We start from the raw sequence: 458,923 nt of genomic DNA, 5'->3' as shown, positions 1-458,923 counted from the left end.
TGGTAGTAGTATGGAGTTTGTACAACCGAGCTGTCTTATCTTAAACACCTTTACCGCTTTCTCTCCGATTAACACCAATGTTGACCATGTAGTTTCCGGTGTAATGCTCCCTGTGTGTGATAACAAGCTCTCCTCTCCCTATTGATGAGGCATGGACGTGGAATGCATGGGTAGGGGCTGCAGTATTTCCTTTCTTTCCCAACTAACAGAGAACGCAAACAATGCTTTAGCAAGCTGCCTAATCTTGCCGTAAGAGTTGGGCTAGCGATAACAGGTGCCTAAACAACATTCCCTCCGCAATGAAAGTAACAAACGTAGACAGAATGTTTTTTTTGTTGAGAATCTTTAGTTAAACGCCCACCCCGCACTCCCCGCAGTACTTAAGTGTTTTGATTTAATCGTTGACGGGGTAAATGTAAATGTTTAGCAGAAAAGGTTAGTGTATTATGTTGTCCTTGTTGAACATTTTTATTAGTTTAGTTAACGTAATTATATCCATCCGTCCACCATGCAAACCGAATACCGATACTGTTGGCCTGAACTTTATGATTCAGAGTAGTTTTTAAATTTTTATTAAAGTTTTCATTATGGCCCGAGCTGCAACTCACACAACAACCAGCAAAGGTGCTGGAATAGCACAGGGACCAGATCAGAATTGCAGTTAGGAGTGTGTTAGTGGCAGCTAGCTAATTTCTTGTTGATTGTTCAGATAGTTTAGAGAGAGAGCGAAGGGAGTTTTAGTGATGGTGGTGATTCGAAAATTATTCGAAAAAAGGGGCAAAACTACCGCTGAGCCATTTGTAATCTCCAATTTTAAGCGCACGTGCTAAACCCGTGTCTCGGAAATGTATTTTTAAATAAAACTTGTACGCGCGCACCATTTTCAGGCGAACTTATTCAAGATTGAATGTTGCTTAAGCGAAAGGGAAGGGTTGAGTTTGGACCGGGTTTTAGTTAAAACGCAATTGACGACTACTATGCGATACCATCCGAAACATTCTTATTATTGCGCCCTGACACAATGGCCCACATTAGTGACCGTCGAATTCCTGTACTAATCTTCCTTCAATTGCACAGCCTCTGGTGGGTTTATCTGCACTTTCTATTCCCGATCGAGTGGTCGATCTTATTAGATCTAGCGCTATTTCGTTAACATTACTTAGTGGCTCTGCAGTGCCTGTAATCCTTTCCTATCCTTCGAGTGTATGCTGCTCGGTAAGCTCTTGTAGATGGGTAAGTTTACTAACTGTTTTGGAGAGACAGAATATACCTAGCTGATTGTAACTAACCAACATAATACACACAGACACAATATACTGACACCTAACCGTTCTTTTCCACTCCGTAACCGGGTGCTGATATTTGTGAAAAACGTTTCTTGTTTCCCTCTTCGTAGGACTGCGCACGCTTTCTCCCGTCAATTCTTATCCCCATTACTAGGACGACCTGTGTGTGTGTGGACACTACTACTCTAAGCTTAGCGAGTTTATCCTCATTTCCCATTATCTCTTTTTTGTACGTACATTTTCACATGCATTTGAATGAATTAGCATCGTTGTTTGTATTTTTGGAACAATCATTTTCGGACCATTTCCCAGAGCAGCGCCCCTCAATCGTCTCTGCACGACCACTAATCCCACACATGGCGCACACATTGCATATTTTCAAAAATATTGGAAATTCGTATGCTACGAAGATTTGATTTTGGCATTCGTGTTCGTGGATTGCAGCAATGTTTGCTCTCTTTTTTAAACTAACGAACTACTTTCTCTCTGTGGAATATACAACAAAAAAGGCTACAAAATTTAATGTAGACAACACGTACTGATATTTCCGATAACAAGTGTGTACTGGACCGACGATTTGCATTTTAACTTACCCGTTTTTCATTATCGTTCACTTCTTCGTAGGCTACCCGTGCAGTTGCTGTGCATTAATAGCTGATCCACACTATCAGTACAGCTACTAAAGCCTCCAGCACCTTCAACCCGGTCTCTCTTGTGCACTGGGTCTTCCGGAACAAGAAACCCCATCCGCTTCCCCAAAATAAAAAAAGAAGAACTCGGTGCTCCCCCAGGTCCCCCATGCATTCAACACAATGTATTCTACCTTCGTCTCTTAATCTTTTAACTGTGTGTATGTGTTAACGTTTGTTTTGAAACCCTGTTTTTGGTGTGAATATTACTGGCACTCTAATGCGGACACAGCAACGCGTACTAATGGAACTAGGACTAAGGGCTTTAGCATGGAATGTGTGTCTGTGTAACGGGGAGGTGGGTGGGTGTGTGTAGTGCATAGGCGACTGCCGACTGTATTTTTGGCAAAGAACCGAAGACAACCCTTAAACATGCGACTTCCAACCCTGAACCCCATTTTCCATCCCCCCATTCCATACCATAGGCTACCCGTGGAAGTGGCTGTCGTCGGTCTGTGGCCACGTGTACCCGAACAACTGAACGACTTGCGCGAAATGCGCGCTTACACAGAGACAGGATACACACATCACGTACTTACCGGCACTGGTGGCATACAAAGAGTAAAGCAATAAAACCACAGGATTCAGGATTACAGTTAACCCGTAGTAGTTTTATTCCGTTACGCTCATCACAGTAGATATTTTAATTCAACGTTTTAGCCATCCATTCAAACCATTCCCAAGGCAGCAATCTATTCCGACATCGTGGCAGCTAGCCGTCCCAGATCTTGCTCGATTTCGGCCATTAATTTATCGCACACTGCTTGCAATTCACTTCGCATTTCCTGCAGCGACTGTTTCAGCTCCAGTGCATTCGTCTTTTGGTCAAAGAACTGCTCGTGTTGCTGCACCGAGGCATCGTACACCTTCCACCATTCGTCCATGGTCGACTCTTCCGTGAGGGTTGGTAGGTTCTCTTTGCTGGCGGGTTGCGATACTGTTGATCTCGTTTCGTGGAACAGCTGCAAGTCTTCCAGCATCTGTGCTTCGGTCGGTGGTTTCGGGAGAGGAGCAATCGTTTGTTTGGCTTTACGAAACATTGTTTTATCTATTCACGCACTACACGTTTCACGAGGGCAGGACAAATTTATCACAGAACTTGGGTACGTTGTTATGATTTGTACGATTTCTCTTTTGGGCCTGTGTTTACTTTGCGCTGTCAACGCGAACGCGTTTACGCGTCAGTTGGGTTGAGTTGAGATTTGAGCACGTATAGCTGTTCCTAGCCAAATCCATGCCAACGTGGTTTGAAATTTGAATTCAAAATTTCTATATACAGTAACCGTCAAATATATCGCACACAGACACATATTTTAACCACATTTTAATTTTGATAATAAAAGATTTTATTCACTTAATTGATCGAACCATTACGGGTCGATTTGCAGCGGCCGTTCGCAGTTAGCTTCCTCGGGAAAGTCACAAAAATCCTTCTCGATATTCCAGTGCAAACCGGCCGGGCAGTCCATTTCGTACTTTTTGCCGTTGAAACACTTGTAGAACTTGGTGCAATCGGTAAAGTGGGGAATGTGAACCGGGTGGAAAATGTCGTCCTCTTCGGGGCATTCTAGCGGGATGTCCAGGGCGTGCACTGCCACAGCAAACGTGGCTAGCAAAATTAGCGCACCGGCACCTGAAAACCGTGGACAGTCCATCATTTGACTCGCAATTTCACTTGCAGTGTTTCACTTTAATTTACCTTTCATGATTTAAGTTCGATACAATTACTACAACAGCGTTATGAATGAAACGATACTAGCGAGTGATGCGAATAACGAGAGGTTTTATATATTTTCACCCGCAATATGATTGCTACTGATCACCGTCCAATGTGTGTGTGTGTGTGTGGAGAGATAATGAACAGTAGATAAGTAAGGCCACTTGAGTAGGGATCGGTCTTTTGAATCACCGATTCCAACGCCGCTATGGGAAGGTAATGCTATTTCTATTTATTTATTTATTTTATTGTGCTTTTACTCGCATTAGTGAGCAAACAGGGAGCTGAAGTGTTAACCTCGTGTTGCTTGTTATGGGTCATAAGCTACACGTTTATCGAGAGATGGTCATTTTCAATTCCGACTATTGATTACGACGATTACTGGGAAGAGCTCAAACAGTTACAATTATGATTAAAACTAAAATATTCTTTTTATTGAAATATAAATGCCTGAAAGCAGTGTTTTTTTTTAAATCCCGATTTATATGTATAACACAAAGTCTCCCATGTGATCCAAACGGTAGATTGTTTTGTAATTTTAATTATCTTCTACATTTCAAAATTGTACGAATTAGTAACAGCTTGTGTTGTGTCAGTGAAAGTAAACTTTCCTTGAGAAGGAGTTCAAGAAATAAGACGAAAATGTTCCATCCATGCTGTTGCTCCACTGTAGCTCAAATTGAGTTTTGAGTGCGAAAGATAAGGAAAGAAAGCAAAGAAAGTGTATGTTTTGCACTTTCCATGCGATACTCGAAAAAGTAGACCTTGTTATAACACACGCTCACAGGCATACCCAGCAGTTGCACTAGACCCACAGGAAATTGGCCACCGTTTAGAAGCAAAAGTGCCACTTGGCGGGCGACCCAGTGTTAAAGAGCAGCGAACGAGTGAAACCAGTGAAACAGTCAAGGTACAGGGCGGGGTCCCGGAACCGGAAAGCGGAAGCGGAACATGGTCGCGTCACGATGAACACTGGCGCTATAAACAAGTTAGTTAGTCAACCATACACATTTTGCATACAAGGTAGCGGAGGGGAGGGGGGGGGAATAAGTCGTGAAGCCCCGGACACGGACAAGTGGGAAAATTTCTCCCGCGGAAAGGGGAACACCAGATTTGGCATCTGCATAAAATTTTATGCAAATTATGCGCACCGAAAAAGAACCCCACTCCTGCCCATTTCTGCCCACCCTCCTACCGACTCAATCTCATGCGGGGTAGGAGTGAAAACTCTTTGGAAGTGGATCTGCCGCGCTTTCCTTACTGCTGCGGGATGATGTTTTTCGCGTAAACTTCACCATAGTGGAAGAGAGTGGATGTTTTGTCAGGACCGGAGATGATGAAAGTGTACTACGGAGGGAGCGGAAACAGAAGCGTCCCAGGGGGAGCCAAGGATCATCCTCCGGTGGAAAGGTGGATGACTGTATTAAGTCATCGAATCGGTGGTGGTTAAGTTTTCGCGGACAATAGCTCCTACCAGAGGGCATCTGCTTTCGGGGACGTTATTCATCGTGCTTAGAGTGGAAGAGGATCAGGTAACAGGTGTGAAGAGGGAGAGAAGAGCGCCTTGAAGACAAGCATTTGATTGCTGCGGCTGGTGGGTAAATTAATGGCGAATGGGGCGAAAGGGGAACACCGGAGGCACAAAGTGCCTAAAGTGCATTTTTAGTTTAAGTTTGTCCTGTGGCACTTCTGTTATATCTGTTGTTTTGTCACCATTGGATTTGGAAGCAGTCTAGATGTAGATTCACATCACAGCACGGCGAAAGCACTATTATAACGTAAATTTTTCCATTATTACTTTTTCAATTATTTCCGTTGCATGCATCGCTGGTGCAGTCTCCGTCTTGATTGTAGATCTTGCTGGGTTTAATTGCTTTATTTGTGCTTCGGTAGATCCGATCATGAAATGAGCTCAAAACCCGTTTAGCAAATATCCTGACGCACTGTTGTACCCATAGTTGGATAATAACTCTGAAACATCGGGATAAACGAACCATTCTAGATTCGCACCTATGATGGATATGCTGTTGAGTTAAAAGAATTGACGGCTGTAGTGTGGCCAGTTTTTTACCTACTAGGCTACTTTACTTTCAAATAGTGGATAACATTAAATAATAAGGAATAAGGAACTTTGACGTCATATTAGCCAGCAAAGGACTTAGTTTCCTTCAGCAATAATAAGAAAAGAGTAGTGATGGGCTTATTATAAGGAAGTGAGTTAAATCATTGCAATGAATAAAAGAAAATGATTAAAAGATCTGTAAAAAGGGAATATTGGGGAGAGAATATACCGTATTATAGCGTTTATAAGGGCCTTCTTTTAGGTCGAAAATGATCAAAATCAAAATAAGGGGGTAGGACAATTTGTCAATTGTTGCACACATCCCAATTATTGCACATTGCGTGTAAGTTGTAGGTTTTTTTTTAATATTCATAAAAACAATATTCATAAAAACAATGAAAAGAGCACTGTTATGATTATTTAAATACAAATGAAAATATTTCACCTGATTTCGATCAAAACGAATGGATTTCTTAGCTAAGCCGCTAAGAATTGTCCAACAATTGAGTTTTTGAATAGGTTTAAACATTTCTTGTATTTCTTGCCATTATTCATAATTTTTATCCTTAAAATAAAATATACATACTATTTTTAAACAATTCTAATTTATGCTAGAAAAATATTACAATAGTATTATGGTTTTATCCATCTCAAACATATGAAATACGTTGGCTATACCCTTAAGTGTGAAACAATTGGAAGATTACACTTGTTATACACGGGTAGTAATTTTTCGATTACACCTGAGGCATTATATTCGATCACAAATCATGTGAACAGTCATGTGCTTAGGTATTCTCATAGATAACACTAGATAATAAAGGAGTGTTGCCAAGGAAATGCAAAAGGAAAAAGAAAAAGGATTGAAAACTGAGGAAACAATTGATCTCACTCGTTCTTTAAATAGGTGGTAAAAATTCATAAGAACTTCATAACTCCAAAAAAAAGTAAAAATTCATAACTCCAAAAATACCAATTAATAAGAAAGAACAAAAACTAAAGCACAGAAAAAACCAAAAGAATATGAAAGTAAACTGATGCACTTCCATTCGCTTGTAGAAGAAAAAATAAGAAAGTAAAAAAAATTGATCTGCAGCAAATTGGTTGTATCGAGAGATTTGTCTTTGCTGTTTTTGAAATTTATACTATTAATAGTATCTCTGATCTTGATGATGGTGAGATTATTTTTCTTTATATATTAAAATTATACAATAACACCAGAGCGTAATGACAAACTAAATAAACAAGTAATTAAATAAATAAATATGTAAATAATTATGTTCAAATAAAAATTATATTAAAAATATATTAGTCCGAGCCAACATAGCGAGCTTTAGAAATGCGTGCGTACAAGTGGACATTTGGATTCTACTTGGAGGAATTTACTGCCTACACGCGATCTGGGAAATGCACGCGAGATGCACTCATTGATGGTGGCCATTTTTAGATACATTCGGTTCTCCTGTTTCTACAGGTAATGGTTGTTACCTGCTGGAACCCGCTGGTACCAGAGAACTGGCCTTATGAACGACGCAGTTGTGTCCTAATAAGAGATGCATCATATCCATCAGTTGGATGTTGGTGAGGAAAAAGGAAGCTAGGGAATACCATTGCATTCAAAGATTTATACCTATTTTTCTTTGATGAAACTATGTTGATCGTCTTGGATGTGAAAATGACTGGGTGAGTTCCGCTGAGGATTTTCCAATGACCTCGCCTGCTTCGAAAATTTATTTACTTACTACTTTTAGTGTAATATTATATTAAAACTACTTCTGCCCTTCTCAAGACTGTAATAGGTGGGATTTATTTTAAGAATAGTCTATAAAATGTGATTTAACTCTTTCAAACAAATGCAAACTCGCTCACAGTAAATTAAATCAATCGTTCATTTGATTGCTGTGTGATTAAGTAAGTAAGTCACTACGACTACTGTTGAGAACGCGACAGTACAATTTTATTCAATTTAATTTTTAATTTAACATTTTTTAAATCTTCACCGGCGAGATTCACATTTAAATTCAACCCGATTAACGAGCATACTGCAAAAAATTCGCAAAACCTATTTCAAGCGTGCAACTTTAGCAAACAAACGTGCATAAACAGCATAAGTCTAGGAAAATAATCAAGCACTCGGTAAGGGTCAAAACAAACATTGTAAGTTAGGAGAAATACCAACTTAGAGATATCTAGAACATTCATGCAGCTGAACAAACTTTAATCAGGATAAGAATTCATTTTATAAAACACTTTAGCTTAGAATAATTAAACTATTCCCGAGATGCATCAAGCTAAAGAACAAAATAGACGGAACGCACAATCGTCGTGCCATATGATTGCGAAGCAATAAACAGCATCTTCAAAAACCGAAATGCAGAACCTAAACCTAATAATTAGAATTTAAAATCAAGTTCACGCAGAAAATAAGACAGAATATGAGGACATTTTTGAATTGTAATAAATACTTGCTATTTAGATATCAAATCGTACAGATCACGTGTGTCAGTGTCGGGTTGAAGAATGAGTTACATGTTTAACTTTCAATTCCCATTGGGTCTTGGATAACTCACACAACTGAGGGATTATTTCCATCTCTCGCATTAAGGAATAATTGATGATTAATACTGCAAGCGTTGTATCAATTGATTTCGATCGATGGATTTTGTTCTTTCTTCTTCTCTGTGCTTCGGCTCACAAGTACTCACTTACTTGCTTATACGGCGTTTTAATTGCTTTGTGGTTTGCGGAAAAGAACATATAAAGAACATAATGCAGAATCGGCATGTCTCAGAGGATATATTCGTAAGCTAACGTAACTCTTTCTCCACAATCCACATGTTGCAGTTTGTACTCTGTAACCGCCAGCCCAAAATTCTAGCGTTTTAAGTGTTAAGAAAATTAGACATGTTTATGAGCTTTACTGTCGTTTTTCGATAGTTTCTTATAGCGGATTAAGGAAATTTGCAAACCATTTTCATTATATTTAATATTCTACTTAAAATATATAGTTATATCCGTATACTTGACACAATCTGAACTGAAACCTTATAATTTACAACAATTACAAGAGAAATATTTACAGCTGTGTATTCAAATGAACTACACTCGATCCGGTTCAGAATATTGATAGTCATAATTTTTATTGGTGTTCTTTATGGTATAGAAAGATAATGAAACAAATATCCCCACCGGAAAACGGTACCTGATCTTGCAATAATCAACTAACTCAGCCTTCCCATACCGCAGCCGTTAAACGTTCACCCGTTGCGACAGTATCCATATCTCGATACGTTAGCTGTTTATGTGATGTTGTTTATCGAAGCATGAGCATGAGTAAAAAAAAAACGAAAGAAATGCAAACCCCCAATACTCTCCCGTACAAAATAAAAGCGGGAACAAACTTCTCCACGGCAGAAGGAAAATCCAACATCTGGCTGTCAGCAAACCTCTTATCAGCTTAACAGCGCTACCCCGGAATCTGTTGCAATGGATCTCTGTTGCCTCTGCTGCCGATATTCGAATTCCCTTTTGCCCATACGAACAGAGCGGGTGGGTGCTTATTGCAGCCTAGAACTGGGGCTCGTAATGTTCCTTAGCGATACCAGGCCCAGGGCGGGAAAAGAAAAACTGGCACCATTTTCGGGCACACCGTGGACGGAAGCAATCAAGCGTGGGCACAGTCACCCTCCAGTACGGGAGATCGGCACAGTTTGTTTGACTATCCGTAAAACTTTCCACAAATCGTCCTCGGGCACTACGAACTGGAAACCACACTCGCTCATACACACACACACACACACACACACACACACACACACACACACACACACACATGTCGAAGGGGGAAAGCTCTCCATTCTCATGGTATTTAGCAAGCAACATTGCGAACAACACTGACCACACAAGGCACACGATGCCTCGGTCTTACCCAAATGTGGGAGAACGTGTGCACTCGATAAAAAGTAGCAGCTGGTGTGCTTTTCGGGTTTAGGTGGCAAAGCAACAACAAAATCAAACAAACACAAAAAAGGCAAAGAAGATGGTTTGGCCTCCATGTTGTCGTTCTGTTGTTCTGTTCGGACCCACTTCGTAATAGTGAGGGAAAACTGAGTTGTGTTGGTTCGAGCTGATGGAGAATGGAACACGTTTCGATAGTGCTTAGTGCTGTGTGTGTCTATGCTTTATGTGATGGAGATAAATTTTCCTCCACCCTCCACACATCCTTTTCTACGTTTTTCTTGAAAATTTTCAAATACACTCACTCATGTATCGTTGGTCATCAAGTTTCGGAAGACACACATACAAGTAGTTTTCCTTTCTGCTAGGTGCACCCTCACCCGTACCTGTGCAATGGTGGTGCGATGAAGAGCAAAACTTTACATCGTGCACACTTCCGGCATCGGCATGGCATTATGTAAATTTGCGGTGCTCCGTTTTGGTGCTTCGTGTGTGTGTGAGAGTAGATCGAACTACCAAAGATTGGATTTATTTAAGCAGCAGACAATGATGTCGGAAGGGAGCATAACATAAGTTTCTGGGGAATATTTATATTGAAGAATTAATGCTTGTTTTCAGTTTTGCAGGATGCGCTGGAATCTTCAATAGATTTTAGAGAGCTGAGCTGAGAGAGATTTTATTGGGCCTTGGTAGAAAAATGGGCACATACAACAATGTATACATTTTGTTGCATGCAATTTTATGTTTATGTTATGTTATGTCTATAAAAAAATACAAATGTAAAGTAAAGGTGTTTACAATTACTTTTTTAAGAAAAATGATCTTGTACGATGAATTCTTCAAATCTTTTGATTTAATTTAACTTTCAATCATTCAATTTAACTTTCAAGATTATTTCAACATTCAACATAGAAAAATAGAAATACTTCAGTTCAGTTTCTAGGCGAAATGTAGCATTTTTTTAAATCAAATTTGTCTATTATCATACTTAAAATTTCATATTTACGTCAAAAATATACTAAAATTTAATGTGTATCAATGATAACTGTCTTTATAAACTAGCATAAGCATCATGAAACAATCGTTCAATAATAAACATAATATGTTAGACAGTTTTTTTATTTGTCTTTTTTAAGTTTTTTTAAGTTTAAACATTGATTAGCAGTCAAATATAGTTTTGAAGTGATATTAATTTATACTTACATTACTTGACTTAACTCTTACCTAAGTATGCGCTTTACGTCGAGGGGGAAAAGAAGCATTAAAAAAGGTTGTGCGTGGAAGAATTTATAGATACTAGTTAATTTCGCCAGATTACAGAGTTGCGCAACTCGATTTCAAAGATCTCCTTTTCACTTAATAGTATATCAAAATTAATGGTCTCGAAACCCGGAATTCAAATGAGGTACCTGTTGCGGCTCACGGTAAACTACTTTAAGAAGTTTTAGAACCTATAACTTTATTGTATAGCGCTAGGTTTAAAAACACGTCCGACTTGTATGGCGTTCACCGATCAAGAGAGCGATCAAATCAGCCCGGATAATCGTGCTTCCTGTTCTTCTCTTCCGCTAACGACCTGCTACTTCACGCGTTTACAATCGCAAGCCGAGTTCGTTCGAGCTATCCTAACAGTAGCTATGACGACCCCAAAAGAGACCTAAAATCAAAACAAACACCATATTGGGCCTGATACCAATACATTACTTAATCCGGTTCAAGAACTGCACACAAAACACAACTACAACATAAAAACGGTCCTGAATCTAATACTCAACCAATATCGGTTCTGGAACCGATACTGAATCCATACCGGTCCTGGAACCGATCATGAACTTGTACCGGTCCTGGAACCTATCATGAACTTGTACCGGCCATGAAACCTATCATAAACCCATACCGATCCAGAAAATATTCCCGTTTTAATTTATTTTCTGTATTAGTACCTGGAACTGTTCCCGATTCGGATTCGGAACGATACCTGAGCCTGGTAAGGGTTTGGAACCGATACAAATCCAGTTCCGGAGTTAACCGTATCCGCACAACAATCGGATACTGGTGTTTGCAGTTAGTTTTTTTTTTAAATCAATCTTTTATTATTTGTGGGAAATTTGATGTTAGAATAATGGTGGCAATGAGTCCACATCCTGTTACTAATGGTTCAGAAAGGCGAAAGCTTTATCACCAGCGCGCCTTTATCACTTACGTTACTTTACGTTAGAAAGAGTTTAAATAATTTAAGTGTGCTACTAGTGTCAAAACCAATGAAACCCCTTGTAAAGCCATTAAGAATAATGAAATTAAAACTAAATGTGTAGCTATAAGGGATTAAGTTAAGCTCTTTCAGGTTCTTAAAGATAATAATACGGTCATCTAGGCTGTTCGTACGAGAAATAACAAAAAACTGTGTGAAAAAGTTCTTAAGGATAGAGCGCATAATTTTGAGAGTATAAATATAATTCTGAATAGTAAGACAAATAAATTCATAAAAATATACCTCAATTAAATAGAGTAAACCTTCAACGAATCTCCTATGCGAGACAACGAAACAAAGTAAAATCCTGCGCAACATATGGTCAGTGCTCGAAAAATCAATAACAAATATCCATTTATCAACTTTTTTTAGTGCTTTCTGAAAGGAAAGAAACAGTTAGATTCGCAAAAAACGGGGATAGGGCAACAGCATGTGAAAATCCCTGATGGCGCTTTCAATCTCACGGGGAGAAGATCAGCTCGTAGGGTACTGAAAACAGACAGGAAAAAGAACCAGGAGGAATACGAATGAAGCAATGATACTACCACATGGAACGACCTTTTGCTGTTTGGGTGTACGGAGTGTTTTGTTTGTTTTGTTTGGTTTTGTTTTACCTTTCGTCTGTGTGTGTGTGGTGAAATGTGGCCCACAAAATGTTTCGACTTTTCGATCATATTTTCACGAACCAAATCAATGTGCCAAACACCGCACCGCATCCCTTGACTCGTTCGATGGATGGAACGAAATCGAACGGATATCCTTCACTGTTGTTTAATCTTGCTGAAACGGGCCGGACATGTGTGACACGGGTATTCCGTATTCGTAGGTTATTTCGATGTCAGAAAATATGGCAAAACTTTCCATTTTATTAGAAATCTTCCGATTTCTTTGAGACAAGCAGTTCGACACGGTGAACGATGGGTTCTCTCCCCCTGTTGACCCCTTCACGCTACAATCTGATGCTATGGTTGGAATGGAAATTCAATAAAACATGCAATAATAATGCATAAACGCGCATCTGAAAGACATTAAGCGCAAACCGCAACCAAACGGTATGGTGGCGTATGGTGTTGTTATGCTCCATTGTGGTTTCTTTTTACAGCCGCGATCCTTTTTATAAGCTGCGCCGCATTTGGTGTGTTTGTTTTTATTGCACAGAAGGTAAAGAAAGTGGAGATTCAAAAACTATACAACCCACAAGGAGGATTGAGTGCTTTATTCGTTTTTCTTACTCTTCCCCGGGAGCTGTTGTAATGGAGAAATGAGTGTTTTTTTTCTTTCTCTCGCCCTCACTGTATATCCCTTTCCCCAGCAGGCAAACTGTATTCAAGCAACAGCAACAGTAGGGCGCATTATGCTTGCACAAACCCATAACCCGCCATTCTAGGCGGCAGTAATTCCTTCTTGCACGACCGTTCGTTTGCTTACACCAGCGGATAAGCCGTTCTTGCCATCCGCCGCATCCGCAGCCATAATAAAACCAACCCAACCAGGGTGACCCAAATAGTGCAATCCATCTTTGCAAAGTTATCCATCATCATAATAATGACGTTTTTATGCATCGTTGCGCGTTTCTCGCCGCGTTCGTGAGCGCGTACTGTGTTTGCATTCGGTGTTTGGCGTATCGTGGCCCGAATGGATGGGGTAAAGTCGACAAGCTTCTTCGTTTGCAGTGCCTGATGCTGCGGCTTGGTAAGTACGATCGTGTGTGATGATTTCGTTCCATGCCGAGCAAAGCAATTGCTTAAGTTGGATGCTGAGAAGCAAAAGGGTGGAAATAATTTTGCTTACTCAAACAGCGGTGGTAGATTGGGTTGATCTCTATTCACGCTTAACAATGGTATTGCAGCAGGAGTCACTTTTCTGTTGAATCTGCAGTGGCGCTGTGTTGGTGTAGGCTTGTAAACAACGTGGCATTCAATTGTTAACAAGCAAAGTATCAAAAGTTTTAGTGAACGAGAAAGGAGCATTTCAAGCATTGATTTCTTTCAATTGCGTTGTAATCAATGTGTTTTTAATGCTCGTATAAAAGCAGTGTTATTGATGAATAGATGGAACAAGTCTTTCTTCAGAAACCGATGCCCGCGAGGGGTCACGTGAAACACTGAACCAGTAATTGAATTTCATACAGCTTCGTATCTACTGGAAGCGATAAATCACACTTTGAAAGTGCATTACCAACCTCATCGCTTATAATTAAAATAAGTTCTCATTTCTAACCACTAATGAACGGATCTGTAACGCGTAGGCAAGCACAGCGGTATGCGTCTGAATGCGAACCTCCACACTGCATCCAGTGGAGGTGTGAAATGGAAATGGTACGCTTTTTGAAAAGGTCAAACCATGAAAAGCATATGCATGAACTGCCCTTTATCAGCTGGTTTTCCAGCCAGAGAAGAAAACGGAAAAGTGCCGTTCCGTTTTTAACGATGCGCCTGCATGTATGCAGCCTTTGTTCCATAGGTCGGAAACGGACACACAGTCGCACACACATGCACATTCTTCGCGTGAATCCTATTATTGACAGGAAGCTACCAGCAAAATAGAAATACGTACCACGGACAGCCGTTTTTGTTTGCGCGACGTGGTCTTTTGTTTTCTGGTGCGTGCATACAAAACGCGTGCGTACGGTGCTGTTCCGGTGCGTGCATTCAGGCGTTTCAGTGTGTAATTGTAAGCTTCCTGGCAAAAGGCAGGCGTTGGTTTTCAAGCGGTACAGCTTTTGATCGTTGGAGAGCATAATTATGAATGGAAGCCGTTTATTACGTGTGAAAATAGTTTTTATTACCATATTGATAGTTTTTTTTTAATATCCGCATTCAATTGTACTCTAAAAATCTTTTAACATTAGCACTAAATTAAAATAACATCTAGGTCAATCCAGTTTTTTTTGCACCCCAGAAAAAGAAGATCCGCTGCCACTCTCTTCGTAACCTTACAAACTGGTGTTCAATTTACATAAATTAAAATATGTTCCAGGAAATAAGTGGCGGAACAAAACTTCGTCAATGACTTCTTGCACTGTGCGATTTTGACAGCTTGGCGGGAAACCCCCAAGTACTTTGGGTAGAAATTGTCAACTACTTCCCCATATCCTCTCTCTCTCTCTCTCTCTCTCTCTCTCTCTCTCTCTGTCTCACTATGGCTTTTCTCATCTCTTATCCATAGCACTCGCGGGTGGATTACGAGAAAAGGCGTAGGCTACGCTTTGCGACTTACCCTTGTACCTTCGCGAAGAGAGATAGAGACAGTAGCAGGGATAGCTAATTTTCACCTTTCGCTCCTCCGTCAAAAACTTTAGGCCAGAAATAGAGTGTTTGAGATTCGTGTTGCCAACACAAGACAAGGTGCTGTGTGTATCTTCTCAACGGTGACAAACAAATACGACGTGGCAAATGTGGAAAAACACGGTGATGTTTACGGGCGTACAATCCTGTACGCGGGTGCAGGCCCAGTATCACGACAAAAGGCAGTAGAGTGGGGTTGACCCCGTCTGTTTTCATCATCCAGTTCCAACAACTATCAACATTCGCCGCAGACGAAGTGTGACGATGTGAGCGTGCAAGCGCGTTTGCTGATTTGCATGTGTGAGGTTATGCAAATGCGAGCAAGACAACGCTAACCCCTACGGGAAGTGGTGGTGATAGGAGTTGTACCGTTTACTGCTTCCCTCTCCAAACGGCCACCAGTGAGACGTATGGGATCGCATTCGCATGGGATGGAATAAAATTATGAAAGGGTTTTTACAGAGGTAAACATAATCCGTCGTTCGTAGCTCTGCGATAACTCGCCCTGGTGTAAGCGTGTTTGTGTGTTTGTAAATCGCATCGAAGAAGCTCACCACCTTCACTCGCTTGCTCGCACGAACTGAAAACTAAAGTTTGTCATGAAATATGAATATTTGTTCAATGAACTTTCCCACTAGCTCTGATTGGAAGGTAAAAGTTGCGGCAAAGAAGGTTCAGTGCAACAGTGTTTGTACTCGGTAGCGTGTGGTTTAGCTAACGTCAATTTCTGTTGGGATTTGAAGCGAGCGGGGATCAATTTACGTACGTAAGCACTGTACGCAGACAAGCAAAAAGGTACAAAATGGCGAATAGAAAGAAGTGCAAGTTTTGCTGTAAATTACTTAACCATAGACTGTGATTGGGCAGTAAAATAAGCATCTTTTTTCTTGCTCAAAAGGATACAAATCGAACGCAAACCAGCTGTAAAAACTTTACCAAACTATTGACTTTGCGAGTGAAAAGCGGGTAAATTTATTTGCTAACAGTTTGTTTTATTTTGTTTTTCTTTGCGGCACTCTGTCGTCCCCTCCCCGTCACCTATCCTAACATAGGACAGTACAGTTTTAAGGCTGACGATGGAGTAATTTATTACCGTGACCGCTTCCTCCGCTTGCTTTGCGCCGAATGCACTTTTCAGCGCATCAGCAACAGCGCTGAAACAGCAATCGAATAAATCCTTACGCGCTGTCAGCTAGCGAGCGAGGGTGTGTGTGTGTGTATGAGAGAGATAGAGAGAGAGATAGAGAGAAAGAGTGGAAGTGCCCAATAAATAGCGATGACACACGTACACCACGTTGAAGCGTATCGGTTTTGTGGGATAGTAAAAGTTTTGGGGTAGCCGTTGGGTGATGTTTTGTTGGTTCGGGCACTGTGTTCTGCCAACTAGTGAACTGAAGCAATTTATTAGATTTTGCCTTTGAACGGTAGCACGTTTTGTAGCACGATTTACAATGAAAGTGAGATAAGAAGTGTAATTCGTTTTAAAATGACGATCGCTATAGAAATAGAAAGTAAGCAAAATTGGTAAGGTTTGATGATTTAAAGAAAATGACCATGCGCCTCCATTCAATTGATTGATGAAGAACTGGAGGCTGGATTGAATTATATTATTATTGTATTATGTTAACACATTTAGTACATTCATCAAAAGTTTAAGACTCGTTTTGTATATTGTGATTATTGTAAAATATTCATTTAGTAGGTTTATGTGCAATTTGGTGGACGAAAATCACCATGCGCCTCCATCTACATAATGCACCCCTCCCATCAACACACAACAGAAAAGGAACTCATTTCCTTCTGCGTGTCACATCCAACCGACACTCACGGCTGGCACACGGGAACCATTCACGCGACACTCAATGTTTTGTTTACGATGGCACTAGCCACCATGTGTTTCGTCGGCAGCGCCATGCTTTCGTTCGGGTCGCTGGTCGCTTCGGGCCTTTTGAACCGATGCTTTCCGACTGGGGCGTTCGGCACCTCCTTCGGCTGAGCTAAACAAAGACACGAGCTTTCCACAGCTCTCGCCCTAGGGAGGGTTGATTATGTGCCGAGCTTAACTGCTTCCGACCAGTTGACAGTGTACGGCCGGATGATGATGATGATGAGCTTGTGTCGGCGTGCGAGCTAATCCCCCACGATGGTGCTTAGTTAGTTTAAAAGTGCGCGCTAAGAGTGTTTTACTTGAAATCGCCAATGGCGGTTACAGTGTATCCCGGTTAAGCGGTTGAGTGGAAATGCTGGTGCTTATAGATTTAATCAATTAACTAACATCCGTTTACATGATTGATGTGCCATCGGGTGAATATATATTTTCGGAAGGAAATTGAATCAACGAAGGACGGTGTAATTAAAACCGGTTAACCGAATGCAAATGTTACCGCCGGCTGGAGTAGTTGTGTTGTTGTGGTGCATTTAATTATGAACGAATGCTACTTTATTCCGAATGGTGAAGGTGTAGTGAAGGTTTGGCAGTGCTTGTAATGAAAACAGTGCTCTCTCTTATCAATCATCGTTGCCAAAGTAACAAATTTGATACAAAGAGGTTTGTAATTAGTTCAAAAGTGAATAAATCCGCGTAATTCAAGGCGGGATTGTCGATTGATTGAAAACGTCGTCTGCATTGCGTGGAAACTGATCGAATATAAGATGATTTTTCCTTTCGGATGGAACATGGATATACGATACCCGCTACTACTGACGCTGATCGGTATGATTGGTAAGTGGAAGTGCAAACAGTTGTGAAAATGGTATATTAAAGCCTGTTTTGTTTCAAAAGTTAAACTTTTTATACTTTGTTTTATTGATCGCATTGCTGTACACGATTGATTCTTGATTTTCCTAAAAAAGTTATATTTAAGTAACGGATGTTTTTAACATCTTTATACCTGCTTTGTTCTGCATTTTATCCACCTCACTCTTGATCCGCTTACCTGCAAAACCTGGAGTAGCTGGTGCAAATTTCATTAAAATAATTGGTTACACTAAAACCGATCGCAATCACGCTCAATTGTGCGACAGTACAGGTCGTGTCCTGCTCGCTACACACTCCGCTCACGTCCAGCTACTCCAGTACTACCAATCGGGGGCTCAGAAGCGATTGACGGTGTATTCAATTACTTAGCTGCAAATTTCGATCGCCCCTTCACCTACTGGATCGCCTCGGGGTAAGCGATTGCCACTGCTGCTACTGCAATTATTATCCACTGTCATCGATGGATTCGATCAGAGAGAGAGAGAGAGAGAGAGAGAGAGAGAGAGAGAGAGAGAGAGAGAGAGAGAGAGAGAGAGAGAGAGAAAGGGCTACCTGTTTTCATCCATCCACCATCCGTTGCCGGTAGAAGTGTTATCTCGGGCACATGCTCCCAGACATGCTCCCGGGGAATGGGAGGTAATTTCATAACTTTATCCATCCGTTGCTACACGGGCCCGACGATGAAGGATGATGCTCGATTCTCGACTTCCACGTGAACCAGCCCGGGCCCGGGCTCGATCTAGTCAGCGCTGCCGGAAGCTGACAGTGAATGAGTTCCGGTCGACTTGCGGATAACAATGATCTGTGAGAAACTCGAAACTCGCTTTTGAGGAGATAGTGCCTGTGTGTGTGTGCGTGTGTGTGTGTGTGTGTGTGTGTGTGTGTGTGTATTGGTGTGTGGTAGCTAGGCTAGTAGTAATAACGACAAAACGAAATAATCTTGATGAACTCCTTCACAATCCACTAACCGCGCTTACTTACCTTCCTGCTTCGAAGCTGTTTTCAAACCACACTTCACCGCTGAACGTAATCCTTCACCCATCGCTCACCGTGGCCGTGGCTCGATGTCTAACTTCCTTATAACAATATATTTTACTACCTTCTTGCTACAACATCGGCCACAGTGGCGCTAGAATGAGAATGTTATTTCATTCTCTACCCTCTTTATCATAATCCCCAGATCTACTCGACTCGCGGTAGTGCCCTGGTATCGCAGGCACTTTCCTTTCCTAAACCATTCCGTGTACGCGGGATGATGGAGCAATTACACGGAGTAGAACGCTTTACGTAAGGTGCATTTTGCTCGTCGTCATCGCATCCGATCCGAACCTGACTGGGCTAGATTCGCTTACTCATGCGGATGAAATGGAGCTTTCCTTTTTTTTGTTGGCCCTTGCTACTGCTGCTGCTGCTGCTGCCGTTGTTGGTTGTAGTATGCCTAAGAAGGGAAATGAGGTACCCACTGAGACAGTGAACAATGTGGCCACTCTCTCGTCACTTCAGTGGCATTTTCGGCATGCATAGCATACCGAAGACGTCACACCACTCGTACGAAAACCAACGACAACGGTCGGTGATTGAGTTTCGGGTCGCGCAAGAATCTCGACGCGCAGACGGCAACGGAATCTGATCGCCCATGAGCAAGCAGTAAGTGAAGTCAACGCAGGCTCGGTGTCCCGCGTCTGCTTGACGTCTGGGCCGTTCGTTGATGTTGATGCAATTCGCTTCTCGCCGAACATGCGACATATGGTGGCTCCAGGAAACTGGGAAGTGTGTTTTTGTAGTTACTCAAAGTGAACCGCGCTCTGGTGAGGGAGGTTTTTTTTATTATTATTATTATCGTTGCACACTTCTGTTTCGTTACTCCCAGTAGGTCAGGACAGATGACAAAAGGAACGGACCGTGGAACAATGTCTGATGTCATCTTGCGTAACGCTTCGTACGCGTTCGAGTGACACTGTTCCTGTCGTTCGTGGCGTCACGTACCATTGGCGCTAGTAGTAAAGCGTCAACCCGGGGCGAGGGAGTATATAGTGCGCAAAACTTTTTCTCTGTGTGTATGTGTGTGTGTGTATTTAAGCTGTGCATGTGTGGGTGGGTGGTTGGAAGGACGTTTCGTAGTTTGTTTCATTTTTGTTTTTTTTTGTTTTGCTGTCGTCTTGTCGGTGCACCATTTCCCATCAAGCGATAGATTCCAATGAACTGATAGCAATCGATAGTGCTTACGGTAGAGTAGCAAAGTTGTTGTAGCAATTTTCGCTCAATCTGTTCGTTGCTTACTGCAGGAAAGGGAAGAGAGGACACTATGGGGACACATTGGAGAAGGAGAAAGGAAAGTTTTTGCTGCCGTTTTTTGTGTCTTGTTTTATTTTTTTGATGGCCTTACGTTAGAAGTTGAGGATAAAAGTGAACGAATAATGTGTGTATGTGTGTGTGTGTGTGTGTGTGTGTGTGTGTGTGTGTGTGTGTGTGTGTGTGTGTGTGTGTACATGTGTGTGCTTCGACCGGCAAAACTGGTGGCGCAGCTTCTGTGGCAGAAACTACTTTGCCAAAAGTTTGACAGTTGTCTATTCATTCATTAGCTTTCTTGTGTACACATGCGACATCAGGAGTGGCTCTCGTGGACGGTGAAGAGTGTTCTATGTGCACCGCCGCGTGCAGAATCGGATGGTTGATGAACCTCGAACTATGTGAAGGGTGAAGGGAGTGAGCAAACGATTCCAAGAGAAGGAAAGGGTGACATCTTAGGTGTGGATTGGAAGTAAGCGGAACAAAAGTTATTGTCGCACACGGACACACACATATGCGGTTTGAAGTATTTTGAACGAGATTTGGCAAAAGTTTAGAAACACTATTTTGCTAACGTTTTGCTGTGAATTGAACCAGCAGAAATGGAAAAGTTAGATGCTGGTGATAGACAAGAATTTAAATTATGTATAAGAATCACTGAACGTTAGAATATTTTGAGCGTTTTTTTGTTTATTGAATTTGAAATACGTTGACGATGAATTTTTTTTGACTATGTAAATTTTTATGTGAATTTTCTCACATTTAATTTTCATTTCATTCACATTATTTCTCTTGTTACTATTTAAGAGTGTAAAGAAAGACTCAGCTTTCTCACAAAACTAATCATGATCATTATAAACAAACGAGCAAATGATCATAAAGTTGTATCAATTATGAAAAGCAAATTAAATGAAAGATAATGAAATATATTAACAATTAACATAGATTTCGGTCCACCAAATTATTGTTTTATTTCCATATTCTAAGACAGGGGTCTCCAAACTTTTCAGTTCGCGGGCCGCATTGCTTCACAATCAGCGTTGTTGAGGGCCATTTTGACGCTACCTTTAGAATGAGTGGAAGTTCAAATCTCGTTTTAATAAGAAAATACTAACAAAATATATCAAATTTCTGCAGCTATATTTTATTGAATCTTGATTTTCGTCTTTGAGAAGTAAAAAAATAAACTTTGATTAATCTCTCAGAAAAGACAGCTATTTGATTTAACCTTTACATAGTCATCGCGGGCCACATTAAAGGCTCTTGAGGGCCGAAGTTTGGAGACCCCTGTTCTAAGACAAAGACCGCATTAAGAACATGCTTGTTTGATGGTACTTAGTAATTATAGCGAAACAATATGTGTTACATTGTTACCTCGCAATTAGCTAACAGCTAGGTTCTATGTAAGTTAAGAGAAAATATATATATTTTTCTGAATGTGAAGTAGGTTATCCATGAAACAATTTACTTAGCGTTGCGGTTTAACTAAACGTTGCCTACTCTTGCGAAATCAAGTAAAACCCCTGTAATTTTTAATCATGTCAATTTACAGCCCAAGTAAACAACGTTAAGGCACTTTTGAACATTGTTAAACTATAAGTAAACATTTGACGGCCAACTGAAATGTTGATGTCTTTCTGAACATTGTTCAATCGCAACTAAACATTAGCTGTCCCCAATGTTAACGTATTTATCTTACCCGTGTTCCCTAATGTTAATTTTTTTTATATTAAATTGTTGGCAGCTTCATTTTAATCGATATTTTACTAATTTAATAGTCAGCTATTAATTTAGAAGGTATCGGGATAAACGAAGGTACAAAAAAATTTTGAACTCCCTGCAGCAAACGAATCAACTTAAAGGCTTCACTTGTTTATTTACTATTAAACGAACTTCAGATAGGCATCAGCTTTTCAACAGCAGCCTGCTCTCCTGTGGTGTGCGTCAAGCCGCATTGTTTATTTTATCAGTATTTCAGTTGTACGTGAAATGTTAACTTAGAGTGGGAATATGTTCAAAAACATCTTAAAATTGTTTATTTAAGACTCGAAAATGGTGTATTAGCTTCTTACTAGTGAAAATCATCTTGCAATAATGCCCATTAACTATTTAGTTTTGTTTGATCCTCTTCAAATACAGACGTTTGTTCTGTTTTGCCTCTATCTGTTTCCTTAATTGTTTACACAACCAGTACATGCTTTTTCAATTAACAAACAGTAAATGTAGCAGTACAAAATCATCATTACCCTACACCTCCGGCATGTTAACAGGCAAAAAAGGTCCAATCATGTGTCAAGGCGTTTGTGATTGCGTTCTGTCAGCCGCTCGTCGCGTACATCTGCTATAAATAATAATCTTGGCAATTTAAAATTCATAAACCGACCTTTTCCCTCAACATTGTCAGCAAGCGAGAAAAAGAAGGAGAGCAAGTGGTATTGAAAGCAAAAAAAAACAAGCGACTCTACGCTTATGAATTTGAATTGCCCCAATTGGCCCACCCGAGCCTTCGATTTGGTCCTTGAAGGTTCAGGAAGTTTTGGCTGCGCAAACTGTACGCAATCAAAAATTAATGGTTCATCGTTTTCCCTGCCTAACCTCCTCCTCGCTTTTAAGGTCCTATTCTCTCACGAAATTTTACCCCACACAAGAGGTCGACAAAATGCCGAGCCCGATATCTTGAGCTAATAATTTGAATTCCTTTTTCCTGCTAAGCATGTTTTTTTTTGTTGCTGCTTCTTGGTGGTGCCATTGGGCTTCGATCGGTAGGCCGAAAAATGGCGGATTCCATGTGGAAGAAAGTAAAATAATGAATCATGACCCGGTTGCACGTTGTCGCGAGCGATTGTGTGCTTGTGGCACGAGGAAGAGAAAGTAGACTTTCGACAGAAAAACGCACTCGGTGTGTTTGAGCGAAAAGCTTAAGCCAGTGTCGATGCAGAATCTATAGATCATTTGAAGCACTGGCGAAAACAGGCCTCGTAACCGGTCCTTCGTCGAACCGAACGTTGATGGAATTAGGGGAAAAAATTGAAAAATGAAGAAGCTATCGAGAAAAGATCCCGTACTCCAAACATTCGCGTAATGCTTCCTATTATGTTGAAAGGGGGTCGCTGAAATGAGCGAAACTGGGGGAAGAGTAGACAGAATAAGCAGAGGAGAGGCGGCTTCCAAAGACCATTTCGATATGCTTTTCACCTCGAGTGAATGGATCGATTGACGAAGATTCTTAGACGAAAAAAAACTTCACATCGCATTGGTGGAAATATGTCTTACCAGGGAATTTGAAGGAGAGAGGTAGCAAACGACGGGATGGATCGAAATTTTGCATAATTAAATGATTGAGTATGTTTATGATGATAGAGAAGTTGACGAGGGTAGAGGGTAGATTTTTTGGCTCAACTCAGCGAGGCCAAATTCGATGCCCCAAGGTGACACACAAAAAGGTTCATTTCTTTTCAGCACACCCTGCCTGCAGCCTGCAACCAGTCGCGTGTGATTGATGGAGTGCTATTGATCATTCCAATCATCGCACACAAAAAACGTGATTGGCGAGAATCAGTCAACCCATGGTCTGCCATTTAAATGCAAACAGACTTTAAAAAAAAAGATGTATGGAGCAAAGAAGGTGATTATCTAACAGCAGTGCGTAGCTGAAATGAAATTAATAATGTGTACGAAGATGGAAGACCGAATGTGCGCAGGGCGGGTATGATTTACGTCACACGATTGGTTATTATTTTTGCCCCTTCCGTGATTAACGATCCCCATTAAAGCTGTCTCTTTTGAGTGAGAACAGGGTGGAGAGGGGAGGGAAGAGTAAACCGTCTTCCTGTCCCGTCTTCCGTTGCGAAAAGGAATCCTAATTGCTAATCCAGTTCGACCAACGATTGATTTCATCGGGAAGGTGAAATATTTGCGGAAAGCAAATTATCACCGGGCAAACATAAATCGTACACCGCAAAGCAAAGCGGTTAGCATTGGCCAGTGCTACCGCCTCAGGCATCTGTTAGGATCAAATAGCAAACACAAGATGAAAGGTTATCTATTAGGCAGCGGGCAGCTGATTGAAGCACTGCTCCACAAAAACAAAGCCCGCTCCGTCTGCGTAATGGAGCAGGCAGCCATAAGCTAAACGAGCGTATGATGAGAAGTATGTTGGCCGTACGTTTTCAAGGTGCACCGTCCGCTTCGCCCCCCCCCTTATATCGACGGAATGTGAAGGGTGCCGTGTTAGTCAGTTAGCTAGATTACGTTTTATCGTTACCAACACACAGATGCACGCACGCACGCACACTCACACACAAACACATATGTTTCCCATCAACAAGCACCATGAATCACATTCAAATAAATTCTTATTTATTCGCACAGCAGGGAAGTGCCACTTCCGCCGCTTCCCAATGGTGGTTTCCTATTTCTGTATCCGGTTCCGGATGGAGCACCGAAGTTGTTCCTTGGAAAGCTATTTCGATTGATTTCTTACTCAAGCCAAAGCCCCGGAGAACGCGCATGGTGGCAGGTGGCGTATGGAGTTCGTTTCGACTGTGATGCGGAAATGTGGAAACAGTATGGTGTACATTCAGTGTGTGTATGTGTGTGCGTGAGGGGATGGGTGTAAAGGAAATAGTAACTCAATTTATGTTTATTGAAGTGTTTACGAGAAGAGTGTTGGTAGACTATTTCGGTCCTGTTTGTGCAGTGTATACTTGGCGGCTTGGGTGGATTAATTCGTCGATGTTGCAGCTTGCTTTGTACAGACGAACTTGCTGGATGGAGATGGAAGTGTGTGAATGTGAGCTGATGGAGGACGCAGAAATTAGGAAGTAAATAGTACACTGTTTGAAGTGGATGGATTGATCGAGGAGGACGATTGTGGGAAAGGACTTTTTGGACCGTTGGAAAGGAATTTGCATGCGTATAAGTATTTAAAACTTTGAGGATGTATCTCTCAAACCATTCACATGTTAAGTAAATTAGCAAAAAAAGATTAATTTTTAATTGAATAATATGTCCTTCGCAACCTAGAGGAAGTTTTATTTTAGTTGAATTTAAAGATAATTAATAGACTGAAATTATTTATTTTAATTTTTCTACAACGTGTATGGCACAATGGGAAATTACTTTTCAATATCTTGACTCGCCACCTTACGTTTAAAAACTATTTAAAATATTTTAATAAATTTCATACGATGTTTATTAAAAAACATACATTTTAGCACATCAGTAAATAAGCTGAATGCACCTAGGAGCAGTACAAATGATGAACAATATTTATGAATAATTAAGTTTATAATTTGAATTGAACCTTATGTTAAATAACATGACATTCGTCTGTAAACTACAAATTAAAAAATCACTTTCGAAATTTTCGTAGGAGTTCACTTATACCGATAATGACCCCTTTCTCATTTGAAACCATTTTTCATATGCAAATTGATACTTAGTAGATGACATCATATCAACATTCCGTACAAAATCACACACCGAAACAAACGCTGAAGTTGGTAGAAAATGGATTGGACTTGAAAAATATATAAAAAAAACAGTCTATTGCTGAACTGAACTTTGTGTGCCAATAAAGGTTTAAATAGTAATATCTTTGTTTGAAAACATTCTTAAAATATTACAACGCATTTAAATATCAAACGAAAAATACAGCTCAGTAGAGGAATATTTAACAGACAAAGATAAAATAGTAACGTATTTTCTAACTTTTTAATTCAATGAAAACAAGCTTGTTTGTAAACCTAACAATAAAAAATGAAGTATGAATCAGTTGCCACTCCATGTTCATCCATTTAATTGAAGCTTGGATTTGTCTGAAGCACTGGCATCATTTCCGTCCAAGATACATGTTCGCAACTTCCCTTTTCCGGACCACAAACATTAAAACCATCCAAAGACTTTCCTGATGGTTGGAAAAAAACCTCGGGCTTTGAGGAAAACACATTGCGTTTATATTTCAATTTGAATGTTTCTTCCAACCACAACCTCTTTCTCTCTCTCTCCTTGAAACGCGCGCCCGCTGGTTGTTTGGAGTGCATCTGCTTGCAGCGGACATTTTTCATCTGGCAGTCGTACCCAGCTCTGAACCAACTTCCCAGAACCAGCTGGTCAATCTGAGACACGAGATGTAAAAGCCGCCAACCAAGGAGAGGAGATAAGGGTGAAGAGAAAGAGCAAGAAACAAAGATAGTGAGAGCGAGAGAGAGAGAAAGACAGGCAGAAACACACCTTCTGCAGCATAATAAAGAGTAGCTTTGGATAAATGAGAAGAGATAGTGAGTGAGAGACGGGGGAAAAAGGAAGGTTGATAATGGATGAAACGAACTGAAACTGGGAAGAAGGCATGTACGTGCCGTGCAAGTTTTACAGTAATTTGAAGCAAGCTTCCGCGTCTCTGGGTTCAGGGTTGTGTTTTTGTGTGTCTTCAATTTGCTTAAATTCAATTACATACCGACCGTGTAGCTGTACGTCCGGTAGCTGAGAATGTCTGGGGTTTTGATTTGGGAGGAGAAGCCGTAGGGAAATTTGAGGGAATAAAGGTAGCAACAAACGCTAGCTACGAGTCTCGATAAAAGTTGCAAAAAACAGTAACTGTTTCGTGAACAGTTTGAGAAGCAAAGTACAGTTTACTCGATTATGTTCACTGAATCCATTAATTGTGTTAAATTGCAGAAAAAAACATATGTTTTGTGTTACGGAAAATATCGATAATTGAATACCAAGTATGGAAAATAAAGCAATGTTAAGAAATGATTTTTACTACTCGAAAGCTGCATTGGCCTGCGTTTTGCATACCTTCAGGCGTTTCACAAAAGTTCGTAAATTGTGATGCTCAATGAAACTGATTTATGCAAATTATTTTATAATATTTTCAACGTTCATCTACACAGATCGGCTTATAGAAAAATTTAAAGATGTTTTCAACATCGCTCCGTAATGTTTATAGTATCTAGCACCATCTCAAGATAGTAGGTATTGCTCTTTGAAACGTCCCCGTGTCCTTATCTTTCTTCCCGTTTTCGCAACGTGCTTTCAAGTCAGCAGTAAAGAAAACATGTTACAGCACTTTTCGTTCGTTAAGCTGCTGCATTTTCTTGCGAGTCCATTCACTACTATTGCTTTTCCAGCCCTTTACTAACCTCCAGCATGGGATGGAAAAGTGATAAATAACTGACCATGGTGGGCCCGGTTCAGTTTGGCTCGGGAGCAAGTGGGGGGTTCCTGCACGTATTGAAGCAACCCCAAAGGCACTTGGAATTCCTATCCAGCGAGCCTGCTTTCTTTTCGAGAATACTCTCCTTTTTGCATAAAAGCGCCAGCCTCAGCTTACCTGCTGATGCACCGAAACGTATGCACCGGAGCATCCGACCAACTACTGGGGTTGGGGTTCGCTTCGGCTCGACTGTAAAAAGGCGCCTTCCTAACCAAAACTTCCCGAAAGGCCTTGGAGCGTCTGTCCTTTTTCCAAAGCGCAACGAAGGAAACCTAATTTAAATTAATTTAAATTCGCTTCAGTCGCTTTTAGTCCAGCACCTTCGTCCACCCTTCGTTCATTCGTTGACCGCCCATCCATTCCCATGCACCGGCAAACCGGCCAAACACCGTTTTGCCATACATTGTGGCGCGTCGGGCACAGTGCGGTCCCAACTCTGTACGGACAACTTATCTTAAATGCATGCACTTTGGAGTATTTAAGAATCGAACCCCATCCCAGCCCGGCTATTGGGGGAGTGGGGTAAGGATGGCAGAGCGCAGGAAGGAAGGTGGTATGCGCTGCAAAGCGTATTTTCTTCTCGGGTCATTCGTTTTTGTGGGGGGGGGGCTGCATGCTTTAAGTGGAAAGCGCAATGCAGTGATGAGAGAAATTTATCTCCCGGCCATTAAGTGCTTGAAATTCGGGTAGGCAAAGTGCATGATGATGCGAAGCGGGGACCAAAGTGACCCTTTTTAGCAAAGGAACCGTTTCCAGCGTGTTTGGGTGGGTATTGCCTTTCGGTGCCCAGCAGCAACCTAGTTTATTGGCTTTTACAAAGTCAATATTGACCGTTGGTAAGCATGTTCATGAGTGTGGAATCGATTGAGCTTTACATTTTAGTTATTGAGCTGGACGACGATACAGTTGGTTGTGTGAGTGCTAACGTTAAAACGGTTTCAGAAGCAACTGTTATAGGATTGCATAGATAGGATATTAATCAGAAATCTGTTTAAATAAAAATAAAAAATGAGTAAAAATACAAAATAACAATAATTTTGTAAAAATTAAAAATGTAATTTATTTCTGTTTTACTTAAAAAAAAAACCAAAGTTTTCAGTCTACCAAGTCCGTCCTTAGATGTGCTCAACATGTGCTCAAAATTGTAAAAAATAAAATATTATATTTATACAGCATATTGCATACTTTCAGGCGCTGAGCCAGACTGAGTGATTAGAGCAATAATTTTACAATGAAAATTTAATGTAGAAATAATGTTATTAGGAAAAAAACAAATGAAAAATTAGAATTATTTGTGAAATATTTTTGTTTCCATTTATTCAAAATGTTGAAAAAATAAAAAGATAAATGTAATTTATCTTAGCGAAAAGATGAATGTAATTTTTCTTAGCGTTTTACTTTAGTTGACTTTTGTTTCATGACGTACATAATAATTCTGTAATTATAAATGTCATGTTATGGGGCAGTACTCCGAATAAAGCAAGCAACACGAAAGGGCAATTTTAATGAAAATATAATGTTTCCCTCATTGGTACCCATTTCACCTTTCTACGCCTGAGAGCGTGTGGCCGATTCCAGACACAGGTCATGTAAGCCGATAATGAAATGAACTGAAAAATATGCCTTCCCATTAAAAACCGAGACATAATTGTAAAACGCTCAGGTAAAATCGTTTTAGCTCGTGCTGATTAATGTGAAGCAGTAGCAAGGAAAAACGGAACAATTTATACACTGTTTCTCTTTTTTTGCTTCCATGTGTTCGTTTCTTTGCATTCGAGTGGCATGAGGAATCCTCGTGGTGGTGTGATGAAGGTGTAGAAAGCGTGCCGTTTTGTAACACGCTGCAAAAGCATGTTGTCGAGCTCATTGGCGATGCCGGTGATTTCGATTCGAATGCTGAAATGAACCAATTTCGTTTGCGCTTTTGAACTTCATTAAACGCTCTCCCTCCCTGTGTGGCTGGCCTGGTGTTCGTAAGGTGCTGCCCCAATATCCTGGCACATCATCAATAAGGCACACACACATGTGCGTGATCCACCAGAAGCGGAAAGAAATGCATGCGGTTCGCTGTTCTTTCGCCTGCGCCCTGATGTATGCTTATCAATTTCTCATCTTAATAGACTTCTGAACCTTAGCTATGGTTTAACAGCAAAACGTAAAAGAAAAATCGCAAAGGCATGAAAAAGACGGTGCAAAACCACGAACGGTTGGAAAAAGCCAAAACCTGCACCGGGCATGGAATTCACTCTCGATAAACTTAAACTGTACGTATGGTCCCAAACGATATACGTTCCGGATTGGAACGGTGCTGTTCAGCGTTCTCGCTCTTCCCCACTTTCTCCGTCGCTCGTACCAGCATGTGGTCCATGAAAGGTTCCGGATCCTTGTTCTATTGGTTTCGATATTGGCTTTTCGCTTGGCAATGGTTGCGTGAGGGGACGTGTTTTTCCGCCCTCTCTGCTTCGTTTCTCATTTCCCCGTTCGGAAGAGACGTGCAGCCGTGCTGTCGATATTCGGTGCACGTATTTTTGGCATGTTGTGTGCAAAACTGTTAACCCTCCTGGAGGACAGGAGCTGGCTAGATGGAGTCACTGTACGGGACGGCACGGACGCAGAACGGACGAATGTTTTATGCTTGTACTGTATCACTTTGTTGTTCTCGTTGCTTGTGAGACTGTAGAAGATTGTGATATTCGGTGTATTTGCGTTTGTTTCCTTTGGCCACCGGGAGAAAAAGCGAAGAATTCTTTCTGCCTCACGAGGAGACGGTTTTAAATGTTGCCTCGATGCACTTTACAGCTGGAACGTACTATGCTAATTTATGAGATTTTCCTACACGATGTGAAAAGTGGGAACGTTTTTTGTTGCTGCCGAGTTTTGTTCGGCAGCAGTTTTGTTGAAGGAAGTTTTGTTCTTTGAAAGGGCAAGGCATTCCCGTGATCTCATGCTCGTTATTGGTATTTTGAAAAACGATGAATTTGGTATTTTGCTCGATGCATCTGTAATATTTATAGAGTATTTATAGGCTAACTTGAAAACAATAGTGTATTTACTTTGTACTAGGTATATTTCTTGCAAACATTTAGGCGGTTCCTGAGTCGTTAGCCAAATTGCAAGACATGCTTAAATTATGCCTAGAGACTTAATTGAAAACCCTACAGAACAAGAGTAATAAAGGGCTTAATGTGTTAAATGATTTTTTTAGAATATTAAACACTTAGCAATTGAAATACGTTTGGTTTTCATAACATATTGTTAAAACTAACAAATTTACGGAAAAATCCAAATTTTTCTGACTGCTCCATTATACCCATAATGATTCCTATTGTTGTCGTATTGTATTCCTATAGTGAAAGTAGTCCAAGAGGCCTACAAAATCAAAAAAAAATTGGAATGGAACTGGGTTAATATTCAATTAGCATTATTTAATTGTCAGAAATGTGTTAATTTCAATGATTGAAATTTTTAAAATTTGCACTGTACAGCGACAACAGTCAACCCACGCTTGGAAGGATGTGCTTAACTTATTTTTTGTTATGCGAACGTTAGCCTTTGTTAGCTATTTTACATGAATTTAAATTTTAAACCCGTTGTAAAATACCAAAGAACATTTTGTACCAACATAATTAGCTTAATTACTTGTATATTATCGCATAGAACGTATCTTGGTGGAAATCTTATAGAACAAGCACTATTCTAAGTATCAGCTCTATGGGTGCATTTACCATGAGTTAGTTAATGTTCAGACTATATTTTTTAATTTTATACATTTGTTTAATGAAAAGGCTACTACAAAACTCTTGTGGCTTATATTTTATGTGTATTTGTCAATTTGTTTGTTGAAGAAATTTGCATCCTGTTGACGTTACGGTGCAACAGGAATTATCATAAGAAACATAGTCTACCGATAAAGTCTGTCTGACATCTTTATAATGAAAAACATAATATTTGTATCATTACGTTAGTATGTACCATAAAGACAGGTCAGTTTGGGAATGTCCTCCTACATCAGTTTGAGTCCGTAGGAGTATACATTTTGAATAAATAAATAAATAAATAAATAAATAACGTGTTATTGGGTCTTTTTTGCAATGCTTATAATTTATGTTCAGAGAGATAATCATACTAATTCGATAGCCCTTGTTTTGAAGAGGATATAGATTAAGAGTGTATGACTTTATTGAAATTCCAGCTTGAAGCAAGCATTTAAATTATGTTTGTTGAAATTGTTCGATTAATTCCGTCGCCGATCACATCAAAACAGTGAATCTTTAGTGCAAATATACCTACTTGATAGTAAATTAAATTCAATAAACAGCAAATTACCATTCCAGCAATGTATGCAATGAAAACATCAAACAGTGTCAAGCGACATCCATTGAATTTTCCTGGAACTCTATGGTAAATTCATTTCTTGATGAAATTGTTAATTAATTTAACATTTCTTGCGAATTTCGTTCACATACACACTTATCGAATATTACACATAAACGTCGTCAACCGTGGTGTCAGGGCTCAAGCTCGTTTGGGGTAACCTTCTTGTTGCATGGGGTCAATATTTATCATCGTTCGAGAAAATTAGCTTCGTCTGGGTGTTAGCTTTACCGGTGGTACGATTGAACACAAACACACTTGTGTCGGGTACGATCCACGATCCAGTTTATAAAATGAAAAGCAATAATCGAGTCGTTCACGTTTTTTGAACTGCATGAATAACGGAGGAAAGCTCACTCACCTCTCCATCTCTACACTGTACAGACAGCGAGAAATGGTGTAAAGCGAGAATTCCTCCCGGTTTGGTTTAGGTCGAAAGAGCAATATTTTTTATTAACACCAGAAAAAATAGAACATTGAATGCATGATATTTAATGTGGTTTATTTACTTATTGGCAGTGTAATCATACGAAGAATTGCTGCGGTAATTGCTGCGGCAATTTATTTTATTTACGGTGGCTCTTTGGATCTGCTCTTCTTGAAAGTATCATCAACTTTGAAATTCAATCACGAAAACTATGTGTTTTAAATTATGCAGCAAAATTATTGCTCGAAGCTGAGGTAAAATTATAAATGAAACAGAAATTAAACACTTATCTGATGCGAATATTCACCCCTTGCTTTGCCAAACTTGCATCAATGTTTAACAAAAGTTAGCAAAACGACTCCTGTTGTCGCAGCTTGTTGAACATAAAGTTTTTCCGAACGTTTGCACATGTGAGGTCAACAATAATTGCATTAGTCTTCAGCATGAAACCAGCTTCTGTATGGGGTTTCCTTGCCTTTGATCATGAAAGTTGACAAGAGGCCAAGAGCAGCAGAAAATTTGCCTGAAAAAAAGAAAGAAAGAAAAAACTCCGACCAACCAAGCAAGCTTAACCTTTGAATTAAGCTGGGTAATATACAAGAACACATAGCTGCGGATAGCTTCGATGGAAATATTGACTTTTCACCAAAGGATTAAAAACCATAAAGCTGAAACGAGTATGATGGGAGGACAAAGGGGAATAGTTGTAGCAAAGTTATCTCGATATCGTGTGAGCATCAATCATGTTATAGAGTTAAAAGTGAGTTAACAGATTATTTTCAAAAGCTTTCAAAAGCATACGCCTCACACATGAAGCTTGATAAAGTGACAACGTAAAGGAAACTCTTGTACCACTTTGCTTTGCAACGTTGCAAGCAACTAAAGAGAATGCGCCTGATGGTATGCTATGTTGCATTTGACGACGCAAAGGAAAATAGTATTTTCCACGAATCATAAATCGAAATGAGACCTTATGCTAATAATTCGTTGAACAATTTGCCTCTGTATGGCAAAGGGTTTTCACATCATTTTCTACCTCTTCTTGTAATTACAAAGTTCATTAGCTTTATCTGCTTCCGCTCTAGAATCGATAAACTACGAAGTGTGTTTAACATTCAGCTCACTTTGAAGTGTTGCGTTACGCATGCAGCCATCCTGTCCTACCAATCTACTGGTACACCGAACGGATCTATGAATTTTTCAATCATCCAACCACACCAACAGCATGGACGGGGTGGTCGGTAGAAGCAAGTCGGTAGAAGCTAGACGTTGGCAACGTCGGCAGCAACGTAGAGCATTAATCTAATTTATCTTCACGTGGCTGTGGCATTGAGTGAGTGGTTTGGGGCATGGTCGAATCGGAGGGAGGGATGAGGGTATAAGCTTTTCATGTGGTTTGGAAAATTCCTGCACCACTCCACTACCAAACAGTCCTGCAATGGTTGCGTTGATCGTACCTGTTCGATTTCCGAACACCCCCGGGTTGGTTAAGCTGTGAAAACGGAGCTTCTGCAGCAACTACTAACAACTCGCTGAAAAGGCTGTCGGGTGCCCTGGAGGGGTGCTTCGACTTTATTGCAGCCGGCAGAACCGGGCCCACGAACGCTACGAAAGATGATTGATATCTTCGTTCGTTCGGACCAGACTACGGAACGTTCTCCATTCTTTTGCTGCCTTGGATGTCTCGCTTCCGTGCAGGATTATACGTACCGATGTGGTTCCGATCGGCGCTGGCGCTTAGTTTCCGGTGCGGTTGAATCTTGCCAAAAGGGAAACAATTTTTACCTCTTTCAGAGACGTTCAATTTCTTCGGTGGGTGGGTTGGGCAGCTCCCATACCCAGGAAAAACAAAATCGCCCGGTAATCGATAAACTTAAAAACCATTTATCAACATTGACTGCTAATATCCTGTCAGTAACCGTAGCGAAATAACAAATTGAATTCAACTCATGATCGGGAACCCCCGATCCTACTCGTATTCTTTCCACCGGAACGTGAGGAGGGAAAATGATTGCCAATACAAAACATTCGAATCCGAACGTCCCAAAATGGTAAAACAAAACGGAAGAAGTGAAATACAACCGCAGCGAGTGTAGAGAAACATAAAAGCTTGGAAGTTGGACATAAAACAAATGGCGGCCAGTAAGCACTATTATTCGGCTGGTTCTACGGTTGTTTTTTACTCCAGCCGTAAATCAACTGCCGCTGCCACCGCCGAATTTTCTGAGGGTGAAACCCCTGAAACCACCAGACCGTGTGGCCCGGGGCAAGTCGGATGGAAAAAAGGGGTGAAACGCACGATTAGACATTGAGCGTATAAAAGCCACGGTATTCGGGTGAGGGGACGTAGAGTCGGTTTTATGGGCGTCCTGTTGAGAGTACTTCTAGATTTCAGCGTAAAAGGGACGAAAAAGGGTGGTGGTTGTTATCTTGCCACTGATCGTTTCATTTCCTCACTTGTTTGCCTGTGAATAATGTGAAGATAAACATGAACAGTAAATAAAATTTATTTTATATGTTTTGTTTTTCTTCTGCGTAGCGACAGCCTTGCGGTTGGCTTTGATATGCTTCTCGTTTGGAAGCATTGATCAAACCGTAAGGATGTTTTGAGGAAATATGTTTTTGATTTTGAGGATTGTTTTCGATTTTCCTATAATGCACAACATTGTGTTTGCTATCGTAGGCCACAATTGAATGATTGCATCCACTGGAATAGAATCCGAACAATTATTGACACTGTACACACCTACAGCCATAATGGATGAAGCCAAAGAATGAAGGTCAAAGGAGCCAATCGTTCAGAAGTATCTTTCAATATAAATAAACATCCCATTTAATTCTTCCTCGTTTTTGATTACATCATCTACATATTAAGCATTTATTCAATTAATAGTATGTGTAAGTATTTTTAATATATTTCTTTATTATCAATACCCTCTAGTTTCATCATTCTAGGGGTTTTTTGTGATACTAGCCAGCTTTTTTATATGGAGATTGACAGTTGGCGGGTGAAGTCATATCAACACTGCATACAAAACCACACGCCAAATGATTTTTAGCCTTGATTACAGTCAGAATTCTATCTGCAAATCTCCAGAGAAATTTCCATCTATCATGGCTACCAAAATCAGAGTTAAGAATCCACCTGAAATCTGAAGTATTTTGCCATCTTAGAAAAATCACAAAAATCTCATCTCATGACAAATCTCAGAATTTGAGATTTTTTTGTAGGGTAAGGTAGGTAAAGAAGGACATGTTAAGGAAAATGATAAAAATCTAGGGATGTATAAATACAACGACCATGAAAATGTGCATACATTATGTTACACTCATGTTTTATCAGATAATGTGTTGAAAGCTTTTAAGTTTCTATCGAATTTTGTATTTTTATCATGAATTAAAAACTTTTTTTCGTGCAATTTTGAGATGTTCGGGTGAGACGGACGCCTCATATGGGAAAGATGGACGGACACCTATAGAAAACGTTGGAAATTGAAAAGGTTTAGAGTATTTTAACATATAAATGATGCTCATGATGTCCAACTTCTTTCCCCTTCACAGGATTGAGATAGACGAATTATCTAGAGATAACATATTTAATACAATTTAAAATTAAAATTTTACATTACAAATTGAAATTTATGCAAAACAAAACAATTATGACTATCAGTAAACATTTTACCAGCACTTTCAGCTCAAAAACGCGCGCGATTCTCATTCGCTCTATTGTTTTCCACGTCCTGGTACATACGTAAACCAATTCTAGGCCAATTGCAACGACGGTTCCTTCAGCAAAGTAACAGCTGATTGCCCTTTCTCGCATATTTTCATGCTTTCTCGAGTTTCTGGATGATGTATTTCTTCCAAACACCCGTATTTAAGGTATTTGATTAAATATTTTCATCACCAATTGATATAAGAAGAAAAATAAATCAACAAATTCGTTGTCCATCTTTCCCTACGACAGAGTGTCCGTCTTTCCCGCTTTGGTGTCAGGATGTTTAAACAAAAAGAAAATAATAAAATTTTAGTGCTTCATTTTCGTTCTTTCGCCAGTTTTTTGCTTTATACTCACGAAAATTCATTCATGTAATAAAACTTTCGAAAATATTAACAATATTGAAGCTTAAGAGTTTAAGATCCGCAGTAGTCAAATTAGATCCACTAGGGTGCGCACGATTGAAAATTTGTTTTTTTCGTGAATTTAACCAATTTTTTTATATATTATGCCAAAATATTCTCAAATGTGTTGTTTAAATTTCATTTTTAAGGATACATTGTTGAATTAATCGAAAATTACCTTTGAGAAGTGTCCATCTTTCAGAAGTGTCCATCTATTGTAGCATTGATGTTTTTACTGAAGCATAAATGTTATGTCAAGAACGGTTAAAAATGAATTTGAAGTTTGAATTGATATTTTAAAAGTACTGACTGATTGGAAAAAATATTTAGATATTTTAAAATGCATTTTTGTTCATACACAAATCCAATATGGCAGAGCGTAATTGTCAAATGGATACAACTCGGATGGCATTTTTTTTCCACTGACCAAAATTTCAGCTTATTGGCCACGAAATACAAACCGTGTGTCTTGCAGATTATCCCTTATTGGTAAGCATTGCATGTTGGATAAATTTTTGGTATAAGCATTTTTTTTTTTTGCAAAATACATTGTAAGACTACAGCATAAATGTAGTCCACCAATGCATTACAAATGGTTTTAACTCATCCAAACTCTTGTATTCTTTCACAACGGGACACAGTTCAATAATGTCTAGAACATGACGGAAAAGGTGAAAGGGTGGTCCTGTGGTACTGTCGTCGTCAATTTTGTCTTGACTTAACAACGCGCCCGTAGTGGGTTCAAGCCATGTATGAAACGTCCTCCGTAGCAAGGACTATGACTATACGGCTGCGTGGTACATCATAAGTCTCAAAAGCCTTTTCAAGCCGGCATGATCGTAACGAATAAAGAATATCTGTTGCTTAGTATTCACTAAAAACAATTAAATCGAGCAATAATTTGCTGGTGTGGGCGCGGTTTAAAAATAGTCCAGTCTCTCAGCTGATCGTTTGCGTACTCGACTTTGAATGCGTACCGAGCTAGCATGACCCTTGGTGACCCCTGTTATCGGTCGTGACCAAGTTTCTAATTTCCAGACGTACTCTCTCTCTCTCTCTCTCTCTCTCTCTCTCTCTCTCTCTCTCTCTCTCTCTCTCTCTCTCTCTCTCTCTCTCTCTCTCTAGGACGTAACTTCATCTAACTCTCGCCTTGTTTCCCCTGTTTATCTTCCGTTGTCGGTGTTATCACCCTGTCTAGCGCCATCTAGTGCTCGGTACGATAACCAGTCCGGATTATCGCAAATGGTCAAGTGACAACCGATCGTTGTAAACAAATCGCTGACAAATCGCATGGTAAACGTGCCACCAATATCTTTGACGTAGTATGCATAGTCAGCATTTATGCCTGAAAGTATGCAACAAGTGTGACATTTGCTTATATTTTAATAGTTCACTGTCTACTTTTGGATATTGTTAAAAAAAAACAAAGCTTTGTCTCTTTTTTTACTTAGCTAAGCGAGTAGTACGTATAGTATGCTGACATATAGAGGCTTAAGATTTTAGCTGTATTATACCAAGCAAACGAATAGTCAGTCCTTACTATGGTAGAACAGATATGGTAGCGTCTATGAAATAGATCAACAGTCTGTCGCGGTTACATTTACTAATTAAGATACGTACAAGCATTTCAATACTTTCTTTTAGCTGAAAAGCACTAAAAGTACAGCCTAAAATACTTAAGCCGCAAACCATGAACAGAAAGGTGATGATGTAGTTGTTTGGGCTATATAATTTGACAAGTTCACTACATACAGCATTCGTACTTTGTCATTTATGATAACATTAAAAATTTCACAGCAAAAAAGCCATTAAGCGTAACGTAACGTTGCTAAAATATTTCTTAGATCTTACACAAACTATGTAAGGCTAACTTAATAAACGTTGATTCTACCGGGCAAGCAAGCAGACGATTGTTCATTTGTATAATTCTCAAAATTATCACCACCTTAAAAAGCCATTCCACGAACACAAAGCACCTAAATAGATATGATTAACGGAACGAAAAAGCTCTTAGCAGTAAAGTTTAATTTCACCGGCTAGCCTATTTAAACATTAGTTTCAACCCAACAACTGGACTCACTTGCACCGGAGCAGGCAAATGGAAAAGAGAAAAGCTACGCTTTCATTTGGAAATGTTCCAGAAAAGAATCCTACTCGAAGCTGGAACAGAGTTTGGTAAGATTTTAGTTTTGCCCCGTCGTCCCTCTCTTGTGACACGGGTTAACGGCCCAACGACTTACCCTCGACAAAGTGCATCAAATTACTCCGAAATGTCTATAAATCTTGACGAAAAACACATAAATTATGTGGCGCGCTAAACGGTTCCCTCCAAATGGCTTCACATGGCAGGCGAGTGGAAAAGATGGAGGGACGGGATTAAGTTTGATGCGGTTCGTTTTTGGTGATTTGCATGTTGGATGGGTAGGGAAGCAAGAAAGCGACCTACCACCACGCGTTACCTAGCTCATCCGGTTCATCCATTAATTTAACAATGCTCGATCTCAATTTGCTCTCGTACCGGAGGATATCATATGCAAAAGCGATACGCAACGCGATGATAAACTTTTTGAAAAAAGGTGCCATTCTCTTTCATTCCATGTCATTTCGGGAGTTGTGTGTGTGTGTGTGTGTGTTAGCTCGTTGAGGAGGGCAACTTTTTACAGACTTTCAGTTCTCGAACTTGCGTACAGAAAACTAAAGCACTCTTCCTATTCAGAGTTTCCCATCGCTAGCGAACGAGCGGCACCAGGATAATGGCTTTTTGAGCTGATAGTTAAGAGAAGCTTTTTTATTCTCGCTTTCCACTGCCTCTTCTTACTTTTGCATGTCCTTAAGAGAGGAAGCAGCTAAGTTAACTTTACATTTTTCTTAAAGGAAAAAAGAAGCAAGGCAAGCAAAAGTGGAGAAACTGTGCCGAAAAATCTTTCAACCATCGGCGTGTCGTGTGCCGTTCTATGCCGTCGTGGCAAAATAGTGCCACCAGCGGCTCGGATAATGCCTCGTTAATGATCTAAAGTTTGTGGTCCATTTCGACCTTCGGAAGAAGAGTGCGAAGCAATGCACACAGTCAAGGGATAAATGTGACAAAAAAGCAGGAAGGCGATTCGAAGTGAAATCTAGCAGAACACTTTACGGCTCAAAGCAGGAAGAGGGGAGAGCTTTTGAGACAGCTTGGCCTATCAAGCTGGCACCGAAAAAAGGTTGTTATACGCCATGCACGACTACAAGGACACTTGGCTGTACTCGAGGCGTTCGTTTGTTCGCTGGTTGTTGGCTCTAGACAACGGGCTTGTAAAATCAAGCCCAAAGCTGTCGTGCAGTGTTCCTCGCCTGGCCAGTGGGGACAACCTATAAAGACGGCTGTTTTATGACCACTGTCGTACACATATTTTATCAATTTTTCCATCACACAGCAATGGAGCAGCGGGATGCTTTTGCGTCGATGTCGATTCGAAAACTACCGTCTGAGAGGTGGCTTTTGCTTTACCACAGCACACCACGCTCAACGGCACGTAGGTGAAATGTATTTGCCACCAGCGGGAAGATCAAAATCTGTACTGTAAGAACTTGTAGAATCGAGTAGAATGTCTCTGCTGAAGATAAGAAAGGAGGGAGCAGAGGAGTCAATCGTCACCATAAAGGGAAAAGACTGTGCGATTATCGTCATGTGCTGCACGGGATTTATGTCCACGCCGGACGGGTAGTTGCACCATCGGAATACAATCTTCTCCTTTAGCTTGTGCAACATGTGGCCAGATGGCCAGTACCTTTCTTACATTTCATCTAATTGGCAGGACAATTGGTGTCTCGCGGGAACGCACGCAGCTGTGTACGTGGTCGCACCATCCGCAGCAGTACCGTTGATATCGCATTGTTATGGGGTTCTGTGTCCGGGACGGCTTTATTATTAGCCGCTTTGCTCTCCTGGTCACGGCATCGGATAAACGGTTATCTGTCAAATGGTTTACCGCTAATACTTGAGCGATCAAAGCAAGCATAGAGCTTCTCTGTTGTGTGTGTGTGCGCACCGGGGGATGCTTTTGTATCTTACTGCCGTTGACTGTACGTCTCACGATGGTAACAAATCTTTATTTTATGTCCACTCTGCTACATAAGGCGGGGAGCTTTATTTTTGTTTTAATCCGCTTCTAGGACGACTGACTTCGCTGCTGTAGCCACCCGTTATCTTTATCGAATCTTTCGTCGTTTGGTGCGTTTGAAAACACTGTTCAACACGAAAGTATCCCGGTTCTCCTCCCGCCTCCCCTCCTTATCGCTCTTTACTCAAAACGACATAAAAACAAGCGCACAAAATGTAGCAGTCGATTAAAAACAGACTTTCGCCATCGAAATTGGCGTAGCAGTGAAATTTAATTACTTTCCAACAGTGTAATTACACTTGAAACAATTGCCTGCGACGAACACGTACCATCAACTCGGTTCGGTTTTTTGGGTTGTGTTTGAGTGGTTGGGATTCCCATTCCACGGAAGCGGAATGCCTGCTGCCTGCGATGTGATTCGCCTGTGCCCTGAAAACTTACACCGGTATGACCGCTGTATAGTAACGGCATCGAAAGGGCTTGTTCTTTGAATGGTGCGAATATAGCATACAATTTGTTACAATGCTGATGTTTGTAAAGGGAAAAAAACCCTCACCAGTCTAGACCGCGCTTTGGCAAATGAGAAATTTGCGACTTGCTAAGAAACGAACAGAAGTTTTTGTGTGATGTTGACTGGTGTAGGTATTTTTATAGCTAGAGCTGGCAGCAGGAGGTTGTGGGTCGCGAGTGAAGATAACTTTCACCTTGCCTTGTAATTGTTTTTTTATTACCGAGATGGTTTTATTATTTAATAATTCTAGTTCTGTTCTTGTTTGTCGCATAGAATGTACTCAGGGTTAAATAAAATACTACGCAAACTAGGCGGAAGCGTGGAGTCCCAAGGTATGAAGGGACCTGAGAAAAGGAACCCAACTTTTCGATTATTCTAGATTATTCCAGTAGGATTATTTTCTTCTCCTAAAAAGAAAAGGTAAAATTCAAAAAACGATTATACATCCAAAAATCAACTGAAGGTGAATATTCTAAAAGGTTGTTGTAACTAAAAATTGTAGTGCAAAAACTCCGTATTTAATCCAGAACAAGCTTATGAAGCTGTAAAATGATTTTTCTGCTCAAATAATGCTTAAATAAAATATGCTTAGAGTTATTGGTTCCCGTCAGCAATTCGATGAATAACGTTGCGAAAACGGTTTTGCCATCTAAAGATAAAAGAAGAGGCTTATCAAATAACATACGATGCTCGTTTAAGGAACAAAATATTCTATATTAACCCTCTAATGTCAATTTTTTTGGGTTAAAAATCTATAGAACAATTTTCTACCAACTCTTCAACTTTGAACTGCTGTCGCGTTTGCTAGATAGAAGTAAACAAAAAATGAATCAGTTGATTATATTGGGTTCTAGTTCATTTTATCACAAGCATACCGACATAATCGATGATAATGTGGCCCAGTATCAGTGACACCGATCGAGATCAAAACTATATGATACCTCTGTTTATCGCCAATTGAACGCGACAACGTCACATATACTTCTATTTGGCGCAACGTCCAACGCGGACATGCCAGCCTATACAGGCTTTCTAAACTTTATTCATTACAACGCAGCCGGAGGCTTGAACCGATGACGGGCTTGTTATTGAGTCGTTCGAGTTGACGACTGCACCACGGGTGCAGTCGCCCCAAAGTCACAGATAATCCACGCCTACATTAGCCTTCTCTTTCAACATATTTACTTGGTCGGTAAGCTCTGTGTAACCATTGACTGGTTTCTATGAATTTACTCGTGAAATGTATCAGCAACGAGTGATTCTGTTGACAATTTATACTAAACAACTAAACACTAAATTTTATGTTGGATTAAAGTGTGCATATATTTTGAGTCGTTTCAATAATGAGTTTCGAGAAATGATACTTTTACCATGCGATTGTATTATGATGATTTTTTATTTTGGCATTTCGCAAGGCGTCCTTAAAGGTGATCAACCAAACCTCTCGCTACACATCTGATAATTTGAAATGAAATAAGAGAGAAGCAACGTTAAAAATGACTACTATACATTTCAATTCACTTAAAAAACCCTTCTCATTATCAGTTGTCACTCCATGAAATAGCACTCCTTTATTCGGTAATAAATCCGATCACTAAACCGTTCAAACACGCATTCCAGCATCGACATTATGCTGCTTCCAAATAACAAAAAAAGCAAAACTTTTATCCCATTCTATTTTTATCGCACCAAAGTATCCCACCCGAATCGTTACGTCGGCAAAATCGCTTACAGTCGATTATTGACTCTATCGACACCACAACCCACAGCCCAAGAGTGGGTGTCGGGGTTTCGTATGGCCAAAACGGTGCTATCAATGCTCTGACTTCTCACCAATCCCATTACAGCTCTTCTCTCGCCCAACCCAACCCAACCGTCTCTTCCCGCCTCTTTCTTACACCAAGCTTTTCATAAATGCAATTTCCTCCCAGCACCCCCTCCAGAACCGCCCGTCCGTCCGTCAGAACCGATTTAGCTCAATCTCCACCGCTTTACCATTCTCTCCGCATTTCCGCAGATCTCGTCATCACGCTGAAGGACGTGCGCGTCAGTGTTCCGGTTGCCATCAGGCGGGGCGATAATGCAAATTTGATCTGCCATTACGACATGGAGGGCGCCGAGCTGTACTCCGTCAAGTGGTACAAGGGAAAGCGCGAGTTTTTCCGCTACACGCCGAAGGAAATTCCCGCACTGAAATCGTTCGTCGTCGCGGGCCTGTCGGTGGAGGTGAGTACGAGCGCGTACTGGGGCGTACTGTTGGGGCGTACGGAAGTCACGATTTTGCTCTGTCTCTCGCTTGCCTTGGTGGAATTGATGCGGTCGCGAGCGCAGACAGTAGCAACCCTGGGCGGCAGTGCGTGCAGTACGGTGGGAGAAAATGCGTCTATCCAGCATCGCAGCACAACCTGGGTGCATCCATCGGTGCACCGGATGATGATGATTTCTAATCGGAAACTTTCTTCTTCCACACACACACACATACACACACCAACACGCACACACACGAGCGCGCACGGTTTTGTTACACAGATCAACGGGATCATAATTATCATTCCTTTGTTACGCGGCCGTTCGTAAGGATTATTCTCTCGTTTAACCTTTTTTCTCCCTTTTAGTTGCAAACCCGTTCTCTGTGCGGTCGCTACCCTGTTTTTAGCTGGTTTGCTGATTAACGATGCTGAATCGGATCAGACAGGCTTGCCTACGCTGCGTTGGGTGCAAAGGCAAGGGCAGCAAGCACAATTAGTTCCAGGAAGAGGATTTGGGTTAGTCGATGCGGTGCAGCATTGTATAATGACCTGATTGTGTGGCACACTGTTGCACACTAATGATGTCGGTGTTTCGTGCCGCTGCTACTCATGCGAAGCAGTTGCAGTTCGGTAGTGTTCTATAGATTTGATCTGAGTGAAATTTGGCTAGTAATTGAAAGACTATATGGTAGAGTTTTTTTTTTGATAAGGTCTTCATTTTGCAACTCTTTTATAATGGACTTTAATAACTGTTAGATGGACAATAAAAGTACCGTAATTAATTATACCATTTACTACCGCTTCTGGTAAATTCCAATCAGGTTTTAATCAACTAAAATTAATTTAACGTACAGCTTTTATCGAGTATGATTGAAAGCGTTTTTTTCCAAACAACAGCAAAACACGTCACATTTCAGCAAAGCTATGATTGGCCTATAAAAATGTTCCATCCGAGAATGGTTACCAGAGCAATGGCATAAAAATGTCAACAAAAAAGACATTTTTTCCACCTGACAGATCATCCAGTGCCAGTGACGTCCCGTTCACAGTATAGGCTAAAATAATAAACACAGCCTGTATAGGTATGCCGGTACATAGCGACGAGCGTTAACAAAATCTGTCCACATCACAGTTGCACAGGTTTTTTTTCCGCACCAGCACACTGGTGGCTTTTTTTACTTGTACGCCCTGCCGTTTGATGTTGCTAGCATGAATGGTATGGTGAGCACACTAAACATGACACGTGACATACGATAGAAAAAAAAAATAAAAAAAATAAAAGCATCTGGGTAAACTCAAAACCACTCCCGTCCCGTCCCATTCTGCTTGGTTTTAACACACCTTTGTTCCTCTTTGTTTGCAACAGCGCCCCCTGTCGAACGGTAGCCATCTGACGCTGGTGGCGGTGGAGCCGGCAGCAACAGGCAAATACAGCTGCGAAGTGTCTGCCGATCTACCGTCGTTCGATACGATGATCGTGTCCAGCGAGATGGAAGTTGTTGGTGAGTGTTTTATGGCTACAAACATGGTTCTTTAAGCGATTGCTCATTTTTTCTCCCTTTCTTTCTTCTTCCTCCAGACGTCCCTGTTACAAAGCCGCTAATTACGGGCATCAAACAGTTCTACCGAATAGGTGACGTGGTGCTGGGCAACTGCACGTCCTACAACTCGAAACCGGCAGCCAATCTTACCTGGCTGCTAGACGACAAAAAGGTACGTCCCGGGTATCTTCAGCAGGAAACGATCCGATTCAAGCATTGATTCTTGGAACACAGGACCTCCCCCCCCCCACCCTCCAGGCTCAGGTCGTGTGACATTGAAATCCAATACGGAACGCTTTGTTGCACACAGCGTAACCCTGCTTCGGCCCTTGAGCAAAAGAGCTAGAAATTCAATCAACATGGGAAATCGTTTTATGTATTTAATTAAAACTTTAATCCTTCGGAATATCAATCTTCCGGTGTCGACAAATCCCTGTCATCACACTGCGGCAGAAGGGATGGGTGCTGGAGTGGATGAAAACATGCTTGAGCTTGCAGCCGTGTAAGAGCTGGAAGAGCCCGCCCGGAAGCGATGTCAGTGTCAGGCAGCAGTGAACACAGGGAAGGGCAATGGAGCGACAAGTTCACAGCGGCACTCCATGGGTTTGCTAGTAAATAGTAAATGCTGCCCGGCAGCAGTAATTCTGGCAGCATTACGAATCTAAATCTCCACTCTCCGTAAGCCATTGCTCAGTTTGTACTTTATTTAACCCTCGCAAACTTGCTTGTTCCAGGGAAAGGAAGCTTTTGACGATGCCGAGTGGCTGCCTCCCAGGGGAAACGAACAGTGTCACTACTGCTGCTCCATATGGGAGCATGTGTGGGTTTCGGTTTGTTTACCACCGTTCGGGTGATGGTTTCGGGGTGGATGGAATATGTTCCCTTCGCTTGGGTGTGCTAATGTTGCTTGGGGAAAGTTTCTCGCATCAAGATAGCTCGGACCGTATCTTGAAAGCGAATGCAGGATGCCCGTGTGTTAAATCCCCCAGGCGGTGAAACTCATACCGGCGTGCGATTGAAGGCGGCACGGATCTTTTAGTGTGGCTGTTGTAATTTTCCCATCAGCAGACTGACCCGTCCGGACAGGTCCCATCCGGCCACACATGATGGGTGAGGGGCAAATGGATAGTGACAGTACGAGTTTGTTGGCTTTAGCTGGAATCTTTAAGGTTAAATGAAAACAGAGATTCATCATTTCAACGAATCGAGAGTTTGAAAATGTTTTCGATGTTGCTGTAATGAATGCTTACTACAGGCGAGCAAAGCTTTCCTAGAAGAAAACCTTTGGAGTAAGATTATTATTGATGATTTATTGTGTACTACAGTAAGGAGTTAGGATAATCGTTTGAAGAAGGTGGTTTGATTTGAAATAATGATAATCTAGCCAACAGATATATATATCTCCCATTTTTTAATGTAATGTCTTTGCATAATAAAATGGATTTTTTCGGCTCACTGTAGCAAAAAAAACTAATAGAAATTATTTGCCATTATGAGCTTCCTTTGAAAGGTAATTGGTTAAGTTTTCTCTCAAAAATAAATCTTTGACCATGCGTTCCTCTTCAGTTTTCGCGACAAAATTGTTGCAATAGAGCTTTTGCATCATATTGGTGTAGAAAATTTTGATGGGACGCAGCTGGGGGATGTTGGACCAGTTCTCGCACCAGGGTGTTATATCGAAATTCCGCCTCAATTCACCTAAAATGAGTTTTGAGTTTTGGCGTCATTGCTTGCCGCTGCGCTTCTTTCTTCCTGATATGTTTGTTCATGATCGCCAGGAACTATTTCACTGTTTGGCCGGACTAAGCTATCGCAGCAATGTAGCCACATGACCCTCGGACTTTATTATCAGCTTCCTTTTAACCTCAAGTCGCTTTGGGTCATCGACCATTGGGAACCGGGCGTTCTCTCGATGCCCTAATTGTTGTCTAATAGGGCCAAGATGTTGTAGATACCGAAACAGGGTTATACAACATCCAAAAACTGGCCCACGGAGTCCGTTTTAGGCGCTGCGGGGTGCCGTTCTCTGCTCACCATTACGATTATAGTTTGACTGATAGAGGTGTAACATTTTGTCTACTGACTAATGGGATACTATAATTGAAACAAAATTTAACGCTGTTTTATTGCGGGTTAAGATAAATCTATGCAAAAGCATCAATTTTTGGTCCGTTTTGGACGTTTGGACATTAGTTAAAGATTGAACAAAGTTATAATTTCATTGTAAATATTCTTCTTCTTCTTTTGGCTCAACAATCGCTGCCGGTCAAGGCCTGCCTATACCCACTAGTGAAGTGAGCTTGGCTTTCAATGACTTATTGTTACCATAGCAGGATAGTCAGCATTACGTATGGGGGCACGGTCTATTCGGGGCTTGAACCCATGACGGGCATGTTGTTAAATCGTTCGAGTTGACGACTGTACCACCAGACCGGCCAATTTGTTGCCAGTTGTAAATATTATCTTTATTTAAAACACAAATGAAATATTCAAAACAATTACCAGAAAAGTTTCTAAGTGCATCGTTCTACGTCATGATGCTATTCGTTATTGGTTTTAAGACTTACTACGCTGAAAATTAATCTGATCTCCGAAATAGTCTAAAATGTTTTATTAATACACGTTTGAACCATGTGTTTATTTTGCCAATTGTCAGCATTTTACTTACTTTTCGCTGATAAAAAACATTAAGTTAAAACATTCCGATACCAATAAATAAAGTTAATAAAGTGGTTTTTAGAATTCTTGGTATGATTTTTTTTACCATTAATCAACGCATACCGCCAAAAAGTATGAAACAGTAACAAAACTAGCTTTACATTGACTTTAAGTTGACTTTGTATCAGCACCTTGTAAAAAAGGTTTGGTATATTATGATACATCTTTTCGATGAAACAACAGTTTTATTTTCCATATTTTAATATATTTGATTTATTTGAATCAAGAACAAAAGCTAATATTGGAAAAATCATCTTAAAACTTGCACTCTTCGTCTTACATATGTTAATTTAATACAAAGCGAAATACATTTTGGGTGAATTATAAGCTCAACTTTTCTCCTCCGTATCAAAAGCTACCTTTCCCATCGCGGGATAAAATGATTGAATTTTCATTAACCTTCACAACTCTTCTTTTATTTACAGATCAATGCGTCGCAAATGATGCAGTACCCGATCTACAAGGACCAGCGGAGCGGACTTGACACATCCACCCTTGGGCTATTTTTTCATCTCTCCCATCACTTTCTCGGACGGAGTAAACTCAAAGTAGGTGATGTGTGTGTGTGTGTGTTATCAAATTACTGGTATATGTTAACATTTGTTCAAGCTTTGTTAGTTTGCACACTAAAGCTTGCTTTTTATATCGGATTTCGCATAATTGCTCAACTTGAAACTATGTGAGAGCAGCGGGAAATTTCTGCAGAACGAAAGTAGCGATGAGAGTGGTTGTTCATCTCGAGCATACACGCACACATACTTTCGTTCATTGCCATCCCTGCTACATGTTTTCCTTTGCTGCCTTGGCCCAGCTTGTGTCTAGAAGCAACCGCCAGCCACGGCACTTGTTTTCTACTCAAAGCATTACTTCGCCCGGAAACAAACAACATCGTCATTTTCCGCCACATTGACGACATACCGGGAAAAATCGTCGCTTGGCGGTCCATTTGCTGCTGAATCGCGCGCTGTGTGACAGTGTGACATGAAAGGATGTACAAATATGAAAGATAAGAAGCAACCGAGTTCCGTTTTCGTCATTCCGGAGTTGACTTTTGCCGCTTGATTTTTTGCCCTCCCTTTCGCTTTTCATCTACCATTGAAGCGACTTCTCAAAAGGCTGAAAGCTTCTATTTTCCATCGTTTGTCCATTCGCGAGTGTTTCAACATTATTTTTTTCTTCTTCCCTCCGCAAACATAAATAATCGTTTACTTCAAGGAAGACAGTTATCAGTCGCTTTTATGTTGCACAAATCGTGTGTCGCGCAAGGGAAAGCAAGTTGTCCACGCTTTCTTCTTTACGTTCGAGCTTTTCCCACTGGGTTACGTTTTTTGGTCGCAGCAGTGTGAAGAGCAGGGGCGGTGGACTTGCTTGCGTTGGCTTTATTTATCTTTCTACAGTGTTGTGAGCGTCTTCGCTTGCGTTTGTCTACTACACGACTGTTTGCGCGGGTCGATGATGCGTGACATTGATTAGCAGGAAGGCGAAAATACCGGAAGCTTCGTTCGTTAGCTAGTTAGCTCGCGCGAAGAGAAATTGTTTCATCTTTCAGCTTTCAACTGTTTTGCATCTTTTCCCTTTCTTGTGAGTGACCATAGCCTTACCGTTATAAGTTTTGCTTTCTTTCATCTGCAGTTTAGCTGCATTGCTGTAATCTACGACGTGTACGAGCAGCGCGTCGATCGGTGGATCGAGGACGAACGACCAAAGCTGATGGCGGCATCGGCTTCTCCGGTTGGGCTCAATCCAGTCAACTATGTACACTCGATCTACGACCAGTCGTCGGCAGCATCTTCCTACCACCATCACGATAGCAGCGATTTTGACAATCAAAACAGTGATGCCTACATGACGCAAATACAAGGTAATTTTGTGGAGCGGGAGTTGACGAAGTTTACTTCAGTTATACAGTTGTTTATTTAAGCACAAGTCGCAAACGAGTCATTCACATTTTGCGAGAAATCATTTCAGTACATATTGCGTAATAAAAGTCAATTTAGCTAATGAGGAGGTTCTGTGAAAAAATAACACGTTATTAAAGCCCCTTTTTCATGCACATTGCATATCATTAGGCGCTTATGCGGTGGTTTTAATGAAACATATTTGATTTTAAAAAGAAATATTATATGAAAATAGTATGAAGATTTATGATAACTTTATATTTTAAGTATACGGCCTGATTAACCCTTCTGAATACTTGACTCAATTTGACTGATTATGTACTATAAGTTATGATAACTATTGAAATTGCTTCCTTGATTATTTAAACTTATTTTTAAGGCTTCATCTGTTCCATTATAATGAGTATCTCTTATTATATATTTTCAATCCAAAACTATTGGCCCCTAACATAATACAGCACACGCGGACAAAAGTAAAGCAGTGACAACGGCCATGAAGTTCGCAGCATCATTGCGCAAGGCCTTTCAAGAGGTCAAAAAAGCTCCCAAAGAAAGCAGCTCATAGCGGCAGTTTTGTGCCAAAACATTTCGGGTAACTTTTATGCACGTTTACATTGCAACGTCCGCCCGTGCAAAGTCCGCCCAAAGCGTGTTCTTCGCCCCAAAACACAGGCGCACAGGCACAGAATTCAATTAGTTTGCAGAACGGCACATTTATCGCGAGCTTCGCATGCAGATGAGTACGTAGCTGCTGCCAAAGGCAAAGCGTACCTACCACCATCACTATGGCTGGTCGATTACAGGCACACGGGAAACGTTCGGTCGGGGTTTTTGGTGTGTTTTTTTACACTCATCTCGAACATTAACGGTGGCGGCACACGGGGGTAAGAACAACGCTGCAAGCGTTTTCCGATGGTCGATGACGGAAACGAAAATGTTATTACGTGACCTAGCACAACCCACCGACACCCGTTTTTGGAAGGAAACTCTACCATAGCCAACAAAAAAAAAGAGTAGCTTTCTTTGGAAAGCCAGATCATCGAGCGAATGATCGCAAGATGTCTGGTTTTTGTGCTGCTCTTTCTCCGGTTTGCCTTTGGCCGAACCATTTTGCATGCCGAGTGGAGGAGGCTCATGGCTCATGATGCAGCTGCATGCGGATGCAAATTTCGTAGGTCGACATTGTAATGATATTGCATTTTCTGCTCGAATTGAAAAAGCATTCCAGCTAGTCTGCTGTTAGACCAGAAAGAACAAAAGAGTACCAGAAAGCGTGCAAGGGAGGAGTAGAAAAAGAGAAATTGTAGCTTATTATCCTTTCCACAATGGGCAAAACGAAACAATGCGATATGTTATACAACGGTAAAACAAACGGATTCCATGTGTGTGTGTGTGTATGTGGGAGATTCCGCACCGTCCATTATTGAATTTGATAATTAATTGCATAAGAGTGATTTTGTTGTTCTAAAATTGCCGTAACATCATAGGTAAAGATTTACACATTGACATTAAATAAGAGTTGTGTCGGTTCCATGGTATAACCGTTAAGTTGCATAACTTAAACATGCCCGTTATGCATGAATACAGGAACTATGAATACAGCAACAAGTCTCAGATAGCCGAGATCATTAGTGGCTTAGCCAAGCCAATGCTGAGATCGACTGTTGCGCCAAATAATGGGGCACTTCACGATTCTAGTCAGTGTTTTGTATGGAGTATGTATGGAATTTTGAACATCACTTTTTGACAGGACGGGTGAAAGCTTTTGCTCAAACAAGCTTTCTGGAGGCTTGACGAATACAAAAAACACTCCTAAAATCTTAATTCAGAAACAGAAGCGATAAAAAGCAGTCTTTTAAAAATATACACCTTGGGATAAGCCTACCTGTATATTATACCTACTTAGATAGCTGCTCGAAAACTATGTACTACACAATGCGAACAGCTAACAGGCTGAAATTTCAGCCTACGAACATAAATCGAAAAGGACCCCAATATCAGTTGTTATGTTATTCAGCATATATTTTCCTATGTTTTCTGTTCAATAAATTGCATATTTGGCATGAATGAGCTTACTGCAAGCTGATTAAAACTAAAATTGATACAAAATAGAGCATATTAGGCCGAACCGAGACTTTTGCGGTACTGTAAAAATCACGTATGGCGATTGTTGCTACGGATGTAGCTATCTATTTATTTTGAGTAGCTTGATAGACGTTTTTAGAACTGCGCAATAAATATTGCTATTTGTTTAGCTAATCCACATGAGGTCGATATCGTGCCAACAGCGATTTTGTTGAAAAATCGTACAGACAGGCGAGATAATCGTGGGTCGTGTATGGACTCATCCTAGGTCTGGTGACGATTGAATTTGCCAAAATGAAGTATGTTTTTAAATTTGCCTATCAAATTATTTGTTTCATATAGTTTATGCAAAATAAAATACAAAACGGGTTGCTCGACACGAGTTTTCAAGCAAATGCACCAAAAAAAGTAAACATAATCGATTCGCGTTAACGCAAAAATCTTAGCAATACCGAAGTTGGGTATCAGTCCGAAACAGTAGGCACAATTGGAGGTACGGAAGATTTGACAGCCCAACTGTTCTATGACTGTCCTAAACAAGGCGCGAATGTCTCAGTACCGCGATGATCTCGGTTCGTGTATTCTTTATGAAGCTTTAGATCCAGCCTAATGAAGCTTTAGATTACTATCAACTTTCAACTTGATAACCTGTCTGAGGACTGTCAAATAAGAGGGGTTTTCAATTTAGAGAGGTTGAAATGGAATGAAAAGTTCTAAGGGAGAGAGGAAAGGGAGTGAAAACTGCAAACAGAATTGCAGATTGGAGTATACATCATACAATAACCATTGCAGCATCATACACAAATAAGTGGGGCATAGATTTCAGAGGTTTTCCAAGTTAAAAGGGTATGGAAAATGTATGGAAAACGAAAGGACTGTCAAAATTGTTCAAATTAGAGGAGGGTTTGGAACTGGAAAGGTCGCAAATTAGACAGACTTCACTGCATTTACATTATTCAAGTATTTTGATGGTATAGGGTAAATAGTGATGCTATTTGTGATCGTAAGAATATTGTCTAATGACTAATTAAAGTGTGAAAAAGATAGATATTTGAATATTTTAACATTTGGTACATGTAACATATAACATCTTCCTTGACACAACCATTTATACTGAATGCACCTTTGTACCCTTAATGGCGGTATTGTTCGTATAGTTGTTATATTGTGTTCCTATAGTGACGGTATTTTATGTATTTCTGTACTGCAAACTATATGTGATATAAAAAAAATACTTTTGTACTTCACTACTGGGACTTCATCGTTTTGGTGATCATTCAGGCGATCTTTGAATTTTATAAGAAATATCCCTTGCAGGAATCGTTGGAGCTAAGAGACCTTACATTGGGTAGCGGGACACTCCTAGCTCATAAATTAAGAAAAGTGTAACTTCGTTTCTGTCCTTCTGTCTACAAGAATCTGTCTTTATTTCACGACACCCGTGGTTTATATTTTATAATTATTTGAGTTGTGCACGGATATTTTATTTTGGTGTGTTGGTGTCGATAGTAAGGTGTGTTATTTTGATATGACCATTTTGTATATCTTTCCATTCTGGTCTATTCTCTGGATGTATGGTTGTCTATGTATCTTTATCGTTTGCCTTTCTATGTTTATTTTTGATACCTTCGCGGTTTCTAGCACGTTCCTAAAAACTACTTAAGATTTTATGACCTGTTGCGTTTTTCTTTGTTATCTGACAGTATTCAATCATCGCTACTCATATTCATGTTGCATCTAGCAGTTTGTTTCCTATTTGATCTTCTCACGCTGTACGGACCTACGCTGAGGCGATTTATTGCCCTACGCTTATCGATGAACATGAGTACCGGGCCGTACTAAAAATGCTTGTATATATAAGCCAACGATAATTATTCCATACGATAAGTTACAGCTTGATATTATCTTTTGTATTATCTTTTATCTGCATTCATAAGAAATATTTCAAGATGGGATTTTTTGTGGTAGTTGTTGTAACCGGATATGCCAATTTTTACACTATTTGATTTGTGAAATGCATGTTTATATGATTACTAGTTAAGGCCCGGTAAAATCTACCGGATGACCTCAAATTTCAAATTATTTTCAAACTCTACACGTTCAGTGGCAACAACCATAACTCAAATACCTATTTGTTCTTATGCGTTACACCACAAATGTGTTAACCTTGTAACTTCCTGGACAGTTCTTACTGTACTTTGCACAACCGTTAAATATCGATGAGGCTACTTTTGAGCCAAGTTACGCAATTTTGTAATTTTCGAACTGATACGTTCCATGCCTCTGTTGACACAAATGTAAAATTTTTTGATTATTATTTTTTAGTTTTCAGCGTGATTTTTTGGAAAGAATAGCTAAGTAGTAACCTCAACAACGTGTTCATTGAATAACGTATTGATGTGCAGTGGATTAAAAAAATAGGGTGTCGCTAATACACATACAACATGTTTAGATCCAATCCCAATTGCGTACTTAAAAACATACAATTTTTGAAATGCTCACTTTTGCTTCAATCCATTTTGTGTTATTTGTGCCCATAAATGTAAGATTGTCCGGTCTCGTAGTACAGTCGTCAACTGGTACGACTGAACAACATGCCCGTCATGGGTTCAATCCCCAAATAGACCGCGCCGCCATACGTAGGACTGACTATCCTGCTATGGGGGGGAATCAATTTGTCACTGAAAGCCAAGCCTACAAGTGGTCACAGGCAGGCCTTTTGACCGACATCGATTGTTGAGCCAAAGAAGAAATGTAAGATTGAACTATAAAAATATGATATCGTACATGGTTCGAATTCCATTGCTACTCTTTTTTTCGACTTATGTTTCATACGTTAGGTAATAAGTAATAGATGCTTAGAACATTTTCAATGTAAATTTTCCTGGTCTTAAATTTCAAAAAGGTCATTTCCAAAAACGCCCTTAAAATTTTATTTTATTATCCTTAAACTGGTTTTGAAGTATTGAATGGAATTGGTATTTGTGTATGAGACAATTGTTATTGTTGCGCCAAATATCAAATTTCAACAGTGAACAGTGAAACCTTCATATAACCATTCCAAATGTGTAGTTCTAATATTCCAATCTATACTGTTATAGAAAAGAATGCCTAAACACAGACTTTCCAGATCAATTAACTAAATTCGCGTTTACTTGCAAACTACTTTATTTACTCTTGCCGCGTGATTGTTTTTAATCAACACCATAGTACGGTGATAGCATCACATGGTAGATATCGCAATCACTCTTGATAGATACAGTCAGAATCTTTTCAGCCCTCTTGGGCACGTTACAGTAAGCATAGTTTCATTGTGGATCATTCTGCAGTTGATGCTGATCCGGCTGAATGCAGTGCGCACGGTTGTCTCACCTAACGCGCAGTATGTTGCAGTCATATTGCGCAATGAACCAATCACAATGCGCAATCTCTCCCTTTAGTGCTTTGTTCCGGAAGGACATCCTGAAATAAGTAGTTCTTCCCACCCGCGAGCAAATTGTTACAAATTCAATTTTAAATTTCAAGCCATCAACATCCGCCGCTTACTCGCTCGAAATTTCAGCAAGACTTTTTAGCATATGGCCGCTTAGGGTCTCTCGGCTACATCCGCCTCTTATTGTCATGCGTTTTCCTTGTTCCGACTTAACCAATATTACGGAGTAGTAGATTTGAGGGTATAGTAGATTTGGGGCAGTCCCGTGGTACGTGGTCGTCAACTCGAACGACTCAATAACATGCCCGTCATGGGTTCAAGCCCATGGACCGTCCCCCCGCAGCAAGGATTGACTATCCGTCTACGTGGTAATGAATTAAGTCTCGAAAGCTTATACAGGCCGGCATGTCCGCATAGGACGTTACGGCAAATAGAAGAAGATTTGTGGGAGTGTACATGTTCAACGTCCTGGGTATAGCAAACCGTTTTACAGGATATTCTGTCTGCCGATGACGATGGTGTATGTAGTATTCGAGGTGCTTAAGCACCAATAATGAGTATGGTTGGCTTTATTAATGATTGAATGAATTGGAATTACAACCATTTCACAATTAAGCTATTTTGCATAGTTTTCAAACATGTTTTTTTTAAATATCTTGATTAATCATGGGAAGGGGTATAAGATGGGACACGTTATCATCAGGTGGCTAGTTTGCAACTTTAATTAAAAAAATCATTATATCCAATACCATGTGTTTTCAAATGGGTTTGTGTAAACAAACAATCTAAGTAACCATTGCCCTCATTACCCGCGAACTGGCAGTGTGGCATGGAGCAAGTCCTTTCGCAGCAACGCGCGTTGCTAGGAGAGCTCTGAATTGAATTTTGAAGCTAGTTTGATAGGAGTACCGAAGATTACTGTCAATGTATGTTTTCAATATTTTCGTGTAATTCAATCGACAGAAATTTATAGTTTTGGCGAATGAGAATAATAAATGAATCACTGTACAACGACATCAAGAAAGGTGTGTTTAATTTAAACTTGTATTTTCACTAAGCGGTGTATGCCAATGCTGGTATTTCTTAAATGTTTTACAGGGTTTCCCACGATTTATTGCTTGGTTTCCATCAATTTTTGGTAAGTTCCCATATTTTTTTGGTGCGTTCCCACGATTTTTTGGTCTTTTCCCGGAATTTTTTGGTCCAATTGTATTGATACCCAATCGGAAAATACTAATAAATTATGAGAACGAACCAAAAATCTATGGGATACGACCAAACAATCGTGGGAACGCACTAAAAAATCATGGGAACTGCCCAATAAATCGTGGGAAACCCTGTATCAACATAAATTTTAACTAAACTATTAACTATGCGAGCAGTCATAAAATCCTCGCGATTATGTCACTTTGGTACTATGGAACGCAAGACTTTGATTGAGGAATTAGAGACAAATTGTAATGAATTAGGGTATTTTTTGGCTAATGAGACGACATTATTTACCTTTTATTTTTTATTATAAAAGACAAGGGAAAATTTTGTACCAATATAAAAAAAAATAATAATTTTTAAGCAAAACGGCGAATCCGGCCCTCCTCAATCAATAACTTCTCAATAACTTATAAATAATCAATAAGAAAAATCAATGACTTCTAAATTACCGCAAAGTGCCTGTTTTAGTGCACTACAACTACTATTGTTACATAAACCCTCATTATATTAAATGCATTAAATTAAATGTAAATTTCACTCTCTCTTATCTTAAATGTTATTTCATTCTCTCTCAGTATTAACGCGCAATAATAAAACACATTTCCATGATTGGTGAATATGTTAAACGATTACATCGCCACATAGCCATATGGCTCATTCGTTTCAATGAAAACATTGAGCGAAATCTGATGATGCAGTTCCAATTGAACGCTAGGCTAGATTATTCTACCTATTTTCCTTTTCCTGTAACAATATCTTGTTGACTTTCCCACCCTAACCGTGCTCCTCCCCATAATACAAAGAAGCCATGATACAAAAGCCTATTACATTTCCGTTCGATTATTCACGCCACCGTTTTCACCGGAAACTGTTCAACCTGTGTGACATGTCGAAATGGTCACACCTAACGGCGTTGACCGTTTCGCTAAAAGAGGAATTCATTTACATGCAGGCTCAAAAAAACAAAACCTACACAAGCATGAAAGAGCATGAAACACCAGAGGAGTGGAGATGAAACTATGTTTTGTTTTTGTCCCGGTGCAGTCGGGACATTCGTGACGGGAGGGTACTTATAGCTCCCATGTCATTCATCGTGTGTGAGCTTTGCTTTTGTTAGTGTCTTTGTGTGTATGTGTGTGCTATTCCGATGAAAGGTTGCTACCGGTTTGGAACATGCGAACAAACATGAAAGGTTGATATGTCAACAGTTTCCATGCTTCCAGGACGATGGAGATGGAAATCGTAGCCAAGCAGTGCATCAGGCGAATGAGCCGAAGTGAAGCGAATGTTGTTTTTTTTTTTATCCCTGTTCCACTTTTTTCCTTAAATGTGTTCAGCCGAGCCCGCTTGCTAGTACGTGAAACGCCGCTGGCAAAGGATGGAGGCATGAAGCAGTAAAATTAAACCGAACTGACCCAAAACGGAGGGGGGCCGTTCGGGGTCGGCTGGGAGTGAAACTTTTAGCTTAATGGTTTTCATATTTGTCCGTCCCCTGTTTTTTTTTCACGTTCGTTCCCCTGGCCACTTTACCACCATTGTACTGGCATCGATGTTTAAAATATGTTCCGGAAGGCAGAGTTAAATGGGACTAGGATTAAAAAAATGTGGATCATAAAATGAACATGAATCTGTGTGTGCTGGGCATGACGGGCATTGCAATTATGAGATGCTGGAAATATGATATCCATACTAAAGATGGATGACGACTCTAAGGCTTTGTTTTACACGGACTGCTGGTGCTGTTAGGAGATCATTATTTATAGATATAGAGTTTATAGGTATGTTATAAAAATTACAATTATCGATATGAAAATTAGTTATTGACTATTCATAAACTAGCCATTCGATGAATGGCGCAAAGGGATGTCATTGAAAGCATAAAGTGTTTTTGAAAGTGTTTGAAGTGTTTGACATGTAAAGAAAAAAACAATGAAACTGATTTGCAGTTTATAAAAATGAAACTAAACGAACAAACATAATCGGTAGATATCCTTTTTGGATAAAAACATAAATAGTACGGAAATGTTTGATATAATGCTTCACTTAAGGTAATCTGTTTAATTTATTAAACAATTTTCGAGCGATTGTCGATTTTATCAAATAATATGGTTCTTTAAGGTAAAAGCTTAGCAATTTGTGCATAAAAAATTTGCCATTTTCGCTAAAAATAAAATGATCATCATTTTATATTATTGTTAAAATAGATGGATTTGTATCCTATTGAGACAAAAGACACCTATGCTCTGGTAAAAATGTATCATAATGTTAGAGTAAAATGCACCAAAACATAGAGGTGAAATTCACTCGATCAGGGCCGGTAGTTGATAAAAAGTTTCAATTGAAAATTGTAAACACCTCCTTGAGATTTCAGGGGAAGTTAATGCAGATTAAAGATAAAGAAATCTTTAAAAAAAATTATGTTTTTTTATGTTTAGTTATAAATTTTTTATGTACTAATTCAATTTCGTGATTTTTTTTTAAATTATTAAAACGTAGCAAAATTCATTCTAGTTTGTTTACATACTAGTCTGTTCACAGGTCATTTTTCCCCAATCTGCTCGGATACTTGCCGAGATTTTCATACAGTACAGTTTGGTGATGTGATTTGAGTTAACAGAAATATGTATTCTACGTTTAAAAATAACAATCTTTGCTCTATTTTTCCCTTCGCAAAGTGGGCATCCACATTAAATCAGAACCTGATTAAAGTAATGAAGTTTGTGTCTTTGTCTCTATGCATGTAGAACTTTTAAAGTCAAAGGGTGACAATGTTTTAGTTCGCTGTTTTAAGGTGACTTTTTTAGAGGGTTCTTGAACAATTTAATGAGCCTCTAGTACGATGGCAAGAGTAAGATAAGAGCAACAAATTGTATTGTGATTATAACCTCTCTTTAGTACTCTTCCTTTGCACTCTTATTAGTTCTTAGTGGAGAGTCGTTTAATAATGAGTACCAAACTTGATAATGAAATGTTCATCATACGGTTCTATGTGACACGATAGTAAAAGTGTTAAATCTGAGCTTGGCTTAAATGGCTCATATTGCATAAATATTGAATTTTTAATCTTAAATATAAATCCTTTGACATTGATTAAATTCTTTCTCAGCAAAAAAGCAATTATGTTGAATAACAAGCACACGCCATTTCTGTACAACAGTTCGTTTGTACACGTTTAAAGTATTCTTTTTAAAAGTACAGCTTGTTTTATTCCACTATACCAAGCGCCAGTACCTTTCCCTGCTGTGAGTTGCTTATCGGGGATCTTTAGTGCTTTTCAGCAAACGAGTTCTGACGGGTGAAGAAGTGGACACATTAACATCACCCATATTTTGACACCCATCGTCCATTAATCATTCCCGGTTTGTCTCTCCCGGTTGTCACACACCCGCTCCCTCAACCGAATCGCATGATGATTCTAATTTTAACATTTTTCTTTCTCCCTCTCTCTCTCTCTCTCTCTCTCTCTTCTCTTTCACACTCTCTTACTCGCGCTTCCACGCACAGGAGACATGTCATCTACAGCATCCAGAGCGGGTGGTGCGGAGCGAATAATCCTTACGCTCGGTGCTCTGCATCCAGCCAGCCGGACAGCAGTGGCAGCGGTTATGCAAATAGTGTTTTCGACCCTGGTGGCACTTCTTTCCGGTGGCAGTGTAGGTCAACGGCCGGCGTCTTGTGGTCGGCACCGGTCCATCCCTTCCCTCGTGGCGTTGGTTTGAGCACTCTGAATGGTCTTAGCTCGGTGTGATGATAGTGGCCGCCCTTCTTGTCCCACAACTAAACACACACACAAACACACACACATTCGCACTTTTTGTGGGACGGTAGTAGTGGGGATTGCATTGTGAGTGGTTTCCCGGTTGTTCGGTTACTCCGAGTACCCGGAAAACGGTTCAGCGAGTGTCATTTAGAACGAGCACAGGGAAAAATTGAGACAAAATGTGAAGAACCACCCGAATCCACAAAACTCCCCCAGTGTTTTTGTGTGTGTATGTGGTGTCCGTTGTCCCATAAAACCATCCGGCTGGAAAGACTCGGTCATCGTGTCGGTCGCGCAAAGGGAACTGTCAAACGGGATGGAAAACATCAAAATCTTAGTAAATGGAAAGTGAGTAAATGTAAACGAACAGTGAAGCAAACCCAAAAAAACAGAAACGCGCACACACAGCGAAACATTCGCGCATGCAGAAAGGCACGCTCGGGCTCCCTAAAGCGCGGGTCAGCATAACCAGGCGCTTCATTTTCGTTTGTTGTGCGATGTAAATATGGTTCGTTGCGTTGCGTTGCCCGTACAGTTCGTCGGGGGTAGTTAAAAGAAAGCAGGAGCAGAAAGTGAAGAAAAAACCAACACTTAGATTCATGCTTTTCCCAGCTCCGTGATCATCGCAGTATGATGCAACGGATGCAAAAGATGCAAGAGTGGATAGTGGTTGAACAAGAGCAAAAAAGGCGAGCAGTCATTGGAGAATGCAACTAGAACGGAACCAGTGCAATAACGGCCAGTGGGCGACAGCATTGCCACGGCGAGCGCAAGCTTGAAAGATTTGCTGGTCGACAAATGAAACAAATTTAATAATAAAAAAGCCCCCCCTCCCTCCCTCTCAATGCTGTCTCACCCTATCCGATGCAAAATGTTCTGTTCTGTTGCGTGTACTGACCCGTTAATGTTTGTGAGCATTGAAGTAAGAAAGCAGGAGCGGGGTGGGGGGAACACCACGACAGCTCAAAACGCGACTCAACATTTTCTCCGACATGATTTAAAGTGAATAAATTTTGCCACCATCCTTAACGCAACGTGAGCAGTGCCGCTGCTAAAGCAAATGAAGAAAAGGTTGCAAAACGAGTATACAATCAGCAGGAAAAGAAAAAGCAAGACATATTGAATATCTCACACTATGGTAAGGATGAGGAGAGGGTAAGGAGGATGAAAGCAAACCAACCAAAAAGCGTCACCAGACGAAACTCATCAACCAAGAAGGTAAAGCACACACACCCGTTGCACAAGCGCCAGCAATAGCAGGCTGGATGAAGATATATTACTGTTTACGTGTGTGTGTGCGTATGTGTACGTGTATGGATGTGTGAGTGCGTGCAAGTTTGGCCGTTGCTATGAAACGGTCGCTGAAAAGTAATTTCCATTCCGTACCGTTTCAATGACGACTGGGGAAAATAATTTGTCCGCCTGTGCAAGGTTCTTCAATAGGTGACATAATAACGATACGAGCAGAAAAAATTGCCACACGATGAACTTTGGTATGGTGGTGTAGGATGTGTGTAAATAAATATACGAACGACAGGTAAAGATAAGCTAGGTATGCAGCAGAAGTAGAGAGTAATAATTAGGAAGGCATATGTTGGTTTTCGGCACGTCGAATAGATTCGAAAGGCGCAGTGGATTTCAATCATGTTGGTGGGGAGCGTTTAAAGCACACACACACACACACACACACACACACTTGCACACACACATTCAGACGCAAATGTAGGAAATTACACAAGCGGGACAATGCAACTAAGATGTCTAAGAATGTATTAATCGAGCGGCATGTAGCGGTGGAGTGGGATGCGGCACGACTGTATAAGTTGTATAGCGAGATGTACTGTAGGCGAGACTAATGAAACTACTTGCGAATAAATAATCTAACCCTGGTATACCACGTGCCAGTCTTCATGTTTTCATGTTGCTCCATTTTTTTATATTTTTCATTTTGCTTTACTGTGTGGCAGAAGCATGTTGAGAGAAACGAAACCATGCAAATGGCTTTTTACGTAAATGAAGAATGGTAACGAAAATAAAAAATGAACGGAAACGACACAATGTATAACAATGCGAAAATATCAACAATAGAGCTTTTCATCGGTTGATTAGTTACTTCATCGTGTGATGGTAAGTAATATTCGTTTCCACGAATTTTTATAGCCAATTTCATAATCGACAAACGCATCAACGGTCAACTTCAATGATTACATGTACTGGTTTTAAAAGGGGAATTAAAATGAGCTACATGTTGTACCCGTTATAAAATGTGATTTTTCTTGATTGATTATGCACAGCTTACGAACATGCCGACACGGCCAATCAGGATGAGGCACGTACAATAATGGTTATTACAGCGTATCAACGGGATAATTTAAAAGACGTAAAAACTGTATCGCTTTCATCATTCCGTTTTCGCTTCATTAATAAGATTATGATCAAGTATCGATGGTTTTATGCTTTAGAGTTTCGCTTTTTTGGGTTCTTTACTCTCCATACGGAGATTGCCGTCGGGTATTAACACTTCATTAAATATGTAGTGCTTGTTTGGGTGGAATTAAGCGTTTTAATTATTCAGCAGCACTGCTTGCATCTTTCGGCAGATCGTTAGCTGGTGCAATTTATGTTAATCGACGTATATGGGAGAAATAATTGAGCGAAAAAACGGCAACTTTATCGGTAAATAGTCCTAAGGGAGGCGTATTATCTTTTAGGCTACTATGCCGATAGTTGAATGTATGGGATAGTTGATGTTTAAATTATTTTAATCATTACATCTGTTACTCATTTTTTACAGTAAACGAATCATTTGCTCGTTAAAACTGTAAATATAGAGATAGCGAATTGTTTGATGGAGACGCCCAGTTGTCCACATAGGCAGTACATATTACACAAAAGTAATCCAATTTTGTGGTGCTATCGTCAATTCTCACGTACTTACAATACATCCACCAAATATTAAAGCTACGAATCAAATGAATTTAACGCCCTCATTTCCCTATACTTACCATCAAGTCTAAAATTAAAACAGAATGCATAATGGAGACGCATGGTGGTATTTAGTTACGTGTGCTTTTGAGTTATAAAATACTTGAGATTAAAATGTGCATTTAAGCTTTCCAGCAATTATTGCATAAAATATAAAGTGCATTTTGTATGCAATGTAACGCACATTTTATGAATATGTCAATGCGCGAGGATTCAGGGAACTTGTAATACATCCCCGGGTTGAAAAATATATCATGATTGTCCCTGGTTTTTTGGTTGTTTCGCGAAAATTATTTGATGCTTTTTATTCATTTTTGTATCGTAACCACGTGTTATTGAGCGTAACTGATAATTTTTTTATATCATTTGTATTGATATCCCAAGCCACGGTGAATACATCGTGTAACGGGCCGAAAACATTACGGGGAACAACCAAAAAATGAATGTAAAACCCTGTAACTGACGATCTATATACAATAGTATGGCCTGTTCCACGTAGGATTTTGCCAAATTGTAACATAAGTATGTTTCTCGATAGAGAATGACATCGATGTGGTGTCATGTGGCTAGTAGTGATGGGTAAAATGGGTCTGCAGCCGGATTTGGTTTGAAGCGAATCCAGCTGCTTTAGTATTCGAGTCCGGATCAAATCCGGATCAAGGGGGAAGGGGGGAGGGGTGCTGGTTGGATTGAAATCACATTTAGCCTTTTTTTACATTCTCGGGTTCATCAATTTCATCATTCTTAGTAATTTATTCGTTAAAATTGACTGCTACACAATATGCAACAATTGATCGATCAACTATCTACACCAGGTATTGCAAACTGGCGGCCCGCGGGCCGCATCCGGCCCGCGAGAGTATTTTGAAAATTGCTAAAAGCACTGCAAACCATAAATCTGTTATTACTATTTGTCAAAGTGTATTAAATTTTCCAAAGAAGAACAATCCTTTTGTTGGTATATTTTTCGAAACTAACATGAATGTACCCATAACATCTCATAAACTTATTCTACACAAAAGTACATATCAATCGAGACCCTTAAGAAACATTGAATTGAATGCAAACTCAGTCGATATTATGTTTCGATTAATTTCTGAATATTAGCATAATTTTGTGCACACTCGATTGAACATTCTGTATGGAAAAATTGATCTGTGTCAACTGTCTACAAACGAAAAAGGAATGAAAATAACTTGATACTTGACACTAGGAAACTTTGCAACAACTAGTGATTGATTGCCGGAATCGCATCCACGGCTCAAAACCATTTCCGATCATAGCTAATCCGACTTCGAATCCGGCCAAATCAAAACAAAAGTTCCGTTCGGTACCGTCCGAAGCCTATAGAGCCGTTTAGAGCCATTCGGAACCGTTGGAGTCATCGGTTGTCCCACCGAATTTGACAATCTCCATGCCCCCGACTGCCGAGTAAAGGATTCATTCGGCTCCGATTTTTTTCCGACCTTAGAATGTTACATCATTGATATTCGACTGGAGCCACTTCTGTTTTTTGTATTAATCATGCCACCATAAATGTTAATAAAAATGATTGTAGCCAAGTTGGAATTATTTTTACCCAACATTCTGCAAGACGAATTAATGTAATTTCCAACCTCCCCAAACATCAAATCCAAAATGATATGATTACGCTTAAGCCTAAAGGATTTAGATTAAGGACTAAAATAATCGAAATGCCGAAGCCTTGCAATACAAAGCTTATTAATAGATTAGCTCACACAGTCCTCAATTCCTCAATTCGCGAATCATCTCCCTTCAAGTGTCAAAAACAGATTTGCCGATCTGTATGGGATCACACACCACGACTCTTCGTCAGATAAAATTATCGTAATTTAAAAAAAGTTATTCGTAAAATACGGGTTCTTGTTATAAGTAATGAATATATCACCAGAACACTTGGAACTTGGAAATTAGCGAAAAATAATGTTTAAACACGTGTTATTACAATTTTTCTCTTGATCTGTCAAAAAATTGCAAGCAAATATGTTTGTTATTCATCCAGTGATGGATAGCTCGGATTGCTTGACAAAGATTCACTACAGACTGCTAGACTTCTCCTACTTCAGTGAAAAAGTGCGTTTGACAGATATTTTCTAGCAGAACTGCCGTAAGAGAACGCGAGTAATGAAAAATGTCCTGTTTTAATAATAACATTGAAAGTACATTAAATTTTTTTTCTCATATAAAAAAGAGCACATATAAAAATAACATCGCGAATTTGTACATAACAAACGATTCCAGATAAGAAGCGAGCAGTACAAAAAGTCAATTTGTTTAATAATAAAAATGTAAAAAAGTATTTTACATAAATATTGGGGATATTTTCCATTCTCAACTTTGCGGACCGCGAATCACTGAAAATTTGTACTTGCGGCCCTCTGAAGAAATGAGTTTGACACAGCTGATCTACACTATACCTTGCCACTATACGCTGTATATCTATATAGCTATAAGCTGTAAGTTTCCAGTGATTTTTGAATATTTTCCGATTTGAGTTCAGCTCACGATTTATTATTAGCTTCCACAAATTATTTGGATTAAATTAATTTAATTGAACTGTTCAACAATGTATTGAGCGTCACTCAAAATTGTTTGAATTATTTGTTTGAAAAAAGTTACGATAATGCCAATTAATTGTGGGAATAGGTAAAAAATATGCGACATCGTTAAACGAATCTATGCTTAGACGAGAGCAAACAATAAATTTCGCCCACTAGTGGTACAGGCTGGCCTTGACCGGTTGTTGTGCCAAAGAAGATGAAGTAACTAGGAGCTTGGGTTACTTGCAAGATTGCTTTTGTAATGTATAATACTTAGGTGGTCAACGAATTAAACACGACGGTAGCAAAACGGATTCAACAGGAGCCATTTGAATTGGATTGGAGTAATCCAGATTCAATCGGAGCTAATTGGATCTGTATTTGTTTGGAGCAGCCGGATTCGAAGCCATATTTATTTCGAAGTCGGATCCAGATTAAGAACTTCGGAGTCGGAGTGGATTCACGAATTTAATACGGAACTCCCATCACTAGTCGCTAGAACAACTTTTTGCTTCTTTTTTGCCGTACCCTCAGTCCTTTCTCGTGTCTCCTATGTGTTTTCGTGCTTTCCTTTCAAATTTTATCACCCGGTGCATTCGAAGGTGCAATTTAAATTATATTTGGTGTAAATCATCGGTTTATCATCTGTCTTTAAGATAAGTAAAGTTAGGATTTACATCATTAACCAACATGATAGCGGACTAATACATTTAATTAAAAAAAGAAATAAGCAGTTGCTTGTAGCAAACATTTAAAAAAATATCAAATTAAAAGTACATGTTATACATGCAGTTGCAGTTGAACAAAATGCAAACTTTTATGGATTAGTTTATTACGACAATCACAATTCAATAGTTTCAATTTCATATATATTTATTTTGTTACATATTTTTGGCTCAAGTTTTGGGAAATATGGTATGTTTTTTCATACCAAAAAAGAAAACTTCCATATCAACTATTCTCGCTTATAGGAGTGGCTCACGGCCATGTTTCATATAACACGTTTTGTTCATAATATTGTACAGTTCCACCGTTGTGGTATAACGTGGGAATACTTAGATCGAAGCGTGAATACGCTTTTTTATATAACGTATATAAGCAGAATTATCGATGTTCCAATCATTCGTCCGGCAACAAGTTTGCACACTCCGCAGAACCACATAGCGTTCACAATGAAACTTTCAACAAATTATCAAATCGTGCAACGACCGTTAGCCTCAAGATAGGGCCGAAGACTATAGAAATAACATCGTCTGCTTGCAAAAAGAATCAATCCGTGTTCAAACGTTTTATGAAAGTGTCGACATTCCTTCGCCACGTGGCTGCAGTGCAAAAGAGTGCAATGCATGAACCTGCCCGATACCACACCGATTACACGTGCTACGAAGAGGAAATTAGCCACGAAATGATGTTATGTCCTCAAGCGATGGTTTTATGCATCATCACATGTCCCACCTTTGTTATGCTACTTCCCACTACACTCTAGTGCGTGCTGTAACCGACACAAAATCACATCGAACTACGTTCTATTCACTTTTAATTTCTTCTCACGTCACTGTGCACGTTTGCGATCCGATCGATTGACATCTGTTACGGATGAAAACTACTCCTTACCAAGGTCGGGGCTTTCGATGCTGTGCCCGTGTCCTGTGTGCAAGAAGGTAGACGGCACAAGGAACGACCACAACATGATTGCAAAATACGCGACCGTTTGTGGTTTTGTACGGGTAGGATTGGAATGTACAGGATCATCGCACAACATGGAACACCCTACCAAGGATGGTGCACGATTAGTGCCACAAACCTACTACAGTTCGAAGTGCATCACCAGGGCATCCGCACGCACTGCCATGTACCGTGTCAAATATTAAACAACAAAAACCTTCCGGAGCAAAGGTCTAAGCTATTTCGGACCCCCATTCGGTTGCCATCCCTTCGCTCTTTATTCATTCGCACATTGCAATACGCACTTGCTACTTGCCGGATCATTTCCGCTGCAATCCGCAAATTTTCAATTCATCCATTTGCGTACCGAACGGTCCGCACTGTTGGGCCGACCTCTGTCGTCACTCGTTATCGCGCGTGTAGACCTTTTTCGGAAGGGAAAGGTCGCGTGTGTTCGGAACGATGGTGAGTCCGTTTTCGACAGGATTTCGTACAAATTGTGATGGGTCTGCAAATCGTGTTTTAATTGCGAGTTGAAACATATTTAATTAGTGCCGCTTGGGTCGTGTTTCGAAGCTTTTCCTGGGACCGGGAACGAGTAACCTCGAACGCATATCATAGCGTTGCCCATGGTTGAAGTGGTGCATTTTCGGTTGTACTTTGGGACAATTTATCCTTGTCGTTCAATGGCAATGAGTGGTTGAGTGCGCTATGGGCCCGTTCTGGATTTGGCAAATGCACCGTACCGCACACCAGACTGGTTGCAACATAGGGTTGCGTTCTGTCTTGGAGTTTGGTGCGAATGATTGTAACTGCATTATAGAGGGATATCCAAAAATGCATACGCCATTTCCTGTTAGCTGCACAGAAATCATGTTTTTTATTTATTTATTTGCACTCAAACGCAAAAAGTGGCACCCACTGAGATAGAAAAACGTTCATGGTGTCTATTAAGTTTGAATATTATATTATGATTACGCGAAATATTAACAAAACAAAAACTTCATCGATTCATGCACGTTTTGATGTAAAGAGCAAAAGAAGGTGTCTTTGGGAATTTATTGTTTATTAATTATCCTTTTGATATGCATGACCTTTTACTCACAGATTCAATGATATCTCTGCTTAACAATGATCAGTTCTCTTTCGAATAGTTAATATAAGTTACTAATAGGTAAATCACTCAAATGTTCGTTTATCACCTATCCTCTGCTGTATCAAGATGCTGTCTATTTGCATATTGAAATACAATGAAACACAACATATGTGTTAGAAACTGCCGCTCTAACTAAAATAGAAAATAAAGTAAATTCTTTAGGCTGGCATTTGAGGTGCGCCAAAAAAAAAAATAGTTTTTTTCTTTTATTTTGTTAGTATCGTCGTTCGTATATATTTTTAACCGCAATAATACCGTTTCCGCGGTTTTTCTCTCTTTTTATATGCTTACGCACACACAAAACATCGCCTCAGCTGACAGTCCGTTGGAAACCTTACAACAGTTTCCAACAATATGTGAGAGCTTTTTTTTGTTACCTTTGTTTTCTAACTGATAGCAACATTTATTTGTATTGTTTTTTTAAAGAAATTTCCATGTTTGCCAATATGCAGGTTACAATCTTCTTCTTTGGCTCAACAACCGATATCGGTCAAGGCCTGCCTGTACCCACTTGTGGCCTTGGATTTCAGTGACTAATTGATTCCCCCCCATAGAAGGATAGTCAGTCCTACGTATGGCGGCGCGGTCTATTTGGGGATTGAACCCATGACGGGCATGTTGTCAAGTCGTACGAGTTGACGACTGTACTACGAGACCGGCTAACGAAATACCGGCTAACAGGTTACAATAATAAGTATTATTATCGGCTGGTAAGATTCACCATCAAGAGAATCTATTCTACTTACTGTATAGTAACTGCTAATATGTTCTTTTTTAAATAAAAACCAAAGGGACAAAACTAGTTTCCCAAGAAAACCTACAGAAAACTTTTAATGTATGATTGCTCCTTGGATGGTGTTGGTACCAATAATGCTGGTTAAAATAAATTAAAGTGCCTCTTGTATAGAATTTGGTCGATTACCACATGCTGTAGAGCGATCAATTTTCTGCATAGAAAAATGATTTTAGCATGAGAAAGGTATTTTATTGCGATATGAATAAATACTATTAAATTATATAATGTTGTTGTATAAAATCCTTGGATACTACCCACCCAGTTTCCGCTCATCAGATTGTTTCGTTTGTGTATCACAATCATTTTGTGTATTTTTTCCCTGAATTTCCATCGTTAATAACTATTAAACCCAAGCACGTACTGTTGTAAAATCTTATAATATGCTCAAATATATTTTCAAATAACGATCAAATTGTTTCATATCGTATCACCTGTCAGTCTACTTGTTGAGACGTTATAAACAGCTCTCTTTCTTTCCCGGATCCTTTCGTTTATTTAGAGAGGCTAAAAAATAGATCGTTTGTCCCGGGGATAAGAATAAGAGTGGCTGTAGGTCGTTACCTTTGCTACGATCGGGATTTTTTCATGAAATTGAGGATCAGCCCAATCGAAATCGACGGCTTAGCTACACGAAACTAGGCTAGTTGATCGATCGTAAAAAAATTACTAAATCTACTTAAAGGTAAAACTAGATGACCGAATTTCAAATGTAAACAGTACCTAAAATTATTTCATCTAGTAAGAAATGCAATTATTTCAATTACAAAGAGTGTTGACGGCGGAGCTCGGGCCAGGCCACGCGAAGGAAAGGCCTTCAGGGTCCTAAGACGCAACCGAAAACGGGTTTATTTATTTATTTATTTATTTATTTAATATGGGTTATTAATTAAAATATGGGTTTCTGTCCGAAAGGAGTTATTATAACATATTGTGCATTTAACTTTCCCCTAGTATTCTCGGTTCGTGCTAATATATGCTGTGAAAGTGGAATAATTGATACAACAACTTTTCGGATGAGGCAGAGCGACTCGGATGAGACCTAAAGCAAATCCTAGGAAAAGTCGAGAAAATCAAGAAGTTTTCCGTTAAGGTTCTTATTTAAATCTGAAATTTATTAAACAAAATCGGTTCTTATATACTAACATGTTTGATGGTGTTAAAACTTGTGCGTACACGTTGTTTAAATGTATTGGTGCCGATACGTGTGAAAATATTGTGTCTTTTTCTGAAATCTATGCAATCGTCTTTTTTATGTTTCTTGTGTTTCCATATGCTGCGCCATGTTTATGCTTATGCTGCAATTCCACGCATTTCAAGATTGATCCTAAACACACTTGAGATTTTATGATCTTCTCGCTTTGGGTTGGTATCTGAAAGGATTCATTATCTGGTGCATATGAACGTTTTCATCCAGCATGCATTTGTCACCTAATTTCTTTCCACACACCGTACGTACCAGCTCTAAGATTATTTTATTAACTTACGTTTGTGAGTGTTGCTTACGATTATCGTTGAACTCAAGCATCAGTCCGTTTCCAAAAATAAATAAGTTTATTTAGGCCTGCGATCGTGATTTCATACGATAAGTTACAATAGTTTAAATTATCTTCTCAAACTCAGCCGTAGCAAATGAAAAAAATTGTTACAATTGAAAAAGCGCCTCAAACCTACCCGTTGCTGTCGCAACAAAGAGATAAATAAATCTACAAAAAGTACCAGCATCTGTCTATCAGGCTGATGTCGTCGTTAAAGTCATAGTTCACAAACAATAATAAAACTTGTTTGCCAATTCTAATGACAGTTTTTTTGAGTTCTCCTCTTTTATCATCCCTACACAAACAATGTACCGTTATTCCAATAATTCCACTTAATTTGCGCTGATGCCAGATTATCGAATGGCAATCTGATGTGTCTTTATTAATTGAATTAATTGTAATTTTTCAAGATATTCGTTCTTTTGTATGTATTTGTGATTATGGTATATGATATGGCACTTTCAAAACATTTTCTAGTGAAGTCTTCCGGTAGAAGTTTCTTCCCATGTATGTGGTTGATAAAACAGTGAGCTAGCGAAGGCCAATTTAACAAGCGTGTGTTTTAAAACTAAGCGAATTATTTAATCTGCCCTACAAAAAGGACTCCAACCAGGTGATCCATTCCATGGATGCACCAGCTTCTATAAATTTAAACAGGAAAAAATCTGATCTGGAACGTCTTATCTTAGCTATGATTAATTATTCCTGATTCTTTATTTAACTTTAGGAAAACTTTAAGCGTAGTTACTTCGTAACTCAATATTGAACGAATACTATTAAGTCACTCATGATTAACACTGGCTACATACACCACAAAGTAATTACACTGGAAGTACTCCATGTTCATATCTGCCCCATGCAACCGTGTTCAAAAGCAGTCCCAAGCAGCAGCTACTCGAAACCCCCAGTGGAGAGTACGATAATAATAATGTAAAACCAACCATCCTAACCTCCTTTGAACTGACATGGAAACACGCATCAGCCATGAACCATAAATGGTGGTTCATTTTTAGAGCACCACACAGACACGTAGTGTGTACATATAAGAGACCAGTAAATTTGATATTAAAACTAACCAAAATGTGAGAGCACAGGAAGGTGCAACGGGACGCACTAAAAAGCCAAGCCACGATACAATCTTTGCCACGTGGCATTCCGTTCGTTTGATGTTGAGTGCAGACAGTGTGGTGCACCGGAAGAGTTTCGCTAGCTGTGGTAGAGTGGAAGGGAAGCAAAAAGATATAAATTAAACACGCAGCTACAGATTTTTCACAGGCTGATCTTGCAGACGCTTTTGTTACACTTTGTATAAGTTGTCGTTTTATTAAGTTTTTCGTTGCGAACGCGCTTGGCAGGTGATTTTTTTTCCCGCAATAGCCAACGGACGCAAGACGGTAGTGCAGCCAATTGTCGCAAACGTTGTGTTTATTCCTTCCTCCATTCCTGGTGTTTCGTTAACGTCCTTCATCTGATTTGCGTACGATTTTGTACCCCCTCCCCACGAGTGCACAATGATCGCAGAGTGAAACTAGGCAACGAGGCTGATCTGCAGGTCAGAGCACACGGAGAGGTATGGCTCGCGCGTTCTAGAAAGTGCTTCCTTTTCATAACCGTCCCGGATGGTTGAAGCGCAAATAGGGGTGCAGTAAAAATTCATACACACACTCCATTCGTGCAATTCGCGGTCCCGGAGTCCTTTGTGCCGGGCTGCCGGGCAAAGAAACAGCCAGACTGCACACAGAAAAACGGCCGCTGAATGCAAACGGACAACGGTTTCGGGTTCCTTTTCTACCGTGGGAATGCCTAGGCGGCATGTTAGGCTTTTGCACGACGCCTTCCAGCACACTGACGCAATCCAGAGCAGAATATCCCCGTCCCGCCACCGTCCCACATTCACTGCACTTGAGCCGTTGTTTATTCTCGCAGCGTCGCCGGTTTATGCTCAATTTACCTGCCGCTGCAACGGGCGTGCGTTTTCGGTGTCGGTCGGATTATGAGCGTGTAGCGATGTGGTTTGCAGTTGCAGATGAATCTACTCCTTCTCCCCTTTGGGATGGGGTCTGAAAACGGGATTTGCTTTCATTATTGCACACGCGAAGCTTTCACGGCACTAATGCAGCCAGACGATGGAGGGGGGGGAGTATTTTGAGTGCAGCCTTAAGCTCGAATGCATTGCGGGAACGTGGCTGAATGTCGCGGTTCGAGCGGGATGTATGAAAATAAGTCGCGAAAAAGGGAACAAATTTTAGACCCTTCAACCATTAGCACATGCCATGCAGAGGAACATACTCAGTAGTGATGCGCTGTGCATGAGAAAGAAGCAAAACAAAGGCAGAAAAGGCGTAAAAGCACGAAATTTGATAGTAAGAAATAGAACAAAAACCTCACACGATCATGTGACTGCACTATTATGACCGCGATGCACAAATGCATCATAATTATTGCGAAAGCTTTCACTGTCAATGGAAAAAATGTCTCGTTATTTTCTAGGTATGTTGCATGTTTTAAGTACAAACCATTTGCAGATACTTACCTACTTTCTTTTTTAATCGAATTTTGTACTAATCAACATGAGACCAACATAGGGGATCTCATGTTGATTAGTACAAAATTGTTATATTAAATCAACTGGCATACCTTGTGCAAGTTTGGTTATGTAATGGTAAAATGTTTGATTGAATCTAAACTTTTCATTACCAGAACAATTCTTTGTCACATTTGCTGAGGAGGTACGAAATGTTTGTGTTTCTATAGTGCATGTGTACTGTGTATATGTACGGGAAAAATTTACTGTCAATCAGTTGTTTATTTTAGATTTCAAAACCAAATGCAAGTATGTGAACAAAAGAAATTTTAAATAATTAATATTGGTTTAATCTTCTTGAATTTCAAATGACAGCGGAAAGCCCGTATTTTATTATCTACACTTCCAAAGTGATATAGTGTAAATTTACCTACAGTGGTAATAGTGCTATGAGTGGTTGTAGAGAACTGAAAAAAAGTTCGTCAACTCGTATTACTCAATAACATGACCATCAAGGGTTCAATACTATTATGCACCGTCCCCCTATAGCAAGGACTGACTATCCGGCTGCGTGGTACTGAATAAGTCTCGAAATCCTTTATAGGCTGGCATGACCACGTAGGGCATTGCAATAGACGAAGAAGGACATTAAAAAATTTCGTTAATTTTATTAACATCAAATCTACAAAACCACCTATGCAGTGCTGCAAACTATCACTATCGATGTCATAAAAAATTCTGACTGACACCAAATCTATGACACCGTCACCTACTCCATTGTGATAATCAGAGGAGATGCTCAAACAGTTGGTGTGTCCAATACTTGCTTGGTGACATTTTAGCAACCAACGCTTGTTCAGTCACTTTGTTATTTTTTTTACTGTAGTCAGTGATCTTTTTTTACTGTGATCAGTTCTGCAAAATGTTACTGACATAGCCATGACAAATTCCTATTAAAACAAATTCATGTTAGCGTCACGAACTGTATTGTGATGATCAGAGGGTAGACTCAAATAGTTGTTGCGACGATCATATGCTTGAGGATATTTTTTGTAACGCCCAACTCTTGGTGACTCACTTGGTCTTGACATTTTCTGTCGATGATCATTATGATCACAGTCTATATAATACAGAGGTCGAGTCATAAAGAACATTTGATCAAAAAGCGTGGGAAACTTTTGACAGCTGGATGAAAAAGCTTCAATAGTTTCATCGCAGCATGCATTGAGGTTTTAGTTGTTGTGCATGCAGTGGTCTGAATGCATTTTCGGTAATATTTACGATGTTTATTCATAAACTTGTTCTTGAAAATGTTGACGAATATCAAAAAAAGATAGAATTATAGTGCAATTATCGATTATAACAAGATCAGTGCCCGAAATTACGACGAAATCATGTGCATTACAAGAGGACCAAAGCTAAGAGGCTAGATTCCTGATTTAAGTCGTTTTTAAGTGATGAATTACTCAAAAAACTACTCTATGCCACGTTCAAGAGAAAGAAATGTAAAGTTGCACTAAGTTTTGTGCACAAAATGCCCATTTAGCCCTGAAAAGTGTTTGGTTGTTTGGAATCGTTTGTGAACGCTTTTTCATCTAACTGTCAAAAACCAGCTTTCAAAATGGTGGACCAAAATCGAGCTATGCATCGACCTCTGTATTATATAGAATTTGATTATGATAGTCATGGGAGATAAGCGGTGCGTGCGAGCAACACAATGAGCATGTTTTCTCACTATGTTTGACCTGACAGACCATCAAAGCAGATTGAGCGAGAAAGCATACTCATTTTGTTGCTCACTCGCCAAGAAAATTTGTGTTTTTATCAACGCTGTAAATGACTACAAAACAGTTATTTTTTAATGAATTGTAATTGATATACTCAAAATTTTTGATTGTTTCACCACAGTGCCATTATAGGTACCAAACCACCCTTGTTCCTATAGTAGTCGGTAAAATCGGTAAAAATAGGTTATACTTAATTTTTTTTTTCAAGATATTTCTATATAGGGTAAATGTACCAATAGTGGTGCAATTTGTAGTGGTGCCGATGTGTTTTAATGGATTTAAGGTGTCAGGAAGGACAATTTCAGAAGATTTTAACACATACCAATTGGAATATGTTTTATCTACGCAATCACAACCATTTTTATCATGAAATACATCAAATTGACGAAAAAATTCATATTTTTGTGATTGCTTCGTTGTACCTATAATGGTGGTATGGTTCCTATAGTCGTCGTATTGTGTTCCTATAGTGGTGGTAAACAAAGATGCATCAAAAACGATGTATAATATCAATGAAACTTAGTTTCGAAGCTGTTTTCGTATGAATAGCAAAGATTACTGCCATAATATAGGTTTCTTGCGTAATTTGATCGTAAAAAATGTATAAATTTGATCAATGAAACTATTGACAAAAGTACTGCATCACACCTGTCGTCAACCTACACCCGGAAGAGTGTGCTTGACTTCAAAGTCAATTTTTCATTCAGCCATATAAGCGAATTTTGGCCTGTTTTTGGTAAATTACCTACATAAAACTCATTTCTGTTGCTTATTTTAGTGAAAACAGTACGACATGTCAAAAATATCCTCGAAAAAATCTAAAACGACCTGTTTTCATTGATTTTATAACTATAACCACTATAGGAACATGCCTGTTTTGTGTACCTATAATGGCACTATGGTAAAAAACACTCAAAAATGCATAAATATGGTCAAAAGGCAAATAACTTTAGTAAAACAATAACATTTCATAACAGTTATGTTGAAAAACTAGTAATTACGTGGTTATGTGGTCATTTAGAACGTTAACAGAAAAATGAGTTTCGTTATGAAATGCTAAGGATTTTGGAAAAATGTTAACACATTTCACAAAATAATGTATTTTTCGGTCACTAAGTAACGGAATGGCCCCATTTAATTTTAAAAACCTTTGTAAAAGACTAAAGAACATTTCACACTAACGTAAATAACTTAATTACTTGTAATTTGCCGTATGAACCGCATTTTAGTGCAATACCACCACTATTGGTACTACCACCACTATAGGTACATTTACCCTACTACTTATATCATTTTCACAAAAAATCTATGAAAATATTTTTTTATTGATAAGTGACCAGGAAATTCAATTGAAAATGTTTATATCAAGCTGAGTCAAAAATCTTCGATTTCAAATCAAGCACACCCTTCTAGATATGGGTTGTGTTACGAGCTAAGCTTCTCCGGCAGACCACGCGAAGGATTGGGCCTCAGGAAGAGTCGCAGGGTCGTAGCGGAGGAGAAACAAACAGCAGATTGTTGGGCAGAGTCTTAGACACTTTGCCTACTAACCAGTACTTCACGCTAGTTGCTTCTGATCCAAAGGTTGGGAACTCTATGCAGTCGGAAGGAGGTATTTAGCTTTGAAATCCCGGGGTTCTGTCTTATTTCAGATGTTGTAATGAGAGGTTTTAACCCGAAGAACTTCTGCGTTTGAATCTCTTTTGATTGAAAACATGGCCTACATTTTATACTAAATTTTACCCTTGCACGTTTACCCGATTATCCGCTCGGACTGGATTGTTGGGGTTTCCAGAAAAATGCTTGTTGTGACGTGAAACGCTTGTCATGTGCGTAAGAGTGCTACCATCAGTTTTTCATCTATAAAAATTGTTCATTCATATCGTTTGAATTACGCAGAACTTCGATATTTCACCAGTAATATTCGATATTTCTATTAAAACAACTTCAAACCTCAGATTAATTTCAATTATATATGTGATCGTACTTAGCTGCAATTTCTATAAAACCGACGTGTTACATTTTGAATCCTCAACAACTCAAACAGAATACAATCAGAATTCAATAGTTGAACGCTTTTTAGTTGGCATGCCTTTTTAGTTGAACGCTCAATAGTTGGCATGCTTGCATTTGTATGGAAACCCCAGTTTTTGAAAAATTCAGAAAATCTCATGGCTTGCCGAGAAAAAAATCAGATTTTTTTGTGTATGGAAAAACGTGTCAACTAAAAAGCACATATTCAATAGTTTGCAGGGAATCGAAGTTCAATCAGTGAGATTAGACTGTATTACTCATTTGTGTTTCAGTAGTTGTGTAGGAAAAGATTTTACCATTTATTTTATGTTTTCCTCAATCACGTACATGAGAGGTCGACGGCTAGAAGCTTGAGTTTGAGGTCTCCTTTTAGACCGGGCTCCTTGCGGCCGCCCCGTCTGTTTATAGGAAACCTCGCCATGGATGGTAATAAAAACCTAAAAATAGTTCATCAAATCGCAGTGGGTTTCTAAATTAAATATTATGCCGCATTTCATGTTTTTTACTAATTTAATAAAAAAAAAATTCATTTTTCTTCCGTTCCAAATCCCTCTTCAATTACCTTGAATAACTTATTTCTCCTCTGGCTACAATATTTCATCTCAAACCCTTGGCAAAATCCTTTTTTCTACTATCCCTGCCATCATCCCGTTGACATAGGTCGGCAAAAAATAAAACATAAAAACGCAAAGAAAGTGAAATACATCAAAATCTTTCAACATTCTTCCACCGCATAAACTTTGACCTTCCCCATCCGGCTAGTAGGTCCGAGGTCAATAAAGCAAAGGTGCAGCGTGTAAAGGTGTTTGGTTTAAATTTTATTTCCGCCTGACCGTCGTCGCTACCGGTTACTCAAACGCCCAGCGAAGCGACTTAAGCAGGAAAGCGGAATACGAAAGGATTAATTATCCTTCAACGCACCCACACGCCGCAAGGGCAGTGCAAGTGAAGAAAAGATTCCTGTTATCCTTTCTCCCCGCTTCATTGTGACACTTGTTGCACGGATGCCGACCGCTTTTGGGGTTTTTCCCTTGTCAACGGTTCCTTGCTGTGGCGCTAACGTAAAGGTGCATTGCCGGTTGCGTACTTCCGCGAACTATTTCACAAGCAAATTGTGTGCATTAAGGGTGGATTTTTGTCTGAGCGGGTTTTTTCTTCTTTTTGTTTTGGAAAGACGCAGCAAAGAATGTCACTCAAGCAAATGAGCGATGATAAGGGTACGAGGCTTGTGATAATTTTGTCGTAAGCAAAAGCAAATGAGAAAATATGTCGCAGCTTGCATACATTTGGAAGCTTAAAGCAAGGTAATGTCATTCCTTTAATTTATCAGCTTCCTTTTATAATGTTTAAATAGATTACGGTTTTATAATAAGAAAAATACCCAATATAGACTGGATGTTTTTTGGTTCTTCCCAATATAGACTGAGGAAACTCAGCAATTTGTGAAAAAATCAATTTCGCGACAGTAAAGGATTCGTTCGTATTTGAACTTTAAATTAGACGTTTTTATGGACAAAAAGCAAGCAGAACATTATAGTACGGAGGCAGTTTTATGTAAGTTTATTGAAATGTTGTGCTCGTGTTGTCTTTGTTGTCAATTGTTTCCTCGGGGAAGTTCTATTTGTGCGTAGCTCGAAATACAAATCCTTTTATACAATTATTGTATAATAATAATAATTTGAATTGTATTGTTATACAATACTTGTATTTTTTAGTTTTAGTATGTTTAGTATTTTAATTTTTAATTGTTAATTTAATAATTGCATAGTTAACTGTTTTCTCGACATATTTAAAAATAACAATTAAGAAATCTTTGATTTTACCTCGTTGTACAGTCATTTCTCGTCATTCTTCTTCTTCTTCTATTTGACGTAGCGTCCTACGTAAACATGCCGGCTTATACAGGCTTTCGAGACTTAATTCATTACCACGTAGCCGGATAGTCAAATCCTTGCTGTGGGGGGACGGTCCATTTAGGGCTTGAACCCATGACGGGCATGTTATTGAGACGTTCGAGTTGACGACTGTACCACGGGACCGCCCGTTATTCTACGACGCGGATAAATTATTTAAGTGAAATCGGTTCTCTCTTTACTTTAGTTTAGATTTCATAGCCAAAAAGATCATCCACTCTTGCTAATTCGACTCATTTCTTCGATAAAATCACCGTACGTCATCCCTGAGGAAGAATCCCAATCGAAAACAATTCAATTGATTTTACACCACATTTCCTGGAGAATTGAACAAAAAGGGTTGGCCGGAAAACAATCATTTCCATTTTATCATACCGCGGAAAAATCACCAACCACGGCGGGTGAAGCACGCTGATGCTGATGGCATAAACATATTATGTCATCTTCCAGCTGTTTGCGCTTGCATTCGAACCAATCAAAGCGATCCCTCATGCATGGCACACCGTTTGCCTCAGCTCATTCGTACGTGCCTTGGCGGAACACGGACGTATCGTGAGCGTACACAAAAAATAAAATGGAAAAAGCGAAGAAGCAAAAACACATTGAAAAATGCATCATCTGAAACCTGCCACAGGATGAAGATTCATCGTGCATAGACAAACCAGTTCCAGATACTTACGCTGCCAACACTATCCCAGCTGGTCGGCAACGTTTCACTCCTGAACTCTTTGCCGGCAAAAGTATGAAGTGGGAAAAAAAGAAAACGAAACGGCAAAGACGGCGAAAAACATTCACTCCGGCGTTTGTTTTCCAACCGATTTCTGTGCAGCTTTTTTTCTCTACCCAAGAAACAAAGAACTCAACAAATGGCGAGGAAAAGCGAGCTAGAGAGAGAGAGAGAGTGTGTGTGTGTACGGAAGCAATGGAAAGTAAGTAAATCACAGTCTCACATTTACACCTCTCGCCAGGCAGCCAGGCGGGCGAAGCGAGCGATCGTTTTCCACGGAGTGCCTCGAGTGCATTTTTGCGTTCCTTTCCCAACCTTCCGCGCCCTTCTACTCCGTCTTTTCGTCCTGTTCGGGGAGCATAAGAAGATGTGCCTCGTTCCCCATGCTAAAGATCTTTGCGCGAATCGGTGCTCGTTTGCCAGCGGGTACGACCTTCCAGTGGGATCGGTTTACGCTATCTTGCCATCAAAGTGTGTGGAAGTCGTAATGGGTTAATGCAATTATTGCTATCATGCACTTCTTGCGGCTGGGGTTCGTTTCTTTATCCATCCCACTTTTACCACTTACACTCGCACACATAAACACACATACACACACACTCGAAAATATAGTAGAGCACGCGCGCACACCCGGACAACTCTTGGCGAAGTTGAGGTCTAGCGCTTTGGTGCACTTTCATGCATGACCTTTGCATGTGGTAGCGAGACAATGAAAAAGTTTGTAAACCTGTTTAGGTCAAAGTTGGGCTGAAAAATATAAATTTGTATAAAACGGGGAAAATTTGTAAATTTGGCTCTAACTGTCCCAATTTACAATTTAAGGGAAAATGAAGAATTAGCTATTTTTTCTGATAATTGAAGCATAAAAACAAGTATCCAAAGATTACTAGACCTCTAACTATCAAATTAAAGTGACAGTTAGGTTACTATTTGACTGCTCATACTCGCACTGATGGTCTGCCACTTGATATTTAATTCTATTTGTGAGCTACAAAATGGCTGACAGCTACAACCAAAATTTTGGCACAATTTTCTTCTTTTTTTTATTTCCTTTTTCATTCTACTATTACAGCTCGTTACACAACACTCACACACTCACAAACAATCTCTTAGTGCACCGCTGGATCAAATCTCTCTCATCTTGCGGGATAAAAAACATTCCTGAAACGCTAAACTACTTTGAACTGGTTGCCCATTCTTCGGGTGCAAGAAGCGTCATCCAACGACTACTACTCCGTTCCGTCGCTGAACTCTTCTGCCTCTTCAGTCTTAATTTTTGTGTTCGTTCAGTTACTCACGAGCTTGCTCACTTGCTGCTTTTGCTCCTGCACGCACACCATCCCGCACACCATCCCGACACCGGAAGGAGGGCTGATCTCAATTACGTCTACGTTACTGGTTGTTGGAATGCTGGCACAGCCAACTCAAAATAGTGCCCCCTCCACCGCCCCCAATATTCGTGCACTTCCTGTAGTGGATGGGGCAGTACGTCTTGTTGAGACCACAGGCACAAAGCCTTTCCCGAGCACACTCACACAGGCACGAACAGGCTAAAGCTCCCTTGGCTCCCTTTAGCGCACGGAAGGTCGCCCAGGCGTGGCACTATCACTTTTAATGGTCCATGTAAAACGAATTGCACTTTTGTTCTGAACGATGCCGAACCGGCCGGTATGCAGTGCAAATGGCAGTTGGGGTAAAACAGATGGAAGCGGTGAGGCATTTGGAGCGGGGACGGGGCGGGGGCCAAATTTCAAAGATCGAATGTTAAACGAATTTCCGTTCGAAGTTTTGCAGCTTTCAAATTGGATAAAACTAAGCTTAATTTTGCAGAACGCCAGAGCACGAACGGGATTGGAGGATTTATTGCCCTTTTTAAAGCGAGGTAGAAGCTTTTGATACAGAATAGAGCATGGACTTTTTTTTAGTATAATGCACATTGTTTAAGAAAGTGTCAAAGTTTAACAAATCTTGAATAACTTTTCTAAAAATGTCCTCTAAATAGGTATGATAGCAAATGAATTGCTTGAGTTGGTGTGCACGAAGAACAAAGCTATCAGTATTCATAAAAACATTCATTACACTCATCATCACAATTGTTCCCATTAAAGGTTCTGTAAGTAAAGAGCCACACCAAAGACTAAAAACGCATACTGTCCACATTCCTGTGCTGTTTTACGTTGTACCCAAACATGCTGTGCAACAACATCAGCATGCACAAAAAAAATCACAACAAAACATGATAAGAAATCCACCACCACCCCTCCTATAACCGCCTGTTTTCCCCCTCCATCGGAGGAAATCATTTTTGAGGTCACCGTTTCCTTATGGTCCATTTATTTTATGTGCATATTTTATGCTCCACCGATGGTGCCGACGTCGTCGCTGCACCCAGGCCTGGCCACAACCACATCCGTCCGAATGCACTTTTCCCTTCAACCCCACTACCCGCCCCTTTGCCCCGTTTTCCCCCAGTCCATCAACGGACCGTGAACAAAGTGCAATAATTTTGTCGAAATGAAACACGTGCTTTAACAACGACTACAGCGACAGCAACAACAATGACTGCTTGTCCCGTTTCCGGCCAGCCCATGACCGGTTTGGCTGGTGTTTTGTTTTCGGTGAGAAAATCCGGTAACAGCAGGAAACGTGGCCACACGAAAGCTACATAAAACAATGGCACCAGGGCGAGATGGCGATTGTCTTTCAAGGAGGGGCGGACGGCGGGCTGGAAATGCATAGCAAACAATAAACGAAAACACAACACAACAAACCCATCCTGCGATTGGGACAGCGTGCTTCCAACTTGCTGAGTGGGTAGGTAAGCCTGATAAAAAGCATAAGCAAGCATTGGCCGTTGTAAATACTGTACTGGAACAAACACAGACCCACTCGAATCGACGAATGTGTTTCCCTTCCGTTGCCGAATCGACGTGCCGAAGTGCAAGGCAATTTAAATAGTGAGCTGTTGCACAGATGCCAAGGGGAAGAGCCCTACGACTAGAGATGGTCTACGACCGAGAAAGGTAGGGACAATAACCGCCATTACTATTACAAGAAGAGTTTCGACACCGCTTTTTGCTCATTGTCCAGCCAACATGGTCAGCAACACATTGAGGAACATGATCGAGCTTTTTGCTGGCGTGCGATATAAAGCGATAAACAACGCTTTCCATACGGCACACGTCACGTTTTGTGGCTGGTGGCGTGTTATGATGTTAATGTTTACGAGATAAAGTTTTAATGCTACCGATATGATATGAGCTTCATTTGCTAGTGGGATTGTTGTCAATTCATGGCCAGCAGTTTGAATCAGTAATTGGGGTTTTGTTAGCATTTTGGTTTATCTTAATATAATGAATAGATAGCGATGAACTAAACTACACTTTATATTAATAAAAGAAACTAGTTTTTTTTTGTTACACCGTGTTAATAGCCAATTTATTGAACCTTCTAGCTTCCCGTCCACCGAGTTAATCCTCCTTCGTATCCAAGTTTGCCACCACTTGACCTCTCTCCCGAGGAGGAATGACCGGACGACCCCCCCTTCTTCTGCTACTTCTCAATTTCTCTATCTTTGACAATCTTTCGTCGATCCTTACGTTGTCCTCCGCGCGATCACTAACGCGCCGCTTTGTTTTATCCTAGCGTTGCGCTTTATAGCGTGAGGGGAACGCTTCACATGTATCATAAAAAGGGAAGCTATTATTAAAAGTTGTGAGCTCAACTATAATGGGCGAAATCAGCAAAATGTAAGTACTTTGTTGTTATTAACAGTTTTATTGGTCCCTTTTTTACGTAGCTTTAGCTGTATTCTCCATTCATATGAATTATTCCTACTAATAATCAAACAAGAGGATCGAAAGGTGGAAGAGCTACTTTTGAACAAAGTACACATGACTTAGATGGAATTGCTTCTGTAGTAACTGATATAACAGTGCAGAAACATCAACAGTACTAGCAGAGCAGCTGTATTAGCGGCAAAATGGATGCAGACACCATAAATCCTAAAATAAGGTAGCTAACGTCTACAGGTAGCTGAAGAGCAAACAATAGCCGGCATCGCGACGCATTTTAACAGTCGTTAAAAGTTCATTTTGTTTTAACCAAGCTCATTTGATGTTCATTCCTGTTAAAATAAACGATCGTCAAAACAGTTTTAAAACAGTGCATACAGGCAAACACGGGGAAAAATTGAGCAGTATAATTAAACGACTGTTAATTTGTAGCGCAAACGCTCTTGACAGTCGGTTGTTTAACGGCGGCATAGGACCAGTCGTTAAAATTAACAAATGAACTCAATGCGTTCGCGATGCCAAATTCTACCAATTTTCAACGATTCTGGTTAATTTTTAACGACTGTTAATTTTAAACCATTTCTTTCGCGATACCAGCTATTGTTTTATACGTCCAATAATTGAGTATGCATCGGTAGCTTGGTTCCCTGCACAAGTAACTATTATTGACGAATCAAAAATTACAAATTAAAAAAATCAAAAAGGTTCACACGTATGGCGATAAAACGGCTTCCGTGGAAAAACACTGATAGTATTCTACCGTATAAAACTCACTGTCAGCTTTTAGGTTTGGAAACATTAGAGAACCGAAGACTGGTTGCTCAGTGTATGTTTGTTTTTAAAGTACTGACTGGTCACATAGATGCACTTCAATTGTTGTATTTTGTCAATTTGTACGTCCCAAGTAGAAAGTTAAGAAACAGGCAATTTGTATTCAGTAGCGTGCGCAAACAAAAAAACTGCATCTCGTAGCGTCTAAAGCCGGCATCGCGAATAAATGAACTCTTTTTAACAGTCGTTTAAAGTTCATTTTGGTTTAACCGAGTTCATTTGTTGTTCATTCCTGTTAAAATAAACGACCGTCAAAACAGTTAACGACTGCTCGATATCGCATATAGGCAAACACGGGGAAAAAATTCGAGCAGTATAATTAAACGACTGTTAATTTGTATCGCATACGCTCTTGACAGTCGTTTGTTTAACGACGGCATAGGACCAGTCGTTAAAATTAACAAATGAACTCAATGCGTCCGCGATGCCAAATTCTAGCAATTTTTAACGACTCTGGTTAATTTTTAACGACTGTTAATTTTAAACCAATTCTTTCGCGATACCAGCTTAAAACGGACTCTGTGGGCCAGTTTGTGAACGTTGTATAAGCCTGTTTCTGCAACTGCAACAACTTGGTACTATTAGACAACAATCAGAGCGTCGAATAAATTTCCAAAGGAAGCTGAAGGAATGAAGACCGAGGGACATGTGGCTACATTGCTGCGTCAGCTTGGCCGGAAGGTCTATGCAACCGACCAAACAGTAAAATAGTAGCCGGCATCGCGAATAAATGAACACATTTTAACAGTCGTTTAAAGTTCATTTTGGTATAAGGTGAGTTCATTTCTTATTCATTCCTGTTAAAATAAACGATCGTCAAAACAGTTAACGACTGCTCGATATTGCATACAGGCAAACACGGGTAAAAAATCAAGCAGTACAATTAAACGACTGTTAATTTGTATCGCATACGCACTTGACAGTCGTTTGTTTAACGACGGCATAGGACTAGTCGTTAAAATTAACAAATGAACTCAATGCGTTCGCGATGCCAAATTCTAGCAATTTTTAACGACTCTGGTTAATTTTTAACGTTAATTTTAAACCATTTATTTCGCGATGCCAGCTAGTACCTGGGAAACATGAACAAACATATCATTAAGCAAATATCGCATCCACTGGCTTCGCAGCCGCAAACAATGACGCAAAAACTCAATGCGACCATTTTAGGTGAATTCCGGTGGAATTTTGATATTACACCCTGGTACGCGAACTGGTCCAACATCCCCCAGCTGCGTCCCACCCAAATTTTCTAGACCAGTACGATGCAAAGGCTTTATGATGCAAAGGAACTGTTAAAAATCGAGGTAGATCTTCGAATCATGCTTGCACGGATGTCTTCGTCCGTCACGGCAAACATTCCGTATAACTTCCAAGCTTTTGGCACTTGCAGGTGAAACAAGAAAGTTGCAGGAATAAGGTTAATGGAAAAACGTGCCAACTATAAATCATACATTCAATAGTTGCCATGTATCGTTTGATAATCAACCAATGAGTTCAGACTGTAGTTGGATAAAACAGGAAAAAAAATCCAAGGCAGGGTACAGGATACAAATGAACTGAAGGCTATATGCTGTTTGAAGCTTCATATTAGATTCTTTTAATAGATTCATAAAATTTATGAAACATGTGTATTAAATACGTACCAAATGTCACCTGTACTCAACACTAAGGAACTGGATCCTTCACAAAAAGATCATGAAATTGGTTCTGATGACTTTTATGCAAATACATTACCCAACCAAACAGCTCGTACTCGTTTCCCAATTCTACAACCTCGGCAAGGCAAATAAAAAGCTTTAAAAAATAATACAAAAAAACAAATTCGATTCCATTATTGCTTCAGGGTATGTCATCGACTCCCCAAGCATTCAACGTACTCACACTCGCCGAGTGCACGTCAACGTATCGTATTTTACGGGAGTCTACCACAACAAAAATGTGAAAGAAAAAAAATCCTATCAACCGATTACCGGCTGGGAATACCACACAGACACCACCCAAACAAGTGGATTTGCATGCAACATTCGGTCGATGCATGGAGACTGCCAGTGGAAGTTTCGTAGCATACAAACCAATGCCACCACCCTTTCGTACGAAGTCAAGGCAAATCGGAGTGTATTATGATGTGCAAGGTGGAGCGAGACAGTAGCAGCAAACAAAAAAAAAGTTCCCCTACGTGTGAAGTTATACCACACCGAAAGTCTATTAAGATGAGCATTTGATAAACGAACGCGTTCGCATACATCATCTCGTGCCGGGCCGATGAGTTTGTGGCCTTACGGGACGGTTTAAGGCTTGTTTCGACATGCACTGGCTCTTTAGTTGGACAAGTGAAAGCCTGTGCACGGTGTCTGAGTTATGGTGAAGATAAGCGAAGGATTATTCACACCGGATTTTCACTTTAACGGGGTGGGTGTTTTTTTTTGAATTCTTAGTTTTTGTTTTCTTCTTTAAGTTCTCCCGATGTTTCATATCACAAAAGGCAAAGTGTGGCAGCTGTTTCAAAAAAAGTTTCTCTGACTAGCAATAGCACCCTCACAACTGCTCTGTCTTCCTGATAGTTGGTGCGTTTAAAGAACTGTAGTTGTGTGTATGAGAGTGTGTTGGTGTGAACATTCTTTTTCACACTCAGGCCAAGGCCATCTTGAACGGGAAATATGGTTTCCGGCTAGATTTATTGAGGTTATGTAAATATTGGCTCGGTGTGAGTGTGGCAGCTTTACTGTTGCTGCCGAGTGAGGGAGCAAAGTTTTAAAAACATTTTGCGGACCGTGTTTCACCGAGACAACATTACCATAAAATGATAAATGACCCAAGGACGCAGTAAGTTTTGCACTTGAGGCCACCCTATACTTATTTGTGACCATAATCCTGCGTTAATGCACTTTACAATGTAATTTGCGTGCTTTTTGTTTGTGAATAGTGGTGTAATTAATACACACTAACTGAAAAATAACTCCTAACTAAAGCATCACATTGCATAGCTTTGGGCGCTAATAAAAAGGATTGGGTTTTATGTGTACTTGGACGATGTGAGGCGCCTAGATGTATGCAGTGGTTTGTTTGCTTTTTAACTTTGCAAGAGTCTGCGATTTTGAACTAGAGGTGTGCTAAATGAGCCAACACCGTACAGTTTATTTGGATCACGTTAAAAATGATTCAACTGGTTAACAAGAAAAGAACGCTATGGTTCTTTTGATGCATCAAAATATAAAAAAATCATGATTATTTTGGAAAAATCAACAGAAAAGACTTCGAGCTTTCGGACATGTATATGCAAAACAAGAAACGTGCCGACTTAAAAAAAAAGTTTGTGTGAATTAACGTTCTAGTGTAAAATGATAAAATGAAATATATTGTCAATATTGGATTGCCACGCAATTCGAGGATACGTATTAATCTGTTCTACGACCGATTTTTTATTAGTGCGTCCATTCTGGACGGACTCATGGTACAGTCGCCAACTCGTACAACATGCCCGTCATGAGTTCAAGCCCCAAATGGACCGTGCCCCATACGTAGGACTGACTATCCTCTTATGCGTTGCACTATGCAGTCTATTCTGCCATATGATTGTAAATTTCCACACTATGCTTGCCAGTGGCGGATCTAACGGTAGGCGGACTAGGCGGTCGCCTGGGGCCCCGCCGACTTAGGGGCCCCGTAGATCGCTAGTCTATAGTATGCCGTATGGACAGAGTACTAGCGACAAGGGCCCCCGGAAGGATGAACGTTGGGGCCCCGAGGCTGGCGAGTCATTTGCACCACCACCCCCCCCCCCCTCCCCCGCCAGCAAAAAAATAGAGCTTGTGACGTATCGTAGTGGCTTCAAGTATACTGTTCAATCTCCCAACCCAAGTGCCAGTACCACCCCCCCCCCCCCCTTCCATTTGCCATTTACAGGGGGCCTCAACTCGTCTTACTGCCTAGGGCCCCCGATAACCTTAATCCGCCACTGATGCTTGCAACATTCCACTAACGATTTGCAATATTCTCCTAAATGATTGAGTAAATGGATTAGTAGCATTATATGATTCTAATCCCTGCACAATTTTGTTGACCTCGTCTTCCACTATGACCAATATAGAACATTTTAGAACATTTTTCCTTAAACCCGAATAGAACATATTGATAAATGTGTATGTCATATTTTAAATACCTAACATTTTGCATCAAAATGATGATTTTTATGTAAAATTATAGTTTATTACTTAAAAATATCTAATCTCCAACAGTGCTGCTCTTATCAAAATGGTACGAGATGCCAAACATCTTAGCCACACATTTTGAAAGGGTGATATTTAACAAATGGAATCAGTCAGCACTGAACTAAATAAACACGCATGTTTCAAAATGTTCATATTTAATTTAAAAAATCCATCCGTGGTTTCAGAAAGAAAATTGACGACAGAGTGACAATATTGTTCGCTAAAGCCATAATTGCTTCTGTATCCAGAAAAATACCTCATCTTCTCTGCAAAACTTAAGTGCTGCTAAAGAATAATAGAATCTATACGCCCCTTCTCTCCCCAAACACAAAGTCATATCATTACTATCATAAATCAATAGAGTATGGGAAAGATAAGAACAATACAAAGAAACTGTTAGTAATTTATTTATTTTCCCCATCGAGCTATCGTACACATATTTACATTAACTTGAGTAGTAACTTAAGTTAAATGCTTACAAAAAGACTTTTCAGCGTATTCTGTAACGAACAACGGCTCTTGGAGCAGTGTCTATCATCCGCCAAAAAATTAAAAGGAAGTTACAGTTGATAGTTTAATGATGGCTAATTTCACGAAATGTGTAGTACTTGTAATTGCTGCTGCAGTCTTTCAAACATCTGAAGGTAAGTTGATGAAATAATGTATAAAAAAGTTTTCTGTTTATCTTACTCACTTAGTTGAAATGTTTGATTTCATTAATTATTCTACAAAGTACGCTCCATCGTTGGTGGACACGCATCGTTACCAGGAGCGGCACCATACATTGTTGCAATAAAAACAACCAGCGCTTCGACTTTGTTGTGTGCTGGTGTGTTGATAAAAACAACATGGATACTCACCACAGCGCAATGTGTGAATGACAAAACAGCGGCAGATTTAAAAATTCTTACAGGATCCCATCGCTTGCTTACGAGCAAGGAATTGTTATTGGTTAGCAAAATTGAGCGCCATCCATCGTACAAACCTGCGAGCAGCGAATATAACTTGGCACTACTACAACTTTCTGCAGCAGTCTCACTTTCGTCAAGGGTTGCTACAGTTGTTCTGAATGACGAACCGATTGTTAGCGGCATTCCAGTTGTATTTTTCGGTTGGGGAGCTTCATCGTACGGCAGCCTTGCGTATTCAAATGTGTTGCAGTCACTTTATAAACGTACACTGTCAACATCTGATTGTCGCGCTCAAAGCGGACTGGTGGACCTATCAGCTGATAATATATGTACTATCGGTCAACCCGGACAAGCTGCTTGCACGGTAAGTGGTATGACAATGACTCTATCCCCACATTTCCCCTTATTGCTATTATGTTTACTTAAAGCACGACGAGGCAGGTCCGCTGGTACGATATGACACGCAAAAACTTGTTGGACTCTTCAATTATGGTTCGCAGTGCACAGGTCGCTCGCCAGACGTGTTTGTGAATGTGTTGACTCATAAAACATGGATCGACAGCATTGCTATATGAATAACAGTAAGGAGTACGTTGAAATGTTACGAATTTGTCGCTGTTGGTAATTATATAAATACTGTTGTATTTAATCTGTAAGCATATATCGATCTATCTATCTACATCTATCGATCTACATACACGAATAATAACTGAATTTATATGTTATTGAGTTCATTGGTGGTGTTAGAATTTGTAGATAAAATTGGAATCAGTTTGTCAAAAATAGTACAAGTTTACATTTAACACGCACATTGACTGTCTTATTAAAAAAGATAGCTAAAATGTGTGGTGTCGTAAGTAAACATAAAAATGAATATAATATGAATAAGAAATTGAAATTTATAAAAAAAACCCTGATTGCTCCGCATTTGGAGTTAGTATACCGGTTATAAATAAATAAATATAATGTAATCTTCATAACTTCAAAACTCGTGCGCGTAAAATGGGCCTAGTTGATATTTTAGTTGAAGTTTAATGTTGAGTATGGTGCCGACAGGAATAAGCCACCCTGATTAGAGGAGTGCCAAATGAACTAAAACCATACGGTTCAGACGTACTGGTGAACTCGTTTGTCGAAAAACATTCGTTACTCATACTGGGTACTGGGTTGTACCACTAGGTTGGCCAGTACAAAACCTAGACGGTTTTCTAATTTTTGTTCTAGAGGGCTATGAAATTAGTGAAATTGAGCGTCGCGGCGAACGTTCCCTGGAACAAAGGAGTTCACCGGTACGGCTGTTAAAATAGATAAAATATACTTTAAAAACATCAAAACAAAGGTTCAAAAATATTAATATCAATATGAAAAATATTTTTTAAATGTTGTATTCGATTTAAAATCAAATAACACTTCAACAAACAACAACACTTTTTAATTCTGTAGTCGGATTTAAATTAAACAACACTTCATGGAAAATGTTGTTTATATTTATATGGAAATGTTGATTTATATTTTATGTAATTGAAAGTTTTCCTATTATATTTATTTAAAAAAAAGTTGTTTACCGTCCGAAAGAATTTCTCTTCCGGAAGTAGGTTATCTCCAGTCTTGGTATCGGCATGAATCAAACTGCGTTTCTTCTAAGCGTGTTTTTCGCCGAGTGCGTTTTACCGCTTATGCGGTCTTACTAGTGATGGGAAAAATGAAGTTTTTGTCGGATAGTAGGTCCGGAAATCATTTTCCGGAATCGGCTCCGGAATCGATTCCGTAATCGACTCCGGAATCGGAATCGGTTCCGGAATCAAAATCGGCTCTCGAATCAGAATTTGCTCCAAAATTTGAATCGGCTTTCAAACGGAGTCAGTTTCGGCATCGCCATAAAAATAGGCGTTTTGGTCCAATCATACTACGTATTGATAACCGCAAAAAAATCAAAATTTACTTTTAAAAGATCCTTTCTCATGGAGATTCCCGGACTGATTTCGATTCTAAAACTTTTTTTTTCAATTGTGGAACTAATTCACATTCCGGAGCTAATTCTAATTCGGAAGTCAATTATGAGTCCGTAATAGGGGCAAATTGCGATTCCTAGGTCAATTCCGATTTCGGAGCCGATACTGATCGCGGAATCGATTCCGGAGCCGACTCGGGAATAGGCTCCGTAGTCAACTTCGGGATCGGCTCCGAAGTCCAATCTGGAAAGTATCTAGTCTAGTTTGATTGTTTTTATATCACACACTAGAACATTTATCTCATAGAACACTTACACATTAAAACTTATCAAGTAGTAAAAAAGCGATACGTTCTGACCAACGGTCGAGGAAGAAGACGGATACTCAACCTGAGAACCCTATCACTCACGGAGCTCACGTCATCAACGTGACTGTTTCTTGACACTTGTAAGCGACGTATTGGCGATGCACACAAAGCTCCTAACAATAAATTACAAACAATTATCAAATTTGATATGTTATATATAATTATGCAATTTTCCTAATTCTAGTAAGTTTGCACTTACTCAAAAAAAAATCAAGAATTTTGTAAACAAGATTCAACAATTCAACCAACTGAATTCAATGACGCGCAATGCTTTCAATCAACAAAGTTCCGTTTAATCAACACGATTGCCCATCGAACCAATCATTGTAATTAAATATCAATTCCACGAACTTAAAACACAAGACTGTACTGTGTAAAAGGAAACATCCGAACAAGCATCGATAAATAAAGTCAATAAAAACTTGCTTGTCTTACGGTCGGGCACGCAAAATTTGCTGCCGTTTCTTCGATTCGCATTGTTTTGCACGACAGTCGTGAGATGCAAGCGAATTCCAAGCCATTCCAAGAACAGTGAGTACACGCTTATCACCTTGGCAGTTTCTAGATTACAACTTTTATTTATTATTTCTCCCCCCCCCCCTCCCCACCCCCCTCTTTCGTAGCTGCAAACCGGCAAAGCGGTGGCACATTGTTGCAACAGCCTCGACCACAGTGACAATACAAAATGAACGAGACGGGAAAGCATCACGTGAAGAGACACCAAGGGGGACTATCAACGAGCACTATTACTAGCTGGATTACTGGACCGGAGGACCATACTACCGTACGGAGCTAGGATGAAGCTGTACCCGTTGCATTCGTTGATTTTGCTTCTGCTACCAATTCTAGCGATACGTTCCTTTACAACATTTTCTTAATTTTAATGCTTCTCGCGTTTTACCGCATCGCCAGACACTCGGCACGCGATTGCACTTTTGCTTTTTCTGTTCTGCCTTTTTTCTTCTTCTTCTTTTGGTATAAACCTTATCCCATCGCACCAGCCTTAAGCTGCACTTTTGATCCGCTTAGAAAACACCAAGAAACGGAAGCTGGTTCTGGATGGTGAGCAACGGACACACCGGTAACTAAACTTAGGGTTCGTTTTATGCTTTGTTTTTTTTTTCTTTGTCCCTCCGGTGGCACGAGCATTCGAACGCAAGGCGCGTGCCTGTGTCTTCATCTACATGTAATTGAATTTTAAAAGTGCAGAAAATAATTGAAAACTTTCTGCACGACTCAACCCCGTGCAACCGTGTTGCCCGTGCTCGCCGAGAGCAAACGTTTCAAGGATGGATGATTTTAAAAGAAATTTTCATCTTTACAGCAGTTCACAGTTTTGGTGCAAAGAAAGGAAAATGAATGGAAAGACAAAAGCGTTTCGCATGATGCCGGTTTCCTGGGTGGTTCAGATTTTCTGGATAGGGCTTAGAGAAAGGGAAAGACAGCTACAAGCTCTTGACCATTTTCTACCTACAACAAAGTTTCCATTTTAGCTGTGACTAGCAGCGGCTCAGCTTCTTGGCAAGAATGTCTCCATCATTACCATTGACCAACCCAAAGCGGAAGTGTTTTGAGTGCCCTAAGAAAAGAGATTAAGTCTCATTTTACTTACACTGACACTATCTATCTGACACTATAGAGCGCTGCGTAGCATATTGTGCCCGAAAAAAGTGCACTACGTACAACTGGTTGCGTTAGCCAGTAGCACATCTCCCAAGACTCCCAGTTCGTAGTGAAAAAGCGTTGCCCTCTCTCTTCGAATGATGAGAAAAACTACGGTTGTTAAATCGCACCGTAAATGACTGCAATTAGTGTTTCGAAGGCTGTTTCGCTGCAGGAAAAGTTGTCTGATGCTGATGAAGGCAGTCGTCACCGGAGCTTGAAGCAAATTTGAAACAGATTTGCATGGATAGGTAATGAAAAGTGAAACATTCACTAATAGCTCTTTAATGTAGTTTTTAATTCGCTAAACAATGGTTCCTAGTTAAACAGGTGTTAATGAAACGTTGAGCTACGCATTACGTTACTTTATTAGAGCTTCTATAGCTCTATAGCTTTTTTACAATACGTAAATAACATAATTTTCTGCACGAATCATAACAAATAGATGATAAAGTGTACAAAAGTACCAAATTTAATAAAAACATATCGAATGATCACATGTGTTTTAGTTGAAAACAATTCAAGTTACGCGAATTCCTCGGGAACGCAGAAACCGCATATCTCGAGAACATACTGTATAGGCATGGGCAAAACGATTCTTTTCACCGAACGCGAACGAACTAGTTCGCTCACCAAAAAGAACCGAACGCGAACGACGATTCTTTCGTTCTTTGTTTCATGAGGTTTTTATTCACAAAGAACGCTCGTTATCTTTTTCATTTACCCACCATAGACGCATACTGTAGCCAAAGAAGTACTCATTCTGCGGTTAAAACCAATCATTTAAAAACATTAAACACTCGGCTGTCTGGTCAACACAATCCATCGCAAAACCGACCAAAAACTAGCATGTAAAAAACTAATATGAGCAAAAATGTCTCCTGCATATATTGTACTCCATGCCTTATACACACTTAAGGATTCTATTTTAAAAAACTACTTAAATATGGATCAACATGATGAGCGCAATCAATTCAGTTCAGTTCATTCGCGAACAATGACTAATCCGTTTGAACGGGCTCGATCTTTTGAATTGTATAGGTATAATTTCCATGCCAACAGAACACAGATCGAACACCAGTTCGAACGCGTTCGATGAATTCAGTTGTGTAGGTACGATTTACACACCAACAGAACACAGATCGAACACCAATTCGAACGCGTTCGATGAATTCAGTTGTGTAGGTACGATTTATACACCAACAGAACACAGATCGAACACCAGTTCGAACGCGTTCGATGAATTCAGTCGTATAGATACGATTTCCACACCAACAGCACACGTATCGAACACTGCTGGACAAATTCGACGGCGTTCGAGGAATTGAGTTGTATGGGTACGATTTCAACACCAACAGGGTACATTTTGATCTCTGACGACCCGTTCGCACGGTGCGAGAAAGAGCGAGAAAGCAATATGATTTTGCACGTTTTATTACCACATTTATGTGTGCCGTCGAACACTGAACGGAACGTTCGAACGCGTTCGGTGTAGTCAGTTTCTTCCAAAAGTCCTGGTCGTTCTTTTTGTTAAGAACCTCGTTCGTTCGTGCACTTTACCGAACTGTTCGAACGGTGCGATTCTCGTTCATTTTACACATGCCTAATACTGTACTTCATGTGTGCAAAAATTGCAATCATTTAATAAAAATTGCATACATTTGGGCGTTTATCAAGGCCGGTGAGGGTTTCGTTTTTTAACCAAGTTTACACGATTATACTGAAGAAAATTGTATGAATATTATAATAATTCAATGTTTACTGATCACTCGATGATCAAGCAAACCCTATCGTATCCTTAATGACCAGTTTGACATACATTGAACTAGTGATGGGCGGGTCGAGCCATCCACGAACCTACCGGGTCGGAGCCATCCACATGCGACCATAATATACGAGTTCGATAGGTTCATACGAGATCATTAGGTGTAGTACATTTTGTAGGTAAAAACAAAATTTAGAAGGTTTAGTAGGTTTAGTGGACTCAAGCGATTTCAGTTGGCTCATTCTAGTTCAGTAGGTTTGAAAAGTCCATGTTGTTAAGTCGTACGAGTTGAAGACTGTACCACCAGACAGGCCCGACAAAAAATAAAAAGGTTCATAAATAAAAAATTTCATTACTTGTACAAATAATTTATTTGCTTCATTGCACACATAATACTGCAAATTATATGTTCATTTACGCCATGGTCCCGTCATGGGTTCAAGCCCCGACAATGCGGCCTTGAGCGACAATGTTTATTGTGCCAAAGAAGAAGTATATATTTACAATTAGGAAATATTACGTTTTTTTAACAAAATGAAGCAACATTTTAGCAGCTACCTTTTCAACCCATTGAACTGGTATGAGCTTACTGAACTCGCTTGAGCCAAACTAAATTTACTAAACCAGCGGTCGGCAAACTTTACGACCGAACTAGCCAAATTGTATAATAATGTTTATAGAGTTTCATATGAAGAGCCAAATTGTTAAACAAAGAGCAAAAATGCGTGAAAGTTCTATGATATATATGAACTTTTAAGAGCCGCCATCTCGATATTAAACAGCCACATACGGCTACCGAGCCGCACTTTGCCTATCGCTGTGCTAAATGTACTCAACTCGCTTTTACCTACACCCAATAAACTCGTATGAACCTCTCGAACTTGTATGAACGTACTGAACTCGCTTGAATCCACCAAACTTAGCAGAATTTGGGGCAAGAGTGCCATAGGGGCAAGAGTATCACCAAGCATTTTTCCATTAAAACTTTGTTTTTTCCAACTGAGTGATGGTTTCGTCCCAATGACTAGATACACTGTACCGAATTTCATACAGATCAATCGATTTTTCTCATTGTTTTCTACTGTTTTATGTTGAGTTTCAAAATTGGGCAGAAAATTATAATTTTTCAACCACACAAAATAAGCTCTCAACAAATATTGAACACTGAACCGGCAATTTTTTATACCACCGTAAAGCTGAGAAAATCTTTTTTTGTGGGATAAGTTAATTTTTTTTATCACTAAAAAAATTAATTTCAAAAAAGACACAACTTTTGGAAAAAGAGAGCCACCTCTACCTGAAGCAAGTGTGCCATTATATATCATACAGTCAGTCCAAAAAGTATTCGTCTAGCTGAATATTTTACAGAAAAAGGCGAATTATGGCCGCAATAGGCATGGAGCGATAAAAGTAATGATGAGGTTTGCTAAAGGGACTATCAATACACACGTTTTGCTGAAAAATAAGCATTTAAATAGTGCAATAGCAACCAAAATACATAAAAAACTAAAAAAAGTCGTTTGATGGGCGCGCAAAAAGTATTCGTCCATCTAGCTTTTTAATTATTTACGCTGGACAAACACAACGTAGAGGTGAATTAATTTTATTATTATCAATTTACTGGTGACTTCCTACTAATATAATGCATTTCTGTTGTTTCAATTGCACTTCAAGCGGTCAGAGACCCACTAAAAGCGGGGGAGTTAAATGATTGGAGCATGAAGGCGCAAATCGTATCTTTAACTTATGCATAACCTATCCTACCCATTTTTGAAGGTTACAAAATGTGTGGAAGGCCTCGTTTCTTCATTTGATCAGAGTTTGGCCATTTTTCTGACACTAATTGTGTAACAAACTGCCATGTAAGCAGCCATCCTTGACGGTTAATCTAACGAAAGAAGCGGTTTAATGTCCAAAAAATCAAATTTTACCATGGAATCAGTGCATTTTGTGATGGCCAATAAGAAAAGGAAAAGATATGGGTCACATTTGGTTGATGGGTCATGCTGCATTTCATCGTAGCTGGTCATGTAATAGCTTGAATGAGTGAGTTGTTACAAACATGTTTTGTTTGAATAATACCATACACAGAAAGTGGCTTAATCTGTAAAGTTGCATCAAATAATTCAGGAATTTGTTTCAAATTAGACTCTACTAACATATTAAAACATGTTTAAATCGCCAAGGTCATACGGGCGGTAGACGTACCATAGCGAAAACAGTCTACTAAGATCCAACATCAAAATCTCGGGTAACGGTAGCATCATGGAGTCATGATACTAGGGCTCAGTGCGGTAAGGAGAGCTAGAAAAGTGATTCAAAATGATAGGAGACGAGAAGGGAAAACATATTAAGGGAGTTTTTAAGTACTTTGGGTGATAGTTCTGAGAAATTGTACTTAAAATGTATCACATGTGTCAGAACAGTCGAGCTGGAGAACAAACAGTGCATTGTCATTTGCCCAAAATGCCAAACCAGCTGAAACCAAACTGATGAAAATGATTTAGTAGACTCTCAATATGATGCCATTTTTTAATGGAACTTGGCCACGTAGTCCGGAAATGCAATATTTCTATCAGAGGATAATTGTAACAAGTCTTGTAGGATGAGTGGATCAAAAATACGCCTTTTTAAAGGTTCAAATGAGTTCTTGAATTGTGCAAGTAGTCACCAATAGTCATAAATGCAATAAGAAACAAGATCAGGAAATTTTTTGATTCCATAACCTTTGTTTTCATACGCATTTTATGCCAAAAGTCTGATAGACGAATACTTTTTGCGCGCCCATCAAACGACTTTTTTTAGTTTTTTAAATAATTTAGTTGGTATTACTCTATTTTAATGCTTATTTTTCAGCAAAACGTGTGTACTGATAGTCCCTTTATCAAACCCCATGATTACTTTTACCACCCCATGCCTATTGCGGCCATAGTTCCCCTTTTTCTGCAAAATATTCAGCTAGACGAATACTTTTTGGACTGACTGTAGGTGCGAGCTGTCAAAAATGTAAACATTGTTGTAGCATGCAGCGGTGTGATGCGCTAATATGCGCGGATTTCGCCTCGGAAAAGCTGGTAAGATAGTAGTATCAGTAGCTAAGATATTGCAGTACACTTTGTGGCCGAAAAGGGTACATTGGTGACTCAAGACAGGTAGAAACACGTACACTAGAAAAAAAATCAATTACCCAAGAAATTCAATTATTTTACCAATGTGGCCGTCTTGCCCCATACGAGTGGCACTCTTGGGCTCAATAGCTCAAAAAATCACAACTTTTCCGACCCTATTTAAAACGCGTTACAAAAACAGTTTTTTTGCACTTATATCCACGGAAGGCAGGCGGCAAAAAATCTCGGAATGCAGATAAACAAGGCAAAGACCAAACTGATGGTGGCAACATCAGCGGGCCTACGAATAAATAATCAGAATCTACGTAGGCGTGATGTACAGATAGGTGAACGCCCTTTTGAAGTCGTCCCAGAATTCACCTATCTTGGGTCAAAGGTCAGCAACGACAAAAGCATGGAAGCTGAGTTGCGTGCAAGGATGCTGGCTGCCAACCGGTCATTCTACAGCCTGAAAAAGCAGTTCACCTCAAAGAACCTGTCGCAACGGACGAAGCTGGGACTATAAAGTACTTATATAGTTTAGGTACTCGCATACGCCTCTAAGACATGGACACTGTCCAAATCTGACGAAACCCTCTGAGCCTCGTTCGAGAGGTAGATGCTCAGAAGGATACATGGCATGTGTGGAAGGACAAGGGAGGAGCCGTTATGATGACGAGCTATACGAGATGTACGTAGACCTCACTGTCGTGCAGCGTATCAAACTCTTTTGAGGCCGTCCACAAGGACAGAGGAGGCGTGGTAGGCCCAAGTTGAGGTGGCAAGATGACGTGGAGGCGTCCGTCATTAAGGCCGGGATAACGAACTGGCAGATGAAGACACGAGACCGTGAGCGGTTTCGGACACTCATGAGGCAGGCCAAGACCGCAAAGCGGTTGTAGCGCCGGGTAAGTAAGTAAGTAAGTATAACATGAAATGCTTGAGGTGGCACACATGCCCCAAATTCCGCCAATTAACCCACTGTACTTGTATGAACCTACCGAACTCGTTATACCCACGGGTCGGAGTCGCATATCCTTTGCAGAACCTACTGTACCTATTGATCTCGTAGCACCTACTGGTTGGAATCGATTCCGGCCAAGCGGCACTCGACCCCGGGTCGATCCGTTTGTGGAGTCATAAGACCCATCACTACATTGAACACATACAGTCGCATTACGGGGTGCAATTAACACTGATTTCGTTGAAGTTACAAGTAGCAGTAAGAAGGCTGGTAAAACCATATAGTGTACAGCACTGAATGGCGGCCACCATTGAGCAGGAAAAATTCTAACAAGTGTCAAAACTTTTTTTTTTGTTTAATATTAATGAAAAAATTGTGTAAATCCTGCTTTTAGTGAACCTCATTTATCGAAGAAAACACTATATTTAGAAGATACAATCGATAGATTCTCGTATCATCGCTCCATCCCAGTTAACCAAACATTGTTCGGCTACAAAAACAAAATTCCAACTATCTAACTTCCAGTTGTAGCATGCACATGCACATGCTATACTGTTTTCAATCAGTTCACACACATTTCTTATTACACTTAATAAACACAAAATTGTCAACACAACACAACACACAAAAAGACCAAATTCCAACCACTCAAGATACCAACACAACCCAAACCACATAAATAACCTTACGTCAGGAATTGTAAGTCAGCAGAAAAACCCTTATCCAAAAACACTTAGAAAACACACAAGCGACACACAACCTCGGAGGTGCGAAAAAACCTTACCCAGCACAAAACGCTTCAAGTGGGTAAAGCGTAAAAACACAGCATTGCATAATAGCAACCAACAGTTAATAAATAATGATATAGGAGACACCGTACCTCGTGTGTACAAACAGAACCGTAAGCGTAGGAAACAAAACACCGCGTAAGCGTCAGAACCCAGAACTGACCTTACATAATAAGCACAACCATATGTAAACTCAAAACTTGACATTCAGCATAATTGACACCAAATAGAAAGTAAAGTAAAACCAAATCTAACTAAAAGGAAATGAATCGTATAAATAAAGATGTAAGATGAGACCGAGTGCTGCTCAGTTACACACAGTACGCACAGTGACACGGTTCAGTGGAGCCGTTTAAGTCTTATCGTAATTCGCACAAACCACACAAATATGTTAAATTAATTCATTGTGTCCACTCGTTACCTGGAGCCCTGATGGCTCCCAGTGATCATCCGAAACTAATGCTTTGTTTTTTTGACGAATTGACCTCGCGAGTGATGTTTAATCCTTCTGCACCGCTGCTCTAACGATTGCAACCTGTTCCGAATATCACATGGCGACCGTGACTTTTAAACTGTAATCTTCGGATGTGCAAAAAAAAGTGACGAATGAAACCTCAAACACGGACAAAAAGTGCAAAGTGGAAACGTTTTATAAAAATCGCAAGTGCTTCTGAAATGACTTGGAAAGTGATTAATTACCAACAATAGTGAACTACGAGTGAAAACCAATCATTATCAAAATGGGAGGCAAGGCTGCAAAACCTGAAACAAATATAAAAGGAGACCATGATCTCACAATAGTTCAAACTCAGAATATTCATACAGAATATCATCTGACTCAGGATTTAAAACTAAACATTATTTTAGGGCTGCTAATCACCCTGTGCATTGTTAAAATAGCGAAAACTTGTTACAAACACCTTCGTAACCAAGCGCAAAAACACGCTTTAAAAGTGCTTACGCTACCAAAGTAGCAACGTTAACATTGAATCGAGAACAGTGAATGAATGATATACGAAAACGGTGATATGCTATTTGACCCACAAAAATAGGTAAAGGCTGTGGGAAAGTACCGTAAGCTCACCAATGCAGCTATTGACCGCGATTATGAAAAACAATTATGCGCGTATGAGAACCTACCTCAACGTGTAAAAACACTGTGACCAGCGGTATGGTTTGGAACAGCCGTTCCCAACGCGGAAGACGAGAAGAATAAGGCAAGAATGGACGGTTGCTCACTGTCGGACGGACAGGTGAAAGAAGAGATCCCTGGGCCAAGGGACAGCAGTTCACCGAGCACCGGGAACAACGTAGCACCGTGAGCAGCAACAACAACAAATGTATTTAAAAAGGTACCGTACACATGCAATTTTTACGGATGAAGCTGCATAAATATGCAAAAGCTGTTAGAAAAAATAGAAATACTAGATAGGACGTATGATCAGGTTAGACAGCTAAACAAATGCTATAGGCTCTGCGCGTTAACCACACTAAGAAATAACACTAAGGAATTATATGACGAAATACAAGAGCTTCTACGAAAGCACGAATCATCCATTAAAGACGAAATATTAACAACCTTAGTTAAAAAAAGTAGACACCTATATTACGAAATAAATAAGTGCATTAAAATACATTTCGAAAGACATTCAGATTCGTTAAATACAACATTATCAGAAAACCAGTTCGACATAACGATAGAAACTAAATCTGAAAAAATGGCTGACATTATAGAACTAATTAAAATCACCACTTCTCTCATATCAAAGTATGATGGTAATGAGAAAGATTTAAAAGGTGTGGTGTCAAATTTAAATGTATTAAAGAAAATAGTGAAGCCGGAGAATAGGGAAACAATAATAGAGCTAGTATTAGGACGTCTGACAGGTAAAGCGCGAATTGTTGTAGGAGAAGCCCCAAAATTGTATAGAAGATATAGTTAACAAACTACAAGACAGATGCAGCATAAAGGTAACACCAGAAATAGTAGTATCCAAAATGGATAATACGAAACAGACAGGAACAATAGAAGATTTCGGAAGCATTATAGAAAAACTAACGCAGCAACTTGAAGAAGCATACATAGCGGAAGAAATAACACCAGAAGTAGCCAGGAAAAAAGCAACTAAGTCTGGAATTAGCGCATTGAGTTATGGACTTAAGGATAGCGAAACCAAAATAATAATGAGATCAAGTAAATTCGAAACCCTGCATGAAGCAATAGAACAAGCAGTAAAATTGGAACTAGAAGACAGAACGAAAAAGGGAAAGAATGAACAGACACAAATTTTATATTCAAACGCTACTAGGAACAATAGAGGGTATGGTAACAACTACCAGGGAAGGAACAATTACAATAGATTCTCAAATAATAATAATAATAGGTATCAGACACAAAACCCACCCAGGTTCCCACCCGCAAGATATGGACATAACAATAACCGAAACAATAATAACTACAGAAATAACAACTCTAACAACACTAGAAATCAGCACGCAAATCGACAAAATAATTCCAACAGAAATCAGTACGTACAATCCAATCAGAGAAATAATAGCAATTTGCAAAATAATCGAGCGCCTATTCATCACACAGTAACAGCCGAAGAGCAGAATAATTTTTTAGGGCAACCTCAAGCATCGGAAAATACCCAATACTAACCATAAATCCTGATGCAGATAATTTTGTTAAAGTAAAAATAAAAATTACAAAGGAAATCTATAGCACACTCATCATAGATACCGGAGCAACCGTATCCGTACTTAAAGCTAGTAAATTAAAACCAGGTTGTAAAATCAATACATCAAAAAAATTAACCTTGATAAGCTCTAGTGATCATGAATCAGAGACTCTAGGAACTGCTATGACAACAATTCACTTTGGCGATTATTCCATTATGCACGAATTTCATATAATAGAAGATGTAGAATCCATTTTTTCCGACGGACTATTAGGAAAAGACTTTATAAAGCACAGATGTATTGTTGATTATGTTAATTGGATGATATACTTCTCATCTGAAAACGGATTGATTTCACACCCAATAGAAGACAATGTAAACGGAAATTATATTTTACCAAAACGAAGTGAAGTAGTACGAAAAATAAGTATACCAAACTTGACAGAAGATTCAATCATCTTATCACAAGAAATCCAACCAGGGGTATTTTGCGGAAACACAATAGTCTCAAAACGTAATCAGTATATCAAATTCATTAATACCACAGATAAAGATGTTTCTTTTAACATAAAATCTTATACACCAGAAGTTGAACCATTAAGAGAGTATGAGCAATTACAGAAGAAACTGGACACATCTAAGGAACGAATTCAGAAAATTCATAACAAAATCCATATAGAAAATATTCCACAAATAGCAAGAGAAGAGTTAGAAAATCTTATCACAAAATTCTCGGATATATTTTGTTTAGAAGATGAACCGGTCTCTACTAACAATTTTTATACCCAGGAAATTTCATTAAAAGATAATATTCCTTCTTATATACCAAATTATAAACAAATACATTCACAAACAGAGGAAATGCAATCACAGGTAGAAAAGATGTTGAAAAATAACATTATAGAACATTCTGTTTCATCATATAATTCACCGATACTATTAGTACCGAAGAAGTCAGGTGAAGAAAAAAAGAAATGGCGTTTAGTAGTGGATTTTCGGCAATTGAACAAGAAAATTTTACCAGACAAATTCCCTTTACCTCGCATAGACACGATACTAGATCAGCTAGGAAGAGCCAAATATTTCAGCACATTGGATTTGATGTCAGGGTTTCATCAAATCAAACTTGATAAAAATTCGAGAAAATACACAGCTTTCTCGACACCTACAGGCCACTATCAGTTTACAAGAATGCCATTTGGACTCAACATTAGCCCAAACAGCTTTCAAAGAATGATGGCTATCGCTATGGCTGGTTTAACACCAGAGCTAGCATTTGTATATATAGATGATATTATAGTTACTGGATGCAGTGCACGGCATCATATCAGTAATTTAGGTAAAGTTTTTGATAGGCTAAGAAAATATAACCTTAAACTAAATGCAGAAAAATGTTGTTTCTTCAAAACAGAAGTAACGTACTTAGGTCATAAAATAACAGATAAAGGAATTTATCCGGACGACGCGAAGTTTGACACAATTAAAAAATTCCCGATTCCTACTAATGCTGATGAAGCAAGACGTTTTGTCGCATTTTGTAATTATTATCGTAAATTTGTACAGAATTTTGCTAAGATAGCTAAACCTATTAATAATTTGATTAAGAAAGACGTTAAGTTTGCATGGACTTCAGAATGTCAAGCAGCTTTTGATACATTGAAACAAAGCTTACTCTCACCCACAATTTTACAATATCCAGATTTTAAAAAACAATTCATTATTACGACAGATGCATCGGATATGGCATGTGGTGCAGTGTTATCACAAATAACAGATGGAAACGATTTGCCAGTCGCATTTGCGAGTAAAAGTTTTACACCAGGGGAAAAGAATAAGCCAATTATCGAGAAAGAGCTTACAGCTATACATTGGGCAATTAATTATTTTAAACCTTATGTATATGGACAAAAATTTATAGTTAGAACAGATCATAGACCATTAGCATACTTATTTGGTATGAAAAATCCTACTTCTAAGCTTACTAGAATGAGACTAGATTTAGAAGAATTTGACTTTGAAATAGAATATTTAGCAGGTAAAGCTAATGTTGCGGCAGACGCACTATCAAGAATAATCCTTAACTCAGATGACCTAAAAGCATCAATACCAAAATCCAAAACGATTTTAATGGTTAATACAAGAGCCATGGTTAAGAAAAATAACGAGAAAACTGATATAAACAAAGACGAACCAATCGCAACAACAGGGACTGATCACCCCGCGATGTGGAAAACAGATAGACCTTTAGAAGTGAGAAAGGTACTAAAAATAGGTACGCAGAGAATTAAGAACAACGTTGAATTCATAATATACAACCATTCATATAGTAAAGCACTAGGAAAATTTCTTTTGAGAAATCATGTAAATGGAAGTCAAGCATTAGAGTTTGCTCTTCTAGAAATGTGCAAAATCGCGAAACAATATGGAAGAAATAAGCTAGCATGGTCAGAAGAAGATCACTTATTCAAAGAATATTCCCAACAAACTATTAAGGAAATCGCCAATAGAGCCATTACCAAGTTTGAAATAATCCTGTTTACTCCAACTAGATGGATAACAACAGAAAAAGATAGGCTGAGAATAATTTCAGATTATCATATGACCCCTTCGGGAGGACATATAGGCCAGTACAGACTGTACCAGAAAATAAGGGAAAAATATAAATGGAAAAATATGAAAGATGATATCAAGAAATACGTACGAAATTGTAAAGCATGCATAGTTAATAAGACGACTAGACATACTAAAGAAAAAACAGTTGTAACTACAACACCGACAAAACCATTTAACATAATTTCAATCGACACAGTAGGACCTCTAACAAAAACTAACAAAAACAACAGGTATGCAATAACCATACAATGTGACTTAACGAAATATATAGTAGTAATACCTATCCATAACAAAGAAGCAAACACTATAGCCAAGGCATTGGTAGAAAACTTCATCCTTACATTCGGAACATTTATAGAATTAAAATCAGATCAAGGACTAGAATATAACAATGAAATATTACACAAAATCTCAGAAATTTTAAAAATCAAACAAACTTTTAGCACAGCTTACCACCCGCAGACAATAGGATCATTAGAGAGAAATCATAGATGTCTAAACGAATACCTAAGAATCTATACAAACGAACATCATGATGACTGGGACGATTGGACAAAATTTTACGAATTTGTTTACAATACAACAGAACACTCAGACACAAACTACACACCATACGAATTAGTATTTGGTAGAAAAGCGAATTTACCACAAGATATATTTAAAACAAAAATTGAACCAGTTTATAATATTGACCAATATTATTTCGAAATGAAATATAAACTCCAAAAATCAAACGAAATTGCCAGAGAAAATTTGATAAAAGCAAAAATTAAAAGACAACAAATCTTAAATAAAGATACAGTACCACTTATTATAAACTTAGGAGATCAGGTATATTTGGAAAATGAAAATAGGAAAAAATTAGATCCAGTCTACATTGGACCTTTCACAGTAGTAAGTGACCAAGGGCCTAATTGCGTAATACAAAATAATACAACAAAGAAAATTTCTACAGTACACAAAAATAGATTAATTAAGTACACAGGAGAATAACTTCAATCATTGTAATTCATTACGTTATTCTATTAAAGGGGGGAGGTGTAGCATGCACATGCACATGCTATACTGTTTTCAATCAGTTCACACACATTTCTTATTACACTTAATAAACACAAAATTGTCAACACAACACAACACACAAAAAGACCAAATTCCAACCACTCAAGATACCAACACAACCCAAACCACATAAATAACCTTACGTCAGGAATTGTAAGTCAGCAGAAAAACCCTTATCCAAAAACACTTAGAAAACACACAAGCGACACACAACCCCGGAGGTGCGAAAAAACCTTACCCAGCACAAAACGCTTCAAGTGGGTAAAGCGTAAAAACACAGCATTGCATAATAGCAACCAACAGTTAATAAATAATGATATAGGAGACACCGTACCTCGTGTGTACAAACAGAACCGTAAGCGTAGGAAACAAAACACCGCGTAAGCGTCAGAACCCAGAACTGACCTTACATAATAAGCACAACCATATGTAAACTCAAAACTTGACATTCAGCATAATTGACACCAAATAGAAAGTAAAGTAAAACCAAATCTAACTAAAAGGAAATGAATCGTATAAATAAAGATGTAAGATGAGACCGAGTGCTGCTCAGTTACACACAGTACGCACAGTGACACGGTTCAGTGGAGCCGTTTAAGTCTTATCGTAATTCGCACAAACCACACAAATATATTAAATTAATTCATTGTGTCCACTCGTTACCTGGAGCCCTGATGGCTCCCAGTGATCATCCGAAACTAATGCTTTGTTTTTTTGACGAATTGACCTCGCGAGTGATGTTTAATCCTTCTGCACCGCTGCTCTAACGATTGCAACCTGTTCCGAATATCACACAGTCTAGTCACTTTGTTCTACTGGTAGATCAAACAACGGTACATTTGTACTGTTCTCTTATCTGCTAGATTGCATCTCACACAGAAACCCCGAAAACACTATCAGAAAGACAAACTAACTGATATGTTACGAAACGCCCTCTCCTTAGAAGAAAAAAAACGAAAGTTATTCAAACACCTAAAGCACTCCTGAAACACGCTGCCCCGTTCCTTTGCTTGCCGCTGCTACAGCGAAGGGAAAAAGTCAACGAGCGTAAATCTCTCCTTCTCGTAAATAAATAAGCATAAATTGAGTTACTGGCCAGAAAATTCCGACACTGATAAATTTCCACACTTCCGCGTTGACTGTGTGCTGAGCGTGGGATTTTTTTGTGAGTGTGTGTGTGTTTGTTTGTTTTCTTTCGCTCCCTGTTTTTTTTTCGGGGGTTACACTGAGAGCTCTTTGGTTTGATCTCCAGCCTCCCTCCAAATTATCTCTCCCTCCACGGAGGGGTGGGGAAAGTCAACAAGAAAGCAAAGCTTTCCGTGCGAACTTTGCACGGGGCAGCACGTTACGGTTGGTTGGCTACATTCGTTCAAGGCGTCAAGGCGATAGATTCGCTGAAGGAGAACGAACGGAGTGCAACAAAAAAAAACGATTCGCTTAGTGTGTCTGTGTTTGTGTCTTAAGAAAACGGCCAACAACAACAACAACAACTATGCCGGGAAGAGAGAGGAGAGAAAAAGAAGATAGAAAAACGAAAACACTCCCCAAATAGGAGGGTGTGTGCTGCCCTTCAGGTCCTTGAAAGCTACCTCGAAGGACAGCAGACAAACAAATGTGTCCGTTCGGCCCAGCGTGGCGCCAGCCGTACTTTCTTTGTGCCCGGTGTGAGTGACCGGTGTGCTATCCTTACATGGTTACATATCCTCCTCGCCGGAATATGTGTGCGTGCGTGTGTTTGTGTGGGAACGATTCATGAAGCAAGGCCAAGTCCAAAATGGACAGCCACATTTTTCCCACCCCAACAACCAGGGGAATTTCCCGGGCACCCGGGCGTTAGGGACGATTAAGGAAAACGGGGAAGGAAATTTATTTGAATCTGATTGCGATAACCTTTCATCTTGTTTGTCTTTCAGCTCAGAAGAGCAAGGGAGGGAAAGGAAGGCAAGCAGGGGACGATCAAGAGCATGAAGGTGTTTTTTCCTTCGCCGCTGTAGAAAATGGTTCCCATTTGGGGCTATTTTTTTCACCCCGGCCATCGATTTTGTTCGATCCCGTGGGAAGCGATCATATGCTGAGTAAACGGTTTGCGTGTTGGTGGGACGGGTTTGCTCAGCGCTAGCAAGATAAGAAATGTTGGCATTGGGAAAAAAGCATCGAACTTTACACGTACAAGCGAGCGGGTTTGTTTGTAATGCGGACAAATTAATCGTACCGGCGTTGGCAGCTGTGGTAGAAAAGCAAGAAAATCCCTTTGTTGGAATCTTACCGTGTGTGTGCAACGTGTTTTTATTTAGTTTTTTAATTGTATTGAGGAAACTTATAGCTTTTACTATTGACTCTCAATGACTTGTTCATACTTAACAACAATAAACATTTTCGTCTTGAAAATACCAGCAGAATTGTATAAACAAATCACAAAAAAAAACGATTTCTACCAGTTCCTCGGGGCTTGACTCGATTCCTAATTCGTTTTTTTTTTCGAATTACAATTCTGGATTATAATTTTGGAGATAATTTTCAATGTTCAAGTATTGTTAAACTAATTTTTATATTTTTTAATATTTTTTTTGTTTGAAATCTTCATAGATTTAAATATTTAATTAATTATTTAAATGATATTTTATAGTTTTAGGGTTAGTGACTTCCAATTGACTCCATATTTCTGTGCAGCCGGATGATAATAAACATGCATAATACAGCGCCTACCACAACTATATGGACAGTCGTTTTTCGCGATTTGCGAAAAATTCATAAGAGATAGATAAAAACAATAAATGTACGAGTTGTGCAAAATACTATTTCACATCTTCGTATATTTTTTTTCAGGCATGTCAGATTCGTTCGGACAGTCAAGATAGGACGTTACGCTGCTTAAAAAACTTCGCTTTCCAACTTATTTCAAGAGTTTAGTAATGTCTCCCTTCCCAAGGTAAGGCCTCTAAACTCCAACGTTTCGAATAAGAGAAACCTCCTAAAGGTTTCTATGATCGCCTGGACGATCAAGTGTCGAAAAGTTCGGTCGAACGAAGTATTATTCCACCTCGGCTCATGTCAGCAAAACACTGACGTACCGCGGAGATACTCGTGATACAGTTGTACGATCATCGCATGACAACTGTTTTTATCTATCTCTTATGGATTTTCCGCAAATCGCGAAAAACGACTGTCCATATAGTTGTGGTAGGCGCTGTAGTACTATTAGAGGATATACAACACGTTGATGATATGAATGATGATGAACCCATGACGGGTATGCTGTTAAGTCGTGGGAGTTTTCCTTACATTTTTTTATCAATTTTACTTTTTGTTTAATTACCTCAACAGGATACTCGAATAACCCTATTTCTGGTTAACAATTTAACCAATAATTTGTTGCGTTAAAATATGTTCTCAGGTTCTAAGCAAACAGACGGTCGAGCCGTGTCGTGTTCCAACGGGAACCATGTTGAAAGGAAGTTCCCACGACAACTGGCGCAGAACGGAACCACAACGTGCGGTGTCGTATTGATCGGATGTCCGGTATGTAGACGACATCATGCAGACGGGACGAACATGATCACGTCAGATGGTTTGCAATGTGACTGGCAGGCGGAGAGCACTGAAACTTTAAATCCAGGGTTAACTCCATTAAATTTGTCTAAGTTTCGCAGTCGAGCAATTAACATCTCTTTTTTAAAACTCACTTGGGAGCTTTCCAAACGTAATTGTTATTTTCAAAACTTGTACGCATATTTTTTAGTTTAGTTTTATTTCGACAAATCTGACTATTATTGATGAATTTTATATTTGTTCATGTTTTTTATTTCATGTTGTCACTTTATGGTAACGACGTGTTCGTTCGAGGATCGGTAAGGAGCACCCGTACTTCAACTAGCAGTCGGTAGAGGACTGGGAATGAACGAAAAAGGATGAACTTTCGTACTGAACGGGAAAGGGATCGCCCGAGCGTTTGACAGATAGCCGGTGACCATATGGATTGCGGAATCGAGCTTTCGTTTTTTATCCCGAACCTTCGTGAAAGCAAACCAAAATTTTAGATTCGTGTTGTTTAAAAGATTGAATCAAATTTTAAGAGACTACAAAATCCGTTTTGATTTTAATTTACATTTCGCAGGCAGAACGTTGTGCTATGATGCAACACAAGTGGTTTCATCAATAAAGCTTATCTGATAATAATTCAAATTTTTCAAATATCCTGCTTAGCATATCTTCATCTTTTTGGCATAACGATTTACGCGATAATGGTGGCCTGCACCTCTAAGGTGTATTAATAATATGCAGCCGTATAGCCAGCTCTTCCTTCCGGATAGCAAAACGAAACGATCCGTTTAGGAATACATCATGTCCGGCCTTGTAAGAACCAATGAAACTATCGAATATACCGGCTCGTTGCTCAAAATTGTTTTTTACTATAAGTACATTCAGGTGCTAATCGAAGCTGTCAATGTCACATCTTTGACCCTGTCTGTATCTGACCCTACCGTTACTTAATAAAAAAAATGAATCTACAATAAATTAAAAAATAAATTAAATAAAATAAATAAAATTTAAAGCTAACCTTCCTCAAAGTGAAACATACCAAGAGACGAAAAAGTCTTATATCTTTTACACAGAGTTTTATCTTAGCTTTAAAATAGGTGTCTCCAAAATACGGCCCCCGAGAGCCTGTAATGCGGCCAATTATGCCTTGCAAAGGTATAAATAAATAGTTTCTTGTTTTGACTGGTCTTGTTTTGACTCAGTTAGTAGTTTTAGTAGTAGTAAGTAGTTAGTAGTAGCAAAGCGAAAATTAAACATTCAGTGATACTAAAGATAACGTCAAAATTGACCTCAACAACGTTATTTGTAAACCCATGCGGCCGACGAACTGGATAGTTTGGAGACCTCTACATTAAAACTTATTAATTAGAATACGCTTGAACATTGCAATCTTTTGGGCGTTTAGTATTCGCACCTTGATTTAACCCAAAACCATGCTGAGTCCTTTAGGTAGTAAAAAAAAAAGATGTTTGCTCATATTTTCCTCAAACTACCAACTCTGCCTTCAAACAATATTAATGCAGAAGCTCAACTCAATTTCCAATTAGCCCTTTGTTATGTTGCATTACACGAAACCATTTACTTTCTACTGCAAGTTTATGATCGTTTGATGGCTAAAGTGAAATTTGACTCTTACACACTAGCGTTGACACCGGGAACGTCCATGTACCGATACACTTCTCCCGAAGCCAACACGGGACACAAACGATAACGCACCCGGGGATAAGCTCTTCAATTAATGCACGGTGCACGGTGGTATAAACGGTGAAACCAATTTCCGACCGTGATCATCCCGTACCAGCGCGCAAAACGGTTAACAGAAGCTCTCGCTATCTCCCTTTCTCGCTAATACTTCCCCATATTGCTGCCAGGCGGATTGAAGGAAAACTTTTCCCTGCCAACCAATTAATTTTAAACATCGAACCGTCCGTCACTACCCCTACTGTTCCTCCTTTCTTCTACCTCTGAGTTTACATTATGAGGGGAGATTTTCATTTGCCCGAGCTTGCTGCACAACGCTCACCAAAACGGGATGAGCTTTCGCTGCACCACGTTTTAACTGTTGGTTTTGCTGAACTTTAACAAACTGAGCTGAGTGGGGAGGGAGGGCGCAACTTTGTCGATGCGTTTGAAGAAACTGATTTCGAATGGAAAAGATTTCCAGTGCGAGAGTGTCGATGCGAGAAGTTGTTCAACTTCTACTGTCGTCCCCTCACCCGATCTGTTCCTGGTGCATTAAAGTGTGGAAGTTGAGGACCTTCGATAGACACGGGGATTAGACAGGGAAAAGGGAGGAGTAAAACGTTTCCGAATTTCTGTTGCCGAAACCTTACCCGAGGCGACTAACTTTCGACTCACCTCACGTATAATATTGCAGATTGTTGTGAGTGTGTGCGGCGTGCGAGAGGGCGGGGTGGAATGTATCTTTTCCGAACCCCATGTCCGAACTGAAACTGAGCAGCGTAACATAGGAAATGGATGGAACTGACTGCCAACTGAATCGTGCAAAAGAAGAGTGAAGTGGCATCGGAACGGAGGATCAGAAATCTTTCAGTCCAAATGCAATCGTAAACAGTGTCCATGTGTGTGTGTGTGTGAGATAGTTTTTGTGCATAGCTGCACGTAATTCCATTTTAATGAACTTTCTCCAATGTACGGTATGAAGATTTTGATATGTGTGGAATGTGGAAGCTGCACAGTTGGCTGATGCATTCCATATTTTACGTTTGCAATTGATGCGCAAAACATGCGGCATAAATATACGCGCACATCACAAATACGCGCTCAAAACGATGTACACGATAACACCAGGGGAAACGCATCGCACTGACGGGGAAGGATCGAAGTAGGCAAGTTAAATTCCAAAGGAAATGCTTACATTATCAGAGGCTCTTGTTGTTTAAACGTTTCAAGTTGTACTTTGTTCTCGATTACTAGCACAAAATGATTTAAATTGAAGTGTGTGTATGTATGTGTAAGGAGTCCTATAAATATGCAGCTACAAATGGATTGCCATTTAACATCAAAGGAAAATGCGCCTATATGTTGGAATTTATTCCCATTTTCTAGGTAATATAATTCCAATGGGCTCACTAGCCTTCCCTGTTTACAGCAAACTGCGGTTTAGGGTTGGTGATACATTTCTTTGAAATATTTACTTATTCCACAAATCTGCTGCCTGTGCTTTGTAATTGACATCTCAATTTTGCATGAATAACGGAAAAAAAATCATCATTCTTTAGCTGGAATAAGTGTAATCTCATCAGTGATTGTATCGAAATATCGAAAGATCTGGTGGTACAGTCGTCAACTCGTACGTCCGTCGTGGGTTCAAGCCTAGGACAGACTATCATGCTATGGGGACTATCCTGATATGGATCACGAGAAACCCAGCCCACTAATGGTACAGGCAGGTCTTGACCGACAATTTTTCAATATAATAATACAATTCATACAATTTTCCTATATACATTCAAACAACGGCACATTGAACCAAATGTATCAATGAACATTTTTCACTTGTTTCAAAGATACAAAGGGTCATACAAAATCATTAACAAGTTTAAAATATAAACGCCTAAAGCTATGCATCCTGGTTTGTCAACATACACAACATTTATAATTCTGGAAGTAGTATTTCCCTGAGTTACGCGAATAATACGTTCCAGGGACATTCGCGGAACTCGGATTTTCGCGTAAGTCGAATATCACGTTTTTCATTCAAAATATAAATGATAAAACATTATTTAAGATTAAATGTATTAGTTTCATGTTGATTATTACTTATTTCATATAATTCGTACAGAAAATTCGGTTAATTCTGTGTATTTAGCGATTTCAAAATTTAAGCATAACTGAAACTTATTTTGAATTTGGCAATGGTTGCAGGAAATTGTACCAATTTCACGTATAAAATGTGAAAACTAAAAATTCGCGTTGTTCGAATTTGCGTAATTCGAGTGTCGCGTAACTTGGGGAAAGACTGTACTTGTTAGATTCGAATTTGATGGGAAAGCATTATAAAGCCTCCATTTTAAGTACATGAACTGTATAGAAAGTGGAATTGTTTTTAAATGTAGAATTGTACTGTTACATATCCTGCAGAATGCCCTTAAAATTATGCAAGTACCGGATACAGCATTATGCATTGGATGCGATTAATTTGTCTCTGATTTTTTATAATGTCTCGTTTATAAGAAAAATACCTTTTTGTATTGAATGTCTCCAACCGATTCACTTTAATTCACAGCTGATGTTGTAACACATCTCGTATTTTAGGGCAAATAATTCCATCTTAGGCATTAAGTCTGAAAACAGCTTTTCTAATGATGCAGAACAATTTAAAACAAATCACACAGTAATAAGACAATTAACATGATTTAATAAAAGACCATTTCAGGAAACATGGCCTACGATTCCATCATGTAAAAAATATAAAATTAATTACCACCATCTCAAACCCGCACGCAAAAAAAATCGGTCCAAATCCATGCTATAAATCACACCAAATCTGTTTATCGTCTCGTTTTTCTTGAAACAGTAGAGAGAACCAAATGTATGCACAAGCGAAAAACAAATTAAACTTTTGCTAGCTCACTCACTGATCCTTACTTTCGCAATGCCCTGGCCCGTTCTGTATTCTAAAAAAAGTACATTTGTACATTTGTAACATAAAAAGCACATATTCTTGGAAAAAATGCTTCAATCAAAACAAGCAAAACGACAAACAGTACGGAACCGATTTGAAACGATCCCATCAAAGTGCGATCTGAAAGAAAATCAATTAATTATTCGACAACATTTGAGCCGCTGCCAAATGTCACCGAAATGGGAATGGAAACCCGTATCTGGAATGTTTTCTTTTTTTTTGCTTTTTTTTTTTCGAGCCATTCATTCCCGTTCACTCGACGTTTCTTCACCGCTAAACTACCGTTTTGACCCTTTGGTAAAGAAACTTCGCTGAGGGTTAGTTGGGTAAGCTCGTAGTGTAATGATCTTGTTTGCCGTACCAACGTTCGTACTGACTTTGAGACTCTTCCCGAGAGTGATGCGGGTTACACAATCACACACATGCACAACCACACTCACACGTACCGTCAGCATCATAAAGGAAGCAATTTAAAACTAACCATCAAAAGGAATCCGGCCATCAACATTAAAACATAGTTCCGGTTAGTTTTTTTCCATCCCTTCAAAGCCCGTGCTGCTCCGACCACAACACTGCGAGAAAGTGTGAGCAGTAAGAGGGGCAGCAGTAGTTGGATGTTCATTCGCGGAAGAAAAAAAAAGGGGGAAAGAAAGGGAAAACTTTTTTGTTTGCACTTACACATTCGTACACGCACAATCAAAATGGAGAAGAAGACAAAGCGGCTAGGAAGGAACCACAGCAATGAGAATCGCGGCAGCCTTGCCGAGCAGCCACGGCAACACAGCAGCCAGCCAGCCAGCCCGCCCGCTTCGACTGAATGGAGACGTCGCCTGCTTGGTGGATCAAACAAAAGGGGCTTGAATAGTAGTAGTACAGTGGAAAAGGATGGAAATGCATTAGTTGGGAAAGTTTTTTGCTTCACCACCTTGCTGCCACGGGAGGAAGGTCGAATCCTAGACCCCATCCTGGGAATAGTATATCCTTCTTTGCTGTGCTGTTGCACACAGTTGGTTTGGGATGGGGGCGGGTTTTTTTGTTGACTCTCTTTATTGCATTGTATGCCCGATATTCTGGCCACCCGGGCACCCCACCGCCTTGCAATGGCCTCCTGAATGTGAGTGTGTGGCATTTATTTTAGTGGCAGCCCTTGAGAAAAAGCGTCACATCTACACGAGGGGTAGCGGGTGGGTTTGCTTCGTTCCCTGCTAAATCCTCCCTCTCATTCTTCCAAACCGGTGTGAAATACGCAAATACTTACCTGTATATGTGTGTGTGTAGAGAATGCTTTTGATATTACGAAACGAGAAGAAATGGTACACCTACCCCGTACGGCGCTACGTTTGTGTTTGAGTAGAGGAAAACTTTGGCCACGAGTGCATGTTTCTGGTTTGATTGCATCATTCGGTGTCGCGACATGCCCTTCTTACCTGCCCCGGCTCTCCTTTTCACCTGTTTATTCGTTTGGTACTTCTTTTATTTCACAATGGGGTTGTTTTTCAACGCTCAGTTTCTCTCGCTCACTATTTCCTACACCTGTTTCCGTGATGTAAATTTAAACGTGAAACTTTCTCGACGTGTCTCAACGCTTTTTGTGGCTGAACCAGCAAGTCGATTCTGGTCAGTGTAGCTGACATTGGCACTGTTTTATAAATGTTAAAGGCGGGCTGTACTGTGTTTATGTGGCCTTTTCATTTGAAAAGGCTTAACTTTGCATTGCTCGTTTAAACGTCGATTTAATTCGGTTGTATTTAAAATGGACAATTTATTACAACCGATAGACGCTTTATTTGTTCTATAAAACCATTGGGTTTTTTGTTTTGTAGCATATCGTAAGAGCAAATTGTTAAAAATTTAAATAAGCTGATTTATGTGTTTCGATATTCGAAAAAACGAAAGTAGGAGTCGTTCGGAGTCGGTCGGAGTCGTTCGGAGTCGTTCGGACTCGTTCGGTTCGGTCCGGAGTAGTCAGGATTCGCCCGGAGTCGTTCGGAGTTGTCCAGAGTCGTCTAGATTCATGGTGTCGGAGTCGTCCGGAGTCGTTCGTTGTCGACCGAAGTAGTCCGGAGTTGTCGAGCATCGATTGGATTCAAACTCCGTACAACTCCGGAACGATTCATTGGACCACTGCTTCTGGGAATGGTGCATTGACCAGTATAGTAGCCGCATCAGTTGGTGGACCAGAGTAGATAACACAACAGTGTGAGATTAGGAAAAGCTCCCGATATGGGTGTAAAATCATTTTCAAGATAGGCATAGACTCATAATCAGTTTTAGTTCAAACGGTATGGTCCAATTTCAGGACAGGTATGGGTTAGGTATGGCTATGAGTTCCATAGCCGCTACGGATCGGTACGAGTTGTCTATGTTCCAGTACGATCGGTATAAGATCAGACCTTGTTACAGATCCAGTAGCGGAAGTTGGGGCAAGTGTGCCATAGGGGCAAGAGTGCCATCAAGCATGTTTTCCATAAAAACCTTAGTTAAATGATTAATTGTGTATACAGTTGGTTGCGTTCCAATGACTAGGTATACTGAGCCGAATTTCATATAGATCAATCGATATTTCCCATTGTTTTGAACTGATTTATGTAGAGTTTCAAGATTGAGCAGAATATTATATTTTTTTAATCAAACCAAATAAGCTCTCACAAATCATGCGAACAATCAACCGAGAAAATATTTACACCACCGTAAAGCTGAGAAAACGTGAAATTTTTTGTGAGGTTAGTTGAAAAAAACATTCTTTTTGTCACTAAAAATCCAATTTCAAAAAAGTTACAGCTTTTGGGGCAAAAGAGCCATCTCTATTTGTGGCAACCATATTTCATAGGCGTGAGCTGTCAAAAAAGTAAACATTGTTGTAGCGTGCTGTGGTATGGTCCACTATTATGAGCGGATACCGCTCCGGAAAAACAGACCAGCAACAAGCCATATTACAATACAGTTTGTGATGAAAAAGGGTTCATTGGTGACTCAAGACATGTAGGAATACGTATACTAGTGCCACAAACGTAACAATTTCCAATTATCTAAGAAATAAGTTTATTTTAACCAGGTGGCCGTCTTGCCCCATACGAGTTGCACTCTTGCCCCATAGCCCAACAAACAACGTCTTTTTGAACCCTTTTTAAAACGCTTCAAAAACAGTTTTGTTTGCACTTTTTTCAAGCAAAATTCATTTATGAGTGAGGAAAAAGATGTAAAACGGTTATGAGATTCAAATCGACTTTTTACAAATACGTTTTAGTGAGTTGTAACATGAAATGCTTAAGGTGGCACACTTGCCCCAAATTCCGCTATGGGTTGTAGAACAGTTCCGGCATGGATTCAGCATATAACAGTTCTAGGACCGGTATAGGTTTGGGGTATTCTTTAGACTGAGAAATAGTTCCAAAAATATCATGCATTCAAAATCAGTTCCAAAACTGATATTAATATCAGCTCAAGGACCGATAATTTAATATCAGTTCTAGGACTCGTGAAGGTTTTGCTTATGGTTTGTATTAGGGATCAGTTCCAGAATCAATAAGTGTTGTGTTCGAATATCCGTTCACTTATTTGAATAAACCACTGAACTAAGCACAATTAAAAGGTTACAAACAAAACATGCAAACTTTATTCCTAACACATTAAATACTTGTTGAAACGTAAAAACCTCGGCGCAGCCGCGTAACGGTTACCGCACTCGTTGATCACCCGAGAACCGAATGCCCCGGGTGAACGGCCGTCGTGCCCTAGCCGCGATGGCGCGGCCCTTTCGCTCCGTCACACGGTCGCCCTCGACGGACAGCTCGGGTGACGTCCAGGGCTGTCGCACTCTGCGAACAACCCAGAGCCACAATGTTGCGCGACGCTGTCCGTCTCCACAACATCTCCCCGCTTTAGGATAGAAAGTACGGGCGGAGCCTTCGCGGAACTCTTCTTATACGAGAAGAGCGGCGAGGCAGAGGTACCTTCTTAGATTCCGACGAACGAGAAGCATGCGGGACCGGTTCCATTGGTTGTGCTGGTAAAACGGGATTCAAAGGTACTGTTGATGACGATTGCGGCCTACTGTTAGCCGAGATGGGCTGCGACACGGACGCTGACGATGACGATGACGATGACGATGACGATGACGATGACGATGACGATGACGATGACGATGACGATGGCGATGACGATGACGATGACGATGACGATGACGATGACGATGACGATGACGATGACGATGACGATGACGATGACGATGACGATGACGATGACGATGACGATGACGATGACGATGACGATGACGATGACGATGACGATGACGATGACGATGACGATGACGATGACGATGACGATGACGATGACGATGACGATGACGATGACGATGACGATGACGATGACGATGACGATGACGATGACGATGACGATGACGATGACGATGACGATGACGATGACGATGACGATGACGATGACGATGACGATGACGATGACGATGACGATGACGATGACGATGACGATGACGATGACGATGGGTTCCATGCCTCTAGCAACACTTCAAGTGGTAACGCGGATGCAGTTTCGGTATCAAGCTGCTCGATGCTGTTGCCGCGGCGCTTCAACTGGTTCACATGACTGATAATCATCCGTTGACCTGTGTTTAGTTTGTACATGACGTTGCCGCGCTTCTGAACTACCACTGCGGGAACCCATTTCCAACCATTGCGATGATAAAGCTTCGCGTAAACCAGATCGTCCCTCGCAAAAACTCTGCTGGTATTCATAGACGATTCATACTGCATTTTGGAAGGTGGACGAAGAAGCTCAAAACATGTTCTAATGGATCTGCCAAACATTACATCCGCTGGAGACTGATGTTGCGGGTTTTGGAAGTTAGGAGTCGTCCGGTATGTTTGTAAAAATATATCTAGAGATTCTTGCAGAGACGTTCTACTATTTCTTATCTTGGCCAGAGCTCGCTTGAACGTATCGACAAATCTTTCCGCCTGTCCGTTCGACTGCGGATGGTACGGGGCAGAAGTAAGATGATGAACACCACTACGCAGGCAAAATTCCTCAAATTCACTGCTACAAAATTGTGTTCCGTTGTCACTTACAAGTGTGACCGGCATGCCAAAACGCGCAAATAAACTCCTGAGTATTCCGATGGTAGCAGTCGAGGTTGTGCTTTGTGTCTTGATAATCTCAGGCCACTTAGAAAATGCATCCACCACTACTAAAAAGTATTCGCCATCAAGAGGCCCTGCGTAGTCTACATGGATACGTTCCCAAGGTGTTTTAGTATTTGGCCAATGTACAGGATTTGTGTGATTAGGTGATTTGGCCGCAAGGGCGCAAGGATGGCAAGCATTTACACAATCAGTAATATCATCATTAATTGTTGGCCAGTATACATAACTGCGAGCGATCGCCTTCATTCGCTGTATACCCGGATGTCCTCGATGAAGCTGAAGGAGGCAGCGTTCTCTTAGTCTTTCGGGTATGACCACCCTCTCTCCGAATAAAATGCAGCCTTCGATTGTTGAGAGATTATCTTTCCTATGATAGTATTGCGATAATTCGCCGCTGATGGTAGCATTTCTTGGCCATTCATTTTGCACGTATTCGTAAAGCTTCCTTAACAGGGGATCTGATTTAGTCTCACAAACGACTGCATCGAAACTTATAGGAAAAGCCCCAAGGTTACTAGCAGCGATAGATTTCACCTCAGCTTCTAAGCTCACTGAAGCTATCAGAAAGTCTTCTTCCGGTTTTTCGTGCGCTCGTATTAATCGAGAAAGAATATCGGCATTGCCAAAAGATTCACTACGGACATATTCTATATCAAAGTCGTACGATAAAAGAGTAAGTGCAAATCGTTGTAGTCGGTTAGCCGTATATACTGGTATGCCCTTTTTCGAACCAAATATTCTCAACAGCGGACGATGGTCCGTCTGGAGTTTAAAACGTCTGCCATAAATCATTTTATGAAATTTGGTGACCGCAAATATGATTGCCAGACCCTCGCGATCGATTTGGCTATAGCCTTGTTCTGCTTTGGTGAGCGCTCTCGATGCGTGCTGAACTATACGAATGGAACCATCCGAATACTCGTGTCTAATAGTGGCTCCCAGACCAACTGAGGATGCATCTGCAGATACTATTATATTCTGTTTTGGATCGTAATGTGTCAATAGCAAATTTGACGAGAGCAGCGTTTTGAAATTGTTAAATGATTGCCTGCATTCTTTGGTCCAACGGAATGGCGTATCAGCTTTTAAAAGGCTATCTAAGGGGTAGCGCAGTTCCCTCATGTTGGGCACGAATTTGCCATAATAATTTATAGCCCCTAAAAATGAACGAACTCCTGTCAAGTCTGTAGGCTCTGGTAGTCTCGTAATAGCCTCTATTTTTGCAGGATCGGGGCGCATGCCGTTTGTATCAATTATATATCCTAAATAGTGAATCTGTTTTACCTTAAAAGCGCACTTTTCAGCCCGAATCGTAAAACCGTATTCTTCAATCCGCCTCAATACTTCTGATAGATTTGCATCGTGCTCTTGTTCTGACGAGCCCCCGATAACTATGTCGTCCATGTAACAGGATACCCCGCTGATTCCAGCTAACATAGTGTCTGCAAGCTGCTGGAAGACTGCTGGAGCTACCTTAATTCCCGGTGGCAATCTATTGTAGGTGTACAGTCCACGATGTGTGTTGACGGTGAGTAGTGGACGGTGGCGAGGGTCGACTTCAACCTGCAAAAATGCATCGGATAGGTCAATTTTGCTAAATAACTTACTGTGTGCTAATTTAGCAAATATGTCCTCCGGTAGGGGCAGTGGATATTCGTGAGGCCGAAGCGCTGAGTTCAATCCGGTAGAGTAGTCGCCACAGAGTCGCACATTCCCATTCGCTTTCCTGACGACTACCACTGGAGCTGCCCATTCCGAATAATCTACGGGAGAGATTATTCCTCTTTCCGCCAATCGATCCAGCTCCTTATCGACCATATCCTGCACCGCATATGCGACCGGTCTCTTCGGACAGAACACCGGATGAACACCTTCCTTCAGCTGAAGTTGGACACAAGTCTTGGTACATAGCCCCGTACCATTGAAGACGGCTGGGAATTTTCGCTCGAGCACTTTGGATACCGGTTCCGTAGAGATGCTGTTACAGAAAGCGTCCATCGGAATGGAGCCTAGATCAAAAAGCTCCACTAAATCTGCGCCAAGTAAAAGATGCTCCGCATCGATGACTCTGATGGTAGCTTGGCGAGTCGTATTTCCAATTCTAACATCTGTCTGAAACTCGCCATCTATTTGCAGGTTTGCTCCAGAAACCGATTTAGCTTTCACTGTAGAGTTGGCCAAAGGTGGTTTCCCTAATTGCTTCCACAGACTTTGGCTAATTATTGTGATATCGGATGCGGTGTCAAGTTGTAGTTCCACCGGCTGATCATTGATGACAACCGTGACGAATTTTCGCTTCTTCTGAACTTGGCAGACGTTCACTGTTACGACTCGAATGTTTGCATTGTTGTAGTGGACATATTTGCGACGTCGATTTGCGGTGCTGCAACATCCTTCACGATGGCCGATTTGATCACAGTCGCAACATTTATGATTGGTGAACGTACACTCACGCATCCAATGTAGCTCTCCGCACAGCCAACAAGGATTTTTAGGCTTGTCGTATTTTGCCTTCTCATTGTTCTCCCATCCCTGCTGTGTGCGCCTTCCATTGGTGCTCGACTGGAAGTGTGAATGAGACGTGCCCTCATACTGATTCCGCGGCTGGTACGGATAACGTCGTTGATGATTGCTTTTTACCGCTAGAACACGTTCGCCGCAATCAGCAATCATCGCACTGTCCTTCTTAAGGTTAGCCACTCGCTGGCATTCGGCAGACAGCTGCTCGAGAGTGATATCACATTTTTCCTCGATGCGAGACAAAAAGCGAGTACGGCTTTCAGCGTCTTCGTCTTCCCTGAGGCCACACACGAACACCAGGCTTTTGAGTTGATCTTCCGTCATTTTCGACAACTCAAAATCTACACAAGCACGGTTTACGCGGCAGGCGAAGGTCAGCATATCCTCCGAGCGTGCTTTTGTAATGTTGAAACATTTATAACGTTTGCTGAGAAGCGATTCCATTTTGCCAAAAAGCTTTTTTAGTTTGTCCACGATGGCGTCCAAGGTGAAATCGCGTGGCAAGCTAGGCAAAAGAAAATTTGTTAGTCTCTCGTGTTCCGTGGGACCCAACTTACGAATCAGAAGGCGAACTCTGGCAGCATCTTCGAGCCTTGAAGCATCTTTGGTCAGCAACTCTTCATAGCGGGCGAACCAGGCCTCGAATGTTATTCCCGAATCGGGTTCGAAACGGAATTCCACGATTTGGTTCGCAATGGTGTCCAAAATTTGTTCGGGGTTGCTGGGGGTTGGCTGCGGAGGCGGATCAATCTGCTGCGGCTGGAACGAAACTTGCTGCTGACTCATCAGCTGCTCCATTAATTTCTGCTGTTGTGCCATTTGTTGCTTAAGAAGCTGCAACACTTGGACTACCGTGTTTGCTTCATTACTAGATGGCATTGCCCCCGGGAATAAAAATGATGGCGCAGGGGAAACATTCTGCGATGGCGGTCCAGTTCCATTTTGTCCAGGAGGCGGATGATGCTGCTGCGAGGTGCTGGCGCCGAAATCGGTTGGCCAATGTTGGGATGCTCGACGCTGCTCATCCGCAGCGGAGTTTTCGGGGCTGTTCATCCTTCGCCGTTTGCGCTTAATTTTCACTTCAATTCACCAAGGCGTCCGAATTTCACTGCACTGCACTGTAGTTCTATGTGTCTATGTGTATGTATCTCTATACTACTTTTTTTTTTTCCTCGTCGCCACTGTTGTGTTCGGATATCCGTTCACTTATTTGAATAAACCACTGAACTAAGCACAATTAAAAGGTTACAAACAAAACATGCAAACTTTATTCCTAACACATTAAATACTTGTTGAAATGTAAAAACCTCGGCGCAGCCGCGTAACGGTTACCGCACTCGTTGATCACCCGAGAACCGAATGCCCCGGGTGAACAGCCGTCGTGCCCTAGCCGCGATGGCGCGGCCCTTTCGCTCCGTCACACGGTCGCCCTCGACGGACAGCTCGGGTGACGTCCAGGGCTGTCGCACTCTGCGAACAACCCAGAGCCACAATGTTGCGCGACGCTGTCCGTCTCCACAACAATAAGGATTCGAGATCAGTTTCAGAATCGCAATGGGTTCGGGCCAGTTCCCGTACCGTTATTGGTTCAGTGTCAATTCGGGTTTTATAACAATTTTGTTTGTTACATAGATGCAGATAAAATCGAACACTGCTTTTCTTTGGCGGTTATGAAAGCTCAGACATGTTTTCGATACAATCGAAGTTGACAGTCATTTAAATCATGTGGACAGTGTACAAAATGCGGGTAAACGTATTTACAAGTAGTAGACAATTATGATTTTCGAATCAGGCATTGCTTCAAGCATGTGGACTATTTTTTATTAGACTGTAAATCCCTGTAAGTCAAGAAGAATAATCACCGTCTAGTACGCATTTTCTTATTCGAAAAGTGGTTTGCTAACATTTTATTATGCGTTACGCAACAAAAGTTTTACTGCCCCGTCCTCCCCCATGAAAAAAATCGTAACGTTTGAGGCAATTTTCTCTCCCCCTATCAGCGTTACGTAATTAATGGATGACGCCTTACATTAATAATAACACATCAATTCCACTTAAATTCAAACAAACGTCCAATATCTTTAACTGTATGATCAACAGTCACAATAAGAAAAGTATTCACAGAGAATGCTGTAGTAAGGAAATCGATGAGTGTTTTCCAAAAAAAAGTATACATAGTGCATTTGTTGGCAAACGAACACTTTGTTCAGCGGAAAAGCAATATTTATTTTCCAATTTCAATCCGTTCGCAAATTGTTCATCCAAACGTGCTGTCGCTGTGTGCCGGAAGCCAAAGACAAACCCATTCTGCATCCATCAGCAGATACGCTGAACCAACCAAGCTTCTCTATCAAAAGGTTCCATACTGATGGGTGTATGCCATCGTCCCCTTGTTTACCATTCGTTACGTTCGCAACAATTCAACCAGGCGACAGACGACGATGAAGTGTGTGTGTGTTTGTTTCACTTCCTCAGGATGAAGTGTGATAATTTAACAATTCAATTTATGACGTGGCGTACAAGCTTTCGAGGCATATTTGGCAGTGGCATGCCGAATGCTTATTGACACACTGTTCAAATATTGTTTCCACCGGCTTTTTGAAACGTTTTCTTACTTCCGTTATGGATGTTGCGCACCCTTGGCAGGCAGAAGTTGTTTTCCACATGGCTTATGATTGTTTTCTTTTAATCACACTGTAACTTGTCACAAAAATATGCCCTCGCTTGCAGCATGCCAAACCCAACAAGCACGGTTCCTAGCTACATCCTATTTTGTGAACCATATTCAAAAGCAATAATGTACATAGCATGATCGACGTACACCGACTAGCCGAAGCTCGTTACATGTATTAATGCATCGCTCATCTTGTAATCCGAACTACAGCGAAGTCTAACAACACATTCTGCAGCTATTCAATCAAACCACCTTCTCTCTTGGGACATGGCTTGCGGTGGCTCAGGACAGGACCACAGCTAGAGCATATCACTTTCGAATACAGCTTCAAATCTACCAACCATACCGAACAGCAAATGGAAGAGTATGCGAGAGAGAGAGAGAGAGAGAGAGAGAGAGAGAGAGAGAGTAAAATGCGTTATGTTCTTCTATAAGCACACTAAGTAACTACGACAAGGACACTTCATTCCCGTATGCCATGTTATGCCGCACGCTGGATGAGCGAGATTTTCATAATTAATTATTATCTCCCGTTGACCATCGACCAGGCAAACACGGTCGCCTTCATCTTATCCAGCTTGCTTTCAATGTCGAACCGGCCACCACAGAGAGCGGCACCGTTCGGTTTCCGGTGGCACGGTCACTTCTGATTTCCTGTTAGTCGCCGGCTCCGGTAGGCTTCTTTTTGCTCGCCTTTTCAACCGATACAACAATCATTACCACACCGCCGTTAATGATGTAGTAGTGGGAAGGGAACGCCTAACGAGTGTAACAACTGCCATCTTTGCTGGCCGGTTTTGCTGAAGCACCACACATAAACAGCTGCACCATCGTGCAAGTTGTATCGGGCCGGGCGTCGTACAATAACAATAGTTTGTCCGTTGGTTCTCTGTAAGCGAAGATGTCCCTGCTACCATATTGCAAGCACCGCGCAAACGATACGGACGAGACACGAGTAAGTGTGTCTATGTGGAATGAGATTCTGTTGTTGCTTTGCGTACGGATCTTCTGCATTCTTCTGCTTGGCTCGATGCATCTGCGCCGGTTGACTCCCTAGGTCTGGTGCTCCGGTTCGTACTGAGCGCCCGTTATCTTATCAACAGTGTCCCGGGTGCTTGATTTACGTACACCCACGGGGAAAGCGGGAAAATGTCCTGCATCCTGCAAAAGCGCACATTGTTTTCGATTTATGGCATTTGACCATACACACACACACACCAACACACTTTCACGTGAAACCGGTGCAATGCGATTGCAGTCGGACAGGGCCCTTGCGGGATATAATGTCTAGACGCTTCGGTAAGTGTTGTTGTGGAAAGGTCCCAGAACCGATTATCAGGCAGCACTACGGAAAGTACGTGTTTTGTGAGAAGTTGAGAAAGCGGTAGCTTGAAAACGGGAAAGTCCCCATTGACAGTCTTAAAAAGGCGTTCTAAAAGGATATCTATCTAAAAGGAGTTACATACTTTAGGGCGTTTAGTTATTAGCATTCATTTCAGCATTCTTTGCGGAACAAGTAGTCCGCTTGAAATGTAGAATAATTGCGTGAATTTTAGGTAATTTGTAACATTAATGAAAATTTGAATGTTTAATCATATGTTCAACATTTTTAATTCATCACGTTTTCTGTAATAAACAATTATACATATTTTTAGCAGAATATGCTATTGAACATTAACGCTCACCGGCGTTGTCAAACGCCTGAAAGTATGCAAACATTCAACCTCAGTGGCGTGATAAAACGCCTGAAAGTATGCAATATATTTACATGATTTTCATGTCCGGTCACTTTTGAATATACACATCATCATTTATCGTACGCGAGATGTTTAGCAACAGCTACCATTTTCATCACAATTTTGTTTCAACACGCCACAAGCTGGATTGCGTTTGACAATTCTTTTTGATGTGTTGAAAATGATGTTGAAGAATTGAAAAATTATTGTTTTGTAAATGCAATGTGTGACAGCTGTTAAACATCATCATTTGACTTTATTGACTACAATAATGTTTAATTTTCGAAATAAAATATGACAAACATACATATTTATAAACATTCATCGAAAAAAATACAAAATATGTGTTTAAGCAATCATGGTAACTTCTCCATACAACAGTTCGAATAAACAGGGGCAGATCAACCACTAAGTAAACTAAGCGGTCGCCTAGGACCCCGAGGTTCAGGCATTCCTTCCTCTATAAAAAAAAAACATATTTCATCAGTTGAGAATCCCACAATTAAGCCTTCTGCTGAATAATACTGCAGGGCATACATTAGTGTGCCTGCTTAAGGCCTCTACTCATTTTAATATAATGCTACTTATATCCTGTACGAATACGAGTTTATTCTGAGTGTACTACTAGCATCTATTGGACAATGGGCATCTGCGTTGTTTGGTTGACTACATATTAATCAAGTGAATTAAATCCCTCGCCCCTGCGTACGGTGTAAATAGATTGCATATTAATTACACTTTCTCTCATCATCTCAACGTAGGGCTGTATTTCACCACAAATTGAAAATTTACCGCCCGTGCAAGACGTACACTTCGACAAGTTTGTGTTCCGGTTCGTTCCCTACTGTCACCCAATCGGACGGTTGACTGACTTTTATTGGACACCGGCCAAACTACCTCTGGTACAGAACTTTAAAATTACGCCCCGTGAAAAACTCCACCAAAGCGATCTGCTGCAAAGTTCATTCAAACGTAGCCACATTTCGCACTGGGTACACTAGAGAGCTTGGGATGAGTTCTATTTACATAACCTCACACATGTAAATTTCTACTCCCATCGTTTAACTCCCTGCTCCCTGCGTCGCCAAACGATAAGAAAATTTAAATACACCTATAACCCATCCTAAAATAGGTACGAGCTACTAACGGGGTGGAAATGCACTCCCAAAAGCTCATCTTCAGCTTTAGGTGCAAACCACTACCATGGTGTACGTCACGGTTGTTTTGACCAGCGATTAGGTACGATTGAACTCACCAAATTGGCTACTGACCACCACCGTGACCGTCCCGAAATCGCTGCACCAAGCGTACCAAAGCTAACCTCAACCATTTTCCACACAACAAATTCTTGGCCTTTGCGGTCTACGGTACACCAAACTGCTACCGGGGTGGGAACGTTTCCGTCAATTTAACTTTCACTACTCTCTAGTACCGACCGCTGCCCCGGTACATAAAACGGCACACAGCGGGTGGCATGTGTCCAGAGTTGGTCTAGAGCGAGTGTGGAAGCATTCAGGCACACCGTGCAACGGTTACGTGAGAACTGTCACGAAACTATTCTAATTTATGCAAATCGAATTTTATCATTTCAACTGTACGTTGCGGTATGGCAAAATTTGCACGCACACCGGGCTACAATCTCAAAGATCAAGTACCTGTCGGATGTTTTCTGTACGAGGTTACACAGCCCGTGAATCACACCCCGTACGAGGGAAGGGACGACGAGGTTTTTAGCTAACAGCAACCATCCCCGGCTTTGCCTTGGTTGGGAAAACAATTTACGAACGCATTTACATCCTCACTTTTCTTGTTTGACATGATTTTAAATGAAAAAACAGCGTAGAAATTTGCCTGTACGTAGTGGAGGATTGTTTTTCGAGGGTAATATCGACTTAACTAAATCCTGCGATGAATCGTACGAGTAAACTTTTTTATTTTGGAATGGAAATGTAGTTTTCAAACATAATAAGCGATTTAGATGGTTGTTTGTTTCTGAAAGTAATCACAAGTTAAAAAAATTGGAATACACTTTGTAACACTTAGTTACATGAGATAGCGTTGAATCCGTTACTTATAAGATGCCTTTGACGTGCATATTGCATACTTGTAGGCGTTACTATCCAAACTCAACATAGCATGTTCTACCACCGTTTAAGCTCGAATTAGAAACCAGTTATATAAAATACAACACGATTTTTCCCTCTTTTCCTTTTCCTTCCTACAAGACGGAAAGTAAGAAATGCCAAAACGACTGGACCAAATAATAACTCATACTTTTTCTTTTAGGATCTTATCATATTTAAATTTTTCATACATTCCTAAACTTACTGTCCATAGTTATATATATTAACAATAATTCTATCTAATCTCTCTACTTGTCTCTAAGTTTAATTATTATTTTATTTCTTTTTCATTTCTAACATGATGCGCTGCAATAAGCCTGCTAGGTTCATCAGACTGATTTGTATCAATGAAACGGATAGTTAGTAGTTGAATTGGTTCGAAAGATAATCCGATCAATCTAAGAAATCCGCTCAGCTCCACCCTCAGTAGCGAAACTCTTACCGCTACTGAGTATGATGCATTTGTTTAAATTATTTGTAAAACTAGATGAGAATTGTCCCATTCCCGTTATCGATGAAGCCTGCACGCTTTGTTGAAGTTTGATTTATCAGCGCCTAAAGGTATGCTCATTTTTAACAGCATATATTGCTATATCCCTTTCGGTTCAGTTTTGCGGTCATATTTGATGTAAATATGGATGAAACTCAAATTCTGACCTTGTTTTATGTGGTAGTACGACGAAAACTTAATTATCCTGAATACTGGGCAGGATCATATGTTAGCGTTGAGAAAAAGGGCATCTAATAATTTAACCACAGCCAGCAGTCAATCAATCGATCACTGCAACAACACAACCAATAAACCAATTCACAAAGCCCCCATTAATCGGACCGTGTGCGTGGTTTCTACCCCACAGTACACTCTCTTTAACCCTTCCCCGCACTCAGCACCCTTATCATACAAAACCAAACCCTACGCGTTAGCGAATTTGTTGCACATTGACTATTTATTCATCGTGTGCAAACACACTCATCCGCACATACACACAGACACACATGTTCGCACATTGGCATTGGTCAGGAGCGTTTAATTAAAATTGTCCCTTTTAATTCACGTCCGGGTAGTGGCTCTTACATTCGCGCACGTCCATCTGAAGTACCCAGTGCCGGCCATCGGAAGCTTCCGATGAAGGGCGGAAAGCACACACACACACACACACACGGCCACACAAACACTTCAAGGCATGGTAGTCCCTGTGGTCGGTTTCGCACCGTACGCAGACAACTAGAGCGGATGTAATGAAATTTGTACTATCACTGTTCAAAATTAATGGGCCGCAAGAAGCGCGAATTTATTTTCCATTCAGAGCGTTAAATTGAGTGAAAATTGGGAGTGAATACGCTGCTGCCTGCTGCGTTATACAGTACGCGGACGCCACCGATTATGGGCGGTTTTGATCAGTGGTCCTACGCTGTCTGCAACGGTGGGGCAGCTCTTGACCGACAATGAGCGTGTTAGGCTGCTGCACGGGTTGTTTGTGTTGTTTTTGTTCGCAGCGTATAACTACTGCGACGATGGTTAAGGGTCGGAAGAATTTGTGAAAGATTGATTTGCGAAGTAAATTAATTACAAGTTCAGTTTCGCATTAATGAGGGTCGGCTGTTCAGCGTTATTCGGTTGTCTAGAAGCGTTTGAAATGTTCAATCACTATTAATCACATCAATTAAGAGTAGAACGAATGTGGTATTTCCTCCAATTTATAAATTAAATCTATGAATACATGATATAGGTTTATCAAAATAACGGTACACCGAATGTTATTGACCGCATTTCTGAGACTACACTATCTTCCAAATCGTTATCTAAAAATGTATTGCAAAAATGTTATAAGGTAGGGATTTATGAAAATGTTGCTGCATAATTTGTTCATCGACAATAAGTACAGATATTTTTACTCTTTCTACAAACTGTATTTACCCATGAAGATGACATGAAGCAAACTAAGAGTAATATTTCGGGGAAACAAATCGATAAATTTCCTATGCAACAAAACCCGTTGAGACATGAATAAGACATTTTGTCCATTTTGTGAATATAACGATTTGCAAACAAATGCAATACCGTTATGCTACAAATTACGAACAGCTTCAAATTCCAGACATTCGGCATGTTTTTATTGGATATCTTCATACCCTGTCCCTGGAAATACTACCTTTTAATTTAAGATGTTTTCAATAATATACTAGAATAAATTAAAAATTTATTTTTTAAGAAACTATCAAAAGCCAAAAATGTCTTAAGTGTCCGTAATTCGATGCAGTATGGTATATGCATTCAATCGGCCAACACTTCATTTCAATCGTTTGCTAACGTGCGTATTATGTTAAGCGCCTGTCAGTATGCAATCTAATACTAAGCATACTAAATGAAATTTTGTACCAAGAGCCTAAAGCTATGCAATATATTATTAAATAACTTGATTCATAGTTGACGATCGGTTCTCGCTAAAGATACTCCTAATTATTATTTCAATTTTTTAGGAGAAGTCAATCATTTAACTGAACTCTTATTTATAATTCATTAATTATTAATTAATGATGAATTTATTTTGTGTCTCAAGTAATTTACTACTTTTTCTTATTCACTTAACATTTTTGCCAAGAGAATCAAGATTGAATAAATTACTGTGGGACATTTTTTCCTTAATTTGTTTCCTACACAGTCACGAGCTCAATTTCAGTTTCAAACACTTTTCTAAGGCTTACCGCTTGCTATTGGTAATTACGCCAAATAGAACGCATTTGATGTTAGTCACATTGAAAGACAACCACCGATCGGTCGTTCCCGCATCCCGCACCACGCTTCAATCCTCCAAGTTTAAAAAGTGGCACCAACGATCAACCCCGCCAAAGGGCCGTGTCAATGTTCCCCTAATGGCCTAGTGTCGAAGATGAATTTTCTCAATTTTGTACGTTTCATCCCTCTCGTCAATTCAATTCGCCCCAACGCCATGCCATTCGAGTTGGAATTTGCCCGTCAGCACTTTGCGGCAATGAAACTTCCGTACGCGCCAAATCGTCTAACTTTGTCCCTGCATGATGCTGCACGGCAGTTTCCCCGAAAGTCGCACCAATTTTGCGGCTCACATCGCGAAATCCGCCGCCGCGCTTTTGACGATGATGCATGAGAGCCAATTTGCAGTCGCTTCGAAAGGGAACGCTGACGGATGAGGACCAAGGGTTGAGGGTAAGCGACCAGAGACAAACCACGGCGTGCGGGGCGAAGGTTTGTCGCCGAAAACGGAAAAAGCCACTCAAATTATGACAGTAATTAATCTTGCCGCTGGCGGCTGGATCCATTGCCAGTAGTAGTGCTGCTTTGGCGGGGAGAGGGTGTGGCGGAGATGGCCGCAGATTTGGAAGTTTTGGTAGCTACGTTAGCAGCCGGAAGCGAGCAGCCAGGAAATGGTACTTTGCTTTCGCTGCACGATGAGCCGGAGAGTTAGAAGCTTAAGGGACATAACGCTGGCCCGAAGCTGTGCAGTGACAGTGGGAAAGCGTTTGATGTTGTAAAGGTTGAATGAAAGTTTTGGAAGACTTTAAAGAAAAACAAGCAATTGAATTGAAAAAGTTATTCAATCATTTTGTTGTGCTTTCATTGCTCTTCAAAACTGTAATCAATCAAAGCGTTCTAAGGCATAATATTTTAAGGTACATGAAATATACTTCATCATTTTTAACAATTAAGCATGTTGCAAAAGTGTTGATTTTTTATCACAACTACTGTCTATTGTGTAGTTAAACTTTTTTAAACTATTTGGCTATTGCATTAAAATTTAAACTTTATTGCATTTAATGAAATAAATGTCTTAATTAAATTAATTAGTCTTACAGGGTTTCCCACGATTTATTGGTCAGTTCTCATGATTTTTTGGTACGTTCCCACGAATTTTTGGTCGTATCCCATAGATTTTTGGTTCGTTCCCATAATTTATTAGTATTTTCCGATTGGATATCAACACAATTTGACCAAAAATTCTAGAAAACGACCCAAAAATCGTAGGAACGCGCCAAACAAATATGGGAACCCATCAAAAATTGATGGGAACTGACCAATAAATCGTGGGAAACCCTGTAATGTGATTTCTCATAATATTTTTTTTAAATTTCAATGTCCTACAATTTATTTCTTTAAATTAAATGGCCATATATCCCTCGATCAACTAATGACAACCGCCTGAAGGTCTCCAACATGTTACTGTTTCAATATATTGTCTTATTTTATGCAATGCAAAGCTATTAAATAGCTGTATCACTAAGCTATTCCTACTGCAAAATCTATTCATGTAACTCATCATAGAGTTTCTCATAGATTTTTGGTTGTTTTTTTTAATAATTGTTGTTGTGGCTTTAGCGTTTTCATATTTTTGCTTATGGCATGTTACAGGCCTGCCCATGTTTTGAAATATTTTCCTGAAATTCCTATTCTGATTTATTGTTTGTTTGTTTCCTACAATTTATACATTCAGCCTATGATTTATTGAGCGTTGGCAAAACAATTTATTGTCACTTGTTTTAAAAATGTTGTAAAATGTCAATACATTGGGGAATACATTAAAAGCAATAAATGAATTGTGGCACGAAACTAAAATATTCAAAATATTCAAATATTCAGAAACATAAATCCAAAAGATCAGCAAACAATAATAGAAAAACTTGAGAAACCCTGTATAGCGTGTTGCGCTGATTAAAGATTGGAAAATTCTAGAGCAAAATTGAGACAATATGTTTTGCATAGCATTATTCTTTAAATGTGACCCTGTGCCCTATTTAAACAATTAAATGTGCCCTAAACTAACCCAGTGTAATAAACAAGTCCGGAATAAATTCGCATTATTCTACGACGAACGACCCATGGAAAAGTCTCATAGTGCAGCGCTATTAAATTGAACCAACCCCACCCGATAGGTATCACACTCAAACGCAACCTTCACACGTACACCACACCTCATTTAAGCTATACCCCAATCAAACTGTCGGCATAGGCATGGAGCGCGAAAGTATGCAAGTGCCAAAGTATGGCGACGGGTTTAGTGTACGTCGTGAAGCGATTGGAATTTGCAACAATGTTCTCCACGCCAGCCAGCACCACAGGACAAAAAACCTCCCAATGGAAAAGGACAAAATGAACCCTTTGCACACTTCGTCGACGTAGTCGGTAGCTTGTTGCACTTTGCCTGCAACGTACCACTTTTTGTGTCTCGGGCTTGAAAAATGGCTCAAACTGCAATTCAGCGGCAAAGGGGGAGTGTACTGCAAGCTGCACGGGGAGAGGCAAGTGAAAAAACGGTACAAAAGTTAACCTATTTTTCACTCACCGAAAATTAGCTCATTTTCCACACCGCCAAGGTGGTTTTTGCGTGCTACAGTCTACAGCACTGCCACTCGCTCGCTTGCAGTACCTTGTAGACAAATCTAAACAAATAACGATGATGGATGGGGAAGCAGCAGTGCGAGGAAGGGGGTGTGATAAATCGGTGAAAAAGATGAATGAAGGTGCATTTTTCGTTCTTCCCTCCTCTGCTCGTGTCTAATCGTGGCTTTCCCACTTTCGGTTGCAATTGCACGATGAAAGACATAATTGTGCAGAGTTCCCGGCAAGCGCCCCTAAGCTTTCAGCTTCAGCCAAACTTGTAGCATCAATTACCGTAGTAAGACCGTCACTGGAGTCATGAGATAATTAAGCGATGCTTTTGCAGCTCACTCACTCACTCACTGTGGAGTGATAGTAAGGGCTTAATGAGGAACACGGATTAAATTGAGATACATAAATTTTATCGGTTGATCAACCTCACTATGTGCGCTATAGTTTAAACGATAACTATTTTTTTGTTCTAACCTCAGACATGGATTGACCAGGCAGGGTTGATGATACAGTATCGGACAGAAAGATAGGGCATTGGTTTTTTAACGCACCGTGCACCCGTTGGGCCAAGTTTATGTGTGGTTTGTATGTGTTTGTGTTTGTGTGTGTGTGTATGTGTGTGTGTATGTGTGTTTGTGTGTGTGTGTGTGTGTGTGTGTGTGTGTGTGTGTGTGTGTATGTGTGTGTGCATGTGTGTGTGTGTGTGTGGATGTATGTTTGAATGTGTATTGATGTGTGTGTTTGTTTCACAAGTAGGTCGTTTCGGATAGATTTGTAAGTAGTTTTTTTGTGTTTTGGGTTAGGTTTTCGGTGCGATAAGCAGGACCACCGCCCTCGCGATTAGTGTGTTTTCGATATATTAACAATGTTACGGTCTTCTTTCGCCGTGGTCTTCTGAGGACGTCCGGTTGACTTGCGCGTTTCGGTTGTCCAAGCGCGTTTCAGTTGTCTAAGCACGTTTCGGTTGTCCGAAGCGCGTTTGCCACAAAAGTGCGCGATCGTTCCATTACGAACTCGATCCTTTTGCGCTTAATGCCAGCAGCAGCCATTCGCTTTTACATATGGCGCTGATGATCGGTACAACGTTTACCTCGACCCATTGTTACTAACATTGCTTGCTTGGACCGTCAAGAACGCGCTGGTTAAAAACTTGGACACGGCTGATCCCGTGCTCTGCCTGCGTTCTACTTCTATACGCGATGAACTACATCGTTATGGAGCAGCGAAAACATCGCATGGATAAAAACTATCAACGAGTACGCGAGTAAGCGTCTTCCCTTCAAAATCGAGAAAAGAATACTGCCGCGCTCATGAAACAAAACGCCCATTGAAAAGAACAACTGCGCGCCAGCTCAATGAACGCACAAAGTTTACCATTCGCACACAACGTGCAACGCAGAGATGCACGAAGGCCTTTCAATGGCGTGCACTGGAGAAACACCTGTGAGGGAATGCCGAGTTCATTGCTATTGTGCGTGTGTCCATTTCGCACCGGTGTCGCATTCACATTCATGAAACAGCACACCTGCATTTTCGTCCGAGGAACAAGCGCTGCTGTCGATGCAAACTTTAGTTTTTATCCAAGTGTAAACGCACAATGTTTCACATGATAACACACATAATAAGAATAATTTCAACGCAATATGACATCATGGCAAGCTATGTATTTCAGACACAAACACGCGCACTTGCAAATACACATTAAAAAGCACACTCTCTTTCTACTACTACTACACACACACACACACATGCACACACACAGACACACATACATACACACACACACTAATACACACATACACACACACATACACACATACACACACACAAACACAAGTAACGTGGCAAAACAAGTGTACGGTGCATTGAAAAAAAAGGGTCCTATCTTAATGTCCGATACTGTAATACGGGAGATCGTTTTCTCTACAACGACAATAAATCAGCATTTTTCTCTAAAATTTAAGCAATCCAATTCCCGCTGAATGTTTATTTTCTACTATCAACACGTCACATTTAGCTGAACTAGAAACTCTTCGCAGTATAGAGGGATTGTTTGAATTTTTCGCATTGAAATGTTTGATACATTGAAATGTTGCTTAGCTATAGCTATAGTTGATGCTATAGCAATATTTTATATTAAACACAATCAAAAACCCAGACAAATTTGGAATTTTTACATCTACTTTTGGGACATCTATTTTAAATTAAAAAACTAAATTAAAAATTAAAAACAAGACTGTCCCGTTAAATATGCAACGCCTGGTTAAACGTACCTCAGAATGTGCGGTGAATGTTTACTATCACAACAAATAGTACGATATATCTGCAGTTTTACAAACCTTTGATCACATCTCATATCACATTCTTTATACATTGTTCAATAGTACATGGTTTGCATCGATTTCCATTTTTAAATTTCAGTGGATTTGCGTCTATGTACATTTAGTCTGTGAGTTAATCGTTTGCGAGTTCACGTTCATCGATTTGCGATAAACAATTTTGTGACTTAGAATTATGTGACCAAGATTTGTGCGCCCAAGAGTTTTGCGAACAAGAATTTGGCGACCAAAGATTTTGCGACCAAGAATTCTGAAACCAAGCAATTCTGCGATCAATAATTTTGTGAATAACGTTTGGATTAAAAAAGGGATTTTTTTCGGTTGGCTGTACAAAAAAAGAACTAAGAGAGAGATACTCTTCCCATGAGCATTTTAAATGTAATTATTTAAGCTTGAATGCAAAAAAAATCTACGACCTTGCGAGCTACATTTCGTCAGTATTCCCGAAATTTCGCCAGTGTAAACGAAGACATGCGTGCAAGCATGTTTTTAAGACCTATCTGATATGTCTGTATTAAAAAAATGGACTGAAATGGTCGATTTTTCATGAGATCATCGTCACGCGCACTAATAAAACGAAAATTTCACTTTCAATAATAGCATTCCTTGAGTCAGTGGGCAAATTCAACACTTTTATCAGTTGAACTCTAACCGTGCTGGCCAAAAAAGTAAGTAACATTGTTCAAGAGTGTACGCGATCAACCAACGGCTTGCCGTAGTGTCTAAAGCGGACATCCTGCGGCAGCTTGTGGACGTCGTATAAGCCTGTGCTAATATTTATAACATCTTGGCCCTATTAGACAACTGGTCCATTCGGGGTTTGAACCCATGACGGTCAAGTTGTTAAGCGACCATTTTTTTTATATTTATTATATGTTCCTAGCCCTGAAAATTTTGAATATTAATTCGTTAAAAATATGTTTTTACGATATGTTGCCTTTAAGAAATATTTCGATTATTTATTATTCATAGCAGCATTAATATGCATACCAATACCTAGGATATCCGAGATACCTCTATAGAATATCCCAGAATTTTAATATTAGCATCAGTAAACACTTCCCTACGGCCGTTCCAATGCTGACTTTGGATTACATGACACTACACACGTAACCAAAACTATACTGTACTGTAATACATCCTCTTTAAGAATAATGCATAAATAGGAGAGCATATCATATTGACACAATAAACCCATTTCCTAATACAAACTACGTTACTGCATTTCTTAGAATTTGCTTTTCCCGATCTAAGGTTAATCTCGATGGATAGCCTATCCGAAGATATGCAGAGCGCCTAATATGCTGCAATTCACAGAAACAGGCAATCCACATAGTAGCCATATGTTCCCTTCATAGCTGGTCGTGCTTGGATTGAATGTTACAGCACTTATCAAAACCAGTATTGCTTAGATATGATGATTTCAAAGTAATTACATTTTCTAAAGGGAGGACCTTCTCAGTATGCACTTTGCTCAGTTATGAAAAGATTGAAGTGTGCTCCTAACTCGACAATAAGATCGATCACAATTTCCGAAATCAATCAAATCTTATTTAAGACATCCAAAGCATATCTCCGTACATCAAAGCAGGGCCAAGCAAGTGTTCCTCGAATGCCAGTTCGAACACAGTGTCCTTGGTTCGGTTTTGAAAAATGACCATTTCGTAATATTGATACCGGCCACCGTCACAGACGCTACCACTGTCCGTACGATAAGTGGCACCATCCCGTACCCGACTCTGCAGCCAGATAAAAGCTCACCACAGAACACCAGCATACGGAATGAGGAGCCACAAACAGTGGCAAAGTAAACCCGCATTAAATCACTCGCCCGGGCCAATCGCCCAGTCACCCAAAGTCAAAGTCCCAGGAACGAAACCCGGTCTGCTGCTAATGCTACCACCGCCGATGGCAATGCACGTCCGGCACGTACAGCTTGTCCATCTCGCTTTCTCGCTTCTAATTCCCTTCACCAACCCGCGTACTGTCGTAATGTGCAATAGGAAATAAATCAGAAACAGTTTTATTTGCTGCGAAAATATATATGTGGTAGCATGTCGTCGGAATGTTTGCCCCGTGTGGCTACGGCGCTGCTTGTCCCTTGCCATTGCTGCACCGCTGCTCGGTATGGATAAAAGCTTTGGTATGGAGAAAATGAAGGACTTGGGATGATGATGGTGAGCGAAGCGCAAGGAAGCTAAGCAACGGGGAAAGCATGGCTCTGAGGACTTGAGAAGTTTTGCAAGATGAAGTGAGTGCATCTGGTGCATTCTGGTGAGGGTTGCTACATTGGCACGTACCGGTGTTTGTAGAACCAGCAGCGGATTACGTATTTGAGGCCGTTTTTCAATAATTTCAATAAGCTCCTTCATTTTGGATTGGTTATTTTACTTGCAGTTGCACAGAAATGAACACGCAATCCAGGTTATGGGGGAGAGAGGGTGAATTGGGGCGAATTGTATTCAAAGAAATTCAAATCCATGGCTAGCACGTTAGATGCGATCCATGAAAAATAACATGTAACAGATGGTCATTGGGGCGGCCATAAGCTACGGATGTTAGGGACGTATGTACCAGAAGAATCATAAACATTGTTTTTCAATCCCAAAATTTCATATTACACCAAACTGTTCCGTTCTTATTATGCTCTTAATATAAAACACATGCAATTGAAAACTTTTTCCTAGTTCATTCAACATTATAAAGCAATTATGCATCTTTTTAAAACAATTCATGGTGATATAATGGTTGAACCCCTAAATAAAATCATAATTGTCAATCATACAGATCTAGCTAATGCATGCTTCCACTTTAAATATTCTTCATTGTACGAGCTTACATAGCCTGAAACTTACAAAAGCAACTTTTTCCGGTGATTAAATCGCTCCAACACAAACGGAACTGAGCAACGAACAGAAAAAGTACTGTCCGTACCATGCCTAATCCGGGGCAATTAAATTATTATTAATGGAAGGAACCACAAATTGCATCCCCAACCATGCAACGGGGCAAAACACACGGACAGACAGAAAGGGTACCATCTACCACAATCGCTCGTCGTGGAGGAAAAAGCTCAAAAAGGAAAAACAAATTTTCTCATCATTCATTGTCCGTGGTGGAGGTTTTCTGCTTGGAGTACATTGTTTCACTCTACTCCTTTCTCGTCTTGCTCTTCTCTACTATTGTGCGATATACCCATCTGTTAACAGGTCTTAACTCGTCCACAGAAAGTGACCAGAGCTTTTGAGTGGGTTGGTGGGAAATTCATATTCATCTTTTTTATGTTTGTACAAGTTTACTCTATGAAACGATTGGGACGCAGTACAAGAATCTGCTGAAAGGAGAAGCTTTCACAAGATAATACAGGGAAGATTTTGCCATTTGCCAAACACAACCGTATGAAACCGTCTGAGCAAGAAGTGACTAAAGCGCTCAAAGCATACTTTGTTTTCACAAACTTTTCTCCGAAAATGGCCCGTGCCTAGTGTGATCCAGCCTGTGTGTACCTAAAGGTAGGTGAAAATCCAGTATGCATTGTTCAACTTTCCTGACCGTGTTTGATCGTACGTGAGAGGAAAAGAGAGAGATAGAGAAAACGAGAGAGCGAGATGAAAAACCCGCCAAAACAAAAGTACCCCCATCCACACGCACACACACACATACAGGCGACATGTTTCTGGAGCTGAATGGAGAATGGAATTGTTTGCGGTAAAAATGTTTCCTAACAAATGACCATATTTTTGTGACTTTTCACCATTCGCCTCTGTTTTGCCGCACCGATTGAAGGGAACGGGTGGAAGGTGAATTGGGATGAGCGGGCCACCGATGAAACTTTCCCACCGCTACATAATGAAACGATGAAAACGGGAAGGATACGAGAGCGATCTAGTGAAAAGTAGTAGAATCGGATTACGGATTGACCAATTCAGCCAGCCAGGACCCGCTACCCGGTACGCGTACGGGTACGGTTGTTTGTTGTTCAGCGAGAGAAAAAAAAGCTTCAATTTTTCCACTCACAACAGCTCATTTTCCGCCCTTCCCTCAATGCCCACACCGCTATGTCACTATTTTTCATTTACCTTCGTTTTCATTCTTCTCATTACATTGTACCCCTGTGTCCCCGGTGCAATGTAAGCGGAGTTAAGAGGAATGAACAACACCAAAACAGCAACTCTCTCTCTCTCTCTCTCTCTCTCTCTCTCTCTCACTCACTCTCTGTCTCTTTCTCTCACAAACACAAACAAATCGAGACGAAAACAAACCGGACTGCGGGAGCTCAGTTGGAAAAACTCCGCACCGTTACAAATGTTCCGTCGCGGGAGCGGGTTTTCCATCTCCTCACCGCCATAAAATACCATTTGGGGTAGGTATTGTAAACTCACCCAGACCCAGTTTTTCTAGCGTTATTTTTTCGTCTACCACTGTTCTGTTGTTGTTTGGCTTTCGGTTTCGGTGCTCGGGAACCACTGTCACCACCAAACCCGGAGGAACCCCACGCATACGGGGCTTTAAAATATTTCCATTCTCTGTCAGCTGATTTGATTTATCATGATTTTTCCTTCCACCGCCTACTGCTAGGCCACATTCCTCCGGTCCAGACATATTCATTCACACACGTGGGCGATTCACATGTAGTATGCGAGTCGCATAGTTGCATCGGTTTTGTTTTTTGGCCACACTGGTGAAACTGGCTGTTCTGTCCGGTTTGGCCATTTTGGACATTTGTGCTTGCGGTAAGATTTGTATGATGCATGATGCGCGTGCTTTTTTTTTTTTGGTGGCACGGCGGAAAATCGTAGTCATAATCGTCCCATTAGCTTTAATGCTATTGATAGTGGTGAGAGCTTTTGTTTTGAATAATTGTTAAATTATGAAGGTAAACGTCATAGGGGCGGGGAGGGATTTTAATTTAAACCATTTATATGAGCATGATTTAAATGGCTGAATGGGTCGGAATTAATGGTAGCCATAGTTTGTGCGGCAATGCTTTTAGGCATTTCGTAATTTTTATCATATAAAAAACTACGAAAATAGAGTTATCAAAACGAGGCAAGCTAATGGGTATGTTTGTCGACATGCTTTTACATTCCAGAATCAATTAATGTTTTGCTTGAAACAATTAATCTTTTATGTATTTTTTACCCTCTACCCATGTTTTTAGTTTGGCTCGGTTACAGGGCAACGCAACGAAATTTCAAAAAAACTATACATTTTGGAATGTACGCTCAAAAACAAACGGTTCTCAAACTCTTAACTTGAGTCTCATCAACTTAAGACAAACTATTAATTGGCCTATATACGAAAGCGAACCCATACTGGTCTTGGTGCAAATCTTTAACCCATACCGTTCCAGGAACCGATCGCAAACTCATCACAGTCCCGAAATTTCTACAAAACCTCTACTGGTCCAGGAGCCGACCATGCACCCATACTGGTACTACGGTTATCGAACCCATAGCGGCCCTGGAACAGACCCACATAAACTCGAACTGGTTCTGGAGTGCATCCTGAGCATATAGCGGTCCTGGGGCTGTTAGTTAATCGGTTTCAAGAACGGTAATTGAACCGTTTTGGTAGCAGTTGTTTGAAAAAAATCAGCGTAGAAATTTAGCCTTAGCCAAGCTGCCAAGAAGTAATAACACTAATGCACGTTACTTCTTACACGAATTTGTTTAGCTAGTTAATTTGGCCCGTTTACAGGGTCATGAACAATAATTTCGTGCCTCGGTTACGTCGTACAGTCGTGCACTCGCACGAATTTACAACGTGCCCGCCATGGGATCAAACCCCACATGGACCGTGTATGTAGGAATGACTGGTTCCATCACCGCAAATGTGCTAGATATATGGTGTTTTTGTAGTTCAGTTTTTGCCATTACTATTGATCTTTTCTCTTCAAAAAGTGATCAATTATTTCAGACTTTCCCAAAGTATTTCCACAAATTGGCATTTTTCATTGTTTTGTATTTTTTGAATGATGGTAACGTAAATAAGAGGAAACAATTCCATTTCACCCCTTGCATTGCCGAAAAATAACAATGTTAAACAATCTTTTATCGATTTCTAAAAAGTGTTTGTGGCTCAGCTGACGTAGCTATTCATTTCCTACTAAATTTTATGAATTTTCCAACACCCAACATTCCAATTGAACTTTTTAGGTAAATATTTTTCAGCACGAATTAAATGTTCAAAGATTACGATAAATTCATTGGATCAAACCTACAGCACTCGTCAAAATTGCACACATTTGTACATTATAAAATACGACCCTTCTCCTCCTTTTCTTTATATTAATTAAATATATTATAGGGTTTACATAGCCAAACCGGCATCGTAAATGCGTTATCGGTCGCCATAAATACTCATTCGGGTGACGTAAACCCTCGAATAGGCACTGTAAGTTCTATTCGAGCCTTGTGAAGTATGAATTAGGCATAGTAAAGAATGAAAGCGGACTATCTTGTTCGCAAAATTCTAGATAACAAAAGTCTTGGTCGTAAAAGTACAAGAAAGGCCTACCAGGGTAGATCGCTTTCGTTCTGTACTATGCCTATTCATTCATACTTCACCAGGCCCGAATAGAAATGACAGTGCCCGATTGAGGGTTTATGTTACGGCGATCGATATTGCTTTTACAATCCTGGATTGGTTAGGTAAACCCTGTAAACGATTCTTAGTATCAAAATTCTCATCTGCCTATGCAATAAGTAAAAATAAAGAAATTTAATTTCATTTCATTATATTTTCATTCAATATCTGCCATCATGGCTAAATAACGAATATTTTAATCTAATTCTTAATATAAACAAAACTAAACTTACTTCTAACCTAACTCACAAAAGATAACAGATAGAGCACAAAGAGATTATCGTAAAAAAGGGGTTAGAGAAATTAGAAGAAGGCGGTAACGGAAAGAATTAAGAGAGAAGTCATAACCAAAGAGAGAGTAAAAATGGTTAAACCACGTGAGGCATGGTACATGAGGATCGTTGAATGTATATAACGTATGTCGTGTCTCAATTTACGGAGAACCACGAGTGCAAAGCGAACGAGAGGGAACAGAGAGCATGATGGACGAGAGTAAACTGGGAGAATCAGAAGAAGCAACTAAAATGCCACTAATAAAACATGCTTGAGACACGTGGCGGCGATAGCTAAAAAAATCAAGGCCACCCAACTGCAATCGCGTTTCATAAGGAGGTAATGAAGCAGCATCAAAAAAAATTACGACGAAAAGCTTAACGTTTACCGATCGTGATCTTGATCTCATATCGGCATCAAACAAGTGTATCAGGAACACAAAATATATTGCTCATTATGCGATATTTTATTCGTTACAGGGTTTCTCTAGCCAGCTCAACATCGGAAACCAACAATTCAATCCCGTAAAATACATTTCAACAATAACAATGGGAACTCGAATAATCTGTCATTGGTTGCGCTCGACATTCATTTGATACAGGGTTTACCAAGTCACTTTGCGATGTGAGCTGCACAATTCATCTCACTTGAGACGTATTTCTATTCTGACGTGCTACTTCATTTGGCCCGAAATAATTTTCTATTCCGCCGCATTCATTTTCATCCATTATATGAAGTCTTTTCACAGGGGATGTTAGCTGGAGCCGTCCGCGATGTTTACATTTTTTTCAAAAATAAATTTTTGGGCTTTTAGTGCTGATTTGTGATACAAGTATGTTGTTTAACAAAGAATTGAAGTTTATCTTTGCTCCGCTGTAGCATTCTAGCCGAAAAATGGGTTATTCGTTGAGATATTAGCAGTTGAACCTGCTCAGTCAAATCTGCTAATAACTCAATGAATAACCCATGTTTCGGCTAGAATGCTACAGCGGAGCAAAGATAAACTTCTATTCTTTGTTAAACAACATACTTGTATCACAAATCAGCACTAAAAGCCCAAAAATTTATTTTTGAAAAAAATGTAAACATCGCGGACGGCTCCAGCTAACATCCCCTGTGAAAAGACTTCATATAATGGATGAAAATGAATGCGGCGGAATAGAAAATTATTTCGGGCCAAATGAAGTAGCACGTCAGAATAGAAATACGTCTCAAGTGAGATGAATTGTGCAGCTCACATCGCAAAGTGACTTGGTAAACCCTGTAATGTTGAAATGGGATTTTACGGATTGAAAATGTAGCTTACCGTGTTCAGTTGGCTAGACAAACACTGTTAGAGAGGTATTTGTTGAGCATTTAGATTTGCTCGTTATGTGAAATGATCTCCAATTTATACCTGTTCTAGGACCCATCTTGGTCCCATGCCGGCCCTGCAACATATCCCAAATCTATATCGGCCCTGAACCAATGTTATGAACCAATATCGGTCGTGGATCCATTTCTGAACGTATATTATTTTATAAATTATCCTCACCAATTACTGAATCTGTAACTGAATCTTGAAGAATAAAATAGATAATTAAAAAATAAAATAAAACTATTCAAATTTAATTGATTAAACGACGAACAACACGCAAGTCTTTCAAGATACATATGCAATGCTTCAATTTAACTCTCCATATTTAGCGAAACACTCTGATAAATAAACAAAGTGCAGAAAAGGCTTCTAACCGATTGAAACGTCTTATACGGACGCATTGTATTAATTAACGAGTAAATCCTCTTTAAAACTTTCCTCAAAACTTTAAACACAGACATGTTTATCGCTCTGCATCTTCCCTCAAACGCCGGGCAGGTGAGAAAAATCGTCAGCAAGTATGTAATCCCCAAAGCCGACAGACCGGCGGATAGGGTGGTAAAGGTACATTTGCCATGCCTTATGCCAGCGCAACACTGGACTCCTGCAGAAGAGATGCTGTCCGTCCGGTTTGTTGACCTCCCTCGTGCCGCACTGCATTGCAAAGGGTGTTGTGGTTTGGTGGTTGTTATAGTCGTTGTTTCATTGTTGGCTTTTCACTGGATTATTTGGCTTACAGGGAAAGGAAGAGAGAGAGAGAGAGAGCGATAGAAAGAAAGACACAGACAGAGAGCGAGAGAGCAGGAATAAGATGGAATTGGAGGTATGGAAGCATGCTTAGCTTTTCTTTCTTTTTTTTATTTTGTTATTTGGCTTTGAAACCAAACCAGACCAGAAATGCTTATCCTCTTCTTTTGACCATATGACGTCGGTATTAGTGAAAATTGTTCTCCCTTGGTTTACTGAGCTTATTTCCTACCCCGCTCTCCACACTATTCACTCCTACCTTTTAACTCCATACTGGCTAGCCAAACAAGAGGAAGGACATTTCATGTTGCATTTCCCGTCGGTGGTGGTTCCCGCTGAACAAGGTGAGTGTGCAACTTTGCATCCGTTTGGGGAAAATGGAACTGGCCCGGCTTTTCATTTAAACACAGCGCGGTAAGAATGAAACATTGCCACTTACGGCGGATTAGAAGTTGTTGCCGACTGCCAGCAAAACCAACGTGAGTAAGATTAAAGGGATTAGGAATAATTATTGGTTAAAGCCTTCTCGGCAAAATGAATGTTATTTTTTCAACAAAACCTTTTTGTGTATGTGTCATATTGTGTAAAGTACGCTGCAAATGAAAAATTTTGTCTCTCCGTATTGGGTCAATTCTTAATAAACTTCAATCAATTTAAAGTAATAATTTAAACTGTAAAGTAATAGTACAATGGCCCAATCAGTTGCATTTTTACAAGAATAAAATTGCATAGAAGGAAGGTTAGTTATGCATTTGCAATAAAGACCTGCTTTTGAATACATCCACATTTCAAAACTCTAGGAGCTAGACGTGCAGTTTATTGAGTCTTAACTAGAGATGTTAAAAACGGATCTTTTTGAAGATCGGCTCAGCTTCGGTTCATTCAGAAAGGTCGTCCGAATCATTTGTTCGGACCAATCATTGAATCGTTCATTCTCCTGTCATTGAATGCTGATTCTGCAGTATGTTCTCTCTCTCTCTGTTATCCCACTGCCGTTCGTCCTTCAGATGCTAGCGGAGACGAAACACAAGGCGAAGAGATGCAGCGCTCAACGTGTTACCGAGCAAACGAGCTAGAGAGAGGTAGCTAGGGTAAATGTACCAATTGTGGTGCAATTTGTATTGGTACAAATGTGTTTTAATGGATTTAAAGAGTCAGGTCGGAAAATTTATGAATATGTTAACACATTGTTACCACCAAACACAAAAAAATTACGAAAAATACATATTTTTGTGACTGCTTCATTCTACCTATAATGGTGGTGTTCCTATAGTGATGGTAAACAAAGATACCTCTACTGTGATAGATAACTGTGAAGATAGATAACTGTGTAAAATATCAATGGAACTTCGTTTTGCAGCTGTTTTCGTATAAATAGCATGGATTACTGCCATATTATTGATTTTTTGCGTAATTTGATCTTTAAAAAATATATAAATTTGATCGATGAAAATATTAATGATCGATGAACCTGTCGTCAACTCACACCTGGAAGAGTATGCTTGATTGAAAGTAGATTTCACCCGGTCAAATATTTGAATTTTGTCCTGTCTTTGGTAAATTACTTACAGAAAAGTCATTTATGTTGCTTATTTTAGTGAAAACAGAACGACATGCCTAAAATATCCTCGAAAAATCTCTAAAATGTCCTGTTTTTACCGATTTTGTGACTATAACCACTAAAGCAACATGTACGTTTTGTGTACCTTATAATGGCGCTATGGTAAAAACACTTTAAAATGCAAAAGTATGGTCATAAGGCAATGAATTTTAGTAAATTAAAAACATTTCATAACAGTTATGTCGAAAAACTAATGATTCATTGTTATGTGGTTATTTAGAACGTTAACAAAAATATGAGTTTCGTTATGAAATTCGAAGGATTTTGGAAAAATGTCGACGTATTTTACAAAAAAATAGACCAAATAATGGAATCAACGGAACTTCAGGCCAAGACCGCAACTCAGTTGTAACGCCGGATAGGTAAATAACGAAATGGCCCAATTTAACTTTTAAACCATTTATAAAAGGCCAGAGAACATTTCACAATAACAAAAATAACTTAATTATTTGTAAATTATGTCAATTATGTATTTTAGTGCAATACTACCTCTATTGGTATTACCACCACTATAATTTATAATTGACACCTCGCAAGCATATATCTCTTATATATCATATCACTGTACAGATCTGGATCATTCTAACGGATCCGGATCTGATCACACATCTCTAGTCTTAACTGTCACTCGCGAGCTATATGGATACATGCAATTCCGAACACCTTTGCATCAGTTTCAAACCATGAACTGCGGTGTTAGTATTTTGTTAGTAAACATATCCGCTAGAGCTTTAGGCTACGCTTCAAACTTACTCCCCATACTGACTCCACTTACTCTATACTTTTATATTGAATTAGTAACTTTGTCTTCTTTTATGCAAGGGTAAGCCAAAGGCGAAATTTGTGCAAAATGTGTTCTATAAATAAACTAATGCTTTTTCCTCTTCAACAAAGTACTGAGTGAAGCAAACACTCGTTATAGAATCTGGTTACGGATAGGATGATGATTTCTATCTTTCCATCATACACTAACCACACTACTGTTCATTTTCAGTGAAAAAAGATAAGCTTTTATCGAGAAATAGTGAATTGAACCCCTTCCTTCCGAGCAACTTTCTGAACACTTGCTCGTTTGTTCTCGTTGCATCCATTTAGGGATTTTAGGCTTATACTATGCTTAAAATATTATGCAAGAGCTTGTTGGGGAGTGTTAAATCTCTATAAAGCGTCTATTAACCAACCAAGCGCTTGGTTCATGTGAGAAACATTACGCAGTAGGAACTGGACAATTGATGCGGCTTCAATAAATTACTTTGGTGGCTTTGAAGTTCTATCTCTATCTTGACTTTGGTACAACAGAGCAAAACCAAGATAGAACCAATTAAAAATCTAAAGTTTATGTAAAGAAATTACAAATGAAGAGTTTATGAATTTAGATTACAAAATGAACCCTATAAAGTAAGAGCAAGTCAATAGGGACCACCAAATACCACAGATCATTCCTATTTATATGAGCATAGGAAAATACATTTTCAAAAACACCAAAAGATTACAAGCAGCTTCAATAACTGGATACAGCAACTCGCTGCCTAGTAACTAGGCGTCGGTTTGTAAAAATGCCGCGAGTGATTGATAGAAGCTAGCAAAAATAATAAGTTACAGGTAAGAGTTTTTGCATTAAAAAATATAGTGTTTGACAATAACTAAACGATTACTGGTAATGCCGAACTGGGGTTCGCTGTCGAACACCTTCTTGGTGGGGCATGAGTCCGGCATCTTCATGACATGCCCCAGCCATCGTATCCTGCCAGCCTTCGCCACCATCAGGATGCTCAGTTCACCGTACAGCTCAGCAAGCTCGTGGTTCATTCTTCTCCTCCACGCACCATGCTCGAACACGTCGCCAAAGATGGTCCGAAGGATGCGTCGCTTCTCCTGCGTCGTTTGCATCCTCCGCTCGGATAGTCCAAGATCCGTGACCATGTAGGATCACGGGGCGAATCAATGTACGATATATCTCATATTTCGTGCCGGCTCGAAGGGACGGTTTCCAATGAACGATCGATGGCAACCGATAGTTCATTCTATGCAATGATTCACCAACGAACTGGTTTTTGGTTCATTTTTAGCCAAAGATTATCATTTCTCGACATGACATAACTGTTGTCCTTTTACAGAGCTGAGCTAAAGTTTATATATTTCTGTAAGCGATACTTAAGGGTAAATTTATGTGTTTTTGTTTTGTTTCAGTAGGTTGTTTCGTATTAGGTGCATCACGTAATAATACCCTTCCTGCTCAGTCTCTCCTTGTAGATCGCATTTGAAAATTGTACCCTTTGGAACGACATTTTCATCACTAATCTCAACGCTTATTTATTTTGTCGTTGCACCAAAGCCCGTTGCAGTGAAAGCTGCACCAAGTCGACAGTTGCATCACGTCTCCGGACAGAAATTGCAACGCCACTTTCGCTATTCCCTACACCCTTGGCTATTCCCAAATCGTTCGATGGCTATAAAAATAGGGTTAAATTGTCGGAAGAGCAGAACAGTACGCAAAAAAGGAACTAAAGGGTTTAGAAATTGAAATCAAATTGCTACCATCATCATCTTCATAGCCGACAGCGTGCCCTCCAAGACCTCATAAACCAACCTGGAAGCGGGAGAGCCAGCAGCTGTTGAGAGCGGGCGCGAGCCCATCAAAAACGAGTGATCTTTAATTTAATGTATCAAAAGCGATTGTTTTCATATTTCAAACCATTACTCTGTCCAAATAGAAAAGCCATTTTAAAAATGGTAGCGCACATTCAAATTTATGATCATCCACTCCACTCTTCCCCCAAACACACGCTCGCGTACTCCACAAAAAAGCCGCACAAAAGCACACAAAAAGCACACTTCCTCCACACCAGAAAAAAGGGGATCGCGCGCTTCGTACCGATTCTTTTAGCTTTTCATTCTTTGTTCTTTCCCTCCAAAGTGCAGCATTCTCGCTAAGATGGTACACCACCCTTTTCTGCAAGAAGGGAAAGAAGGCACTTCGCCAGTGCAGCGCAAAACGAAGGGGAAAACTATCACACGCTACTAAATCACGGTATTACGCGAGAACTCTTGCTATTATCGCCTGACGGACGGAATCTGTCTCTGTGGAGTTTTGAAAAACCCGTGTGCCGGATTGTCTTGCCCCGGTCGCTGCAGACGCTTTATTTTTATACCAACCGCACACGGGAAACTCACATTCCCGGAGTTTTCAAGGAGTTTTTCGGGGTGAAGAGTTCGCCTACCCACCAGCACCATCCACCAGCATTCATTGTGAAGAGAGCAAGAAAAGGCAACGGAAGCGAGCGCAAAGAAATGTTTAAAGTCCGGGCATCCGGCATCCGCGGGTACGCGTTCGGATTGGAATCATATCTCATTTTACTCTGGGGAGGGCGCACCCCGGCAACGCCACATTATGCAGCATTGGGTAGTAGCCGCCATTCGCGTAACGTTGGGAGGGCAGCACCAAAGCTCCAAAGCTCGGTGCATGCACTGATAAATTGTGTTTTCCCCCTGCAACGAGAAGCGAATGGTACAATAAGGATGCATGCACAACTTTAGCGTCTGATATGAAATTAACTGAAAGCTTCCCGGGTTCCGTTTGGTTGAGGAGCGAAAGAAAGTTTTTCTCTACCCTTGTAAAGCTTCCTTCTTCGTGTGTGTTTTTAATGAACAATTTAACACAAATGACATCTTTCGGTGAACTTTGCACCGAAATCTTTATCCCTGATTCGTTCCCCGGCCCCCTCCCGAAACAAGCACAAACTGATGTGTCATTTCATCCGGCGCGTTCCGTGTATCGGAACTGTTAAATCCTTTTGTTTCAACTACGGTACTGTTTCAACACCACACACACACAATAGAGAGAGGCCAGACCTCTTAGCTGCACAATGTTGATTCACTCCTCGCACAACGCTTGCCACTATCGGCACTATGTCACTTTTGTGAAGAGAAACCATCGTGCGAGTCAATCCCAAAAATAGACTCTGCACTCGTTCGAACAGTCACCTTCCCCTTTTACCACCCGGATTCGAACGAACGGAAGTGATCTCAGAGCACCAGCAGCAGCAGCAGTTATTTATGTGTTCCGGTTTTTCGGCCGCGAAGCGCAGAAAAGGGAACGGATGACGCACACGGGGACGAACGACGACCGGCCAGCGTCCAAAAACTTACGAAAGCGTTACGATTCTAAAGTCTAGCGCTACGCTACGTTTCTTGCTTGCCCGAAGTTTTTCGTTCCCAGTAACGGTAGCAGTAGCGTTGGAAGAGCAAAGATTGAGACAAGGAAGGGAAGGGTGGTAAGATTTAACAAGACATCGAACGAGTTCTCGCACACAAATCGAACTCGAATTTCCAGCCAAAGTTTGCCGATTCAGTGAGCACTTCCGGAGTACACGGGAGGTGGTCACACACACATACACACACACATAGGGGGGTATGGTCCTGTGGTCGGGGACTAAGACAAATGGACAAATCATGAATGAACAGAAGACCATTGACAGTGTGGAGGGTAGGAAGCAGCAAGGGAGGATACTACCGTACCGAAATGAAATGAACACCATATGTTCCATTTTTCAATAACACTAACAGCTAATGGTCAAGGCAGCTTCCGAACGGGACCGAAACCGTTGACCGAAACCGAAAGGAGCAGCAGCAGCAGCAGTACGGTATGAGGCTACCCCCGGAAGTGTTTCTTTGCCGTACATGAGCTTCTACGGAGATTGTTCCTTACCTTCTTCTTACGGAGTGGGGTTTCTTTTGTTCCTGTACCACTCTTTTCCGGTGTGCTGCTGTGCTGCGTTACTGACCACACTAGCTTCCTTCGCCAGAAAGACGGTTAGGGTATTTTGGAGAGAATCAAAATCCAACCATGAATGTGTCCTTTTTGGTCCATCCGTCCGTCCGTCCGGCACGGAATAAGAAGTAAGGTCATCGGAGTTCAGGATCCCCGCTCGCAATATCGACATCCTTGCAGCAAATGGTAATGACTGCCCTGACAAGGGGTAACTCAGACAGCTCAGCTCACAGATCCTGAGGAGCAAAGAAAGACAAATGACGCATATTAAACGTGAGTGTTAAATTCGATTGATTTCGGGCCGTAAAGTAAAAGCCACTATAAACTTTTTTAATTTGCACATACATTATTCACCAAGCGGAAACGAAAATTCCAAATCTCGTGCCACGAGATTCCAACCATTTACCCCTTTCAGCTTCCTCCTCTGTGGCATCAGTTCGCCGTGGTTTCAGTTGCGCAACACTTTCCATGCGCAGCTGACCGAAACCGAAAGGACGCTAGTAAAGAATGCGCAATAAACTCCGCCAGCACACATCATGTCAATTGGTGCGCAATGACAAGTTTTGCGCTCGCATAATTACAATTGCAGTGCATGCGGCCCGGGGGCCCCGAGATGAACGAAAAAAAGCACAAAAACCTAACATGACAGCTTTGAAAGACAATTGCCTGGAAAGGAAAACTTTCGGCGAACGGGGGTGGGCCGGAACGGTCCCTCTTTTTGCAAGCATTTCCCTCTCCCGTTTGATGCACTTTTTACATTCTTTTTCGTTCTTTCTGTGCTTTTTTGTTATAATCTACCCCTCCAACACCATTATTGACAACCCGTGTCCAGTAAGTAGAGTTGTTTTTGTGTCCACGGATTCACTGACGCATTGTGGCAATGGGGGGGGGGGGGCTGTGCGAGGCACTGGATAAAGGAAGGAGAACAGGCACGAAAATTAATTAAAAACTCTTCAACATCGGGGTTTTGTGATTGCGATGTTTGATAGCCCCGCGATTTGTCGTGCTAGTAGATGAGCTTTTCCCTTCCCTTTTCTTACGAACATTGAGTAATCGATGCGTGTAAAGACTACTTACTTATATATTATTGCTATCTTTTTGAGTGGGAAGTTGTTGTGGAATGAAAAAACAAATTTAGTATGATTTTATTCCGGTTTATAATCAATAAAACGCCGTTAAAAGCAAATGTAGTTTGATTCCTACTCAATGAACAAATTTCAGATGATACATTAAAATGTGAAATAAAACAATAAATATTCATATCCATTATTTATTCCCCCATTAATTGGTAATAAAACACGATAATGATGATGATGATGATGATAAGAATTAGTGATGGGGGCTCGGAATCGAACCTGCCCGATTCCGATTCCGTGTTCGGAATCAATGCCAGAGCCGATTCCGGAGCCGATTCCGGAGCCGATTCCGGAGCCGATTCCAGCGTTGACTCCGGAGCCGATTCCATCGTTGACTCCGGTGCCGATTCCAGAGTTGATTCCGGAGCCAATTCCGGAGTTGATTCCGGAGCCGATTCCAGAGTCGATTCCAGAGTTGACTCCGGAGCGAAATCAGTCCGGGAATCTCCATGAGAATGGATCTTTTACAAGTAAATTTTGATTTTTTGCGGTTATCAATACGTAGTATGATTGGACCCAAACGCCTATTTTTATGGTGAAGACGAAACTGATTCCGTTTAGAAGCCGATTCTAATTTAGGAGCCAATTCCGATTCGAGAGTCGATTTCGATTCCGGAACCGATTCCGAAGTCAATTTCGGAACCGATTCCGATTCCGGAATCAATTCTGGAGCCGATTCCAGAAAAAATAATAATCACAATATTGACGATTGCATCTTTAAAAAATGGAAACAGATTTTCGATTTTTCATGGATTTAGCTTCACGTGTACTAACAAAACGTTAATTGCACTTTCCAGTATCCCATGAGTCATCAGCCAAAACTTGAAGGCTCTATCAGCCGAACTCTAACCGTGCTGGCCAAAAAAGTGAAACAACTTCGTTTAGAAGCGTGTGCTATCAAAGAAAGACACCACATCACGGCGAAAACGGACATCGTGCGAAATGGACATCGGATAAGTCCGTTTTGGCATCTGCAACATCTTAGCACTATTATTAGACAACAATCAGAGCATCGAATAAAGTGGCCGAAGGTTTCGAATGACCAAAGATCCTTAAGCTACTTGAGGCTGAAAATGAAGACCGAGGGACAAGTGGCTACATTGCAGCGTTAGTTTGGTCGGGAAAAAGATGCAAACCGCCAAACAGTGAAATAGTACCTGGGTAACATGAACAAACATACCGAGAAAAAGAAATTTCATCCACTTGCTTCACAGCGGCACGCAATGGCGCGAAAACTCAATGCGATCATTTTAGGCGAATTACAACGGAATTTCGATATGACATCCTAAGCAGCGAACCGCTCGAGCATCCACCAGCTGCGTCCCATTTAAATTTTCTGGACCAACATGATGCAAAAGCTCTACTGCAATAATTTTGCCGCAAAAACTGACGAATGATAAAACAAATCGAAGAAAAAATTTAAAATATATCTACCAAAATGTCTTCGTTCACCACGGCGCAAATTACGGACAACTTCCGGAAGGCAGCTCGCAAGAACGTAGATTTATTTGTGCAACAAAGTTTAAATACACCTGTTTCCAGCTACGTTCGAATCGTAAACCGCCTGCTTCGAATTGCTTGCCACTACGATCGAATGCGTGCATCCCCAGTTGAATCGCGTGCCAGTACGGTTGAATCGCGTTCCACTATGGTCGAATCATATGCCACTACGATCGAATCGTGTGCCGCTACCATTGGATTTCTGAAAGCAAGAGCATAGTAAACTGTTTGTTTACGTTTGAAAGCTGTTTCTTTCTTCGCCGACAGCATTTCGTTTGTAAAATACTAATAAAAGGGAATTATTCTCTGATTATAGGCAAACCCCACGAATATTGGTTGAAACCATGGATTTTACCATCAAAAACGAACACCGAATATTAGTTGAAAACAAGGATTTTACCATCAACAAGGGACCACGATATTCGTTGATAACAAGGATTTTACGTGTAATCAGTGAATAATTACCTTTTATTAGAATTTTACAAACGAATTGCCATTGGCGACGAAAGAAGCAGCTTTCAAACGCAAACAAACAGTTTGCTATGCCCTACCTTTCAGAAATCCAATGGTAGCGGCATACGATTCGATCGTAGTGGCACACGATTCGACCGTAGTGGAGCGCGATTCAACCATGGTTGCACGCATTCGATCGTCGTGGCATGCGATTCGAAGCAGGCGGTTTGCGATTCGATGCAAATGGCACGAGATTCGAACGTAGATGGAAACAGGTGTAATAAACTTTTAAAGGATATTTGTTACGTCAAAGAAGAAAAAAAATTGTACGGGAAGATGTGGGCTTGAGTTGCTGCGCTCGGCCTCGGCACGTGGGGGATGCAAGATCATCTGTACAACAAAGAAAGTAGGGAGATGGCAGGGAGCTGTGGTGTCTTATCGACCACGGTCTGCAATCGACTACGTGGTTCCACGGAGCGCTAGTATGTGGTCAGCGGGAGCGCTAGGTAGTTCGACAGCCACGACGACAATCGTGGAAGCATCGAGTTCGAGTCGACCCAAATGAACGGGATCGTTTACGGATAGTTCCGACCCGGTAGGTCGACCCGCACCCAGTGGCGGATCAACACAAGTGGAGACCCTAAGCGGTCACACTTATGTAAGCCATTTGGATATGTCGAGCGAGAAGTTGTAAGAGGAATTTTAAACCAGAGAAGGATTGCGAAGCAATTTTACTTGTGAGCGAGGGGGGAGGGGGTTGCTTTCCTCTAAGCCCTATGCGGCCGCTCAGTTAGCGTACTGGTTAATACGCCCCTGCCCGCACATGTTGTATACTAACTAAACTATGCTAGCCTTATTGAACAGCACACGAATAAAAAGAAAAGAAAGGGGAAGGGAGGAAATGGAGGGGAGGGGGGCAAACAAGAGCGTAAGAAGGAGCGGTAAGGGTGATAGTCGAAGAGGTGAGATGAGAAGATGAAGGCGTGGATTGCGTGCGGCAACGCGAATTGTTCCGCGATAGGTTCTACACAAAGGGGGACGAGAGCGAAGCGAGCTGGAGGGAGCATACAGGAACGGGAAGGACATACAGGAAGGGAGCAACGTATGTTTTTTTGTTAGTCGATGTTCTTGGTTTAGCGGGATAGCCAGTCCTGGACCACTAGGATCATACGGGGCTTGAACCTGGGACGGGTATGTTGTTGTATTGTGTTCGGGTAGCACAACAACGAGGGGCAGCCGAAACCAACCAAGCCATCCATAGAATGCGGGGACGCGTGGATCAGCTTGGCGCGTGAAAGGTCCGGCTGCATCACCGGCATTTGAGGCTCCCGGGGGCCGGTCGCCACAGCCAATCCCCGAGCGCAGCCGCAGCGCCATCAACCAGCATAAGCGCCAGCATAAATGCCACTTACGCATGCTGCGTCAACCGCCAGGACAGCGACGGACTAGTAAACAATTTTCTATGCCATCCTCCAGGCAGCGGCATGGCCGCACAGCACCATCCGCAACGATAATGCGTCTCCAAAACAGGCGAGAGAAGGAGCAAGCCAGGCAAAGCGAGCGATGCGTGCGTCAGCCAAGCCGGGGCGGGTCGCTCATCGCTTACAGCATCGAGCGTGAGGCTGGGGAGACGTTCCTTTTAGAGTTGGGCTAAACGCACAAAAAAGCGGAACTGGGGAACCCAGTTCCGAAGGGTAGGTTCAATCCGACAAGCCGGAACCGCCAGGAATCGTCCGGAATAGTCTGGAATCGTCGGAATCACCCGGAATCGCCCGGAATCGCTCGGAATCGCCCGGAATCGCCCGGAATCGCCCGGAATCGCCCGGAATCGTCCGGAATCGTCCGGAATCGCCCGGAATCGCCCGGAATCGTCTGGAATCGTCGGAATTCCATTTCATTTCATGTTATTTATTCAGTGCATAACCTAATATAAATAGATACAAACAGTAACACAAGATGCTAGCGTCCATATCGAACGATATTGAGGAACTCAGTGCGCGACATTCCTTGCTTAAATGTACGACAGACAGCATTGACATATGCTCGGCGGCCGGAACGTGAACTTGAATCGTCTGGAATCGTCGGAACAGTCGGAATCGACCGGAAATGGCTCTACTATTCACTAATATCGATTGACTAAGATTCCGCACGATTCCGGACGATTCCGGTCGATTCCGGGCGATTCCAGCCAATTCCGATCAATTCCGACAGTTCCGACGATTCCGGACGATTACGACGATTCCGCACGAATCCAGACGAATCCAGACGATTTCAGACGATTCCGGACGATTCCGACGATTCCGGACGATTCCGACGATTCCGGACGATTCCGGTGGAACTAGCGATTCCTTCTCTCTGGAATCGGAATCGATATCATACTTGCCGGAACCGGAGCGGAACCGTGGGTGCGATCCGCAGAACCCATCTTTAGTTCCTTTTTCTCTTCCGAACAGTAGACCCCGGTAATTAGGATTAAAAGAGTACACCATGGTGGGTAAATCCTAACCTTCAATCCGGTGGGAGGGAGGGAGGAAGGGAGGGAGGGGGTTGGGGGGAAGATTTTAGGGTTTTTATATTATTAAAGAAAAAAATAATGGAAAGACAATATGTGTTCAATGAAATACCTCATTTTAATATTTGACCTTCCGTTGGCTTTGACTAAGCATTGGTTGGCTTAACATGAGCGGACTAGTGCATTGAATGTTCTTTTGTTTGAATTGTTTTTTTTTTTTGCACAAGCGCAACTAACTGCACTAACAAACAACATAAAACCCGTACGAAACATGCATTCAATCGATCCGGCAAATAGCTCAAACGGTAAATCGATTCCATCCACACGACAACTTGCGCGTTGATCAAATCCAGATTCGAACGAAGGCGCTCTAGCCAACGCGCAATGCATCAGCAGCCAGAAAAAACGGGAAGGAAAAAAACAATAACCCCAAGTCAAGCGCGCTCACACAAGGTCAAGCATTCGCCAATAACTGCTGGGAAAACGAAGGAGGTGGGGAAGGACGTCACTGAAAACGCGTATGATCTAGTAGAACGGATAAAGAAGACAGCAGATAAACGATATCACTCCCACCACCATCATATGAACAGCTGGTGTGATCGCAACTACCGACCAGGAAGGAGTAAGGGGGAGGGCAAGATTCATTTTTTTCTAGCCATCCATAAAATATATTTTTTGTTGCTGCTTCGATACAACAATCCTGGGAAATCTGCCACAATTTTTGCCATAAAAATCGTCTAAAAAAATTCGCTTGGTCGAGTAACCTCTTAAACCGGACGTCGTGTGGACGTCTGGTGGACTTCCACACGACGTCCACACGACGTCCGAAATCTTCAATTTTGCGGCTAGGGTAATATACGATCTTGTACAGTATATTGTACACATCCTCTTATTGTATGCAATTTTAAGACTTGCGTTCAACCTGGGTTACAACATTCCCCGGGCCTTCTCTACTCTTTAGCCCTTTTTACCAAAATGTAACCCTTCCACGACCAAGGGAAATGTTTAATAAACATTTTAAATTTTAAAATGCTTTACAATTACATGGGTAGTACAAGCACCGACAAACCGATGTGACACTTCGAACAAAATGAGCTTCAAAAGTTGTCTCCTTATTTCAAATGAAAATACGTTAAACACTAGCGCCATCAGTTGTCAACATAGCGTGTCTACTGCTATCGCTCCGCATTTATCCGCTGTTTTATTGTTGTATTCTGGTTTTGCTATAATCAACACGGGTTTTAGTGTGTCCATAAGTGTAGTCTCGTGACCCTGCCATCGTGTTCCTGACGAGAACCACCGTGTTCGCGATATATTTGGATTTTATTTGTGGCTCCTTCGACGTTCATCTGCAGTGGCATCTAAAATGGAGGATGTGTGTTATGCATGTTCAGAAGCACTGGGCCCGGTTGAAGGGTCAATTACGTGCCTATATTGTGAGGGTACATACCATCTGGCGTGCACTAAGGTGCCTGTATCGGTCATCGACGAAGTGAAACGGATGGCCTCCCTGCACTGGAGTTGCATTGGGTGTACTAACGCCATCGGGAATCCGCGTAGCAAGGCGATCAAGGGCATGGGTATGCAGGTTGGGTTTCAGGCAGCCCTCACAGCTGCTGTTGATGCCATGAAGGCTAGCTTGGTCCCACCGGTAATACAGGAGATTCGGGATGGCTTTGCCGGAATCGCCACGGCCCATTCGGCATCCTTGCAACATAGCAATCAATTGCTCCCAGATGCACTACCAAACGGAAAAAGACGTAGATTATTTCGTGATGCAGTTGCATCCTCAGATGCCGTGTTTGTTGACAGTGCAGCAATCTCAAACGTCACAAATACAAACAACACTCACCGGATCGATCGTCCTTCACTACCACCAATAATCACAGGTACTAATACAACCTCCGCTTCAATACCAACTGTTTCACAGACACCAAGAACCGATTATTTGTGGCTGCATCTTTCAAGGTTGGCTGCGTCCGTCACCATAGAGCAAGTTGTCTCGTTGGTGTGTTTGCAGTTGGACACTACAGACGCAATTGCTTTTAGTCTGCTAAAAGCAGGAACGGTTCCTAGCCCATTGAGTGCTGTATCGTTCAAGGTCAGAATCCCTGCTGCCCTTCGTAGTAAGGCACTTAACGCAGCCTCCTGGCCGGTCGGGCTCGGTGTGCGTGAGTTCATCTCGCTCCCGCCGCGATCTCTACATTCACGAACACAACACACGAACACTTACACACCGATACCGCAACAACCCCGTAATCAGCAGACACCGGCACCACTACAGCCTCGCACTCAGCACTCACCGGCACCACAGCAGCCTTGTACCCAACGCAATAATCCCCACAATAATCCGTACTCACCTGCACATATCCATGAACCCGCACGAACACAAACCGAACAATCACCAACCGATATGAACTGCACTCTCCCTTCACCCACTCTTCCGTCCACGTCACGTTCAAAAACACTTCAAACTACACTGGTTCAATTTTTTCCGAAGTAACCGCACTACAGCAGCGCACCCATATTTTGCGCATACGGCTCGAGCAAATCCTTCGACAACAAACACAATACACTCACCTTCTACGATAAGCTCGCTCAATTGCAACACCACAGCGCCTACTAACACTATGCAACAAGCACCCACTGATCGAGCGGCTTGTATCACTGTGTACTATCAGAATGTGCGTGGCCTGCGTTCTAAAGCCGATGAGTTCCGTTTGTCGGTTCTTGAGACGGAATACGATGTATTGGTACTCACTGAAACTTGGCTCGATCCCTGTATTCCCACCGCTCTCCTCCTAGGAGATGAGTATCGTGTTTACCGATGCGACCGGGATGCCACTAACAGCTCTCACTCTCGTGGGGGTGGTGTTTTAATTGCATGCAACGTTTCTCTCCTCTCTTATGTGCTTCCTACGTTGCCGCAACTGTTAGAACTCACTTGCGTATGTATTCAGTTATGCGACCACCGTTTGTTTATTGCCGCTGCCTACCTGCCTCCTAACCAAAGCATGAATGAGGAGAAAATAAGTGCATTGATCGACTTTGTTGCTAATATCAGCACTACTCTTGGTCCGAGAGACAGGTTCATGCTTATTGGTGATTTCAACCAGTCTACGCTATCGTGGACATCGGCATCAGAGGAAAATGGAGCTGCTTTTGATTTCTATGAGCCTCATGCACGCTCCACGCGCAGTGTCCAGTTCGTTGATGGTTTGCATCAGAGTGGACTATACCAGCTTAACTCCAATACTAACTCATCGGGGCGAATACTTGACCTAATTTACGCAAATTGGCCAGCTGCATCTACATGTTCTACAATACGTGTCTGTGAATATCCCCTTACTACTATCGACGAACACCACCCTCCGCTTGACTTTGACTTGGACAACGTAGCCCCAGTTACGATCGCTACAGCCATTGATGCTGATAAAAGGCTGAATTATGCTCGTGTTGACCTTCCAAAATTGGAGCGATTGATTTTATCTTTTGACAATTCTTTTAACTGTTCGGACTATTCAACCATTGACGATGCCACAGAGGCTTTTTGTGAGTTCATGAGATCTGCTATATGTGAATGCACTCCTGTTAAAATTCCTCGTCGTGGACCACCATGGGCTGATCGCACACTAAATGCATTAAAAAAAGAAAAAAGAAAAGCCTATTCTGATCAACGAGCAGAACGAAACAGCACGTCACGTCTTTATTACAACAGAGTTCATTCTCTCTATCGCCGATACAATAGATCCTGTCACCGAAGTTATTTGAAACAAACTGCACGTTCCCTCTGCAAGTACCCTAGGCGCTTTTGGAGTTATATGGACAAAAAACGAAAATCTGCTGGGCTACCAAGCATTATACGTTATGACGGTGACAGTGCCTGTTCCCTGCCAGAAATGTGTAAATTGTTTGCCTTGCGCTTCAAGGACAACTTCGCTTCTCAAACTACTGGTCCAGAAGATGTGGCCGATGCTCTCTCTAACACACCTGTTGGTGCACTGCTCCCTATGCTACCAGTCATCACTGTCGATACGATCATCTCTGCCATCAAACGTGTCAAATCCTCATATACCCCTGGCCCAGATGGTATACCGGCCGTTATCCTAAAGTGGTGTGCTTCTGCGCTTGCTCCCTCGCTGATGAAGATTTTTAAGGAGTCCCTGAGGTGTGGAACCTTTCCTGCCACTTGGAAATCTTCCTGGATGACACCCATCTACAAGAAGGGCTGTAAGAATGATGCTGTAAACTATCGTGGCATAACCTCACTCAGCGTGTGTGCAAAGGTGTTCGAAATGCTAATCTACGAGCCATTGTTGGCCTCGGCCTGCAACTATATTAGTGTGAATCAACATGGTTTTGTACCCAGGCGATCTACAACGACTAATCTACTAGAATTTGTTAGCAAATGCCATAAATCTATCGATAACGGTTTACAACTAGATGCTATTTATACGGATATCAAGGCAGCATTCGACAGTGTATCGCACTCCATCTTGCTAGCGAAACTCGACTTACTTGGTCTCCCAAACCCTATGATAATGTGGCTTAGATCGTACCTTACAGATCGTCAATATTCTGTGAAGTTAGGCCCGTACATGTCAAGTCCAGTACATGCATCTTCTGGAGTCCCGCAGGGCAGCAACCTGGGTCCTTTGCTGTTCCTTCTTTTCATCAACGACGCGACATTGATCCTTCCGGCTGATAATCATCTACTGTACGCAGATGACGCGAAAATTTTTCGTGTTATTCGTGAACCAGAAGACCACGCCCGACTGCAAACTTCCTTGCATGAGTTCCAGTGTTGGTGCAACCGTAATGCTTTATCCCTATGCACACATAAATGTGAAGTCATCACTTTCAGTCGTTCTCGCTGCCCATCATTGTATGAATATGCGCTTGATGGACAGTCCTTGGTGCGAAAACTATGTGTTAAGGATCTAGGTGTTTTGCTCGATACAAAACTATCATTTAAGGATCAGCTGGATCACGTAGTAGCCACCAGCAATAGAATGCTAGGACTAGTTATCAATATGACTCGCGAGCTTAACGATATACCTTGCACCAAGGCGCTCTATTGCTCACTTATCCGGTCGTTGATGGAATATGCAAATATCGTATGGTGGCCAACTGCAGCGCGTCCGTTAGCTCGATTGGAATCAATCCAGCGCAAAATTTCACGATTTGCACTTCGCTCATGGAACCAAAGGCTCGATTACCGGACTAGGTGTTTACTACTCGGGCTACCCACCCTAAGTGAGCGAATACGAAAAGCCAGGTTGTCGTTCATCACGGGACTTCTCGACGGCCGTATTGACTCTCCGTCACTACTGGCTGCCATCAACCTGTACGTTCCGGCCAGGCCGCTCCGGACTCGGGCAATGTTGGCCCTCGACGACCGTAGAACGCAATTTGGCTCCTCTGACCCGTTCATACTTATGTGCCGTGCTTTCAACGCAGTCAGCGACGCTTTTGAGCCGAGGATTTTGCCAACTGAGTTTAATGATCGTGTTTCTGTGTTAAATTTGGTTCCATAGTGCACATTTTTATGTTTTATGTTATTGTAAACCAATGTAAAGAACTCATTGTAAAACATTGCTAAAATGGTTCGAGAGGGCATTATTGTCCATCGATAGACAAATAAACATAAACATAAACATAAACATAAACATAAACATCTCTATAATGATTCGCTTACTACACTGACACAGAAAAGAAACTGCTAAATCCCCTTTTTGTTTTTCTTCGCAAATTCCAATGCGTATTGTTTTATGTACTTCTCACATTTTTTGCATTGATTTGGAAACTTATAAAATGATTTTCTTGGGTGTTTTGTCCAATAATTATCACAAAACCGTGCCTCACTCTTCCTTCGCAATTTGTATTTAGAAAAGTTGTTTACATCGAAGCAGCAGTGAACAGAGCTTACTTTGACAGAAGTGATCGCCTCACTGGTAAATGTCAGTACTTTCGTGTGGGACACTTTTGTAACGCCAGTGTCACGTCGGTTTGTCGATGGTACAAGTTGATATTGTTACACAGTAAACTGCAGAATATTAGTACAATTACATAAAATTTACAAAAAAGCTCACGGGTAATATTTCCTGTCGTCCATATCTCTGGTGTATTCGTAGAAGTGTTATGATATGTAGTTGTTGTTGTTATAGAATTATAGTGTTTTTGGGCCTCATGGGTCTCTTTCGCCTCATTTTATGATATGATGAGTTTTGTGATATTGTATGTTTTCATTGAATTTTATATTATGGACATTATTATGTATATAGAGGTAAGCGGGGCAAAATGGGCATTTTGCCCCACTTTTCGCTACATATAAATTGCTAAAAGAGGGGAAGGAGTTCCATAATAAAGAGCATGAAATTGTGCAGTTACTTATGTGATGAGAAGATGACTATTAGACGAAGATGATTAGCAGTACATAGCTCAAGATAGTTCGAGATATTGAAAATTAATTTGATGTTGTTGGAATTGAAGATTCTGTTCAAGAAACGACAAACCAAAACTCAACATTCACCTCAGATACTAGAGAGACTTTTTTCCATTGGAGAAAAAAACGTCACAATGATAATGATTATGATATTGGGCACATAAATAAATTATCTGACCGCAATGGTATGAGTTGTTCATGGACATTTTCATGGAGGTTACACACGCCCAAATACGGTCTATAAAATGAACGACATTTTACAGTCAACTTGGAAGAAATGAAGGCATGTTTTGGCATTAATTTTTTAATGAATTATCATATTTTTTATTTATATCATAAAATATTTCCCATGAAATTATAGAAAACCTTACTACGTTTTTTGAAGTTATGTTAAAATGTTGTGTTGTATTTGCTTATTTAGACCTAGCTTATGGGCTTGAAAGGGTTCAAGTAAACTCATACTTATAATTAAGATTAATACTTGTTCATGGTAGCGCTATCAAGTATCTAAAGAAAATAAAGCAATACTCACCTCTATCTGTTGGTATTTCGCGAACACTTTGTCATCTTTTCCTTGGCGTAACAATCTACAGGGTCATGATGACCTCGTACAGGTTTGCTATATAATGGCTCGATGTGGACGAAAACTGATAGATCGTAGATCAGTTCGTGCTACTTACCCTTTGCAATGCCTAAATTGCATCATCGTTCAATTATCGCTCATTTCTCAATCCATACATAACACCAAGGAAAAATTTCCAAATCACTTAATTTTTTTTTCAAATTTTAAGTATATTTTATGGGTTTGTTCCATAATATTTTCAATTTTGCATTTTTTTTATTCTTTTGTATTATATTCTCTTCCTTATGCTTCGGTTTATATCGTCTTTTCTTCACCTTTCTCTTGCGCTGTTCGACGCCCTAGAGCTTCCTCTTCTTTCCGCTCTTCCTACACACCAACACACACCTAGCACACACGCCCACGCGAGGGTTCCCTTTAACCCCGCGAGTTGTGTGATCTCCAACACAAAATGTTTTCTGTTACGATTACGATTACATTTAGCTACTCTCCGGCGATGCGTGTGTTTAATTTGCTACAATTTGTGTTGAGTTTCCTCTGTGTTTTCTCCTGGTTCAATCTCTCTCTATACCTTTCTCTTTCTCTCTCTTTTGTCTCATGTTTGCGATGCGACTTCCTTTTTAAAAATGCATCTTTATCGACCGCGGGAGCGACTGTTTCTGTGTTTCGTACATCGAGTTTCGCACATAATAGTGTGGAGTAGTTGTGGTAGCAGTAGTAGTAAGTGGTAGCAGTAGACAGTAGGTTTATCGTCGTCTATATATCGTGTTCATTAGCAGCATCAGCTCTTAGCAGTTTTGTTTCAGCACAGCACAGCCTGGTGTGTATGTGCTCTTGTGTATGTACTTTTGCATCTGTTATAACAGCTCTTAACAGCAGCAGGTATTGTACAATCACGTTACGTTATGTTTCAATATATCAGCAACGTTGCAACATTTCTCTTTCCGTAGGGGTACACGGGAGACTTCTTAATTGTGGTCTATCGATCCATTTGCACATGATGTTCACCATTGACAAGGCAAAGGTTAGATTTGTTTGCTGCGGAACGCTTCCATGGATCAAGACACATGGGGTCGTTTCCAAATCCAGCAGATAGTAAACAGGAGCAACACACATCGAGATAAAAGGCAGTTTCATTGTTTAGAAAACATCTTTCCTTTTCAGAACCTCAATACCTAACCGCCAATGCGATCAACGCAGCGAAGGTTTAAGTTTTTCAGGGCAATAAAGCATACGAGTCCGTTCGTCGAAACGGGGGAAAGGAGCAAGTGACCGTTCAAATAATCCCAACAGCCGTCAGATTTTGCAAACCTATCTGTGTGTGCAAAGGGAAGGTACGAACGTAATAGAGATGCAGATAAGGTTCGTCGCGTATTCGATGCACCCTTAACGTTTGCAATTGACCCCGCTCGAACCAATCTCTTCTCTCACACACGATCGCACACTTTGCACATTGTTTCTGTTCGTCGCGTTCAGCTGACAGCGTTGTCGATCATTCCAAAGCAGTAAAATACACACCTTTCTTTTGAAGCATCATGCTTTTTTGCTTCCCTGCCTGCACAAAGTGTTGTTGCTCTCTGTTGCTGACTACTTGTAGCATGGATTGTTGCAGCAAAACGATCTTAAAAAACAATTATCGATCATTATCATGTCCCCCGCAGTTTTCCTCAACATGCCGCAGCAGTTCTCGATTGTGGAGCTTTTTGTTGTATAACTATATATAACTATATATATATTTATATGTGTATATTGCATATTATGATTTTACCCATCATGATCTTACAAGTTCCCCCATTGTGATACTAGGGGGAAGGGCCATGTTTGTAATATAAATTCAGTAATCAATAATAACCAATAATAATTGTGAAATAGTAATATAATTTTCATCATCACATTTCCGATTGCGCACCTACTGCTGCTTCGCGTTCGATCAAATTTTGCATCCTTACAGTGCTGCGCTGTGAAAACATCCCAATCTAGGATTTGTAACTGTTATAAAAACTCATTATGTTTACTTTATCATGTGTATGCAAATTGTTTAAAATTACGATCGATTTACGACTGTAAAAAGGAACATAAAGTTCTTCTAGGTGTAATAATAGCGAACCAAAAGAGTGAAAAAAAATGCTTCGTTGGTGTGCTGTTGTGTGTCCACATGTGTCCAGCGCATATGGCAAGATGTCAAGTAAGCTACGTCCAACCGATCAATATTATATGTGTGCCGATCGATACTTTTGTAATAGTCTAGTTTCTTGGTTTACTCTCTGCTGCTCTATTGGCCGAATAGCCCATAATAATTTTGCTTCTTATTACACTGTTTTCCGGGTCAGTTTTCAATTTGAACAGCATAATTCAAAACTTGCAAGATGTTTTACAACAGCTGTCATTATTTGTGACAGCTGGGCTGTTGAAAAAACCTCTCGTGATTCTTGAATAATACTGTTCACACTAGAAACTGATCCGGAAAACAGTGTATCAGACATTAGGAAAGGGTCTGCTTCTTTATTATTTTCTGGTATTTGTTTTGTTTATTTGCATGAAAGAACCGATTCAATCTAGCTCCTTCAGTGTATATCTGTATGCATCCCAAACAGCACCCTTCAACGATACAACTGCTGAGAGAGTATACCGTAAACAGTCTCACCAGCTCTATCATCGACCTGCTTTTTTGTTCTAATCTCAATGGGCCGAAGGCGGATTGACTAGAATCATGGTTTCCAACATAACACGTCCGCATAACAGCACATCCTATAGCGACTATAGCTATATGTTTCACAGCTACCACAAAATGTGTTATAACACGGGGTATGGCAGCAACCACAAACCAACCAAACCGCCATCCAGCTATCTGATCGAGTGTATCCCTGCCTTCGCAAGGGAAACACCGTCATACCATTAAGATCACTTCTACCCAGTTCCGGAATCACCGACTGAAATCTTAATTTGCTTTTCCCTACATCCTGATGCGTCCTCGAGTTTTGTTCCAAAGCTTTCCACTTCTTTGCCTCACACTAGTCATCGGCGTTTTATCGAAAGGGGTTTTTTTTTGTTCCTTTTGAACCATCTCAAATGCCGATCAAAATCGATCGAACCAGTTTGTCCTTCGTACCAAAAAAACCTCCAACGATAAAACACGGATAGTAGAGTGTAAGGCTATTAACTTTTCTAGCACTTTTATGTATCTCGCAATTACGGCGTTCTCGAACGCAACATACCACCATTGCACGCGTATCCATCATCTACTACCACTTTCATCGGATTTTTTTCCAATTCGGGTAGGGATAGGTCATTTTTAGGCGCATCTCTTTAACACGTACACTGCAGTAGGAAAACCTCTGTAAACTGATCATAATGTCACTGAGGGATGGGTTAATGAAAATTCTGTGTTTTGTGCTCTGCTTTTTATGTCGCAATATATCCATGTTTCATTTTTGACGCACTTACAAAAAAATAATAAACGAAGGTAGTAGACTAGAGTACTTACTGCACACTCTCGCTTGCTCTCCTATGCTAGCTCTCGACGACACCACATCTCATCACATGCGCAGAAGTGAATTTGTGCACGAGGAAACACCATCGAAGAATGTTTTGTTTTGGTCGCATTAGCGTCCGGGCGCGCCTCACTGTGTTCGGGAAGTGGGAGAAGGCGCACCAAACCAAGCGCGGCGGGTAGCTGACATAGTAGTTTTTTTTTGTTATGTTGTTTGCGCTGCACCGTTCTGATGATGATGATGCTTGCTTGCTTGGAGCTGTCCCAGGCGCTCAGCATCGGCGCCAATCGGAAATGTGTGATTACTTGTGTTGTGTTTGTTGAGTTTACGTTTTGTCTGTATTATGCTGCCATGCCATATGCTTAGTTGATGCATTCGGTTTTCTGCTTGTTGTTGCCGGGGACGTTATTCTGAAAGCCCGGTGGCATCGGGATCGAGTACTTGTCGAAGCCGTTCGGGAAACCGCAGTTGGCTACTTCGTACATGAAAACGTTTCGCTCGTTGTTGATGATGTTGACATGAGAAAAGTTAAGCTGAAAGTAAAAACATTTAATAAATGATCATCATTGCACAGTTGTCACAGTTTTTCAAGGCAGTGATAATCCTTCATACTGGCCAGTGCAATTGGAAAGATCTTCTTATACATGTGGCAAAGGTTTAATTTATGTTTGAAAATGTTCACTGACACTTGTTGATATAAAAAAGTTCTAATTGCTTGACTGTTTCGGTTGCTGTATCCGATCGTTGCGCGATAGCTTCTGTTTCGAAAGTGGCAGCTTTTGCTTTAAATATTGAGCCTTGTTTTGAGATTTCCGTGTTTTAGGTCCTACCTGTGGATTTGCTTGTTGTTGTTGCTGCTGCTGTTGCTGCTGTTGACCCATCAGGTTCGACTGCAAGTTGAGACCATGGTGTCCGAAACCTAATGAAAAGCAACGAGAAACGAAAATTGAGTACATTAGCAACGAGGACCTTTCTCTCTTCGCGGAATGTAAGCAAAACAAATACCTTGTCCAGGTTGAAGATTTTGCTGCTGATTCATCTGCTGCTGCTGTTGCTGCTGTTGCTGAGCGTTCAGAAACAGATCACCCCCGGCCGGTTGGTTTGGTCCGTTCATAAATGAGAACTGACGGTAAGAAACGATGGCCGGGTCCATCGACGTCCAGTCGGTGAGATTATTGCCATACGCTGTGTTTGCAAGATGAGACCCGAAATTGTCATTAGAGAAATTGCAAAAAGTTTTAGAACGCCGGTTTTCCAATGCTTACCTGCTTTGTTGAGTCCGTTCTGCGGCTGAGCCATGTGCTCATTTTGCTGATATCCTAGGAAGGGTTGCTGCACCTGCTGATTCCAGTTGCCGTTCTGAGGCGGCTGCTGCGGCTGCTGTCCATTCGGCATTTGCATACCACCGTTCATGAAGGGTAGAATTTTGCTGCCTGCAAATGATACCGTAGCGATTATTAGTAACACTATTCCCACGCGTGCAGAGAAAACACGTGCTTCTCACATACCTTGTGCCCGTGGTACACCAAATCCGAAAGCGTTCATGTGGTTGAAGCCAGGCGGTGGCATGCGGGTACGTTGCTGTTGTTGATGCTGTTGCTGGTGCTGGTGCTGCTGTTGTTGCTGTTGCTGCTGCTGTTGCTGCTGCTGCTGCTGCTGAACATTCTCTAGCACCTTGCTGTGGTTCGAGCCGCTCTGAGGCAGCTGCTGCTGATTCATTTCATCGTTCATCAGCTCGGCCAGTGCCTTCTGGGTTTCCAGGAACGGATCGAACCCAAGGTCATCGTCGGCGGTCGGGTTTTGGGGATACTGTGACTGCGGCTGCGATTGGGTTCTGCTGCCCGACTGTTGCGACTGCGAAGCAGCTGCTGCTGCTGCTGCCGCTACCGATGCCTTGTGCTGCGGCATGGAGCGATCTCCACCGTTCAGGAGCGGATTGTGAGCGCCAAGGTTAAGCAGCCGCTGCTTGTGTAGCTGCTGGGAGCTTAACAAATCTGCAAATAGACAAACTCTATCGTCAACATAACTGTGTTGCACCGATCGACGCGATAAGCACTTACTTTCGTTGTGTTGATCAAGGAAATGGTTGTTCAAACGGCTGTTTTCCAGCGCTAGCAAGTTCATGTCAAGCGCCTGCTGCGGGAGTGAATTTTGTCCATTGAGTAAAAATTGCTGCTGCTGCTGCTGTTGCTGCTGTTGCTGGTTTTTGTGGAAGTCGAAGAACTTGTTCAACTTGGACATGTTTGCATTTCCGTACATCTGGCTCATGTCTGTATGTAGCCTTTGCTGTTGTTGGTGTTGCTGCTGCTGCTGCTGTTGCTGCTGTTGCTGCTGGCTTAGGAAGTTGTTTCGCATAGCATATGTTTTGTGCCAGAAATCATTCGTTCCAAATTCTGCACTCACAAAAAAAAGACAGAACAGGATATTACATCATATAAATTAAATACAACCCGCACGCCAGGCATCGTACGTTTGAAATCCTTTGCTTACCGTTAAAATTATGGAATGGCGGTAGTCCATTCAGTCCATTGTTCAGGTGGTTGCGTTTCTGTTGCTCCTGTTGCTGTTGCTGCTGCAGCTGCTGTTGCTGCTGCTGTTGCTGCTGGTGCAGACGAAGCCACTCCTCCTGCTGATCCTCCACCATGTACTTCTGCCGCAGTAAGCATTTGGTGAGGGCTGGGTCGAGCTCATCGCCCGCACCGCCAATCATGCTACTATCACCGTTGCCGATAAGCCCGGCAGAGAGCTGCTGCTGGAAGCGGGCGACTTGCTGCAGAAGGTGCTGCTGATGCTGATGCTGCTGAAGCTGGTGGTGTTGCTGATGCTGCTGCTGCTGCTGCTGCTGCTGAAGATTTCCCATGTTTTTCAACAGCTCCTTTGCGTGCTGTTCGTTTGTGTCGTTTGTACCGCTCAAGAGATCGGGAAGTTGCGAAGAGGTCAAACCAACGCTCTGATTACCGCTACCACTGTCCACGCCCAGGTCCGTGCTGCCAGCCGCACTCGGCTTGCCGTACGGATCGAACGTGTTGTACGAGAAGAAGCTACTATTGTCGTCCAGTATGCTTTCCAGCTTACCGTAGCGCGCGCTCAGGTCGATCAGTTCGTTGGCAAACTTGTGATTCATGATACCACCGTTGCTGGCGGTCGTGTCAGTGACGGACAGTTTGCCCATCGTCGCACTGATCACGGCCGCGGTGGTATCCGTACCATCGTCCAGCCCACCGTACAACGAGGTTGTAGTCGAGGATGAGGAGGCGACCGGGGCAGTACTTTCGCTGTCCGCCTTTTCATCGCCCATCGACGAGCTCGACGATGGCGACGAGGAGCTGCGGTTCGAATCCGCGGCGTCCCCATCGGTGGCGGCTGGTATGGCATTCGTTTCACATGCGTCGGTCTTACTGGCGACAGCGTCACCGACGGATGCACCAGCGTCTATCACATTGCTGTCACCATTGTTAAGCGTATCGACAAACGCACCGGGGGTGCTCTTACCACTAGCCGTCTCACTGTCCGCTCCGTTCCGGGAGGAAGCCGAACTACTGTAAAAAAAATAGAAGAAAAACATCAATTAACAAACACATAGCACATTATTAATTTAAATTGCGTTTTCTCATCTCCAGAAGCCCTAGCATTGTGATCCACCGCAGGACGACCTACCTTAACGAAGGCGAATCCGTTTTGCCATCATTGTCCGACGACAGTGCGTCATTGTCCAGATCCTCAAAGTCCAGCTCGTCATCGTCATCGTCCAGATCATTATTGATAATATGGCCGTTTCCATTTGCGTTCCCATTGCTAATGCTGGTCGCCGTGGGGCCATTGCTGGTGCCGTTAGCTTCTCGCTTTTTGCTCTGTGGTGGTTGCTGCTGTTTCTGCTGCTGCTGTTGCTGCTGCTCGCCGCTATCACTGCTTCCCTTGAGCAGGGATTGCTGCTCCCGCTGTTCCCGTTCGCGTTCGCGCTGCTGCTGCTTCAGGTTTTTGCTATTGTTCTGTGCCTCCTTGCTGTTACCGTTCACAATCGCATGCTCGTGAGCTTCTGGGGCGTTGCTAGCACCGTTCCGCTGCTGCTGCTTTCCGTTCGAAGCCTTGCTTCCTTTGCCGTTTACCAACGCCGCACTGCCACCCTTCGCAGCAGCAACAACACCGTTGGCACTAGTCACGTTGCTTGTACTATCTTTATGATTACTGGAATTGTCGTGACTATTTTTGTTGTTGTGTTGTTGCTGCTGTTGCTGCTGCTGCTGCTGCTTGTTTTTGCCTCCTTTCGAGCGAGATTTCGTTTCGTGCTTTCGGTCGCTTCGGTTCGAGTTTTCCTTGTTGCCGGCGCTATTCCCATTAACTGCTAGAACCAATAAGAATAGAGCAAAACACCAATTAACTCTAGCACTGGTAGCTCAAGAATGAGGTTAAAGGGTGGGTTTCGGTAGCTTAGTAAAAGTATAGCACTTTGGTGCAGAATAATATCAAGGTGGTGGGGTAGGTAGGTAGGTAGGTAGGTAGATCGTTAAAAACAGTGCCAAACAGTGTATCCTTCTTCCTCTTTTAACACACAAACACACGCACACAAACACACATTTCGTTGTAAATTCACCGACACCGATACAGTCGAAATCGTAGATAAAATTACAAAAAATCATTACTCTTTGCAAAACAGGCTTGCTCAGAAGATGATAAAAGAACAACGAACAACGAAAACAAAATCGACACCGAAAAAAAAACGAAAATATCGATTTGTCTCATGATGCCAATTAACAAATCGTTAAGTATCCAAAAATAAATAGAAAAAATCTCATGCACTGAGCATTGCTAACACAGCCAGTAAAATATCACAATTAAGTCATCCAGCACCACCAATCTTTTCACAATTAAGTCATTCAGCACCAGCACTGCCATTTTACTTGTACACCACACGCACAAACGATACGGGTGAGGGGAAAGGATAGAGCGTACAAATCTTTTGCTGTTGGTTTTGATCGGCTCCAAAACCCGTCGCCAATCCATGACCAGAGTGCTTAAACTGTTATACAACAAGAAATCACTAGTCGTCAAAACGTTGTACGATTTAGGAATGGAATAGTATTGTTAGGACGAAGTCGTGTCACTGAACGAAGAGTCGTCGCGAGGCCTTACGCCCGGGATAGATCGATAGAACGCACTCTTCTCACTTTTGGGTCACACTTGCAGTTGATGAATGGAGAAAATTCTTAGCCGCGCCCCGCGTTGGGAGGTTAATTCACACACACCTGTTTTACCGTTAAGCTTATTCTCCTTATTGCTACTTCCGCCGCCGTGCGCGCTGCCGCCAACCGGCGTCGTCGATAAGCTGGGCCACGCTTCTTTGCTCGGTATCGGTCCATTGGTAATGTCGCTAATCTGTTTGATATCACTGCCGGGCGAAGTTTTGCTGGTCCCTTTGCCGCCGTTGCTGCCGCCGTTACTGCTGCTGGTGCTGCTGCCGCCGGACCTGGGCACACCACTCTCACCACTACCACCACCACTACCCGCACTACCCGCACTGCCGCCATTTACCACCAGCGTGGAGGACGCACCTGCAGTTGTTCCCGCCGCAACAGCCGCCGCTGCCGTCGTCGCCGACGCCGCCACTACTGCCGCCGCCGTCGACGACACCAGGCCGGCGGTCGGGGCCGCGGTGGCCGTACCACCACCAGAGGACGCCGCCGTCGCTGCCGTTGCCGCCGCACTACCACTGCCGTTGCCGCCATGCCCTCCTGCTGCAGACGTCAGACCTAACTGCGCCTGCATGGCATCGTGCAGCCGCTTCTCGTACTCTTGATGCTTCCCTTGGTGCATCTCCTAGGTGTCGGGGAGAAGAAGAAAAATAGAGTCAAACAATGAGCATCGCTGCTCGGGCGAGCGTTAAAAGCCCGGTTGCCCAACCGACACTAACCTCCTTCGTAAAGCTAGCCTCCTGGTCGCCGAGCTCGTGCAAGTACATGCAGTCCGGCTTGGGACAGGTTTGGTTTTTCATAAAGTGGCTACAGTACTTCGTCGTACCTAAGCTCGTCTTTATCAGTCGACCATCGATCATGATGTTGTTAACGCTTTGGATCGCCCTCAGCGCGTCGTTGTTGTTGATGTACGTCACGTACGCCGACGCCGAGGGACCCTGTGTGTGAACCGACACAAAAAAATAGAAACAATGTTAAATAACAATGAGTCGCGAGCCCGATTATTCTACGATCCTCCAAACTATACCTGCACACCGGCATACGTTGTACTAGGGTTGATGACCACTTTATGGATCTTACCATACTTTCCGAAGTATTCATGTTTCTTCAGAATCTACAAAGGCAAACCAAACGAATGAAGCGACCTTCACAATGAATATCACGCACGCAATTGTGTGTTCACAACACCACTGCGCACACACACACACACACTGACCTCCGGATCGGCCAATCTGGGCGGCAACCCCACGACAAACACCAGGTTCTTCTGCACCACCCGCACGTTCGCCAGGTGTTTGCGGTTTTCGGAAATCTTCGCCCTCCGCTGCTGGTCCCGCTGCCGCTTCTCCGCCTTGAACGCCGCAATCTGCTCCTGCGACAGGGGCGTAAAGTCGGCCGGGTTTTCCGGGTACGCCTTCCGGCACGCCGGGCACAGCTCGTTTTCGTCCGTGCGGATCCGGTGCCAGCAAAAGCGACAGATCTGGGCGCGTGTTGAGCGGGAAGAAGAATAAAAGCGAAGTACGACATTAATACCGATGATGTAGCGGGGGGCAGGAGTAGCAGATCCATCCACATTACCTGATATCCACAGGTACAGGGGTAGAAATTCAGATCGTCCACCTCTAGCGGCTCCATGCACAGTGGACACTCGACCTGCTCATCGCCGCTGCTGTTGTTCATCATGCTGCTAATGATGACCAACGTTGGCTACGCGGAGAACAAATCTAGCACACGCAGTGATCAGTTCCGAATCACACACACACACACACACACTGATATACTTTCAGCCGATAATTCACCACAGCGAAAACAGCTTCACCAGTGTTGACAACGAAAAGCAAATGTCAATTCTGCTTAGGACGCAACAAATGCGCCCCGCGGGTTGATGCACGTAAAACGCGACACCTGGAACAAAACAAAAACAAATCAACGTAATGAATAAACTTCCAGTGGACAACCATAATGATATGTCGATGTTACCTACCAGAACAAACAGTACACGGCAATTGTTTTCTTCCTTCGCTGCCAGCGGAAGGAGAAAAACGATCGCTGCGCGCCTTACAGAATCAATCAACGGTCGCTCGCTAACGGAGCGGAATCACTTTGCAACAAATACTGCTGGGTAGAGAGATGGGTTGGTTGGTTGGCTGGCCCGGGATCGGGTATCGATCGCGGGAGGCTGTGTCGATGCAACAACACCAGCACGCACACGCGGCCTATGACTGGGGCGGAACCTGTAGCCTGGAACCTGTATCTTGGAAGCGATACTAATGCAAGTTGTATCGGTTCGGTAGTTCGGCCGATTGGACACCAAAACTGCGTTTCTTCTTTCACCACGCGATTATCTTAGTTTGTACAAGTTTAATCTGCAATGAAGGAATGGGGAAAGAGATTAGTCAAGGCTACGGCGAGCAAACTCATTGTGCATAAGATTACACGACGCATATGTACATTAAATAAATAGACAAACAAAAGCCCACTTTTCCTCCCAACATTCGTAACATCTCATCACCCTTGTGATGATCGCCCCTTGTGCTTGCTTGCTTGCTCTAAAAATATTCTCATTTGTAGCAGTAATATGCAATCGCCGCAATCGTTTTATGTTTTATAAATGGCCACACCACTCTTCTCGGCCATCGAGCGAGCGAGAGGAAACGTACTACTAATAGACAGACCGTAACCGTTTGTAAAAGTAGAGACAGACACCACCGCCACAACAACAACAAAAATGGGGTGCTCGGTTCTCGAAATCCGACCTACGAGTAAAGTTAAATATAGCTCATGCCAAAAAACTAGAAACGGCTCGAAAGCAAACCAAAAATCGACCGATTCGACCGAAATCCTTTGACCATCATTTACGCTCGCTCTAATCGTTGGACGGCACAGCACAGAGCATATTAGTTTCGAAGTTTTCCTCTCAATATACACGCTGCCGGTGGTTGATTCTTATAATAACAGACACACGCATACAACAAACACGTGTAGCTGTTCTTGTCTTATCGCCATTGTGTCAGGTTGGGACGAGCATTTTCGACTTTGTATTCGACGAGGGCAACTATTGCACGATTGCAGCGAAACGGAGGAAATTGATGTTGTGTTGGCTGCATTGATGTTTGCACAACGCCACGAAGGAGAGAGAGAGAGAGACAGTCAGAGCGCGTCGAAGTGGCTGGGCATGTTTGTGTTGTGATAGTGACTGAAATGATTGACGTGTCTTTGATCAAGTTGGTACTGTTCACCTTCGAAGGTTCTGGACCTCTCAAGGTATATTTTATGACGATCCAAAAAAACGTTTTCTATTGCACTTGATTCGATGTTGTTTGATTTAAAAATTAAAGCAAATAATTTTAAAAAAAATCAGTAATCAAATCTAGGTCCACTAGTACCCATTAAATCAAGTGCTGAAACCTTCTTTTCAAACCGCCAACCATCAAATTGGACCAAGGTTAATGATTCGATAGCACAACAACAGCACTAGAGACGACAATATTGATTGTTCTAAGCAAAGAAACCCGCGTGCAGCAGCTTTCACTTATCACGAAACAATATCCGCCAGTTTAAAGTGCCACGTTGCTTCGCCCTCCGGTAAACGTTATTCTCCATCATAATGTAAGGTATGTGCGTGACTCATGTCATGTCCCTCTCCCTCTGGTTCGCCACTGCTTGACAACTGCGAGTGCGGAGAAGGAAGTTCTGAACATAAAGGGTGTACCATTTTACAGCTAGACCTGTCCTTTCCCAATACAATATGACGGGCGAGTGTGTGCTTGTGTGTGTCAGCCTCATACCAACAACAGGAAGCAATCCGCAAATGATCTACGACGATATGCCCTTTAGTACACATTGCGGTAGTGCCGTTGTACACCTTCACTTTTACACTCTACGCCAGAGGGTGGTCGTTGGCATGTACAGAGGGATAGCAGCTAAGAGCTGCTTAACACACACACACACACATAACGGACAACAGTTCGATTGAAGCAGGAGGGAGGTTAGGTCGTTATTTCGACTGCCATAAAAGGCCTGAGATAGAATGCGGGCATTGAACGCAATAAACGAGCTTAGTTAAGCTAACAAATCAGATTTTAGAATTAACTTCTTCAAAAGTTTTTTGACGTAGACAATATTCGACGACTTCTGCAATGCTCCTCTATCGGTGACACACTACATTGGAAATGGAAACATCAACCGGATACTGAGAGGCGGAAGTTTCCCTCCGTTTTGCTCACTGAACTCTCCCATTTCAAGGTACGATCTCTGTTGATGGTGTAGTGGTTGCATCTGGCTCCGTTTAGACGCAGCTGATCCGTCCGTCGCCTCGGGGGATGGTGGGTTAAAACATACATACAAACACCAACACACCACCACGGAGAAGGAGCACTGTTCGTTTTATCTCAGGCAAAAGTAGGAATTGCGGCCACGACAAGAAAAACGCATAATTATGGATCTTTGTTGCAGCGGGTATGGTATGGGGATGTATGGTTGGCCTTGGCGTATAGTATAACTGGCACTACACCAGAGCTGTTTGTTCTCTCTCTTTTTCGCTCACCACAGTTTCACCGGCGGAATTGCAAATGGTCAGTCTGTGTTGCTGGGGAAACCGGCGGCGTTGGGGAACCGCTGTAGCACAGTTAGTATCCATGTTAATTTTGAGGGGCAAGCGGACCTCAATCTTCGCGGGTTTTACTGTGCTGCTGCGCCACGCAAGAGGAGATTCACATTGGTGCCAATTCTTGGGTAACTTTTAGTAACTTTTAGAAAATTGTGTTCCGTTTGTAGTATTAAACAAATTGAGCGCCGGCAATTCTTCTCCATAGGTCGATTCCTGCAGTGTCTGGAACGGCTGGAATTCGATGCCGCATGCATAACCGTCGGTACAATCACCTCATTCGCCTTGAAGAGTAGTGCCTGCCTTGACAAAAACCGGACCGGAGATTTGTTCAATGACCGCCGCGCACACACCATCGGGAAACTAATGTCTGCCCCAATCGCTGAACCGATCCGTGGGCTAAAATAGCTTCTCGCATCATCATCAACATCAACATAGCCTGTCTCTCGGTCTATCCCCCCCACACACACCGCGCGCGCATCGCTGATTCATGCATGACCGCAAAATCCGCCACACGAGTAGGGTGGTTTGTGCATTAGCTCTGATTCGTGTTACTTTTTTTGTGTATATTTGCTCGTATGTGTGTATGGGCTTGTGGATCACAACGCACTGACACCATTGCAAACCGGCCGTGCAACTCGATGAGGCCGTCTCTTATTGCCTGGGTGCTTTGGGTGTTATTGCTTCACGGCGGGTGCATTAGCCGATCGAAACATTTCGATCTCAGCCGGCATAGGTCCTCAGCTAGCTGCCGGTTTTCTTGTGCGAATTGCGTTTTTTTTATTTTTGCAAAAAGTGAACCAACTTTAACAAGGCGCTTATGACCTTTGCCACGGAAGCGCTTCTTTGCCACCATCACCACCACCGTCGGACCGTTTGCAGAGTGACCTCCATGTCAAACGGTTAAACATCCATTCTTAAGCTTGCCCCAACACGTTTGCGATCACGACAACACAACACACACACACACGCGCGAACAAGCGGTCTGCCATAGACCAGAAGAGATCCGACACCGTCTGTACGCCGTCAGATGGCCGCCCTTGAACTTTCGAAACTGCAAAACTCCCACCTCCTCCCGGCTCTTTCTCTTTTATGAAAAGTAAAATAATGCAAAGCTCCTGCTCACCATTGACACTCTACTTCTTAGCCTCGTTTCAGTAACCTTCGTGACGAATTTTCTAAACGACGCTTCTCCAACGGCTCGTATCGAAAAAGCAAATAAGCTACTTCTGCGGGAACAGTATTTCCATAAACCACCATCGTCTTGCTTCTTTAAAAAAATCCCTCGGCCTGATCAGCTCTATGTTTCCCCTAACAACAGCATCACCGCCTGCTGCTCACTTGTGCAAAGCACCAGCAACAGCTCAAAACTGTCAGACGTGTGTCCCGGTGCTGTCTAATTGTTGCTTCCCTTCGTTGCCTCTATGCACGCAGCGCAAGGTTGCTCCGTATCGGAAAAAAGGAATACCTCTCTCCGGCTTCCCATTCACTCCTCCCCTACCACTGGGAATGGATGAGGGAGGAAAAACAAGGGAATAGAGGTTGCCTCATGCATCGACAACAACAACACCACACACGGAGAGAAAGTGGAGCAACGCAAAAGTGAATCGGCCACCAGAAGCGGCAAGCGGGAAAAGAAAACAGGGGCTCCACCGCAATTCCTCTCCACACCCCTTCCTTGACCAGCACTGAGACACAGGCGTCTGTCAAAATCAGCTGCTCGATTGTGGGCAGCAGTAGGAGAAGGACAGAAGGGGAGATGAGGGGCAAAATTGTCAAAGATTGGCGAAACGGGGCGAGTTTGCGTACACGGTACCGCGCGCACTTGTTTGTGTGCGACTGTGAAGTAGTAAACTGCGGGAAAGAAGGGAAACGTAGCAAAATACTACTCTACACACGCTGCTCGGATGCGCAGATGACAATTGCGCACTTCCGGCAATGTGTGGTTGATGCGTGCGGATGAGTGTTGTTGTTGTTGTTGTTGCGCTGTGTAAAATCTCTTTGTGGTATTGACTATTCTCGAACGCGAATCAAATTGGAATGGAAAAATCAATTTCACTGGAACAGGTATTGATTTATTTTTTGCCTATTTTACTAGTGCAAATTACCCTCTTTTTGACCCGCACACGACAAAAGTCTGGTAGAATTTCTCGGTAATGTTTATGGAGGTACTGATCTAACTTCCTGCGTCCGCGTTAAAAGACTTCTCTTCTGTGGTGACTACCCACAAAACAAAAATTGTTCAACATATAATAGAACACTCCCAACGGGCTTTCCCCACCCACAACCTACCGTGTGTGAAACGTTACATTTACCTAAAGACCAAAAGACAGGGCAGCCCCACGGAAGGTCATGTAAGCTCGTCACTAATTACCCAAAAAAAAACACCCTCCCGAGCCATTGTCCAATTTCCTGCACCAGGTGAAACTTACGCAACGAAAATTACCAAACAAAAACGAACTAGGTAACTTGGAAATGTAACTTAATTAAGTGCAGCAACAGGATTTAATAATTGCTTCCTGCCATCAAAACCACCACACATTCCGACGGTCACAAATATCCGGTCTGTCAGTAATTCGCCCCAAATGTATTCTCCACTGAATGTAATGGTCAAACAGCAAGCGACAAGCGTGGCCGTTTGTTCAGAATGCACATAAACGAACAATTTAAAACTGTTTCCCTCACCTCAGTCCGCGAGTGAATTACCTCCAGGTGTCCCTCCCCCAACACCGACAACAACTCTTCTGTCACGGTAAGTGTCTCTTCTGCTGCTCTCTTTTTCGTTACCGCACTCACCCTCACGCACAGAGCGCACTGGGCCCGAGTTGTGCAATGGCAGAATGAAATTACAAAACTGCATTGTGTGCCAGCAGCAGCGGGTACCATCGTTTTGCATGCCATCGTTCCTTCCCAGCCATTATTCTTCTTTTCGCTTCCAATCCCAGTAGCTGTGCTGTCACTGGCCAGTGCAGTGTCCTGCTGGTTTTGCTATGGCAACCCACATCCAACCTAACCTACATACACTACAGAGTGCACAGAATGGGCAGGACAAAAACAAATGAACTGCAGCACACCGCGTTCGAACCGTCGTCAACGTCGTCCACGTCAGTGCTTACGACACGGCAGCCGTTTGGCGAAGCGCATTCTCGCCACACACAACAACCCCCCCCCCTCCCCCCCCCCCCCCCCCCACGAGCAGATATGGACACACGGAAAAACAACAACAAAATACACTCGCAAATCGAACAAATCGAGCAACCACTGGCCATCACTACTCTGCGTTGGGTGGCACTCTCTTGCTCTCTCTCTCTCGCTTGGCGGCCACACTAATATACAGATCCCGCTGAGAATGCACCCAAACAACGAGACACACTCTATTGCAACTTTTACAACCGAAAACCCCATCCAATGCCGTAACGTGCACCTTCCTTTCGCTTGTGTGTATGTGTATACAACTCTTTACAGGATGCGCAATGGATTTGCCTCCGTTCTTGCGCTCTCTGTCCCTCATCCGGTGCATAATGTAATAATTGCACTGTCTGTTGCCATCCTGTCTGTCCCTCGACAGACACTGTGTGCTATGCGAATGTGTGTGTTTGTTCTGGAACATTGCTAACGTTTGTTGGGATGTGAGAGATTTGACAACGAGAGAGATGAAACATTCGTACGAGCACTCTGACAGGCAGGCGGAATGTTTCATAACTTTTCGCTACAGTGTGCACCTTATCTTTGGAGCTGCATGTTCCAAAAATCTAGATACCAGACAACATCTTATCTTTACCAAATCTCATCCAGCAAAGAACACGAACATATAGTTAGCGATTTTTTTTATGCGTAGCTGTTTCTGGTTTCCGATCCTATTACGATATTCACACAATCCTTTACCTTACCCAACGCAGAGCGTTTTCTCCTCTTCGCACGATTTTCAGTTTGGCAACCCCCAAGCAAACAAAGCCACACGATTGACTTATAATCAATAAACGAACGATCTAACTCATTTTGCCAACCGCTCGACGGTGTCGTTCAAGGATAAAACTTTGTTTACCACCATCCATTCATCTGTCCCACCACCATCAACATTTGCCACCGGTTAGGTAGGAGGGGGGTGGTTTCTGCGGTTCTCTGTCGCAATCAAGAAACGACTCAACGTTGCACGTAATGGTGCTCGAAGCACCCGAACCGAAAACCTGCCCACAACCCCACGCGACATGACATTGAAAAAAAAACACATTCCACCAACTGAGTGTCGAGCGAAACCAAACACCAGAAAACGCGCGCGCGTTCCACAGCTAATTTCTGCCAAAATACCCTTATATGAGTTTTGAAGCGATCGCTGGTGAATGGTTAAATACTTTTCTGGGCAAAGGACAGCAAACATACATATTAAACTAACCTCAGGTTGATGTTACTCGAATCGATTGATCTCACGCACACATCCAATTATGCATAAAATAAAAATTTGCATTTCTGGTCGCCCAAAATTTGTGAGTTTTTTCCCCCATTTTGACACTATATTTGTCCATTTTGAACAGTATATTGAAATCACTTCACGCAAAGAAAGTAAATTTTGCGCAGCGCCACTTCGATTCGATGCGCAACAACAAAAAAATACACCATTCGTTCTGCACGAGCGTCTCTATTGCACACACGCGTCGCGCAATAGAACGGGTAGGCGCAAAAGTGAATGGCGTGGTCCAGGCGGTAATAGTGCTAACCGTCCAACGCAGCAAAGTTTTAGATCTGACCCTGTTGCATTTCATAGCAAAAAAAAGAACGCTGCAGAACGAAAGGAGGAAATAATGTTGTCTTCAGTAAGTTGTCCTCCCATTTATGTTTTGCACCGGAATAGTTGTATGAAGGTTATTCTTCATTTTAACCCTAAAAGATAACAAGGTATGTAAGTAATGTATATGCATTCGTTAGTTGAACCGTTATCAAACTTTGTAATTTTATGGCGATCATTGCACACATCATGCTTCCATACAGCATTTCGATTGAACTGTTTTTGTAGACTCTGTGTGTACACATATGTTGACCATTCCTTCCCTACACAAAGCCACCATATAGGCCCCTTGGAAGTTTATCGCTGCTCCATGTTTACAAACGACATAGATCAAACGACAGCAGATGCTTCGGTGCACACTAACCATCCACTACCAGATTCATAGCAGTCTGAAAGCGTGTATGTGTGTGTGTATGCCACTAACTTCCCCTTTGCTTTGTTGAATGTTCGCGTCCGGTTTCGGACTCTGGTTGTGTGTTTGCCACCCTTGTAACTGAAGCAAGCAACCATAGGGCGCTGGCTCATCTTTCCACTTGGTTCATAACTTCAGTTCAAAATTGATTGTCGAAAGTGTGGCTACCGTTGTTGCCGTATTTTCACCTTCACCACACTGCCCTGGCTCGTGCGTATTTTGGTTGAGTGACTCTCCCTGTCGAAACAAAAAAAAAAACACAAAAGTACGAACCGAAACACACCGAAAAAGCCCTCCACAAAATCCTCCTAAAGCACCGACGCCACTGCTGGCCCCAACAACGGTGTACTATTTTTGGTTACACACTGCTACTACTACTACTACTACTACTACTACTACTACCAGCACGCAGCTTGGCGAGCCAATGTTTATACATTAAAACCCCAGGCGCGACTTATGATGGTAAAGGGAGAGTTTCGACCACAAAAAAGTGCGTCTTTAGAGAGGCAACTCGCAGCTGTTTTTGAGGGAAGATTTGTACCGACCTTAAACCTCGATCGCGGTACACCGTGGAGAGAGCTCGAACCAAAATTCATAATCATACGGAGAGGGATGAGAGAGAAAGAGAGAGAGAGAGATTATAGGAGAGAAAAAAACACACAGCACACATGTCTAAGCGGTCGGTCGACGTGTTCGGTAGGGTGGAACGAAAAATCGAAAGTTCTTCACGATCCTCCACCCTAAAATGTATTGCATTAATACATGTATTTCAGACATAGCGATCTTCCTACAAATATAAATTAAAAACAACACACAACCATTCACCGTAAAATAGCAAACATCCGGTTTTGTTTGGAATGTCATACAGCATACCAGAAAACACATCGATAAGATGTACCAGCTTCCGGATCCGGCAAAACGGGGGCACAAGACGCACTACTGAACAGCGTGACGCGCCATTCCGGTGAATGTTGTTTACAATTCGAAGATGATTGATCAAGCGAACAATATGATCATCTAAATCATTGATGTCGAATTCGTTTTGGGTCGCGGGCCGGATTATAAGTTCAAAATAATTTCGCTGGCCGCAATTGAGGGGTATTGGGTAGTGCTTGGATTTTCAAGATATTTAAAGAAATCGACATGATTTTTTCAGAAGCCTAGCTAAAGAATACCCTCATCAATTAAGTGAAGAAAGTGATATTCCGAGTGGTATACAAAGTTTCCGAATTTTCCAGAATCAAGCCTCAAAGTCTAAAAATGGGTGAAAATATGGGAAAATATGAGTCCGACTTTGAGGAGCCGCCAGCAAACAAGAACTTAAACACATGCTACATGCCATCTTCGAGGATACCTTCCCATAAACAGCCAGCAGTAACTTACTGCTCACTTCGTTAATCGAACTATTAAGACAAAATGTTGAAATCTTCTTTCTTGGTTGATAAAAATTAATATACCCATTTTTACTGTCTCGTATTCTACAATCTACTTCAATTTCATTCAAATAACTGACAAACTTCTTCGCGGGCCGGATTCAAAGGGAAATAAAACGTTAAAGTAATAAGGGGCTCGATCAAGCTCGATCGGTCGACGTTCAATTCTGTTCCAACGAGTGTAAAACATGATCAGTCTATAAGTGCAACGAAACAAACAATTGCATCCCATGTTACATCTGTTCTTGTGATGTTTTCCAAAATCCCAGCTGTCGTTATACCTCACTGTCGTCCATCCAATATACGCTCCCTCACCCTTCTCTGCGATCCGATAAGCCTTATCGGAACAGTAAAAACCTTAACGAACCACACTCGAACAAAGTAAGCAGCGCTACAGCCGCCTTCTAAGAGGTCAGGGAGCGCAGACGTAAAGTTGACTACGGTTGCGATAATTCCTCCCACCGACTAAGGACAAATGGTGAGCAAGGAGGGGGTGGAGGTAGGTAGGTAGATTTTGTTAGCGAGGTCTGGGTGAGCGCGATTGCGCAAAAATTGCGTCTCAAAATTAAGTAACGCGGAATTTGTATGTGCGCTAACGTGCGCCGCGCGCAATGCAGACGCATCGGACAGAGCACACACAAACACACACGGCCACAGATCACACAGTAGGAGCGCACACTGAATATTAACACACACACACACACACACAAAGGTGCCGTTGACGATGTGTGTGATGACGCGTGTCTACGGATACTGTGTCTCGCCGTCAATCTTGTGCTTCCCGATCATTCCAAAAAATGGGATGGAAAAGAGGAACGGGTTGAAAGGGAAGGCCTCTGGCGGCACAATTGCATTCGAGCAAATGAATGCAACTCGGTCGCCACTTGGAAGTGGAAGAGATGTTTCGATTCTGACCGCATCAAATGGTATCCAACTTTAGGGAATTGCCAACTAGAGTGGAGTGGACTGGGTGTTTCTCTCTTGTCCAGTGCACTGCAGTGAATAATCATTGTTATTGCGTGTGCGTGACTGTTTTTTTTGTGTGCTACGTGACTAACCCACGCTAATAGTGGTCTCGACGAATTTGCGCCATTCAAACTAAACGTCAATCAGACGCGACCGCGCGACGGTGCTGGGTTACGGAATCGATTGCGTTTAAGCTTCTGTCACTGGCGCGTACCAATAGCGACCAGACTAGCCACCGCAGCAACATCATACCCCTGTGGTTGGTGAAGGTTTTCAAGCTAAGCGACATCAAATGCACATTCAAACACGCCTACACTCCAACGCCAACGTTGGCTACATATGGGTGTGTGAGTTGTGACTCGTTTTTTTCATGTGTGAGTGTTTCTTCTCCCCGTCTTTCTCTCATCCCCCATCGGGAGCTAAAACAAACATTTCGCACCTCAGTATAGATTGTTGCGCTCGCGTTATCAACTTGACAGGTCCGGTGCGGTAATTTTCCATTCGATGATGGACCATCGAAAACGGCGGATGTTAGATGGACGAAAGGGAGAAGAAAAAAAAGCTAACAACCCACGCTAATGTGTTTACAACGCACGGCACAATATCTGGAATTCCCAGAATCTGCAAAACCAGTTGTAATTTTGTGAGCCGAATGACACGATATAGAGCCAGCTGGCTATCGCGCGCGACTGCAAATTCAAGCGATTCCATCCATGTATCGCAAATGTCAAGGCTGTTGATAGTGTGCTTATCAGCGTTTGATTTTTGATGATTTGTACGAAATGTTTTGCTAAACCGGGCTTTATCAATAATCTGTGACCCGGTCAATGCGTAATACACATTCAACATCAACCAAATGGGAAATAATCACCCTGCTTCTGGGAAGTTCCTCCTTCTTGGAAAATAACACGTTGAATCTTCACTCGTATCGAACGTTTGTTCGTCTCAGCATATTTTAACGCTAAAACGAAAAATCGAAGTTAGCATGCAGTAAAGAGAAGAAGGTCTTGGGGCGTCTAAAACCCACAAACATTATTTGCCGATGGTCAATGAGCAAAGCTACAAAAGCTTGGACGACAGAAGTACAGTTAGAAGAGGGTAGCAGCAGCAGTAAAAGCTGCGAACAGAGAGAAGAAACCCTAAGCTCGGTAAAATTCAGCTTGATGTCTACACACACACACACACACACACATCCACTTGCCATGATGTAGTCATCTTCCGAATGGTCTTACAGCTCCTGGAGGTGCATACAACACATGCATCATCCAAATCCCCAACTACTAGTACGCTGGAGCCCCAGACGGATAAAGCTGAGCATAAAACCACATTGCCTTTTCGACATTGCCGGTTCGATCGATCCACGCTGCTCTCGCGCAGTTCCAGTTTTTTCACATGCTGACACGAGAGCCTCAGAGAGAAGGTTGCATTTTATGTGCTAATGCTAGACGGAGCGATCGCAGAACGTTTGCTGGAGCTGGTACAAAAGTTGTTTCTTTGTGTTCTGACCCCAGGGGTGGATGGAAGCGTTCCAACCGGAACAGCAGGCACTTCTCACCCAAGATTTGCTGCATTTCTCCCATTCATTGGTAATTCTATCGCAATGGTATGCATTATGCCGCCCTGCTGTGGCGGGGACAGGATTGCCCTTTTAGCGGAGTTCGTCACGTACATGAGAAACAGTTTGCAAATATTATGCAACAGTTTCCTTTGGGGCAAGTGTTTATTTATTCTACCAACCCGAAAGTAGGTGAGGTTTGTGCGGGTTTTTACTTCATAATGGAATTATGGATTGTTACAGAAAAACATTATTTTCATACTGTGTGAAATGAATCGTTGCATGCAGTGGCAAAATTAGCTCAATTCATGCTAATATCCAAGTTCTTTTCGTAAAGACTATGCAAAGTCGATTCGATTTAATCCAAATTCAACTTATATTCATTCGCCTAAAAAGTTGTTTAGACTTGAAAAAAGGCATTTCTTCGATACGATAAACAAAAATACTTGAAAATATAATGCTCTAAAGCAACATTTCGGATTGTCTCCGTTCTATGGATGATTCACTGTTAAATTGGTTTATGATCTTCTCCACAACTTCCCCATATTTCGACAAGTATCCTGCTGTTCCGCAGTAAATTCCTTAAGTCACTGTTATATCTCTTTTTGGCGAATGTGTGAAGAACACACACTAACACTCCCGTCGCAGTAGACGTGGATTAGAAGGTGACATTACGAAATCGTGCTTATTATTCAGCCAACTTTCGGGTTGGCTTTGGTTACCACAGCCTACAGAGCTCTAATCCTTGTTTCCAAACACCATGTGGCGTAAGTTTTACGCTTCATTTCATTTGCACATCCAAATTTTGTTTCCATCCACTGTTTGGAAGATTTAGTTTTTGTAGTTGCAAGGGAACAGTCGATGTTGGTTTCTTCTTCCCAGTTGTACGGGGTGAAAGATAGGTTTTACATCGCACCCTGTTAGCTATTGTTACGTGCGAAACAAGACACGTTGCATTATTAGTCACGGAAAATGCAAAAAAACGATTTCTCACCAACACTCCTCCACTCCGCAGCAATTCCCAGTGCACACCAAAAGGCGATGGGTTTTGGTAGTACCCGGGTAATGTTCGTTTCTCCCCTTCTCCAACTTAAACCCAGCTCAACATTGACAAGAGTTCGATGACGTTTTGAATGCGATGGAGAGGGGGAGGGGGGGGGGGAGGTATGTATTTAGACGGATTTCATTTTCACTTTCTATCACGCTCAGGGAACGAAGGTGAAACGGCAAAAGCTCCGGTCGCTTGCTGTTGGTTCATTTAAAGTAAAGTAACAACCAACAAACCCACAACCACAACACACATTGCACGCCCAAAAAACGCACACTCACACAAAAACGCCAGCTTTACTGCCAAGCACACACACACACACACACACACACACACACACACACACACACACACACACACACACACACACACACACACACACACACACACACACACACACACACACACACACACACACACACACACACACACACACACAACAACGCACACACTGTTTTACGGTCATCTTCCAATTTTCCAATTTTTGTGTTTTCACTTTCCCTTCGGCAAGCTTCGCCAACAAATGTTGCTTTTGTAGCTTGGGTAACTTTTTCTGCTTGTCTGCTTGTCCAGGTTTGGAGGAAAGATGCTCGGGCCGTTAATGAGGCAAGGAAAACTCATCGGGTTGGCCGTACGAGTCGCCTACTTTGAGTGCGCTGACCAATTTGTGTTCCTTTTTCCCAACCACTAACCTTGGGACGAGCCAAGGCGCGCAAAGGGCACCGGGAAAGTACGTCACAGGTAGGAGGAGGTTTTTGCACTCACTATTGTTTGCAACGTTTGCGATCGGGCAGGGGTTCAGTTAATCACACACTCATGGAAACCGAACCGAAACCGAGACTATCATTGGGTCTCTGTTGACATATTAATTTGTTTTTTCCTTTTTCGTTGGAGTGACGTTTTAACAGCTGCTTGTGACGTTTCTTCTTCCAGGTGACTTCAAGAGCAACGACAGATAAAGCAGCCATCGTGTTTGTGTGTGTGTCTATGTTTCGGCGCAGTATTTTCAGCGTAATATAATGTGATACGATTAGCTAAAATCGTGTTATCGTAGGTTTTACGTAAATTATGTAAAGAAGTATGTCTTGTACTTAAAGCTCTGCTAATTTCAAACGATTCATTCTGCCTTCCTCCCCGGTGAGCAGTTCCGCAAGCAGGCTGCGATGTTGTACACTGATGATGCCACGTACGCACAAAAACCTGTGTAGGCAACCTCTTTCTCATCCTCTTCTTTACAACACTGACTCCTACTCCGTGAGGTGTTGGAGCGGAGAGGGGGAAGGGGAGTTACTTTTCGTTCAATTCTCGTGCTGCAACACAAAAAGGTGACTGTTTTCTGACAAACAATGCAAGCAAACATATTAACCAACACAAACACACACACACACATACACTAACACAGAGGCAGGTACCACAAATGTACGCACTATTTCTTCTTGTACCCTTAGCACACGGTCTCCTCCATAGGTTGCTGGGTGCACTCGGGGACAACAAATCAACAACACATAAAAAGGTCATCACACGGCTACAGCAACTTTCGCACGCCGTTGCGACCGTTCCGTTTGTAATTATTCTTCAGCACGCAAAACAATCTTGCAGGGAGGGGGTGGGTTGGCAAAGAAAAACTTCCAATTCCAAGTACCCACCGCCTACTCCAAACAATCATCAACACAACCCTTTCGTGCGTTCCGTCTGACGCGCTGAGGACGGTCTTTTTCCAGGAACGCAATGTTCTTTAGTTTTGTTTCGCAACCATTTGTGGGGCGGTGAGGAGGTGGTTTAAACCACACGCAAATGGTACGACCCCTCACAAATGCAGCGCCACCATTGTTTCCGCTGATGCTCTTGGAATGCTTACTTTCAAACAATTCAGTCAATCACAGTTGACATTTAAAGCCACGAACGAAGGTGTACAACAATCTCAACCGTGCAGCTCGCGACGAATAGCAGCCATGACTGCTGCTTGGAAGACGCACGGCACACGGCACGGAAAAAGCAGAACGGTACAAACAGGTACTACGTTTTCGTTTCTTTTTTCCTCTCTATTTCGCGCTCTCTCCCTCTCGCTCACTCTGCTCTCGATACTCCGTTTGCCACGTCTGTATGCGTGAATTGGTACGCGCGCTGTGGTGTTGCTGACATGTTGAGCGCTAGTGTGCTGGTTGTGTTGTATGTTGTCCACAGGGAGAAGGCCAAGCTCCCTCTTCCCATGTTTTCCCTGGGTTCAACGCCTGCGAACAAACGGCGTCCACAGGCCTGCCCACGCCCGAAGGCAGAGCTGATGGCATACGATTCTATCTTCACCATTAACATGAGAGGGACAGAGCTTATACCCCGAACGTACCCGAAAGGTATGCATGCTTTACTCATCAGGATCTAAAGGCAAGGACAAGGCAAAAGAGACACAGAAAAATTTCCTCACGGCTACACATGTCCTTTTGATGCGTTGTCTATGCGTCTCGCTCGGTATCACAGCGGCTTACGGCAGGTAAGCAGTACAAATGCTGCTACCTGATACGCACACATGTTTATCGAACACAACTATTCGGTTCGGCTCGGTAAACTTCACGAGGATGCCGGAGCAAAAGGGCGCAGACTTTTTCATGATTTTGTATGACTTCGGCTGTTTTGGACCGTGCGTGTGGGCGCAGGCAACCTGCACCAGGGGAAGCACACACACCGTACAACAAATATCCCCAAATTCTTTGTTTAGTGCAGAACTACTCAATAAAGTGGAATTTAAAGTGTCAATAGCGCACTCAGTTGACAAAATGTTTAAGAGTATTTAAACATCATTCAACAGTCGTAAGGTATTTAAAGCTTTTTGTTCTTAAACTTTTTTACACTCTTACGCTAATTCCAATTTGTAATATTTTACGCATACTATTCACACACTCGCGTACACTCGACTTTACACACACACATACGCACGTACGCACGCGCTCATATGTTCAATGCGGATCGCTCTTTTGCATTTTCTCTCTCGCTCTCGCATGCGCTCGAGTACCTAGAAAAGGGCAACCACGAAGAAATAGAAGTACAACACACTAACATATGCTCAAATGTATGTGAGAGTGTGTGTGTGTGTTGTGTACGCGTATGAACCACCACCACTACATAAACAACGAACAAAGATTGTATACGTCCATTTTTGATTTCAATTAATTTTGCTACTAACTTTATGCTTATGCTTGAATCGTTTTCTGATTTTTTTAAACAACACACTAGTGCATTGTATGTTTTCTTCTTTTTATCGCGTTCACACATTTCTTTTAAAAGGCCATATATGTGTTTGTGTGCGACAACGTTCGTCCAAACAAGAATAGAGAGAACAAACAAGGAATGTACATACTGTACACACAGAGCATAAAACCTACATCAAGTGGGAAGTGAAAGGCTGCTTCCCGGGGATGGGGGGGGGGGGGGGGATGGGATACTGTACAGAAGATGGATGAAAAAGAAGACCAAACTCGTAAGAGCAAGACACTGGCAAGAAGCAGTCTCGTTCGTTTGTAGGGAAAACAAAACACAGCTATACAACACTTGCGCGATGGTATTGGTTACATCACGATATCACAATATCCGTCGTACACCCGCCACCCAGTGTGTGTCGTGATGGGACGGGAAGGGTTTTATGCGCTGCTACATTTTGCGCACACACAGCCACTCACACACATACACTCGCGTACATGGTACAACCCCTTTCCCCCATTTCATGTCCATTGTTGGTGCAGGGGTGCGTTTGTGTGCGAGTTGAATTGAATTGGGAAATGTTAGGGAAATACTGCTCAGAAAACATTCCCAAAATTTGCGAATTCATTCTTCATCTGTTCAAACACATCACACAAAACGACGAACTAACCAAGAGCTGTTTGTGTGTTTGTGTTTGTGTCTGTGCGCTGTGTAAATGCAAGGGACATTTAATGTTGCATTATTGAGACAATTTGCTTCGCCACTCTGCTCCTATTGGCGCTCACACGCTTTTCGCTCTGGCATACCAAACCCCCCCCCCCCGCCCTCCCCTTCCCCCTTGCGGCAGGTGGAATCGGATCGATGCTGAATCTTTCCAGAATGCAACCCTTTTTGCATGGGACCGTCCTTTGTTGTGTGTTGGTCGTATCTCGGTCGATGTAACGGTGCATACAAGGGAGAGGTGTATTGATTAACCGTCGAGGGTCCGAATCAAACAAACACACACACACACGCGCGCGCATACTAACACTCACACAGAGTGGGCCATTTTTTGCTTCCCCTTCTCTGCGCACTGCATCTTTGTGTGGTTGGGCAGGATTTTAAATTGATTTTTGATAGGATGCCGTTTGCAGGTTGGGAAGAACAGGATTTCCACATTTCCACACATCTGGGTTATTTGAGCATTTTAGATTCACAATTTTCAAACGAAGTAGTGCACCAGCAGCTGCCTGGCATGCCGTCAGGTTGGTAATGCTTCAAGTTGTTGCATCCATTTCTGTCGATTTTCATTTCCTTCTACCGTACGTGTACTCCATCAGTATGGGTTGAGATAGAAATTCGGAATATCCGATTGTCGTCTCATCTTTCCTTCAGCATAACGAACCGTTGGGATTCCGGCACAGACCATTAGCATACAGCAATCACTAGAAGAAATATATGTGTTTCACCAATGCACACACGCACAACGTTCCTTTGGTACAAGTGCTATTTACACAAAAATTCACAAATGCACACACTACGGACGACGACGACGACGACGACGGCGACGATGATGATGACGAACATTCACACAAAATTGCTACCCTTCGCTCCCCGTAGCGTAACACACACACGCACGGTGGTATCCACTCTTCGCTTGGCTGTGTGGCGTAGGGTGGTCACCCGTTGTTGCTCTTGCTGCTTTCCGACTATGTGTGTACTACACAACCATCATCATCAGCATCATCGTCATGATCATCTGTGGCTGCGCTACACACTACGGACAATCGGTTGACTCTCGCACCCGAGACGGCCGAGACGAGGACGTAATTGCCACCGCCTGCTCTTTGCTGCTGCTGCTGCTGCAACCGCGTAGACCGATGGGACGAACCCACGAGGCTGGGCGGCGATGGAGGTGGGAGACGCGAACACCGTCCCAAGTGAAGGAGGGCGAAAGCGGATCACACAATCGGAACGACGGTTCCGTCGTCGTCATCGCCATTCCCTCACAAAGAGTGTACGAACCGTTGGTCCGCAAATGGCGAAAAGAGACAGCAAACACTACCAGCAACAGCAGCAACAGCAGCAGCAAATGATAGAGTGAGCACCAGCCCACCATTTGACGAAAAGAGACAACCTCTGCCGTACTGTATTGTACGTAAGCGGACAGGCAGCGTGCAGCAAGCGAGATAGGTGAGAGGGAGATGACGAATCCGAGCAACGTAGAGCAAAAAATACTTCGAGAGCCGTCCACCATAGCGATTTTTTTCTTCTTCGTGCTCTATACAAGGGGTCACATTTTAAACTGCGTTTTTGGACACTTTCCAAACACTTCCTCCACCGTACTCGATGGTTTTCGCACGCAGCACACCGTTGTGCACCGTTTGAACACAGTTTTAATTACCTGATACGCAAATATGCAAGGTAAAAAGCAAAGATTTTCAGCCAGGAAAATCGAACGAACTCCGCGGAAGATGGAAAAATACCCAAGTGACGAGTTTTGACATCGTTTGCCAAGACGACTCCCGCTGTCAAACGGAGCTGTCAAATGAGCTAACATATTTCCCAGAGAGCATTTTTGTGCAGCGTCGTGCCGAATAACCGTTCAAATAGACGTAGAGCGCCAACGTCTCGCGCCCGGGCAACCTTCTTTTTTTCTTTTAAAATATCAGGCCGAAAATACACTACCTGAGGTTTTCTCGGCCCCGGTAACCTTGTATAACGCTGCTTCTAGACGACCATATTTTATACCGAGACAAATTTTCTGAGAAGCTCTTTGTTATAAAAAAACGGCTCAGTTTTAGAACAAAATTAAGGGCAACCGTTATGGTCGCAGGTTTGTGATTTTTTACACAGAAACGCAACGCTTGTGCGACATTGCGATCGAAGTAAGCCATACATTCGTGCTAAAACATAGACAGTTCGACAGATGAAAAGTGTCGCAAAAAAAATGTCGCGGAAGATATTTAAGGTCGTCTAGAAGCAGTGTTAGACAAAAAATCCACGACGCGAGATTTCTTTGGTACTGCGATTCAACTCGTATAACTCGGTTGTCAATCCCAAATAACCAAGATACCGAAAACGTAACCAATTTTTTGTACTAAAATTTCAGTTGCACCAAACAAAGCTAAAAAACTGTCAGTTCCCAAATAACCAAGATAACGAAAACGCCACCAAATTATTGTACTAAAAATCCTGTTAGATCAAAAAATGTTGTAAAAGTACATTTTTTTATGCACAGTTCATTCATTTGCTAACCATGTTTCACCCCAAAATGTGTTGAATTATGTAAAGAAAATGATTAAGCGTGTGGGTTTAAGTTCGTTTGTTGTAAAAAATATGTGTGTGTGTGTTTGTTTACTTGCAAGTGGACTCATCCATTTTGCTGGTCAGTGCACAGTTTATAGATTTATAATATTGCCGAAGTTATGCTGTGATGTAAGTGAATGAGTTAAAGTAATCGATGTGTTAAAATTCTGCATATTGACCTTAGCCCGCACTGGACCCAACTTTTCCTCGTCTTGTTTTACTGTTTTGGCTTTGTTTGATACAACTGGATTTTTAGTACAAGAAATTGGTGGCGTTTTCGGTATCTTTGTCATTTGTGTTGCTTTAATTCATCCACTTACATCACTGCACAACTTCGGAAATATTATTAATATATAAACTATGCACTGACCAGCGAAATGAAAAATTTCATTTGCAAGTAAACAAACGCACGCATACACATCTTACACAAATATGTTTCACAACAAATGAACTTAAACACACAAATTTTTTTGCTTGCTTTGCACAATTAAACACATTTTGGGGTGATACATGTTGAGCAAATAAATTACTCGTGCATAAAAAACTGACTTCAACAAACATTAAAGTGGCCGCTTCTGTAGGTGTGTGGGTAATCCCACCAAACTGACAGTTTTTTGGCTTTGTTTAGTGCAACAAGATTTTTAGTACAGGAAATTGGTGGCGTTTTCGGTATTTTGGTTATTTGGGAAGTAATCGATGAGTTAAAATCCTATTCAGCATATTGACCTTAGCCCGCACTTGATCCAACTTTTCCTCGTCAACATGTATGGAAAAGGTGGGCCAAGCGTGGGCATGGTCAATCTTATCAGAACATCTTATCAGAACTGACAACTCCATTTGTTCTAAAATTTGGTGGGTTAACGACTGAATGGACCACCACAAACCCACCTGGGTTTGAAGTGGCTTTACAGTGGGTTAAGGCCGATTTGGTTATTTGGGGCTCCAGGTTATGAAATTTTGACATAAGCTCACGTTTTGAAATATTTGTCAGCATTTTGTCACTCCCGTGGCTTTGAGCCTATAGGCATAAAGAGCTCGCAGAAAATTTATCACGATCAAATATGGAGATAAGTATGGATATTGGCAGATAAGGAATAAGGGTTGTTAAGGACTTTGTAGGACTTGCTAAGTAACTTGGGACTTCCTAGGTGTCAAATGAAAATTTGTCAAAGTATACTAGACGGACCGACCTGTAGTAAGTCATGGACGTTGGTCGCGGTATAAAAGTTACGGTACAAGACAACTTAGATCGTCTAGAAATAAGAAGAATCGTCTAGAAAGAAGAGTTCATAGAAATTTTGTCGCGGTACAAACGTTGGTCGTTTAGAAGCAATGTTATACCCACGATGGGTTCGCTGCTGAATATTAGCCAGTGTAGATCAGGACCAGAGGGTTGCCGGGTAACCGATTACCAACGATAATGGTTCAAATAATTTCATTTTCATATAAAAATTCACTGGTTTTACTTACAACTCACTTTGAATCAATTGATTTAACACTAGTATAATATTATTTTAATCAAAAACTACATGTTTAACAACTGTCCATGAACAAAAATAAAGTTCAAAAATATCACTAGACACTAGATAGCTGTACTAAAATATTGTTTACCTACTTGACTATCGATGCAAATGTTCCTCACAATTGAATGCCAGTCAAATTTAAGCGCACGGTTAAGCCGCCCGCCGGTTTATCCGTCTCCAGATAATCGACGTTCTATTGTATTTAATAAAATTTGTGTCATCATGAACCAAACAAAACATTTTATGTTTTAAAAACACACATCAAAACATAATTCGATAGTTCCCACCCAATTAAGTGCGGGTTTCCGAGCGGGTGCTGTACGTTTTGATGAAGATTGCTCAAGCGAGCACGCCGCGTGTACCTGTCGTTTGAAAAATTGTCTACTGGGCATTGTAGCCTAGCAGAGCCATCTAGCGGACACTAGTAGAAGCTTTTATTGCAGTTTTGTTGCAGTAGCACAAAGGGTTAGTTCATTCGCAACTTATTGTGATTTTATACAATGTCGTGCAATCATTGTAGTATTTGCAGCAATATATTCGTTTATTTTAAGGGGTTTTCTTATATTTCACCTTTGCTATGCACTCCCAATTACAAATTCCACAATTTTAAGTTTGACAATTGACCTGATTGACGTTTGTTTAATTTATCTGTCACTTGGTAAGATCACACAACTCACCCACTGTCCAGCTGCTACGCGATTCCGTCTTTTATTTACAAAGGAAAAACTTCACGCCTGCTGCGAGCTAAGTCTGAATCGGAAAAGCACAGAACGCACGGAAATTTGTTCATTTCGTCCCAGTGCCCGAAGCGGTCGTGCCAGGAAAATCGTGTACCACGCGTGCGAATTCCTTCTCGGTCGTTTTACCGTAGTGCCAAGTGAACCGCGAACTTTCCCCTACTCCCCCATTCGCTCACGACCGTTTTCTGATAATCGGTCGTGCAAAAGGGGTCGCAAAGAACACAGCAAAAAAGAGCGACCACAATCCCATCCAAGTGTGCGTGCGTGTGTACTGTGTGTGTGTGTATGTTGTGCGCGGTAAACAAGACATTTGTTTTGTTTATCAGCACCATCCCGAAAAAAAGGAACAGAAACACACGCACACACTCACTCACTCATACAGACACAAGTTTCGCGCGTTGCCCCGCGTGAACGGTACTGCTGCGTAGCAGACAAAAGCCACTTCCGTAGTTTTGCGTATTGCCCTCGCCGTCGCCGTAGTGTCGTCGTCATCAGCTCGCTGCTGCTCGCTGGTGGTAGTGATTTCCAATCGTTCCCATTAGCCCCCCACGTGCGCATCGCCGTAATTCGCGATTTTGCGTATCCTTGGAAGCATCCGCCAGCAGCATCTTCTCCGTCTGTGTGCAAGTGTGTGCGCGCGCGCGCGCTCGTGTGTGTTAAGTTACTTCTTCGTGCCACATCACGCACAGCTTACATCGTCCGCAGCCGCAACAGCATCGTCGTGTGTTTTGCGTACGCGCTAGCGCTTCCAGACCGTCACCGTCAATGTACAGCAGCAAGGATGAATTGCGAAATACTACCGCAGGACATCCAATCGCTATTGGAATACTTCGCCAAGAACATGTACCGCGCGAAGGATTGTGAAAATGTACGTATCGGAGCCTTCCTGTACCACCGTACCGTCTGTAATATGGTGCGACATTGTTGCGCCTTCGCTCGCGCAGTTGGCCCACGTGGATAGCATCGATGGGTGCAAGGGGTGGTGCAAGGGGCGGTGAGCTATAAGCTGCAAAACGAGTGCAGAAAAAACGAGGGTCGTAAACAGTGGCGCTAACCCAGCCGGCCAAAGAAGAACCCCAGCAGTGGGAGCAGCCATCCCACCCTAACCTATTCACCCACATTTCCTAGTGACGTTGACGTTTTATCATCAAATGGTCGCCCCCAGCTCCCTGTCCCTGAAGTGGGGCGTTGTTGATGTTGCATGTGCACACTTATTTTGATTCTTATTTTTCGTTGCCTCTTCCACTCTTCCATCAACCGCGGGCGAAGTTGAAGCGATAAGCGCGGTGCCAGCGCACAAACCCTACGCAAAGACCTTGCAGGCGCCACCGTCCTTGTGCGGTATCTCCCCCTCCGCCCTCCCGGGTCCACTCCCGCGCGCTTGCCACTGTATTGGTGATCCCACGGGAATCGTGAATAACATCAAAATAGACAACATGTCAGGAACGAGAGAAGGGAACGTGGGGAGGAATGTTGTGAAACGTTGTCTGATTTGTGTGTGCTCTCGATCAAAGCAACCCAACACCGCGATACAAACACACACACACACACATGCATAAACACGTTGTACAATCCATACAAGAGTGAGAGGTGTAGGTAATTTGTAACAGTAGTGCGCTCTCGCTTTCTCACACGTGCACATGGTTTACTACGCGCTTAAGTAACAACCTAGCGGCGCAGGTTGGTGCGAATCGCGGATTTCCAATCTAGCGCAGTGGGCGTTAAAGGAGGAAGAACCGGGTGGGAATGTAGTGGGGAAGCAGGAAATCGCGGAACAGTGCGGAAATGATATTCTTAGTCTCTTAGTGTATGTGTGTAACAAACAAAAGCGAAACCGTATCCGCCACAGAAGAGAAAGAGAGAAAGAGCGTGCGAACCAACAAAATAAGAAGAAGAAGAAGGAGAAAGGCCAGACACCATACAACAATTTCGTTTCTTCTCTGCTCTTTGTTGCAGTCCCTCCCCCCCCCCCCCACACCCCTCGCGCCCTATACACTATCTCAGTCGGTGCTGGGTGCTTTGTGTGTTTGGGGGACACGTTATGGGGTTGTTATTTTTATCCAAAAGACGCGCCACATCATCACCCTCTGCTTCGATCGCGGGTGTCTCGCCCCTCGTCGAAGAGTCTGTTATGGCCTGTTATGGGGTGTACAGGTAGCCGCTTTTCCCTTTAAACTCGATCTCGCGCGTGTGTGTGTGTGTGTGTGTGGCGGGGGAGGCTTTAATTTAATTTTCATTTGAAGGACATTTCCCGGGCAAAGGGAGTTTTCCAAGCATTCTCCGGAGACCGGAACCAACACCAGCTGTTATTGTCGCTGACCTTTCCCGGTATTGGACCTTTCCCGGACTAGTATTGCAGTTGGAAGGCTTTTCTAATTTAGATTATTCTTTATTACGCTTTTGTCTCCAATTGGGACTGTGGGAGCTGGGGCGTGTGAGAAACCATCAGCAAATCAAGTAGTCGTTGACGATGCATATGTGTCTGAACAGCAACAAGTAGTCAATCGTCACACGGAGCAATTGAATGTGGTTCATGAAACAGAATTATTACAGAAAAGTGGGCAGTATTTTAGTGAAAATGTGATAGCTCAGATTTATTGATTTGTAGGTAAAAAGCACAGTTAAAAGCACCAATAAGAAAACTTATGTGTGTGAAAATGGATTGTTTAGATGTGCAATAAGGTTTTATTCAAAGCCATTTGGATGGTCAAACCACAACATGTGTGGTCTGATATAAGCAGGAACCTACATTTTTGAACGATTAAACAAGAAGAGCTTCTAATTTTACACGAAAAAAATTCATAATAGAATGGCAACATAGCTACAATAATGCCGGACAAATGGTAAACCATTGTCTGTGTATCAGTGCGTTTTACATTGCAAGTATGCTACTATGGTTACAGGGTTTGTCAGTAGTTCTCATAGCAGTGGGACACTTTATTGACGCTTTCTTCCTTGCAATTAACTTAATGTAATTAGAATTGGGCTCTGTAGCACTCTTGTTGGACGAATCCAGTAAGAATTTCGAAGGAGCCTATCCAATTTCCGTCATATGAATTTCACTTCTCTATAAGAAAGAGTCAAAGAGGTGTCCCACAATTATGAGAACCCTTGGAAAACCCTGTATGGCTGTTTAACAGTGGATCTGATCAATCCAGAGAATACGGATAAATGTTAGGTGCCTTTGTCTTGTCGCTCCTTATTGCGCAACGGAAATGTTCTGTTCCATATAAATGCGTAATTATTATTTATTTATTTAATCCAATCCAATTGGGGCCTAATTGAAGATTTGGAAAAAGAAACTGTGTACAATAATCATTACAATTTACAAGATTTACAAATTAGATTAAGATAAATACTAGATAAAGTAATAGAATAATCATGCATAAAATGTTTCTATTATCTACATTAACATATGACAACGAACTAACATTGGAATATAAATTAAATCACACATTTTCTCATATTACTTCCCGTGCATGTCGCAATGTTATTTGTTTACATCGCAATTCATTTTCTGCCCACGTTAGATTGGCTGTGCGGGAAAGGTGGTGGGAGCAAGGCGACACGCTAACGGTTGTGTTAAAATGTGTGTAAACAGTTCTATTTAAAAACATTCACTTTTTAACCGATAAATCGCCGGTTTTGTAAATGGGACAGCTGACACGAAGTAAAAAAAGGGCTTACCAAATTAACAGCTTTGCGGTTGTTTTGATTAGTCGCTACGGTTACTCTGGTTGAATTGTTGCACCCGGGTCGATTGCTACGATTGGGCAAACAGTGCCGCTGTATGAAGGAAATCAAGCCCGACACTCTTTCGACCGCATTCCCACACGCCAAATCATTTTCACCCGTTCGCGCAACGAAGCCTTGCGTGTCGTCTGCACGCGATTGAAAGTAGCGCCACTTTCCCGTACGCAAGTTGTTTGATCGCTTGTCTTTTTTTCCCCCGTTCCAGGGCAATGACGTTATGCATCGGTGTAACGTACTACTCCAGCAGGACTACAGTGTGATCGAGATCAGCAACAGTACCGGTGAACTATCCTCGCACTATCCCAGCACCCTGCTGATACCGGAGTACGAGTACAAAAGTCTCTCCAGCAGTGGCAGCGCGGGCATCAACAATACTCAGGCACCAACCTATGCCGCCGGTGGTCCGAACAATGGATACGCCAGCATCAATGATTATCTTACCCGCACGGGACAGCAGCCACAAACGCCGCAGCAGCAGCAAACTTCCGTACCAACTGCCGCTCCAGGGCAGCAGCAGCAGCAGCAGCAGCAAACCATCTACGAGACGACATACGATGGCAACAAGCTGCGCGATCTTATTAACAAGGCACGGTTTGCCCGCTGCCGGGCCCGGTTTCCGCTGCCGGTCATACTGTACAAGGGCAAGTACATCTGCCGGTCGGCCACGCTGTCCGGTGGGCCGGAGATTTACGGACGGTCCGGGTTAGATTACCTCTTCTATAGCCTAGACTCAACTGCTACCTCACCGACGTTAGATGGTAAGCATTGTGTGTGCGCAAGCCTCCTCCACATATTGATTCTTTCACATCTTGCCTTGCAGAGGAAGCGTACGAAGCGCGCGAAACGTCACTGCCGGAGGACACGTTCGAGGAACCGATCACGAACAGCGACTGGCAGCTGTTCGACCGGGTGCGCAGCCAGGACATAAAGCTGCTGAAAACGCTAAACGTCGGCACGATCGTCGACTTTATGGTGGAGAAGAAGAAGGTAAAGTTCGGCATGAACGTGACCTCGTCGGAGAAGGTGGACAAGGAGAACCGGTACGCCGAGTTCAAGATCGTCTCGCTGCCGTACCCGGGCTGCGAGTTTTTCCGCGACTACCGCGACAACAACTACTCCGGCGAGGGGCTCGTCTTCGACTGGTCGCAGGCACACGTGGACGCGAACATTGGCGTGCCGGACGATACGGTGGCGGCCCAGCTCCAGATCGACTGGGACAATTACAAGGACTGGGATCTGGTGAAGATCACGCAGAACTACCTGAAGCTGTTGCTGCGCTACCTGCAGGACAGCAGCTCCGGGTTGCTCATCCACTGCATCAGCGGCTGGGACCGGACGCCACTGTTCGTGTCGCTGTTGCGCCTGTCGCTGTGGGCCGACGGTGCCATCCACCAGTCGCTGAGTGCGGCCCAGATCCTTTACTTTACCATCGCGTACGATTGGCTGCTGTTCGGGCACAATCTGCCCGACCGGCTCAACAAGGGCGAGGTGATATTTTTCTTCTGCTTCTACGCCTTAAAGTATATTGCCGAGGATGAGTACAGCATTTTGGGGCAGCGGTACGTGGTGTGCACAATCTCAAAATGTACAGACAATCATTTTTTCCATTCTTTCCGTTCCCCATTTTTTTTTTTTAGATATAAAAGTAAGCATAGCAGCGGAAGCAGTAGCATAGGCGTGATACGGACGGACAGCGAATCAATGCTCGACGGTATACTGCTCGATGGGGAAAGTAGAGGCTCGAGCGTTTCCCTCAACTCGACCTGCAGCTGCCTGAGTGGGCGAAGCTCGTCCCAGCACGATACGCAAACGTGCATTAGTGTCGGTGGCAACGGTGCAATCAGTGGTGGTGGCAGCGGTGGTGGTATCAATGTTACGATCGGTGGTTCAAGCATCCAGCATCATGCAACGAGCGGTAGCCGGCCAATTGTCGGTGTGCACAACTCGCACGATGACAGTTTAAACGCGAGCAATGGGTAAGAAAGTGGTGCCATAGGGATTGGAGTCGAGGATGTTCATTAGGCTCTGGTCGGAGAGTATTGGCCAAATAATTGGGATTAGCGCGAGAGTTCGGCTTTTTGAGTTAGAGAGCAGGTATTAGACACACCAAGCACGTGTTTTCATGTTTTTTTAGGCGTTTGTGTAGCGAGTTATTTCATTTCAATTATCACTTTCTCTACCCTTTTCACTTTAGTTTAAAGATGAACTCGAAAGGTTCGATACTTTTGTTTAGACGTGTCTCATTATCAAAATCAACATACGAAGATAACGCGTTTGTGACTCGCTTTAGATTCTTTTAAATTTAGAGTAGCCTTATCCACTCTCTTTCTCGCTCACTCTCTGCCGGCCTAGACGAGCTATCCCTTCACACACACGTGTATTTGTATTCTTTTTTGTTTACCCTTTTTTTATTTCTTCATCGCTTTCACGCATTGTGATCACGCTATTCTTTTTCTTCTTCCTTTTCTCGCTCTCTTATCCATCACACCACACATTTATCCGGTTCCCAACTTCCTTGCCTTCACGTTACCTTCCCTTTCCCCCCCGATAGCAATGGCTGGTTAGCGCATAGTCACGATAGTAATAGCAGTATTGGATGCATATCGAACGATAGTACTACTAATCTCAGTAATCATTGCGCTTGGTCACCGCAACCGAACAGGTTAGTAGCACAACCACCCTCCGCCCCTTTTTCTTCGTCTCTTGTTTGTTGTATTTGTTGTTTGTGCCTGTCTCGCGCGTGTTTCCCCTTTCAAAATTTATAAACAACCGCGTACCGGCAAAAGTCTATGCTTTCTACGATCTTATGTTATGATCATTATGTATCGCGTACCAAAACAGTCCTTTCTTTTGGAACGCATTAGTGCAACAATTTAGTGCGTTAATGCTACCTTAAAAGAGCTTTTGCTTTCTTTCTTTCTTTCCCCCTCCGTGTAAAATTTTGTAGAATTGTTTCGTTTGGTTTTTTATATGATATATTTTCATTTGCTTTATAGAACTAGTCCCGTCTCAGTGCCGGTGGCGAGCCGATTAAGACAGCGTCAGGAGTCAACGTCCTCCCTGTCCGTCGGCAGCTGGCAGATGATATCTGGCACCGGCAGCCTTCGCAGCACGGACTCGGCCACGGAATTGCACCATGCTGCCAGCCAACACCAGCCGCACCATCATCATCATCACCATAACCACCACCACCACCATCATCACCATAATAATCATCATCAGCAGCAGCAACAGCAGCAACAACAACACCAGCCACAGTTCCACAATGTATATAGCAATAACGTTTACGGCAACAGCCATGCTGTCGGTGGCGGAACAATATCCTCAGACACGATCGCCACCACGCCGAATGCGAATCAGCACCTGCTTCATGGCGTAGGACATACAGCTGGCCAACCTCCTCCTCCTCCTTCTGGGCCACCTCATCTGCACCCGATGCAACAATCGCAAGACTCGAGCTGCTGCACGCTGCTCGACGACGAATGTTTCAGCTCGTCCTACAGTCACGATTTCTACGCAATGTAAGTGTGCTGCGCATAACCACGTGGCGTGCGCTCTATAGCTTTAACCCGTTTGGCTTTATGTCTTTCTTTCGTTTTTTTGCGCAATTTGCAGGCGTCGTGAACGGCTGAATCAAGTGCGAACATTGTTCTACAACTGCTACTACTCGACAATCGCATTCAAATTCAAATCCGTACCGGACTCGGCGCTCGGCAGCCTGCTCGGGAACTTTGCGGAGAAGGTAGGACTTGCCCACCGGACCTCGGTTTAGTGTACCAACTGTCGACTGTCGTTCCACACTCAGTGACTCAGTGCTGCCTCCTGCCCATGCCTAAAGCGCTCCATAAATACGTACTGTTGCGGGAGCTTTAGCTAGTTAGATTTTGCAAAACGAAAAGAACAAATACCGCCGACGACGGGTGGTGCTGCAGATGAAGTGACGAGGAGAATGTTTGTCTTCCACCACGCGGCTGTGCTGGAATTGATTTTTTTTTCGTTTGTTTTTTTTTCATTCCCATCCCTTGCTATTTGTTAATCTTTTTTTCTGTTCAGAATTTTTATCATAAAATTAATAATACCTATCCTACGAGAATTATACAGCGAAAGGACGTTGGTGTGTGCGTGCGCGCGCCCTTGCTAACGAAAACGGCGCCGGGAAAGAATTTGTTGTTTTGGTTCGAAATAAAGCGCAAAACTGTGACTGCAGAAAGTGATGTTCGGTTCGGGGAGGGGTTAGAGCATTTGGATTTTCTATCGGATATAATAATATACTCAAATAACAGGGCAAATTGATTCTTGACACATTTTTTTTTGTGACATGGTAACGGTTTTTTGGTGGAGGTTTTGATTTGATTTGAAAGAAATTGGGTAACTTGGCAACACTGTCACCAAGCTGCCCGAACCAACAACACTGCACTGTCAGCTGAAAATTGCTGAACAGTACACTGCCAGCAAGTGTGCCAAGCGGCCTGTTTTCGTAGTAGCGTCCCTTCGATACAGACAACTGCGATTGAAATTGGCTTTCGACGTGCATAAACTCAGCTCCATACATCATGTCCGACCTAAAACAGTGCCCGTTCGAGGTGACGCATCTGATCGAGGGCAAATCGTTCGCAATGCATATCGTCAAGTGCCAACGACAACATCCGGACATCAAACTGGCCCGATGCCATCTCGACACGTCCCACCTGATGCGGGAGGAGGAGCTGCAGCAACACATGAAGACGTGCACGAGCCGTGGCCAGCTGGATGCGTACAAGTACAGCCTCACGACGGGGGCCGCTAGCCGTGTATCGAGCCTGCCCGATCCGGCCGACGATCTCATCATCAACACAACCGAACCGATCATACGAAGAGGAGGAGGAGCCGGCGGCGGCGGCGGTCGTGGTCGTGGCCGCGGTGGCACTACCAGCACAACGGTCGGACGGACGTTGCTGGACGATACCGAGTGTTGGGACGATTCGGACTGCAAGGCGTACGATCCGCTGGAAAGCTGCCGAGCGAAAAAGAACGAAAATGCAGCCTTTATCACACCGAAGATAAATCAGTTTGTGGAGCAACGAACGGCAGCCGCTGTGCTGAAGAACGACAGCGGGACGAAGCGAGAACCAACCTCGGACGAAGAATTCGGTAGCAGTGCACTGAACGAGCGCCAGAATGATCTTGAACAGTTTGGGCTGCGACGAAACGCTTCACACGGCGCGAATGCTGGAAGAGTTGTCAGTGGCCGGTTTGGCGAAATGAAGCAAGAACCAGGTAGCTCGGGAAGCAGGGAACGTGATGATAGACATTCCGGAGAGCGGTCCAACTCTCGCAGCGGGTATGAAGCGGGTGAACGGAACCCGTACAGTAGACGATCGGATATCGGTGGGTATCACGATCGAGAGCGGCACGGATACGATCGTCGTAGCGATGGATATTCGAACAGAGACCGGTACGACAGTCGGCACCGTAGGGATGGGTATGATTCGGAATCTAGGAGCTCTCGAGGATACGGTCGAAATGACGATGATGGTTCCCGCAACCGGGGACATGGCAACGATAGGTACCAGCCGTACGGAGGTAGCTCCTATCGATCGCACAGAACGAGTGATTCCACCGAACGAGGTAGTGACTATTCTGCGAAATATCCAAACCACGAACGTGACCATTAATTTTAACGAAAAATCTGAACTGAAATAATGCTGTTAGCGGTACGACTTAGCATAGAACAATGTACAATGAAGGAAATGAATGGAATTATTTTTGCGAATAAACATGCAACGGAAATTGCAAACGCTATCGTAGCAGCCGTAGTCAAATACTCTTCTGTCTGGCAACACTGCTATCAAACGGAGTTTGACACGTCTGCTGGCTGTCAATTCGGAAGTTCCAAAAGCGAGTGGAAAAAACATCCCTGTTCGTGATTCGACGAGGTGAGTTTTTATCGCAATTTACTCTATTAATTTGTGGATTTTACTTATTTTAAAGGCACGGCGATTATACGTATGCAGTGTGTAACTTTCTCCCGTTGTGTCTTGCTAAAGAAAAGCTACAAAATGCCGTATTTCGTGGTGTATTTCATAGCGTATTCGGCCGCAAGACAGTGACGTTACATCACAGTTGCTTTATTTTGATGCTGCACCAAACGAGAGACTTGCATCCTTGGGAAACAAACAAATTTGTTTAATTGTAGCTTACCATTTCACGTTTTCCACCCCGTTGGTTTTCCGTTCCAGCCAGTCATCCCAGCAAAAGCTAGCAAAAGATGTCTCTTGGACCGTTCTTCCGCTCACCGTTCACCGACCTGACCGCGTCGATGGTCAACTTCCAGCAGTACGACAAGTGCGGCGAGCTGGAGATGGCTTCGATCGACTGCCTCGAAGCGTACGGTACTGTGCGCGGTGCGAAGAAGTGTGCCGATCTGCTGGCCGACTTCCAGGAGTGCGCGTTCATGACGAAACAGATCGCTAGATTCCGGGTATGTAAACAAACCCTTCCTTCTGGAGGGGCTTAGCCATCGAAGTGCCTGTTAAAATGAAATGGTCTTCCCCGAACTGTCTTTGTTCCCATAGGCAATGCGAATGGAAAGACATCGTCAGGGATGGAACGGTGAGCGCAAGGGTGATGGATATTACGCACCACCGCCGCGTGTCGATGCCTACTAGAGAGTGCGTTAGCTGTGAGCACATCCGCAGCCCGGGAGGCACCACCACTAGAGGAATCCGCCTATTCCTTGTAAATTAATATTGAAATACATTCATCCGTTATATAGACAATTTCGGGAATTGTTTCCAAAAACCGATGATTACATATAAATCTTGAAACGATTATGGAATATCTAAAGATCAATATTAATCTTCAAAGATTCATGAATCGTTGAAAAGCTCGGAAAACGTCAGCGGTCGCAATTTTCATCGTACGTGTAGTAGTAGTCTAAGCACGAAGACGCCCTGGAACACGACCAATAAGCGTTCTGCAATAGTGGGTTGCAAACATGGGTTTAGGATACATCCCAGAACCCTTATGGTTTGGTGATGTGTTCCAGGATTGGAATGCATTCAGGATTTGTTTTAGGACTCGCATGACTTTTGGATAAGCTTTTAAGCTGGTATGTATAGGTGCAGGTTCAGTTCCACGACCAATACGGGTTCAGGAATAGCTCCAGGGCCTGTATTGGACAGGATCAGTTTCACGAACGGTATGGATTGAGAATCACTACCAGGAATGGCACTAGATTAAGTATCAGTTCTAGGACCTGGAACTTAATTCGAGATCAATTTTTGGGCCATAGTGGTTCCCCAGTTTCTCGTAATGTGTCCCGTGCATTGTAGCCCCTCCTAGGACTTCGATTATTTAAAAAATAACCCTTTTTTGCGGCACCCAGGATGAATCTTCAGATTAATTGTTTCTTCAATGGTCATTGTTACCGTTTTGCAGCAGCGGGTCATCAACAGAAAGAACAAAACAAAACACAAAACAAAAACAGCACATTCTGTGTTTGTGGTTCATTTTTAATGTTTCTTTTTTTCTCATTCTTTTCTGCACTCCTTTCTCAAGGGATGAATATCGGGGGGGAGATTATGATATTTTTTGTCGAAATATGGTGGTGTTCTGAATGAAATGTGTACCAAACGGTTCTTAAAATCTTCCTGGCCTTTGCCCTTAAACACTGTTCCGGGGAATTGCGTGAAGTATTATTATTTGTTTGAATCAAAACGGGCGTCGCCGCGCTCATAATTATTGACTTTCACAGGTGTGGGCAGTCCTTAGTATCGTGTGGATCTTAAATTAGCAAACCAGAAAAAAAAGTATAATTGTAAAAAAAGTCTGTCTATTTTGACCATCGAAAGGGAGAGTGTGTCCTCCTACCCTTGCTGCACTTTACACACAAGATACACCTGACACCTGACTGAAGAATCTCTATTATCTCTCTGGCTGCAACGCTCTAGGCTCTAGTTTGTTCTCTTAAGCCACACTAAACACGATGTTGTTTCAGTTTATTATCATCCTTTATATGGCTCGCTCGCTCTTTTTCTTCCTCTCTCGCTTTAACTCACACACACACAAACGCGGTATCTTGTGTCGCTATGTTCTCCACGATGATGATGACGATGATGACTAACGATGATCATGTTCTGTTCTTTTCGATGTCATTTCCATGCACCACATCTAACTCGATTTCCGCCAAAGTGTGTGACTCCTCTCATGCTATGCAAATAGTTGCTCGTTCCTTTCTGTGTTCCAATGGTCAGTATTGTTTTTAACACTAAACAAACGCACAATATAATATGCAACGGGACAGGACTGTGTGACACACTTCACTAAATGAGCCACAACCACAAACAAGAGCACACACACATACACACTGGATACATAACAGGCATAAGACAAAACACCTCCATTCCAGCAAAAGATCGACGCGTTTTCCTTTTCGCGTGTGTGGAAAGGAATTTCCTCATGCTCCGACCCTGCGGATATCAAAGGTAGGTAAAGGATGTTGCGCCTACTAGATACTCCCAAACACGATCACAATGCGTTTCCCTTTTGTGACGTACAGATGACCCCCCCCTGATTGATGTGACTTTGTATCCAGTGTGTCTGTGCTCCCCTATATCTGTGGTAGGCTGCGCTACCGGCTTTTGCTTTGAATCTTTTACGTACACAATCTCTTACTCCCTCTCGGTCTATGACTCACCCTCAATTTTCTCTTATTGCTAGAAACAATTACACACTTTCCATTTTCCTAATGCTTCGACCGTCGTCCGCGTGCCATGCGTGCTGGCTTTCCTCACATGCTCATTTTTTATCTTAAACCGTAATGCACCGCGCGTTGCTTTTCTTCCTCTCACTGTTCTTCTGCATACATCGGATCGAATGATGATAGTAAGGTAGAGAGCGCAAGCTGAACCGCCGATCGATCGCAGACCAATCGAGTCCAAACTAGCCTATCCCCGGACGTCGATGGAATGGAAAGCCATTTCATCTTCGCCCAGTTCCACCGAAGATCGAAGAAGGATGCTTATTACGAGACATTGTTGTTGACGTTGTTGCTGTTGCGGTGATTACTGCTGCTGCTGCTGCTGCTGCTGCTAACGGTGGGAATGATGCTCACCGTTCTACTTTAGCTTGGCATAGAAGTCAACCTGATCGTTGAACCAACTATAGTACTGAGCAGCAGCCTGTTGGGTACTGTTGAAGGCTTTTCCCAAGCTTTCCATGGAAAGTTTCCCACTGTATCGAAAGATAAGAAGAAGAAAAAAGTTATCCTTCATTGATTTTATGCAATACAGGCTTCTAAAACTGAATAAAATAATAATGAAAAAAATACTTATTTTAAAGCATTATTTGTCATGAATTGTACAATCAGTTTGGTAAGAAAAAGCAATATAAAACAAAACTTTACAATATAAACTCAATTAAAATGAAACAAATAATGTATAATAATATAAATAACATATAAAGAGAACAAAGCTACAATAAAAAATAAATAATTAAAAATAGAACGATACGATTGCGATCGAACCTGACGTTACGAACATATGATAAACGATAATGGTTAAGAGAATTTACATATTCATAGCGTTATGAATTACACTGACATCATAAATGATTATTTGTTAATTAACTATTCCTTGGAAAGAGTTAATATAACCGATAAATGAATTTGGGCAACAGCAAATCCTTGTGAACATTGACAAATCCCTGTACACCACACCCCTTACACTTACACAAACACCTGTGTCTTGAAGAACTCGAACGTGTGCTTGTACGCATTGGACGCAAACGTGCTCACGGTGTCACAGAACGCGCATGATGCATCACCGATCTTCTTCGGCAGTCCCGGTGCGTACTGTTCAATCTGAAGCAAAAAAAAAGGAGCAAAATACAATGAATTTACAGCACACACACACACACCAGGCACACAGAAGAGGAGTAAGGGAGGGATACTTACGAAATCAGCCACCACTGGGAGCTTCTGCTCGGCTAGCAGCTTCATGTTGGCGAAGCCCTTCTTCGTACCATTCCAGAGAACTTTGCCAAAATCTATCGAAAATTCTACGTATGGTCCAAGGGCCTGCAAGTGAACGAAAACAGGAAAAAGGACATAATTAAATGCATATACACATCGATCCCACTGCTCACTCTGCTTACCTTGCTGGTGGCTTGATAGTACACCGGTACGTTCGTTTCGGCCCACTTGTAACCGCGGGCACTGTACTTCATCGTGCAGGTCCACGCATCCTGTACCGCCGGCAGCAGTCCGGCCTGCTTCAGCGTCTGCCCGGTGAACGAAGCCTCGAACTTGCCGCCGGCCCGGTACGTGTCATAGCCTATGAGTGCGCCCGTCACGCCGAACAGCAGGAATGTGGCCAGCAGGAAGCTGCAGAGGACGGAAGTGACCGAGGAAGAAGATTTGCTGTTCACCTTTGACGATTGCTTCTTCTTCGATTTGCCCTGCACTTCCTGTAGGGATGAACAGAAATACCAAAAAACATATTTAGTAAAGTGCTTTTCATTTTTAAATTATAAAATAAATTTGTTTTTTCATTAAACAGAACTAAATCTTCCCGATGAATCCTGAACGTCAATTACCTTCTTCTGGTTTTGGTTTTGGTTAGCAGCGTTCTGCGGCTTCTGTTTTTGGGCTTTCTTGTCAGCGGACGACTTCGGGGCCATTTTTAAATAGGTGTGCTTTTTTTGCTTTCTTACAAGTTATAGGTAAATAATAATTCGATGCACCCTTCGTTCCTTTGATGGGATGTATAGACAATACCAGTTGTGGGGTTGTTTTTGTTACACTTTACACTTTACACTTTGAATAGTTTAGCCACGGGGGGTACGATCAGTAGGGAGGAGATCGTTCCTCAGACACGACACTTTACACACACACACACACACACAAGAGGATGTATGGAATGTACAATCACGACCAAGACAGGGAATGCAACTATTGTGGAGAGGAAAACAAAGCAATGACGGTTATCGAACGGTTTGTGCACGGACACTGATAGGGAATAACACCCAATAGAATCTGAATTGGTTTCCTATCGAAAGCAAAGGATTCACGCGGTAAACCGTGCGCTAAAAGTTGTTCTAAAATTGCCTTCTTTTCAGGCCAAATACTGCCCCTCTGTCTGATCTGTCCGGTCGAGTTGAACAAACGAACTGACAGTGGATCTGTAAACGCTCCTTAGTCTACACCTGCACCAAACCACACCAAGCAGCAGCAGCAATAGTACCTAACGTGCAAATATGTTGCAAAAAAATCGAATCAAACCGATTAGCATCTAAAAAGGACGAGGTCTCTACATATGTGCATAAGATTCACTACTATCGTCTTATTGCGTACGCGCACGAGGTGAGCAAACAAAGGCGGAAGAGTGCGTGCGCTTGTGTGCCAAAGCTTCATGCTTCATCGAAAAGAGCATGAAGGTTTTCATTCACCATAACGTGCACCACCACCCCAGCAGCTTAGCTTTTGGAAGGATTATTTTTCTGGCCTCACCGCATCAATATCACAGTACAAAGTCGAGCGCCTTTATCGAATCAATGAACAGGGGCGGCAAGCGGAAACCATGAATGAAAGAATACGAATGGTGGTTGGTGTTGTTGTTGTGGGGGAGCTCGTGTTGCTATTACCCGAATCGGTTGCTAATAATTTTCCTATATGGCCCTCACTCCCGGCGGGAAGCAACCACAGGCGGCCAACGGGCCAGCACACGGCGCAACATATGTAGATCATTGTACAGCAGGCAGTAAGCAACACGCTTGTCTGGAATGCATGTACGAGCATGTAAAGAATGGTTTACATCTCTCAATGGAATGGTCGTCTTGTTTGCACTATTACAAATCGAACTTCTTGTGCTTTATTCTACGCCTTTCCTACACCTTTCTGTGTCCCTCCCCGTAGCGAACGCCCAAGCTTCAATGAAAAGTGCGTGTATAGCAAGACAGTTTATTTTTATCTGATTTCGATCTGATCAGAGCAATCTGCGAACGAATCAATCGATTCGATCATGCGCATTTCATCCCATCACGCATACGCAATTGTTGAAAAGATCAGCTAATATATACGCATAAAGTCCCAATATATCGTCAACGATTGAGAGGTGGAAACGATTTCACTACGTGCAATTACACACACACGCACGTTTACATCGCGCATCATTACGTAAGTGCGCCAAGGGCGTAAATTACGCCTAAAGCCACCCTACACACGTGCAGTACGGTGCGAACGCGCATATCTGTACGCAAAACCGGTACCGGGGAATTGTAATGAAGCAGCGATCGTGGCTGCATCGATCACTACTACTACCTACATCGTCCACAATAGTGATAAAAGCCACAATTAATACAATTTTTGCTGGTGGTGCTTTCGTTAATTTTGTACCAAGTACCAATTGTGCCTTTCTAAAAGATTCGCGTCATCCTTGCCCTAGAATTCGCCCCGCGTACCGGTAATGGTTCGAACCAAAAATCCAAAAACGAAAATACTTTTATTAACGACACTTGTTCAGACCAATTTTGGAGCACACACACACGTACAAGACACGGGGCGGCTGTGTGTGTTTGTCGATCGTTTGCGATTTTTCCTTTTGTCTGCAAGCTGTAACACCATGTCGTTGGCACTGCGGTTCTGACATCAATAAATCGGTGAAATCATCACTTTTATACTTCATTTCTTTCAGTTTCATTTTTTGTTGTAGGATGTTAACAAATAAAGCCTCTTATGTGAGTAAATGTTTGTAAATAAGCCTTTGAAATAAAAATCAACAAATGCCGTTGCAATTAACGCTTCTAGAACGTACCAGCAACGTGTCACACATAAGATAAATGCGTTAAATTCAACAACATTTCAATAGAAAAACTAACGTACGTTCAAAGCTTCTACCGGTTTTTACGTCCCTCTTTTTTACTGCTGTTTCTACCTCGATTTTCTGCCACGCGGCATTTCTATATTCGCCTGGCCTTTTGGTTAATTTATTGTGCCTTCGAATGCATAGAGGCCTGCGCAAATCATAGGCTTGTTATCAGTGCCACATGCCCACTTAGGGGCTCTTGCAGTTACGGGAATTGACCTTCCTAAAAAAAGCAGAACACCCCCTTCTTATCGCCCAACACCGTCGACGAAGGTGACAGGGTGGTGGTGTGTGGTTCGCGATGCAGTTCGCGACCATTCGGAAAAGGCCACATCACATTTTGGCGGCTGCGATAGGTGCGGAAAACAGCTGTTTTGGGCTGATATGGCTGAAATAAAGGAGGAGGGGAACTGCAGTTTTAGGTGCGTGGACAATAATAAAGTAATATCTCGATCTGATCGGACGATCGCCGATTTATGTTATCCAAGGCGATAAGTGTGGAGCAAAGGTTAGGATCTAGAGGATGCAATAAATCAAAGCAATGTAAGCGAAACGCTGGGTGCCTGGCCTGGACGCCACCACAGCCAGACCGCGTAAGTAAACAATCAACGCGTGACGCATGGCACAGTGCGTTCTGATTTGATCATCGCTTTTTTTGAATATGCCACTGCATCTTTTTGTGTGAATGCGTCCGGTAAAAAAACAGCTGTTTCAATGATCCGGTATGATGTCAGTGACTTAAAACAATCCACCGATGATGCGGAAGTTGCCTACGGGCCCCAGCAGAGTGTAGCAGGCCGTTCGGAAAGCAATTATGTCCACTGCACTTTCTAAATCAGTCTGCACGCATGCGCGCACCGGGCGGGCAGGGCAGGGAGGGGATGGAATAATTTCTGCATGCGAAATATCGTCACGTTCAGCCGGCTCTACGTAATGGCATTAGCCATTATCCAGGCCGCCCGGGTAAATGAGGTGCCGGAGCTTCCATCCAGCAGTACGATTTGGTCGATTTGGTGCTGCCGTCGTTTCACCACCGAAGCCGTGTTGTGTGTGTGTGTGCGTTGTGTGAGGTTTGCAAGCCGGCACACGAAAACGAAACAGAGAAAATCGCGACTTCAGCCACGGTGCGACCACGTTTGCAGGTAACATCGCCCCGTCACCCCGTCGATTACTTAACGGTACCTCTGTCTCCTTTCCCCTCTCTCTCTCACACACACTGCTAACGGAGCGCACGACAGCCACTTGAACTGCTGGCAGTTCCATTAGGAGTTTTGGAAAGATCGACAAACCAGTGGGTCCGTCTCCGTGGTGCCCCCCTTGGCGACAGGTTTTCCGTTTTTGGTTAACTATTTTGCCTCTTAGACTTGGTTCCTAAACATTCTACCTATGCAAGACGGTAGCGAGCGAGAGAGAAGACATACGAAGATAGGTGGGAAGTGTGAAGCAAGATTGTTCAACCCCCTTTCGTCGGCACGGAAACGGAGAGGATGACGATCAAGTAGCCGTTGGTTGTTTTTTTGTGTGGTGGCTGAGGCAGTCCACCGGTTTCTTTTGCCGGTTTGCACGGCCTGTCCCGATGATGCTGCGCGATCCTCTCGGGCGTGCGCGCGTCCGCGTGTGTGTGTGTGTGTGTGGGCAATGTGTAACCGTTACAATCGCGGTCGAGAGGGACTGGCCAGGCAAGAATGATCCAAACAAAAGCTTTCTTCTCTTCGCATTGAACCTATCATCTCCGAAATGAGTTGCTTTGACGGGACGGGGCACAGGGGGTCAGCAACCTTCCTGATTATCTGAGCTCAAGAGCAGTGTGTTGTGCATCGCTGCTACACAAGATAAACAGAAAGTGATAACGGGGATGCAACTGCTGAGGCCCGAAGCATCTCCCATAGTATGCTGGAGTGACGACGTTCTTCATTTGTCCATTTCAATGGGAGGTTAACGATTTGACGAATAGCATGGACATTTTTTGCTACTCTAGACACCATTAACCACTTTATTCCAGCTTCCTTAGCCCATATAGCAGAGTATTATGGTAGAAAGTGGAGCCAAGAAACGGATGAAGATGTGAAATCTCTGTCTGCCAGAAAAGCCGGTGAAACCTGGACGACCCCCCTCCGGCCGACGATTGTTACTCATTCTCACATGAAATTAACACAAATTCACCACCGTACAACACTCACTGGTACACACTGGGCGCAATTGCACCGCAGCGCTTCACAATGCACCACCCCCGGCTGGGTGTACGTGGTGAGGAAGTAGTGGCAATTGTACACGCAAACCATCACATTCCACATGTAACACACCATTTTCCGTGCATGTTGTGCATGTTTCGATCGCAAAGAAAAAGCAATACGATGATCATGTACTTGTGTGGCTCTGGTGGTGATGTGCCGCCTCTAGCCCGGCATAAGATGCAGCATGCAAGAGATTGGAAGCAGCCGGAAAGCGGTACACAGCCCGTCTGATTCTTGGCGTTTAAAATATTGTTTGTAGAGAAAGTTTGCTCACTGTCCTCTCGCGGCAGTGAGTACTCCGTGTACACGTCACTAGCCATCGGACACACTGGCTAGTGTGAATGTAATTTCAACGCTGAGAAGCAAAAAAAGGGAGATTAATTAAAAGCTATCCCTCTTGCTGCGCGAAATGTGCTTAGTTTAACCCCAAATTAAGGACATTCTCTGCTCGGAGATGCGTGTAAGAGTGAAAAAGATAAAAGCTAACGTTACACCCGTTTTGTGCCGAAACGGCGTGTAGAGACGGGAGTCGGAGCGGATCTTTTTTTTCATTTCATGGTAGCCCTTGTGAGCTCGTGTGGCGGGAGGGTTCAAGATGTATCGATTTTCTCCCTTCCAGCGAACGGCGACCCGTGAAGGGATGAACATTCTGCCGATAAGCTTTAGACCCCGCTGGGTAGTTTTGGGGCAGATCACACGCACCCGCTCCTCACATCTTTGCCTCCTTTTGTGCCTCTGGACACATTTTCACCGGATCCACTCGCCAGCTCGCGCGCACATACACACATACATATACAAGCACATAGCATCGGTGGCAACGTGTGTGCCATTTAGAAAGTGGTGGTACATTCGTGGCAGTTTGCTGTGATAGCATGCTCGCGGCGTCCTCCCCGGAAAGCGTTTTCAGTGTTCCATCGCCCTTGCTGTCTCCGCTTCGAGATGCTCTACACACGCAAGCACGCACGCACGCATACGCACACACACGCTCACGCACACACGCACGGACGTTCGCAGTCGTAGGCTGGGGGCACGGGGAGATTGGGCACAACCGCACACACATATACACACAAACACGGCAAAACGTTAGCACAGCTCGATCAATGAAAATTGCGGCCACGGAGTTACATCTCTCGCACACACGATGGGCTACTAGGGAGGAATCGTTCCACACACAGCCAGGGCGCACACATCACCATCATCGCGTCACACCCCGTTTCCACACACCTTTGTCTTTGCTGTTACGGCGGCGGCGTTCGAGCGGTTGTTTAACCCTGCCGCACCAACCAACCGAGCCAACGACCGCGAGGAGAGTAAAACCTGGGACAAAAATGTTTCGTGAGAGAAAAAAAAACCAACCGTAGCAACCGTGGCGGGTACACTAAAAACAAGCTAAACCTAGTAGTACTGTGTACAGGTAGTAGTTTTCCGTCGTGGAAGGTGTGAGTGTGTGAAGAAAAAATCGGCAACGACAAAATGCGTGGCTTCACGATGCACAAGCAGAAAATCAACTGTGAGGAGTGGGAAAAAAGGCTGTTAACGACCGATTGGGTTCGTTTGTGGGCCGGGACAAGACGGGGGGAAGCGGTGCGCACAAACCGTCGTGTTGTCAAAACGGCTTTCGCGTTGGCAGCCGCAGCTGTCACTGGATCGGTTTACATGCGATGGTTGAGGTCGGATCGAGCGTACTGTCGAACGGCTTTTGTACGCAGTTGGGGGATTTTGGGTTTGAAATTATTTAAAGAAATTTTAAGCGGAATTTTCATTAGCTTGAAAATATCAATTATAAAACAATTAATATTTTTGCTCTTTTACACACCCTAAATGCAATTTATACACATTTGGGTACTTTAGCAAGGACTGTGCATTAGTGGTGGGAGCTCGGAATCGGATCTACCCGATTCCGATTCCGTGGTCAGAATCAATTCTGGAGCCGATTCCGAAGCCGATTCCACAGTTGACTCCGGATCCGATTCCGAAGTCGGCTCCAGAACCGATTCCGCTATCAAAATCGGCTCCGGAATCGATATCGAACTTTGAATCGCAATTTTCCCCGGTAACGGACTCATGATTGACCCCAGAAATGGAATTAACTCCGCAAAGAGAATCTGTTCGTGAATTGAAATAAGAAATTTCAGAAGCGAAATTAGTCCGGGAATCTCCATGAGAATGAATAGTTTACAAGTAAATTTTGATTCTTTCCGGCTATCAATACGGACCATCACGGACTAACCGGATCATCATTGGACCCAAATGCCTACGCTTATAGAGATGCCGGAATCGACTCCGCTTCCAAGCCGATTCTGATTTAGGAATCAGTTCCGATTCCAGAGCCGATTTCGATTTTTCATCATTCATCACTACTGAGCATTACCTACAGTCTGTTCACCGGACCTATGTAGACCGTTATGAATGTGTAGGTCTCGTTAGAGAAAAGAAAAACTCCAATGAAAAACTTTTTTGTTCATTTGAAGAAATTTAAAATAACAGTGTTTGTAATAAATGGTAAGAAATGTTTGTTAAGAATAAACACTGTTTCATCAATATAACATAAGTAATGATATTTCACCTTACAAATGAGATGTAAAACGTGTCTTATAAAATAACCTTCAATTTCGGCGCTACAGATTGATTTAAAAATCATTACACTACCTACCTTTAGTATACTAGTAACCGATTCCAGGCCTTCGATTTTCTTCTTTGACTGCTGAAGCTCTTCGTTCAGTTTTTCCACGTCCGACAAAAACCGAATGAAATGGTCCTCACCTAATAGTTTGCTGCAGTTTTTCTGCGATGAAGTATCTGTTGAAGAAGAAATATCAAATAGGGCTTCTTCACATTGATTCCAACACCGTTAGAATGGTGCTTCCGTACTCACTCAGATAGCTCAGTATGGCGAGCGAAGTTTCCACATTACTCCGGTACAACCCTAACCAGACGGCAGCCGATTCAGGATCTTCCAACAGGCACAGTGCCAGTCCGTAGTAAATCATCTCCGGTCGCGTGATGAAGGAGACGTTCTTGAACAGCATCGTGAAGGTGGCCGATGCCTTCGGTGCGCTGAACACGTACCGTTCCACCAGCAGTTGAGCTGCCTCATCCAGTTCGCGGCACGCTTTGGGTTGCGTTGTCAGCGAGCTGAGGATCGTGAGGAACTCGCTGCCACCCAGCGTGAGTCTATAAATAAGCGCACAATGACGGAGTTAACAATCGGCCGGCTGCCAGACACGGAGAATCGGTTGTTTGGTACACAATCGACGGTCGCATGGAAGGATCGGGGCCTTTTTTGCTTAAGGGGGGGACTGGGAGTAGTTTAATGCTGAAGTTTATGGATTTGCTCCGATTTTTTTACAGGCATGGCGTAGTACCGCCGCCGCCTGCACCGTATTGTCATTCAATAAAAATACCAAACTCGGCAGCTGAACCATCTGAAATGTGATCTGCATTTCGTAATGAGCGGGACGGGTACAACAGGTTGCCGCTTCCGAAAACGGGCTTGACACACGGCGGTGACGCGATTGAGCAATCCGCGGCACGGCGTCAAAGGAACGGTTTCACATTAATCTCTTTTCTGTCGAAAGATTAATGTGCTAGGGCTTAGCGTGAGATACGGAGTGGCGGGAAGTCAATATTTTCCGACAATCGTACGTGATTGTATTATCAGGAAAAATAATCACAGTTTTTCAGTATTAAGAATAGATTCCGTTTGAATTAAAAAATTGATTTTGTTGTAAAATTGCACACCATGAATGAATGGATTAATTTTTGCTTTGTTCTTACCTATGTGCACGATGCAGTCGAAGGATACGCACGACGTAATCGCTCGTGAAACGGTTATAGTTTTTCAGCTCCATCACCGGCACCATGATGTCCTGCCACACCTTCAGCCCAACGTCCAGATCGTTGTACCCGCCCTGACCCAAGGCCCACAGCAGGCTCAGTCCAATGTTGTGCCGGTTCTGGTACGAATTTCGCAGTATCGCATTGCGAGCGAGATTATTAACACAGGCCGACGGATAGTGCATCGCGATCGCCTGCAGTATCACCTTGTGTCCGAGGTGGGGCAAACCCTTGTTCAGATCGCTGGCCAAATTAGACAGCGTCAGGTCGTAGAAATATTTCACATTCTCCTCGTTCGCCTTCCCAATACACTCATCAATCACCGTGCGCAGCGCGGTGGGCATCGTTTTGTACGGGTAGGTGGTCGGTTTGCTGCTGTACAGTGGGTCGGCGGCCGCATCGTCCACCCGCAGTTTGTCGTTCAGTATTCCAGTCAGTGCCTTCAGCAGCATCAGATGATTGTCCTTGAAGCTTACGTTCACGGCCGCAAGCTGGGAGTGCAGATCCGGCGCACTGATCGCACGTAAGGCCGCATCCAAGCTCCTGTACGTTTGCTTGGCCGGAGTCGCGCCCGATTCCGGTTCCCGTTGCTGATTGTTTTTGTTACTACCACCGCCCTGCTGTAGCGCCTGATCGCGTACAGGTGTCGCCGTCCGCTTGCCATTAACGGGTGCGAGCGTCTTTTTCGGGTCAGCCTTCGCACCGGCGTTGGCGTCCTTCAAACCGTTAAATTTCGCAAACACATCGTCCTTCACATCGCTGTACAGGGAGCAGATTTCATCCATGTCAACTAAAAATAAAGCCACCACAATCGACACGACACAGGATTAGGCCACGGGTACGCGTAGAATCAAGTGCTGTACGGCCACCGAATGATGCTGCTGCCGGTGTGTTACGGTATTGCACGGAAGCAAACTAGCGACTGAGCTGCAGCGTCCACGCATCCGACCGTGTAACCGGCAATCGAACGCACGCACGATCGGGCTAGGAACAGGGTGTGCATCAGCACAGTAGGCTGCCGGCAGAAAGGCCGGTACGACGGCGCTGTACGACGAATCGGCTCTATTCTCGATCACTAATTTTGCTCAGTTTGCCGCTTGCATCTAGCACGCCGCTGACAAAGAGTCAATCGTTCCAAACTTACCCATGTCTTCTATTTTTGGAGCACTCTCGGATCCATTCTGGGATTGCGTTTTTTTGTCTCCTCCCGTCTGTTTACGGGATTTCTTCTGTTTGCCAACAACCGCCCAGTCGGCAGCCATTATGCGGCCGGGGTTGATGGGTTTTTCTTCTTTTATTGTTTTGACCAAATTAAACGCGAAGCCTAATTAAATTAAACCCGATTGGCCGATTGAATGACCGGGATTGCACAAGAAACGAATAGCAGCTGAGGAGGGGAAGGGGGACGCCGTTTAACGCCGGGATGGAAGGATGCGTTGTGGGAAAGGTGAAAGCGATAACACAAACGCAACAAACAGGATAAAGAATAAAGAGATTTGCTATTCCCACCCGTTTACAGTTTACACGATTATCACAGACACAGGGGAATGGCGACTATTGCACCGAAATTCGACGGAAGTTTGTGCCACTCTGCACAGATATTGCAAGCGAAACAGCGGGTAGAACGAAAACGAAACACGAATTCACGGTTCGAAGCGGTGCACGATAGAAAACATACGTTTTGACAGCCGTTTGTTTTCCTGCGATACGTGTCTACAGTGAGTGCTGTTGCAGTAAGCGCATCTTGTTTTTTGTATTTGACATAAAAGCATATTTTATTTCGTTTGGGGATTTTTGAAATATTTTTGCACGATTTTTTTTACGTTAAAATACTACCAACATTCTCAATGGGTTTGTTCAATGGTTTATCTGATTATCACATATCTTTCCTCCAAAAAGCACGGCTCCCCTTCACGTCATCAGCAGTGCTGTGATGTGATTTTCTAGCACAGCCTGCGCCAGATTAGCGTTGTTTTTCACCGCCAGCGAGTAGGCGGACTCGCCGTCCTCGTTCGTCTCGGTAAAGCTAGCCCCGGAATTTAGCAGCTCGTTACAGGTGTGGGGATGGTTGCCGGCAGCCGCATACATGAGCGCAGTATTGCCTACGATGTCCATGTGATTGACCACTGCTCCGTTTTCCACCAGCAATCGGACGATCTCATTGTGTCCACCTGCTCCTGCCAGCAGTATCGGGGTGATCATGTCCATTGCTTGTCTGTTAACATCCGCACCACACCTTGAGAGAGCATAAACATTAAACCTTGTAAAATGAGCAGCGTAGGAGCAGAATTTAAGATTTGTTCGCGTACTTGATAAGAATACTGGCCGCCGCAAGCTGTCCATAGTAGCACGCCCAGTGGAGCGGCGTGAACTGGTCGGCATCTGGAACGTCGACTGCCTGTTCCGCCCGTATCTGGTCCTCGGTTATTTCCCCTTGTCCGGTTTTTTCGTGAAAGTTGAGACAGATTTCACTGGGAATGTTTGCTTCCGTGTTGCCGCGCTGCAAGTTTGTTAGCACCGTGTTCGAAGGCTTGTACGGCAGGAAGGCACTTTTCCTTTTGCCGCTCGCCAGCAGCAATGGATTGAAATCCATCTTTCTGTGAGGGAGTGTGAAAAGTTAACAAAACATACGCGAGAGGGCAAATTTGTAGTATCATAAATTAAAACATTACCTATCATCCTCGGAATTTGGAGACGAGCTCATGGTGAACGAATTCGGTGTTTGTGTGGTGTTTATTTATATTTAAATCAAACAGGTAAACAAACGCACGTGACATTGACTGTCAAGTTATGCGCAAGGTTGGTATGGAAAGGTGCACGATTTATGATTTCGAATTTTTATTCCTCCAGGACGGTTGAAACGCAACAGGAAAAGATTTTTTTTTAACAGAAACCAACTATCGCAGAAACGATTTTATTGCCATGAAACTATTTACTCAACATATAGAAAAGAATTGTACTACCACAAAACATCCATAACTCGATTTACCAGAAACGGATAAACAGATTTTCTAACAACAAACATTTTAATCCAATAAATTCAATTGATTGCTCGCAGACCGCAACTGCTTCATTCCTTTTCCTCTTCCTGCAGGCGCAAAATGTCCGCCTTGTTCATGAAATAGTAGCTCGGCTGCCGGCCCTTCAAGTCCTTCAGCACACGCTTGGCGCCATTCTTGATGAGGATACGACTTAACGCTTCCACGTTGCTAACTCCCATGGCGTAGTGCAGTGGAGTACGGTCCAGCTACAAGCGGAAAGTAGTGTCGTGTGAAAACTGACCCATTTTGCCACTAAATTGCACTTACATTGTCCCCAATCTTGAGCGCTGCCTTAAAATTGCTGGCTAAATAGTCGACGATGTCTTCGTTTTCCATCAGTACAGCTATATGCAGGGAACAGCGACCTTAAAAAAAAAAGTTGATGTCTCATGAGATCAATTCAAATTGGTTTTTGTTTACAATCATAACCTACCATAATAATTCTTTGCACGCACAAGTTTGGCTCCATCCGGTAATTTCGTGAGATTTACAACAGCTTCAAACTTCTTCTGTCTTATGGCACTGAGCAAATTTTCACGATTTTCCTAAAAGAACCGACAGTTTTGTTGGGTAATCTTAATCACACGAACATTAAGCTTTATTGGTTAGTAACATTAGCTAACCTCAAAGTTACGTATGCCTTCGAGAAAACGGACAATGTCCTGATGGCCACGGGAGCTAGCCACTTGTTCGATGGTGGTCCCGTCGGGTGCAGCAACATCCATAATGTGATCGTATCCTTCCAGAAGCATACTGTTTAGCGCTTCAAGATCACCTTTTTTTGTAAAATAGGTTATATGAAAGATTATATTGTATTTTGTTAATTGCTAACTGTTTTAAATAAATATTGCCTACCTTTTGCCACCAGTCCGATAATGTAACGATCAATTTCTTTGGCATTGTCTGGCTGTGTCGCTTGCAGCGCCACATCCCTAGCCGTACGGTACAGCTCATCACGATAGGTTATGTTGGTGCCCGACTCTTCGATCAGTTGAATCAGTGCATTTCTGCCATGCGATCGGGCACACGCAAAATGCAGCATACTTTGGCCATGCTCATCCTGCGAAAATTTTGCGTACGTATCAAATTGTTAAATTGTCACCTGCAGCTTGTCATCCTTCATTCATACCCGATCGTCCGATGGTGCCGCAATCATGTCCGGTTCGTCCGGTGATGGTTGACTTTCCTCCCGAACGTTTGGCTCCATCGGTTGCACAGGCACAGGCGCTTGTGCGATGGTTTCCAGTACAGCAGCGGTTTGATTGCTTGAACTTTCCAACTCCTTTTCGGACGGCTGTCTTACGGAACCCTCGATCAAGTTGTTGTTCGAATCGTTATCCACCTCCTTGTGATCGGTTTTAGTTTTTTGATTGGCAAAGTTGAACAAATAGTTTGCTAGGTAGGTGATCGGATCAGCGGGTCGCTTGTTGGCGATCTCCGTTAGCCCTTTGATGAGAGGATCGCCCAGAGCTGTGTAGGTATGAATGATAGCAAATCTTAGTGTTTTTAGTTCATTTTGTGTACTTTAGATCATTTCATGGCACTTACACGTTGCTAGGTATCGTCCTTCCTCAGTACGGAATAAAGGAATCTCAACCTGTTGCTCGCCTAGTTTTAGGAAGAAAAACGGAAAAATGGGACAATTATATTTATATTCCGCTTGAAACAGAAGCATTGTATCGATAAAAAAGAACACATTTACACAGTAAAATAACAAAAGCATTTCTACGTTGTGTGTTAAAATCGGAAAAGATAATTTCTAACAAACGTGTTGGTCTGAACTACAAGAAATAATGCAAATCATAATGAGAAATCATCGGTTTGCGCATCTACCATGGTTGTATGGATGGTGTCATGTATAATCGCTACTCTATGTAACGCTGTAGACTATGCTATTTCTAAGTAGCGCCAACCGTGGAAAAAGATAAAGGTAGATTATTGTTTCTAAAAGAAATAGTTACATCAGCTTGTATGGGGAGAATCTTTAGTTGTAACAATGTACAGCAATGAGCCCTGAAAGCGGTACGGTGAAATGAGACAGATAGAAAGGACAGACAGAAAGAAGGAGCAGGAAGTAGAAATAGGACAGCTGTTAAAGTTGTTTGCGATGACCTTCTCTGTCATGTTACACACCAGGCACTCAGGTTTGCTTGCCTTGACACACAACTCCACATAATAGAACAGCAATAATAACGAATTCTCATCACACATTTGGGTACAACATAATTTGCGCGAGCAAGGAAAAAAGAATGCACAAATAAAAAAAGAAACAATAGGGGGCTAACTATTGCCTATCGCCACCACAATGGCAATCACTACTAACCCGGGAATTATTGGTATGTCAGTCAGTCTTGCTTGCGTCCTTCTCTTCCGTTTACGATCGCACTCGATCGGTGGAGCTCCTTCTTTCTCTGTCTTTCTTTGGCCGGGTTTGCATGCATGGGAAGGACTACCACTGCGTTACTAAGGTAACGATGGAGGGGTGGAGGAGTGAGAGAATACAGCCAACTAAGCTGAGGCGGCAACTAGCGGTTGCGTTACATCTGTTTTCCGTTCACAAAAATCCGCAATACGCGGGACAGTAGAGTAAGGTTGGAAACATTGATACATTTTGCTTTAACTACCACAGGGATGTACTACTACATCTACTACTCTGTACTCGGTACGGCAAGGCAACATAAGCGCACTAGTTGCGCAACAAACAGCACGAAATGGTTCAAACTGCTCGCCGTCACGTGGCTACGCTGTCACCGGTATGCGGACAGTATTCTAGAAGACCGGTGTGTTTTTGGGAGAGAGGTTGTGGTGCTCATCCTTGCCATGTACGGGAGCATACACATACACACAGGACACATGCTCAGTTCTGCGGTACGGCACCGTCCGCTGCCAGGCTGTGCTTTTTCTTACGAAAGATGCGCAACAGTGTCGCCGCAATGTGCAACGAGTTCGACATGGACAGTTCCTTCTCGAGCGCCACCACGTTCGTGATGGCACTGCTAAAGTCCTGAAACAGTTGCCACTCGGTCTGAGCTAGGCTGCGCATGTTGCACATCCGCACCGTCGGTCCGTCGCCATCGCCAGTGAAGAGCTGCAATCCGCGCACGACGCACAGGTGGCGCAAATTTTCCTTCTCCTTGCAAAGATGAGGTAGCACAAGCGTTAGCGTGAACTTTAGACCGGTGCCGAGAAAGGAGGGCCTTGATAGGAGACAGCCTAGGAAGTAGCTGTGCTTGAACAGGATCCATTCCTCCAGAAAGTTCATGGCACGGCCGACCTTCGAGTAGGCGGCACCGATCGCCGCAGGATCTTTACTTCCGGTGCAGCAAAGCAATCGCAGGTGGTCTTGCGCGTTGACCCACACCACCAGACTGCCGTCGACGCTGACGTACACGCCGCGCCCATACGGCCAATACCTTCCATTGATGGCGATCGATTCGGCCGTCTGGTATGGATCCGTGTGATCCAGCAACGGAATGAGCAGCCCATTGGTGGCTAATATTGTACGAATTTCGGACGGATTTTCCAAAATTTCGTTCATGCTGTAGTACGTGCCCAGCTCCGTCTCCCCGGTGGCGTGCACAAAGTCCATCGAAAGCACACGCGCCGTGATCAGGCGCTCCACCTGCTCGAGCTGAGCGATACCGAGATTGAGCGGGAACTCGTACGCATCTAAATTCCTGGCACACTCGATCACACACCCCGTAATATACTTCCCGGACGTGTCCAGATTGAGCTGCACACTGTCCGGATTTTCGCGCAGTATGTTCCCATTGTTACTGGCCGTCGGAGAGGCGGCAGCATCCGGCTGCTGATCGTTGATCGCGTACCGTGGGAAGAACTGCATTGCCGGATGTGGCATCAGCGGTTGCGTTCCCTCCATGCAGTGTACATCCTTGATCAGTGGCACCAGAAACTCCTGGAACACGACGAACACATCGTAGTCCGGTATGACGATACCGACGTTCAGGTCCTCGTCTAACCGTTTCTCCTTGGTCGCCTTCTTCATCGCGGGCCAGATCAGATCGAACAGATTGTGATCGAGCCGGGTTTGGCGCTTTTTCACCTTGTCGAAGACGCTGCGCTTCAGGAAGCGGGCCAGATAGGAGGTGATCAAGATGCGGAGCGATGACGCACTGCCCGGCACACTGTTGGTAGGCAGGCCGACCGACTTTATCATCAGATCGTCGATCGGTTCGTGGATGATTTTGAAGCATCGCTCCAGCGTTGTTAGCGTGTCGACGTCGTCGAGCGGCCGGCGGGCACTATGCAGATCGTCTGGAACTGATTGATTGTCCAGGGTGGGGCGTATCGGATTGAGGAGGAATTGAATGTTTACTAAGCAACTGGAACTCGGGGTTAAAATGTCATGCGGGGGGTTTCGTAAATAAGAACCAACTGCGGGTGGTGTACTAATTATCCAAGAAGAACTAATCTGTTAATAGTTGATTGATGGGGGAAACATAATGAAATGGCATGAATGATGTTCAAAAAGCAAAAGCAACGTTCCAAAAAAACAAGGCTCTACCGCTGTTCGCACTGCAGTTACTCGAATATTGTGCCAGGGATTGCAATCGCAAACTAAAGGCCCATTGTGCGCCATTGCGTGTTACAAGTTAAAATAATGTGATCACTTTAGTTTTGGAAATAAAACGTCCATGACCAAGTTAGAATACATTAAGGTAAGGCTAAAAACAGACATTTTTAGATAAACCACCAAAAATAAGATCTAATTGATCCACCTTTCTCCATCACCTTCTTTACTTCACAATGGCGCACATACCAAAAAACAAAAACAAACAAGAACTACTCGCGGTAATAGCGATGTGTAAAACTAGGTCACACTGCCACATATCGTAAGACGGAAGAGAGGAAACGATTGCACGTTTTCGAGGAACGATGAAGGGGAGGAAAATGCTAAACAAAAACACATTACGCTTTACGGGACACAGTTTGCTGGGCGTATTCGCAGCGCAACCTTGATCCGTGCTCACCTTGATCGTTCAGCATCTCATCGGCGAGCTCCTCCTTGGCACCATAGTCGCGCAATAGTTGCCGATGGGAAAGGATACCCTGCGACTGCACGTGTCCGAGATAGTATTCGGCCGAATGGTTCAACTGATCGAAACGGAATGAGAGGCAGCGATTAGATGCATAGTGTTCGTGGCGTAGGACTACATCGATCGGTAAACCGTTGTACGGAACGGTTCTTGCTGCATTCGATTGATGCTAGTGCTAGAATGCATATTTTATGTTTCCAATTGAAAACTAGTAGGTTGAGTTCAATTACTTTCTCTTCCTTCTTTCTTATTTCCACGTGAAATGTCGCCCCATGCAGTGGGGAAACGTATAATTTACATACTTTCAGCTAGATGAAAGTTTTCAAATTAAACGTTACGATCGCTTTCTCGGATGGTGCATAGCAGCACTGCAGCCATGTTGAATGATTAAACGCACACAACTTCTCCATACTCACACTATCCTCCACCTTCGGGTTGGCGCCCAGGTGTGTTAGGAGATTGTAAAAGTGCCCATTGTCCTTGAGCGTGGCCGCATAATGCAGTGGCGTCCGTCCATCGTCATCCGTTGCGCTGAGCGTTTCGGGAAACCGGCCAGCCAGATACCGCACGATGCCTACGGAAAGAGCGGGAATGGGGCAAAATGAAACGAAAAGCCAAATGTTAGTGTTTTGTAATTATTAATCCAAAGGGTGTTGCTTTCTTCTTGTTTTCTTTTGCACCGTTTATATCGTTGGGTGCGGTACACATGCTGCCCCAGGCTGCTCGTACGCTCGTCCGTGCTGGGCAAGGAAATGGTAACAACTGAAGACACGTCGTATTCTTACGGCTTACGACTGAAGACACATTAGAAAACGGGTGCTCTAAGCACTTCCCGCTGACAAAGGCGCAAAAAAGGATGAGTAGTAAATTATGACACAAAAGTGACTGACGACACGCTAACGCTTGCTGGTGCTCGGTGTCCTTCGGTGGCCTCGTTAGGTATGCATCGCGTGAAAAGCACGACGCAGTGTGCCTTCGCCACGAGTTGATTGTCAACGGAAAAGTGGAACGGAAGCCATGTATTCATGTAAATCGATCGATAAACAATCGAACTGCCAATCGGGCTTGGGGTGTCGCTAGGCAAAGCGACGGGGTTGAGACGTCGTGCATCAGCCCCGGCTCTCAATGACCCTCTCTATCCTTAAAAACATGGATCCCCACGGGTTCAGGTACTCAGCTCATGCCACGAACCATAATGACCGAACGATTGGACCCGTACCTGCATGACCGAATATTGTCGCCACGTGCAGGGGTGTTGCACCGTGCGGCGATACTTCGTCCTTTGCCGTGGCAAATTTGCGTCTATCCAGTGCGGACTGTAAATCACGCAGGCTTCCCTCGCGTGCTGCCAGATGGACACGTCGTATTTTACCCTGAAAGAAGAGGAAAAAAGAAGAAGTATGATAGGGAGCTGGAGTATGGGGTGTTAGGGTGATGTAGATGCGATACAATAGCTAATGAGACAAGACAAATTAAATATCCATTAGAGCATAGTAAATCACGAATATTGTTTGCTGCTTCGGTTTAGGATAGTTTGTACCTAGTTTGTAGCAACTGTGCAAGATCATTATTAAACTGTACGCATTCTAAGCGTTCTGCTTAATTAAATTTAGGTCTTGAGATGAAATTTTCTAGAATTTTTCTATTTTGTAGAAAAAACTAAGATATTTTCGGCCGGTCTCGTGGTACAGTCGTCAACTCGTTCGACTTAACAACATGCCCGTCATGAGTTCAAGCCCCAAATGGAACGTGTCCCCATACGTAAGACTGACTATCCTGTTAATGGTAATGAATAAGTCATTGAAAGCCAACCTCACAAGTGGTACAGGACAGGCTTTGACCGACAACGGTTGTAGTGGCATAGAAGAAGAGGATATACTTTCATATAAAATAAATAAAAACAACTGAAAGCCTTACCATGTATGCTGGGACATTGTCGAGAAAAGCCTGTATTTCGGTTTGATCCGATTTCCGCCCAATCAGTTGCTTTCCCTCGCCATTCAGCACAATTGCAGCCAGCTGCTCCAGATCGGCAGAGTCGATTGCATCCTGCACCGTTTGCTGCAACTGTGTAAAAGAAAAATTGGTACAGAAGAGAAGAAACAAAAAAATAGAGTAAACCAAACCAAAACTTCCACAAATATAGTAAAATAACAAATAACACGTAACAAATGGGCACATGGTTTGAGGGACGATCGATACGACGTTAATAATTAAACACTGTGCCAATGATCGCTTTGGTGCAAAGCCATACGAACATGTGTGCGGTTCATTCGGCAGGAAGCTAAAGTAACATGCAATGAATGAAAGCAGTGTGGTACATGCGCCATTTTTAGAGGTGACTTGAGTTTACAAGCTAATAACTAACTAACTCACACGAACACAAACAAATACACACACACATTTCGAAAGGCAAACACTACCGAACATCAAGAAATAGGGTATTACATTCGGTTGATCGTCATGTTCGACGGGTGGATCGTTTTGTGATTGTAGCTGTCCTTGGTCCGGTTCTCCTTGTACCGTTCCTTCAATCTCCAGCACCTGGCTGGAGGCTTCCGTAGCGGCCGCAGTGGCTAACTGAGTCGATGTAGCTGACTGAGTCACCGTCTCTATTTCGGTACGTGCCATTGGCTCTTCTTTAGCTGAAGAAGTTTCATCGACAGCCTGCGGCGGGTCTTCTAGCTCTGGTTGATCGGGATGGGTTTCGGCAGTCTTCTCTAGAAGTTGCTCAGAAGTAGCGTTCTATCAATGAGTTCGTCCCCGATTTGTCGCAAACAGGTATTGAAATTGATCCCCAACGACAGTTGAGACAGATATGGAATTGCAATCCAGTACAATCAATGGAAGATAAAAGAATAATATCGTCCACATTAGTAATCGCTAAATGCTCCGACACGTGTGTGCAGGTGTCCAACAGGAGACGTTCACCGACTCTTGCACAAGAAGTAACGCAAATAGAGGAGAGCAAAGTGTGTGTGTGTGTATAAAAGCACGTCACACGCCAGCATCACAGTGTACTTCGAAAATGAAAAAGGGAAACGAGCAATGAAATCAGCCATGCAACAATATGCGAAACAATGTGGTGTTACAGAGTAAAACAAACAAAACAAACGAGACGTGTTACATGAAATGCTTCATACTATATTTGAGGAAAAACCAACATCGACAAACGAATACACGGATACAAAATAGTGTAGAAATGTAGTAAACGATCATTACACTCGCTCTTTCTCTTAATAAATTTTCTCTCATTTTCTTTTTTTTCTCTTTCTATTCCAATGTGTCTGCTTCTCGCTATCTCATTCTCGCTTAAATTTTTCTATCTATTCCCAAACTTTTAGTACATCTATCATATACTGTTCGTCTTGGTGAGCTTGGTCGATCACTATAATCATCTGATACTTTTCATTTGTTTTGCAAGAATTTCAATACATTTCCATTCTTTTCAAACCCTTTCGCTTGTGTGTGATTTAATGTTGTTATACGGATTACTTTTCATAATGTGTACGATAGCAAACACACAGACACAATAGAGAAATGTACTAAGAACTACTACGGTTAATGAGCAAGCGCACTAGCAGATATGTGTGTTAACAGTTTGTAAGCCTACTTAAGGTGGTGGCATGATTGAAGTAAATAAACTACAAACAATCCCTCAAGCCATCCCTCGATACTCACACGTACCCACATGCACACATACACACACACACACTGACTCACTTGTGACATAAAACACACAAAAGGCACGCACGTACACAAATATAAACGTTCTACTGATTGATCGCGAATTGTATGCTGCAGCTGATTTTCCACTTTGGGATGTGAGTTTTTCATCATTTTAATACTGTTTTCATCTTTTTCAAGTGTGCTAATTTATGAAAAAACAAGAAATTTAGATTGAACTGAAAATTATGAAATTTTGGAGGATTTATTCCTGGCCAAGAATTAGCTGTGATGAGTTCTGTTGAAGCTTGATTGTACTACTTTGCAGCTAATATGATTATCATCTTCTATTAACTCTGCTGTCTATTGCTAAAGTGCACTGTAAATCTGTATTCTTTTTCTACGATCTATTCTAACGAGTCAATGAAGTCAACATGAACAATTCGTTATAACCAATTGTTTGTTTCAGGGTTTAATTTCCCATACCAATTTTCTAATTTTTGCAGCACAATAATTCATTCAACTTGTTCAAAAATCTACATACTAAACAAAACAGGACCAATCCACCAAGTGGCGCCCGAGTTTTTTTTCTCTTCCAAAACAAAAAACAATACAAATGCTTCACCATCCAACGCTGGGCGATCGATGGAGGTGGTTCATCAAATTCAAAGGACAGAACAACATCTATACCTCGTCGGGCGTACGGTAACTAGCGATCTTCACGTCTGCATTATTCGAGTCATCGTTCGCTTCCGAATTATCATCATCATCATCATCACCGTGGTTATTCGCACCATCGTGAGTTTCGTTCTGTGCAGCGCTTCCCACGGCCGAGTTCACTGACTTTCGTGATCCAATCGACGCTTTCCGATAAGGAGTGGACGAGCGAGATGACTTCGCCGGTGTATGTCCTGGGGTAAGCGTTGAAGAAGCCGCTCGAGAGATGGTTTCCACCTCGGCACGGCTTATTGGACGCGATACTGGTGAAGTTGGTTCTTTAGCCGAGTTAGGATACGTACGGTGAGCTGATATACCGCGTGTTTCTGGTCGTTCGCTTCCAGCAGATGTTAACCCATCTTGGTCACCCATGTCTTCCGGGGTATCGTTCGGCTCAACATTGCCATTCATGTTCCCATTTGAGGCAGTATCTGGGCGACCATTCGAGACGGCAGTTGCTGAAGAGTTTCTACTGACATGCTCTTTAATGTCATCTTGATCAGTCACTGTGATCGTGGACTTGATACTCTTCCCAGTAGTTGCCCGAGAATTGGGTTGCGAGTCCATCTGCTCCGAATTCTTGTCGGACTCAGCAGAGGTCACTCTTGCCGCATCCGGTAGTGGCTCTTCAGGCTCTAAATCCTTTCCAAGACTATCCAGCTCAATGTCGTCATCTTTCGGTATGACCTGCTCCAAACTGTCCCTAGAAACTTCTGCTTCTTCCAGTGCAGCAGACGCAGAATTGGTCTCCTTTTCAAGCTCTACCTCAGCCGTGTTGTCCAACTCGTCAGTGTTTGCTTCTTTAGCAGAAGTATTGCGACTTGCTACAGTATCATTATTTGTTTGATCCTCTTCTTCCACCGTTACCCCATTCTCGGTGTGACCGTTTTCCGTATTATTTTCTTTAGCAACAGCATTCGGAGCATCTGAAACTGGTGCACCTGTTACATTCTTTGTCTCAGATACTCCCTCAGCGCTATCAGCCTCAGGCTCTGTTTGCTGTATTTCTTGTGCATCATCAACGCTATCATCACCACCACCATCGTCTACTTTTGCGCTCGATACATCCAACGGTGCATCGGTATCGTCGGGTCCTGCCGGTGGAGTGCTAATTTGCTCTTCATGCTCCACTAGCGTCCCATCCTGTGGAGTAGACAAATTGACACACTATTTGTTCCTAGGCATTCCGACAGTTATACCAGTATGTACAGTTTCGGTGCACAAATGCAAACCCATGACACATATGCACACCATAACACACAGATAGATACAGTTAAAACGAGGGGAATAAATAGAAGTTCAAAAAAGTAGTAAGGAAAGTAGAAGGAAAACTAATGGTGCAACAGACACGCTTACATCGAGTCACTACACCCGCACCAGTACTGATTTGGTTTTGGCTTGTTTTTGTAAGTTGATGTGTAACTGTTGTGGTGGTTGATGGTTGGCGCATGTACAGCCTAAAACACGATCCTCGAGACGGTATCTAAACACATTAGCTAGAAAGTTTAACATCGCCTGTTGCTATAGGCAAATCTAAATGACAAATAATCTATACCAGGACTGTAACACAAGGTGTAACTTAATGTTAATAACATTCATCTCAATGTTGGGTTGAATCGTTCGCATTGTTTAAAATTAAAAGGTTTCAGCTAGCTTGAAGAATTATGACTAACAATGAACTCTGAGATATGTTCAAACGAGAAGCTATTGAACAAATGTAGTCCTTCAAAAGACAAAAATAGATCAAATAAAAAGAAACAAAAATATTCAAACCTAAGTCTTATTAATACAATTTCCTTTCCTTCGTTTATGCGCCTAAATGTATGCAATCGGTATGACACTCTTTAAGCCCTTCAACAAGAGGACAAAATCAACAGGATATTGCGATGAAACACGCTCCAGAGACATGGACGATAACAGTGACGTATCAAAAGAAGACAGGAAATTAAAAATAAACAATAAAGGAACATGGAAAACGATCCAAATCAGTTCCGCGAAAAACAAATCCATCAGTGCAAAAATGTTACCTGTTTGTCCGATGTTTCTTCTCCTCCGAGCTCTTTCTCATCCACATCCTGGCCACCATTGGCATCGTCCTGCGCATCCGCTTGCTCCTCATCAGCGTTCCCTTTAGTCACGCTGCTTTTACATAAAACAAATGCAACCATAATAATCGTTCATAAATGCCTCCCGCTCAAAGTGAGGATCATCATCGTGCAGACAAGACAAACCTACCTGTCCTCTCCATTCACGCCCCGCTCCTGGCCCAGCACGGTCAGCACACCGTTAGTGAGGTTGTGTACCGATTTCGATTTGCTGACCGTGTCGGCCGCCCCGCCTGCCAACCCACCCTCCTGCCCGCCGTCCGGATCCAGAAGATTATTCTGCGAAAGAAACGGTTTCATTCGCGTTGGCTGTGAACCCTGCGAGCATGCGATGCAAGGTGTGCGTTGTATCAACCGGAAGTGGCGGAAGAACGGAACGAAAAAAGAAAAGAAACAAGAAGAGAAACAAAACCCCACACCCAACGCCCAATCCCAGACCCAGAAGTGGGAAGTGGAGGGGGAGCGGTGGGTTGGTTGGTTGGTTTTGTTTGCCGGGGGGGTTTGTGGTAAGAAATCGGGCTATAGCAAAGCCTGCAACACACCGTAAGCTACCTCATCGGAATCATCCGGGAGCGTGAACATGGCCCAGTCGAAGTAGGCCGGGAAACCCTGCTGCGAAATTCGGGGCGCTTCCGGGATGACGGCCAGCAGTGATCGGTCAATGTCGCCCGGTTTGTTTTTGTAATGTTCCGCCGGTTTGTTGCGCTACCAATGGATGAGGAGAGTTGTGATATTAGTAGGCCCAACCCTTGGCATCGATCGAACTCGCTCACTCCCGTCACTCACATCGTCTAGTGCCGTTTCGTCTGCACCTGCCTGCACGAGTAGATTAAAGCTACGTGCATTATTTTTCGCACTGGCCGCCCAATGGAGCGGAGTCTTGCCGGTATGATCCTCATCTGACGACAAACTCGGCCACACGGACAGAATGTACTCCACAATCTGGGTGTGCGCTAGCCCGGCGGCTTTGTGTAGCGGTGTCAACCCGTTCGCGTCCTTGCTGGTAAGAATCACTCTCGGCGCTGGTGGTGCGGTTTTTTCCTTCAGCACATCCAGATCGTTGTCTATTACGGCCTGATGAATATCCTTGATAACTCCCTGCAGAGAACAGTGCAACAGGGGACAGTGTATAGTAGACCGTTTCACTTAACGGAGGTTCAGTTACGCCTCAAACCTACCATGACATGGGGGACACATTCGAGGAACCGTTTCATACGTGGATGGTGTGAAGTTTCCGTCCGCAAACGCATACCCTGGCCGGCCCATAGCACCTTCGCCAGCTTGCCCATTTGTTTGTGATGCAACCATATTCGAATGCTCGATGGTTTGATCGCTATGCGGGTGCGGGAAATGTGAGGTGAAAAGATAGAACAGAGGTGTAGAAGCAAAGAGGTTAGGAAATGTGTATCGATCGATCGGTCAGATGGTGTGCCGCGGCACTGGAATGGGTCATTATTACCGTCCCTGCTCCGGTAGTCATTTTCCTTTGCTGCTAGGTGGTTGTTCATTTGGAGCACTGCAGTCGTAGAAGTATGGAAGAGTACAATAATGCGTTAGTAAACTTGAAGTGATGAGCCATTTAGAATGGTTTTTGTAGATTTTTGTTATTTTAATCGTTAAAAAATTTGAAGATTTAGTTTAAAACATGCATAGAGATTGCAACATCTTCGAACATCAACTCAGAGCGAAACACTTGATCTACAATCTTCATCTACGATCATCAAACGGGCTCCCTTCAAGTCACATCTTACCCTTCTGTTAATTTGAACCTTTTAAAACAGAATTCCTCGATAGTAAGCAGTATTGTCTCATTAAACCACTAGAACACTGTACACGAAATCCATCTACAAAGCACAAACTTCGCTCTCATTCCAACTCCAAGAGGTATCAATAATTCATCAATTAAACTGTAACACAAACAAAATTTCCACTGTCCATTGACGAACCCTCATCAACGCGCTAGCACACTTACTACACTCGCTTTCCACGGTGGAATGTGTTTGTTTTTTGTTCTCACTCCTCCAGGTGATCCTTTTAAACGCTTCAAATGGACCACAGACCTATAGACACATCAGCGCAATGAGTGTTTAATGCGTTGTGGCAATGGAGGGAAAACATGAGGCAACAAATAGGTCATGAGAACCGAAAACACATGACACACACTAGACAAGCACTCACATACAAACAGCAACACAAAAAAAACCGACTCGAGTCTGTACCGAGACCTTAGTCAAGTTGGTAGAAAGTAAAACTTCTTCACGCACGACAGATCGATGGAGGGTTTAAATTTTATAGTTCCTTATTGCACCACTCACACATCTGGATCAAGGTGTTTAGTATCCAGCACGTGAGTAAGTGGCAAGCTGCAACTTTCACTATTCTGTAGCCGCCAAACGACGTGTGTGTGCGTGTATGTGTGTGCACGTCAAAGTCGTTCGAAACAACGTCAAGAACCGACAACGGACAGAACTAGACTGGGGCGTACCATTACACGGCATGGCCATGTAACGTCTGCGTCTGACTTGGTACTTGGTACGGTGAAGGTGCGATGCGATGCAGCTGGAGGTGTGGCTGGGAAACGAACGAAGCGCGAGGCGTCAACCATTATTACACGGACAACGCGGGAGGCGTAAGAATCTATTTCCTCCACATTCCGTTCCGAAGCCGCCGCACACACAGTACAGGTTTGATAGATTGGAAATTGATTTCCCCAAAAGATATAATTTATTCGTCAAGGGGTGGCTTTTAGGGTTTTACCAGGCTGCTCCGAGGGTGCCCCTTCTTCTTCCTTTAGCTATATAGGTTGCATTTTGCGTGTCATCTCCCCTTCCCGTGGACAGTATGGTAGACACGCGCGTGTTTGCGCGGGGTGTACCCCTGTGTCCCTTTCGTGTCTAAGTAAAGCCTAGTAGCTAACTCACCCAACAAAAAGGTGCTTTGTCCTTGCCGGGTTTTGCGTCGATTACGGTTCGATTGTTTGATTCGACTGTAACAGCCACTTTTATTGCAGTCTCGGTACCATCCGTATTAGAAGGTGTTAGGTGTAAGCAACTGCATGGAAGAAGCATGGCGTGACGGTTGGTGTATGCACGGATATGTCTTTTCGCGGAAAAGTGTGTGACGTGTTGCTGGATAAGGTAGAAAGCTGTTTAAAATCAATGGGATTTAAGAGCGAAAACAGGAGGAATTGTTTCACGTCAGAAGCTGATTGCTCAAGATTGGAATCGATCGTAGCGATCGTAATTGATCGACGTAATAGTATACTTCCTCCCGTACAGTATAATGTGCGAGAGAGTAGGGACACCTATACTAGTCTCAGTTTGTTTTTTTGGACTAACTAGTTCAGTTAAACCAGGATGATGTTTAAGAATTTTATTAAAATCCGGAAAATTGGAAAGATTACATCACATAAAATGTTAGGTTACCTTAACGCTTATTCATGATACGTAAGAATATTCTTCTTCTTCTTCTTCTTATTTGTCTCAGAAATCGTGGTTGATCTAGGCCTGTCATGAGCCACTTGGATGGTAGGTCTAGTCAATGGAGTTGGTTTATTATTTAATGGTTTACCAAACAGGATTATCAGTTATATGTGTAGGGTCTCGGTCCATGTGGAATTTAAATTCAAGTACTGAAGTCGTGCAAGTTGACAGCTTTGCTACGATACTGACTGATATATAAGGGTATACATTATGTGTGTGTCTGTAGCAACTGTTTACTTCTTTTGATGGTAAATTTATAACTTTCAAACAATTTATCGTTTTAAAGATTTAACACATAAAGTTAATTAAAACCATCCAGCCCACTATGCAATCTGAATCCAGATGTGATGAAGAAATCTGAGATGAAATATTTTGTCATGTCATCAGCTGATCAGAAATTATTTTTCACATCTACCACTATTTAGAATAGGGAAAAGGAAGAATTTTTATAAAGGGTTATTTGAATTGTCACTGTACATCTAGCAATTCTTAAGCCAATCGCAGCCTAGTTTTGTTTGTATTGATCACCACATGGCGGCATCGGCATTTATCGTGTGCTGACTAGATTTCCTTTTTTTAATATAGACTTTAAGGCTACTAACTGCATTCGACTCTTCGAAAGCATTTACTCTCAAGACATTTCATCGCCTTTGAAAAGGTTTAGTCCTTGCATTTACGGGTAAAGTTTTTATTAACACGTAAATAATATTACATACATTCCGGCGTTTTGTTGTACGAATTCAGACGACGGTTATGTTGCCTACATTTAGGCGTTTGACGCAAATCATACAGCCTAATAGTAACGAGCCAACATACATAAATAAAATCTCAAATATGTTCGTTCAAAACAATCTCTTTAAATCATTTGTTACAACTACGATTATATTTAAAAACACGTAAGAAACATTTTGCTATCAGTTTTGTCCTCTGAAGTTAAAATACTTCGTTTAGATAGGTGAATGGAACACCCTCTTTAAACTGACCACTTGTTCCGGCCACCACCATCAGTATAATTTTAAATTACATTTGTTGTGACGGAATAGTGTATTGATAGACCAAAGACAGGGGTGCAAGCATTACTGGAAAACGATTCGTAGTAAATTGTTGTTTGCATAGAGTGGCCAGCTCACGCCATCCAGCAAATACAATAGGCGACGTCATTCTTACAAAGTAGCTCAAATGTAAAAGGAAGTACAGCTTTGTGGACATTCTAATTTCCATCCAATAGTCTGTCTAGTAAAGCAAATTTAGAAAACAATCCATCAAAATCATTGTCGATAGCGTATCAAAAATGTAAGCGTTTTATATCTGTCCGCAGATAGGTTCGAACGTTCGAAACAAGTGGGCAATTATTTTCTAAGGATCGTACCCGGCACTGCACGGTCTCTGGTAGGATTGAGCAATCCATCGAGGCGTATGTGAATGACACTTTGAAGACAAGCCGACAAGTGTAGATGCGTAGATGGCCCCGTCCAATGACCTTCGGATGTGAATGACTTTTACAAATTGGACTGGAAATGTGCTTGGCAGACACGTGGAACGCTTCGTGGTACACCCCAAGCCAGGCCCTCCGAGGTGCGTCTGACGTTTATGAAAAGGTGAATCGAAATGATTGACACATAATCGCGTTTATGACAGCTCTCGTATCATCTTGGAGCGCGTGCGTCTCCCAAGGTCTTGTAATAAACCTAATTAAAGGACATTTTAAGAATCGTCCCGCTTAGCTGACGTGAAACGGCTTAATAGCGTGCTCTGTGGGTTCTTGGAGGTCTATGCTCAACCTCACCTTGGATAATATTGGGACATTATCGAAACAGGAGAGGGCGTCAAGCACCTACACATTTTACTGATTTGTCCTCAACAGCAGCTGTCCTCGAAATCTTGGTAGAAACAAACACCCTGATCGAAAGCTCGAGGCCATCATCGGCGGTTTGTTGCACCGGATGGACAGCCCACTGGCGTGACAGTGGATGATTAAATGGCCGGTCATGTCTGAGTCATTGGGTGCAAACTCCGGTTCGGAATATGGCACGAACAAACAAAAAGGCCGATGCTATATAGTCATCAGCACGGTATATGCATGACACTGTCTCTCTCTCTCTCTCTCTATCTCTCCCTGGTCGCTATAATTTATTTCCGGTCAGTATTGGTTCGATGTACGCGCACAATGACACACTTTACACACGCTGTGTGACACCATTTTTGATCGAATGTCTGTGTGTGTGCAGCGGGGAGTGTTATTTTCGAGCTTTATCAATTATTCAGCCTGCATGGGAGCGAGTCCATGACGCCAGCAGTTTGCCGGCAAATGTTCGAACACTGTCTCGAAAAGCCGCCGCTATAGATTATTCAGGCGCTGTATCTGGGTTATCGAAATAACCGTAATGACTGTCAACAAGTGTCATATGGTATGGGTGTGACATTTGAAAATGAATTAATTAGATACTATTTGACCCCAAACCCAGGTTCTGGCGGTGTTTCAACTACCATGAAACATCTCGGGTATATCTGATACTACCATAAATCTGAACCTTTCTTGGGCACAATGGTGGCACACATTCATCATAAAGGTGATAATGCCTCGAAAGACTTTCCTAATTTCAAGTAAAATTCGACAGCCATATGCAACATTTTGGAGCAAAATATGTGTCGCAAATCATTTATACTGAAGACCTAACAAAAAGGCAATAATTTCCATTCTAACTCTTATAACTAATAAGTCGCTTTATAAGTTGAACATAGAAGATAATAAAACATTGCAGTTATCTTCATAAAAGAGCATTTATTGCGTGCGGTTGCACCGTTGCCTTGCTTCTGTGATAATTTTCACACATTAATTTATGTTTTTTATTGTACAACTTTTGCTCATTTGTTTTGCCTTCTATTAGCGACCAAACTCTTAGCAACTGGATAAAAAATCCTCACGTGCCACGTGGAACTTCTCCCGCCAATCATAAATCACTGGGCGTCTCCATCGCCATACGCCCAATCGATACATCTATACGCGTTAAGCGGCAACCCGAAAAAAGCCCCCCCTCCACCCCTTCTGCTCACTTACACAAAGTATGACGAATGGCCATTCAATTTCAAACAAACTTACCCTTGGGTGGTGATGAATGGAAGTACAGCCCATGTGCTCTTCGGCGGTGGTGGTGATGATGATGATGGTGCCGTTCCCGTGCAGCCGGTGGCCCTGGCAATGTCGGAAGTGGGGCCATGCCGATCCCTTTGCAAAAAAGCTTCACTCTTCAAACACACACACGGACACACACACCCACGTACAGCACAGCCCAACAAAGCAACGGAAGAGTTTGATGATGTGCAGCTAGGCTTACCCGACCATGTCAGGTGGAATTGACGAGTCACTCTAGGTTAGCTTACAGACACACACAGTACAGTAAGGGATTTTCCACCCCCAAACAGTCACTAAGCTTCAAATCGGAACCATCTTTTTGCCGTTACGAAAAAAGTAAACAGCCACGTTCGCTTGCGTAAGGCACTAACGGCACCGTGTGGATGTGTATTGTAGTGCAATGTTGTTTACCTTCTAATTACATGCGCTCGGCACAAACAACTGCTCATTGTTTTTCGATAGTGTGTCGTGTTGGTGTGGTGGGAACCTGCGGGAATAGAAAAGTGAAAATGGGTAAGGTGCATCGTTTAATTTAAAAGTCTCATTTATTTGCGCGTATCGTAAATCTGGAATGAAGGTGAACTAGTGGGCCAAGTGGGTTGGGCACTGTTAATTGGACCTACATTGCTAATGTCAATATTAGCCCAATAGCTTGTTAGGTGTAGTTTGATTGCTTTTTAACGGCTGTGTGCGTACACGCATACTTGCCGCGTTCGTTCTCACCTGTAAGTAGGTAAGTAGTAGACGCGGTATGCTTTAGTACGAACTCTAAATGCACAATTGCTTATAACTGTTTTTCGATAAATTATCAAGTTATGTGCATCGATCGATGGGAGGGCAAACAAAAAGAGAGTACACGGTTACAATTCGCAGTCTATCGTGCATTCAGACAGACACACAGTGGATCGGCAGCTAATGGAAGGGCCGTCAGGTCCATCCTGTTAGACAACCAGGCAGTATAGAATGTTCATCATCATTATGTTTGCAGAAACCGATCGATAATCGTCCAAATCCGGGGAGACAGCATGGAGACGGTTGGCCCAACGATTGTTCAACGATCGAACGAAAAGTGGACAATAATGTTCAATAGGACAATGGAAATTATAGAACTGAATAAGAGGAGAATGTACAAAGCATTTTAAACATGCTTAAAGCTTCGGAGGTACAAATGGGATTAAACTTATAAATTTTACAACCTAATGGGCCCTAAGCATAGGGTGGTCGGTAAGCTTTGCGCCTTAAAGAGTTAAAATAGTAGAGTAGAAACTTAAATAGCCAAATTGTTTTAACACGTGGCTCACGACTTCACACGGCTACTGCTATATCTAGGGAATCCAAGAAGGCTTTGCTCTCTTCGAAATAAAACGAACATGGCATGAGAAGGTCAACTCCAGACACTCTCGGATGTCGTTCAATAGATCGTGATGGCAAGCGATTAAAGTTCTGTTAATCCTTTCTGTCCTCTACAGGTCGCATGTTGTCAAAACGTGGTCAAAGTTCGTTACCAGATTATCATCTAGTTCAAACTGGTCAGTCAAGATCCTTAAATATGGTTGACATTGACCTAAAATACTTCCACATGAGTTCAAATGTATTTAGAATAATAAAATTTAAAATACTAACTTAAGGAAAATCAAAACTTCTTCTTTTCTTTCTCGATATTGTTGGTGTATACAACCACTGAATTTCATCGAACCACATGTACCAGTATGTGTACGTGATTATTTCGTGCCGGACAGACAAATTGGCATTCAATATCGATCGAAGTTAAACAACAATTGTCAACGTAATTTTCAATGCATCATAGAAAGGAAATGCAATAGGCTAGAGAGCTGCAACTGAAACCTGTAATCGATCTACTGCATCGTCCCCCCTCCCCTTTTCCTTTTGATGCCATTTTTTCCAATTTCCCCCGCAGGAAACTATGGTAGCTAAATTTTCCGTGCAAAGACCTTGACACTCAGCAACAAACGAAGAGAGAAGGTAACAGTAGACATAAAAACAAATCCGCTCAAATTGTTTGCTAAGCGATCGGAAGGCGCACATTTGCGCGCCACGTGTTAATGCGTCCGCTTGAGCAGCAGCAAGGTGGTAAAAATCAGCACATACACGCGAAAACCGTTCCTCCCGTTCGCTTCTTGTACGGGGTCGGCAGGCAGGAGCTATGGTATGGCCCGCAAAGTTTTCCCCCTTTTGTTACAATTGCAGTCTTTCCGCGTGGTTCATCAAATTCGGTGCCAACAAACGCCATCAGACGGTTGGGTAGCATAACTTTGTTTGCCGGTAGTTTGGTGGCCATTGAACAGCTATTAACACCATCAAACACTGCACTGCACCGAACTTTCAGGCCCGTTTACATACTACCTGCCGACCCACAAGACTAAAAATAAATTCACTCTCACGAAAGCACTAAAAGCCGTTACGTCGGACGATTTGCACGATTCCGTCACTTTCCCTTGCAACTTTTGCAGCCAACGTGCACCAGTAACTACCGAACGTAGTTGGCGGGAAATGTTCAAAACAGCAGTTCATCTACCACGCTTGCTAATGGAAAGGGCTTTTTTGTTTCACACCATCGAGCTGTACACGCGAAAAGGATTTAAAAAAAGAGAAGAAAAAACAATATTTTCAATATCCTGAGCGATTTGGCAATCACGTACAAGTTGATATCCGTATCGGCGATCGAATCTCCACGCCACACACTTCACACGTGTCGGGAAAGTTGAAGTGTGCACTTCGCGAGGTATAAATAGCTACTGACGGATGCAGTTGCTCCTACACACTGGGCACTGGGTTCCGCACGGAGTGTCTGCTCCCGCGATGGTCAGTCAATCAGCCGGTTGTAGTGGTAGTGGCTGTCTGTTGTGTGTGCGATGCATTCGAACTCACCAAGCTTCGGTGTTTCCACCACCAAGCTGGGTGGGTGGTGTTGAAGTTAGTAGACACGCAGTCCAACTGAAAACACACGAAACGGGGCTTCAGCGGCAAACGTTTCCACGCTATGGCATGCACAGTATTATTCGTAGTCCCTTCGCTGGACTGCTCTTTTATTGCCTTCTCAATGGGCAGCACACGCACAGACAAACCGTTCCCATACCAGCAGCTACGCCTGGCTTACCAATACGTGAAAGCTTTCCCAGTCGGTGGGTCCGAGGATATGTATGTATACAATTTGTTTTTTAACTTTTCCTCTGTCTCTGTGACGAAGAGGGAGCTCTGAAATATGCATATTTAATAATCTCTCTCTTTGGTCCAGTTTCGGATAATCGTTCAGATAGAAGTTTCTTAAGCTTCTTATGAACAACTCTTCATTAGGTAAACAATTGACCACAAAAGTTGGAAATGACAACTTTTCACAGTTTGTAAGAATAATCATTTCTATTGTAATATAATAATTATCAATAGAGTGTGGATGGGTTATTCAATGACATTGAATCAGTTCCTCTTGATGGGGATTTGATATGGTAAATATTTGTAGATTCAGACCCAGTGGCGGATGTAGGATACCGTGCACTATGAGGCGGCCTCGAACAAACCACGATTATAAGTCATTTTTGTACTATTTACGAGATATATCACGTCGAACCTTGTTTAAAACGGTAAATTTACTTGTAAAACATGGTTTTAAGCGTTGGAAATCCAGATGGCGCCACTGAACAGCGTTTTTATAGGGGTTTTCACGTGTTACAAATATTGTGGCATACAATACAGGGTTTTCGAGGATTATATAGACATGTTCAGCGAGTTGTAGATTCGTACAGGCATCATACTCATACTCATATTCATACTCTAGATAAAGTCTTTATACTGTGTGTCAAAGTCTTTTTAACGAGTAAAACCCCTGTATTCCTTTACTGTGCATCGCCACAGACACATATTTCAATCGGTTAATACAATCGAGTTATGAAAATAATAATTCAGGCAACTACTTTATCTCGGTCGACATTTTTAAAGAAAACAAAATATTTGAAATGATTTGTTTTATCCAATATTGTCAATTGCGTTCGTTTGTTTTTGCGGAAGTGCAGGTGAACGATTTTTGTATGGCGCGCCGTGCAAGAGTGCACTCCAAACATGTTTTAATGCATTTTTTTAACATTTGAGGTTAAAAGGTTAAAGTCTGAATTTTTGACAGCATGTTGAATACAGTAAAATGAGGGTTGGTGAAAAATTGAAGATATGCAAAAGTATACATTTTTTAATTTCATTACCAATGTTGAAAATTTTTGTTTTTAGTGCGATTTTTTTTCGGTTTGTAATAAAAAAGGTGTTAGAACAAGATATGAATTTTTTGTTTATTTTTCATTAAAAGTGAATAAAATTTCCTTTCTAATGATAGGTATATTATTCGTCCACCTAATATAAATGTTCACACCTAAATGATTCATCAGCCTCGGGTTCCCAACGTTCATCCTTCTGGGGCTAGTACTCTGTTCACTTTTATACATACTACAGACTAGCGATCTTCGGGGCCCCTAAATCGGCGGAACCCTGGGTCCGCCTACCGTTAGATCCGCCACAAAAGTTTTTTGTTGGGGAATTTCTGATCCAAATTTCTCTAAATACCATGGGTCCCCCCGCTCATTAATATGCGAGTGGAAAATTAAGTCCTACATGCAGGAAAAAGCTACAAAAAGATTGAAAACCACTGATCTAGACTCTTGATCCTACTTAACCTCTATCAAAGGAATGAAAAATAAAATGTTAAAATAAATAAAAAATATAAAAAATAAAATGGGGGGATAGTCTATTGTTGGAGTCTTCGCATTTATGCATATAACCGATCAAACCTTGCTGTAACGCGTTGTCATTCAAAGTGGCAGGTTCGTCACCGCCGCGCCAAAAGAGCATTAAGTCCCTCATCTATCTGGCAGTAATAACAAGGAGAAACAATATTAATTGTTCAAAATTTTCTAAATCGATGTGTTATTTGAGGAGTAAAAACTAATTCATATCCAATAAAAATAATTTAAAACATTTTTTTATTTGACTTTACTAAAAATTAAACTATAAAACTAAAAAACATTAGGTGTAATACGTTTCCCCTTTGGTTTCTAGTATGTGTTCAGTTTCAAGGAATGAAGAAAACAAATATAGCTTTGTGGTCTATTCAATGAACTTGCTGACTGCTATACAAAGTTCGAAAGGATTCGATTCCGAATCAGATCAATCACCCCTATATAGACCATGACCACTATACAGGCGGTCCCCGAGATACACGGTACCTCTTATACGCGGATTCGGAGATACGCCGTTTTCTAAATTTGACAATTCTTTGAGCAAATTGTACTGATTTGACACATCAATTGCAAATTGCCAAATAATTTCCGTTTTGATCGAATGTTCAAAACTATTTCAAAAGGTTTAAAACAGTTATATTCAGTCAGAATCATATCAAATAATTCATAAAGTGACTAAAACCGCCCCCTACTTGCAAAATTACACGAAAATTTGTTATATTTTAGCTGGAAATCACGAGATTCGACTTACGCGGAAATTCGAGATACGCGGTATTTTGCGGCCGTTTTCGGTCCCCATTAACCGTGTATCTCGGGGACCGCCTGTATAGGCTATATAGACCATGACCACTTCCAAGTCATTAAGCCAAAGAGAGAATGAAAAATATACGTTCACGTTTGCAAGTCAACATTATTATGGTATATCTTCATTTTCATTCGAATATTTTGTTACTTTTAAGTTCTGAACATACGGACAAAATAATGGGCGTGCTTGGCGTCCTGTGAGAAGTAAAACTTAACATCTTCTTTGTGTAGGAAACAAAAAAAGAATCAACTTTATTACCGTTGTATGAGTGATTGCTTTCACCATGAAAATAGCATCATCTGAAGTAAATTAACAAAAATCATTAATATCTCAAATTAGTTCCATGCCATTCTGTAACCGCCCATTCAAATAAAATCGATTTGAAATTGTTGACATCTCGTCGTATCTATGCACCTTGATGATTTTGTACGATTTTGACAGTTGTTGCTGCGCTTCCGGAACAACATTGTGTTTGTGTGAGTGAGCGCGGTTCCCTACAGTCGGCAATCGAGGCTTTGACGCCGGAACTTTTCAAACATCAAATTCTTTCCCAATTTCGTTTCAAGGAAGAAGGACGTGTATCAGTCTACTACTAATGGCAATTGCTGAACTCAGGTTCCGAAGTGTTTGCTGGAAATCTGTGAATAGGTGACACTGGCATTTTAAGAATGGACGAGCCTGTTGATTCCAAAACTGTGGATCCATCGAGCGTGGATCGATTTCCCAAGCAAAAGGCTTTCAATCTGGGTGACGTTGTGACCGATGCGGCCAAAATTCTCACCGAGGAGGAAAGGACCAAATTGGAGGAGCAGAACAAACGCCTGGTGATGCCATTCCAAGCGCTGAAATTAGAGCAAGAGGCCCGCAAGCATTGGGATTTGTTCTACAAGCGAAATGAAAACCGGTTCTTCAAAGATCGCCACTGGACGACGCGTGAGTTTAGCGAGCTGCTGGCGGGTGAAGATCCGGCAGCCGCTGCTAGCTCCTCGCCACTGGCCAAGCCGGACAACGTGGAAAGGATAAGCGTTGAGAAGAAGCTGCTAGAAATTGGGTGCGGTGTTGGGAATTTAATTTTTCCCCTAATCGAAGACGGGCATCGTGACTACTTCATCTATGCGTGTGATCTGTCACCACGTGCCGTGGAGCTAGTGCGGAAACATAACCTGTACGATGAGCGGTACATGAAAGCGTTCGCCTGCGACATCACGACGGAGGAAGTGTTCCAGACGCTACCCGAGGCCAGCCTGGACATAGTTACGCTGATCTTCGTACTGTCCGCTATACATCCGGAAAAGTTCCAATCGACGGTGGCCAACATTTACCGGCTGTTGAAGCCGGGAGGGGTTGTGCTGTTCCGCGATTACGGCCTGTACGATATGGCTCAGTTACGGTTCAAGCCAGGGCATAAGATAGCGGAAAATTTCTACATGCGACAGGACGGTACGAGAAGCTACTACTTTGCCGAGGAGGAAGTATCGAAATTGTTCTGCCAGACCGGCTTTACGGTGATGGTGAACAGCTACATTCATCGGCGCACGGTAAACCCAAAGGAAAATATCGATGTGCCAAGAATATTTGTCCAGGGGAAGTTTCTAAAACCGGAGCAAACATAAGGAAAAATCATTCACGAAGGTAGGTTTGCGTTCATTGAAATATCATATACGCTTTTCTTTCGAATGATGAATGTTCTTACCAATTGTTTCAAGAATTTAATGATTGATGGATACTAAGAACGGCCTACCGAAGAAATTAATGGCGATGCAAAATACTAAAATGCTGACAAATTTAGTTCTCTGAATCTTATCATATTTCAATTCTTTTTCTTTACAGGAAACTGTTGCGAATCCCCCCAAGATCTCGCCCTCACACTCACATTTAGTGGTCCTCATCATTTGAAGAGGTATGTTCTGTGTAAATTAACACATTAGATTCGCTATTCTTTTGAATGATGAATGTTCTGCACAAATATTTCAAGAATTCAATGATTGAATAATAAGAACGGCCAACTGAAGCATTTGCTTCTAGTAAACGATAATAAATGATTTTTGTGACGATTCTAATAAAGTTTTTCCATTAATTTACATTACAGGAACTGTTTTCTGGTGGAATGGATGTCTCCGACTTTTTGAACGTACACGCTATAATAATCCATAGGTGAGGAAATAATCAAAATGCCATACAATTTATATAAATATTGCTTTACATGATGTTAAAATGTATCAGAAGAATAATGATCGATAATCACATTATTACGTTATAACCAAAAGGATGCTGAAACAATAGCAGCAATAAAAAATTAGATAGTTTGTACCAAGGATGCAATTGTTGACGTTTTTGTATCGTTTTTATTTTACAGATTTTGACCGGAAGTTGCTATAATATAAAATACTTACCGGCATCTTAAAGAAGGTATGTATTTTTTAATTATATATTAATGCAAAAATGATAGTTTTTACTTGATGACGCATAGTTCAGTTGAACTAACTGTGATAACACATGAACAACGCATTCAATGCGATGAAACTGGTCTTTCGCTCCTATCTGATAGCAATTAACTTTTTTTGCACTTTTAAATTTTTGTTAACATCATCATGTGTTGTAAAAGTTTGTAATGTTACATTTTCTTTCAATTTCAGGTGCATGATATTCTTTGTAGCTTAACTAGGCTCAAAGTCAGTGAAACTTTCTTCATCGCACATTGGGTCATCCACCAGACTTCCATCCAGGACCGTGGAATATGGAATGGTAAGTTTCGCTATTTTGATTCATCTCTAATTTCAATATTATCGTAAATATTGTGTTTTTTTTATTGATGACGCATAGTTCAGTTGATCAAACTGTGATAACACATGAACAACGCATTTAATGCGATGAAACTGGTCTTTCGCTCCTATCTGATAAAAGAATAATACCTCACGATCGAATCTTCCAAACATTTGCCATTGTTTATTGATGTGGAATTTTTCTTCTTTTCCAGGAATAACTGTTGCAAGTTCTGGCCTTCCGACAAACGGTGTGATCTTCAACGGCATTGGTCTTTGTTTATTCCAATTTGTATATTTTTACAACCAGTGAAAATCAGAAAATAAAACAAATATCTTCAAATACTGTATAATCTGCTCGTGTGCCGTCGAATTTATTGTTTATACGAAAGAAAGTTTGTAATGCATATGTGAGAAACAGATACATAAAATGGATTTATAAATATGGTAAACTATCGCTAAGATGTACACGAAGTTGTGTTTTGGAATTTCACTTGCACGTGAGAAACTTTCGGAAGGATGCGACGGTACCGCCGGCCACCTGGAACGCTATCGCGCCAGTGATGCAGACCATCGTGTACGAAATGAGCAGCGTGACGGCGTACAGGCCGCTCGCGTTCAGCAGCGTCATGCAGGAAACGAACAGATGGCTTGCCACCACGTAGCCGATGTGATAGTAATTCTTCACATCGCAAGCATTGAAGAAGATGACGCTCCAGAAGGTGTGCAGCAGGATCATGGCGAGCGATTGGGCGGCACTGATCAGCATGAAGATGTCTGAGGCCGCCTTCAGCCCCACCGTTGCCGGTCCGACCGAGTCCGCCAGAATGTTGACCAGGGAAAATGCTCCACTGATGATGCCAAAGCCCAACCCGGAAGCGTACGAAAGAATGTGTCGATAGTCGGCAATGCGCACGATGTCCGTCACCTCCTGCAGGCCACTTTCCGTCTTGCGGAGTACCTTGTACATCAGGTAGCGGAATCCTTCCTGAAAGAGGCAACCACAAAGCGAAAAGATCGTTAGCGATGACTCACGAAAGAGGTGTAGTGTGTAGGTTGTTTGGCGATACGTGGGAAGGTGTATGGACGTTTACAAACCTGAATGAAAACGGAGCATATCAACCCGAAGGTAACCTTTGAGGTGACGGGATGGAATGCTAACCAAACGGTTGACGAAAGTAGCAACGATACCAGCCAAAAGAACGATGCAGCAATCAGGATGATAATGCGGATCGGATCGTGCGCTATCGTGAGGGCAAACATAGCGACCGGTGGCCCGAACGCTAGAAAGCTGCAGCCGAAAAATTCCACCACCGTCATGTTCCTAGCTAAATTATATCACTTCTCGCTTCTCCAAATTATGCCACACTGCCGCGTGCCTCACGTGCACCAAGTTTTGGGCGGAAAACAATGTTTTTTAGTTGATTGTTTCAGTGGAGTTGATCGCAAAAATGGACAGCGATACGTAAACAAACGGACGGTACTTCGCTTGTGTCAAATCGGTCCCCTTCCCCTTCTCCATTCCGTTCCGAGCTGTCAGTCCTTGCAAGAGGGTTGTTTTTTCGCAGAACTGTCAAAATACAACAAAAGAATGGGTTGACGTATTTTGAAACAAGTTAGGACTTGTAAAACGCAATAAGCTTTTGTTGGAGGTAAACAACAAAAATTACCGCTCTGTTGGCGTGGAAACGATTGACTCTATCTCCGTCTTTGCAGGATCGAACGTGGTGCACCCGTGTGCGTGCGGGCGTGCGAGGTTACGATGAAGGCGAACGAGGTGTGGAACGCCGTTATGAAGGGCGACATGGAGAAGCTGCGCCAGCTGACCCATGCCAAGGCACCGCGGCCAGACTTTGGCAAGCGGTTCGACAACCATCACTGGAACATACTGCACCACGCCGTCGTCAGCCGCAATCTGGACTGCGTCAAGCTGGTGGTGGACCACTTCCATCCCGCCACCAACGTGCAGTGCTACGAAGGGCTCACCCCGCTGGCGCGCGCCTGCGAGCAGTCCGTGTCGGCCGACATCGTGAGCTACCTGTTGCGTCTGGACCGCAGCGTGGTCAACACGGGGGACACGGAGAGCATCACGCCGCTCCACTACGCCGTGTCGAACGATCGGCTGGATCTGGTCGAGCTGCTGATAGCGCACGGTGCGGATGTCAACCTGAACGACTACGCGGACGAAACTGCCCTCCATACGGCCGCGTTCGACACGGGCAATATTGAAATTTTAATCTATTTGCTATTTATCGCCAAAGCCAAGTGGCAGTTCCTGAACGCGGCCGACGATGCCGATTTTAACGTGATCGATATATTTAGCGCTCGGGGGCCCTGTTCCGCGCGCAACAAGGTCGCGTGCTTCAAAATCCTGTACAACCTGGAACACCCGAACCACATGTACCGCCAGCGGTACGATGTGAACGACATACTTAAGCCCGCACTGCTTAGCTATCGCTCCCAGTCCTCCCTGATCCCGTATTTCATCGAAACGGAACTGAAGTGGGAAAAGCAGGAACGTGTTCGCTCTTTGTACGAAAGACTGATTCCCGACTACGAGCTGTTGGCGCTGCTGGTGCTGTGCGAGTGTGGCCCGGTCACGGCGGAACGGGCCGAGCTCGAATATACCTGGCCGCTGGTTTGCTGCGTGCCGCTGCTGACCGCCGATTTGGTACGCTTGTTAACATTTTTCATCCAGGGCAACGAGCAGCGGCCCGCCGACGAGGTGAGCCAGCTGTTGGAAGATTTTGTAGCATTTAGCAACGCATCGTTGAAAACCCTGAAACAAACCGTACGCAACATTATGCCGGCGGTCGTGATGGAAATTCACGCGCTGGACAACGTCAAGATTAACGCGCTGCTGTACGAGCAGTATCAGCGTGCCATCGATTATCTGGCCCTGCTGAACGGCACCGAGCTGGATGCACTCGTTAAACATTTACTCACCGAAGTTGTACGCACAAAGATGGACATGATTTTTCCATGTCTGAAGTATTGTTCTTATGGATTTTTGGCGCGCCGCATCAACGATGCCATACCGAAGAATCCACTATACCAGTGGCTGCTGTACCGGTTTGGCACGTGGCGGGCGATCTACAGTATTATGGGCAGGCCCCAGTTTGAGCTGTTTACGCTGAAACGCTTCGCCCGGGACACCGTGCGGGAGGTTGTGTGGAGAAACATGAACCGGTTGGCGCCGGACAAGGTGCAGATTATGAATGGGCGGCTCCAGTCGCTCGATCTTCCCACTGAGATGAAACTTTATCTTATATATCGCGACAATTCCTCGAAAATGCTGTTTGTTTAGAGGGAAAATTGTCAATTTTTAACGGGGGTTTGGCAGAGACGCGCCATGGGGAAGTGGGAGAGCATATGAAATAATTATCACTGCATGTAATTCACGGTACCGTGTATATGTATGTTTGGCTGTGTATGTGTTAACGCTTGTTGGTAGACAACGGGCATTACATAAATGGTATAGATCCCATGATCATTCACGATCAATAAAGTTATACTAAACTGCAAACGTAGAACAACGTGGTGGCGTTTTTTTTCAACCGGAAGAAAGAAGCTTCCCTTAACTCCGCAAGCACAGTAGAACCCTTCGATAACGATGGATCGATCATAAGGAAATCCTAATGGAATCACTCCAGCACATCGACGGTTCCACTCCGACTAGGGTGATTACAATTCCGGCTCCGGCTCCAGCAAGAATCTCCAGCTCCGCCTGGGATCGGCTGGGATCGTTGAACCTACTCGGAATCATCGGAATCTTGCTGAATGTGCGAAGCGTGCAGTCTAGTGATGGAAAAAAAAAAAGTTTTTTTTCGGAATCGATTCCGGCTAGCTCCGATGATTTCTGGAATCGATTCCGGATAATAGGTCCGGAATCAGTTTACGAAATCGATTCCGGAATCAACTCAGGAATTGGAATCGGCTCCGTAATCGGAATCGAATCCGAAACTGGAATCTGCTTCGGAACTGGTTCCAGAATTGGCACCGGAGTTAACTCCGGAATCGGATCCGTTCCGGATTCAACTCAGGAATCAGTTCCGAAATCAGTTTCGAAATCGACACCGGTATCGAAATCGATGCCAGCATCGGAATCGGCTCCGGAATTGATTCGGAACACGGAATCGGAATCGGGTAGATCCGATTCTAAGCTCCCACCACTAGTGCAGTCAAAAATGTGCGAAGAAAACGAAAAATAAATCAAATGTTTCTGCACCCATTCACCAATTCACCCCATTCACCAACAAACTTACCATAATATCAATGTATTCTCCCATTCCGCTCCATTCATTTTTTCAAATGGACCTAGTTCCGTTCCTTTCTATGATTTCCAACATGTTCCCAACACTAATTCAAATATCCAAACAACATCGCACAAACCTGACCCAAGAATATGTAATAAGCCTTCCTGTTGCATAGCAACCGTTACCATGTTATTGTTGCAAACACAAACGTGACTGTTCCAGGACGACAACAGGCATTACAAAGGGCTTTAGAATAAGTAAACAACTCCCGGTAATCTTGTTCTAATAGTGCGATCAATCAAAATGAGTGAATCAGTGGGACTGAAATCACCGAAAAAACGACGTGCCAGGCATCGCTATCGTCGTCGTTCATCTGGCAAGCCGACCGTTGGCACCAAAACTCCGTCGAAACCAGCTTCACCACCGCCAGTAGCAGCTGCAGATGCGTCTGTACGAGCGGAGCGAGATCATAAGCCTAGAAAGGCAAAAGTAGATCCCAGATTTCTGCAAGAAGAGCGCGAGGTAATAGCATCGCTGGAGCGCTTAAAAGTAACGTCCGACGTGGATGGTGCAAATTCAAAACCATTGCTGCACGAGATCGACAGAGCCATTCTCTTTTTTACCGATGTACTGCCGGATGAGGAATTCTTCGACGCGGAAGACACAGAACCCGAAGCTGCTCTTCCGATCGGTGCAGATGAGGTGCTGCAGAAAACACCTTCCCCACGGTCATCGTCCTCGAATGAAGCGGATACTCCCACACACCTTGCGTCGTCGTACTTCCAAGCCGAAGATGGAACACCGGTGGTCGTACCCTGGAAACTACAAAAGTATACCTTTTGCGATGAGGATCTGCTGTACTATCGACCCGCTGCCACGCTACCCGAATCCCGAGCCACCCTTGAGCAGGTGTGTGTTATCGATCCGAATGTCGAAACATCGGACATGGAAGGCGACTGTGCTCGCCGCATCGAAAAGCCACCGGTTAGTGTGGCGAACAAGAACCGAATGATGAACCGTTTGCTGGAAGAGGAGCAGGAAGAGTGGTTCGATGCGAGCGGGGAGCTTGTGGATTTCCGGTGCTACATCGAAAGTCAAACACGGGTGCGGGGGTTCTGCAGCAAAACGTTTGTGCCGTTCTTCGTTGAACCAATGCCGCTCGCCAAGACGCTGGAGCGTTTACCGATGGAACGTACGGTCAAGATCCTGATCGGTAGGGTACGGTTCGATGCACATCCCTCGCTGGAGGAAGTGGTACGACTGCGGCTGCGAATAGTGGAGCTGTACAAACAGTACTACCGGATCAGGAAGCTTAACAGAAAGGAAGCTTTGCAGGCAAAGCTGGACGAGCTGCGAGATGGTAGTGGAGATGCGGGAGAGGAATTACAAGAACCGGAAGAACCAATCGATTCCTACGAGAAGAAAATGACCCGCCGAGAGTATAGAAATCTTTTGTATCAAGAGATTCGTACGGAGCGCCATTTGGCCAAACAGATACTGGAGCTTTGGGAGGAGCTGAAAGCAAAGCATCAGGACGGATGTGGGCTGAAGATGTCTGTCAACAGCCAGGACACGGATGAGGACCGTGATGGTAGCGATTGGCAGGAACGATATGAGCTGGAACTGCGTGAAACGCTGGAAGAAGAGCAGGAGCTATACCAGCGCGACAAGCAGGAGTATAAAGCCTACCTACGCGATCTGGCCCTCGAACATCGCACAGACATCAACGAATCAGTACCTTCGATGCAAAAGCCTAAAAAACCGGATGTTGGCAAGATAAAGAAAGAGTTTCGGGTGCTGTTTGATGAGACATTCCGCGCTCCAGGTGAACCATTGGTGGACATTGTATTGCGGCGCGATCAGGAACGGAGATCAGACCCATCCGGTGTTCCTTCCGGTCGAGATCTTTTGTTTAAAATGAAGCTCTTCATTGACAACAATCACGTGGCATCGACCAGGGCACGCCATTTTGAGACCGAAGATCGCACGATGATCGACTTTAACACGTCCTTTTCTATCAAACTAACGACCAAGATCCCGGAGACGATTGCCCTGCATCTGTACGAAAAGAATCGAATGATGATGAAAAGCAAACGAGCGGAACTTTTTCTACCTCTGCCCAGCTCGGATGAGCTTTACGAGGATATGGATTTTGTGGACTATCAGTTTTCGTCTGGCAAACCGTACCAGGCGCAAACATATACTAACGGTACGGTTGAGTTGAGGATCGGATGGATGGAGCCCTCGGATGGGAGCTTTCCCAGTCCCAGCCAGCGTCGCACGGTGCCGAAACGGGTCGTCGTGCCAAGGGAACTGTTGCGCCGATGGATCGACGATCGGGCATTGGATAGTGAAAACGAACCGAACGCCGGCACTGATGCAGCATTGTTGCGAGCACTGAACGAAACTGAGCCCACCACTTCCCAGGAGCGTGACCGGCGCCGTTCGAAAGATTCCACCCAAGCTGCTGACGAGTCCGATGAGACAGAGTTTCTCTTCAACGAGGATCTGCTTGCCTTTTGCAGCGAGGAAACGATCGAACAAAACGAACGGCTCAACATGCTGAGCAAACGGTTCCAGTGCAGCCTAAAGTATCGGGACGCTAAATTTATCCCGCAAACCGAGCGCGAGTTGGCGGTCGACGGCATCGAGGAGCAGTCGATGAAAATTATCGACGAAACGCTCGGTACGGATCCGATCGATTTGCAGCGGCACCGGGGTAAGCGCCACTTGCAGAAGGTGTACGACACGATCAGCAATCACTGCCGGGTGCTGAACCAGGACAAGGTGAACAATGCCAATTTGCTGGTCGGCGGCGATCAGGTGCCATCGTTCGGTTCGCTCAGCTTGGCATTTTTGGAGATATTCGGTCCGAGACGGCCGCTGAAACCGTCGCGCCGATCGCCGAACAGCCGAGCATCGGTACGGGTGAGCGACGTGACGCGGTTCAAGATTATTGTCACGATCGTGCGTGCGTTCGGTATACCGATGCGCATGGAGGACTATCAGACGGGTGCGGTTGGTAGAAGGAACAGTAACATGTCCTCGTCGAACGGACGATTCTGTAAGTGTTGGAGTTTTTTTTTGGAAAGTTCCTTTATCGCTTTAAACTTCATTACGTTTCTTCTTGTAGCTTTCCGAACGTCGAACGTACGGCCGTACATAGCAGTGTCGTTGAAGGATCGCATTTTCCGCACCTCGACAGCTGATGGAACGGCGCCAACGTGGAACGAACAGCTGGAAGTACCGCTGGACTGTAGTACTGATCAAATACGGAAACATCTGCACATTGACCTGTACGATGAGTACATGGAAGATCTGCTCGAGGATGATCGTACCAGACCGACTGAGGTTTACCAGCGTATCTCGAGCCGATGGTTGGGCCAGCTTCGTATCCCAATCAGTACGATCTATCTGAATCAACGGGTGTGTAGAAATATTCTGTTTTTAAAGTTGGTTGGTTCATAAGACCCTTTCTTTCGTCCATAGCTGGAAGGAACGTTTGAGATAAAGACACCACCGATCCTGTTCGGCTACGATCGGCAGATGCAAGACCATCCAACGACGGAGCTTGTAGATAACTATGGAAATCCAATTGGACTACTCGGTGGCGGTGTAGGAACTGGCGTGAGTGGTCTGCCAGACATGCGGGAACTAACACACGTGACACTGTTCATCAGTCTGGAGCCACTGATCGAACGACCGAGTCTCGATACGGGCGGTTTGGAGTGTGTAGAGCTGGAGCGTATCAAAACACGCATCTACCTGTGGTATGAAGAGTACCGGCATGAGTTTCCTTCCCGTGCAGTGGTCCCACCGATGGTCACACTGCTCGGTGGAAAGCGTATCTGTGCCACAAGGCTGCTCGGCCCATTGCCGATACCGTTTCCGATTGATGAGCTGGCAGAAACCATGATCCGTCGGTACGTTTCACTTATTCCCGTGCACTACAGCGTAGATCCGTGCTCACAGTTGAGCGGTGTATGGCTTACCAATAAGGTAATGTAAACTATTTACGGGACACAAGATGTGTTTGTATAAATAACCCACTTTCATGCCGACCCAACAGGAAATCCTTACCATGATGTGTGGCTCGCCGAAAGATCTCGGTGTCCTGCTGGCCTGTTTCTATCTTCAGCTGGGCTACGAGGTGTGGCTCATCTTCGGCAATAGCGTGCTGATGGGCGATACTACCTTTGTGCTGCTTCTGGATGGAGGTGAATTCTTCGTCGTCGATCCGTGCAGTGGCAAGCGGTACAGCTCGACCGACACGTACTGTCCGCTGAATCGGATATATCTGATTGTGGGTCCGGACAATGTGTGGGGCAACATTCAGAAGGAAAACCGTGTCTTTCTCACGCAGCTCGATGTGCGCAAGTCGGGCTACTGGCGTGCGTTGTTCAATCGTTTCCACGAGCCACCGGTTGGGTGTGTGCAGGAGGCTTCCTTTCCGTTTCGCGAGGCACTACCCGCCAAAGAGCTGCAGCGTGCCATCGAACGGAAGCTCATGCGCAAGATTGCCTCGTGGCGTACGCAGAGGAAAACGGTTTGGAATCGGTAAGCGCATCATCGGTCCAAGGGTTGTGGTGGTGGAAGTGCAATTGTTGTACAGTGCTTAACGGGTGCTTATTTTCATTTCAGCTTCATAAGCGATCATCTACGCAGCACGCTGATAAGCTTGGAGCGGGACACGTGCTTGCAGGCGAACACGGAACGGCACGCGGAAGCGTTTAGCCAGATGTTCATTTCGTACAAGGTGAATGGGTTCCCGATCAACCTGCCCTACAACAACCTCTCCACCATTGTGGCCCACGTGAAGGGTACCGGCATACACTTAAACTCTGAAGCTGCCGTAGAGTTTGCACTGGGCGTACACATCAAGGACTATCCGTGCAATGTGTACTCGGTTTGGATTTTCCTGATGTCACTTGTGCCAAGGGCTTAAGGTAGGCTTTATATGCTGTATACTAGTGCTAAAATGATTTACTTTTGCAAGCAGAATATACGCGCGGGAGTGCCAATGTGTTGGTGCAATATATTGAGAAAGGTTGTTGTATAGCTGTGACTCGCTCACGCACACACACACACACAGCAGTCGGAACAGTCTGGCAAATATCACATGACTCGTGACTCGTCATCAAAAAGGAAAATTTAGCGTTAGATACCCGTGTGGAAACAAAAACACAAATCATTGACTTTGGGAATGATGAATTGTCTATTTTTCTCGTTTATACAATGATTTTGGGTTGCTTTTTCTCTCCGCTCTTCGTTCGATACGTTCTAAAACAAAAACAAAGAATTGGAATCATCTCTTTTGGGACAAGTGGGACAAATTCTCTTCATATAGCTCCCGCTTCCTTTCTATCTTTGATTGATTTCTTTTTCTTGTTGAGACGTAGTGTACAACAATCAAACTAAACCATCGTATGGAGCTGAGTATGATCTCTATGGATAGCTGGGAAAAAGGGTAATGTTTTAAGTGTTTTGTTTCTCTGTTAAACATTCTATGCGATCCGATGAACTGATTCGTCATCCTTTCCCCATCTTTGCAATCGATTTAACGATCACACATGGTGGTGAAGAGTAAAATCGTACTCCTACACGGTTGGAAATGCTTTCGTTGCTTGAAATGAATACAAAGTGTGGCCGTTGCATGCTTTCAAACGGTGATCGAGAAAAAAGGACGTAGAGAAACTCACCGTGCTGGTTAAGGTGTGGAGATCGAATGATCGGATTATCAAAACGTTCTGAGTAGAAAGAAGCATTGTGTCCTTTCGATAAAACTTAATGCAAATTGGGTGAAGAGGGTTTTCGATTTTCGTTTTTGTCTGCCAAGGGGAAAACCAATATCACCAATATTTGTTCGTAGTTCAACATCGTTTCGCTCCTTCTTCAGGTAAAATCAACCAATCAACCCAAAACAACCATGCTCTATCGTTTTCCCTCTATTACTTGTTGCTGTATGGTGTTTTTCTGTTCCAAATTTGATAACAACTGTGATGTCGCATAAACAGTTCGCTTAATCAGTTAATATATGCTGCCTCTTCTACACACATCGTCCTTTTGTTACGTACGCTACATCAAGATGATTTCTTCTCATATATTTAGGTTGTGCTTTGGCTGTGAAGCTAATTCGAGTTTTTGGGGTTTTTGTCCTTGTGTGTGTCTGTGTGTTTGTCTTGTTGTTTTGCCTGGGAAATTGGGTACGTTTCGTTTCCTTTTTTGAAGTGCAATGAGTGTGGTGTGTGGTTTCCTTTTCGTTTTGAGCCAGTACAGATCGAAACAGTTCTATTATCGTCTGCTTGTTTTTTTGTTTTGTTGTTGCAAATTCGACACCCTCTGCTGCGTACTGCAGAGCGTTTGCATTTGCTTACAGTTTCGGTCGGTATAGTTGTTGAAGAGCAAGCCTTGAGTAAAATAGTAGGCTATGATTATTAATGTAAGATTCTAGAAATATAGTCTTGTTCCAACCAGCAACCTTTACACAGCTACTCTCTACAGGTTATGGGCCCAGACTCGAAAATTGATTAAAGATCCAGAATATCGAAGACTTGAATCTAGAAAGTTTAGTGAAAATGGCGCTTCCTAGCTCAAGCAATTCCTCGTCAAGTTTCGTCGGTTCGACAAGTATTCCCTCCATTGAACGTCTGCTCGGTCGGGAAAATTGGACATCCTGGAAGTTTGCTGCTAAAACGTTTCTACAACTCGAAGGACTTTGGGAAGTAGTAAAACCTGTGAAAAAAGAGGATGGAACTTTCGAAACGGTGGACGAAAAAAAGGATTTGCAAGCCAGATTGAAGCTCATCCTTTTACTCGACCCAACAATTTATGTCCATATTGAAGACGCGGAATCGGCTCGATCTGCTTGGGACAAATTGGAAATGGCGTTTGAGGATAAAGGGCTTTCTAGGCAAATCGGCTTGCTTCACAAGCTGATTAAGTCTGATTTGGATACATGTGGCTCAATGAATTCATACGTGAATCAGGTAATATCCACGGCAAACCAACTAAATGCCATTGGTTTCAAATTGCCCGACTTGTGGGTAGGAATGATTCTTTTGGCTGGTTTACCGGAAGAGTATCGACCGATGATTTTGGCTATGGAGAATTCTGGTGTTGCAATCACAGGCGACTATGTGAAGACAAAACTTCTTCAAGAGAGGCCGTTGCTACGTAACGAAAATGTTCAAGCGTTAGCCACTAACAAACGTCGTGAAGTTTTCAAGCCAAAACAGAAGCCTTCTTCGTCGAAAGGTCCGCAATGTAGGAAATGTGGCCGGTATGGTCATATTGCGAAATTCTGCAAGGATGATCGAAAAGGAGGAACAACGTTGTGTACGGTGCTATCGACATTTGGAAACAGTGAAGCTAACGAGTGGATTTTGGATTCGGCAGCATATGCGCACATGACTAGCAACAAGGATTTATTGAGCAACCTGCAAAACGCAACAGGTAAAGTAGTTGCTGCTAACGGAGGAACTCTGGACATTGTCGCTCGTGGAACTGCTATAATACAACCGAAATGCATGGAAGAGATTGTAACGATCAGCGATGTAAAGCTGATTCCAGGTTTAACATCGAATTTACTTTCGGTTAGCAGGATGGTAGAAAAGGGATATACTGTTCAATTCAACACCAAAGGTTGCAAAGTATATAACCCTAGCGGCAAGTTGGTGCTTACTGGTATTCACAACAATAATCAGTTCAAGGTGGAACAGGTAGCGAACAACATGCAGGAGGCTCTGTCGTGTAACACAGCAGAAAGTTTCGAATTGTGGCATAAACGGATGGGGCATCTGGGTGCTGTGAATCTCAAGAAACTTGCTGGTGGTTTGGCAACTGGCATCACATTGAAAAATATGGACGGTGCGGATTGCAGAGTTTGCCCGTTAGGCAAACATTCGAAGTTACCGTTTCCGAAGAAAGGTTCTCGAGCTGAAAATGTCTTGGATTTGGTTCATTCGGACATTAATGGACCGATGGAAACGCACTCGCTTGGTGGACATCGATACTACATCACGTTCATCGATGACAAGACGAGGCGTATATTCGTTTATTTCCTTAAGACGAAATCTGAAGTAGAAGTTTTCGAAGCCTTCAAGAGATTCCACGCGATGGCGGAGCGTCAAAGCGGAAGGAAGCTTAAAACACTACGTACAGATAACGGTAAGGAATATATGAACAAATCCCTAACATCGTTCTTGCAGAAAGAGGGCATCCGCCATGAAACTTCGAACGGATACACACCACAGCAAAATGGACTGGCGGAACGTGCCAACAGAACTATTGTGGAAATGGCGCGGTGTTTACTGTTCGAAGGAAACATGACCAAAGGTTTTTGGGCGGAGGCGGTTTCAACAGCAGTTTATCTTATCAATCGTTCTCCTACACGTGGACACAATTTAACTCCTGAAGAAGCGTGGAATGGAAGAAAACCTGATCTTTCACATCTGCGTGTGTTTGGAACGAAAGCGATGGTAATGATTCCGAAGGAGAAGCGACGTAAATGGGATCCGAAATCTCATGAGTGCGTTCTGACTGGCTTTGATGAAGAAACGAAAGGATATCGTCTGTACGACCATAAAAAGAAGCAAACGATCATTAGCCGCGAAGTAATTTTTTTAGATGAAGGTTGTTCATCGAACGTGACAGTTACAGCAATGCAAGAGCCAAGAAGAACATTCGTTAGACTGGACATCGAGGAAACAACTTCAATCCAACCTGTGCAAATCCCGGTTCCCAATTTTGCACCCGATGCTGGATCAGACAGCACGTTGGAAGAAAATGATGCAGAAACGGATGGTGAACTCGATGAAAGTACGACAGATGACGAAAACAACAGTAGTACAGAAACGATGGTACAATCTGAAGACGATTCGAGTGATTTTCTTGGGTTTTCCGGAAGCGATGTCGATGGCTTTGTAGCAGTTGCGTCTGGTATGTACAGTGGAACATATGCTGATCCTGTTTCACACCAAGAAGCACTCGCTAGGGATGATAGCAAAGAATGGGGGACTGCCATGCAGGAGGAGTATAACGCTCTGATGGAGAACAAAACCTGGACGCTAACTTCGCTCCCGAAAGGAAGACAAGCCATAAAATGCAAATGGGTGTATCGGACTAAATGCGATTCATCTGGAAATTTAACTCGATACAAGGCTCGTTTGGCCGTCAAAGGATTCTCACAGCGAAAGGGGGAAGATTATGATGAAACGTACGCTCCCGTGGTACGGTATTGTTCGCTGCGATACCTTTTTGCCCTGGCTATCAAGCATGATCTGATGATAGATCAAATGGATGCAGTAACAGCATTTCTGCAAGGAGATCTTGATGAAGATATTTACATGGAGCAACCACCTTGCTTCGTTGATGGACAGCGGAAAACGTTGGTATGTAAACTTAACAAAGCTATTTATGGTTTGAAGCAGGCGAGCCGAGTTTGGAACAACAAACTGGATGCAGCATTACAACGGTTCGGCCTGATACCAACTCAGTACGATCCTTGCGTGTATGTAGGTAGCGAAGGAGGTAAGATCATTATCGTTGCTATATACGTTGACGACATGATGATTTTTAGCAACGATGTGGCATGGAAAAAGCAGCTGAAGAAACATCTTTGTAGTTGTTTCCGTATGAAGGATTTAGGAGCAGCACAGCACTGCCTAGGTATAAGGATTCAACGGACAAAAGAAACCATCAAGTTGGATCAAGAAATCTACATAGAATCTATTTTAAAGAGGTTCAATATGGATAAATGTAAACCAGTGGCAGTTCCAATGAACAACAGTGAGAAGCTGACCAAGGAAGAAAGTCCGAAGAGTAACAATGAAACTGCTGCGATGAAAGATGTGCCGTATCAAGAAGCCGTTGGGTGTTTGATGTATTTGGCACAAAGTACTCGACCAGACATTCTGTACGCGGTGAACATGCTGAGTCGATTCAACAAAAATCCAGGACAAAAACACTGGAACGGAGTGAAGCATGTTATGCGCTATCTTCGAGGGACTTCTAATTTTAAATTGGTTTACAAAAAAAATGTAGATTCGAAAATTATCGGTTACTGTGATGCTGATTGGGGATCTGATCCAGATGAACGAAAATCCACCACTGGCAACATCTTTATGGCGCAAGGAGGAGCAATTTCATGGATGTGCAAGAAGCAACCGACGGTAGCCTTATCTACGTGTGAGGCTGAATACATGTCTGTATCGGCGGCGGTACAGGAAGCCTCATGGTGGCGCGGACTTTCTGCGAAACTGGCGAATGCGGATGAAGTGATTGAAATTCGTTGTGACAATCAAAGCTGCATTGCGATCGCGAAGAATGGTGGGTATCATCCACGAACGAAACACATTGATATTCGTCACCATTTCATCAAAGATGCTCTCAGCCGTGGGATTGTCACTCTAGAATATGTTAGCACGGAGGACCAGATTGCAGATGGACTTACTAAACCATTGCAACGGACTAAATTCGAGATTAGTCGCGAGTTAATGGGTATCTCTGAGGCTTGAGGAGGAGTGTTGAAGAGCAAGCCTTGAGTAAAATAGTAGGCTATGATTATTAATGTAAGATTCTAGAAATATAGTCTTGTTCCAACCAGCAACCTTTACACAGCTACTCTCTACAATAGTCATTATAGTTTTGCGTTTTTCGGTGCTAGAATTTATAGGGAACTATATTGTCTATACATTAGGCACTTCACCCTATATAAATTTGATTGAAAAACCGTTTGTTTTTTTTGTTGTTTTTACTTCCTGTTCACTTTTACACATACATCTCTTTCTGTACGTGTTGCCCATTGCTCTATGCTCTGCTGTATCGATTCGCTAATTGCGCTCGATCGTTACGCTTAACTGTGTATTTACTACGTTGTTTTTAGTAGTAGCATCATCATTCTTTTCCTTCCCATTTCAGTATCAGTACAGTTTTAAAAATCCACCGTTAGCCAGGATTTCCACCGATACGAGTGACGATTTCCTGCGTTTACGCGTACGCGTTCTCAAATTGCTTATAAGAATTTGCTCGATTAAAGTTTGTTTGTTTACTGCGGTACGCAGTGTGCGGCACGCTGCACGTACAGCGGCACACGAGGAGTTGCAAACATTCCGTACCATGATTATGTGAAGGGGGTTTGGATAGATGGTTTGGCGGCAAGGGTTAACAACGGAGTGTTTCGTTTTTGTATATATTATGTTTATTAAGTTATTAAGACTGTATGGCATGTAAGGAAATGATAGTAACAGATCATGCAAATAAACTATCAAACACAAATCAATCAAACAACCATAAATCAAATGCTCTATTCCGATTGGAATGTTGAGAGTGCTTGAATCAAAACATGACATGTTACCTTTTCTTCCAATTTTCATCAACAATTGGACTCTATGCTTCGGTTAGTGACTTTCATTCTTTATGGCTTTGTTCATCTTGTACCGCTGTACGCATTCTTCTTTCTCCCCTCCCCTCCTTTTTTTTAAATTGTCTTTACCAACTGCTTGTAGTACGTTCTGTGAGTTTCTGTGTTATATTTGCTGCTATTTACAACACCAATGTTGTAGGAATGTGAGTTTCTGTTTCTGTATCGTTTAATTGTTTATAGTTCACTTTTATCTGTAATGCGCTCTCTGTCGTTTAACAAATCTATCTACAGTATTGTTGTTTTTGCGTGTGTATGCATTTTTAAATTATTTTTAAATCTTTTTTTTCTTTTTTGTTATTAGATTATCATCATTGCCCATTTCATTTCTGTTTCGATAAATGACGGTACGTGTGTGTGTGTGTTTGTTCTTTTTTTGTGTGCTTTGTTTTGTTGTTGTTGTTCTTGTTTATTATTCCTACGATTATTTGCTTGTACACTACACTTCCAATGGCAATTCTTGTGTTCCTATTTTTTTGTTTCTCAAATATATGCTCTTTCATCTGCATATCGTTGCACTCACGGTGCACGCACAAGGTTTGTTGTAAAGTTATTTTACCTTATTTTTGTTTCTCTCTATCTCTTTCTGTCTTTTTTTCTTGTTCTTTGCATTCAGTAATACTTTTAATCACATTTTTCGAAACGAAACTTTATCGTTTACCCTGTAAAATATTTCCTATGGCCGATCGGATTGGATTGCTAGTGGCATTTATGAAATGAAAATGTTTGAAAACTCATCTATTAACAACCTAGCGTTACATATGGCTACTATCGTTACTGATATCATGGGGTTTATTTTTCTTTTTGTTTATTCGCTCTCGCTCTCTCTTTTTCTCTCTCTCTCTCTCTCTCTCTCTCTCTCTCTCTGTTGTGGTTTACGTTTGTTTATCACTCCTTTGCGTATCCGGGACGCGTATGTCACTTGAAAACCGACATTCGGCCCCCTTATAAAGGCATAACTGTGCCTGTCCGTCTAGTTAAAGTTAAAATAAAAATCAAAACCAAAAACGAACAACCACACGGTACCCTACACGACCCAAAATTACGTCCACCGATGTATTTTTTTTTTGTTGCTGTTTCATTTTTTCTGTTGTCTGCTGATCTCTATCCAAAACGTTCAGCTATCTGTTACTAATCGTGTTACTAAAAAATCTACAAATAATGCTCTGCTAGTTGACTGAATTTTCCATTTTCCTAAATGACGAGCACGGGGGCTCGTAGCTTCCTTTTGTTCTACCGTTTCCAATGCTTTGTTCTACCTGTGCCAATACACATTTCCATATGAATGTTCTCTCTATCCTCTCTTTTTCTCTCTCTGTTTTAGGCCTCACAGACCGACGCTACAATTTATCAGTTTAGTACACTAAACACTAACGAACGCGAGGTGGCCGCTTCGTTAGCAAAATTCTTTGGCAGTATTTCATTAGTTTTCCACACCATCCCCTTTATCTTCCATCCGTGATCGGGGTTTCGTCGATCGCAACGTGGGTGTGTGTGTGTGTTTTCTTTTGCGACCAGTTTTGCGATCTACTGAAAATGCCTCAAACTTGGCTTGCTCCGGAATTGATCGCCGGAAATTGCGCCTACAAATCTGTGTACATGTATGTGTGTGTGTGTGTGTGTACGTGTGTGTTTGTCTACGTCTTAAAGTCATCGTTTGCGTCCTAATTTTTTGTTCTCGCAAAACTATCTAACAACTAAACTATGTACAAATCTCACGACCTCACGTGTTTGCAACGAGCCTGAGAACTGGGACAGCGTTAGCTTTTATCGCGCGAACTGAAATGCTTCTGGGTTAAATGCTTCGTTTAGTGGGCAGCGGCTTTCGACTGGGAGGGACGACTAACAAAGGACGTTCGTTTGACAGAAGGAAACTCGAACGCAGAACAGCTGCAACAGTACTCCAAACAACTCAGATACACTAAAACATAAATGCCAAACTTATCGCTACACCGTTTGCTGTTTGGCTTGTGCGTTGTTACTGTTATGAATAAGAACTACCCATTTACCTCCCAAATGTACAACAAACTGGTAATGTTAAAAAAAACCGCCCCGAATAACCTTAATCTACTTTCGGGCACAATTTCCACGCGGGAGTGAACGGAACAGGGACGATCGTGTGTGCTTGCGAGTTGTATACCTTTTTTGCACCGGAGCTACACGTATTTATCACTATCAACATCTAGAACACCTGATTTCCTGAGAATTGTAACGAATTCAAACTAAAACGACATTAAACCACACGGGACACACGGGAGAGGGCAAATGAAACTTATCTAAACTTTGCAAAGTTACAACGAAAACAGGCCCGTCGAGTTTGCCCACGCGAATGTAATGGTTAATGTGTGCGCCTATATCCTTGCTGGCGTGTTTTAAGGGCATTTGCCTGCAGTGGTTTTAACGGTGCCATGTGAACAGCGTGTGTGTTGGTGTGTGTGTATGTGTGCGTGTGTGTGTGCTACTTATAACAGTGTCGTAGTCGCTGTTATACGCGTACACTAAATGCCGGGGGGAGAAGGGTGTCAATGGGCGGTTTTTGGAACCGAAATCCTTGTGATATATATTATTAGTATATATGCGATGCGTCACGATGTCCATCTTTCATCGGGGTTATGTGGATTATTGTCGATTATATGTGGTTTCTTCTGCTTGATCATTCTTCGCTTACGTTTTAGATACAGCAATGGTTGTATCCTACCGGCTACCGGGCTAAGTAAATACACAAAATTGGATAATGAAACAAACCAAAAGGCGCTAAACGATAATACAACACAAAAAACACCGATATAGGATAGTAGGATAGGAAACACAGAGATAGAGAGATACAGAGAGATTCTATTGCTTTTTCGATTGACGCGACCTCATTGGCGTGCTTTCTATCATGTCTTTGTTGTTTTTCGTTTGTCGAATCATTTTTTTTTTTCGGGATACCATGGTACCAAAGCAAAGGGACTGCAGACCCATGCATTACGTACTGAAAGGAAGGATTACTTTTTCTTCTTGCTGTAAGTTACAATTATTGTCCCAACAGATCAACCCTACTGTGCGTCATTCAAATGAAATCGCGTTGCTGCGCACAAGCGTCACTAATCAGAACGCAATAAACGATTCATTTTTTTTAATGATCACATCATCATCTCTATCTATTGCACAATGTCGTATCTTTTGCTGTAACAGGCTCACTTTGAGTGGATGCGGCTGTACTACCAAACGATTCTAGTACACTAAGGAGATGAACCCTGCTTTCTGCTACTGCATCTTGCAAAACCCGATAGCGCCCGACACTTTTGCAGGCTACTAAAACAGCAACTTGTTTTATTTATTGGACGGCAGATTATGGAGAGAAATAGATAGAAAAGGGAAGAGATGAGAAAGGGGGCGAATGAAATAATGGATCACTGTTCTATCCGAATGTGAAACCAAAGGGTGAACGTCAATCGCGGTTCACTGTTGATAGAGCTGTTCTAATTCCACACACCTATAAGCAAAACCAGCTACCCTAGGAGAGTACGGGGATAGTTGAGATGAGTAGTAGATAAGACCCCAAAAACAAAGAAAGAGCCAAATAAATCCTTCTCAGAAGCTACGCACTGTTCACCTACCATTCGAACGTTCGAACGGTTTGATCTCTTCCGGTTCTCGCACTAGCACTATCTCTACTACGGGCTACTTAAACTGGCTTCACACACGGTACGAAGGCAGACAAATGAAAACGGGCTTGCAGAAAAGATGTCGGTACAAAAATATATTGTTATCATTGTTCTTCATTCCTCTACTACCTCGTGCCTCTGCTTCGGTATCTTTTTCTTCTGCTCTTCTTCTTTGTTGGGAAAATAGGACGGACGCTAGAGTATTTCTATGTTTGTTTCGAGGGGGCAGCAGTACTCTGGGTGACCTCTTGTCAGTATAGTACCTGGATACCCGGATCGTTTGTTTGTTTTTTAAATATAGATAACGAGGTTACGATAGCAAGTTATATGCGGGCGAGATGCTAATCAAAACGAGAGTTTCTATGCGCTCTTTAGCTTTATGTTGATCGCTCCAGTTGGGGGAGGGAGTCCATTTGGAAGTGAATCCTCCAATGAAGAGTTTTAATCCCGAAAGACGAAATAATAAAAGCTAATTTGGAGCTAGCTGTAGTGTGCTCTAACAGTGTTAAGGATGGATGTGTCTGCGTGTTTTGTGTGTGTGTGTATGTGTTGCAAGTTTTGTGCCAGAAGGTTGTCGTCAGAGATCTACTGGAAGCAATTCAGTAACGCTTTCCCCCGATGCCTACGAGCAACTGAATAGGGATGATGCAACGATTGCTCGATGTCGGTTTTGCTGGTTTGTTGTTTGTCTGGTTGTTTCTTCTTCTTCTTCTTCTTCTTGTTTTTACTTTCATTAACAGGTGCCTTGTTTAACCGACCTATAGACGAATCCAAATATTGTAACATACGTACTAACCCATTCGCATTAAAACCGATGTCACTGTTGGGCTAGCGGTTATACTTTATCCCTGTCCACGTGGCCCAACTGCAGCTTATATTCTAGCAAACGTCCACTCCAGGGTCTTAAAATGTCTGGGTAAAACATACATTTGCCTTCGCATCAAATGGCGCTACCGGTAAGACACTCCTGTAGACATATTCCTGTCGAGGGTATCGTTTAATCGTTTTGTCTCGTCGAAGTTCTACCACCTCCCACTCCGCTCTTACCAACAAATGGAGCGCTCCCTTTTTTTGTCTCTCGGAGCTGAGTGTGAATGTGTCTGTGTGTGTGTGTGTGATTGTTTCAGCAAACTACGAAAAATTGCACTGAAACAATAGCGAATGTTGTAGATGTGGCTGTGTGAGTATGTGGTGTGTGGCTGTGTGTGACTGTGGCTGCGTTCTTAATACTTATAGGAAATACTTAACAGACAAACGTCTCTAGAAACGGAAACCAACGCCTCGAATATTTGATAAAACCAACACCCCCACCACCAGCGGACCGATGCTGCCGGCTCACCATTCCACCGCCCAGTACGCCCCAATATCGGTGCAGTACATCATCACGCACTGGAGTAGTCGAGCGAGCGGGACGATGGGCCCGGCAGCGCATCCTCGTCCAGCACGAACGTGGGACTTTGCAGGGAGGTTGAGGCGATTGGTTGATAGTGGTAACCCTGCCGATTGCGGTGATTCGACTTCTGCATATTACCTAGGGTAGGTCGCTGGTTGTACGATTGGTCGGGACGTTTCACTACAAAAGAGGGGATGTGGAAAATAAAAAAAAAGATGTTACAATTCATTGTGAGCGTTACAATTCAAACAGCGACCACCTCTTACCTGGTATGTAAGGTTTTTGATTACACGTTGGCGTAATGCTATCACCCGTTTCGATTTTATTGTAGCTCCGATGGTTCGACAGATCGTTCGAAGCCGTAGTGTGGTTGTGGTTGGTGATGTCGTTACTGCAGATGGGGCTCAGCTCGCGCTCCTCCAAACACATCTCGCTGTACTCGTCCATGACGTGCCGGTACTGGGACGGACATTTTGTCAGTGCCGCCAGCACGCACGCTTCGATCGAGCAGATGTAGCCAAGAATCTGTGGCAGTGGAATAAAAGAGCGTTTTTCCTGTCATAACCATTGGTGCGATTGGTACGGTTGCCGTTGCACTTACCGCTGATATGAATAGTGTGTCCTTCGAGTGCTTTGGCACCCACATGAATTCTTCAGCGAAAAATACCATATGTATTAGCAATGATGAACCCACAATAAATAATAAACCAATCGTCAGGTACATCCATGCATTCTGGGAAGTGAGCAGCAATAGAACAAAGTGCAAAGTTGTTAGCCTTAAAAAGCGCAATGTAGACGTGTTGCGAGTGAGTTTAGCTGGTGAGTAGAGGTCGGTTGAATGTGTCAATGAAATGTATGTAGGGTTGTTTTCGAAATATGTTTGGAAAATGTAATACAGTGGAGCGTCGTTTATCCTCGCCCGGCTATGCGAATAACACGGATAATGAGTCAAAGAATATATTTAAGCACGTTTCAAATTTATCTTATGTTTTATACAAATTAGCAAATTTTTATTAACTTTATGTTTTTGCAATTAGAATATTAGAAATTATAGTGATGAATTATAGTGTTTTTTGTTATGACAATGTGCTCTGATAACCGTTTTTTTAAGTATCCTCCTCAGAACGCAATGTCCCCTTTGTATTGAATTGTCATTTCTCAACAGCACGGATATACGGATAGCCGGATAAAAGGTACCTGGATAAACGGAGCTCCACTGTATTTCTAAGTCCACCGATCGGTCAATTCATCATGGTTTCGGAATGATTTTTTAATCGAGTTTTGCTATTCATATTTGTCCCGGCTGCCCAATAGATGGATGCACGGGCTCCTGCAAGACCGGGGCATGAAACGATTCTTTCATCATACAGATTGACTGGAATTTGATGTGTCACATTCATCTAACCTCTATTCCATACACAGCATTAGTTTGGAAAACCTTGTAGCTACTACTTACCAATCTTCCCCAGTTGAAGGGAAACATTAACGCTATGTGTGAGATATCCAAAAACAGCATCAAACAGGTGACTAACAAGGAGAACAGGGCGCAAAAAACCTGCAATATGTGTGTACAGAGCACTACCATTAATTACACAATCTCTCGGGGTGACATCGTTTTGTTTGAACGTCACTTAAAATCCTCAAACTGCCCCTCTAAATGACCCGTTCTACTTTTTCTATTTTTTTTTCTCTCCCCTTGGACAGCACCATTTATCGTGCACTACTCAGCACCATCATCACATTACCACAACCAGCGACGCGATCATCATCATTAATCCTGTTACCACCGTGTCAAACGCTAAACGTGTCAACAGCGTGCTTATCAAATAAGAGAGGGGGGATTTTAGTGGCCTCTTAACACCCATTCCCATCGTCCTTTTCTGTCTCTCCCGTACTCTTCTCGTACGCTCCCCTCCCCCCTCTTTCTCTACATCTGTCAGTTCACTGTCCACTTACCATCAACCTCAGGCGCCCAATCAATGGCAGTAGAAACAGACCGACCTGTACCGTGCCGGCGGAACACTCACAGGCAAGACATGCGGCGGATGAGACCTACAATAAATAAAATGTGTTGAGTAGCAGCCACACACACACACACACACACATCCACCATACACCATTAGGTATTTGGGTCAGTGCAGAGGGAACGGGTGAGGGGAGGAGAGGAGTGGGGAGGTGCTTTTTGGCGAACGTACCACCAGCAGTATCCGCACGATGCCGGTCGGGCTGGTGAGATGTGAGGCGTCGCAGTGCAGCGCAACGCCCCACGGTAGCGGTGTGTTCCCTATCCTTTGACGGTAATGTGCATGCGAGTCCCAGGACGTGCACGTGCCGATCGGTGATTCGAGCGATATGGAAAGCTCCCCTGCTCTGCTGCCAGCTATTTCAAAGTCCTGCAAAGTGGGGAGAAGCAGCACAATCGGGTGACGGGTCGTACAAGGTACAAGGGAAAACAGTTAAATAAGTCCAGAGAAACGAAAAACAAAGAAGAAGAAAAACATGGCCTACCTGGATGTCCTCCAGCTGACAGCAGGCTGGTTCGAGATCCCGTATTTCGTCCAGCAGGAACTCTATTTCGTCCGTACCGTATAAATCAGAAACTGACGGTATGTAACGTTGGGGTGGTTGCATCTCCCGTCAGGGGGCCCTCCCCCATCACCGTACACGATACTGGGTCCGGTTGCCAAAGCTGAAGCGCGCGGCGTGTGGATGCGGCCATAGGGAAAAAAGGCAAAGAAACCGAACGGCGTAAGGACTTGCGTTTAATTAAAAATTGTCACACTAGTTGGGGTAACACACAATCAGTAGGCAGTGGAGCGGCAGCACAAGCAACACTTGATCGATCCGTTTGGGAATGTTTTGAACAGTCGTTTGACAGCCAGCTTGAAATGAAAAATCGTTTCCTCAATGCGCCACGGTGCCAGTGACAAGGAGCTAGCGGGGAGTGTGTATGTAGTAAGTCGTTTACACCGTCCGAAATTCGCAATGATGAACCTTCAGCCTCACCGCTCCGTCCATTTCTTAGCGCCCCTTCCTTTGCCCCGTCCTGTTGCCGCCGGAAGGCTAAACGGTGGAAGATGCGGGCTGGTTGTTCCGGTTGTACCGCGGTCGTACAGGAAGCACGGTTAGCAGAGCGCGTGCTAAACGGGAGCAGGCTTTACATAACAAAGCATCCCGTGCACACGCAGCAGCAGCAGCACCACCACCACCACCACTACCACCGCTGCCGACGGTGCTTTTCGTGAGTTTTTGTGTGAGTGTGTGCGTGTTCCGCAAGGAAGAAACACTAGGCGCCTCCATCGATGCGAGAAGCATGGAGGCGCAGGCAAAAAAGTGAGAGTTTGAGGTGAGCATGGAACCGTGAGCGTCGAAGGCGCGGAAAATTAACCACCACCACTACCACCAGCAGCAGTAGCAGCAGCACAGCGCACAAAGGTGTGGAAAAAGAAATTGGAATGCGGGCGAGAGTGAGTATACGAGAGTAGGAGAGAGAGCGAGCGAGAGTGAGAGCGAGATGGAGATAGACATATAGGGAGAGTAAGCGAATGAGCGAAAGAGAGAGTGAAAGCGCTAGAGAGCAGGATACAAACAGAGAATAACGGAGAGTTGAAAGTGAGAGGACGAGAAAGGGTAAGAAAAAAAAGCACAAAACACACAAACACACATACACACACATTTAGTCCATTATGTGTCACGAAAGCGGAAACCCACGGAAGAGACAGCACTTTTCCTGCTGCTGGTGGTTTTATGATTGATTTCCCACTCCCCATATCCTGTAGCGCACATGCATTTAAACCGCACTTGAACGACAACAGGAAAAAAAACTACACGAACTAACACACACACACATCGCGGTAGTCGTACTCCACTAACACACAAATACGGGCTGCTTTGATGAAATACCTAAAAGGTTCTTGTTCGTACGGACAGGAAACAGAGCACGACGACGGTGTGGAAAATGGTAATTTTGGGATTAAAATTTTGGACCACGTGTTCAACGACCCACAGGCACGCACTAGCACGTGTACAGGCTAAATGCTCGCAGCAGCAAAATCGATAATGCTCATGGAGCGATACACAACGGCTTTGTTGAAAAATGGCAAAGCATTCCACGATCAAAAGGACACTTCACACTCCAGAAAAAGGACACTCTAGCAGCAGCAATAGTAGACCATCACGATGCGTCTACACTATTTACGCACACACATACACTGGTGCACACGTGAAAAAGTGTGCGTTTTTTTGGTTGCTGCGTGTTTCACGCATACCAACGCACATTCCATCGCGCGGTGTTTTGGGTGTGTGAGAGAGCAGAGGCATACGCACACACACACGCACACAATAACATATCCTGGAATGTGCGAGCAGCGCGTGTGGTGTGTGATGAGCAGAAGGTCGAAATGTTACTTCACACACCGCGGCGCGGCGGTGCAGATGTACAGGTCCCCCCCCCCGTACTTAGTGTACGTGTTTCTCCCCGGGTCCTTGTCCAGCGGGGTCCGCATCCAGCACGTTGGTTCAGAGAGCAGAAGAAGATAAAGCGAGGAAGCGAGGTGGGGAAGAGACAAGATGGAAAAGCGAATCATGATTCTTATGAATGAAGCACACCAACCGAACAGGGGACGCAATGGTGGTGAGTGACCTACAATTTCCTTTTCCTCCTCCGCCCTTCCCATCGCACCAACTTTGTCGTGTGTTTCGCGTGTCCCTTTCGTGTTTCGATGCAATCCTACTTGGATCAATTTTTCATCCCGCTGCTGCTTGGCAATACCGAGGGGTTAAAGAGAAGCTCCTGTTTCGGCTGTATTTCGCACGTTTTGCCTCATATATACATACATTCCCAAACGGCACTGCCGCAGCGGCGGTCATAAAGAACGATGAAGGATGGTAATGGTCGCGCGCGAAAATTGGTTCGCTCTTTGGACCAGTCGATGTCGGAGTTCGTAATCCGCGGTTCATACAAACACACACACACGCCCATACACAAACAAGCTTTGTACGCTTCTTCAAGCCGCATCCGATTTAATTTGCTCTATCGGATGTCCTTCCGTTTTGTCGAAGTTCCGCTGATTCCGGGGGGTTTTTTTCACTATTCGTCGTCTCACTGGGCTAGGCCCGAAGTTTCCCTGGGCTTTCCACCACACAGCAAGGACAGCAAACTGACACACACACACATATACAAACAGAGTAAAGGACACACTAAACAACTGCTGTATGATTAAATTATCGGAGATCTATCTTTTAGCAACTCAAGCATACCATCACACCCTCCTTCCTTCACCTCCGTCATCACGAGGTCATGGGGATACGGGTAGCCAAAAAAAAAAAACGAATGCGCATACCGCGTGTGTGTGTGGAATTCTCTTTTCACAGCTCGATACGCACCCATACATACATAGAATTCACTTAATTTTCAAATGGACCGATCTGGTGTGCCTATGGCGGCTTTTTTGCTTCCACCCAATGGCAATAAGCGAGAGTTGCTACTACTACCTACCACAAAAAATGCGGTCCACCACTAATGAAGGAAGAAATTTCATGCACTACAAGCGAACGGACGGCTCTTCTTTCCGCAGCAGCCTAGCGCGCACACACACACACAGACACACACACACACACACACACACACACACACACAGGACACCCACCCGGGACCAGGCTGCCCTTGTCGCTGCCCAGGCAGAGTTGCTGCTGCTAACTCCTACTCCTGCAGTACCAGCAGCAGTAGCAGCGGTCACACCAGCAGAGACGACACCAGCTGCTCCCGTCGTGCGGTCCGGGGGAAGACCTTTTTCTTTCAAGTTTCCTGCAGGATGAATCGACTGCCATCCATCACACTACGAACCAACCATTCACTTCGCCACCACCACCACCACCACCAGCTCCCTTGTACCCTCGCACAAACACACGCACAGGCGCCTTCCTGTGCAACCTTCTCTTCGGTTTCTTTCCTTTTTTCGTTTTGCTTTTCCGTTCTCACTCTACTTAGATAAGCAGCAGGAATGCTTTTAATGCAATACACTGAGCTGTTTAAAATTACACGAGCACACGGGGCGCGGGGGGGCAGGTTTCGCTCGCTCCCCTTTTCGTAACCGCACGGCGCACACGGCAGATACGGACCTGCTCCTCTACCGCACAGCCACGACCACCGACCAACGGTAGTATCACACCGATGTAGATGAATGAACAACGAGGACGACTCCGGATAAACCACCAGCGGGCACACCAGTAGGGGACGGTTTGTCGTACACTCGTTGCATTCCCGAATCGAACTGCGGAATCGCGTAACGAACACGCCAGTACGACCGAATGCTGGAGGAAAACTACACTCGTTCTCTCTCGCTCTCTCTCTCTTTCTCCTGGCGTATATATAGCCATAAAAAAACCCGTGAACAAGGATGACTGTGTTGCGTTATGTGCGTCGTCCTGAGATGCGATGATATTGTGCTGCGCGCTGCTCATGCGTACAGCGCACCGTAACGTTTCTCAACCGGTGGGTGCGTAACGGTAGGGTAACCACGAGGGACACTAATTTAAATTTACCGTTACACATCGTTTTTCGAACTCAAACGCCCCGGTCCCTTCTACATATATTAACATCTTAGTAGGCATTACAAATCAAGCGAACAAATCAACGAAGCGCCCTTGCGCCACTACTACAGATTAGTACCGTACAGGTTGACGGGGCGGTTTTTGTACCGCTTCGAAATGTCCTTCTCTATCTGCCCTTGGAGCGTTTTCGTCTGCTCCACGATTTTTGTCTGCGTCGGTTTCAGCTCGACGCTCTGCTGCTTGAAGCTGACCGATTTTTCCCGCTTCATTAGTGCCGTCTCCTTCATCTTATCGATCGACGTTAGTTTTTGCTTCACGTTCGATGTCAAAATGTCCACGTACCTGTGAAGGAGCAATAGAAAATATGTATTTAACAACAATGGCTTATAGGGATGTGTTTGCCATGTATGCAAAGATCTTACACTGGGGAATGTTTGATCTGCAGCAAATGCTGCAACAGCTCGTCCGTCACACCCGCGTATACGACTTCCACCTCGGCCAGCATACTTGCCACCGTCTTTTCGTCGTGGTCCTTGAAATTGTCCATAATTGCAAACGCCAGTACCTGCGCCTTATCGGCGCTTCCGAGCTGATAGAGACGCATCTTCAAGAACGACTGTAGCTCCAACAGATCGTTCACGAACCGGTCCCGGTACTGCTGTGCATCGAGCACGGTAAACGCTTCGTCGCCCTTGGCAACGCCACCCAGATTACCGTCCTCCTCCACGACGATACCACTCTCTTCCAGGGAAATGTTAAAATCGATCACATTGCCATCGTTCGCTTCTGCCAGGGCCGGATCGGCACCCTCATCCGGCGCTCCCCAATCAATATCGCCAACCTCCAGCTCGACCGGTGCATCGAGATCCAGCCCACTTCCATCGCCAAAATCGATCGCACCACCATTGTCGTCCCCAAAATCGATTGCACCACCATCATCTGCCGCCTCTTGCTGCTGCTCCGTGACAAACTTGACCGGCGGTTCTTCGATCGAGAGCGGTGGCTCACCGTACACAAACTCGTACACGGTAGTGTTACCTTTGGCCAGCACGTGCTTCAACAGTGTCAAGCATTCCGCATCGTTCATAAACGAAGCGTACAGTTCGACCGTTTTCTTCAGCGGCGCTACCGAACTGGCCACCTTCGTGAGCATGCCGGGTAAGTCGTTGAACACTTTGTCCACCAGCTCCTGCCGCAGGTTTGTACCCGTAACGCCCAGCTGCTTGCACATGTTTTGATACTCCGCCATCACTACCTTTTCGGAGCGTTCCAGATCCTCCACCTTCTTGTCCGCTTCCTCGCTCAGCTGCTCCAGATGCTTGATCTGTTTGCGTATGCCCGGGATTTCGTAGTTGATGTTGCGCACCAGTATTTGGGCCGCTTCCGCCAGGTAGAGGTTGTCCTTTTCGTACATCTTTACAATCTCCTGCCAGTCCTTCATGCGCTGGCTACCGTAGCGGCCAAACACGTTCTTCGAGTCGGCTTCCGTGGTCTTCAGAATGTCCACGATCCGCAGACAGTGGAAGTAGTTGATATCTACAATGAACCATGGATGATGGTGAAAGCTCTGGCAAAACAAACGGGGAAATGTGAAGGCTTACGTGCACCGGACAGCAGCTGCAATAGCTCGTCGTGCTCGGGCATGTCCGTGATGGCATTGCTGATTTTGTTACGAATGTTGCGGATATGCAGGTGCCAATTTTTGTCAACGATTCGTCGGGAAATCAACCAATCCAGCAGCTTGCCAGCGGCGATGTCGATCGGGATTTCCGCTTCCTGTGGTAGATGAAGGGCAGGTCCGAATGAGCAACAGATTGTAAGGGTTGGGGGTATATTGAATTAAGATTTTAGGGATAACTTACATTCATGTTGTTAGTAACAGGCCACACAGATGTTCTTTGCTGGTCGGTGAAAGGGATATGGATGCAAAAGCAAAACAAAGTTTCCACGTATTCGATTGAAAGGTGACGTAGAACAGGTAGGACCATGCACTCTGACCTGACAATTGAACGATGTTTAGGTGACTTTCTCTAGCACTCATTATCAGTTTTGTGTGGTATTTTTTGAATGTAAGTGATAAAAATGAAGTTAAAAGTGAAGAAACATACTATTTTCATCATAGAAATGGCACTTGTGTTTCCATTTCACATTTTGTAATTGAATTAAAAAGAAGAACAGGTGCGCTGTATAAACCTTGGCCTTGGCATCCGTCTCACCACGCCATAGCAAAACGTTGTTTACAATTACCCCCAGTTTGACAATACAACCCGGCATTGGAACGTAAACAAATCCAATCGAGAATAACAGCAGCTTTCCGCGCGTTGCAGGCGTCCACAAAACCTTTCCAAAAGCCGTAAACACCCAATAACGATGACGAGCGACAAACGCACCGTGTATGTCGGTGGCCTCTCGGAGGAGGTGACAGAGAAGCTAATTACCGACGCATTCATCCCGTTCGGTGACCTGGTGGACATACAGATGCCGATCGACTACGAGTCACAGAAGCACCGCGGGTTCGCATTCATCGAGTTTGAAAACGCGGAAGATGCGGCCGCCGCCGTCGACAACATGAACGATTCGGAGCTGTGCGGACGGACGATACGCGTCAACACGGCGAAACCGCAGCGCATCAAGGAGGGCAGCAATCGGCCGGTCTGGGCCGACGACAATTGGTTACAAAAGCACGCCGGGGCAACGCTCAAGAACGATGGGGAGAATGGTGCCGAGCAGCCGATGGACACTGGCACGGATGAGGTACAGCCGAAGGAACCGAAAGCGGCTGAAGAGAAGAAGCGCAACCCGCAGGTGTTCTTCGACATACGGATAGGGAACAGTGATGTCGGCCGCATCATCATGGTGCTGCGGGCGGATGTGGTGCCCAAGACGGCGGAAAACTTCCGTGCACTCTGCACCGGCGAACAGGGCTTTGGCTACAAGGGATCGACCTTTCATCGCATCATACCGGAGTTTGTGAGTGTGTTTGTGGGGTTTTCATTCGGTAGATAGAATCTAATATTTCTTGCACTTCTTGCCATACTTCAGATGTGCCAAGGGGGCGATTTTACTGCAAACAACGGCTCGGGCGGAAAATCCATCTACGGTAAGAAGTTTGCGGACGAAAACTTCATCCTTAAGCATACCGGGTTCGGTGTGCTTTCGATGGCCAACTCTGGCCCAAACACGAATGGATCCCAGTTTTTCATCTGTACGGAAAAGTAAGACAAACGCATGGGGCACCGTTAGCGGAGGATATTGCTCACATTTGTATGTCCTTTGGTTTTTCCTTCCTTTAATTCACAGAACTGACTGGCTCGACGGAAAGCATGTCGTGTTTGGCAACGTTATTAGCGGTGCCGATGTGGTACGAAAAATGGAACGCTGTGGATCGAAGGGCGGACGAGTGCAGCAGAAGGTGACGATTGTCGCCTGTGGCGAAGTAAAGGGTTAATAAAAAAAAGCAGGTGATGCGAATTGTATTCCAAGTTGAGTTCATTTTGCTTCTTGCTTCGCAAGGTTATTATATTAGTTCATGCCCTATTGTCTTATAGTTCGATATGATGATTACTTAGAATCAATTTACGGCGCTGCTATCTTCAACAAATGCTCCCAAATTAGGCGCCATACAAATGTTGTGCATAATACAGCAAACGTTTGTCATTAGTGCCACTTTCGCCGGTGCGTAGTGTAGCTTACGAGTCCCTTGTAAGCATCGAAATCGTTTTTTCAGCATGTTGAAAGCTCGCTGTATTGTTTGCTTTCCCTTTGCAACGTTCTTATTGTGCGCAGCTTCCGGTGAGTTTGGTGCCGGTTTCCACCTCGGTTTACCTATCCATGGTTTGGCAGGGAAAGCATAATCGCCTGTGAAATCGAAAGGGGAATGATTTAAAGCAAGGGTCTCCAAACTACGGACCGCGGGCCGCATGCGGTCCTTGATGGCCTATCATGCGACCCGCGATTACCTGGTAAAAATAGTAAATAACAAGTTTATTATTTTGACTACGAAAATAAATAACAAACTCTAAGGCTTTTGAACGACGAAAATCAAGGTTCAGTAATAAAAAGCTGCAGAAATTTTATAATTTATTTAATATAATTTTCCTATGAAAAAGAGTTTTTAATGTTTACCCATTAGCCAACAGTAACGTTAAAATGGCCTTCAACAATTGTTTTGCAAAGCAATGTGGCCAGCGAACTGAAAGGTTTGGAGTAGCGGTGGGAGCTTGGAATCGGACCTACCCGATTCCGATTCGTTGTTCAGAATCAATTCCGGAGCCAATTCCGAAGTCGGCTCCGGAATCGGCTCCGAAATCGGCTCCGGAATCGGAAGCGACCTGGGAATCGCAATTTGCTCCGGTAATGGAAACAGGATTGACTCCAGAGATGGAATTAGCTCCGGAATGAGAATTAGTTCTTGAATTGAAATAAGAAGTTTCAGAAGAGAAATCAGTCCGGAAATTTCCATGAAAATGGATCGAAAATGAATGCCGAAACCGACTCTGTTTCGAAGCTAATTCTGATTTTGGAGCCAACTCTGATGCCGGTTCCGATTTTGATTCCGGAACGGATTCCGATTCCGAAGCCGATTCCGAAGCCGATTTCGGAACCAATTCCGTAGCCGATTTCGGAACCAATTCCGTAGCCGATTCCGGAATCGATTCCAGAAAACTTTGGAACTAACCGGAATCGATTCCGATGAAATCTTCATTTTTCTCATCACTAGTTTGGAGACCCCTTATTTAAACACACCTCGACAATCCCAAGTGCCACAAATCCACTAAACGACCACTAAACGGCTTCTAAACGACTCAAGTTCTCTACCTAAACGGAATATAGAAAGACTTCGTTTAGCAGACGGCAAACGACTCATGCATTCTAAAAATAGCAAAAAAGCTGGTGGCGCTATCTGTTGGTGGGATACCCCAACCAGTTGAGCTTCATCGTTTGGAGGAGAGCTTTCTCATTTCCTCTGTACTGTTGTATGGTTTCGCATTGAAGTTATGTATCGCTAGAACTAGAACGGCGATTCGATTGTTTAAATACTAAACTCCAATGGAATCCACCAGCACTGAAGCAAGTGAGATTTAAGTAATGATCGTTGGTGTTGTTACCCACGTATCTGACCACACGACCATTCATATAGATTTTTGCTCAGAAAGTTATAAGGCTATATAGGTCATGATAAGAAGAAACTTGTCGAAACACATTGCAAGAAAAGGATAGCAATATAATGATGAGTTGTAATACGCCATCTATTGATCAAACCAATGAAGCTGTGGAGCTTTCATTTTTTTTCTATGGATATTCAATTTTCCAGTCGTTTAAGCTTAATCTGTGGCGCTTGGGTGTTTACATTTTTTTACTATAATTACAGTGGAGCGCCGTTTATCTGGGCTTCTACAGACTTGACCTTGTCCGGATATGCGAATAACATGGATAATGAGTCAAATGATATATTTTATCACCAATGCCTGATTAATTTTTGAAAAATTATCTTATTTTTTGATAAAAATAACCCCGTTTTTATCAACTACATGTTTTTCCGATGAGAATATTTGAAATTTGCCCTGAATAATCATGTCTTTTGTTATGACCATGTGCTCTTTTAATTGCTTTTTCAAATATCCAATGTCACCATTATATTGCACTATCATTTCTCAACAGCACGGATAAACGGAGAGCCGGATAAAAGGTACCCGGATAAACGGCGCTTCACTGTACTAGTAAACACGATAATTTTATTAAAAATAAAAGCTTTCAAGCGCCAATAAAACGATGTACAGGCGGTCCCCGAGATACACGGTACTAGTGATGGGTAATCCGGGGCGGAGTCATGGATCAACTCCGACTCCGGTGCGCAAAATATGACTCCGGCTCCGGATCATAACTGGATTCGACTCCGGATCAGTCCGGATCAGTCCGGATCACTCCGGATTACTCCGGAACACTCCGGATTACTCCGGATCAGTCCGGATCAATCCGGATCACTCCGGATTACTCCGGATCACTCCGGATTACTCCGGATCACTCCGGATTACTCTGAATCACTCCGGATTACTCCGAATCACTCCGGATTACTCCGGATCACTCCGGATTACTCCGGATCACTCCGGATTACTCCGAATCACTCCGGATGACTCCGGATCACTCCGGATTACTCCGGATCACTCCGGATCACTCCGGATTACTCCGGATCACTCCGGATCACTCCGGATTCACTCCGGATCACTCCGGATCACTCCGGATCACTCCGGATCCGGAATGACTGTCCATTATCGTTTAGACAATTCTTGATGAGTTCATTGACTTTCAAGTCGTACATCTAATATGTACGAAAACTGATCCGGACTGATCCGGAGTGATCCGGAGTAATCCGGAGTGATCCGGAGTAATCCGGAGTGATCCGGAGTGATCCTGAGTGATCCGGAGTGATCCGGAGTGATCCGGAGTGATCCGGAGTGATCCGGAGTGATCCGGAGTGATCCGGAGTAATCCGGAGTGATCCGGAGTGATCCGGAGTGATCCGGAGTGATCCGGAGTGATCCGGAGTGATCCGGAGTGATCCGGATTGATCCGAACTGATCCGGAGTAATCCGGAGTGATCCGGAGTAATCCGGAGTGATCCGGAGTAATCCGGAGTGATCCGGAGTGATCCGGAGTGATCCGGAGTGATCCGGAGTGATCCGGAGTGATCCGGAGTGATCCGGAGTGATCCGGAGTGATCCGGATTGATCCGAACTGATCCGGAGTAATCCGGAGTGATCCGAACTGATCCGGAGTAATCCGGAGTGATCCGGAGTAATCCGGAGTGATCCGGAGTAATCCGGAGTGATCCGGAGTAATCCGGAGTGATCCGGAGTGATCCGGAGTGATCCAGAGTAATCCGGAGTGATCCGGAGTGATCCGGAGTGATCCGGAGTGATCCGGAGTGATCCGGAGTGATCCGGAGTGATCCGGAGTGATCCGGAGTGATCCGGAGTGATCCGGAGTGATCCGGAGTGATCCGGAGTGATCCGGATTGATCCGGACTGATCCGGAGTAATCCGGAGTGATCCGGAGTAATCCGGAGTGATCCGGACTGATCCGGACTGATCCGGAGTCGAATCCAGTTATGATCCGGAGCCGGAGTCATATTTTGCGCACCGGAGTCGGAGTTGATCCATGACTCCGCTCCGGATTACCCATCACTACCTATTATACGCGGATTCGGAGATACGCGGTTTTCTAAATTTGACAATTCTTTGAGCAAATTGTACTGATTTGACACATCAATTGCAAATTGCCAAATAATTTCCGTTTTGATCGAATGTTCAAAACTTTTATGTTTTCGATTATTATAACATTTATTGCACGAATTACATAATAAATAATAACACAAAACACAATACATTGAAGTATGGGGCCACACGCACGAGCCGCACCGTGAGCCCTACCGGGAGCCCTGCTCGACCGGTAGCCTGATACACACTCCTGCGTTAGGTGCGCTCTGCACACACTTAGCGCGCATCGCTAAGTGCGGCGTGATAGTGTGCGTGAGCGCAGTGTCGATTCCTGGATGTCGACCAGCAGCAGCGCAGCTGCTACGGCGAATCCAGGGCTCGGCACGTCTATCCACAACAAAAACTATTTCAAAAGGTTTAAAACAGTTATATTCAGTCAGAATCATATCAAATAATTCATAAAGAGACTAAAACCGCCCCCTACTTGCAAAATTACACGAAAATTTGTGATATTTTAATTGTTTAATTGTTTAATTGTTTATTACTCGTTCAATGGATAACAATGGATCCGTGTGAATGTTCTTAAGTGTGAATTTTAGCTGGAAATCACGAGATTCGACTTACGCGGAAATTCGAGATACGCGGTATTTTGCGGCCGTTTTCGGTCCCCATTAACCGTGTATCTCGGGGACCGCCTGTAAATAATTTCCGAACTTTGCGTGTATGTCTCCACTGAATCAGCAACTCCCACCTGACGTTCGATTGCAACTGTCATCCACGAACCCTAGCTGATCCGACCTGGACACGCGAAACGTCACACCACCACACAACGTCAACGAAGCAAAAAGATGTATCCCGCAAAGCAGCTCGCTCATTATTGTAATGAATTTCGTGCATGAAACGTAGCTCTCTGATGGAATGCTGAAAATTCGCGTCGTGGTCCCAGTTCCTTTCCCTATCCCTTCGATAGGTTGTGGTTGTTCGAATCCCGAAATACGGAAGGATACGAAATCAGTCCAAGTCTAGTTGTGCAAGTGAGTGATTGTGCATTGTGCTGAGAAGGAAGGTTGTTGTTGTTTACAAAGTGCAACGTTTCCGATTGTGAATACACGTTCACGTACGTTTTAATTGCGGATAAGGGAAGAAAGAAAAAAAACCACCCTTACCGATGTGTGTAATTGCTGAAAAATGAAATTCACAGTGTCTCTGGTGTAGAAGCAAAAGAAGGGCATGTGTGGGTGTTGCTAGTGCCATTAAATTAATGTTTCAGTGCGAGGGGATCCTCCTGTGCTAACAGTTTTGTGTGCCGCCGTCTAGTGTTGTGGGCCACAGGGCGGAAGGGTGTTGTCCGTTCTTCTCTATCTCCTCTACCGTGTATGCGAGTGATGGTGCTGCAGTGAAGAAGAGCGTGTTCGCAGGGGGGGAAATATCATGCTGGTTCAGAAAGAAAGCTACAGAAACGGGGTCATACTGCACAGCGACTTCCACAACACCGACCACATCTGTGCCGTACGGAAACTGTGAAAAGCGGGTCATCCTAAAAAACGGATAGTGTGTGTGTGTGTGTGTGTGTGTGCGTGTGTGAAAGAGAAAGAGATCATCGGAAAGGTGATCCCATTCCCCTTTTGGCTGCATTATTTGTCTGAGCAAAAAACGCATCCAAAGCATAGTTGAGTGCATCTTTAGAACACATCGTACCCCAAAACAGGCTGGCCGTTTGTGTTGAAGCTGTAACTTATGACTGCTCATACGTATAGTGTGTGAGTGCAGCTCGATGCTGCTGGCCCCCTCATCGTAGGAGCCGTTTGCTGGGCACAAACACATGGAGAAAGTTGCTGGCACGGTCGGTCACACAAGCAGCAACAGTCACGCCGTGCGAGAAAGGATGTCGCGTCGTAAGAACCTTGCCGGTCTGGTTGCGGCCACCGTCGTCTGCATAGTGCTGCTGTACGCCAGCCAGCGGTACACATCGAACAGCTACGGCACGGAGTACTTCCGACCACGGGAACGTCCGGCCAATCTGCGGATGCTCAACTCCCACAAGTACTACGGGTAAGCAAACGCCGATTTCCTCCCAGTATGGACGGTTGATACGTACACCTCACATTCATCTCGGCCACATCTACCTGGTTGGGAGACGCCCCAACGCCTATGGCCCAAAAAAGTGAAAGCAAGTCACAACTTCCCGGCATACATGTTTAATTTTTTTCAAATTAGCTTCGGGCAAGAATTCCAATCCAGCCGACGCTGGAATGGGCCATCATCACAAAAGCGGGGCAATGAAAAGAAAGAATTTGCATGCCTCGACAATTCCCGTACCCTTACGGGGCATTGTTTCATCTTACGAGGCAGAACATCTTTGAGCTTGTTGGATGGAAAGCTTTGAAATTCTTGCAAATTGTTCATATTGTTCAAGAAATTCCATAGCAACCGCACCTTGACGACAAGGGTTTTATTAAAAATGCTGTGCAACCGGCATTGGAAGAATTTAGCCATTTTGTGCTGCCGCATTTGCTTACGTACACGAGGTGTATTCTTATTCACCTTTATCGGCTTCCAGTTCCATGTGCTTTATACTGTAAGAACATGTTTAATTTGGCATTTTAAATTAAAACCACTTTTTGATACTTTACCTTGTTTCATTGTTTAAACATCTTTTATGTGATGAATGATTCCATAAATCGTTTTTTTTCAATATTTGTCGAAGTACTAGTTAATTTGATTAAAGCCAGATTACTGGGCTACGCAACTAAATTTAAAAGATCTCCTTTACTGTAAAGAGTGCACTAAAAACAATAGTCTCCAAACTCAAATGAAATTAAGTACTTATGATGACCCCTTAAGGGACTTAAAACTAAAATCCAACCCATACTGGTCCTAACACCATTACATCACCTTTTCTGGTTCAAGAACTGCACATGACCTGATACCGGTCCTGCACCTGGTTACTGAACCTATGCCTGTCCAGAAATCGATAATGAACCCAAACCGTTTCTGGAAATAATACAAGTCCAGGAACTGATCATGAACCCATACCGGTACTAGAACCTATCATGAACCCATACCGGTACTGGAACCTATACTGATCCCATACCGGTACTGGAACTGATACTAAACCCATACCAGCCCTGTAACCTCTCATGAACCCATACGGCTTCTGGAAACTATCATGAACCCATAATTTTTGTCGAAGGATTTTCTATTGAATATTTTTCACAAACATACGATGTTCGCATACAAATTTTCTAAAAAAACAGGATCACAATGAATTTTGAATTAATATTGTAGATATGATGGAAGGCCGAAATCAAGGTTTTTGGTTCCTTTTTTCTGAAGTTGTCAAGCTGTATTACAGAACAACATACCTGTCGTGGGTTCTATTATTGTATGAACTGAGTCGAGACGAAATGAAGAAAGCTTTTTAGCCTTTACATATTATTAAAGGTGGACCGTCCGTGGTACAGTCTTCAACTCCCGTGACTTAACAACATATGCCTGTCGTGGCTGCAATCTTCACGCGGACCGTCCCCCCGTAGCAAGGACTTGATTATCTGGGACTATGCGTGGTACTGAATAAAGCCTCGAAAGCCTGTATAGGCCAGGTATGTCCGCGTAGGACATTACGCCAAGTAGAAGAATAAAAAGAAGAAGAAGAAGAAGAAGATATTTTCACAATTTGCCTATAATGTCTATGGTAGGGATTGCCCCTTGATCGGTTGGCGACATAAATCCCTTCAACAAAGAAGATCAATTTAATAATTCTAACGCATTTCACTGATTGACTTATTGTTAAGAACACATGTGTTGGTACATATGTTCCTTTTCATGAACATCATTTAGCGGCGAATTTTGGAAAAGAAAAAGCGTTGTTCAGCCTGGGCAATATTTACTCAATTGCTTAATCATGTGTTGCCAAATATTGATGTTTCTTCGCTGTTTCTATCTTCACGTTACGGGCTACCTTCTGGACAGAATGTTCTGACAAGCTTGTTCCGAGCTTTTCCTGTAGACACAGTTGCGCAGCAAAGCCGAGATTTGTTTTTGTTTTCAACTGCTAACACACTGGTCACGGAAACAGAACGATTTACCAAGATAGTGGTGTTATTACGCTAGAAGTAAATGTTGGACTTAAAATAAACACAAAAAAGCAGTGTTAAGAGGTAGCTTCTAAGTGAAATTTAGTTTTTTTGAATTACCTAACTGAATTACCCAATCCTTAATGAAATTCAATACTTTATTGTTCTAAATGTTTTCGAGAGAGTATACAGAGAGAGTATACATAAAAACATACCTATTCTAATCTCTAACTAGCCGACTTCCGCCGCTATGTGGTATAGATATGGGTCAATCAATAAAATCATGGTAAGCTCCAGTCCATGGAAATGGTCAGTGCCGGTTCTGATGTTAATTTTTTTGAGAAAAATAGGGCAATTCCGAATGATTGCAGAAATAACTGAAAAAAAACACAGAATTATTAATTGTTAATTCGCTGCAAGGCTACCTTTCTTTGGGGGCGGTCCCGTGGTACAGTCGTCAACTCGAACGACTCAACAACATGACCGTCATGGGTTCAATCCTACAATGGACCGTCCCCTGTAGCAAGTATTGACTATTATCCGGCTGCGTGGTAATGAATTAAGTCTCGAAAGCCTGTATAGGCCGGCATGTCCGTGTAGGACGTTACGCCAAATAGAAGAAGAAGCTACCTTTCTTTATACAGGGTTTTCCAAGTCACTTTCAAATGTGCACATCATTACTGCGTGGAAATTAAAAAATATGACGATGAAAATGAAATATCAGACTAATGTGGATATTAACATCTTGCACGCGGTGAATAGCAACGTTTACATTCAAACCTGAGTTAGAAAACCCTGTTAGTATGTAATGCATTTTATATCAAAATAAAGTACGTAATACATTTGGTAAAGGTTTTATTCCTTGAAGAAAAATGAGTCCCTTTTTCTCATACCAAAAGCCAAGCAAAAGTGAAAGCATTGTTTCCCGATATCGCAAACCAAACTGTACTGCCAAAATCTGGTTCCTTTCCCACGGATTTTACACAACGATACTTTCTAAAAATCCTTTCGAAATACCTGGAGCTCCAGTTACAAAATACAAAATGGAAGCCCTTTTTTAATTATTTTTAATTCCGTACGCTTTTGTAAGGTACTATGTAATAATCTACAAAGACACACAGACACACCTACACGCACGTCTACAGTTTGGGAGGAATAGGGTACCAATTTCGCAAGTAGAGTTCGTTGACAATGCAGGCCCATTCCCGTGCTCGACCCGCATCGTCTCACTTGTGCACTGTTGAAAAGTGCATTGTCGTGAATGCATGTAAACATTTACCTTTTCTTCGCGCGTTCATTCACGCGCCACCAAAGAGGGGGCCCGGCCGACGCGGCGTTACTTCTATTGTCCAAAAGAAAAACAATGGTGCAAAAATTATACCTCCCGCTGCAACATAGAGCCAGTCCCACCCGGTCGGGAACATAACTCGCCCACTCACACACCAGCAGCGTCCATTGGCCTTTCCCCGCCTTACAGCAGCAGTGCACGGGCACACGATAGCAGTGGAGCCAGTGGCTGGCGCAAGACCAGATTGCTGCGTGGGATCGTTTGCGCTAATGTTAAGCGAACTGAAGTCGTCGGGTGCGCGCCGACGTGACGGTAGCGAATTGTTTCACTTACTTTGTCTCGCGTCTTCCCTGGGCAGTTGTAAGACCGGTGCCCCGTTTTTGGAAGTGAAATGATTTGCTTTCCTTCGATGGGGCAAAACGTGCTAAAATTATTATTCATTGTGGTGCTTTAGCCTCCTGCGCGACCCTTTACTAACAGCTTTTTTCTTTCTTTCTGTTCGGCTTCTATTTGTAGGTCACGAACGTACGGTGGAGCGGCGGGTGGAGGGGGAGCAGGCACCGCATACGACACGTACCCGCCGATATCGACGGCCCACAACTCCACCATCAGCATCGAGGACGTGCTCAACTATCAGCGGGCCCTAATATCGGCCGAATGTACCGACAGTTCCTACGGCGAACGAAAGCTGCCGGACGGGCTGACGCCCGAAACGGGCGGCAAACCGACCCGCAGCCTCATCATCACCACCTGGCGGTCCGGGTCAACCTTCCTGGGCGACATCCTGAACGCGCTGCCCGGCAACTACTACCACTACGAGCCGCTGCTCGACTTTGACATCGTGCAGATACGCGGCCCACCGAACGACAGTGTCGCGCTGCACAATCTGCGCCATCTGCTGCACTGCGACTACAGCGAGATGGAGAACTACCTCGAGTTTGGCCGCACGCACAACTATCTGTTCAGCCACAACACCCGGCTGTGGCAACAGTGCGTGCGGTTTCCCCAGTTTTGCTACGAGCCGCGGTTTCTCGGCCCGTTCTGTCGGCTGTTTCCCCGCCAGAGCATGAAGGTGGTCCGGTTGCGGGCGGCCCTCGTTACGCCACTGCTAGAAGATGAGAGGTACGTGTTGGTGGGGGAATGGGATGGGATTGCGATATTGATGCGCGGGGGCAGTTTCCGCTCTGCTCCCCCCTTTGGTAGAACTCCAATCTGCATTTTTGGAAATATTTTCGCGATGGTTTTTTTTTAATCACTCTGGCAGTTTCATTTTACACTGATAGGTAAGTTCTCTCTCTCTCTTTCTCTCTCTCTCTCTCTCTCTCTCTCTCTCTCTCTGTATCTTTTGATAAAAATAGAAAGAAAGGAGAAGGAAAGAAGCAAAAAATGCAATATTGCAGCCGTTGTGTTGTCTTGTGAGCCGGTAGTGCAAATTGTAAAAATATTCAAATCACGCTTTCGCCGACCTTCTGCAATGCGAGGAAATGGAGCATTTCTTTTTTTTTGGGGGCAAAACTGTGCGAACACAAAAAAGCTTTAGCGCAATACCGTGCCACAGCTCTGCTTGCTTTCATCGAGTTTCGAGCGGAGGCACCGACTACATTGGCACCGACAAATGGCACATTTTCCGTTGCGTTCAAGTTTTATGGGCATGTGGTTCCGTTTCGATTTTATTGTTAGGGGCAATTTGAAACAACACCGTGCTATTGGGAAAAAGAATTTGAAAAAACCTGCTGAAACATTATGCATCACGCGTAAACACCAACCTCCTAGGTAAACCGGTTTATGTTGCAGAGAAAAAAAAAGAAAAAAAGAGGGGTTTTGTCATTATCATTCGAAAGGAACTTGCGAAATGGGCAAAACACCGGGTCCTAGACACTCTCTCGCTTTCGTTCGACGGTGTCACGGTGCTTTGCAGACACTGATTGGAGGTATTTATTGGGTGGCTTTGAATAACATTATCAATACACCGTCCGTTGTGTGCGTGCAAAGTGAGAGGAAAGTTTTGTTTTGTGCTATACGATCACTAAAGTAGTGCCGATAGAATGCATCATGGTCGGCTTGACTGCCTTTTAAATAAGACATCTATTTTAACACTGTTTTATAATTTGTCATAAAATTCCAAATTTATAATATTTGTCTCTTTATTTTCAGTTAATTTAATTGATATGTAATATAATATGCCATTCAAAAATTGTTTAAAAATCGTGCAGATTTGATTGGACATTTCTCATTGTTTAGTGTGTTGTATGCTTGGTTGGAGGTCTTTATGTTACTTTTTCAAATACTATGCGATAAATTGCGATAAATACTAATGTAGCGTCTTTTGTATTCCTTCATCATTAAAAAATGCAATGCCATGGGAATGCGCAACCCGGCATCGACCAATCGTCAGTTGCCGGTGCGACTACTGACCACCGGCGAGTTTTCTTCCCCCCTCCACTGTTACTCGATCTGCTTCCAACCACGGCTATAGGCTACGGTTCGTTTCGCAACAGCACCGTTAAAGTGAGCGAGCCAACGTGGTAACGGTTCTGGCTCTGGGTAAACCTGTTGGAGAAATTTAATCCTGACCCAACTATCATTTCCGCTCGCGTGTGTTCGTTTGTCGTTGGGTGTCCACCATCCATCGTACCGTTTAGTAAGATAGGCTATGATTTTCCCCGCAGTGATTGACGCCAAGCAGTGAAAAGGGGTAAGAATACTTTAAAAAAAGACGTGGAAAGTAATGCATTTTACATGCTTCGGAAAATGCGCAACCGCTTGTGGCGGGGTATTGTCTCTACCGAGCCCGAGACACTATTTGCACTGGTACGGTTGTTATGAGGAATGGGGGAATGGTTCTAGAACTTTTGTGTTATGGTTGCCGGATTGCGATACAGTAACAGCTATGTTTTATTTACAACATTGTTTCAAGTGTACCCAATTTGTTGTAATCAACACGTTTATATGTAAAGAATGACTAAAGAAACGATCATAAATACTTATCATAGTATTTATTTGTTACTCGTTCAAAACCTAGTTTTGAATCTACATCATTTAGCTAAATGTGTTTATTTGAATGTGATTTTAAAAATATTGTATGAAGGAGATTCCTATGTCAAAACGATCATATGCTTCATTACATACTCATGTTGTTGAGGAGGTCTGTACAGTCAGAACCGGTCCGACGGCGATGTTTACCGCAGGCAGCTGTGGGGAGCGTTCGAGTAATTTCAGGCGCGCATATAAATTGATGTACTGTCGATATTACTCAGTAGTAAGCCTATCACAAATAGCTATTGCACATTGTGTCCTAGTCTAATGTGGGGCAGTTGCAGTAATTTCAAGAAGCAAAAGCCACGTTTCGTATTATTTAAACTGACAAACGTACACGAATACTGGGCTGGGGACATGATCGCGATCATACAAATACAGTGTTTTGATGCAGTGCATCTTCTTTGGCGCAACACAACCGTTGTCGGTCAAGGACGGCCTGTATCACTAAAGGGCTTCGCTATCAATGAATAATAGATGATCCCCTATCTACGTATGGCACGGTCCGTAAAGGGTTTGAACCTACGACGGACATGTTGTTAAGCCCTTAGCATCGAGTAATAATCTCCTCCGTTTGCTGGTCAAAGATTCAAACATTCGCACCCAGTTGCCTTGTAAGGTTGTCTTGCTCGCATTTCAGGCACAGTTTCTTATGGATCTTTCATAAGTTGTGGCTGTTACATTTTAAGTGCTAGTATGCATTTCATTGCGTCCATTCCGGTGTAGCCGGAACTATTAATTTATTTTTAAATTAATTTGCATATGTTACAGAACGCCTCTTAACAGCAAGAACAGAATTTGCTCTATATGCTAGCACGACCCTTGGGTCAACGAATTAATTAGAGGAAAGGAACTGTTGCAGAAAAAGAATATTGTTGTGTGATCAAGAAAGTCAGTTGTCGCTCATCATTGCTAGACATTATTAATTCGGACCGGAGTGCTGTAGGGCATCGCTCTAGTTGATGTCAGCCTCGGTGTTTGTTGTATGCTTTGACTTGTTGTTGACTTTCGGTCAAAATCTCTATACATTGTATGTTTGTTTTTTTGCTAACAAAATCTTCGTCGATGTACTTCTTATGTGTTTGTGTATGTTGGTCTCATTCCACGTTACTAGCTCTTCCTATCATGCATTTAGAGGTTAAATGTTGATGAACCTCAAGGCAAGAGAAATTTACCATTTGAAGGAATAAATCGACTATAGCTGGTAACAGATTAGATAATGGTTACTGTTGCGTTTCTAACCCACAGACCGTGTTCACTTGTACACTTGAAAAACGAATATTCAACAACCGTTTCGTACACGTCTGTTTGGCAGACCACCACAGTCAGTCAACGATCGCGGCTGCAGCATTGTTGGCATTGACTTCGGTGCCATGATTACACGAACGTTGGGCTATTGGGCAAACCATCGTCCAAGAACCGGTTAGCAGTGTTTCCTTCATTTGCCAACCTGTGTGGCTGGTGAGCCGCAAAACCATCGAAAACAACACACCACCCCATGTAGTGTGTGTGCCCTGGTTGGTGCCCATCGAAGATTTGAGCATAAGTTTTGCTTGCGTGTAGAGATGACTAGAGACCGTGCAGTAGTAGTAGCAGCAGCAGCACCAGCACAAGTCGCGTGTATATCAGTCTCATCTCTTTGCCCTGACCGGAGAACCGCATTCGTCGGCAGTTTTGTGAGGAATGTGCAACGGTGTGACGTAGTAGCAACGAGCGAATCGTTTTTTTGTAACGCACACAACGCTGTGAGTTAATCGTGCTCGGCAGTACGCCCGGCTCGTAGCTACGAATGAGATCACCAACCTTCCTATCTCATCCCATGTCCTAATGGTCGGGGCGGGGGGGGTTGTGATCTTGCGCCCACCAGGAATCTTCATCGCAACATCTCATCCCTGTGAAGTGGCGAGCGCGCGCGCGTGTGTCAATGCGACTGTGTAGGAGCTGTTTCTGGTGTGCGCCGTGCCAAAACCTACGCCGTGCAGCACTGGCATATATGGGTGATGAAGCTGACGTTGGCATCACTGAACACACATTCTTGACGCCGCAATCGTTCCCGATCTGCTTTCCGAGATCACTTGCCTAGATAGGGCTCATTTGGTGGGTGCGGTTTATTATTTTTTTTCTCAACTACGGCCACAGCACAACGATGCTGTCGGAACCCTCGCCTGTAATTAAGCTTGAAGACTGATTAATATTGAACGGTTGGAATGGGATAAGTAGCCCAACGCGAGGAGGGCACCGTTCGTTTTGTTGTGCGAATGTTTTTGCACTGTACACATCGCACCGCAACGGTGGAATGTACCGGTTCGCCTTGATAGGACAAACCGACAGAAAAAAACCACACCTGAAGATATCATTGTTTGCCGATAATGATCTACTCCAAAGCGCACTTTACACGAGCCTAACGGGTCTGTTGATTCGTTTATTTGACCGTAACGGTTAACAGATGTCGAAAACGGTATAGGAGTATCAGCTTAGCAACAATTTCTTCTCACTTCAGTGCTTGCATTCATTAGAACAAGGTATAGCGATTTTTCTGCTACGGGATTTAGTTAGGCTACCTTAAACAGCTTTCACTATAAAAGAGCACTTTTTAGCTGGTGATCTGTTTGCAGTGATCAGTAACTGCGTTTCGGTGAACAGAAGAGAAATGGTTCGTTTTTCTACGGTTTTATTTTCATGCCCTCAATAGGAGGAAGTTGTAATTAAAAGAGACTGTCTAGTTTTTGCGGAATGTAGAGGATATGAAATGAAATTTGTGGGACGTTCGGCACGATAAATTATTTAAACTGGTTCAACATAGTTTCAAAATTTTATTACTTGATTATTAGGTACCCGAGTTTTGACCCTGAGAGCATCATATCTTTATGAAAGAGATTTTTACAGAAATCAAGTATATCGGCTACATATTTGTCTTGTATTGTCAATGAAAAAAGATACACACATTTTAGATAAAAAGTGGAATAGTGTTCTGGTGGTCATTTCGACAGATGGTTCGGTGCCTACAGAGCCGGATAGAATCGATTCCTAACCAGACTGTTCCCTCGTAACAAAGACTGTGGCTGTCTCCAGCTTCATGGGGTACAAATAAGCCTGTATAAGTTGGCATGGCCGCATAGGTCGTTACGCTAAAAAAGAGTACTATCGATATGCACTATCAAAACTTACTTTATAATTTTGTTATGATATTTTGGTAATATAATTAGAAGAAAATGACTATTTCTTACGGGGCTTAAATTAACTAGATTTTACGAAATATATTAAACAACATGTAGGATTGTAACATATTCCTTCCTTGTAATTTCGTAGCAAATACTTAACAAAAAGCAACGAACAGCCGCCATTCGGCAATTCCAATTTTAATAACTTTTGTTGAGGATTTTAAACTCGTTGGAATAAACCAATTTCCAAACCTCCTTTACTAAGTTTAAACAATCTGTTAGGTAACCTTTTTCCCAAAAAACTGTTACGCACAATCTTCAATCCCTTCAATCCGGCTCTGTTCTTAAAAGGTGTACATTCACTTGCGCAAGTGCAAGTATGCGTAACATCTTCTCTACAACAGCAGACATATATGACTTTGACTTGGGTTCTAACCGTGACTCCATCGTATTGTGATCGATATGTGCCGTCCTACCTACCATTAGATTAGAACTGAGAGCATTCTCCGGGATCTTTGTTATCCATTGATAATAAATAACTAAATATTTTCATAGTATCCATATAATAATTTAGTTGGGACTGTAATCCTCCATCAATCAGTCAAACAAGTAGAAAATGCACACTAACATGCCGTTTCAAATGATTCATTTTCAGAATGCATAATAACCTCTGACAAGAATCATGGCATTTATAGCACAATACTTTGAAAGGACATCGTCTAGCACAGTTAGACAAAGCCAACAATGTGTCTGTTGTGTTCTTTTCATACAAGTCAAGATATTTTGGGCAGCCGAATGTAGCAAACTCCACGTCCTTGAACTTATAGCTTAGTTTGTCAAAGTTGTGTGTATTGATTAAACATTGCTTGCCCTTGCGCAAGAAAGGAAAGGTCCTAAAGAAACAGCATGTACGACAGCCAACAATGATTCCATAAAGAATTGTTTGTAGACCCGTCTTTGGATGACATATTTTCGTATCTATAAGTAGATTTTGTATTCACCCCTTTTCAAAAGAATCCATTCGTTTGTTCACTATCTACTCAAAATAGCTGTGTTGTCTAATTGTACAGCTTCCTCAATATAACCACACCTCTGAAGGCACGCACAGGTGGTAGGCCCTTATCAATCAAGCACAAATATATATAGGAAAAAAACTCCAACCCACCGGAAAGACCTACATTAGTGCTGCCGAACAAACGAATCTCTACACCGTCGCCTAGCCCTAAAATTAGGTTTCCAAAACAATGAACGCCCCTTCCACACGGTGTTGGATGGCTTCGGAAATCAATAACGATTGGTCGCTCGTTCGTACGTTCGGCCACTCCGGGCCGAGTCAAAATGGACACACCACGTACGGCAATGCATTTTGCGGTAAATCAAATCGTGTGACGCTCGGTAGTAGTGGACCCCCTTCCCATCATCCTTCTTCCCTCTAATGGCTTGCGGAAAGTGTGTTTAAAGCAGGGAGACGGCAAGGTGTTTTGTGTGCAAGGTGGTCGAAGGGAATTCCGCTGGGGAGGAACAAATTGCGTTATTGCCCCCTTACCGTTTTGACCACTTTAGGTTTTGTGGGTGAGGGTGAGAGGTGCAAAAAGTGGAGGTTTTTGTTGTGGCTTTTGAGTTGGGAGCTTGGGAGATCCGTCCAGTGTTCTTGTTGCGATTCGTCAGCAGTTCTCTTGCTTCTTTCCGCGACTAACCTTCTTATCCGTTGGGCGAATAGGACGGTTTTTCGTGTGGATTATTGATTGTGGTTCGATGAAGTTATTTGATTTTGGAGTAGAAAGGGAAGAGGTACCGGGGATGAAAGAGAAGGAGAAGAGAGAGAGAGCGAGATAAGTCACAGAAAACAATTGCGTTGCGATGTTGCCGTTAGCAGAGGTTCGATAGTAGCTACCAATTACCTAAGGACGGTTTGACCAGGACGCTATGGTCTGGCCGTAGGGTGCAAGGGGTTCATTTTGTGTGCGTATGTGCCTGTGTGTGTTATTGAAGGATCTGGAACATATAATTGGATCTGAAACTGTAAAGCCAGTGCGACAACAGCACCACCACCACGACCACCAAACCGTGCCCGATGTGTAGGGTCATTCGGCCAAGAGGGAAACGAATTGGCAAATGACTGATGGATTTACGTTTCGTGGTGGTGTATCGAGTGTGCCAGGGGTTTTGGAATTTCGTGTGCCCCACACTACATACCACTTTTCGGGGGTTTGAACGCTCCTACCTTCTCGGACATTGTGCTGCTGCAACCTTGTCCCACACGTTGCAAGTGGCTTTTAACTATATCGGCAGAGCCCGTCGATAGCACAGTGTGACGCTGCCCTTGACATTATTTGAAACAACGGCAGCCGCGACGGGTTAATGGTGGTAGCATCAAGTCAAACCAACGAACACACAGACCGTTTTGTGGCACGAAAGATGCATCTTCATCATGCTCGAGAGCGTGGTTAATAGTTTGTGTGCAGCGGCATTAGCTTATTAGTGCAGTCGGACGGTCGGGAAGATATCAATTACTGTCAATCGGTGCAGATCGATCGATAATCTTTGTGGGGAGGGTAATTGGTGTGTGAGGGTATTTGTTTTTTTTTGAGAAACGTCGCATCCTGGTGGTTTGATCGAGGAGGACAATTGGAAAAAGGGACTGGTTGGTCTACGGGTAATTAATGGCTTTAACAAATTGATGGCGAATTGTGTACCAATAACTCTGAGCCGTGGGCTTAAAGTTTTCTTCTTTTATGGGTTTAAAGTTTATTGTCACCAGTTATTTCATGCAGCAGATCTCCAATGTTGTTAGAAACTTTGAATGAAACACAAAATTTAGGTTCTGGAGTAATTTTGGAATATTAATCAGTAGCGTGTTTGGTTGTAACAATGAAACTTAGAAGCCTTGAACTTAAATTATAGTAATCATAATGCTCTTATCAAGCTTGGCAATCGACACATAAAGAAGAGTGAGAATTAGTGGTGGGAGCTCGGAATCGGACCTACCCGTTTCCAATTCCGCGTTCGGAATCAATTCCGGAGCCGATTCCGATGCTGGAATCGATTTCGATTCCGGAGTCGATTCCGGAGCCGATTCCGGAGTTGGTTGCGGAGCCGATTCCGGAAAATGATTCCGGACCTACTATCCGGAATCGATTCCAGAAAACTTCGGAGCTAGCCGGAATCGATTCCGACGAAATCTTCATTTTCTCATCACTAGTGAGAATCTAATTGACTAAAATTGGCTAGACGATGGAATCGCTGATGGATTTTTTTTTGCTTGTTGTTGCTTAGCTCTAATTTTTTCTTGCGATTGTTGGTTATAAAATTACAGGCAAAGAGCCCAGCTGTTTTATATATCATAGTATTTGGGATGTACTAGTTTTATGACTAAAATCCTTGGAGCTTTTTAATTTATACAACGAGTTTAATATTGCTCGTTTTGGGTCTGGGTCTGAGTACCTTCGCACGATCAGTCGTGATCATTTTAGAACGATGGTGCAATCACACAACCTACTTTCAAATTAGTACTCAATCCTATTCAATTAGCTCGACTAATCTACACATAAACAAATAACGAACACAATGGAGAACAACTCTCGCGCACTCATTAAAATCATATCACTACTCATATATGCACTGGCGTGTGGCGCAACAATTCAGTGACAAATTGCTTCCCCATCGAGACACGTCCGATGTGTGCGGTCACTACCTGCTAGTGGCACGTTATTGCCATGGGATTTGATAGATCATTCTATCCGGTACCATAACAAAGGGCAAATTAATGTACCATTAGTAGGGGCCGCACGTGTGTGTGTGTGATGGTTCGTTTTTGACACCAAATGATACCGTGCTCATCATCCCCCCTGTGAGATGGAAGCATCGATGGTGCTACTAACCATTCGCTTTCCCCGTTCCGTTCCGCCGGATAGAACAAAAGCTACCGCTTTATGGGCTGGTGGATTAATGACAAACGATAGAGCGACGCTCGGTGACAGTTGCGTTGGATCCGGATTTATGAAACGTCGTGTGTTGCTCTGTTACATGTACATCGGAACACTGATAACAGCACGGAGATGATCAGCTCAGCATTGTTGTGCCATTGTTTTCAACACATTGTGGGTTTTTTTGTTACATCTATCTGCTTCTCTATCTTTCGTTACAGCCTTAATGTACGGGTGGTGCTGCTAATACGAGACCCGCGGGGGTCGATGCAGTCACGGAAGCATCGTGTGTGGTGTCCGGGCCGGCCGGACTGTGACGATCCCAGCACCGTGTGCAGTGATATGCAGCTTGATTACGAGGCAGCGATCGAGCTGAGCCAACGCTTCCCGCAGCGGTTTCGGTAAGGGTTTTGATTGATTACCTCAATGAATTAGGGCATGATTTTAGAAGTCGTAATGTAAATTGTCGCTTTAGGTAGTTAACAATCACTAAATTACTGCGAAGGACTCTATTGCCGAACTTGAGATCATTTAAATTAAACACTGATTGGAATGGAAATTTTAGAATTATGAGGCAAAATTATATTTCTTCTTAATATTTTTCAGCAAAGTATGGCTTGGAAGCCGCATGTGGCTCTTAATTGCTTTTCCCTTAATATATTACATACAATTTTAACGATTTTTTTCTACTCGGTTCATGCATTTGTCTCTTCACGGGGAACTCTACTAGCATTATGTTTAGAATTTGACTCATTCTTTTCTTTTTTTCAAAGTTGGTGGACTTGGCTGTCCTGGGCAGTTAAACGGCTCTTCATCTTCTTATTATTGGCTCAAAAATCGTTGACGGTCAAGGGCTGCCTATAGCATTTTTGGGCTTGGCTTACAGTCACTTCAGGGTTTTCCAAGGTTTTTTGGTTCTTTCCCGAAAATGTTTAGTTGCTTTCTATATTTCCCACGTTTTTTATGCGTTTCCCTCATTTTTTTAGTTAAATTGAATTGTGTGTCCAATGGAATTTTGAGTGACATTTACAGTTTAAACAAATTGTAGAATGTAAAAACTAAAGCCTTACGAGCCTGGTGGACTTTCTTCGTGCTTATGAAACAAGAATTTTCTATTTTGCTCTAGTAAATTGCTCAAGTCCGCAGCTAGTGATAAGTGATGGATTTGTTAGGTGTTGCTGTAGGTTATTTTTTTTTTTGACATAGCAAAAGCCAAGGCCAAACGCTGGTTTATTCAACATATCACTTCTTCTTTCTGTTTTTGATTTAACACAAAAGCAATTGGTTGAAGCCGGGCTAGATATGGGATATTGTAAGGTCTTTTCAGCGGCATGCGAAGATCAGAATAATTTTCACCGGAGTTCTATTTCTTGCCGATTTCAATACTTTCTCCAGATTCAGAGTGATCCATGACACCCAGTAACTCTTATTATTTATTAATTGCATATTTATTGGTTATTTATTGCTTTAATAAACGTTCTTTCTCTAGTTGTATGCTTAATATCCAAGAGAGCTTGTTCACTCATTGGATGCTGCATAGTTTATAACTTCCTATCCTTTATTTTGAGCAGTGTCCTTTTTGCCCGCATTGCTCGTCTATACCTACTTTCCCCTAACATCTTACATCTTTCAAGGAAGTGATTGTAACGTCTAAATATTATCAAAACCACAAAAAAACAAACAAACAAACAACGGAAGCAAATCAAAATACTGTGCGCGACTCTTAAGCTGTTTACACCATCTACTCTTGGCGTTTCATGCATGCATCACGACCCGAACCCCTTTTGCACATGTGTGCTAGTTTTGATAAACAGCCTTGCAGCAGGAAAAGCGTATATTTGCAAAGGGGTTTATTCCGCAGAACTGTGCAATTAACTGTTGGGTGCTGTAAGATAGCACACGCGCTCCAAATGCTTTACACACATTGCGCACACACTGTCGATTTGATTGCTTTGTGGTCTATTGCCGTATTACAAGCGAGCGCGCGCGATAAGAAGCTTTTATGATATGCGAAAAGAGAAATGTGTCTTCACTGGTGCTGTAGCCGCGGGTGTACCAGTACAGTTGACCCGATGGGAAGAAAGTCTGCGCGTGATGTTGTGTGGACTGTAAGTTTCATATCTATTAAGGGCAAACTATGAGCACAGAAGAGCAAATGTTATATATATTATATAGAATAAGTAATTAGCGAGCGGTGAATCCGCAATAAAAGCGAACACGCTTCCAAAACAGCAGCGGAACAATGCTCCAAGCTCGGAACTGTTCGGAACTGTTTGGTGTTGTCCGGACCAGACCAATGCTGCTAGTTGCCAATCGTCCAATGGACTATGTGTTGTATTTTGTTGATTGAGTCACTGAATACCGATTGATTTAAAGATTTGGTAGGATTTTTGTACACATCACATTTATTGATATAGTAACGATTCGTACAGCTCGGACGGCTTGGAATGGCTCCAAACAGCTCCAGGACATATGGCTACGATTCTGAAGAGCAAATCCACTAATGTAGATGCTTTGTACATGCTATCTACTTTTATCGTTGGCGCACAGTATTGACACATCTGTTGTAAAACGCCTTTGATTCGATTTACAGCCTGAACAAACTTTGTTTTGAAGCAAACTCTTTCAAGTTCAAGGGGGATTGTTGTAAATCGATTGGATGAATTGATATCGCAAAGAATGTAAACAGAATTTCAAGTGACTGATATGTTAACATTGACGAGTTCTTTCTTGGCTAAACTACGCTAATTGCAGCACAAGCACCGGAAAGCATGGTGCAGTATTGTTGTCAACCTTTATTTAGACTGACGTTATCAGTACTTTATCGTGGGGACGTAGTTTTATTCTTTCTTTTTGTTGGCAGTCCTTGCTACAGAGGAATGGTCTGGATGGGCTCGAAAACATCTGGTTTTGAAGGATAGGAGTCTGGCTCGTGTATCAAATAAATCACCTAACCGAATATATTTTTTTATTGATTTTTTTTAAATATATCAAAATAGGTTCTAGTTCGTGTTATGTCATTATTCTATCAAGAAGATTAATTCTGTTTTCATAACTGCTGCTTAGTGACGCTTGATCGTGTTTCTTCTTTGGCACAACAACCGTTGTCAGTCAAGGCCTGCCTTTGTATCCACTAGTGAAGTGAGCTTGGCTTTCAGTGACTTATTGTTACCATAGCAGGGTAGTCAGTCCTTCGTATGGAAGCACGGTCTATTCGGGGCTTGAACTCAAGACGTGCATGTTGTTAAGTTGTTCGAGTTGACGATTGTACTACCAAACCGGCCCTAATCATGTTCATGTTTGTAAGTTGTTAAATATCTTATTAGATTTTTAAAGCATATTTAAACCTCAAACAACGTAAACGTATTTTCGAATAACATTTTTGATATAATTCTCCATAATTTTCTCGTACGAAACAGTAAAGTAAACATGTAGCTGAAAGATAACTGTGCTAAACTGTACAGTTAGTTTTGGAACAAATTAGAGACTTTACTATTTTGTAAGGCTGGTTAACCCGTATAAGGCTTGAAATTAAATAGGTTTATTTTAACCTAATTAACCTGGCAGCTTATAGTAAATGGACATTTTACTGTGATTAAAAAACACTAAATTGTCCTCAATTTACAATTATTTGATTTCGGTTCGTACAAGCAAAGGTGTAAAAAAATACTAATTATTCCAACTATCTTAATCCATTTTATTGAACCTCGTCCCCTTAATCCAAGAAAAGTAACGTATTAGCTTATAACAAAGCTTCGCATGAAATGGTTTTATCATCTCCTAAATGAAGTAAAATATCCGTTATTCCTCCAATTGATTCGCTCATTCGCCGTCCGGCCGAACAAAAAAAAACTGGAATCGAAAGTTTCGGTTAGCTTTCTACAAAAATGGCCGTCGCTTTGCTTTGGAATGCAAAGCAGGTGTAAAATTAGTCATTACATAGTGACGTTGCCACTGAGCCCCACAATAGAAGTGTTGTGCCGCCGGCCATTCCAACCCACACACAACATTCTGCCATGAATTGCAATCCTTCTCCGATTGTGTGAGGCATCATGGCGTGCACGATTTGCATGCGCACGTGATTGACGGCACATTCGGCGTGGTGCCGGGTCGGTCGTAGACCAGTCGCCGTGTTTTGTATCGTGTGCACCAGTAAGAGCATTGCCGACAGATTGATTATACACCGCCGGCTTCTCACCCTCCCAAAAGGTGCAAGCGGGGGTAAATTATAATGTGCGCTTTTGCTCCACCAGCACCACCTGGCAGTGCTGGAACCGTGCCGCGGTGACTGCAACACAAGTTTGCTCGTACGTGGAGTTAAGCGAGGAACCTTTCCAATTCCTTCAATTTGATGACAGTAATCAAAGCGCTTCTCTCTCCACGTCGATCGGCAGATCGCTACAATTCATCCAGAAGCGAACAGCTAAACTGTGGGCCGATGTCAACGGACAGCTTCATCATTTTGTGAGCTGAAGAGACCAAAGTAAAAAGTGAAAGGCAGCAACGGCTAAAAGTGGGCAAAAATTCCCGCGGGCTTTACGTGTGTGTGTGTGTTTGGCGCAGCGATCTTTGGGGATGAAATATTTTTTCCATAATGTTTTCTAATTATTTAGGCTTTTCGTCGACCGTTGTTCCCACCTCTCTGTTTCCCTGATTTGATGTTGACGCACCTTCCTGCCAAACTCTCTGCGCATATTACGCAGAGGACGCAGGTTCACTGACCGTCGGCCATCTGGAAGAGGTTAAAAACTCTCACGAGATGATGAGATAACGTGTGTGTATTTTTTTTTGGGAAATGATTGTTTGTTAGCTTCTAATATCAGATCACCAATTTGTATTATGTCTATACGGGGGAGACAATACTTTGCACACTTAAAGGTGCAATTTTTTTCAATTATTGATAACGATCATTGTGATTTATCTTTTTTTGTAATGATCCATTAGTTGAGGCATCAAAACAAAAGCATATTTCTGGTAACAGGTTTGCTAATAAATTCTAACGTGACTGAATTAGTACAGAGTGAATTTGTTGTTTTGACTTTGGCTACAGCGCATATTATCAATTTGAGCCCAGCGTTCGGTATGCTTGTCAAGATTGGGGTTAAATTTCTGTTGTACATTCCTATCTTGTGGTATATAATGTTGTTTTTTCAAGTATCAATATTTCGGCTATTAAAAATAAATTCCAGAAAATCGTGTATATTTTGAAGGTTTTAAATAATTACATATTTCAAGAACAATAATTTCATTAAATATATTGAAAAATATAGAAAAAAATGTGTGTACCAACGTTTATCAAAAAGGACATACGGATACACATAGTTTTAAAGTTTTAAATCTTAAAAATAAAACATTGTACCACACTTCTTGATCTCGTGTGCCTATTTTTGTGAATTTGACCCTAGGTGGCCGGTCGGATTGTCTAATGATAGATGCGCCGGACCCTGTAGATGTCGATCATGGTTCAATTGCTATCTGATCTGTAGATGCCTCCTAGTGTTTAGTGTAGGACTGATTATTCGTCTACCGTTGTGCTATATAAGTCCTTTTCATCTTCTTATTTGACTCAGAAAAGCGAACGAATGTCATTCTACGATTTGAAGAAAGAAAAAAACCGCTGTGTTGGCTTGAATCAGGCCACCGATATCAGCATTATTTGTATCATCATCTTCTTCTCCTTAATTGACGCATAAGCCGTAGTCAGTCGTCTAGACCTACCATATGCACAGACAAAGCTATCAGTGACCTATTGGTAAACTTATTTACAGCAAGATCAGTCAATCCTACATATGCGGGGCTCAGTCCATATGAAGCTTGAACAGGGTGGCAGTCTACGTATTAATGAGCTAAATGAAAAACATATGGTTTTGTTTGAATGCAATACGATAAAATCAATCGAACATGGGAAACAACACCCACTAATGATATAAAGTGGGATATTTAACAGTGGATATTCTTAAAAAAAACGGTGACTTGTGGACCGCTCTCCCGCAGCATGGACTGGCAATTCAGCTGCGTGTGATACTGAGTAAGTTTAAAAATCCTTTATAGGCTGGCATCACCGCGGCGTTGGTCGTGATGCCAAAAAGAAGAATAAAAAGGATTGTTAAATAAGAATAAAATTGATAAAAACAAGTTACCATTTACCAGCTAAAAGTAAACCTTATAACTAAAACTAATAACTATAATCAATGAAAAAATAACAGACCATTTAAAACATTTTTCAAAATTAAGAACGATGATATCAGTAAAATATAAATTAAATATTTCTACCGTTGTTTTTGTAACTACCTGCAAAATTTTAACTGTAGCTAGTGCAAAATTTTGAATGAATAATGAAGCCGGTCTCGTGGTACAGTCGTGAACTCGAACAACTTAACAACATACCCGTCATGGGTTCACGCCCCGAAAGGACCGTGTCGCCATACGTAGGACTGACTAACCAGCTATGATGGGAATGAATAAGTCACGGAGAGCCAAGCCCACAAGTAGCGGTACAGGCAGGCCTTGTCCGACAACGGTGGTTGCGCCAAAAGAAAGAAAAAAAGAGGCTATTTTTACCATTAACAGAAGATTATTCGACTCTAGTTTACAGTAAAATTATGATTGAAGCTACCACATTATTATTAAAGCATCCACATTCTATACGTCACACCACGAGCCTTTTATTGTTCCTACTGAATAATAATATAAAAAAACGACCATTAGACGGAGCTCAGTGATATGTAAAATAAAAAAAGAATGGTTTCTTAAAAGGAAGCAAAAAACAAAAAAAAACTAAAGGCTAGGTTTGATCTTAATCATGTTTAAGGAAAATTATAATTTTATTCAGATTTTTTGTCGATATAGACAATTTATAATCGTTTTTTAGTAGCATTTGAGCACATAAAAAATAAAAATAACCAAACATAAGTTAAAAATAACTTTTTAAAAATTTGAATAGGTATAGCTTAAGATAATAAAAGGAAATTAAAAACAATATTTATGACAGCAGATAGAAATGAAAAATGAAATAACTTTAACTTGTTTCTACATTATCGATTCAATGTTGTTTAATCACACAACCATGATAGAACGAATACAGGTTTTTTCAGGGGTTCTCATACTTTTCTCTTTCTTATTGGATGTGATCTTTGTAAGACGGGAATATGACTCTAATGCACCCTTTTTGTACAGCCTCATTGTAAACTATTATTGGTTTTTATTGAAAATTCTAAATTCTTATTGAAAATTCTTCTTAGCATTCTTAGCATATTCTTATTTTTCCAAAAAGGGTGTTGTATAGTCCACTTCCTATCACATAAAGTTCATTTCGTATAGGAAAGTGTCCCAAAAGTATGAGAACCCCTGAAAAACCCTGTTTGATGTCAATCTCGCGCGGAAGAGCCGAACTCCCTTTCAAACATGCAAGTCTTCTGTTACAAGGAGAAATTTGTTGCTCACGACAATGTGACAACCCATGCATAAGCCCGGCCCCCCCAATCCTGTGACCGCCAATTTGGTATTGTTCCTTTTAAAAAAATCAGTAGAAGATATAAGCCGATTAGAAGTAACTATCACACGTGTGGAAAGGAATTTGCATGTTGTTTAGCCATTAAGATCCATGAATTTCGTATATGATTATACATTTAATTGACCTTTTTTCTCCCTTCTTCTTTTCCGTAGCGTTGTACGGTACGAAGATCTGTCGCTAAATCCGTACAAGATGACCAAAGAAATACTGCAATTTTACGGGCTTCCATACCACCCGGAGGTGAAAATGTTCCTCGACACGCACACCAAGCAGGACGTCGGTGGCGTTAGCTCAACATATCGCGATTCCAAATCGGCCCCCTTTCACTGGACGAAGGATTTAACGTACGACGAGGTAGGCGGCGCTCTATTGTTGCAATACGGTTGCGACATTCACTACTGTGTGTGTGTGTGTGTAATACAAAAAACGTTCTTGTCTGTTTTAGGTAAAAATCATCCAAGACAGCTGCGTGGCGGCAATGAGAAGCTGGGGCTACCGGAACGCTACCAGCGAGCGGGAACTGTACGACAACTTTAACCCACTGCTCCCGTACAGCGTTTCGTGAGACGGACGGGTCCCCCGGGGGGACGGTAAGGGTGCATTTCTTTTGCCCACTGTCAGCGTGTGGGGCAAGATCGACAATCGAACTTCGATTCCTTCCTGTTGTGCGGGCGGTGTGTTGTGCCGCTGTATTACTACTCTCTCTCTCTCTCGAGCGCACGAACAAAAAACGTCAATGCAACACTGCAAATGCATATAAAAATGATGTAGCAACTGTGATTTAAAAACGAGCCCCGAGCGCGCGCACCCGAGAATGGAACTGGGTGCACTGAGCTAGAACTTGTGTTGACGGTTGTGTTGACGATGCTGATGAAACAAAAAGACACACAAACACACACAAAAACAAACTAACCAAGTGAAGAGAGATATCGTTTGATTTTTCTGTTTCAGCGTTTCAGGGCTATTATCATAGATAAGGAGAAGGATTTTTGTCGATTGGCGAGAGGAGTCGTATAGGTTATGTTTCAGTTATTCTTCTTTTTCTTTTTCTTTCACGCCGAGGCGGGGGGCAAGCATTAGAACATTAGAAGTAGCGTGAAAATGAACATAAGTTTTAAGGTTTTAGGGGTTGTATTTACTTAAAAAATGTGGAGTTTTATGTATTAAACGAGAGATAATGTCGTTCCCTCCTGGTGGATGAAGATGATTTTCAATCAAATTAAACTCTCTTTAAAAGGCTTTTATCAGCTTTCCTCCTGGTTTTCACGATCGTTTACGTGAATTGATCAGGATATGGCAATAAAAGCTATTAAAAAGGGGATTAATTTGATTGAAAATAATGCTATTCTGTTAGGAAATTCAGTACCGTTTGGTGCAAAAATCACTTATACAAGTTTTTTTTTATGGAATTACAATCTGAAAGCCCCAAAATTTCATTTTCACTTGCTTGTCAACCTCCTCTATTTGCATCCTTAGTCAGAGAAAGATGTTTCTATGCTGCTTTCCGTTGCATTATGTTAAGAATTCTTGACTTAGAATTGTGTTCGTGTTTTGTTTTGTCCCTAGACAAACGTTTGCCGCCAGCAAAACGTTGCAGTAGCAATAGCTGCTCAAACCCGTTCAAAACATACTCTCCTTCTTCTTACTCACACTACTAGCAATAGAGAAGACTTGCATTGGAATATCGAGATCGATCCGCGATCAAACTTTTCTCGCAACACCGTAGCCTATAACACCGTGTAGCCAGTAGGGGCGTTTTTTATTACTATTTAAAGTGCAACAGCATAGTATTATCCAGTACACCACGTGTGTAAGGCGATCGGAGGGGGGGGGGGGGGGGGGGGAGGAAACGTATTCTGGAGGGGGAGTGTAGGTGAGGTTTGTTGAGCTCATTCACTTAGAGTGCCTTTTTTGCCTGTTTTTTCACTACTGAAATTAAACTATCGTCATGTTGTTGATAATAGTGTGTCAAGTACATACACACAATAATAGTAGTAGCATCGAATCACATACAAATCAATCACTCAATTTCAACAACCCCCCACTCAGTAGTAAGGTAGAAGAAGCTAAAAGAAGAGGGGGATGTTTAGCTTAGAAGCGCGCGAGTTATGGAATGCAATACATAGAGAACACGCGGACAGACGCGAACACGCCGGCATACTTTCAAACTCTTCTCTTCACTCTTTTCCCGCTCCTTGATATCAATAAATTATAGAATTTAATAGGGAAGGCGAGCGTGTGTAAGCGTATGGCACACAAGGCACACATTGTGTGTGTGTGTGTGTTCGCAGATACTTAATGAAGTTAAACTATATGCTCTGATGCGTGCGTGCGTGCGTGTGTGTGTATGTAATAATTAGAGTACGGCTAATAGAGTGTAATGGCTATGAGTTGTAGTTGCGTTGATGAGTATGCCAGCACAAGATACTTGTAATTGCTCGTTCCTAAAGCAAAGCAAAGGCAAAGGTCAATCCACAATAGAGGCAGAAAGAGAGAGGGAGAGAGAGAGAGAGTATGGAGCGTGCTTAGAGACAGGTTAAAAAAAATTACAGAAATGGACGAAAGGATCGTGTGTGTTTGATCACAACGACAAAGGAAGCTGTGTGATATTAACGAATGAGCCTGATTGTTGGTTGCATCTTCAAAGTAGCCGCCGGGAAGCCTCTCTGACATTTAAATTTAGACCCCCTAGCCGGTCGTCCCGCTAGCGCGTCGATCTGTCGACGGTGTTATTTGCGGGCTAAAAATTTAGTTATTTATTATATTTTAAAAGCATTTGGAAGACCACTGCGTGTGTGTTGCCACTGCTGCGGCAAGGCCTCAAGGACACGTTTCCATTCTTTTCGACTTTTGGTTAAACGATTCGAGGTGAACTTTGTTTTTGTATCGAAAAGCAGGCGGCGGTGCAGGCTGACCGCGTTTAAGTAAACAAGGAATTGATATTAGACAGTGAATCATAGGAGTTAAACAAAGAACGCTAGAAGCAAAACAATAGAAGAGGGAGGATCTGCTCAACCGCGCGATGCACGTGTTTTGTTTTTTCGAGTTGTAACGGAAAACGATCAAATAAATTACGGTTTAAGATTTAACGGTTTCTTTCGCGTACAAGCGAGACACTGCTTTTTATTGTTCCTCTCCAATTCTTAGTTTCTTCGACCCCTTTTGCCACCCCGGCCACCGCGACCGCCCCGACCACCTCGACCCCCTCGGTCACCGCCCTTCGCATTGCCCGGCTTTAGCCGTTTCCTAACTCCGTTGAACTGTTCCGTGTCTTCCTCGTCCGAATCGTTCGCGCCCCGCTTTCCTCCCTTGCTGGCCTTCCGCTCCTCGATGTCGCGCTGCTCGATGCGTGCGGTACGGTGCGCTTCCGCCACTCGCTCCTGCAGTGCCATCACCTCGTCCTGTTCGCACTTGTACTCGGGCAGCTTCTTGCCGAGCAGATGCTCGATGCGCTGGTACAGTTCCACGTCGTACTGCGTCACGAACGTAATCGCCTGCCCGGCCCGGCCGGCACGAGCCGTGCGCCCCACGCGATGAATGTAGTCCTTGCTGTGCATGGGAATGTCCAGATTCAGCACCACGTCCACGTGCGGTATGTCGAGCCCGCGGGACGCAACATCGGTCGAGATGAGGATTTGGCGCGCCTGCGATTTGAACTTGTTCAGCGCCGCCAACCGCTTGTTCTGCGTCATCTGCCCGTGCAGCGGGACGGCCGCCAGCCCGAGCGCGCGCAGCATCAGCGCCGTGCGGACGGTGTTGTTGCAGGTGCTGCAGAAAATCATGAAACTGTTGCCCGCCAGCTCGTTCAGCACGTGCACCAGGTAGACGTTTTTGTAGCGCGCCGGTATGAACAGGTAGTACTGGAGCAGCTTCTCCACCGTCTGGTACTTGCTCGACACCTCCACCTTGACCGGGTCGCGCAACGAGGCGCGCTCGAGCTTTTTCACCTTCTTCGTCATGGTGGCGCTGAACAGGAAGGTGCGCCGTTCGCGCGGCATCACCTTGAGGATTTTGTTTACCTCCTCCTCGAAGTCCATGTTGAGGATGCGGTCCGCCTCGTCCATCACCAGGTACCGGATGGCCTTCAGGCTGAAGCCCTTCGTGTTTTCCAGATGGTCGACCAGCCGGCCCGGCGTCGCTATGATGATGTGCGGTTTGCGGGCGAGCTGTATCGCTTGCGTCACCAGATCCATGCCGCCCACAATCACGCAGCACTTGACACCGATCGTAGCGCCCAGCGCCTCGAACTGTTCCGATATTTGGTAGGCAAGTTCGCGCGTCGGCGTCAGCACGACGGCAAAATAGCGCTGCGGATTGTCGAGCAGGGCCTGCAGGATGGGCAGGGCGAACGCACCCGTCTTACCGGAGCCCGTCTCCGCCAGCCCAATTATGTCCTTGCCCTGCAGGGCGAGCGGGATGGCTTCGCGCTGAATTTTCGACGGTGCTTTCCATTTCAGCCCACGGCAGGCGGTGCAGAGCGTGTCGATGAGACCCTGGCGAAGAAAAACGGAAAATGCTATTAAATACACAGATGTAAAGTTTGCTAACCCACCGGCACGTACCAAGTCTTCCCACGATTTGCTCACGTCGGTACCTTTTTCCGCCTGTCCATCCTGCTCTTCGTCACCGTCCGTGCCGGAGCCGTTCTCCTCCTGGTCGGAGGAATCGTCCCCGTTTGCGGCAGCCCTTGCTGCCTCCTCCACGTCGGACATGCCGTCACTCTCGGAGCTGGACATTTTACCGAAAGCACACAGAAACCAAAACAAGAAAAACTAGCTTTTCTCCAGCAAATTGGGAAAAACACGCCGGGCGGGCACAGCGGAAAACAACGTGCACTTTGATGGTAAACAGAAGCACGATCTGTCAACACGTGGGTACGGGGCTGAGTTTACGCTGCCGGGTTGAAAGCGCGCTCCGACAGCGGCAACTGCTCGAACGTGCTCGAAGATGCGTACTGCTCGAAACCCGCCATGACAGTGCGCTCTGTTTATGGTAAACAATGCGCGTGCAACGTCCTGCATTCCGTGTATTGTAGCTCTTTTTCGGTTAAAATGATGCGATTTTAGTGCAATAAATAATTTAAATAATAAATAAAAGCTATTGTAGTGAATGTGTAATCCATAAATATTTACGCTCTTGCCAATTTCCCGTACGGCGAGTCGGCCAACTGTGCTGCGCACTGCACCGCGTGGTGCGTCTGTGTTGGTGTTACCGTTTGTCATCGTTCCCAAAACATCACAGCCCGTCTGACAGCGATAAGCAATTGACAAGAGGGAAAAAGCCAATGGCGGATTTTTTAGCTGCCTTTGGCGGGACAACAACAGTGCGTGACAGGCCTTCCGTTGTTCGCGCGGTATAACTCGTTCCGTTCAAAACTGTTTCGTGCGATTCGCGGGCCGCGTTGGGCGATCGCTTGCATCTTCCCCCGGACTCTTGCGCACGGGCACGGCAACACAGGCCCCGTGCATCCTTCCCTCCTCCCCCCGGGCCGACCGTGTCTCCCGTTCCCGTGGCCAGTTCCTTTAAGATAAACCAATCGTCCCCTGGGGTGGGCTGTGCGAAGAGATTAGAAGCGACAAAGAAGAAGTTGCGATCTGGCGCGTAAGATAAATAATCGAAGCCATCCGCTCGACTGCCCGTGACCATATTTAGAACATCATTAGCTTAAAGCCGGAGGGAGGATGCATATTTGGTGTGGTATGGTGCGAACTTGAAGCTCGGAGGCGAACAAATAATGTTGGTGCAGCAAGGTGATTCAAACGCGATAATACCACCACCGGGCATTAGGTTAGCGAGGTAACGCACGGCGCGATAGATGACGGACGAACCGGCGGGACACTCCGGTACGGTGAGCATGAGCGAACCGAAGAAAGCGACCAAACGGTCCAGAATGAGCGACAACAAGCAGCAGCGGGCCGAGACGCTAGCGCTTCGGGGCCTTTCGTCGCCTACTCCGAGTATGTTGCTGGAGGAGGATGACGATGGCGAGTTTGAGCCGACCTCGAAACGACGGTTCGACAAATCGCTCACCATGCTGACGCGGAGCGTGGTGAAGATGCTGCGGGAAACACCGGACGGCGTGCTGTATCTGCGTGATGTATGTGTCCACTCCTCCTCCATGGGCGGTCGCAGCTACGTCAGCATTCTAATGCATTCTTTTTGATCGCGTTTGCAGGTGTCATCGACTTTATCCAACCGACAGAAGCGACGCATCTACGACGTTACGAACGTGCTGGAAGGCATTGGGCTGGTGAAGAAGCAGGTCAAAAACCACATCAAATGGGTGTAAGTAATTGGGCGCCAAGGGTTTCGCCAAGGGTGGTGACCAATTGGCATTTGTTATTGTTTTTTTCCCCGCCACCTGTCAAGTTTCACACCTGTCAAATAAAGGGCGCGCGCGCGCTCGCCTTTTTTGTGTTGCGTACCGGCACAACGCGCGTGTATGTAATTGATGCTTTGAATTATTAATAATTTCCCTCCACCTCCCATCCCGATTGGTCATTCCAGTGGCGAAGAGCTGACGACGGAATCATGCCTCGGTACGGCGCGCCAAATCGGCGTACACATGCGAAAGCGCCGCCAGTTGGAGCTGCGGGAAGCGTGGTTCGATGCGCAGCTGGAGGCAATGCGTAAAAGCACGCAAATGCTGCACGCGGATGAGGCGCTGCGCTCCTTCCTGTACGTGACGAGCGACGATCTGACGACCGTGTTCGGCGACAAGCGGCAGCTGCTCGTGCTGAGCGAGAACGAATTTGCGCCGAGAAGCAATAACCAGTCATCATCGGTGATGATGATGATGATGAAGGCGGCAGCGTCCGTGGCTGCTGCTGATGGTGGTTCCGCTACCACTAGCCGAGGCCAGTCCTCCTCCTCCTCGCTGCTCTCCACCACACCCAACTGGCAAATCACTCCCGATCCCATACCGTACGGGGGCAGCGTCCGGCAGCTGTGGGTGCGATCGAAACCGAACGGACCACCACTGACGCTGATGGTGCTGAAGGAGCCGGCCGGATCGTGTTACACGCGCCCAAGCCGACGTTCGGCAGTGCTACGGCCCGGGGCCGAACAGCGATACGTAAAGCTGCCGGAACCGATCGAGGAGGAAAAGCGGGAGGAGGAGCAATCGATAGCAGCAGCGGGAGGATCGAAAAGTGCAATAGAACATCGGGAGCGTTCGTCGGACCATAGCCACGGTGCGCTCTCGTCGGAATCGGCCTCCGAAGGGGGGCAGCAGCAGCAGCAGAAGGAACCGGAAGAATCAGATGAAGACGAGTGCATGATCGCGCAGCAACGGGAACGGCTCGCTCGGATACTGCTGGACGAGCGGGACGATGACCGCCGCAGCCAGTACCGGCCAAACGGGTGGCGGAACCGGAAGCGGGAAACGCGCGGACTGGTGAAACCGTTCCTGGTGGTAAACCCACGGTTCTACGGCAACTACCCGTTCGCGCTCGGGCGGGACGAGGGTGTGTTTGATCTGTTCGGGTACGGGACGGCCGACAGCAAGCACAACCAAAGAGTGGAGGAAGAAGAACCGTCGACGACGATGGTGACGAGCGCGGTTCAGGACGACGTGTCCGGTGAGGGGTAGAGTAGAAGGGACAGATATTAGATTTGGACGGAATTGGGACTATGCAGTGCACGTTGACGTGACGAGAAGCGAAAGCGTAATTATTAATAATTTGTGGTAATTTTAGAATAATTTTCTTTAACAAACAAGATAACCCAATCATCCAGACTGCCAAGCCTAAGTGTAGACTTTGTTTGCGTGATGTGTGTGTGTGTTTTTTTTTTAATTTGTCATTTGATAACGCACGCGTTTCCCAGTCCTTCCATGAGCATGTGGGATGCAAAAATAGTCTGTGTTTTAGGATTTAATTCTCTTCGAGAGCCAGGAATATTCAGTAGAATTGTGTAACTTTTCCACTTTCGATCGTACAAGTCAAGGATCAAGGCTCAAATTGTTCACGTCACCTTTATCGTGCCGGGCGCTAAATTAAATTAAATTTTCATCCATCGATTTTCACGCATCAGAGCGCCACAGACACACTTAGTAGTAATGAATTAGCAAGAGGATTATGCTAACTATAATTTCTAGACAAATGAGATAATGAACTAAAGTGCGAGAGTCTTTCGGTAAAATAATAAATGTATAGTTCTCCTCCTTATCCTGCAGCGCGGTGGTTTGCATTATTTTCCCTTCATTTCTTTATCTTATCACAAACAATCGATCGAATGGGAAGCGCAGGGTCGCAGGGTCGGTCCACAAATGACACATAAGGCACAAGAGTTTAAAAATGCATATACCACTCGCAATTAGCAGCTTCACCGGTGCAGTCAATTCGATTGCTCACTAGCAATGGGCATTTTTCGCGAACTCCACGTACTGCTCACGATCTACAAATGCTGCTCGCTAGTGCCGTACGTTCCTCCCCGTCCAGCCAGGGGAAGCGTGAAAAGCGTGTATCGTTGCTTTCGGCTGCGGATAGTGCTGGCACTGGGCGTAATACTCTTCATCACGTGGCTCCGGGCACAGATCCTTACCGAGTACTCGCTGTTCTTGAACAGTTTATCGTACGTGATGTGGCTGCTCGCCTCGACGGTGGACACAATCGCGCTTAGCCTGCTGCTCATTGCAAACGGCATCAATGTGACCCATTACGGCACACTGATAAAGTTGCTGGATCGTATCGAAGGTGCTATCGACCGGTGGCCGAGTACGGCGACGACCGTAAATCGATCGCCAGCCTATCCACCGTACCGCTGGATGGCCATGGTGGGCGCTTGTCTCTGTACCGTCTACTATTGGTACGGATTCTTTAGCAACTTCGAGCCGGACATTAGCCTGGTGCTGCAGATTCGCTGGGAGCTACTGCTGGTGGATGTGTATGTGGTGCACGTGTTTCTGCTCCTTCTCGCGATGGGACGGTGCGCGAAACGGTTGCAATCGATGTACGGCGAAACAGTGCAGCGTGCCGATGTTACGAATTTGTGTGCCGTTCTTCGCCTTCGAGACGATCTGCTGCACTGTGTCACGCTGGTGAACCGCATCTATGGCACGCTGTTCCTGGGCATCAGTGCGTCCATGCTCATTTCGATGACCTGTATAGTGTATTTCGATTTCGTCTACACTGGGTTACAGTTTTACCACGATCAACCGTACCTGGTGGAACATTCGGTGATGTTGCTGTGGAAGTGTGTCCTTACGGGTGGCTTATTAGCCGTGGCGGGATCGGTAGCGGAACAGGTAAATAATCCCAAAAAAATGGTGCATTTGTCACACATAAAAAGAAATGATCCGCTTTTATCGCACACCGTGTAGATACAAGCAATAACGCTAATTTCGTGGCACTGCACGTTCGATTCCGTGCACAATCGACCGCTGGCAGCGATGGTAGATAAGCTGCACTACAAGTGTCTATTTCAGGACGTCCGCTTCACCGTGTACGGACTGTTTACGATCGACAGCAGCTTAAGCTACATGGTGAGTGCTAAAAAGCTTCGACAGTACAGAAACAATTGCTTCGCACTTTATCTCTCCGCAGGTGGTAAGCTCGATCGTAACGTACCTGGTGATCGTGACGCAGTTCCGCCAGTTGGAAGTCGACAAGGCAGCCAAACGGATGGGTCGCTCTTAGCACTATTTCGGTGGGGCAAAATGGTTTCGGACTGTTGGTTCAAAGCGCAATAAATGGCTTGAAATACACCGGCTGCGGCTTGCTTTGAGGGCGTGTGGTTGGTGGTGTTGCGCACAACACGACGCCAGCTTTGTTACAATAAAAGCGAACAAAACCGTCTCCCCCCACCGCCCTCCCGATTATTCGCTTTTTAATGCGTTTGATCAATACCCTGCCAATGGCGACAAAGCTGTTTCTGTTGCTCCCTGTCTTCCTTTTCAGTTGTACTTTACTCGAGCTGCTCTTATGCATTAGCTATTCCCTACCATGCCATACATTGTGCTTTTCCTCCTATTATGGGTGCTGTTCTGCATGCAGAATGGGCCGATTCAGCTACACACACAACCTTGCACTGGCCTCTGCATAAAAACATTCACATCTCTTCCGTCACTGTCACAAGGCTATTCGCTACATTACGTACTTTTCTCGATAGGAAGAGACATATTTTTCATCTTTCTCTTTTTTCTCTCTCAAATAAATCTCTAAACTTCTAACTAACGCCGTTGCTAAAGCTATTAAAAAAATAGATTAACAAATATACCTTAACGCATGTCATACTTACAACAAAAAACGTACACTTTGTTTGCTTCCATTCCTCTCGTATCGTTCGTGGTGTTAAACCGACGCCTACACTCACACTCTCACACACACATAAGTCAAACACACTTAACGTAAATTGGGTAGCAAAAGAGAAAACTTAATCTGCTTAGAGACAAATTAACGACGACGGGCTTAAAGTAAACGTAGAAAAAGAAGCTAACAGCATTGGTGCAACTGCGGCACACACACCAATACGAAGAGACTTACTTCATACAACAAACAAAAAAAAAGACAACTAGCCAATAACGATGAAGCAAAATAGTGTAACTGAACCTAAACGGAAACATGGTCCGAAAATGGGTTCTGTGAAAAAAGGCTTTCCCCCATCCCCATCCCCAGCAAAGCTGTAGTGTGTGCAACCTTGTCCCTCACACTGAGATTATGGTAACGTCATTTTGCTTAGCAATTCAAAAAAAAAATCCTGATCTTAATCACTCGATTCATTTCACCGGGGAAAGAGGGGATGATCACTGTCTTGCCTTGTCTTAAAAAAGGAAAGAAAACTGAGCCGGGTAGAAAAAGGCACTATTGGTTGTTTGTTTGTATGAGGTGAATTGATATTCACAAGCGTTTTCTTCCCTATTTGAGCGTCAAAAAAGGCTGGAAGATGGAAATCTGTATCCGAACATTTGCGCTATTTCAATTGGGTTCTGTTGTGTGCTGCCCTTTTAAACTCTTACTATAATTGTAAACCAAAGTTAAACCCCTACTAGCCTTTTCTTCTTTCGTTTCCTTCCGATCTTTTGTCCAATGTTTAACAAAACCGTTTGTCGTAAGCAAATAGATAGCTGATTAGTAAATAGTTGAAAGAACAGAGAAAAGTCTTAAGAAAAAGAACGAATTAAAAACCTCGTCATAAACACAACGAACGGCTCATCGCCGCCACCGCTAACGATTATTACGACCTATGAGGGCTAGTTTCGGTGCTGCTTCCTCCGCGGCTGCCCCCCTTGCCGGAGCCTCTTGGGGCGAGACAGTTACTGCTCGAGTTGGAGATCGCCTTAAGTACCTCCTCCTGCAGCGAGCTGGGAGGATCCGACAGCACGTCGGTGGTCGTAGACAGTTGGCGCAGTTGATTGGAAACGGCTGAATAACGAGTGGACGAAAGGGCAAGCATAGTTACATTGTTGCAAAAGCTTCTTATTTAAGTGGGATGGGCAAACACACAACGCTTTCTTACCAGGCCTTAGCTCTACCAGCGAACAGTGCTGATCGACCCACAGCTGGCTGGTGCGATACATCTCATCCATACTGGCGACGGAAACCGTCTGGTTGTAGGAATTCAGCAGCGGCTCAAAGATCAGCCCAAACTATAAAGATAAAGGAATTTATAATGTATACAAGTCCAACCATACGGCGATCTGCTTTACTTACGATCCAGAATTTCCAGTTATCCAGCGTTCGCTGCCGGACGTAGTGGTGGTACAGCTCCTTCACCCGGCCGGTTCGCTGGCGGGAAACGGGTGCCCCACTGGCCGGCAGTGCAGTATGAAGATTGCTGTGATACAAACAGAGATACACACCAAGCACCAAAAAGTGGATCGATTAAGGATTTGTTTCTGCGTTTGTTGGTTTGAATTTGCATAAAGCGTTATTACTTACTTCAATGAATTATTCAACTGTTCAATCTCCCGGCGCAACGAATCCATCTGCTCGGTGGCGGACGATCGCTCCGAGCGCAGCTGCTTAATGTAGTCGGCCCCCTTCTGTAACATGGCCGCCTTGCTTAGCTGTTAAGGGAGTGGGGGGGGGGGGGGTATGGGAGGGGAGGAGACAGATAAAAAACGACTATTAGATACACATAGCTCTGGACTAGTGACGGGAAAACTGAAATTTTCGTCGGATTCGATTCCGGATAGCTCCAAAGTCTTCTGGAATCGATTCAAGATAGTAGGTCCGGAATCATTTTCCAGAATCGATTCCGGAATTGTCTCCGGAATTGCATCCGGAATCATAATCGGTTCCGGAATCGGAATTGGCTTCGGATTCGGTTCCGGATTCGGAATCGGCTCTGGAATTAGAATCGGTTCCGGAATCAGAATCGGTTCCGAAATCGGAATCGGTTCCTGAATTGGAATCGGTGCAAGATTCGGAATTGGCTCCGAAATCAGATTCAGTATCGAAATGGGAGCCGGTTTCGGCATCTCCATAAGAATCAACGTTTGGAACGACGTTACATATTGGTCGCCGCCAAGAATTCAAATTTGTTTTTGAACGATCCATTCTCATGGAGATTCCCGGACTGATTTCGTTTCTGAAACTTGTTATTTCAATTCAAGAACTGATTCTCATTCCGGAGCTAATTACAATGCTGGAGACAAGTCTGATTGCATTTCCAGAGCAAATTGCGATTCCCAGGTCAATTCCGATTCCGTAGCCGATTTTGATTTCGGAGCCGATTCCAATTCTGGATCGGCTCCGTAATTGGCTACGGAATCAGCTCCGGAATCTACATGGATTCGAGCATCCTAATTGGCCCCGGATATGATTCCGAACACGGAATCGAAATGGAGTACGTCCGATTCCGAGCTCCCACCACTACTCTGGACTGAAGGCTCGTTCGATAAGGTCTTACCTTTGCATTCGGATTCTGTTGCAGCTGCGGTATCAGCGAGTGGAGCGTATCGAACCCATTCTTTATGTTGTACCGGCGCTTCTGTTCCGCGTGAATGTGCCCCGTCCGACGCTGGCTGTCGCTACGGGGGAACTTGCTACCTGCCCCGCCACTGGTGCTGCCGCCCGGCCCAGTCGGCGACAGTGGACCGTCGGTATCGTGTGCAGATTCGGGCGATAGGCTCTGCTGCGACAGCGACATACCACTGGAGGAGGCAAAATTCAGCACGGAGCTCGCTTGGGCTCTCATCGTGCCGCCGCTAGAGGTGCTGGGTGTTGCACTGGACAGCTGATGGTGAAGTTGCTGCTGTTGATGCTGCTGCTGTTGCAGTTGGTGCAACTGAAGCTGGGAGGAAGAGGGTGAAATAGTGCTTCCCATAGACATCGTCTGGTACAGACTGTTCTGCTGTTGCTGTTGCGGCTGCGACTGAGACTGCTGCTGCGTTAAGGTACTTATGGCACTTGATGATGTACTGTGTGATTGTTTACTCAGTAAGGTACTTGCGTCTAGAGGGGGAGGGGAGTAAAATAGAAGATCACCTTAGCGTTGCGCTCTTTGCACTACGTGCACTGTTTGCAATACATTGCTAGTTAATGACTACTTACTATTAGTGGTTAGAAGTTGAGCTAGCAGCGCACTGTTGGTAACGTTCAGCATCGGCTCGCTGGAGGTGGCGTGCAGCGTCGGCGTCATGTGCTGCGACGAACCAGCCATGCCGCCAGCCGCACTGCCGGATCCCACCATCCCCATGCCGGGGATGCTGTTAAGGACACCCGTCGTTTGCTGCTTCATGATCATCGAGTTACTGCGTGTGCGCAGCTTCGCGTTCGCCTTCTGCGACGACTGCTGCTGCTGATGGTAGCGAGGCATCGCGAAATTATCCCCCTCTTTCGGTGGCAACGGGAAGGTTGCATTAATGGGTAGACTGTTCGAGCGGAACATCTCTTTGGTGGGATGGGGCGGGTGCCGTTTCGCTTGCGTTTGTTGCTGCTGCTGCTGCACGATGCTGGACGACGTAGAAACGATCGATTGCTGCTGCTGCTGCTGCTGTTGCTGGAGCTGCAGATCCTGCAGCTGCTGTTGCGATTGCTCCAGCGCGTTCGACAGTCCAACCGGTGCACCACCGCCCGAGCTTCCGATGCCCGACGACGCTCCGGACGAGCCCGAGGTCGGCTGTAGGACCGTGCCGTGGGGCGGAGACGAGTGACGCATTGCCCGCACACCACTCGCGTACGAACCACCGGCACCGACCGTTTGGGAAGGAATCTTGTACGGCTGGGGCTGATGCCCGTGGTACGACTTGTAGCTACTGCCCGACTGCGACGCATGCAGGCTGCCGGGAGGTGAGTGTTGCGATGCGGCCAACATTTGGTTGTAGTTTGACGGCCCAGTCGGCATGGAGGTGGAGCGGGGCTGCGCTGGGACCTGCTTGGTTTGCGGCAATGCCGGCACCGGTAGCGATTGGCTGTGCGTCAGCAGTTTGGAGTTGAGGTTTTGCATCAGCAGGACCGATCCGGCAGCCACGTTCGACTGACCGGAGGTCGGTGCGGTACCCATCTGGGTGGGTGCTCGTACGTTACTACTGCCACCACCACCAGCACCACCGACCATGTTCGTCCCTGCCGGGCTGTTGGAGAGATTGACCGGATTGGGGGCAGCGTTGGAATGGTTGTAGTGTAGCTGCATACTGCTGGGCGTTAAGGATGGCGGAATACCACCCGAGCCCATCTGCAGCATGCCGGAAGGCGCCGTGGCGGCGGAGGAAATGACATTCTGGAAGCCACTGGAAGCGTTGCTTCCATAGGGACCGCCACTAGCCGTAGCACCGAGCACCGCATTGCTGCCAGCCGTTTGGCCCATGTGCGGTTGCGAGACCATATTGTACGCCATCGTCTGGTGGGGCGTCGGTGGGTATTTTGGGTCGTAGTTGTGTTTGGGGTACGCACGGGTAAACTTGGACTTAATGCTACGGGCCAGCTCGTCGGCACTGCTTCCGCCACCCAATTGATGCTGCTGTTGCTGCTGTTGCTGCTGCTGCTGCTGGGCCGATATCACCTGTGCTATGCTGAGCGAAGTAGCTAGCGACGCTGCCGAACCCTGACTGTTGCTATTCTGCCCGGCACCTCCGATCATCTGATCGGTGATGTACGAGTCAATCGAGTTGGTAAACTGTTGCGCAATGGAGGATTGCACTGCAGCAGAAGAGATCGAAGCGGACGATCCACCGCCCGGGGGTTGCAACGATTGGGCGTACAGTTTGGCCGAGTACTGTAGGGCGGCCGGTGGTTGCTGCTGTATGCAGCCGGTCGCTTGATGCGCTTGGCTCGTCTGCTGATGGTTGCCGGAGACGCCCAGTGTCTCCGGCGCTTCCTGTATGCTATTACCAGCGTTGGTTAGTTGGTTGGACCCTAGCGGAAGGGGATAAAAGCGGAAATTAATTACGGTACATTAGTGCGATTGCTCTACGATGAATGACATAGTGCGGTCCAGTTCACCTACCGAGTGTGTAGTTGTATTCGATTGCTTTCAGCAGATCGTCTGACGCTTCTTCCGGTACGGGGGCAAGTCGTGGGAAGTTCAGAAAGTCTAGGTCCAAATCCATTAAATCATCTAGATTTGGCTGCAGGGGGCCCAAGCTGGGCTGTATGAAGTCGGCCCGACCCGCGCCACGAGCTGAAAAGGGCGTTAGATTTGTCCAATGCTTCGCAAACGTAGATCGACGGAACTTCCCCGCTAAATACGATAGACACTTACCTATCTCTCGAGAATCGGGAAACGGATACTGGGCAAGTGTGGAGAACAGCGTATCCGTGGGCATATTATCGGTAATCATAAATATATCATTGCTGATCGGGGACCACTCCAAGAAGTCTAATTCGCTAGTCTGTAAAGAGAGCAGAAGGGGAAGTTGCGTTCATGAGTATGTAAAGCGTAGAAAGAAACTTTATGTTTAAATGAAAGAATTTATGTTTATTTTTTCTGTTGGAATCTCTTCTTCTTCTTCTTTGGCTCAACAACCGTTGTCGGTCAAGGCCTGCCAGTGCCACTTGTGGGCTTGGCTTTCAGTGACTAATTGATTTCCCCCCATAGCAGGATAGTCAGTCCTACGTATGGCGGCACGGTCTATTTGGGGATTGAACCCATGACGGACATGTTGTTAAGTCGTACGAATTGACGACTGTACTACGAGACCGGCGAATATTCTGTTGGAATATCGGTTTAATATCTAAAGTATTGATAAAATCCAGCACAAAACCAAGGCTGGTTGCGGATGATTTTAAAAAGGTAAAAGAGCCACTGTGTAAACAGCAAAGAACTATATACGCCTAGCGAACCGTACTTTACCGATCACTGAGCTAGACTGATCACTCAACTACGAAAACAGAACGAAAAGTAAAAAAAAATCAATCCATCAATATTCAATGTAATGTTGGGCACATTTCGACGAAGCTTCATAAAACATTCAATCCCCTCTGACAGAGGAAATCTATAAATTGCATGAACCAAAAAATGGATCAATTCTCTTCAGTATAGCTTTGTAGCAGAAAAAACATGCATGTGCTTAGCAACCTGCGAATGCTAATTCGCTGTCTGCAGTTCGTTGGCCAACTATCTATACAAAATCACGCTGAAGAGGACGGTTTGTTTCGGAGCACCCGGCATGCGACACCAAAGTTTGTCCTTTCCTTTACCGTATCCGTGCTGGCCTGCAGTTATTTAATGCATTGCAGCATCGATGATTATGATAAGCTTTCCGTGGACGGTATCATTTGGCCACTTGTTTACGTCGTTCATAACGCTACGTTCTTTGCTGTATTTTGTGCTCTTCCGTGGCAAACGTATCGACACCGAGATCGACTAGCAGCGGCTCTGAACACACTGCGCCAAAACGAGCTGAGCTTGATCGATCTAACTGGCAGTGTCACGGACTATCGCGTGGTGAAGCTTTTGGCGGTTGTAATTGTGTGTAATACAGTGTGCTTTCACATAATCTTTCAAGTGTACTATATTACTAAAACCCACTCTCCCGATGAACTGTTCTTGTCCGTGTATATTGTGGATTGTACTTTTATGTACTTTGATGTGGTGATTGAGCTGGTGCTAGGACTGTGCGACTGTTTGCTGCTAATTGCACACCTCCAGCTCGAACGTTTGGTGTGGATAGTAAAGAATCACGATCAAGCTGTTATGACAATTGATCGTGTGCTTCTGACGTATGTTACTACGTACAATAGCATTGCGGCCGTATTGGGCGATCACTTATGTTCGTATTTTGGACCGCTTGTTCTGTTGCACTGTTCGTACACTTGCTTAGAAGCAGCAATATGCATACTGGACACAAACCGTCACATAATCAACATTGATGGTATCATGAGTATTGTCGCAAACATTCTGTGGCCGTTGAGTGATTTGAAAAAGCTGTCTGCAGTATTTCTGCTCGGCGAAGGAGTCAACCGGATGGTAAGTCGTCCATACAGATAAAACAAAACTGTGGTGGAAAGTTGTCGTAATATTTGGTCCAACTATTGGAATTAGCAGTCAGTAGCATAGTCAGCCGGGGGAGCTTTGAAGGCAAGATACCCAAGTGACAGCTGTTCCACGAGAACGGACCTCAATGGTTGTACCACGGGACAGACACATGACATGGTACAACCCCTTCCCAATACAGCACCAAAGGTCCAAGGTCACATGATGGTGAAGTTCTTGGAATTAATCAACAGCTCACATTGCCAAATGGGATTAATTTAGGACACATGGCTTTTACTCATAGATGATTAATAGGGTTGAAAGGGGATGGGAAATGGTGGCATGCATTACCTTAGTATCTCTTTCACTAGAAAACGGAGCACACGTGCGTTGGAGGTGCAAATCTTTTGGGAAAGTTGTTTACATTACTATGCACGTGTTCGACAACATACACGTATTATTGCGCTCGTTGCGGTTTTTGGGGTTGATTTCCGTACAAAAGTGTCAATGTAGCGATCACCGTTCTGGTTCCAACCCCTTTAAGAGCACCAATAATGCAGCACCAAAGTTTATGATTCTCTTCGCCCTTTCCTTGCTGACGAGTGGACATTCGATTTTTCGTGGCACCATCGATAATTCCGTGATAGACGCGCTCGATCAGGGTACCATTTGGCCGTTCGTGTATCTTGTGCACCAAATAACGCTGTGCGTCGCTTTGTGTGCTTTGCCATGGCAAACATTTTGGGAGCGAAAGCGGCTGTCAGCCGCTATGAATATCCTTGCCCAAAACGAGATAAATCTGATCGCCCGTACCGGCGTTCGAACGGACTACCGCATCGTCAGCTGGTTGGCGATCGCTATCGTCTGCAATGGGATGTGTCTGCATTTGTTTTTTCAAGTGTTTTACATCGTTCAATATGGCGGCATGGACAAACCCTTCCTTCCGTTGTACATCACGAGCTGTGCCTTTATGTACGTAGATCTGGCAATGGAGCTGGTGCTAGGACTATGCGACTGTTTATTGCTAATCGTCCGGCTGCAGCTACAACGTTTGGTGTGCAGTGCACGAAATCTTGAACGGAGCGGCAATCAAGAGGACGATTTTCTTACGTTTTATGGTACTATGTACTGCAAGATTGCCGTTGTACTGAGCGATCATTTGGGTCCCTACTTTGGGCTTATTATTCTGATGCACTGTTCGTACGTCTGCTTCGAGGCGGCTATTTGCATACTGGATATGTATGATCTGCTTTTAAATAACAACAGCTCTGGTTTGCTTTACCTGGTTTACATCATTTGGCCGTTGAGTGATATCAAAAAGGTGATGATACTTTTTATGCTAAGCGAGCAAGTTAACCGGTTGGTAAGTATTGGCTGGATGTCGAACAAGTTCAACTATTCTAGGTAGTTGGTGCACGATTTTTACAGTAAGAAGCTTTATGATTTCTAAGTAAAATGCGACATATGGGCATCACCTTCCTACACAGCACAAAATCAACAACTATTCCATCAATGTTTAATATCGATTTATGTTTCCCTAGAAGTGTAGCATTTCATAAAACATTCAAACTGCCCTTAGATGAACAGCGAACATAGCCATCAATAACTATTTTTCGGAGAGATAAAGCACCCAAAAGCGATACAAAAAAGAATTACCTTGCAGTGCGGGTTTGTGCCAAACATAGTTGAACATGTTTGAGAACATACACGCGTTACTGCGCTCCTTGCAATGGGTCGGTCAGCTTTCTATACAAAATCACGCAGAAGAAGACGGTTTGTTTCGAAGTATCCGGCATGCGACATCTAAGTTTACCCTTTCCTTTATCGTGTCTATGGTGGCTAGTAGTCACTTAATATATCGTGGTGTCAAAGACTATGATCAGCTTTCCGTGGACGGTATAATTTGGCCATTGATATACGTGGTACATTATGCTATGCTATGCACTGTCCTTTGTTCTTTGCCGTTGCAAACGTTCAGGCAACGAGATCGCCTTGCAGCAGCCCTGAACACGCTGCACCAAAACGAGCTGAGCTTGATCGATCTAACTGGCAGTGTCACGGACTATCGCGTGGTGAAGCTTTTGGTGTTCGTAATCCTGTCTAATGGAGTTATCTTTCATGTATTCTTTCATGCGTACTATATCATTAAAAACACTGGTAGTGATACGTACTTTCTTGTGTACATGGTGAGCTGTACTTTTATGTATTTTGATCTGGTGATCGAGTTGGTGCTAGGACTGTGCGACTGTTTGTTGCTAATTGCACGCCTACAGCTCGAACGTTTGGTGTGGATAGTTAAGAACCGCAATGATACTGTTGATTCGATTGATCGTGTGCTTCTGACTTACGTTTCTATGTACAACAACATAACGAATGTATTAAGAAACAATTTAACCCCATACTTTGGACCGATAATTCTACTGCACTCATCGTACGTATGCCTAGAAGCCGCCGTATGCATACTCGATATAAACAGCTACTTGGCCAGGAAGAATCGTCCATCCATGATGGTCATCCTCGCAAATATACTGTGGCCTTTGAGTGATGTGAAAAAGTTGGCGGCAATTTTTCTGCTTGGCGAAGGAGTGAACGGTATGGTAAGTGTACAACTCTCTCTCTCTCTGTCTCCGGTAGATTCTGGCCACTGCAGACATCGCGAGTGTCTGTTTGCTGACATTGTTCAAGCAACAGCTGCACCTTAGACAAAAATAATTAGCACCGTTGATGTGTAAATACATATTAAATGTAATTTTCTTTGCATTGTAGCACAGACGGGGGAGAGACAGTTTTAGTCTCCTCTTGGATAAACAATTTCATTTGTAGCTCAGAACTGTCAGTGCGCACAAGTGTTGCAGTACAAAATCATGGACGTGTTCGATAACATTCGAGGCTTAATTCGCTGCCTTCGACTTTTAGGCCTATTTTCCATACACCAATACCGGCACACAGGCAATACGTTCGAATGCAGTCGAAATGCAGCTTTGAAATTTGTCATCTTCCTCACGATTACCTTAGCATGCAGTGGCTATTCAATGTATCGCAACATTCTCGATTACCCTGCTATGGCAGCCATGAACAATACGTCAATCGAGCCTTTCTTTTACATCGCACACACCATTACCGTTTGTGTAGTGTTATGTGTCCTGCCAGTGCAAACCGTAGGCCGGCGGCATCAGCTCGCCTATTTTATGAACATACTAATCAAAAATGAAGAAGATCTAGTGAAGCTGACGAGTGGCGGGCGTAGTACTAACTATCGCCTCGTTACACTGCTTGCAACCGTTTGCCTTTGGAATGGATTGCTTTTTCATGTGTTCTTTCATTTCTACTATATTGATGAATTTCGCCACTTTGGCGATCGATTTGTATCGATGTACATTGTGAGCTGCTTCTTTATGTAGGGGAAAGCGGGGCAAAATGGGCATGTTAAGCAGTTTACTGAATATTCCTTTGAATATGCCACAAAACACAATTTTTCTTTCATTATTGTATGCCTCCACCATTTATCTATGGATTAAAATTGCCACATAGAATGAAAACAACTTAAAAACAATAAAATAATGTAAAATAAAAGTTGATGTTTTACGAGAAGCTATTTTGACACACGGGGTAAAATGGGCACAGCCCTGGGGCAAAATGGGCATATGTAAACAAACTGTGAAACGTCAAAACACTGGGGCAATATGGGCCACAACAACTGCGCTTAGGTAATGGTCTATGCTTTTGCGCACGTTTCATGAAATGTATTTTTCATTCTTTCTTTTGATTTGCTGGTCAGAAAAGCCCTTAAAATTCTTACAAAAATATGTTATCAAAATTATAACAGTTTTTACACGTTTAAATCTACAAAATCGAATGTTTTGAAGCTGTGCCTGTTATCATTATTGAGGCGACAAATACAACACCATAGCCTCACCAAGCGCCGTATGTCAAAAGCATTTGCCCATTTTGCCCCAAGCGTAACTGCCCATTTTGCCCCACGTGAAGCATTTTTGTATTTTTTGTTATATTAGTAAAAATACGAATTCAATCGCCTTGATTGCTTCAGACAAATTGTAAAGAAATATCATATCTTTAAAAATATATCATTAAAAACTTCAACGCATCCCTGTGACACACGTTTAAGCTTATTTTCGAAGTGGCAAAAATTACATCAATATGCTGCTAAACCTTATTTTGCATTTTTCTTAGTTATTTGTTATGTAAGGGTTATGAAACTTACATGGTGTTCATAGAACACTCTAATGAATACATTTTGAGCATTGGAAAGTATCTTTGTATTCAAATAATGCTTAAATAGAGGGTGCCCATTTTGCCCCACATGCCCATTTTGCCCCGCTTTCCCCTACATCGATCTGGCGATGGAGTTGCTGCTGGGACTGTGCGGTTGTTTGCTGCTGGTTGCGCAGCTGCAGCTTGGACGTTTAGCGCAAGCCGCGAGAGAATTCGACTATGGCGTCGATACACCGGAAAGATTCTTTTACCGATATGGAGTTATACATAATCGTACTGCGTTTGCGATAAGAAACCATCTGAGTCATTACTTCGGTCCTATGTTGGCAGTGTTCTGTACCTATGTATCCCTAGAGGTGGCTATTTGTCTTTTAGCGATCGTCAACAGCATGACCAATCCTATGGGACAGTCGAAGTTTTACATTGTGGTAGTGGTTCTGTGGCCATTAACTGATGTTAAAAAACTGTTTGCTGTGATTTTGCTCAGTGAGAGGACAAAACAGGTGGTAAGTTGTTTAGTTGAAGATCAATTTTACTAGTAAGAAACAAATTGTTATACAAATTCCACGGATTTTGACGCTTCGACATGCGGTTTGCATATTTAAAGGTGAGATCGCTTGTCTGTACTTTGTAATGGGCATATAGATCAATTTTGTCTTGTCGATTCGTCCATTATGTATTCGTCCAATTTGGTAATGATCTAGGTGATGTCTTTAGTCTACGTACAATGATGATGCATTAGCGAATGCATAATGAAAGGCATATTCAGCTACTAATGTTCTGTTTGTAACACCAGCCACGAATAAAACGTTTGCTCCTTTGTCAGAATAATTGTGAACACGTGAAGTGATTTGCCACATTTCCATACGTTTTTATAATTTGTTCCACAAATGAAGTGGGTGCAAGAGATTCTTAATAACTTAAGCACCATCGGTGTAGTGTTGGTCAGGTACGACGGAGAACAGGGTTCGTACCGGCGTCCAACTACCCACCAATGTGTTACCCACTTTCTGCTCGTACTGTTCAGCATTGGGTTTTTGCTGTACTGCATATGGGAACAGTACAGTATCTTTGCGATGGCAATTTATGCATTCGACGATGGAACCTTTATCCTAAGTACGGCAAGCTTTATTGTGGCTTGGTTTGTTGTTCCTCTGGTCACCTGCGCCAGAGGTGATCGGTTGATTTACACGCTGAACAATCTGCTAGAAAACGATACCGATCTTAGCCGCTTACACGCAATACAAAGCTCCGTCCGATTGTCCTACCGGCAGGCGAAATGGTTCGGTCGGATGATGCAGTACGAAAGCATTGCGTGCTGTCTGCTACTAAGCGTCGGCTATACGATACTGTACAGCTTCCAGCCAGAAGCATGGTATCTGTACTTGACGATTGGTATTTATCTATACGAGGACCTTTGTTTGTCATGGTTGTTCGGCTTTTACTCCACGATCATGATGCACTACGTAGATCAGTTGTCGTATGCAGCGCAGCTGTTACAAGAAGACCACGCGCATACACTGGATGAACGTGTGCGAGTGTTCTGTAAGACGTATGAGCGGGTCTGCCGAGCGGTGGCGAGGTCATTTTTCGAATATACTGGACCAGTCATAGCAACTTTTTGTACGTTAGTTATGTTTGAAGGATCACTCAAGCTGTACCACGTGTACGACGTATTCATAAGGGGTGTGAACGAAATCGTTTGGACAGAACATATGCTAAACGTTATTGAATGTTTGTGGTTGTGCTTTGATGTAAAGAAACTGTTCATCGTGATGTATATAAGTGGAATGCTGCAACAAAAGGTAAGCATACATAAGGGTGAATCGTGAGGGAAGACAATTGTACCAAGAACGGGCGTACAATCGCTGTTGGCAACTCATTTCAAGGCACGAACAGGATAGCAAGGAGCCTTAATACCTAATACTTAATTATTGTAAATGCCCACCATCTACTGTCGAGAGACAGTTGATTGATCGTACTATATTTGTTGTGTTAAATTATGCAACCAATCAGTACGTGACAGAAATACTCTTGCAATGATATGGTACATCAATTTGATAGATGCTCTAACGACACCAGGTTCGGACGTGCTGTTGATACACGATCTTGGAAGTGCACGTATACGTGAATTAGTTCCTATAAATTGTTTCCTCATATTTAGTTATCCGAATGGAGTGTCTTCAAATTATGTTTCAAAGCTTGAGTGCGCTAGGCATGACTTTGGTTAGATACGACGTACGGCATCGATCTTATAGCAAACCGACTTCCTTTCAATTTTCTGTACAGTTGCTGTACTCACTTTGCTGCATCACTTTCACGTCGTTTCGCGTATGGGTGCAATTTTCAGTGCATTCGCAGATAGAGCACGAAATGCTGGAAAATATATCCTTCATTGTTTCTACCGCGAGCTTTTGCATTATTTGGATGGTGGTTCCACTGTACGCTTATGCGCGATGCTCTCGGTTGGTCCACGCATTAAACAGTCTGCAGGCGAACGATGCAGAGCTAGGTCACGTAATTATGCTGTCTTATCGGCGAGTGAAATGTTTTGCCTGTTTCATCCAGCTCGATGGTGTCTTATGCTGTCTATTACTAAGCACTGGGTATACAATAGCGTTTTGGTACCAGGGACAGCCATGGTATATATTTTTAAACATCGGCATATATATCTACGAAGATTTGTGTTTGTCGTGGCTGTTTGGAATCTACTCGGCGATCATGTTGTTCTGTGTCGCACAGTTATCCTGTGCTGCAAAGTTATTACAAAGCGATTACTATCATTCTGACACATTGGAGACACGGCTGCGACTGTTCTGTCGGACGTACGATCGTGTTTGCACGAGGGTGGCGCAACCATTTTACGAGTACTGTGGGCCAGTCGTGGCAACCTTTTGTCCGTTATTAATTTTTGAAGGATCGCTAAAACTGTTCCACGCGTACGATGTATTCAAAAGAAGTACGTATAGAACCGTTTGGACCGAGCAGTTGTTGAGCGCTTCAGAATGGCTGTGGTTGTCGTTTGACGTCAAAAAACTGTTCGTCGTGCTGTACGTGAGTGAAGTGTTAAAGCAAAAGGTAAGCAATACGCAAGGGATGTGAGGGTTTATGGAATTAACGCAGGTCGTAAAAGTAATAGACATGGTATTTAAATAATTAATCGTTAATATGCCAACTAAGTGATTAGTGTTGATAGTGTGCTATCAATTATAGATATGTCTGAAGACTAAAAAAAAAGGGAGGAAAAACACCGCAAGAATAATGCGAACTAACACACTACCCCGTGATGGTGATGCTATGATGCGTGAGAATCCGTTTGGATGTTCTTGAGTTCCTAAACTAAAACATGAATAATTGCAGAACAATCGAGCACCTTGTCCATCTGTCTTGCGTTAGTTTTGGAATAAACCAAGAAAAGCTACCAGGCTTGTCATGAGATTACCAGACATCCTCGTCAGATGATTGATTATTGTTGTAAGCGTATCATTACTTATGGAAACACTTGACATATCAGCATACACCTCTTGAACCAATAATAACAACACTTCGAGGCCTAAGGACTACAGTGAACGACAGAAAAGTGTGAATATCGTTATAAGTTAACATACAACCATGTGGTGCCTACGAATACATTTACAGTGCATGGAGAAGCTAGGTTTAACCATGGTCAAGTACGACCCTGGAAAGCATACTTTCATCAGTGTGCCGTACGCACCCTTAAAGTTTGCCTGCCTGTTTACTGCAGCTTTGGTTAGCTCTGGCTATCTTCTATGGCGCAGCCCCTTAGACTATATCGTGTACAAATTGGACACCCGAATGTTCGATATAACTATCTTCATCATCAACACAACCATTTCGTGCACCCTCTGTTTGATTCTCCCATTGCAATGCTACTACAAACACCGTCAACTCTCCAGCAGTTTGAATGCATTACTGAAAAACGATTCCATTCTTCGGCAGGCGATACTTGAAATGGGTGGAAAGCCACTCTGCTATAAAGAAGCGACCCTTTTTTCCCGCATCATGCGATGGGATGGAATTGTCTGTGTTAGTTTCTTTTTCTGCAGCTATTTCATTAAAAGCTGGCCGAAATGTAATTTCGTTCACATCCAGCTTTCTGTGTGTATTTATTTGGCAACCGATTTAGCCCTCGATTGGACATTGGGGCTGTGTTGTGTGATGATACTTGTGGGAATAGCGCAGCTTTCTCACATCGTTGATTTGTTGAAAATAGCTTCCACAAGACGAACCATCGCATTTGAACAGATCTGGCTTCCGTTATGGCAAGTGTACGATCGTGTGACGATCGATGTACGCAAAGATCTAAGCCAATACTGTGGCCCGATTGTGGTATTCTCTTCGTGCATGATAGGAATGGAAAGTGCAGTAAAGATGGTTGACGTTGGAGGAGCATTAAATGATGGCAGTGGAGATATTACAATACTTATACTTGGATGTTTATGGTTATTGTTTAATATAAAGAAGCTCATTGCTCTATTGCTGCTAAGTGAGCATTTGAAGCAGAAGGTAAGCATTTAATATACACAAAATTAATCCACACGTCATTTGAAACTGTGACAGAAAACATATAAGATGAATGATCCTATTGAAAAAAGAAACGATTAATTTCCAGAATCGTTCCTTTTTTCAATACATCGCTCGTAACGTAATGTGTTAATCAAAATGGGAATTCAAGTTCTTGTTATGTTTACTACACATTATTAATATCGCGTATTGCCACGAGATTGATTAATGGCACCGTAAACATGTCGTCTGTAACAGTATGTTGCCGTTCCGCACTCTGAACGAACCATGGCTGCTTCATCATTCGCTGAACTGATACGACCGATGATCAACACGGCCTGTACATTGGGTGTTAGTTACGTGAAGCAATGTCCTTCCACTAGTGATCGTTTTGTTATTTCCAAGTCACCCACCATCAAATTTGGATTTTGGATTGTAATCTTACTGGCAATGGGCTGTTATTTGCTTATCCGCACCAAGCAGGATGTGTTGGAACGCTCGCAGAAAGAAAGCTACTTTGACTATGCGCTGTTCTTTGTGAGCAACTTGATGCTCGTTTTGAGCGTACTGCAAATGGTATATTATGGATACACGCGGAAACATGTGCAACTTGAGTTGCTGAACAGTACAATTGGCATTGAACGAGAGCTAACGGTGTTATTAAAACGAAAAATCAATTACGGTGTTATTGTGCAGTTTACCAAATGGCTGACGATATGGACTATCTTTTTCTACGCAATAATCATGCATACGCTGTATGTGTTTGACCATCTCCGTTACAATACGTTCATTTTAATGTACATCGAGACCTTGCTGTTGCTGTACGCTAACAATTGCATAGAGTTTACGATCATTATCTGCTGTACAACGCAGATGACTCTGTGTCGGTATCTGAAAGATTTGATGAATGCTTTGGAAGCAAAAAAGCTTCCCCTTGCCTCCGAATTGTATATGTATTTTAAACTAATCGATCGCATAACAGTATTGATAAACTTTCATCTTAGCCAAATTTATGGATCATTTGTGGTATTTCATTGTATGTATGTACTGTTTGAAAGTGCATCGATCTGGTTTTCGTTCTTGAGTGCGTCGTCGAGCATGCAGTTTCAAATAGTGAACGAAGAATCGAATCTGATGTTGCTGTCCTACATTCTATGGTTCTTGAGTGATTCAAAGAATGTTCTGCTAGTGGCAATTTCGTCGTCCTTGTTGCAGCAAAAGGTAATCAATACATGATAATTTTATTGATTGCAATGGAGAAGTTTATTGGAACTCGAAGCATTGGTTATTGAATAATAGTTATTTAAATAAATATTTGAATGTTTAACACGATATAATCTTTGTTTTAAAAAAATAACATCGGAGCGAACAGTACTCATACACTATTTTACATACAGTAAAACCCCTCATAACGAGTACCCGTTATAACAAGTTTTTCCTATAACGAGCAAATCTAAATGCTCTACAAATACCCCTCTCAGCGAGTAAAATCTCGCATAACGAGCAATTTCATGTTTGTTTAGTTTCAATACTAAGAATCGTTAAATATCAAGCTTTTCCATAAGGGTTAGTATATAAGTGTGGAGGAAAAGTGTAAGGGAGGTGACACATTAACGCCCACTGGCAGTCCAAAACTCACAAAGTCATACAAATATCGAAAAAAGCCGTGGGCGCGACCACTCCAGATAACTCTTTACAGGTCAGATAGCGAAGCTGTGAGTTTTTCTGAGAGTTGCTTGTCGGCAAGTGGGATAAGTGAGGTAGTGTCCTCAATTTAATTGCTCCATTTCCTTACTTTTTATTTGATAATTAAAGGAGCCTTTCTTCGGGCCATGCCGTGGAAGTAAACAGGATGTGGATTTTTACTGTATAGGGTACTTCCCTAAGAAGCGTGTGTCACAAGTGTGAGGTATATTGATAACTGTGCTTGCATGCATTCTTGATTTACTTGCGGGTGAAGGCTAGAAATTCGAAACGAAGAATTGATCAATCCATTACTGTTGCCTATTGAAGGTGTTCCGTATATTTGTGATGCATAAAATCTCTATCTACCTGCACTTTTCTTACACCTGGAACCAATTATTTCATTTTTCATACAAATTGTGTAAAAAAGAGCCTCCCACATAACGAGTTTTTCGGCACGGATTAAACTCGTTATGAGGGATTCCACTGTAGTAGAATTTGCAAGATATGATGTGTATAACGATCGAGGACATGACATCATAGAACCAAATCGGTTGTATCGTCTAATACAGGGATCTAAAACTTTTTACTTCGCGGGCTACATTACTTCGCGAGTGCCGTTGGTACCCTTTGGTAATTATGTTTAAATCTCGTTTTGATAAGAAAATGCTAGTTAAAGATATCAATTTCATTTTGCTATTATTCCTGAGATGGACTTGGACTAAGTTTGATGCAGAATATCTAGATCTGCGTATGTGGTGAGAGGCTCTATCCATTCGAGATTAGACACATAACAATCAATTGTCTATCAATCGGATGACTTGCTGACTGTACCAAGAAAACAATCAAGCCCAAAATAATCCAAATAGGTGAGATACGGTGTCGGCTGATTTGGAGACCAAATTGACAGGGGAAATTTACAGACCTACGCGAAATGTGCGTTGCAGTTTCATACACAAATGATTTTAAATCTTTACTGCTTATCCGTGGCTTAATAATTATAATGAGAGAGTATAATATTTGTTAATATAAGTATTTTAAAATCCTTTATTTTATTTTATTTTATTTTTTATTGAGCATATAACTGTCCATATAGAACTTTTCGTACAACAGTGTATTCTACTGACAGTAGTTCTATTGATATACCAAGAATTTTAAATATCATAAATAAGCCTTAGCCAGTTTATGATTCCTACTTTGAAAAAAATACGCATGACTTTTAAGTTGTTTATTTTCGAATAGTTTTAAACGCTTCCATTAATAAGTTTGATACGTTTAAAAAATGGCTAAATGACCTTTGAATGTTTTTTTCTTTAATTTTAAAACAGTGCTTTCGTACAAAAAGTATTGAAAATTTTTTGTTGTGCATGTCTGAAGAACACGGTGGGGCTACGATTTTATCAATGTAAATAATGAAATGTAACTTAAAAAAATCAACAACATACGAAACAATTCATAATTGTTAATCAACTCATTTAAATAAGGAAGCGTCATACTACCATGTTCCACAATGTACACGAAGAGGACATTTGAATCGCAGGCCGCTCGTTACGAATATGGGAAGTAAATGAACGTAGTGAGATGTTGATAACAGAAAGGATCGTTCGATGATTAATTACTGTTGAAAGCGTAATTATGGGTACATTGGACTGCTATACACATATATATAAAGCTCTCAATGCACAGAAAGAACAAGAACAGTTCTAGGGCTGAAGGCTACAGAACACGTCTGGAAAGTGTGAACCACGTGTACAAGTGAACAGACGCTATGCGTTGCATACGGGTACAACTGGCGTATATGGGAAGGCTAGGTTTAACCATGGTGAAATACGACTCAGAAAAGCATACTTTCAATAGTGTGCAAAACGCTAGATTTAAGTTCAGCTGCCTATTTGCTGTTGCTCTGATTAGCTCAGGCTATCTCATATGGCGCAGTCCCATGGACTACTCCGTGTATAAGTTTGACAGTAAAATTTTTGATATAACTATTTTCATCATTAACACAATAATTACAAACACCATCTATATTATACTACCATTGCAATGCTACTGCAAGCATCACCAACTTGCAAACAGTTTGAATGCATTGCTGATAAACGATTCCATTCTTCGGCGACTAGCTCTACTGGTTGGCAAAGAACCACCCTGCTATACAGAAGCGACCTATTTTTCCTTCATCATGCGATGGGATGGAATTGCATGTGTCAGTTTCTTTTTCTGTTCCTACTTTATGAAAAATTGGGTTATTGATGAATTCGTTCACCTCCAGCTTTCCGTATGTATTTATTTAGCGATGGATTTAGCTCTCGGCTGGACACTAGGGCTGTGTTGTGTGGTAATGCTGGTTGGCATAGAGCAGCTTTCTCACATTATTGATTTACTGCTAAAAGCTTCCGACGAGCGAGCCATTGCCCCGGAACTGATCTCACCCATCTTGTGGGATGTGTACGATCGTGTGACGATCCATGTACGCAAAGACCTAAGCCAATACTGTGGTCCTATTGTGGTACTATTCACATCATTGTTCGTACTGGAGTGTGCCATATCGTTGGTTGACTTGGGTGGTTTATTATATGACGGCAGTGATTTAGATATGAGCTTAATCGCAGTTGGAGCTTTATGGTTACTGTTTGATTTCAAGAAGTTTATTGTCCCGTTTCTGTTGAGCGAGTGTTTAAAGCAAAAGGTAAGCATTTTTCCAATAAAATGTAATCATTGCATTCATATGATGAGTAATTTGACAAAATAATACGTATTATATTTATCCATCTTCTTCTTCTTCTTCTTTGGCACAACAACCGTTGTCGGTCAAGGCCTGCTTTTTATCCACTAGTGAAGTGAGCTTGGCTTTCAGTGACTTATTGTTACCATAGCAGGTTACCATAGCAGCGTCAAGTCGTATGCGTTGACGACTTTACCACCAGACCGACCCTCACGGTAAACCAATAATATGTTATGTTATGTCATATGTTCAACACAATGTTTATCATGTTTATCGTGTTATGCGTCAATCAGAATGTAAATAATTGTTTTACGACTTCTAACATCATTATGTAAAGAATTGTAGCGAGATTGATTAATGGCGATAAAAGTACATTAACATGTGACAGTGTCTCGCAATTCCGCTCTATGGATGAGCTTTGGATGCCCGCTTAATTACTACTACGGCTAAGCCGTAACACAGGAGTACGTTGAATATGACTGTGTACGTTGAGTGAAGCAGTGTCGGTGCACTGTGTATCGTTTTATTATGCCCAAGTCTCTTACTTGTACCATGAGATTAATAGTTTGTGTTGTAATTTCATTGGTAAGTGGTCGATTTATGCTAATCTGCAACAAGCAGTACAGTAAGATCATCAAAAAGCAAGCACATTTAGTCATTAAGGCATTCGGGGATCAAACCAAACAATACTTCTTATTGTTTGGGGTAACGACTTATTCAATCATTTTGGTCTATATGAGCTTCCTAGCCTAAAAAGTATCACGTAACTAGATAGATAGTCCTTTGCTACGTCGGGACGGTCTGGGTGGGAATGGAATTCATTCAGGCTTTGTGTAGCAGCAGGCGAGACTATCCTATATCGTCTATCTCGTAAGTACAACGTAAGACTTTCTACCCCTAGGAAGCTTCCAAAGCAGAAATACCGCAATGCAATCAATGCACGTGGCATATGGTCCAGCTTTCTTTGAAATCGATTACATATGTTGATGCAGCCAGTGGACATACGTCCATTTTCAATTAGTTTGATTAACCTCCTCCCGTCCATCTCTCGTATAGGGCCTTGTGTGTGGCTACCACAATTTTGCTTATTGTTTAACAGGATGTCAAACTTGTTGAAGCGTTATCGACTGCTGTTGGCCGTCGCTTCGATTGGATACCTGATACCGTGTAGCTACAATATCCGTACCGGACTGTTTGATTGTTCCTATCGAAACACGTTGGTTTGTGTATGCAATGTAGTGTTTTTCGGTGGTTTCGTGTGGTATGATTTTGGAATGATTCTGAAATTCTACGCCACGCTACCGATAGTGCTGGTGGGAATATTGACGGTCGATGTGACCGTATACAATCTGCTAATATTCTGCATTATCATAAACGCAGTGTACAATCGAGATTGCTTCGTGCAACTGCTGAACAGTCTTTTCGCGCGTGACGATTGGATGCTTGAATCGGTTGCCATGCAAGGATCATCCCAGCAGCGCCGCTCAACGCAAAGCACGGGAGGTTTAGTGTGTTTAATCGTGCTGGTATTGCTGTACGCCATGTACAATGCCCTATTTGTCAACGATCACAGCATGGTTTTGATGGACATGATCATTTTGCTTAGATTCTGCTTCATGTTCCTAATACTGGAGTTATACCGGGTGTGTGTACGCATCATCAGGAAGCGTATGAAGCAGCTCCAAGTATTGCTAACGCAAATGGAAGAAAGCAATACTGCAGCATGTGTTGAACATATCGTGCACGTGTTTTTGGACCGTTTTCAACGTTACTATTTACTGATTGATAGTGTGAATAAGTCTTTTTCCGTACCGGTAACTCACACACTGCTGCTTATCGTGCTCGAGCGAACTGTAGCAGCGTACGATGTGTTTGAAAATTTAAGGGGAGAGAGTAAAATGATCTTATGGGACTTTTATAGGCTACTGTACAGGCAGGTGTGGGAAATTACGTACATTGTGCTGATGGTGCTGTTGGCAATCAATTGCAATGCAACAAGTTTGCAGGTAATTTACTACAACCAGTTACCAAATGTATGTTCATTTTTTTAGTTGATTCGTCCATTAGCTTTCAGTCATAATCAATACCAGACGTCTACAATTAATCGTTGGGTCTTGATGCGTTCTTTTGATAGCTTCGAAACGTAGATTAACATATGCGTGAGATTAACATTTGCACGCGCTCAAAAGAGGCACATTACATTAATTATTTATTAGCCAGCCACTTCGCCTAACATCCATGAGTTGGTTAAAGTCACCCCTGTATGGCCAGTACCAGAATGACATTCGGATAGTAACATTCTATCATCAAACAGACACGGTTGACATAATGTCTATGTACATTCGCCAGAACCATTTTACATTGCGCATCGTTACAGCGATTTACTTTCTACCCGTCAGCTACAACCAAACGACACAACGTTTCGTCCAGCAGCGCACCAATCTCGTTTCGTTTGGCGTTGGAATATTACTATCGTTTACCTTCTTTTATCATGATATTTTTATTCAAAATGTTTTTTTCGCAAACCTACCACCGTTTGCATTTGCAATCGTACTGCTAGAACTGCTACTGTACACCATCGTACCGTTCTGTGTAGTGTTGAACAATTTATTCTATCGCAAGCGATGGACAGACCTGTTGAACGTTCTTTTTGCAGACGATAGTGTGCTCGATACCACAAACGTCACGATGAGCGGTGCGTATTTTCTGTACATCAGCGTCTTGAGCATACTGCTGGTAACTCTCGAATTGTGCAACCTTTTTGCATTGGAAACGCTCTCACACAAAATGTTGACCACAACGTTTGTGTTACGGTATACGGGTATGATACACTTCCTGTATCTTTTCCATATGTGCGTCAGCATGGTGGGCTTGCGGATGGAACAGCTGAAAATGCTTTTCCATCACAAACAAACCGAGGACGAGTTTGAGTATTACCTCGGACTTTTTATGGCAAAATTTGAACGATACGTGATGCTAATAGAACAGATCAATCGATGCTTTTCTCTTCCAATCGTCACTATGTTGGCGCTGGGAATGGTAGAGCTGGCATATCTTGTGTTCGAGTGCTTTTACACGTACAACGCCGGTTCACCGGATAGTGAAATGTATAATGGTTTTACGGATTGGGCATTCAGCCAGTTCTGGCAATCGATGTACTGCCACTTTTTGGTGCTGACCGTTTCATCTTGCGAGCAGACAAGGAAAACGGTAAGAAATTATATAGAATATGCACGTAAATCGGTCATCTTTGTGGTGTGCCGTGTGGTTCGATTTCATCAACTCAAATTCACTTCATAAACTTTAAAAACAAAATTTCAACAGCCTAATTCAGCTAGAATTTAAGAACCAAATACAGAAGTGAATTTTTGACGTGAAAAGAGGTGATTCACAATCAGGAAAGATTTGGGAGCTATTAGAAACATCATTAGTCATCATTTATCTATTTTAGTAGGCTGTAGTTTTAAGAATCTCTATACCCAGGTCTGCCATAAAGCCTAACAGGAATTGTGTAGTCATTTTCTATACGCACAGAAGGACACTCTTGATGCAAATCGAATCACAATTTGGTATTGGCTATCATGTCACCAGAACACATCTAACGCACGACTGTTTATGAGCCAAACATTGATATGCAGCATGTCAAAATCATAATGTAGCAAATGAAAGAATCAATTAAATTAGGCAATTGGCCATTACTATTGCTTGCCAACTCTATTAACGCATAGTATGTTCCTAATAGTCCGGCACACTATTAGGTTTGTTGGTGTGCAGTTATTATTTAATTAGATTAATAATTAATAAATGTTACCTGAAATCAATAATTTCAGTGTAAATCATGCTAGCACATCTGTTATGGTACACATTCTCTCTTTTCTGGAAATGCACTACAGTTGACATAATGTCCTCACTCGTAAAGCGTTACCAACGGTTGTTCGCCGTAGCAATCGTTATGCATATACTGCCCTGTAGGTACAACTTTCGTACCAATATGTTTGAAAAGTCTTGGACCAACATGTTTGCTTTAGTATTGAATATTGTGCTTCACAGTATGTGTCTGTGGTTAGATTTAAATGCTATTAAAATTTCCATCGGCTACATGTCGTTTGTGATGTTAGGTGTGATAGTGATCTACCTAGTGACATACGCCTTAATGCTGGTCGTAATTATCTGGAATGCGTTCTACCATCGGGACTCGTTTGTACACTTGTTTAACAGCCTATTCGCCAAGGAAGATTGGTTACTACAGTGGGTAGTGATGAAAGGAATAGTGACCAAGCTCAATCTACAAACGCGACACAATGGCAGCATGGGAACGTTGGCATTGCTGGTGATCTTGAACAGCTTCTACAACTTTGCGTATGCTGCAAATTCTACCATTTTTAAGCTCTACTGGTTAATTTTGCTCAGATTTTGTGGCATGTTCGTGATGGTGGAGCTTTACCGCGCGTGTGTGATCGTTATTGAGGAGCGTATGAAGCAGTTGCATTCTCTGCTGCAGCTCACAATAAATGGTCCGAAATTAAATGTGGAACATCAGGTTGAGCTCTTTATAAAACGATTCGAGTACTACTACGAGTTGATCGAATGCATCAATCGGTGCTTTGCCATACCCTTAATTCACGTTCTGTTACTAATTCTGCTCGAACGAACCGTTGCAGCTTACGATGTATACGATAACTATAATTTGCTGGATGTTATGTCGGTTTGGGATAAGTTTGGGTTATTATTCAGACAGATCTGGCAAATGATATACCCAATAATCATCTGTATGATCGGGATAACTGGTAATCTTACATCAATTCAGGTAAATTAAAGGTTTTTTTTTTATCGTGAAAAGTCATTCTGGCCTAATTAGCCCATAGCAGGAAATTATCCTTCAAGATTCTTGACTGATTGACGTATCGTTACACAGTTATGCTGATACATATACATGTGAATAAACAAAACCCTGTCTTCTCATAATTTATTTACATTGCACCCAATATCTAGTCGATAATCACCAACATTGTGGCATGTGGTTTATTTCATTCTACCATGAAGCGTACGCGACATTCGTGATTCGTGGTAAGGCTGTGGTCAAGTCATCAACGATGTCTGCCTGCGCTCGACTTAATCGCTACACGTTCAAAATCATGTCATCGGTGTATTATCTGCCCGTAGCCTACGATGCAGTCGAACATCGTTTCATTGAAAAGCGTTCAAATCTCATATCGTTCGCCATCGGGTTGCTCCTCTCGATTGGTTTCATATATCATGATTTTTTCATAGTGCTAGCTAATTACAACACTGACCAGTCAGCTTTTACGCTCGCAGTGTTCATCGTGGAACTAACCGTGTTCGCCACAGTACCAATCTGTGCGGTGTGTAACAGCTTCGTATATCGCAAAGAGATCGTGCAGCTATTGAATATGTTGTTTGCGGACCAAAATGTGCTAGATTTGGGTGGTACTTATGGGAACAAAAGTGTCCAACCCTTTAGTATTGCGAATCGCTACGTGAAAGTTTTGTATGCGATCGTGGTATTGATTTGTTTTTACAATTATATAAATATGATACACACCATGCATACGTTTCTGGAGCTTACGTTGATATCACGGTTTCTGCTAACGACACAATACATATATCTGTACTATCTGTGCGTCAGTATGGTACGCTTGCGGATGCAGCAACTGAGGGTGCTGTTTCTGGACCATCAGCACGAGCACGATTTCGAACAACTTCTTTGCCTCTTCTTGGAAAGATTTCGCCAGTACATCGCTCAGATTGAACGGATTAACCAATGCTTATCCGCACCACTGCTGGGGATGCTTCTGCAAGCATTGATCGAGCTGGCATATTTTATGTACGAATGGTTCCGAGTGATCAGTACAGGACAGGTGGTAAATGGAAACTACGTCAGCGTACAGCAATGGATCACTAGCCAGTTTTGGCAGCTGATGTATGGCAACGTATTGCTACTGCTTGTGCCGTCCTGCGAGCAAGCGTCAAACGAGGTAATAATCATTTAACATGTGTGGGGGCAGCCATCCCGATGAAAACATAATGAGGTGATGTTATAAACAGATACACGGTGAAAAACACAATGCGCCACAAGGCAATTTGTCTAATTGTTCAAAGAACGCATCACACAGAACGTTTGTTACTCCAACTTTTGCCGGCCAGTAGATACAAGACCATGCAGACGGAAGGAACTTTGCTGTTGCTGACCCGACAATGTCTTCGTTGTACAGACAGCACAGTCGAATATTTCAAATCTCAAGGCTGCTCTACTTCACCCCCTGTAGCTACAATGAGGAGTTGGGACGCTTTGAAGCCACCAAAAGAAATCTGGCATTCTTGGGTGCAGCTTTGGTGCTTACGATTCCCTTCTGGGTGTACGACATTCACCTTATGGCTACCAATGTTTTGCGCACATACACAACCGTGTTTGCAGCGGTGGGTGGCATCGAGCTGCTAATATACGTTAGTGTGGTGATATGCACCATACTAAATGTGTTCGTCAAGCGACAACGTATCACACGGCTGATGAATGTGCTGTTTCGACCCGACCGAATATTGGATCGCTGCAGTCCCACAAATTCAGCAGATACACGCTACAATGACAACCGGAAGTTGGTAGTGTTCGTGTTGTTCATACTATTTGGCATGTGTATCAAATTATCCTACTTCAAAAAAACAGAAATAAAGATCCTGTCGGTGATGATTGCGGGACGCTTTCTTGCGATTTGGGTGTTGATCTTCGTGCATCGACTGCATGTGCGAGCTATTGGGCAGCGCATGGAACAGCTGCGGGTTCTGTACGCAAGTGAAGAGTTGGAGCAACATTTGGACTACTTCTTGCATCTTTACGATCGCTACTCGCGCCAGATTGGCGAGGTTGACGATTGTTACTCGTTCCCGGTAGTGCTGGTCTTTTTGTTGGTGATGTTACAACTGATCTATTTGGCAGAACATGTGTACAGTACGATAGAAACGGGCACGATGATGCCGGTTGCGGACCATTTTTTCTATTCGTTATTTGGCCAAGTGTGGCAAACGATGTATGGTGCATTAGGGTACTATTGTATATCCGCGTGTGGTACAGCATCTGAGGAGGTATAATTTTACTTCAAAATTGATCCAAACACGAATGTTCCCATCAAAGTTTATCATTCCAATGCGTTCTACGCTACCATGAAACCATTCTGTTTTCTCGTTTAACTAGGTAGAAGAGACGGCCCTCTGTACACGGCACTTTGACGATTACCGGCTACAGAATACACGCGCTGCCAAACAGATACAAAAGTTTTTGCTTAAAAATTTGCACCAGAAGAAAAAGTTCTCAGCTTGTGGGTTCTTCGACATCGATAATACCGTCATTTACATGGTAGGCTTTTTTAGATTCAAATTATAATAATAATTCTTTTCATTTTCATTTTTCATTTTTTTAAATAATTCTTTTTTTATCACATAGGTTTTCAGCTCTATTGTAACGTACCTGGTGATACTAATACAATTCAAGCAACTGGAAACCGATTTAACCCAAGCTGGAGATGGCTACAATATCACAAGCAACGTGTCAACTGTTCAGCCGTAGAGAGAGAGGGCAAAGAGTGGCTAAACTAAAACATTTAAACTTAACAGGAGCAACGGTTTTCAATGTTCAAGTGTTCAGTAATTAGCAAAAGGTTAACTTGACTTAAATAAATATAAATAAATATGAATGTGATTTAAAGATACATTGCGTAATTGTTATTTTTGTAAGTTTGTAACAAAAATAGAGTGTAAATGAACTGCATTTTTGAACATCTTTATTTATTCCTCAAATTTAGAAGATATGTTTGCATAAAGTGGATTGTGCAATGGTATGAGCAATTTAATTTATATGAGTAAGAATGTCAATAATGCCTTAACAAAGACTACTCTTTATCAACAATTTAAAAGAAATAGAAACCTGCAAGCCAAAGTGAATTTTATGGTCGCTAACAACGTATATCGGCATCACACCCGATTTTTAAAAGGTCGTTACATTCAATCCATTGCAAAGAAGATACACGGCCGTATCGGGGTGGTCGTTCGTCGAAGAACGTTCGTCGCTTGTGAGTGAACAGGGTTGTAGGGGAAGGTAGGTAAAGACGGACACGTTAAGGGAAATGGTAAAAATCTAGGGATGTGCATATGCAACGACCATGAAAATGTGCATATCTTATCTTACACTCATGTTTTATCAGAAAATGTGTTGAAACTTTTAAGTTTCCATCGATTTTTGCGTTTTTTTCATGAATGAAAAACCTGATATGGGAAAGATGGACACCATGAAGGGTAAGATGGACACCTGTGGAAAACGTTGGAAAGTGAAGATTTTTACAGTATTATTGAAATGTCACGCACTTACAGCTGACGTTACTCCAGCTTACAGAACAACAGTCTAGAACTTCCTTTAAGGAAATTATTCCGCAAAAAGACCACGACCCCAGTATTTTTTGAGGGACTTGTTAATAGTTTAATCCATTTTCTACCATGTCAAAATTCAACATTTGATATTTGTAATCCTATATAATTTCTCATCTATTCCTGAACAAAGCCGTATTAATGCCTCATCTTTTTATTGCTTAAAGTTGTCCAAGTCGTGACAAGATATTGGATTTCGTAAAGTGCCTCATCAGCGTCGAGCGAGTAATAGGCATAACGAATGGCTACTATTTTGACTGGTGTTTTATTTCTTGCATATTTCAATACTTTCTTAAGTTGCTGATTGGTTTAAAACTTCGGAATACTCGTATTTAAGGTATTTGAAGAAATCTATTCATCACCAATTGATATAAGAAGTAAAATAAAGCAAACAAATCTGGTGTCCATCTTTCCCTACGACTAGGTGTCCGTCATTCCCGCTTTGGTGTCAGGATGTTTAAACCACCAGAAAACAATATTTAGTATTGCTTTCATTCTAGTTCTTTCGCCAGTTTTTTCATTAATGATCACGACAACTCATTCATGAAATAAAACTTCCGGAAATATAAAGAATACAAGTTGTAGAGCTTAAGATCCGTAGTAGTCAAATTAGATCCACCAGGGTGCACATGATTGAAAATTTATTTTGTTCGTGGATTTAAACAATTTATATGCAAAATGTGCCAATTATGCCAAAAATGTTCTCAAATTTGTTGTTTATCTTTAAGTTAGGATGCTGCATTGTTGAATTTTTGAAAAAATATCATTTTGATGCATTTATGAGAAGTGTCCATCTTACCCGCAGTGTCCGTCTTTACCTACCTTCCCCTACCACTAGATTGGGCAGAACAAAACCTAGACGGTTTTCTAATTTTTGATCATAGAGAGCTATGAAATGAGTGAAAATGAGCGTCGCGGCGAACGTTCCCGGGAACGAACGAACTCCCCGATACGGCCGACAACGTTTTCAAGCCCAAGTAAACAATGTGAAGTTGCTTTTGACCATTGTTCAACTAGAAGTAATCATTTAGGCCTGGGCCTATGAACATGTTGCGGCAACATTTTTTCAATGGCACTGTGCACAAATTTCAGTGAGCATATTTGTTGTTAGCATTTTAAATTTAAGTTAAAATTATTTTTTATTTGTTTTGGTGAGCAAAAAGGGCCGAAAATATTCCTGCAACAGTTCGTCCTTACGATTTGGCAACAAATGTTTCCGCAACACTTTCATAGACCCGGGCCTTAACGGCCAACTGAAATTCTGATGAATTGTTCAATAGCAAGTAAACATTTGCGTTCCCCAATATTAACGTACGTTTATATTACTCCAATTCGTTTCTTTTATGTTCATTTCGTTGCCCAAAATGAATGCCAAAAATGATGCCATTGAACAACTGTTGCCGCAACATGTTCATAGACCCGGACCTTGCTTTTGAACAATGTTCAAAAGCAACTTAACATTGTTAATTTGGGCTCGAAAACGGTGTAAAAAACGCGGTACTGTTGGTATGGTACTAATTATAAATAAAAACGGAATAATTCATCTCTGCCTCGGGTTATGGCTACTAGTGCTTAAGTCGTTTGTTGTAATGTACCGGTAACATGTGAGCATGTGTTCTCTAATATGTTTCAAAGATAATTTCATAAGCAGACCAATGAACTTAGTTTCACACGATAGCAAATACTACGCGATGCGGTAGACGTTCGATTATTGAATCTCTACCCTTCCTCTGGGAGTATGCAAACTGCAAAATCTGAATAGTTCATTCTCTCTTGGTCCTGATGGACTACCGGCTGTTTTCAAAATGTTTTTGTCTGCAAATTGTTAAAGAATGAATTAGATGCACCTCCCCTACTAGGAAAGTTTATCATGTATGCACCTGCTAGAACCCTTCGATCGCGCAGCTTACTGAATACCGTACCAAGACGCACGCTATCCTATATTATCAATAGCAAGGCATTTTAACGTCTGGACTGACCAATTTGATTTTATCCTCTCGCATGCTTGGTATAAGACAAGCCTTTTATTTCTTTTCAATTTCTGTGATAATAGTCGTTGATCTAAGGATTAGTTCGAATTATAAATATAAGATGGCTTAATAAGTTATCATAGCACAAATATGCAGGACAACTACACGAATTAAATAAAAAAGGGAGTCACCGCTGAATGAATGTTCACTGTGTGTTAGCTCTTCTAAGAATTCCTATGTGTGTATCGTTACGTCAATCAGTTATGTTGATACATATACATGTGAATAAACACAAAACTGTCTTCTCATAATTTATTTAACTTACAGGCAAAAGCTAGCCAATAATTAGCATTATTGTGACATGTTTTCTATTTCATTCTTCCCGCGTACCCAACATTTTTTTATCAAGCCACACAACAATGTCTGCCTGCGCTCGACTTTATCGCTACACAAAATCATCTTATAGTGTATTCTTCTTCTCTTCTTTTGGCTCAACAACCGTTGTCGGTCAAGGCCTGCGTACCACTTGTGAGCTTGGCTTTCAGTGACTTATGGATTACCCCCCTTAGCAGGATAGTCAGTCCTACGTATAGCGGCACGGTCCATTTGGGGCTTGAGCCCATGACGGGCATGTTGTTAAGCCGTACGAGTTGACGACTGTAACACGAGACCGGCTTATAGTGTATTACACAGCCAAAAATCGTTTTATTGAAAGGTGTTGAAATTTCATATCGTTGGCCATCGGATTGCTCTTCTCGATCGGTTTCATTTACCATAATTTTTTCATAGTGCTAGCTAGTTACAACACTGACCAGTCAGCTTTTACGCTCGCAGTGTTTATCGTGGAACTAACCGTGTTCGCCACAGTACCGATCTGTGCGGTGTGTAACAGCTACGTACATCGAAAAGGGATCGAGCAGCTATTGAATATGATGTTTGCGGACCAAATATCGCTCAGATTGAACGGATTAACCAATGCTTATCCGCACCACTGCTGAGGATGCTTCTGCAGGCATTGATTGAGCTGGCATATTTTACATACAAATGGTTCCGAGTGTTCCATACAGGACAGGTGATTCCCATTTATCATGGGAACACTACACCAACGTACAGCGATGCATCACTAGCCAGTTTTCGCAACTGATGTATGGTAACCTACTACTTGTGCCGTCCTGCGAGCAAGCGTCAAACAAAGTAGTAATCATTCAATATGTGTGGGGGCAGTCTTCCCAATGAAAACGTAATGATGTGATGTTTTAAACATATCAGCAAACACACGGTGAGAAGCACTTTGCAAGGCAATTTGTCTAATTGTTCATAGAACGCATCATACCGAACCTTTGTTACTTCAACTTTTGCCGGCCAGTAGATACAAGTTCATACAGATGGATGCAACTGTGCTGTAGCTGACCGGAAATGTCTTCGTTGTACAGACAGCACAGTCGAATATTTCAAATCTCAAGGCTGCTCTACTTCACACCCTGTAGCTACAACGAGGAGTTAGGACATTTTGTAGCCACCAAAAGTAATCTAACAGTGTTTGGTGTCGCTCTGGTGCTTACGATTTCCTTCTGGGTGTACGACATTCACCTTATGGCTACCAATGTTCTGCGCACATACACAACCGTCTTTGCGGCGGTGGGTGGCATCGAGCTGCTAATATACGTTAGCGTGGTGATATGCACCATACTAAATGTGTTCGTCAAGCGACAACGTATCACACGGCTGATGAATGTGCTGTTTCGACCCGACCGAATATTGGATCGCTGCAGTCCCACAAATTCAGCAGACGCACGCTACAATGACAACCGGAGGTTGCTAGCGTTTGCGTTGTTCATACTTTTTGGCATGTTTATCAAGTTGTTCCACTTAAAAACAGCAGAACTTAAGATCCTGAGGATGATGACGGCGGGACGCTTTTTTGCGATCTGGGTGTTGATCTTCGTGCATCGACTGCATGTGCGAGCTATTGGGCAGCGCATGGAACAGCTGCGGGTTCTGTACGCAAGTGAAGAGTTGGAGCAACATTTGGACTACTTCTTGCATCGTTACGATCGCTACTCGCGCCTGATTGGCGAAGTTGACGATTGTTACTCGTTCCCGGTAGTACTGGTCTTGTTGTTGGTGATGTTACAACTGATCTATTTGGCAGAACATTTGTACAGTACGATAGAAACGGGCACGATGATGCCGGTTGCGGACAACTTTTTCTATTCGTTATTTAGCCAAGTGTGGCAAACGGTGTATGGTGCATTAGGGTACTATTGTATATCCGCTTGCAGTACAGCATCTGAGGAGGTATACTTCAAAATTGATCCAAACACGAATGTTCCCATCAAAGTTTATCATTCCAATGCGTTCTACGCTACCATGAAACCATTCTGTTTTCTCGTTTAACTAGGTAGAAGAGACGGCCCTCTGTACACGGCACTTTGACGATTACCGGCTACAGAATACACGCGCTGCCAAACAGATACAAAAGTTTTTGCTTAAAAATTTGCACCAGAAGAAAAAGTTCTCAGCTTGTGGGTTCTTCGACATCGATAATACCGTCATTTACATGGTAGGCTTTTTAGGTTTCATAAAATTTATTCCGTAAATTTAAAATAATTCTTTTTCATCACATAGGTTTTCAGCTCTATTGTAACGTACCTGGTGATACTAATACAATTCAAGCAACTGGAAACCGATTTAACCCAATCTGGAGATGGCTACAATGTCACAAGCAACGTGTCAACTGTTCAGCCGTAGAGAGAGAGGGCAAAAAGTGGTTAAACTAAAACATTTAAACTTAATAGGAGCAACGATTTTCAATGTTCAAGTGTTCAGTAATTTGGAAAAGGGATCAGAAGACTACAACAAAGCAACACTTCATAGCTGTTTACGGGGATGATTGATTGGAGACTTGACTTCAATAAACATTGATGTGATTTAAAGACAAATTCCGTACAGAGTCCTCGGTATTAATTAATCATAAGTTTGTAATAAAAATAGAGTGTGCAATGAACTGCAACTTCATTCCACATCATGCAAACTCTGACGTCAGCTAGATTTCTTGGAAAAGATTTCAGAAAGATATTACAAACCCCTCATTAAATAGAACCGAAAACATAGAACAGAACGCGTCGGTTGACCCGCAAATCCATCAAGCGCATGAATATTTTATCCTGAAGGCTCCAAAGCTAATTAATGTACGTCAAAGTCCGAAGTAGTCATAACACAATAACCCAGCAGATGTTCTGTTAGTGCTAATCGACGTCACAGGCTAAAGGATGGGAATTCGAACGGTGCTATGATGTAAGTTCGGTCAGTTCGCGTGGTACGCTTCTTACGGTATCATTCGGGGCCGTAGGCCATTCAGCAATGTCCAGCTACTACAGGCGACACGCTAGAATATTCCAAGCCGCGGCCTTATTCTATCTCGTACCCTGCAGCTACAACACGGAAAACGATCAATTTGAACAGCGAACCGTCAACAAACTAGCGTTTGCGTTCGGCATCGGCATGACGGTTCCTTTTTGGTACTTCGATCTAAAGTTTATGATCGCGTTCTACCTGGAGAACATTTCACCCATCATGGTTGCGGTTGGAAGCATCGAGATTGCGGTTTACGTGTCAATTGTGTCCTGTACGTTGCTGAACACGTTTGGCCGGCGGCACCGGTACACGCGACTAATGAATGTACTGTTCCAAGATGACTGGCTGCTTGATCGGTACGAGAGCGCCGAGATGGAGTATGACAATCGACGCCCCTTTGCTGGTCTTCTATTTGCAATGCTGACGATGATGTCTATCAACATGTTCTATCATCGGGACATGAACCTTCGCATACTGAGTATGAGCGTGGCGCTGAAGATCTTTGGCATCGGCTATCTATGCATCATTCATCGGGTATGTGTGGGAGCGATCGGAGTACGTATGAGACAGCTGTCGATACTGGGCAAACTGAGCTGTGGACGTCACCCTGCCCAGGAAAAGGCGGTGTACTATTTCGTCGAACGGTTCGAGCTATACGCGGCACAGCTACGGCAGATTGACCAGTGCTTCTCGATGCCACTGACGATGATCGTTCTGCTCGTGCTAATCGAGATGGTCTATCTGGTGTTCGATATCTACGCGGTACTGGCACTGGACCGTCCAGTGTTTATGGAAAACTTAGAAATAGATTATGTACAGTGGGCACTGCGCCAGCTGTGGCAGACTATCTACGGTGCAGTTGTCCTGCTTACTGTTACCGGCTGCCAAAGGACATGTGGCGAGGTTAGTACATCCACCTTATCGATTTTCTTGCTTGCTATAGCTTGAAAACAACACTATTTTCATATTACAGCTTCAACAAACGGCTCAACTCGTGCGACGTTTGGACGACGATCGAAATCGAAACTCACGTGTGACAACTCAGATACACCGGTTTTTACTACAGAACTTGAGCCGCAAAATAAATTTTTCGGTCTGCGGAATGTTCGATATAGATTACGCGATGATTCATATGGTAAGCTGCTAAAAATAGCTCTTTTTTGTTAGTTCAAGTGATCTAGCAGACGAAATAGCACATAGACGATAATAGCAATGGGTATAACATGCACTAACCTATTCTTCGTAGGTGCTTAGCTCCATCTTTACATACTTGGTTATATTGGTACAGTTTGACCAGCTGCAGCCGGAGCGTCTTTCGTACCTAAACACAAACCTTAACACCACAGCTAACGGTTCGGACCCGAACCTAAAGGTTCATTAAGATGAGTGCCATAGATAAGCAAGACAGAAAAAAGTAATAGCAATGATTTGTCACAACACGAAAATAAATGTTGTAATGCAAGGATACGCAAAATATTGCAAACCTAATTACTATAGCAATTCTAAAGCAGTTACTTAGTAGAATCACGCAAAGCAATCCAAATTATTGCTATTATTAATTATTAACATCGAGTGGAAAAATGTAGCTTAAAAGTTGTTTAAACTACTGAAAAAGGTTGTAGTTGTTTTGCAGGTTCACTTCTTGTACAGGCATGGCACGGTTGTGTGCAAAATTGCGAGTGCTATTCTTCGTAAGCAATGTGTTGTATCTGGTACCGTGTCGCTACTGTCGCAAAGAGAATAAATTTAAAGTCAACCCGTACCTGTCTCTTCTAGCGTTTGGTATTAATATCTCACTAGCCAGTGTGCACCTATGCTTCGACTGGCTACAGATATGGAACGGTGAACGTCGCGATGCGTCACGCATCTTCAACTTCCTGCAAATGTTGCACACGCTTACATTGCCGGTAACCATCGTGTATATGCACCTGATCGCATTTACCAAGCGTGTGCGAATTACGGCCCTGTTCAATGCACTATTCACCGACAGAAGCTGGCGATTCTTTGGCGATCGCAGCAATAGTTGGTACGAATCTTCCCGCTGGCTGGGAAGGTTCGCCACGGCAATAACGATCGGAACAATGCTATATCTTTCCCTGCTGATACTCAGTCAATACAATTCGAGCACAAAATTCCCGTTGTATGTCACCATCTTGGAAGCGGTCCGGGTGTACGTTACTATGATAGCGATCCTCATATACATCGTCTGCGTGCTGGTTGTTAAGATGCATTTCCGGCAGCTCCAGGATCGAGTCGAACAGTTTGGCGCATCGGTAAAGACCGCCCGACAGTGGTGCCTAATTGTGGATCGGTATGGAACGGCCGTGAATTTGGTGAACGAAATCAACCATATATTTTCGGAGCTGCTGCTAGTGATGCTGGTACAGGTTCAGGTGCAGCTATGCTGTCAGTATTTCATTCTGTTCTGCAGCACAGTGGACGGGCTTGTCCCGATTGTCACCGGCTTGACGGTGCTGCACACGCAGCTGTGGGAAAGCTTGTTCCTTCTCATGCTGCTCGTCGTGGGATACGCGTGCGATAGCTGCCACAATCAGGTCAGATACAATGGTAACGGACCATATTAACTAAAGAAGACAATAATACATTGAGGGTAATTCACTCTCTTTCAATAATTATTTATTGGTACAGATCCAAGACGTTAATGTGGCGGTGCGCAACAATGTTGGATCATTGAATACGCAGCGAGTTGAAGCGAGGAAGTGGGTCGATCGGTTTCTGCTCCAAAAACTCAGCCAGACAAACCAGCAACGCTTCATGGCGGGTGGATTATTTGTTCTGGACAACAAACTCGTTTGCACGGTAAGCACATAGTTTTGAAAGATCTATGGATGTAGCTAACGTTGCTCTTACTGTTTATATTATTAACAGGCACTGACATCGATGATCACGTACTTGGTGATATTGATACAATTTCGGAAGTATGATTTTGAAGATTACTTAGTGACATTTCGAAACGATTCCAATATTTCCTTCTAATTCCTGGCTAGTGGAGTTTTTGATGTAAATGAAACACATGTATAAAATAAGGAAAAACCTATTCAACGCTACGATTGTTTTAGCCTAAACTGCACCTTCGACAACACAAACCTCTGTTGCCATCTGCTACCCTGCCTTATCGGAACATAATGATTGAACGATCTGCTCGAACCGTACACGTCATGCACGAATAGTGACTACCTTACGCAGAAAATCAAGGTCAGCTTTGGTAAGGGAAAGAAGAGAGTAAGAAGAAAAAAAAGGACCCCAAAATATGCCAACGCAAGTACACTCTATCTTACGCATTATAGCACAAACACATCTAATCGTTTGCTCAGTTTGCTGAATGAAGGCCTACACTTTGATTGCTGATAAAAACGTGCCCCACCAGATAAGAGGGTTTGACGATTTTTCTTTTTTGGAAACATGCGTACAGACACACTCGATTGGTGGCATGATTTTTTCGCACGTTGCGAAAAAAAAGGCGGCTAACATTATCAAAACCATGCCACGGAAGCAATAAACAGTACGATCGTAACTAACGTAGTGTCGACTCATGGTGTTAAAAAAATACGCCAAGCCTTACGCATACATCAGATTGTAAAATAAAAGATGGAAAAGCGATTATGAAATGTCTAAAATACATGTCAAATGTCAAATGTCAAAAATACATAAGAATAAAATCATAAAATATCATAAAACGCCAAAAAATATCATAAACGAATAAGTAAATAATTAAATGAATAAATAAAGAAATAACAAAATAAATAAATAAATAAATAAAAAAACAAAATTCGACCACTTACCGTATCAACAATGTTGGTCGCACCTAGTGCTCTGTTTACGTTAAACCGTCGCCATTTTTTATACTCCGCCTTGATTACGTTGCATTTTCGCTTCCAGTACTTTCCTTCAAGTAAGATGGCCTGTGTTTTTTTTAGGAACAAGGAGAACAACTCAATTAGTTTTGCTTTTTGTTAGGTGTGCTTTTTGTTTTTCAAAGCAGCTCCATACCTGCGGTGTATTGTGCACGTCTACGTCTAGAGGGGAAGCAAACTGACAGACTAGAGTTTTCCGTTTCATGATAACTGTAAAGAAGAAAGTCATACAAATTAGTATTTTTTTTTTAAATTTTATTATCGCTGTTTTAGCTATTAAAATAAGATAAACAATAAGGCATGTTTCATTTACCAAACGGAAACGTCTCTTCTGGCTTTTCTTGTACCGGGTGCGTCGGAGGACGCAAAATTCAGGAATTCTTTTGCCCATCTTCTGTACCATGTGTGAAACTGGTGATGTAGCTTGCGGAGCCAGCAAGCTGTCTTTACGCAGCACGGAGAAGAAAAAGGGAATGTATCCGGTGGAGGTAGCAACTACAGTGTACCACTATAAACGATGTACACTCCTTGGAACAGGTTTATAATTCCACTGGCTCGCACAATGTCTGAAGCACACACACACTTCACACACCCTATGGATCAGAAGTGATCGACACAATCTGTTTTGCAAATACTATTTCTGCCACCGCCACAACACCATGACACACCACCCGCACTCCACACCCCCCGGGAACGCAATACCCTGACGCAGTTTGGTTATTTACTAACAACAGGAAAAAAAAACCTTCAACCTCCCAAGCACTGCACAGAAAACTCTGCCAACATCACAACCTCCTCTGCAAATTCGCGCCTTACGATTTTGTTCTTGTTACGAGCAAAATGAGAACAATTTTAGCGGCAAACAAACAGTAAACCAATGTCAGATGCTTTCGCAAAACGCTAGACGCTAGACGATCCCGTGTCTTCGGTTGAACGTGAACTGAGCCCGCGATATGATTTGCGAGTGGTGCAACACACGTCGACTGAAACGTTCCCGTGACGAGGCGCTCAAATCCATCGGGCGGACTTTTGATAACGAAGATTGCTCGACTATTACCGGTAACGCCACTCGGGTCCCCTTTCTCTCTCTCCCCCCCTATCCCTCCTTGACGAACGTGCCGGACCATCCATCAAGACAAGCGGCTCCGCTTGCTCCCTTCCTCCTTGTTTTCCTTCCCAGCGTACACTCTGCCCCATGACTCGCATCATCCGTTTAGTAGAAAGGGAGGATTTTTCCACACAAACATACAGTCACCCTCCCAACCGGACCCAGCAGCTGTAGCAGGTGTACAGTACCGTTTTGCTGTTGCTGTACCCTGTTGCTCCGGGGTGATGTACCCAATTGAGGTGGGGAGGCGAATGGCGGATCGTTACCCGTTTTGCCACAAAGTCTTTCGGACGGTCTATATCAACAACGGTGCGGGAACAGGGAGTCTGCCGAGCCCGAGGTTGCCGAGAGATTGTAGTCGCCTGCTGCCCCACAAACACACACAGATACGCACACACACACCGCTTCTTCTAACCAAACGGACGACAGCCACTGATATTTGGTCACTTCTTATCAGTGGCCTATGCATAGCAAAAGGGATCGAGCTGTATGCATACACCGCGCTTCCCCACTGCCAACGAAACAACCCCCAATCTCTGTGAAAGCATTTCCAATGAGCAGCTTCAGGAGCTAAAACGCTCGTCTAAGATAGTGACACTGCGCGAGCCGGAATGCAACGCAAACCAGGAAGGATTTAAATGTTGATTAGATGAAATTGCATCCAATTGCAGCGTATGGGGAGTTCGGTTGATTATGCCAAAAAATAAACCGGATCAAACCGGGACATTGCTGCGATAAGACTGTTGATGGGGTTTTGTTTTTTTAGTGTATGTGTTTTTCCTAATTTTTATGCAACATTGTCCCATGGCAGTGGAACCAAACTCGTTATCAACCAGATAGCACCTGCGAATTCGAACATTCGACTGGAGTCCACTCCGCAGGAGAGCTTGCGGAATGAGAGGCAAGAGAACGGTGGTACATGGGCAACGGAACGACCGATGGACACAGCAATTGAGGATGGATTAGGTCTTCTACCGATGGTCCTCGGGTGGGGAGTGAACCGGCCCCTTGTCACGCGATACTTTGATTGTTTATCTTACACTATACGGGTGTCTTGCCCGCGTGAAGATGCGAACGATTGCGACGTAGACACGATTTATTTTAAGTCGATATTCTGTAACGGGCAGGCAAAGCTCTTCAGAGATAGCGGGAGACGAAGAGACCGAGAGACAGGGAGAGCAAGACTTTAAGGTAAATATGGCATAATCTTTCCATGGTACGAGTGCAGACGAACGGACGCAACCGGAGGGCTAAGTTGATGGGTAAACATGGCACGGGGCAACACGAACGGTGCAGTTTGTGTCCCTAAGAAGCCATCTGGAGAAATTTGGATAAGATAGACAAGGAAAAAGGGACATGGAAACTCACATTGCATATGCCAGCAGCGCCAGATAACATTGTTCAGGCGGATCTTCTCCTTCCAGCGCAACCGGATGCCTTTGAAGGGGTTCCATTTGGGCGACGTTAGCTTTTGCCTGGAAAGAAAGTAGCAAACGTACGAGAGGTTAGCTCCACCAGACCAGAGTTACAAGAGACTGTGATTTGAGCGCCGCGAGACGAAGCCATACTACAGTTGGTAAATAATTGAAATAAAAAGAAATCTTAGAAATATAATTAGATTGCTCAGCGATTGTTCGCTGCTTTATGGTAACGTAGTTACTCGGATTCCTCATTCCTCATTTCCATTGAAAAGCACGTTTCTCAGTGTTATTTCACCACCTTACGAAAGATAAGAAATGCCGGCAGACATTGATACAAGTTGCTCCTAACGATAAAGCAAGTGCGGAAGGCGCGAAACTTTTACTTTGCTTCAATTATTATCCATGTTAACTATAGCTAGTACACAGAAACTCAGAGTGTCAAAAACCGGCCAAAACCCGAAAGAAACGCCAATTAGCAGCAATTAGAATGATGGCGCGCAATGGTGCTTGAATGATGAGACAGTTATAACAACTATATCACCGAATCTTTTCAGCCCAGCTAGGGCGGAAGACTGCGCTATTGAAAGCCTTCACAATCGCGAGATCGTTAAACAAACATACCAATCTGCTCAATTAGAAGCATGAGTTGCTACAATCCCGGAGAATCTAGCCATCACGAGCTGTAGAATAGAAGATATTGTTGACACTGTGATACGTCACCGATGTTTGCACACCGTGTGCCGACCGAGGGAGTCTGACAACCAGCAGACGCTACGGTAACGTCTGGGACGGCTGTCGAAATGGTCGATAAGCGGGTAATATAGGAACGCGCAAATGTGTGCTTTTGGCGGAAAGAAACGCCTAGAGTTAGACCAGACGATGTAGCGATAAGTGTTACTTTGTAGCTTTGCGATATAAAGTACTTGCCATTTGGGGGTGGTGGTGTATATTGCCCCTGCATGGCCGTACTACAGGCGTGGATGAGCTTCTATCATAACGGGCCAAAGCTTTGATTGCAGGTAGCATGGATGTAATGCAAACTAAGAAAAGCCATTTTGCTACTAGAATGAACTACAATGCAATCAAATTCACAAATAATATTATCGATATATTTGTTGCAATTTCTTTCAATTTTGGATTTTGTTTTTGCTTCATCTTGAAGAATTAATTTTATGCAGTCCAATAAAGTCCAACCTTAAATTAGGACTTTCTATAAAATAATCATAACACGCGTTATACAAAACTATAAAAAAAACAAATTATAAACGAATTACTGACATTTGGCTGGTAATTTGACACTAAAATTAAAATAAAATTGAATAAAAAGAGCTTCAAACTTATTTTCTCATTATTTCAAATGAATGTAATAAACCACGGATGTGTAATTCTGAGCACGAACCTCAACAAGCAAAACATATTGAAATTGGATGATATGTTAAACCGTCCGTAAGTTGATACGTTTTATCATCAGAACCAGTGCACGTGAGCCGACCAATTGAACTCCACCGTGATCAATCAGCTAACCGCAGTTTCGAGTGCAGTCGTCGGTGCAGCTTGGCGGATGACGTGCAAACAACACTTCACATACCCCCAACATCTACGGCCGCACTACTGTTTCTATGATACACGGAGGGGAGTGTTTGTGTGCCGCATCACGCCAATGCGCGATCTTGCCACCACGGATCCGTTAGATCAAGCCTTCGACAACAATAACAACCACGTGCAGGCCACGGCAGAGCGAGTCGTGCCCCCAGCAGCGACGAAGTTACAGTTTTTGTTGTTGGTGGTACTGCTGCCTGTTAGATTAACACACTGACACACCGAAAGGCCCGTTCTAACATCGCGAGACGGAGTTGAGGGGGTGTGCTATGCACCGCTGCATCCATTGCATTTTATTGGCGTGTGCAAGGGCGCGCCTGTTGGCTTCTATGTAAGCGTGTTCCCTGTGTGGAAGTGTGATAGCACTAATGCACACTTTATCAAAACAAATCCACTGCAACCCACAAATACACTGCGAAGACAAGTGCAGAGGCAAGTGCAATGGCACCAATACATGGCTACATACGTGACTTGATGCATTCTTTACATTTTTTCCTTTGCGCGAGTACTAGGGGAGCGGATGATGCCAAAAAACACCGCACACACACATGCGAGTGTAGGGCGCGCGCGAACTCTGGTCGTGGTGCATACCTCGGTACAACGCATCTAAGCGCCGTGCGCCATCGCAAACGGGTGCGGTGGACTTCGAGTTGGTTCGAGTTGGGTGTTTTCGAAATAGGACGGGAGAACGTCTAAATGCGTAATAATGCCAAACACGGAGGCGTAGTGTAATGGACTTGTTTTGCAACTACTAGAGATTGGCAACAGCAAGCGAGTTGGGTTCTGGCCCTGGATTAAGTGTTGATTCATTGCATCCAGGTTCTTAAGGGGCATCTCATACCGGAATAGTAGTTTATGACATTCCGATTACGCATTGTGACTAGCAATTCGTGTGGTGCTGAGATAAGCTTTACCGGTGCCTGCTGCCGTATCTGTGACCAGTTGAAGGTTATTGTCACCATAATGTTATATGGCAATCGCGTGTGGCATATTGCTGTCGCGTTCAAGAGACATTCGATCGAACGGCGTACGATAGGAATGTGACGGTTTTGCTGAAAAGAACCATTAATAGCATAACACTGCCATTCCCAATCATTATAAATATGTATTAGCTAATTTGTATTCTTCTTTTTGGCATACCGACCTATACAGACGTCAGAGACTTACACTGTTTTCCGTATCAGTTTTCAATTGAGGACAGCATTATTAAAAATTTGCAGGATGTTTTTCAACAGCTGTCATTATTTGTGACAGCCGGACTGTTGAAAAAACTTTCCGTGATTGTTGAATAATGCCGTTCACATTAGAAATTGACCCGGAAAACAGTGTATTAATATAACACGCAGCCTGATATGTAACTAAAGGGATATCGGTACGATTGGGATTCTGTAAAGCGATTGATCGGAGCGGACGCATCTATCGAATAGACCACCGTGCATTGACAAGTTTTGCATTTAAATACTAATATCAAGCGTTTCTTCTCCACCTCTACATATCTCCTATATGTTCACGCTTAAAGAGTAGCCTTTTTCTGCTTAGACGAACCCGTTTGTCAATAACTACATATAGCATAGCATTGAACCGCTTTGTACCGGCTTTGCAATCGATACAAACAGACGGGCATGCTGTTGTTTGGTTACGCTAGGCGACGGAAAGGAAAAAAGCAAATAGCCAAACCAATACCGATGTGAGAAAAGTGACGCGAAGTGATGCTAAAAATAAATTTCTCCATCATACCAACAAGGTGAATCCACCCCAAAAGCGAATGTAATCGATGGGACCACATCGAACTGTCCGGAGGACTGCCATTCACATTTCGCCAATGCTAAAGAAAAATGCTATTCTAATTGTGAATTAAACTCCTCCGGAAACGTTAGGATGTATATGATCTCTGGATAAGTTCACGCTTATCTATCCCACATAAAAAGCATTCAAAACCTTGCGTTGCGTTATAGACCTTCTTGTGTAAATGAAACGCGTTGCCATCCCGCGCACAGTAAGAACGGTTTGTGTAGTAACGCATGAAACGCACTACCGCCGCGTACGTAACGTTTGTCCGTGCAAATAAATCGCGCCAAACGTGTAGCTCTAATCAGCGCACAGGCGGGCAGAGTACATCAGAACTCTCCACATGCGTGCGTCCCCCGCCGAATGGGCCTAAAAATACGTTCAGACAAACAGTTTTTTTATTGCCTCGGGGTTATTTTTCCGCACCGCGACAGCGGTGACGTACAGGGGATGTCTGAGCTGCGTACAGAAAGGCCACGCTATATAAGCGCGCACTAACAAATGTGCTCTCACTACTGGAGGTGTGGCGTAGCAGCAACAGTGGAGTTCGCGCATGGCGCGTCCAGTTAAATCCGGTTCATTTTGTAGAGCTGCTGCTCTGTTTCCTACCCTTGTTGTTGCGCAATTACGGCAAAAACGGTTCCCGAAGGTGTGGCTTGATGGTGAAATAGTGGTGAAATTCTAACCACTGTTACATTGCTCTTACTGTGTGTAGGTGCTTATCTTACTGTACCTTTGCGATTATGTTCAAGGATATGGAACCTATCCAGTTTGTTTGTTTTTGCATTAGCTTAAACCGTGCTCGGCGCGTGCGTAAACAATTTCCTTGCATGCCGTTGTGCCGTAGCGTTCTTGCCTTTTGGGATGCGGAAAGCCAGCGAGCGGTCCCGATAGGGCTGTAGCGCACACTTTTGACCAGCGCTGAGGGTTGAAAGTCCATGATAACCGCGCGCGTCCTTTTTTTTTTGTTCTCGCTTGCTCGTCGCCAATCGCTCATACACGCCGATGATGCAATGACACGCACCAGCTGGGTGATTATGCGGCGGCAATGATCCGATTTCGGGTCCATCGTTAGCATCAGCTGTGATGGATGTTGTGTTGGTGTACGAGGCAGCAGCTGCCTGTAGACGCCGGGTCTCAAGTGACCTGTGTTGGTGCGTGTTATAAATATATGTGAGCACTTGCCTACGCTTACGGGCGGTCCGAGACGGGCCCATCAACCCGAACCCCGAGATGGGCGCCTGTGCCCTTTCTGCAGGCCAACACAGGCACACAAACAGTGGCTTCTGTCGGCGGAGCACATGGTACCAACTGTTTGCATCCACAGCATCTTTAAAGTATGCAGCCAGGGTCGTGCCGGTTTGGCCACAGGTTATCGGTAGGGTGTGTGTGTGTGTGCAAACTGTGCCGCCTTTCAACCACACGCACAAACATTGCCCGCCTATGCGGACACTGCAACAGCAGACCCACGAATCAATTGTATTTTCTTTGGATGGCTTAAACTGGGCTACCCTAATCGTGAAGAAGAATTGAGTTGTTTGTGGGAATGGAGGATTCCCCCACCGCTTATCATTTATAACCGGTAAGACGATTTCGAACGAAAACACATCTCTCTGTTCAAATTGGCCAGTTTCAAATGTGTACAAATATTTTAATTGCAGATTTTAAGCCTGGTCTGATCAGGTCATATTTAATTTAATTTAATTGGATAAATTGTCGGACCTCCGCAGGTCTACACAAATAGCTTAACTAATACTTATAAACTACTAGAACGAAAACGCTGACGATCAAAGATCGTCTTTTTGAACACTGGCGTAGAAATATTAAATTCGAAAGGGCTGCTTTGTCCGTAAAGGGTCCTCGTTCGATCGGGGCAAACATAAAAATTAGTCCTAACTATCCTAGATGGTATAAAACAAAAAAAAAAGGAACCGAAATGCGAATACACGCTGCATGTTTTTTCTCCTAACATTAAGCGACTCCAAACCAAGCAATAGGCACCGTTGATAGTAAGGAGGTTGGACCCTGTTAGTAAACTTGCGCTAAATACTTTCCAGGCAATTGATTGAGCGGTCTGCTAAGGGTCACCATGCTACACAACAATATTGTAGGAGGGACCGAACGATAGCGGAGTGTACGACTTTTAGGCACATAGGATCGTGAAACTCTTTACAAATTTTCATTATAAGTCCCAGTGTTTGATAGCCCTTGGAGATAAAACTTTCAAGATGATTATGACATTTTAGCTCACAATCTAGAAGGACATCAAGATCTCGTAGGCTGGTAGTGCGCGTTAGCGAGGTATTAGAGATAAAATAATTGTGTCTGATCGGGTGATGTGCTCTAGTGAAGGATATAGTCTGGATACAGCTTTAATCGGTTTTGGCTACACCAATCTCCGAATAGGGCAAGCATTTCTTGCAGGCGCTGACAGTCGCTTGTGTCTTTGCCTACAGTAAAAAACTTAAGATCATCGGCATATGCAAGATTTGCCGGGCAGTGACTGGACAGGATATTATTAATATTATATGATTTTCTCTATGTATGCACATCAGCTTATTTGTCTAAAACTTCTTCTAAAAGAATTTAATTAGACAAAAATGCATGTTAAACTAATTTCAGAGTAAAAGTAAAAAAAAACACACCTATTATTAATTCCACGCAATTTTTGGGAACTGCATTAGAATATTTGCGAAAATTTAGCATGAACATTGGTTTGATGTTTCTCTTTGATTATTATTGATGTAAACTCTTCAAATATCCGACACAATATAGAGCTTTATTCAACAAATAATTTGTGATCCGGTGGTCCATTTAAAAGATTCGTTGGTTCCTACAAGGCCGGATAAAATCGATTGACAACAGGATCGTCCGTCACTAGCAAGGACTGACTATCCGGCTAGGTAGTGCTAACAAGTCTCAAAAACTTCTATAAAAAGAAGAGTAATATAACTGTTTGCAAACATTTCTATAATATAACATGTAATATTGATCATTTGGGCCGGTCTGATGGTACAGTCGTCAACTCGTGCGACTTAACAACATGCCCGTCATGGGTTCAAGCCCCGAATGGACCGTGCCGCTATACGTAGGACTGACTATCCTGCTATGGGGAGAAATTAAAAAGTCACTGAAAGCCAACCCCACAAGTGGTACAGGCAGGCCTTGACCGACAACGGTTGTTAAGCCAAAAGAAGAAGAAGAATTGATCATAGTTAATAGCCATTACCAACTGGCATCCAAAATTCCAATATACGCTCATGAAGAATTTTTTGTACTTAATTTAAATTTATATACAATGTTGGGCTCTTTAGTGTATAATAGTTGATATGCTCCTGCTTACTAGCTCCGCAGCAAATTGGAAGGTTTTCATCGTTACCTGCAGATACTTAACCCTATTTTTAAATAGAGCTATTACAATTCAGGCACATGATCGTGTTGCCGGCTTTTAACAGATTAATATACAATTCCTGTACAAGTGTCTGGCCCATATCTGATATTGGGTCAAAGTCAACACTGATACATGTTCATCAAAATTAATTTTTCAGTTGCGTCTTGTTTCTTCTCACATTGTTTCATTGTTGGGTTGTTTGAGTATAACGGTCCATTCAAACGTTTGCCAATCGTATTAGCTTCATCCGCAATAGCCTTGAGCTCGCAAAACTGCTTAGTATAATTTTCTGAACTCGTGAAATATTCACTATTGAACGTCGTATAGGAGCATATAAAATATGGACCAGATAATCCAATTCATAAGATACACTGTCGCGGGCAAATTAGTTATTATTGACCCGTTTTCCAACTTCTACAAGACCAACTAATACAATTACCCTTGAATGTCTATGCCGTTTAATGATTTAGACAGGATCATCATATCGGTTAATGTTTCCCGGTACCGATCTTTATTCCTGTCATTTCATTATCCTGGTTCGCTTCCAAGCCATTACTCTAGTCCCTTATAGCCAAGGTACTTGTTATTCAAGAACCATGGCATCATCTTCAACGATCCAGTTACGGGTCTAGTTTCATGTCCCAAATTACTAGCCAATGGTGACCAGATAGATCAACTCACTAGATACTTTTATAAAAAAAATTAAAAATGCATCTTTTTTCATTAGCAATGGCCCGGTTGTATTTCTACTTAAAATATTTTAAGGAGTTAAGAAAACAAAAAATATGTATGCTGTATAGTAGTAATAATTACATTTGATTCCTAAAGTTGATGCTTTACGCATGCCCTACAAAGCGACCTCTAATGTCTGGGGAGGGTTCAACAAGCGTCGTGCACTTTTGAAAACAATAAGCAAACGATCGGAGCTGCGATTAGAGCTGCGAAATGGCAATCGATCTTTTTGCGGAACGCAATGCGCCCGCAACTGCGCGATCGTCACACACAATCTTCCTAATCATGCTCGCTTCCTCAGCGTTCCAGCCATTCGTGCCTCTCTAGTGCTGTGCTGGGCTGTGCCCCATTCTAATCGAACTATGCGATCGGTCTTTGTTTAGGAGCATGACGAACGGTCCGGAGTGGAGATTGCGCTCCTTGGTGCACCGGCCACCAGCACGCACACTTTAACGCACTTGCTCTTCGAGGCATTTTTCGCTGTGTACTCAGCCACGGGCTTCTGATAAGCCCCGACAATTCAACTCCAATCGTCTACGAAGGGCGCTGCTGCTATTCGTCTGGTTTTCTATCGCTTTGTCTAATCGGACGCTTATCAGCCGGTTTCTTACTATCCCTTGCAGCAGTAGTAAGGGAGCAGGGATGCCAACCCAGAGCCAATGGAAGGTTGGTTCAAAGTTAGGAACTAAAAAATAAAAGTGGGAAAGACACCCGATCCGTCATCGAATTGGTCTTCAACTTACGTGTACGTCACGTTGAGCGTATTGAACACGGTGGAAAGGTCGGTATCGATCTCGACCTGCGAAACCGTGGACCGACTGCCGCCATGCTTCGGCACATACCGGGCCAGCTGGTTCTGGGGTTCGGTCGAACCGATGCTGGCCATCGGTGCAAGCGCACCGGCCCCACTGACGACGGACGCCCCGTCCGAAAGGCCACCGGAGACGGACACCGGTCGTATTACGCTGGCACTGTCGGTTGTTATGAGATCCGTCGGTTTCACTTCCTCCATCTGCATCCCCAGATCGTCATCATCGTCTTCGGCGCCTTCCGTTTCGAAGTGTGACACCATGAACTGGCCCGAGTGGATCGTTTCGCCGCACCGTTTCCGCTCCTCGGTGCCGGTGGTCGATCCGACGCCACCCCCACCACCCGTCAGCATCGATCGATCCATCTTGGTTGTTGGTCCGGGCGTCATTGCAATCGGCCAATTTTAAGCACACCGATTTCGTTACAAACACACAGAAACACTCGCACTCAACACGCACACACACACTGGCCACGACGATGGTAGACCCGGATTTGTGGCAAACTACGTTTGACTCGGAGCTGTTGTTAAAATCAAAACAATTCTACTAACACACACACACTTACAAACACGCTGCGCGAAGGTTCACGGGCACGGACACGCACACAGACACATAGATACACACACTCAACTGTTACTTCGATGACGACATTGATGAAGCGCAAATCCGCAGCAAAACAAACTGCTCTCCACCGAGAAGATGATGATCAAATTTCTTTTCAATGACGTCAAACCGCACACACACACACAAACGGAGCGAGTGAAATTACAAAACAGGACGAACAGGAAGGCAGGGTGATTGTAGTCCTGCGGGTAATTTCACACTTTATCACAGATCAATTGCACTGCACTGTGGTTCTCCCGTTTGGTTCGGGAAGGTCGCACACACACGCTTATTGTTCTTCACTGCCCGACATGGCATGACCTACTACTGCTGGATGATCTAGCGCGTACACATGCACGCCAAAATGCAAGTAATGTAACCGAAGGACTTTCTCCATTCGGCCATTCTGGCGCTCTGAGGCTGCTGAGGTGAAAACCCAAACCAGCTCTAATCTCTCGGGTGCGCGTCCGCGAACACACTGTGCGCCGTTGGTGTCGCGTGTCGCCACTATCTCTTTTCTCTGGCCACACTGCACAGCCCCACATACACAAACACACACACGAACGCACTGTACTGTAAAGACGGAAATCAGCTAACTAACTTCCTGCACGGCATGCCAGCGGGAGAAGATGCCTTAAAGTACGGATGCGCTTAGCAGTAGCAAAGCGTGCCCTATGGAAAGTTCCCAGAGAGTAGTGAGACAACGTCCGAAAGAGAGGCTGCTCGATGTTCTGCCAAGGGGCCCGTACCCACTCGCCGATGACGACTCCGATGACGGAGGGCGAGAGATAGCAGCAGCAGCACCAGACGCGATACCAAACATTCGCGTGGAACATTCGATTATGTTCTTTATCGTTTCGTTCGCTTCACTCCCGATTGCAGCAACGAGGGAAACGTTTGGAGCGATCGAGGAGTGCGTATTTTCCCGCACCAGCATTCACAGACTCACGGAAACGCGACCGATCCGCGCAATACTGACACACGATGTGGGATCCCCTTCCGGACGCAACAGGCGCACATACACTTTCAGGTTGATGACGACGGCCACGACCACGACGACATTGATAACCTTAGCCACACTGGCGCGCGCGCGGGAGGAAAGATCGCGGACTGGGCACAGCGATCTTCTCGCGATTTCCCGCAAACACAGAACCGCGGATGCGCGACGGAGCACAAACGCAGTATGGATGGGGTTCACACACAGTTACCGCGAGTGGCGTAACCGATGGAGCACGGAGAGCGAGAGTGAGACGAGCGACACGAAACTGAGCCCCGAACGACCCAACACTGCACTAAGTGAAATGGAACCAGCAGGGCCAGCAGCACCGCAGCAGCAACGGGTAGAGGAGGCGTTGCGAGCTGCATATGTTGCTGTTGTTTCGGCTGAGGGCGAAGTTAAGCTGTGCGTTGTTGTTGGGCTGGAGGGTGCAAGTGTCGATTAATTTTCGTCTTTCTCGCGCTGCGTGTATGCGTGTGTTTTGGTTGTGTTTCGGCACACAGATCAGCTGTCAAGCATTCCTTTGACGGTGACGTACGGTGCCCGCGGTGCGGCACACACGGAGGTCAAGCGGACATGGGAAAAAATGGAATGACAGTTTATGAAACGAATTTGGGTAAAATTTTCATAATCGGAAGCGTTTTTTCTTGTTCCTAGTATCCATAAAAATATAAGAATTTTTGCGATAATATCGCACATGATAAAAGAACTTTTAGAAAGATGGATTTAAAAAAAGGAACAAAAAACTTATCGCGAAGAAGAACGTTAGAAGAAGCTCATTACTTGTAAAAAACGACTGCAATCGATCACACCATTTCCAAAGTGCAAACATACATTTATTATACAATTATGGTTTGCCTAAATCGCCGATTTGAGGAAGTGTCGCAGTAAATACAACAGTAGCTTATCAATACGCAAACGGGGGACTAATAGACAACACAATTTAAAAAGCAAAACGTAATACAAAAACAATACACAGAAAAAAACAAAACTCTCCTCGCCCTAGTATGCCCTTAGCTCGTTAGCTCACGGTAATAGTCACAGCCGAGACAGAAAGCGTTCAGCTGCACAAAATCTACATCCACGATGGGTTCGGTGAAAAACTGTAAATTGCTCGCACAACGCGCCGCCGCGTGCTGAGCGATAGTATCCGACACCAGCTTATTGAAATCCTCCATTGTCCCAGCGTACCGCAGCCGTACACCGCAGGAACAGTTGAGCAGCTTCGCGGCGCTATCGAGCTGCAGCACGCTATGCTCGCAGATCGGACAGAACACGGCGTCCGTGTCGTACGTGTCGATGAGATAGTTTTCCGCCTGCTCGTAAAACAGCCACTGTTCCGCGTCCTCCATCAGCTCCTTGTAGATCAGCTCCTGCAGGGCAATGTCGTGCTCGAGCTCCGACAGCTCCTCGCGTACAATCGATGCTAGAAAAGATTTCTCCTCCAGCAGAATGTTTCGCTTCTTGAGGAACTGATCGTTGCGGGCTTCCTTGATGCGGATGCGACACTTCTGAAAAGTGGATGGACAGTTGCGATTATTCGGATCGGATTTGGTGGGTGCCTGAACAGCACCAAAAACAGCCTTACCTCACGCATCATATCGACCAGCTTCGGCGAACCGTACTTGAACCGTCTGGCCGCATCCTTCGAGCGTAGCTTATCGGCCACAGTAGTCTGGTGAGTCGATGGACTAGGATTGATGAGCTCCATCGTGACTAAAAGCACAATTCAATGATGCACGGTATAAAAGAAGACGGACGCACAAAATGGTGTTTACCAAAGTGGCGAGCACCAAGCGCGGGCTCTTGCTTGGTTGACAGCGGTTTGTTGTGTTTTGGTGTGTCATTTTTTTTTTGCGTGGCTACGTTGTTTTGTCCAATTGGTAGAAGTTTTCGTTCAGTGTGGTGCAATCGAGCACAAATGCTCGAATTGTACAGCAACAATGCAATTCGAGCAGTTTGAATAAGAAATCGTTACTTTGAAGTGGGCTGCAACGACTTTTTAGCCTAACGACATGAAAAATGCAAGCAAAGGTTAGAACATGATTACAATAATACTTATCAGAGATGAAATAGAATAAAAAATAAAAAATACCAAAAAATGTGACGTCATATTTCACCATCTTGCAGCAGCATCACAATCGAACTAGATTTTAAATTCCATTATTGCCTTGTTCTTAGAGCATAACACATCTTTTCGTCACACGATTTTCACACCTTCCAGGTTCTGATTGCTGCAACTTTCTGCTCTACTTACAGCAGACACAAAAACAAACGCTACACACATACTCGCCATATGGTCCCCTTGACTGTGTTCGGAAAACGACCAGCAGCTAATCTAATTAAGCCCGATCGGTGTTTCGCGCTGGTCTGGTCGGCAAATTGCATTTTCACGGCTGTAATCGTAGCCTGTACCGGCAGATCGGGCCTTCCGGTATTTCGGTCCAGTCGAGTAGCGTCAATCGCTCACTATCAGTCAGTCAACCTGTTGACCGCGGTTCCGAACGGGTGGTTGGACGGTTTCCCGACCAGAGAGTGTGTGTGTGTGCTTGGGGGTGGGTAAAAGGACAGCCAAACGATGGTCACAGTATTGTTACAGCTTGTGGTTGATGACGTGGTGACGTGGTAAACCGGAGCTAATTGTTAGCAGTGATTTAACGGACACTGCAACGGAAATACAAAGTGATAGTTTGTGCGTATGTGTGTGTATTGCGTCGATTGATTAGCTCCTGTGAGCACAGTGTTTCCACTGAGTTTTCCGCCCATTTCATCGAATTGAGTGTACAAAGTGATCAGTAACGTACAGAAATTCGAATTAGCTGTAGTCCTTGAGTCATGAGTAAAGTTGCGTACAGTGTCGCAATGCACTTGCCTGTGCATGTGATGCATTACGACGACAGTGCCTTTCTAGCTGTGCGTCATGCATTCTATTCTACGTATTCTAAGCCGTATGTTTTTTCGTTGTTTTCCATCCGCTTTTAAACTCCCCCATACAACGCCAGCAAAATGGTTTTGTTTCATGTGGGCAACGATTCTAATCCAAATCTCCAGTATGGAACGTTTCACATCCCCCCATCTCGCCCTTCACTCCATCCTTCGATTTCAATTTCAATTTGTATGCGATCCAATCCCCTGTGAAACAGGTGGAAAGTGCAGCTTTCCATCCCGCGGGCGGACGGTTTGAATATTGCACAAAAATAAATCCAACTACAGAAGACAAAAGCTACAAACTGATCCGCCCGACCACGATCGACAATTCGTGTGTGTGTGTGTGTGTGTGAGTGTGTATTTATTTTTATCCCTTCTGCTTCCATTTTGCTGACCCAATTTCCACCCCCCCCCCCCCACCTCAAACCTTGGAATTCCGGAATGCTGCTGCGTACGCGTGAACTTCACTCGTTTGACGCCATCGGCACCGACGCGTGTGCGGCTTCAACGCCCGCAATCCATGCAAGGTCAGAGCATTACGCGGCCCAGCGAAAGATCTTCCCGCGGCCTCGTTTCCAACCACGTGTCGCCCCTGGAGGGAAGGGAGGATCAGCCCATTGTCGTGGTGCATTCGTTTGCACCTACTTTTCGCGAGAAGAAAACAAAAAATGCCGCCCGCACTACAAAACACAACAAGCGTACACATACAAATAACGCTGTGTGTGTGTGTGTGTTCGTGTGGTGTCCAGCGAATGTGAAAATGCAGCTAAAAATAGCAAACTTCCATTCGGTCGCACCGGGACGCAGTGCGCGAATATGCAACCGGGCGGTGTGTGCTGTGTAAATGAAACGGAACTAGTTTTTCACACAATTTTAAATAAAGTCTTTGGGCAGCGCTGGCAGCAAAATTGTGTTGTTTTGTTGTTTGTGTTTAAGGTGACAATTGAACAAATAACTCTTCGCTCTTTTTCTCTAATTCTAGCCTACTATGTTGGGCTATATTTAGAATTATCCGAAACAAGCTTTTCCCAAAAGCTCAACTTATGTGCCTGTGCAGTGCTGAGTGTAATCAGTTGCTTACAAGCGATGGAAGGAATTTTCCCATTTGCTGTTGTACCATTAATACTTTAAGGCATTGAATCGATCTTTCGCTCTAAATTGCTCGGTTGTACACATTTCCGAGTACAGCTTAAGGTCGCTGGTACATTCTACCCACGGGTTTTGGTCCCGTTCGCGGGTCACAGACACACTAAATACTTAATAAACACTCTCTGCCTGGAAAATCTCTGCCCAAATACACATGGAACGGATTTACGAGTCCCTTTCGGTTACCTCTTGCATTGTTTCGCATCGAGTTGTGATTTCATGCCTGGGTCGTATGATTCGCTTTCTGCTGCTGTTTGCCAAGCACGAGCTCGAATGGGACCTAACCGTACACAGGAACGAAAAAAATAGACGAAAAATAGATCGGTAACCATATGGGAGGAAAGGTTTATACAGACACACAAACACACAAGCACACACACACCTTTTGTTTGGAAAACGATGCACATGTGATCCATTAGGTGGAAAGCTTTATTGCTTTCGAAGTGCAATCGTGATAGCGGAAAAACTGGCCCACAATCAGTATGGGAAGAAGTAAATAGGGAGGGCGTTCGGGCAGGTTAAATTTATGTTAATCTAATACCGTCCTGTCTACCACCAAACACTACGACGCAAAACAATGGTTGTCGCTACAGGCTGCGCTATCGGGAACTGGCATTTTCCGACTGCTCGGTAGGGCAAAGGGTAAGGCAGGAAAGGTCTTTATCGATACCGACTTACGCATCGCGTTAGCGGCTACTATAACCTGGAAAAGGTCACACACACACACAGACAGCAGCCGATTTGGGAGCTTATCGAATGGCATCGGCTGGCGTGTGCGTGCCGAAAACTGTGTTCCGATGGGTGGGAAATCGAATCGATAGAAAATGGATCGTTCTGTTGGGAATTTTCACGACAAGCTGCACGAGTTGTTGGTGTGAATGGGATTTTAGATGTGTTTGTGTGAGTGTTTGTGTGCGTTAAAGAGAGATTTTAGAAAGTATGGGATAATGATCGAGTTAGCTCAAACTTGCACTCTTAATATTGGGATTATCGTTTGATGTACATTTGTTATAGTTTAGCTATTTTAATGTTTATTAAGCTTTAAATAACATCAATCGATTAAGGAACTAAAGATCCTGTAAATGGAGCAACGTTTCCAACGTATTTAAAGGCTCAATTAGTTAACAATTGAAATCGAAGATTAAAATGTTTAGTTTTTCGTTTTATACATCTTTATATTACTAAATCTAGGGTGAGAGCCGAATGAAATTTACTGAATTATTTAAATATTTAGAATGACATAATTTTCTGTTTTCATTAATGTTTATATTTCTTCAGATAAATATCCACACACAAATTTGGACGTTAGAAGAGAATGAGGAATACATATGTCTAATGTACCATTTTATATAACATACATATTTTTAATTTTTGCTTTTAATCATTTGTTGCATTTTGTAAAATAAAAACAATATTTTACATTCATTACCACAATTTCTATGCCTAGGCATTACAATGTCGTTTCGGCATGTTGTTAAATCGTGTATCAAAGTTGTTTTAACCGTTTCAACTTGTATGTGTAAATGTACGAGCGGTTTTGGTTGAGTGAATTTTTCAAAACATCAATTATTATCCCGTCAGTGTTATAAATGAAGTACCGGTCTTACATTTGCAGCCTTTTGGTTTTTTTACTGTATATTTAATAATAGGCAACGGTTCGAATGAGAAATAAGACACGTACGGCCTTGCAGGAAACTGTCTTTTTCTGTTTGTGGAACAATGCGTGTACTCATATGACGTATACCCATTAAAGTTCCTTTAATTCAACTCTTTTCGGTTGTTAAAGTATTATTTCATGTACATTGTTATCGATAGAATGTCAAAATAAAACCTTTGTCGCTTGTGGTAAATCATTTTTCTAAACGAATAAAAAAAAAATATCTTTTTTTGGTAATACTTTCTTTCTTACTTTCACAATAGTATTTTATTGACATATTTAATCTTCAAAATCGTGTGGTCGTTAAAGAGTTAAATAACACTGCGTAAATCATATAATTTTAATTTACCTACTCAATGCAACAGAACTCAAAGCATATGTATTAAATGATATTTAACAGGGAGAAAATGTGACCTAAATCTAACATACATAATTATTCACATGAGTTCAGAATGAAACACTCATTTTAAAGCATCCTCAAAGTGCCAAAGATCACAAAATAATATCCGCCAAATCCTACCCAGCATACGAACAAACTCCAACCTCCAAAGAGTGTGGAAGTAAGTCTAAATTTAGTCGTCAAAAATATACCCGGCAGGGAAGGGAAATCAAACACATAAACCCTGTGCCTAACACTTCAAAGCGATTACAGCCATTTAATTGCGCGCTAAATGTAGCCCCGAGCAAACAATTGGATATTTCCTGCCTGCCAGCAACGTCACCGCGCGGGTGGAATCACTGCGCGGCGTCTGCAACTCCCAAACGCGACCGTCGAAGAAGACACGCACTGAGTCATGTGTTCATTTCGGTTCGCGCTTTTTAGGAAGGGCCAGCCAAGCAAACACACAGACACCGATATTTGGATACGTTTTCATGTTCAAATGCGTAAACACCAGCGCTCGCACAGCATCGTTTGCGCGTGGCCAACACGGAAATGCTGCTCCGGCTCCGGTGGGGCGGTGGTGCCGTGCTGTCAGCTGCAGCAGGAACGAGATGGAAGTTGAGGATCCTCGTTTCTACCTTGCCCGGTAACGGGGTTTTGGACAGACAGGTTCACTTCACCCATCGCCCGAGGGACGATCGCAGGGAAACCACCTGCGGTGATCTGAGTCTGTAAATATAAGTCCAAATCAATAGGCAGCAGCTTGACGCGTTGGTTAAGCCGAGTTATGATTAATGTGTGTTTAAAGTGTTGATTGTACCGTGCACATGGCGGGTGTGTGTGAGTGTGTCTGTGTATTTTGTGTATCTTTTTTTCTTCAACACTTTTCTCGGATTTGCTTTGGCTGGGTTAAGATTTGCTTAAGAAAGCGCGTCACACGCGGTTGCTTATCGTTTGGTTCGAGCTGTCAATGTTCGTGGCAGAAATCGTTGCCGTTGGCAGTGTTAATGCTGTGTAAATAAACAGTTCGCAGTGGAGTGTCTCGGCAAGAGTTAACTCAATTAAATATTTTTTTAAATAGAGTATAGTTTTTTTTGAAATTCAAACGAGATCGTACGGTATTTAATGAATATATTATGTGGTTTTTATGTGATAATTGATTTGTTTTTGAGAAAGGTAAACTATATTTTACTCGAGATACGAGATTGGAGATCTTGCGATATATTTTTTAAAAGATATATCCTATGATTTCATTATACACGAAATAGTAAAAATAACAAAACACAAAAATAGCGTATAGGGAACAAAGCATAAGAAACAATTAATAAATAATTTAAAAAATGTTCTAATCTAATAACTGACTGTAATATTGGTAGGTTATTATTATTATTATTATTATTATTATTATTATTATTATTATTATTATTATTATTATTATTATTATTATTATTGTTATTGCTATTTTTATATTACATTACTATAATAATAATTATAATAATAAAAATAATTATAAATGATAATAATAATAATAATAATAATAGTAATAGTTATTATAATAATAATTATTATTATTATTCTTTTATAATTAATAATATTTTATTACTAATATTATAAAAATAGCACATACAATCAATTCTAACATTAATATCTAAAACAAAAACCTAGGCTTGCGATGACACTGTACAATACTGGAAAATCTCATCACTGAGACAAAACAAGATTTTATAGGTTTTAAACTTGAGCTTGAATTGATGAACTTCCAAAAAAGCTTAACAATTTTAAAGCAGTGCGGGTTTCAGTATTTGCTAAACGACTTAAATTGAGTAACTTCGTCATCATTGCACAGCATTAAACCTAAATAATTTAACTAAATTATTCATTATTCAGAAAATCAAGTAGAAGCAGGATCTCCAGTTCATAAAAAAACTAGTTCAAGGAATAAATTGCTTCTTTTAATGTGTTTTTTTTTTAAATTATGTATAATATTTTCCCACTTAATGTTAACACATTATTTAACCTTGTGTTGTACTAAACTACGAAATGCCAAAAATTTCAACCTCTCATGACACATATTTACACGAATTGTGTTATTTCAGTATCATGTCTCTGTCATCACACATTTACTTCCTTACTCGCAAGCAAAAGAAGAAGTTCGATCTAGCTTGCAGCAGGACAGCTCGAGTGATCGTGAAATTTGAAACGCGCGCACGCCTGCCCATGGCGCGTGCCGGCTACTCACCAGCCCGAACGAGCAGTGCGAGGTGAGAACGTGTTCCATCTCACCCGGTGCTGGTGGTGGTCCACCATGAGGGTGCAGATAAATTTTGCCTACGATCGACATTCGCTCGATCGTTCGCGTCCTCGGTGGGCATGCGTGCGATTATTATTTGGGCGGTGTGGTGCGCTCGCCCCAACGATGAAGCAATGTCCAGCTGTTTTCTTTTCAGCATCAACCGTCTACGATCGTGCGAGTCTGGTTCAGTCGTGATCGTGCTGTGGGGCGTGCGGGATCGTACAAGTGATTTTGTGTGTGATTTTACGTGTTTCAAGTGATCGGTTTGCCATGGATGATGCTTTACATTCAATTGCTAGTGTGTGACAGGAGTGTGAGCGTGATAGAGCTGTGAGATCATCTGCCCAAATCTGTGTAGTGTTTTTTTTTTCAAAAGTAATGGCAGTTATCTCGAGAGTGTAAATCTAGTGCCATTTTGTATGTGTGTGTGGGTGTGTTTCCCATAAAAAGTGTTTACTAAAGCAGTGCTCGCACAACAAATGGTGCTCGTTCGATGGTAATGTTGTACAGTCGATCAGCGCAGTACGTCCAACGCGGGACAGCCGCCTCAGTGTAACAGTGTCATGGAAATTGTTTGCATACGCACGCAGACGCACACACACCTCCCAGTGAATCCGGCGCGATGTAAATGTGTGCGCTAGGGCGTGTAAAATTAACCATCTTGAAAGAAGAATAAAAAGTAGTGATAATAACAAGTAAGGAAAATTCCATCCCGAAAAAAACGGGAGGCACATAACAAAAAATGGTCTGCAAGTGGGTAGCGGACGGTGATGAGGCGGGTGTGAGTTCGCCCCTAATGGTCGCGTTCCTAACCATGGTCGGGTCCAGGCACGATCGGTTGCAGCCGGCAGCTGTTATTGTTGTTCAGTCGCTGTACCGCACGAACGTGGCGTATGTGGTGGTGAGTGGACTGATGTTGGTCTGCTGCCTTTCTGCCCTCGGTTACATCGTGGTGAAGTATGAGAAAAGGTGAGATTTACTTAAACGCATGGGACGAAGCGGGAGAAAATGGAAGGAGGTTAGAAGGGGGTAGTAAACAATCGGGAAAGAGTTCGTGGTAAATGTTCTGCTTTTCCGAACGCTTTGCCGGGAATGTAGTGGCCGTGGATGGTTGTTTCACATTTTACTACTGTACGTACCCTCTTCAAGCGGAACCCCTTTTTGTTATGATTTATTATTGTTTCGAACAAACTAAACGCCTATATAGCGTCTGACGGAAAGGCAAAAGTAGATTATTTCCTATGCAATAGGAACGCGTTTTGAATTTGGAGCCCATGTTAGCGTATCATTTAAATTAATTACTAATTTTAGTTTTGTCTTTTGAATACGATTTAATATGAAATAATTCAATATCTTGTTATTTTTAGTGAATTCAAAATTGTAATACACCCGAACATATTTGTATTTAAAAAGAACGTTCAATGGAATAAATATTTACGATAGAAATAGTTCATTTTTTTTAATTCAATGCAATTCAGTCATTCGTTTGATAATACGCATTGCAGTTCGAACTCACTAATTTAATTTCGATTCCAATTATTAAATATGTGATTTTTAATTGCACGTTTTTCCTTATGAGATTTCAGCGAAATTATAGAAACTCGTATTTTTCATACAAATTTGTTGTTATGAAGAAAACAAGATAATAAATGAAAAAGTTGAATTAAGATATTGATTGAAGATGATCAAACATTTTGAAAAATCCAATATTTGTATCAAGTATTATGAAACTTCTGTGCTGTTTTTACTTTATTAGAAATTTTGTATTGATTCCAATAAAAGCTTCAAGATCTTCAAACGATTACAACAAATGTTCTAATGGCAGTTTTCAAGTTCGTGCCAGTATATTAACAATTTGGATCGTTTAAAACAATAAAACGAAAATTTTATCGTATTTAGTGATCTACCAGAAGAAATTTTTATAATTTTTTCAGAAACGTTAGCAAGGGAAATATTACAAAAATGGTTTCAATGCGTAAAGTGACTGCTGGAATTTGATATCCTTATCACGGAAATTGGGTGATGAATTTATAATGAAATCTAATTTTACACTGCATCCCCATAAAAAAGAACAGAAATAATATTTAAACAGAAAATCAAAAAGTAAAATATTAATTAGGGATCATCCATACATTGCGTAACGCAAAAATAGGAGAATTTTACCCTTTTTTTCCGGTATCATAACAAAATGTAGACTGCGTATCAATCTGTTACGTACTCTTTCTCCTTCTCTACCCCTGAATGGTTATTCGTCTTTTAATAGTATTGTTTTTGAATAAAATGTAAAAATGTTTTTTTTGGATAACAGTAATTATCCGAAATACATACGCTATCGTACGGGACCGAGCACAATAGCAAATCTCGAGTTTGCGCGACTAGCGAATTCTTATTGAATAATATTTTATACTAGTGGTTCGAGGGTCAACATTTCAATATTTATTAGAAGTTTGACATGGTAGAAATGTGTACATTTTATTAGAAAAATAATAATAAAATTCAAAAAGAGCTTTTAATGTATCAAAATAATTTAATATTTACGAAAATACATCGAGGGCAGACAAATTGGGAGGAATATGTGTTTATCGAGTATTTCCTCGAGTTGCCGGTCTCATGGTACAGTCGTCAACTCGTATGACTTAACAACATGCCCGTCATGAGTTCAAGCCCCAAATAGACCGTGCCGCCATACGTAGGACTGACTATCCTGCGATGGGGGGAAATCAATTAGTCACTAAAAGCCAAGCCCACAAGTGGCACAGGCAGGCCTTGACCGACAACGGTTGTTGAGCCAAAAGAAGGAGAAGAGATTTCCCCGAGTTACGCAAATAATGCGTTCCGGAGACATTCGTGTAACTCGGATATCGCGTAAGTTTAATATCACGCTTTACAGCCAAAATACACTTGATTATTATTAATTTTTTATTGAATTTAGTTCATTTATGTAATGTATTACTTATTTGAATCAATCGGTGTAGAAAATTCGGTATTTCTGCATTTTTAGTGATTTAAAACTTTTGTAAAAATTAAAAACTATTTTTGATTTGATAATTGATGGAGAAAATTGTACTGATTTGACATCTGAACTGCCAAAAATAAAAATTCGCGTGATTCGAATTCACGTATCTCGAGTGTCGCGTAACTCGGGGAAAGACTGTACATAAGATAACAGCTCTATAAACCTGGCAGAACGGGAAAGCATGATGATTTTGAGTCTCGAGAAGAACAGGGCGATTCGAAACTTTATTACGTAACACAAAAACGTCGTATCGATATTGAGCCGAATTTGGATAGAATAACTAACGAATTTGGATAGGTGGCGGTTCCGTGGTACGTTCGTTAACTCGAATGATCAAATAACACTCCCGTGATGGGTTCAAGCCCGGAATGAACCGTCCCCCCGTAGTAAGGACTGACTATCCGGCTACGTGGTGTTGAATAAAGTATTGAAAGCATGTATAGGCCGGCTTGTCCTCGTAGGACGTTTACGCCAAATAGAAGAAGAAAAACTGATAGGTGGCAAAACGTAACGATTCAAAATACTCTCTATTCCTGCGAGCGTTACGTAATTTATGGATTTTTTTAAAGGAAATAATGCATCCTGTTACAAGGATTGCGTCTTCTGTTGGACGAATCATATTTCATCGTAAAGATCTTCTTCTTCTTTGGCACAACAACCGCTGTTGGTCAAGGCCTGCCTGTACCACTCAGTTCTACGTATGGGGGCACGTTTTATTCCGGGCTTGAACTCATGACGGGCATGTTGTTGTCGTGAAGATATAGCTTTCAAGACTTGCTACATACAATTTGCCAAACCAATAGCAATTCAATGCCAACATTTTCTGAACATTTTATATGTAAAGCTGAATTATTTTTTTCATGCATTACAAACACGAATAATAATGCGTAGAAACGAGAAAATGATTGATTAGTTATTATTTCAAGAGTCCGGCTTAAAATTGGCACATAATAACTCGAGAGTTCAAAAACAATCACTTTCCTTAAACAGACGATGGCTTCGGAGTTTTGCATTAGCGGCTTAAATTCAACCCGTTAGCTATTTCATCCAAATCAATTCATCAAACACACGTTTCTCGCCCTCTTTATTATTGCCACAAGCAAGTTGTGTCTATCTTCACTGTCTTTAGCCTTTTGCTTATTTTACGGGCGTTGAGCGGAAAGCAATCTTTAGGTCGAAATGATCCTGTTCGTATTCGTCGAACCTCAGTCCTTGCCACGCAACGGCAACCATCCAAATGGGCTATGTGCAAATGTGCAAATATGCATTCCATCCTTACCCCTCCCCAGTACCGCTTCATACGTCTTATGCGTTCTCCATTTTCCAGGCGCCATAATCTGCTGGCTTTGCATAATTTGCGGTCAATCGTACTGCTGGTGGCGCTGCTCGTCGGCATCGGCGAAATTGGCCACCAGTGGCTGGCCGTCGATCGGTTGGGACGCGTACGAACCGACTGCACCGGAACGAAGCGCCCGGAAGTGCACTCCACTCAATCGGAAGCGTTTACGACGGACCGGGCACCGTTCGATGGCGATGCGGTCGTCTGGAAAACGGTTACCGTTGGGCTGGGAGCGGCCTGGATCGCCTTGTTGGCCCTGGTTGGTGTGGCGTGCGTCGTACGGGCTATCGAGCGACGAGATAAATGTGGTAAGTAGTGCAATGGTTTAGAGATTCGGGCATTTACGTTGGGCGTGTGCTAGTTTGGGGCGTTAAGGGTAAGTGTGTCGATTTAGTGCTTTAGGTGCTTTTGTTTACTTACTTGCTGGTTAGAAGTATTGCTATTTATTGGGCTTTTGCATATGACCGACACAGCACGCAAATGCATGTTGGTAGTAAGGTACGGTGTGGTAGTAACAAGCTAAATGAAGTTAGTTAGCTAATGTCTACATTGTATGATCAAGGAGCGTGAATGTGATTGATTAATTCATTTATATATTGGGCGTTTTGTGATAAATGTATTTTTGTTTTTCATTCACATTTACAATTCGTTAAGAATAGTTCTTTGCCTAGAATTTATTATTTTTATTATTATTTATTTTTTCATTGTTTACTATTTTTAATTACAATATAGTGGAGCTCTGATTGATATTAGACCTTTTGTGCCTTTTACACAATATACTGGATAAATTGAACAGTTTACACGTCATGATATAGATCATGTTTCAGCCATCGCGTTAGAGTGGAGTTCTTCTGCAGGGAAACGTTTTTTTGAAAAAAAACCCTGGTCACATTGAGCACTTATAGTCTAAGAAAAAATGATAACGAAAGAGAATCTAGTCTAAACCTTATCTACACTAATCTTTCCTCTATTACATAAATTTATAATCTAGTCTATTTACTTTAATAAAACCTATTTACAAATCGCCACGGGCTGGACGTACAATTTGTTTTATACTTTTCTAATAGTAGATCAGCATATTGTATTATTTTTATCATATTTGTTCTTTGATGAATGTCACTAGTACTATGCCAAAGTGGTAAATTAAGGATTCGTTTAAGAAATTTGTTTTGGAACACTTGGATTTTCTTTAAGTGCGTAGAGGCACTTTTTTCCCAAACTGGGTATGCGTATAATAATATAGGTCGTAGGATTTGTTTATAAAGCAAAAGCTTATTTTTTAAGTTTAGTTTTGAATTCCTGTTAGTAAAGCTATATAGAGATAATAAGGTTTTTGTTGCAGAGAGTATTCTATTTTCAATATGTTTTTTGAATGTTAACCTTTTGTCGAGTGTAACCCCCAAATATTTAATTTCATTTTTCCATTCCACTTCATTATTATTAATGTTTAATTTTCTATCTGGCAATTTTCTTCTACTTGTGCAACGCGAGAAAAAAATAGCTTCCGTTTTAGATTCATTTACTTTCAGCTTCCATGTTTTGCAGTATCTTGCATACTCATTTAGTCCTTTGTTTAGGCTTTTTATAATTGTTCTTGGACATTTGGCAGAGGAACTAATCGCAAAGTCATCGGCAAAACAGTATTGTTTGACATTTTTCATTTTTGGAATATCGCATGTGTAAATATTAAACAGAATCGGTGACAGCACGCTTCCTTGAGGAAGACCTGCTAATGGGTGGAACGGTGTGGAGGTAAAATGATTTATGTGAACCGAGCCTGTTCGCGTTTTGAGAAATGAAGTGATAAGTCGAATCAGATTTGGAGGAAAATTGAAAGATACAAGTTTAAATAACAATCCTTCATGCCAAACCGTATCAAAAGCCTTTTCTAGGTCTAGTAATGCTAATCCTGTTGACTTCTTATTGTCTCTTTGTGATTTTATAGTGTTTGTTAATCTGTGTAATTGGTGAGTTGTGGATAGTCCAGCTTGGAAACCAAATTGGTACTTTGGGATAATGTTGTGAATGTCAATGTGTTTTTTTATGCGATCAGCAATTTGTTTTTCAAAGATTTTTCCCAGGCAACTCAAGAGGCTTATCGGTCTATAGTTTTTAGTATCGCTGGGATCTTTGTTTGGTTTTGGAATAGGAATTATTTTTGCTTTTTTCCAATCATTAGGGAAGTAGCATAATTTTAAGCATGCATTTAAGATAAATGTCAAGTAAATTATTCCCTGCATCGGTATTTTCTTTATAGCTGTGTTATTAATGTTATCAATACCTACTGATTTTTTTGATTGTAGTTTCTTAATTATTTGACAAAGTTTTTTTGGTTTAATTAATTCTTTATCTAAGTTAGCTGGTAAGGAGTGAAAGTTGTTGAATTCATCTAGTGTTTTTTTAACTAAGCGCTCCTGAGAGCTTTTTGTTTGTATTGTGGTATTGTTAGCGTTTTCAAAGTGAGCTTTTAAGGCTTCACATTTCTCGGGATTTGTTAGTAAAAAATTTCCATGTTCTTTAATTGGGGGTATAGTTTTACTGTCTCCATTCATGATCCGAACAAATCTCCATAGCCTAGTATTATTACGTGTTTTGTTCATTTTTTCTAAGTTGGTAGACCAAGCATTGTTTCTGATCAGGGATATTTCCTCTTCAACTTGTTTTGCTAATGTTTTGTACACATTTTTTAAAGCATGGTTCCACCTATTTCTTTGCCATCGGCGCCTTAATTGGTTTCTGTATTTCATTTTGTTTAGTGTAGCCTCAGGGATTATTAATTTATATCGGTCTATTTTAGTTAGTGGTACAAATTTGCTATGTGCAGTGCTGATTAGTTTAGAAAAATAGGCTACCATGAGATCAATTTGTTTTTCATTGTTAATTTTAGCTAAATTCAAGTTTGACAGCTCTATGTGTTGGGAAATGTATTTTTGATACCCTGTCCAATTTGCTTTGGAGTAGTTTGGAATACTGTTGCCACATGGTTTAAAGCTATTGGTTAAGGAAATTTCAAAGATAACCGGAAGATGGTCGGATGTAAATTCGGTTATTGTTCGTGGTGATGTTATCTGGTGTAAATTGTTTGTGAGAACGAGATCAATAGTGGATGGATTTCGATTTTCATCACTGGGAAAGTATGTAGGGTTATGTGGATGGTGAATCGAAAAATTTCCTCTTTGTAAAGTTTCAAAAAGGGTTTTTCCCATCCGATTTGCACTTTGGCAATTCCATAGCCTGTGTCTAGCGTTAAAGTCGCCACAAAGGAAATAACTGTTTGGGATAGCACTCAATAGGTTAACGTCTGCTTTAAAACTCTCACAATCTCTGTTTGCTCCAGGATTATATACTGATATTATACTTATTTTTCCTCTTTCAGTTTGTAACTGTATGCCTATGGCTTCTAGTGATTTTAATTTGAATGAAGGAAGTAATTTATGGGTGATATTTTTACTGACTACTATAGCTACACCACCTTTTGTTGTAGTTTCTCTATCTAGTCTATGTATAATATAATTGCAATGTGAAAAACGCATATTACATTTAAGGAATGTTTCATTCAGAGCTGCTATTTGTATCTTATTTGCATCCATGAAATTGAAAAATTCATGTTGTTTGCTGGCTATGCCATTGGCATTCCAATACATGATTTTTAAACCCTTTTTATTTGCCATTGGAGAAACAATATTTAGCTGTTATCTGTACTATTACGGAAATTAAATCTTTTTTGTTGCGACATTCGCTTAAATGTGTAAATACGTCTTCGACAATTTGGCCTATTTCTTCAAAATTTATGTCGAAATCTCCTGTAGAAGTGTTTTTCTTTGAATTGAACACATTTGAATAGTTAATTGGCACTTGGCATGGCTTGGGCGGATTTCCTATTGAGGGGAAACTGTTTTCGTTGTATTTGAATTCTTTCGTCTTAGGTGGTGCTTTAGTTGCTTTAGTTACGCTTACACGTGTAGGACAGCCTGAATAATTGGCTGTGTGGTGGTCACCGCAATTAGCGCAGCGCAGCTTTGTCGGCGCTATTTTACCGTCTGGGCTAGTAGTAGTTACGCTAAGCGGACAGGATTTGGATGCGTGTGAACCAGCGCATTTCACGCACACAGGTGGGCGGTGGCAGTTTGCGTTACCGTGACCATAACGCTGGCAATTTTTACACTGCATTGGCCCGCTTGCAGATGTATAATATTCAAAAAATACGCGATGGTGGTTCACTGCTCGAATATTTTTGAGTTCACTAAGGGTTATTGAACCCTTCACAAAATGTAATAGATACATCATCTGATCGTCGAATTTCTTTCTACGAATCTGCAATTTTTTTATCGCCGTTGGTTTTACATGCACTTCTTCCAGTGCTGTTTTGATTTCTTCCAAAGGATAATCTGGGAGGCCAAAGATGACAATTTTTGTGGTTTTTTCGTCATCAAGCTGATGTGTGTAGAAATGCGTCGAAGTTTTTTTGAATTCCTCGATTATTTTACGAAAATCACTCGTGTTTGTAGCATGCACTACGATACCTTTCACGGTAGTATTTGTTGTGTAATTAACTACACCAACACCAGTTATTTTACGATGGACATCGCCTACAGATGTGCCGGTCACGACGATTGGAGGTACACGTTCGGTTTTACGCACACTTGCTCTCGCATTGTACGAGGAGAGAGGAAGATCTTCACTATCACTTAGTAACTCGAACGAATTTCTGGTTTCTACCGTCACATTGTTGTTGCCAATATTGTGACGTATTGTTGATGCTTTTGGTGGTCTTCCACGTCGCTTTTTACCACGATCCATGACGATGGATCGGGTGGGCGATTTTTTTTTAAAGCTCGGCAATGTAGTGCCTTGTTTTGCACGGACACTAACACTGTTACAACTCTGAACGATTTGTATACGCCACTCGAGCTCCGCAAACAAAAAACACGTCTGTTTCGGGCAACGCTCGGTGTGGGAATGGCTTTGCCTAGAATACAACCTTAATAATGACTACCAAAATTATTTGGTATATAATGAGTACCAAAATCTAAAATACTTCATATTTGTACAATTACTTAACAGAAAACAGTCATACTTAACAGTCTGAGTTTCACCAGTCAGTTGAAACCAATATAACAAAAAAAAAATTCTTCTTTTTATTTGACGCAACAACCGTTATCGGTCTAAGTCTGCCTAAGCCCTCAATTGTTTAATTGTTTATTACTCGTTCAATGGATAACAATGGATCCGTGTGAATGTTCTTAAGTCTAATATTAGTTTAAAATAAGTAGTAAGATCATCTTAATAATTCGCTTCTAATGCAGTTTTTAAAGGATTGCACTGAGGTTCCAAAATCAAACAAATGACGAACTTCGTTAAACACCCTAATCATGGAGTTGAGGGGGTCTCCATATCCAGTTCGACTACGGTTCAGGGCAAGTAACGGACGAGAGCGAAGCTGAACAGCAGGCGCGTAAAAGTTTAACTGCTGGAGTAGGGATGGACAGTCGATGTTACTTTGCAGTAAACCAGCCACAAATAGTTGTTGTGCGGTACGGCGTCGGATGTGGAGCGGTTGCAGTCCGAGGAGCAGAAGTCGCGTTTCATAAGGTGGTAACTGACTGCCAGGTGGCCAAGGTAACAAGCGTGTTGCGTATCGGGATAAGCGACGCTGTATCGATTCCATTCTCTCAGAAAGTCTTTGGGTTGAGGGCTTCCATTATCTGCGACTTCTTGCTGTATTATGCTACGGCGTTGCTGCGTATAGGAGTTCGTTTTGTAGGGGATTTGATCCCATGACTGGTCTGTTGTTAGGTCGTTCATGATGGTGACTGTACCATTGTATCGTATTTTTCTCATATTTTAATCTTATTAAAAATGATGTATTACATGGTAACTATAGGAAGAAATTAGTGAAAATTGTTTAAACTTGTACTAAACAATAAACTTTTAAAATTAAAATTTATTTTGAGCTTTTTAAGAAACTAAAAAAATATATTAAAATTAAACAATGGTAGCTTTTTTGGGTATTTCTTATTCATTGATTAATCAACTTTAGAAACAAATGATCTAGTTATTGATATAATGCTATTTTAAAATAAAGTTATTGATGAAATTGAAAACGATGGGACCATCCACAAACTACGTAATACTCGTAGGGAGAAGGGAAACATCTTACAAATTTATGTTTTAATTCATTGGGGAGAAGTGAGGTTCCAAGCTTTGTTATGTAACGTTAAATAATTTGTTCCAAATTTTTAATACATATTTTTGGAAATTTTATTTCATTACAAATGTTTTATAAATCCGTTTAATAGTTCAGATAATGATATATTTCCAACACAATGATATACTTTGACACGGGAGAAGAGGAGGATGATGGATTTCAAAAATATGTTTTCTTTTCGCTTTACGTAGTTAATGGATTGCCCCTAAAACAGATACACTGAATAGTGTAATGAATGTAGTAACGCTCTAACCACCCCATTGAACCAATACACCCAGTTACTAATCGTGCTAAATTACCTTCATTCTCTTCCATTTTTTTCCCCGCCTGGTAAAAGCACTGACCCTACGTAACCTATTTACACGTGTTCTAGAGCACCCGAAACTGTCCGCCAGTACCTCTCCCCAATACGTATCCCTCTCAACCAAATGAACGTTGCGTATGCTCGCTACGGCCCAGTTTCGGTCCAGTTCGAACGGGTCCCCTTTTCCCAATACCCGATAGCGGTTTGAAAACAATAGGAAAAGCTCATAAATTGGTGCACACTATAAACACAATCAACCACCATCGCCGAAGGATCCTCATCGGAGGACACAGGTTGTGATAGCTTTATTGTGCGAAACCATCCCTCTCGCTGGCGGTCGCTCATGTAAGTGCAAGAGAGAGGGAGGGAGAGAGCGTGAGAGAGGAAGAGAGAGAGTGAGAGGGCGGGAATAAATCCCACAAGTGACACACACGCCCGTTATTCCCACCGGAGCACTAGAAGGAGGATCCCAAACCTTCCACTCCTCGTATCTCGCACCGGTCGGTTGACGCACAGAGGCAAACCCGGGTGAGGGGCTGGGGCAAAAGGCACAAGTGGCCGCACACACACCGAGTTGACTACAGTAATAAGTTATTTACATCGCCAAATAAATTTTCAATCTGAAGCATGTCCATAAATTATGCACCCCAAAAGGGTGCACACCGCCCCACCGTCCGGCCGCTCCAAACGCTCTCACATCTTGTTCTGCTGCCTCGCGTTTTGTGGGTCAGCATTCTAGGCCTGGTGTCGGTACGATGCGTCATGTCGCATGATATTACGCCCCACCGCCGGTGTGCGATCCCGGCTCTGCCCGTACGTCCCGTGACTATTTATGGTGCGAGTAAGCAGTTACGCATTATCCAATGGTACGAAATATTGTCGCTTTGTACGGCGTGTCCTTTCCGTGTCCTTTTGCGAGGGAAACGCACTGAGCATGCTGGCGTGTCTGTTGGGGATGCTTTTTTTTGGCACTCCAAAAACCCTTTCACACTAGCGCGCACACAGACACGCACCCGATCGGTCGTTATTGTGTCTGGAGTGTGTGAGTGCCCCGTAGGTGCTAGATCCATCGCTCTTCGCATGTCTTGCTTGGCTCTTACGCTTTTTGTGCTTTACTTTCACTCTCTCTCTCTCTCTCTCTCTCTTTGTCGTTCTCATAAAGAATATTTTAACATGCAAAGACAGAGATGAGGAGCGAGAGAGGAAGAGTATCCGTCGCACACATTATTATGGGTAGGCTGTAAGGGGACCCCAGGACAGATGGCTATTCTGAGGGACACTGACACCACTACACACATACACATGTGCACACAAACGTACGCTCAGCTTTTTTATTTATTATCCCTGCAGGACTATTATACGCGGTACTGGCGGCCGAAGGCGCCCAGTCGATAGTGCGCTGGTGCAAATTTAAATATATCAACGATGTCACGGACACTGCCAGCCGACCGGGCAGCTCCGCACCGGGTGGCAGCATCCTTGGCACGCCGGAACTCTTCCTGACGCTGGCCGGTGCACTCGCTGCGACCGCACTCACCGCCATCGATGGTTTCACGCTGTACACTGAGGTAAGAGGACAATCGGGGGTTTTTTTTTTTGAGGTTTGGTTTCGACGGTTTGGTTTGGTTTCCTCCCGTGGTCTGTGTTTCGCTGGGGCTTTTCCGTCTGTCGTCAGGTTTCGCTGGATGGGTTGCGTAGAAGATTCGCTCTTTTGGGCGGTGGCGGTGGACTTTGCTGTGTGGTGGACGTGAATTCATTTCGGTTCAACGTTTAGGTGCTGCGGCGTCTTCGTTCTTGATCCATGCATTTATCAACATGCGAGGGAAATGGTTGCACGGTTATGGTTCGGGGGCTTTCGTACTGATGGAGATACAACTTTTTCGTATGTTTGTCGATTCGTGTTCGTACATGATTGTTTTCCATTTTGGATAGGTTTTTTTTGTTGGGGGTTTGGTTATAAAAGCTTTTTCTTTCAAATGGATCAGGTAGGATTTTTTATGGGGTTTCAGTTATTAAGAAGGAATGATAAACATTCAAATAGAGCAATCGAAAACCGAACTGAAGCTCTATTTCTCTCAATTTCGGTACGACATTACTAAAAAAAAACAGTTCCGAGCCAGTTTCCAACGTGAACATTATTATTCACAGTTTTTCAACAGCTATCAAATGTTTCTTATGGGTATAAAACAGCATGTTTGATATAGTTTGGATTTTTTCGTCAGTTTGACTATATTTATTATTATTGTTATTGTTAATATTAGTATGAAATTTTTATTATTATTATTATTATTGTTATCATTATTATTATCGGTGACACTTATTCCACAAATCTTGACAATTATGATAAATATGGAAATGATGATGATAAGTCCTACCTCTTACCCCAGTACAGGTTTGAGATGGACGAAAGTATCTATAAGATAATTCTACTCGAATAGTTGTAATGAAATTTAAAAAAGATATATAAACATAAAGTAGGAAACATAAAGCGAGTATACTATCTTTCGGATTAGAATTTAATTGTTCGTTATTTTAATAGTTCAACGGCGAATTTTTAAAAATATTATCTTTAAGCTCAAATATCGTTAAAACCGAAGCATTCATAATTACCAATTAGTCTTCTACTTATTAGTCAATAATTTTTCTACTATTAGGCGAAACGACCTACGCGGCAGCCGAAACAGGCATTCAAGGCATATGTATGTAGCATCATGCAGCTGAATAATTAGGTTTGGCTACGCGGGAACGGTCCATACCAGACTTGAACTCACGACGAGCATGTGATTAAATCGTGCGCGATGACGACTGTAAGATGGGACGGATTTACAAATGTTTGAATTGTTGTTAAGATTTTGACTGTCATATTCCTTTCATGTTGTCCCTTCAAGATAAATGTCTCCTTATAGCGAGTTTCTCTAAGTTGCATATGTGATTTGGTTTTCTAAATTCTGTAATTTGTTTTTATGGTGAATGAATATCGCTCTAAGCTACAGATCCTTATTTTATTGTTTTGGAACGTTTTTCTTTTTACTCACAAGCAATCGGTGTAGTTGTTAATTTTATATTTTATTTTTGCATGTAATATTTCATGATAACTACGTATTTCATCCAACGATCCAAAACGATTTAACGATTTCATAATTTCAATTTCATTTGGCAATCGAATAACTTTGTATCAACAATGCTTTTTTACTTTTTCTTCGCGTTTGGAATAAAAAAAAAATAATTAGATCGAATTCGAAACGATTGTGCTGGATAATACAGCTTTGTGAATTAAAAGCTTTGAAATTTACAAATAGCTATCAACAGCAACATTCATAAAATAATATTCATTATGGTCCGCGAAATGAGATTATGAATCAAAATAGCCCAGATAAAGAATGCTTAACACCTTCACTTAACCCTTTAAGCGTAAAAAAGAGTTAAGCAGCTTACCGTTCAAAGTTAAACATAATCGGCTTAAACATTTGTGTGGCTGTTGCAATGACACCTAAACAGTTTAACGAAATTGCCACCGTTTTTGTCGCTTGCTTGTATGGCAAGAGCACACGCCATACCGAGGGATTAAAATGCAAACACTAGCACACATGCAGGTACATCATTCTTTTACGCTACAATCGATTAGAAAAGGGGTTGACACCATATATTTCAGTGCCGATTGTGCCTTTCTTTCTCTGTGGAGCACATCCAATCATCCGAAAGGATGGTGAAGCACGGCTGCAATTAATGGCAATAATTAACAGGTGCATTGGTAGTTGGTATTTAATTTAGTGTACACCAAAAGGTAAATGCAAAATTCCGTCGCCACCCCCAAACGGTGTGCTTTAAATATTACCACAACACAACAATAAAACAAGCGATTCACCCGTCTGTAACGTGATCGGGCCATGGGCCACGAATTAAACCAACAACTGGATTGTTGTTGGGTGTGCACAAAACAAAAACACGTGCCCCACTGCCTTTATCTCACTCACTGGTACGTTTGTCCATCTTTGTGCTGCAGGACAATTAGCATACATTTAGCATAATTTGTTTTGTTTTTTTTTTTGTATGAAGCGTACAGAGCCCTTTTGGAAATTGTTGTTTCCCCCTTTCCTTCCATTCTCGCCAGTCACCATGCAAATTGGAACGTGCATAGGGAGGGCAGTTGTGGGGAGCAAAGGGAGTCCAAAGGGGGCGGGAAAAGTGCACTGCACCGGGTATAGAAAATGTCATAAATTTCATGGAATTTATATCGTTCTGACAGCGCTCACGCGGTGGTCTAGACAACGGCCAGCGCGTTCCATCCTTGGTTGATGGTTCGGGTTGTTGGCGCTGGAAAGGGGTTTGGTGTGGTTTGGTATGGCGCATTTTTCGCTTTGCTTATTACTCGGAACAGCGAACTTTTTTCCGTGCTGAGTGTGCCATGATCTCTCTTTATCTCTTTCTACCTCTCTCGCTCGCTCTCTTTCTTTATCTGCGTGTTTGTGCTATTTTCTACGGAAAGCTCAGTGACACCATCATAGTATGCATTTGTTTCGACACGCCACAGTGTGTTGCTGGAAAAAGAGCAGGAAAAAAAAAGATCTCCCCCAACACAGCATCAAAGTAAACATGGCACGGTGCATACCATTACGGTGGTGGAAAATCCCTCGTTTTGGGAACGAAGCATTGGAAGGAGTGAGTGGGGAAGAGTATTTTTTCATACCACCAACACTGCTGATCTGTGTACCGTCGTGCTGTGTGACAGGTCCGTGCGGTCACACCGTCAGTATGCAATCGGGCACATTTTCATCGCTCACCCGACGGCGTGTGCGTCTAACATTCCAGGCACGAGTTTGAGCTGATGCTGTTTCGTGTAGAAATGAACCTCCGCCTGACACATTCCCTGAACTGTTGAGCATTTTCTGAAACTTCACAGTTCGATTCCCCGTTGTATCCTAGCGTGGGAAAATAGAAGGCCGCTTTTCGGGAGGAGGGTTTTGGGAAGGTAGTGGCCGGTTTAGTGCCGCTTGGTGTAGGTGAGAAAAACACGTGCACTAGTTAACGGGGAGTTTTGGGGACTATCAGCAGCCTTCCAACGCCCTATTGGGGAAGTTCCCCTTGCAAAATGCACGCAACGACTGTGAAGCGATGTGCCGCAAACCTGTAACATTACTGCATGTTCGAGCCCTATTTTCCATCCCGTTCCCGGTGGACAGTTTAAATTTCATGTGTTCGCTGACCGCTTAAATGTACAGCCCTTGCTGTTTGCAGGGACGCACGGTCAATGGTGTGTGTATACGAAAGGGGAGGAAAATTTAGTTCATAATTATAATTAGATTGGCGTACATAAAAAGTTTGCACGTTGCGCTCCCATTCGCTTCTTGCCATTCGAGCGGCAAAACTACACTGCGACACGACGACAGCGAATCCAGCAGCGCACAACACATAGGGAGAAGGAGCGAGTAAAGTTTGCACCAGCAATGTCACGACAGTTTGCCTGTTTCTGTAACTTTCCATCCGATCTGCTCGGGTGTGCTGGGGCAATAGTTCCCCATAATGGAGCACAATTAGTTGGTGTAGTAATTTTCGGCAGGGATTAACTGAATTACCGGCTGGCTATCTCACTGAAGTGGATGTTGTTGGTGCATAGAGTGTTAGAATTGTCGTTCGTTCTGGGATGCTGCTGTGGCTGCCAGGTAGATGATGGCAGAAGGAATTAGAAACCGAAATGATGTAATGTGTTTATCGTCCCATTTCTCACTGGGGCGAAGCTTTTGCAAGGTGGGAAAGCTTATCCGCTCTGCTTCAAGTAGGAAAGATTTCCACTTAGAACGGTGATTGATATTATTTACCTTACGCACAAGTTTCGCTGTAGCCGGGACGGTCGTGGGGCTTCTTTCCTTTCGAGAACGGTACGCGCTGCGCTAAACGCCTGAAAGTATGCCGTCCACGTAGCACGGCAGCAATAATGTGGCTTAAAAAGAGTTTGCTGCTTAAAAACACTGCTGTTGCCGACGCAAAGCACTAAAGAACACTACTATATACACGTTTAGTTTAGCACGCTTAGAGTGTGCGGAAGTTTTTGATTTTCTTTTCGTTTATTTTTTAATTAAATTTAATAAACAAAATTACTCAAGAAATGCGGCAGCCGTGTGTTCTGCGGAAGCAAGTAACGGCCAAGCTGCAAGGTAAGGAAAGACTCCGGCAGCTCTTTCTCGTTAGTGGCCAAACTTTACCCTGCCTGTCAAGTGGAAGAGGAAAGTTTGTGTTCGTTAGCAAGTTTTGCCAGGCTTTTCGAGGCCCCCTTTGCTCTTTGGCCACTCTCGGAAGGTCTTTTATCGGGGCCAAGAAGCATGCATCTTGAAGGAAGAATTTAGAGGTTACAAAAGATGGCGGAGGTTGTTGTCTTAACGGTGTGAATAATAAATAAGTGATGTAGCTGGTGGACACTTTTCTTAGAATTATTTCACCCATTAACTGATCGAAACACAGTTTGTCCTTTCCAGTGCTTATTATTATTTGCGCATTTTGCGTCACGTTGCTGCACTACGGTTGCATAATAATCAGCGCCCTTTCAGCAATTAGTGGCAACTAGGCACACTGGCCATCTACAAACTTGCATACATAAACAGCTATTCTCGCAAGCCGTAAGCTATCAAAAATGGGCCCTTTGCACTGATCTGATCGTTGGGTGTGAGATGTGGGGGTAATGTTTGCAAAATGTTTGCAACCCGACACATGTAACAACAGTAGCACAGAATCCTCACACGAGCACTGCCGGCCCTTTTGCCCCGTAGCCAGTCAATCAGCAGAAGGGCGTGTGACAGAAAACATAAACAAATCGGTCGGTACACGTTCCGGTGCGTTTGCATAAACCTTGCGGTTTTTGTTGCGGTTGCTGTAAAATCGATTCCACCCAACAAAAAATCCGCCTCAAACCGCGCGTTACAAACATTTCACGGTCATGTTGATGAAGCCTCACCGGGAAGGGGATGTGCGTGTATGTGTGTGCGCGGCATTGGCTTTTGATTGTATGCAAATGGCGCTGTGTGCAGTGATCGATGTGGTTGAGAAAAGAAGACACACGTGGTGGATGACAGCACAGCAGAGCACAACAGCGGGTTGGTTCTCAGTATGACAAACACGGTTTTTAAAATTCGAGCACAGAACAATGGGACGGGGCTAACCCATCCCAGCGGTATGAATATGCGTAAACTAACTTGCGTACCGGCTATGAAATGCGATTGTACATAGCGAAGCTTTTGGCAGAAAAAATAACCTGATATCGCTAGATGAAATATCGATATATTAACAGCATAAATCAATGCTTGTTTTATCGAGCGCCACGGTTCATGTTTGTAGTAAGCAAGGGTATGGGGAAGGCGAGAGGGAGGGAGAACGAAAGAGCGAAAGCGAAAGATGGAAAGCAAAAGACAGCAAATGGTACCGCAATTACCCTGAAACCGTTCGCAAAATGTTGACAAATGTGTCGGCAAATGCGTGATGAAATTTTTCACCCGTAAGCGTTTGTAATTGAGCGTTCCACTGAAACGGAAAAGGATCAAAATGGAGGACTCATCTAGGAGGGTGAATGAAGAGAAAGAGGAGTGGAAGGCAGTGGCAGAGGTATGTTTTATGTCGTCGATAATCTGGTTAGCCGGTTCCGGTCGCAAGTTTTCACATGCGTGTTTCCTTTGGTGCTGGTGGTGACACACGTACATTCACACACGACTGGGGGTGTTTTTCCAGTTTTTTTCCACCTCGTGATGTTGATGAAAATTTTAGAGTGAGAATTTACAAAAAGAAGCTTTTTGTATGCATGGTTTGATGCGGTAGAAGAAGACCGGATTTACATAAACTTTGCGGGTGGCATTACATGGACGGATGGATTTTTTTTACAAAAAAAAGAGGAACAAAGTTTGTGATGTTATGAATGATATACTAAGAATAATTGCCTTTTCTTCTAATTTTGTTTTTATTTTTTAGTGGCTTTTTCGTGAACATGTCTCTCGTGTCTAAGTCGGTGTGTTGTATTGGGAGTGTTTGTGCCAATTTAAAAGGAAAAGTAATAAAAGTTTTCAATAGAAAAGAAACGAGTATGGTTCAAGAAATACTTGATTTGCTTTTACGTTTAATTTTGTTATTAAAATTATCTTTTTTATTATTATTATTTATATATTATTATTATTATTATTTATATACTATTATTATTATTATTATTATTATTATTATTATTATTATTATTATTATTATTATTATTATTATTATTATTATTATTATTATTATTATTATTTGTGTTATGATTATGATTATTATTTTTATTGTTATTAATATTATTATTACATTACCATAATAATAATAATAATAATAATAATAATAATAATAATAATAATAATAATAATTATTATTATTATTATTATCATTATTTTAATTATTATTTATTGTGTTGTTTATATAGTATTATTATTATTACAATTATTATATTATTGTTTTTATTTTTATTATTATTATTATCATTCTTTAGGATAGAGCTTTGGTAGTACTTCTTAAAATAAGATACGGTAGATTGACCTTATCGATCATGATATTCTGAAAAGTTTCAGTAATAAAATAATATAGAAATATAACAATGCCTCGTAATAGACATATTTAAGGATATTTATTTAAGTGCATTACATAAATTCTTCCAATATTGTACTCACCTTTTGCTCAATTAACACTGCTACACAACCATGCAACATAAACATCCAATTACGTTGCGCACGATTTTGCAAAATCAATTCACCACATACATACTACGACCGCTTTTGTTCAGGATATGCTCCCACGGGACCGGGCAGCACTGATCGGCTAAAGCACAGCACAAGCTTTCCGACGTGCTGGAAAAATTAATACCATATTTATTAATCATCGAAATCTGCTGCTGCTACTTTCTTAGAAGCTTGCTTGGTAGAATGGCTGCTGGTCGTGTTCTGCCCCGTTCCCCCAAGACGACGTTCTCATCGTTTACGTAAGCCAAAAGAAGAAAGCGAGCCACCCAGTGTTACCCGGGTCCCTGGTGCTAACGAGGTGAAACGTCATGAATAAATTATCGATGCTGATTTGATCGAGTATCGGGTGGAGAAAACGGGAGACGATATGTGTGCAGAAAATCCGGGAAGAGAAGGAATCGTTTTCGATTATCCGAGGAAAGAGAAGAAACCCCCCTCCCTCTGTATTATAACCTTCGATGATGGGAAAGGCCAGAGAGGAGCGATGTTTCTATTTTGTCCGGGATTTTCCGGTGCAAAAGTAGGAAAGAAACCCACAACAAAACGGTTATTTCGAGCAGAAAGGATTTAAATGATGAATTTGTACGTGGAAGTCAACTCTAAGCTCTAACCCGAAAATGGGTATTTCATCGGATGATTAATAGTTCAAGAAGGGGGGAAATAGCAAAGAGCTTTTACACATTAGAGTTTTAAAGCTCTTTTTTGATGTGACCTTTTTTGTGACAGTCAAACGTATATACGAGTGGTTTATAAAAGTTTGTGAGGAAAAAAACACCTTCAAATAAATTATGTGAGTGCCAACCATCAACATTCCTCTTTCATCACATGCGGGACAAATGGGAAGGTTAGAAAAAAAAAACAACGAAGGTTCTTCTTGCTGAAGAACCTTTGACATTGCGGTAGGGCAAAAAGATGACAGCCCGAAATGGGTCCCGCAAATTCTGCCCCTGTCCCACATCCGGTCCGTCGATTGATGATCGTCATTCGATAGCAGACGAAGTAGGGTTCCTATTAATCATGCTATCGATTTCGACTTTAATAACTTTATTTCGTCCTTTCAGCGATGAACGCTGTTTCCATTTTGGACTCATTTTTCTTGACGAACGGTGAAATGTGTCGAATTTTCCTTTTTCTTGTTCAGTTCACTAGCCCGGGTCTCATACTTGTTACGAAATTCCTGTTAACTTTTTTCTTTCTATTTCTTTTTCTCGTTCTCCCTTTCTTTCTTTCCTTTACGTTTGTTTTGTTTCTACTTTCTAACGTCCTTTTGTTTTTACATCTCCATCGCTACCATCGCATACCATCAGCAAAACACTGGACGCCGGCACGTTTCGTCGATAATGTCGAGCGAGAGAAAGCTCGGCTACAAGACGCCTCACTCGCCGTTCCTGTCGAAAGTCACTTTCCACTGGATCGTGCCGCTGCTGTGGCGCGGCTACCGGGAGCCGCTCGAGCTGGAGGATCTAGGCAACCTGCACGAGAAGGACACCAGTCGCTATCACTACGATCAGTTTCTGTTCATTTATCAAAGCTACAAGGTAAGTTTGCCGCAGAGCGGACGCTCGCTGGTGGGCAGGAACGGACGGATTGCAGCAATTGGAACCGAAGGCAAAGAGACGATAGTTTTCAGTTTACGGTAGGAATTTTGGTCTTATTTTTTTTTTTGCATATTCCGAAATTTGCAGCGTCCAGTCGTCCACACAGGATTGGGAGCAGGATTTTATTGACGAGCTCGAGCACAGAAAAAGGAAACCGTCGGTCGAAAGCTTTGATGGTGACTTTGACTTTGTACGGAAAAGTGTGTGAAAGGGGTTTTAGGGCTCTTATGGTATGCGGGAAGCGAGAGTTTCATCTAGTGGCGTGTCGACCATAAATCAAGTATTGTGCGTGCAGGACGTATTTGAACACGAGCGGGAATGTATGTGTGTGAGAAAACGAAGGAAAGAAGGAGACAGATTTTTCACTCACCAAACTAGCTACCGCAACTTGCTCAAAAGTAAAATAGAAGGCTAGGAAAAGATAGTTTTCCTTTGGCGTCTTTTGTCACCAGAAGAAATTTTCCATCTTCTTTGAAAAGCTCAACCGTGGAGTGGCGTTAGTTTTGAAGCACGAAAGTGTAGCCACTTTGGCGACAAGTTTACGTTCTTACGCTTTCCGAGGGTTCGGTTTACGGGCAACTTGCGGTGCGGCTTGGGGAGGCACACCGGAACGCTACGAAATGCTGCTTAAGTGTGAAATAATGACATGATTAATTATGCTGTGAAGGAGCGAACATAAAACAGGGTAAACAAGGGAAAACGATGTTCACTAGCCTGTTAGTTGCTGTCGTGGAATGAAAAAAGCTACCGGAGAGTGGAAGTTTGTAGTTTCGTTTTGTCCCGGCTATGATAGTTTGTTTTTGTATATCGTACTTTCTTTTTGTTAAAAAAAATCTATAGGAAAGGAAAAACGGGGTCTATAGGAAAAGAAACCCGGGGTTTGTTATTCCCTTTTTAGCTCTTATCTTCAAAGGATCGCTTTGTACGTGTTTTGCTGGTTTAATGGTTGTAAGTGAATAATAAACTAAGAAACAATATGCCGGCGGCAGAGGAGGAGTAAGGAGGGTTTAAATGACATAAAAAGGGGAGGGAAAGGATAAGTTAAAATAATTATGGAGATTATGCGGAGAGGGATTATGTGAGTTTATTAACAATTACGCTTACTGTGTACGAGAACCGACAGGATACTTCATTGTGTGGCAGGAAGTATAAGTAGGTAGTCATTTTGGTGGTGGTGAAAAATTACGCATCAAATCTAAGGTATACGTCTTAATGGGAAATTTATACTTTTTTTTGCTGTTACTCGCTCACGTGTGCAGGTTTTTTTTATGGATGCATGGTGACCAATATGTTCCAATAAATCATTTTACTCTAGCTTATGTATTTAGTCATTACTCTCTTAATCGTCGATTTTGAGTTGATTGTAGGTTATTACATATATATTTGTATAAAAACTAGGATAGTTTTTCAAATTTATCAGTGTTCCTGGAACGCACGATCCGTGCTAACATATTCTGAACGATCCTAAGGAGGATAAGAGGCATCCTGAACCATTGTTGGTTTAATTCTCCCATGATTGACCATTGCCAATGCAACTTAGCGCCATATATTTTAGAGCCGCATGCAATGAACTCTGTCATTGATTTTAGTTTTTTTTTCTAACTTGAGAGGAAATGTTTAGATTTTTTTAAAGCAATTCTTATATTGTAATGAACAGTTCGCACCTTGTCAACTATTAGAACAGCGGTCGGCAAAGTCCGGCCCGCGGGCCAAATGCGGCCCGCCGTAACATTCAATCCGGCCCGCGAAAGGATATGGCTGTTTTTTTTTTTAAATATGGGAATAATTCAAAAGTTATCAAAATTACTCACCATTTTTTAGGATGAAATTTCGCAACGGATTGACGAACTCATCATTAACGGCAATAATGTGACTCGAGTGTTAGAGCAAAAGATTCAAAAATATTGATTTTGTATTACGATGCGTGTTAAACCGCTCGTGTTGTCTCGTGTTTAACATCTCAAACTGACCAAAGGATTTTGTCAATCATCTTAAATGACCCTGACCCTCAGAGCTACAGAAAGTGTTTTATTTTTCGGTTTTATTAGTAATTTAGTTGATGTATATCGCAATAATAGTAAGTAATTGCAAAAGTAATCAAAAAGGAAAAAAACATTTAATAGAGTAAAAAGCGCAGGGATAGAAAAGCACGGGAAGTGTATAGACATTAAATAACCGTTTTCATCCAGGACAGATTATGATGTTTATGAAATATGAGATTTTTCTATCAAACTTCTATAATATGAATAAAACTTCCGTTCGGTGGTTTGTTTGATAGTTTTTTGTTTGACACAGATAATTCTCGAACTCAAGGTTAAATTTCCCGTGTGTAACACTAACATTGTTTCGACACAACAATGAGCTGAATATGTGAAAACAGAAACGATTGTTTAAAAAAACGACTATTATTGTTGTTTTTGCGAGTACGATTGTGAAAAGGCGAAACTTTTTACGAAAACAACTATGGTAAAAGATTGTTGTTAAAAAGGAATCAGTTATTGATTTCTCTGAGATGATATTACTTGTTATTAACAATAGCACAATAATATTGCGGTATGGAAGGAGATATTGATATCGCAAAAAAGCCGATCAAGAAGCGAAATTGATATTGATTTGTTGTTTGTACTGATCAAAGCATAGTGCACTTTGTTCCCGATCTTTAACTGATGAGTATTTGCAATAAGTTTCAACATTAACAATTGCCTCTTTTGAGCTTTGAGTGGATGATTACAAAATTACATAGAAACAATAATATCACCAATCACATTGCTTGCAATTACTAACCAATTATTTCGTTTCTATTTTTGTCTGATTCAGAAGGTAATTTCTACAATTTTCTGAAAAAAATATTGTTCTGGTCAGCGGCTCGCAATTATTTACTCAATTTGGCCTGTTACATCAAAGATTGCCGACCGCTGTATTAGATAGTTCGAAAACTAATAATGGGGCCCTTCACGATTCTAGTCAGTTTTTTTTGTATGGAGTTTGACAGTTGGAGGCTGAAATCATGTAAACACTCCATATAAAAACACACAAAAAACTAGCCTGCAATTTTCAGTCTAGATTATTCTAGCCTCAAAGCTAGAATTAGATTCGAGTACCTGCTCGAAAACACGGTGTTGTTTACATTTACCGCAAGGTGCATTAAAGAGATCACGTGGTGGAATCTAGAATCAAAGTGTATGTAGTCCAGGTGGTCTCATAGTATGTTTTTAAAACCAAATTTTAATATCACTTTTTGACAGAATGGGTGAAAACTTTTGTTCAAGCAAGCTTTCTTGAGGCTTGACGAATACACAAAACACTCTTAAAATCTTCATTCAGAACCAGAAGCGATAAAAATCGGTCTTCTATATTCATACACCTTGTGATAAGCCCACCTGTATATTAAACCGACTTAGAAAGCTGCTCGAAAACTGCTATACAATGCAAACAGCTGACAGGCTGAAATTTCAGCCTAAGAACTGACAACGGAAAGGGCCCCAATTCTAGTTTCAGAGTTGGAGCTAATTCCCTTATCCAGGTGTTAATAATAGTATTAAAACTAGCATTACTTCAACATTTTTTGCTGATTGAACTGAAGATCAAAGTTTATCATGAGGGAACAGAAATATAATATATGTGATGTCCCTTTATCTTTCCTCCACACAGAAATACCATTTAATCTCCGATTGTTCATCTACAGCTCTCTGCACTTTCATCGACACGAAACAATCCTTATCCGTGCGGCATTAGCGGTACTTGTGATGCTAATTGTGCGTGAATGTCGGACATGCTTTGACCCTTTTCATTTCCGACGACAATTCACCGTATGAAGCATTTTAATGCAAGCATGATTCAGTGCTCAGTGCTTTTGTAAACTGACGTCTATGTGTAAGAGTGTGTGTGTGTATGTGCGTGCGTTTTTGTAGGCTTATCTCTTTTACTCCAGTTAGTTGCTAACGCGTTCCATGCTCAGTGCAATCATTAATTACTAGAAGGCGATAGCGGGTGAGTGGAACAAGCAGAAACTCTCACCACCGAAATAAACGACGGCAAACCCAAACAGACCAGGATTACATGAGCTGATAATTAATTCACTTTACCACTTTACCGGTGACCAAAATTTTGGGAGATCCCTTCGCTCACTTCAGCAACTGTCGGAACGGTACAGATTGAGCCAGTGGATTTGTAGTTCTCGTCAACAATGGAAGGCAAACTAAACCGCGAAAAGGGGGCGGAGAAGTTTTAAAAAGCGAGAAAGCATTTTAGCACCCTCCAACCGTTGAAAGCCGAACAGACGAATGGGTTTAAATGGGAACAAAAAAGCATCTCTCACCAACACCGAATGTTGTGTCTCGAATGGGTGCCTCGAGGATGACGCGATAAGCTTTTTTCTCGGTCATGCAAATCAAGCTTTTTTCGGGTCGGCTTTTGCTTTGTGCCACCACCTCCTTCTCTTCTCTTGCACGCACCCCATCCTATGTGACAGTATGCTCGGTCCTTTCTTATCTAGCTGCAGCGGGTAGGATTGAAATGATGCCGGGGTCCGGCACCGGAATCGACTTCGTTTATCCGCCTTGAGGTCCAATTATTTTTTCGCCCTTTGCTTGGTGGATTTTAGCTTTCGTTACGATGGACACAAGGGGCGCAACCAGAATCCGTTTAAGCAGGGACGCCCTGGTGTATGCATGTGAGTGTTGGGTGTTGAGATAGCCGCTTGGAATTAGTATAGAATGGGCAAGCATGAAAAGGGTTTTATGTCGCAAGGTTTTTTTTCCGCTCATCGCTCTCTTATTTAGGTTACTGTATCGCATGATCTTACCGGTTTCTTATGACATAAATCACTTGCTTGTGTGACGGCGTGCGGTCGAGATATTCATGCTGACCAAGAGGAATGGTTTAGGCTCGCAGCTTATTTTGTGTTGATCCGTTTCTTTCGCGACCTGGAATTAACATAAATAACAAATCATAATTTTGTAAAGAAATATTGAGCGATTAGTTTACAAATTCCTAAGGGAACATGATAATAGAAAAAAATAATATTTAATAATATTTCACATTATAAAAAGCTCTGCAAAAGCCTTTCACGTAAAAAAAAAAATAAACAAGATAGACTGTTTCATAATATTTCAGTCTTTCGGTAGATAATTGAGCTACATGAGCTTACCTTTACGATCCATGAACATTTATTTACGTTTTGTGCACGCTGAATTCTACACAAAAAATAATGGACAGCCTAGTTGTTGCATGAACTTAAATGGAGTTTTAACATAATTTTAATATTTTAACACTCTTAGCGCTGGAATTCTGCACTGGCTTTCTGCGGAGAGCACAGTACTGGGTAAGAGAACGGTTGCTGCGGATTGCTGCTGAAAGAACAATCGCAGAGAAGGAAAGTGGAAAAAAACCGGGGATCGAAAATGATCCACGCAGCGCCCAGAGTGTTAACACTTTAAGTGCCGCGTCGTATGATTTCGCATAACGGCTTTGCTTACCGCTCATTTTTGTATCTGACGCTCAGTGATTCTCTTGAGAATGAAAGAGGTAGGAAAGAGAGAACATGAACGACATGTGCTACGTCGCTTATCGGAATGAAACAAAAGATTGATAACAATCGCACGAGAAATTGGCGCTCTCATCGCTCTCTTGCCATACACTACATGCTCACTCGAAAATCTGTGATGTCAACCCGGCGGTCAAAGTGTTAAAGGAAAAATAAAAATTATCTCCTAATTAAAAAGGAGACGCATGGTGTTTTATGGAACAAAGTTATTCATAATGGAGACGCATGGTATTTCACACAATTGAATTGATTTCGATGGAGACGCATGGTGTTTCAAAAGAGGAGCAAATTGTAGTGAAGCCGCAAGGTTTTTTTTTTTGCTTTTTTTATAGAGACTTTGAGCCGATTGGCCTCATTCGCTTCTTTTAATTGGTTGATTTTATCTAAAACTTAAATCTAACATTCTTATTTGCAGGCTATTTGTGGCTTGCAAATACCTTACAGACTCGGTTTACTTAAAGCTATCTGTTGATAAGAATGAAACGGCCCATTTGATCGATCATTAGAATTCGAGAGATAGAGGGCGCTAATAGCGTGTAATTAGATACCAGGCGAAATCGATCGGTCCGAGCATCGGCCATCATACCAAAATGTAATTCGTACGATACGAAGATCAACGGAGGAAAACGGGCATCGACCGTCGCGTCGAACGGGAACGAGAGAAAAGGATACTTAAGGAACATCAGCAGAAGAAGCGCCCTTTTTCTCGCGCATTAAAGTCCCGGAGACAGAAGTAATTTTTTAACCTCCATTTCGGTAAAATAAAGTGTTAAAAGAACTTTTGTGTAATATTTCTCGCAGAATTTTTTGAGTTGAGAAAATTCTGATGCTTGTGGCAACATTATCCATTAATTTTATTTAGAATGTTTGCCTTTTTTACATGTGAACCGCAAGGAGTATACGGACACGCAAAATTTACTTTAAAAATGCGATACACATTTATATGTTTGGTAATTTCATGACCAAATGAAAAAAAATGATGGAAAAGAATTTATTGAAGCAATATAGCGTTACTTTAATCATTTGATCATCAATACTAAAATCATTTGATTTAAACAAAAGCATGCAGCAATATTCTGATTTTTCCAGAGAATAAAAACCCAGACCCAGTAAAAACTCCAAAATCCGTCTTTATCTGGAATACTTTTTTTCTTACACTCCTTCATCCTATCCATTCTTTCGTTTACATCCATCACAGGATTTAAAGCATAGTACAACACCGTACACCTGAGCACCTTGCTCGTCCAACAGATGTGACTTTTCGAACGCTCCTGCCCGGTTCCAAATTGCTGCCGAATGCAATTAATCTTTCTTAACGTTTTCGTTCCATTCTTTTCCAATCCTTTCGCTAGAGCACTCGAGCCTCCCTGTGGCGCTGCTACGTCCGAAACGGGTGGCGGATGTTCCTGCTCGGCGGGCTTCTTAAGCTGGCGGGCGATTTGTGCGCCCTGGTCGGCCCACTTTGCATTTCCAATATTGTCGATTACATTGCCGCCCAATCGCTGGAGGCCACGGCGTCGGGCGTCCCCGAAACGCGTCCGGCAGCGTCGCTAATTTTGGCCAATGAGACAGCGCACTGGGACGCCAGCCAAAACTTGTCCGCCGCCGCCGGCAGCTTTGCCAAATCAAATCAATCACTTGCGGCGACAGCCAGCGGCACTGGAAATGGCGTCGAAATGGATGGCTTCGACGCGCTCACCCTTACCTGGGCGTCCCTGTTCGCTAATGGATGGATCGTGTGCGTGCTCGTGCTGGTGGCATCGCTCGCCCAGGGAACCCTTTCCCAGGCGAGCACTCACCTGATGGACGAGGAAGGCATTCGGCTGAAAAATGCTCTCCAAGGGCTGGTGTACCGGAAAACGTTGCTGCTCAGCACGAGCTGCTTTCACCCGGTGGTGGAAAAACTTCCCACGCGCACCACCGGAACAGCCCGGAATCAGGAGCACCGGCCATCCCGGGTAGGGGCTGCCCAGCCGCAACAAAGCAAACCGCAGCGAAGAAACAGCCCCGGGGCAGAAGCAAATGAACGCCACCGGGAGCGTACGGATGAGAACAATGTCAACAGGCGTGCAGCAACGGCAACAGCAGCAGCAGCAGCTGCAACCGAATTGGACACGGAAGCGATCGAACATAAAACATCGGTTGCAAACAGCGCACAGATGGGCGAGGAGGCGCGTGATGAACGACGGCGGCCACCAAATGCAACGAATGGCGATCAAGTTCAACAGTTCAACGGGCGCACGGCCGGGGAACGATTGTCCTGGGAGGGCGACAGCGTTGCGGAGCGCTTGATTTGTGATGCTCAGGAAAAGACACCACAACCGGCGGAAGAACCAGCGTCCGGAAATGCGTCATCATCATCGTCATCCGGCGGTGCAGCAGCAGCAGCAGTAGCCAGCACATCGGAACGAAGGGAAAAGTTACCAGCGCCAAACTTTGCGCACGATGCTGGCACCATCACCAACCTAATGTCGGACGATGCGTTCAACGTGATGTCGTTCGTGAAGATGGTACACTATGTGTGGGCCATACCGCTGAAGGTAAGTGCGTATGTGCGTGTGTGTGTGCGTGAGTTTGTTTTCAAGTGTCCTCCTGCGTGATGGGGTAAATGGATCGCCGTGGGGAGTTTGTTATTGGGACCGCTTTTCCGGGGTCACGTTTGCGTTGTAGATTTTTGGCGTACAGCGTCGGACGCGCACACAACCTTCCAAAAGCGGCTACAATTCCTATCAATGTTACAAGCTGCTGATGCCTTTCAAATAGGGACCAACGTTTATGATGGTGTTTATTTTGCTGGCAACGCATCAGTCTTTGTTGGCATCGGTTGTTGTCTGCATTACTACAACCGGGTGCGATATCGGTGACACGGAGAGAAGGGAGCAGTGTTGGGTGCTCGCGGTTTAAAAGGTAGACTTTTAGAGAAAATGGAATGTTCAGTGGCATCCATTGGAGTGCTTTGTAAATGTAGCATTTAATTTTGTGAATGTACGTTTTACTGAGAAGGTGTGAAAGCGTTTGTTTTAATTTCATTAAATTATTTGGTTTTGATGCTTCAATATCTAATGTTGAAACACACTGCATTTTAATTTTATACCTGTTTTTGCCTTGGCTTACTGTATCAGTGTCAGTGTCTCAAAGACTAGTGCCATCGTTTAAGAGCTTTCGAAATAAAAAAAACTTAACTTATCTTTTTAAATGTAATTTGCATTGACTGCCACAAACGTAAAATGTCTTATTGATCCTCAGCATTTGCGTGCATGAAACGCAACCCCAACACACTCACGTGCGGAAGTAAATCTTCACAATAACCGTAAATTGTTTTCCGTCTCCCGTAGGCACCATTTTCGATAAACTTCTGCACTAATTCACTTTCGGTTGGCTCAACCGCGTTCGGCAGCTCAAACGTCTACCACACAATCCGGTTATTATTGTTCTGCTTTTAACGTGTTCTTTTTTTGTTTTGTTTTAAATACCAGCATCGAATCTCATTCGCACAATATCACTACTGGCGGAATGTATCATAAAATTTCATTAAAAACTGCCAACGATGCAACGCTGTGCTTGCAAGTGGTCGTCGCTGGTACAGCTGTGATAACAAACCGATCGTCAAGGACACTGGTGCCCGTGGGCGTAAAAGGGGACAGTGTGACCTCACCCACCTGGTGATTAAATTCAATTATTCCGATTTCGTGTGCGAGACCAGGTTGACCAGGTTTTGTTTGGAAGTGAAAATTTGTGCAGCGATACATTCTGTTTGTAGCCTTTGTTGTGCTGGTGTTGGTGAAGTGATTTCGTGTCGCCTATTTTAATGCATTCGATGAGAAGCGCGCAAGGGGCGGAAGTGAAAGCGTACAGCTTTTTTCGGGTAGTTATTTTTCCCGATAAACAACACTGTTATGGAATGAGAAAAAGGGGAACGAGAGAGAGAGAGAAAAAAAACATGACCCTTTTCACGGTTAAGTTGAACTGGCAATATAATTGGTTTAATTGCAAACAATAACAGGGTAGCCAGGTGGTTTTTAAAGGGCATCGTCGTCCGATCGTCAAGGACACTGGTGCCCGTGGGCGTAAAAGGGGACAGTGTGACCTCACCCACCTGGTGATTAAATTCAATTATTCCGATTTCGTGTGCGAGACCAGGTTGACCAGGTTTTGTTTGGAAGTGAAAATTTGTGCAGCGATACATTCTGTTTGTAGCCTTTGTTGTGCTGGTGTTGGTGAAGTGATTTCGTGTCGCCTATTTTAATGCATTCGATGAGAAGCGCGCAAGGGGCGGAAGTGAAAGCGTACAGCTTTTTTCGGGTAGTTATTTTTCCCGATAAACAACACTGTTATGGAATGAGAAAAAGGGGAACGAGAGAGAGAGAGAAAAAAAACATGACCCTTTTCACGGTTAAGTTGAACTGGCAATATAATTGGTTTAATTGCAAACAATAACAGGGTAGCCAGGTGGTTTTTAAAGGGCTTTGTGTGGCCGGCGGCACGTTTAATTGATATCACTAACGAGATGGAGCGGGATTTAAGTGATTGAATTGAAAGGGATACCAATGTTTAATTTCATCAGATAGTATTGTTTCCGCGTGCAAGGTTGTTTGACAATATGAGCTTTCATTTTTATGTAGATAAAATCAATCAGTTAGAGTGTAATGCTTCGTTTAAAATAATATAAATACATGGTGTGTAAAAAAATGCACACATCTTCAAATTTCAATATTTGAGTAATATATGTCCCTTAAAGTTGTTGTCTCAGAGATCTTGATTTTGTTTAGCTAAAGATGGTGTATCGGAAACACCTTTTAGTTTTTTGAATTCCTCATAACAAGTATCTCTTATAATGAGTTTTTCGCATGACGAGCAGATCCAAATACTCAAGCAAAATCTCGCATAACAAGCAATATTATTTGTTTTCCTAACAAAAATCGATGTAAAATCAAGATGATGATCGGTTAACATTGTTCAGTTCTTTAATTTTGATAATCGCTCATTCAACTCTTTTTCGATGCTAAGCATCGTTCTATTTAAATCTGTTGCTAGGAGGAGAAGTGTCGCATTATTGTGTGAGGTAACAATGTGTGGTATTATATTGGCCAGTGTTTCTTGTGCTCTTGTGATGAAGGCTTGCAGGAGTTTCGCAAGACTATATATGTGGTGTGCAAGTGTGTTGTAGATTTTTTATCCAAGGAAATGTTTAAACACCTAATTTTTCCTAATTTGTTTGTTTTCTTTAATCGTAAATATTCTTTCCATAACAAGTTTTAAATAGTTTAACAACGAAACAACTATCTTTTTCACGACACAAATTGATAAAACAGCAATTTAAAAACGTTCATTTTGAGAAATTTTTGAGAAAAAAAAATAAAGACAATCAACCAACCTTAAAATAAAATAAAACTATAACAATGACAAAGCACTTACGGTCCTAGAACTATTTAATTAATTTTTCATATAAATTATATTGCAAAGAGCAGCACACTAGACGAGTTTTTCGCATAATGAGTGAGCCACTGGAACGGATTAAACTCGTCATGAGGGGTGCCACAGTATATTAGTGAATTGGTCAAATAAAATATAAAAACAGAACTAAAAACCACAACCTACAAATATTGGCAATGTCGCATAAATCTTAAAAAAATAATGCTTCTTCTCTTGAGACATTATAATTCTTGAGATTGACTATTCTGATAACATTTCAGACACCACAAAAATCGTTCGACTTGATAACATGCGCTTCATGAAGTCATTTAGGAATGAACCACATCTCCACTGCGATAAATTGTTTATCCTGCTATGACTAAATAAAAAGTCATTGATAATAAAGGCTATTCATAGTGGTTTATGGCAGGCCTAGACCGAAAATGGTTGTTGCGCTAAGACAAATAAGAATAGGAAGTTGCTGCAGGATCCCAAGCAGTCGATCTTGAATGAATACGTTTGAAAGCCATGTCAAAGCTTCTTGTTGATTGTATTCACTCATTTATTTATGGTATTGAAAATCATTTCCATGTTTTGAACCACTGCAGGAAACACCACGTTCAAGAAAAAAATAGTTCAAATTTCAACATCCTGATTTGGATTTACTTAAATCAGAACGACAAACTGTAACAAAAAAGCAAACGAGCGCTCGACGGTTTCAACTCATCCGTGTCCTTCCACACTAATTTCCATGCGGGCTGGTCCGATGGAAACGTTGCATCAACGTTCCCCAATCACTTTGGCACCAAGCCACCGGCACACGGATGGTATGTTAATAATCCTGCTAACCGTTTATTCTTGTGTATTGATCCCTCTAACCGCTTCGCCAACCGACGAAAGCTGCTGGTACAAGCGTTCCGAGCGATAGAAGTGGGACTCTGTTTATTCGTATTTAATTTGTCATTGTATGGAACAAGCGGGTGCAGGGCACAAGGTCATCCTGTGTAGAGGGCATAATTAGGATTGAAGTGAAACTTTTTTCTTCCACCCAGCCAAGCAACATCGTAAGGTTTCGGAAGTTTTCCAATGAATGTTTTACTACCGCTAAGATGACCGGCAGCAGTTTGTGAGGAAGCATAATAGCGTTTATGCCGCCCATTAACATTCCACCCGGTGTAAGGCCATTTGGTGCAGGTGCAGCACCCTTCTTCTGCCCCACTAGCAAAGTTGCTGATTGTTGTTGTGTAAATAATGCCGAGCGCGTGCGGCACCTGCAGTGAATGTTGCCTTTGGTTTCTTTCTTTTTTGGTTCACGCGACAGTTTCAACACTTTAAACGTTAATAGGCACACTGCCATTAAAAGTTATCGGCTGCGGAGTGGTGAGTTAAAACTTTGGCTTATAAGTGATCAAGAGTAATGTGTTAATTTAATCTTATTTAAATACAGACAACACGTTCTTACCTACTACAGGCAGGCTAAAGTGAGGCCAGCGCAAAAAAAAGACGAAGTTCTACGAAAAATGGCAGAGCAAAAATGAATATTCAATATCGTAAGCCACTTCTTCCGTTTGAATGACACATTTCGTTGTCACCGTTTCTAGATTCTGTAATTAGAAGCTTTTCTTTGCCTTCACCCACAGTCATCACTGGCCCCAAGCACGGAAGTAAAAAAGGTGAAAAGTAGGTCAGCGGGAGTGAGATAATTTGAAATTACAAATTACTCGCTGACATTGAAGTGACTCGTGCAGCGGTCCACTCTCTAGTCAGCAGTTGCTGTAGCAATTTAGGGCCGTGGGGTTGAATAGTGAAAAGGAAAAGGAAGAAGCAACTTACTTGCAGTAAGACGACTAATTTCTTCTTCAAGTTTTGGTCACTGGCGAGAGATTCAAAGCTTATAGCGAGAAACAAGCTAAGCGCTTTTCTTATTTCCATTTACTAAGGTTGCGGGTGACGATGAACAGCGTTGAGGGATTTCTCTCTCTCTCTCTCTCTCTCTCTCTCTCTCTTTTTCTCTCTCTATCTCTCGCTCTCTCTCTTCCTCTTTCTCTTTCTCTCTCTCTCTCTCTCTCTCTCTTTTTCTCTTTCTCTGTCCCTCCCAATATCGTGTTATTATTGTTGTGTTTTTTCCGGGTTAATAAAGAAATTTTCCACCACTGTTCCGCAGGGTCGAAGAAATGAAGACCACTGTGAAGAACGCAATTGGCAGCGTTTTTTTTGTGTGTTTGTAGAATATCGTTTTAAGTGCACTTGCTCAAATGACACTGAAAATAATAGTGATAATGATGGTGATGATGATGGCTCAGACGATCGTACAGCAACAAAGTCTGACGGTGATGGCACTTGAGGCACCGACCAACCGCTTCTTCTGTTAGTACAAAAAGAACCCTCTTCGGCATCATTCATTCCGGTAGCGCACGGTGGTAATGAGTAGAAACAATTTTCAATTCATTACCCTACGGGCACGATAACCGCTTGCTGTGCCCCTGCGTGGGATGGTAACCACCCCTTGCCCTTTATATCAACTCTTGCTATGATTTACTGTCCTCCCTACCTATTTACTTTCACTAGCTAGCAAAGAAACCAGGCGTTACTTTGGGGGTGGCTCAGCAGCCCCGTTCACCGTCGTACGCGGGCAGCAGCTCTCAGTGTATCTTTTTTCTTCTTCTCTTGTGTTTCTATAATTACTTCTTTCCTCCATTTTCTTACTAGATTGCCGTCGTTATGTACCTGCTCTATCGTCAGCTGGGGATTAGTACGGTAATTGGATCGGTCGTTTGCATCGTCACGATGACACCGTTGCAGCTGCTGATCGGTAAGCTGATGGCGGCCAACTCGAAGAAAGTCTCGGTATGTATTGGTTGGGGTCGGTTAGGGTGGTTTATGTTGCTGATGGGCGAGCTTTTGTCGTCAAAGTATTAATTCATTATTTCAAGAACGGATGTTCAGTTGAAATATAAATAAAGATACGGTTTGTATTGATCAGGGACACATTTAATTAAATACATCGAAACGAATAAAAGGAAACAATTAAGAAAGTTCCTATTTTTAAAAGGGTTTGCAAACATACTATTTCATGAAAATTTAAATTCCATTGATTCCACCAGGAAGAACATTCTCATTAAAATTAATTCACACTAAGATACACACTCTGGTGGAATGATTTTCCCCAGATTTTACGTTTTTCGCAACTCACTGCTCATATAAGGATCGTTTATTTGCCCTTTTTATCAGTTTTGCATACAATTTTCCACCTTTCAGCGTGGAAAATGGGTACAGAGGTGAAATCTTTTGTGAGCCAGAAATTCACAGAGCCATAAAGCAGTTCGTTTCACATTTAAGCTTCGTGCCATTTTAAATTTCTCCACCACTAGGGTTGCTGTGCTAGGTGCAACTCCAGCAAGAGCCACTATTGCCGGCAACAGCTTCTCCTGCTACCAGAGTTGCTTCCAATTTCGGGGAAGTACCTGATCTCTGATTTTCCCTATCTGTTTTCTCTTTTTCTTTCATTCATTCAAATGCTCCACCTCCAGGAATGCACCGACGAGCGGTTACGGCGCATCAACGAGGTACTGCTGGGGATAAAATTAATTAAACTGAACGCATGGGAGACCGTATTCAAAGATAAAATTTCGCAAGCCCGCCAGCAGGAGCTACGCCACCTCGACCTCGACTCAATCTACTGGACATTAATGAGTAAGTAGTAGGAGCATCCCTTCGTCTGGCATGACTTGTGTGCGCCACTAAATGGAATGGAGTGTGAGAGAGAGAGAGATCGTGGAGGGCGTGTGTGATGTGTTTTATCAGCAGGATCAGTCAAGGGAAGCGAGCTTAAATGAACAAAAACAAGCTATCAGGCAAAAAAACGGTGGCTGAAAAGTTTCCTCTTTCTTCATTCCATGAAACAGTTCAGGCAGTATGTGGAATTGTGTGTTTTTTTTATTCATATAAATAACAGCAATCCTTTTGCAGCCGTTTTCACGCATCATTCCTTTTTGGAAATAAAGATCTTTGCCTTTGAAGGCTACGAGACACTTTTTTACAGTAGTTGAAAAGCAAAAAGGAATTGAAAATGTATATCCCGAATATTTGTTGAAGTTGTGTCAGTCTGGGCCAGTGCTAAATTCATCAACAGGGCTGTGTTTTCCATTCGTTTGTTCCACCATATGGATCCACTCTAAGATAGAATTTTGGCATTTTTTAGCAAGTATTATTACAATAAAATGCACATTATAGGGGTTTTCATGTTGCTGGAAACTGTTTGAGCTGGAATTGAGGGATGTTTTGTGTGTGCGCATAGACTTTCCGCATAGAGGGAAAAACCGCACAAAATAAGTCAATTTCGATTAAAAAACATTCAAGAGCCACGATTTATACAGAACACAGAAAAAAACTATTTTTTTTTGTGTTTTTGGTTAGAGCGCCAGCTTCTAACACATGCACTGAAAACATAAATAAAAAAATTAATATTTATCCAGCAATCAGTTAAAAAAGAGTTTTGTAATATATTTTTAAAACTTAAAATTGATCAGAATTGATCAAACACAGTGTAAGCTTATTGGATAGCAAAATGATTCTGCCGCAAAGCCAGTGTTTGAAGAAAAGACGCTTATAGAGTTGTGTATAATGATTAGCGATTTGTTTCCTAATATTGCGTATAACGGCTATGCAAACTTTGTCGCTGTTCATATCCAACAATCTACAGCACCTACCATGACTATATTCTTTTGTCAGATAAGGGTCGCACCAGTGGCGCGTTAAACGGTGGGCGGACTAGGCGGCCGCCAGGGGCCCCGTCGATCTAGGGGGCCCCGTCATTGTGGATGTTCGACTTCGTATCGCCGTCATTGTGGATGTTCGACTTCGTACCGATTCTACCCCCCCCCCCCCCTCTGGATGGGACTTTTACCATCTATTTCAAAAAGACACATTTTTAATTAATTCATTTTTCCCATCGCTTTACTCACTGTATTTTATCGAGGGCCCCGAACTGCAGAAAACCGGGGCCCCATACTACTCAAAGCAGCACATTAAATGTTCTAAGAAATCTGCCAATACTTGCATCAAAGCTGCGCTGCGCCACGCGCGCACAGCTCAAATCAATACCTCATCATCGTTGGCGCAAAGTATTGGACAGAGCGAGAAACCGTCAATTTTTGCTGGTGTGGGTGGCCTGTGCACGAGACACCCAAACCCACAACCACGCAGAGCAACTTGCTGCTAAAATGAAATGCACAGATCGCTGCGCTTAACTACCACCGAAATCCCGTTACACAACACAAGCATACAACACACCCAAACAAAAATTTAAAGGCCCCGAAACACAATATCAATACATCGGCTCGTAGCCGGTAAAATTAGCAGGAAAAATTGACTAACATCAAGCAAGCAACGGTGCTCCAGTGGGTAGAGGTTTCATTCGAGAAACGATTCCATCGATATCGATGTGTGCACTTTTCAATTTGGCTGGGATGAAACGTGCCTGCGCTTGTCTGGGGGCCCTATACTTGTTTTGCAGATGTGTGCCGAAAACAGACAGCTGTTTTCACGCGAAAAATGGTATTCATATCTCAAGCCTGAGATCGTGGAGCGTGCCTGCTTTTAACGCAAAACCTTAAATTTTCACGCGGGGCCCTACTCAACTTTTGTGGTCAACTGACAAATAGGGGAAATCGGGAAGGGGTGGTATTTATATGTCCAAAAAGAAACTGTGCCATGTTAATATTAAAATGATGTTTTATCACTATTTACATACAACTTTTTGCGTGAAGACAAGATAAAAAACCGTTACAGCTATGCTGAAACTAAAACTCAAAGGTGGTTTACGGGGCCCCAACTATTATGTGGACTCTTCGATGAAGGGGCCCCGTCGGTAAGGGCCCCCGTCGGTAAGGGCCCCCGTCAATAAGGGGCCCCGTGCATTTGGTGTCTTGGTGTGGATGGTCGGTGCACGAGCTCACCAAAAAAAAAAACGCGGAGACACTTGCTGCTAAAATCCAATGCACGGAACACAGAACAGAACGCTGCGTTTAACCACAAAGAAAACCCGTTTCAACAGCCACAAGCACACATCATACACAGACAAACATTTAAAGGACTCTAAACAAAATTTCAATACACCGGCTCGTAGCCGGAGAAATTAACAGGAAAAATTGACACCAAGCTCGCGTCGCTTAAAAAAGCCTAGGAAGGTCGTTTGGTCAACGGTGCTTCAGTGGGTTGAGGTTTCATTCGAGAAATGGTTAAATCGATGTCATTGTGTGCGCTCTTGGCTGGGATGAACCGTCCTGTTCTTGTATACGGGGTCCCTGCTACCGCTTTGCGATTGTGTGCCGAAAGCAGACAGCTGTTTTCACACGAAAAATGGTATTCACATTCCTGGCCTGGGATAGTGGATTGTGTGTGTCTTTTAATGCAAAAACTAAAATTTTCATTCTTGATCCTAATCGAACACATCAAGTTTGTGGACCGAAGAGAAGGGGAAATGGGAAAGGTTTCAGTTAGAAGGAAGGGGGGAAGAGTATAAAAATACTCAAGAAACCTATGGACCATGTTCATTTATATATTTCAATTTTTGCGAATACAACAAGACCAAAAACCGTTACAGCTGCATCTACATACAGCCATATACAGCCATAATACGAAGAACAATCTCCATTGCCTCGGCCATTTGGGGGCCCCGTTGATGATCCCGTCGATTGAGGGGCCCCTTCCATTTGGTGTTGTCAACCCAATATACCCCCATTTTCCCTCCGGGGGTTATGTTTACAATCAGATTTACTATTACTTCCAGACCTATCAGAAGCATATTTATTTTATTTATCAGAAGCATTTTACTATCAGAAGCAGAACACATTTGTCTTTTTAAAATGTGCAATATTTTTGTTTAACACGTGCACCTTATTTGGAAGCGTAGAACGCTGCGATACATGCCCACAGCTCAAAACAATATCATTTCATCATCGTTGGCCCAATGCATTGAACGTTACGCGCGAGTTGGGTAAAGCGAAAATCCGTTACAAGAGATGCCTCACGCAAACTACTTGCACATACGACATTAAAAGGCTCCGAAACCGATCTCAACACAACGGTTCGTAGCCGGAGAAATTAGCAAGAAAAATTGGCTGACACCAAGCACGTTCTTTTTATCTGTAAAGGTTTCATTCGAGAATCGATTCCGATGTCGATGTGTGCGCTTTTTAATTTGGCCTGTGTCTATGTTATCACGCAAAAACTAAGAACTCGTGCCCCTGCTATCTTTTGGGGACTGGACGAAGTGATGGTGGAAAAGCAAGCTGTTGAAGGGTTTGGGTCAAATTTGGAAGGGTCGACGGAAAGGAAATATCGATATGAATGATCGCGTAAAATTTGACGGCAGCGGTCGGCTAAGTCCGGCCCGCCACAATATGCAGTCAGGCCCGAGAAAATATTTGCGCGATTTTGAAAGATAGGAAGATCCTATTCATTACAAATTAACTGAACATATTTTAATATGACAATTCATATCGTTGAACTATTCCAAATTTGATCACCATAACATGGATTGTCGGACCAATCAATATGGTCAAATTTGAGGAGAAATTAGAAAATAGAAACGAATAATTCCATAAAAACCTGACTGTTGATTTTACGAGAACAATGGTTACACACTATTGCTTTTTAAGGATGCAACGATTTTCTTGGAGCTTTTTTTAAAAGAAATGCACTATCAATTGGTCTGACCTGGCCTTACTTGTCCGTGGCCTCATAATAGTACTGAACGATTGTACGTTTGTCTCGATAATTTTTCAGCTGTTAAGGTTTTTGTACCATCTTCAGATATATCCTGAAAACATTTTGCAACATGGAAAGAAGGGTACATTCAGAAGCGATATTGCGAGTTTGCTTAATTGTTTTGAACTTTTTAAGACTTTTGCACAGTATGCTGCAGACTCTTAATTGAAGAATCTTTACAATCAATTTTAGTTATTTAATAAAATGAATTTGAAACTTGCTTGGATGATGTAATAATTTAAGAAAACCAATAACCAATCGCATTGTTTAAAATCATAAACCAGTTATTTGGGCATTAACTGTAATAATATAATAATATATGTGTAAAAAAATGCATTCTTCTGGCCCTCACCGCTCGATCATTTAGAAAGCAGCTGATCTAAAGCAGTGGTCTCCAACCTGTGGTCCGTGGATTACTTGAGACAAACATACTGCAATACAAGGTACATCCAATTACTTCCGAATGAAAATATTTTCTTTGCCTGCGTTCAAGAAGTTATCGCTCTTACCGATTAAAAATGAAGTGGCCGTAATTCGAAGCAAGACATTCAGTATTCATTGTAAAGGTAAACACCAACGTAAAAGCAAAATATTGTTTTCATGTTATTGTATTGTATTGTTGTATTGTTTATTGTATTAAGTGATTGGCCAAACAAGCGGCCTTATCACTGAATTAAAACTAAAACTTAAATAACTAACGCAGTGTACAATGACAAAACGGATCAACAAAATCTAGTAGGTAGGTGCCAGTCAAATAAAATGTAACGCTGATTAAATTTACGGGCCATCGCAGTCATTGGGTCGTTCTCGCTGTATGCACGTCTTGTAAGGTCAGTTCTTATTAGTCTGTAGTTACGGAACACTCTAGGAGGGACATTTATGTTGACTCTAGCCAGTAGTTCTGGCGAATCTATCTCACCGACAATAAGTTTGGACAAAAACGTACATTGGGCATTATCACGTCTCCTAGCAAGTGTGTCCAGACCAAACAACAAACAACGAGTATGATACGATGGACGAGGGGTTACATTACGCCACGGAGTGAAGTGTAGGACAATACGAGTAACTCTCTTTTGGACAGCTTCTATTCTATTGGACCAAACACTAGAGAATGGACACCAAACTGTAGAACTAAACTCGAGGATGGAACGAACATAGGACTTATACAGAGTTAACAGGCAGTGTGGGTCATTGAGTTCTCTCGAATGTCGACGAATAAATCCTAGCATTTTGTTAGCTTTGTCTAAAATATCACAGTAATGTTGTCGGAAATCTAGTTTGCGATCCAGGGTGACTCCTAAATCCCTGACCGTATTGCACCGCGGTAGTTGTGTCCCTGATATGCTATAGATATACCTTATCGGACTAGCTATTCTAAAGAAAGACATTGACGTACACTTATCAACAGAAATTAGCAGGTCGTTATTGATACACCAGTCAGAGAAAACATCAATCGATCTTTGCAGAGAAAGAGAGTCGGAAGTGTTACGTACGATACGAAACAGCCTAACATCATCCGCATAAAGCAGACAATCTGCTTCCGTAATGGCCAGTGTGATGTCGTTAATAAAAAGCGAGAACAGCAGTGGTCCCAAGTTGCTGCCCTGAGGGACGCCAGATGAACTCTCGAAAACGTTAGAGGAGACACCATCGATTTGTACGTAGTAGCTACGTTCAGAGATATAGGACCTGAACCAATTCACCAGCGGAGTAGAGAGACCGATCCGGGCGAGCTTAGCCAACAGCAAGCGATGGTTCACACGATCAAACGCAGCCTTAAGATCAGTGTATACTGCATCCATCTGAGCTCCGGAAGTAAAGGCTGCATGGCAGTTGGAGACGAATTCCACCAGGTTTGTGGTAACACTGCGTCGAGGAAAGAAACCATGCTGGCGTGTAGAAATATAAGAACGACAGTGATACATTAGCGAGTTTTGTATGACGATCTCAAACACCTTGGCACAAGAAGGCAAGGTGGTTATACCGCGGTAGTTCTCAGCAGAGTTTTTATCCCCTTTTTCGTACACCGGAAACATCACAGAGGATTTCCAGGCCGTGGGTACAGTACTTTGTGCAAAAGAGAGTTGGTAGATTTGAGACAGAGGCTCTGCTAAAAATTCGCGGCATTTGGCAAGGATTGCCGTAGGAATACCATCGGGTCCAGGGTTGTATGAGGTTTTGACCTGCTGCAGAGCACGTAGTACAGTATCTACCGAGATAATAATATCGCGTACGTCAATGTCAACAACATCACGGGGCACATTATTTAAAGCTGCTTCTAATGATAAGCTTGCATCATCCGTAGTAAAGCAGTCCTTGAAACGATCAGCAAATAAGTTGCACATGCCTTCCTTACTGCTTGTGGAGACGTTGTTATATGTGAGAACATCGGGGAGCGAGCTGTTACCGCGTTTTGATTCAACATACCTCCAGAATCGTGTTGGGTGTCTGATGAGCGAGAATTTCACTCGAATGAGATAACGAGTATGAAGTTGTCTGTTATAGCTTCTATATACATTATGGGCAGCAATGAACCTTAATTTGGAGTGTTGTGTACCATTTGTACTGTAAAAGCGAAAGCATGACGCTTTGTTTTGCTTTAGACGGCGTAAACGTGCATCAGACCATGGTGGACTGCGACGCGGTGGCATTAGAGGACAGCAATCAGATATAAGCGCCAGTAGTGTTGTGTTAAATAGTTCCAATGCTGAGTTAACATCCGGATTACCTTCCAGGAAAGACCAGTCAGTAGATTGAAGCAGCTAGACGGATAAAGTTAGTTCGCCTGTAGTTACGTGTGCCGGACTCACGGTTTGGTGCGGTAGAACGCCAGGAACGAGCTGTATTGCCAGCACCAGTTAAGTGTAGTTCAACAGGAGGATGATGAACATCAACGGCAACCATAGGGAAGGGTGACACCACCGGTGGGGCACAATAATGTAGGATCTCGGCTGTTGAGTTCGGTAGTCAATAAATTCACGTACTGATAGGCCAAGAGGCCAGGTGTCAGGGGAAAGAGCCTTGTCACGTAGTGATAAAGGCACTAACACTTTAAACGACAGGAATGAGAGTGTAGCCGTATTTGTACCCTGGCGAATAAGACAGTATGCTGTAGCATCGTCAATGGATAAAGCTTGTTTGACCATTTGTACAATTTGGTCACTGGTTGTATCGGGAGAGAGCCGGGAAATATACAACGCGCATTTTTGCACCGCGGAATGAGCGGGAACAATTTTGATAGGAAAAGCTGCTATATCCTTTTTTGTGCCAGTTATCACAGGTGGTGCATGAGTTTTGCGTTGAACATCGTCAATCCGCTTCGTATTGTTGTTTTGGCTATTTCTTTGATTGCTCGTAGCACCGAATGTAAACAATGCGTGATTGTCCTTAATGACATCGGAAAACAAACGTTTGGATGGATTTATGCGACGAATTTTTGCGGGAGGGTGACTGCTACGTGGAGTTTTTAGGTCAAGTTGGCTCATCCGTGCAAACCCAGTTTTAATTTCGTTAGTCAATGGCTCCATAACGGTCTTGATGCTTTCGGCTACTGTCGTTATTGCTGCCTGGAATCCAGATTGCATGGCTGCGTCTTTTACGAACTTGGTGCGCGGATTCATGAAGACGTTGTTGCAGCCAATACAGCACCAGTGTAATTGTTTATATTCCGAAATGCGCAGGAACAGATCAGCGGGAACCGAAGTGCAGCGCTGATGAAATGGAGAGTCGCACAGGCAGCAGCTGATAGATGCCTCCGCAATTTCCATAGTGCAGGCGTTGCAAATACGGGCCATTCTACGGGAAACGGTGCAGGTTGTCGTTGCAGCAACAAGAGCGATGGCGGTCAGGACGCGTGAACTCCGACGCGATCCGAAATGCGAAATATGCGCGAGTTTTTGGGTCACAGAGATAAACGCACTAATGCACGATATACGAACGGTGTTCTAAAATATTGTGATTATACAGAAACCGAAAAATAGTGTGATAAACAGCGCGATTTTCAAGAAAATATACTGAGCGATATGCGAAAGCGACTTTTACGTTAAACGTCAAACGTCAAACTTGTGCTCACGATGACAATTTTAAATCTTAAAAGATTTTAAATTTTTAATCGTCCGTATTATGAAATACAAGCTGGAAACTGTAAAGTAGGAAAGAAAATATCGTTTAGAACCATCGTTCTTGTCAATAAAAGACAAATGTAACTAGCTTAGCGAAAACGATAACTTTCCGACCTTTAACTTCTTTTGAGTATAGATAAAACCAACTCCGATCATGGCAGGTCAGATTTGTTCGGATTGTCAGGATAGGACTAAGCCCGTCCATCATTTATCGACTTCTCATTTCAGGAATTTACTTATGTCCTCCTACCCAAGGTAATCTCTCTAAACTCCAACGTCCTAAAGGTTTTTATGATCGCCTAGACGATCAAGTGTCGAAAGTCCGCTTCGAAACAGTATCCACAGTACCCAAAATTTGAACATACCACAAAGCCTTTCTGATATTACTGATTGTTTAGTCATTGATATCGATTAAAAATTGGCGAAAAAAAGTATTGAAATTGGGGTTTTTATTGATGCGCGGGTGGTAGTCCATGCTGCTCTTGTTCATCTCTGTTTCATAAAAATTTATACAGATGTGAACTGTATTTTGTCGAAACAAGTTTGTTGATTTGGTACGCACTCACGGTTATCATGAAATTTCAGCAAGAACAGCAAAGTGGTGTGAAGATTTTTCTCAACCAAAACGTAAATCCCGCAAGCCAAATACGCACCTAAAATTTATCGGGGTGTAAGCGGTTACCAAATCAAATTTTGTTCATCACAAGCAAGTGGGCATCGCATTATGTTTTCTTTTGAAGCTCAGAAATGTGGTTTTGACAGAATAAATAGCTGCATTTTCAGTAATTTGTTTTACTGATATTCAGTGAAACGAGAAAACCATGTATTACTCAATAGCTTTCAGTAAAAAATGTAACTGCAGCAAACTTATAAAATTTGCAGTGTATGATTCGTACACCAAACCAACCCCCCCCCCCCCCCCCCTCGTCGATGGATTTGGTGAAGGGGCCCCGTCTACCATAACGCCTAGGGCCTCGGAGAGGCTTGACCCGCCGCTGGGTCGCACCCAAAGTCTATGTAATACAGAGGTCGATGCATAGCTCGATTTTGGTCCACCATTTTGAAAGCTTGTTTTTGACAGTTAGATGAAAAAGCGTTCACAAACGATTCCAAACAACCAAACACTTTTCAGGGCAAATTGTGCATTTTGTGCATAAAACTTAGTGTAACTATACATTTCTTTCTTATGAACGAGGTATGGAAAAGTTTTTTCAGTAATTCATCACTTAAAAACAACCACAATCAGGAATCTAGTCTCTTAGCTTTGGTCCTCTTGAACTGCACAAGATTTCGTCGTAATTTCGGGCACTGATCTTTTTGTAATTGATAATTACACTATAATTGTATCTTTTTTTGATATTCGTCAAGATTTCAATTCGTCGTAAAAATGATCGAAAATGCCAAAGTCTATATAATACAGAGGTCGAGTCGTCCAGAACATTTGATCAAAAAGCGTGGGAAAGTTTTGACAGCTGGATGAAAAAGCTTCAATAGTTTCATCGTAGCATACATTGAGGTTTTAGTTGTTGTGCATGCATTGATCTGATTGCATTTTCGGTCATTTTTACATCGTTTGTTCGTAATATTGTACATAAAAAAACTTGATGAATATCAAGAAAAGATAGAATTTAGACAATTATTGATTATAACAAGATTAGTGCCCAAAATTAGGACGAAATCATGTGCAGCTCAAGAGAACCAAAGCTAATAGGTTTGTTTCCTGATTTTATTCGTTTTAAAGTTAGTGAAAAAACTTCTCCATGCCACGTAAATGAGAAGGAAATGTATAGTTCGACTAGATTTTGTGCAGAAAAAGCACAATTGGCCCTAAAAAGTGTTTGGTTGTGTGGAATCGTTCACAAACTTTTTCATCTAACTGTCAAAAACAAGCTTTCAAAATGGTGGAGCAAAATCGAGCTATGCATCGACCTCTGTATTATATAGACTTTGGAAAATGCATTCGGAACACTGGATGCACAACAACTAAAACCTCAATGCATGCTGCGATGAAACTATTGAAGCTTTTTCATCCAGCTGTCAAAACTTTCCCACGCTTTTTCATCAAATGTTCTGGACGACTCGACCTCTGTAATAGTGTTGGGAGATTCGGGATTCGGAAGATTCGAAGATTTAATCCCTAGAAAGATTCGATCGGATCGGATCCCGTTTGTAGGATTTGAATCCCTAAAAGAGTCCATTGCGATTCGATTGGGATTGGGATTCGTTTGGGATTTGATTGAGATTCTGATTGAGATTGAGATTGCGATTCGATTGGGATTGGGATTCTGATTGCGATTCTGATTGCGATTGCGATTGGGATTGCGATTGAATTTAGAGGCTGTCCTCGAAATACGCTATTAATTTGGGTCGAGAGAAACCACGTATCTTTAATTTCGGATGTCTAATCACGCAGTTTTCAGTCAAAATATAGCAAATGTTGGTGTAATGTAGCATTTAATGAGAAGCTTTAGTCACTAAATAATTTATTTGATTTGATATTGAATAAAGGTCCGCGTCGTGGACATGTACTAATTATGATGTAAGTACTGCAAAGTAAAATAATTTGGAGTAAAACAGAATGACCTCTCATTCCAACTTTAACCAATTCACCCCCCCCCCCCTCGCTACAAACTAGAATAAAACGCTATACCACATCGGGATTGAGATTGAGATTCAAAGATTCGAATCCCATCCAGGATTGGGATTCGAAGATTCGAATCGCTTCTGAGATTTATTTTTCCCATCACTACTCTGTATTTTATAGACTTTGGTCACACCTTTGGTTTAAGGACCCAGAATTGACAATACTCTTGGATTGCCCCCTAGAATAAACCGTATGGATGAAGTTCATGTGTTTTTTCTTTGAAAAGCATTTAATGACATGAATTGTAAGTTAATTTATTTCTATTTTCATGAAAATTGAGTTCAATTTTTACGATTCTATCATACATTTGCAATGTTGTATAAGGCTTTAATGCGCAAGAAATAAGCTTCTCTCTTAATTGCTTTGTTTCTTTTTAGTAGCTCTTGGCTCATGCTATCACGTTATCACGTTATCTTTATCACGCAGCTTTTACAATTTTGTCATAAATATTATTTAATCACCCTCAAAATATTTTTTTTTCAAAAAAAGTTTATTTTCTCTTCGAAAAATACTTCAAGAAAGTACGTTACATCAGCAAAAAAGTGAGTGCTTCAGTAGAAAGTTACCGCACAGATGAGCGATAAGGTTATCGAATACAAAACAAAAGTGAACCTTAAACTATTTTTAGGCTTAGAAAATAGGCTAAATTTCTTTGGCTTATTGGTTACATGGGACAATCATAAACTATATACGATTTAAAAATGGTTCTTTACATCCTATAAATAGGTTTTTTTATTTATTTATTTATTTATTTTATTTTTATTTTATTAATTGCTCGGCCACGTTGGGTTACAGCAATAGTACTTACTGACTATAGTATACAATTATTCACGAAGGAGTAGGAAGGAATTTATGGTACGGAAAAGGAGCGAAGACGGGATCGGTAGACAGGATAGGAGAGGACAGCAGGAAGGGAAGGCGGAACTGATTACATTAGTAAACGCTGCTACAGCTTGATTTATGTCATCATCAGTAAAGCACCAATCAGTACCGGCTAAAATATGATGAAGCTTTTGGTAGTCCAGTTTCCTAAAATTGAACATACGAGCCGTAGGTATTCGTTGAGAGGATGCAGGGCGAGAGTGCGTAAGGAGCACACTTGTCTCATGAGCAGGATGATGATTGTCTTGCGCGACGAGTGGAACAGGTTAAGCTATGACGGGGGAGCAGCGCTCCAAGAAGGCATAGCATTGGCAGCATTGGCAAATAGAAGGTCCAATTGACTTCCGCGTATATTTTTTATGCCAGATAATTGCGGCAAACCGTTTACCGACATTCCATCAAGCAGAGAAACATTTTCACGAGATACACCAGTAGGAATGAAGTGAGTAACGCACGATGCAAACACATCCATGTCAAGCTCAGATAGACAAAGAGGCGTAACTCGTCTAGTTTTGTGCGCAATCCTCATACTTTTTGATAGTAGATGTTTAGTTGATCGATCGAAGGGATGAGAGAGCGAGATGCGCCGGGAGTGCTCTCGCTGCAAGTTATTAACGGCGAAAGAGAGTCGGACGGATTATGTGTATTAGATGCAGGGTTAGCTTCCATCAATTCGGGTAAAGTCGGTAGTTCATGAGAATCTTCAGCCGGATCAGCCAGTTTACGCTTGCTGAAAGTACTGCGTATAGGGCAAGCTCATAGGGCCATGATCTGGCGAAATAGTGAAATCAGCGTAACGCAGTTGTGTCGTGTGGTTGATAGAAGGTGGCGAGGAAGGATGATCCGATTCACGATTAATAGGCGCAGAAGGTGCAAGGGATGCTGCAGTAGTGGGTCGCCAAACATTGACGGAGCGAGGATTTAGGTCGATGAACTCCTTAAAAGAGATCCCGCGAGGCCAGGATGAAGCTGCCAAAGCAATAGCCCGGTGCGAATCCGGTACACCAATTTTAAAAGATACGTAGGAGAGCGTAGAAAGATCCCGGTCGCGTCGTACAAGGCTATATACCAAGATGTCGTCTGTCCCTATGTTAGAACAGGCCATTTCGCGGATCGCTTCAATCGGAGTATCAGGAGCAATACGGGAGATAAAGACCCAAGTACGGGGTGGGCGTTCAGGAACGGTCGTAATATTATTGCAGGACAACCCTGTGCCCGATGAAAGCATAGCGCGTGTAACGGTATTGGTAGGCGATGGGTCGGGAGAGCGATCCAACAATCGACGTTTAGAAGAATTCTCACCAACAGCTTGATGGGTGAGCTTAGAGGCCGCAACTGGAATCGTGGTCGTTGAGTGCGTAGCAGGAATCGCAGAATGGTGAGCACTCGATGTAGTGGTATGCGTGGCAAGATGAGAGTTGAGCTTGTTCATTAGTGAGTTGAAGGAAGTGAGAAGCTCACGGTGCATGAGATCAAGCTCCTTGATGCCATGCTTAACTTCATCAAGCGTTGTGAGTAGTGGAGCCTGTGAGTAGTTGCGTTCCATTGAGTGAGAAGCAGTAAGTGAGTCGATGAAATCTTTCACGGAACGAATTGACGATGCTGATTCCTGTTTCATCAAAGCTATCTCGTTTCTAAAACAATCCAGTGAAGAGGAAAGTTCAAGTCGCAAGCCAGCTGATGCCGCCTGCACAGAACGTGAGGAATCGCGGAAATCGGACTGCAACGATTCCAACAGGTAGGCAGCGTCACGAGAAAGGCCGTGCGAGAAGCGTAAAGCGTCAACGGCCCGCAAACGCTGAGCACAATCCGCGCAAGTCCAGAATAAATGTTGTGACTTCTTAAAATCACGCAGGAGCGGGGTTGAAAGTCCAATGCACTTATCGTGGTAATAGTGTTCACAAAGACCGAAGCACGGAATTGGATCGTTGCTAATAGCACCTTCACATTTCTTACAGATCACAGACGCCATCGCAAAATAGACCAAAGTTCGACTGAACAGTGAGTGATCACAACAACCGCAGGCGGATTGCAATGTTTATATGTTGAACCGTACAATTCACAGGTGCCGCACAAATTTGTGATACGTGAACGCGCGAGTGTAAATTAACCGAACTAAAACAATTCAAGCCTTAATCAACAAGAAAATCGCGGTAAAAAATCAACTTGGAAATAGGAGAGTGAGAGAGCACAACCAACCGCTTTGAGTGACAAGTGACTTTATTTGCTACTACCACCAAGATCTGTGCCAGTGGCGGCTCCATGCCGGCTTGCGCCAAACACTTCGACGCGCACCACTGATTGATATTGATAGCTCTTTTCCAGTAATGATTATTATCAGGGAAAAGTGTATCTACAAAAAAAACCAATCTGCATTAAAACATCCTGTTTGTTAGGATGACTGCTTTCCAGTAGCCTGACCCTAACAAACAAATGCAACGAACCATTGACAGATGGATATTCCCTTCATTATAGTTGTTACTTTTCCACAAAAAATGGAGGATGTCACAGGCATCGAATGAGGGTTTTTTTCTCGATAGCTCTTTGCCAATGCAGAGTGCAATAGTATTTTACTATACCACTATACCAGCCCAGATTCTAAGCGAGTGGTTTTCGTTTTTGTTACAAAGTAACGGAGCCTAGCACTCGTGCTTTTCTTTGGGAGGTACATTGAAGGTGTCATTTTGATTGAAATATGAAAGCTTTCGAATGGTTTGTGAGAGCTGTTGCCGAGATACTTCTTGGATGTGGTTGAAAGCTATTCCTCGAATGTGGTTGCTTCTAACACATTGTAACCATTTACTTGCTTTTGTGGTGTTTGTAGTGAGCAGAGTTCGATTGGCATCGCACGGGTTGTTATGCTATGTCAGTTGAAAATCAACAGTGTTACTCTAATGATCAAAACCTACTACATTGTAAGTCGTTCATTTACTATCTTTGCTTCCTTACCTTCCCTTTTTCCAGTGTTGCTGACACACATTTCCTCCGTGCTAATTACCATCGTAACGATAGCCGTGTTTCTCGCGCTCGAAAACAACCCGATCGAGTTGACCGCCGGCCGTCTGTTTGCATCGCTGGCGCTCTTCAATCAACTGACCGTACCACTGTTCATCTTTCCCATCACCATACCGATCACACTTTCGGCCATCGTCAGCACTGGTCGGCTGGAAGCGTTCCTTGGCCAGCCGGAGGTAGAGCGGAGTTCGCTCGAAGGTATCCGTACGATGGCCCGAATTCTTAGCAAAAGTGACGCGTCGCTGGACATGGACGAAGCGGGTGACCCACAGTACGGGGACGATGCTGCAGCAGCGCAGGAACAGTGCCCGGGTGTTCCAGTCGTTGCACCACCCGATCAGGTAGAAGAAGGGCAGCAGCTGCAGCAGCCAGGCATTAAATCGTCCGATAATGTTACCGGTTCGCCGCAAACCGAGCGGAAAGCTGCTGACAATGCTGGCCCATTGCCGCTGGTGGAGGATGTCGGTGGGAAAAGCTGCAGCCAGCACTCGTCTATGAGCTCGGACCGGTCGATTAGGTGCGAGCAGGTTGACCGGGCACCGATGGCCCGGCAGCGACCGGCCAAATACCAGAAGACGGTCCCGAGCCCCCGCGTGAAGCTGAAGAAGCACAGCCAGCTGTCGGTGAGCGCACGGTTGGAGAAGTGTCGCCAGAAGCAGAAGCATCTGGCGCGGGAAATGCGCTTCGGGCTGCCCGACCATGCGGCGGTGTTTCTTAAGGACGCACGCTTCCGGTGGAACGACACGGGGGCAGACGATACCATGGCACACTGTGCGCTACACATTGAGCAGCTGACCGTGCCGAAAGGTGAGCTAGCCATAGCCCGCCGAACAGTCGCCGGAAGTTGTCGAACATGGAATGCGAAATTAACCCAATTGATCTTACTCTCTCTTTCTCTCTCTCTCTCTCTCTCTCTCTCTCTCTCTCTCTCTCTTTCTCTCTCTATCTCCCTCTCTCTCGCTCTCTCTCTCTCTCTCTTTTTTAACAGCCAAACTGACCGTCATTGTTGGACGTAGCGGGAGCGGCAAATCGTCCCTGCTGGCTGCGCTGCTCAAAGAGATAAATCATCTTTCCGGCGAACTGATCTGGAATAAGTAAGTTCTTTCTTCCTTTTGCTGGTTTTACTCCGGGTAATCTTTCCGCCCGCAGGCGGCACCATTTTCTAGCGGATTTTTCGTTGCTTTTTGTCAAGTATGAATGGGGATTTAGCTAACCAAAAAGGGATTGAGCGGAAAACTGATACAAAAGCGCACTCGGCCGTGTGACAATCGGCTGATTATTAAGGGCATTTAGCTGCAGATTAGCACCCGCACCCGGGCGACAAATAAAAAACGTGCTCGTTTGCTTGGAAGTAAACATGGATTATCCGGTTAGCAGTGCGGGGCGAAAGGAGAAGGTGTGGTAAAGGTTGCTTGATTATGAGAATATCCATTCTTTCAGCATAAAAAGAACGCACAAAAAAGGGTTAGAAAATGGCTGTTCTAAAGACGCAGCACGAATGGCCCAGAGTTTTTCACAAGAAAGAAGAAAATATTTCAACGTTTTTTCAACAATCACGATGAAAGACACAGAAAAGGGCAAGGTGGTTCTTTTTGGAGACATTGTGTTCTTCTCCTCAGTTCAACGCCTTTTTGTGCTCAAGTCGATGACATTGGGTCGAATTAATTGCTGCGGGTAATTTGCCTTTTCTTGAGAAAAATTTGATCAACACGTAAATTCACTTACATTGTGGGGTAAAGGATTTCGTTTTGATTGATAATTGATCTTAATCATCATCTATGGATAAGTTGCGGGAACAAATTTTGAACACGGAGAAGCAAATATATTTCATTGGATTGAAGGTCATTTGCTTTTATTAGATTACAGTCATTACAAAAGCAAAATTAGGAAATTTGTAACCGGGCGAATAATTTTAGACATGTCTGCCGCTACAAAACCGATCTTAATTACTTATCATAATATAAATTATTTTTTAGTCATTATTTTTTATCTAGGCCTGCATGGTGAATAAGACAGGTAAATTCAATATTTGCATCTCTTAAAGCATATTTTCAAAAATTATGAACTAGTTTAGCTATTCAACGACACTGCCGGCAGTCTATTCAAAGATTGACAATAGAGGACATTTTGAATAAAACAGTAATTATAAAAAAATATATCTTCTTTGGCCTGATCGAATTTTGTCAAGTACTACATAGTCGTATTAGAAGCAATACCAATATGTAACCACAAAATGCGAGAGATTCAGAATAAGAATGAGTAAAAAGCCAATACAAAACACAGTTTTAATAATGGGTAGCCATAAAAGTTGCACATAATGTTTTTATCTTCAACGATACTTGTTTCATATAATTTGGAAAACAGCTTGAACCTTATAAATTCCCAAATCCGTCTTGAATTGATTTTTTTGTTTGCCCCACTGCCCTATTTATCATCACTATTCTAATTACATTAATAATAAGCTAGACTAAAAGACATAAACTATCCTAACCCTTAAGAAACAAGCCTTCATACAAGTTGCTTACTATTATGTGAACGATCCTTAAGACATGGATATTCTTCTTCTTCTTCTATATAGCATAACGTCCTACGCGAATATGCCGGCCTATGTAAGCATTCGAGACTTAATGCATTACCACACATCCGGCTGTGTCAATCCTTGCTACGGGGAGACCATTCTAAGTTTGAACTCATGACGGGGATGTTATTGAGTCGTACGAGTTGACGATTGTACCACGATACCGCCCGATGGGATCAATATATGAAAGTGTATGGAGGCGATGGTGTCTGGTCTTATATTATTTTACCACTAATATTAGACATGAAAAAAATCAGCACTTTTTCCATCATTTTTGGCAATTGGTTAGTTGTGCTATAAAACATTGATTGGTTAAGCAAAACCTTACAATTACGATCTGATAGGTATAGTTGTCACGAAATTTCCTAGCACCACTTTGAAGGTAAAGATTTTTCTTAATAATTAAATAATTCAATATTTTATTCATTCACCTGTGTAAAACCGAAGCCAATTTTTCGATTTAATAAAGACAAGCAAAAAGGACGTGACAATGGTTTGAAAGCTAATTGGATTTTTTTACGATCCAAACGATCAACACAATCCGAGATTGTTTGAATTGAAAATTTATCTATAGAAACGTTTTTAGCTGTTTTCCACCAACATTCCCACTTTACCGTAAACGGGCTCGGGCACTATATCCCAGCCCTCTGCCGTTCATTGCACAGCGCATTAGTTTTTGCTGACAAGATAAAATAAAACCATACAAAGCCTCCATCACCTTTCGTAACAGTTGATCGACCTACATTTCCCGTAGGTCCCAGAAAAAAAAACTAGTATAAAGGTAGAATATTTACGTTATTCTTTTTGCTTGTCCAAGTCTTCCTCATCCACAACACAACTAAAGCGGATGTATAAATAAAAGTTAAGCCAATAAATTCGTCGGAAAATCAATTCATCCGAAATCCGGACCAGGAATGGGAAGGGCCAGGGTGAGCATAAATAAATGGGCTGGCTACTATCGCCGGATGGGAGCAAAACGTGTTCCGCACACGTTTTCCGAATCTCGCTCCCCGTCTGCTCCTTTTTTACGGTATTTATTGCAATGATTCGTTCCGCTTTCTCTACGTTTTATATTCTTTTTGTCCATGTTGAAAAAACGACCTTTTTTGTATGTGTGTGTATGTGTGTGTGTGTATGGCAACGGCTGAGAAGTGATTTTAACGAATGTTTATGGGGCACTTTTCCGGTGTAGGTGGATGTGATTTCGCGCACCGTTTGGTGACCGGCCGCGCTGACATTAATGCTATTTTATCGGAATAGTTTGATGCTTTGCATCCTGGCGGGGGTAGAAGGAGGAAGTGGGATACACCACAGGGGCGGAGGGATCCTTTTTTCGTGGTACGAAGGTTTAAATTAAAATGATAGTTCCCCGTTAACGTGCTCAAAAGCAAACAAGCACTGCGTAAACTGAAATGGGCAAGCTAAATGGCCGATGACGAACTGCACATACTCAAACACGCTTGATTTGGATCGTAGTAAATGAACAGCAACAAAAAGAGTCAAAAGAGCGGAAATGGTGTGTTGGTGAGCAAATTATCGTGTGCACTTCAACGTATGTCGAACGTACGCGTTACTACTGCTGCCCTCGTGATGCATGCATGCGTTCAATCAACCAATCGAATTGTGATCCTTCGTTCGTTTGTTGGATGAGCTTTATGATCCGATTTCCGGGAAAAGCAGATGCTTTACGAGCGTTGGCATTGGATTTATGTAGATTCACATTTGATCGATTCAGTGCTTTATCAAACGATGCATTTGATAAGGGAAAGGAGGCAATGTTTGATGGTTTCGGTATGACTTTTATTTAAATATTTACATGAAATGTATGTAATGTAACACTTAACGTGCAGAGCAATGCTTTTACGGAGCCGCATTTTTAAAGTGAAATCTATTGTATAGATCAAACCATATTTTAAGATACGTAAAAAAATCTTTGTACTTCTTTTTTCACTAACTTAACTACCGATATCTATGAATGTGAAAATTAACATCCGTTCGATACAGTATTTTACAAATTTGTTTGCTTTTCGTTTATTTCGTTCCGTTTCATTTCTTCCATGAAAAGCCTCGAAGAACCGTAAATCATAAGAATTTTGGAAGCAATTGCTATAGGAATCATTCTAACTTAATCAATGAAACGTTTTAGTGTGGTGTGTGTGGCTTTAATAAACATTTTTTAAAGTAAATTTGACATTTTACGGGGTGCCAACGCTGCATGCAAACATTATTTCTAGTGTGTTTTTTTTAGACAAATCACATTTAAACAAACGTAGAATCGCTTTGTACTTTTTAATGTTAGCTCATTCACGTTAGTTTTAGCAAGCTTATAATTTTTAATCGATGAAAGTTATAAACAGTGTAAAGCAGTGTTTTTCATATAATTTAATTCAACTTTAATTTAAATTCAATTAAAAGTTTCATTCAATTCACACTATGATAAATTAAAATAGTATTTTTTGCAATAATCTAGAATTTACCATATCAATCAAGATTTTTTAGTCCAGAATATTAAAATAACATGTTTTACACCATTTAAGGAAATTACTTGCATATATTGATGAGATATTTTCAATTTTGCTGGAACATTCCTCAAAACAGCTGCGAAATAAAAATAGCACCATCGTTAAAAAATTATATTATTTTCTGGGATTTCGTTTAAATTATGAATCATTTTCGAGCATTCGACATTCAGAAAATTAGTGTTACTCAAAAAGAAGCACAATAAATGTTACATTTTTTTCGTTCGATTTGCATCATTGGTCTGATTGCAGCATCTGGCGTATGAAAAAAAAGTGAAATGGAAAAATTAATATCGTAGAAGCAGTGGCGAGTTTACAGTGTTGGGGGCCCCAAGCAGTAAGAATTGTTGAAGCTCCATGATTATGGGGGGGGATACCTGGAATCCGTCTTGGATTATGTTTGAACATAAATTTTGTTGCTCCCAGAAGGGGGGGGGGGGGGGGAGGGGGTGCATAGGGTTCGTCTAGCACCATCACCCATGGGCGCCTTTTTGCTAACACAGTGCCATATTCTATCAACTGTTATAGATAATGGTCTAAAGATTCGTGGGGCCCCTCATTGACGGGGCACCCTGCAATTGCTTACTTTGCTTACCGTTAAAATCGCCACTGCGTAGAAGTATTTATTCCCCACTACGACCATGAAGACGATTCAAGTATCTTTTAAACAGATTTTTTAGTTGGCAGAATAATCAAAAATATTGAAAAAGACATTACTCTGAGCAAACACAAAGTCTCACGAATGTACTAGGAATTAACTTTTTACATTTATAAGATCATCAATAAATGATCAGCATCTAAAACACATGGCTCCGTGGTAATGAATTAAGTCTCGAAAGCCTGTATAGGAAGGCATGTCCGCGTAGGACGTGACGCCAAATAGAAGAAGTAGAGAAGTAATATTGTTATTTATCTAACAATCTACTATGACAAAAAAATAAAAAATATTTTCAAAGTTTGTATAGGCTAAAGTATAGATAAATGAATAAATAAATAAATAGATGAATAAATAAATAAATAAATAAATAAATAAATAAATAAATAAATAAATAAATAAATAAATAAATAAATAAATAAATAAATATTCATTCACCTCACTCATTTGGTTAGTGCTCTCTGACGAAACCTCAGAAAAGCAAATAAAAGTCCAAACCGAATAACGTTTTATTCAATGCATGATAGAAAACACAACGCTTGGTATCTTTTTCGTTGTTGCAGACAGAAACGAAGCATTTGATCAAGTGCAAACAATCAGTGACAATTCTTATTCGCTGAACATATAGTAGCTGTGCCTGGTGTGCCTGGTTGGTACGGCACATTGAATTGCGCTCATCTCTTACCACCCCCAGGGAGAGCGGACCTGAAAACGGTTGTTAATCGAATCCGTTTCGCTGGTTTGCCGTCCGTATGTCCGTACTGTTTGGACTGTATTGCAATAGATGAAGAAACGGGTGTGTGTGTGTGTGCATTGCATCATTGGAATGCCCTGTCGTGTTCGTTCCGATCTCGAACCTGGCATTAGGGCAGTAGCAGCATTGTTTGGTAAGTTAATTCGTTGCAATCCCTTACTTTCGAACGGAGGAATGGAAAAGAGCAGCACATGATTTACATTTACTGCTTATTTGCCTTAGTAACATTTAAAGTAATGTTTCGAAGCAACCTAAGCTTCATCTCCGATTCGTTCTAAATCTAAAACCAAACGCATAAAGCCATCTCTAGTGAGCACAGAGTTCCCTTGGAAATGTACAAGATCGTCCATAACGGCACCGTCCCATCCATTCCGGCTTGATTGAGAGTTTCGTTCAATGGTGTGACAGACCGTAATTGGGTGTTTGTGTGTCTCGCAATAGACTCCGGCGTTCTAAGTCAACCTGTCGAAAGCAGTGCGCTGCAGTTAGAGTCAAGTCAGGTCGTCGAATGTTAGGAGAAAAAAAGCATGTACACCGTTTATGTTCTATGCGTTTTAACTTGTTCCCCTCGGTTTGTTCGGCTGTTTGTTTTGTCAACGAAACCGTGCGGAGGTAAAAGGTGCATTGCACTTGCAGCCACCAACAGTTGTCATGTTTCTGTTTGTTCTCTCACTCACGATCCGTTTTTCCGTTTCGGGGTGGGTTGTTTTTTGTTTCAGATACTCATCGATTGCGTACGTTCCGCAGAAACCGTGGCTACAGAACGCCACCATCCGGGAGAACGTCCTGTTCGGCGAGAGCTTCCGGCCGAAACGGTACGACCGGGTGCTGCGGGCCTGTGCACTGAAGCCGGACCTCGACCTGATGCCTGCCGGCGATGGGACGGAAATTGGCGAACGTGGCCTGAAACTGTCCGGCGGTCAGCGGCAGCGTATCGCCATCGCCCGGGCCCTCTACTCGTCGGCCAACGTCGTAATATTGGTAAGTGTATGTGCGTTGTGGGCGGTGGAGGGGTTTTTCGTGTTTTGTTTTATTTATTCGACGCTTTGATTTGATTGTGCTCGGGAGAAAGTTAATTGGTTTTAGATTTTTTTTAATTTTAAATGTCTTTTTCAAATGTGTTTTGTTTCAACAATATAGTTGTATCGGTTATGATTTTTGAATCAATATTTTTTCTTGGCTATGTATATTTTTTACATTCTATTTCTCTACTATAATTACAGACAATAGAGAAGTGTCTTCTGTTCAAAGTTTTCATTTTTTTGAACAACAAATAGTACTACTACATCAATACATTTTATTTCATTTGTTTAGATAAGTTTAAACTATTTTGTTCATTTATTTATCATTATACGTGTCTGCATTAATGAATCTTCATTGCATCATTTTTGTGTGTAACTAAGTTGCTGTTAGAGGTAACCATATTTTATATTAAGTTAGGAGTTTAGTATTTTATAAGGTTTGCATTTTATTTTGCTGTTAAGCTATGTTTTCAATCTGTTTCCACAATACCAATGCCCTGACTCGGTACTAACTGATTGAGCGTGATTCTTTTATCCTTCCCAGGATGATCCATTGTCCGCCCTAGACAACGAGGTCGCCATGGACGTTTTCGAGAACGGTGTCCACCGGATGCTGGCACGCCAAAAGCGAACCATCATCCTGGTCACCCAGAAGGTGCAGCTGGTACATCGAGCGGACAATGTAAGTCAACCCGCCACCCTGGTGTGTGGGCACCATCATGGCCGCATCCCGGTAGAGTGATAGACGTCCGGGAAAAAGTGGGTTTTGCCGGGTTCCGCTTCCTAGCAGTGAACGTTTAATGGCTTTCTGGTTTCTTGGTTTGCTTTTTTGTTACTTCTCTCCTTTTCGCTCTCACTTCCTCCTCTCCTCCCCCGGCACTGCGGCACTTCGCGGACATTCCATTAACTAAACCGTTTGGATTTTCGGCCGGCACGGATGATTGGACGACATCAACTGGCGGACGATTCGTGCAAAACGCTGCTGCTACTGCACCATTCAACCATCGTGCTACCAGATCGTGGTGATGGAGGGAGGCACGGTCAGTGCAACAGGTTCGCTAACGGAAATCGAGAACAATTATCCGCACATCCTGCGGGAGTGGAATGCAATTATTGCAAAGGAGCAGCAACAGTCGAGCGAAGCACAATCGAGGTAATTAGAAGAACTATTTGCTGCAAATCGTTGCTGCACACCCAACGTCACACAGAGTCCACAGGACCGGTATCCCGGGAAAGCGACTCACATTTTCTCGTTCTCGCTATCTGCCGTCTTTGACCATATCGGGCACGGTATTTGGTAAAACCTAAGCATGCAGCGTTCCGGTGTTTGGGGCGCTTTTTCTTGTTTTAATCAGTGGCTATTTACCCGACAAAATACCATGCGCAACAGGAGTGCAGTTGTTGACGATTGCACTGCAGGCTGCTTCCATCTTGGAGTGGGAGGAGACTGACGTGCCATTTCCGCCCCAAGCTCTGTGGTTAATGATCGTTCTGTTTTCTTTTTGCTTTGTTTTACTCCCCCATCGGTGGGTGTTTATTTTTCATCCAATTTGCTGGCCCAAACCTGTGTTGCGGCATTGAACAACCTTCGTGAACGACACTTTAAAGCCCGGGACGGACGGCACGGGAACGATGGAAGCTGTTCAAAAACATCTCTCGAATTAGCTTTCAGCGGAATCATGCAACCGAGGAGAACGATTTCATGGAGGTAAGTGTTACTATGGTTGATTTTTATCATTACGCTCGCACAGTTATTTAAATTTAATATTTTACAGAGGGATTAAAAACCCAATATGTAAAGAATTTCTTTGGAATTATCAGCATTTGGATAATCAACGTTCTAGTGATATTGCCAAATAGGCCGTCTCGAAGAAAAAAAAATCAATTTTAGCTTATTACTAGAATTAATTAACTTTACGGACAATCTGCGCATAAATGACCAAATCTTTAAACACAGTAAGAGCCATCAACAGCTCGCATGTTGTACTTTGCATAACACTCTGGGCGCTTCGTGGATCATTTTCAATTATTTAGTAAGATATCATAAAAACACAGCTGAGGTCCACTTTCACTCGATCACTGAATGAGGCTTAATGAGTTGAGCTTACTTATGATTTAGTCATTTATGGGAAATTGAAAAAGTCTTCATAACACATTTTCACAACCAATACAACTGAGAACGCCTTAATTTATGCAAAGTGTACATCAGATGTGTCTTAATAACACATTTAAGCTCTATGTGGCTCATGTGTTGAGCCTTCGTTTTAAGATAAATATTGATCTTAGAGAAGAAAAAACGTTTTCTCACATCCACGAAGCTATGTTTGCTTGCGTCATAATATTCCTGGAAGTTTCCATTTGAGCCGGTTCCTTCCGCATGTTTCTCGGGTTTCTGCCACCGGCCCGGTACACTTCACTCAACCAGATAATCGTTCGCTTCGTTTGATTATGTTTTGTATACAGTAAGCACGCCGAACCCAGTCCAAGCAACCCACAGCCCGTTGCTGCTGCTGATGATGATTATTGGAAAGTTTGTAGATTTCACAGCCACTGCCCGGGTGAAACTTTTTGAGAATGTTCATTTAGCAGTGAAGTTAACTTTTTCCCGATAGTCGCTTCAGCCACCGATCGAACCAATTGTTCCGATTGCAAAACTCGACAGCAACAAAAATAAGACGGCAAAACCCGGCACCCCGGCTCTAATAAGGACGCAATCCCAATACAAATACGATTCTGCGGCTGAGCTAGTCGCTTCGAACGGCAAATTAATATGCTCAACCGAAAAGAAATAAAGAGATAAGTGGTGGCCGTGGTGGCGCAGGCCCCTGCCCGCAGTCTTGTCGATGGAAAACTTTTGAGCTGTGAAAAGTTTATGCCTCTCCCATTCTCCCCCGATCCTGCTCGTATACGTTGCCCGCTCATGTAAGCCCCAACTTTTGGCACTGTCTTTCTTCCAAACGCCAAACGATTAACCTCGAGAATGTTGGTGGTGACTAAATCGGGTGGTGCGGACCACTCCCCCTACTGCTGCTTTTTCGTTGCGGATGGAAAGTTTTATTTCGTTCCTTGGGGAAACAAATTCCGAAGAACGGATTCCGTGTGGGATTTTCGGTCCGAGAAGTCTCTTACACCATGTACCATGGTTACAGTGGCTGGAGATGGGTTGTTAGCTTGGTATTTGAGGAAAGAAGTAACAGTTCAGGGGTTGATGAAAGTAGCATCCCTATTTCTCGGATGGACAGGTAAGATTTCATAATTGTTCGTCAAGCTTGACCATCTAAAGAATGCTGTCTAATGCGTTCTGGGTCCGATGCTGGCAAGAAATTGAGCAAGCGATATTGTGGTTTAATGATAACTGGGGTGGAAAAGACCTGTGTTTTTGTGTTTAGTTTAGCATGTTTTCATTTTATATGTTTTTGATTCTTTAAGAAGAAATTTTCCTGTTTGTATTGTTCTGTTAGTATGAAAGTTTTCTAGTACTAAAAAATAAGCTTCTAACAGACAGCTGATTAAATTCTTGTAAATGGGAAAAGTATGTTTTTGATTTAAGTAAAACTTCTAACTATCGAAGGTAATGGTGGGCGCATCAGCTTTTACAAGACCGGAATTGAATGATTAGTTGGAGCGTTCAGCCCTAACAGGGGCTGATTATACAGCTTTATGATAAACCAAAATTAAGGTCTTTACCGGGCTGACCATGATTGAGCTGATTAACGTTTTAAAATAACTTTTTGTATGATTACGATTATATAATAGCGATACGATGCAAGCTGGATAAGATACACTCATATAAGAGAGAAATTTTGAAGAAGAATAACGAGGCCCCGAACATTTACTTTAGAGAATCTAAGATGGGAGGGTGTCCAAAAAGCCATCTAGGCAAGAGTTGTACCGTCTATCTCTAACAAATAGACTCACTTTCCTATTCTTAAAATATCCACAGCTGAAGCTCAGTCGTAGAAACTTTTCTTTGGTGACATACGTAATTAAATTAAATTTTGATTATTGTTTCAAGTAACTATATTTTTGATTACTTATGTTGCATTTAAGCAAATGTCTTCATAAACGACAATACATTTTAGTACTCAACTGCTTGAGGGAGACTTTTGGAAAATGATATTGTTTATCAGATCTCTTGTGATAAAAATTTTAAACGTATCATGCTATAAAGCTAGCTAACTAGCGATATTTATAACGAAATAAACTTTACGATCAAAACGGAGCTACCAGACCAACCATTCATTCCTTTCCCGCCTATTTTCCCCTTTGCAGCGCACATTTTACTTCCCCCGGACGATGGCAAACCGGGCCCTGTTTGGATCACGCTTCTCGGCGCACGATTTTCCGCTGCCGATCGAAGACTGTCACGAACCAAACGTTGCCCTGCGCCGGCACTACTCCAACCGGCTGCGGAAGGATTCACCCCCGTCGTCAACGGCCGTCGTCTTGCGCCGTCCTCCACTCGGACAAATCGAACATCCTCCCGGCACCGGACATCAGAGTGTGTTTCGTGCGTTGTCCCTGCAGCTGGGCACGAACGCAACGACTAGCAGCAGCACGGTGAACCAACGGCAGCAGCGGCAACCTGCGGTCGTCGTACGTCACATTTCATTCCCAACCACGCTGACCAGCTCGGGTGCGCTTGATGATGATACGCTGTACCGGAAGCGGCTCAACCAGGGCGGTACGGCGGCTCATCCGGGACAGCTGGCTTCTGCCGGCGCCCTGTCCGGACAGCGAAGGTACGGGGGCTGATGCGTACGGCATTTGTGCTGCCTTGTGGGCTTTGTGGGAAGTTTTGTTCCCGCTCATCGAATCGTGGGAATTCTTTCAACTGCTCTACGCCATCACTGACGTTCCCATAATGTGGGGTGGAGGGTTATTTCTCCATGCTCTTTTTGTTCCCTCTCTTAGAATGCTTGCCAGCACGGACGACACGGGGATGGACGGCATCGAGCCGAACCGGACAGGTGTGCTGCTGTACGGCCAGAATGAGGGCAGAAATAGTTGTGAGGATTTGAAGCGTAGCTCGATTGGATTCCGCATTCCAGAGTTCCTGCGAAGGATGTCACTGCGTGGCCGCCGGTTTTCGAACCCGACCGAGTTCGGCCGACCGTACCGGGAGCGGGAGGATGGCTCGCGAAAGTCATCACGCAAGACCAGTTCGCTAAAGTCGGTATGCATTCGCTGTGGATGGAGTGCCAGTTTTTTCCTAACCTTGGCCGTGCGTTATGCGTGCTCGTTTGTTCTTTTCATTTTCCGCCGTATAGAAGCATTCCGAAGGAGCGACATTATTCGATCAAACGATTGCTTTCGACGATTTCGCGCCAAAGCGAGGATACGGAGGAATCTTCCGTTGGTAAGTGAACTGGTGAACTTTACAGCACGGTGGAATGCATGGGCTGGTTTTGATAATGGTAGCAATGTGGGTATTGAATAGTGATATAGAAAAAAAGGTAAAGACAACGCGTCAATTGATCACAATTTTAACTCGCAGAACTTACATATATGGCGTTGTTTATAAGTGAATAATGGGCCTCATCGCGAACGAAAGTCGATAACGGAGTGGATAATTTAGCCGATCGGTTAGCAAAATTCCAATGTTATCCAATTGCGTTTTCTCAATCAGAATCTTCGCTAACCGATCGGTTTGACAGTGGAGTGGAATGGTGTTTGCCGCCATAGCAACGTGGTTAAAAAGTCGAGCAGTGGAATATGCAGTTGAAAACTTCATATAAAAAAACCATTTCAGTCGGTTAGCCATATCTACTGCTCCACCCCAGTTGATATAACAGTGGAAAACTAAATAATATTAAAAACCATGTTTCACAGCTCGCAAAAAAGGATGTTTTATCGCTGTTTGAGTTATTTAAGATGTTTTATCACTCGATTTAGCTAAAATATTATTTTTTAGAAAATATAAATTTACCTGTTTTTTTAATAAATAATCAAAACACATAAATTTAGGTTTATAACAGGTATCTAGTTTTAATAGTTCAAGCTAAGAAATAAGAAACCAAAAAAAAATCCATTTCTGCTAATCCTTCTCTTTTATCCAACCTTATGTTATGGCCTTATGGCATGTTAGAATCGGTTCCGACACGTAAATGCAACGAGATTGGGAAGACCAGTAATATCACTAGGTACAAGAAATTATAAGCAACTCATATCCGTTGGAGCGGCGAGTTCCGGTCGGAATCGTTTGCGTTGTTTTGCACCTATCGAAGGTGTTGTGCCTACTTGTACCTTCCGGACTATCCCCAAAAACTCAGGGTCGCTTATGGAAGGGTACAGCCCGGGAGTGTTCGGATTGACACACACATCGCTATGTTCCACGCCTCCTGACAAACGTGTCACCCAATGAATTTTTTTGTTCATCCATTTAAACGAATATGTACACTTGAATAGCTTCTTTTCTGAATCACATATATTACAATTTTAACGTAGTTAAAAGTTAATTTAACGTTGTATTTAACGTAGTTTATCTTTATCAAATCTGACGCAATCATCATCGTACGTGTGGAAGCACACTCATTGTCGTATCAAGCTCGACAGTCTTCAGTGGACGGTCCTTGTTCAAGGCATGGAAACGATCGTCCCAGGTGTTGTGCAGGGAGAGGGGGTGGGGGGAGATTTCATCTCTTGGCTTTGAATCAAATACACTTTAATTTTTTTCTTGGGGAGTGGGGGGTATTGGTCGGAATCCCTCATATATGGGCCCCTGTAGTCTTTGAGTCTCTTCGTCCATGGAGCCTCTATCGTTCATGGAGGCCCGCGATGAGACTACTGTACACAGCAAATTTTCTCATCCTGCTTCAGTAAAGTTTTTTACTGAAACGGTTCAGTAATAGAATATTTTACTGATTTTCAGCATGAATGTCATGTTTTTACTGACTTTCAGCAAAATAATTTACTGAATTCGTTTCAGTAATACGCATTTTACTGAAAATCAGTAAAATAAGTGTCAAATAAGTCGTTTCACTGGATATCAGTAAAACAAATTACTGAAAATGCAGCAATTCATTCTGTCAAATCGACCTGTCAGTCAGAACATCAAAACAAAACAATACGGTACCTACTTGCTCGTGATGTGCGAAAAGTTGATTTTGTAGGCGCTTACAGGCACCCTGGTGAAATTTCAGGTGATATTTCGGCTTACGGGATTAATTTAACACAATTGGCAGCCGTGTTGGTGTGTAAAATGTTTGCTACAATCCACTGTGCTTGCTGAAATTGGGTGGTGTCTGTGAGCGCTTACTGAACCATCTACAATTGCGGCAGCAAAATACAGTATAAAAACTGTATAAAACAACACAAAACATGTATGAATATGTATTGAGGGACTGGCAATATCTGCGCATTAATAAAAACTCAATTTAAAATAAATAATTTGTCATTTTTTAATCGCTACCAACTACTGAAAAATCAGTAATATGAGAATGGCTTTACTGGGATTTCAGTAAACGAGCTGTCATTTTGGTGAGCACCGGACATTTCTGAATGATTCAGTAAACATTCTTTTTACTGAAAGGATTACTGAAACTTCAGTTAAAAAAAATTCAGTAAAATTTTACTGAAGTTCAGTAAAAAAAAGTTTTCTGTGTACACACCATATATGCTGGACTTTATATCCACGGAGCCTCCTGCGGCCAATCAGTCCGCTTACGGTTAAATCCGCAATTGCGGAGAGGGCGTAGTAGGTTTAAATTTAAGTGGCCAGATGACTTGGAGGAGTCAGTCATTAAGGCCAGGATAATAGACTGGCGAGGGCGAGAGACCGTAAGCGGTTTCGGACACTCCTTATTGCACGGAATAAGTGTACCGCGTTGTTTCAATATATTTTTGCACGAGGGCGTAAAATACGGACGTTCACGGATCCAACGTTCGCGGTGGCTGGTGTTGATGGACGCACATGGTATATGGCACAGGACAAGCGTCAGTGAAGGTGGCAAGCTCAGAAAGGATTCAAACCTCGTCCTCCAGTTCATACGATTTTGTTTCAACTAGACTTGTTCAGCCTACAACCCGTTTTACACTTTACCCGGATTGTTTGAATAGGCCTACAGTCAGTACTGTCTAAGGCCTGGTGTGGATTCTTCACTAGATGGTCCGTAAATAAGCAAAATTTACTATTTTATTCATTCCGCAAAACAACACCTCTAAATGTAAACAAAAGTGTGATTGACAGATAGGCAAAATCAATGGCTACTCGAATCGGAAAGAGTTATCCACCGGTGGAGAAATTATCCACCGGTGGAGAAAATTATCCACCGGTGGAAAATAAATTCCACCGGTGGATTCGAGCAAATTAACCGATCGGATAAATTTTATCGACTTTCGTTCGCGATGAGGCCCAATGTTCGGAAACTTTGAGATTATAATTGCGCAATGCAAACTAGGAGCCGTTTTATTTATAATCTTATTAAATTCAAGGACGTTGTTTGAAAATGAAACTGATTCCGAGTGTATTTAAATCATTAACACTTTGACCGCCGGCCTGACGTCACAGTTTTTCGCGTGAGCACGTAGCGCATGACAAGAGAGTGACAATTTCTCGTGCGATTATTATCACTCTTTTGTTTCATTGCAATAAGCGGCGTAGCACATGTCGTTCTCGTTCTCTTTATCCTACCTCATTCGTTCTCAAGAGCAAGGTCCTTGAAAGAGAACAGGTCGAAGCGTTTAGAGTAAATTGACAGAAAGCCATGGGAAAATTTTGACAGTTAAATTGAACATTGTTTATGTTTAGCGATGGACGTTGCTATGGAGCGAATGGAAGTTTTGTTCAGCATTTTGCACTCATTTCATTTTAGAATATTATAAGAAATAGAATCTAATTAAATATAACATGGCTGATTGAATCCATGGATCTCATTTATCATTCGTCGCCGGGTTATAAGTAAAGGACGGTATGCATATTGTATCAGTGTGTGTCGATTGGATGTTTCATTTTACTCTCGGTGTTTCATTGAAAGTAAATAGGACTTCTTTTACCCAGTTGGAACATGTTAAACTTTTCGTTTTCCCAGCAAGACCGTTGAAAACGGTAGTGGTTTGTGGTCACGGAATGGCAAACAATCAAAAAGATTATCAACGTTTCTGAACACAGAGTAGACTGCAATTACGCCTCCTTAATTCTCCAGAAGTGATTAACCACAAGAAATTTAACCAATATAATCTTCCTAATAGTAAATTCGTCCACTTTTCCGCGTTAACTATTAGCCGTTTGTTTGTAAACACTATTTCATGAAACTGTCAAAAGTGACCTGAAAATGGCAACCTAGCAACGGGCTTTGCATCGACCTGTTCTCCTTAATAGATCTTGCTCAAGAGAATCACTGAGCGTCAGATACAATTCGCTCATACAACTGTCAAATTTAGAAAACCGCGTATCTCCGAATCCGCGTGTAAGAGGTACCGTGTATCTCGGAGACCGCATGTACACAAGCGAGTACGGACAATGTCCCCCGGCCTTTACAGTATAACAATTTTTACTCAGCCAAAAGCCAAAGGTACGTTACCATGTTTTTGTGAGATTTTTTAAGTTATTTTTTCGGGTTTCCCAAATATTTTTTTTATTATTGGGCTCCTTTCCGATTTCATATCATAGGCTGAAAATTCAGCCTGTCAGCTGTTTGAATCTATCAGCTATCAAAGTGGGTTTAATATCAGGTGGGCTTATCCCAAGGTGTGTGTATTTCGAAGGCTGATTTTTATCGCTTCTGCTTCTGAATGAAGATTTTAAGAGTGTTTTGTGTATTCGTCATGCTACCAGAAAGCCTGTTTGAGAAAAAGTGTTCACCTACCCTGTCAAAACGTGAACTTCTAATTTGGTCATAAAAAAATAACCTATGAGACCACCTGGTACACTTAGACCACCTACATACACTTTGATCACCGACAAACCGACGTGACACTTCGAACAAAATGAGCTTCAAAAGTTGTCTCCTTATTTCAAATGAAAATACGTTAAACACTAGCGCCATCTCTATAATGATTCGCTTACTACACTGACACAGAGAAGAAACTGCTAAATCCCTGTTTTGTTTTTCTTCGCAAATTCTAATGCGTATTGTTTTATGTACTTCTCACATCTTTTGCATTGATTTGGAAACTTATAAAATGATTTTCCTGGGTGTTTTGTCCAATAATTCTCACAAAATCTTGCCTCACACTTCCTTCGTAATTTGTATTTAGAAAAGTTGTTTACATCGAAGCAGCAGTGAACAGAGCTTACTTTGACAGAAGTGATCGCCTCACTGGTAAATGACAGTACTTTCGTATGGGACACTTTTGTAACGCCAGTTTCACGTCGGTTTGTCGGTGCTTTGATTCTATATTCCGCCACCTGATCGCTTTAATGTACCTTGGGATGAATGAAAAAACTACCTTGTTTTGCCAGTTTTCGAGCAGGTCCTCGAATCTAATTCTAGCTTTGAGGCTAAAATAATCTAGGGTGAAAATCGCAGGCTAGTTTTGTAAGTGGTTTTGTATGAAGTGTTTACATGATATCAGCCTCAAACTGTCAGACTCCATATAAAAAAGCTGACTAGAATCGTGAAGGTCCCCATTATTTTTTTCAAAGCAGTATCGATTTTAGATGGCAGAAGTCACCATCAGCCAATGGCCAATCATAAAAAAGCAACAGGTTTGTAATTCAATTACAAATATTTCCAATGAAAAAGGCACGAATTGGAGAAACATTGGATAAGATTGTCAAAGTTAAAAACAGAGGTTTAAAAATCAAAACTAGAAAATTTTCCAAAAATTCATAAGAATTGATGATCGATTGCATGTTGCATGATTACTCATAGAAACTTGATCAATTTAGCAAGGAAGATATAAACATGCTGCGCACACACTCGAATGGATGACATGTTTTGCGTGATTTCTTTGTTTATTTTATTTTTTAATAAGTTACACAGCACTCAAAAATGAATTTTCGGGTTAGAATCAAGTGTTTGTTACCGAATTATGCCATTTTTCATCATTTTAGTCCAATCAAATTAATAAAATAGATACATTGATTTAGAAATACGTCCGAAACCGTTTACTATTTTTGTTATCGTGATTTAAACGTCAGCCATTTTGCATTTTTTTAAAGAATTCAAGTCAAAGACAGCTGTATCATAGATTACAATTTTTAATCTAATGTATTTCATTTTAAAATTGAATCTCAATAACATGTCGCATTCCATTCCTTTGGTAGCTTCGATTACACTAAAGAGCAAATCCAGTTAGCACAACAAAAGTCAAGCATTGTGTGTGGAAAACATTCTTGCATCCATGCGGGGCCATTCACTGCGCATCAAGTAGAAGTAAATGCAAGTAAATGCCCTTATTCCAAAATAAATATTCATTGAAGGTCTTTAAACCAGAAGCACTTATATCGTAATTACCTTGAGCAAACTGCTGAGGGAAGCGACAAATAAGGGTAAACCAAACAACTAGACTGTGCGCCTTGTTCGTAGAGCTTCTTGTTTTTCGCCCATTTTATGCTATTGACAGACTTCCGAAGGCGTACGAAAAACCATATCATGTGGTTAGTGCAAGATCCGTTGCCTTTTTTTATATTTCCCACCATCTTCTGTGCGCTGCCTGCACGATTATGCTTCCGTTTGGCATGCGTTCAGAGATTTGCGTGCTTCGCAAGACATTCCACTTGAAGCGCGAGCAGGAGCTACTACACTTACACTTCCAACTGGATTTCCGACACCGCGCTTCCGCGGACGCACTTGGCACAAGTGGATTTCATCGATTATGCATTCCCGGACGTGGTTTAAACACCAGATTGCAGTGTGGGTGCAACCCCTCCCTGCATCCTGTCTGCTTTTGACGATCTTGAAGTTGATTTCCGCGGGATTAGCTATGTCGGTGGGGCTGGGACGGGTGGCGGATATGCATGCGATTTCCGCGTCACGCCAACTGAGGAGGGCTGTGTGTTGTGCGGTGAAAGAAGTGTAACGTTCAATAATCCGATTTTGACATGCCTCGATTCTACGTTGGCATGCCGTTGCATTCGACGAAAAAAAAAAATGAAAAGAAGAAAAACGAAGTGAAAATAAAATGCAAGCGGGAATGTACGCCGGTTCGCTCGTACGCCAATCTGGCTGTCGCGACTGCCATCGGAGCGATAGAGTGCTTTAGCATAATCGAGCATTATGCTGCCAGATAAGAAAGGGGAAGACGTGGTAGAGGGAAAGGAGGATAGAAAAGGGGTCTCACTGACGCCGGGAATTGTTGCGGGCCATGCGGGATATTTCGGGGTCGCCAAGTGTACGCGATTGCATCATAAATTGGAACGTCACCAAGTTGTCGCAGCTAGTGCGAGCAAGCGAGTGAGGGATTTAGCGTTTTTGGTTGTTGTTTTTTTTTGTCCATTTTTATCCCGTCCCGTCTTCCCATTTGGCCTGAGAAATTTAGCACAAATAGGATAAAGTATGCGACAGAAAATTACCACCAGAGACTTACGCTCTCGAGTGCACGCTATTGCATTTAAGCGAAATGTCATTGTTGAACCAAACTGTCGGCAGTATGGGTGTATGTGTGTGAGTGTGTATGACGTCTATGTGTACTTATTCGCTGTGGTTCGCAGACAAAAGGGGAATTTTATAATTCACGAATCATGAGCATTGTGTTAAGTTGGTTCATAAGTTGGCGAGAGTCTTGCGATGCTGCAAACAGAGTTTTTGTGCCGTTTTGGTGCAACATGTGTTAGTACATTTTGGTGGATAAATATCAATGATTTCAAAATACTGTAACAGCTTTTATAGTTCAAATTTTATAAAAAGCACATTAATATCAACACATTATGCTCTGGATTATTTCATCCATCATACATATGGTGAAAATAATCATTACAGCAAAAAAATGAAAAAAAGTTTTGAAATATGGATAGCTTAGACTTAAATAATCTTCTAAAAATTGTACATACATGTAACTTAATACATGTATACACGATTACTTGAATTTGACAAATTTAATAATGATATTTTTTGCAAAGAATTTTCAGTCAGATTCATTAACTCTTCTTCTTCTTCTTTTTTGGCTCAACAACCGTTGTCGGTCAAGGCCTGCCTTTACCTCTTGTGGGTTTGGCTTTCAGTGACTAATTGATTTCCCCCCATAGCAGGATAGTCAATCCTACGTATGGCGGCACGGTCTATTTGGAGCTTGAACCCATGACGGGCATGTTGTTAAGTCGTACGAGTTGACGACTGTACTACGAGACCGGCCTAAACTCTACACTGTCAAAAAAGACAAAATTATGTTTTATGGGTTTTGATATTTGATATTTTATTAGTTCGATTCAATTCGATCATGTTCTATAGATAAATGATCAGAAAACTTTTGAGATTTATTAAAATAATCCCTAATTCTCCTTTTTTCGAGTGTGATAAACTGGCTGAGTACTAGAATATTTTTCGTATGATAACTTGCTTACACAATAACATGTCACATGTAGAAACAGTTAACACAAATTTTGAAACTGCTCAGTTAAGCTATAGACCACCCGAGCAATTTCTATCTCTTTAAACCTTGAGCGATTTGCAATCCTTTGACCCCACTGCGCAAACGAAGACCACCAATTCTGTACAACCATGCGAAAGCCTTGCACAAATCTTTCCGCTATTCTTCCCAACTTTCAGATTACGGCGAAGCCGAAGTGTCCAACCGATTGATCTACGACGACGAGCGCAAATACGGCCGCATTCCGGCCCGAATGTATTGGCTGTATCTGATATCGTGCGGTCCGCGCATGGTTGCCATCTTCTTCCTGAGCGCGCTGGCCCAGCAAGCGCTCAAAGTGTACACCGACTTCTGGCTGCAGGAGTGGACGGATCAAACAGCGACCATCTCGACCATTGTCGTCCCGACGAATGGCACGGTTGCCGATGCATCTTCGCCAACCAAACCGTTGGAGGTAACTGCTTGGTGCTTGGTGTAGTATCGTGCACACGATTGGCTAAATTTGACTGTCAATTTGCATACGAATTGGTCGGATGTGATGATGATTGTCGTCGCCTCATGTAGCGGGTGGTAATGGATTGTTCTTTCTTTTCGGTTTAAACACACTCCGGCACACACACACACACGCAGATACGGCGCCATTTCCACGCGTATGTCGCACTGTCCGCTGTGTGTATCGTACTGGCGGCCATCTCCGTACCGGCCGGACAGCGGGCGGGCAGCAACGCCCGGCGGAGGTTACATCGGGAGCTGATTGCATCGGTGCTGCAGAATTCCATCCATTTCTTCCAATCCGTACCGCTGGGGCGGATCATGAATCGGCTCAGCATCGACGTGGCCGTGGTGGATAAGGTAAGAGGTTGTTTCGGTCAAGATTGCCGTTCGATTGCAAAACCACGGGAACGCACGAACAGCAAGCAGGCAAGGATTGCAAATTGATCCATAAATCAGTGCTTGGTATGAACCCCGCTTCCTGGACCCTGGACCCTTTCTTCATCACTTCAAAGAACGACTCAATCTGCTGCTGCTACTCTACAGCTTCATTCTGTTCGTATTACACATGCACATTTAACTCGGTCTCTCCCTCTCTCTCTCTCTCTCTCTCTCTCTCTCTCTCTCTCTCTTTCTCTCTCTCTCTCTTTCTCTCTCTCTCTCTCTCGTTTGCTCTGGATCTTCATTTACCTATTCACAGAAAATCGCTGCAACAAGTCAAAAGCTGCTACAATTCATTCTGCTCTGCGTGTGTGCCGTGCTCATAAATAGTGTCGTGACGCCGTATTTCATCCTGTTAACAATACCAATTTGTGGCATTTACTACATGGTGCAAAAATTCTACCGTGCATCGTCCAGGTAAGTAGTATTAAAGGATTCATCGGCTGCGCTGCCTCCGGGGACCCATCTCGTACGTCGGTATTTCGTTGAGCGGGTTACCAAACATCTTCCCAGGCATGTCAGGATTGCGAAAGAGCTTGTTGGCTATGGTTGTTGTGGGATACAGTTTTAACAAACACTGCCTTCAAAGAAGCGTTCAGATTCGGACTAGGACAATTAATCTGTATGATTGGAGCCACAACCTCTGCGTGTTTGGGTTGGCTAATGGTTTGTCCTGGGAATACATTTTTATACATTCATGACCATTTGTTTCGTTTCTAAGGTCGTTGCATCGTTATGTTCTTAACGTTTGTACAAGGACACAATTGGGATACTTCAAAACATCTACCCATTTTTGGAGCCTTTCTCAAAAAACAAACAAACTTTATGCATATTATATGCAATAGCTACGACTTACGAATTCAAAACAATTGTACCCATCACTTAAAGTGCTCTTAATCTCACGTGCACGTAAACATATCCTCACCTGAAATACGCCAGCGACACAACTTTATAATCAGCAACTCGTTTGCAGCCGGGTTCTGTTTTCTGTTTTCTCAGCCCAGCACACAGTGTCGGTAACAACAGAGTGCAGAAATGAAGTTTCCCATCCGTTGACAACCAATTTATCGTATGTGAAACATTTACTTACCGAATGGGGAGGGTTACGCTACACACTTTGTCACGGTTGCACTTTGCCATCCCTTGGGGGAAGGGAGAAGGAGCACGCCGAGCTGCACATGTAACCGGTACACATACACACACATACGCGCGCGCTACTGACGTATCTTACCATCGTCCGGAAGCCCAGGCACCGGAAGACAGGTCGGGGGAGCAAAACACATAAGCAGAAAGCACAAATGCCGAAGCCAACGAACCTCCTCTTCCGGGCGAAGTTGGGCGAAGAGCTGAACTTCGGCCTGCATGTCTGTTGGGATAAAGTTCTACACACTCGAAATGCAATGAAAGGTGCAGAGTTATCTAATATCTAAACCTCTGAAGGACCCGCTGGGGGCAGTATCGGACGTGGAAGTGAGACCGAAGCTCGCTTTTTGATGCAACGCCGTTCTTTTCATTCCTACCCAAACGCATGGATGGTGTCGGTGCTGAAGTTTCCCGTTTGCTGAAGTCGTTGATTTATAATTTGTGAAGAAAATTCTCATGCAGTGTCGTGGTCCGATGCAACGGTGGTCCCCTGTGGTGGGGTGATATACAAATTTCCGGCTCAAAAGCTTGTTTAACTTTGGTGAAATTGATTACGGCACATGGACGGGGACGGTACGAAAATTGACAGTCAGGGAATTGGTTGGCGCTGAGTTGGCATAAATTTGTGTGCTCAGCGGCTGACTGATACGGCTGCGGTGGCTACGGTCTGTGCCGCGTCGTATGAATATCATCACATTTGATTGTTCCGGATGTACGGTTGTGGTGCTCGTGCTGCTTCTCTTGTTACGGTGTGTCAAGCGTAATTTCTCTCACTTGCAATAGAAAGTTGCCCTCTGGTGAAATAAGAACACCCCCTGTTCTTGGATTCAATCATAAGAGATCCAATCCTATGGACCGTGTGTGTGTGCGTGGCTCCTTGTGCTGAAAGGCAAAGGTGTAATGCAAAATTCCCCCACAGATAGGGCAAACTTTAGAAAAAGCTGTGACCCCATGCTCAGTTTGTTCTTGAAAAATAGTTAAACTTTAATCCTGCCGTACCGTGTTGGCCGTCATTGGAAGGTGTGGAGCAAAAAATGGTCTCTGTAAGACACTAACGATGTTGCAACGAAATGGAAAGCGAATGCAGTGTAGCTTCGAAGCAGTACGCCTGCACTGGATTATCGTGCAAGTGTGTCTGTCTCTGAGTGTGTGTGTGTCTCTTGCATTGCAGGAACAGAGACACCCAGGACACATAAGTGGTATCGTTAGGATGCTGCCACATGTTACGAGACATGATCTATGGTAGGTCGGTTCGGAGTACCGCACACCAGAACACGTGTTCGATGGTTGTCCCGAGTCAGCCTTTTCTGCAGCTGCTCGGTCCACCGACAATTACCAAAGAAAATCAGAAGATATGGGTGGCTATTGGGCTATAACCTTCGTTGCTCTAACGTTTGCTGCGTTCGACGCGTGACATGGGTTCCCTCCGGTAATGGCGTTTTGTAATTTTGAGCTCACCAGGAAGTGACGAGTTGAAGTTTGCACAAGTTTAGTGTGCTTGGGGTGCCTGTTTTTTTTTACAAACCGCTCTCGTGTAACGAAACGATAAAGATCTTCTTTGGTTTTGTAATATGTTTTTGCTGGTCAGAATGTATGGTCTTCTCGAGAACGACACAGGTTAGGAGCTTCCAAATTTGACCCATGTTTAATTAACTTTGATGAACTGGAATGCACAGTACGTGTGCGGTAGAAAAGGTATGGAGTGACAGAGTTTTTTTTATTGATGTAGGTGAAAAATGGTAAAAATAATTTAAGATTAAACAGATCTCCAATAACCAGACGCATCCTCTTTCCAACCAGGGAGCTGCAGCGCATCGAAAGCATGACCTATTCCCCGGTGCTGGCACACTTTTCCGAAACCATTGAGGGCGTTACGACGATCCGTGCCTTCGGCCAGGAAGCACGCTTTATGGAGGTTTTGTTTAAGCGCATGGAGGCGAACAACGTGGCTCAGCTGGCGCTGAACTGCAGCAATCGGTGGCTCGGCATCGCGCTGGACTATCTCGGTGCTATCATTGTGTTCGTCGCGATCCTGACAGCGCTGATTACGGCCAGCCTGCGACCACAGTCGACCAGCTCGTCGTTGATTGGGCTGGCGGTCAACTACGCGATGCTGGTGCCAATCTATCTGAACTGGGTTGTGAAGCTGTTCGCCGAGATGGAAATGTATGGCGGTGCGGTCGAGCGAATACAATCCTTCATCGAGTGCGATGTCCAGCGGCGCCGGCTGGACGGTGGTCTCCGGGGACGTTCGTCAAGAGTGGTGCAAGACACCGGTGTGGTGCCGTTTTCATGTAAGTCTCTTGGACTGGATTAAAATTGATTCCTTTCCGCAATTCCTCCTGCTCAGCGAGCGTTTGGCAGATGGATGTTACTGATGGAAGAATATCTACCGAGATGTTACTACGATGTTTAATCTTTGATGAGTTATTGTCTGTGGCGGTATGGTGTGGGGGCCTGATACGGTAGGAAAAAGGTCCCAATGCTTCATCGATGGTCATGTTGTGTCCGATTTATTATCGGACTGGTGCGTTTCGCATGATTGGTTTTATTCCCCAGTAACGGCTCCATTCACTGGCTGGTTCAAACAGTTCCGCACACAATCAAACTTCGATCAACTACAGCAATCTTCTATTATTTCTCTAAGATGACAGAAAATCACTGCAGCTTGTTACATGTTGCATGTTTTATGAAGATATTTACCGGTGACCGAGATGATGCCCGGAACGCAGACCTCACATACCAACGTTGGCTTTGTGCAAGTTCCGATCATCGACAGATTTATTCCCACGACACACCCTGTGCTTATCGATAACTTTCTCCGGCTCGGATATGCCACTAACGGAGGGTAGTTCAGCATTTCCATGGTGCATGCCGGAAGCAGAAGCACCAGGAATATCATTCAACTTTCAGCATCCGATCCGGTTCAAGAAATATCAGGAACTTCTTACAACTTACACATTCATATTTACCTCATTTTCTTTCTTCCACTATGCCTGTAATGATAAAAGATAAAACTGTCCCAATATCTTGGCCACTCCGGGGTGTCATCGTGTACGAGGGCGTCTCGCTGCGCTACGAAAATCAAAAGGAGAACATAATCACAAATTTGAATTTAACAATCCCGGCAGGTCAACGGGTAAGTGTGAGGGGATGGGGAGGGCGGGGGGAGTTGCGAAGCACGCAGGGCATAGCGTTAAACAAAACACTACACTCGCTTTCTCTCTTCTCACCGCCTTCTCGCTCGCGGGTTCTTTGATTCTATCGTTTGGCTGAAGGAGACAAGAACAACCGTTGTAACAAGGCTCTCGTCATCATTCCACCTCACAATGTCTCAAGTGGCATCCCTTTGCCCGCACGTACTTGTGCGCACCATCCGGCCCTGCCATCATCAACAACGTAGTACAATTAATTATTTAAATGACTACTTTTACATTACCCAGCGCGCAGCTTGGTACGCCACAGTCGAAGCGATGGAATGTGTTCCAATAGCTTTTGCAACCGTTGCTTTCGCGCTGGGGATAGGGAGTTGCCCAATGGACCTCGACCCAGGGATCGTACTTCATCGCCACAGTTAGGGAGCGGCGGGCGGCATGAGACTAGTAGCAATAGTTAGAAGGTGCCCCCGGACTCACAGGCTAATGGACTGCTCGGGTGCTTTGAATGCTAGCTTCCTTGCCCCGTTACCCTTTCAAGCTTCACTCTCAACCGACCGTTGCGGATGAATGTTTAGTAAGAAGCGATAGTTAAACATCCTGGTTGGTCGAAACAGTGGCTGGCCGAACCCCAACCAGGACGATGAGCGTGTGGATGAGAATGGTAGCAGAACGATACCGGGCGGTTGCAGAATGCCAATGGCATTCCTGCAGCAGCAGCAGCAGCAGCAGCATGGACAAAGTGTTGTCTAGCGCAAGGGTGCTAGGCGCAAGGAAGTGTAATTTCTGCAACAAAAGCGATGCAAAACAGAGAAATAGTAAATAAATGACTTCCATACGATACCAGCGTTGGTCCACCAGCGATGGTCCACCGGTTCCTTTTTCATGTAAACCCCGAGCAAAGGGGAATGGTTGGCCGATAGTTCCGAGAAACAATCGGTAGCGCTGCCGTAGTGTGAGATACTTAAGGTAGAACACCAGTACCACGAACAACAACACACATTCTTGTACAACCCGGGTGCGAAATTGATGACCAGGAATTAGTTCGTACACAAACCGGGCAACCCTTCCTGCTTCTTTTCCCTGTCCTGTTCTCGCCCTGTCAAAAAAGCGGTAGTTTGTGACAAATCTTGAAATTAAAAACTAGTTTGCCTCTGTCTCGTAACGGGCGAGTTTTGCCGGGGTAGAATATCTAGAGCAAGGGTGCAAACACTAACGAGCAACTAAAAACATTGCCAATACCATCAGTGGCACACTTTGCTTCTCGCACTCTCTGTCTGTGTCCCGTTGGGTGTTCTCGTTCTCGTAGCATACCAATCGCCACTGGACTGGCCTGTCAATGCTGACAATTCGAACGATTGTTTTCCATTTCCCGTTGGTGTCACGTTCGAATTCGATCCAATCACTTTTTCATTTCGTTACATTCTCTCCCTGTTACGCTCTGTTCCTTCTCTATCTCCATCTGAAGCTTGGCATCTGTGGACGCACTGGAAGTGGGAAATCATCGCTAGCGTTGGCCCTGTTCGGTGCGCTGGAAATTACGGCAGGTCGCATTCTGATCGATGACGTTGACATCGCCGGACTGCACACGGATGAGTTGCGTTCGCGGCTATCGATCATCCCGCAGGAGGTGATGCTGTTCGGTGGCAGCGTGCGGGAGAATCTCGATCCGAGGGGCCATTTTTCGGACCTAGAGCTGTGGAACTGTCTCGAGCTGGCGCAGCTTAAAAATGTCGTCATGTCTTTACCGGACGGATTGGGTAAGGGGTGAACAGAGAACGAGTCAAACAGAGATTTTCTCCTCTTCCGGATTTTTGTTGTTGTCAAACGTAATTGATATTAACATAATTTTACATGTACCGTGCCCTTACATGGATTTGTACCTGCAGACACGCAGATATCAGACGATAAGCATTATTTTAGCAGCGGCCAACGGCAACTGTTCTGTCTTGCAAGGGCCATACTGCGCGGTTCAGTTTGTCTGGTGCTGGACGAGGCAACGTCGTCGCTCGACACAGAAACGGAGAAGCTAGTCCTTCAGGCAGCGAAGAAAGCGTTCAAGGGACGGACGGTGATCACGATTGCTGTAAGGATGGATGGTTCTAGGGAAGGTTACGTTGGATTTAATTGCAATTAATGTGTTTTCTCCCTTACACTTTCGACACTATCGATAGCATCGGCTTCATTCGCTGGTGGACTACGAACGGGTTCTGGTGCTAGAGCAGGGCCGTATCGTTGAGGATGGATGTCCCCGGAAGCTAGCTGGTAAACCGGGTAGCAAATTTGGAACTATGCTGAAAGCAACGGATCACCAGCAGCACGCGATAGTGGAAGACGATGAAGCAAAACGGTAATGGATCGTACCCCGTGAGAGTGTAATTAATCGTCTCTCGTTGTAAGATGCATCCGAAGCGGTGTAGTTCAAGCAACGATTATACAGTGTGCCGATCGCGAAATGGATGCTGTAAACGGAATATATCGTTTGCCTCGGTGTTACCATAGACAGATTGTTGAAATTATAGCAAAAATGTACATTTTGATGATTAGAAATCGAACTCTAAAGTGATATGTAACTGATTAATCAATAAATTGGTGGTCCAATATAACAAAATTTGTAATGGATGAAATGTTTTGTTGTGAACTATTATTTGAATAAAATTCGAAATCATGACCCTGCATTCCACATCGCCATCACCAACGACCTTGGGATTTGATATTGGCATTCGGGTTTCATGAGTCTAATAAATAGGTTATATTTAACTCACTCCGCAATTATATTTTAGATAATTTCTGTATTCATTATCTACATTTTCTTTAAATATTTTTAATGCATTATTTTGTGCTAAAAGTTTTTTTTTTTGACAAAAAGCTTGATTTTTGTCTAAGAAAAGTAAAAAATACAATTTTATTTGAAAAAGTCATAATAACTCAATATTTGTATAAACTCTGGTAAAGTCATCGTGGGCCGCATTATAAGCTCTTGAGGGCCGCATGCGCCCCGCTGGCCGTAGTTTGGAGACCCCTGGTCTAGACTATTCCAGCCTCAAAACTAGAATTAGATTCGAGTACCTGCTCGAAAAATAGCAAAACAAGGTGGTGTTTACATTTACCCCAAGGCGCATTAAAGAGATCTGGTGATGCAATCCAGAATCAAAGTGTATGAGGTCCATGTGGTCTCATAGCATGTTTTTATAACCAAATTTGAACATTGCTTTTTGACAGAACGGATGAAAACTTTTGCTCAAACAAGCTTTCAGGAGGCTTGGCTAATACACAAAAAACTCTTAATATCTTCATTCAGAAGCAGAAGCGATAAAAATCAGCATTCTAAATTCATACACCTTGGGAAAAGCCCACCTGTACATTATACTCACTTAGATAGCTGCTCGAAAACTGCTATACAATGCAAACAGCTGACAGGCTGAAAATTCAGACTACGAACTTAAAACGGAAACGGCCCCATTAACTGTTTATCCAGCAGTAGAGTTCGTGTAACAATTGTTTCAAAATACAATTAAATTGAGGAAAACGTCAAATCACATTTTATGCGAATCATATTTCCCTTTGGCGTAACGACCTATGCCGGTCTGTACAGGCTTTCGAGATTTATTAAATACTACTACGCGGAGGACTATCCTTACTACTAGACGAAAGTACATATTAGTATTGAATCCACAACGGGCATGTTTTCTACGTTAAGGTGTTAAGTCGTGCGAGTTATTGGAAGTGCGCCTTCAAGATGAAGGCGAATATACAGTAAGCTGCATATGCGATTTGACACTCGAAATTCTCTCAGATAAGTTTTTGGGTGCTAGTTCACATAAATATTGGTCAAAGGATGCCATTTTTTTCTTGGATACTTCATAGCAACATCTTCATTAGTTTTCCTCAACATAAATACAGTGAACCCTCTCTTATTTGACACCTCTCCAATTTGAAAAACCTCTCTTTATTGAACATTTTGCACAGTCCCTTGATTTCCAGTACATTTTTGTTCCTCTAATTTGGAAAACCTCTGAAATCTGTGTCCCTCTTATTTGTGTATGGTGTTGCCATGGTTATTGAATGATGTATGCTCAAATTGGCAATCCTGTTCGCAGTTTCCTATAGCAACAGTTAAGGCTGCATACTAAATGTTCTGTCTCTTTCTTGTTTGGATGGACCTTTCATTCACTTTCCACCTCTGTAATTTGAAAACCCCTCTTATTAGATAGTCCCATCGCCTCTCAAATAAGAGAGGGTTCACTGTATCTCTCTAAGCTGACGGCCCGTTACACCTTAGAGAGATTTCACTGTATTTATCTGTTTTGGTTTGTATATATTTGTTTTGGAATTTAAGTAAATCGTAGTAAATAAAAGTTGAGTGTCAGTATTGCTATACAACGCCAAATAGTAGGCAATCCGCTTAACAAAGCTATACATTTACTTCTTTAATGAATTGTTAAGATGCATAGAAGTCTATGCAGTTCGTCGGAATAAATTATAAATATATTTAATAAATTAATTATATTAATTATAATAAACGGTAGGTAAAAAATAACAATCTCATTCATTTTGATTAGCGTTTTCTATGTGGCTACAGTACACTGTACCGAGTACTTGATGATATTTTCCAAAACCTAATGAAAATATACTAAAATAATCATCATTCCGGTCTGTGCAGCATTTATTGTATGCCTTCTACACCTTGATGAAAAGATACTAACATAATAATCATTGCGGCCCGTGCAGGATAATCTATTCCCGTTTCCACAATCAATTCACCATCGGTTATAAGCCTCATATCTAGTTACTAGTTTGGCCCCACAAAAAATCTACACCAAACACAACCATATCAGCTAGCACGTGCCCGTCGATGCCCCTTGTGCTTCGGGATGCACTTAATAAAATATTCACTTGCAGCCATGGATAAGCCATATGAGAACCGCGAGTGCTGTTCGTTCGTTCAACGACGTCGCGGGGCATCTCGTGGGGCACATTTTTAGATGCAACTGTAGCGATACTGTAACAAGGGAAGGCAAGCGGCGGGGTATGTGATGAAGATATTCGCACAGATTGCAGCACTTCCGAGAAAGGGTTCTAGTCGGCAATGAATTATGAAGTATGCATGCACCGGCAGTGATTCTTTGTAAACTTTCATACAAGCGAAAGATCGTGGAAAATAGTAGGTAGAAAAGCTTGAAAGGATTTTATCTTTCTCGGAATATAATTCAACAGCACACAATATGTGGTGGAAGTTAAGCAATTTGTTCCACTGAGCTCGTTTCTCAAAGTTAGTACTACACAAAAACTGAGAAATTATACTATGCCTAATCCAACTAATGCTTGTAAGTATGACTTAGGAATCGATCTAACCATAATTTTAAACCTTGGAATTTTTGGTGCGCGAAAGCCTTGTCAATTTTCCGAAATATATTAGATTCACAGCTTCCGCATTCCAGAATATCCCGCTAAATTTCAGCTCATTTGTTCATCGACGATCGTTAGCCGGTATGTTTGGAGCAGCGGCCCGGATGCAAATGCAAAGCTTTCGCGATAGCTCTCTGCAGCGCTTTCTGTTAACGATTCTCACCCATGTCCGTGAGAAGCGTTAGTACAGGACGGGTCGGCGGCTTGTGGCTTTCGTAATCATATTTATGCATGGTAATGACACAATTTCCATGCTCCACATGAACCACACTGTGTGGCGAAGGATTCACGATACTGCTCACACCCGGTCGTTCCGTTGCAGATACAGTTTCGTCGTCTTCCGCTGCGAATTGGGGATGAGCTTCGCTGCCGTGGAAACGTCCTTGGATTTTGCTTTTTTTTCCTTTTATTTTAACTCCCTACCAGAAGGTTGAGCTGCGCCCAGACTGCAAATGGCCAAGCGGATTGGCGGATATCCGGTAGCTGGTCCGCGTGAAATGTTCTTCCGTGTGCTGCCGGTGGCAAGGGTGCGGCGTAGCTGAAGTGCGCGCCCGAAGAAAGTCATCAACATGGGCGATGACGGGTGCGGCATAAAATATGCGGCTGATAATCATGCAGCAATCCTAGTGCTTTTGATAGTGCAGCGCAGCAGCTTCTTACGACGAATTTATGCGGCGTGAGAATGGCTCGGAATCGCGTTACGGTAGCGACGTGCCGTCAAAGACAGCCGGATCGGGGCGGTAAAAGCTCTCGGCGCAGAGCTGTAAAAGCTTTAGACAGGACGGGAAAGTGTCACAGTTTATGCGGAAATGTGGAATGAACCATTGTATGATAAAAACTAAACGTCGTTGAGACTTATTCGTTGGCGTTGAAACGTTCCAAATGTTTTAACATAATTATTATATGGTGGTACATTTTATTTGCAATTCGTTTGTGTCAGCGTGTATGTATACACTGCTTAATGTAGTGGTACAGAGTTTGGAAAGCATCCGTTCGTAATGCATCATTAAAATTTCATCATCCTACATTCCCAGTACGCTTGCAAATGATAGTTCCGGTAGTTGGAGTATGCCGGAGTATATGAAACAATTATTAAACCGGAAGGTTGTAAACTTTTTTTGCAACCCATTTCCCACATGCCATATGGCATATGTGCAGTATCGTGAAACATAGGGGAAGTCAGGGTTGGTTCGACACTGCGGGTAAGTTCGACACCTTGCCGTTTTTGCATTTATAGAACTTTTTGAAGAAAAACATTTGTACACATTATTTATATAAACTGTTACGAATATTTGAGACACATTTCACTGATCAGAAACCTGTCAATTGTGAAAAAACAACAAAATAAACACATGGTGGTTCTGATTGATAGCCGATGTAA

At 42.6% G+C, this 458,923-nt stretch overlaps 26 protein-coding genes, 1 long non-coding RNA gene and 2 other non-coding genes across 65 annotated transcripts; 16 read left to right on the top strand and 13 right to left on the bottom strand.

Annotated features, from left to right (window-relative positions):
• Positions 1 to 2,558: 2,558 nt before the first annotated feature.
• Positions 2,559 to 3,015, bottom strand: LOC133392735 (uncharacterized). Its single transcript, XM_061653639.1, has one exon. It carries the CDS (start codon positions 3,013 to 3,015, stop codon positions 2,668 to 2,670), a length of 348 nt encoding a protein of 115 aa, XP_061509623.1. The 3' UTR covers positions 2,559 to 2,667.
• Positions 3,016 to 3,297: 282 nt separating this feature from the next.
• On the bottom strand, positions 3,298 to 3,789 carry LOC1279248 (peritrophin-1-like). Its single transcript, XM_318942.4, has 2 exons — positions 3,675 to 3,789; positions 3,298 to 3,608 (listed from the first exon to the last, which is right to left on the bottom strand). The coding sequence occupies exons 1-2, from the start codon at positions 3,679 to 3,681 to the stop codon at positions 3,346 to 3,348; spliced, it is 270 nt and encodes an 89-aa protein (XP_318942.4). The 5' UTR covers positions 3,682 to 3,789; the 3' UTR covers positions 3,298 to 3,345.
• Positions 3,790 to 17,313: 13,524 nt separating this feature from the next.
• On the top strand, positions 17,314 to 61,862 carry LOC1279247 (uncharacterized). The gene is made up of 7 exons (XM_061658607.1): positions 17,314 to 17,971; positions 43,067 to 43,275; positions 44,665 to 44,800; positions 44,878 to 45,011; positions 47,983 to 48,105; positions 49,190 to 49,418; positions 59,690 to 61,862. Exons 1-7 carry the CDS (start codon positions 17,902 to 17,904, stop codon positions 59,902 to 59,904), a joined length of 1,116 nt encoding a protein of 371 aa, XP_061514591.1. The 5' UTR covers positions 17,314 to 17,901; the 3' UTR covers positions 59,905 to 61,862.
• Positions 61,863 to 88,965: 27,103 nt separating this feature from the next.
• Positions 88,966 to 90,363, top strand: LOC1279246 (chymotrypsin-2-like). Its single transcript, XM_318940.5, has 3 exons — positions 88,966 to 89,108; positions 89,198 to 89,739; positions 89,804 to 90,363. The coding sequence occupies exons 1-3, from the start codon at positions 89,042 to 89,044 to the stop codon at positions 89,948 to 89,950; spliced, it is 756 nt and encodes a 251-aa protein (XP_318940.5). The 5' UTR covers positions 88,966 to 89,041; the 3' UTR covers positions 89,951 to 90,363.
• A 757-nt stretch (positions 90,364 to 91,120) lies between these two features.
• Positions 91,121 to 92,696, top strand: LOC133393870 (uncharacterized). Its single transcript, XR_009766447.1, has 2 exons — positions 91,121 to 92,225; positions 92,318 to 92,696. It is a non-coding gene; the product is annotated as an uncharacterized LOC133393870 (long non-coding RNA).
• Positions 92,697 to 118,197: 25,501 nt separating this feature from the next.
• LOC133392729 (uncharacterized protein K02A2.6-like) lies at positions 118,198 to 122,524 on the bottom strand. Its single transcript, XM_061653587.1, has 3 exons — positions 122,128 to 122,524; positions 120,600 to 121,632; positions 118,198 to 118,339 (listed from the first exon to the last, which is right to left on the bottom strand). Exons 1-3 carry the CDS (start codon positions 122,522 to 122,524, stop codon positions 118,198 to 118,200), a joined length of 1,572 nt encoding a protein of 523 aa, XP_061509571.1.
• Positions 122,525 to 164,658: 42,134 nt separating this feature from the next.
• Positions 164,659 to 193,594, bottom strand: LOC1279243 (alpha-protein kinase 1). Of its 16 annotated transcripts, none has more exons than XM_061653324.1 (15): positions 193,479 to 193,594; positions 175,085 to 175,466; positions 174,679 to 175,005; positions 174,317 to 174,580; positions 174,128 to 174,214; positions 173,820 to 174,038; positions 173,155 to 173,725; positions 171,569 to 172,253; positions 170,402 to 171,450; positions 169,972 to 170,304; positions 169,420 to 169,905; positions 169,177 to 169,344; positions 168,917 to 169,108; positions 168,742 to 168,830; positions 164,659 to 168,444 (listed from the first exon to the last, which is right to left on the bottom strand). In XM_061653324.1, the coding sequence occupies exons 3-15, from the start codon at positions 174,781 to 174,783 to the stop codon at positions 168,274 to 168,276; spliced, it is 4,419 nt and encodes a 1,472-aa protein (XP_061509308.1). In that variant the 5' UTR covers positions 174,784 to 175,005; positions 175,085 to 175,466; positions 193,479 to 193,594; the 3' UTR covers positions 164,659 to 168,273. The 16 variants fall into 16 exon arrangements, with proteins under 16 accessions (XP_061509308.1, XP_061509314.1, XP_061509313.1 ...); XM_061653330.1 differs by having other exon boundaries at positions 168,917 to 169,096; XM_061653329.1 differs by having other exon boundaries at positions 170,402 to 171,447.
• A 2,938-nt stretch (positions 193,595 to 196,532) lies between these two features.
• LOC1279242 (myotubularin-related protein 14) lies at positions 196,533 to 204,609 on the top strand. Of its 4 annotated transcripts, none has more exons than XM_061655346.1 (7): positions 196,533 to 197,514; positions 200,605 to 201,157; positions 201,220 to 201,958; positions 202,037 to 202,375; positions 202,951 to 203,061; positions 203,396 to 203,920; positions 204,015 to 204,609. In XM_061655346.1, exons 1-7 carry the CDS (start codon positions 197,428 to 197,430, stop codon positions 204,169 to 204,171), a joined length of 2,511 nt encoding a protein of 836 aa, XP_061511330.1. In that variant the 5' UTR covers positions 196,533 to 197,427; the 3' UTR covers positions 204,172 to 204,609. The 4 variants fall into 4 exon arrangements, with proteins under 4 accessions (XP_061511330.1, XP_061511331.1, XP_061511328.1 ...); XM_061655344.1 differs by having other exon boundaries at positions 196,564 to 198,800; XM_061655347.1 differs by lacking the exon at positions 202,951 to 203,061 and having other exon boundaries at positions 196,553 to 197,514.
• A 343-nt stretch (positions 204,610 to 204,952) lies between these two features.
• On the top strand, positions 204,953 to 206,185 carry LOC1279240 (uncharacterized). Its single transcript, XM_061655349.1, has one exon. The coding sequence runs from the start codon at positions 204,953 to 204,955 to the stop codon at positions 206,051 to 206,053; it is 1,101 nt and encodes a 366-aa protein (XP_061511333.1). The 3' UTR covers positions 206,054 to 206,185.
• On the top strand, positions 206,174 to 207,157 carry LOC1279239 (uncharacterized). Its single transcript, XM_318932.4, has 3 exons — positions 206,174 to 206,314; positions 206,618 to 206,859; positions 206,954 to 207,157. Exons 2-3 carry the CDS (start codon positions 206,647 to 206,649, stop codon positions 207,044 to 207,046), a joined length of 306 nt encoding a protein of 101 aa, XP_318932.2. The 5' UTR covers positions 206,174 to 206,314; positions 206,618 to 206,646; the 3' UTR covers positions 207,047 to 207,157.
• Positions 207,158 to 207,871: 714 nt separating this feature from the next.
• LOC1279237 (transmembrane protein 214-A) lies at positions 207,872 to 220,993 on the bottom strand. Its single transcript, XM_318929.5, has 8 exons — positions 220,457 to 220,993; positions 219,253 to 220,102; positions 218,351 to 218,649; positions 218,129 to 218,274; positions 210,534 to 210,845; positions 210,334 to 210,456; positions 210,110 to 210,240; positions 207,872 to 209,612 (listed from the first exon to the last, which is right to left on the bottom strand). The coding sequence occupies exons 1-8, from the start codon at positions 220,572 to 220,574 to the stop codon at positions 209,498 to 209,500; spliced, it is 2,094 nt and encodes a 697-aa protein (XP_318929.5). The 5' UTR covers positions 220,575 to 220,993; the 3' UTR covers positions 207,872 to 209,497.
• A 66-nt stretch (positions 220,994 to 221,059) lies between these two features.
• Positions 221,060 to 222,103, bottom strand: LOC3292077 (DNA-binding protein RFXANK). Its single transcript, XM_553696.4, has 3 exons — positions 221,985 to 222,103; positions 221,622 to 221,909; positions 221,060 to 221,548 (listed from the first exon to the last, which is right to left on the bottom strand). Exons 1-3 carry the CDS (start codon positions 222,014 to 222,016, stop codon positions 221,224 to 221,226), a joined length of 645 nt encoding a protein of 214 aa, XP_553696.4. The 5' UTR covers positions 222,017 to 222,103; the 3' UTR covers positions 221,060 to 221,223.
• A 68-nt stretch (positions 222,104 to 222,171) lies between these two features.
• On the bottom strand, positions 222,172 to 243,505 carry LOC1279236 (arginine kinase). Of its 12 annotated transcripts, XM_061655335.1 has the most exons (21): positions 243,174 to 243,365; positions 240,481 to 241,000; positions 235,358 to 235,414; positions 235,077 to 235,231; positions 234,685 to 234,996; positions 234,451 to 234,603; positions 234,029 to 234,216; positions 233,821 to 233,935; positions 231,767 to 232,936; positions 229,859 to 230,155; positions 229,328 to 229,477; positions 228,630 to 228,783; positions 227,827 to 227,984; positions 227,345 to 227,468; positions 223,902 to 223,961; positions 223,483 to 223,823; positions 223,209 to 223,413; positions 222,977 to 223,128; positions 222,787 to 222,898; positions 222,621 to 222,718; positions 222,172 to 222,559 (listed from the first exon to the last, which is right to left on the bottom strand). In XM_061655335.1, exons 2-21 carry the CDS (start codon positions 240,596 to 240,598, stop codon positions 222,383 to 222,385), a joined length of 4,296 nt encoding a protein of 1,431 aa, XP_061511319.1. In that variant the 5' UTR covers positions 240,599 to 241,000; positions 243,174 to 243,365; the 3' UTR covers positions 222,172 to 222,382. The 12 variants fall into 12 exon arrangements, with proteins under 12 accessions (XP_061511319.1, XP_061511323.1, XP_061511316.1 ...); XM_061655332.1 differs by lacking the exons at positions 222,172 to 222,559; positions 222,621 to 222,718; positions 222,787 to 222,898; ... (1 more) ...; positions 223,209 to 223,413; positions 243,174 to 243,365 and adding exons at positions 224,677 to 226,634; positions 243,403 to 243,505 and having other exon boundaries at positions 223,789 to 223,823; XM_061655331.1 differs by lacking the exons at positions 222,172 to 222,559; positions 222,621 to 222,718; positions 222,787 to 222,898; positions 222,977 to 223,128; positions 223,209 to 223,413 and adding an exon at positions 224,677 to 226,634 and having other exon boundaries at positions 223,789 to 223,823; positions 243,174 to 243,381.
• Positions 243,506 to 246,527: 3,022 nt separating this feature from the next.
• On the top strand, positions 246,528 to 249,172 carry LOC1279232 (tRNA N(3)-methylcytidine methyltransferase METTL6). 2 transcript variants are annotated; one of them, XM_318924.4, is made up of 6 exons: positions 246,528 to 247,689; positions 247,888 to 247,957; positions 248,147 to 248,211; positions 248,414 to 248,466; positions 248,694 to 248,802; positions 249,035 to 249,172. In XM_318924.4, the coding sequence occupies exon 1, from the start codon at positions 246,726 to 246,728 to the stop codon at positions 247,668 to 247,670; it is 945 nt and encodes a 314-aa protein (XP_318924.3). In that variant the 5' UTR covers positions 246,528 to 246,725; the 3' UTR covers positions 247,671 to 247,689; positions 247,888 to 247,957; positions 248,147 to 248,211; positions 248,414 to 248,466; positions 248,694 to 248,802; positions 249,035 to 249,172. The 2 variants fall into 2 exon arrangements, with proteins under 2 accessions (XP_318924.3, XP_061511313.1); XM_061655329.1 differs by having other exon boundaries at positions 246,568 to 247,689; positions 248,414 to 249,172.
• LOC11175950 (small nucleolar RNA snR60/Z15/Z230/Z193/J17) lies at positions 248,505 to 248,610 on the top strand. Its single transcript, XR_003025290.2, has one exon. It is a non-coding gene; the product is annotated as a small nucleolar RNA snR60/Z15/Z230/Z193/J17 (small nucleolar RNA).
• Positions 248,858 to 248,963, top strand: LOC11175705 (small nucleolar RNA snR60/Z15/Z230/Z193/J17). Its single transcript, XR_003025356.2, has one exon. It is a non-coding gene; the product is annotated as a small nucleolar RNA snR60/Z15/Z230/Z193/J17 (small nucleolar RNA).
• LOC1279231 (gamma-secretase subunit Aph-1) lies at positions 249,163 to 250,404 on the bottom strand. Its single transcript, XM_318923.5, has 2 exons — positions 249,918 to 250,404; positions 249,163 to 249,807 (listed from the first exon to the last, which is right to left on the bottom strand). Exons 1-2 carry the CDS (start codon positions 250,137 to 250,139, stop codon positions 249,310 to 249,312), a joined length of 720 nt encoding a protein of 239 aa, XP_318923.2. The 5' UTR covers positions 250,140 to 250,404; the 3' UTR covers positions 249,163 to 249,309.
• LOC1279230 (uncharacterized) lies at positions 250,351 to 252,349 on the top strand. Its single transcript, XM_318922.4, has 2 exons — positions 250,351 to 250,471; positions 250,536 to 252,349. Exon 2 carries the CDS (start codon positions 250,582 to 250,584, stop codon positions 252,124 to 252,126), a length of 1,545 nt encoding a protein of 514 aa, XP_318922.2. The 5' UTR covers positions 250,351 to 250,471; positions 250,536 to 250,581; the 3' UTR covers positions 252,127 to 252,349.
• A 760-nt stretch (positions 252,350 to 253,109) lies between these two features.
• On the top strand, positions 253,110 to 271,487 carry LOC1279229 (coiled-coil and C2 domain-containing protein 2A). The gene is made up of 6 exons (XM_061655241.1): positions 253,110 to 256,139; positions 256,209 to 256,501; positions 256,565 to 257,074; positions 257,145 to 257,632; positions 257,717 to 258,021; positions 271,242 to 271,487. Exons 1-5 carry the CDS (start codon positions 253,379 to 253,381, stop codon positions 258,018 to 258,020), a joined length of 4,356 nt encoding a protein of 1,451 aa, XP_061511225.1. The 5' UTR covers positions 253,110 to 253,378; the 3' UTR covers position 258,021; positions 271,242 to 271,487.
• On the bottom strand, positions 265,319 to 275,937 carry LOC1279227 (uncharacterized). Of its 4 annotated transcripts, none has more exons than XM_061655243.1 (8): positions 275,186 to 275,937; positions 272,046 to 272,226; positions 271,733 to 271,930; positions 271,494 to 271,589; positions 270,994 to 271,092; positions 270,139 to 270,270; positions 269,804 to 270,062; positions 265,319 to 269,717 (listed from the first exon to the last, which is right to left on the bottom strand). In XM_061655243.1, the coding sequence occupies exons 2-8, from the start codon at positions 272,166 to 272,168 to the stop codon at positions 269,527 to 269,529; spliced, it is 1,098 nt and encodes a 365-aa protein (XP_061511227.1). In that variant the 5' UTR covers positions 272,169 to 272,226; positions 275,186 to 275,937; the 3' UTR covers positions 265,319 to 269,526. The 4 variants fall into 4 exon arrangements, with proteins under 4 accessions (XP_061511227.1, XP_061511228.1, XP_061511226.1 ...); XM_061655244.1 differs by lacking the exon at positions 275,186 to 275,937 and adding an exon at positions 275,035 to 275,163; XM_061655242.1 differs by lacking the exon at positions 275,186 to 275,937 and adding an exon at positions 273,441 to 273,955.
• A 155-nt stretch (positions 275,938 to 276,092) lies between these two features.
• Positions 276,093 to 278,059, bottom strand: LOC1279226 (CDK5RAP3-like protein). The gene is made up of 4 exons (XM_318917.5): positions 277,952 to 278,059; positions 277,691 to 277,865; positions 276,512 to 277,625; positions 276,093 to 276,431 (listed from the first exon to the last, which is right to left on the bottom strand). Exons 1-4 carry the CDS (start codon positions 277,955 to 277,957, stop codon positions 276,194 to 276,196), a joined length of 1,533 nt encoding a protein of 510 aa, XP_318917.5. The 5' UTR covers positions 277,958 to 278,059; the 3' UTR covers positions 276,093 to 276,193.
• Positions 278,060 to 278,345: 286 nt separating this feature from the next.
• Positions 278,346 to 279,565, top strand: LOC1279225 (peptidyl-prolyl cis-trans isomerase E). Its single transcript, XM_318916.5, has 3 exons — positions 278,346 to 279,059; positions 279,132 to 279,304; positions 279,390 to 279,565. Exons 1-3 carry the CDS (start codon positions 278,460 to 278,462, stop codon positions 279,535 to 279,537), a joined length of 921 nt encoding a protein of 306 aa, XP_318916.3. The 5' UTR covers positions 278,346 to 278,459; the 3' UTR covers positions 279,538 to 279,565.
• Positions 279,566 to 284,122: 4,557 nt separating this feature from the next.
• On the top strand, positions 284,123 to 309,395 carry LOC1279223 (carbohydrate sulfotransferase 1). The gene is made up of 5 exons (XM_061655327.1): positions 284,123 to 285,358; positions 289,187 to 289,792; positions 299,015 to 299,194; positions 306,459 to 306,660; positions 306,752 to 309,395. Exons 1-5 carry the CDS (start codon positions 285,129 to 285,131, stop codon positions 306,869 to 306,871), a joined length of 1,338 nt encoding a protein of 445 aa, XP_061511311.1. The 5' UTR covers positions 284,123 to 285,128; the 3' UTR covers positions 306,872 to 309,395.
• Positions 309,391 to 311,091, bottom strand: LOC1279222 (ATP-dependent RNA helicase DDX47). The gene is made up of 2 exons (XM_318913.6): positions 310,869 to 311,091; positions 309,391 to 310,799 (listed from the first exon to the last, which is right to left on the bottom strand). The coding sequence occupies exons 1-2, from the start codon at positions 311,040 to 311,042 to the stop codon at positions 309,450 to 309,452; spliced, it is 1,524 nt and encodes a 507-aa protein (XP_318913.5). The 5' UTR covers positions 311,043 to 311,091; the 3' UTR covers positions 309,391 to 309,449.
• Positions 311,092 to 311,340: 249 nt separating this feature from the next.
• On the top strand, positions 311,341 to 314,474 carry LOC1279221 (uncharacterized). Its single transcript, XM_061655326.1, has 3 exons — positions 311,341 to 312,403; positions 312,482 to 312,591; positions 312,814 to 314,474. The coding sequence occupies exons 1-3, from the start codon at positions 312,122 to 312,124 to the stop codon at positions 313,895 to 313,897; spliced, it is 1,476 nt and encodes a 491-aa protein (XP_061511310.1). The 5' UTR covers positions 311,341 to 312,121; the 3' UTR covers positions 313,898 to 314,474.
• Positions 314,475 to 316,017: 1,543 nt separating this feature from the next.
• LOC5668072 (protein WBSCR14 homolog) lies at positions 316,018 to 367,421 on the bottom strand. 2 transcript variants are annotated; one of them, XM_061655322.1, is made up of 12 exons: positions 365,244 to 367,421; positions 356,938 to 357,044; positions 354,598 to 354,671; positions 354,390 to 354,509; positions 321,952 to 322,081; positions 321,697 to 321,870; positions 319,803 to 321,605; positions 319,159 to 319,703; positions 318,186 to 318,313; positions 317,958 to 318,081; positions 317,764 to 317,893; positions 316,018 to 317,669 (listed from the first exon to the last, which is right to left on the bottom strand). In XM_061655322.1, exons 1-12 carry the CDS (start codon positions 365,696 to 365,698, stop codon positions 317,482 to 317,484), a joined length of 3,978 nt encoding a protein of 1,325 aa, XP_061511306.1. In that variant the 5' UTR covers positions 365,699 to 367,421; the 3' UTR covers positions 316,018 to 317,481. The 2 variants fall into 2 exon arrangements, with proteins under 2 accessions (XP_061511306.1, XP_061511307.1); XM_061655323.1 differs by lacking the exons at positions 356,938 to 357,044; positions 365,244 to 367,421 and adding an exon at positions 354,775 to 355,438.
• Positions 337,626 to 344,416, top strand: LOC1279218 (uncharacterized). Its single transcript, XM_061655328.1, has 2 exons — positions 337,626 to 344,195; positions 344,283 to 344,416. Exon 1 carries the CDS (start codon positions 339,065 to 339,067, stop codon positions 340,124 to 340,126), a length of 1,062 nt encoding a protein of 353 aa, XP_061511312.1. The 5' UTR covers positions 337,626 to 339,064; the 3' UTR covers positions 340,127 to 344,195; positions 344,283 to 344,416.
• Positions 367,422 to 367,723: 302 nt separating the features above from the next.
• LOC1279214 (RIP-like protein) lies at positions 367,724 to 368,745 on the bottom strand. The gene is made up of 2 exons (XM_318896.5): positions 368,498 to 368,745; positions 367,724 to 368,420 (listed from the first exon to the last, which is right to left on the bottom strand). Exons 1-2 carry the CDS (start codon positions 368,618 to 368,620, stop codon positions 367,923 to 367,925), a joined length of 621 nt encoding a protein of 206 aa, XP_318896.4. The 5' UTR covers positions 368,621 to 368,745; the 3' UTR covers positions 367,724 to 367,922.
• Positions 368,746 to 369,240: 495 nt separating this feature from the next.
• LOC3292067 (ATP-binding cassette sub-family C member Sur) lies at positions 369,241 to 454,744 on the top strand. 3 transcript variants are annotated; one of them, XM_061655319.1, is made up of 25 exons: positions 369,241 to 369,464; positions 375,470 to 376,284; positions 379,659 to 379,978; positions 387,533 to 387,750; positions 396,225 to 396,455; positions 403,413 to 404,600; positions 410,182 to 410,319; positions 411,003 to 411,165; positions 425,854 to 426,711; positions 426,893 to 426,998; positions 433,130 to 433,391; positions 433,977 to 434,114; positions 434,449 to 434,585; positions 435,041 to 435,140; positions 437,705 to 438,174; positions 438,347 to 438,604; positions 438,706 to 438,791; positions 447,082 to 447,356; positions 447,533 to 447,754; positions 448,095 to 448,252; positions 450,779 to 451,272; positions 451,990 to 452,117; positions 453,602 to 453,893; positions 454,023 to 454,219; positions 454,308 to 454,744. In XM_061655319.1, the coding sequence occupies exons 2-25, from the start codon at positions 376,058 to 376,060 to the stop codon at positions 454,485 to 454,487; spliced, it is 6,846 nt and encodes a 2,281-aa protein (XP_061511303.1). In that variant the 5' UTR covers positions 369,241 to 369,464; positions 375,470 to 376,057; the 3' UTR covers positions 454,488 to 454,744. The 3 variants fall into 3 exon arrangements, with proteins under 3 accessions (XP_061511303.1, XP_061511301.1, XP_061511302.1); XM_061655317.1 differs by having other exon boundaries at positions 438,703 to 438,791; XM_061655318.1 differs by lacking the exon at positions 369,241 to 369,464 and having other exon boundaries at positions 375,358 to 376,284; positions 438,703 to 438,791.
• The last annotated feature ends 4,179 nt before the right edge of the window (positions 454,745 to 458,923 follow it).

The sequence above is a fragment of the Anopheles gambiae genome, chromosome 3, assembly GCF_943734735.2.
Source record: "Anopheles gambiae chromosome 3, idAnoGambNW_F1_1, whole genome shotgun sequence".
Taxonomy (NCBI): Eukaryota; Metazoa; Arthropoda; class Insecta; order Diptera; family Culicidae; genus Anopheles; species Anopheles gambiae.
This window is presented reverse-complemented; position numbering and strand designations above follow the sequence as displayed.

Excerpts from the sequence above, each read along its gene's own strand:
- LOC133392735 (XM_061653639.1), bottom strand. The coding sequence starts at position 3,015 with ATGTTTCGTAAAGCCAAACAAACGATTGCTCCTCTCCCGAAACCACCG.
- LOC1279247 (XM_061658607.1), top strand. The coding sequence starts at position 17,902 with ATGATTTTTCCTTTCGGATGGAACATGGATATACGATACCCGCTACTA. Across the intron at positions 45,012-47,982 it reads GGCTGCTAGACGACAAAAAG|ATCAATGCGTCGCAAATGAT; the intron begins GTACGTCCCGGG and ends TTTTATTTACAG. Across the intron at positions 49,419-59,689 it reads CTACATGACGCAAATACAAG|GAGACATGTCATCTACAGCA; the intron begins GTAATTTTGTGG and ends TTCCACGCACAG.
- LOC1279246 (XM_318940.5), top strand. The coding sequence starts at position 89,042 with ATGATGGCTAATTTCACGAAATGTGTAGTACTTGTAATTGCTGCTGCA. Across the intron at positions 89,109-89,197 it reads AGTCTTTCAAACATCTGAAG|TACGCTCCATCGTTGGTGGA; the intron begins GTAAGTTGATGA and ends TATTCTACAAAG. Across the intron at positions 89,740-89,803 it reads CCGGACAAGCTGCTTGCACG|CACGACGAGGCAGGTCCGCT; the intron begins GTAAGTGGTATG and ends GTTTACTTAAAG.
- LOC133392729 (XM_061653587.1), bottom strand. The coding sequence starts at position 122,524 with ATGACGGAAGATCAACTCAAAAGCCTGGTGTTCGTGTGTGGCCTCAGG. Across the intron at positions 121,633-122,127 it reads GCTACATTGGATGCGTGAGT|TGCTCGAGCGAAAATTCCCA; the intron begins GTACGTTCACCA and ends CGGTATCCAAAG. Across the intron at positions 118,340-120,599 it reads GGAGCCACTATTAGACACGA|AGTGCGACAGCCCTGGACGT; the intron begins GTATTCGGATGG and ends GGTTGTTCGCAG.
- LOC1279243 (XM_061653324.1), bottom strand. The coding sequence starts at position 174,783 with ATGATGAACAACAGCAGCGGCGATGAGCAGGTCGAGTGTCCACTGTGC. Across the intron at positions 172,254-173,154 it reads TAAGCTTAACGGTAAAACAG|CAGTTAATGGGAATAGCGCC; the intron begins GTGTGTGTGAAT and ends TATTGGTTCTAG. Across the intron at positions 169,109-169,176 it reads GAACGGACTCAACAAAGCAG|TTGCAAACACAGCGTATGGC; the intron begins GTAAGCATTGGA and ends TCGGGTCTCATC.
- LOC1279242 (XM_061655344.1), top strand. The coding sequence starts at position 198,456 with ATGTGTGTAACAAACAAAAGCGAAACCGTATCCGCCACAGAAGAGAAA. Across the intron at positions 201,959-202,036 it reads TACAGCATTTTGGGGCAGCG|ATATAAAAGTAAGCATAGCA; the intron begins GTACGTGGTGTG and ends TTTTTTTTTTAG. Across the intron at positions 202,376-202,950 it reads AGTTTAAACGCGAGCAATGG|CAATGGCTGGTTAGCGCATA; the intron begins GTAAGAAAGTGG and ends CCCCCCCGATAG.
- LOC1279240 (XM_061655349.1), top strand. The coding sequence starts at position 204,953 with ATGTCCGACCTAAAACAGTGCCCGTTCGAGGTGACGCATCTGATCGAG.
- LOC1279239 (XM_318932.4), top strand. The coding sequence starts at position 206,647 with ATGTCTCTTGGACCGTTCTTCCGCTCACCGTTCACCGACCTGACCGCG. Across the intron at positions 206,860-206,953 it reads AACAGATCGCTAGATTCCGG|GCAATGCGAATGGAAAGACA; the intron begins GTATGTAAACAA and ends TTGTTCCCATAG.
- LOC1279237 (XM_318929.5), bottom strand. The coding sequence starts at position 220,574 with ATGGCTGCCGACTGGGCGGTTGTTGGCAAACAGAAGAAATCCCGTAAA. Across the intron at positions 210,241-210,333 it reads TCCCAGTGGTGGCTGATTTC|ATTGAACAGTACGCACCGGG; the intron begins GTAAGTATCCCT and ends TTTTTGCTTCAG. Across the intron at positions 209,613-210,109 it reads TTCAAGACACAGGTGTTTGT|TGGGAAACTTTCCATGGAAA; the intron begins GTAAGTGTAAGG and ends CTTTCGATACAG.
- LOC3292077 (XM_553696.4), bottom strand. The coding sequence starts at position 222,016 with ATGAGCTCGTCTCCAAATTCCGAGGATGATAG. Across the intron at positions 221,910-221,984 it reads CCAAATTCCGAGGATGATAG|AAAGATGGATTTCAATCCAT; the intron begins GTAATGTTTTAA and ends ACTCCCTCACAG. Across the intron at positions 221,549-221,621 it reads GCGGCCAGTATTCTTATCAA|GTGTGGTGCGGATGTTAACA; the intron begins GTACGCGAACAA and ends TGCTCTCTCAAG.
- LOC1279236 (XM_061655332.1), bottom strand. The coding sequence starts at position 240,598 with ATGGCCCCACTTCCGACATTGCCAGGGCCACCGGCTGCACGGGAACGG. Across the intron at positions 232,937-233,820 it reads AAGAAACATCGGACAAACAG|GATGGGACGCTAGTGGAGCA; the intron begins GTAACATTTTTG and ends TCTACTCCACAG. Across the intron at positions 230,156-231,766 it reads GTTACCGTACGCCCGACGAG|AACGCTACTTCTGAGCAACT; the intron begins GTATAGATGTTG and ends ACTCATTGATAG.
- LOC1279232 (XM_318924.4), top strand. The coding sequence starts at position 246,726 with ATGGACGAGCCTGTTGATTCCAAAACTGTGGATCCATCGAGCGTGGAT.
- LOC1279231 (XM_318923.5), bottom strand. The coding sequence starts at position 250,139 with ATGACGGTGGTGGAATTTTTCGGCTGCAGCTTTCTAGCGTTCGGGCCA. Across the intron at positions 249,808-249,917 it reads TATGCTCCGTTTTCATTCAG|GAAGGATTCCGCTACCTGAT; the intron begins GTTTGTAAACGT and ends TGCCTCTTTCAG.
- LOC1279230 (XM_318922.4), top strand. The coding sequence starts at position 250,582 with ATGAAGGCGAACGAGGTGTGGAACGCCGTTATGAAGGGCGACATGGAG.
- LOC1279229 (XM_061655241.1), top strand. The coding sequence starts at position 253,379 with ATGAGTGAATCAGTGGGACTGAAATCACCGAAAAAACGACGTGCCAGG. Across the intron at positions 256,140-256,208 it reads CTCGTCGAACGGACGATTCT|CTTTCCGAACGTCGAACGTA; the intron begins GTAAGTGTTGGA and ends TTCTTCTTGTAG. Across the intron at positions 257,075-257,144 it reads GTGTATGGCTTACCAATAAG|GAAATCCTTACCATGATGTG; the intron begins GTAATGTAAACT and ends CCGACCCAACAG.
- LOC1279227 (XM_061655243.1), bottom strand. The coding sequence starts at position 272,168 with ATGCAACCACCCCAACGTTACATACCGTCAGTTTCTGATTTATACGGT. Across the intron at positions 271,590-271,732 it reads TCGTGCGGATACTGCTGGTG|GTCTCATCCGCCGCATGTCT; the intron begins GTACGTTCGCCA and ends TATTTATTGTAG. Across the intron at positions 269,718-269,803 it reads TCAAAAACCTTACATACCAG|TGAAACGTCCCGACCAATCG; the intron begins GTAAGAGGTGGT and ends CCTCTTTTGTAG.
- LOC1279226 (XM_318917.5), bottom strand. Across the intron at positions 277,626-277,690 it reads GCAGCTGCTGTCCGGTGCAC|ATATCAACTACTTCCACTGT; the intron begins GTAAGCCTTCAC and ends GGTTCATTGTAG. Across the intron at positions 276,432-276,511 it reads CAGATCAAACATTCCCCAGT|GTACGTGGACATTTTGACAT; the intron begins GTAAGATCTTTG and ends GCTCCTTCACAG.
- LOC1279225 (XM_318916.5), top strand. The coding sequence starts at position 278,460 with ATGACGAGCGACAAACGCACCGTGTATGTCGGTGGCCTCTCGGAGGAG. Across the intron at positions 279,060-279,131 it reads ATCGCATCATACCGGAGTTT|ATGTGCCAAGGGGGCGATTT; the intron begins GTGAGTGTGTTT and ends GCCATACTTCAG. Across the intron at positions 279,305-279,389 it reads TTTTTCATCTGTACGGAAAA|AACTGACTGGCTCGACGGAA; the intron begins GTAAGACAAACG and ends TTTAATTCACAG.
- LOC1279223 (XM_061655327.1), top strand. The coding sequence starts at position 285,129 with ATGGAGAAAGTTGCTGGCACGGTCGGTCACACAAGCAGCAACAGTCAC. Across the intron at positions 289,793-299,014 it reads CCACTGCTAGAAGATGAGAG|CCTTAATGTACGGGTGGTGC; the intron begins GTACGTGTTGGT and ends CTTTCGTTACAG. Across the intron at positions 299,195-306,458 it reads CGCTTCCCGCAGCGGTTTCG|CGTTGTACGGTACGAAGATC; the intron begins GTAAGGGTTTTG and ends TCTTTTCCGTAG.
- LOC1279222 (XM_318913.6), bottom strand. The coding sequence starts at position 311,042 with ATGTCCAGCTCCGAGAGTGACGGCATGTCCGACGTGGAGGAGGCAGCA. Across the intron at positions 310,800-310,868 it reads GCAAATCGTGGGAAGACTTG|GGTCTCATCGACACGCTCTG; the intron begins GTACGTGCCGGT and ends TTTCTTCGCCAG.
- LOC1279221 (XM_061655326.1), top strand. The coding sequence starts at position 312,122 with ATGACGGACGAACCGGCGGGACACTCCGGTACGGTGAGCATGAGCGAA. Across the intron at positions 312,404-312,481 it reads GCGTGCTGTATCTGCGTGAT|GTGTCATCGACTTTATCCAA; the intron begins GTATGTGTCCAC and ends TCGCGTTTGCAG. Across the intron at positions 312,592-312,813 it reads AAAAACCACATCAAATGGGT|TGGCGAAGAGCTGACGACGG; the intron begins GTAAGTAATTGG and ends TGGTCATTCCAG.
- LOC1279218 (XM_061655328.1), top strand. The coding sequence starts at position 339,065 with ATGAGTTGGTTAAAGTCACCCCTGTATGGCCAGTACCAGAATGACATT.
- LOC5668072 (XM_061655322.1), bottom strand. The coding sequence starts at position 365,698 with ATGACGCCCGGACCAACAACCAAGATGGATCGATCGATGCTGACGGGT. Across the intron at positions 321,606-321,696 it reads CGAATACAACTACACACTCG|GGTCCAACCAACTAACCAAC; the intron begins GTAGGTGAACTG and ends CCCTTCCGCTAG. Across the intron at positions 317,894-317,957 it reads ATAACTGGAAATTCTGGATC|TTTGGGCTGATCTTTGAGCC; the intron begins GTAAGTAAAGCA and ends TTATCTTTATAG.
- LOC1279214 (XM_318896.5), bottom strand. The coding sequence starts at position 368,620 with ATGGAGCTCATCAATCCTAGTCCATCGACTCACCAGACTACTGTGGCC. Across the intron at positions 368,421-368,497 it reads TGGTCGATATGATGCGTGAG|AAGTGTCGCATCCGCATCAA; the intron begins GTAAGGCTGTTT and ends TCCACTTTTCAG.
- LOC3292067 (XM_061655317.1), top strand. The coding sequence starts at position 376,058 with ATGGTCTGCAAGTGGGTAGCGGACGGTGATGAGGCGGGTGTGAGTTCG. Across the intron at positions 396,456-403,412 it reads TCATTTATCAAAGCTACAAG|AGCACTCGAGCCTCCCTGTG; the intron begins GTAAGTTTGCCG and ends TCCTTTCGCTAG. Across the intron at positions 426,999-433,129 it reads GGCGAACTGATCTGGAATAA|ATACTCATCGATTGCGTACG; the intron begins GTAAGTTCTTTC and ends TTTTTGTTTCAG.